General features: G+C 59.7%; 24 protein-coding genes, 1 long non-coding RNA gene, 1 other non-coding gene and 1 pseudogene across 51 annotated transcripts; 13 read left to right on the forward strand and 14 right to left on the reverse strand.

The window, feature by feature from the left end:
• Window positions 1-22,232: 22,232 nt before the first annotated feature.
• LOC140595659 (uncharacterized) lies at window positions 22,233-24,710 on the forward strand. Its single transcript, XR_011997441.1, has 3 exons — window positions 22,233-22,325; window positions 23,215-23,338; window positions 24,562-24,710. It is a non-coding gene; the product is annotated as an uncharacterized lncRNA (long non-coding RNA).
• A 6,025-nt stretch (window positions 24,711-30,735) lies between these two features.
• Window positions 30,736-65,225, reverse strand: SLX9 (SLX9 ribosome biogenesis factor). Of its 5 annotated transcripts, none has more exons than XM_025985493.2 (7): window positions 65,123-65,225; window positions 64,816-64,863; window positions 61,038-61,146; window positions 45,626-45,694; window positions 37,550-37,700; window positions 33,314-33,382; window positions 30,736-32,098 (listed from the first exon to the last, which is right to left on the reverse strand). In XM_025985493.2, exons 2-7 carry the CDS (start codon window positions 64,855-64,857, stop codon window positions 31,975-31,977), a joined length of 564 nt encoding a protein of 187 aa, XP_025841278.2. In that variant the 5' UTR covers window positions 64,858-64,863; window positions 65,123-65,225; the 3' UTR covers window positions 30,736-31,974. The 5 variants fall into 5 exon arrangements, with proteins under 5 accessions (XP_025841278.2, XP_025841279.2, XP_072595053.1 ...); XM_025985494.2 differs by having other exon boundaries at window positions 33,314-33,379; window positions 65,123-65,191; XM_072738952.1 differs by lacking the exons at window positions 64,816-64,863; window positions 65,123-65,225 and adding an exon at window positions 63,097-63,283 and having other exon boundaries at window positions 33,314-33,379.
• A 2,469-nt stretch (window positions 65,226-67,694) lies between these two features.
• Window positions 67,695-100,869, forward strand: ITGB2 (integrin subunit beta 2). 9 transcript variants are annotated; one of them, XM_072738953.1, is made up of 19 exons: window positions 75,206-75,593; window positions 79,149-79,230; window positions 82,009-82,104; window positions 83,563-83,632; window positions 85,056-85,116; window positions 85,355-85,443; window positions 87,901-88,081; window positions 88,948-89,118; window positions 89,880-90,121; window positions 91,544-91,699; window positions 91,973-92,068; window positions 93,827-93,916; window positions 95,079-95,219; window positions 96,706-96,893; window positions 96,998-97,242; window positions 97,604-97,823; window positions 98,010-98,215; window positions 100,092-100,258; window positions 100,409-100,869. In XM_072738953.1, the coding sequence occupies exons 4-19, from the start codon at window positions 83,585-83,587 to the stop codon at window positions 100,469-100,471; spliced, it is 2,364 nt and encodes a 787-aa protein (XP_072595054.1). In that variant the 5' UTR covers window positions 75,206-75,593; window positions 79,149-79,230; window positions 82,009-82,104; window positions 83,563-83,584; the 3' UTR covers window positions 100,472-100,869. The 9 variants fall into 9 exon arrangements, with proteins under 9 accessions (XP_072595060.1, XP_072595058.1, XP_072595062.1 ...); XM_072738959.1 differs by lacking the exons at window positions 82,009-82,104; window positions 83,563-83,632 and adding an exon at window positions 67,695-67,966 and having other exon boundaries at window positions 75,435-75,593; XM_072738957.1 differs by lacking the exons at window positions 82,009-82,104; window positions 83,563-83,632 and adding an exon at window positions 67,765-67,966 and having other exon boundaries at window positions 75,435-75,593; window positions 79,070-79,230.
• A 6,341-nt stretch (window positions 100,870-107,210) lies between these two features.
• Window positions 107,211-126,582, forward strand: PTTG1IP (PTTG1 interacting protein). Its single transcript, XM_072739046.1, has 6 exons — window positions 107,211-107,415; window positions 114,298-114,350; window positions 117,484-117,592; window positions 122,133-122,307; window positions 122,918-122,964; window positions 124,915-126,582. The coding sequence occupies exons 1-6, from the start codon at window positions 107,301-107,303 to the stop codon at window positions 124,959-124,961; spliced, it is 546 nt and encodes a 181-aa protein (XP_072595147.1). The 5' UTR covers window positions 107,211-107,300; the 3' UTR covers window positions 124,962-126,582.
• An 11,789-nt stretch (window positions 126,583-138,371) lies between these two features.
• SUMO3 (small ubiquitin like modifier 3) lies at window positions 138,372-149,751 on the forward strand. Its single transcript, XM_072739051.1, has 4 exons — window positions 138,372-138,532; window positions 142,986-143,114; window positions 146,649-146,720; window positions 148,551-149,751. Exons 1-4 carry the CDS (start codon window positions 138,512-138,514, stop codon window positions 148,626-148,628), a joined length of 300 nt encoding a protein of 99 aa, XP_072595152.1. The 5' UTR covers window positions 138,372-138,511; the 3' UTR covers window positions 148,629-149,751.
• A 646-nt stretch (window positions 149,752-150,397) lies between these two features.
• UBE2G2 (ubiquitin conjugating enzyme E2 G2) lies at window positions 150,398-188,805 on the forward strand. 5 transcript variants are annotated; one of them, XM_072739047.1, is made up of 6 exons: window positions 150,398-150,584; window positions 170,200-170,235; window positions 170,327-170,372; window positions 180,964-181,082; window positions 184,066-184,206; window positions 187,012-188,805. In XM_072739047.1, the coding sequence occupies exons 1-6, from the start codon at window positions 150,497-150,499 to the stop codon at window positions 187,122-187,124; spliced, it is 543 nt and encodes a 180-aa protein (XP_072595148.1). In that variant the 5' UTR covers window positions 150,398-150,496; the 3' UTR covers window positions 187,125-188,805. The 5 variants fall into 5 exon arrangements, with proteins under 5 accessions (XP_072595148.1, XP_025841289.2, XP_072595149.1 ...); XM_025985504.2 differs by lacking the exon at window positions 150,398-150,584 and adding an exon at window positions 150,666-150,740; XM_072739048.1 differs by lacking the exon at window positions 150,398-150,584 and adding an exon at window positions 151,429-151,588.
• A 25-nt stretch (window positions 188,806-188,830) lies between these two features.
• On the forward strand, window positions 188,831-411,554 carry TSPEAR (thrombospondin type laminin G domain and EAR repeats; the record flags this gene model as incomplete). Its single annotated transcript, XM_072740612.1, has 12 exons — window positions 188,831-189,158; window positions 337,917-338,137; window positions 386,307-386,545; window positions 388,564-388,654; window positions 390,338-390,494; window positions 392,211-392,342; window positions 393,004-393,230; window positions 394,798-394,984; window positions 396,079-396,308; window positions 406,766-406,953; window positions 408,707-408,808; window positions 411,104-411,554. Coding segments are annotated over 12 exons (2,256 nt in total), but the record flags the coding sequence as incomplete, so codon positions are not given.
• Window positions 195,331-196,034, reverse strand: LOC112909555 (transcription initiation factor TFIID subunit 9B pseudogene; annotated as a pseudogene).
• LOC140595587 (uncharacterized) lies at window positions 229,857-231,064 on the reverse strand. Its single transcript, XM_072738154.1, has one exon. The coding sequence runs from the start codon at window positions 230,930-230,932 to the stop codon at window positions 230,183-230,185; it is 750 nt and encodes a 249-aa protein (XP_072594255.1). The 5' UTR covers window positions 230,933-231,064; the 3' UTR covers window positions 229,857-230,182.
• Window positions 238,556-239,443, reverse strand: LOC112909556 (uncharacterized). The gene has a single exon (XM_025985532.2). The coding sequence runs from the start codon at window positions 239,441-239,443 to the stop codon at window positions 238,556-238,558; it is 888 nt and encodes a 295-aa protein (XP_025841317.2).
• Window positions 244,665-245,597, reverse strand: LOC112909532 (uncharacterized). The gene has a single exon (XM_072738153.1). The coding sequence runs from the start codon at window positions 245,595-245,597 to the stop codon at window positions 244,665-244,667; it is 933 nt and encodes a 310-aa protein (XP_072594254.1).
• Window positions 251,467-252,276, reverse strand: LOC112909558 (uncharacterized). The gene is made up of 2 exons (XM_072740554.1): window positions 251,669-252,276; window positions 251,467-251,605 (listed from the first exon to the last, which is right to left on the reverse strand). The coding sequence occupies exons 1-2, from the start codon at window positions 252,274-252,276 to the stop codon at window positions 251,467-251,469; spliced, it is 747 nt and encodes a 248-aa protein (XP_072596655.1).
• Window positions 287,134-288,283, reverse strand: LOC112909562 (uncharacterized). The gene has a single exon (XM_025985537.2). The coding sequence runs from the start codon at window positions 288,227-288,229 to the stop codon at window positions 287,396-287,398; it is 834 nt and encodes a 277-aa protein (XP_025841322.2). The 5' UTR covers window positions 288,230-288,283; the 3' UTR covers window positions 287,134-287,395.
• On the reverse strand, window positions 298,246-299,630 carry LOC112909563 (uncharacterized). Its single transcript, XM_072740938.1, has one exon. The coding sequence runs from the start codon at window positions 299,576-299,578 to the stop codon at window positions 298,577-298,579; it is 1,002 nt and encodes a 333-aa protein (XP_072597039.1). The 5' UTR covers window positions 299,579-299,630; the 3' UTR covers window positions 298,246-298,576.
• LOC112909540 (uncharacterized) lies at window positions 313,229-315,067 on the reverse strand. Its single transcript, XM_072740937.1, has one exon. The coding sequence runs from the start codon at window positions 315,007-315,009 to the stop codon at window positions 313,654-313,656; it is 1,356 nt and encodes a 451-aa protein (XP_072597038.1). The 5' UTR covers window positions 315,010-315,067; the 3' UTR covers window positions 313,229-313,653.
• LOC140595699 (uncharacterized) lies at window positions 319,615-320,758 on the forward strand. Its single transcript, XM_072739556.1, has one exon. The coding sequence runs from the start codon at window positions 319,673-319,675 to the stop codon at window positions 320,465-320,467; it is 795 nt and encodes a 264-aa protein (XP_072595657.1). The 5' UTR covers window positions 319,615-319,672; the 3' UTR covers window positions 320,468-320,758.
• Window positions 351,179-352,385, forward strand: LOC112909529 (uncharacterized). The gene has a single exon (XM_072738144.1). The coding sequence runs from the start codon at window positions 351,239-351,241 to the stop codon at window positions 352,046-352,048; it is 810 nt and encodes a 269-aa protein (XP_072594245.1). The 5' UTR covers window positions 351,179-351,238; the 3' UTR covers window positions 352,049-352,385.
• On the forward strand, window positions 359,488-360,751 carry LOC140595584 (uncharacterized). The gene has a single exon (XM_072738143.1). It carries the CDS (start codon window positions 359,548-359,550, stop codon window positions 360,418-360,420), a length of 873 nt encoding a protein of 290 aa, XP_072594244.1. The 5' UTR covers window positions 359,488-359,547; the 3' UTR covers window positions 360,421-360,751.
• On the forward strand, window positions 367,850-369,163 carry LOC140595583 (uncharacterized). Its single transcript, XM_072738142.1, has one exon. The coding sequence runs from the start codon at window positions 367,909-367,911 to the stop codon at window positions 368,809-368,811; it is 903 nt and encodes a 300-aa protein (XP_072594243.1). The 5' UTR covers window positions 367,850-367,908; the 3' UTR covers window positions 368,812-369,163.
• Window positions 376,304-377,146, forward strand: LOC112909545 (uncharacterized). The gene has a single exon (XM_072740555.1). The coding sequence runs from the start codon at window positions 376,304-376,306 to the stop codon at window positions 377,144-377,146; it is 843 nt and encodes a 280-aa protein (XP_072596656.1).
• LOC140595762 (uncharacterized) lies at window positions 384,559-385,353 on the forward strand. The gene is made up of 2 exons (XM_072740532.1): window positions 384,559-385,151; window positions 385,215-385,353. Exons 1-2 carry the CDS (start codon window positions 384,559-384,561, stop codon window positions 385,351-385,353), a joined length of 732 nt encoding a protein of 243 aa, XP_072596633.1.
• A 9,112-nt stretch (window positions 411,555-420,666) lies between the features above and the next one.
• LRRC3 (leucine rich repeat containing 3) lies at window positions 420,667-424,671 on the reverse strand. 2 transcript variants are annotated; one of them, XR_011997454.1, is made up of 3 exons: window positions 424,544-424,671; window positions 422,647-424,067; window positions 420,667-422,054 (listed from the first exon to the last, which is right to left on the reverse strand). XR_011997454.1 is itself a non-coding variant. In XM_072739052.1 (2 exons), exon 2 carries the CDS (start codon window positions 423,965-423,967, stop codon window positions 423,194-423,196), a length of 774 nt encoding a protein of 257 aa, XP_072595153.1. In that variant the 5' UTR covers window positions 423,968-424,067; window positions 424,544-424,671; the 3' UTR covers window positions 420,667-423,193. The 2 variants fall into 2 exon arrangements, 1 of the variants encoding a protein (XP_072595153.1); XM_072739052.1 differs by having other exon boundaries at window positions 420,667-424,067.
• Window positions 424,672-435,828: 11,157 nt separating this feature from the next.
• TRPM2 (transient receptor potential cation channel subfamily M member 2) lies at window positions 435,829-483,406 on the reverse strand. 8 transcript variants are annotated; one of them, XM_072739104.1, is made up of 34 exons: window positions 483,220-483,406; window positions 483,023-483,125; window positions 478,156-478,414; window positions 477,397-477,485; window positions 470,835-471,000; window positions 470,145-470,325; window positions 468,499-468,665; window positions 467,809-467,989; window positions 466,939-467,000; window positions 465,237-465,437; window positions 464,216-464,318; window positions 461,476-461,597; window positions 460,994-461,344; window positions 458,378-458,515; window positions 457,240-457,369; window positions 456,960-457,105; window positions 456,540-456,652; window positions 455,561-455,774; window positions 455,077-455,195; window positions 454,548-454,680; window positions 453,959-454,130; window positions 449,189-449,372; window positions 447,982-448,163; window positions 447,596-447,728; window positions 446,013-446,100; window positions 444,393-444,480; window positions 443,639-443,796; window positions 442,873-442,949; window positions 442,545-442,646; window positions 441,195-441,281; window positions 440,551-440,656; window positions 438,609-438,710; window positions 437,295-437,411; window positions 435,829-436,773 (listed from the first exon to the last, which is right to left on the reverse strand). In XM_072739104.1, exons 3-34 carry the CDS (start codon window positions 478,249-478,251, stop codon window positions 436,648-436,650), a joined length of 4,434 nt encoding a protein of 1,477 aa, XP_072595205.1. In that variant the 5' UTR covers window positions 478,252-478,414; window positions 483,023-483,125; window positions 483,220-483,406; the 3' UTR covers window positions 435,829-436,647. The 8 variants fall into 8 exon arrangements, with proteins under 8 accessions (XP_072595205.1, XP_072595208.1, XP_072595204.1 ...); XM_072739107.1 differs by having other exon boundaries at window positions 458,378-458,509; window positions 483,220-483,358; XM_072739103.1 differs by lacking the exons at window positions 483,023-483,125; window positions 483,220-483,406 and adding exons at window positions 481,206-481,298; window positions 481,979-482,113.
• Window positions 440,544-440,597, reverse strand: LOC112909572 (Z6 small nucleolar RNA). The gene has a single exon (XR_003233128.1). It is a non-coding gene; the product is annotated as a Z6 small nucleolar RNA (small nucleolar RNA).
• Window positions 483,407-493,274: 9,868 nt separating the features above from the next.
• Window positions 493,275-502,775, forward strand: CFAP410 (cilia and flagella associated protein 410). Of its 2 annotated transcripts, none has more exons than XM_025985500.2 (7): window positions 493,275-493,447; window positions 495,289-495,307; window positions 496,696-496,742; window positions 498,949-499,178; window positions 499,852-500,119; window positions 500,368-500,458; window positions 502,289-502,775. In XM_025985500.2, the coding sequence occupies exons 1-7, from the start codon at window positions 493,371-493,373 to the stop codon at window positions 502,418-502,420; spliced, it is 864 nt and encodes a 287-aa protein (XP_025841285.2). In that variant the 5' UTR covers window positions 493,275-493,370; the 3' UTR covers window positions 502,421-502,775. The 2 variants fall into 2 exon arrangements, with proteins under 2 accessions (XP_025841285.2, XP_025841286.2); XM_025985501.2 differs by having other exon boundaries at window positions 499,951-500,119.
• A 4,386-nt stretch (window positions 502,776-507,161) lies between these two features.
• PFKL (phosphofructokinase, liver type) lies at window positions 507,162-530,467 on the reverse strand. The gene is made up of 22 exons (XM_072739112.1): window positions 530,265-530,467; window positions 525,703-525,776; window positions 522,320-522,397; window positions 520,050-520,239; window positions 519,300-519,465; window positions 518,901-518,945; window positions 518,604-518,712; window positions 516,790-516,885; window positions 516,006-516,098; window positions 515,276-515,401; window positions 514,447-514,511; window positions 513,759-513,822; window positions 512,386-512,532; window positions 512,007-512,077; window positions 511,597-511,684; window positions 510,870-511,022; window positions 509,391-509,555; window positions 508,994-509,055; window positions 508,743-508,854; window positions 508,011-508,110; window positions 507,812-507,917; window positions 507,162-507,581 (listed from the first exon to the last, which is right to left on the reverse strand). The coding sequence occupies exons 1-22, from the start codon at window positions 530,347-530,349 to the stop codon at window positions 507,434-507,436; spliced, it is 2,343 nt and encodes a 780-aa protein (XP_072595213.1). The 5' UTR covers window positions 530,350-530,467; the 3' UTR covers window positions 507,162-507,433.
• Window positions 530,468-537,607: 7,140 nt separating this feature from the next.
• AIRE (autoimmune regulator) lies at window positions 537,608-547,268 on the reverse strand. The gene is made up of 14 exons (XM_072739674.1): window positions 547,074-547,268; window positions 546,446-546,620; window positions 546,062-546,217; window positions 545,671-545,742; window positions 545,038-545,151; window positions 544,135-544,277; window positions 543,957-544,040; window positions 542,959-543,074; window positions 541,852-541,951; window positions 541,276-541,458; window positions 540,694-540,809; window positions 540,510-540,609; window positions 538,929-538,997; window positions 537,608-538,000 (listed from the first exon to the last, which is right to left on the reverse strand). Exons 1-14 carry the CDS (start codon window positions 547,221-547,223, stop codon window positions 537,920-537,922), a joined length of 1,659 nt encoding a protein of 552 aa, XP_072595775.1. The 5' UTR covers window positions 547,224-547,268; the 3' UTR covers window positions 537,608-537,919.
• Between the last annotated feature and the right edge of the window lie 4,415 nt (window positions 547,269-551,683).

The following is a 551,683-nucleotide window of genomic DNA, read 5'->3' on the forward strand; positions in this document are numbered from 1 at the left end:
GGCCCGGGGGGCGGGGGTGAAGGGGGCACGGGGTGGCCCTGCGTGGAGGGGCTACGGCTCCTGCTCCCAGGGCCAGGAGATGCGAGGCGTGCTCGCTCCGTCTGGGACGCGGATGTGACACGGGCCCCCCCACGTCCTCGCCTCGGCGGGCGGCACGTCCCGAGGCTGGTCTGCCTCCTCCCGGGAGGCCGCCTGGCAGGGCGGCGGCGGGGAGCGGCGTGAGGGTCCCTTGCTGGGCGCTGAGCCCCCCCAGGCGGAGGACGGTCGGCCCCGGTCCCCGTCCGCCGAGCTGGGCCTTGGCGCATCTCTCTTCCGCTATAAATATCCGAGTGAGTCAGAGGACAGACGCTTCCAGCAGGGCCGCCGGCCTGTCCCGGCGGCTCCGCGGCCCGTGAGGGTCCAGGCCCCCCCGCCCCCTCGCGCCAGGCCTCGGCCTACTTTCCAGGCCAAGCGAGGCTTCAGTGGAAAATGATGAACAAAGGAAGGATTTCTGGGGCTGGTGGCCAGCTCCGCGGGGCTGGGGCTGGGGCCGGGGTACCCGTGCGCCCCAGGAGCTGGGGGGCGGGCCTCGGCGGCAGGAGCCAGCACCGTCGCAGAGGCCCCCCCGGGGTCCAGGGGCCTGCCCCGGCCTCCCTGCCCCCTTCCCGCAGACGCCAAGCCCCCCAGAGCAACCCAGGGAGTTCGGAGGCGTCGTGGTCCCCCTGCCAGGAGCCCGGCTCGCGGGGAAGTGTGGCCGCCAGGGCCAGGGCAGGCCTGAGGCCCGGACCCCAGACGCCGCCTCCGCCCCTCTGCGGCCTCCGCTTCCTACCCCGTCCACCTCCGCCAACCCCAGCAGGAGCCCTGAGCAGCCTTGACCCTGAGCCCCGGGGCGGCTGGGACACGCGAGAGGGCGCGGCTCCTGGCCCTGGGGACGCTCCAGCAGCCCCGCCTGCCAGGGGCCCGTCGTAGGGACCCAGAGAAACGGCTCCTCCCCGTCCTGCCCGCTCCCGGCCCACTGCTCCCGGGCCGCCCACCCCATCCGCGCCCCGCGGTGTGCCCGCCTCGGTGGGACCCACAGACACACAAGTTTACAGGAATCGGGAATGTGTTTGCCCAACGGGGCCGGCTCTGGGCTCCTCCGGGAGGGCCTGGGATCGAAGAGAAAATAGAGTCTGCTAAGGGGTGTGCCTGCTTCTTATATCTTCGTGGATTTTCCCCCACATTTTCTACAGAGAGCGCCGCTCCCCGCGGCCCCGGAGGAGCACGCTCCTGTCGCGCCCGCCACCCGCCCGGTGGTCCTGTGGGGTCCCTGGCCTCCCGCCCCTCCGCAGGACCCCCCAGGCCTGCTGGCGCCCCCGGGCCCAGGCCCCGCTGCCGCATGGGGTCGCGGGGGCAGCAGCACCAGCGCCCCTGGGAACAGGCCACACCGCAGGCCGAAACGCATCCTGAACCGCATCCCGCAGGCTCCCAGGGCGCAGACACTGCGGCAGCACCAGCACTTTGGCAACTCGGAGACCAAAACTCTCCGCGTTTGTAACGGTTCTAGGTTCTAGGAGGCAGGAAATGAACATTTGGGGGAGGTGGAGACTCGTGCAGCACTTTCGGGGAACAGCGGGATTCCCAAGCAGCTGGGCAACTTCCTGAGCGTGGACGGAGGGGGGGGGTGTACCCCCCACAGCCTGGCGCGCAGGAGATACGATGCTGCCTGTTCCCACCCGGGAAGCGTGTTTCAGTATCCACGGATAACCCCCGTCCCCCGAGTTTGTACCCACTCAGCCATCTCCAGTGGGCGACAGCTCCCACCCCCCCGAAGCCCAGCATTTGCTAGCTTTGGCCAGGACGCCCCGGATACGGCCCCTGTGCAGTGGGTGCAGTGTCCTGAGAGGTCACACGCAGGGCTTCCTGCCCGTCTGGGAACTCAACACCCTCGTGGGGGCAGAGTGGACAGGGGTGGACACTGGCTCCCCTCCAAGCCCCCAAGGAAGTGGCTTTCTCAGGGCCAGGGCTGCGTCCTCCCGCAGGGACCACACCCAGCACAGCCCCACCTGGGGCAGGTGACAGGCTGCGGGGCCTGGGTCTGGGCCTGGAGGTCACTCGCAGGCTGTTAAGGTGAGCCCCCACACCAGGACGTCAGCGCAGGCCCTACCCACAGCCCTGAGTCTCGCCCCAGCCCTGAGCACGCACGGCCCAGCTCAGGGGGTTCAGAGGGCACGGGAGCACCTGGCTGGCTTAGGAGGGCACACGGCCCGCAGAGAGGGGCCAGCGGGTGCCCAGGGCCCCACCCACCCTCGCTCCACCCTGCTGGCCGGCGGGAACCCTTCCCCAGGAAGACACTGGGCGCTGTCCTGTCCCTGATGGAGCAGGAAGGACTCCAGGAAGGTCTGCAGACCCGAGATCTCATCCACGTGGGGAAGCCTTAGCCTGCCCGCTGCCCGGGCCTCCCCCCACCTGGGCCGCGTCCCCGAGGCGCCCCCACAGCGCCTGTTCCTCTGCTCACAGCCTGAAGGCCACGGCCCACTCCCTCCAGCACGGCGGGGTACCACCCGCCCATGTAGGTGACCCGGGGCCTCACGGGTTGGGCCTCCCCCTGGGATGCATTGGGGACTGCCCGGGCCCTGGCAGCCCCCCTGGGCCCTGAGGACGCACCATCAACTGGCTCCTGACGCCTCTGGCTAGAAATACGCGCTCTGCAGAATCGCTAAAAGCCGTCCTGCCGGTACAGGGATCTAGCGGCCAAACTGCTACTCGAGCGCTTTCCCCGTGGGCGACCCGGATCCAGCAAGGCCCGAGGTCCGAGCAGGACTTCCCGCTCCGTGAGCCCCTGTGTGTCCTGTTCCAGGTTAGCCTTGGCTGATAAGCAGCAGGGTGAGACACTTTACATTTCTCGGTTCCACTGCACACACTCGCCACGCTTCTTGCCCTCCGCGTGCGCCCTTCACGTTTCCCGTGCTCTAGTTTCTGCGCAGTCCTTCTCCCGGCCTACCTTCCACTCCACTGGCTCTCCTTCTAACTACATCTATCACCGAGTCGAGCCACTGACGACTGAACCCACATTTTTAAGATCATATTTGTTTTTCAGTCCGTGAGTTTTTACCTCCGTGTGTTGTGATTTTCACTTTTAGAAATTCTACGTGGTCGTGTTCAGGTGGCTGGATGGTGTTTTTAGAGTCACACGCTCCTCATTCAAAAGCTACATCTCCTTTTTATTTACTTAATTATCGGATATGCTGCTCCGAGAATCCCATCGTGGAGGAATTTGTGAGCCACGCTCTGGTGCCCGCGGTTTCTCTGGCTCATGCGCGGGGCCCTGTTGCCTTTCCAGCGTGTGATCACTTGCCATGATTCCACGTCTTGGACCTCGGGTCCGTGGGAGCCCCTCGTGTCAGGTTGAGCTTGGGTTTTTCCCACCGTCGCTGCCGCCTGAAGCCGCTGCAGCCAGAGTGGTGCGGACGTTAGAGGCTGGCGGTGCCCCAGGGGGCAAGGTTGGCCGTCCTGCGTGGGCAGGATCTCCCCTGGGCTGTGTCCTGGTCCACGCGGGCCTCCAGGCCAAGCTCAGGCCCGATCCGGGCTCCTGCACGCACCCCAGGACGGCCTCCCGGTGCTCACTCCTCACCTGCCAGCTCCCCCGGTGTCTGAGGAAACACGGTTCATGTTTTATTCAGCACTTCTGCTCCCAGGGGGAGTGGCGGGCAGGGAACCAAGTCCCCATCTGCCAGAAATAGAAGTGCTCTGTGCGCACAAGAGGGCTCCCCTGCCCGGCCCGGGGGGGCGGGGGAAGGCAGGGCTGCCCCGGCTGCCCACAGCTGGCCCCTGCACCGACGCCCAGGGTGGGGCCGCGGGAGTCAGCGATGCTCCTGGGCGCCCTGCTGAGGTGCCAGCTGCACGAGAGCACGGAAGGCGTGTGCACGGGCAAGGCCAGGAGCCAGATGCTCGCCTCAGCCATTCTGTGCCCGAGACGCCCCGCGAGTCCTGAATGACCTCGTGCCGTCAGCGAGGACGAGGAGGCCAGAGGACCCGGCGTTGGGCTGCGGGGTGGGGGCTGTGTGCTGAGAAGCGACCTCGTGAGCGGAGCGGGGCTCCTGCCTCCTGCCCTCTCCCTTCGCCCCCGGTGCTCGGCCGTCGGGTGATGTGGGGAGGGCCCGGCTGTGACCGGCGATCCACACAGCAGGGCAGTCCCAGGGCTTCCTGTGCAGACTCCCCATGGCTGCGGGCTGCGGCGGCTGCCCCCAGGGCCCGGGTCCCAGGTGGGCCATCCCAGGGGCGAGCGCTCTTTCCTCTCGGCTCCGCTGAAGGGTGCTCACTGGCTGGAGTGGGCCCCCGGGGGCTCATGGGGGGCTGTCCTGGGCACAGGCCGCCACCTGCTCGTCCAGTCCCTGTGCCCAGTGTCCTCTCCTTCCCCTCAGCCCCTCCACCCAAAGCCTGACCTGGGCTGAGGGTCCTGAACACCGTTGTCCAGAGCCTCCGTCTCTGGGGCTCCCGGGCTGGACGCGGCAGGCAGGGGCCAGGCCACGTGGGAGCTGGGCCAGGGGTCCAACACCCGGCCAGGGCTCACCCTGCCCCTCCTGGTGGGCACCTGACCTCCAGGGCCCCCCTCACTGGCGTGTGAGGACGTGCAGGCCCCAGAGCAGACCCTTCCCAGGAGTGGGGCCCCCAGGCCCCTCCTGCAGCTCCCAACACCAGTCCCACAGGACTGCTCCCCACTCTCACCTGCGCGGTCCCTTGGGCGGACCCGCCCCCTCCATTCCAAGGGACCCAGCCTGGCCAATCCGAGCCCCTGGCCGCAAGCAGGGAGACCCCTGGGGAGAGCAGCCGGGCCTGGACGCGCACGGACGCGGGTCGGCGGGTGGGGGCTCCTGGCAGAGGCACCACGTGTGGGGCCGCCCCGAGCACAGCCCGGCGCTCAGCGGCCACACGGAGCTGTCCTCTCCGGGAGAAGCAGGTGCCAGCACCTCTCAAGTCACAGAACTAACACGTACTCGTCATGGGAAGGTGAGGCGTCACCGGCAGACACGGAAAATAAGACAAAATAATGTAAATAATATAGAAGCCCCGAGTCCCAGGCCCGATGGCTGACCTGTGCTGTCCCCTTTCCCCGACGTCCTCCTGAGCAGAACCCACGGCCGCGGGCGCAGACGCGGGTCCCCAGCTGCACCCGGCCTCACCGCCCACGCTCCCTGGTAGCAACGGGAACGTGTTCCACGCACACGCAAAGCAGGCACCGTTGTTACAGGCTACGTGGAATTTCACGTGCGATCACCCACGATCTAAGCCAACTCTCCGTTGTTATTGGGCACTTGACAGTTCCTGCTTTTCTTTGTTTGCTTTGAACGTCTTGTCCGTACCTGGGTCTCCGCACCTTCATCCGGTTAGCTCCTGGGAGCGGATTACAGACGTGGACGCGCCGTGTCTCGCGGTCGCCGCGCGGGGCCCACACCCCCACCTCCCGCAGGGGCAGCCTTCGCACGCGGCCCAGACCGGCGGTCTCGTGGGCCGACACGGCCGCCGTCAGAACGTGTGGCTCCCGGCGTCCCCAACCTGTGCCCTACCAGGGCTATTTGTGTTTCCCTTTCTGTGGACATTTCCCCCCCTTTTAACTGCGGGTACGTCTCGCTTTGATTCTCTCAGAACCAGGGCGGGAGCCAAGGACTTGCCTGTAAGCAGTTCATTTGGAAGGTGGTCCCAGGACCTGCCCAGGGAGCCAGGGAGCGACTCGGCCGGAGACGGCGGCCAGTGAGGGCCACCATCAGGTCATCAGGCACCTGCCTCTGGTCCAAGGGTGACAGAGCTGAGGGATCGGCCCCCAGCTCCCACCAGGCACGTCCTTCCTCGGGACATCGGGCCAGCTGCGAGGGCAGGGACCTAAGAGGTGCCAGGGAGGCAGACAGTGGGGGCTTGGGCAGCTGGGGGGCCTGGGGGGTGCAGACCTGGGCGGCAGGGGGGGCCTGGGGGGCACGGCCCTGGGCGGCGGGGGCTGGGGGGCCTGGGGGGACGGGGACAAAAGTGAGCAAAGCTCTGGCCCACATCGGCCAACATGTGACCAGTGAGCAGACGGTCCCTGGAGGGGGAGGCGTGAGCGAAGTGGCTGAGAGCCACGGGTGGGGGGTCTGTGTTCTACGGGGGCCCGGGAAGAGCAGACAGCTGAAGGACGCGGGCTGTGACCCACGGGGAGGGGACCGCAGGCGCTCGGCCCGCGGGAGTGTGGCCGGGCAGGGGCGAGGGCAGAGGGTCTCCTGGGAGGGGAGCCGGGGAGGTGCCTCGGGACGGGGCAGGGAAACCAGGCCTGAGGCAGTGGCCTAGGTGCAGGCAGAGGGGAGGCTCCGGAGGGGAGGCTCCGGGTTCGTTTCTGGAGGCGGAGCCGGTGATCAAGGTACCTGCCCGGTGGCCCCCGAGGTCCAGCCGCTGCCAAGGGCAGGCCAGGGAGCAGCCTCCCCACGGAGGGGCCCTGGAGCTGACCCTGGATGTCAGGGGTGCGGCTGGGCGCATCCCCTTGTGCTCACCTCGCTGCGCCGCGCGGCTGGAAGCCGTCTCTGGTCCTGCTCCCAACACGGGTGGGGGTGGGGACAACACGTCCTTGGATCTGACCTGACGACCTTTCCGGACGCACCTTGCTACCTTCCCTACCTGCATCCCTTCCTCACTCACGTGAGGCTTCGGGGCGGGTGAGAAACGCTGCCCCCCGCCCCACCGCCATGGCCCACCCCCCGCCCCCCTGCCCCCCGGAGACCCAAGAATTATGCTTGACAATCCCGGCCCCAGCCGTCAACTGCCTGACACGGAGAACCACCTGCATCGCTGACAGGCCTCGGGGTGATCCCGGGGTGGGGGGTGAGCACCCCACCCCCGCAGGAGCAGGTGCATCCTCAGGCCTCCTGCTACCGCCCCTCCCCTCACCCCCGCCCCGGTCCTAAGGCTGCCCGTCCACAGTCCCGATGGATGCTGCCTGGGGGGGGGAGATCCCCGTGGGGGTGGCCCCACAGACGCCCACGTGCTGACCCCACTGACCGGGGCCTGTCCACTTACAGATCCCCGGCCTCTGAGGGGAGGCTCTCCTGGATTTCCAGGCCGGGCCCAAAGCAATCACTGGGGTCCCCAAGCAGCAGAGGGAGGCCAGGGGCGGACCCAGGGGTGCGAGGTGACCTCGACGGGACCACCTGTGGTGTGGGAACAGCCCCTGGTGTGCTGCCCACGAAAACAGAGCAGTGACCGATGGCGCTGGCGGAGCCCCGGCAGCGGGAGCCAGGCGCGTGGGAGCCGGCGACGGGCCACTTCCCAGCCGGGCCGCCGGATGCCGGGAGCTGGGGCCCCGGGCCTGTCTGGGAACGTGATGGCGGGCGGGGCTGACGGGCCCCAGCCAGCCGGGCGCAGCGAGCCCGGGGAGGCAGACACGGCCCGGCTCTGCCTTCCCGCCAGCCGACGGCTTTGGGCCGCGGTGCCCGCGCGGGACGGCGCAGAGACCCAGGGTCGGGTGCCCAGCCTCCCCGTCCAGACCCAACGTCCAGGGGGACGGGCCCGGGCCACTGCCTGGGCTCCGGCCGCCTCCTCTCCCGGCCCTTCTGGCAGCAGAGGGTTTGCCAACAGACCCCGCGGGCGCCCTGGGCGTGTGGCTCCTCCTCTGCTCACGCTTGTCCCGTGGAAACCTGCGCGTGGTCCGTGCGTGGCCCCGGCCTGGAGCCGCTGCGGCGTCCACCGCGGACGACCCGGCCGGAGCCCTCAGCCCCGACGGCCCCTCCGGGATGTGCGGCTCCTGGGCAGCCCTTCCCCCCCAGGGGCCGTGCGCAGCACACTCCGGGCAGCAAGTACGAGGTGTCCGTGGCCGCGCCCCCGACGTCAGGATGCCCTTCTTGTCGCTGTCCTGTGTCAACGGTGAGGGAGCCCGGCGGGGGCAGGGGGCGGCTGCGGGTCAGCCTACGGCCAGCCTCCCCGGGCACGTCCCTGGCCTCGGTGTGGGGACGAGCATCTCCTGTCGCAGCTGGAGGGGCTTCTCGGCAAGCACAGGAGCCGAACGGGGGCCGTCGCCGCTGCGGGAAGCCCCCGACACCCTGCCCGCCCGCACCCCGCACGCTCACCATGTCTGCATCTGCCAGATGCTCCTGTCGCAGACCCAGGCCCCGTCTGGGTGCGTCTCTGGCAGATGTGACAAGCAAACTGGCGCATGAGAGACGGAAGGGGACTGTGACTTGGGCCCTGCTAACCCAGGCGTGCAGGTGAGTCACCAAGCCACTGTCCCCTCAAACCCAGGCTGTTTCTTTAGGTGGGGGCCAGGGGCGGCCCCACGGCTAGCAGGCCCTGGGAACGGAGGAGGACACCCCTTCCCCAGGTCGTTCTGATGGCTCGGCTTGGACCACGGGACCGGCCCTGACCCAGGCCCTGACTGGGAGGGCGCCTGGCCCCGCGGCCAAGCTGGAGCCGGGAGCAGGGTCAGCCCTCCCCCGACACCCGGCCACACGAGTGAGGGGGGTCCCATGTAGACGTGGGGCAGGTGAAAGCCTGAGGCCACCCCAGGGGTCCATCGTGGTGTCATTCAGGGTGAAAATCGAGGGACGACCCAGCATCTGACCCAGAAGGCCTGGGCGCCCGACGGGACGTGCAGCGTCTGCGTAAAATGGTGAGACTCGGAGTGACACGGACATCACATTGCGGAGCGAAGGAAGAGACAGAAATAGCACGGTCCCACACATTGCTGAGATGCCACGCGGTAAAGTAAACAGCCCCGGTCGTGTCATCGGGGTGGCTGGAATGCCAGCGCGCCGGGCCGGCTTCCGTTCGCCGATCTGTGCTTTCTCAAGCTCCTCCAGGAGACGCCCGAGCCCTGGGATGCGGGGGAGGCCACACTACTACTGACACGTCAGAGGCGCTCCAGCCCCGCCCGGCGGCTTTGACGGGACCAGGGGGCTCGGGGTGTCCCCCTGTGGAGGCCCAGCTGCAGGGGGGCTGCAGGCCTGGGGGCTCGCCCGCTCTCGGGTCCTCCTCCCGGACCTCCAGCCAAGCCCACGGGTCTTCACAAAGGTCCCCACCTCCACAGTGTGAGCCCAGGGCCCCTTCCTGGGCCCCCCTCGGCCTCCCTGAATCACCTGGCCAGGCCATGTGTCCCACCTGAACCCTGGGGGGGTCTCCTCCCTGCGTCCAGGTCAGACCACCTGACCCACCTGTTCCCTACACGCCCTACACGCCCTCCCGGCCGCCCCTCAGCTGCTGAGATGCGCCAGCAGACCCCAGCCGTCCCGATCCCGGCAGGGCCCACAGTGCCTCCACCCAGGGCCCCACAACCCAAGGGGTGGTCACCCCGAAACCTGGCTGGCTGTGGTCCCTGCTCACACTGCCCCCCCCGAACACCTCAAGGGCTCCCGGCTGCCCCCGCCTGCCAGCCTTTAGCGGTCCTTTTAGAGAAATAAAAACTCAGCAGCCAAGTATTGATCTCTTGGGAGGTTTTCCCTATTTCCTGATGAATACTTTACTTAAGCAGACTCACTGCCTACAGTTCAGTTTTGAATTCCTCTCATCAAACATCCATCAAGCAAATGGACAGAAATACTTCACTTGACGGAGCACACGTGCTGTCCCCAGCAACCTGGGGCTGGGTGTGCGCAGGCCCTCGCCTGCTCCGGGACGGCCTGTGGGCTCGGGGCTTCTCCGCCCGAGGCTGCGTGGGGCTCCCTGGACGCCAGGCCTCGCCGCCTCCTCAGGGAGGGAACACCGGCTGCGTCCACGCCGCCCGCCAAAAAGGCAGAGGAAAGGCATGTTTTGGCTGCACCACGTCGGTGCCACGGAGGGCTCGGCCCCCAGAGCTGGGGGCCTCCTTGCAGGGGTTCCAATCTGCTTCCAGCCTCAGGAACCGTAAGTGGATGGAACACACCGTGTGACCCGCACCGAGGTGCACACACAGAGCGCCGCCGGCCCCCACCCACGCGAGACCTCGAGTCCGGCCTCTGTGCACACGTGGCCTCGCCCGTGGAGCTTCATGGAGGTGGTCACGAGTGCGCGCTGCACCCCTGGCTCCCCGGCCGCATCCACAGGGCGCTGACTCAGATCCCTCCTCCAGGCCTGCGAACCGAGGTCGGGGTTACCGGGAAGGGCAGGCCGGGCTGTGACGCCATCTGCCCCACACCCTCCCCTGCAAGTGCCAGTAATAGAAGACACTGCAGGCCCGCAGCCAGACCGGTCAGATGGGGCGGTTCGGGGGGCCCTAGGGTGGGGGGGCGCCCAGGACAGCAGGGTGGGGTTCACGGGCAGCAGGGGGGCTCCGTGCTGATTGGGCCCCCAGAGTCCCCGCGGAAGGCTGGGGGAAGCAGCCTGGGTCCCCCACACATGCCCCCCAGCCCCTGTGCAGCCTCTGGCCACACCCACAACCCCCTCACACCTGCGGTCCCTCCTGTCGGGGACATTCTCCCCCCAGGCCCCAAAGGGAGCGAGCCCCTGGCCAGGTCTCTGCTCCCATAGCTCCCGCCAGCCCCGCTCCACGCCCTGCCCCAGTTCTGCTCCCTCCACCCCTACAGCCACGTGTGCCTCGGTTTCCCTACTTATCACCGGGCTCTCCCATTACAACGGGGGTCGGAGTCCCCCCTGAGGAGGCAGGGGCACAGGACCCGGCCGCTCAGTGCTGGTGGCAGGAGGGGCGGCCCCAGGGAGCAGGGACAGAGGGGCAAAGCGGGTCTGCACAGGGCAGTCCCGGGTCGGGGGGCTCCCGGTCACTGCCGGCCCTCCGTTCGGGGGTCTGGGGGTTCACTCAGGGCCGCCCCTCTGCTGCCCGTGTGCACGGCCGGCGGGGATGGCTGTCGGCCCCGCTGCAGCCGCAAGGAGGGGGCCCGCCACCTGGACCCAGGCTGCCCACGGCGGGGGGCCCCGGGCCGGGGAGGGGCCTGCTCTGGGGGACCACGCGGGGGACGCTGTGGAGCCCCGAGCGCCGTCGCCTCTTGCACCTGAGGGCGTGACCCTGAAGCTAAGCCGTCCACACAGGTGTCGTCAGGACCAACAGTCGACAGGGCTTCATGTCCCGCGGGCCGGACATGCGAGGGGCCGCGCCAACCCCCCAGAGGCGTTCCACAGCAGCCCTGTCGCTGGGCGTCCCCCTGGATCCCGCATCCGCAGGCACCGGCCACCCGTCCGGCCCGCGCCGCCCTCTCCCTCCAGCCGCCGTCCCACGAGCCGCGGGCGCAGGTCCCACAGCTGTACAGACACGGGCCCCTTTGGGTCTGGGGTCCCCGGGCTGCTCCCAGCCTTGGTGTCCACGTAGGGAGGCTTGGCCCGCAGAGTGGCCCTGGGCTCACGGTCCAGGTGCTCTTTGGTGCCCAGGGTCGGGGTGGGGCTGCGGATGACGTGTCCCTCGAGGGGGATGGGGGCGCGTCCTCCCTCACAAGACGCAGGTGAGGCTGCAGGTGTGCCCGGGACCACCTGTGGGTATCCCGGTGGCCTCTGCCGAGGCCCTGGCCCGCAGCAGTGGGCTCAGGAGGGGCCGGCGGGAGGCACCTGCCTCTGGGGGAGGAGGCGTGGCTTCCAGTCGAAGCCTGGACTGGGAGGGGGAGACCAGTGAGCGGGTGCCCACAGGCCCCGGGGGGCCGGGTGTCACCTGTGGGGCCTGGCCGGGGCGGGAGCAGCGGAAACCCCACACAGCCCTCGGCACCTGTTCCAAGAGTTAAGGTGGTCAACGTGCCGCCTCCCCGGGCGATCTGCCCGACGCTCTGAGCCCGCTGCGCTCACACGCTCTGACCCGGAGCCCGCACTTAGATCCGCGTCCAGGAAATGCCCCGCAACGAGAGTCCTTTACACACAGTGGAAGGGGCCCACGGCCCCGATCCAGGATTCATTCGGGAGACTCTGCTCCCCCAGGATGCCGTGGGTCCGGCGGGTGGCACCGTGCTAACCCTCCTGCGGGCTCCTCCCAAGCTTCGGGGACCGATGCAGGCAGCTGCCTCCCAGGACGTGGGCGCCAAGGCCCCGGGCAGGAGGCGGTCCCGCCGACAGCGGCCCGAGGGGAGGGGCGCGCCCTCGCTGGCTGCCCGGGCGGCTCCGGCTGGGAGCACCCCTCTGCTGGGAGCACGGCGGGACGAGGATCTAGATCCCTCTTTTACTCTCCAGCAAAAAACCCCACATGGCCGACGTCCACTTCCAGCTGAGATGGACTACGGGGCCTGGACTCCTTTTCTCGTCAGAAACAATGAAACGCAGACAAAACATCTGAAGTTAAGAGTTTTCCAGGGGTCTGGACATGAGGTGACGCTGAGCCACGGCGCCCACGGAACGTGGAACAGAGCAGGTGGGCCAGCCGAGTGCTCCGGGACGGAGTTCCCAGGCCGCCCCGCCTGAGCTGAGGGTGTGAGCATCTGGGGAGACCGAGGCAGCCATGGTTTGCGGGGTGAGCACAGGGCTGATGGGCAAACTGAATCTGTAGCTAAAATCCTTCCCACGAAGCCAAGGGCCCAGAGGGTTCCGAGGGGGGAACTGTGTGTCACGGGTGAGGAAGAATGGACGGCACTTCCACATAAGCTCTTCCGTAAAATCCAGAAGGAAGGAAGAACCGCCGTTCCGCGAGGCCGGTGTTATCCTGACACAGAATCAGCCACGATATCCCAAGAAAAAGAACACGAAGTTTCTCAGGAACACGGGTGAAAAATTCTCTGAAAGTTTATTAAATTGAACCTGACAATATATTTATTTTATTTTTAATTTTCTTCATTTATTTGAGAGAGACAGTGATAGTGATGGAGGTAGCGATGGAGAGTGAGAGTGAGGAGGAGAGGGAGAAGCAGGCTCCCCACTGAGCAGGGAGCCCGACGCGGGGCTCCATCCCAGGACCCCGGGATCACGCCCTGAGCTGAAGGCAGATGCTCAACCGACTGGGCCACCCAGGCGCTTCCAACAATTAAAAAAAAAAGAAAAGAAAAAAGAAAAAGTCATCAGACACCATACCCAAGTGGGGATTGGCCTGAGAATCCACGGTGGGTTTATATTCAAAACTCAATCAGTGTAATTCACGCTGGCAAAGTCAAAGGGAAAGAGTAGGGTTGATTATCTCAATACATAACGGACCCCCGACAAAATCCAACACCCACTATGCTAAGAACTGGGCAAACCAAATAGACGGGAACTCCCTCCGCCTGATACAGGGCGTCTCTGGAAGCCCACCCACGGCTGACGTTACCCCCAGGGTTGAGACCAAACGCTTTCCCCCTTGGATCAGGAGCAGGGCAGGGAGTCCATACGGCGTCCACAAGAGACCCCAGCACGTGGACAACTGAGTCTTGGCAAAAATGCAACGTCAGTTCAGCGGAGAAAAGAGCCTTTTTTAACAAATGGCACGGGAAGCGGGGGTTAGCCATAGGGGGGACGAGCCCTCTCCACACACCCCAGGCTAGCAAACCAGCTCACGAGGGGGCGCGGGGGAAAGAGGGGGTCCGCGTCGTACAGACACACATGAAACCTAGACTTGAAACTCCCACACAGAAACACAGAGGAAAATCTTTGCTGCTTTGGGTCAGGCAAGGATTTCTTACACTCAAAACAAAAAGTAGGATCCACGAGAGAACACATCAATAAACCGGATTTCATCAAAATTTTAAAAACCTGTTTTTTAGGGCACGTGGGTAGCTCAGCAGTTGAGTGTCTGCCTTTGGCTCAGGTGTGATCCAGGTGGGATCAAGTCGCACATCAGGCTCCCCTGCTTCTCTGTCTGCCTATGTCTCTGTCTGTCTTTCATGAATAAATAAATAAAATATTTAAAAAAATTTTTTTAAATACCTGCTTTTTAAAAGACACTGGGAAAGAATTAGAAGACCAGCAGCCAGCATATATAAAGAGCTCTCAAAACTCAATAATGAGAAATTAACCCATTTGAAAAGACGGGTAAAGGACTTGAACAGATAACTCACCAAGGGTGATGTACGGTGAGTAAATGAGAACACAGAGAAAAGCTCAATGTCATCGGTCATTAGGGAGATTAAAACCACAATGAGACACTAGTACCCACCAACAGCAGGGTTAGAAAGGAAAGGCCCGCCAACATCAAGTGTTGGTGAGGATGTGGGGCAAGTCGTACGCTGCCCGTGGGAGTGGGAAGGGTACAACCATCTTTAACGACAACTGGACGGTCTCTCATACAACTAAACATACCCGCCCCATGACCCAGCACGCGACTCCCTGAGGCAAAGGACAGCACGCATCCCACAAGGACTTGTGCATAAATGTCCACAGCAGGTTTTTTTAAAAAAAGATTTTATTTATTTATTCCTGAGAGACACAGAGAGAGGCAGAGACCCAGGCAGAGGGAGAAGCAGGCCCCCTGCGGGGAGCCCAATGCGGGACTCGAGCCTGGGACCCCGGGGTCACGCCCTGAGCTGTAGGCAGACGCTCAAGCCCTGAGCCCCCCAGGGGCCCCGCAGTCTTATTTTTGACAACAGGACCAAGGACAAGCAGATGTCCATCAGCCGGGCAGCGGGTAAGCCTCAGAGGGATTCTGTTCAGCAGTAAGTGGGGGTGAGACACGGGCCCGCACAGCGACGAGGCGGAGTCTGAGGACGCCGACGCTGGGTGACCGCACGGTCCCGCTTACATAAGCCTGGAGAAAGCCCCACCTAATCCTAGGTGACAGAAAGCAGGTCAGCAGTGGCCTGGGGATGGGGGCGGTGCAGAGGGCGGGAGCGCGGGCTCCCGGGGGCAGGGGGAGGCGGGACGGTTTCCCGGGTGACGGAACCCGGCGGGCCGTGCACTCGGGATGCGTGTCGGTGCGGGCGCGTCAACCCGAGGAGGCTGTCTTGAAAATTCCGCATCACGACGTTGAGAACACGGCAGAATGAGGACATCGGGAAAGCCTCTTATCCGTGAAAGCAACGAGGGCGCTGCAGGAACGGTCAGGATCGACTTTCTCGGGCGCCTGGAAATGAGCCAAAGCCTCAACGTGGGGAACGTTTCTTCAGGAAAAACACCTGGACCTCGGTAGGGGCAGTGAGCTCTGTGGCATCATCGGCCCCATCTCCATGGCACCTGGAAACCAGTGGTGCCTGGAGGGGACGCCTGGGGCCCCACCCCCGACAAGCATCCGACAAGCATCCTCGTCCCTGGCAGGTGTCCCCCTACCCCCCCCCCCCCCCCGCCAAGGCCCCAGTTGCTAAGCCCCTTGGTGCGCCGCGGCCTGGAGCTCACAGCAGGGACAACCGTGGCCCCGAGGGAGTTCGCTTGGGGAAATGGCATCCGAGGCCACCATCTAACAGGGCAGCCGCCCGAGCCTATGGCTGGCGTGTGGGGTGAAGACGAGGCAAAAATAGACCAGGGAACGAGCTTGAGAGCAAAAGCTGAGAAAGGAGCCGTCCCCGGGGCATCGGGAGATCCTACGCGGTCCCAGGGTTCTGCACGGCCGGGCACACGCGTGGGGCTGCACCCGGGCCCCTGGAGACTGGGGGACCCTGCACGAGCGTCTGGGGAGCGCAGATCCCCGCTGCGGGTGGCTCGCAGGCACAGCGGCCCCGCAGCCCAGCCTGGGGCGTGAGCGGCCTCCGAGGTGGCTGAGCGTCGCGCGGAGAGGATGGGCTGCCGGGACGCGTCCGTGAGATCACCGTGCACACGGCGACAGACCAGACACGGGGCGCGGGGGCAGAACCTGGTGTCTGGAGCTGCCCCACCGCATCGTGTCAACTCTCCAGTCTGAAAACAGCAGCGACGCGCAGAGAACCCAGAGAGGACGCCCCGCGCGCCCAGGGCCACGGCTCTCTGCAGCCGCCTGGCCCCCAGACTGGACTTCAAATCAGCTAGCGCAGGTGTGTGCACAGAGCGGAGGGAAACCACGTCTGAAGACCCCAAGAAGGTATGAGAACGAAGTGTCCGCAAACAGGGGGATCCGCAGAGAGACAGAGGAAGAGCAGGGGAGATTCTGGAAGACACGGGGCGGCCACGGGCGGCAGGGAGGCCGGGGAGCTGGAGCCAGGGCGGGCCCCCAGGCACACGCTGGAGCCCCACAGACGGGGAAGGAGAGGCAGGCGCAGGCAGGATATTTGAAAACACGAGGCCCGAAACGTCAGCAGTTGCAGTGACAACCACTCCCACGCACGTAGTGGAAGCTCCGCCTGGGCGCCCTGCGAGGGAAGCGTGAGGAGCAGACGCGGACAGAGGCCTCCCTGGAAGGGGGGGATGGAGGAGGCCGGCCTCCCCGGGAGCCCCGAGGCCCACCTCAGAGACACCCCCTGCCTAGGACTCTGCCCCCACGGAGGCTGTCCCCAAAAATGAGCAGCGAAATTAAGACATGTGCACAAGGGGATCCCTGGGTGGCGCAGCGGTTTGGCGCCTGCCTTTGGCCCAGGGCACGATCCTGGAGACCCGGGATCGAATCCCGCATTGAGCTCCCTGCATGGAGCCTGCTTCTCCCTCCGCCTGTGTCTCTGCCTCTCTCTCTCTCTCTCTCTGTGACTATCATAAATAAATAAAAAATTTAAATAAAAAAAAAAGACATGTGCACAAAATAATGAACCAAACAAAATGTAAGTAAACGCATTAGGGTTTATAAAGACATACTCTTAAATTTTGACAAAATGAACAAAATAAACCCGATCTAGCGCGCCCCTCAGGAGCAGGCCTGGCCGGCCCCAGGCGGCGGGGAGGCAGCCCAGGGAGGGGGGGTCACTGGAATCCGTGGGGAGCAGCCTCGAGCCTGGGGAGGTGGCGGCTGCGACAGGCGTTCCACACTGTGCGCGGCTCCGGCCGTGACCGCGGCCCCGTGAGCACGGAGCTGCCTCGTGGGCCACGGCCCCGCTCCCAGCACGCAGCAGGTGCACAGCCGAGCGCGGCCCGGCGGCCCACCGGGGACCACTCGCCACGGGGCCGAGGATCAGATAAATGTGGTGCAGCCGTGAGACGGGACGGGGCCGCAGACACCCGGCGGGAAGCGAAGCACGCCGGACACAGCCGGTCCCTTCGGGGAACCACTTGGAACAAAGAGACCCAGGGAGCCGGGACTGGGAGCTGCTGGGGTGGGGCTTCTGTTTGGAGAGAAGGTTCTGGACCTGACGGAGGGGGCGAGGCCCAACAGGGTCCGTGGGCAACACGGTGCTGAGCCACACTTCAGCGCTGAACTGCAGGACGCGCGAATTCAATCTCGGGCTGGAAATGTTCCTCAGAGGATTTCTGTAAGAGGTGGAACGACGACACGGGCACACGGTGGGGCCGGTCCACGCGGACGGGCCCCTTCCCCAGGGAATGGGGGCGCCCCACTGGCCGCACTCCAGGGGCGAGAGGGCAGCGCATCGGGGTCCTCCCCGCCCTGTCTGCCGCGGCCCCTAGGAGCACCCTAGGGCATCCTGACCTGGACACCCTGGTGCCTGGGGTGCCCTGACCTCTGGCCACGGCGGCTCGTGGCTTTGGCCGGCTGACTGCCCCTCCCTGCGAGGCCTGCTCTGCCCACACCTGCCACAACGTGAAGGATGTCGTGTTGTTGGGGGGGGGGGGTGAGCGCATCTTTGCTGGGGATTCTGGAAGCCAGTCGGGGCGGGCGGGGGCAGGGGGCGCGTGCCTGGCATCGCCTGCCCTTGGCGCCCGTGCCCGGTGCCGGCGGAGGCCTGGCTGGGGAGGCTGCGGGCAGCCCCAGGACCGCCGCCCTCGCTGCGGCCAGCCAGCGGCCTCCAAGCCCCAGCGCCCGCTCACGGACACCGACAGCAGGACGCTGCAGGAAATCACCTTCCTGGCCCGAGACAGGAGGCCAGCGGCTCCGGGTGCGCGGCCGTCGTGCCCCAAGCAACCGCGGAATGCACGCGGCCAGAGGGACCCACGGGGACTTCGAGGTGTGGAAATAATGCGCAGCCCTGCTGCCCCCTCCCAGGACGCGCCCGGCCAGGCGGGGTCTGTGCGTCTGTCTGTCCAGAGCCCCAGCAGCCTCACAGACGCTCCGGGAAGACAGGAGGCGCCCGGCCGCGGGGGGAGAATCCGGAACGCCTGGCACTGTCCTGGCCCAGGAGGCCCAGGCCGCGCGGTGGGGAGCGAGGTCTACACCTGCACCGTGGTCTACACCCCACGGACTCCACCAGCCCGGCTCGGGACACTGCGGGATCCTGATGCCCACCGTCCGACCAATAAGGAAACTGGGTGAAATCTGACTTTTTAATAGAAAGTAAACATTTGAGGTTCTCAGAGTGAGCGGGAGGGTAAACAGCATCCTCACTGGCAGGAAGATACAGATACTGGTGGGCGCCCGGGGTCCTGGGGGGAAGCTTCCTGGGGGCAGGGACCCTCCTACAGGTGCCAGGTGAGCCCCGGAGCCGCCAGGGAGCAGATGGGGAGACGGAGCCCTCGGGTCAGCGCGAAAGGTCTCCAGCCCTCGGACCCTGCATTTCCTGGCGCGGCAGCTCTGAGCCTCTCCGACCTGGATCCCAGGAGACTTTCCAAACACGGAAATTTGGGAATCCTGCCACCCCACCCCCTCCGGAGTGTCAGAGCTCGCAGAGCCCATTAAAGGCTCTGGTAAGTCCTGCTGCAAGCCAAGCCTCCACCTTGCCCAACTCTGCGTCTCCCGAACTACTCTGGCCAGAGAAGTCCCTTCCCATGTCATGGCTGATACCTGCCCCCCCAGCTCATACAGCGACCTTGGCAGGGCTGCTGCAGGGGAACCGCACGGGGAGACTGAGGCAGGATCTGGCCCCCGACGGGGGTCCTCTGCAGCCCTCCCTCACACGGGGGCTCGGCCTTGGCCACACACCCTCCTCCCCCCCGCAGAGCGAGACAGTCGTGGGACGGCCTGACTGTGGAGCGCGCCACCATGGCACCCGGGCGGACACAGGACGCAGGATGCAGGACACAGGACGCAGCCAGCCGCGGGGCGGCCCAGGCTGAGGGGCCCTGAGGACACGGCAGCTGTGAGGCCCAGGGGCCGGCAGGGCTCAGGAGCTGGCCCTACAGCAGATGCGGAGCCCCGATGCAGGGGCTGCGGTGTCCGTGTGGATCTGGCCCAGGACAGGCCCCACCGTCGAGGCTCGCCCCACGGCCTGGCCATCTCCGCGTCAGAGGCTCGGCCTCCACACAGGTGGGCCCCCAGCAGCCAGAGGGGCGGTCAGCCAGGGCGCCCAAGCCCAAGGGTGCTGACGCCCTGTGGTGGGCTGAGCTGAGCCCCCTCTGAGCATATGCTGAAGCCCCCCAGCACCTCATGACGTGGCCGGACATGGGGAAGGGGTGATTAAAGGAGGAGGAGGTCCCTAGGATGGCCCCGATGCAGTCTGACCCGTGTCCCCGTGAGATCAGAACACGCACAGAGGGAGACGGCCTGAGGCCGGGAGAGGATGTCCAGGGGCCCAGGGAGGGGCCCCAGGAGGAGCCAGCCCTGCCCACACCTGGACCTGGACGTCCAGCCGCCAGCCCTGGGAGGACGCCCCCCGGGGGACGGTGTTTGTTGTGGGTGCCGCCAGCCCGCCTGAGCCAAGACAGCCTGGGACCCTAACTGAGAGCCAAGACCAGCCAAGGGACCTGATTCCCCTCATAAACGAGAAAACCCCCTGGGCTGCGTGGGGTTCTGCGGGGACACCGCACGTCAGCAGCCCCCTTGGTCCCTCCAGGAAGAGTGTCGGGGGACAGTAAACCAAACACGTTCTCCGAGACGCCCCCGACTTGGTACAAAACAGCACACGAGCCGCACACCCCGCTCCCAAGGCCCCACCCAGGGCAGGAGGGCACGGCAAGGTCCTAGGGACACCCTGGGTGGTGAGCTGTAGGCTGAGATGCTTCAGGGGCCCGTGGTCCAGCCCTCACAGACTAGGGAAACTGAGGCCAGAGCGGGCGGGATGTCCCCGAACGGTCCTTTCAGAGCGGGCCCCCCTCCTGACCGCCCTGCGGCCCCCACCCCTGGAGGACAAACAGCCCACCCAGGCCCTGCCCCAGGGCTCCGGGCCCGTCCCCGGGCGGTGCGGGGGGGCAGGGCGCATGCCAGCTCGAGGGGGCCGGGGGCTTCTGCCGCGTGGCCGCCCCTCCTGTGCCAGCCTCCAGCGCCTGGCTGGCCCCTGCTCCTCCCTGCTGGCCCAGGGCAGGCCCTGCGTCCTGTGGGCCCGGGGGCGGGGTGAGGCAAGACGGGGGTGCCCGTGGCTGGCTGAGACCAATTCCTGAGGTCCCCAGCCCAGGCAGGAGCTGGGGAGGTGGTGAGTCCCGCAGGAGCCTCCCCACGGCCCGGTGCCACCGCTCAGCGGGGAGGCCTGCCAGGCCCCGGCAGCACGACGGGGTCGGGGGTCCGTCTGCTCCTCGGCCCGCCGTCCACCACGGGCTCCACCGCTCTCACGGCCCACCCCCTGCTCCCTCTGTCCCTCGGATTCCCGGGCGGGGAGGGCCAGCTCCCCCCACCCCTGCAGCAGCGCCCGGTGGGCTCCCCGGCGGCGAGGCTAGCAGGGCACACCTCTCCCGCCGGCGCCCGGCTACACAGCAAGCTCCGCCCCGCGTCACCAGGGGCGCCAGGCTGGGGGGCTCCGGGGAAGGCTTGGCCAAAGGGCAGGGAAGCAGCGGACCAGACGCTGGGGGCTGGGAGGCACTGGCCATGGACCCCCGTCCAGCCTCCCCAGGAAGCCCAGCCTGCGGCTTGGCCCAGAGGACAACGGGGAAGAGTGGTCGGGTCTGGATTCTGTCCCTCCCACCAAGCACCCCACAGCTAGTAGAGCCCCTCCCCGGCTCATCCCTGTGTCCCGGTGGTGCGTGCGGCAAGGCTGCTGCCTGATGCCAGACGGGACAGGTGAAGGTCCTGGGGTCCAGGAAGAGCTGGGGCCTCTGCTCGGGTTCCACAGCCCGCTGCCCCTGCCCACCACTGCAGCCTCGGCTGCGCGGAGGGTCCCTGGGCACCCCCGTGGCCCCTGCCCTGTCCGGGCCAGCCTCAAGGCCCCAGGCCCCAGGCGCAGGGGTCGTCTCATGTCCCGGCTCTTCCTTCCTGGGGCCCAGCCCCTACTCCCAGGCCTGACCGTGGTGCCCAGACGGCGCCCCGAGCGTGCAGGCTGCCATTCGCACGGCCTTTGCATGTGCAGAGCCGCTCGCCCACGCAGCGCTGCCAGGCTCGCTCCTCCCCTACCCAGCCCCGCACCTGGGTGGCCTCCAGCTGTCCCGGGTGTGGCCACCAGCAGCTTCTTGTTTCCCTTGCCTCCTGGGAGATGGACTATTCCGGTTGCTTCTGGAAAGTGTGTTTGTTATTTGGCTCCTGGAAACACCATCTGATTACAGACTCTGCCCTGGGCTCCCCGGGCCCCCCAGCAGGCAGGAGGGGGAGGCCACTGCAGCGGTCCCCAGGCTGGGACATGAAGAACTCGGGGAACCCCTCTCGGGGCAGACAAACGCGTGCCTTCCCAGCGCCGACCTGCCGCACAATCACACCCCGCAGGGCACCTCCCCTGCCGCAGGTGGGCACCTTGGGCCTAGGAGTTCAAAAACACAGAGAGCTGGGGATCCCTGGGTGGCTCAGCGGTGTAGTGCCCCCTGCAGCCCAGGGCCTGATCCCCGAGACCCGGGATCGAGCCCCACGTCGGGCTCCCTGCATGGAGCCTGCTTCTCCCTCTGCCTGGGTCTCTGCCTCTCTCTCTGGGTCTCTCATGAGTAAATAAATAAAATATTTTTTATAAACAAGAGAGCCCCCTTTCCCACATGTGCGTGCACACAGGGGGCACACTGTGTGCACACACACGCGCACATGTACATGTATGCACACCGCACACATGCAGGCACGCGCAAGTACGTGTGACACGTGCACACATCCCGACAGTGTGATGCAGCATGTCTGGAAAACACATGCATTCCCACACGTGTGCGAGACCGGCATACGTGTGTGTGCACACAGGACACATGCATGTGCGCACACATGCCCATGTTTGAACACACACACGCAGGCCCTGGTCGCAGCACCGTGGTGCATTCAGCCCGACCGCCTGCAACCTAGTAAAGAAGTACCTGAACACAAACGTAAATCGTTAGTGACGTCTCAACGCCGCTTGGGGGAACGCGGTCTGCTACACGCGAGACTGTGGAACTCCTTCACAGAGCACGGCCCAGCGCCAACCCCGAGCCCTCCCCTACAGCCCGCCGTTCTGGGGACGCAGACGGGGCTCGTGACGGAGGGACCCGGCTCTCCGCGGGTCAGCCCCCACGGGCAGTGCCTCGGGTCTCCCAGACTCCATGTCTTCACACACGAGGTCAACAGACTCTAAGGGTGGGGACCCCATCCCGGCCCCGGGTCCCCTGGGGCGGTGCCGTGGGTGGAGTCCAGCGCGGGCCTCACTGACAGCACGTGACCTGGTGCCTTTTCAGAGGGCGCGGCCGGCTCACCCCTTGGGGCCCTCGGGGCTGCAGATTCACTCCCGCGGCACCTGCCACCCTGCCTGCCTGACGATGAGGGTTTTGTAACCCGAACGGTAGCTACTGAGGTAGGCATCTGACACGTTCCCTGGGGTAGGACAGGTGCGTAGGACTAGGCGGGTGTGGGGATGGGCGGGCGTGGGGGGTGGGGCGTGGGTGGAGGGGTGGACGATGCGGGGCATGGAAGTGGGGGATGGGGTGTGGTCGGGGGACGGGAGTGTGGGGGTGGGGGCTGTAGGGGATGGACAGGTGTCAGGGCGAGCACTGAGGCACTCGCAGAGCAGGGCTCTGGCTGTCCTCCCAGAATGCCATGAGAAATGACCCCTTGGGGCCGCCAGAGCCGTGACCCCCGGCACCATCAAGGCAGCCCAGTGCCCCGTGGCTCAGGCTCCTGCTCCTCGTTGGCTCGGGCATCTTCCCACCGTGTCCCCACCAGCCTGAGAGCGGAGCACAGAGCTCCCGGCTAGGGCTCTAGGGCCGGGTTTGGGGAAGGGACTGGGGGGAGGGCAGAGGGGACAGGGGTGGAGGGGTGATGGGGCAGGGGGAAGGACGGGAGGGGAGGGGAGGGGAGGCCAGGCCTGTGTTCCTGACGCCATCCCGCCATCCGCAGAGGTGACAGCTACCTCACGTCATGGGGAAGGCATCTGCAGGGCCTGTCACCGCCATCGGGCGGGGTGAGGGGAGTGGGGCAGGCTCAGGCCCGGCGCAGATGGGAGCCCCAACAGCCCGGGGGAGCACTTTCCCGACAGCCGCCCACCTCACAAAGCTTGTGCCCGATTCCAGGGACGATCACCGACCTGGTCCTGTGTGCCGTCAGCCAGACCAGCCAGTCCTGTCACTTTTGTCCACGTGTTCCTCGCTTCCTTGGCCTTTACCTCATCTTTCTTTCCTAGGTCTGGGACTGAATGTTGAATTCACATATTACTTTAGTTCTTTCTCTCTCACTCTTTCAAGTAGGCCGCACACCCAGCACGGAGCCCAAGGTGGGCCTGAACTCACGACCTGAGCCGAGATCAAGAGTGGGACGCTCACCCGACGGAGCCACCGTGGCGCCCCTATTGCACTGAGGCCCTTAAAGATGGTAAGCTTTCCTCCGAGTGCATTTTTGGCCGCCTTCTAGAAGCTTCCCCGGGCAGGGTCTTCTGCATGCAGCAGTCCGCAGCAGTCACACACTGTCACCTCCTCTGGGACTCCAGGGTCAGCTGCAGAGCGTCAGTTCCATTTCCCAATGTCCCACCAGCCAGGAGGGGCTTCCACCACCCCTATGGGTGGGCTGGGGCCTGGTCCCTGCAGTCTGCACCCCGGGAGCCCAGGCTGCCGGCCAGGCCACCACATCACAACGCTGCACCGTGTGAGGACTCGAAGCATCCCCCATGGCGGCACGTGTCACTCACTCTCAAGGCCAGATCCAGGGCCAGGGGTGCAGGACCAGCATGCGCTGCGCAGGGGGAGAGGTCAAGACGGGGTCTCCCCACCACAGCGCCCTTGACATCGGGCACCCTGACGTCCCCGGCAGAGCCAGCACGGCCAGAGTGTGCACGCAGGCTTCCTGCCGAGAATCGCTCACTGGGTCCCGGAGCCTCCCCTGGAGGCGGCCGTGGGCACGCTGTCCTCTGGGTCCCTCGGGGCTCCCCTCCCAGGGCTGCCCATCGCCCACGACCCTCAGTGTCAACCTCTCCTGAGGTCAGGCCCTCCAGTCCACTCTTTAGTGGACACCTTACTTTTATGTCCCTGTTAGGGTCCAGCCTGAGGGAAGCGTGGGGGACGGCAAGGGGCTGGGCTGTGCCCCACGCGGTGCTGGCCGTGGCTCCTGGTCCTGAGCGCGGGCGGGCCCTGAGGCTCAGAGCTCACTGAATCAGCGCTGACCTGGCGGGGAGGGACAGCGGTGCCCGGTGTCGGCTCTCTGTGCACTGGCCGGGAGGTGACAAGGACACCCCAGCAGGCCTCATGGATGAGGGAGGAGGCCGGGGCTCTCTGGTTAGGGGCAGTGAGGAAAGGCCCCCGGCAGGACCCCAGAGATGGGGGTAGCCACAGCACAGGGACCTTCTGGAACGTTGGGAGCAGGGTATCTGAGGGGCAGGCCCAGCCAGGGTCCTGCTGGGTCCGCTGTGGCCTCTGTGGGACCTCGGGACTCCCCCCCCAAGGAGGAGGTCAGGGTGGGGCTGGGGGCTGCTCTGGGTCACCCCCACCGCCACCCGGCCTGACCTGCACCTGGGCGCTGGGTGTGGGCCAGTGGGAGTGGGAGCGGGGAGCAGGGCAGAGCCAGGGCACAGCCGCCTCCCCCGCCACCCCTGCCCCCTCCAGGGCGGGAGCTCCGAGGCGCGGCGTGGAGAGCGGTGTGGGTGTGGGCACCCCCAGCTGCTGCCCCGGCCGGGAAACCCCAGCAACAAAACACAACGCAGCCAAGCACGTGACCCCAGGAATGCAAAGCCGGGCGGCAGGAGGAAGGTAATCACACCACTGGGCCCCCAGCAGGAAAAATAATAACAAACTAACAAAACTCATGACTTTCTCAACAGGAGCCAAGAAGGAATTCAGTAAAATTCATCTCTGCCCAGTACGGGCGCGCCCCAATTAGGAACCTCGCTGTCGCCCCTCGTCTGATAGGAAGGTAGGCCCGGAGGAGCAAACGCCCACCGAGATCGCGTGCGTGCCCGGAAGCACGTATACTGAGCGTGCACACGTGCAGACACAACACGCGTGCACACACATACGACGTGTGCACACGAGGGCATGCACATAAGACGCTGTGCACATGCACACGGCGCTCCCGGTCCCACACCTGGGCCCCACGGCTGCTATGTCCTCAAAAGTGGGGCCGGGCCGCCGGGTGGGGCGAGGGTGAGGAGCTCCCGGGGTCCCCGATCCGTGCCGTCTACCCCCTCCCGCTCCCCCGCGGGACGTGACCCCCGCCAGGCAGCAGGATCTCCTGGTCCCAGTGCTGCCTCGTGTCCGGATCAGGGCTCTCCACCCCTCGGGGGAAGGTGACCGAGGCGCTGGGGACACGTGGCCCAGAGCAGGAGCAGCCCGGGTCAGCGCCGTGACCGCCCGGCCCTTGCAGCCGACGTCACGCGCTTGTCAGGACTGTCGTCCAAGCAGGGCCGGCCCCGGGTGCTCTGAGGGCCCCTAGGCCGGGGGCCTTGCAGCTGGGCTGTCCCCAGGCAGCCCCTGAATGGGGTCCTCCCCGGGGGCCGTGCCCCCAGTGCCGAGAAGGGCCCCACCGAGGCTGGCGCTGCTGGGAAGGGCAAGGGACGGGGCCAGGTGACAATGACCCAGGACTGCAGCCCGCCCGCCCCCGCTCCCCCTTCAGGAGTCCTCGTGTGTCCCAGGCCCTCCCGCTGCACAGGGGCCAGCAAGGCCAGTGTCTCAGGTGTGCCGGAGCCACATAGCAGCCCGCCCAGGTCAGGGCCCCCACGACAGCGGGGCCTCCAGGTCCAGGGGCACGGGGGTGGGGGGGCCTCAAGGCCACAGGACAGACGGCAGACCGGCAACTCAGAGGGGGCTCCACACAGCCTCCCCTCCCCGCGGCGTTCCCACGGGAGGACGACCCCCTGCAATCCCTCTGAGCACACCGGGGGGCTGCCAGGCTAGCGGGCAGCTTGAGCGGGATGCCAGAGGCCTGGCCCCTGTGCGTGCACCCCTGCGCGTGCACTGACAGCCTCGGCACCGTGTGGCCATGCACACACACGCGTTTGAGGGGCAGGACCGGACGGTCGGTCGGAGGCCCAGCCGTGTGTCCCTCTGGACAACCCCTGCTGGTCACCAGCACCTGGTCCGCCCGCCCGGGTCCCCAAGGCCACCTTCTCCCCCAGGAGTCACTCTTGGGCCCTGATGGGCCTCATCCGCACACAAGACACAGGCAGAGGCCGAGTGTGCCGTGGGCCAGACGGTCCCGCTGCCCCAAGTGGGCCTGGGTGCAGCTGGGGTCCCAGGTGCTGCCCTCCCGCTGGCCCCCGGGCCCCAGCACCCCAGGGCCCATCTGCAAGGCCAGGGGGACCCGCGCAGGGCTGAGCCAGAGCACCTCCTCTGGCCACCTTGTCCTGCCTCTGGAGGTCTGCCCTGTGCCCAGCGCCCGAGGCGTCCGACCACCCTGCGGCCACCACCACCCCCGCGGCCCTTCCCCTGCAGGCAGTGTGCCCAGCCAAGCCACCAGGAGCCGTGTCCCCGTGGCTGGAGGCCAGAGCGCAGCTCAGCCCCCGGCAGCAGGATCAGCACCGTGAGGCCTGGTGACGGGACTCGCTGTGCATGCGATGCTCAGATATGCCAACACCCACCTGGCGCGTCCACGGTGGGGTCGAAGGCTCGGCTGAGGAGCCCAGGCCTTGCCCTACACTACCGAAACGGAGACTGCTGTCCACCCTCGGCCGTCCCCCTTTTCCTGCCTGGAACGGTGGCTGGCGCACCAGCAGCTGCTATAGCAACAGGAGGAATAAAGGACTAGCAGCTGCCGGTAGCACCCTGGAGGGGCAGCCCACCTCAACATAATCAGCTGCCACACAGCATAGCCGGAACTAGCAGGTGACCAGCGCACCCCTCTCCTCCCGGGACCCCACTAGGTGGCATCCCCACCCTGCTCTGCTGTGAGGCTGGGTGGGCCCCAAGCCAGGCTCCCCTGTGCCCCCCACCCACGCGGGGCCTCCACCACCAGCCCGTGTTTGGGACTTGAGTTCAGCTGGCAGGGGCTGCCGTCTCCCTCCCTCACACTCGCCACGGGCCCCTCCCCTGGAGCCCTCCCGGCGGGGCCAGGCACGGCCCTGGAGCTGCAGGTGGCAGACAGCTGTGCGCTGGCTGTGGCGCGAGGGTCGGCCCAGACCGGGGCAGACAGGCTGGCTGGGAAGGAGAACACAGGTCCACTAGCAGGGGGAGGTGCTCACACAGGCGCCCAGAGCCTGGGGCGCTGACCAGGCCACAGTCTCTAATTACACAGCGATGGAATTAGAACCGGCTCCCAACCTCGGAGACTGGGGGTGGGAGTAATCACCGCTGCGCGACAAGCCCGCGCACCGGAGCAGGGAGTGGGGCGCCTGAGCCCCGGGCTGTGGCTTGCCAGGCACTGGCCAGAGCCTGACCTGGGGGCGGGGGTCAAGGGCGGGGTGGCTGGAAACTCACACTCCTGAGGACCTCAGGCTCAGTAGGAAAAGCACCTGATCACCCAGCTCCGGTCCCAGTCCTGGCCAGAGGAGCACTCCCCCAGCAGAGAAGGTCCTAGGTAGGGGAGCACTTGCCCCCGCAGAGAAAGTCCCAGCCAGGGGAGCACTTGTGCCCTGCAGAGAAGGTCCTGGGTGGGGGAGCACTTGCCCCCACAGAGAAGGTCTCAGCCAGGGGAGCACTCCCCCTGCAGAGAAGGTCCTAGGTGGGGGAGCACTTGCCCCCGCAGAGAAAGTCCCAGCCAGGGGAGCACTCCCCCTGCAGAGAAGGTCCTAGGTGGGGGAGCACTCCCCCTGCAGAGAAGGTCCCAGCCAGGGGAGCACTCCCCCTGCAGAGAAGGTCCTAGGTGGGGGAGCACTTGCCCCCGCAGAGAAGGTCTCAGCCAGGGGAGCACTTGCCCCCTGCAGAGAAGGTCCCAGCCAGTGGAACACTCCCCCTGCAGAGAAGGTCCCAGCCAGGGGAGCACTTGCCCCCTGCAGAGAAGGTCCTAGGTGGGGGAGCACTTGCCCCGCAGAGAAGGTCCTAGGTAGGGGAGCACTTACCCCTACAGAGAAGGTCCCAGCCAGGGGAGCACTTGCCCCCTGCAGAGAAGGTCCTAGGTGGGGGAGCACTTGCCCCTACAGAGAAGGTCCCGGCCAGGACTGAGCTGGCCCGGCGGCCCCCAGGGCCCCCTCTTCCGCCAGCAGGAACCAGAACGAGAAGGGACAAGGCTTCAGGCTGGCAGGATGCCCAGCAGCCTCTGTGGCACCAGGAGACATGTGAATTCAAAGATACAAGTACTCACTGATTTTTCTCCCTAGAATCTGAAAAATAACATTTCCCAATCTTAACCAAACCTTAAGAAACACAAACCAACGTCAGGAACACGTCTGTAATTATCGCTGCAACCTATGTTATTTTAACACCTTTAGGAGAAAATGCAGTCTACTGAGTCTGTTTGACTTCAAAATAAGGAGGTTGTCCACACAGGCCAAGGGTCTCAGGCCCAGAAGCAGGGGACTAGCTGGCCTGGGAACGCGACATTAGAGAAAGGCCCGGAAGGCTGGCGTCTTGCTATCTGCAGGAGCCGGCTGGCTCTCCCGGTATCTTGGAAACATGCACTGATAGCAGCCCCCTGGAACCCTGGTCATGGGGTGAGGGCCAAGAACCCACTGGGGCCATGCAGGGGCTGGGCCCCGGCATCTCCACAACGCTGCCAGCCCAAGTGCCTATTGTGGCAGTTATCGCACGAAGAACGTTCCAGCAGTTTGCACGATGCTTGACTTCCAAGCAACACAGGACCCGGACAGGCACGGCTGCCTGGGCCTGACTCACCGCCCGGCTGGGGCGACCAGCACTGATGCCCTTCAGTGCCCGAGACCGAGAGAGCCTGAGTCCACGCGCAGGCCGGCACGCAGAGGCTCAGGCTGCATCGGGCTCACGCGTCACCACCCGCCCGGCACCCGACCCGGGCTCCTCTAGAAGCTACGTGCGGACGGGGTGCAGCCATCACCCGCCCAACGAGCCAGACACCCAGACAGGAGCCAGCCCGATGGCCGGCCTCAGGGCCCTGTGGCTTGCAGGCGCGTCCAGAACCAGCCACCGCGGTCCCGTGGAGCAGACCCTGAGGGCTGTGTTCACACCCGACTCCCCCCTCCTCTCCAGGCACTTCCGCCTCAAATAACCCTCTCCCCGCTGCAGTGTGTAGACGCGAGGCTGGGCGCCTGGACCCCGGGCCTGGTCACCTGGATCCTGCAGCCCAGTTTCCCGCCTCAGTCATTCACGCAACGCCCTGCCACCTGTTGGCGCAGTTCCGGGGCGGCGACCCAAGCAGCGCCAAGCCAACCCGGCCCTCAAGCATTTCCGTCTTTGGGGAAAAAAAGCCCGCACGGAGAACGTAAGGGAAGGCTGGAGGGACAGGAGCAGCCGAGCCGGAGAGAAGCCCGGGTGCTGAGCTCTGCGGAGGGCGGGTGGGGTGAAGAGGCCCCGCCACCACGAGGGCGCCCCTGGCCACCGCCCGAAGCCCCAGCGCAGCGCTCTGCTGTCCTCGGCTGCCCCACGCCCCAGTGCCCTGGCCCGTGTCAGACCCCGACCCACCAGGCCTCCCAACGCCCAGCGCCTGGCGGTGCAGGGATTTCCCGCCCCACCTGGCGACAGGTAGTCCACTCTGGATGTGCAGATGTGCTCCTCTGTCGGCCCGGGACCTCCCCCAGGCCTCGCTGATCTCTAAAGCTTCCCGTCTGCCCAGGACCTGAGCGGAACTGTACTAGGGGACAGAAGTGGAGGTGGGGTCACACTGCAGGAGGGTGGGTCCTCACCCAGCGACTCATGAGAAGGCAGAGGGAGGGCCAGGGACACCCAGGAGGGACACCGGAGCCGCTGGCAGACAGCACGCTGGAAAGGGGACACCTCCGTCGGAGGCCGCTGCAGGCGGCATGGCCCTGACTCCCCGAGATAATAGGTTTCCGGTGTCCGAAGCCACCCCGTGTGGTAATGGGGTGCCCAACAAGTCCAGTGGCAGCCTCAGGCGAGCCCGGCCTGGCCCAGACGTGCGGGGAAAGCACGTGGCTGCAAGCTTTGGGGGGTGTCTGTCACGCGGGGAGATCACGGCACCGGACGACGGAGGCACACGTCTGGCAGAGCGGGGCAGCAGACGCCGCAGCCAGAGCTCCAGAAGGGAACGGGGAGGGCTGTATGGGGAAGGAGGATCTGGGTGGGATCTGGGTGGGTCACTGGAGTGCAAAAGGGGGTCTTGAAAATTTCTGGCTGGGTAATGCCTTGGCCTCCTCGCCAGGAGCCCTGAGGTAAGCCTGGGGCGGGCCGGGCGCGCCACGGCAGGAGTGCACAGGCTTTAAAATGCACCACCGCCGGCCGACTGCTCCGTTCCACCACCTGAACTTACCAAGTTGGCGAGGTCCACCGCACGCACGCACGCTGCTTCCCCTCCTGCTCGGCTGCAGGGGACGCGCAGGGGCGGCCTTTCCCGCCCCACGAGCCCCGCTCATCTGAGCAGCAGCTGTCATTGGGGCCCCGCACTCTGCTCTGCGGGTGAGGTCCCTGCACGTTCGAGGCTTCTAGGTCATCCTGGGGTGCGTTCTGAGCTCAGTGGTCGGGGCGGCGCATGCGTTACCTCCTCGCAGGGAACCCACCCACCCTGGGCCAGCCTCTCCCCTTCCCACAGCACACGCTCTCCTGGGCAGCCGAGAGCACAGCGAGGGGAGCACGCCGGCCGTCGTCACACTGGAGCAGCTGGAGGCCCCTCAGGACACCACATACGGCCTCAGTCATCGTCCCCAAACTCAGACATTCAGACAAGCGTGATGGAGAAACGCCACGGCGCCCGCACCCCACTGTTTCTCCCACTTATTTTATTGCAAAAATCAGTTCATCACAAATATCATTTTGTAAGCAGCTGATCTCCCGTCTAGAGAACCGGGTTCTGTGCGGAGAACAAGAACGACCCGTCGCTTAGGGGCTGGCGGTCCTGGCTGGAGGGCCGTGCTGCCCTCTGGCCGAGGGGATTCAGGCTCCCACCTACAGCCTCACGGTCACATCCATCCCTGGCTGCGTCCCGTGCCTGGGAAGTGCCCGCACTGTGTGCTCTTGTGCAGAGAAGGGGCCCAGGATGCCCACGGCGGGGTGGGGCACGGGCTCGGATTCCGTTCAGCCGCCAGTTCCCAAACGGCCTTGGAGGGCGCTGCTCAGGTGTCCGTGAATCGTGAGCACGCTGGCCACGGAGGTGGAGGACATACCTGGGCCCACGCCGCTGAGCCACAAAGCCGAGTGCCTGGCGCCTGAACGCACAGACGCAGCACCCATGGCTGGGGCCCACCCTCCATAGCCGCATAGGGGTGCCCAGGCCCCGGGGCCACATACCACCACCACCGACCCTGCAGGATGCGGGCGAGGAGTCCCCACGCAGCACTCCCAGCTCCCACCCCCTGGACAAGCCTCAGCCTGCGGGGCCAGGAGAAGCAGCCCCTTCCACATCCTCAAACTGAGGCTTTCCGTCGGTGTTCCTGCAGTCTGGCCTCCAAAGCCCAGGCTTCTAGCACACAGTCATCTCGCTCGCAGGTCAGCCGTGTGGCCCCAGGTGGGACCAGGCCGGCTTCCAGCCTCAGACTGTGGACAACCGGGGCCCTGTCCACTTGAGTCGGAGGAACAGGCGGGAAACAACACAGGCTTGGAGCCGAAGGGGACCCAGCGAGGGAAGGGCCAGGGCGGCACGGGGCAGGACAGGACACCACAAGGTGTCCCATTTGAGCCCCTGGGAAGTGGGAGGGCAGCAGGTTCCCACAGAACCCGACACGACGGCATCTCAGGGCTGCAGAGCAGCAGGGGTCCTCACCCCCCTGGGTGCTGGGTGCTGGATGCTGTGGGGGCCTGGGGACCGCGGGCAGCCATCCTGGCTGGCCAGCCTGGAGAAGCCTCAGAGCAGTCTGGAAGTGCAGGGGCCTGCGGGGGCACAGAGAACTGCCCCCACCCCAATGGCTGAGATCACAGCTTTATTCATCGCACCAGATTCGGTGCAAGGCCGGCGAGGGGCGATCTTGGGGCTCATGGCACACCTCCCGGCGGGGTCACAGCCACTCAGAGCTGGCTGCCGCTGTCCAGCTGTATCTGCTGAGCCAGCCGCTGCCCGATGGCCAGCAGGGGGCTGGCCCTGTAGGTCGGATTGGCCAGCAGCTCCCGAAAACGGGCACTTTCTTCCTCACTGAAAGAACAAAGATCAGAGCAGGTCAGCAAACCCCACAGCCCTCGTGGGGGTGGGTGGGGATGAGCGTCAGCCCCTGCCTCGGCCAACCCACCCCTGAGGACCTCAGGGCAGGCAGCCCAGGTCAGGGCTGACCACAGGGGTGGGGTGGGGTGGAGGGCGGGAGGGTGAGGAAGGCGGCAGAGTGGGAAGAGGGCTCAGGAGCAGCCTTGCTGGTCAGGCCCAGGGGGCTGAGTGAGCGCTCTGGGCAGGAAGAGCACAGCCGCCCTGGGGCCTCCTCCGATCACACACAGGCTCAGGAGCCACCGTGCTCACCCGTGGGTCTGGGGGGACTGGCACCCCTGCCTCCCCCAGAAGGTGGGCTCTCGGCCCCCGCCCCCTGCCCCACCTTGATGTGGAGCTGCTACTCAGAGAGGAGGCAGCTGATCGACGGGAGGAGGAGGACCCACAGCCTTGCACAGCGGCGCCCTCCGTCCAGTGCTGCCAGAACAGGGGCGCTGCAAGAATGGAGGGCAGGAGCCCAGCAGCCCACGGGACCGACCCGGCCCTTGTCACCAAGGGTGCCGACAGACACTGCAGCGGCTGCCCTGCATGGGGCCTGGAGGCTTCCTCCTGCGCCCCCCGAGCCCACAGTGCTGGCTGCCGCTGTCTCCCCCGGATCTCTAAGCTCAGCCAGCTCCCAGGTGGCGCCGCAGTCAGGCCACCTCTCAGAAGCACTGGGGCCAGCCCCAGGTTTGCAGGAGCCTGGCCAGGCGCCCTGCAGGAGGAGACCTCCACACTGAAACGTCAGGGGGGCAGCTTCAGAACAAGCGCAGGCAGGGACAGCCGTGGCGCAGGGGCGTGGGGAGCAGCCAAGCCAATGCTGCACCTGTGTGCCCTTGATGGGGGGGCCAGGCCAGCCCTCCAGGGGCCCGTGCCCTTGGCCGCTGGCAGGGACAATGAGCCCACTGGACTGAGCGCCCGAGCCAGGGGTCCACACCCGCAATGCCCGGGATGCAGGGGGCTCTGGGCTCCAAGGGTGATCCCCAAAAGCCGGCAGCTCGTTCTGGTAGCATCTGCTCCCTGGCCCAGCTATGAACAGGCTGCCTCACGCCAACAAGAGGAGCCATTGGCCACGCTGCCCACGGTGCCCGAGTGGACCAGGCACTGGGACAGAGGCCCGAGAGCACCGGGGTGAGGTGGGAGGACGGGGGCGGGGGGGGGGGGGCTACTCACAGGAGCTGGAGCCTCTGTGCAGCGCTCATGCGGCTGAACTCGGCGGGCCGGGGCCTGCTGCTCACCCTGCTGGGGACACAGACAAGCAAGTCGGCACAGGCTCCCTGGAGTCCGCGTAGCCTGCCTCCCCGCGGAGCCATCACCCCGAGGCACACACGTGTCCGCGCCGCCAGCAGGAAGGGCGAGAAAACCAGAGCCCCAGGCCAACACCTAAATTTAGCCTCCAGACCAGGAGCCCTCATCCTTTATTCATGGTTTCTGTTAAAATATGAATGAAAGACCTGTCTCGTGGGCCCAAGACAGAGCCCGCACGTGCCCCGGCTGCTCCCGCGGACTTGGGCACCCATGCTCAGCGCGGGCCTGCCCAGACGGCCCTCTGCGCTCAGAGCCACGTGCATCCCGGGGCCCGCCTCAGATGCCCCGCCTGCAGCTGGCCTTTCCCGAGTCACCCTGAGCCCCAGGCCACACTGGTCTGCTCCTCTCACTGCTGCCCTCCCCGTGTCCACCCTCGGCAGGCCCCTGGCAGAAGTGGCTGGCATCCCCAGGACACTGCGGGAGGTCAGGGAGCCCAGGCCCTGGATCCGCCCCTCTGCACCCTAACCTATGAAAAAGTAAAATCAGGGCATCTGGGTGGCTCAGTCAGTTCAGTGTCTAACTCTTGATTTTAGCTCAGGTCATCTCAGGGTTGTGAGATTGAGCCCCACATCCACATCGGGCTTTGTGCTCAGCAGGGAGTCTGCTTGGGATTCTCTCTCCCTCTCTCCCCTCCTCCCTTAAAAAAAAAAAAAAAAGAAAGAGAGAAAGAAAATAAAAATAAAAAGGTAAGGGGCACCTGGGTGGCTCAGAGGCTGAGCATCTGCCCTCAGCCCAGGGCGTGACCCCGGGGTCCCAGGATCCAGTCCCGCATCGGCCTCCCCGCAGGGAGCCTGCTTTTCCTTCTGCCTGTGTCTCTGCCTCTCTCTGTCTCTCATGAGTAAATAAATAAAAACCTTTAAAAAATAAAAAGGTAAAACCCACTGAGCCCCCCATGGCCCTCTAGCTCTGAAAGCAGAGCGTCAGTGTAGACACATCTGGGAATCCTCTCGGTGCCAATGGGCCAAGTGCAGTCTTTTTGTTTGTTTGTTTTTCAATTTTTCAATTTTTATTTATCAGTGGCAGCAGCCTCGAGACACAGCTAAGGCCACCAGGACCATATGAGGTCCAGTGGGTCGCCGGCCTAGTGGCTCAGCTACACACAGCTCCCCACCCCAACTCATGATCTCATGATGACCTTCGCCTGACGCTCTTCTGCTCAGAGGGCTGATTTCCTAGAGAAGCTAATCCTCCACTGATGAGCAGCGTCAGTGCCTGCATGTTGGCTGGTCTCGGGAGCCCTGCATGCAACCTGTGCTGTGCGGCGCCCACCCAGTGGTCTGGGACACACCGTGCGAAGGCGTGCCCTAACGGCTCAGAGCCCCAGGCTCCCTGCAGCCACTGCCCTGTGAGGCCACCTCATGGATTTGGAACGGGCTTGGAGCGGCCCCCGGCCTTGGTCAGGGTGTCCCAGTAGGTGACTGGTGACCCCTGCACTCAGGTCTGGGTGTCCAGAGCCACAAGGTGGCTCCTGTCCAACCCTGAGTCCAGGACTCGCCTGGAGGAGTGGTGGCAACACACCCCAGTCAGCAGAGCCTTCTGTAATCTGTGTGCTTTGCAGAGTCAGCCTCTGGTGTGAAGCACCCGCAAGCACAGAAGCTTCTCCCTGGCTCCAAGGACCCTGCCCTGGTGAAGGTCACCAAGGGGACCCAACACCTCCTGTGACAACACTGAAGGCCTGGCCTGCTCTCAGGGCTGAAGGGTGAGAGGTGATGGCATGGGGGCCCCGCTCTATGAAATGGGGCTGAGGGCTCCCTGTCGGGCTCCAGTCGGCTCGGGGAGACGTGGCACAGGAATGGAGTAAAGGGACCGAAGGCAGTGCTTACCAGCTACCGGGGGCGGGACACAGGGGCTGGGGCGCACTGCTGGTTGGCAACAGTCCCTGCATGTTGTCACGGTGCACCCACGGGGAGAGGACAGCTGGAAGCTCTGCATCTGGAACCCTCCTGCTCCCTGCCCCACGGGCCTCCCCCTCAGCTGTTAGCCCAGGCCCTTCAGCCGGGGGTGTTGAGTCCTAGGCAATTACTGAAACTCAGAGTGGTTCTGGGGACCCCAGACTTGGAGCCAGCGTTAGAAATGCACGTGGCTGGCTGGCTCAGTCGGCAAAGCATGTGACTCCTGATAGCGGGGTTGTGGGTTTGAGCCCCAAGGTGGGTGTAGCAAATGCTTAAAATAAAAAAAAAGTGAGAAGAGTCTTGTAAACTGTTCTGGTAACTTTGCAGGAACACACAGGGTGCACGCACACACAGATTTCCTCCCTCTGGCAGCAGGAGGGACCAGGCTCCCTGCAGACACACTGACTCTAGGCCGGGCAGGAAGCGGCCAAGGTGAGCCTGGAGCCCCTAGAGAGCTGGAACGGAAGGACGTGCTCAAAAACAAAACCCAGCACCCATCTCGGTGGGCACATCAGAAGGACACGGCGCCTGCCTGAAGGAGCTCCCGGGGGCCAGAGCGGGGTCAGCCCTGGCCACAGAGGGAAGGCGTGCTGGATCACGGCCCACGGGAGTGAGTAAATATCCACGCGTCCCTACGGACGTCCACGCGGGACTCAGTCCCGCCTGATGCAGAAACAGTACTGACCCTCCTCCTCCCGAGGAGGATCCCACCATGTGGGCACAGTGGCTCCGTCCCCGGGGAGCAGCGCCCACCTCCCCACTCCCCAGGTGTGGGCTGTGCGCGGTGACGCCCTTCCCCAGGGGACAGCGCGGGCAGAGGAGGGAGCACCGTGGAGCGGGGACGCCTGGCAGACACACCTCCGCCAGGTGACCACGGCCAACATCAGCAACAGGTCATGTGGACGGCACACACCTGGGCTGGGTAGGATGGGCCGGGCAATCCCCTCCGGGGTTGTCCCCCCAACCACCCAGGACCCAGTCCCATCAGAGAAACCATCGTGCTAATCCCACCGAGGGGCAGCCCCCCAAATGCCCCACTAGTGCCCCTCAAAACTCAAGGTCATCAGAGGAGGCCCAGAGGGGATGTAAAGGGTCGTGGCCAATGTCCCGCGGTGTCCTGGAGGGATGCTGGACAGAAGAGGGAATTTAGGGGTCACTGAGGAAATGTGAACAACCTGTGGGCGTTATCCTCTCACCGTTACTTACGTACCAACACCAGTTCCTTAAGCTGGGAGTCAGGGACGTGGGAACGCTCAGGGTCCTCTTATCATTTCTCTGTAAATCTAAAACTGTTCTAAAATAATATTTATTCAAACCAACAGCTCCCCAGTGCCAAGACACACTTGAGGAGGGACAGTGAGCAGGAGACCAGCCGGGGAGCGGGAGGGACCTCCAGACAGCCCAGCCCAGCCGCCCGGCTCCTCGAGGACACCCACATTCCTGCTCGGGCTGCAGGCCGGGTGCTTACACAGCGCTTCCCCGCTCTGGGAGCCCCGAGCACATTTTTCAGATGAGAAAACTGAAAGCTGGGGAAAGACACTTGACCGGGGTCACATGTTTTATCAAGCGCCGAGGGGAATTTGCATCTCAGGCTCTGCTCAATCACCAATCTGCACTGTGACGGCCACTCCTGGACTCCTTGCCCAGACCAATGGTTCTGGGTGCTTCCATCCCAGGAGCTGGCCCGGGGTCTTCTGGCTCCGGGGCCAAGTAGCCCTGAGCGGGTCGCCTGACACCCCCACCCCCCAGCCTGCGACAAGAGACGGGAGGGACAGCAGAAGGACTGGCTCTTCTCCAGCACGCATGTCCGGGGAGGCAGGAAGCGCCACAGGAATGCGTGCTTCTGGGTGGGGGGGCCACAGCTAGCAGGCACAGTACGGGCCGCGCCCCTGGGAATGAAGCAGCGGGGCCGAGGGAATGAAGCCCAGCAGCAGTGCTGGACGGCCCTCCCGCAAGCCCCCCACCTCCACCCCCGGCTAAGCTGCTCCGAGGCCCCCACCGGAGAAGGCCGACAGGCGCCCCTCACCAACATGCCGGCCAGGCCCCAGGGCTCCAGCCCCAGGACGCCGTCACCACACCGCCTGCCACAGAAGCATCGACACGCAGGTGAGGCACCTCTGTGGCCTCTGCCTCCCCCCACACCTGCCCCAGCTGCTGCTTCTGGGGCTCCCTGGCCTGCACTCCCCGGGCAGCCCCAGCGGACACTCACCCTCTGGTCCGTGGCTGCCGGCCAGCAGCCTCCAGCTCCAGCAGCTCAGGGAGCGCGTCTCTCAGGGGCTGCAGGTCCCCCACCACCACCATGGCCCTCCGTCTCCGCTCCGCCTTGCGCTTCTGCTCAGCGAGCTTTATGGCTTCAATTTCTGAGGTGGGGCAGGGGGCGGGAGGGGCAATGGGTTAGTGAGCGGCAGGCCCGGTTCTCTCCTGGCGGCACCTACAAGGCCCTGGGAAGCGGGGAGGCAGGCCCGTCCTGAGGGCGGGTGCTGAGCCTGAGCTGCAGGCGCTGAGTCCTCTTCTCTTGAGGCCCCGTGCTCTGGGCAGGCGGGCGAGGGGAGGACAGGGTGAACAGGGAGTCCCTGGGCGGTGGGGTCATGCTCTCCTGTGCCCCCCAAGTCTGTCCTGAGACACACCAGGAGGAAGGAAGCGGATCCCCACGTCTAGGGAGATGACACAGTGGCCCGGGGCCTCCAAGGAGCACCACTGAGGCCCGAGGAAGGAGGCAGCAAGGCAGGCCAGGGGCACTGGAGCGGTGGCTGCCGCTGACCGCAGGACAGGGCCTCTGCACTGGAGAAGGGACATGGGCAGGGCCTGCCTTGGGGGCACAGTTTCGGGACTTTTATTCATTTGAGAGACATAGCACGTCGGGGCGGGGGGGGGGGGGCAGAGGGAGAGAGTCTCAGCAGGCTCCCCGCTGAGCACAAGCACAGAGCCCAACAGGACGTAGGACTCAATCCCACGCCCCTGAAAGCATGACTTGAGCCAAAACCAAGAGTCAGATGCTCAGCTAGCCACCTGGGCGCCCCAAAGCCTTGGCATTTGATTTTCACTTAGTGATGTTTTTATTTCATGGCACCCAGATGGCTCAGTGGGTGAGGCGTCTGCCTCCGGCTCAGGTCATGATCCTGGGGTCCTGGGATCAAGCCCCTCGGGCCCCCTGCTCAGCAGGGAGTGTGCTTCTCCCTTTGCCCCCCACCCTGCTTCGTTAAGGGGATCCCCAGGTGGCTCAGCGGTTGAGCATCTGCCTTCAGCCCAGGGCCTGATCCTGGAGACCCGGGATCAAGTCCCACATCGAGCTCCCTGCATGGAGCCTGCTTCTCCCTCGGCCTGTGTCTCTGCCCGCGCCCCCCACACCCCCATGTCTCTCAGGAATCAATCGATCATTTAAAAAATTTTTGTTTCAAAATTGCTAGTAAAATACATATTCTAATTCATTATTTCCAGTGTGGCTGGTGGGAAATGCCCGCTCACTGGTTTGTGTACAGCTCTCACCCCAGGGAGACAGCGGGCAGGGCCAGGGTTCAAACACCACTGAAGAAAGAGCCAGAGGCTGTTCTACATGAAAGATGCACAAGCTCTGCACTGGCGGATGTTAATTTGTTCTGCATCAGGTCTCTTCTTGAAAAGCTGAGACAGGAGAGCTGCTGTGGGATGACCAGACCTGAGCCTGAGCCCCGTTACCCTGCTGAACAGCCAGCCATACACAGGATCACACTTAAAAAGGCCGTGAAAAGCCACCTTCCTGACAGCCAGGCAGAGTCGCAGCCCAGAGACCACCAGCCACCAGCCTGCACAGGCCAGGTATGGGGCCGCTGCCCTGTGAGCTGCTGCTGTTGTAGGACTAGGGCCGACAGCCTCTAAGGGCACGTCGGCCACAGCATCCAGAAAGGCAGTGACCACAGGGCACTGGGCAGGCCCGGACGGGAACCCCAGCACGGAGGACAGACTGTGGACAGCACGCCGCCCGGTACCAACGGATCAGGTCCACACAGAGCCCCATGGAGCATACGTGAAAGGCAAGTGGTGAGGGGTGACCCCAACAGGCATCTTCAAGAGACCAGTTTGCAGACACACCTGCCAGGGAGAAGCACCAAGGAAGGCCTCCCCGAGGTAAGAGCCAGCTCAGCAAGCCTGCGGTGCTAGGGCAGTGCCGCCCACCCCCAAGGCCCCCAGCTGCCCAGGGCAAGCTCTGAAGAGCCCACCCTGCCTGGTCCAAAGTCAGGGACACACATGCTGCCCCCAACCACGGGCCCTAAGAGAGTCCTGGGGCCCCCAGGGAGTAAGGCTGCTCACCTCGCCCCGAAGAGCTGAGCTCAAGGGAACATGGATGACTCAGCTCGTCAGTCCCTCAAGCACGGAGCAAGCCCACAATGCTCCCGATTATTAGGACTCACAAGATGACCATTCAGTACTTTCTCTCCTGCAGGAAGAGGCCCAACAATTCACCGAGCATCTCATCAAGCCAGGTGGCCTCTTCCCCGTGAGCCAAGCATCCCGGGAAGGCTGCAAAGGCCAGGGTGGGCACTCTGAGACCGCAGCCCCTTCAGCAGCTGACAGACCAGCCCAGGGGCCAAGGGCAGCCAAGCACAGGCCCGCAGTTCCAGGGAAGACACATGCACACAGCTACACAAATGTCCACAAATCCCAGCTGGAAGCGCTTTAAGTGTGTAACACATGCTCCCTCCTGGAGCGTAACTGAGGCACCCAAGGACAGCTGCACACGGGGACATCTGCCAGGAGGTCCACTGGGGGTCCGTTTAAACAGGAAGGCCACCATCGCCGCAGAAGTGCCAAAGGAGGGACGCCCGGGTGGCTCAGCTGCATCTGCCTTCAGCCCAGGGCATGACCCTGGGGTCCTGGGATCGAATCCCACTCGGGCTCCCTGCATGGAGCCTGCTTCTCCCTCCCCGGGTCTCCACCTCTCTCTGTGTCTCTCATGAATAAATGAATAAAGTCTTTAAAATTAAAAAAAAAAAAAAAAAAAAAGAAGTGTCAAAGGAACATGAGAGAACTCACTATCCACTCACCATGAAAATTACAAAAAAAAACACAAACAGAAACAAATTCCTTAATGTGACAAGAGGTTATGTGCCAGAAATAACACTCCCTAGCGAAACATCAGAAACCCCCCCACCAACCCTTCGTGGCCGGCCCCACACCCAGGGCGGGTGGCGGTGCGGGGCTGGTGACCCTGAGAACCCACAGGACGGGGCTCGGCCGCCGCACACAACCAACCTGCAAAGCTGACACAGCCTCAAACTTTAACAGGACTTTCAACTGAACCTGTGAAGCTAATTCCAATCTTACCCTAAAGAAAAAAAAAAAAGACCTAGGGACACCTGGGGGGCTCAGCAGTAGAGCGTCTGCCTCTGGCCCAGGGTGTGACCCCGGGGTCCTGGGATCGAGTCCTGCACTGGGCTCCCTGCATGGAGCCCGCTTCTCCCTCTGCCTGGGTCTCTGCCTCTCTCTGTGTGTCTCTCATGAATAAATACAATCTTAAAAAAAAAAAAAAAGATTAAATGTGTGAATAACGGAAACATTTTCTTACAAGAACAAGCAACAAGGAAGTGGGCCTACCGGACGCTGAGGCATATCACAAAGTGACAGGAATCCTAACAGAGCAGCGTCCCGGGGCTTCTGGGGAGACGTGGGTCCCTCCAGCCTACCCTAAAAACTAAGGATTAAACACAAATATAATAGAAATCAAAAACCTCAAAACACCAGCACACACACGCACGTGCACACGACGTTTCTAGAGCTCCACCCCCCAGAAGAGCAAGGCCTGCGTGTTTAATCCTGCACAACCAACCGAGGCTCCCCCGCGCATAGCGTGCTAGTGAATGGGGTCTTCAGCTCCAACTGTATCTCCTAAACAGTTTTATAACTTTTTATGTGGGACTGAAATATTACTGTGTCCTCAGATTTCGGTGCCTTTCATTCCAGCCTGGGGGCTCCAGGAGGTGCAACGGTGAACTTGGGTGTCAGTTCTGTGCTGTGGGCTTGGCACGGGGACCCTGGCCGGCAGCACGCTGCAGAGGACAACGCGGCCCCGCACAGCCCAGCCCACTCCCCCGTCTGCCCCAGAGCCAGAGCCAGGGGCGCAGGGGGAGGGAGGGCGTGCCTGGAGCGTCCTCTGAGGCCTGGACCCTGCTACACCCTCTTCTGGCACCAAAGCCTCCCTTCCACGGTCCAGGCCAGGTGGGAAGGGGCCTCCTGCCCACCTCTCTGAACCTAGGCTGCAAACAGCCCCTTCACTGACTTCTCTCCAGGTAAACCCCTCTGGGGGTGCTGGTTTCTCCCTGGGGGAAGAATCTCACGCCCAGCCCACTGGTAAGCAGAGTGGCAAGGAAAGGCCCATTCTACCAACTGTGTGGTCTAGAGCAGCAGATTCTGAGCATTTTGGGGGTCGGGGGCTCCTCCTGCCCCTACCACTCCCCCTCCACTGGCTCTGGAAGGCTGCCAAGGACCGACACCCCTTCATTCTACGTGGCTTGAGGTGTAATCAAGAAAGCATTCCACATGCTGAGCCTCCAAAAACACCTTCACTGGCTAGGCGGATGCTGACCGTGGGAGAGTTGTAAGGGCTGGGCTCTCCCACCAACAGAGGTCAGGAGGAGGAGGAGGCAAGCACATGCCCCGTCACTCTCCTCACATCCCTGGCCCACACCTGCTCATCGGCTAGAAGCTGGGGGAAGTTCCTTAGAAACAGGCCTGACGCAGAGAGCACTCGACGGCACCGTGCCGTGCACACCTGTGTGGCCGGTCCCAAGCCCTGGCCCCGGGCTGGGCACAGTTCACACCCCTTCCTTCAGTGCACCGAAGGTTCAAGGCCCTGTTGGATGATGAAGAGAGGACACGAAAACACGTTTGGAAAGGAAGATGCAAAACTCTATCCTTTTTAGGCAGCATGATTTTTTACGTAGAAAGTTCTAAGGAATCTACAAAATAACTATCAGCATACCTGACTTTACCACTGTCAAAGGATACGGTACTTTTAAAAATCCATCTTCTATATGCTAGTACAAAACTAGAACACGAAACTTTTGAGAATCCCATCAATAATAACTTCAGAAAACATGAAGCTATCAGTAATCAGCTTAATAAACCCAAAACCAAAACCACGTCAGACCTCTACCCTGAAAATTCTACAGCGCCGAGAACGGACGTTAAAGAAGATCCACATAAATAGGGAAATATACTATGTTCGTGGACTTGCAGACTCAATATTGTTGACACGGCAACTTTCCCCAAACTGATCTACATACTCAAGGCAACCGCGGTCACAAGCCTACCAAGGTTGGTGGTGGTAGCGGGTTTAAGACGTCAACGCGCCTACGGTAAATTTACACAGAAACGCTGAGGACCTGGACTCACACAGAAGAGCCAAGAAGGAGGGCGTCTGCTCTGTGAGGCCACAACCTCCCCAAGGCTGCCCGGTACTTGTGAAGGCGTCAAACAGAACCACACTCAGGAGGCCACGTAATGTCCTGCAAAGCAACCAAAGCAATCACGAGGGAAGAAAAGTCTTGATCGCAAATAGCGCCGGGATAACTGAGCATCCACGCGGAGGGGGAAAGAGCCTCAGCCAGTTCCTCAGGCCACGAACACTAACTCAAGATGGATCAGAAACCTAAGTAACCTAACTATTATGAAGATTTTAGAAAAGCAGAACAGCATCTTTAAGACTTTAGATTGGGCAAGGTTTCTAAATCAGTTTAATCAAAATTAAACTTCTCTTCGTCAAAATCAGACATACCTCTGAAACCAAGTATGAACTTTACGTTGTCTAACTGAAGCTTAAAAAAAAGGAAAGAAAGAAAAAGAAAACGAACAGGCAAGCCGCAGTCTGGAGGATGATCTACAGCCACGCGTGTGACGCAGGGCTGTCCTCCGGGACGTCAGAACAATCCCTGCAGCATGATAACAGACGGCAAAGGGCCCCACGAAACCACACCTGACTGGAGCGCGCACGCAATGCGCTATGCTCGGCTGGCCTGAGAGCAGAAGGCAAGGAGCGGCCGCGCCCTGCCCGGCGGGGAGCCAGACTCGCTGTGGCCAGGACGCCCCTCCGCGGTGGAAGTGTAAACACAGCACCACTCTAGAGAAACGTCTGGCAGTTGCTTATAAAACTAAGCATACATCTGCCCTCCGACCCGGCGTTCCATTCCCAAGGATTCATCCAAGAGAAATGAGAACATACTCCACAAGGAGACCTACAAAGAATGTTCGTAGCAGCCTTTTTCATAGTAGCTAAAAAGAGAAAACGAGGTATCCATCAATAGGAAAGTGGGAGCAAACAGTGCAGCCAGACAAACCCTTCCCAGCAAGAGAAGGGCACAGGCTACCCCTACACGCAGCAGAGGCCTCCCACGCGAAGCAGACATCCAGACATAGACAACACACCCTGCAAGATTCCACTTATAGGATGTCGAGAGCAATAAAATCTAAAACTGTGACTCAAAAGACGAGACCGTGGTCACCTCCGGGGCGGTCGATAATGGGCGCTGAGTGGGAAGGCGCAGGAGGCTTCCTGGCAGGGGGCTGGCCTGCATCCTGCAGGGACTCTGGCTGCACCAGCGTGTGCCCTGCTCACAGGTCACTGAGTGGCCCTCAGGTTTGCACCTCATCGCATGACAGTTCCACTCAAAATAAAGATGGAAAAGAACCATCAGCAGATACTGAGCTGTAGCAGAATCACCCGGGGGGAAGTGTCCTGACGGCCGCTCACTCAGGAATGCGGGGCCAGCACACGGGGTGGTGGACAGATGGATGGGAATGGGCAGATGTGGTAAGGAACAGGGTCCACGGCACATCTAGGTGGTGGGAATCAGCGTGTTCACTGTCAAGTTCTCCCTGCTTTTCTATATGAAATTTTCACTATAAAACCAGGTAAGCCCCTGCCGGGCGGGGCAGCTCACCCAGCCCTCCACTCCTCGATACCACTAAGAACAACGAGCCAAGTAACTCAGACCTAAAGAAAGTAAGAACAGGGTATTAGAAAACCAGAAACTAATAATTTAGGGCACAAGAAAGTAGAATTGACTAGTAAATACAAGACTTAACTCTTGCAATGGGAGAGATAAAGTAACGAGAAGGTCAAGAAAGGGACGCAAATACGGGACAACAAACAGGACCTGGGAAGATGAGAGGCCAGGGGCCGGCCCCTTGCCAGTGATGGTGGGGATCTGATTAGAGCAGATGCTAAGAGGGGAAATAGGAGTGGCCACGCCCGGCTCGAGGAGTGACAACAAAAGACCGAGCAGCACGGAGAGAGTTTTCCAGTATCCAGTGCAGAGGCACGCAGGGCCCACAGCCAGTCTGTCTGCTCCGAGTCTAGATGACAGAGAATACTCCGCACAACCCCACACGGGGACTATGGGAAAGAAAATGCACAAATGAGTCACTTCTGTAACAAACACCCAATAAAGTGACAAAATATAAAATAATTGCTGGAAGAAGTTGACAGATTTCTCTAGAAAATAAAAAACATAGGTTTTCTTTAAAACCTTCAAGGAAAAAACTAATTTTAACCAGGAGAGGACATACAGGGATATTACAAATTAATTTTAAAAACCAGCAAAATCAAAAATTTAAAAATATAAATAAATGAACAACAAAAAAAAAAAAGTCAGCAGAATCAAACTAAAATGAGAACAGCAGGGGATCCCTGGGTGACTCAGCAGTGGAGCGCCTGCCTTCAGCCAAGGGTGTGATCCTGGAGACCCGGGATCGAGTCCCGCATCGGGTTCCCCATGGGGAGCCTAATTCTTCCTCTGCCAGTGTGTGTGTGTCTCTCTGTGTCTCTCATGAATAAATAAAATCTTAAAAAAACAAAATAAAATAAAATAAAATGAGAACAGCAAGAAAAAACTGCAAAGCAAGCCTCCTAAGAAAATGCTTAGAAAACCATCAGTGAATATTCAGGATCATGAAAAATAACTCTCTTTTCCAAAGACACTTGGTGGGAGCGAGGCACCCAGCATGGGGAGGCGTCTGCTAGAGCCACGTGACGAAGCCCCTCAGACAGGCCCTGGGAAGGAAGGGCCAGATGCCCCGTCACACCCAGAGCACCCTGGGCTGCCTCGGCCTGGAGAAAGGTCTGCAAGGCACAATCTCACAGGAAGGTGGCGGGCCCGCGCCCTGGGACGGTTGTCCTGTAAAACCCTCGGGACAGCAGTCATCTGCGTGCTGATGAGCCAGCCCTGAGCACCAGGAGCCCAGAGCCATGTGCTTGGGGAGGAGGGAGTCAGGGCACTGCTGTGCAGGGCGGGGGGCATGGGGACAAACTTACTCTGCAGCCACCTCTCACGCCGCAGCTTCAGTTTCTCCTTCTTTGGCAAAACAGTCCTCGCCTCCGCACCTGAGGACAGAGACACACGGGTGAGCGCGGTGCTCCGTTCCCACAGGGAGGACCGGGAACTGGGCCCCCAGGCCAGGCGGCGGCCCCGTGTCAGGACGGATCCCTGAGCGCTTCCTGCGGGGCTGCGCCAGGAGGACCTCTGGACGGGATGCAGGTGACCAGGCAGCCAGAGAGGCCACACAGCTCACAAGGAGGAAGCAGGTGCTCTCCGGCTGGGCAGAGAAGCCCGGTGGCTCCGGGGACCCGGCCCCCAGAGCAGAGGCTCCCGGTCACCCCGTCTGTAATTTCTCTGCACAGTCTAAGCAAGAGATGGTCCCAGACCTTGTCGCGGATTCCCCTCGGGTAGTAAGAAAAGTCCACTTCTCTTCACACGGAGCTTCTCTGGAGGCCAGCGTGGAAGGTGTCCTCAGCGTGTCCCCAGCCTCGCCCGCCCAGAACACGCCCTCTGTCCCTAGGACACCTCCCTCACCAGAACACAGGCCGCCGGCTGCCCTCCCGCCAACCTCCCGCTCCCCTCAGCTGCCCTCACTGGGGGGCCGGCCCTCACCCCGGGTGCCTGCACATCCCCTCTACGGGTTAAGCTGGTCCCCAAACGCATACGCTCAAGTCATCGCCAGAACCTCCACGTGCACCTGTGTTTGAACACAAGGCTGTTAAGGACGTTACCATGGTGTCCCCGAGAAGGGATCAGAACGCAGATGTGCGGGGACGACGAGTGAGGACACGGGGACGACAGCCGTGTACACAGCCGGGAGAGAGGCCTCGGGGGAGCCAACCCCAGCAGCACCCTGACCTCAGCCGCCCGCCGCCTGGGCTGCCCGGGTGTGGTGCTCGTTCCGGCCGCCCGGGCTGACCACCCGCACCCAACTCCTCAGGAGCGGGGAGGCCCTGCACCTGCACCACCAGCCGGGCACCAGGCCACCAGCCCCGCCTGCCCAGTGCCCCCGTGGACGGCAGTTACCAGGTGCCGAGGCGGCATCCCCACTGCCCACGGAGGCAGGGGCACAAGGTCACACTCGTTCACTAACCAACTGGAGGAGCCTGTGGACCTTTACAAGCGCTGGGCACGTTTCTGTCGGAGGGGCCATACCTGCCCCCGGGGTCAGGGGACCCGCCCAGAGAGAAGCAGGGCAGCTGAGCGCGGCGGGCCTCCACGGCGTGGGGCCCTGAGCTGGGCCCTCCGAAGCTGCTCCAGCTCCCCTGGGACCCTGGTCCCAGGGGGACAGACACACCACGGGTAAACCCAGAGCCACGGCCCAAGTGCAACCTCTCCAGCGCTGAGAAATCGCACAGGGGCCGGCCGCAGGGCGCAGGCCCGAGGGGGATACGGTGCCAGACGTCCCAGGGCTCTGCCTCCCTGCTGGGCGAGCCCAGCGGCCTGCGTCCAGCTCCAAGGATGCTCGGTGGCCTCTGGCGGTGCTGGGCCAGCCTGCCTCTGTGAGGGCGGCGGGGAGCTCTCGTGGGTTCGGGGCTTCAGAGCCTCTGTGTTCTAGGATGAAGGGCACAGGGTGACTCTGGCATCAGGTGCAAGCTGTGATCCGAGCCCACCGTGCACCCACCCTGCGGCCAGGCAGGATGGGGCTCCAGCACGGTGTGAGGCTCCGGGGTGCCCGCTGACTGCCCCACGTCACAGCCGCAGGAACGCAGGAAGGCCGACGGGGGGGGGGGGGGGCGCCAGGCCAGAAGCTGGCCTTAGCCGGGCTGGGGCACAGGCAGGCTCTGTTGCGCAACTCCCTCCAGCTCCACCTCACGCCCACCCCTGCCGGCGGCCCCAACACCCCCTGACCCCCGACGCAGGAGCAACCCAGGGCGGATGGTTTCCAGCAAGAGGAGGCGGCGCGCCTGTCAGACGGGACTTTCCAGCTCCGAGCGTGCGTGAGAGCCCGTGAGAGCGGTGCTCCGCGAGGACTGAATCCCCTCGGCGGGAGTGAGGCCTGGCGCCGCGGCCTTGTGCTGAAACTTCCAGGCGCGCTGGGGCTGACCTACTTTTCTCCCAGCCGCCCTGACCTCCCGGCCCCACCAGAAAGCGGAAAGCGGAGGCGTCGGGACTCCCAGTCAGCCTCAGCCGCTCAGGATGGGGGCGGGTGTGAGAGGGTGCCCGGGGCTGCTCAGGGGGACCCAGGCACCGCTGCTCCTCCTGCTGCACCCCCGCCCCCCGCCGCCACCAGGGAGTGCGGCCTGATGCGGGGCAGGGAGGGCATCTCTGCGGGCTTGTGCGGGCGTCAGGGGCCTCTGTGGGTGGGGGCGACAGTCCACGGGTCGCAGGGCCGTGTCAAGCCACACCTGGGGTGACGACAGTGCCGCCTGCGGGCCTGGGCAGCGAGGCCAGTGACAGGAGCAGAGCTGACTCGCACGCCCAACAGGCTGAAGCAGGAGGGTGGCCCCCCAGGGAAGCATCGGACACCGGGACGTGAGGCAGCTCGCTCTCTCAAAGGTTCTGGGAGATGCTTTCTCGGCACTCCTACAACTTCCTGTAATTTTGAAATAAGTTCAAAACAAAAACGAGTCTATGAGCAGGAAAGACCGACGGACTCCCAGCCCTGCTGCACCTGAACGAAGAACAGGCTGAGCATGAGCCCAGGGATGCCTGTGCCCCGACCCCACCCCAGGGCCTCTGCCCAGGAGCCTGGCCACACAGCACAGGGGACACAGGAACCGAACTTGATGTCCCTGTACACAGCTGGCGCCTGGAGAGTGAGGCCCTAGGAGCTCCTGGAAGCACCGGCAAGAAGGCCCCACAGGCTCCAGACGGCAAGGATGGGGATGGGTGCCACAAGGCCTGCTCACCTGTGTCCTGCCGCGGGCCCCCAGGAAATCCGGAGGGTTCCAAAAGCCCAAACCCCCAAGGCGAGGCAAAGTCCTAACTGTGCACAGAGGCTACAGCCTTGAACGAGACAGACAAGAGGGCAGGAGGGGCGCACTGGGCAGTGGGCCAGAGGACAGGCTTCACAGAGGTGGTAGTGGGGGTGTCGGGGTCTGGGCAGCCAGAGCCTGAGGCTGAGGCTCAGCGTGGCAAGGCAGCCGCCCAGGTGCCCCTCACTGTCCCTGGACGGTCAGACCCGGAGCAGAGGCATCCTCGGAGGCCATCTCAGGGCCGCGGAAAGAGATCCGCAGATCCTGGCAGGGGAGAGGGGGCCTGGCCCGGGGAGGCCTCCTTCCTGGAGATTTTCACACACACACACAGGGGAGCAGGGAAAGTAAGGAAGCCCGCGTGCCTCCAGCTGTGTCCTCTGCCCTGCTGGCTTACAGCCCAGCTCGGAGGCACCCTCACATGCCCGGCAGCTGCTCTGGCTCCCGCCCCCAGGCCCCTGGCCGGGCTGGCACCTGCTCACCACAGCACCCTCAGTGTCATAGCCGACACCTGTGAAAGGGGATGCACCCCATGACCGTGGGCTGAGATGGATCAGGACATGCTCAGGGGGCCACAGTGGTGGTCTGTCCAGTCCTGGTGCCAAGACCCGACCATGACCCCACATCGCCCCTCTCCCTGGGCCCAGCCCTGGACAGGCCAACCACTGCCCCGCAGCATGGCCTGACTCGTTTCTACACAACAGCAGGCCAGTGGGGCCTCCGCCACAGGGGCCAGCAACCAGGGGGTATTAGTTCACGTCTTACCCAGGAACCACCACCCCAGATCCAGCCCCAGAGCATCCCTCAAATTCTGCTCTGGCTCTTGGTTACTCCCACCCCACCTTGTCGGCTTCCCTCTCATGGTCACTGTGGTTACAGGGTGCTGGTCCCACACATCCTATTCCTCCTGACACCCTGCAGACAGCTGGGCCATTTCACAAAGGGAACCCCTGAGGCCCAGAAGGAGACCCTGCCCAGAACCGTGCAAAGAGAGCACAACGAGCATCTCCCACGCCAAGGCCGACAGACCTATGTGTGGGGTCACCGTGCACTGTCCCAGTTCTTACAACAGAGTGAGCAAATCAAATCTCCAGTCACCTTCTCCATGCAGTCAGCTCTATGTGACCCGGGACAGCAGAACAGCAGCAGAACATCAGCCTTGGAGAAACGGGGGTGGCTGGGATTATGCTGGGCTCTCTGGTCGCAGGTGGGAGGTGTGTAAGCATGGCAGGCAAACCTGGGCCGCAGTCCCTCCCAGGGTCACTGTCCTGGGTGTGCCTCACGTCCAGATCCCCTAGAGTCTACACTACAGTCCCACCACCCTAGGGGAGGGGAAGGAGAGGTGTCCAGCAGCATCTCCGACAAGTGACAACGTGACTGCACACTCTGGGGCGGGTCATCCAAGCCGGAGTGCCCAACCCCAGCTCAGGGCACATGCCAGGGATGCCAACTCTAGGGCAGGTCTGGCCTACCCTATGTGACCCAGTGAGCGTGTGTTCTCCCTTGGGGATCAGAGAAAGTCTCCAGAACCTAAAAACAATCAACCCACTGACCATGCTGAGCATGGGAAGACGGGTGGCCTCCCACACGCTGTGCCTGTGCCCCACCCACCCACCTTCAGGGCCCCCTCCAGTCCCCACCCTCCAACGGGCCTGAGGCACCTCCACAGCCCTGGGCAGTAACCTCAGCTATAGACCAAAATGGCTGGGGCAGCCCGGGGAAGGACGGGCACAAACTCAGGTACCAGCCGCTCTGACAAGAGACACAGCTTCCTACAGCAGGACAGCGAGCTCGATCTCCAGCAGCAGGCACACAGCAACCTTCTCATCTGGGTAAGGGTTCCCATGGGATGGGTCTGTGAGGGTCCAGGAGAGACCCTTGGATTGCAACCCAAGACGGCCTGCGCCCCAGCAGCCCACCTGCCATGCGGTCTGCTGCCGGGCAGCACGGATGTGCTCATGGACCTGAAGAAAAATCAATACGTAGTTAGCTTTCCAGTAAATGTCAAGAACCTGTTGTGTCACAACAAAGATGTGCAAAAAACCAGGCACAGGTAACAGGAGGAGGCAGCGCAGGTTTCAGAGCCGCTTCAGGAGCAGGATGGCGTGACTGAAACCTCGGGCAAGGGCAGCCCCAGACACAGACACTTGTATCACAACTTCTCAGTAAGTGCAACCAAGACACAGATTTGGGGGAAATAAAGAGGGAATCCTTCCCATCCCTTTAGCATCAAAATAAGGTCCCAATGTGTGAAATGTATAAGCAACAAAACCATAAAAGTACAACAGAAAAACACGAATGAGTCACCAAACATGAAGGAAGTGTCAATGTGGCTACATACAGGTCAAGAACTTCTGGAGCGAAAAAGTTACGTGAAGAAACTCAAAAGGCATCACCGATGGGGACACCAACAGGGAGCGAAGCAGGCGGCTTCCTAAACAGCTTTTCTGAATCAACGGGAAAGACAAACCGCATAAAAGAACGGGAAGGAGCAGCACTGGGCTGCTTACAGAGAAGCAGGGCTAACAGCTGCTGAGGAAGGGCCCGGCTCACAGGCCAGCCACCCCCCCCCCCCCCGGTCCACCCGACATCGGCAGAGACCCAAGCGTACACCGGCCAGTCGGACCACAGGCAGAGGCAGACTCGCACCCCGAGCGGGAGCTCCCCAGGGGCCGCGCCTTCAGCAGGCCGGTGGGCGGGGCCTGCTGCTGTTTCATGGGCTTCTCGCGCCCGGTCCCCAGTCAGAGGCATGTACCAATACCCTGGGCCACACGTGGGGACTTGTGATGCAAACCGGGGGCCAAGGGACCATCTAGCTCCTAAAACCATCCACGGACTTTTTAAACGTCTGCATATCTGACTCAGCAGTTCCGCTGCTACGTTTCTATCTACAGAGGGATGTACCAGCATCCACCAAGACGGGTGGACAGGACGTGCTCTGCAGCGTGGCTGCCATCATACACCAACCCCAGCAGCCTTGCAGAGGAGCGAGGTCAGCGTGTGCTGATGGCCAACCGTGCCCAGCACTCAGGGAAGCGAGGGGCCAGGGCCAGCCACGCGGCAGACGGGGGAAACACAGAAGCCTGCGGGGGGTGGCTGCACCAGAGTCCCTGCATGCAGTCCCCACGCTGGAGCAGCGGGCGGTGGCCTGACACCAGCCCGAGGAGAGCAGCTATCCCTCCCAGCCAGGGTGAGCGAGTGCCGTGGGCTCCCCAGGAGGGACAGGACGGCCCCCGCCCCAGGCCGGAGATGCAGCCTGAACAAGGAGGGCCTGCTCCCCACCACGGCAAGCCTGAGAAGGAGGTCACCTGCACACGGTGCAGCTACATTTTGTTCCCTTCATTCTCCCTGTTTTCTAGACAGAAACCGTTAAAAATAAAATTTTTTTTAAAGCAAAGATATAAAAAAATAAATAAATAAAATAAAATAAGCAAAGATATAAGAAAACTAGGGACTAATTTCCCTAACTTGAGACAGCGTCTGGGAAGAAAAGTGACAAGATTATTAACCGAAGAGACCACATCAACATATTCTCAAAAAACACACCCAAGTTTTACTGCTAAAGCACCCTTTGGTTGATGAAAACCTCTCCCAGGATGGAACTCCCAGATACCCCAAATCGTAGCGCACGTCAATTCAAAACCCTTAGGGCCAACTTCTAACACAAAGACCATGGTGAGGCGGCCATCGGCGGCTTCGGTTCTGCGGCCTCAGAGCTGTCCTCCTCCGAGGTGGCCCTGCCGGCCAACAGACTGACGGGAGGAACGAGGAGCAGCACCCACGGGCAGTACCCAGGGGCTCCGGGGGGCTCGGCCAACCTGCTGGGCTCCCCTCGGGGCAGACTGTCCTCCAGCGACCGGGCTCCCATCCCTGCAGGACCCCGTCTGCTCCCCCTCGGCGCCCCATCCTACCTGCGCCAACCTGGCCCATGTTCACGGCCTTCCGCAGGCCGCCGTCAGGAGACCAGGTGGGGGAACCGTCCAGAGGGGGCCAGAGGGACGACGAGCAGCACAGACGCATTCCGACGACAGAGGCCAACAGCCCACCGTCTCGGGCTCCCTTGTCTCAGACACCACCTCTACAGCCGCGTCACAGCCAGGCCCCCAGCAGGGCCATCAGGCGGCACCCCCACCCTGGGACACACAAGCCAAGGCCAGCCTCCCCCAGCAGCTGCTGCCAGGGAGCAAGGGGACCCTGGGCAAGGTGCACTCCCCTCCTCGCCCCTCCCCACAACCTTCTGGCACCCGGGATGATCCCACAGGGCCAGGACAGGCCGTGCTCAAGACTCCTGGCCAGACAGGCCCCACACGGCCTCCCCGAGCACGGCCAGCACCAAGTGTGCACAGCGAGCGGGGAAGTCACGGGCAAGGGCAGGAGGCGCACAGGAGGGCCCCAACCTCCCGGACTCCGCCTGAGCACCGAGGTGGGCTTTGGCAGACAGGCAGCGGGCAGCGGCTGCCAGGCGCCTGGGCACGAAGCCCCCATAAGGTGGGCCGCGCGGGCAAGCAGAGGCCACGCACAGGCCTCCTTTCGGGCACCGGTGACATGAGCGGCAGCAGGCAGCCCGGCGGGGTGCTGCTGCCAGGCTCCGCGAGCAGCAGAAATGTGTCGAGAACCTGAAATAGCTCCTTGCCGCCAGGTCCAGGGTGCCAGGTTTAGAAATAGCACCCGCACTCGGAGAGCATCTCCCCACCGCGCCTCCTGCAGCACGTGCGACGGCCGCACCACAGAGCAGTACCTCTCACGCGGGAGTGACCCCCGGTGGCCACACAGCCCCACAGGGTCCGAAGACCGATGCCGGGGGACAGCACTGTGAAGACAGCATCCCCCCCGTGGAAGGAAGGTTCTGGAGAGGTGGAGAGGAGCAGAGACGCTCGGGGGGTATCAGGTGATGACGGAGCCCCCCCACCCCCGGCCCGCCACAACCAGGCCCAGCTCCACGGCCAGAGGAGCTCTGTGCCAGCGCAGCCCCCCACCCCCACCCCCAACCCCCAGCCTGCCGCGTCTCCTCCAGGCTGCAGAGAGGCAGGCCAGGGCGCCGTGAACCCTGCAGGAGGCACCCAGGGCTATCCCAGTCGGACCCCCAGACGGGGCCCACGTGGGGTGCAGCCCCAGGACCAAGGGCCATGAGGCCGGCTCACAAGAAGGGCAGGCGGCGTGAGCGCTCACCTGTCAGTGTGTGGGCGCAGCGGGTCTCGGACCCAGAATCCCACACGGGGACACAGGCGCAGCGGTCTCCGGTGGGGAAGGAGGCGCTGTCTTCTCTGGATGCACACCCTTCTCCACTGTGAAGTGTCACCTTTCACAAAAGTGGTTTTAGGGGGAGGCCGGTCTCGAACTTCCACGCCTCTGCCAGAGCTCAGCCAGTCGTGCTGGGCTGAGGCCTCGGGCGCCCACTCACGCACCAGCTCTGCTTCAGGGGGCCAGGACCTCGAGCAGAACAGAGTGAGGTGCTTCTGCCAGTCCGGCCCCTGCCCCCCCCAACCCCAGCTTCCAGAGCAAGCCCAGATCTGCTCCCTCCCACCGATGTGCAACACCCCCCACCCCATGCGTGGAGAGGTCTGCTGCAGCAAGACGCTGGCCCCTGGCATGGCCCATCTGGAGGCCATGTGTTCCCCCACCGTGCACGCTAAACTCCTTCTAGGACAGGTAAATCCAACAAGCGACCTCAGCCTGACGGACACGCAGCTGGCCGTGCTGCCGGTGTGCCACCACCACACGCTCTAGGACAGAGGAGGGGGTCGCCAGGAGCCGCCCCGTCACCTGCTCGGGCCACGCTCTGCAGTCAGAGCTCTGCAAGGATGCACGCCCAGGGCCCCCAGCAACCCTCCTGCACATGAGGGGGCCAACCACAGAAAGCCTCAGGCCACCAGTGAGGAAACCATGGGCAGGACGTGGCCGAGCAGGCAGGCTCCTGACTGCCCCCCGAGACAGCAGAGGTCACCTCCTGGGACAAACGCAGCAGCATACAGATGGCTGGCGGGCTGAAGGCAGCCCCCACCAGCAGCAGGAGCCACGCGGAAACGCTCCTGGGCAGGCTGGCCCGGGAGCCGCTCCAGTGTCTCCACGGCACGTCCCTCGCAGGAACAGGCTAACGGGACAGCCACTCACTGCCTCCTGAGAAGAGCTGGCCTCCCAGGTCCCGGGGGAGTGAAAGGCACACCCGGACACGGACGCCTCCTCACACCAGCACTGCCCACTGGCCCAGGAGGCGGCCCGGGCGCAGGTCAGGGTGGGACGGACGCCCAGAGCTGTCCAGGAGCACAGGCAGGCTCGAGCACCCCCAGGGTTTGAGCCCGATCCAGACCTCGACCTGGGGCCTCGGCCAACAGGCACACCACGGCCCTGCAGCGTGGCACCCCAGCGGCCGGCCTGTAGAGTGGGGCACGGTCCTCCCGGTCCCATCCTCGTCCTTCCCCACAGACAGGCAGGACCCTGGGCCTTAGTCCTGCGAGGTGGCTGCCCAGCTCCCCTGATGGTCTCCCTCCATTCTCCAGAGGATGACTCACCTGGGTGTACCCTGAGCCAAGCCAGGAACCCCTGATGGGAGGAGGAGGGGTCCATTGCTCAAAGGCGCTATGACTGTCCCTGAGGCCCTGGACCTGGTGAATCATGACCTGTGGGGCCTCCACCCTGCTGTGGCTCACACCACCTCCAGGAGTCCGGCGTGCTGGCATGTCCCATCTCCTCCCCACCCCCAGGTGGGCTGTGTAGCTCTGCTGGCATCTGGGTCACCAGTGCCGGGCAACAGCGTGCGGGGAGGGCGTGGGCGGGGGCACGCCTGCAGGGTACACCAGGGGCCGGCTGGGCCCCGCCCGAGCCCACACAGACACCTAAAAGCCAGCAGCCCTCCTCCAGCACAGAGTCAGCCCCCTCACTGCCCTCGGGGCTGCCGGGATGGGCAGAGACTCCTGCGAGCTGGAGGGGCGGAGGCAAGCTGCAGCCTCGGGGATGCCGGGGGCTCCCGGCCCCTTGGCACCTCAGGCCACATCCTCAGCGCATCTGCCTCAGCACACGCTGTGCACACAAGTCCTCACACGGCTGCCGCAGGGCCCGTGGGCTTCAGCCAGGTCTTCCTGTGCTTTACCTCCCGCTACGAGCCCGTCTAGAAACTGGAAGAAGGTCCTGGAGATGAAGTGGCTTTGGCTTGTCCCAAACTGGGGAGGAAGGGGATCCATGCACAGGACCAAGCACTCCCACGTTCCTCCCCCCAAAGCCCGGATGACAGAGGGGCAGGAAGCAGGCCCCACGCCCCGCAGCCTCACACCCATACCCTCTCAAAACCACCCAAGCAGGGCTCCTCTGGGCTGTGCCCTTGACCTTGCCCTTCCCTGCTTCCTGTTGTTAACAACCAACGGGCTGGAGGCAGACCAAGGCACCAGCAGCCCGAAGGCGGGCTGCTTCCTGCCCCGGCACCGCGTGACCGCAGGGCCAGATGCCATCCGCATTCCAGCACAGCGGCCCGGCAGCTGCCAGCAGGCCCAGAGCAGAAGACCCTGCCCAATCCTCCACCTGGTCAGGGGCGCAGACTTCGGGCCCGCCAAGTCAGGACACCCCCAGAGGCAGTGGGTGCCCCTACCGGGGGCTGGGCAGGGCCGCTCCCCCCCAGGGCCGACACCCACAGCAAGGAACCAATACCCTGGTGAGAGCAGAGGAGCCCACAGCCAGCAGCCAGCAGTCACAGGAGACGCGGCCACCTCCTGCGGGCGGGCGCCACGCGCAGCAGCAAGGACACAGGAAGGCTCTCTGGCTCCCAAACTGACAGAGGCCTCGCCCGCTGCAGACCTCGGGGACCCCCTGCAACGGTCTTCAGGAGGACCAGAAGCCACGGGGCTCACACAGCCCCTCGCCAGGCGGTCCCCAGACCACTACCAGCAAGGCCGCCGCGCTCTTGCCTGGGCTGGTCCAGAGAGCAACAATCCCCTCTCCTCGTTCCTCTCACATTCAGGGTGGCACAGGGACAAGGAGGGAAAACCTGCCGGGGGACTTGTCCCGCCCCTGCTTCACGGCTGGAGGAATTAGTGCGAAAAGTCTTTGAAGGGGGAACTTTACAAAATCCCCCAAGGCCCCGCATCGTGCGCAGGAGCTCGGGCCCCAGGCAGGGCAGCCTCTCCAAGCCCAGCGGCCTCACGGGAGACGCAGCTCTGCCGCCCTCTGCCGAGCACTCTCCAGGCCTGCACCTGCTTGGGCGGGAGCGAAGGTCACAGGCCTGCAGCCCGGAGCCCCAGAGGGCAGGCCCAAGGCTCCGCCCGGGAGCCCCTGCAGGCCCTGCAGCCCGGAGGCTGGCCCAGTGCACTCGGCCCCCAGAGCACCTGTCAGCAGCCCCCGCACCACCAGCATGCGGCCGCCAGCGTGCTTCCCTGCCTCCCTCCCACCACATTCCCTAACCAGGCCTGTCCTCGCGTGCCGGCCTTGCTGGCTCAGGTCCCGGGCCAGCACTGCCAGCCCAGGCCACGGGGCTGAGCACTGGCCCAACAGCCCGCCTCCCATGTGAGAACAACGGAGCTGGTTTTCTGCAACTTTCCAGACAGAGGAATACAGAAGTAGAAAGAGAACCAGCAAAGCGGTGTCCTGTGCAGGGGAAGGGTACAGGAGCCCGATGCTCACCGTGGACCCCCGGGTACCCCCAAAGGCAGGTGCGGAAGAGCTTCAAAGCCCCTTCGCACACAGGTCCATGAGCCCACAGAGCCCGACCCTCGGCAAAGCCTAGTTCTGCTGCTGCTGCTGGTGGTGGCGCCATCTGCTGTAGGAACTGGGGGTGACCTTCGGCTCCACACCACAGCCTCCTGCCCCCAGGGTGGGAGATGAAGCCCCCCAGAGCACCTCACTGGGAGCTCAGTGTCCTGCCCGGGATCAGAAGGTGGGCCCAAGGAGGGAAGACCTGGCTCCTAGGCCGGCAGGGCTCCCAAAGGCTCACTGCACAAACTCAGGAAAGATGGCACCTGCAAAGCACCCACAGGGTCAAACGGGCCCAGTGGTGAGCACAGGCCCGCACACGGGAGGAGCATGTGCACGTATGCTGGGGAAGGGGAGCCGCACGGGTGCACAGGGTGGGGATGTACAATGGGCCAGGGGATGGCCCCACAACCAGGCCAGGGCTCCCCCCGCGGGCTCGGCCTCCTCCAGACCATACCCGTGGCATGGTGCGGCACGGCGGCCGGAGGCGGGCGCAGTTCCTTCTGTGACTCATCCCAGGGCAAGGACTCCAGGAGGGACACGTCTGCGCTAATGCAGGCTGACAGGCACGCTCGCTCTCACGGCCCAGCAGGTGGCCGGGCAGCAGATGCCACCTTCCACAGGCCCTGCGCCTGCCCCAGGCCACCAGCCCCAGCTCATCTGTCATCTCCCTGTAGGCTCCAGGGCCCTGGCCAGTTGGGAGACAAGGTGACGCAGGCCAAGATGGAAGAGCTGCGGGCAAAGAGGGAGATGAGGTGCAGGGGGAGGCTGAAGCACGGCCGCCTGAGCTGTCTGGGCACCTCCAGCCAGCAGGGGAGGGGCCGTGGCTTCCGCAGCATCAGCTGGGCTAGAATCAAGCACCATGTCAAACACGTCCCGTCTGCGAACCCGTCTTCACCAAAACAGGCCAAACCTAGGAGGCGAGCAGCGTCATTACCGCCCTTTCACGGACGAGGAACACGGCCCAGAGCAGAGCCAGTGCCCTGCCTGGACTGCAGCTCGTGGGCTCCCGAGCGCACACTCCTACCCGTCGGCAGCTCGGCCCCAGGCTACGCCACTTGAGGGTCCCCGGGACCCAGACCTGCACCTGAGGCCTTCCGAGCTCTGCTGACTGCAAGACCACAGAGCTAACAGCCCGTCGCCAGGCCCTCTCCTTCTGTAAGCAGTTTAGTTTTCTGCGTGCGATGGTATCCTGACGTCCTAAAAATACACCTTCCCGGCTGGGGAGACTCCCTGCTCCGGGCTAGCCAATCCCCGTGCTCGGCCTGCTAACCTCCCTCGTGCTCCCGCCCCGTGGCCCCATGTGCTTGCTCCTGTCTCGAGGACCTGAGAGCATAACACACTGTTCTCCTGAGCTCCTCGTGTCTCCTTGTGAGCACACCTGACTGCCCGTCCCGGAAAGAAAGCCAAGCACCTTCCTTCCTTCCGCCTCCCCTCCGCCCCAACCCCCGTGGTTTTCAGGCTTACACCACCCAGACTTCTAATGTTCCCTTTGCTGGGAAGTAACGTCCTGCTCTTTCTGGGTGGCCGTGCTTTCTGTGGTGCTCCAGAATCTTCTAAAGAGCCCTCAGACTCCGTACAAAGCCAAGAGGTAACTGAGTTTCGCCCACTGAGCAGAGATATGAGCGCAAGGTCCCAGATCTGCGGTGACCACGGGGACTCCCACAGGACTGCAGCGCTGCTAGGACCCAATCAGATCAGGAAGGACTGGGTCATGCATAGCGAAGAACCGAAGAACCGAGAGGACAGGGCTGGGGTCCAGGATCGTCAAGAGGAGATGGGAAAAGATGGAGGCGCTTCTGTGCTCCTCTAGCAGCCAAGCAGGACCTGCGAGGCTCCTGGCCAGTATCCTGATGTGGCGGCGTCACAGACACAGGACGGTGGTGGAAACAAGCTCAGGCAGGTCGGGATGGGGGTCCCAGTGATGCTGGAGCTGGCTGGGGACCACCCTAAGGTGGGCACACAGCCTCAGCTGCTTTCTCTGCACAGGAGAGGTGGGGAGGGGAGGGATGTGGGAGGACTGTGACCATGCCCTGCAGGGAGCGGTGCCAGAGAGAGGCCCTGCTGTCCTACATCAGCGAACTGGGCCCCTCTACTGCCACTTCACCTCGTCCTGTGCCGCGTCCTCTGTGAAGGGGGACAAAGGATGCCAGCCCCTCATAGACATGGGAGTGCTACCTGCATGCTCAAGGGGCCCCAGACAGCTCCCAGGCGGCCACGTGGCACGCCTGCCTGGCAGATGCAGTTAACCAGATGCTCCAAAATCCAGCAGCCAACGGTGTGTAGCGCCAGGGCTCCAGTGCAGGACCCAGAACTAAACACTAAGGCTCTAAGCTGTCGGGGACACTGCGGCACAGACGGCTTCTCCCACCCTGCCCTGGGCCCTCACCTGGAGTCAGCCCCTCACGGAGACCCCACTGCAGGCAGTGGGCCCGGCGCCCGTGGAGAGCCCACCTACTCAGGTGTGCGCCTGCACTTCAACAGTCACGGCTCCTCCTGAGAGAGCTTTGTCAGCGGCCCAGGAACAAGAGCCACGCGCTCTGCAGCTACATCCACCAGGCCCCTGGATGGAGGTGGCAAGAGCCCAGTGCTCAGCATCAGGCAATGGGTGTGGGTGGGCCGTCACTGCAGGCTGAGCGCCCACAAACGTGCCGCTCACTCAGAAGGACGAGAAGGCGAGAGCACCAGCCCAGGGGGCCCATCTCCCGCTGGCTGCCCACCCACACCGCGGGAAGACAGCATCTGTCGGCAACCTGGAGGAGTAACTTCCTGGGCCGTGTAAACACCCCAGAAGGGCTAACCTGAACCACACACACAGTGCTCACCCACGTCTAAGAAAAGCGATAAAAACCGTCCCAATGTGTAGACAGACCAGAAGAGGACGCTGAACACGCAGAGAGTCTACATGCCCCCGGCCTCAGGTACAGGCCTGCCCTGGCCCCGGGTCCCCGCAGGAGCACAGGGCTCACACCAGGGTGGGACGCAGCCCGAGCTGCCACCTGCTAGGCGGCATTCGTCCTGAGACACAGTCAGCAGGAGGGTAGTGAGGGATGAGAACAAGCCACCCCGGAACGTGCTGCTTTGGCCACCGTGAGGATTCCCCTGAGCCAGAGGCAAATGGGATCGACAGGTGCGGAAGGCAGCCCTCCCCGCGCTGCCCTTAGCTGACTAACAGCAGAAAATCCCGAAACTGACCACCACGGGTCCCTCTCCTGGGACGTCCCATGGCCGTGAAGATGAGAAATCAGCACCCGGAGGCACCTGCACACACAGGCCCTACTCCGCCAGGTTTCCCCCTTGGGATGGCCTTCTCTTCTCGTCTGCCGCTGGAAGCCACAATGTGAGCGCTCTGCACTTACCTGACGTGGAAACACTAATAGGTTCACATGTAACAGCAGTATTGCACGTTAATACTTTAAGAGCCCTCAAGATATACATTAAGATTTTATTTATTTGACAGACAGGCAGGCGGAGCCGCGGAGAGGGAGAAGCAGACGCCCCGATGAGCAGGGAGCCCAACGCGGCACTTGATCCCAGGACCCTGAGATCACGACCCAAGCCACAGGCAGGCGCTTAACAGACGGAGCCCCCCAGGGCCCCTGGAAATATATGTTAAAAGAATTTATGAGTAAAACGCTATTTGTGTCAAAATAACCCTGTATGTGTTGAAAGGGTGCACCTTAAAACTTTTCCATTAATAAAAAAAGCCTTTCAAGAATGTACAGACTAACTTGCAGCTTGCCTGGCACGCACGAGTGTGTTAGACCAGCCTGGTGCCAGAGCTGTAAACACCCGGACCTTGGCCGCACGTTCTCACCTCTCCTGACGGAAGCAACGCTCCTCGTGTCTGGGTCCAGCTTCTGCACCAAGGCACTGGGGTCTATCTTGGTCCCGGCAAAAACATCACTGTTCACGAAAGCCCATTCCTAGGAAGGAAAGAAGACGGAAGACTTCCCTGCGGCTCCAGAGCACAAGGCCAGGTCGGTCCTGGGGCGGGGGAGCCCTTGGCGGGGCGTCCAGGTGAGCAGGCCAGCTCCTCCCGGAGAGCCCCCCGGGTTGAGCCCACTGGGAGCTCCCAGCTGGGAACCTAAGGCACCACTTCCCACCTGCCTCAGAACACCGGACGGGCTCCTGGCGCGGGGACCATCTCAGAGCAGACGGGATCGGCAGCGATCGTGAGCTGAGAGGTCAGCCCCCGGCGCACTGTGACAGGAACCAGGTTTCCTCCCGAACCCGCGCCATCTCATCCTTCCCACAGCACCCTGTGTTTCATGACCACTGCTGGACCTCAGCAATCCCTCCCCAGGCTTCCGACCCGCGCTCACCCCACAGGGAGACTTCAACACACCCCCCCACTGCCGATCACACTGTGCTGAGCCAGAGCCCACCTCCCGGGCCCACCTGGCTCATTCCAGGTCCAAGCTCCAGGACTGGGGCGAGCGGGAACTAGCCTGAGGGCCCAGGTGAGGGGCTGGCCTGCACCCAGAGCTCGCACAGGGCACCTCAACGAGAAGCCCACGCTCCTCAGCAGCTCCCAGGGTGGGAGGAAAGTCAGTAAACAAGACACACGAGGAAAATCACAGGGGCCAGGGCTGGAGCCTGGGAGGCGGCTGCGAGGACCACGCAGCGAAGGCCACCCCAGCGGAGCCCTCCCAAGGAGGAGCCGCAGGGGGTGAGGGGCAGTGCCACCCCCGGCCGCGTGCACACGGCCAGTCCTCACTTCTGTCACGTGGCCATTCGGACACCGTCCACGGTGGTGCTTTACAGCTTCACATTTCTGGACCCTCACACACGAGGGGTTGATGCGCGCCACTGGTGTCCTTTGAGGACTGCGACGTCATCACGTGACCAGACCCCGGTGTGGTCCGGCCGTGGAACTTCCTCCTCCACCCCCACCGCAGGCGGGAAGGCCGACAAAGTGGTTCTCCCGCTGGCCCAGCTTCCCCGCAGGGCAGAGGACGACTGGGGGCCACGCCCTACAGGCCGGGGTCTCTTTCTGGGGTGATAGACACGTTCTGAAGTCCGTAGTGTCGGCTGCACAACTCTGGATACACTAAGGACGCGGGAAGACGTGTCCGCGCCAAACGGGCCACCACTGCCAGAGCTCTCAGAGCCAGCGCACCGAGCTCCTTCTCACCCTGCGGTCCGGGGTGACGGAACTCGGACCGGGCTTGGACTTCCCCGCGGCGAACAGGGAGAGGGCGGCTGGGAAGTTATGAAGACTGGGAGCGCAGCCGTGGCGTGGAGCGCGTCCTGTCCGCCGCCCGCGGCTGTGCCTGGCCACGGGGCAGCATCAACACCCCCAGGCGGCCCAGGGGTCGGCGCAAGGGTTGCAGCAAGGGGGTTGCAGCCCAAAGGAGGCACAGGGGCAGGGGTCAGCCTGTGGTCGCAGCCTGGGGGTCGCAGCCTGGGGGTCGCAGCCCGGGGGTCAGCTGAGGGTCACAGCCCCAGGGTCGCAGCGTGGGGGGTCACAGCCTGGGGTCAGCCGGGATGGCAGCCGGGGGGTCAGAGCCCGGGGTGGGGTCAGCCGGGGGTCACAGCCGGGGTCACAGCCCGGGGTGGGGTCAGCCGGGGGTCACAGCCGGGGGTCACAGCCCGGGGTGGGGTCAGCCGGGGGTCAGCCAGGGGTCGCACCCTGGGGTCAGCCGAGGGGGGTCAGCCGGGGGTCACAGCCGGGGGTCACAGCCCGGAGGTCGCAGCCCGGGGTCAGCCGAGGGTCAGCCCCGGGGCCACACGCACGGCGGGGCCGGCCCCCGAGGACGGCTGAGGCGCCCGCCGCCGCCCCAGGGACCCCGAGAGCAGCAGGCTGAGCGCGGCGCCGGGGCGTCCCGGGGACACAGACACACTCCGCCCGCCGCCCGCCGCCCGCCGCTCACCTTCGCGCCGAGCCCGCCGGCCGCCTCCCGAGCCGGGGCCGCCTCCGGATCCGGGGGCGCGGGGCCCGACGCCGCCTGCGCCGCGGGCCTCACCGCCGCCTGGTGCACGCGGGCGCGCAGCCCCCTCACCTTCCCCATGCTCCGCGGGGCCGCCGGAAGTCGCGCGGCGAGCGTCCCACCGCCGGCCGGAAGCTGGTCCTGCGCGCCGGCGGCCGGGCGGAAACAGGGGCCGGGCGGAAACAGGGGCCGGGCGGCTGGGATCCGCGCTCCCCCCCCGCCCCCCCCCCCGCGCCGCCCGCCGCGCAGGCGCCCGGGCGGGAGGGGGCGGGGCCAGGACGCGCGGCCCCGCCCCCGGCAGGTGTGGGTGACTTTGGCGCGGCGGGCGGCCGTGGGGCCACCTGCGGGGGGAGGGGGGGGCGGGTCCTGCACGTTGGGGTGCGGGTGCTAGCCCTGGCTCGCCGCCGGCCCCCTGGAGAGCTGACCCCCGCGCCCCCGTGTCCCCGGCGCCCTCCCCGCACCCGGCCCTGGGACTCAGCCACCGCAGCCCCTGGAAGCGCAGCCGCCAGCCGCCTGCAAAGCGGGGTGCCGCCTGCCAGGGGACACTACAGCGATGACCGCAGCCGCAGGGCCCAGGTGGCCGCATAGTGTCCACTCACACCTCCGAGGCCTTACTGAGCCCACGACCCTCCAGAGGACAGAGGCCACCCAGGTACCAGGGACACAGCAGGTGTGCGCGGCGTCTTCCCCAGGCTGGGCAGGAGCCCGCTGGCCCCGGGCCAGAACGTGCAGCAGGGAGCGAGGCCGCTCGACCCCAGAGACCTCAGGCCCGAGGGACAGGGGTGACGTCACAGCGAACATCCCGGCCGAAGGCACAGACAAATGTCCCTGGGAGACATCCCGGCAGCCGTCTGAGGCTTGACACCCCCCGTCCCCCGCTCCGTAAGGGCTGCCGGGGCCACCGTGGGTCTGGGCCAGCATCTGCCAGACCAGGTGGTCAAAGCAGAGAGCGGCCTGCTGGGGCTACAACCTCCTGCCCGCGGGAGCCCCACCAGGTGGGCTCCAGGCCCGCCGGACCCCGCCAGCTTCAGGGCTTGCTCTTTGCCTCTTCCGGGCAGCGCAGGTTTGCTCAGTAAAGGGAAAACGGTGGCAGCCCCGGGGGGCTCAGAGGTTTAGCACCACCTGCGGCCCAGGGCGTGACCCTGGAGACCCCATCGAGTCCCACGTCGGGCTCCCTGCATGGAGCCTGCTTCTCCCTCTGCCTGTGTCTCTCTCTCTCTCTCTCTCTCTCTCTCTCTCCCTCTGTGTGTCTCTCATGAATAAATAAATAAAATCTTAAAAAAATAAAAATAACCTGAATGACAAAAATATTTACAAAGGAAAAATCATCCATAATCCCTGCTATAACAACCTGTGTTCAGGGCCCCTGGGAGGCTCGGCGGTTAAGCATCTGCCTTCAGCCCAGGGCGTGATCCTGGAGACCTCCTGGGATCGAGTCCCACATCGGGCTCCCTGCATTGAGCCTGCTTCTCCCTCTGCCTGTGTCTCTGCCCCCCCTCTTTATGAATAAATAAATAAATAAAATCTTTTTTTAAAAAAAAGGGAAAACAGCGTCCAACAAAAGGGAACAGCTAGGAAGTTTGAAAGTCCTGGGGTCTCTTCTGTCCATCTGTCCCCTGGACCCCTGAGTGACCCCCTCCCGTCCATGCTTCCATGCCCTACCCTGTTATCCTGACATTTCCATCTGCAGCTGGATCTCTCCATCTCCACCTGAAAATGTAGTGAAAACCACAAAACTGAATTCTTGGTTCTGATCCCAATCTGTTCCACCACCTTACCCAGGCGGCTGCTCAAGCCAAAACCCGAGGTGTCGTCTTTGCTGGCTCCCCCTCTCCATGCCAACCCAGCAGCCCCCTGATCTCTGCCCCCCAAACTCCCCCCCACCCCGAGGGCTCCTGCTCTGGCCGCCTGTCTGGGCTCCGCGCCCTCTAGCTGCACCCAGGGACCCCTGGAGTCCCTCTCTGCTTACCCGCCCCCCAGCTCCCCAGAGGAGAGCCCTGGAGGGGCTGCCCAGGCCCTGCCCTCCCCGGGAGGTCCCGCCCCAGCCGCTCCCAGCGCTCCACCGCGGAGTCTCCACTGAGCCCCTCCCTGCAGGACCCGGATTCTTTGCTTTCTCTCTGGCTCATTCCTTCGTCGCCCGAGGGCGCTCGCGGCCCGCCGTGGTCACACCCTGGGCCTCTGGGCTGGGAGCGGGGCTGCCGGAGAATCTGCTCCCCCTGCGCCCGGACCCTCCTGCCCCTGTGCTGGGCACACAAGCCGTCTGTGCACCTGTGCGCCGAGGCCTGGGGTCCCTCGCAGCCGGGGAGGGATGGCCTCCAGGTGGTGCCCGCTGCCCACTGCCCCTCCCTGTCCCCCAGGCCCTCCGCGAGGGGCTTCATCATGAAGCACCGGGGGCCACTGACCTTTCCACACTGCGTGTGCCAGCACCTGCCCACGGATTCCCGTGGGGGGGCAGCGCCCTGCAGCTCCGGTGCCGCCCGCGGGTCCTAGGATTTGGACTCCCCGCCCTGTGTGCCCCCAGCCAGTGCCCTAACCCTGCCCTCGCCAAGTGCCAGGTGTCAGGACCTCCTTCCCGGGGTGGCCACAGGTTGGGGGGTGGCCACCAGCTTCCCAGGTGCAGCGCCCAGCCCCGTGCCCCTCAGCCCTGGGAACGTTTCCTCCGCCCATTTAGGCCCCTCTTCCTGCACAAGTCCTGGCCTGAGTCCAGGTTCAGGGTGCCCTGGGGCCTCACTCCGGGAAGGAAGGCTGGTGTACGCGCCCCCAGGTAGACGGCGGGGCTTGGGGTTGACCCGGACCTGTCTCCCCATCTCTCCACGGGGGTTGGCACCTTGGGCTTCTGGAGGCTGCAGGCGCAGTAGACTCCAGGGGCCCCAGAAAGGTAGGCCTCAAGTGCGGGGTCGGGGTGTGGGGGCAGCGGGGGCGGCATCCCGAGTGGGACCCCAGTCCATCCTGCCCAGCCCAGGTGCTGGAGGGCAAGGGAGAGGAGGCCGTCCTCCACCTCCAGCGACTCTGGGAAGGCCCTGCCTCATGGGGGGGCGTGCGCTGAGACCTGCCCCACTGGCTGCAAGCTGGGAGACTGAGGCAGGCGTGGAGGCCAGTGCTCCTTAGCCTGGTTTATCAGCGGGGGGCGCCGCGGCCATGCCCAGAGCCTTCCCTGCGACCCAGAGGGCACAGCAGGCGAGCTGCCGGCGGGGATGGGGTCGCCTGTGCTGCGTACATGCGTGGGCACCTGGGCACCTGGGCACAGTGCCTCCCTGCGATCCCTCCAGACACAGCCCCGGCAGGTGGCTGGGCCGAGAGCGCAGAGCTGGCTTCGTGCCGCCTCCACCCCGAGACCCGGGGCTTTGCTCCAGGGACTTGCGGGGTTACGGCGGGTCTGAGTCCCTGCGGGGCCACCTATCGTCTGAACATCTCCGCGGTCAGACCCCGCGCGCACACCCTGGACCTTGCGGCGGGTCCCCAATCTGTGCGCTTGGGCGCGGGGCAACCACAGGTGGCGTGTCCATGAGTGTCCACGCCAGGAACGTGGCAGGAAGCTTGGGGGCCGCCGATCAGTGCTGCAGAGTTCCCAAATTTGGAAACTTTTGGGGTGAACATAATGTGCCCAACCCACTGCGGGATGCCGGGGCGACTGGAGGAAGCGATGGGGGGTGGCGGGGGAAGCGCTGCAGCAGGTGCCTGGTGGGGCTGCTGGCTGCCCCCCAGGGCGGCCCCACAGCCCAGGCCCCAGACTTCCAGCTTTGATTCTTGCCCCTCCCTCCAGCCCACCCCCAGCCCGGCAGAGAGCCGCTTCTGACGTTTGATACGCGGTCAGATTAACTTCTAGGTAACATCCTTTCTTTAAAAAAGATTTTATTTATTTATTCATGAGACACAGAGAGAAAGAGAGCAGAGACCCAGGCAGAGGGAGAGGCAGGCTCCCTGCAGGGGGCCCGATGCCCACTGGACCCTGGACCCCAGGATCACAGCCCACCCTAAGGCAGACGCTCCACCCCTGAGCCACCCAGGGGCCCCGGTTAACATCCTTTTCTGATTACAAATACTACGCGGCTGTCGTAAACCATTTGGAAAATAGAGAAAACTACTTTAAACCGATAAAATCCCTCTGTTCCCCTTGCGCAGAGGTGCCTGGCAATGGACGGCCAGCTCCTCCCAGCGCCTTCCCCCGAGCCCCCCAAACTGGGTCTTGCAGCTTTTTTAACTAGGAATTTTCATGTTGCTCAGGTGTAAGAAGGGGAGGCCTCCCTGGTGCCCACCCAGCACCACAGCCCAGGGGCTCAGCCCAGCCCCCCTCCTACCCGTGTGACCTCTTCCGACCCCCCTGCAATTCCTCATGTGGATGGGGTCACACCCAGATCAGGGCACATGTTCCATCCCTCGCTCCACCTTAGCCTCACCCCAGCTTAACCAGCTCCAGGGTGCTTTTCCCACAGAATGGGATCCTCCCCCCTCTCCCACCCCTGTGCTGTCAAACTCACCAGCCCTGGTGGGCTGGGCCCTGGGCACTTCGCCCAGACCCCTGCCCCACCTCCGTCTTCGCAGACTGTGTTGAGAGCTTCAGGGTTTTCAGCTCAGTGTCCTGAGAGGAGGACCCTTCACCCCCCCTTTCAGGAACTGGGCTACAGCCATGTAGCCACCTGCGCAGCGGGCGGGAGGGACTGCAGTCCAGGCTTCCCAGAGCCCAGGCTGTGGGCCGCCACTGCTGCCCTGCCCTGCTCCTCTGCTGCCCCGTGCTGGAGAGGTACCGCTATTCCTTGAGAGAGAACCAGGAGGAGACAGAGAAGACCGCCCCCGGCCTGCAAGGCCTTCCCAGGTGAAGGAGGGTGAGATCTTTCTGGATAGGTCCCTCTGCGCCGAGAGGCGCACCTGAGGCCCAGAACCGAGGCCGGGTGAGGGAGTGGGGGCAGGAAGCAGGTGGACAGGGTTGGAGCAGCTCACGGAGACTGCGAGCTGGCTGGCAAGGGCGATGTGGACTCAGGTGGGCAGACACAGGGACGCCCACCTCTGGGGCCTGGGGGAAACTGGGGAGCCCAGTGAGATGCCTCAGTCTCCTCTGCAGAGGAAAGAGAGTCTTGAAACTGGTGCGAGAGGCCAAGAGAGAAGTTTTTCAAGAGAGAGAAAAGGCCCCTAGGGTCACCTTCAGCCTCAGGTGATCCCGGTTCTGTCCTGGGCTCCGGATGTCCCCCGCTCCTCCCCCGCACCGCGTGCCGCCTTGGTGCAGGCTCCGTGGGGCCTGGGCTCTGGCCCCTGCTGAGGATCAGACCCCCCGGGTGTGTGAAGCCCTTGCTCCAGCCCCACACGGCCACCGGGACGGGATCCAGGGGGCCGCCGGGACCAGTGGGGCCGCATTCCTCGCAGGCACCGGCCGAGGGCTCAGCCGGGATTTCCAGGTGCGCCGCCCTTCCTCCTCTCCCACGCGGTCCTGCCCCCAGCCCTGCTGCTCCGGAGCGGCTCGCAGTGGGGAGCGCGAAGCTCATTTGCCTACGGCTGCTCTGTGGCTGCCGGTGCCCCAGGGGCAGAGCCCAGCAGTTTCCGCAGCAGCAGCCCCGTGACCCGTGACCTGCAGAGCCTGCCCTGGGTGCACCCTGTGCCAGGCGCTGTTCTGGTCCCCGTTGGCCCAGAGCCTCACACCCTCCGATGGAGGCCGGTGCTCAGCGTCCTCACTGGCAGAGGGGGAGGGGCGGGCAGAAGCCAGGAGGGAGCAGCCGGGTCCTTGTCCTTCCCCTCCACGGAGCCAACATGGCACATTTGTGTATTGAGTGCCCCCCCCCCCCAGGGCCACAAGAAAGGATGGGCCCTTACCAAGCACAGACACAGCAGGGAGAGCCCTGGGAGCGGCGTTTGGGTGGACCCTGCATGACGGGGAATGCCCAGGCAGGGCGGGGGGCCGAGGGCTTCGGATGGCCCTGCGGGCGAGACGACACAGATGGGCCCGGGCATGGGGCAGAGTCGACGGAAGCGGCGGAAGCGAGGGCTCCCGGCCGGCGGAGGAAAATGAAAGTGGGCTTTCTGTGGAGCTTCCCAGGGATGGCTCTTGGTGGGAAGAGGCGTCAGAAAGCTCCTTACACCTGCCTCCCAAATGTCAACCTGCCCTGAAACCCACCTTCTTCTGGGGATGGGCTGGGGCAGGGGCCGCCACCTGCACCGGCGCCCGAAGGCCTCAGATGCCAAGCCTCCCTGCGTCCTCCTTCCCTCGTGCTGTCAGCATTCGGGGAAGCCGGGCCCTCACTGGCACCGCGCCTCGGGACGGGAGAGAAGAAAGTGTTGGGCTGAGAACTTCATTCCTGTCCATTCCATGCAAAGAAACAAATGCAGAAAAAGTACATTGTTCCCCCAGGTCCAAAAGTTCAAGGGTGGAAGCAGAAAACTCAACGAGAAGAGAGTTCTTTTTATTTTCTTAGAGAGGGAGGAGGGGGGAGGATCAGCGGGAGAGGGAGAGAGAATCTCAAGCAGACCCTACAGTGAGCACGGAGCCTGACGTGGGGCTCGACCTCACGACCCTGAGATCACAGCCTGAGCGGAAGTCAAGAGTCGGATGCTTAACCAACTGAGCTACCAGGTGCCCAAAAAGGAATTTCTCTACAAATCTAGGAATAGATACTCCCTTAAAACAAAAAATCTGCAGTAGTTTTGTTCAAAGCTCCACGATCTCTGGGACCTTGTCTCCATCACCGTTTTTTATGGTTTGCAACTTTACATTCATTGAGCACCTGCTGTGTGTGCCAAGCCCTCTGCGGGACCCTTTCATAGGTCTTCATTTGTCCCCACAATGGAAGGACGGCGGGAGAAACCAGGGCCCAGGGAAGGAAAGGGATCGAGTGTGTAGAGGCAACTACCACCACCAGTGGGCCGATCCGGGGGGCCCCAAGCACAAGCTCCTCTCTTAGCTCAGCAGTCACGCCCCCAAACCAGGCCTCTGGAGCAATCATGGAAACGGAGTCCTTTAATCCAGGGTTGGAAGGTACAAAGTGTGTCAACAAAGGCAGCGCAGACTTTCAGGGGGCACGCACCCCTAACGATGTCCACAAGTGGCTCTATCTGGCATTGGTAGAAATGACAAATTGAACAGGAAATGGCAGTTTGATAAGGAGAGGAAGGGACCCGGGACCTGGGACCTGGGTTAGGGTTGGGTGACTCCCCTGACCTGCTGGCGCCCCACAGGTCAACCTGGTTTTCTTTTCTTTTTTTCGTTTTTTTCAACCTGGTTTTCATACTGAAAGGAGAAATTAGATTCCAGGGGGCAGGGAAGGCATGATGACCTTCCATTTGTGGTAATGAGGATGTTAGCTTCTCACACCCCCGCCCTCCCTCACATCTCTGTAGAACTATAAATAGTTTCATTTTTAAATTATGTTGTTTTTTTTTTTAAGTAAGGCTCCATGTCCACCGTGAAGCCCAACATGGGGCTTGAACTTATAACCGTGAGATCAAGACCTGAGCTGAGATCAGGAGTCAGATGCTCAACCAACTAAGCCACCCAGGTGCCCCGAACAGCTTCATTTCTAATCTGGGCTCAGGGCTGTTGTTATTCTGATCATGTAAATGTGCACGACTGAGCCAAGTGGACATTCTATAATTATCGTTTCTTCCTTGTACAACTTCTGGTTTTCCCCCAGAGTTGATCATTGCTTCACTTTTTCTGGCTCAATCTCCTCTGAGTCCAGAGCCAAGTCTTCTGCCCTCTAACAGGGTCTCAGTGTGATCCTGCACATGGTCAAGCCCGTTGGCTAATCTTTGTGTTCTGATGAGGGCTGGGCGGTCTCTGCTCAGGCTGTCAGTCAGCCCCCGCCCCAGCCTCCTCGGGGTGTCCTTCCTTTAGAGGAGCTGGAGGGAGGAAGCCAGAAAGAGGAAGACTAGGAGACAAGGCCCTCTGCTTGACATGTGGGTGGGGATGAGGATACCCAGGCCAGCATCCAGGAGAGTGGGTGGCTAGAAATGGCCCCAACCTCCCCAATATCTTCCCCACTTTCTATGCTCACCTGGCAGCCCTGACACCCATGTGGCCTGGCTGACAGCAGGGCTGTCCATTGCCCTGGCACGGTGACTTTCTGCCTGTTTGTATGAATCTGTGGGGGATCCAGTGAGACAACTGTTTGGAGCAGCTACCAGGGCAGCCACTGTCTTCTGCTCTGTTCCGCCACCCGCCCACCCCCCAGTAGTGCTTGCCTCCTGCCTCTGCAGCTGCCTCTGCCAGCTCCTGCGCTCCCTTCCTCCCCCACAAAGGGAGCCACAGCTGAATCAACATCACAGAAGGAAGTTACTGGTAGGAAAAAAAAAAAATCAAAAAGAAAATAAAAGCAAAGGTGGGGGAAGGGTCAGGAAAAGACAAGAGTTGGGGCAGAAGGAAGTTGGCAAAGGAATGCAAGATAGGAGGGTGTGAGCCGGGAAAGTGCTGTCACAGCCTTGCTGTTGACCTAAGTGCCGTCACATCACAGCATCCTTTCAAGGGCCAAGCTTGTTTTCTGCCTTTTTTTTTTTTAAAGATATATGTACTTATTTGAGAGAGAGAGCGCGCATGCAGTGTGTGGACTCAAGTAGGGAGAGGGGCGGGGGGAGAGAGACCCCCAAGCACACTCCTGGCTGAGCACAGAGCCTGACTTGGGGGTGGATCCCATGACCCTGAGATCACGACCTGAGTGGAAACCAAGCGTCAGACACTCCACTGACTGAGCCGCCCCCGGTGCCCCCATTCTCTGCCTTTTGAGTGCTGGGCGGTTGTTTCTTCAGGGCCTCCGCTGATGACTGGGCCCCCAGGTGTCACGCTCTGCTCTTCATACCCACACGGCGTCGGGGCTGCGTGCCTGACTCTCCAACCTTTCCCCAGCATCGGCCAAGATACCGAAACCCTGCCTGGGATTCTCTGAAAGGAGCCTCATTTTCTCCACCATTAAAATATTTCTCCATCATTAAAATATTTGAGTGCAGGGAACACTCAAGCTCAGATAGGCAAGGCAGAGTCCCTGGTGGAATAAAACAAGGACTGCATTATTTTCTGAGTGTTCACCAGTCTATTTGCCATAAAAATTAAGGATAAAATATTTTATCATGGGGCAGCCCGGATGGCCCAGCGGTTTAGCGCCGCCTTCAGCCCAGGGCCTGATCCTGGAGCCCCGGCCTCGAGTCCCACGTCGGGCTCCCTGCGTGGAGCCTGCTTCTCCCTCTGCCTGTGTCTCTGCCTCTCTCTCTCTCTCTCTCTCTCTGTCTCTCATGAATAAATAAATAAAATTTAAAAAAATTATCATCTTCAAAATCTCACAACGGAGTCCCCCGTAATCCTCTCGGCGCCGTGTACCGTGGGGATGCGGCTAGGAGGGGAGGGAGGCTGGGCGTGCCCAGGCCAGCACTCGGGGCAGCCAGGGCATGGAAGCAGCCTGCCTCCCACATCTCTTCCTCCTTTCTGCAGCCTTGGCTGGCCCCAGCCCCGCACCCCCGTGCCCTGAATACTTTGGGGGAGCCCTTCTCATTCCGCCCTGCATCACCGTGGCATGCCGGTCCCCGAGCTGGGCCCTGGCGTTGCGGAGGCACTAGCTGCCGGGCCAGGTGCCAAGGCCTCACTGACCGCCCGAGGAAGTGCAGCTGATCTCCTGGGCGCTTAGGCGAAAGTGGCCGCAAATGGAAGCTATTGGGCACCTTAGAGGGAAAGGTTGTCCCCAGAATTCTGTTCCGTCATCTTTTCTCAAAGCCCAAGCGTCCTCCCTCATGGTCACTGCCCCGGAGGCGCCGCTGCTCGGGCCGTCCTGTCCTCTGCGTCACACCCTCACCTCGGAATGGACAGCCCCTCGGTGCGCACCCCAGGACCCCCGCCTGCCACCTGCTGCCGAGTCGGCGGCACCGAGCCCTGGCTCCACGGCCTCGGAGGTGGGGTGCGCCGTGGGCCCTCTAGCCGTCTCCCTGCTCGCAGACAGTCTACTCTCGTGGTTCGCCGGCGTCGCTCGGCGCCGGTGGTCGGGTGTGCTGCGAGGAAGAACGGACGTGCCCGGTGCCCCGGTAAACGCGTGGGCCCGTAGCGCCCCTTACCTCACGGCCCCTCCAAACCTGCGCCCGTGCGAAGTGCTATCTCACTTGGTTGGGGTGTCTGCCTTCCTGGCGGCCCCCGTCTCCGCGCCGCTGGCTTTCGTGCGGCCCCCGGGCTTCCCCCACTTGGCATAAGGCTTGGGACTCACTCATGGTGCTGACGTCCTAGTACGCGCGTGTGACGCCCCGGACTCGCTCGGGCACTGCTGTACCTTCGGCTTCCTGGAGGTGTGATTCGCAGCACTTCAGTCCACCCCTTCAACATTTTCTAATTTGCCTGGAGGCCTCCATTTGACCCACGGATTATCCAGAAGTGTGTCTCCCCGGAGCTTTCTCTAGGCCTCTCTGCTGCTTATTTCCTGGTTTTAATTCCACGAGGCTACAGGATGTGTCGGGTGGGACTTCAGTTCTCTCCGACGTCTGCGGGTCTATTTTGTCACCTGAAGACATTTGCCTCGCAACCAGCGGGTTTAGACCATTTACAACTAATGTAATTATTTGAAATGGTTGGATTTAGGTCTGTTGTTTAAAGTTTTGTTTGTTCTCTGTTTTCCATTTCCATTTCCCTCCCCTGTTGTTTTTTGTTTTGATCTTTCAGGTCAAGCACTTATTGTTTTTAGGGCTGCATTTTAATTTATCAGCTGGGGATGCCTGGGTGGCTCAGCAGTGGAGCATCTGCCTTTGGCCCAGGTCGTGACCCTGCAGTCCTGGGATCAAGTCCCACATCAGGGTCCCCACAGGGAGCCTGCTTCTCCCTCTGCCTGGGTCTCTGCCTCTCTCTCTGTGTCTCTCATAAATAAATAAATAAATAAATAAATAAATAAATAAATAAATAAAATCTTAATTTATCAGCTGGCTTCCTGACCGAGGGTTTCGCCAGCACCCCTTGTCTCCACCCATCAGGGCATCCCTTCCCAGCCCAACGTCCAGAAAGTGGGGGCTTCTCTTGGCCACGTGCACCATGCTCATCTGGGGTGCTGGCTACCTTGAACTAAGCCTGGGGTCTGGGGGGGGGGACAGAACATTCCCCCCATATCAACCTTTCATCAGGTTTTGACTTCTCACCCTGATCTTTCAGAAAATTGCTCTATTTCACTCTGTGTTGGGATCAGTGGTAGAGATGGAGTGGAGTGTGCTTGCTTGGCCTCAGCTGGGGCTCGAAGCTGCTGGTGGCTCCTTTTTCCTGCCAAATGGTCTCCATTTTGTTTCATTTCTTACAAGTTCATTAAGGTAGAATTTACATGCCAATACTCACGGATTTTAAGTATAGCATTGAATGATTTTAGCAAATTTACAGAGTTGTGAAATCCTCACCACAGCCCAGCTTTAGCACATTTCCATGACCTCACACAGTCCTCTTGCTCATTTGTAGTCACTCCCTGTTGTTCCTTTTTTAAAATAAAATAGCTCAAGACTACAGGAAAGTGTGAAGACCAGCATCACCAACACCCACATACCCGCCATCCTCGTCCGTCCGATCTTAACATTTTGCCTTTTACTTTGCCCAGAATGTTTCGCCCTTAAAATTTTAAAGTTAAAGACCTCTGTGCTCCTCTCCGAGGAGTCCTCTGTCCCCTGTGCCTTCAGAGGTGACCACTGTCCTGAGCTGGGGACTCATGAGCGCGTGGCTGTCTCCTGCATCGCGTGGGCCGCGTGCTATCACACCACACGTCCTTCTGCAAGCCCTGCACTCAAGAACCTCAGCGTCGACATCGGGAGGTGACTCGCAGATACACACAGCTCCGCAGAAAACACTTAAATTGCTGGTTTTCATGCCACCGTGTGAACATCCCACAGGGCAACTCCCGAGTCTGCATTCGGTTTGCTGCCGGTTTCTCGGGACTCCGGGTATTTCCTTAACGTCACCCTTTGGTTAACTGCTCCTTTTCTCCCACTGTGTCCATGGATTTGGCCTCCTTCGGACGTTTGTACTTTAGAACATGTCGAGATTTCCCTGGTGGCTTAATAGATGATCCGTTTGTGGGTTGGAGAGAAGGGGTCACATTCCTCAGATTCTCTACAGGCCTCACTGGCCTTTCTGTTCCGTCTGAGAAGCACCGTGAAGACCGCGGTCGTGGCCGGGGCCACCTGCTAACGGGGCTGTCAGTTTTTGTTCTACGTATTTTTGTAGCCGTTTTGTGCAGCATAGAAAGACCTGCGACAGCTCAGCTTTCCTTGTGGATTATGAATTCTATGACCTCCATCGTTCCTTGAGCATTTAACGTGTTTTTTGCCTTGAGTTCTACTTTTTTTTTTTTTTTTTTTAGGGAGGAAGAGGAGGACGAGGGGCTGAGGGAGAGAGAGAATCTTCCGCAGGCTCCCTGAGATCATGACCTGAGCTGAAATCAGGAGTCGAAGGCGTCACTGACTAAACCGCCCGGTGCTCCTTGAATCAGACCTTTCGATATCATCATTTCTACATAATTGTGAGTATTTCCCAGCACATACTACGTTTGTCTTCTAGTCCTCTATTTTAACAGTTTATCTGTTAAACAGGTAGCATTTTTTTTTGCCCTTTTTTTCTTTTTAATTGTGGTAAACAAACAAACAAACAAAAAACCCACACAACATCAATTTAACTCTGACCACCCTTCCCATTTTTAAGTGCCCGGTTCAGACGTCACTTCCACATTGTGTGCAGACAATTTCCAAAACTTTCTCATCATGTAAAACTGAAAGTATCCCCCGTAAGCAACTTTACACTTCTCTTTGCAGTGAAAAACAACAAAAAAACAAACAAACAAACAAAAAAACCTTTTATACTACGGAAAATCGAGAGAACAGTTCCGTGAGTCCATACGTCCTCAATATTCGCTTCACCAATCTTCAGCTCCCGGCCGCTCTTGTTTTATTTATGCTCTCACCCACTGTTGTCCCCAAATGAGCAAAATGTCTTAAAACTTTGAAAGAGAAAAGAAGAGAGTTTTTACCGGAGCCCCATGAGGCCAACTGCCCGGGCTCCGCAGAGCCCACAGGGAAGACTGTGCTTGGGGAAGGGGTGGCCGGCGCCGTTATGTAGGGTTTCTCATAGAATTACCGACCATGGCGACGAAGGACATTCCAGAAAGCTACAGACTTTATCTTATCTTCTTGGGGTGGGCGAGGCTGTGTGACTTTAATCTTAGGGGGGGTCAGGGAGGGCTTTTTGTTTTTCTTACCTTAATACTTGGAATGCTCCTTTCTGGTTTTTTTTTTTTTTTTTTAACAAAGCAGACACGTACAGTGTGTGCTCCGGGCAGAAGCAGAGTCCATGCTTTGAGCTTTTGCTGAGTCATTTTGACCTCGGGTAGATGTTAAGATAGAGCTCCCCTGGGAGCCCACACCCCGTGCATGAGAAGGTGAACGTCCCCTTTATTTCACCACCCTTCCTCCATCATCCGACCCCATTCCTCATCGTTTGGCAGCACACCCAGCGCATCGTATCACGTCATCTGTAGACATTTCAACGCGTCACTCTCAAAGGCGACAACGCTTTCATACAATCACAAAATCTTTATCACACCTAAAAAAAGTAACAGTAATTTTAAAAAAAAAAGATTTATTTGTTTGAGAGGGAGCGAGTGAGCACAGGGGGTGGAGGGGCAGAGGGAGAGGGACTCTCAAGCAGGCTCTGTGCTGAGCGTGGAGCCCAACGAGGGGCTCGACCCTAAGACCCCAACATCACAACTTGAGCTGAAACCAAGAGTCACATGCTTATCCGACTGAGCCACCCAGGCGCCCCAGCAGTAATTTCTTAATATAGCAGATCCATGCATCGTGATCGGTTGATTTTTCTCCCAAATCCTTTAATCTACGGGTTCCTGGGCCATGTCTTCTCCCTCCCTCTTCTATCTCTCGCAGTTTGGGGTCTTGGCGCTTGCATCCCTGTGGTGTCATTAACACGTCCCTCTGTCCCCTGTTCTTCCTACAACCTGTTAGTTAGATCTAAAGTCTTGGTCTGAGTTGGGTTCGGCAGTAGCAATTGCTGTACTTAATTTATCAGTGTCTAAATTTATACTGTTTCACCCAGACAGCTCCAAAAAAGGCATGTGCACAGTACGCGGTATCTGACTCTGTGGTGTCGGGGCCGGTGACAGTCACTGCTTTATCTCATGAGCCACCAGTGGGGGTGACTTGGGGACAGTCTCAGTCTACCTTTCTTCGTTATTCTCTGGAATCATTCCATAATGAACAGATTCCCATGAAGAGAGCATTTTTTTAAATTTTTTTTTTATTTTTATTTATTTATGATAGTCACAGAGAGAGAGAGAGGCAGAGACATAGGCAGAGGGAGAAGCAGGCTCCATGCACCGGGAGCCTGATGTGGGATTCGATCCTGGGTCTCCAGGATCGCGCCCTGGGCCAAAGGCAGGCGCCAAACCACTGCGCCACCCAGGGATCCCCTGAAGAGAGCATTTAATGGGATCTTGTCCTGTCTCTTTATTTTTAAAACTCAATGCGAGAATTGTTTATTTGAAGAGGGAGATGGCAACCCACTCCTAGGTGCTGTGATTCCTGAACTTCTGGAATATTCTAGAACATTTGAAATCATTCCTGGGGCACCTGGGTGGTTCAGTCGGTTAAGTGTCTGACTCTTGTGTTCGGCTCAGGTCATGGTCTTGGGGTCATGAGATCGAGCCCTGCGTCAGGCTCAGGACTCAGTGGGGGAGTCTGCTTGGGGTTCTCTCTCCCTCTCCCCGCCCGTCCCCCAACTCGTGCACCCCCCCTCTCTCTTTCTCAAAAATAAATAAAATCTTTAGAAATGCGGTCATTCCTGATATCTTATTGTATGTTTTTAATTTACAATCCTTTCTTATTCATTCTATTTCTTCTTCCCTTTTTTAAAACAAGATTTGTCAAATTTTCTTTTTTTTAGATGCATATATCCTATTTAAATTCTTAAGAAGACTCTGTTCTTACATATAATATCAAATACCTCCTCTTAAAACGTCCATCGACGAGCGTCAGGAACAGCAGTGTGCTCCCCTGGTCTCCTATTATTTTTGTTTCAGATTCTCCATATTTTTACCTCTATTTTTAAAACCTACAGTTACATAGGCTTGGTCATTTCTGCTTACATCCTTGCTCACCTCTGTGTCACGCACCCTCGTGTCCCCGTTGGATGTGTGCGTCTGCCCGTGTGTCTGCCTGCCTCCTGCTGGAGAGCATCCTTCGCGCACAGTGCAGGGAGCTAGGGGTCTGCATCCTGGTTCATCTGGAGATGCCCGGTTTTGTTTCTGTGTGGACCTAACCACCCCCGTCCCCCACCCGAATCCCCCACACCTCGCGGCACCCTCTCATGCTATCTGCTCTGTCCTGCGAGGGCATCAGGAGCGTCCCGAGGGCATGTGGCCTGCTGCCCCAGCCCTTCTGTGGGACCTGCAGCTTCTCCTGGACCTTCTGCTCCTCCTTGTGCACAGGTCTTGCTCCCAGGCCCGGCGGGCTGATGGGTGTGGGCATCATGCATCTGCACCTGTCTTGCCTCTTCCAACCTCTGTGCTGGGGCTGCTCCTGCCCTGCTCACCATTCTGCTCCTCAGTTCCTGTCATGCTTTTCATCCCCGTGGCCGAAATCCTAACTCCCGGCCCCTGATGGAGGCACCTGCCTCTCCTGCATGTGCAGTCTGCAGGCCGGGCCCCTGTCCCAAGGTGCAAGTCCGTGGTCCTCCGTGCTGCAGGGCACGGCCACCTCCGCCCATGGGGGTGAATCCTTGTGCCCACCATAGTACCTGGGCCACACTGCTCATCCCTCCCTCTTGCATTCTGCTCGCCGAAGGTGTGTGACGAATGGCAAGCCCCTCGTCTGCTTGTGTGGCCCTCCCTGGACACCTGAAGGCGGGAGCCGGCGCAGAGTGCAGGGCTGGGGTCTGACGGGACACTTGTGGTGTGCAATCAGCCACATGTAACTACTTCCTCTGAAGCAGCTTTGGAGCAGCTTCTTCAGAACAGGAAGCACCGTGCCCTCACCAGTAGGGCTCACCGGCCTGTTTCTCAACCGCGCAGCAGCCCAGCCTGGTGAAGAGCGGAGCGGACGCCCCTTCCCTGCCCAGCCCGGACGCCCACCAAGGTCACCGGCATCAGCGGGGTGAGTGCACAGGGGCTCCTCTGTGTCCAGCTTCTTCTCCTGGAGGGGAATGGTTTCCCCGGGGAGCGGCCCAGCCCTGGAGAGGACCCTGTAGCCTGGTCCCTGGTACCCGCCTGGGGCCGGTCCACGCCAGGCCCCCCCATTCCTGAGATCTGGTGGGGGGGTGAGCGCCGTGCCCACCGCGGGCAGCCACACGGGGCACTGGGAACACCCGTCACGGAGGGCAGGAGGTAGCATGGCAGGAGGACGGGCCAGACCTTCAGCCTTGGCTGCTGGGCCTAAGGTCCCTGGCGAGCCCCTGATGTGAGCCATAGGGCAGCTGGGGGCAGGTGAGACCCCCAGAGGAGCCGCAGCAGGTGGAACCGGGGCTGTGCGGGGAGTCTGGGGCCCCAGCCTGCCTCTCTTCCTGCTCGAAGAGGCCTCCAAAGTTGGCAGCGGTGGTCCAGCCTCCCACGGAGCCTGTGTGTGTGAGTGTGTGTTGTGTGTGAGCATGTGAACATGTGTGCAAATATGTAAAGGTATGTTTACGTGAAGATTTGAGTATGTGGGATGTGTAGGTTTGTGAGTGTGTGAGGTACGCACAGGCATGTGGGGTGTGCGAGTGTGTGTTGTGCGTGTGCACATGTGAGTGCTGTGGGGGTCGTGTAGGCGTGCGAGTGCATTCGGGTGGGGTCCACCTCTTCTCTTGGACTTTCAGAGGGTCGTGAGCTGGGGCTGGGAAGGTGTCACCTGGGAGCTGAGTTTCAGGGGCAGGTGTCTGGTGTGTGACTCAGCGTCCCACCCAGGCTCCGGGGAGCGGGGGACCTGGACCCTGGGTCCGCCTGGATTCCAGCCGGCGGCACCTCACCCGCAGTCCCCCGGGGTCGCCTCCCCCTGGCACCCTGTCCTCCCCCCACCCAGGGCTGGGAGCCTGCCTTGCACACCCACTGGAGCCCTGAGCACTGTTCCTTTAAGGATGCCTGGGACCCCGAGGGGGCGGGGAGGAGCCACCCCCTTGCCCACGTCCTCAAGGAAGGTTCTGGCGGCAGTGGCCGGGCCCTGGGCTCGGTCCCACATCCTGTGCAGGCGCGAGGCCTCTGTGTGGACGCCTGACGTCCAGGTGACCGGGGACCACTCTGCCGGCTGTCACCGCGCTGGGGAGCTGGCTAGTGCATCTGCGAGCGGGTGGGGAGCTGGCTGCGCAGAGGCCGGGCGGGGTCCGAGGGGGCATCTAGGGGAGGCTGGGCCTCTGCCCCCCGCCCTCTGGGATTGCTCCCTGCTGCCCCAAGCACGGGGAGGCCCGGCGCCAACTCTGGGCGCCACCGAGCTGTCCCGGGGCCGGGAGCGCTGAGCGCAGCACAGGCCTCGTCTACAGCCCGCTCCCTGGGGGACTGCGTGCTCCTGGGGGGACGGGGCCTGACCGGTGGTTCAAGCCCCAAGTGACTCCACAATCACATGTGTAGTTCGGCACCACTTCTGGGGCTCGGGGAGCGGGCAGCCAGCAGACCCGGCCTCCGCGGGACCCCCAGGGGGGCAACCCAGATAGGAAGGGGCGACCCGGGGTCGGTGGGTCGCTCTCTCACTCTCTCCACCGTGCGGGGCCCATGGCGGAGCGGGTGCTCCCAGGGGAGACACATTTTCCAGCTGATGCTGGACCGGAGCCCTGACGTCTGGGGCCAGGGGCCCCGGGTACCCCGGACCCCGTGCACCCACTGCCTCCTCTGGGTGCCACCTCCCGGTTTCCCACTCCTGGACCCTCGGCCACGAGGCCACCATCACCCTCTTGCCCCGGCTGGGCTCCTGAAACGCCGTCTCTGGCGCCCGGAAGGTGTTCTTTTGGACCAATTCTCGGTAGCTTCTTGGTGATATTTTCTCCCTTCCTTTTTATGCTCAGAAGCTCTCCCGACCTGCAGGTGCACATCCTCCCGGTCCTTCCATCACGCTGTTCCCCACACGGAGCACGCGTGGGCCTCTGGTGGGAAGGGGCCCCTTCCTGGGGAGCCCCCCCACCCGCCCGTCGCCTTCCAAGGCTGCTGCGCCACCCGCTCAGGGCCTCTGACTCGCCCACGGGCACGCGGCCTGCTCCCCGCCGCCGTCGTGACCTGTCCTCCCAGAGCGGCTGGGCCTTTGACACGGCTCGTCCGCTGCTGCCAGGGGGACAGGTTCTGCTTTAGCTTCCGTTTCATCTTCCGCCTTACGACGTGCCCCGCAGGTGCGTCCCCGCCTCCCGCACTCGGGCCCTGCGCCCGCAGGGTCCCCTCCGTCCTTGTCGCAGGGGAGCACACAGGGCGGCGGGCTTCACGCCCCGTGAGGCCGCTGAGCACGGGGCCGAGGATGCTGTCTGCAAGTACCCCGTGGACCCCCTGACCTGAGACGTGCCCAGCAGCAGAGCGTTCACATCTTCTAATGAGTACGTGGGAGGACGTGTCGCCGTTTTCCTGTGGCCAGACGCTGCGGCCCTCGGGAGGCCTCTGCTCCTGGACTTCCCACAGTGGCGCGGTGGTGGGGCTGGCGCCCTGAGGACACACGTGTCGCATGCAGCCTGTGCATGGCAGCCCCGGCCCCCTGAGGCTTGTCCAGCCTCCTGCCAAGCTCCTAGAGCCCCCGTGTGTCCAGGCATCCTGCCCCCACGGGGCTGGGGGGCTACAAGGGCAAGGACGCGTGTCGCGCCTCCTCTGGCCTCCGGGCCCGTCTGCGGCCTCCGAGCTCCTGCTCCGACCGCGGCTTCTGTCCAGGTCTGGGGGCTCGTGTGGGAAACAGAAGTGATCCCATCTCCACGTTCTCTCTTTTGGTGCAAAGAGGCTGACCGGTGCCTGTTTGGGAGCCGTCGCAGACATTTGCTTGTTTTCTCCGTCAAATACGTTTGAATCCCCCAAGCTCCTGGGGTGAATGCAGGTGTGTGTGGGGGGTCCCCTGCCTCCCTTTTGTGTTTGTTCCAGGGGTTCTGAAATTTGGTGATTCATCAGTTGCAGGTCACACCCGGTGCGCATCACATCACCCACCGCCCCCACCTCCTCCCACCTGTGAACTTTCCAGGCAGCACCTCCCACCCCCACCCCGCCCTGGCACCCGATGCGGGGAGCCCCCGTCAGCCGCGTGGACTGGTTCTCAGACCCAGTGGCCTGGAGGCACAGTGGGTCTCCAGTGGGGCTCTCCAGTGGCCTAGCTCAGGGGTTGCACTTTTGCAAAACCTCCGACTTTTGTTGTAAGGTGGGTCGGGAGCCAACGGTGAAGAAAGAATTCTTGAGGCATCTTTGGTGCAAAAAGGTGGTTTTATGAAAGCCCAGGGACGGGACTGTGGGCGGGAAGAGCTGCTAGGGATTGTGGGAGCGTGGGGAGAGTAGAGAGAAAGGAAATTTCTTTTGTTTTCTTTTTCTTTTTTAAAGATTTTACTTATTTATCCATGAGAGAGAGAGAAAGAGAGAGAGAGAGAGACAGAGACCCAGGCAGAGGGAGAAGCAGGCTCCATGCAGGGAGCCCGGTGCAGGACTCGATCCCAGGACCCCGGGGTCACGATCTGAGCCCAAGGCAGATGCTCAACCACTGAGCCCCTCAGGGGCCCCGAGAGAAATCAAATTCCTAAAGGGATTTTCGTGGCTGAAGCCACAGGACCCTGGAGGTCACACTATGCGAAGCTAAGGTGGCTTCTGGCCTCCCGGGAAGCGTTCGCGCTACCGCAGTTGTGAGTTCCTGCGGGATCGTCCAGCGGGTCCTCAGGGGTTCCCTTGGTCAGCATCTCTTCATCGGTGACAGGAAGCCTGATGTGACACCCTTGCCATCCTGACTCTGCAGGCCGCCCAAAGTGTTTTCTTGCTAAGGTTTCCTCTTTTTCTTGTCTTTCACCAAATATGGTGTGTGTGGTGTGGGGGGGGACTCGCTGGGCTCTCCGAGCCTGGCCGTAAAGAGCTGATCCTCCCGAAGGTGGCCTTGGTCCTCCACATCCACGCTGTGGGTGCTGCTCGGGCCGGGGACAGGGGAGCACCAGGCCCAGGTCTTGGGGCTCCGGGAAGCCACCCCACAGGAGACTCCCAGACCCGCGACTTCCCGCGGTCACACTCAGGTTGCGCCAGGATCCTCCTGGCAGGCAGGATCATGCAAGGGTGGCTGTGTCGCAAAGTCCTCTCGGCCGGGAGGACCCTGGGTTTCTCAAGCACCCGGGTCCCCGTGAGGGGCCCACCCTTCTCTCCAGGGAGACGAGGTGGAAGGGCTGGTAGAGTGGGGTGCCCCACCTCGGTGGCAGGGCAGCGGGAGGGCCTGAGCGGCACCGGCTGGACCCGGGGCCCTTGCCCCCGCTCCTCCTCCTCCTCGCTCAGCTCCGCCTGGACCCCACGTGCCCTCCTGCTCTCGTGCCAGGGTCCTTCCGGGTCCAGTGCCCATGGGGACAGGTGCTGCGGCGCTCCAAGCCAGGCCACCACCGGAGCGGGTAGGCCTCCGCACCCCGCTGCACCCAGAGGGACCCAGGCTCCGCGGGCAGCCCCTGTGCTGCTGGAGGGGCTGGGCTGCGGGACTCTGCCCAGGGGGGCCCCCGTGGCGGGGTCTCCCGCGGCCTGTGCATGGCGACCCCCACCCCCTGAGGCTCGGCCGGCCTCCCTCTGAGCTCCCAGAGCCCCCGTGTGTCCTGGCATCCTGCCCCCGCGGGGCTGGGGGGCTCCAGGGGCAAGGAGCGCTTGGGGACAGGGCTGCCACCAGCCCCCGCCCACCCTCCCAGGGTCAGAGCCAGGCCATCTCGGCCTGGGCGGTGTCACCGTGACCGCGGCTGTCCCCTCTCGTGGGGGCCTTGGCACCCAGGCCCACACCTGGCCGCAGCTTGGGCCTCAGCTCTCACGTGACGGCCCGAAGAGCTTCCGTGCCGGCTGCTGTGACTGTTTGGGGGTCCGGTCTGTGGCTGCCGGAGAGCCAGGCGGGGCTGGGGTAGCCGCTCGCCCTGCTGGAGCTCCGGGGGCCCAGGGTGCCTGGGGCAGCGCCCAGGTCGGTGAGCACACCCGAGGCAGTGTGAGCAATCGGCTGCGGAACCTCGGAGGGACCCGGATGCAGCAGGAAAGGCTGGAGCCTGCCTGGCCTGAGCCCCACGTGCCCACGGCGGGCGACAAGGGGCTTTCTCTCATAAACGTGCGGGGCCTGGACGGCACCCAAACTGCCTCCCCGGCCCATCCGGCCACGGCTCTGACCCAGGAAGCCACGGCACCATGTGGCTTCTGCTTTTGACCCCGAACGGGAAGGATAGAGGGTTCTGTTTTGACATTTCTGGGTCCTGATTACGATCTTGGTGGGGCCCAGGGAGCAGGGTCACCTCCAAAGAGACGGAGCGTGAGGCCGCACGGGGCTTCCAGGCGCAGGAGCCCCAGGCTGCAGGCTGGTTCTCCCAGGGCCCCTGGGGTCGCAGAGGCAGGCGTTCCGAGGGCGGGGCCGGGGCCCCAGGGGGGTGGTGCTGCCCATGTGGCCCGAGCCCCGCGGGCCGTGGGTCAGAGGGCGCCCTGTCCGCCCTGAGGAACCAGAGCAAGGCCCTGAACGCCAGGCCTCAGCCTCCCCAGCGCCCAGCTCAGGCCTGGCACCCGGGAGGCGCTCCGGTCCTCGTGCCCGGTTCACTGGGGACCCAGGCGTGGGACGGCCGCAGCCCTGACCCAGAGCGTGTGCACCCTGTGTGTGCTGTGCGCGTGCTGTGCGTGTGCTGGGCAGGGGTCCCGGGGTCCCCGGCAGGGCCCTAACCCCTCGGGCCTCCTCTCCTGCGGCAAGGCCGTGGGGGGCGTGGCCTGCACCCACGCAGCATGGCCGGGCCTCCCAGCTCTGCACCTGCCGGCAGCCAGCCCAGGGTCCAAGGCGGTCGCTGAGCCCCCCTCCCTCCCCAGGACATGCTGCGCCACAGCGCCCTGCTGCTCACCCTGGAGGGTCTGCTCTTCTTCTGGGCTGGTGAGTCCCGCGTGGGCAGCTCCGCACGACACAGCCCACCACGTCCTGGGGCGGGGAGAGCAGACCTGCCCCCTGTCCTGCCCCCCAGGGCAGCTCTGCCCCAACCCGGGCCTCCTGGGGACCCTCCTTCTCCACCACCCCGTGTGTGGGGCTTCCCTGCCCCCATCCATCAGCATCGCCGCGTAGGGTCGGCCCGCGTCGGGCCACCTCTCACAGAGCCGCCTCCTCCTGCCGCCAGCGTCCTGCCAGGAGTGCACCAAGTACAAAGTGAGCACGTGCCGGGACTGTGTGGAGTCGGGGCCCGGCTGCGCCTGGTGCCAGAAGCTGGTAAGAGCCGCCCCCCCCCCCCCCCCCCCCGGGACCTCGCGCCCGTCCTGCCCGTCCCGCGTTCCCGTCCCCGTTCCTGTCCCCGCGCCCTCCCTCTGCCTCTGGAGCTGGGCACCAGGAGGGCCACCACTCTGTTTCCGGGGGGGGCACGAGCAGCCTGGGGGCTGAGAGACAGACAGACAGACAGACTCGGCCCCACCCCAGGGCAGCCTGGGGCCACCCGGCCGTGTGCCCCCTGCCCAGGCAGGAGCCCTGAGCAGGGACCACAGGACGTGAGGAGGTTGTCAGGAAGTGAGAGCACGGGGACGAGGTGTGGGAGGCTCCGCACGGGACCTTTGTGCTTCTCACGCAGCGGCCGTGACCCTCCTGTCCCGGCCCATCCAACTCCTGGAGAGAAGCCCCAGGCCCCCCCCACGGCCCCCTCACCCTGTGCCCCTGTCCCCACCGTGCCTTCCCGCCCTCGGGGTCCCTGAGGTTCTGACGCTGCAGGACGGGCCAGAGACGCATGCACGCACTGAGGGTAGACTGCAGACCTGAAGCCCCTTTGTCCCTCCTTACTTCAAGCATCTGTCTCAAGCCCAGGGCCCTGCCCCCCGCCCCGACACCCACCACACGCTCCTCCGGGACTGGACCGTGGCCACGGCACCTGCTCACGTCTGCACGCCCTATGCAAACGTTCCCAGCTGTGCCCATGATGCCCTCGATCGCGCTTGCCCTGGGCTGTGTGATGACCCAGGATCACACCCGGGAGCAGGTGTCCTGGCCCTTCAGTCCCCCGGAACCGGGAGCCCCTCAGCTCTGGGTCACGCACTCCCCCCCCACCCGGCACTTCCGAGGGGCTCAGAGCAGCGGCCACTAGGAGGCCCGGCGCTCGCTCTCCCTGGGTCCAGGGCGTGTGTTTGGGCAGGTGCCCCGCACGGGGCTCACGACGTGCCTCTGTCCCCACACTGGTGATGCTGGTGAGAGCCCCCAGCCGAGGGGCGTCGCCTCCACCGCCATGTCACCATTAGCTCTTTGCGGTTAATACGTGACTTGTGGGTGATGCACATGGCCAGGAGGCCTGCTTCTTGTGAAGCTTCACCCCCTGACATTAGCGCCCAGGGGCGGGGGGGGGGCACCCCAACCAGTCCGGCGAGGGCTGCACCGTGGGGGCGTCCAGCGCGTGCACTCCCCTGTGGCTCCTGGTGTAAGGAGGACTTCATCCACCTCCCCCGTCTCTGTCCAGCAGGCACACCTCCGCGTCCATTTTCTGAGCACTTTTTTCCTTTTCTTTTCTTTTTTTTACATTTTTTAAATTTAAGTTCAATTTGCCAACATATGATATATAAGACCCAGTGCTCACCCCATCGAGTAGTGACATGCCCCAGGCCCAGAATCGTCCTCGCCCCCGCCGGGGAATCTGGCGGTTCTCCGCAGGCTCCGGCCTCCCTTTCAGGAGAAGCCGGGCTCTGGCCCCCGCGACACGTTTCCTCCTTTTCTCGGTCCCGCCCGACGCGGCAGGGGCTTCGGAGCGGCCGGCCCACGCCCTGGCCACAAGCACCTACAAGGAAGTGGGGTGCCGGGTGTGGTCTCCCCCCTTGGACACGGTGTGGCCGCAGCCCCGGGGGTGAAACGTCCCCGGCAGGTTGGAGTTCCCCATTCCCCGCGACAGAGCTCGTTAGATTCCTTGGAAATAGGGTGAGGCTCGTTAGCTTCCACGCGAATGCGGGCTGCAGCGTAGGCCTTTGTTCCCGGGGGGCTCGCTTTGTTCCTCGGGTCCTGCGAGCAGTGACAGAGGTCCCCGGGGAGACGGGCGGCTCGGGAAGTGCCCACCCTCCGGGCGCCGCGGTGGGCCGCACCTAACCAGCCTCCGGCATAGCCCCCTGCCCCTTCCTGGACCCCCCTGAGAAAGGGGGCAGAGACATGTCCGGGTCCCTGAGCGTGCCCTTCCTTGGCCTGGCGTCAGGATCCACGGAAGAGGGCCCCTGCTCCCGCCCCGTCCTCTCAGAGCCCAGGGGCCTTTATGAGGACGCTGCCCCAATCCAGGACCCCGCCTGCCTCTCCCAACAGCCCAGGGCTTGGCCCAGAGGTCGGCCTGTGTGCTGGCGCCCCCGGGGTGGCACCTGCCTCCTCTCGGGAGGGCACCTCTGCTACTAAAGGCCCAGCCACCCCGGTCACTTCTGGCCAGGTGCCCCGGCAGGGGCAGCCGGGCCTGGACACCTTGGTCCTTCCATCATCTGGGGTGACCCACAGCCTCAGGGAGAGGCCGTCAGAGGGCGGGTGTCCTCCTCCCACCCAGCTGCCCGACCTCCCACCCCCACCCCTCCCCACCCGGACACCTGTCCCCAATCCCAGGTGCGACAGAGGAGGGGCCGCCTCCTCGAGTGACCCCAAGGGCCGCTCTCGTGCAGCACCCACAGTGCAGCCCCCACCCTGCCTCTGCCCTACTCTTGACCCCTGACCCCCCCCACCCCCCAGAACTTCACTGGGCTAGGGGAGCCCGACTCCATTCGCTGTGACACCCGAGAGCAGCTGCTGCTGAAAGGATGTGCGGCTGATGACATCATGGACCCTCAGAGCCTGGCCGAGATCCAGGAGGACAAGAAGGGCGGCCGGCAGCAGCTGTCCCCGCAGAAAGTGACGCTCTACCTGAGACCAGGTAGGCTTGGCCTCGGCCGGGGTCAGTGGCATCTGCGTGTTGGTGGCTCTGGGTGCCAGGGCTGGGTGATAGTCCAGGCGTCCGGTGGCCAGGTCGGGCAGCAAGGCAGGCGAGCCCCGGAGACCTAGAGACTGTTGGACACTCGGCCAAGGGAGCGTGGCCCCTGCCCTCCGCCTGCGGGAGGACCCCCCACGCCCACCATCGGCGGCTCTGTGCCTTAGCTCTGTGTCCTTTCCAAAGGGGAGGAGGAACTCTTCTAGCCTCGTCTCACACCGTCAGGGGCTCTTGGCGGAGTAAAAGCCCTGATGAGTCCTGTAGGCAGGGAGCCTGAGCGACGTCGGAGTCATTGTTGCTCAGACTGACTTGACAGCAGAGCCCCGTCAGTGCTCCAGGAGGAGTCCTTGGGGGAGGCGGGCCTGGTGGGAGGAGCAGGACCACGGGGCGGACTGGCCAGGGTGGGGCTGGGTGAGCACTGCCCCCCTGGTGCACCCGGCAGGCGGCACAGACGGAGAGACGACCAGGCCCCCTCCCTCCATCGTTCACCCTCCCGTCACGTGTTTGCTGAGCACCTGCTACGCTGAGGCTGGGACAGGGGCCTGCATCCGGCTGGGGGGAGCCGGGTGCCGGGGATGGAGCAGGGCTGGTGCGGGCAGCCAGGTGCCCGTGCACGGCAACAGTGCTCCCTGAACGAGGACTCGGTGGTATGAGTAGGTCCGGAAGGTTCCGTCTCCTAGTTCGAGTGTAGCCAGGAGCCCGGTGTCGTGTCCACAGGCCTCGGAGGAGGGGGCGGTGATGAGACCTCGGGGCCCGCGGAGGGCAGGTCGGGGCCTGGGAGATGCCTTCACGCTCGCCCCGTCTGCCCGCAGGTCAGGCGGCTGCCTTCAATGTGACCTTCCGGCGGGCCAAGGGCTACCCCATCGACCTGTACTACCTGATGGATCTGTCCTACTCCATGCTGGACGACCTCATCAACGTCAAGAAGCTGGGGGGCGACCTGCTGCGGGCGCTCAACGAAATCACCGAGTCCGGCCGCATCGGTGAGGCAACCCTTGGGTCCCAGGCGGGCCTGCCGCTCATGCGCCTCCCAGAGCCACGCAGGGCAGGGCGGTGGGGTGGGGGGTGCTGCCTGGGTCACCCCCCGGCCATACCTGGCTACCCCCAGCCACTGCCAGCCACCCCTGGGTCACCCCCGGCCACCACTGGGTCATCCCCCAGACACCCCTGGGCCACCTCCAGCCACCCCTCATCCACCCCCAACCCCCCAGCCCCTCCAGGCCACCCCAGCCTCCCCAGCCACCACCCCCCGACACTGCCATGCAGCCCTCCGCTTCCTCCCTGCTCCGTCCTTCTCCTTCCGTCGTGTCTCAAACACGAAGCCGTACGTTGCTCTTTATTAAAAATTAGAGAACCGCCCCTCCCCCCCGCAGTGTGTGACCTGCACGGTGTCCGCCCGAAGTGCAGCAAACCTGCACGGCCCGAGTGCCGGCGGGGCCTTGGTGCTGACACCCACGGGCACATTCCGCCCCCCCCCGCCCCCACACATCCGGGCACCCGCACGTGAGGCCAAGGGGACACCTGCCTTTCCCCCCTGTGTCTGCCCGGCCGCTGTCTCCGTGTGCAGGGCCGCACGCCCAGGCCCACGCTGCATGCGCACACGTGCATGCTCACACACACGTGTGCCGTCACACTCATGCACGTGGGCACGTGCGGACCCCACACCCGCCCTGGTGGGCAGCAGGGAAACCGAGGCTCGCCGCAGTGTGCCCCCCGCCCCCGCGCTCATCCTGCCCCCCCTCAGGCTTCGGGTCTTTCGTGGACAAGACGGTGCTCCCCTTCGTCAACACGCACCCCGAGAAGCTGAAGAACCCGTGCCCCAACAAGGAGAAGGAGTGCCAGGCGCCGTTCGCCTTCAGACACGTGCTGAAGCTCACGAACAACTCCAACCAGTTCCAGACGGAGGTCGGGAAGCAGCTGATCTCGGGGAACCTGGACGCGCCCGAGGGCGGGCTGGATGCCATGATGCAGGTCGCCGCGTGCCCGGTGAGGTCCCCCCGCCCTGGGGTCCTGAGCTGGCCCGCTCCGCCCCGCCCCCTGCCCCGCACCCCGCGGCCTGGGCCTCGGGGCCCCGTGGGGCCTGCCACTCAGCCCCCGCCCCCTGCTCTCCCACCGGCACCCAGCAAACCCGGAGGCGCCTCAACCTACGCGAATGGCCTAGGGGGGCCGACAGAGTGGTGTGATCCCCCCGCAGCTCCCGGACGGCGTCCCCCCCGCTGCTGGGCCCCCAGGGCAGGGGGCGTCCCCGTGCCCACCCCCTGCCCCCTCGCTGGCCTGGCGGTGCTGGCAGGTCCCCTCCACCCGCTGCATTGGGGCCTGTCAGGCTACGGATGACAGCCTGGGTTTTCTTTTTTCTTTTTTTTTAAATGATTTTATTTATTTACTCGTGAGAGACAGAGAGAGAGAGAGGCAGAGACACAGGCAGAGGGAGAAGCAGGCTCCATGCGGGGAGCCCGACACAGAACTCGATCCCGGGACCCCAGGGTCACGCCCTGGGCCAAAAGCGCTGCTAAACTGCTGAGCCCCCCGGGCTGCCCAGGTTTTCTGTTTTTTTTTTTTTTTTTAATTTTTATTTATTTATGATAGTCACAGAGAGATAGAGAGAGAGGCAGAGACATAGGCAGAGGGAGAAGCAAGCTCCATGCACCGGGAGCCCGATGTGGGATTCGATCCCAGGTCTCCAGGATCACGCCCTGGGCCAAAGGCAGGCGCCAAACCGCTGCGCCACCCAGGGATCCTGGTTTTCTGTTTTTTAAGATTTATTTATTTATTGGAGAGAGAGAGGGAGAGAGCTCAGAGGTAGAGAGAGAATCTCAAGCAGAACATGGTCCCTATGGGGGGGCTCCATCCCATGACCCCGAGATCACGACCTGAGCTGACACCAAGAGTCGGATGCTTAACTGACTGAACCCCACAGGTGCCCCCACTTTTTATATTATTATTTATTTTCATTTTTTATGGCACCGTGTTTTAAACCTTCAGAGACCAGGTTCCAATCCCCCCGTGTGCAGGTCCCCGGGCACATCGTACCACCTCTCTGTCCATGGCACACGTGTTGCTAGCGTCCCCTGGTCACCTGTGTCCCCTTGCGAGCCCCTCGGTTTCTCTCACCTTTTGTGCCTTCCGGGTTTCCACATGGCAGTGGCCATGCCTGTGAGTCGGCTCCTTCCGTTCCCGGGGACGTTTCCTTAGGATCAGTCCCTGGCCCGAATGGCCACAGAGGGTCTATGCTTCATCTCAAGCCCCCAGCATCCGGCCCGTGTGCACAGGCGGCCCTCGAGCAGCCACAGCGTGGACCCCGCATCCCAGCCGGGGTCCTGGAGGAGCCAGGGGCACGGGGACGGCCCGGGCCTTGGGGCGGCCCCCCAGGCCCTACCCGCCGAGGCCCCTAACCTGGCGTCTTCTCAGGAGCAAATCGGCTGGCGCAACGTCACTCGGCTGCTGGTGTTCGCCACGGACGACGGCTTCCACTTTGCGGGCGACGGGAAGCTGGGTGCCATCCTGACCCCCAATGACGGCCGCTGCCACCTGGAGGACAACATGTACAAGAGGAGCAATGAATTTGTGCGTGGCGCCCCGCGTCCTGGGAGGGAGCAGACCGTGCGGGCCCCGGGAGGGGTGGCCGGGGCTCTGCCCCAGGGGAGCAGGGAGGTGGCAGCCCAGGGAGCCCAGGGGCCTGGGCCCTCCGTCCAGGGGCAGGCAGTGTCCTCGGGCCTGGAGGGGTCAGCGCCCGGCACAGGAGCTCGCCTCCGCCTGCGGCCCACCGCCGCGGCCCTGGTGGAGCAGCCCTGGGCTCCGTCCCTGACCCCGGCCGTCTGACCGGGCCTCTCCCCCCAGGACTACCCGTCGGTGGGCCAGCTGGCACACAAACTGGCCGAAAGCAACATCCAGCCCATCTTCGCGGTGACCAAGAGAATGGTGACGACCTATGAGGTGGGTGGAGCCGGGGTGCCGGCGGCAGGGTGGGCCGTGGGCAGGTCGGTGGCTGCGTACCCGCGGCGTGGACATGGGCCAAGCTCCGGAGGCGGGCACGGGCCCGGGGGCGCCCCTGCGGTGGGGGCTCTGACGGGAAGGAGGAAGGACGTCCCGGGGGGGAGCCGTGGCTAGCCTCCGTGTTCCCCTGAGCGCGACGACGCGGCCAAGCCCTGCACACCCCGCTCTCGGCCCGCGGGTTCGCGCGTGGGGACCCAGGCGCTCCATGGGCGTCGGGTGCCCAGGGCCAAGCGCCCGAGGCGCCCCGCCTGCCCGCAGGAGCCCGCGCCCTCGCTGACTGCGCTTCCTTCTCGGCTTCGGGAACCCAGTGTGCCCTGACTTCACGGAATCGCTGTTCCTGTTCCTTCCCCCAGGGCGCGGGGATCCTCCTGGCCTCGGCCGTGCTTCCTGCCCCGTGGGGCACTGCCTCGTGAGCCGGGTTGGGGTGGAGCGGGGCGGCCTCTTCGGCCCGGAAGGCTGCAGGGGCACCTGCTGGCCCCCCCCAGTCCTGCTTTCTGCCGTGGGGGGCCTGCTGCCGCTTGGGGGGGGTGCAGAGGGGTGCTCTGCAGGTGCCAATGCCCAGGGCAGCTCCTGCTCGCTGTTTTCCAGACTCCAAAAGAGGACAGGACCCTGCAGGAGGCACAGGGGAGGGGCCACAGCAGGGGGGGTGGCGGTAGCTTGCCGAACCAGGGGCCGGTGGCTCCGTGCAGGGCTGATGACCCAGTGCCACCACCTGCTCTGGCTGCGAGCATGGGCGGGTCAGGGTTGGCAGCCATGCTCCGGGGCACAGCGGGTCCCCGGGACGGTGCATTGCTGCAGGGGAAGCTGAAGCAGGAGCCTTGAACCCTAAACCTGCACTAGAGGGACCTTCCCTAGGCAGATCCTACCCTTCCTGAGCCTCCTTCCTGGGGCTCCTGTGTGAGGGGCATCGAGGTGACCCAGAGCCTGCAAGGAGAGCACTTGCGGGACCATCCTTGGGGTCCCCACATGGTGGGGAGAGCAGGTCGGAGGGGCAGGGCGGAGAAGAGCCCAGCTTCCCAGAGCCATGATGGGGTCCTTCACCCAGGGTGGAGGGGAGAGGGTGGTGGAGGCCAGGGGGGTTGGCGCTGGGCTGTGACGGTCCCTGGGAGGCCCGTGGAGGTACCTGGACTCCATCTGGGAAGTCACAGGGGGCGCTTTGTGGCAGAGAAGTGACCCAGCCATCAGTCCTGTGAAAGACCGAGTGAGGGGAATGCGGGGGCACCAAGGTGTCCTGGAGGCTGGCCGCAGGCTGCCCACACACAGGGCCGCGGGACCAGCCGCCCGCCAGCCAGTTGTCCCCTGCCTGCCTGACGCAGCCGTCCTGAACATTCAGTCACACCAGCATGTTAAAATGCTCAAAACTCATCCCTCCCCGACGGCGTCGGCCCATCTTATGGCTCGGGGCCCTTGGCTGGACCTGACGTAGCCACATGCTGGGGGCGCTGGGGGCCAGGCACGTCGCTCCCCAGCTCACGGCCAGGGGCGCCCGCGGCTTGGGGCCGCCTGAGGAGGAGCGTGTGCGGCAGGGAAGTCCTGAGTCGCTGACCACACGCGGGCCCTGAGATACCTGCCGCGGGGCGGCCTGGGCCGGTTCCCGAGCAAGAAGGAAACCCCCTGGGCTGTTAGGGAAGCGGCGGACGCTGTGGCTTCGGTGGCCCGGGTGCCAGCTGAGTCGGGTCTGGTCTCCTCGCCCAACAGAAGCTCACCGAGGTCATCCCCAAGTCAGCGGTCGGGGAGCTGTCGGACGATTCCAGCAACGTGGTCCAGCTCATCAAGAACGCCTACAACGTGAGTGCTGGGGCCCGGCCGGGGCCCCCTGCGGTCCACAGGGGCGGGTCTGCGGAGAGGGGCCCCGCTCTCTGGTGTGCCTCCTGCACACCGGGGCCTGGCTCTCCCCTGGGGTGGTGGGGCCCGGGCCGCACCCGACCCTCGCCTCGGCCGCCCGCGGAGCAGGAGCACCAGCCTCCCGTGCACCGCGGAGAGCGCTCGAGATGGGCCGTGCCCTCGGGTTCACCTAGAGCCCCGTGGAGGGCGTCCTGTGCGCCCCAGACCCCCGAGGCAGGCCCTCCTGGGTGTCTGTCGTCACGGCCACGACACCGGCACGCCCGTTCGCCTCTGACTTGGTCTCTTGGTCTCTTGGTGACTTGGTCACCTTGGTCCTTCTGTCTTGGTCTCTGCCTTGGTCTCTCCCTCTCTCTCTGTCTCTCCCTCTGTTTATCTCTCCCTCTCTATCTCTCCCTCCGTCTCTTCCTCTGTCTCTGTCTCTCCCTCTCTGTCTCTCTGTCTCTGTCTCTCCCTCTCTGTCTCTTTGTCTCTGTCTCTCTCCCTCTCTATCTCTCTATCTCTCCCTCCCTCTCTCCCTTTGTCTCTGTCTCTCTGTCTTTCCCTCTCTGTCTCTGTTTCTTCCTCTCTCTCTGTCTCTGTCTCTCCCTCTCTCTCTGCCTCTCTCTCTCCCTCTCTATCTCTCCCTCCCTTTCTCCCTCTGTCTCTGTCTCTCCATCTGTCTCTCCCTCTCTCTCTCTCTCTGCCTCTGTCTCTCCCTCTCTATCTCTCCCTCTGTCTCTCCGTCTGTCTCTGTCTCTCTCTGTCTCTCCCTCTCTCTCTCTCTCTGCCTCTGTCTCTCCCTCTCTATCTCTCCCTCCATCTCTCCCTCTGTCTCTGTCTCTCCCTCTCTGTCTCTGTCCCTCTCTCGTCCCCACACGCAGTTTCTCCAGCCCCGGCCCACTCCAGGCACTGGGCATGTGGTGGTGGGTGGGACGGTCGGGCTCCCATCGGTCCCTTCGCTGGCCTGTCCCGGGGGCTGTGCCGCGGCCCGCAGGGGGCACAGGACCTGCCGCCTCCCCAGCTCTGCGTGGCGGGTGGCCGGGGGAGGGAGGCCGGCACCCCGGGGCGGCCGGGAGGGGCGGGGACGGCGGGAGGAAGGCCCTGACCCGAGCCGCTCTGCCCGCAGAAACTGTCCTCCAGGGTCTTCCTGGACCACAGCCTGGCCCCCAGCACCCTCAAGGTCACCTATGACTCCTTCTGCAGTAACGGGGTGTCGCAGGTGGACCAGCCCAGAGGGGACTGCGACGGTGTCCAGATCAACGTCCCGGTGAGACTCTGTCCCAACCTTCCGGAAGGTTCTCTCCCGGGGACGAGCCGCGGCCAGGGGCCGGCGTCGGCCGCCCATCCAGGCCCCGGTCCACTCCGTCCAAGGTGGCCAGCTGCAGCCTCTGTGAGGTTGTGGGTCAGGCGTCAGGAGCCAAGCAGGTGCCAGGCTGGCTCCCCCGGTGTAGACGGAGCGCGGAGGGGGAGGCGGCGCCCCCTGGAGGCGGTGCTGGGGCCGCGTCCCCACAAGGAAGGGGAGTCCTTCCCAGCCCTCCGCAGAACTGCTTTGGTCTCGTTTCCTGATTTTTGTGTTTGGGGTTTTTTTGTTTCTTTTTTAAGAAGTGTTTTATTTATCTATTTTTAAGTAGGCCCCACACCCAGGGTGGGGCTGGAACTCATGACCCTGAGATCGAGTCGGATGCTCCGCGGACAGAGCCAGCCGCGCACCCGTTTTGTTCTTTTGACAAACATATGAAAGCATGGCCCACGCAGATGATGAGACACAGGCGCGGAGTTATTCCCATCATATTTTGATTTCATTATAACCATAAAAATTAAATTTTTCCCTTTCACGGCTGTGAACTAATATTCAGCAAAATACTAGTTCTTTGCGTGGCAGTTTTTTTTGTTTTGTTTTGTTTTGTTTTTTTTGTTTGTTTTTTGCGTGGCAGTTTTAATTACGACCTTGGAATTCCTTCAAATATGTCCCTTGCTAAATGTTGCGTGTAAATTCTTACAGAAACAGCCCTCCCTCGCACTGGGCGACCCACACGGGAGTTTATTCAGTCTCACGACTGGCTGGTTGCGTCCTCCACGTTTTTTTTTTCTTTAAGATTTTATTTATTTATTCATGAGAGACAGAGAGAGGGAGAGGCAGAGACACAGGCAGAGGGAGAAGCAGGCTCCATGCACCGGGAGCCCGATGCGGGACTCGATCCCGGGGCTCCAGGATCACACCCTGGGCTGAAGGTGGTGCCAAACCATTGAGCCACCCAGGGGTCCCTGCGTCCTCCACGTTTTTCCCAATATTTCTGTCCTACCCGAATGTCCTCTGTAGCAATTCGTTGAAATCTCTGTGTTTCTGGCATCTTCACGAACCACATGCAAGGAGCAGCCCCTAAATCTCCTTTCTGACATATGGTTGTTAAAAATATTCCTGACGCGGCCCCCTGCCCCCCCCCCCCAGCCTAAGGCTGAGCCAGAGATGATGGGTGTGGGGAGCAGTGGGCTCGGGCCTGCCACCCCCACCTCCTGTGCCCCAAACTCTGGGGGTCCAGACGTCCTCCTCTCTGTTCCCACATCAGGTCCCGGATTAATGCCCAGGGTCTGGTGTTCTTCCCATCCCCGTGCTTCCGTCCACGCCCCCCCCCACCCCGGGGCCCAGGGCAGGCTCCTGGACAAACCCCCAGGTCCAGGCCGCAGGGCCAGGACGGGGGAGCAGGGTGCCCCGCTGCCCAGCCTCGCCTGAGCCCGGCTCTTCTCCACGACAGATCACCTTCCAGGTGAAGGTCACGGCCACGGAGTGCATCCAGGAGCAGTCGTTTATCATCCGGGCACTGGGCTTCACGGACACGGTGACCGTGCACGTCATCCCCCAGTGTGAGTGCCAGTGCCGGGACATGGGCCAGCACCGCGGCCTCTGCAGCGGCAAGGGCTCCCTGGAGTGTGGCATCTGCAGGTGAGGTGGTGCGGGCAGGTGCGCCGCGCGGCCAGGGGAGCCGGACAGAGGGGCAGCCAGCCCACGTCACCGTGGGAACCTGAGCCTGGCTGCTCCCGCCGCAGGTGTGAGGCTGGCTACATCGGGAAGAACTGCGAGTGCCTGACGCACGGCCGCAGCAGCCAGGAGCTGGAGGGCAGCTGTCGGAGGGACAACAGCTCTCTCATCTGCTCGGGGCTGGGGGACTGCCTCTGCGGGCAGTGCGTGTGCCACAGGAGCGACGTTCCCAACAAGAAGATCTTCGGGCGCTACTGCGAGTGTGACAATGTCAACTGCGAGCGCTATGACGGGCAGGTGTGCGGGGGTAAAGGTGAGCGTGGTGTGGCCAGAGGGACGGGTGAGTGAGGATGGGCAGATGGACAGGCAGACAGGGGGACAGGGAGATAGGGGTCAGGCGGACAGGGGGACAAGTGGACAGGGAGACGGGGGGGTCAGGCGGACAGGGGGACAGGTGCACAGGTGCACAGGCGGATGGGGGTAGGGGGTCAGGCGGACAGGGGGACAGGGGTCATGTGGACAGGCAGACAGGGGGATGGGGGACAAGTGGACAGGGGGACAGGGAGACGGGGCCAGGCAGATAGGGAGACGGGTCAGGCGGACAGGCGGACGGGGGAGAGCGGCGGGACTGGGCGCGGGCGGAGGGCGGGGCTGAGGCTGCCCGGCGCCCGCAGATCGGGGCTCCTGCGACTGCGGCAAGTGCAAGTGCGAGCCGGCCTACGAGGGCTCGGCGTGCCAGTGCGTGAAGTCCACCCAGGGCTGCCTGAGCACGGAGGGCATCGAGTGCAACGGGCGCGGCCGCTGTCGCTGCAACGTGTGCGAGTGCGACGGGGGCTACCAGCCGCCGCTGTGCGGGGACTGCCTGGGCTGCCCGTCGCCCTGTGGCCGGTACATGTGAGTGCCTGCCTCCACCCGCCCCCGCGCCTCCTCCAGGAGTACCTCCCCCTGCCCCCCCATGGCCCTCACCACGGAGCCCCGGCCCCCCCCGGCCCCCCCCCCCCCCCGGCCTGGCAGGCCTGTCCCCGCCTGTCCCCGGCGGGCCTGTCCCCGTGTGCTCACCCCGCGCCGGCCCCTCCGCAGCACCTGCGCCCAGTGCCTGAAGTTCAAGCAGGGCCCCTCGGGGAGGAACTGCAGCGTGGAGTGTGGGAACGTGGGCCTGCTGAGCAAACCCCCGGAGAAGGGGCGCAGGTGCAAGGAGCGGGATCTGGACGGCTGCTGGATCACCTACACGCTGCGGCAGCGGGCCGGCTGGGACAGCTATGAAATCCACGTGGACGACAGCCGGGGTGAGCCCAGGGACGCAGGCGTGGAGAGCGATGTGCGACGTGGCGGGAGCATGGGGTGGCGCGGGCGCAGCCTGCCCTTGGATGGAACCCCGGGATGGGACCAGGAGGAGCAGGGGAGACCCACAGGCCCCGGCAGGTGCTGTGTGGGGTCAGTCGGTGTTGAGGAGAACGCTGGGTCGGTGACAGTGACACATCCGGGGGCTGGGGCTTTGGGGGCTTCGGGGGCACAGATGCACGGTGGGATGGGTTTCGGGGCTCTGGACAAGCAGCACTCAGGGGCACGCAGGGCACACAGACTCTCAGCACTCCCCTTTCGCGCTCAGAGGGCTCAGGGCCTGGCAGCCCAGGAGGCCCAGCCCCCGGGGGAAGGCGCCCGGTGCAGGCAAGCCATTCCCTGGCCCTGCAGCCCTGGGACCTGCTCCCAGCTCCCCTCCCCACAGGGGGAACCCGGGAAGCCGGGGGTCTCAGGCCCTGTGTCGCCTGGAGCTCACAGCCTGTGTCTGGGGCTGCAGATCGTGGCCTGGCAGGGGGCAGGGGTTTGGCGGGGAGGCGGCCTTCGTGGGGCTCCTTCAATGGCAGATTGGGATTACGTCTGAGTTTGTGCAGCCTGGGCCATGTCGCTCAACCTCCGTAGGGCACAAAGGTCCTCCAGAAAGGCCAGGATGATGGAATGTCCAGGGGCAGGGGTTCAGGGACAGGGTGTCCAGGAGCGGGGTGTCCAGGGGTGGGGGGTCAGGGATAGAGGGGCAGGGGCAGGGTGTCCAAGGGCAGGTGGCAGGGTGTCTAGGTGCAGGGGGGCAGGTGTAGGAGGGCAGGGTCAGGGAGATAGGGACAAGAGGCAGATGCAGGAGGGCAGGGGCAAGGAGGCAGGGGCAGGAGGCAGGGGCGGGGGTGGCAGGGACAGGGAGTCAGGGGCAGGGAGTTAGGGGCAGGGTGTCCAGGGGCAGGGGGTTCAGGGGCAGGGGGTCCAGGGCTGGGGGGTCAGGGGCAGGGGGTCCAGGGGCAGGAGGTCCAGGGGCAGGGGGTCCAAGGCTAGGGGTGCAGGGGAGCAGGGGGGCAGGGGGGCAGGGTGTCTAGGTCCAGGGGGGCAGGTGCAGGAGGGCAGGTGCAGGGGGCAGGGGCAGGAGGCAGGGGCAGGGAGTCAGGGACAGGGGGCAGGGGGGCAGGTGCAGGAGGGCAGGGGCAGGGGCAGGAGGCAGGGGTGGGAAGGCAGGGACGGGGGCAGTGGGGCAGGGGCAGGGGCAGAGGGGCAGGGACAGGGGGCAGGGGCAGGAGGGCAGGGGCAGGGGGCAGGGGCGGGGAGGCAGGGACGGGGGCAGGGGCAAGGGGGCAGGGGCAAGGAGGCAGGGGCAGGGGCAGGTGTCCAGGGGCAGGTGAGTGAGGGCCCTGTCCCCCGGTCAGGGGCTGAGGGGTGGCACATCGCTGCCCAAGGCCCTGAAGGAGGAGGAGGAGGCGGGGGCGTGAGGACCCCACACGGGCGTCCCTGGGAAACTGTCACCGGTGGGTCATCATCCCCAAACTGGGCCCGAGGTGATGTTGGGGCGTCGGGCACCCCGTCCTACCAAGGGTTACCTCAAGGGAGCTCTGGTGAGCAGGCCGCTGCCGTCCCAGCCGGGGCAGCCGCGTCGGGAGGCTCGGGGCTGGTTCCGGCTATGCCGTGGCTCCCGGCATCTGGGGCGCCCGTTGCTCTCCGTGTGAACCAGGGGGGTCTACGCCTCACCGGGTCCCGGGGCCCGGATGGTGAGCACGGAGGTGGGACAGCCCTGTGCACTGGGCGCTGGGCCGTGACCTGGGGCAGAGCACACCTGGGGCCAGGTGAGCGGGGGTGGGTGGGGGGCAGCCTGACACTCCTGTGTGCACTTCCTCCTTGCCCCAGAGTGTGTGGGGGGCCCCCAAGTCGCCCCCATCGTGGGCGGCACCGTGACGGGAGTTGTGCTCATCGGCATCCTCCTGCTGGCCATCTGGAAGGCTCTGACCCACCTGAGTGACCTCCGTGAGTTCAAGCGATTCGAGAAGGAGAAGCTCAAGTCCCAGTGGAACAACGTGAGTGGCTGTCCCCGGGGGGGGGGGGGGGGGGGGGGTGGCGGCAGGGGGTACCGTCCAGCCGTTTGCCCCGTCCTTTGCCCAGGGAAGGCCACCCCCGCTCCTGGATGCTCCTCCCCCCGCTGACGAGCCGCACCGCCTTTCCCACAGGACAACCCCCTTTTCAAGAGCGCCACCACCACAGTCATGAACCCCAGGTTTGCTGAGAGTTAGGGCGCTCGGCGGAGACGGCGCTGGCTGAGCCCGTCGGGTGGAAGCCCCCGAACCACGTCTCCCCGTCAGGCTCCTCCAGGGACGTGGCTTACCGCGCTCCTCGATGTCACCCACCAACGGATTAATACACGTGCTCAAGTAATAGATCCGGTCAGGCGGCGACACGGGCCGTCGGAGGGACAGCCTCCCGCTGCGGGCGTGTCCCACCTCGTGGGCGAGACCTGGAGGGGCTGCTCGGGTCTTACGAGGGTAGGCGCGTTTTCCTCTAAAACTTAGTGGCGATCTCATTGAAGCGGCACAAATTTATTTATATTTGAACTTATCGGGGTATTAAATCACATCCCATTGGTTATATTGTTTCCCCCATGACGTGTATCAAATAAATTAATAAAATTTCAGTGGCGGCTGTCTCTGCTCCCTCGAGGGTCCCTGCGGACCGCGGGCCGGGGCACGAGCGCCTCCTCTTGTGTTTGTCCTTCCTGCCCTGTCGGCCCGACGTCCACGGCGCTCCCTGCCCCCGTCCCTGCCCCACGTCCTAAGCAGCTTTCAGAAGTCACGCGAGGCAGCGTCCCCGAAGGGGCCGTCTGCGGAGCGCGGGGACGGGCACCTGGCAGGGTTCTAAAGTTAGTTTGTCGCCGGTGAGCTGGGTGACAGCCCGCCCTCGGTGTTCCGGTCCACGTTGGCGTCCAGGGTGACGACCAGGACACGTGAGTGCCCCCAGCGGGCCCGGGGCCGTGGGCTCGGTGTGGGCTGGGGCCGGGGGGAGCCCGGCAGGCTGTGGAGGGCCCGTGGTCCCCTGGGGCAGGGCCACGTTCCTGTCCTGTGCAGCCTCACCAGTGCTCGGGCCGCGTCTCAGCTCCGGATCTCCGGGTCCAGGAGCGGCAGGGGGCGCGCAGGGGGGGCGAAGACGCAGGGCAGCCGACGTGTGGATCTGCAGTCACCACAGAAACGTGCTTTCAGATGATGTGTACGCAGATGCTATTTCCTGTTTTTTTTTTTTTGTTTTTTTTTTTTAGATTTTATTTATTCATGAAAGACACACAGAGAGAGGCAGAGACACGGGCAGAGGGAGAAGCAGGCTCCCTGCAGGGAGCCTGACATGGGACTCGATCCCGGGACCCGGGGGTCACCCTGGGCTGCAGGTGACGCTAAACCACTGAGCCACCCAGGCTGCCCTGCTATTTCCTTCAAAAAAAAAAAAAGTTTTCTACACATATAAAACTCTTTATTAAGATCTTTATTAAACCCACCTGGCTTGGGATCCCTGGGTGGCGCAGTGGTTTGGCGCCTGCCTTTGGCCCAGGGCGCGATCCTGGAGACCCGGGATCGAATCCCACATCAGGCTCCCGGTGCATGGAGCCTGCTTCTCCCTCCGCCTGTGTCTCTGCCTCTCTCTCTCTCTCTGTGACTATCATAAATAAATAAAAAAAAATAAAAAAAAAATAAAATAAAATAAACCCACCTGGCTGGCTCCGCGGGTTAAGCATCCAACTCTGGGTTTCAGCTCAGGTCATGACCTCGGGGTTGTGGGATCGAGCCCCAGGTCGGGCTCCACGCTCATCAGTCTGCTTCACATTCTTTCTCCCTCCCTTTCCTCCCCTCCTGCGGGCACGCTACGCCCCCCCCCCCCCACCAAATAAATAAACAAAATATTTAGACAAACGAAGCAACCCAGCTGCTCATTCCAAAAGCACTGACGGGGCAGTGCCGCAGCTGGTCCCGGCGGGGCCAGGCGGAGCAGACACGCAGAAGTCCCCACGCAGCCGGGACCCGACCACAAGCGTGTGCCGGGCTCGGGAAGTGTGTGATGCAGGACGTAGAGCAAAGGTTCCAGACAGAAACCCGAGGACCGGCCGCTGCCGCTAGGAGTCCTCGCCGCTGGCCGTTCCTTCTGCGGGAGGAAGCGCCTGGCCCGCCCCGGGGCGTGGGCATCAGCCTCCCCTGCCCCTTTGTGCCGGTGCCCGGAGGCCTCCCTGCGACCTCATCCCCCCCAAGGCAGCCTTTGTTGATGATTTTATCAATTTGAGAGAGAGAGAGAGAGAGAGAGAGAGAGCACGTGAGCGCACGCGTGTGCAGGCGCACATGAGCAGGGGAGGGGCAGGGGGAGAGGGAGACGCCCCGCTGAGCAGGGAGCTGGATGCGGGGCTTGATCCCAGGACCGGGGGTATCACCACCCGAGCCGAAGGCAGACGCGTCACCGACGGACCCCCGGGAGCCCCAGGCTGTATTTTCTCCACCCAGGACGGTAAAACCCAACTGAGCAAACTGGAATAGCTTCCAGACGCAGGTCACCCCACGACTCCTGCCGCACCAACATTGGTGACGCTGCCCCGTCAGCTGTGACCCCCCCAGAAACGCCCCCGTGTGACGTGAGCCCATCTCGCACGTGGCCTGTGAGCCCCAGGTCCCCACTCTGGACCCCAAGGCCCTGCAGACACCCGGTCATGTCCCAGGAAGTCTGGCATCGTTCCACCGACGACGGGCTCTCCTGCCCCAGGGCCCCTTCCCTACACGGCCGCCTACACACGCTTGGGGGGGGGTAACTGTTTCCTTCTCCTGCACAGGGCTGGGGTTCTCCCCCACGGCCCTGTCCCCGCTCCGCCTCGAGCCTCCAGCCGGGGCCTCCACGCTCTCTAAAGGGGGGCCGGGGGGTGTCACGGTGACCTGGGCGTGCGTCCACAGCCAGGCCCAGCGACCGGCGACGCGAGCAAACCTCTGTAAAGGCTCGTACACGAGGGGAGCCCGTTCAGATTTCCAAGTCGGCGTGACTGTCCGCGACCCTCGCGGGACCTGGAGCCCAACTGTGGCCCGCCCCCCCTCGGGCCCCTGCTCCGGGCCCCCAGCCGAGGGGATCGTGTGCTCCTGCTCCCGCATTCCTTCCCCGCACGACTGTGACTCCTGCCATCTGCGCGGCTGTCACCTTAGTCCTTTCACAGGGTGTAAGGAGCACGCGGCCCCGTGAACACTGTCCGCGCTCCAGAGCCCTTCCCTGTGTCCCGTGAGGAGCGTGCTTGGGCTCAGAGAAAACTCTCTTTTCTCTCTTATAGCGATCCTACAGGTTTCTTCATTTTTTCGTAAACACCAATTCCGCCAGTTTCCCTGGGGTGTCCTGGCCTTAATCCCGAAGGTCCTCTGTCCCGGGAATGTCAGCCGCCTAGGTCAAGGCGGGTGGCGGGCCACCAAGCGGTTACCTCGGTTCTCTGAGGACGCAACCGTGTGTCCCGCAAATTCAACCCAATCTGGAGGTGGTGGCGGGTCCCACAGCTTCAGGGCTCGGTCCCACAGGGGCTCCTCCTTCAGATGCCAGTTGCCACGCCAGGCTGTCGCCTGTGCTTCTGATAACGAGCTGCCGATCCGAGATTCAGCTGACGCGCGGGAGCGGCCCGCGGACTCAGGAGAGCAGCCACCTGGCAGCTGCCCGCTGATTACAAAGGATCCGAAGGAACAGAGATGAGGAGGGCGAGGTTGGGGAAGGGGTGCAGAGCTTCGCGCCAGGGGCCCGCTCGCCCCCAGGGGCCGTTTGGAGTCTTGGGACCTGGGCTGACCGCCAAGAAAGAATTCTTGAGATGTCTTTGGTGCAAAGGGTGGTTTCAGTAAAGCACAGGGACAGGACCTGTGGGCAGGAAGCCTGGGTCCCAGGGATTGGGAGGAGCAATTTATGCCTGAGGCCTTTGGGGGAAGTAAAGACAAAGGGAAGTTCCCAGAAGGACTTTCATATGCTCGAGACTCAGGACAGCCTGAGGCCTGGCTGTCAGGCAGGCTCGGGGTGTCTTCCCCTCCGGTGAGGCATTGAGGCATTCGGACAGTTGGGAGCCCCCCCCGGGGGGGGGGTGAGGGGGGGACCTGGACCCGGCTCACCTCAAGTGCTTGTCAACCAGGAGGGGGGTGGGGGAGGCAGGTTACAAGGACATTTTACTTTCCCTGCATTTCCTGGCCCTCTGTGCCCCACATCACCCACACCTCTACGCCTCACCCCCCCCCCGAAGCTCCCTGAACCCGTCATCGCTTTGGGCTTTCAGGGACGCCCCATCACACAGACTGATGAACTCACTGGTGACTGACGCGACCTCCAGCTCCTCTCCTCTCACAGGGTTGGTTTCCCCGGCCACCAGCACCCAAGCCGAGGTGCTTTCCAAACGTCACCCCTCAAACAGAAACTCAGAGGCACTCGAAGGGGGGCTGCTGTAAATAACAAAGGATACCTGGAGCACTCTTACTTGGACTCAGGAAAGTCCAAGGGTTTTAGGAGCTTTGAGCCAGAATCAGGAAGACCAAGCATCTATGTCTTATTATATCGTATATCCCGCCTGGAATGTTGGTGAGTGAGGTCCGGAGCCGACAGCCAAGAAAGAATTTTTGGGACGTCTTCAGTGGAAAAAGGGATTTTTTTAAAAAGACATTTTATTTATTTATTCATGAGAGACAGACAGAGAGAGAGAGAGAGGCAGAGACACAGGCAGAGGGAGAAGCAGGCTCCATGCAGGGAGCCCGATGCGGGACTCGATCCCAGGACCTGGGGGTCAACCCCTGAGCTGAAGGTAGATGCTCCACCGCTGAGCCCCCCAGGTGCCCAAGCATCTAACTGTTGATGGTGAGATTGAGCCCCACGTTGGGCTCTGCGCTGAGCCTGGAGCCAGCTTGATTCTCTCCCCCTTGCCCGGAAAGAAACAAATATGAACCAGAGTCACTCCAGGTCCATTTCCTGTTTTTGTGACACAGTCCCGCTAATTTTTAAATGATTCTCAAGAAACCTTCCCACCACGTCCCCGTGGGATGCAGGGGAGCTGAGACTCTGGTGAAGCCCTGGCTCCAAGTCTGGCCCTGCATCTCACTGGCTGTGTGATCCTGAAAATGTTTTCTGTCTTGTCAAAGTACAGGAGCAGGGGCCACTAGAGCCCCTCCCAGCTATTCCTGAGGACTCCCCCATCTCGTGTCTCAGGCCAGAGCAAATCCCTGGGCCTCAGAGGCCCCCCAGGGCAGGGACCAGGACCAGCTCCGAACCCATGCAGCTAACAGCCCCTTGCAGCTCCCACGGAGCCATCCCACATATCCGGGCAGGGTCTGTAGCAGCCCTTGACCCAACTGTGGCCTCTGTCCCGCCTCCCTGCCTCCCTCCCCGCTGAGGCCCTCTGGTCCCCGCTGGCTGGCTCCTCTGGGGGCTCCTACAGATCCCTCCGAGGCTGTCCAACGTCCGGGCCCTCAAGCGTTCCCAGACCTCAGCTGAGCCGCAGATGAGCTCTCCCAGCGACAGCAATCAGACTGGTGCTACCCGCCCGGGAGCAGCTTTGCTCCTTTTCCGTAGGGCCTTTCTGGAAGTAACGCCTGAACCTACGAAGAGGAATGTACTCCGGGTGGCGGACAAAATCTGACGGCACCGCGGACCACAAATAAAAACAAGCCGGGTAGAGAAGCCTGGTGGTGACTGGTGCACACTCGGGTAAGGGGCCCCCGGGAGCTGCAGAACCAGGGGGCTCTGGCTTCCAGCCGACGGCCAGCCTGGTGTTTGGGGACAGCCCTACTTCCTCATTGCATGCCGTTGTCACCGTGTCAGTCTAAGTCCTTAACTATCTTTCTTGGAAAAACCACACGCTTTAACTGCAGACTGCCGAGAGGACGCGTCCTGCTTCCCTGAATGATCATTGCACCTGTGCCTCTCACCACCCTCGAGCGTCTCCTGGGAGCGCGAAGCTGCTGGACAAGGGAATGATGCCCCTACCTCCCCACCCTTAAAACAGGACAGATTCTAGTGACTGAGTATTTTTGGAATTTCTGTGTTGTCGGATTGTTGCAGAACTCAGGTTGTTTTAAAATGCCATTGCTGGGGCGCCCGGGGGGCTCAGCCGATGAAGCGTCTGCCCTCGGCTCAGGTCGCGGTCCCAGGGTCCTGGGATCCAGCCCAATGTGGGGCTCCGTGCTCAGCGGGGGCTGCGGGTCTCTCTTCCCCTCTGCCCACGGTGTCTGCTCTTACAAAAAAAAAAAAAAAAAAAGCCACGCATGGCCGATGGCGCTGTTTCCAATGTCACAGTGTCCACTGCATCCTGGTTCATGTTTACAGTCGCCCAATGCCCTCTGGCTCACCAAATTGTTGCTGTGTGTGTAGTCAGGTGAAAACAGGTTGGTTTAGGTGAAAACAGGTTGGGTTCTGGGGCCGGGCTTGTCAACCCAGCAGGTGTTTATTTGTTTCTAAAGGCAGGAGCTGCTGGAGGTGGGCCCCTGGCCCTCATGTCCCCTTCCCTCCACGCGGCCAGGCAGCCCCGGATCCGGGGGCAGGTGCACCGGCGCCCCCGCCGACGGCGGCCGGGGAGAGCGCGGGGAGCCAGGGGCGTCCCGGGGCGCGCAGCGCTCCTCCAGCAGCCCCCGACGTGCTCGGAGCCGCGGACCCCGGGGCGCCCCTGCGAGCCCTCGGGGCGAGTCCCCGCCCGGCCTCTCCGACTCCGGTGACCGCTGCACTGCGAGCCGTTCTCCGGCCGCGGCACCGCCACCCGGTCCCGGGCCACCCCGCCCGACCCGCTCAGCGCCCTGGGGTCGGGGTCCCGCCGCCCCGCCGCCCCGCCCCCCAGGACACGCCCCCGCCGCCGCGCAGGCGCACGGAGCCGCCGTGAGCGCCGCCCCCCGCGCACGCGCACTGAGTCTCGCCCTCGCCGCGCCGGGATGCGGGGGCGGGGCCAGCGGCCGGGGGGCGGGGCGAACCGGGACCCGCGGCTGCGCAGTCGGCCTGCCGCTCGCCCCGCCCACTTCCGGCGCGCGGCCCTTCCGGGGGCGGGGAGGCCGCCGAGCTCGGCGGAGGGGACCGCGTCCGGCTGACGTCCGCCCCGAGGGCTCGGCCTCCATGGCGTTCGGCGGCGTCCGCGGGCTGGGGCCGCGCTGGGAGCTGCCCCGCGGCGCCGTCGCCTTGTTCCTGCTGCTTCTGTCGGCGGCCGCGACTCCGGAGCCGCCCGGCGCGGGTGAGGGCCCCGGGGCGGTTAGAGACGGCGGGGGGAGGGGCGGGGCGCGGGGTCGGACCGGGAGGGGTCGCGGGGTCGCGGGGGCCCGGGCGGGGCGCGATGGGGTCCGGGCGGGGCGGTGAAGGGGTCGCGGGGTCCGGGGCGGGGCGGCGGCTCTGGGCCCTGGTCGGAGCCGGGGAGGAGGCGGGGCCGCCCCTGCGCCCGGGGGCCGCCACCCACGCCCACGCCCACGCCCACGTCCCCGCCCCGGGCTGGGGCTGCGGCCGGCGGGGGCCGCCCGAGGGTCCCTTGGGAGGGGGCAGCCGGGCCCTGGGCTCGGTGGAGGCGGCGGTGTGCGGGCCTCGGGGTGGTCCCGGCTGGGCCCTCGGCGTAGCCTCCCGGAGCCTCTCTGGGGAGCCCGCGGTGCTCGGTTCCCAGCTGGAAGCGGAGCTCGCTGCCTGCTGGAGCCCCAGAGCCGGCGGGTAGCGGGCGCCCGTGCACTGCAGGAGCGGACCTCGGTCAGGGCCAGCCTGGTGGAGGCAGGAAAGCTGGCGCCGTGGGGCCTGCGCTCTGGAGGAGGTGGATTCCGCGGCTGCCCTGAGCGCGCCCCAGGCCTGTGCGCCCGGTTCCTCCCGCCTGTTCTCACCCCGCCCCGTGCTGCCCGGTCCTGGGCCCGGAGGTCAGCCTGGCCAAGACAGTGCCCACACGGGAGGTGGGAGACCTGCGCCCAGACTGACGTTTCAGAAAGTTCTGGAGACGGGTGCTGCTGGAGCGCGGCCTCCCGGGGGTCAGTGGAGGGGGACCGGGGGTCCTCAGCCTCTGGGCCTGGGGGGAATCGGAGAAGCTGGGCAGTGTCGCTTGGCCTGTTGCAGGACTGTCGTGCTGGCCGGCGTGTCTGGAGCCCGGCGAGATCCCCGGTTGTGGGTTGTGGTGGTAGAGCCACAGGCAGGCCTCCTGACCTCTGCCCAGGGCTCTATGAGTAGGACCCCCTCGGGCCAGGGTTTTCCTCTCCTCCCGGCAGCCTAGGCCTTGTCGCTCCGTTGAGCACAGCAGAGCACCTTTTTTCTGTGACTTACAGAGTGTTTGCTCAGGGCACTGTCGTGCCAGTCCACTTCACACGTACGCGTGACCTTGCCCAGGCAGCTACCTGGACATTTTTACGTGCAGCAGCGGGATGGCACTGCGTAGGGGACTTTTGGTCTAGACTGAGCCATAAGCGTGAGCGTGGATGGGGATCGTTTGCCCGAGTAGGTGGGCAGGCTGCAGGAAGTCTCTCTCCGCGGCTAGCGGGCGTGTGTGCGTGACTGCAGTGCGCGTGTCAGGGGCGCTGGCAGTGACCTGTGTGACCGCTCTGCCTGTTATACTGCCTTCGCTCCGTCAGGTGACCGGGGGTGGCCTGGTGACTTCGTGTCCTCCGTAGGGGCTTAGACCAGAGCTGCGGCTCCGTATGCCACAGCACCTTCAGCCGCACGGCGTTCGCTCGCCATCAGCTCAGGGGGCAGCTGCCCATCACCGGCCTCGGCTCCTAGGGATCACCTGTCTGGTTGGGATACACCCCAGGTCCTCGGTGGGTGGCGGGGTGCTCTTGTTTCCCCTGTCAGCAGCACCTTTTCATGGGGGAGTGGTGTGCTGGGTGGGTGCTTGCCAGCCGGTCCCCTGTTGCCCTTCCTCGGGGTCGGGGGGACTGTGAGAGCCCCGAGGCCCCCCCTTCCACAGAGCCCAGGCTGCCGTGAGGCATTTGCTGCTTGTGCTGGAGGAGCAGGACTGCCGTTCACAGCCTGGCCAGGGCATTAGGGTTCTTCAGAGAAACCACCGGCAGGGTGTCTGTGGCTGTAGAGACGGATCACGAAGGGCTGGCGTGCGTGATGGTGGGGGCTGCAGGTGGAGCTGCAGGAACCAGGTGCACTAGTGCCCAAGGCAGGAGAAGACAGTGTCCTGGCCTCAGCAGAGTCAGTTCTCTGCTCCTCTGCCTTTTTTGTTCTCTTGGGGCCCCTGTGGATTGGGTGATGCCCGCTCGCATGGTGAGGACAGTCTTCCCGACTCTGTCCACCGGGGCGAACGCTGAGCTCCTGAAACACCTGCAAGTGTCCGTCACGGTGGAGGGGAGATGACCCCGAGCACCAGCGGCCCGGGGGATGCAGAAGAGCTCCGTTGTGGCCTCTGCAGGTGGGCGGGTTGGGGAGCCCACCCTCACTGCTCCTTAGGACGGGTGCTGGATTTGGAGGGGGCTTGCCATTCCTGTCCTGCCCATCTGCTGCTGAGACCAGGGCTTTCTAACCCGGTTGTGAGGGTGTTACAGCCAACCCATACACGGTACCCGTTATTTGTATGCACGGACGGCCCCTGCCTACACGGGTCCGACCTTGGACGTTCTAACGTCGTGGTGGCACAGAAGTGATGTGCACACAGTAGGAGCAGCGCTTGCCACTTCGGATGTGGGTCTTTGCCAGGCCAGCACTGTGCAGTCACGGTTGTCCCATTGGTCACGGCCGTCCCGTTGGTCACGGCGGGCATTCGGTCATCACATGAGCTGCTTGACTCTCACGGGGTAGGTCCTGCCTGAGGGCTTCGCCCGCCCGCCGCCCCCTGCGTGTGCTCAGCACGTCGAAGATCGGCCAGGTGTATTTTTGCTAGAACGTCTTCCACTTACAGTGGGTTTCTTGGGATGTAAGCCGTCCTCGGTTGGGGAAGAGCCGTGCCACCCTCAAGCTCTCTTGTTCCTACTGAGCTAGGAAGACATGTGGGGCTTTTTGTCTGCGTGAACTCTTTACCCTTATTTCTCGTGGGAGCTTGTGATGTGGGTGCTTCCTGTGCGTCTGTCACCCAGTGGAGCAGATGCAGTGTCCAAGGAGGGGCTTGGTCTGCCGGCCCCGGCCCCTGGCCTGTGGTGTGACGCACGTGTGGGAATGTCCTCACTCGTTTTTTTTTATTTTTTTTATTTTTTATTTTTTTTTAAATTTTTATTTATGATAGTCACACACACACACACACACACACACACACACACAGAGGCAGAGACACAGGCAGAGGGAGAAGCAGACTCCATGCACCGGGAGCCCGACGTGGGATTCGATCCCGGGTCTCCAGGATCCTGCCCTGGGCCAAAGGCAGGCGCCAAACCGCTGCGCCACCCAGGGATCCCCGTTTTTTTTATTTTTATGAAACATCTCTTCGCGACGAGGGTGTGTGTCCTCTGTACTTAACAGGCTCCCCTGCAGCTCCGGTGTGATGTGGGGCCGTGGGCCAGTGTATCTCAACCCAGTGAACTTCCGTTTTCTTGCTTTGGTCTTTTTGTTTAATTTGTAAAGTGAACGACGTGTGACGTTTTCTCATTGTTGGGGAGTGGACTCTGGGTGGAGGATCTTCAGGCCCAGGTCTCGCAGAGCCGGGGCGTCGGGTCTTAGCGCTCGACTTAGGAAACGAGGGCAGCACCTGCTTCTCGCTGGCTGTCGGCGCCTGGTTTTCCACGTCCCGTGACCAGAGAGGTGGGCCTCTGAAGCCCTAGCACGCGGTGAACGTGTTTGCCCTGCCAGCCGTGCAGGACGGTCAGGTGACCCGAGGGGGATAGTGAGCGGCCTCTCCCCGGCGCCCGCGTCCTGGAGCGCTGGACACAGAGCTCTCTGCCCGCTGCCTGGCCAGGGCGGGAGGAGCAGGGTGATCGCCACCGACCCCTGCTCGCTGGTCCAGAGGCCACGGGGTGGGGTCGGATCGTGTGTCAGGGAGCTGAGTTCACACAAAGCGAACTGTCAAACATGAAAAGTCCCCATGACAGAGTTCCTCTAGCCTCCCCTGCCCCCTGTGGCTGCTCAGCCAAGATTGATGAGAAGTAGGACTTTTCTTGTAGAATCTTTCCAGAAGGAGTTAAGAGTGGGTGTGTCAGCAGTCGTGCAGATTTTCACAGCGGCTTCCTGCCTAACTCTTTGTTTAGAAAAACGTCAAAGCTGCAGAAAAGTTGAAGGAATAAACACTATAACTTCCAAACGCCTTTGGTTCTCAGCGTTTCCGGGTTTGCTTTGCGGCGCCCCGTGTGCTCGCTGCCCTTTTAACCAGCCTGGGGAGCTGGCCGGCCCTTCCCCCGCAGCCGGGCGGCCCTCCCCAGGACAGCCGGCGTCGCCACGATCCCTGAACTCCGTGATGGGGCCCGGGACTTACAGACATGGTCCACCAGTTGCCCCAGGGCCGTCCTGTCCCTTCCCCCTCCTGGACACGCGGGGCATCTGGCCAGGAGGTCTCCCAAGCTCCCCTCGCCTCCCGGCTCTGAGGACGGCGTTGTAGAAGGGCCTCCGATGGTCCTGTCTGCTGGCCTCTACTTGGACTCCCGTTTGGCCAGGATTCAATCCCCTGTGGCTGGGTCCTTCGCCCTGCACCCCCAGGGGGCACTTGCTGTCATTTCGTTCCCTCGTCCTGTCCTTATCGTGGCGATACTTTGGTCACTTCTAAGGTACCATCTTGTCTTCAAAAGTAATTCAACCGCGGGGCGCCTGGAGGCCGCAAGGGCCTGTCACCTCACGGGTACACACTGTGGCCTCAGCGTCCAGATTTACCAAGATGACTGCAAATGGCAGGTTTTCAACCCGCTGCTTCGCCTTGGCCGGTCAGCCTTCCCTGTCCATGGGAAATCCTGGACCGTTCGAGACGTTAGCGGGCATTGTGGTCAGCCACCTTGATTTGTCGTTGTCCCTGTTGGGCAAGGAGGACCCCTGCCCCTTCAAGCTGGCTTCTGGATCCTTCAGTCATTGACCCCCTACATCTGTGCCACCATGGCGCAGCAGTCTGTCCCAGGCCGGTCCTGTCCTTCCTCTGTCCCAGGTCTGCGATCAGGTGTTCCTCCCTGAGCCCTGGCTCCTCTCCGCGGGGATGGTGTCCGCACACTAAGGTCCCTGTGCTCCGGGTGTCGTCCTCTGGGCCCTTTGGTGGATGCCAGGACCTGGGCTGGTGAGGTACCGGCAGAAATCAGGGTGGTGGTGGGTCATCCACTTTGTTTACCTTCCCGGAGCTAAGGTAGGGCTGTTGCTGCAGGAGGAGTCCTTGAGGGAGCGGCACCTGCCAGAGGCTCTGGGAGGAGTGCTGTTGGGGTGCTGGGGAGCAAGCTGGGGCCAGCGGGCCCGGCTCACCCTGAGTCAGGCAGGGCTGTGTAGGGGTGCGGAGAGGCAGATGTGCTGTGGGTCACCGTGCTGGTCCTGCTCGGCGGCCACCGTGGGCGCCCTCGCACCTGGGGGTGAGGCGCCCCTGCCCTCACACGGTGGGGGGGGGAGGCCGAACTGAGTAGTAGGCACGCGCACTCGGGATGTTCACACTGCACGGAGTTTTGCGGTCCCTCCGCGGCGCTAGGGATCTTCCCCTTTCCCCCCACTGAGCTCTGTGAGGTCCGCTGCCTGGGACCTCCCGGCACGTGTCGTGGGCCAGAGGTTAACGTTCGTCCTCCTTTCTCTCACACAGGAAGTTTTGAGTGCGATGAAGTGCAGGAGTCTTAAGTGTGCTGGTGGTGAGTTAGGCCTGTGTGCCCTGGCCCCCGTCAGGCTCCTGGATGCACCTGTCTCTAGAAGGTTCGGGTGCCTGGCCTTTTCCCGATGTAGGGGATGCCCTGCTCCAGAGCCGCCTGTCCAGGGAGCCGACAGGATGGCCTTTCGTGTCAGATATCTGTGGGCCTGTGTGACGTTTCTAAGATAATCCACGTTTCGTGCGTACGGGGTACGTCTGCTGGCTGAGTACCGTTCCTCTGTGCAGCTCCACTGGTTTGCCCATCCTCCTGTGCCTGGGCATCTGGGTTCTTTCCAGTTTTTTGCTGTTATTATAAAGTTGCTGGTGGTGCCTCGGCTCCGTGGGTGAAGTGTCTCCCTTCAGCTTAGGTCGTGGCCCCGGGGTGCTGGGATCGAGCTCCCCCGTTCTGCAGGGAGCCTGCTTCTCCCTCTGCCTCCCCCCACGCTGCTCACTTGTGTGCTCTCTCTCGTGCGCTCTCAAATACATAAAATCTTTAAAAAAAAAAAGTTGCTGTAAACATTTCTACACAAGCCTCCCTGGAGGCGTACGTTCTGCTTATCTTGAGTAACACAGTCGAGTGGGGTTGCTGACTCACGGGGGAGCAGGGGTTGGTTTTATGAACAAACGCCAGATCTTTTCGCCATTGGAACTGTCCTGCTCTCCCACCAACGCTTTGTGGGAGGCCCCCACTGCTCCCTCTTCGCCAGCACTTGGTGGTGTCAGCCTTTTTAGCTTTAGTCATCCTGGTGGGAGTACAGCGGCATCTCGTGATGACGTGAGGTTGCAATTCCTGGTGACTCACGAGCTTGCACACTGAGCTCTTTTCAGTGTGTGTGTTTTAGCAGTGGGGTGTGGTACTAGCAGCTTGATAGGGGATGGGAATGCTGTAGTCATACACTAGTTCTTTTCTTCTGACTAACTTGAGTTCCAGAGCTCTTAGCTGTGTGGAGTTTGAGCTCCTTGTGCTGTGAGGAGGGGCCAGAGCTGCGGGGTGCCCCGTGGGGTTGGCATCAGCTGATTCAGGGAGCCTTCCCCGCACGTCGGGGTGGGGGGGCCGGTGGGGCTGAGGCCTGACCTTTGTCTCTTGGGCCTGGCACTGCTATGTGTGCTGACGAGCCAGTGGGCCTAGGCCGGGTGGGGTCCATGGGACACGGCCAGGTGCTCGTCTCCTCTTCGCTAAAGGTCCTCCCTCCGTGTGCCAGGGCCTGTTTTCACGCACGGACCTTTACACCTTTGCAGGGTGCCTGTCTGTCCTCCCTGGGGCCCTGCTGGCAGCAAGGCTCAGTAGCTCTTGCTGGTGTCCCTTGAACACTGGGTGCTGGCTGTGGGTCTCCGAGGCTGGGAGCGGCGCCCGGGCCCCCTGCCCCCGAGTGCACGTGCACATTGCCTGACTCTCACTGGTGTGTGTGTTCTTCCCCACAGCTTGCTCTCAGAACACAAACAGAACCTGCGAGGAGTGCCTGAGAAACGTCTCTGTAAGTAGCACACCCCCTTCCTCAGCCCCGGGGTCTCGTGTGCGAAGGGCTCTGCGTCTGGGGGTCCGTGGAGGTGTTTTGTGTGATGCGTACGGAATATCATTTTAGTGTTTCTTGGGCGTATTAAACCGTCTCAGGAAAACTGCACATCCCGCCTGTGCATCACCGACATGCTTTCTTTACTTCCTGTGAAACAGGTATCGAGGGTCACGAAACATGCGCTAGGCCCCCTGGCTGGGAGCGTGTGTGAGCTGCGTGGGAAGCCTCACCGAGGCTGGTGGGCTTGGGGTCGGGTGAGGGGTTGTGGAGGGTGAGGGGGACAGGAGGAGCGCTGGGCTGGGGGCTCATTGAGCGTCTGGTGTGCAACTGTTAGCTCTTGACCAGGGCTCTTCATGGTGGTGTCATTGGAATGCAGAGCCCTGGTGGGGACAGGGGCCGTACTTTGTTTTGCCGATGGGCCCCGGGGACGTGGCAGGGGGTGTCCTGAGTGCGCAGAGGCCTCATCTGCTGCCAAGAGGAGTAAGGGCTGTCCATGAACCTTGAACCAAAGTCTTCAGACTGCGTGTCCCGAGTTCTCCAGGCTTGGGGTAGATGCTTCCCCCTTGGCTCTCCGCCTGGGAACAGGGAAGGGTGAGGGCGAGGAGACACACGCAGCCATCAGATCACACAGGACCTGGTCTAGACTAGCTCCCCAGAGTTACAGGGGACACTTGGAGCCAGGACGCTCATGGGTTGTCCCTGCTCTGGAGCAGGCCTGGTGCGCATGGCGATCACCTTCAGGTGGGCCGACTGGGTTCTGACACGCAGGCACGTGTGCAGCTGACCATCAGGGCAAGCAGGAACACTGGCGAAAGACACCCACCGTGTAGAGCCCACTAGGGTCTTGGGGCAACCGTACCACTTTGTTAGGATCCTTCTGCCCTCCTGGCCGGCACCAGCTTCCTGAGCAGTGGGACTCAGGAGCCCCAGGCCTTTGGTTCTCTGGCTCGTTTCAGCGCAGCACTGTGTGCTCAGCGTTAGAGCCCCGAGGGCCATGTGGGGGCGGGGGGGCTGGGAGAGATGGGCGGCCTTCGCCTGGGGGCCGGGGGCAAAGCTGTCTCCCCTCCCTCCAGTCGGGTTTTACGAGGGTATCTTAGCGCATTGCCCTGTTTCCCTTCCCCAGCGGTGAGTTTCACTCTGGGACGGGCCAGGAGAGACCTCATCAGACAATTTCTGCTCTAAGATGGTCACATTTTCAAAAGAATTTGCTGGCTGCAGGGCGGTGTCATAGTTTGAGGCCTGTGGGGTCGTGGGGCTCAGGGGACCCCCGCCTTGGCTGGTTATAAACCGAGGGAGGTAGTTACCGCAGCCTCAGCCCTCGCTGTTGATGACGCTAGGCTTGTTCAGTGGCCTCGGCCCCTCGAGGGGTGTTTTCTTGGCTCGGCTGCCAGGGGGCAGGGTGTGGCTACGGGGAGTCATCCTGGCCTGGCCGGAGAGCGGCCCAGTGTTTGCCTCACCGCCTTCCCCCCGACCCGCTTCCCTGCGGGGGCGCTTTTGCAGCATCCAGTCCAACCCTTCCCTCTGTTGGAGGAGATGGTGCGGCGCAGGACCGAGGGAGGGCCCCCATCACAGGGGGCTCCCAGCATACGGGCCTTCCACCTGACCTGTGGAGTCCAAGACACAGCCCCCCCCCCCCCCCCCCCAAGCCATGGCTGTCGCAGACCTGCCCACATGGATCCTTGGGTGCATGCCGGTTTCTGGAAGGACAGGCCAGGGCCAGGGGGCCAGAAGGGAGGCGGAGGGCGCGCTGGTCCCCCTTAGGTGCCACCTAAGTCGCTCACCACTTGTGTGTCACTTTGTTAATCTAAAGAGCAAACAGAATCCTGTGATACCACCACAGCAGGGAACTTGGCCTCCCAGGGAGCTCCTGTGGCTTTTGGTAAAATGGTTATAAAAATGGGAAACAGACATTTGAGACTTGCATTACTTGAAAATGGAGGATTTACTGAAAATGGTTCAGCCAGGACCAAGCCGCTGCTGCGCAGGATGCTCTCAGACAGCCAGGAACAAGAGGGTTACCATGTTCCCTGCGTGCTCAGAGCGTCTTGCATACGGGCGCCCTGGGCGAGCCTGCAGGATGGCGACGTTCAAGATTCAAAGTGCCGAGCAAAGGCCCGACCAGCTGGCCCATGAGGTCTAGATACAGCTCGCCTCGGGTTGCGGAGTGTGGCTCCGGCCTGGGCCGCCCGGCGTCGGCCAAGCACTGGGGTGGTGCTGTCTCTGCGCCTGCATTGCCCCTCCTGTTTTTAGGGACCCCAGACAGCATCTGTGAGGTGCACTCCAGCTCTGAGCTTCTGGGCGGCTGCCTCTGAGCCTTAGATGTGCTTTGTTTTTCCTTAAAGATTTTATTTATTTACTTGAGAGAGAGAGTGTGGGAACACAAGCAGGAGGGAGGGGCAGAGGGAGGGGACGCAGACTCCCTAGAGCGGAGCACTGGACGCTGGCAGGTCCCAAGGCCCCGGGATCTTGACCTGAACCTACAGCGGACGCTTCACCCACCCAGGCGCACCCCGGTGCGGGGTGTGTACGACGGCAGAGCCCGCGCGGTTGGAGAGGCCGCAGTGTTATCCAGGGTTGCAGAAGTCCGCTGACCGGTACTTCCTGCACTCCCCCCGTGGGCCCAGCTCCGGCCCCCCTGCCAAGGATCCTTCGGTGAAGCACACAAGTGCCTCCCTCCTGCAGACAAATGGGGAGGGGCACCCCAGCTGAGCGAGTCTGGGTGCTTCTGAGGGGAGGGGGCCTGGGGCAGGGTGCGGGTGGGGAGGCGGCTCAGGGTGGGCCTCGTGGGGGAGCTGAGACCAGAATGTTCCGGGCAGGAGGAGTAGCTGTGCAGAGACTCCGGGCAGGGAGCCACCTGGCAGCTCTCGGGACCTGCATGAAGGCCAAGAGGCCGGGCAGGGTGCCTGGTGCAGGAGGGTTGGAGGAACCTTGGCCCTGGTGGGCCAGGCCAGGTAGAGCTGATGGGGGCTGGGGGCCGATGCCTGCCAGTCACCTGGGGGAGCAGAGGTGTGTTGGGGGTGTGTGTCCTGGACAGTCTGATTCTTCGGGGCATACGTTGCATTTCTGACGTTTGTCAAACTTTTATCTCTTTCAGTGTCTTTGGTGCCACACAAATAAGGCATGCTTGGACTACCCGGTGAGCAGGATCCTGCCACCCAGCTCCCTCTGTAAGCTGAGCTCCGCCCGCTGGGGCGTTTGCTGGGGTGAGTCTTCGTTTTCATGGAGTTCTTGCAAAAGCAATGCTGTCTTGGAAAATCTGCTTGTGCTCAGTGGACACAAGCTGTCAGAACGCATGTTCGCTGCAGGAAGTCAGGAAGCCAGTGAGAGCGCGTGCTTTCTGGGGGGGCAGCTGGAGGTCCCCGGGGGGCCGGAGGCCCGTGTGCAAGCCCGTCTACCTCGGCCCTGCCCTGGGTTTCCACGGCCCACGATGGCGGCGGAGGGCACGGGGCGGGGGGGTTCGTTCGGGGACTGTTTGCCAGGCGGGTTGGCACATGGTGTGGGCGGCATCTATGCGCTGGGACTGCCACTCAGCGTGGTTGGGCCCGCCTCTCATCATGTGTCCCCCTCTGCGTGTGGTTGGTGTCGCGGGCAGGCTCTCTGGGGGGTTAACCCTTGTGAGACCCCACAGAGAGCGCCCTGACCGGGGAGCCTGGGGCATCCTGAGGTTCAGCTTCTGATAAGCGTACACGTTAATTCTTCCTCTCCGTGCGGACGGTAGTGTTTAGCAGAGACACACACGTGTACGTACACAGCTCAGGGAGTTGAGTGAAGCCTTCCACGGGCAGGCAGGTCATCTCCCCTCAGACTCGCAGGCTGACCGCGGAGGACCCTGTGGGCAGTCCCTGGACTGACCTCTGCTCCCCGCGGTGAGTGCTGCCAGCCCTTCCCTGTGGGGGAGTCACGCACTGGTCTCTCCGAGTCCTTTGGTCGTGTGGCTGAGACTCCCGTGGCCCTTGTCGCAGCTGCTTAGTGCCCTGCTTAGTGCCCTGCTCAGTGCCCTGCAGCTGTTGTGTTGTGCTGTGCTGCTGGTGGACGCCCGGGCGTGCCGGTGCTGCCACAGCTGTGCCCGTGTGCACCGCTGCCCACACTCCCTCCCGTGGTCGTGCACTGAGGAGCACGGGCCCTGAGTCCCTGCACAGAGCGGCTGTGCCAGTTAACGCTCCTCCTAGCGGGCCAGGGGGTGTGGTGGTGCTCCCCTTGCCCCACGTCCCTGCCAACACTTGGGACAATCAGTCGTCTTCATTTTAGTTCGAGTGTGTGAAGTGGTATCTCATTGTGGTTTGAATTGGCATTTCTCTGGCTGATAATGCTAAACACCCTTCAAGTGGGGGCATTTTTGATAATTTTCCTGTGAAATGAAGTCCCTGCCTTTGGGCCATGAGGCTGGCTGAACACCTGACGTGGGCCAGTGAGACCCGCAGCCTGGGGGCCGGGGGCAGTGGGGCGGTGGGAGGCATGCTGCCCCCGCTTCCCGGAGAAGGCGCGGGTGGTGTCCTGAGCTGCGGGGCTGCGGGTGTGCACCCGGAGGGCTGGGCGGGTGTGTCGAGCCGGGGACCTTCTCCGTGGGAGCCCCCCAGACGTCAGGGCGGCACGTGACTCTAATCCCAGACCTCACGCGCGCAGGGTGCTCTTTGATCTCACAGAACTTCAGAATCTTCTTACCCAGTTTTGGGCAAAACTGTTTTGGGGTTTTCACTATAATGATCTGCAGTCATGCTCATTTGGAGAAACTTGAGGTCTTCAGGAGGTCGCCCTATCGTGCATAGGCAGGTGTCCCTGCCCCACTCAGGTCACCCTGACATAGCTCTTCCATGGGAGGCTCGCGGGGAGGGCGGCCCGCAGCGACTTCCCATGGTGATCGGGATTTCTGTACTTCATAGCTTGTTTTAGCTGCTAGTCAGAGAGCTGTTTTGTGGGCGGGCGAGGGGGCAGGGAGCCTATTTCCAAGCCAGCTGTCTTGCTGATGTGATTGGTTTTTAAAATTGACTATTGGGTGCCCGGGTGGCTCAGTTGGTTGAGTGTCTGCCTTCGGTTCAGGTAGTAACCCCGGGGTCCTGGGTTTAAGTCCCACATCAGGCTCCCTGCAGGGAGCCTGCTTCTCCCTTTCTCTCTGCTGATCTCTCTTCTTGTGTGCTTGCTTTCTTTGTCAAATAAGTAAAGTCTTTTTCTTGTTTTTTAAGATTTATTTAATTATTCATGAGAGACACAGAAGCAGAAGCAGGCTCCCTGCGGGGAACCCAATGTGGGACTGGATCCCTGGACCCTGAGACCATGACCTGAACCAAAGGCAGATGCTTGACCACTGAGCCACCTCAGCACCCCATAAATAAAATATTTAAAAAAAAAAATAGGGCAGCCCGGTGGCTCAGCGGTTTAGCGCCGCCTTTGGCCCAGGACCTGATCCTGGAGGCCCGGGATCAAGTCCCACGTCGGGCTCCCTGCATGGAGCCTGCTTCTCCCTCGGCCTGTGTTTCTGCCTCTCTCTCTCAAAATAGGGACACCTGGGTGTCAGCGGTCAGGCATCTGCCTTTGGCTTAGGGTGTGATCCTGGGATCCGGGATTGAGTCCCATATTGGACTCTTTGCGGGGAGCCTGCTTCTCCTTCTACCTGTGTCTCTGTGTCTCTCATGAGTAAATAGATAAAATCTGGGATCCCTGGGTGGCGCAGCGGTTTGGCGCCTGCCTTTGGCCCAGGGCGCGATCCTGGAGCCCCGGGATCGAATCCCACATCGGGCTCCCGGTGCATGGAGCCTGCTTCTCCCTCTGCCTGTGTCTCTGCCTCTCTCTCTCTCTGTGACTATCATAAATAAATAAAAATTAAAAAAAAAATAGATAAAATCTTTTAGAAAGAAAGAAAGGGAAGGGAAAGGGGAAGGGGAAAGGGGAAGGGAAGGGGAAAGGGGAAGGGAAGGGGAAAGGGGAAGGGAAGGGGAAAGGAAAGGGAAGGGAAAAGAAAGGGAAAGGAAAAGAAAGGGGAAGGGAAGGAAAGGAAGTGATTGTTTTAAAGTTCTGTAGTCAGGGTCACCTGGGGGGCTCAGTGGTTGAGCGGCTGCCTTTGGCTCAGGGCGTGACCCCGGGGTCCTGGGATCGAGTCCCACATCGGGCTCCCTGCACGGAGCCTGCTTCTCCCTCTGCCTGGGTCTCTGCCTCTCTCTCTCTCATGAGTAAATAAAATCTTTTAAATAAAAATAAAGTTCTGTGGTCAAAACGTGCTGTATCTGCTCGTGAAGGAAGGTTTTCTCTGATTGTGTTATGGCCATTACTGCTTGCTGTGCGGGCTCTTCCAGAATAGGTGGAAGGAGGAAAGAGCGCGTGATGACAGCTAGGAAGTCATTTCACCAGACGTAGCCGTATCTGATTGGCGGAGTAGGCGAATACACTTGAGCGTGTGAGGCTCGTGGCTGGCCCGTGTGGAGTGTCCCCCTCAGCAGTGCTGTGCCTGTCCCCAGCCGGGAGGCCCACCCCAGCCACAACGCGGAGACCCGGGAGACGGAGCAGACTCCGATCCTGCCGCCCGGAGCAGATCTCGCTGTCGAAGCCTCCGCGGTGGTTGTCTTAACGGGATGAACAGACACGTTGGCAAACGCAGTATCAGAGCTATTTGGTTGGCTCTGGTTCATGTTAAATAGGAAAATACCCACAGTTGGGCTTATAAATCCTTCAGGGAGGTTGGAGAGAATCGTAAAACTTGTTTCAACTACTTGATTTGTCCTAGGAGGTGGGTTTTTTTTTTTTAAAGATTTTATTTATTTATTCATAGAGACACGAGAGGGCGGGGGGGTGCAGAGACACAGGCAGAGGGAGAAGCAGGCTCCATGCAGGGAGCCTGACGTGGAACTTGATCCAGGGTCTCCAGGATCACACCCCGGGCTGCAGGCGGCACTAAACCGATGCACCACTGGGGCTGCCCTAGGAGTTGGGTTTTGACAGAAAATCTTAAAATCCTTCGCAGCCTGGCCAGCTGCATTGCGGCTGCGCAGTCGCCGTCTGCCTGCTGGGGTCAGCAGTGGTCCCCGGGGCGGGGAGGAAATGCAGGTGACCCTGGGACAGCATAGGGTCAGGGGTGCTGACTCCCTGCACACTCAAAAATCTGCATGTGACTTTTGATTCCCTGGAAATTGCGGTGGATGGAAGGCCCACTGGCGACAGGGCATCGGAACGGCCCGTGTTCGTGTGCCCGCGTGTGCTGGGTGCCGTGCTCCTGCAGCCAAGCAGGCCCGAGAAAGGGAAGCGTTAGTAAGAGAGTCCGCGGGACGAGGCGGTGCACTTTGTACCGCCCTGTATTTGTGGGAACAGACCGCACGTGTTAGCGGACACGCGAGGCTCAGACCGTGTTTGGGGGCCAGCGGTGTAGGGCTGTGGGCCTGGCTTGAGGATCGGAAGCGCCACACCAGGCCGTGCCTCTGTTTCCGGGGGTCCCACAGAGAGTCTAAGGATGTGTTTGGTCAGTGTACGTGTCCCACCGGGGATTCTCGTTCCTGTCCTCAGGCCTGCAGCCTCCTCTCAGCGGCAGGAGGTGAGGACAGCTGCCCTGGCGCTGGGGCCCTGGTGGTTGGTTGAAAAATTCCAAGTGTCTCTGTCTCACCGTCTCTGTGTCTCACACACACACAGACGCACACACATGCTGCGAGCAGACCTGGGGGGCTGGTTCTGTGGTTCTGGGGCTGCTCTCTGCCCCCAGGGGGTGCTGCTTTGGGGTCCCCGCTCCCTGTCCTGACTCCCCGACGCCTGGTGCACTTGCAGTGAACTTCGAGGCGCTGATCATCACCCTGTCGGTGGTGGGGGGAGCCGTGCTCCTGGCCGTGGCCGTGTGCTGCTGCTGCTGCTGCTGCCGGAGGAAGAAGAGCCGGAAGCCCGATAAAAGTGAGGAGAAGATGGCGCGGGAGCGCGAGGAGCGCAGGATCCGGCAGGAGGAGCGGTGAGGTCCCGTTCCTGGGGGTGGGGGGTCCGTGGGCATCCGGCCACCGAGCCAGGGGCAGTGACTGGGGCACGAGCTGTCTCCAGCTTTGGGCGGACCGTCCTGTGCCGAGCTTGGGGGCAGGAGTGAGCGCCATGCAGGGGTTCGTTGCTGCCTGGGGCGGGCCTCCTTGGCCAGCACGCCGAGACACTGTCCCCTCCTCCTTACGGAGCACTTTGGGGAGCACGTCTGTTGCCACAGGCCAGGCCTTGGTGGCAGGTGCAGCGGAGGGTCACTGGGCACGCCTGAGGGGGTGGGCTGTGGTTCAGAGAGGTCCCTGCAGAGCCATTGCCCCCAAATAAAACCTAACGTGCACTGACCTTCCTCAGAACCTGGTGTGAGATTCTCGTTGATCGCAATGTTTTCTTCATATGAAAAATATTTTAAGAAATCACAATACTGGACATTTGAATAGGTAGGAGGACGCCGCAGCGGCTGCAGAAGAGCTGGCCGTCCCCTGCCGGCCGAGTGGCCGCGCCTGTCCCCAGCCTCTCTGCTGAAGGAAGCCAAGGGTGCGTCTCTCAACATCACGTCACATTCAGACGCTAAATGAGATCTCTTTGTTTTTTAGGAGAGCAGAGATGAAGTCGAGACATGACGAAATCAGAAAGAAATACGGTAAGCGTCGGGGGGTGTCCACTCCGTGTGGTCGGGGTGATGCTGCCCCACGCGATGTGAGCGCAGGCCCTGGGCCCTGCTGCCCCCCCGCGCTCCGGCTCTCCTCCGGCTCTCCTCCGGCTCTCCTCCGTGAGGACTGGAATGAACTGAGCCGCGAGTGTCGTGAAAGATGAAGCCTTGGTGTATTTTTCTGTCAGCCAGGCCTCCTGAGTACCGCCTGCTCACGGGGTGGACCTCGGCCCCAGCCTGTCCCTGCTGGAGTGTGCGGGCTGTGCCCCTTTCGAAGGACTTCGCACAGCTCCCCATCCTGTCCACGTGTTGTGTTGTGTTTTGTTGGGGGAGATGGGGGGTGCGTGACAGAGTATTCAGTCTGCTGTGTTGAGCTGGGGGTGGGGGTTGGGAGAAGTGGCCTCACTGGGCCTTCACCGAGGACCGCCGCAGTGCCTCCAGCCCAGGGCCCGGTGCTTCCCCGACCTCTGACCTGAGGAGCGCGTGCTGTGTGCTGGTTGGACCGGGCGTCTGGGCTGAAGGCTACGTGATGAGGAAAATTGCAAAGTCCTTTCCAACAACGTGGTCACTTAGCAGTTCTCTGAAGAGGGGACACTGCGTTCAGTGGTGTTTATGACCCTGAGCAGTAAAACCGTGAGTCCCGAAGGCTCAGTTCCTTGGCGGGGCTGCTGGCTGGCTGCTGCCCACACCCACGCAGGCCGCCTCGGTCAGGTCTCGTGCCGAGGAGCGATGTCCGGCAGCCTAGAGAGCCGCCTCTGTGTGCTGCCCCCCCCCGGTGCTGCTGCTCCCCTGGCCAGCCTGGCCTGTCCCTCTTGCTGCCCTCGGCGCTCAGCCTGGTGTCACGTGGTATTCCCAGGGCAGGTGGTGACACACTCCATGTGGGTGAAATTCCCTGCCCAGCCGTCTTGGTGCAGTGCCCCCCGAGGATCCGCACCCCTCAGTGGGGGCGCCCTGGTTTTCCACATGATTGAAAAGGGTGGCAGGAGTGTGTGGGCACCTGAGCAACATTAACGTAAATACAAGACGAGCCGTGTGCACGTGCGCACTCACCAAAGTGCATTTACTGCCAAGCACAAGTAGCCTGACAGTCGTCCCCCCTCGCCGGCGTGTGCAGGGCCTGGGGGTCAGGCTGCGGCTCCCGGGGCAGGGCTGCTGTCCCTAACTGCACCGGGCCACGTCTTCCTCCCGTTCTGATGATGGTTCGTTTGGGCCCTAACTGCCCTGAGAAAGCCAACTGGTGCCTGTTTACATAGAGACCTGAGGGCGGACTGGGCTTTGGAAAGGCACAGCGGGTGGATGGACTCGCAGGGCCCGTGCGGGCAGGGGAGGGGCACACGCCGGCTAACACACGGGATGCCAGCGCGCGTGGAGCCTTCTCTGGGTTTCAGCAGGCATTTGATTTCTGAAGCACAGAACTTTCTCCCCCTTGGACTAGAACTAGGACTAGGAGCTGTTCTACTTTGTCTTTTTCCAACATGACTGCGTGTCTGGCATTTGGCATCTGTGCGCCCTTTACCAGCATCACCGCGGGCTTCCTCCCCTCAGGCGGAGCAGCACCCCGCTCCCCCAGACGCTGCGGCAAGTAGATCTGTTGCAGTGGCTGCAGGAGGGCTTGGGGTGTGGTCCAGGTTTCTAGAGAGGGGAGGGAGTGTGTGTTTCTGCAGAGACGACTCATCTTTGGGTGTTGAGCAGCGAGGATTTCACGACCACGTCCATCGTGTTAGTTGTACCTGAACCCTGGACGGTGAGATCGACGGTCACCTCGTTCCGAGTCAACAGTATAAGGATTTGTGATGTGACGTGACTGAAAACGGTGACGCGTGGTGCTCGAACCTGCTCGGGACAGCCGTTTCTCTTCACGGAGAACTTAGCTGTCCCGCATTCGTGCATCATCTTTGTCGTCGTCTGAGCGCGCTTATGACCAGAACTCTCTCGTTGCAGGTTTGTTTAAAGAAGAAAACCCATATGCCAGGTTTGAGAACAACTGAGCACGCCGGCGCGGGACGTGTTGCGGGTCAGTGGAGCCCTGGCCGACCCTCCCGTCCCCGCCGGGGCACAGCGCGGCCGCCCGCACACCTGCGAGCTTCTGCCCTTCTCTCTCTCTGCACTTAGTCACTCGAGACACGGAGCCTGTCGGGGGGCGGGGGTTGGTGTGGGTTCTGTTGTTAGTCTCAGGAGGAAAGGCACAGTTCACTCCTCCCGGTGGGTAAGCCCCCTGTGGACGGGGCCGCCTGCCCTGCCTTCCGTCCCGGCGGCCGGCTGCTCGGTGCGGGGCGCACCTGTCCCTCGGCGCCTCTGCCCGCTGACTCGGGGTGCGCTCCCCGACCCCAGCCACTTGGAGCAGCACCGAGGCCTCGGGCCTATGTTCTGTTTCGTCTTAAGTCTTAGATTTCATTCCTCCACCTAAAATACTTCACCAAAAACTCCACTGTCAAAATTCAGACCACATATTGGACAGTTTGTAGATTTTAATTTGTATCTGTGCCAGAACCTCAAGCTTGTTTCGCGGTGCACACTGGGTACCACGTGACGCTTTAAGGCCGCCTCCCCCGGGCGGCAGCTGGTGGTGCCGTGGGGTGGCCGCGGGCCATGCTCACCTTCTGCCCCGTTGGTGGCAGGTGTCTGGTGCTGTGTGCAGAGGTGCACGTCAGGCTGCCTGTGCTCTAGTCACCTAGGGACCATGGGTTGTCCCCTAAGGGGGTGGGACCACACGCCGCGGGCCCCTCTGCAGGGCTCTGTCCACGGGGGAGCCAGGGTGTCCAGGCTGGCAGGAGGGACTCCCACGGGCTGCGCAGACACACTGATGATGGTCCTGGGACTGTGCCCCATAGGGGTGTTGTGAGAGCTCCAGCAGAGGCAGCTCCCGGGGGTGACCGGGGCCTCCAGGCACAGCCTGTGGTGCTGTCTGGGGCGGTTCCGTTTCTCCCATCAAGATCTAGGACCAAGCGCTTGGTGTCGGACACATCCGCAGACCGGGACGTGACCATGAACAGCCTTCCTCAGACCTGAGGATAGGCCCGGCTGCTGCCCTGCATGGATTAGGAAGACGTTTAGCTTTGGGAACGTGGGTCGACAGGCACACGAGAACACGACGTATTCTGCTTTCACCTGCTGCCTGAAGCGTCCGGTGAAGTCCCCACGCAGGCGCCGGGCGTGCTGCCCTGCGGTCCCACGGGCTAGAACCCGACCTCCACAGACTCCCGTTATCTTTCTGACTTCTCGGGCATTTGATAGCAGTTTAAAGTACATGAAGCCTTCCTGCTCTCGGACGCCAGCCGCGCGGTTGTCTTTTAACCATTTATTCCTGAGAAACTTTGTAACAGGCTTTAGCGGCCTTGGCCTTTGTATCCATACAGTCCCGCCGTGTAAGGTCACTCCTGCCTTGAGTGTAGGTTGCTGAGCTCCCGACCTCCACACTGTGTATCTGATCCCTTCTGGGGTACTGAGCCCACGCCAGGGACCTGGAGGGCTGTCTCGGTCCCCACGCTTTTTTCTGAAATAGCCCTAAGAGCAGCTGATATATTATAACCTCAAGGAAACCGTGAAGCTGAGTGCCTTAATTTTAACCAGTTTTCAAAAAATGGTTTAATACACACTTTGTTGAATACACTTTGTGTGCTCGCATCTCCTTTCTCTGTGGTGGTGGTGGTGGTGTTACCTGGGGAGCAGCACATAGACTTTCTACGGAGACTTTTTTTAAAAAAGATTAGGGATCCCTTGGTGGCTCAGTGGTTGAGCGTCTGCCTTTGGCTCAGGCCATGATCCTGGGGTCCCGGGATCGAGTCCCGCATCGGGCTCCCTGCATGGAGCCTGCTTCTCTCTCTGCCCGTATCTCAGCCTCTGTCTCTTGTGAATAAATAAAAATAAATTTTAAAAATCGTGAATAAATAAAATCTTAAAAGAAAAAGATTTATTCTAGAGAGAGTGTGCATGCATGGGGCATGGGCGGGGGCAGAGAGAGAGAATCCAAAGCAGACTCGCCCAGCACGGAGCCTGCCGTGAGGCTCAATCCCAGGACCCTGAGATCACAACCTGAGCTGAAGCCAAGAGTCGGATGTTCAACTGCCGGAGCCACCCAGGCACCTGTATGTCGGCCCTTCTGACACGTCCAGATGTGTGAGCAATCCCGGCTTCAGTACCGGGGCCAAGGGGGCGACCATGCCGTGTCCTCACGTTGTCCGGCCCTCCCCACGCCCCAGCAGTCGCTGCCCAGCTGGGGACTTGGGCTGGTTTTCTGCACCCCGTCTCCCAGCCCTGCTGTCCTTCTTCTGCTTACCTGGAATCAAATACCAAAAAACAGGGAAAGCCGTTCATGAAGCCTTTAGCTTTGTGTCCTGGGCTGTAACCGTCGGCAGACCCCCGCCCCCGGGCTGCTGGGCAGCGCCTGTCCTCTGAGCTCCAGCTGAGCCCATGTCACCGTCACTGCAGTTGTGGGATCTCCGGGACTCCCTCTGTGCTGCAAAGTCTGAAGTCCATCCACGTTGGGCAGATAATCCGTCTGTCGTTGCCATGGTGCCGTGGTCCCCATGGGAAGCGTGAGCCTGCCCCGTGTGACCCAGGCCGGTGCACTTGGGCACTTCCAGGTTATAGGCCGGGGACGGGCTCTGGGCTCTTCCTCTGGGAAGTCGAGAGCAGGGGAGTGAGAGGTCCAGGGGCAGTCGTGGGGCGTCCTTGGGGATCCGATCTGCGTGGGAAACTCACACTCACCTTGGACTGGTTGAAGAAGTTCAGTCCGATGATGGCAGGACTGGTGCTTTGAAAGGACGGGGTTGGTGAATGAAGTCCTTCCGTTACCACGTCTGCTCTTGAAAAAAGATCCCCTCGGGGTGTAGCAGGCACGGGACCAGCTGGGTTGTCAGTGGCCGCGTCGCACCAGCTCGTTCTTGGTGTCCTTCCAGAGCCCATCCGTGTGGCTCCTGGTCTGCTCCCTCGGCACCCGGATCTGTGCACGTGGCCACCGCCACTGCCTCCCCCTCCCCGGGGCCTCAGGGGCCTCATCCCACCGTCCCGCTGGGAGGCGCTGCTGATTCCACTCCCATCTGTCCGTGCTGCTTGGTGTGAGCTGAGTCCGTTTCTAGAAGTAGAATCACGGATCAGAGTGTCTGTGATGGTTATTGAAACAGTAGGATCCGCGGGATCACCCTCCAGACAGAGGACACCCTGTGCGCAGCCACCGGGGACGCTGTGCCAGCCGCGTGCAGGTACGCGGCCTCGTGGAAGCAGGTTACTGAGTGCACGGCTCTTGGGCCCCTCGGCGGAGGCGGCGGGCCCTGCGTGCTGGTGCGTGGTGCGCTGGGGACGGGCACACAGCCCGACGCGGCTGCAGGGTGAGCCCGCCTGGGGACACAGAGGCAGGAGGGGCAGGCACGAGGCCAGGGAGGCCACGTGTTGGGGTTCCCGCAGGGGGGTGGCTGTCACGATTCCAGAGGCGGGACAAGCCCTGGTCCTACTGCTACAGGTGGTCCGAGGCTCCCTGCCCCCTCCCACCCCATGTCCCCCTTCCTGCTCTCGGTCCTGTGTGGTTGTGGGTCACAGACCCTGGGACCGCATCCCCTGTCCGTCCTTGGCTGACTCGGTGGCGGCCCCGGGTGCTCCACCTGGACAACCAGCAGGTCTCATGGTCACTGCTGTCGCTGGACAGCCGACCTTGGCCACGTGTCCACTTCGAGGAGCCAGGGGGCTGGCAGCAGCCACATGCTTGTGGGGTGGAGACCTTACGGGTTACCCTGGCACATGGTGTCTGGCCAAACCCAACGGGGCAGGAGCACAGACCCCCAGGACGGTGAGGGCACAGGTTGGCTGCTGCCCCTCACCCCCAGTCCCATGCCTTACGCTGGGGACGCCGTCCCCCAGATGGCCTTTGAGTCCACAGGGTCTGCCCGGGGGTAGAAGTGGCCCGAGCTGCGTGGACTTCTGGTCGCCCCCGGCTGCTCCATTGGGTGGATTGCCGCGTGTCTGGGGCTCAAAGCCTGGAGACGTTTCCCAGCTGGCAGCGCCTTCCTCCCCAGGGTCTGGTGGCTGTGCGTCCCCTGGGCTCTCGGAGCCTCCAGCCCGCAGCCCGCCCCGCGGGGCCGTGACAGTGTCACCCCTACCGATGCCACTGGCAGGAGCCGGTCACCGCCCGGGCCCGGGAGCACGCTCCTCCCTCCCCAGGGGCCACCTCTGGCCCGGCCAGGGATGGGGGCTGCGTGCAGGGGGGCCGAGTCCATCCCACTTCCCCCAGAAAGCTGCTGGAGGAGCTCTCGTGGGGCTCCCGCCTCACGGAGGAGATGCCGACCCCACGGAAGTGCGCCAGGGGTGCCAGCTCGGCCACACCTACTGGATTTGGTGGGTTTTCTTCTCCCCAGTGCTAAGGAATGTCTCCCCCAGCCTCGGAGCAGGTTTAACCCTGAATGCCAACAGCAGTTCCTCACTACAGACAAATCACTTCTTTTTTAAAGATTTGGAGGGGGGGAGTGCACACCAGTAGGGGGAGGGGCAGAGGGAGAAGCAGGAGCCCAACGTGGGACTCGATCCCAGGATCCCGAGATCATGACCTGAACCCAAGGCAGATGCGTCACCGACGGAGCCCCCTCGGGCGCCCCAGAGTACAGCATTCTTCAGTCATTTCACGCATCTTAGTTCCCTAAGCTCACGGGCACTGGTAATGAGTCCACGAAATAAGATGAATTTTCTCGGGGAGTGGGCCTCGCAGCGGGGTTTGCAGTCACATGGGGTGAGGTTGAGGTGCTGGCCAGGCTGGAGGCATCGTTCATTGAATTTTTCCTTTTTTTTTCTTTCATTGAATTTTTCCAAGAGGACATTGTTTACCTGCCGCCGTTGTTTACCTGCCCGCCCGGGATTGGGGGATGGGGATCGGGGTCCCCTGGTGAGCCCGTCCCTGCCGCGCCCTGGGGGCCTGCCCCCCACCGCGCCCCCGCCCCGCCCACCTGCACCCTGGGTGCTCCGTCCCTAGTTTCAGAGTCCTCCCTGGGTCTCCAGGCCACCCACCCCCATGGAACCTGCATTCTCAATTTTTATAAGTCGTTGTTACTCTCGTTATAAATGATCCACATTTGGCGAAATGAGGTCATGAGGATCTCGCTGAGGGCAGAGCCCTGGGGCGTTCCATGGGCCTCCTGACTTCCGACCCCGGAGCCCCAATAACAGCACTGCCGCTTCTCCTGTTTCCAGCCGGTGTACAGAAGCCTGAGGGCCACGGCTAGTGACTCAGACGGTCCTAGAGGGCGGCGGGTGGGGAAGGGGGGCTGCTCGTGGGGTCGCAGCCCGGGGGCAGGGGGCCCAGGGCACCTGGCCGGAGGAGTGGGTGACTCGGCATAAGGAATCGTTACCTAGGCACGAGGTGTGGTTGACTTGGTATAAAGAATAGTTAAACCTTGTGCCCAGCGGTGGAGCATCTGCCTTCGGCTCGGGCCGTGACCCCGGGGTCCTGGGACCCAGTCCTGCATCCAGATTCCCGCAGGGAGCCTGCTTCTCCCTCTGCTGGTGTCTCTGCCTCTGTGTGTCTCTCGTGAGTAAATAAATAAAATCTTAAAAAAAAAAAAAGAGTCGTTAACCCGGCATAAAGGAGAGCTAAGCTGCTCAGCATAGGGGGCTGCTGGGCTGGTGGCTGACGGGCGGGGGGTTGTGCAGGGCCCAGGCGGGTGGGGGGGGGCTTGCCCTCGGGGCGGGCCCTTTACCCCCGATCACGGCTCCTCGGGAACCCAGACACGGGGTTGTGTGGGGAGTGCGAGCTTGGGTGACTTGCTCAGGAGACCCGGCCCGTCCCCCAGGAAGGTTCCCGGGGTGCCCCCGGCCCGGCCTCCCGGACGCAGCTGGGAAGCCAGCCACAGGCCTGGGATGGGGAGGCCCCGAGTTCCAGGGGGCCAGGCACCAAAATTAGGACAGGCTGTTTCAGCGGGTCGTCCTGTGTCCCGAGGGCGCGGTGCCCGGGGAGCTCGCGATCAGAGCCGGCGGCCTTCCGGGGCTGGGACCCCAGCTCTGCCTCCCTGTGCCGCCGCACGGTGCCCGACCCCATGTCCGCGGCCCGTCGCCACAGCCGGCCCTGCAGCGCGCGGAGTGCGGTGGCGTCCCCGGCCCCGGTCCACGCCTCTGCTCTCCCTGCAGCCCCGAGCCACCCTGGCCCGAGGGACACCTCTGCTCCGCGGACCTGGTGGGGGACCCACCCCAACCTCCCACGGCGCCCACCACACTTAGAACAAGGCTGGAGCTCTTGGGATCTCCCCCACCCGCATCCCCCCACCCGCCGTCGGCGCATGGGCCCCCTTGGTGCCTGTAACAGGCCAAGGCCGCTGGCCTCAGTCCTGCTGTGCCCCCTCAGCTCCCGCCCCCATTCCCTCCCCGCATTTGGGTGTGCGTGCTCTCCCTGGCCACCTCCCTGAAGACCCGTCCTGTGCTACAGTCTGTCCCCTGACTCAGAGCTACTGTCCTGTTCTTTTGGCCACCTGGGGCCTCAGGGTTTGACTAGAGAAGTGGGACCGGGAGGCTACCGCTCTATCCCGTCCATTGTCTCCCCGCCATCCAGCCGTCCATTCGTCATCCTCCACCTACCACCCCCACCCATCCATTCATCTGTCTATCCATCGTCCATCCATCTGTCCACTCACCCATCCAGTTCACCCACTCATCCATCCCTCCATCCATGCACCCACTCAACCACCGACATACCCATCTACTCACCCACCTACTCATCCGCCCACCCACTACCATGTACCCGTGTACCCCTACTACCTCCCATCCATTCACTCATCTACTCATCCACCCACCTGTCGATCCACTATCCAGTCTGCCCATCCATGCACTCATCCCTCCGTCTACTCATCCACCCACCGATCCATTTATCCATCCACCCACTCACTCAGTTGCCTATTCACCCACCCATGCATCCATCAACCCACCTGCACCCCTCTATCCATTCATTTCACAAATGCTTTTATCATGAAGAAATTCTGTATTTTTATTTATCAAACATCAGTCTACCCTTATGGCTCTTTGGGTGGTTCTCTTTGGCCTTTCTTCATTCCGAAATTATGAACATACATTGCCTGTTTTTTCCAGGGCCCTTAAAAAAAAAGTGGTCTCCATGCCCAGTGTGGAGCCCAGTGAGGGGCTTGAGGTCGCGACTCTGAGATCAAGGTCTGAGCTGCAATTGAGAGTCGGAATCTTAAGTGTTGGAGCCACCCAGGCGCCCCTAGTGCCTTTTCAATTTTGATTTTTCATCAAAGTTTTTTTATCTCTCTGAAATTTTCACTGGCGTAGGTGTGAAATACGAATCCAGTTGTGTGTTTTTCCAGGTGGCTCCCCAGTCTCTCAGCAGGGCTCAGTGAGGAGTCCCAGAGACGCCCCCCTTGGACTCGCTTCCTCTGGAGATGTGCATCCACCCTTCAGATGTGCCCCAGGATCCCTAGCAGAGGGGAGGGGGGCGTGTGCTGTCTGGTGTGGGGACAGGCCTGGGCATGAGCATCCCTCCATCGCGGGGCCTGCCACCATCTGCCCACAGGAGCCTGGTGGGAGGTAATGGCTCTGCCTGTGACCCTCACCCCCCAGTCACCACCATAGAACCTGCTCGGGCTGGGGCGCGTGGCTTGGTGCTTGTGTTGGGCACTGCAAGCAGGTGGAGCGTCTGCAGGGCCTCCCAGGCCTGGCTGGGAACAGAGACAAAGAATCTGGCTGGGGCATTCCAGGCGTCCAGGCAGGTAGGGATGTACTGGGGAGGAGTGGGCGGGGAGAGGACGAGGCCTGTCAGGATGGCCACCTCGGGTCTCCCAGAGAACCAGTGTGGCAGCCACTCTCTCCCGCCCCATTTCCAGGGCAGCACACCAGAGAAAAGGAGCTCTGGAGTGGGGCTGGGCCAGAGCCCATGAGCAGGGGACCTGGGTGTGAGCGTCCAGGGGGTGGCCGTCCTGAGGGGCTTCTCCTGACACTGGCACGACCTGGCCAACTGGGCAGTGAGGGACAGTGGGCAGTGCCCCAGGGTGGACACACGGGGCCCTGTGGCCCAGCTGAGGGGTTGAGGACCGGCCACTCTGGTGAGAACCACTGGGCTTTGGGCAAGCGACCTGGCCATGCCTCTAGAACGGCATCAGCACCAGCTGGATGCAGTGGATGCCCACAGCCATGTCACCTGCTTGGGTCCCCTGGTCCAGCCTCTCAAGGGAGGTCCGTGTGTGGGCGTGAGCTGTGGCCCCCTTTCCCCCAGCACAGCTTCTGGGCAGATGTTGCCGTGATGATGAGTTGCTGGACAGCTGGACCTAGAGGTGCAGGGGCCAGGCCGGCAGGTGGCACTGGCCACACCCTGAGCCCAGCAGGGCTGCCCTTCGCTGTCCCGCGGGCCTGCCAACAGCCGGTTGGCTTTACGACAGTGGGGTTAGCATCACATCCAGCAGGCAGCTCCCGACTGTGCTTCGGCCAGGCTGGCTGGGGGGGAGAGGCAAAGGCTCCCCCAGGAAATCTCAGAGAGGGTGGGGGGAAGAGTGGTCCTCTGGGGTCTGTGCTCCTGCGCTCCTCCCCAGGACCGTGTTTCCCGTGGGTGGGCCGTGGAGTGACTCGGGGAGCACCCGAGGTTAGAGCTCCGTGCCAGTGCACGGACCACAATGCCCCAGGCATCTGACAGCCGGAGGGACGTGGCCCCTGCCTGGGCTGGGAGGCAGGGCGGGAGCCCCCAGTGCCCGCCAGCAAGCGAGGAGCTGCGTTTCAAGGGGAGAGTGGCTGCTGACAGAGGGCGAAGCCTTACTCCCGGGGGACGGCCTCCGTGTGGTTCTCCTCCGGGGACCTGCCCGAAGGCGCACACGCTTCCCAAACCCCGAGGTCCGCGGGTTACAGGGCGCCCCGGGCAGGCAGCTCCGGCTTCCGTGCGCTCCGGGCCCCGCCCAGGAGTGGCGGCCTTAAGGATGACCCCGTATGTGGGTCAGAGCAGCACGCCCACATGTGGACCGGGTCACCTCCGCAATCCAAAGAGGCCCCCAAGTGTGGCAGCCCAGTGTCCACGGCGCTCAGGGCACTGCGCAGTGACCGTCCCTCTGGGGGACCTTCCCACACGCCCCGGGTGGCCAGACCCCCAGGAAGGCACCTGCTGGCACGGCCCCAAGGGGGGAAGGGTTCGGCGCCTGCCCTGGGCCACACAGGCGCTGACGAAGCGCCCAGCCATCGGTCCCCATCAGGCCTCGTGAGCTCAGGCTGATGTCACCGTCACCTCCAGTAACAGTGGGCAAGTCCCCACCGTGAGGCCGTTTGCCGCCAGGACTGGGAGACACGGGCGCAGCCTGTGCGGGGCCAGGGCCACGGCCGCCGAGCCTCGCTGCCCTCGGCATCGCCGCCTAATGGGTGGCGGGCGGCCCACAGCGGGGCTCGGAGCACCCGGCGCTGGCGGCCCGTGGGCACATCCGTGTGCTTCGGCTGCCACCCCCCGCCCCGGGTGATCTGAACGTCAGACGTGCGCTGCTCACGGTGCTGGTGGCCGACGGCCCCCGGGGACGGGGAAGGGCGGGTCGGGGAGACGGGCGCCTCCTCTCTGTGCCCACGTGTCCTCTTCTTGGAGGCCCCCTCTCACCCTGGGGTAGGGCCCACCCGTCCTTTTTATTTTTTGAAGATTTCATGTATTCATTAGAGGAGCAGAGGGAGAGGGACAAGTGGCCTGTGCTGAGCGCCGAGCCTGACGGGGCTCGATCTCACGACCCCGAGGTCATGACCTGAGCTGAAGGGAAGAGTAGGGAACTCACCCCCGGAGCCCCCAGGCACCCCGCCTCTTAACCTATCACCTCATTAAAGGTCCTGTCTCCACATAAGGCCACGCTCTGAGGTGTCAGTGCTCGGGCTTCCACCTGTGAATCCTGGGGGGTCACACTTCAGTTCACGGCGCCGGGGGACCCCCGTCTTCCACGCCCTGGCTGGTGCACGCGTCCCAGCCGCGCTCCTAGAGGTGTGCTGTCTCTGGTTACCGTCCCGGCAGCGGGGCGGGTGCTGCAGCTCCCGGGGCTTCGCCCTGCCCCCCTCTTTTTAATAAAGATTTTATGTATGTATGTGAGAGAGAGAGAGCGCACGCGTGCACGTGAGCCCCCGCACATGTGATGGGGAGGGGCGGAGGCAGAGGGAGCAGCGACTCCCACCGAGCAGGGCCCTGATGCGGGACCCCATCCCAGGACCCCGGGACCACGCCCTGAGCCCCCAGGCGCCCCCGTGGGTCTGCTCTGGTGCTCGCTCGCCTCCCTCATTCTGCCCTTTGAGGAGGGTGGTTTCCCGCGAAGTCAAAAGCAGGCACAGGGACTCACTTCGCTTTGTTTCCCTGTCAGAGACGGAGTCCCTTGGCCCGAGAAGCCGTGGAGTCTGGGTGCTGGTGTCCGCGGGCAGGGACAGGCACGCTGCGGAGGCCCCGGGTGGGGCGCGCTGGGTCCCCCCGCACTCGCCCCGCTCGGTGCGGGCCTGGGACTGCTGGTGCATCTGCACAGTGAGGGGATGTGGCCCCAGCCCCCCGCGGCCTGCGGGTGACACACGCTCACCAGCCCCCAGGGGCCCCTTCTGCAGGTCCTCAGGTACAAAGGTGGGCTTTCCGGGGAGCTTTTGCCAGTGGCTGCCCCAGGGGCTCAGCAGGGGGGACGCGCAGCCGCAGTGCCGCCCACTCTCTGGACCACAGGTCCCCGTGCCCCGGTTTGTGGGGCCAGAAAGATGGGGTTCCCATGAGGCCTTGCTGGCCTTTCTGCTGCCGGGTGCAGCCCCCTGACGGGGGGCTCTTGGAGAGGACGGGGTGAGCAAAGAGGCAGACGACCAGAGCCTGGCACTGGACCCCGTGCCTCGGGGTGCAGGGTCTTCTTCCCCAGCTGGAGGGACAGGATCTCCCTCGAAGGTTCTGCAGGTGGTGAGCCCTGCCACGCTGGGTCGTCCCCAGGCCTGAGCTGACAGGCGCAAGAGGAGGAATCCTTGAACGTCTTGAAGTCCGGGCTCCCCTCGTGGCCCGCGCCCACAGACTCCCGGGGCCTCCACAGCTGCCTGCCCCGCCTCGCCCACGCCTGGGGACTCGGCTTCGGTTCAGGAAGGTGTGTGTCTGGGCCTGGGCACGTGAGCACAAGTCCTGCGGGGGTCCGTCCCTTCACCGTCCTCGCTGTCCTCGGGCTCACCGGTCCTGCAACACGTGAGGTCCTTCTGGTTCTGGCTCCCCGGTGGCTGGGCGCAGCCAGCCCATGGATGTCAGGTGCGGTTTCCACCAGCTTCCACCAGGCTGTGCCCTGGCGCCTCATAGATGTGGAAACCCCGGTGGGTTTTCTGAGCCTGGATCTGGGCTGTGATGTCTTATTGCAGAAGACCTTTAGCAAACGTTTGTCCTGCCTCTTCAGACCCTCGGAGAGGGTTGGTGGCAGGGCTTCTGTTTGCTGTTTCCCCGGCTCCCTCGCATTTCTCCTCTTTGTTCTGCTCCGCGGATTCCTGGACTTAGCGGGAAGTTTACAGATTCCCTCCTGTGTCCACGAGCCGTGGAAGGCGCCCGTGGAAGGCGCCCGTGGAAGGCGCCCGTGGAAGGCATGCTTCCTCCGCGTGTCTGCAGGCCGGGCGCTTCCCGGGGGCCTTGCTCCCAGCCCCTCCCTTCGCGTCGCTGAGCTTCCCCGCAGGAGCCTGAACACGAATCCTGCCAGACAATCTAGCTTCCGGGTCCTGTCTGAATCTGGTTTTCATTTTCCTGTCTTGATTGTGGGTTTTTTTTCTCTCTTTTTGTGTGTATCCTTGTAATCGTTTCCTGAAAGACAGATGTCATCTGGAGGATGGCAGCCGCGGAGGTCCCGGCATTCCTCTCCGGCAAAGGGCAGTCCTCCTGCGTGGCTGCCGGTGGAGGGGCTGCGTCGGGGCTCCGGGTTCTGTGGCTGTGGCTTCTCTCGCGTCCACTGACACACATTCCTCCGGCATCACGTGCTGAGGCTGGAAGATGGTCTGCCGGAGGCAGCTTCTCCATTTCCTGCGTCACCTTCGGCTCTCGGGCTCCCCTGTGCACCCCCAGCTTGGCGACGTCTCTCCCTGGGACCCGGCACAGAGCACTCAGCGTGTTCCTTGGTGCTGGCTGTCCCGGTGCGGGGTGTGTGAGTGTACACACGTGTGTGTGTGTGTGTGTGGGGGGGGGGACTCTGTTGCCCTGGTCCAGCCCCACCATTATGCAGGCCTCATGTCCTTGGGTCTGGGTGGGACTTTTACAGGGATCCGTGTCCTCTCCTGGGACATCTTCAACATCTTCCCAAACCGCAGGAGGGGCGTCAGGCACTGGTGCGGATGAGGGCAGCTGTGGGGGGACTCGGCTTCCGTGGGAGCAGGCCGGTGGGGGGGTCGGGACATAAACACAGGGTGCAGCCGGCCCGGCTCTCTGATGGTTTCAGAAAAGCTGTGGCTTTACGGGTTGTCCAGCGTCTCTCGTTTGCAGACTGGGAGAATGAGTGTTCGAGCCTCCTGCCTCCTCCGCAGGACCCTGCCCCCTGGACGACTGGTCACTCGTCCATGACGTTCCCTTAGAGCCCTAATATGTAATTAAGTCTTATTCAGCTTCTCCGCGTGCTTAGTTTCTGCTGCGTAGTGTGCATTCCAGAAACATCAGGAAGGCGGTCACAGCACAGCCTGTGAGCCCCACAGCGGCCCCCCCCACCGGCAGGTGCACGGCTTCTGCTTGCCAGGCTGAGGCCACCATCGGGACTGGCCAGGGGACACGGGAAGCGGCTCGGGGTGAGGCTGGCGCCACCCTGAGACCAGTGGCCCCAGGGGTAAGGCCTCCCCCAGGCCTCTGTCCACCTGGAGCTGCGGGGCAGGGCCAGGCCTGGGAGGTCCGGGCGCACCTTGCCGAACCAGCACAGGCCGCGGCGGGGAGGGGGGCGGCCTTGGCGCACCTTCCTCCCCCGTCCTCCTCCCTGGACTCGTGGCTCCCCCGGGCCGGGGCGCCTCATGTGTCGCGCGGCCGCCTCCCGAGGTCCCCGTGACCACAGGGGTGGTTCCGCACGCTGGTCTGCGGCTTCCTTGTCCTCTGAACGACGCCCCTCACCTGGGGAACGAGAGGGTGCGGGTGCCCCTGGGCTTGGCCGCGCTGCGCAGGGGAGGGGGAGGGGCAGGGCCGGGGAGGGGCAGGGCCGGGGCCGGGGAGGGGGGGGGGGTGGGGGGGCAGGCCCTTGGCAGGCCGGATCGCGCTCAGCCTTGTCGCTGGGCCCCACGAGCGACCCCGCTCCCGCTCCCGCTCCCGCTCCCGGGGTCCTGAGCGCCTCCAACCCTTTCCCCTCCTCATCCTTCTGGTGCCCGAGCGCGCCCCGCCCCCGCCCCCGGGCCCGCCGTGACGCACTCCCCGACCCGGGAACCTCGGCCCGGCCGAGCGCGCGCCCGACGCCCTGGGCACGCGCCTCGTGCACGCGCGCCCGCCACGTGACCCCTCGGCAGCCAACCGGCGCGCGGGGACTCGGGGGCAAAGCGCGGCCCCGCGAGCAGTTGCGGCGGGAGAGCGGCGGGCCCGGAGCCTGATCGCCCGCGCCCGCGCCCGCGCCGCCCGCCTCCCCGCCGCTCCCGCCGCCGCCGCCGCCGCCGCGCAGCCATGTCCGAGGAGAAGCCCAAGGTAAGGGCGCCGGGCGCCGGCCGGGACCCCGGGCCACCCCGCGCCCGCGCCGCCCCCGCCGCCCCCGCCGCCCCCGGCCCGCGCCCGGCGCCCTCCGCGACCTCGGGGTGCGCGACCGGCCGCAGGCGGCGTCTGCGGGGCTGCCCCGCGCCCCGGGCCGCCCGCCCCTCCCCCCGCGCGCCGCTCCCCTCCCCCTCCGGCCCGGCTCCGCCCCGCGGCGCGCCCCGCCCCGGCCCCGCCCCGCGGCTAGGCCCCGCCCCTCCTGGCCCCGCCCCGCGTCCCACCCAGGCCCCGCCCCGCGGGCTAGGCCCCGCCCCTCTCCCGGCCCCGCCCCGCGTCCCACCCAGCCCCCGCCCCTCCCGGGAGCCCGGCCGGGCCGGCTTATGACGCAGCCGCGGGGGGCGGGGCCGCCTCGGTTGGGACCGCACCCGCCGTCCCGGGGCCCGACCGCCTCCCCGCTCCCCTCCCCCCTCCGCGACCGGGTCCGGGTCCGGGTCCTCTCCGCGACCCCGCCGTGCACCCCAGCACCCCTGGCTCCCAGGGCCGCGCCGCTCCCCACCTCTCCGCGGAGCCCTCGCGGCGCTGCTGCCCGCCCCGCCCCGCCCCCGCCCCCCTCCCCGCGGGTCCCGCTGCGGCCGCGGGGGGCTCCCAGCTTCCCGTCGGGCCTCCCGTGTGCGCTCCCCTCCCTTATTGGTCGCGTCGCCGTCGCCGCTCTCCGAGGGTGCGTCCGCCTCTCCATCACGTCCCCCCGCGCGCCCTGCCCGTCCCCTCCCCGCCGTCCCCCCCCCGCGCCCCCTGCCCGTCCCCTCCCCGCCGTCCCCCCCCCGCGCCCCCTGCCCGTCCCCTCCCCCCCCGCGCCCCCTGCCCGTCCCCCCCTCCCCGCTGTCCTCCCCCGCCCCGTGCGCCCCCTCCCCGCCGTCCCCCCCCTGCGCCCCCTGCCCGTCCCCTCCCCCCCCCGCGCCCCCTGCCCGTCCCCCCCTCCCCGCTGTCCTCCCCCGCCCCGTGCGCCCCCTGCCCGTCCCCTCCTCTCCCCCCCCCTCCCCCGCCCCCTGCCGTCCCCTGGATCTGCGCTCATCCCTCCTTCCTGGGCCCTCTGGGGCCTGCTCCTCCCGTTCTTAGCAGGGTCTGAAGTTCCGTTAACTGCTCTTATTAAAAACAGGTATTTGAAGCTTTGGGTCTACGTCTTGGGCGCCTACACTTTTGTCAAGTGGCAACTCAGCAGAGTCGAGTACTTGGGACGTGGGTTTCTTGTGATAGTGGAGCTTGTGCCCCTGGGCACTGAGCCTGGAGCCTGGGGGCCTGGGGACACGCGGGAGTCGAGCGGGGTGGGGCTCGCTGCGATCTCAGGTCACGCTCCACGACGGCGTCCTCACTCCAGATGCAATTGCAGCTGCCCTGGCCTCCTCCGCTCAGCCTGTGCCCGTTCTTCTCTGGGGTTGCTGTTCATCCAGGGCAGTACTGGTGCCTGTGCGGGTGCCTGTGCGGGTGCCTGTGCGGGTGCCTGTGCAGGTTTCTGGGGGCTTCCTTTTGCGGAGGCTTGACTGCAGGAAATGGAGCAGCCTGACGTCTTGAGCGCGCTTGCCCTGAACTGCGGGGCCGCCCGCCACGTGCCAGCTGTCGGGGAAGCCGAGCACAGGCTGCGCCTCCCGAGCCCGGGGAGCTGGGCAGGAGGGCAGCAGGCACCCCAGGCCGTCCTGCTGGTGGGAGGAAAACCTGGGGGGCAGTTGGGGACAGCCCCTGCCGCCTCTGGGTAGCTGACGCAGGGGGACCCTAGTGATTTGTGGTCAGTGTTGCTTTTCCTTTACTCCTGCCCTCTGGGGGCCCGGGACAGGCCATTCCCAGTGTCCTTCCCTAGGGAGAGGGGCTCGTGGTGGTCCCTGCCTGCCGCCTCCTGCTGCCCTGCAGCCACTGCCCCGTGTGCCCATTCTGCGTTCCGGCCCCGTATCCGTGCGTTTTGGCACATTCGTATCTTTTTGTTGAAAAAGCAGATAGTGTCTCTACCCACGTGCAGAAGAATGAAGCTGGACCTTTACCTTACACCGTATACAAGAGGCAAGTCAGAGGGGCTCGGGGGCCTAAGTGTTGAGACTAGAGCAGTGAAGCTCTTAGGACACAACGTAGGACAGGCCTTCCTGACCTGGATGTGACAGCAGAGGCCAGGCCACCAGAGCACAGCGGACCCGGAGCTCGGGCAGCCCAAGGCTCCATCACGGGGGCAGCAGCCACCGCCCGGGGGGGGGGGGGGGGCGGTTTGCGACTCCGTCTCTGATCACGGGCTGCTGCCCAGAGAGCCTAGAGCGCGGCTCACACTCCGAGCCAACAAGAACTGTGTTCACAACCGGACACGCTCTCGAACGGGCGCCTCTCCAGAGGAGGTGCACACGTGGCCACACGCGCACGGAACGCGCTCGTCCACCACTGAGCAGAGAAACGCAGATCAAAGTGCGGTAAAACGCCAGCTCCCACCCACGGGGCGGTGCTTTCCCACACCGGACACACTCACGCTGGGCGGGAAGGCAAAGCGGGCGGTCAGCGCAGAGTTCGTGCCGGTGTTCCTAAAAGCATTAAAACTAGAAGCAGCATATGGACCTGCAATCCTGGTTCCCGGTATTTGCCCCCGAGATCAGAAAGTGGGATCTCCAGGAGATACTTGTCCACCCAGGCTCGCCGCAGCATTACTGTGGAAGTCACCCCGTGTCCGTGGACAGATGGCGACAGTGAACACAGCCCACCCACGCCGTGCGTGGTACTCGGCCCTGGCAGGGCAGTGAACCCTGACCCCAGCCGTGCCGCGGTCAAACCTTGAGGACGTCACGCTACGTGAGATAAGCCAGTCCCAAAAGGACAAATACTGTGTGATCCACTTTTTTTTTTTTTTAAGATTTACTCATTTATTCATAAGAGACCCAGGCAGAGGGAGAAGCAGGCTCCATGCAGAGAACCCGATGTGGGACTCAAACCCGGGGCTCCAGGATCACGCCCTGGGCTGAAGGTGGCGCTGAACCTCGAGCCACCCGGGGATCCCTGTGGGATCCACTTTTATGGGATCTGTAGAGGAGTCACTATCACAGAGACAAGGAATGGGGGGGGGTGCTGGGGAGACGCGGTTGGGTTCAACGGCACAGAGGTTCAGTCCTCAGCGTGAACGGGGTTCTGGAGACGGCCTTGGTGAAGGTTGTAGGACGTTTAGACCAACCAAAGGGGGTGAAGTGGTGGCTTTTACGCTAGGTTTACGTTCACACAGAAACGTTGGGAAAAGAATAATACCTCTAAGTAGATATAAAGGCGGTCGCCTGGTTTGGATCCTGGAACAGGAACAGGACAATAGTGGAAAACTTGGCGACACGTCAGGGAGGCTCGGAGTCCCACTGCCGGTGGTGAGCGGCGCTGGCCCGGGCGGCAGGGGCAGTGTGGCGTGTGGCGCGGGGTGTTGGCCCAGGGCGGTGCGCACCCCCGGCCCCGACAGCTGCGCCTTCTCTCTTAGCGTACACTTCTCTAAATGTACAACATGAAGCCTTTATTTGAAAAAAGGGCCCGGCAAGTATGGACACCTCATCTCCGGGGAGCGAGGGGGTGCTGCCCCGGCCCCGGGTCCCACGTGTTGCCCACGGCGGAGTCACGGGGAGGGGGTCCCCGCTGGTGCCTGCACGGCTGTGGAGGACGATCCTGTCTTGTGGCGGGGGTCCTGCTGGGGTCCTGCCTCCCGGGGCCGCTTCTCGGGTCGGCTCCCCCCACGGGCTCCCCACCCCAAGGGCGTGGCCCAGAGAGGTGGGTGCGTGTGACGGGGATGGGCGCACCGTGTCCAAAAGGACTCGTGCCAGCTGGATCGTCCGCTCAGAGTAAAGCCTCCCGCCTTCCCCGGCGGCGCCAGCTAAGCGATGCGGCCGAGCCCGCAGGAGCCACCCTGGGTGCCCCTCCCGCACCTCCCAGAATCCAGCTCTGGGACCCGGGCGCCCCGGGGGGCCCGCCGTCCTGAACCCCAGCTCCTTGCTTCATTCCAGCTGTGCTTCCGGGCCCTGTGCCGCCCCAGTCACGATCATTTGGGGCTCGGACAGCATCACAAGTGTCAGAGATGCCACCGGGGTGGGACCGCTGCAGGGGGGCAGGGGGCGCCCCTGGCCTGCCCATCCTCCACGGGGCCTGCCCCCCCCATCCTCACCCGGTGTGTGCCTGCCTGCGGGCGTGTGTGTGCACCGTCCTCTCCTGACAAGGAGGGCTTCGGGGTTTCTCGAGAGTCCCTAAGTGGGTTTTTCCCTCCAAAGCCTCCGTAGGTGTATGCTGTGCCCCTGCACGCGCCCACCCACCAGAGGGGTTCGTTCCGCGTGGACGTGAAGCCCTCATGTGTGCGACCCCGGGCTGTGGGGGAGTCGGGAGGGGTCATCGCTGAGACTCCGGCCCCGCCGCCTGGAGCGCAGCGGCCGGTGGCTGAGACCCGGTGTCCGTGTCCTTGCAGGAGGGGGTGAAGACGGAGAACGACCACATCAACCTGAAGGTGGCCGGGCAGGACGGCTCCGTGGTCCAGTTCAAGATCAAGAGGCACACGCCGCTGAGCAAGCTGATGAAGGCCTACTGCGAGAGGCAGGTGCGCCTGTGCCCCGGGGCCTGCGGGCCACGGCTGTCCCGGGGGCGCGTGTGCGGGTGCTCCTGTGTGCGTGTGCCTGCGTGTGTGCTCGTCCCTGTGCATGTGTGTGCCTGCGTGTGTGTACTCGTCCCTCGGTGTGTGCATGTGTGTGTGCATGTGTGTGCCTGCGTGTGTGTACTCGTCCCTCGGTGTGTGCATGTGTGTGTGCATGTGTGTGCCTGCGTGTGTGTACTCGTCCCTCGGTGTGTGCATGTGTGTGTGCATGTGTGTGCCTGCGTGTGTGTACTCGTCCCTCGGTGTGTGCATGTGTCTGTGTGTGTGCCTGCGTGTGCGTGCTCATCCGTGGTGGCCGTTTCCTTCTGCCGTCAGAGCATCAGCCCTGTGTCCGCGGACGGGCCAGGCCGCCGGCTCTTCCCCGAGCGGGGAGCGTGGGGCGTGCCCTCCGGCGGCTGCTGGGAGCGCGGTGGCTCAGGCTGTCCCTGCAGGTGCAGCGCAGTAGCTGTGGGTCTCCCTGCTCCTGCGTGCCGCAGCTGGGCCACGACTGAGACACGGCCTTGGGGGCTCACGGGGGGCTTGATTCTTGCCCTTGCTCACGAGCATCTGCGGGTCGCCGCAGGTCCCGGTTGTCGTTATCAGCGTCTGGACAGATGTGTGGCTCACACGCATCGGTGCTTCCAACCTCGCTGTCCTTTGTCCTCATTCGCACACCAGGCCTCTCCGCGCCACCCGCGTCCCCCGCACGGTGGCCCGTCGCATGTCGCTGTGTGGTGGGGGCGCGGGCTCCGGGGCGCCCTGTTCCTCTGCGCGGACGCTTTGTCAGGCCTGGCGCTGTGTTGTGGTCGACATGGTGGGTGAGCCACGTCCCAGTCCTCGCCCCCCCCCCCCCCCCGGCCGAGCCTGCCAGCCTTGCAGCCACCTCCCTCGTTCTTCCCAGGCCAGGGTGTCTCTGTTCCTGGGTCTCCGTGTTTTTGGCTTCCGAGGTGATTTTCCCCACGGGAGGTGGAAACTCTGCTCTGGGACAAGCCCTCTGCGCGCATCCCTGCCCGCTCCCTGCAGGACATGGCCCTGGGCCGCGCGGGTCCTGCCGGGGAGGCGCCGTCCGCTGGGTGGTGCAGTGGGCTTGTGGCGACAGCTCGTGTCTGGCTTGTGTCTCATGGGCCCAGCTGTTCTGCTGGCCGTTGTGCGTGGTTTTCCGGGAGGTCCTGTGAAGTCATTGCTCGTATTCTCCACGCACCGGGCGGGGGGCGTGTCCCTGTGCTTCAAGCTGTCCCGCTGCACTGTGGTGTGACTGTCCTTGCAGAGCCACCTCCGAGTCTTTCCGGAGACTTCTTTGGCCGCCATCCTACGTATTTTCTGGGTTAGTCCGGCTTCGTCCTGTTTCGCGGAGCGTGTCTTCCAGTGTCTTGCTCCGCAGTGTCCTTGGGGCGCGTGGGGCTGCAGGCGACTTCCCCGTCACAAACCTTCGCGCTTCACCGTTGGCTGCACGACCATTTCCAGGTTGAAATTCGTTTTTGTCTTTTGGGCCCTTCGCGTCCTTTTCTCGTTGCAGCGTTGGTGCGGACGTTCAGTGACATTCTGGTTCTCTGTCCTGTGAGGTCACTTTGCTCTTCTCTGGGAGCTTTCGGGATCTGTTCTTGGGCCCCAAAACCTCACTCTCAGGGGCTTGGAGGCACATGATTGTACCGGTCACTTTCCTGGCACTTTTTCCTCTTTCTTTCTTTTTTTCTTTCTTTTCTCTTTTCTTCCCTTCTTTCCCTCCTTCCTCTCCTCCTCCGATCCATCCATCCATCCATCCATCTCTGCACCCGTCTTGGGGCTTGAACTCACAACACCGAGGTCAAGGGTCACAGGCCAGGTGCCCCTTGTTTTTGTTGAGGACACGTGGCCGCGGTGGGCGGTCCTGGGATGCCGGGCCCTCTGTCGTCCCGTGCGCCGTGTTGGGAACGCCGTGTACCCTGCTGTCACCCCTCCTGGAGCTGACGCTCGGGATCGTTTCCGCCCGCCTGGCATCGGGCTTTGCTATTGCTCTTGGGCTTCTTTCTGGGAGGGCCCTTCAGCCTTGGTTCCCACGTTGCGTGGATAGTCTTGCTTCTGTCGTGACTTCTCGTATCCACACGTTCTTCGAGGCGTTTCCTCTCCCACCCGCACCCACCTCTTGTGTTCCATGTCCCCGAGGGTTGCAGGTGCCTGTGTGGCCTCCGTGCCCCATCCTCCGCGCCTACCCTTCCTTTCCTCCTCACCGGCTGGACGGTTCACGCATCCGAGTCTTCACGGTCCCACGTCCCTGCTGAAGTGCTCGAGCCCGAGAACCACACCCAGCAAGCTGGCGAAGAGCTGCAGGCACTGAGCCCTGCCCCGTGGGGGCGAGCTGCCAGGGTGGGTGGGTTGGGGGGTCGCAGGTGTTGCAGCCTGTGAGTCACTAGGTTTCCCAGAAGCCGACCTGCCAGGCCCGTCTGCCCTGGGGGTGCGGCCGGACGGGGCAACAGGGCTCGGCGGGTGGCTGGCGTCCAGGCCGGTCCCTGGTGTCCTGAGCCCAGGGCTCCAAGCCGACCTTCCCTGTGCTGGGGACAGTGCATGGCCCATGCGGCTGGGGGCCCGAGTCGGGGTCCGGTGGGGCCTATCCTGTCAGCTTCCAGGGGCCTCCGCGGTCGGCCGGTGCTCATCTGTGCGGCACAGATGCCATGGGTGGGCCCCTGGGCTGTGGGGCCCCGCGTGTTGCCCCGCCCCGACCTCGGGGTCGTCCCCACTGCCCTGCGGCTCTCCCAGGGCCAGTCCTGTCCTGCTCCCTTCATCCTTGTCATTCGTGCCTGAACGTTTAAGTATCTTTTCTGGAGGGAGCGGAGCGGAGATGCCGGTCTCAACACTGCCTGTTCTGTTTAAGTAAAATCAGGATTGCTTTTTATTTTATTTTTTAAAGATTTTATTTATTCATGAGACACAGAGAGAGAGAGGCAGAGACCCAGGCAGAGGGAGAAGCAGGCTCCCTACGGGGAGCCCGATGGGGGACTCGATCCCGGGACCCCAGGGTCACACCCTGAGCCCTGGGCAGATGCTCCACCGCTGAGCCCCCCCCCCCCGGGCGCCCCGTCATTGCTCTCTAAAGGAGACGCTCGGCTTCCGGGCCACGTCCGCCTGCCCTCGGGACCCACGGCTCACGGCCCGGCCTGGACGGAAGACGCTCCGCTGCGGCCTCCCTGGGCCCAGCGGTCCGGGCCGCCTCCCGCTCGCAGGCTGTGCTGGGACCCCGGGCTCACCGGTCCCCGAAGGCTTGTCGCCCAGAGGTTCTGGGGGGCGGTGCCGGCCACGCGGAGCCTGTCCCTGGAGGGAGGTGAGGGTGCGGCGGGCAGGACGCGGGCCCGGGCCTGGGCTGGCTGCTGGGCCGCGCAGGAGACACCCGTAGGCCACCGAGGAGTTTTAACAACAGGGTGGGTCGAAAGTTCGTTCAGAATCCTAAGGTTTTGAGATACGTGTTTTATTTTCTGGAATGAACGTGTCACCTGGAGATTTCTAATGATAATCGGTCTTTCTTTTCAGGGCTTGTCGATGAGACAGATCAGGTTCAGGTTTGACGGGCAGCCGATTAACGAGACGGACACCCCCGCGCAGGTACGACAGGTGGCGCTGCCAGTGGCTCCTGCGGTCCGCGCGGGGCCACTGCCCTCGGCTGCGCTGCTCCGAACGCTGCTCACGGGGCTCCTGCGGGAAGCTTTACACGTCTTCATGGTTTTCAACTATTAGGCTATTGAATTTTTAAATGTTGGAGTTCAGTTTTTCAAATGAGAAGAATGCACTTGGTCAGACATCCTGCTCCGTGCTGGGGGGCGGGGCGGAGGCCCGGGGGCCGAGCAGGGGGCCCGGGGTCACTACCAGGCCTGGCCAGTTCCCCGCTCCTGCAGCCCCTCCCGGCGCCCACCCCTCGGATCTGGACACCAGATTGCAGCCACATCGCTGGCCCGATCTTGTGCCCTTCAGGATTTACGCACGAGGGGTGAGGGCGGAAGGGACGGGCCGTCATCCTCAGTCACGCGGTGTTTGCTTGCTGCCCACCACACGCCCGCCCCGTTGCTGCGCCTCACGCTGGGGCGACGGGGCGATGGGGCTTCGGGCCTGGAGCAGGAGGCCGAGTTCAGTGGGGCTGCGGCCATTGTCGGCCTGGTGACCTCGTGATCCAGAGCCACCCACCCTCGAGCCTCCGTCTTCTCCGTCGGTAAAGTGGGGAGGACGCCTGTTTCTGTCCTGCACGGAGCTGTGAGCATCAGTCTGATCAGTTCACGTGACAGCACCACGCAGCAAGAGGCTGGGTGCGCCGCCCTGGGGACCCTCACCCTGCTCACGCGGGCTCTGGGCTGCAGGGGGGACGGGGCAGGCTGTGTGTGTTGCTCTGGGGACCCTCACCCTGCTCAGACGGGCTCTGGGCTGCAGGAGGAGGCCGTGTGTGCCGCTCTGGCAACTCTCACCCAGCTCACATGGGCTCTGGGCTGCGGGGGGAGGGCGTGTGTGCCGCCCTGGGGACCCTCACCCTGCTCATGTGGGCGCTGGGCTGCAGGGGTTTCCTGGGGGCTGGGGGGGTGGAGGGGCACCCAGGCTCCCCCTCCTGCCCGTCATCTGGCTGCTGCCCAGGGTGTCTGAGCCGGGGAGGGGCCCTGCCCTCCCAGCCCTACTCCTGTCCCCTCTGAGAATGTCCCTGGGACCCAGGACTGCTTCCAGCCTCTAGTCTGAATCGGCAGAGCTTTCTTTTGTTCCGAGGATGGACAGAGATCAGGGTAGACGTGTGCTCCCTGTGCCAGAAAGAGAAAGCTGTTTGCACCATCCCTGCCGTGGTCGTGAAGGGCAGGAAGGGGTGCAGTGGGCAGAGCCAGCGTGTCCCTCGCTTTAGCACATCCTCCTTGTGTGACAGGGCTCGCTTTGGAGTCCACGGGCACAACCCCTGCACTTGTCACGAAGAGTCCACGCCATCCGTTACGTGCTCCTCAGTGGAACACGATTTTGTGTAGTTTGGTAAAAATTTTCGATGCTTGTTTTTTAATGAGACTCATTTTTTCTTTGTAAAGGTTTTATTATTTTTTAAGTCATCTGTATACCTAGTGTGGGGCTTGAACTCATGACCCTAAGCTCACGAGTCTCATTCTTTAAGACTGAGTCAGGCAGGCGCCCCAGAGGCTGCTTTTCTATCCGAGTCCTTAGCTCCGAATATCCTTTTGTGAGTTCTGTGAGGGGCATCTTGGTGGGTGAACGGGCTTGTTGGAAATCCCAGCCGAGCGCTGTCCCGGCACGGTGCACCTGAGGACAGGTGTGGTGGGGATGGCGTTCCCGGGGGTGGGGGGGTGGGGGGGGGACAGCGCAGTGAACCTTCGGAGTCGTCCAGGTGAGCATCGCGCGTTCTGGGATCCCAGGAAACTAACTGCTCTCCCTCTCTCGCCGCCGCACCCCCGCCAGCTGGAGATGGAGGACGAGGACACCATCGACGTGTTCCAGCAGCAGACGGGAGGCGCGCAGGAGAGCGGCTGGCCCTAAGGGTGCCGCCTCTGCAGGGACCGTCCCCACGTGTCCTCGTGCTCGCACCTGCTGTGGAATAGTGAACCCGTGACCATGCCAATCACAGAGGAGTCTGCGGAAACCCGAGGACAGTCACCAGAATTACTTTCCTCTCTGACGTTTTGCAAGGGCAACTCAGAACTCTGCGGGGGGAGGGCGCCCACAGCTGAAGTCAGGCCAGTCACACTTGTCTCTGTTGGGGGGAAAGGAGTGGTGAGGGTGTTGGGGTTCGTTTGCTTTCATTTTTGTTTTTTCCTCCCTCTATCTTTTGCCCCCAAATGTGTGGTCTGAATGTCCACTTTTAGTCTAGATGGGGATCTGACCCCAGGTGTTGACCCCCCACCCCACCCCCACCCCAGTTTATTCCAGTGGAGACCTCACGGCACCACAGTGGGGCTGCTTCCGTTGGACGAGTTTTGGGGCCGGTTTGGGGATGGGAAACAATCTTTCACGACGTCATACAGGCACAGGTATCTGAAATGGTAAATACTGCATTTCAGGAAATAGTAAAGTCAGAGGGAAAATACTGGAAGGCTTTTTAAAAGGTGAAAAGGAAAATAAGCAGGTCTTTCAGACCCTTGGCCCCGATGGCGAAGGAAGCCAGCCCCACGCGTCTCACTGGGCCCTGGGGCCGTGGCTGCCCGTTTCTCCTCTGGGCAGTTAAGGTCTCTATACAAAATCCGGATTCAGCACTGCTGAGTTGGCAGCTGTTTTTGCGTGAAAGACCTGCCTCAGAGCGTGTTGGCGGTGGAGCCCCTGCAGCGGTGACTTGGCGTTGCCCTCGTGGACGTGGGCTGCGCTGCTTTCCCAGTAGGTGTGGGGTGTACGCTTTAGGACGTGGTTTCGTTCTGTACCAGTTACACGGCTGCTTCTCCTGCTGCTGCGTGCGCACCCACGGCCGCCGGTCCTAGGCCCCGAGCGGGACCGCGACATCGTCCCTCACCTGCCTGAAATCTTGCCGAAGGCCTTTGCGTTTCCTTTGTGTTCTGCTGTCCGGGCGAGGGTGGGAGGTCGGCTGGCTCTGTTCTGTTTATTCACCAATTTGTACATGATTTGTTGTCCTTTGCTACTGTAAACAGTAAATATAGTTTGCTATTCTGTCTCTGGGCGTGGATTACAGCTGCGTGTGGCCGAGGGGGCGGACCGTCCCCGTTCTGCGTCTGGGCGAGCCACTGGGGCGGCCACTGGCATCCTGAGCCCAGGTGGGGAGGAGTAGGTATGTCCCTGGACCCTCTGCATGCCGCAGGTCGCCTGTGCCAGGCCTGGGTTTCCTGCCCATGGCTGCATCTGCTGCAGTGCCCTGGCCTTGGCTGTGCCCACCGGGCATCACGGCCTCGCCTCTCCTGGGGTCCTGGGTACAGGGGGCGTGTGAATGTGCACGTTAGTCTGGGCTTCTCAAGGTTTTTGCTGTTCGAACCTAAAGACTCTTCCTTTGTGCACTGCATCCCACTCACTTGCGTGAAGTCAGTACCGGACCACGGCTCTCTAGGCCTCTGCCCTGACAGACGCAGACCTCGCAGGCTGCTTTGCATTGTTTTTTGTTTTTTAAGATTTTGTTCATTTATTCCTGAGACACACAGAGAGAGGCAGAGACACAGGCAGAGGAGAAGCAGGCTCCCTGCGGGGAGGGACGTGGGCTCCACCCTGGCCTCTGGGTCACGCCCTGGGCTGGAGGCCTGAGTCCCCCCCCTCCCTCCGGGCCGCCCGGTTTGCCGCCTCCTTAACTGTGACCCAGGTCAGCAGATGCCGCCTCCCGGCCGCGTCCTGCAGCTGCATCCCATCCTCGAGCAGGAGCCGCTCCTTGCCCTGGGGCCGGGTTTCCAGGTTGCAGGACACCCCTGACAACAATGAACCAGGGACGCGAATGGGCTCTACAGGTGGAGGCGCAGGCGGCACGCGAACCTGCTGGGGCTGAGGACTCCCGGGAAGGCGCAGGTGCGTGGCGGAGCAGGGCACGGCCGGGCCGCACCGGGGCTCAGAAGCAGCAGCACGTCCAGCCCCCGGGGCCAGTGGGGACCCGCCGGCCGCCGCTCCCCGCAGCTGACGAGCCAGAGGCAGGGGATCCGGGCCCTCCGCGGCCCTGGGCGGCAGGTGAGCGCCCCAGCGGGCCTTTGCCGCTTTGCACCCTCGGAGGACGCGCAGACCTGGGGAATCCGAGCTCCTGCGGGGCCGGGCCGGGCCGCCCGGGGGCTCGGGGACGTCGGACCTGCTCCCCGCGCCGTCCTGCCTAGACCGCGCCGGGCCGGGGGCGGGGGAGGGGGCGGGGCCGGGGCGGGGGTGCGGGGGAGGGGGCGGGGCCGGGGCGGGGGAGGGGCCGGGGCGTGCACTGCAGCGGGCCCGCGGGGGCTCCGGCCTCCGAGACGGGGGGGCGGGCGGGGACCAGGCCCACGGAGCAGCAGGCCCCACGCAGGGGCCCGACCCGGCGAGGCGGCGCCACACGGCCGAGCCCCCCCGGCTGCCCACGGGGTCCTCGCCTCTCGGGCCTCCCCACGGGGACACAACCGAGAACAAGCAGCGTCAACGGGTCCGCCCGGTCCCGCCCCCCGTCCCCGCCCGTCCTCCGTCTCCCTCCCCGCCCCCCCGTGACGTAACAGGCGGCGGACCCCGACCCTCCGCGCCCCCCGCCCCGGCGCCCGCTTGACCGTCCGTCCCGGGCCCGCGTCCCCGCCCGCGGCTCAGCGGCAAGGGCCCGGCGCCGGGAGCCGCAGCCTCGGGACCCCGCGGGCGGGACGTCGCGGCCACCGCGCCTGCGCAGCTCCTCGCCGCCCGCCCCACCGCGCAGGCGCCCCCGCGCCCCGGAAGGACTTCTGCGGCCGCGGCGACCCGGAAGCGGCCCTGCGGCGGGCGGGAGCGAGAGCGCTCGGGGCCGGCGGACCGCTCGGCTGTTGCCCGGACGATGGCGGGGACGGCGCTCAAGAGGCTGATGGCGGAGTACAAGCGTGAGTGCGCGCCCGCCCCGCCCCCGCCTCCCGCCCGCGCCCCGGCACCTCCCGACCTCCCGGCCCCGGCCTCCCCCGCCCCCGCCCCGCCCCCATCCCCGCGCCTGGTCCCCCGCCCTGGCCCCTGACCCCTGACCCCGTGACCCTCCGCCCCCCGTCCCGCCCCGGCCCTCCTCCCGGCCTGGTCCTCACTGGGGTCCCGGCGGCCCCGTGTCCCGGCCGCGTCGCGAAGCCCTGGGTCAGGCCCCGGGTCGGAGGGGGGACAGGGCGGCCGAGGGGCGGCGGCGGACCCCTGGGGCTCGGGCCTGCACGGGGCTCCGGGTGCGTGCGGCGGGGCCAGCGGCCGCCGAGGAGCTACAGCCAGGAATGCTCGAGGGAGACAGAAACCGCACGTGGTGATGCGTCCGGGGCGAAAGGTCAGGGGGGCCCGCCCGACGGGGCCGCCGCCGTCCCCCGCCCCTCCCAGGGCCCTGCTCGGCCGCTCGGTGCTTCCCGAGCCCGCCGCGCGCTGGGATGTTTGGGGAAGCAAAGGGAGAGGCCACAGCCCGGGACGTTTCCAGCGGGACGTCCCCTCGGAGGAGCTGCCCGCGGGGCTGCTGGGGGCGGCGGGCGGCTGCTTGGCCCGCTGGGCCCGCCCGCTGGCCTCGACGGCCCGGCCCAGGGCGGAGGTCCTGCTCCCAGGGTGCCGGGCCGCTCTGGGCGCTGCGGGAACGGGCTGCTGTTCCCACGGCGCTGGGGGGACGTTCGGAGGGAAGTGGGACGTGCACCAGAGTGACCGGTACCTGCGCGGGCTCGGCCTCAGCAGAGTGTCCGGCTCGGGGGCGTCCGCGTCTGGCGGGAGCAGAGCCGGCGGGTCCCTGCCGTCCCGCTGGGTGTTTCCAGACTGTCCTAGCCGTGTAGCCGGCGTCCACACTGCGGGCAGGCTTTACTCTCTCCCGTCTCCCGTCCGTGGGGAGGGGATCGATTCAGCCTCCAGGGGAATCCGGTCCAGGCCGCTGCTTGGGTGCAGACTCTGCGTTGTCGAACTGCGTTTCCTGAGGGTGCTCGCGGTAGCAAAGATCGCTTTTCCTTTTACTGTATTTACGAAAACCTCGTCTGAGTCCGACCTGCTGTAGGTTTGCAGTGACAAGATGCAGATCACACCTGACCTCCAAGTCTGCATCGCAGAAGTGTAACGTGGGCGTTTTTACATGTTTTTGTGTGGCATTCTGGGGTATATGTGGAAGGCACAGCCCTGAAGATGCCCCCCTCGGCTTGCTGGCCCCTACTCATCCCATCAGACGCAAATCCAGCGCTGCTGTGAAAGGCGTAACGCACAGGTTCCAGGAGAGCTGACTTACAGGGAGGGAGATTAGCCTGGATCGTTAGGGTCTGGCCCCAAAATCACAGGAGGAGCTGAGACCATGGAGGAAGGCAGGAGAGGTGAGGCGGGAGGGGAGGCTCCCCTGCTGTGGCTGGCTGGGAGGATGCACACATGGCCAGGAACAGAAGCACGCGGTGGCCCACGGCACCTGGGACTGACTGCTGGGTGCTGGCGGTCGGGATCCTGGAGCCTCCGTCCCACAGCGGCAGGGACCCGGGTTCTGCCTGGAGCCTGAATGAGTTTGGGGGGACGCCTGCCTTGATTGCCTTGTAAGACTCGAGGCAGAGAACTACCTCCCTCTTCTGACATATGGAAACTGTAAGGTCATCGGTGGGTGGTGTTTTAAGCCATTGAGTTTGTGGTGACAGCAGTAGAGAACGGAAACAGTGTGTGTCTGAGGGGAGTTCTGTTGTTGCTGTATCTTAGAAACATAAAATTCCATTTCATGATCCTCATCTTTTGTGAATTAGCCTCTAGTTTGTCTTACCATATGGGTGACATATCCATTGTAATTGTGGATTTTATAGAAACAACCTCTCTGTGAAATGGGGTTTCTTTATTTATTCATGAGAAACAGAGAGAGAGGCAGAGACACAGGCAGAGGGAGAAGCAGGCTCCATGCAGGGAACCCAATGTGGGACTCGATCCAGGGACTGCAGGGTCACACCCTGAGCTGAGGGCAGATGCTCAACCACTGAGCCCCCCAGGCATCCCTGAAATGTACTTCAGTAGATTATTGGGATAGGGTTCAGGGATACTTTTCATGTTGGGGAATAGACCCAGAACTGTAGAAATTTAGGGGTGGTGGTGGAACCTTGGCTAGGATTCTGTTCAGCCTCTGGTTTTTCACATTTTGCAGGAAATTGAGTAATAAAGGCAAAATGATTTGCCTACGTTCTTCGGACCAGGAAAAAGCTGTTAGAAAAAGAACCGAGATTTTTTTTTTTTTTTTTAATTTTAAAAGTTATTTTAAAGTAGGCTCCACATCCAGCATGGAACTCAGTGCGGGGCTTGAACTTTTGACCCTGTGATCAAGACCTGAACTGAGATCAAGAGTTGGACAGTTAACTGACTGGACCATCTAGCTGTCCTAAACCAATATATTTTATTTTATTTTTTAAAGATTTTATATATTTGTTAGAGAAAGCGAGCAAGCACAGGAGCGGAGGCAGAGGGAGAAGCAGACTCTCCCCTGAGCAGGGAGCCTGACTCGGGACTCGATCCCAGGACCCAATCATGACCCGAGCCAAAGGCAGACGCTCAACGTTTGAGCCACCCAGGCGCCCCAGAACTTGTGTATTTTAAATGGGATCTTTTCTTGACGTTTTCTTGTCACACAGCATCCAGCCTTTCCGAGAAGTGTCAAAAATAGAGTTAGGTATTGGTTTGGGGGGTCTCCTTTAACAAAGGAGCACAGGCCGAGTGGCTTAACAAAACAGAAGTTTGTTGTCTCTCTGTCTGGAGGCCCGAAGGCCCAGGTCCAGGTCGCCTTTCTGCCCGGCCACACCCTGGGGGCTTTCGGGAAGAATCCATCCTGGCCTCTTGCAGCTCCTGGTGGTTGCCAGGAGTTCCTGCTGTTCCTTGGCTGGGGGCCGTGTAACTCCCATCTCAGCCGTCGTTGTGGCTTGGCTGGCTTCCCCGAGGGAGGTGCCAGTCAGTGGTAGGACTCACCCCAGTCCAGTGTGACCCCATTTTTCCTGGAGCGCATGCGCAGACAAGGTCCCACGCACAGATTCTGGGGGACACACGCAGCCTCCTGCCCTGTGGAGTAGCCTCGGACGTGAATGTGCAGAACTGGGCACCTGCTCCTCCCTTCGCAGTGCTGCTCCCACAGTGTCTGTGTCTCAGTTGCTTCCCGCCACAGCCCTCCAGTTTTTTGGGCTCAAAACCTTAGATTTGCCCTTGATGACTCCTTTTGTTTTATATTCACATGTCACCTGTCGTCCTGGAGACCCACACTGGTCCATGCCACTCACCTGTGGCCTGGATGACTGCCGGGACGGTCCTGACAGGTTTTCTGCTTCTGCTCTTGTCCCGCTTTGTTCTGTCCTCAGCACAGCAGAAGATGCCATTAAAGCTCGTCAGGTCACGTCCCTCTGCCCAGGACCCTTCGTGGCGGCAAGAGCCAAAGTCCTGGCGATGACCCCTGCCTCTCAGTTCATCGGTCCCCTGCACTGCCAACCCGACTGGCCAGGTCATGGGCGCATGTCTCCCCTGGGCAGCACTCCCAGCACTCATGCCCTGCTCCCCCCACCCTGGAGAAACCTCCTCTGAACCCCTGGACTCCACGTGTCCTTCTGGTTACTGTCCTCTTTCCTGGCAATATGTCTTTTGAGCTTCTCATAACAACTCTTTATTATGAAGGGAAATGTGTAAGAGTAAATGTGTATGTTCAGATGAAGAGTGAATGGACATCTGTACCGCGGCACCCAGCTTAGGCATCAGCACTAGCAGTTAACCTAGAAATCTTCGTGCTCCTTCCCTCCAGCCCTGCAACTTACCGCTGCTGAAATTTGCTGACTGGCTCCTTTCCTTTTCTCTGTCTTCTTACCGCTTAGTACACTTCTAAGCAACATACTGTGTAGTTTTGCCTGTTGTACTTAATAATTGAGATGGACTCACACAGGTGTGTTCTCACAACTTTCTCTGAGCACTTTATGCAAGGTCTGTATCTGGAGTGTGATACAGTCACGGAGCCCTCCCGTGATCCATCTTCCTGGATGATGCCAGACCGGTTCCCTGGGCGGCTGCCCCGGGCACAGCGCTTTGAATGTTCACGGACACCTTGGTGTTGGGCAGGGTCTATTTTTACCAACCTGGTGGGTGAGGTGCGGTTCCTTGTGGTTTTGTGTGTTGTGATTGAAGTTGAGCATCCTGTCACGTTTATAGGTGGTTTGTATTTTTTCCTTTGTGAAATCTGTTTGAGTCTTTTACCAAATGTCCATAGAGTGGTTTGTCTTTCTCTTACTGATTTGTAGGTGTTCTTTGTATATTGTCTATTCCTTTATAGATCCCTAATCCATTGTTGGCTACATAGAAGTATTTTATCCCTGTTTGTGCTTTGCCCTTTCGGTCTTTGTGGTGTCTTTTTTTCCCCCAGCCATCTTTTTTTTTCTTTTTTTTAATAAGCAGCTTTGTTAAGGTATAATTGACATTCAATAGGTTAGTATACTTTAAGTGTACAGTTTGATGAGTTTTGGTGGATGCACACGTCCATGAAGCTATTGCCACAATCCGGAGGATGGGTGTAACCACTGCCCCGTGAAGTCTCCTGCTTCTAGAATCCACCTCTCCTGTGCCTTCCTGTGCCCCCAGGTCCCAGGTGACGACCAGCGGATCTGCTTTGAGTCACCATAGATTGTTTTGTCTTTTGTCAGGATTCTTTCATCCAGCGTAATTCTGTAGCCTCCCATCCTCCCAAGTAATGTCCCATTGTTGTATGCTCAGTCCGCAGCATATGGGTGGTTTCTAGTTCTTGGTTAATACAAATAAACCTGCAGGAACATTGGTGTGCATGTCTTTCTGTGGACATACACTTTCATTTCTCTTGGGTAAATGGGTCACCTGTGAAGTTCATGTTTAATTTTTAAAGAAACAGCCAAACTGTTTTCCCACGTGGTTGTACCATTTAACATTTCTACCAGGAGTGTAGTAAAGAGTTCCAGGGCCTTCACTACTTTGTCTGCACTTGGTTTGTTTGTTTGTTTATTTATTTATTTGCACTTGGTTTTTAAAATTTTAACAATTCTGTTGTGTGTTCAGTGGTATTTCATTGTAGTTTTTAATTTTTTTCATTTTTAAGATAATTTATTCTACAGTGTTCTGTGTTTATTTTTTAAATTAAAATTTTAACTTAAATTTATGTAAACTAAAAAAAAAAAAAACCCAAACCAGAACAATTCACTCATTTCTCCCATTTTTCCACTCCCTTGCCTCTGGCAATCCCCAATCTGTTCTTTGTATGTATGTCTTTACCTTGTTGTTTTATGTATATACATATATACACGTATACATATTTGTATATAGTTAAAATTTTATGTGTACGAAAGGTCATACTGTATTTGTTTTTCTGTATCTGACTTACTTCACTTAGCATGATGCCCCTTCCAGGTCCATCTGTGTTTTTGAAAAAGGTAACAATCCCCTTTTTATGGCTGAGTAATATTCCATTGTATATAGGCTTACCTTGGAGATATTGTGGGTTGGGTTCCAGACCATCACAATAAAGTGAGTATCACAATAAAGTTGGTCAAGTGAATTTTTTTGGTTTCTCAGTACATAGAAAAGTTATGTTTACTCTGTACTGTAGTTTGTTAAGTGTACAACAGCATGTGTTAAAAAAGCAATGTACATACCAGTGTTTTCCCCATTGTATATTCTTGGCTCCTTTGTTGAAAGTTAATTGTCCACATATGTGTGGATTTATTTCTGGGTTATTTTATTCCATTAACCTATGTGTCTGTTTTTATGCCATAGCATTGTAGAACTGTAAAATCAGTGTTTTAACTGCTACAGGTTGTGATACAGTTTGAAGTCAAAGAGCGTGATGCCTCCAGCTTTGTTCTTCCTCAAGTTTGCACTGGTTATTCTGGGTCTTTTATGGTTCAATGCAATTTTTAGGAGTGTTCTGTTTTTTGAAAAATGCCTTTGAATTTTGATAGGGATTATATTGAATCTGTATATTGCTTTGTGTACATTGCTTTGCCCATGTAGTCCACATTAAAACGTGGCCATTTTGATAGTATTAATTCTTTCAACCCATGAGTATAGAGTATCTTTCCATTTGTGTCTTCGGTCTTTCATTAATGTCTCCTGATTTTCATTATACAGGTCTTTTACTTCCTTGCTTAAGTTTATTCCTAGGTATTCTATTCATTTTTGTGCAATTATTGATGGGATTCCTTTCTTAATTTCTTTTTTTGATAATTCACTATTAATGTATGATGCAACAGATTTTTGTGTATTGACTTTGCATGTATCATGCAACTTTACTGAATTTGTTTATTCTAACAGTTTTTTGATGGAGTCTTTAGGATATTTTATGTATGTCAGTTGCAGATAGTGACGGTTTTACACGTTCTTTTCCAGTTTGGATGCCTTTTATTTCTTTTTCTTGCCTAATTGTTCAGGCAAGGATTTTTAATACTCTGTTGACTATGAGTGATAAGAATAGGTATCCTTGGGGCAGCCCAGGTGGCTCAGTGGTTTGGCGCTACCTTAGGTCCAGGGCGTGATCCTGGAGTTCCGGGATCAGGTCCCACATCTGGCTCCTTGCAGGGAGCCTGCTTCTCCCTCTGCCTGTGTCTCTGCCTCTCTCTGTGTCTCTCATGAATAAATAAATTTTAAAAATCTTAAAAAAAAAAAAAAAAGAATAGGTATCCTTGTCTTGTTCCTGATATTATAGGAAAACCTAGCTTTTCACCATTGAGTATGGTATTGGCTGTGGGTTTTTCATATATGGCTTTTATTATGTTAAAGTATGTTCCATCTCTGCTTACTTTGTTGAGGGTTATCATAAATAGATATTGAGTTTTATCAAATGTTTTTCTGCATCTATTGAGATGATCATATGATTTTTAACCCACATTTTGTTAATGTGGTTTATCTTATTGACTGATTTGCAGATGTTGAACTATTCTTGTATTGCTGGAATAAATCTCACTTGATCATGGTGTATGATTCTTTTAATATATTGTTGAATTCGGTTTGCTAATATTTTTTTGGGAATTTTTGCATCTGTGTTCACCAGGAATATTGGCCTGTAATTTTCTTGTGGCATTCTTGTCTGGTTTTGGTATTATGGTGAAACGATAAAATGTTCCCTCCCCTTCTGTTTTCATTTTTGCTTCTTGTTCGTTTGTGTGTTTGTTTAGAAGCCTTTGAGAAGAACTGGAATTAGTTAATTCTTCCTTGCACGTTGGGTAGAATTCACCAGTGAAGCCACCTGGTCCTAGACTTTTGTTTGTTGGGAGGTTTCTGATTTCTGATTCAGTCTCTTTAACAGTAATCCGTCTGTTCAGATTTTCTATTTTGTCATGATTCACTCTTACTAGGTTGTGTGTTACTAGGAATTTATCTATTTTTTCTAGGTTGTTCAGTGTGTTGGCATACAGTCATCCATAGTAGTCTCTTATGATTTCTCATTTTATGTTTTTGAGTTTTCTCTACATTTAACTTCCTGAGTCTAGCTAAAGGTTTGTCAGTGTTATCTTTCCAAAGAACCAGCTCTTAGTTTCATTATTTCTATAGTCTTTTTAGTCTGTTTCATTTATTTCTGTTCTAATGTTTGTTACTTCCTTTCTTCTACTAACTTTGGGCTTAATTTATTCTTTTTCTGGTTTCTTGAATTATAAAGTAAGGTGGTTTATTTGAGATTTTTTCCTGTTTCTTGAAATAGGCATTTATTATTATGCACTTCTATTTACTTTTTTTTAAGATTTTATTTATTTATTCATAAAGACACAGAGAGAGAGAGAAAGAATGGCAGAGACATAGCCAGAGGGATAAGCAGGCTCCATGCAGGAAGCCCAGTATGGGACTCGATCCTGGACAGGAAGCCCAATGTGGGACTTGATCCCAGAATTCCGGGATCACGCCCTGAGCCCAAGGCAGATGCCCAGCTGCTCAGCCACCCAGGCGCCCCTGAACTTCTCTTTTAGAACTGCTTTTGCTGCATACATTTTAGTATGTTACATTTCCTATTTTTTTTAACTTTTTGTCTCAAGGTTGTTTTTTTTTTAATTTCTTTTGATTTCTTCTTTGACTCATTGATTATTCAGTAGCATGTTTAATCTCCATATATTGTGAACATTCCGGTTTTCTTCATGTAATTACTTTCTAGTTTCATATTGTAGTCAGAAGACATATTTTATTCATTTTTTTTAAAGGAGTTTATTTACTTATTAATGGGAGACACACTGAGGCAGAGACACAGGCAGAGTGAGAAGCAGGCTCTCTGTGGGGAGCCCGATGCGGGACTCGATCCCAGGACCCTGGGATCACCACCTGAGCTGAAGGCAGACACTCAACTGCTGACCCACCCAGGTGCCCCCCCAAAAAGATACTTTATATGATTTCCATCCTCCTAAATTTGTTAAGACTTATTTTGTGTCCTAACATGTGGTTTTCCTGGAGAACGTTCCACTTACACTTAAGAAGAATGTGTATTTGCTGCTTTTGAGTGGAATGCTCTGTACATATTTGTTAAAATGTGTCCTTTAAGGCCAGTATTTTCTTATTGATTTTCTGTATGTAAGTGGGGTATTAAAATCCTCCACTATTGGGGATCCCTGGGTGGCTCAGCGGTTTAGTATCTGCTTTCGGCCCAGAGCGTGATCCTGGAGACCCGGGTTTGAGTCCCACGTCAGGCTCCATGCATGGAGCCTGCTTCTCCCTCTGCCTGTGTCTCTGCCTCTCTCTCTCTTTCCCTCTCTCTCTCTCTCTCTCTCTGTCTCTCTTGAATAAATAAATAAAATCTTTAAAAAAAAAATAAAATCCTCTACTATTATTGTAGTACTGTGTGTCTCTTCCTTTAAGTCTGTTAACATTTGTTTTGTATATTTAGGTGCTCGTGTGTGTTGGGTGCTTAAATACTTACAAATGTTATATCTTCTTGTTGGATTGATTCCTTTATCATTATATAATTCTCTCTCTTTTATTACAGTCTTTATTTTAAAATCTATTTTGTCTGTTATAAGTATAGCTGCTCCAGATTTTTTTGTTTCCATTTGCCTCTTTATTTATCCCTTCACTTTAGTCTGTGTGCCCTTATATCTGAAGTGAGTCTCTTTGTAGATGGGTCTTTTATTTATTTATTTATTTATTTTTTAAGATTTAATTTATTTATTCATGAGAGACACAGAGAGGGAGAGAGAGAGAGGCAGAGACACAGACAGAGGGAGAAGCCGGCTCCATGCAGGGATCCTGACGGGGACTCCATCCCCGGGTCTCCAGGATCACGGCCTGGGCTGAAGGTGGCGCTAAACTGCTGAGCTACCGGGCTGCCCTGGATCTTTTATTTTAATCCATTCAGCTACTTCCTGTCTTTTGATTGGAGAATTTAGTCCATTTACATTTAAACTAATTATTGATAGGCTTGTATTTGTTGCCATTTTGGTTGTTTTCTGATGCTTTTTGTAGTTTCTCTCTGTTCCTTTCTTCTCTGCTTTCTAATCCTTTCTGGTTTGATGCCTTTCCTTGGTAGTATGCTTATATTTCTTTATCTTTTGTATGTTTGCTACAGGTTTTTGCTTTGTGGCTACCATGAGGCATACATATAACCACTTATGTTTATAATGTATTGTAAGTTGACAGTAACTTGTTTCTTGTTTTTTTTTTTTTTTAAGATTTTATTTATTCATAAGAGACACACACAGAGCACACACACACAGAGAGAGAGAGGCAGAGAGAGAAGCAGGCCCCACACAAGGAGCCCAATGTGGGACTTGATCCCAGGACTCCAGGATCAGGCGCTGAGCCAAAGGCAGACAGACGTTCTGCTGAGCCACCCAGGCGTCCTGTAACTTAAGTTTCTAAAGCTCAACATTTTTACTCTCCCTTGCCCCCACATTTGATGTTTTTAGTGTCACACTTTACATCTTTTTAGGTGTGTATTCCTTAACTAATTACTGTAATCGTAGTTATTTATACTACCTATGTCTTTTAAACTTCATAGTAGCTTTATAAGTGCTTAACCCATTATACTTTTCCTATATATTTATCTTGCCAGTGAGATTTATTCTTTCACATGTGTTCTTGTGAACACCCTTTCTTTTCAGCTTAAAGAAGTCCCTGGAACATTCCTTATAAAGCCAGGTTAGTGGTGAGGAACTCCGGTAGCTTTTGTTTCCCAGGAAAACACTTTATCTCTCATCACTTCTGAATGATTACTTTGCTGTGTGGAGTATTATTCTTGGTTAGAGATTTTACTTTCAGCACTTTGAATATATCATGCCAGTCCCTCTGGCCTGCAAATTTCTACTGAAAAATCTGCCAATAGACTTAGAGGGGAGTTTCCTCATATGTAATAAGTTGTTTTTCTCTTGCTGCCTTTATTTATTTTTATCTTCCTTCCCCTCTGCCCCACCCCATCTCTTGCTGCTTTTAAAATTCTTTCCTGGTCTTTAATTTTTGACATATAATTATAATGTGTCTTGGTGTGAGTCTCTCTAGGTTCTTCTGATCTGAATGTCTATTTCCTTCCTGAGCTTAGGGAAATTTTCAGCCATTACTTCTTCAAGAAGATTTCTGGAAGCCCCACGATCCAAATATTAGTCTGTTTCCTGTTCTGTAAGCCTCTAAGCTATTTTTGCTTTTTAAATTCTTTTTCTTTTTGCTTTTCTGATTGACTGAGTTCCACTGCCTTGACTTCAAGATGACTGATCCTTTCTTCTGCTTCATCTAGTCTATATTTCAGGTCAGCTATTGTAGTCTTCACTCTTGTTTGAGAGAGAGAGAGAGAGAGAGAGAGAGAGAGAGAGAGAGGAGGGGGACATAGGGAGAGGGAGGAAGAGAATCTCACACAGACTCCATGCCCAGGGCAAGGCCCTCCTGCACAGAAAGACCAGGCTTCTGAATCTGTGGCTTCCTGCTTTCCCTTGGGGTGGTAGCTATTTAAGAACTCTTTCTCCATTGGTTAGAGTCCTCTGGGACCCACAGCATAAATCCAGCTGGTAGCCAGAGTCAGGTGATGTGGAGATGTCCCCTGGCAACAGTCATAAAATTTGGGGCACCCGACGAGTGTGAGCTCCTTTCTGTGTGACACTGATAATTACAGTTTCATGGGACCAGGAACTCAAGCTTCCCTGGCCTCCAGAGCTGGGTGATCAAGAGGTGTCCTACCAGTGACAGCCATAGAAATCAGGGCACTAGATACACGTAAAAGCTCCCTTCAGGGAAATGCTGGAGCCCTGGAGCACCTCAAAGACAGAGGGTGAAGGTGGCGCCCCAGTCTCCGTCCACAGAGAAGAGTGTTCTAGTAGGCTCTTGCTCTCAGGCTGGCCCTCTGATACAAGCAGGTGAGCCTCCTTCACTTAAGTCTGGGTACAGTCCATGGGCTGCCTCTGAGCTGGGCCCTAGGGTGGATGAGTCCCAGTGTGCAAGCCCTTTAAGGGGAGGTCTTGTAGGTTGCTCCTGGTCTTGTGGGCCTCAGGATGTGAGTCCCATGGAATTTTAAAGTTAAGTGTTCTGGGGGCTTGTCTATCCATGGGTATCTTAAAAGTTGGAGTGCTGCTGTGTTTTGTGTATTCACATGCCATCCTAAGTGTCAAGTCTTTTGCTATTTTTAATGTGTATTGTTTTCTTAGTAAGTTGTAACACTTTATGTGATGTAGCTGCTAGTCTTTTGTTGGATATTTTGTAAATATTGTCCTATAAACTGTGGCTTGCCTTTTTTATTTTTAAGATTTTATTTCTTTAAGAGAGAGTAAGTGCAAGAGAGCAGGAGTTGGGGGTCGGGGGAGAGGGAGAAGCAGATTACCCCTATCGCAGGGAGCCCCATCTCAGGACGCCCCATCTCAGGACTCAATCCCAGGACCTCAGGATCATGACCTGTGCTGAAGGCAGACACTTAACTGACTGAGCCACCCAGGTGCCCTGCTTGTCTGTTTTAAAAATTGTGGTAGGAGGGATCCCTGGGTGGCGCAGCGGTTTGGCGCCTGCCTTTGGCCCAGGGCGCGATCCTGGAGACCCGGGATCGAATCCCACGTCGGGCTCCCGGTGCATGGAGCCTGCTTCTCCCTCTGCCTATGTCTCTGCTTCTCTCTCTCTCACTGTGTGCCTATCATAAATAAATAAAATTAAAAAAAAATGAACAAAATGTTTAAAAAAAAAAATTGTGGTAGGAAAACATAATTTTATCCTCTTAAGAATTTTTAAGTGTACATTATGGTATTCTTAACAATATGCATGTTGTACAGTACAGCTTTAGAACTTTTCTGTTTTGTGTGACTAAAGCTCTGTATCCCTTGAATGGCACCTGCTGTGGCTTGACTTTTAATCTCCATCAGGGTCCCTTCTAAAGAGCAGAGGAGTTTTTAATTTCACTGTAAGTCCAATTTATTTACTCCTAAAATATTTCATGCTTTCTATGTTTACAAAATCCTTGTCTAAGGAAAATGAGATTGCTAAGATTTCCTCATATGATATAAATCATATATTCTTCTCGATGACATATATGTGGTCAACCCCGTGTGTATGTCTGTGTGCTGATCTCCCAAGAACACCAGTCAGATTGGGTTACTAAGGGCCCTTAGTAACCTCATTTTAACTTAATCTCTTCTTTATAGACCCTCATTATAAGCTTTTCTCCCCCCCCCTTTTTTTTCCCATTTAGTCTGTATTGGGGGTTCATTGTACACTCTTCCATAGAGGTTTGCATCTTTCCTTGTTGTAGCAGTGAAATACTCCAACATCATTATTTGACTGGTCCCTTATTGATAGATGTTCAGGTGAAATTTCCAATTTTTGCTATTACAATTAATTCTGAAATGAATAGCCTAATGCATGCATCTTTTTCTTCTTTTAACAGTGCATCTGTCTCTAGAGTAGATTCTGGGACAGGGTTGCTGGGTCAGAGTTTATATTTCATTTTGTGTGGTGGCTATTTTTTACATCAGTATTTAAAAAGTGTTTTTAACAAATTAACCTTCTCAGGGAGTCAGCAGCATAGTTTGTGCAGATTTCTTTGATCGTGTTAGAGTTGTTTTTTGTTTGTTTTTGGTTGCTTTTACAGTAAACCCAAAGCTCTGTGCATGTGTTTTGTAAACAAGAAACTGAGAGGAGCCAGCGGGAAAGGTTCCCTCCGCTCTGGGGAGCGCTGTCACTGTAGTGCCACCTCCCTGACAGCAGGTGTCGCTGTTGAATAAGGGTGTGGGTGGGCTGGCGGCAGCGGGGGGGGGGGGGGGGGGGGGGTCAGGTCCAAGGGCCCTCAGTGTAGACCACCTGCCCCTCCCAAGGTGGGGTGTCACAGGGGGAGGTTCCCAGGAGCTGCAGATGAGGAAGAAAGCCAGCTGTTTGGGAGGTAAGCTCCCCTTCAGGGTTCTGGGAGGACAGGTGCCGTCTTTCCTCTGCCTTGCTTTCAGGCCCCCTACTCCCTCCCACCCTGCAGTTTGTAACTCCTCTGCTTTAATTTTTGGGTTTTTTTTTTTTTCCTTATAATAATGTGGTTTGACTTTAGACATGAAAGCTGGACTACATTTCAGATGACTAGGTGTGTTGGGCCTGGCGAGCTGGGTTCTGGGTTCCCCTGGGCCCCTTCTCCTGGCCTGCTGTCCTGGAGAGGCACCGGAGGACTGAGACAGAGTCTGTATTGCCACATCCGAGGGGCTCAGCCTTCCTGGTACTCCTGCTCATGCTCCTGGGATTCCGCCCTCCTACACACGTTTGCTGGGCGCCTCTCCGAGCCCGCACTGCTCCCTCCCTTCCCCGCCTTCTCTGGACTCCTCCTCACCTGTACCTGCTCTGGTTCCTGGGTCACAGTTTCTCAACAGCAGCTGTTGGCGATTTGAATGAGATCATTTTCCTTGTGTAGGACTTGTTTAGGGTGGAAGGCTGAGTATTCCTGGTCCCTTCCCCCTAAATGGCAGTAGCATGCCCCAGTCACTGTGAAGACCTGGCAGGGACACCTGAGTTCACAAGTGTTCCCTAGGAAAACGCTCCAGCCACTTCCCTCAGTCCTCAGCGGCTCCATCTGTTCCCTGTGCACATAAATTTATACTGCAAGTGTTTCTTTCCCCTGAGCTTCAGATTGGTTTCTCCAACCACCTGCCCATTCCCTCTACTTCTGGGTTTTTAAAATTTTTTTTTTTAACTTTTTTATTTATTTATGATAGTCACAGAGAGATAGAGAGAGAGGCAGAGACACAGGCAGAGGGAGAAGCAGGCTCCATGCACTGGGAGCCCGACGTGGGATTCGATCCCAGGTTTCCCGGATCGCGCCCTGGGCCAAAGGCAGGCGCCAAACCGCTGCGCCACCCAGGGATCCCTACTTCTGGGTTTTTAAAATATTTATTTTGTTTTTTATTTTTTTTAAAGATTTTATTATTTGAGACCTTGTGCAAGAGCAAGAGAGCACCTGAGCAGGGGGAGAGGCAGAGGGAGAGGGAGACACCTCGCTGGGCGGGGAACCAATGTGGCACTTGATCTCAGAACTGAGATCATGACCTGAGCTGAAGGCAGATGCTCAGATTGAGCCACCCAAGTGCCTGTTCTGCACAGCTTTATGTTGTATGTAGCTGTGTATCATTTATTTGCATTTTTGTTCTATTGTATGACTATACCACAATCTCTTGATCTCTTCTATTGATAGATATTTGGGTGTTGTGTTTTTTGTTTGTTTGTTCTTTGGCTGTGTGTGATAATGCTGCTATGAATTCACTGCATACATACAATGGGTAGTAGTCAGCAATAACAAAGAATGAAATCTTGGCATTTGTGACAACGTGGATGGACCTTAAGAGCATTATGCTAAGTGGAATAAGACAGAGAAAGACAAATATCAAATGATCTCTCTCACATAAGGAATCTAAAAAAAACCAAAAAAAAAACCAACTCCAGATAGTACAGGTTGGTGATAGCCATGGTGTGTGTGTGTGGGGGGGAGATATGGGGGTGGGTAGCAGTAGATAGAGTAGGTAAAAGTGGTCAGAAGGTACAGACTTCCAGTTACAAATAAGTCCCAGGCAGGTGACGTACAGCAGGCGACTATAGTTAATAATGCTGCATTGTCCATTTGGAAGTTCTCATCATAAAAAACAGTTTGTGACTGCGTGTTGGTGGATGTCAGCTAGACTTACCATGCTCATTTCCGCATACAGATATCAGCTCCTGTGTTGCATACCGGAAGCTAACACGGCGGGGCCTTTCTTGCCTACTGCGGGCTGCGTCTTTCTATCACCTTCTTCACTGTACTCTTCGGTATCCGAAACACTCCGTTCACATCTGTTTCCTTATTTCCTACCTGTCTTCCTTCACTACAGCAGGAGTTCATTGATGGCAGGGACCTTGTCTGTTCTTCGCCCCTGCGTGTCCACTGGCTAGAGAGTGCTTGGCAGACAGCAGCATAGCTGACAGCTAACGGTTGGCCACTTGTAGTCCTGTTGGCTCAGACCACTGCCCGAGGCTTTGTACTGCTCCTCAAAGCTGCAGAGGGCCAAGAAGAATTGTCACTATGTACTTTTCAGTACATCAAATTATGTAGCAAAAGAGAGAACACAGGCTTTCCAACCAGCTGCTGGAGCAGTATTTTCATGGCAATAGTGAAATATTTAAATTGTGCTGTTTATCAGGTTTAGATTCACTGCGGCATTTCATCAGTGATTTTTTTTTTTAAGATTTTATTTATTCATGAGACAGAGAGAGAGAGAGAGGCAGAGACACAGGCAGAGGGAGAAGCAGGCTCCATGTGGGGAGCCCGATTTGGGATTCGATCCCAGGGCTCCAGCCAGGCTCACGCCCTGGGCTGCAGGCAGGTGCTAAACCGCCGAGCCACCCGGGTATCTCCCATCCGTGACTTCGATGAGTTCTCATGCTGCTCTTGCTTCACGCTGTTATCCTTGGTATACGTCTGCTTTCTCTGTCTCTTTAGGGAGAATGTGAAGTGTTATAGTACCAAACTGCCTAATTGCATCCAGAGATATTTCATTTCCCCTTTTTCTTCCAGAGGTGGATTCCTAGGGGGGGGTCATTAATAATTTGTTCTGAGTTGCTCTGCACGGCAGCATGTTGGTGGCTTCCTAGAATCGTGTTTCTGCTGCCTGGATTCTTGGACACATCTCTTGGTGCACACATGTGCACACTTTACTGTGTGGTTATACTCCTAGAAGAGGTGCGTAGGATAAGGTATGTGGGAAGGGCATAGAACCTGTATGCCCTCTGTGGGTGCACCCCTCTCCCAGCACCCCCACATGTGTACCCACTCAGAAGCTCTCTGGACCTCATCCTGTTAGGGTTTATGGGGGTTTCCTCCAGGGGGCCTGAGATGATGCATGGACTCCATTGCCAGCCCTTCCCCCTCCCTGGGGTGGGGGGGGTGGGGCCTGAAAGTTGGGAGCTTCCAGTCCTTCCTGCTCTTTCTGGCCTCCAGCCCCCACCCAGGAGCCATCCAGGAGTCCACCTGCATCACCTCATTAGGACAGAAGACGCTCCGAGTGCTCTGGTCACTTAGGAAGTGAGGAGGGAGGGCTTAAGGAGTGCCGGACTGGGCCCTGGGGGGCTGGGGACAGAGACCAGGATGGAGATTTTCTATTATTTCACATGCCCCCTTTTTCCTTTTTCTTATGTATTTTGATTTTGAATTTTTTTGTTTGGTAGTGTAGGAGGAGAAACTTTATTTTTTCTGCTTAAATATTAGCATCATTTGTGGAAAAGACTGCCCTTTTACCTCTCTTGGGGTTAGGGACATTGACCCCTATACACTCAAAAATATATGTCTAGCTTTGCCCAAAAACTTAGCTACGAGTAGCTTGCTGTTGCCTCGAAGCCGTATGACCGTGTATGCAGTCGGCGCATGCTTTGTACGTTACAGGTCTGCGCACAGTGTTCTTAAAGAGAGGCAGCTGGAGGAAGGCTACTAAGGGAACGAGGAGGAGGGGGCCCGTGGTGGTCAGGGCTCCCGCTGTGTTTGCACAGGTCTGCTTCCGGACACTCTCCGTCCTGGTCCCTTGGTCCGCTTGACCCACTTCCTCACTGTCACACGGCCTCACCAGAGCTTAGTAATAAGCCTTGATACCCGTAGGTGGAGTTCCCAACTTACTCTTCTTAGAGTGTCTTGGCTGTGCTCACTTGTTTGCATTTTCGTATATCTTTTAGAATTGTCTTGTCGCACTCAAAGAACAAGGCCTGTTGGGATGTTGGCTGAGGTTGTACGGAATCTATAGACTCGGTTTGAAGAGGGTTGACAACTTCATAATGTTGAGGGTTCGACCCATGAACTTGGTCCGATTAGTCTTTAAAGCTCTGACAATTCTGCTATGTTACAGATCTGACATCTTTTAAAAACTTATTTCTACATTTTCCCATTACGATTGCCATCTTTTAAAGATTTTTCTAGCTTGCTCATACATAGAAGCACAGTTCAGTTACATGTCTGGACCTCGTAGTCAGCAGTGTGGGCACTTTTTCTTACAACACCTCTTGATTCTTCTGGACTTTGTACATTTGTGCGCATAGCGCCTATGTGTAATGGCAGTTTGACTTCCTCTTTTCTGAGCCTTATGGCTTATGTTTATTTGGCAAAGATTTATTAATTTTATGTCCCTTCAAAGAACCAGTTTTTGGTTTAGTTTATCTTCTGTTTATCTGGTTCTTACTAGACTGGCGATGTGGTCAGCACTCGGGCCCAATAGGAAGTGCATCTGTGGCCAGATTCCTCACTCCCAGTGGCCACCCTTCTTGCCCTCGACTGTTTTCATCTTGTGTTCTTTGCTTTTCCACATTTCTGTGTGGCTTTGGTTTCATTTTAGAGCTTTCCATATAAAAGATGAGGAGGCCAGGACTTGAAATGGCATTTCTTAGTGGCAGGGCTGGGCCTCATCTTTCAACAGCCCCTGACCTTTGGAAATTGCTGCCAAATGCTGCTGCCTACTTGTTTACACGGAGTGCTCAGATCTGACAGCGTGGAACATCACGAGGGGGCTCACAGATTTGGTGGAGCCGTCCTGGGGCCAGCAGCCTGCCTATCTGAGCTCCAAGAACTGCTTCATGAGCAGAAAAACTTGTGACGCCTCTTAGAGTGATGGGAAATACCATTCACTAGGAAAATAATAGACTATGTTTGATTTATGAAATTTAATCAAAGTAACTAGCAGGAGTATTTTTGAAAGATAATTACCCCACCTCCTTTTTTAAAAAATATTTTATTTATTTATTCATGAGAGAGACAGAGAGGCAGAGACACAGGTAGAGGGAGAAGCAGGCTCCACGCAGGGAGTGGGACTCCAGGATCACACGCTGAGCCCTGAGCCGAAGACAGCCACAAGACCACTGAGCCACCCAGGTGTCCCTGATAATTAGCCCTTTTGTTTCTTCATTTGTAAAACAAGAAGGTTTATACCTTAAAAATTCTTTTTGCTGGTATAGAGTTTATATAGTCTTTGTTAGAAATGTAACTGGGATGGGCACGCACTTTGGGGGAAACAGAATTTTAATGTGTACTCTAATTTTTAGTTTTATATGCTTTTAAAAGTTTTGTTAAAACGGCTAACCTAATGTTCATTCTATTTCATAATGGTTTTACTTTTTCATTTTATAGAATTAACACTGAATCCTCCAGAAGGAATTGTGGCAGGTAAGGCACTGAAATTAACCTCTGTATAATCCACTTCTAATCGCCAATGTTGCCTTCCAAGTTAATTGTGGATTTTTTTCCCCCCCTGCAGGCCCCATGAATGAAGAGAACTTTTTTGAGTGGGAGGCACTGATCATGTAAGTTAGTTTTGTGTAACTAGTTTTCAAGACTTTCCTGGACTTCAGACCTTTGAGTCTGTTTAGCAGTGGGCTGTGCTCAGAAGTGTCCATTGAGAAAAAAGACTTTGCTCATCTCTTGAATTTAGTCTGCTAGTCTGAGAGCAGAAAAGAGCACAGATGTGTATCCTGAGAAATGTTTCCTTAGAGCCTGTCAAAGGTTTAGTCGATTTCATTTTTGTAGAGTTTTACAGTATTAAGTTTTGAATGTTGTGTGGCTGTGCAGGGTGAGCTTCAGACAGTGTCGGGGGTTTTGACTTCAAGAAGTCCCTAAGAGCTCAAAGCTTTAAGGAGGAAAGGCCGCTTAGGATGAGGGGCTGGGGTGTGGGAGGGTGTGTTTGGCGGGTGAGCCTCCAGCCCTGCGCCCCATGTGCACTCCCCCCGCCCCCCTTCTGTGGAGCTTCTCCTCTGCTGCTGCTTCTTTCTCTGGGCACCTCATCTGGCCTCCCATTGCCCCTGACCCCAGAATGTGGCTTAGTTCTGAGGCGAGCAGTGTGGTTTCTGGCCCTGTTGTACAAAGATCAGGAGTGGATTTCATACTGCACTTTAGTGATGTTACTTAGAAAGGGCCAAGATGGACCCCTGATTCTAGAGTGTTCTATGGTCCTATGAGCTAGGCTCTTTGTTTGCCTTCCTTGTACTTTAGGTGTACAGTTTTTGGCCATCTGTAGACTTACTATATTTTTAACAGATGTGGTTAGTTAAAATATATTAAGTTGAAATTTATCCCCAGTCTCCCACTTTATTCATTAGTAAAATCGATGGTTCAATCATTTGGCAGGTGTTGGGATTGGATTTTTGTTGGCTTGAGAAACACTGTATGGGAGGGGCCAGGGCAAGCGTGCACTTCAGACATCATCACACTTTGTGAATCTGCCCAGTGCCTACATCTCATTAGTTCTTAATGCTTTATGTGTTTTAATTTTTATGTTGAAAAATATTTTATTTATTCACTTGAGAGAGAGAGAGAGAGAGCAGGAGCTGGGGAGTGGCAGAGAGAGAGGGAGAAGCAGACTCCCCGCTGAGCAGAGAGCCAGACCTAGGGCTCCATCCCAGGACCCTAGGATCAGGACCTGAGCTGAAGGCAGACGCTCAGCCACCTGAGCCACCAGCCAGGAGCCTCAGTGCTTTATAAGTTTTAGAAACAGATTGCTGCTACATGTTGTCTGTGGAGGTTAGATTAATACATGGAAATCAATGAGAAAATGAAGTTTTTTTTGATAAGCAAAATATTTTTAAAATCATCAATAAATACTATCCAGAGAAAATACAGCAAGCATGATGTCTCCTGATAATTTGTAATACTCTACTTGCTTGAGCCTATGATGCCCATTATTTTCTGTGTGTTTAAATATTTTTGGCATGAGGATGTCTTTACAATCTGTATTTGTGTCTCAACTGCTATTGTATCTTTTGTCTCTGAAAGCAATACAGTGGGATGGTGAGTCCTGCTCAGCAGTGTCCTACGTCTAATGGAACATGGCATTGTCCACTGTGTCAGCCATAGATCCTTTTATTTTTTAGGAAGCAGAGATTCCATCACATAAACTTGATTTGTACCCCCTTTTTCCATTTTCTGAACCCCATGTATTCTCTCTGTGTTCAGGCAGGCGCCTGTGCATGCCACCTGGGCAGCCAGCCTGGTAGAGTACATGGGTTGTTGGAAGGCTTGAGCGCACAGGTCAGTGGGCCCCTGGCAGGGCTTCCATTTGCAAGATACTGGCTTGTGTCCATCAGCAGACTTAGAAGCCTTTTATTTATTTTTTTATTTATTTTTATTTTTTATTTTTAAAATGTATTTATTTATTTAAAAAAAAAATTTTTTTTTAGAAGCCTTTTAAAGGGACATGTGAGCCTTCCCGTATGGTTTCTAAAAAAGTGTTAGGCTAACTAAACTTGTTAGGGTAACTATTACTAATTTTAGATGAACACTATAAAATTAAAACCAATATTTTGAAAACACACATTAATACTTAGTTGCAAAGGCAACAAAAGCAGAAATCAAGTAGGATGTCAGCTGAAGTTTCTGCATAGCACAGGAAATCATGGACATAATGAAAAGGCCACCTACTGATTGGGAGAAAATATTTGTGATTCATAGCTCTGATGAGGGCTTAGTACCCAAAATATAAAAGGAACTCACATAACTCAATAGCAAAAAAATAAACAAACAATGGGCAGAGGATCTGAATAGACATTTTTTAAAGAAGACATCCACATGGCCAATAGGTACATGGGAAGGTGCTCACCATCACTCATCACTGGGGGAATGCAGATCAGAACCACAATGAGGCATCACCTCACACCTGTCAGCATGGATATGACACAAAAGACAAGAAACATGGGATGCCTGGGTAGTTCAGTGCTTTAGCACCTGCCTTCGGCTCAGGGTGTGATCCTGGGGTCCCGGGATCGAGTCCCGCATCGGGTTCCCTGCATGGAGCCTGCCTCTCTCTCTCTCTGTGCATCTCTCATGAATAAATAAATAAAATCTTAAAAAAAAAAAAAAAGACAAGAAACAAGTGTTGGAGAGGATGTGGAGAAAGGGGATCCCTCAAGCACAATGCAAGCTGGTGCAGCTGCTCCTGAGAACAGTGTGGAGGTTCCTCAATAGCTAAAAATAGCTTCTTGAGGAACCACCCAGCATTTGCACTTCTGGGTATTTACCCCAAAGAGAGTGAAAACACCAATTCACAAAGATACCTGCGAGTCCTATGTTCACTGCAGCATTACTTATAGCAGCCAAGACATGGAAGCAACCTGAGTTGCTCTCTACCAATGGATGAATGGATAAAAAAAGGTAGAGTGTGTATACACATGTACGTGTGCACACACACGAGTAACACCTATAAAAGATGAAATCTTGCCATTTGTGAAAACTGGATGGACCTTGAGGATATTATGCTAAGTGAAATAATTCAGAGAAAGATAAATACCATGCGATCTCACTTATAGGTAGAATCTAAAAAACAAACAAAAAAACAACCCCAAATTCATACAGAGAACAGATTGATGGTTGCCAGAGGTGCTGGGGGTGAGTGAAAAGGGTGAAGCAGGACAAAAGGTACAGACTTCCAGTGAGAGAATAAATCTGTCTGGGGAAAGGAACGGACGGCATGGTTAGTATGGTCAGTAGCGTTGTAGTAGGTATTTGAGTCTTCAAGACAGTAAATCTAACAGGTTCCCATCACAAGAAGTTTGTAACTTTGTACATAATGAATGTTCACTAGGTTGACTGTAGTGAATCCTTACGCCGTACACCTGAAACGTAATGTTGTGTGTCAATTATGCCTCAATTAAAAAAAAGTAATAAGAGTTTTTTCAGTGCTCTTACATTTGAAGAAGGCTTTTGCATTAGTATGGAGTTCCCCTGCCTCGGGGTTTGGTGAGCCTGTGGGTCTTGGTCCCGTTCCAGACCCTTTTACAAACAAGAGGCCGTTTACAAATGTTCTTAAAACGTCTATTAAGGAATTAACTGTCCTCCCATTGATCGGTCTCACGCTGCTATTTTGGCAGACAGCTGGCTGAGTTTTATTCCTTACTGATAGGTTTTCTTTCTCTCTTTTTTATTCTTTAATTGTCTCCGGAGTGTCCTCCGTACTGGTGTTTCTGAGACTATGCTTGCCTCATTTCCTGGGAGGCGCAGTGCTGCCACGTTCAGAGCACTGCTAACCCGTGGGGCCTCCATCTCTTCTTGGCTGTGCCGTAAGGAAAACATCTTTTCAGGTGCTTGGGCTGCAGGTACTGAGTGCCTCTTGCCTGAGGATGCAGGTGTGTCCCAGGTGACCCCACATCTCCCCGTGAGAACGAGGTCGAGGGTGTATGATGGGAACACAGCAAATTAATGAACAAGAGGAGAACGAAAGAATAAAATTGCCACAGCCTCTTCCCTGATGAAAAGTAGAAGGCAACTCCGGTGTACCTGGCTGGCTCAGAAGAGCGTGCAACTCTTGACCTTGGGGTTGTGAGTTCAAGCCCCATGTGAGTGTAGAGAGCGCTTAAATAAAAACTTTAAAAATCAGGGATCCCTGGGTGGCGCAGCGGTTTGGCGCCTGCCTTTGGCCCAGGGCGTGATCCTGGAGACCTGGGATCGAATCCCACGTCGGGCTCCCGGTGCATGGAGCCTGCTTCTCCCTCTGCCTGTGTCTCTGCCTCTCTCTCTCTCTCTGTGACTATCAGAAATAAATAAAAATTAAAAAAAAATTAATCATTCCCCTCAAAAAAAAAAATCAGTTAAAAAAAAAAAGTAGAAGGTGGCTCTGATGCTGTCGGCTGAGCTTATGGTGGAGTTTGAGCGTATGGCCAGGAAGAGGGCCGGGGCTTCCCATCAGTCGAAGAGATGAGGGCCTTGGGGCCGTGTGGCCGGCATGGCTTCATGCTTGGGCCAGCCACGCTTCACTTGTTGGGATCATCATCCTTTTTTTTTGAATAATAAATTTATTTTTTATTGGTGTTCAATTTGCCAACATACAGAATAACACCCAGTGGAGATCATCATCCTTTTAGACAAGTGGCATCACAGTCCGCCTCTTCAGGTCGAGTCTGTGGCCTGTGCGACCTTGTTGCCCTGGACTGTGGGTGGGGAGCTGAGGTCCTTGCCTGCACACGGTTGGAGGCTTCCGTAAGAACAGGGAGCTCGGTGCCGCAGGCCGGCTGTCTGTCGTCGTGGCTGGAAAAGGTGCAAAGGCCTCTGGGATCGTGCGGCCCGGTTCTGTCCTCCCCCAGCGTTCTTGGAGCAGCTGGCCTTAGTGATCTCCCTGCCTGAGCCACCGCCTAGCCGCTGTCCCCTCCAGGCCAGAGGCTCTGGCAAAACGAGGAGCTTCCCTTCCCTCCCGGTGCTTGGGGACCCTTCGCTACTCCCCCACCTGGCGCAGCCGCGGGTACGAGGAGCCCCGGGCTGTGCTCCCCCTCCGTCGGTGCTCAGCCTGGGGGCCAGACGCAAAGGTCACGGTCGGGGCGGCCTCCATCTCCGCCGGGCCTGCTCCCTGGGGAAGGCCGTCCCGCGTGTCTCCTGGCGGTGCCGCGCCTGCTGACAGGAGCCGTGGCGCTGAGAGCTGTCTCCTCCCCCGTGGGCCCGGGGGCCCGGCAGCAGCCCTGTGCGGGAGGAGGCCTGTGGCCGCGCTGCTGCGGTAGTGGAAACATCATTGTCCGCCGTGCCGTCCCGCGTGGGAATGCCACGGCAATTCCGACAGAATCAGCATCTGGCCTGGAAGGGAAGCCGCCGTGTGCCCGTGAGCAGGAAAGCAAATGGGGACAATGGGCCTGGACCAGTGTTGTCACTGGGGTGATGTCATTGCCCGCCCCCCAGGACACGGGTGGTGTCAGGGGACAGTTGCGGCTGGTGCAGCGGGCGGTAGCGGAGCTCAGTCCCCGCATCTCGTGGGAGGCTGCCGAGCGCCTCGCTGCCCGACAGCCCCTCGCAGCAGCACGGGCCTGTTGGTTTCCTAATGACTGATGATGTCGAGCGTCCTTCCACAGGCTTACCTGCCATGCATATGTCTGGTGAACTTCAGAACGTGTGCCCATTTTTTAATTGGGTCGTCGTCGTCTTATTGAGTCCTAAGAATTCTTTATATATTTTGGATGCAAGTCCTTTATCAGATATGCGATTTTCAGATACTTTCTTGCAGTCTGACTTTCCTTTTTCATTTTCTTTCTTTCTTTTTTTTTTTTTTTTAAAGATTTTTATGTATTTATTCAGAGAGAGAGAAAGAGAAAGAAGCACAGACACAGGCAGAGGGAGCAGCAGGCCCCATGCAGGGAGCCCGACATGGGACTCAATCCCGGGTCTCCCGGATCACGCGGGATCCTGGGCTGAAGGCAGCGCTAAACCACTGAGCCACCCGGGCTGCCCCCCTTTTTCATTTTCTTAATGGGATCTTTTGAAGCTGAAAGGTTTTTAATTTAGATGAGGTGCAGTTTAGCAGTTTTTTTCTTTTATGGATCATGCTTTGGTGTCATACAACCCCAGGTTGCAAAGATTTTCTTTTGTGTTTTATATTTGTAGCTCTCTTACATTTACCTTTACATTCTTGATCCATTTTGGATATGGCATCCAGTAGGAGTCCGATGTCATTTGTGTGTGGCTGTCCAGTTGCCTTGGCACCTTTGTCAAAAATCAACTGACCATAAACGTAGGGGTGTATGTTTGGGCTCTGAATTCGGTCCCATTGATCTGGGCCTGTGCTGCCCCCACTGCCACACAGTCCTCGTTCCTGTAGCTTTATAGGATGGTTTGGAACTGGAAAGTGAGTCCTCCATTTTGTTCTCCTTTCTCAAGATTGTTTTGCCCCTTCGTGGGTCCTTGGCATTTCCATCTGAATTTGAGGGTCAGCGTGTCGGTTTCTGCAGAGAAGCCAGCTGGGTTTTCCACGGGGATTATGTGGAGTCCCTGGTCACTTTGAGGACTGTGGGCGTCTGCACAGTCTTGAGTGCCTGGCACGTCTCTCCACTTTGTTGGGTCTTTTCAAATTCCCGTCAGCAGTGCCATGATACATTTTTAATTTGAGAAAACCCAGTTTTGGAGACAAAGATGTGAATTTATGCACAGAGAGACAAGCTTGGAGAGTGACCATACTTACTGTGTCTGCCTTGGGGAGGCGATGCTGGAGGAGGCGGAGAGGGGGAGTATTCTGTTTTTATTTTATATACTTCATGTATTTGAGTGTTTTCCAACAGACTTTTCTGGTTCAAGCCAGTTTAGGTCGTAAGAGTTGTTGTCTGTCAGGACTGACTATGAAGTTCCTGGACGGTAGACTGACTTAGTCCGCTCTAACTGTAGGTCGGATACGGTGGATTTCAGGTTCTCAGACGTGTCTGGAGCACCAAGTCCCCACCTTAGAGACCGCCTGCAGCCTCCTTTTGAACAGCTTCAGTCCGGGCAGGTGACACAGAAGAAAGCCTGTGTTTGCTCCTGCTGAGCTCTCCCTTGGCGGAGGGCGACGAGACAAGGTCACGAACCACTGTCGGGCTGCATCTGCCGAGCCCCCCACTCTGTCCCAGCGGAGCCCCCCTGCTCCTCGCCTCCTAGAGCCCGAGCCGCCTTTCCTGCGGGGCTGTGGGTTCCCGGTACCCCCACCCAGAGGGGCCTGGGGCCCTCGTGCTGCTCCTTTTGTCCCTGTTGGGGGTGAAGCCCAGCAGCTGGAGGGATCCCAGGCCAGGAGCGCAGGGCAGAGCCACAGTGCTCTCCCTTCCAGAGCACCCCAGCATTGGGGGGGCCGTGCAAGCGGGGGTGCTAGTGAGCCGGGGGTGCCGTGAGGGGTGGTGCCATGCGGGTGAGCTGGGATGCTGGTGAGCCGCTTTCCCTGAGCCTGGGCGCCGGGTGCAGGGAGGTGACGCCTGTGCTGGCAGCAGATGCCCTCCTGGCCCCCGCGGGGTGCTCCGTGGGGCCCCGGCCCTGGCAGGGGGTGCCACCGAGCAGCAGGCCCCTCCGTCGCAGCCGTGGGGGTGTGACTGGAGAGTAAGCCCGCTTGGTCCCCATGGCCAAGACCCTCGTCCCAGGCGGGTTTGAGACCTGGTGTCCACGTGCCGGCCGAGTGCCGGGCAGGTGGCTCCCGTCCAGGCCGCCCTCCGCCCCCCGGCCGCTGTCCCGGAGCCACGCCAAGGACGCAGCGGGGAGGGTCGCCGCTTCGCTTAACTGAGCACCTCTCCGGGTTTTCTCGGGTCCTGCGGCGGGCGCGACCCTGGGTGGGCAGCTCTCGACCCCGGGCGTCCCCTGGGTGGTGCTCGGCCGTCGGAGGGAAGGGCGGACGCGGGCTTCCCTGCCCAGCCCGCAGCCGCCCCCCCACCCCCCTGTCCTCAGCTCCGTCGGGCTCTGCGGGCCGAGAGTTCAGGGAGTAGACGGACAGTGATGTGCAGGCTTTGAAGAATTTACATTTGTTTTCAGTAAATTTGTTTCCTTCCTTCTTGTACTTTGTTTTTCCTGTAATTTTCCCTTCTTGTACCTTTATTTTTGAGATGAGGCGTTTCGTGACAGGGCGGTGAGGCTGTCTGGAGCGTGGCACCAACACTCGTCCCAAGATGACGCCGATTATGCCTCTCGGTCCTGGTTCCGGAGCTGCCCCGAGTCTGCAGGCTCGGCCGCCCGCGGGGCCTCCGGGGGAGGAAACCCTCGGTTCACACCAGTAGCCAGCGAGGGCATTTGAAAAGAGCTTTGATACCTAAGATGCGGGAGCACTTGAGGAAATGTTTGATCATGCTTCCCAGGCTATGGACGACCCAGTGGATTTTTTTTTTTTTTTATGTTAAAGAAAGCCCTATTATGAGAAACAAAGAACTGTTATCAGAGTGTTGAGCAAATACCATTTGGCTCATTCCAGAACACTACCAGACCTTTTGTTCTCCCTTGCCGGGACCGTGCCAGGAATACGGAGGCATTGGCAAGCGCTCCCGACATACGCCAGGGTTGCTTTCGGAGACACTGCCTGTTTGCCCAGCCTTCGGAGTTAGCAGTTTGAACCGGGTTGGGCTCCTAACTCCTGTACCGCCTTAGGACGTCAGCTGCGCCTGTCATCACTGTACTTCGACTTTGCTAACAGTGACATGAGGGCAGCACTTCCAGAGACGCCTTTTATCAGGGGCCGGAGGACCTTGAACAGGGTGGCATTTATCATCTGCCCGGAGCTCCTCTACTGGAAGAGGAGTGGGATGATCATAAATCTCTCATCTTCAGTCTGTGCTGGGTCTGTGTGCAGAGGAAGAGGCGTCCAGGACAGTCGTCCAGGAAGCGCAGAGCAGGCCTCGGACGGCCCGGTCCGGCAGCCAGCTGGTGGCGGTGGTGGCACTGGTGCTCTGTGCCGCCTGCAGCCCCTTCTCTGGGACGGATGCCCTGCCCGGCACCAGAGTCAGCCTGGCCCCACGCTTGTACCTCTTCATGTGGCTTTCCCTGTCCTGGTTTCCTGCCAAGGCTCCGGGCGGTGTTGTGACACTCACCCCTCCAACACAGAGTAGCTATTCACTGTGGTTTTTCCCCAAAGTAGCAAGCACACAGTTTTCAGAATCAAGGTCGGTCTCTTAAATAGAAGAAAAAAATTGGCTCCCGAAACACTTCTCGCCTTGTTCTCATTTTGACTGTTTTACTGCGGCCCATCCCCCTTTCTGCCGGGACGCAGTCCTGGCCTCCACTGCACTGGTGCCATCGAAGGCCTGAGCATCCACACCAAGTGATAGGAAAGCCTCTGTTCAGTTTCTTTTTGAAGTTTTTATATTCCTTTTATTGTGGAAATAAACATTGTTTATATTGTTTTGCAAGTTTATGTTATTATTGAATCATAATATATTTTTTAAGATTTTTTGTTTATTCACAAGAGACACAGAGAAAGACGCAGAGACCCAGGCAGAGGGAGAAGCAGGCCCCCTGTGGAGAGCCCGATGCAGGACTCGGTCCCAGGACCCCTGGGGTCATGCCCTAGGCCGGAGGCAGACTCGACCACTGAGCCACCCAGGCATCCCTGAACCATAATGATTTTCAAAAAGTGAAAGTTGTTTTGTAATAAATATACTTCAGTAATTTTTTTTTCCTGTGCCTTACCTTGTATTCGTTTTAGAAGGCGGCACGTCTGCCGGGCTGAGCTGCTCCTGCAGTGGCTGGGCCTGGGTCTCCTGCTGCCGCGCGTCGTAGAGCTAACACTGGCCGTGGCTTGGAGAGACAGGCCTTTGTAAAGGGACCTCTCCGCTCGCGCAGAGATGGTGGTAGCTGCCACTGTCTTGGAGTCTTCCGTTTTCTGAAGACTTATACAGGCAACGACTCTTGCACATTCGCAAGTGAGGTTTGTGAGGGAGGAATCTTTCCCTCCTGAGCTGGGGGCTCTTCCTCTCTGCTGCCTTTGTGTCTCACACGTGGCTCAGGATAGTGTTGATTTACGTGTACATTTTAAAGTTTGACAGGACTTAGAAGTGGTTCAGTCCGTTTCTGCCTCTCTCCGTGTGATGAGGAGGTAAGCCCGGGCAGACGGGCATGCAGGTGCCCGGTGACTGTGTGTTCAGGTGACCGCGCTGGCACGGGCTGTGGCATGTGGCACGGCTCTGCAGGCCGGGCTGGCAGCTCTGATGCGTGTGGCACGCCTGGCCTTGTGCGGGAGCCGTAGTCCGTGATCACACGTGTGCTGTCTATCTGTTTCTTGAAGGTTACAAAACCATTTCTTAGGCACATGTAAAAATTAAAAATAGCCTTTCAAATAGTAACTCTTACCCCTTCATTTAATCCAATAGTCGTGCTGTAACATGTGCATAATTTATATCTTTATCTTAAAGTGCAATTATAGCACACGTACAGAAAACAAAATCCCTTGGGTCTCACAACATTGCTATTAGTTCTTTATTAATGCAAAACCTGTGCCTGTAATTCCATGTTTGTGCTTGTACCTAAGACTTAAACCAGATTGGGATGGGATGATGAGATGTTACTTTCCCATTCAGAAAAAAGTGCCAGTGCATCAGGGTTATTTACACAATCCTTTCATGTGCATTTGTAAAGCAGTAGAAATTTCCTAGCTCCTTCCTGCAGTGGGCTGGACATGGAAAACCACTTGACTTGAGTGTTTCTGTCTCCTAGGGGCCCAGAGGACACCTGCTTTGAGTTCGGTGTCTTTCCTGCCGTTCTCAGCTTCCCGCTGGATTACCCATTAAGTCCCCCAAAGATGAGATTTACCTGCGAGATGTTCCATCCCAACAGTAAGTGCTCTGGGGAGTGGTTTCCATAGCACCAGGCGAGGCTCGGGGTTGCGTGTGGGTGACAGGTGCTGTCAGTGATGTAGGACATGGAACAAGTTATCTGTGTTTTGACCTGTAGCCACTTGGTCCTGGTGGTGTTGACGTCAGTTGAAGGACAGTGTAACGTAAATGAAGGAAAGTGCCATCTGACCTGTCCGCTCCTCCTTCCAGCGGGTGGGTAGAGCGCTTTGCCAGCCTCCGCCAGCCTCCGGCGGTGTGGTTAACAGTGGGGACCACTCAGAGCAACCTAGGTTTTCCCCCACAGGGCATCGGTTAACTAAGCTGCACTAGACCATACGTTAGAATGCTGCTTAGATATTTCAAATGCTCTAGAGTGATATTTAATAATACAGAATGACACTTGTTCTATATCAAATGATTGAAAAGCAGCTTACGTTTAATCACACTTGTTACAATTTACTTTTTTCAAAAAAAATTCACATGTAATGTATATAACTGTAAACGTAGCACAAAAATGTTGGAAGTGATCTTTTTCAATAATGGGATCTTTTTTCTGTCTCTAAATCTTTTTTCTAAAATAAACATGTATTTTAAAGGGGAAAATAAGGTCATTAAATAAATTTACTGGACTTAAGTTAGCAGAGTGTCTATCTAGTAGTAGGGATTGGAATTCCTGAATGGCTGTGGTTATTTCTTCCTTATAAGAAAGGAAGAAACTTGCTGTCCAAACCCTTGTTTGGAACTTCTTGTGTCCCGCTGATGTTACGTGTGAGCAGTTTGCTCCTCAGGGGGACCGTTTTGAACGCAGTTATGTATGCACGGTAGGTGCTTAGAAACCCTCCTCTCGAGAAGGCTGGCCGTGAGGTGATGGCGGTCGAGGTTGGGTGGTGCGAGCGTGTGGGCGGGCGTCCATCATACTGGGATGACTTTGGCCTGTGTTTAGGATTTTCTGTCAGGCAGAGTTTAAAAATATGTTACGATAGAGTTAATTGAAAAAGTTAACAATTTTAAATTGATTGTAAAATGTGGCTATAAAGAGGATTGCAGGCAATTACAAAATAATGAGATTGTATCGAAGATAAGCACATTCTTGAGAAGAGCGCCTGTGACATGCTGTCAGATACCAGTGTGGCCGCAAACTGATGATTCGATCGTGTACCCAGAAGAGCAATGACGTTTTTCATGTTAAAATAATTGATACAAGTAGCTTTGAAATTTGGCCTTATTGTAAGTGGATATGTTATTTTTATTTTGTAAAAATTATTTTTGAGAACTACTTAGTAGGCTCAGCAATATCATAAAAATCGGTCAATCCATAAATACTTAAAAAAAAAAATTCACATTTGCAGAGACTTGCTGGATAAAGGGTGAACAGATAATAAAAGGTAGGGGCTTGGACCATCAGGAGCTCCCAGTCTGAGGCAGGGATAGATGTGGATGGAAAAACACAGATAAATGTAAAACCATACCGGGAGGCCAGGGGGGTGCCCTGTGGAGGTGGTGGTTGAGCTCAGGGTCTGCAGGAAGAGCAGTAGGAGTCACCCAGTGATCTGTGAGGTGGGGAGGGTCTAGCACATGCAGAGGCCCCATGTAAGGAGCAAAGGGGACGGACCAGTTCAAGTTGGTCAGTAAGAAGGATTTTGGTATTTGTGCCAGGGGCAGTGGAGATCCACTGAGGGAGTCGGAGAGCGGGAGGGAGTAGCATGGCCAGTGTGGTCTTTGAAGGGTCACTGGCTGTGGTGTAGGGGGCAGATTGCAGGACGGACACCAACGTGGTGGGCCTGCGGAGAGAGGGGCCAGCAGCGTGGAAACAAGCTCGGGCATTGACAAGGGAGGGGTTGGCGGGGGAGTTAGAGGGAGGCTTGGGTCATGAAACTGAGACACCCCGTGAGACAGGAGGGGGCAGGGCTACAGCTGCTTCTGTGTGTTCCTCGGGTGCCACCGAAGTTGGAACCCTCATGGCAGAGAGACTGTGCAAACCGAGGATGCCCAGGCCCCTCGGGCGTCCTGCCGTCCACGACAGACTCACACACGTTCCTTCTGCGAGAAGTCGCACAGGTTCTGGGTAGCCAGAGAGCAGAAACTGCTGGATGGGGTGGACGGAAGAGCAAGGAACGGGACACCAGAGAGGCCCGTAGAGCCACTCAGCTTCCTCAGTGGTCGTGGGGTTCTGAGCTCGTGAGTGAAGGGGAATTATGTAAATTTATTCTAAATTGTCGATTGTTTCTATCATTGTAGCTCACTGGTCTTACAGTTTTATAGTTGACTCTGTCCTCAGCACACACCGAACCATCTGAGGATCTGCCTGTGTAAAAGAGAAGTGACCGGTGCTGCTGTGTCCCCGACAGGACTGAGCGCACACCGCGAATTGAAACGCATTTTTCTCTACCCATACCGCGGGGGTCTGGTTCCTGATGCTGCGTGCTGGGGTGGGTTAGATTGGACACGGCCGACCTCCAGAGGCACGGGGGGCCGACTGTCCCCGGGAAAGTCAGGGCACCTTCCTCCTTGATGTTTAAATCATCCCTGTTGCCTTCTTCCTGGTGCCGTGGATGTAGTTGCACAGTCCAGTTCCAGGTTTTCATGGTGGAATTAGGAAAATCTCAGAAACCGTTGTGGAAATTATTTTGAGTGATCTTAGTACTTATGAGTTATTTTGCTGAAATATTTCACTGTCAGGTAACCATTTTATTTAGTGCCTTTAGGTATAGTGTGTAAAAAAAATAAAATCCCTGTGAAGGTAGAACCATCTGGGGTGCCTGGGACCAGACAGATGGGCCTAGAGCCCAGTCAGTGAGCGAGTGGCCCACCTGGCCGTGTGGGAGTGAGCGTGGCGCTCAGGGCCTCGGGCTCTGCTCCAGCCGTGCAAACAGCTTGCTTTCTGTGTCTGCACCATTTACCCCCTTCCCGTGGTGGGCCCGGCCCAGCGTGGGGCCCCCGGACTCGTTCCCTGGGCTCACCTGCTGTGTTCTGACCCCTGCAGTCTACCCCGATGGCAGAGTCTGCATTTCCATCCTTCACGCCCCGGGCGACGACCCCATGGGCTACGAGAGCAGCGCCGAGAGGTGGAGCCCCGTGCAGAGCGTGGAGAAGATCCTGCTGTCGGTGGTGAGCATGCTGGCAGGTAATGTCCCGAGGCCGCCGGGCCGTGCCGCGGCAGGCAGGCCGCACAGTGGCTGCGTCTCCGTCCTCCTGTGGTTCTTCATAATTCATTTCTGGTCGTGGTTTATTTACATATGCTGTTTGCTACTTTTTCGTTGAATTGTTTGTATGTGCTTTTCCAAGTGTAAGCACACTTCATAATTACAGCTTCATGTTGTATGTGTTGTATGTTGACCACAATTAACCGGGCTCCAGGCCTCAGGCATAGCGACCGTGGCGTGGGTGTTGATTGGGGCACCTGCTGTGTCGCAGATGCTGGGTCCTGGAGTTTCAAGGCTCAGGGTGCCCTAGACCCCAACTTTAAGGCCCGCTTTCTGAAGGGACTTTCCACATCCACCTGTGGTTGCCCGTCACCCATACATCCTGAGATGGAGACACACACAGGGGCTGTCGGGCGGGTTTGTCTGGGATGAGTTTAGAGCATGGAGGAGATAACAAGGTAAGGGGGAGCAAGAGGCATTTGGGGTGAGGCATCTGGCTCTCGTGGGAGTCCTGCCAGCACTGGTTCTGGCTCGGGCCCAGCTGGGGGCAGGGGAGCCCTGCAGAAGTGTGCTCACCTGGAGCCCGAGTCCCGGTGGGGATGCCAGGCCTTGCAGCCGTGTGCCTGTTGGCCTGGGAGGAAAGGATTTCCAGCAGGCGGGGAGGTGGCTGTGGGCCGCGAGGAGGGCTGTGCTTGGGAGACTCGGGCTCACCGATGTGCAGGGTGGCTCCCGGGTTTCCGACCTCAGTGCCTGGGTAGAGGGCTGCTGTCTCTGGGGACAGGAATCCAAAGGCGCAGGAGTGGGAATGTCCATCCTCGGGGGCTGTCCACCCTCAAGAGCTGCTCAGCCGAGGCCAGGTGTGGTGAGGGTGCGAGGTCATGTCTGCATAGGACGGTGGGTGAGGGGCAGGGCAGACAGGATGAGAAAGGGCATGTGGAAGGAGAGGCCTCCTCACAGGAGCCTAGGGAGGAACGATCTAGAAAACCCGGAAGAAATGAAACGAGCGAGAGTTGGAGGAGGCCGATCGTGCTGTGGGAGGCCCAGAGGAGGAGGCCCGGGAGTCCCCGTGGGCTCCTGGTGTCCCGCGATGTCAAGGACCTCCGTGCGTGTGCATGTTCGAGGGCGGAGGCACTCAGCTCTCCAGGCACAGAGTGCGTCAAGTGAGGGTGTGGATGCTCACGGTGTGTGGGCCCCCCAGAATGTGTGCCCGGCTGGTTCCACTGCCTTCACATGTCAGCTGTAAATCATACCATGACAAACGTTTTTGCTATAAATTCTTTTTTTAGAAGTTTTTATTTATTTTTAAAGATTTATTTACTTATTTTAGAGAGTGGAGAGAGGCAGAGTCCCAAGCAGATTCCTAAAAGGTTTTAATGTAGGGGTGCCTGGGCAGCTCCATTGGTGGAACATCATCCAACCTTTTTTTTTTAAAGAATCTTTTTTTAAAGATTTATTTATTTATGAGAGAGGCAGAGACACAGGCAAAGGGAGAAGCAGGCTCCCTGCGGGGATGCCGATGGGGGACTCAGTCCCAGGATCCCAGGGTCATGCCCTGAGTCAAAGGCACATGCTCCCCTACGGAGCCACTTGGGCGTCCCAGCCTCCAAGTCGCGATCTCAGCTCAGGTCTCCGTCTCAGGGTCGTGAGTTCAAGCCTGGTGTGGGGCTCTCCTCTCTGGGTATGGAGCTTGCTTTAAAAAAATAAAAGCTTTTAATGTATTCCTCACACACTCCCTCTGAGTACGTGTCCTGTGCTCTGAGCTACCTTCCAGCCATGTCACTGCACCCAGCTCGGCCGTGCCCTGCCGCCCACTGGCGCCCTCTGTCCTGGCTTTAGGAGGCTGTGAGCCGTCTGGGTCTGGGGAGTGGGGCTGTCACAGGTGCTGGGTGGGGGTGGGGCTGGCTCGCTCCGTGCTTGCTTGCTCCCTGCGGCAGGCCTGGCCAGGGTCCCCAGAGCACACCCCCTCTCGGGGCCTGCAGGCCGCCCAGTCCTCCACCTCCCTTGTAGCACTGAGTTTGGAAGGACACAGGTGTGGATGTTCATGGTGTGTAGGCCCGCTGGGCGGTGTGCCCTCTGAGGGCCCGTATCACCGTGTCCCCTGCACACCCGCTGCCCTGCACTAGGCCTCATGCACACGACCTGGTGAGGAACGGTTGTGGAATAAACAGGAGGAACGCAGACCCGGTGGCCGCGGAGGCAAGCGTGGCCGGGGTGAGGGAACGGCTGGGGTCGTGCGGGCCGCCGTGCTGGGCTCTGGGCTGCCTTTTCTGCTCTGACCCAGCGCTTCACAGGGCCGTGTTCCAGCTCCCGGCCCCGCAGGCCCCGGCTGCCTGTCTGCGTGTGTCCTGGTCTGTCTGCAGCGCCTGCTGGGGTCAGGTGTCCACCGGGCCTGACACCGACCTCATGTCGTCCTCTGGCCGGAGCTGGGGGCGTCTGTAGCCCGCTGTCTGGCGGGGGCCCAGTGTTTCTAGAGCGAGACACATGACACAGGTTGGCTCTTCGAGACACTCGGGAGGTGAGGATCACGAGGTGGGTCTTTGTGCCTCGTGCGCGTGTCCCTGACATCACGCAGCCTCTCAGCCCCCCTCCCTCAGGCAGGCTCCTGTCTGTCTCTGATAGAGTGGACTTCCTCCCGCAGGTGTCACACACCAGTGGCGCTCGCTTGCTTCTGGGACGCAGCTCCGGGATGACCGACGCCCGGGGGTTTCTCAGTGGAACGGAAGACCTCACCAGGCCCCTGCCTTCCAGAGCCCTTTTCACACTGAGCGCGTCTCCTTCTCTTTCAGAGCCCAACGATGAAAGTGGCGCTAACGTGGATGCTTCCAAAATGTGGCGGGATGACCGGGAGCAGTTCTGCAGGGTCGCCAGGCAGCTGGCACAGAAGTCCCTGGGGCTCTGAGGCCCACCCTGGCGCACACGCAGACATGGCGCCCAGCCGTGGCCAGTGTTTCTCTGCTGAACACCTAGTGACAGTGACACTCTGTGCTGGTACCAAAAAAGGCAAAGCTTGCAGAACCACAGCATCTGTTTTTTTCCCTACCTTTCCCGCTCCAAACAGGCTTCTCTTCTGAAATTATGATTCATGTAGGATGACAGCTGGATGCAGTTTTACCGTATTCCTGGCAAGGCGGTTCGGGTAGATGGTGAAAGCCGTCCCCGCCTCCTCTCCCCGCCGGAGCGGAGCGCCCGCGGTCAGCGGCCTCCCTTTGGTCGCAGTTGGTGAGGGCGTGAGGGCGTGTGTGCGCCGCACTCCCGGGGGCTAGAACCAGTAATGCTCCTTCTGAAGAAGCGGCCACGCAGCCAAAGCAGAGGGGGGGCGGGACGGCTCCGTGGGGGCCCCGTTCCCTGTGTGTCCAGGAGGGGGACGCAGCTTCGTTCCCGTGCTTTATAGTACTTCATACGTGTTCTCCTTATAATCCCGTTACGTCTTGTTTGTTTTGTTTGTTGTGTATCACAAACTATAGGAGTTTTCAGGAAATAAATGCTTTTTAAAAATATGGATTAATGAGAAATGGGATGCATGAGAAAGAGAGGTTTACTGCTGGGTATAAAGACTGACTTTCTTCCCGGTCACGTTCAGCCAAGATTTACAGTGATGTCCTAACTGACTCGCACGTCACTAGGGCAGGAACACGCGAGACTGGAAGTTGTCGTTTCTTCTGGATCCGTAGGAGTTTCTTCTCCATCCAGACCCTGGGAGCTCAGAGGTTCCGTACCCTGTGGTGGCAGCAGGAACAGTAACTACCGAGTCAGAATTGTTCCTTGCAGTTTTGGTGTCGGAAGGGAACGTACAGCCTTAATGAGAGCAGAGCGCAGAGGCGTGCCTTACCCCCGACCTTGGCAGGCCAGACCTTGGCACGGCGTGGCGTGGGGAGGGGGTCCCCGGACCCCAGGACCCCCGGGCGGAGGTGGGGCACTGAGTTGTGGTCTGTGACCTCGCTGCAGCCCCGAAGCTCGCCAGCGCCAGGGGCTCCGCTATAAGCAATACCAGATCTGTTGCATGCAGAGTCCAGTATTTGGCCTGTTCCAGACAGGCTGGGTTTAAATGGGAATTTCTATTTTTGAAATAAGGGACCGTCTGTAAGACATTCAGTAGGCTACACTCGACGTCATCCCTTCCCTCCCTCGTACGCGGGGGTCCCGTCCTGCTGAAACCTGACCTTGTTTCTCAGTGTTGACAAATACTGGTGGAAGGGGCCCATCCACGCTGGGCTTCTGTGAGGAAACCAGATTCTTCGGGGGGGGGGCGCATTTCAGATTTGACGTTCAGTACAAGAACCTGTATCTGGAAGGGCATCAGGAGAGGAGAGGTTTTGCACCCGGATGGTATTTGTGGGCCTCTCCACCCGGAGGGAAGGAGAGGTTGGCGGGAACGTGGCCTGTGGAGGGCGTCAGCAGGGGCCGCGGCGGGGGCGGGGGCGGGGCCTTCCATGGAATCTGGAGAAGGAAGAGGAGTCTCTTTGCAAACAAAGTATTTTTATTCAATTGTATTTATTAAATGGAAACAAAGAAGCTCATGTTGTCCTCACTCTGGTGGAGTTTAATTACTATGTTAAAAATAAAGATATATTTTCCCCCTAGTCTGCTGGTATTTTTCTTTGTTGAATTTCATGTAATCCTGTGACAATCCAAGGCCCAGAGGCCCCACAGCGGGGTGACCCGAGGAGCCGTGGGAGCGGCGCTCTCCTGGCTTCTCACCGCCGTCCTCCGCCCTCTCCCCTCTCCCATGGGTGCAGGGGCGCTGTGGCCAGCCTCTCCTTGGAGTGCGGCGCCCACCGGGCCGTGAACCTGGCGGGGGGAGCCGCCAGCGGGGCGTTGAGGCCACCCGGGCTCTGCAGACATCAGAACGCAGGCGACACGCCGACTCTGAAGCGGCCGCTGCTGTTGACCCGCCTCCGAATCGGGTTCCTGAGGGCGAGGCTGGGGCCTACAGGTGCCTTCCCGGGGCCGCCTCGGTGGGGGGGGCGAGGATCACGGCCGCCCTCAGCTAGGACGGGGGGACTCCCCGCGCCGCCCTCGGCACCACCCCCATCCTCCCCTCGCCAGCCACCCCCCACCCCCACCCCGGCACTTGCCAAGCTGACCTGGTGGCCGCCCTCCCCTGTCCCTCGGGCTCCTGCTTCTGCTATCGAGGGTGGGGCCCTGGAGCCCTCCCTAGTCACCTGCCGAGTCCCCACCACCTCCCCACGGGGCTTCCTCATCTGAACGAGGGGAGGCAGGCCCGGCGTGGGGACCCTGTCGCAGCAGGCAGGTGGCCGTGCTGCTGGTGGAGGTGGCCCTGCCAGCCCGAGGACACGTGCTGTCCTTTCTGCTGACTTTCCTCCGACCGAGCTAGCCTTGCTGGGGGGGGGGGGGGGGCAGCTGTAGATGAGAGGAGCGGCGTGGGAGGCAGGAAGAGCGTGGGATGCGTAGCCGGCCGGAGCGGGCTCTCATGGCGCAGGCAGGTGGGGCTGGCCCTACTGGGTGCCCCCCGTGGGTGCTGCCGACGTGGGTGCCTGCAGAGCCCCGGGCCTTTCTGTGGTTCTAAGGTTTTCAACTTCTCGTCCCCGGGAGTCCCAGGGCGTCCTGGTGCTGTCCTCTCGAGGTGGTGGGAGGCAGAGTGTGTCCCTGGGAGCCGGGCTGGGCTTGGGGACCTGATCAGAAGGGGGCTCAGCACTTGGGGCTGGGCAAGCGGGGTGGCTGGGGCCTGGTGTGCAGAGGACGCGGTGGGCCGTGGGGGGAACGGGGCTGGGCTGAGTTGGTGGCAGACTGTGGGACCGTGCTGTGTCTCGGGCTGCTGCGTGGTCGCCCTGCACACGAGCTCCCTGCCCAGGGTGGGGGCTGCTTCTCCTCCTCCCACGTGGGGAGGCCTGGGGGGTCGGTGCTCCCGAGCTGTGGGACCAGCCTGCCCTCTCCAGGCCCGGAGTGGGGCTGGCGGGCCACAGGGGGGCCGGGCCCCATGGGCTGGGGGACAGGCCGGGCCCTTGGCCCCGCAGTGAGCCTGCGTGAGCGTGTGAGTGTGTGGATGGCGGCGACACCCCGCGCGCCCGCCTGCGGGGAAGCAGCGGTGACAGCTCCCTTTCATGTGGTGTGTGCGTGCGCGCGCGTGTGCACGTGGGCTCACCCTCCTGGCAGAGGACCTGACGCTGGAACCCGTTCAGGTGGAAGCAGGAGACCGAGGGATTGTCTTGTGCTAATGGCTCTTTGAAATCCCGGGTAATGCGCTAAATGAGCTGGAACCACATTAAACAGTCGCAGCTCCGGGGCAGAGCCGGCTGGGGCTCTCGGGGCTCTCGGCTCTCGGGGCTCTCCCGCCCCGCCCCGCCCGGTGGCAGCGCTCCCCCTGCCAGGGCCCCGGGGGCCACCCCCGCGGGCACGCCCGCCCCCATGAAGACTTCTGCCTGACGCGTGGGTGCAAGGGTGCACGGGTGGGCGCCCGTCAGCACGCACGCCCACCCGCGTGCACACCCGTGCACCTGCACTCAGGCTCCTCCGGGGCGCGGGCCCTGTGGCGTCGGGGTCTGCTCGCGGGCTCCCTGCCCCCCGCCCTCCGCGGGAAGCACCGGCCTGCAGGTGGGGGGTCTGGCCTGGGCGGAGACGCCTGCTGGGGCAGCCCCTGCTGTGGCGGCAGCGGGGATGCGTGTGGCCAGGACGAGGGCCCAAGACCTGGCCGTCGGAGGCCGCCTACAGGGGCCGGGGCCTGGCGGGGGTGCCGCGGCTGCCGAGGGCCTGGGAGCTGTGTTCGTGGCTGCACCTGCGGCGCTGCGGCCACCTGCCCCCTCTGGCTGCGTGACCCTGGATGCGCCCCCTTCCTGGAGGCTTCTGGCTGCAGTGGCCCAAACCAGCCCCGTTGGTGTGCGGCCAGTCGATCCCCGTCAGTGTGTCACGGGGCGCCCGGCCTCCAGGCAGCCGGCGAGGCCTGCACACGTGACGGCCGTCACGCGGGCACGAGGCTGTGCTGCCTAACCCTAACCCTCCCGTGGGCCCGGGCAGGCGCGGCGCGGGCTCAGAGCCTGGGGCCCAGCAGGATGGGGGCTGACGGGGTGGGGCCGTGGGCGGGGCTGCTCAGGTGGGGAGCTTCCTGCCCTGGCAGGTGCACGCCCCGCCACACGCTCACACACCGCACATCCACACGTGCACGCTGAAGCCCCGTGCACTCGCCTGCACACCTGCACCCTCCCACGGTGGCACACCGCACGCCTGCAGACTGGCTCCCTCACCCCACACACCACACGCCCTGATACACGCGTACCCTTACCCCTGTCCACTCCCGCACAGCTGCACCCCTGCAGGCCTGGCTGCACAGTGGGGTGCGTGTGCTGTCTGGGTGCAGGCGCAGTAGGGGGATGCCGTCCCCACCACCGAGAACACGGGGCCCTGGAGCGCGCCCTGCTCTTCGTGTCTGGCCCTGGGACTGGGAGGGCCCCCTTGGTGTGGTTGATGCTGACGGGCGTCCTGTGACGCTGCTGCCCCTCGGGGGCAGCACCCCGGTCACCCCGCCTGGCTGGGGTCTCCTCCAGTGGTTCTGCGCCCGCGCAGATGAGCGGGGACCCGGCTTCCTTTGGCCCTGGCGTCGGAGCCAGAGTCCTCGTTCTTTCTTCTCGTAGGACAACCTGTTCCCTGAAAGGTTCATAGGATTCAGTTGCTAAGCTCCTGGGCCTGCTGCTCAATTTGGGGAAACTTTTTTTTTTTTTAAACATTTAAAATATCTATGGCCTTATGTTTCTTATAGATGGCATGCATCTATAAGATACATTAAAATTTTTTTAAAATTTTGTTATTAGGGCAGCCCCGGTGGTGCAGCGGTTTAGCGCCGCCTACAGCCTGGGGTGTGATCCTGGGGACCCTGGATCGAGTCCCACATCGGACTCCCTGCATGGAGCCTGCTTCTCCCTCTGCCTGTTCCTCTGCCCCTCTCTCCCTCTGTGTCTCTATGAATAAATAAATGAAAAAAAATTTTTTTTTAAATTTGTTATTATTACTACTTAAAACATTTTTTTTATTTTGTATTTTTTAAGTAATCTCTGCACCCAGCATGGGGCTTGGACTCCTGACCCCAAGATCGAGAGCTGTGTGCTCTTCCCACTGAGCCAGTGGGGCATCCCAGTTTCTATTTTTTTTTTTAATGATTTTTTATTTATTTATTCATGACAGACACAGAGAAAGAGAAGCAGAGACACAGGCAGAGGGGGAAGCAGGCTCCCTGCAGGGAGCCCAACACAGGACTCGATCCTGGGTCCCCAGGATCACACCCCGGGCTAAAAGTGGCGCTATACTGCTGCGCCACTGGGGCTGCCCTATTGTTTTTTATCAGATCTGACAATTTCCATCTTTTTTTAAATTTCTATCTTTTAATTAGTGTAATTATGGGGGGTTTTCGTTTAAAGATTTCATTTATTTCAGAGAGAGGCAGAGCACAAGCAGGGGGGCAGAGGGAGAAGCAGTGTCCCTGCTGAGCAGGGAGCCCAACACAAGACTTGATCCCCGGGATCGCGACCTGAGCCGAAGGCAGACACTGAGCCACCCAGGCGCCCCGTGTAATTATGTTTAATGTAATAATTGAGATGTTTGGATTTCGGTCTTCTGTTGTTGTTGTTGTTTTTCTTTGCTTTCTGTTCGTCCCCTCTAAGTGCTTGTGACTTTGCTCTGGCTTTCCTGCCGTCGTTTGGATTCTTGGAATAATTATTAGTATTCCATTTAGCTTAATTTGCTTTTTGTTTTTATTTCAATTTTATTTTCTTAAGTTAAATTTTTAAATTAATCACAGGACAAACACATTAACAGTTTCTTGGTGTTATAAACCATTTTACAATTTTGAAATAATTTTCCCATATACCAATTAAACCCTCAACAACATCCCTGTGAGGTAGGCAGGGTTGGTGTTATTTTTCTATTACTGAGAACTAGGTTCAGAGGTGAAGTAAGGTCACATAGCTGGCAAGTGATGGGAGCCAGGGCTAGATCCTAGGCTTTTTGACATGCTGCTTCCCTGAGAACACTCAAGTAATGATATCCTATGCTATATGATGAACATCCTTCTCCTATTGTGACCGGACCTGTTTTTATAAGTTTGATACCACCTTTTCCCTAATATCCAAAAACACTCAAACTGTGATAAGACAGGTCCTTTCGGTCCCTGGACTATTTGTCTTCAATGTGTCAAGCACCATCCTAACATGAAACTTCCCTGTGCTTTAAGTTTGAGGATCCTTGGCTGTAAGTTCTAAATCATGATATATGAAAATCTATTTTAGAAAACTCTGCCAAAGTATTCCTATATTGAATATGTCAAACTTACTTGAAAACAACAGGCCTATTTGTATTTTTGAAAGCTCGGCAATCTTTTCCCCTAAGACGTTTACATGTGTATAAGTGGAAAATGGTGAAAGGTGCTGAGCAACATTACCGAGAAACCTATGCATAGTACACCTAAGTGCAGGTCACGTTACACTGATTTGATTTTGTCGTTGGCCTTCTAGGGGATTTTCAGGTCTGATCCCATCTCATGTACGATATCCTCAGCAACAAGCTAGAAAAATGAATTATACCAATAGAAGGGTTCAAGCAGTAGAGATCGTAGCATATATGTATGGTAGAAAGGAAAAAAACACTTGCTCTTTAATGGTTTCTGCCTAGGTCCAGTGTAAATATACTTTTCAAGGCAGATTTTAAGCTGTGGCATCTTCTCTGTTAAATTTAGACACGTGAAATATGGAGTTATCAACTTGCAATATAAGACAAACTGTAACTGATGCCAAACTACCGTTTTTTTTTTTAAGATTTTTCTTATTTATTTATTAATAGAGACACAGAGAGAGAGAGGCAGAGACACAGGCAGAGGGAGAAGCGGGCTCCATGCAGGGAGCCTGATGGGGGACTGGATCCTGGGTCTCCAGGATCACACCCCGGACCGCAGGCGGTGCTAAACCACTGCACCACTGGGGCTGCCCCAAACTACCTGTTAAAAGCAGAGTAAAGCTCAAACAGCATAAAAGGCAATGGATAAAGCCCAACTGCTCTAGTACGGAGAGAAAGAAAGCAAAGCAAACCTTTAGGCATGTAAAGCAGGTTTTAAAAATAGGAAAATGACACTGAACTGTATTATCAGGGATTAGACTTTTTATTTATTTATTTATTTATTTTTATTTATTTGTGATAGTCACACAAGAGAGAGAGAGAGGCAGAGACACAGGCAGAGGGAGAAGCAGGCTCCATGCACCGGGAGCCCAACGTGGGATTCGATCCTGGGTCTCCAGGATCGCGCCCTGGGCCAAAGGCAGGTGCCAAACTACTGCACCACCCAGGGATCCCCAGATTAGACTTTTTAAATTCGGGGTTTGGCCTTCTAAGAGTATTGGTGGAAACTCAGGCCCATGGGGAAGACGTGGTACAGAAAATGAATGGGATCTAGAAACTGGGTTGAGGAGGTGGGAGGTTAGGGAATACCAAGAAACAAATACACTCAAAATAAATTTAGAATCCCTTTAAATCCATCCTTTCCGAAAATATCTCCTAAGTTTAGAGATTCAGTCAAAAAAGTTGGTGAAAGTGAAAATTGTGACTTTTTTTTACCTTACAAAAGAAAGTATTTGAATGTAAATTAGAAATCATGCTGTTAAAGATTAGCCCACGGATCAGGCTGTAGAAGCTGATACATGCAGAAAACTGCTTCCAAATATAAAACTGTTAAAGAATTCAACGTTAATCAAAATACTAGGAAACAAATGCTTTTTTACTTGAAACCTAATGAAAAAGCATTGGTAAGCTCACTTAAGATACCTGACAGTTTAAAAAAAAAAGAAATCTCACAGTTTAAGCTAATGTGAAAATCGCTGCAGCTACTTTTACGTTTTCTAGGATAAAACCTGAGAAGTTTAGTATAACGGGCTCCAAACCAACTACACATTTGAAACGCATCCTGATGGTATTCCTTTTTTTTTTTTTTTTAATTTTTATTTATTTATGATAGTCACAGAGAGAGAGAGAGGCAGAGACACAGGCAGAGGGAGAAGCAGGCTCCATGCACCGGGAGCCCGACGTGGGATTCGATCCCAGGTCTCCAGGATCGCGCCCTGGGCCAAAGGCAGGCGCCAAACCGCTGCGCCACCCAGGGATCCCGGTATTCCTTACATAGGATCATTATCGTCATCACCTTCGTAGTTTCTCTTCAGTGGGTCTGAGTCACTGGCCATTTTCTGGGATGAAACCATGTTGGAGGTAATGAGCATATTTCGGGGCCCAATTACTGAAGGATTAATCAGAATATTTTGAACTGCAGTAGTTGCAGGGTGTCGACTGAGAATGTGGAATCTGCACCGTAAGTCTTTGGCTCGTCACTGACACTGGAGGTGCAGCTTGGGGACAGGTGCTGTCCATGGGGCTGCTACAGCGGAACCGGCCTCCCTTGGTTAGGTCCCTTCACTTAAGGACTTGGGCCTGGTGGAGCTGTTGAGCAGCCTCTGTCAGGTGCAGTCTGGGTCCTGCAGAATGGCTGAATCAGGGTTAAAGGGGTTTGATTTTTCTGCCTCGCAATAGCTAGTAAAAATAACCTCTTGGGGGAGGAGAAGTCAAGGATGGATCAACGCAACGGGTAAGGCTGGCGATCGATCAACGCCAGCCTTACGTCATCGGCATCAACATTAGGTTTCTTAGCAGGACTCCAATAAATTTTTGCGTCATCCAGAATGGTGGTCACATATCGGAAAGCAAATTCCAACATTTGATTCATAACCGCTGGTTCATACTCCGTGACTCCCATATCCTTCAAGGTTTGTGCCATTACCGAGGCATCTCTCGGAGCGTTGGGAGGCGCCACCTTGCCCGACTGCATGTTATCCTGCCACTAATCTGCTTTTTAAATATAATCTATCTGCATGAGCAGTAAATACATTGCATTTGATCGTGGGACATATTCCTCCCTCAGCCGTTGCCCTGGGGCTTGCAGTATCCCCGCCTCACCCTCCGATCTCCTTAGGGTCACCAGAGCCACACGGGACCTGGTGGGCCCTGGGAGCTGTCACCCGAGGCACAGCTGCCCCACCAGGCCGCCCTGACACCACGCCGGCCTTTGCCGTCAGCAGTCCTGCTGAGGGATCGGGGGAGCAGAAGAGCGTCAGCCCCCCTGGGAGCCTGGGAGCCGCGATTCCTCTTTCCCTCCCCGCGTGGGGGCGAGGGGGGCGGATGGGCTGTGCCGTGGCCTTTGCTCCCCAAGGCCACCCCCTGGGCCCGGGCTGCCCCCTGCAGACCTCGCTGCCCAGAGGCCAGGCCGTGGCAGTCCTGTCGCCTCCTGTGTCCCCCCGCTGGCCTCTGCCCACGTAGGCCGAGACGTTGGCCAAATCCCGGCCTTTCACCGGCAGCTCTTGGGCGGTTTTCCCCGCACGGGTGTCTTCGTCTGCCCAGTCGCCTGGCCTGTCGCGCGGCCCCACAGCCGCCCTGGTCCTTCCGGACCCACGGCCTCCTGCCTGCCCGCTGTCCCGCACCACGCGTGCGCTTCCCTCCCCCTGACGGCGGCTGCTGCTGCTCCGACCGGGCCGTCCCAAGCTCTGCCACTTGTCCAGCGCTCGCCCTGGCGCGTGCTCTGCCGTGGACACCATCCCCGGGCAGGGCCCCGCAGCCCCCGCGGCCTCATGTTCCCGTCCCTGCGGCTCACAGTGGGACACCAGTCCTGTCCCTGCCCAGAGACACGGGCCTGGTACCTGTCTGCTGTGCTGGCCCAGGCCCAGCTGACATGCCAGCCACGGTGGGCCGCCTGGGGCCCCGGGAGGAGAGGCCGCCCCAGGTCTGCGTGTCCAGGCTTACCCAGCGGGCCGTGGGCTGCACGCGCCGTCACGTCGGTGCGTGGGAGGACCCCTGCGCGGCCGCCACTCGGCACACTGCAGCAGCGACGCGCCAGCTCCCACCAGCTGGCCAGCCTGCCGCGCCAGGCCCGGTCCCCGGCCCGCTCGCCAAGCCGTGCTAGGAGCTTGCATTTTCATGTACCCTCGAGAGAATGATTAAAAAGTAATTAACCTAACTTTAGCCTGATTGTCCTAATAAATTAGCCACATGAATCATCTGCCGTGTGCCAGCCTGCACATGCTCGACGTCCAGGGGAGCGTCCCCATGGGAAGACGGCGCCCACCGCCAGGGGAGGGGCCTGGCCGCCTCAGTCGGCAGGGAGTGCAACCCCGCACACACCTGCTGCTGTCTCCCCAGACCGGGGGCATCAGGGGTCAGAGGGCATCAAGGGTCCAGGGGCATCAGGGGTCAGGGGCCACCAGGGGTCCAGGGCCACCAGGGGTCAGGGGCATCAGGGGTTGGGGCATCAGGGGTCAGAGGGCATCAAGGATCCAGGGGCATCAGGGGCCAGGGGCATCAGGGGTCATGGGCATCAGCTGTCAGGGGGCATCAGGTGTCTGAGGGCATCAGGTGTCTGGGGACATCAGGGGTCAGGGGGCATCAGGAATCGGGGGCATCAGGGGTCGGGGGCATCGGGTGTCCGGTGGCATCAGTGGTCCGGCAGCATCAGGGGTCAGCGGGCATCAGGGTCCGGGTCGTGCCATCACAGCCGAGGCTGCCTCGGGGGCCGAGAACCCCTCCTGCCCCGAGCCCCCGCACGGCCCCCTGCCCAGCCCACGGCCGGGGGGCCTGCCCTGGGGGTAGGGTGATCCTCTGGTGCCAGGCCCAGGGTCTCGGGGTCGGTCTTGGTGGCCACCGTGCTGCTATCGATGCCTCCAGACCGCCTGCGGCATTGCGGATCCCGGGGGAGACCTGCGTCGGTCCCCGGCTGGGCCCAGGGCGGTGCAGGGGCCCCCAGGCCGCGGGGGCTGCGCCTCACAGGGCTGCGCAGACTGCGGCTGAGCCCCCTCCACGTGGCCTCCCAGAGGCGGCAGCGGCTCCGAGCACGTGCGCGGGGCGGCCACGTCCGGCCACCCACGAAACCAGAGGCCCTGCTGATTGAGTAAAAGTTTCCGTCCCCGCCCTGACACACGTGCGTAAGGCTCGGTCCCCACGCCTGACGCGACGTGAAAACACACGCGGTTTCACCGTGGCCGCGCGGGTCTGGGCTTCCGTGCGCAGGCTGGCGGTGTTGGACGTGGCACTCAGCGCACACCCTCGCCATTTACACGTTGGACGTTCGTCCCACACATTTTATGTTTTTCACCTGTGTCTTTTTTTAATTCACCTGTATTTCAACAAAATCCCTACTTACGTTATTCACAGTTGTCATTAAATTAGTATCTATTAACAGTGCTGGTCTAAAATAGCTTTAAAAACTCCAATTATGTTCAAAGTGTTCAAAATGTGAATGTGGGGCAGCCCGGGGGGCTCAGCAGTTTAGTGCCGCCTTTGGCCCAGGGCGTGACCCCGGGGTCCTGGGATTGAGTCCCCCATCGGGCTCCCTGCACAGAGCCTGCTTCTCCCTCTGCCTGCGTCTCTGCCTCTCTCTCCTCTCTGTGTCTTTCATGAATAAATAAATTTAAAAAAATCTTTAAAAAAATGCAAACTATAATTCGTAAAACAAATTATAATGACTATAAAAGGTCAATAAAAATGATTAAAGTTAAACTTTTGAAACTCGGATTCTTACGGGTGCGACCTGAATGTTCCGCGTGCAATGTCCCCGCTGCCGCGCACGCCGGTCTGGACTGACCCCCGCAGGGCGTTCCGGGGTGTGAACTGCCCCCTGGATGACCCGAGGTCCGCTGCGGCTCCGGAACAGCCCCCGAGGCCCCGGAAACCGCGGACGTGGGCCGGTGGCCGCAGGACCCGGAGGGCGCCGTGCAGGGCTGTGCTGGGCGGGAGCAGGTGCCGGTGGTGGCCGTCCCTGCTCCTCCGTGAGCGTGCTGTCCGCGCTGGGACCTGGGGCGACGTGTGGCCCAGGCCGAGGCCTCAGCCCTGCCCCTGGGGGGTCACTTTGCTCACAGCCTGTGGCTGGAGGCGGCCGCCTGATGCTCTGCACCCAGGAGGGGCCCGCGGGCCTGGCAGGAGGGGAAGAGCGGTGCCCACGCCTCGCCCCACGCACGGCTTAGCCGGGCTGGCCTCCCGAGCCCTCCGTCGCCCTCCCTCGCCGGCGCCAGCGCTGGGGGCACAGCGGGAACCGGGGTGTCTCCAGGCGGAGCCCCCAGCCGAGGTCCTGCTCAGCTGCAGTTTCTTTAAGCTCCTAGTGTCCTTTCGGCCTCGGCAGCTGCACGTCCCCTGTCGGCCCTTCGACGGCCCCGGTCCCCTTCTGTGCGTCAGGCCGACGGGCACGTGGGACAGCGCCTGCTCCGGGAGCACAGGGTCCCCGTGGCCGGGAGCACGGTGCCCCGCATCCCCGGTGTGTCCGTGGGGGCCACCAGGAAGGCGGCGGCGACCTCCGCCCCGGTTCCCCGCCCGGCAAGCCTGCTGCGTGCAGCACGGCCTCGGGGCGGCGGCGGCGGCTCTGCCCCTGCCCTTCGCCATCCCGCCGCGGGTGAGCCCATCGCCCACGGAGGCGCGATCCTCGGGGAGTGTTTGCCTTTGCCCCTGCCAGCTGCAGGGCGCCACCCGCCCCTTCCCCTCAGGCGCCCTGCGGTGCCCGTGCTGGCGGCTGTGGCTTCGGATGTGCTCACTGCTCCCCGCATGGGTTCCCCCTGCGCTCGCGGCTCTGATCGCCCGGTGGGGTGGCCCCTTGGGGGCCCTGGCCTCAGGGGCATAGGGTCTAGGAGACCCCGCCGTGGGGGCCGTGGGGCCTGCCCGCTGTCTGGTGAGCCCCGGTGGGGGGCATGGACACGGCGCGGAGGGGACTGGGCTCCTCCCCGCCCCCAGCCAGCCTGGCCCCGGGGCGCCGACCTCGGGGCACCTCCCCGTGCCCCTGCCGCTGCCCCTCCCGCAGCTGCCGCCCTCACTGGCCTCCCTCTAGGCGGGAGCCTGCGCCCCGCACACGCCCCACGTGCTCCGACCCCCCCACGCGCCCCTACGTTGTGCCCCTCATCTGGATCACGGCCACGGCCTCTGATTACAAAACAAGTGAAAAACGTTTTAAGATTCTTAATGCAAAATCCATTTCTGATCATTTCGGAAAATCAGTTGGAAAAACGAGGAAAGGTGAAGGTCAGCGACGCGGAGCCACTGCCTAGGCCCGCCTCACCCCTGCTCTCGCCGCTCGCTGGGCCGCGCGTGTCCTGGAGCGTCCCCCTCCGTGGAGCCACCACCGTGGGCTCCTCAGCCCTCCACCCGGGGTCCGGGCTACTCCTCGGCGATGGGACCGCTGCTGCAGGCGGCGGGGAGGCCACGTCCACGCACCGTCGTGGGCCATGCTGGTCTGCTGAGTGGGCGCTGGAGGCCCTGCAGGGATGCGTCGGGGGCCATGGGCCTCGCCCGGCGCTCAGGACCCCCGCTCCTCCGGCGTGCCTGGGTGCTCCAGCCCTGGGTCTTCGGGACTCTTCTTCGTCACCCCAATCTTGCTCATAAACTCAAATTTTAAAAATTAAAAAAGTAATTTGGACTTTGGGGCGTCCGAGGGGCTCAGCCGGTTGAGTGTCGGACTCTTGGTTTCAGCTCAGGTCATGATCTCAGGGTCGTGGGGTCGAGTCCCGTGTGGGGCTCTGTGCACTGCAGGGGGTCAGCTTGGGCTTCCCTCTCCCTCTGCCCCCCCCCCCCAAATGAATAAGTGAATCTTTAAAAAATTTTTTTTGATTAGGGAATCTCACGGTCAAAACGATATGTTTAGTTCATTGCAAAATACTAAAAATATCCTCCCACGGGCCTCACCCTGCTCGGGACCCAGCGCACCCCAGGCCCTTGGCTGCGCCCCTGCCTGCCTGCCTCCTCGGCTTCCCGCACCCCTGGGCCTCTCCTCAGGTGTCGCACGTCTCTCCGACCTCCCCGCTTCTAGATCAGGCCGTCCCCAGCAGCGCCAGGCCCCATTCGTTGTCTCCTGTCCGACTCTTCCAGCCCCCAGACGGGTGCGGCTCAGACCCGGTGCTCCCTGCGTGCTGACGGCCTGAGCGGCGCCCTCTGGTGCAGCGCAGCGGGTCCCCGTGTTCCCACCGGCTGCTGCGGGGGTGGGGGGTGTCCAGGGCCCCTGCGGGGGCGGGCGGGGGCTGGGTCCCAGCAACGCCGACCCACTGCCTGCTGCTCGCCAGTGCTTCGGCCTCACGTCTTTCCAGATGTGTCTTCTGTTCCCACCCGGGTTCTGCTTTACCGTTTCCCTCTTCAGTTGTGGTTTAAACTTGGCGTTGAACCCACTGCTCAGGTCCTTCATTCTGTGGCCGAGCAAGCGCGGCGGGCAGGGTGGCGGCTCTGGACGCTGTGCCAGCCCAGGCCGACGCTCGAGGGCACACCGTCCACAGGAGGCACTTGGCAGGTGCAATTAGGCTAGGGGTCCCGAGCTGTGAGGTGACCCGGCTTATCCCGGTGGGTCTGATGGCTCACGGGGTCCTCAGAGGAGGCGGCAGAGGGCCCGCGTCGGAGAAGGACGTGTGACGATGGAGCCCGGGGCTGCGAGTGGATTTCCCCTGGGGCTGCCTCGGCTTTAGCCCCACGAGAAGCCCAGGGTGTCCCTCTTAGGCCCGGTGAATCCCCTGCAGGCCTGGTGCGTCCCCCACGGGCCCGGTGCATCCCGAGGGCCCGGTGCATCCCCTGCGGTCCTGGTATGTCCCCTGCGGGCCCGGTGCATCCCCCGTAGAACCGGTGCATCCCCCCGTGGGCCCGGTGCATCCCCCTGCGGGCCCGGTGCGTCCCCCGCAGGCCCGGTGCGTCCCCCTGAGGGCCCAGATCGTGCACTGTGTCGTGGGAGCCCCCTGGCAGCAGGTTCATGCTTCTGTAGCAAACTAAGGGGACCCTGCGTGTGCAGGTTGTGTGGTTCCTTTTTTTTTTTTTTTTTAAGATTTATTTATTTATTTATGATAGACATAGAGAGACAGAGAGGCGCAGACACAGGAGGGAGAAGCAGGCTCCATGGCGGGAGCCCGACGCGGGACTCGATCCCGGGTCTCCAGGATCACGCCCTGGGCCAAAGGCAGGCGCCAAACCGCTGCGCCACCCAGGGATCCCCGGTCCTGTGGTTCCTGAGCGTCGGTCCCCCCCCGCCCCCCCGCCGTGGTTTCTGGTTTCTGCCGAGACTCGGAGCTTCAGACTTTGGCGTCTGCTGACTGTTCCCGCCGCGGAGGCTTTGACGGCCCGTCTCCACTTTCTGTGGATTTGGCCGGTCTCTGCTCGTGCCGCCGTGTGAACGTGTGTGCCCGTCCCTGGTTTGTGGGCACTGTATTGGGCTGTGCTGTGACAGCACGCTGAGGCCCAGGTCGTTACCTCCGTAGGTAGCGTGACTCACCCTGCGGGCGCCTGCAGACAGTGGGCGCGGGCCTCCAGGCCGAGGGCGCAGTGCAGGGGCGCTCCCCGGGGGCCCCGTGTTGGGGGGCTGCCTCCCGTGCTCCGAGCTGGGGGCTCCCAAACGCCTCCCCGGGGCAGGCCGACGCCCCTGGAGCAAAGCAGCTCCGAACGCTGGCCCCTGTCTCGGCCTTTGGGCCTTGCTGGGGCCCCAGCCCCGTGATGCCCTGTGCCTGTGGCCCTCGGCGCCGTCGGGGAGGCCGCAAGCTCGGTCCCTCTTCAGCGGGAGGAGGGAGGCTTCGGGCGAAGGTGGAGGCAGGGGCAGAGGCGCTGGTCCCCGGGCAGAGCGCACCAGGCCTGCGTCACTCACACCGCTGCAGCCACGGGCTTCCGCCCTGCACCGAGGCCACCCGGGAGGCACGCCCGCTGGTGCAGGAGCTGAGTGACTGGGGGAGGGCGCCGGCCGGGTGGCCCCCACGCCGTCATTCTGACGTCCATCACGGTCGCAGAGTGGCCGAGGGGCTGGCTGGGACCTGGGCCCAGGGGACGTGGGCCGGGTCTGGGTCCTCCGTGTGCAAGAGCGTGAGTGCGAGCCACAGCAGCCCTGGGTTACTGCTCGGGCGGGCAGCGCGGCCGCAGAGGCTCCCAGAGCGGGACCGTGGCGAGGGCCCGAGCGCCCGGGGCTTGACGGTAGGCGACACTGTGCGGTGTCCCGTAAGCGTGCCCGCCCCCTCACACACGCCCCGATGACCAGCCTGGGAGCAGCCCGCCGGCCGGGGACGCTGGGACAGGCCCGGGCCTCCGAGCTGCGCTGAGGTGACGTGTGAGCCCCCAGGGCTCCTCTTTCATCCTGCTGGGGAGACGCGAGTCCAGACGAGTCGTGAGCCGCCTCATTAGCGATGGCACACGGCGATGTCGCTCCCGGTGCTTCACCCTCGAAACCAGAGTCACACTCGGAACGTGTCCAGCTTCTCCCGTTCAGCCACCTGGAGATGCAATCACCCCGTCTGCCTAGATCCTATCTGCCCGCTCGCAGCCCCTGGCCTGCCCCCAGCTTTCACCCCCCGCGGCGGCCTGACTCACGGCCGCAGAGCAGAATCCAGGGGGGCTGTCGGCCCTACTGCATAGACGGCCACACACACGTGTGTGCATCACGTACACATGCACGCACACGCATGCACGCACCGCATGTGGGGCACGCTCGTGCATACCATGTACACACGGGTGTGGGCACGTGCTCCCTGCATATACACGCAGGCACATAAAAGCCCCCCTGCATTCAGATGCATGTACACACGTGTGCGTGCACACGTAGGTGCACACTCATGCACACTTCCCGCATGGGCATGGGCACACGGCCCCACGCACACACACGTGCATGCACACACATACACATCATGTACACACGTGTGCGCACACAAACACACAGAGCTGTGAGCGGTGGCTTCCCCAGGTGAGGGGGCCTGGCCTTCGCCTGCACGTTCTTCCTTCAGTGCTCATCGTAGCTGGCCCCCAGGTGTTCTGGTGAATTCCATGGGAACGCTGCCTGCCAGGCTCAGCTCCCTTGGGGACATTCTCTGCCCCGTGCGTCCAGCCGTGTCCCCAGGGCTGGAGAGAATGGCGCCAACGCGGGCAGGCGGATCCCAGGGGCCGTGGCTCGGTCATGGCCGTCACCCTCAGTGCCCTCGCCCCAGCCGCCCGCTCCGTGGATGCGATCCAGCTGGCATATGATCCTCCCTTGCGTGACTCCTCCCCACCATGGTGGAGTGAGGAGCTCACTGCGCTGCAGGGGAAGCTGCTTGGGTCTCGGGGCGAGGAGCCAGCGGGGCTGTGTTCCCCACGGTTGGGGTGTCTGCGCACACGCTCCTGCCTCGGACAGTGCGGAGCGTGGAGAGAACCTGCTCGGGCGCAGCTGGAAGGCACCGTGGGCATAGTCGTGTCACGCGGTTTGACCCTCGGAGCCACATGGGCTCCTGGTGAGGCTGGGGGAAGCCTCGCGCCCCAGCCCTCTGATGCTCAGGCTGCTGCCCCAGGCTGGGGTCCGGGTCCCGGGGAGGCGCGGCGAGGGGAGCGGAGGGGGAGCCCCAGATCCAAGGCAGGTGGGCTGTCAGCGGGGCATCGCTGGGGCAGGGACGCTCGGGCATCCACCCACTTGTTCTGCGCAGGCCGGTGATGCAGGGGGAGTAGGCTGAGATCATGGCGTGAGGTTTAAGAAAGATTTGACACGGTGCTTCAAACCCCTCGGACAGGGGCTGGGCAGCCTGCGCCACCGCCAGCCCAGCTGCAAACCCGCCACCAGGCCTAAGGACTGTTTACTCGCGGGCCAGGGGGCCCTGGGCGCCGGGAAGGTGGTAAAGCACAGACACTGCGGCGTGGCAGGTGGCCGCGTTTCACGGGGGGCTCGTCGCAGGCACCGGGGGAGGGGGCGGTGGTGCAGGCTGCCCCGGCCAGGTGGGAGCTCCTGGGACCCGCCTGGGAGGCGTCAGGGTCGCCTGGGTCAGCAGTGGGCGCCCTGTGCCTGGCCTCCGCGGCCCCCAAACCTGGCTGACGTGGGAACGTGAGCGCCGGCCGCAGCCCCCCTTTCCTGCTCCTGGCCTTTCTCCTTCAGCGGCCGCGGGCAGTGCTCTGGACGGAGGCTTGGGGTGACGGGTCCCAGGGGGTGAGGGCGCCCGCGACGCGCTGCAGTTCTGGAAAGGATCCCCCTGCACCCAGAGGCAGGAGCACACGTGTGCCCCCCAGCCTGAGTCACCTCGGTGGCTCGGGGCGGCGGCTCGGGGGCTCAGGGCGCCCGTGTCACAGCAGCGCCCCAGCACCCTGCAGCAGGAGGCTCGGGCAGGGTGGCCTGCTGACCACGGGCGGCCACTCTCTGGCCAGTGGCCTGAACAGCTCTGCTCCCCGGGGGCTCGTGATGTCGCTAATAAGGGTGTGGGTGGGCGCTGGGATGGAATCACGCTGTGGCGCCAGCTAGTTTGTTTTTGAGACAAAATTTCTATAAAACTAACCATTTTAATGTGGTCAGCTCAGCGGCATTTAGTACATTCACACTGCTGTGCAGCTGCGGCCTGTGAGTTCCGGAACATTCCATCACCCAGGGGAAGCCCCGAGCCCGCCAGTGGTCACCCCGTCCCCTCCCTGGCACCCACCACTCCGCCCTCTCCTGCCCTGGCTTCACCGGTTCTGGATGCTTCCTGGAGACGAAGTCCTGCGCTGTCTGCTCCTGGTCTGACTCCCCGCCCTGGGCATGGGCGTGGGCCCGTCCAGACAACAAACCACCTCGGGGTAAATGCAGGTGTAGCCTGGCCTCCGGGCAGGGCCTGGGCGTTGGGGAAATGGTTCTTGACCTTCTGTGACATTGTCCTAGGGCTCCCTGACCTCTGGGGCATGGGGCCCCGCCCACGGCTCCGGGTGCCTGTGGGTCTGGGGCACTCCGACTTCTCTGTTGAGGGGTCTCCACCCCCGCTGCTGACACCCTTCTCCCCCTCCCCTTCCCCGGCCTTCCCCAGCATCAGAGGCCTCCTAGGGTCGGAGGGGGGGGTGGTGGTGCCTGAGAGTCTAGCTTGCCAATGAGCTCCCAGGCGATGCTGGGCACCGGGAGCACCACCTGTCCTGGAGGGCACCGTGGGTGGGGGCGGGGGGTGGTTCATGGCCTGGGCCCTGGCTGTCCGACGCCTCTACCCCGTGGGGAGCAGGCTGGTCTAGCGTGGGAGAAGGACGCTGAGACCCCGAGGCAAGCAGGGGGCAAGGGGGCTGGTGCCCCAAAGACGTGCTCCACATCACATGTTTACCCCGGAGAGGCTCTTGTCCCTGCCATCCGTCTCTGCCACGAAAACAATGCTGTGAGTGTCAGACTCTAAGTTCTCAATCACTTCTTTTGGGGTTTCCTTAAATTAGTATTAGCAGGAAAGTGGATAAATTGTACAAACGTTGATTCACAATTTTCGGTAAAATATGTAAGGACACAATAGGCTTTTTTTTTTTTTTTTTTTTTAAGAAATGCATCTCTTGCTGAGTTGGGGGTTTGGATTTTCCCGTGGTTGGTGTGCCGTTTATTGATGACGATGTTACAGTCACACTGACCATGGCGTCCCTCACAGCCTGGCTGTCGGCTGGCGTGTGCTGCTCCACCACCTGGCCTGTCCGGCAGCACGGCCTGGGCTGTGGTACTGGCCACCAGGCTCTGGGAGGAGAACACTGTCCTCGTCCTCAGAGGTGCATCCCTGGTCCTTCAGGGGTACAATGCGACCCCTCCAACCTTCTCCTCCTGGAAGTTCTGGAGGCTGCGGGGAGATGCGAGGCAGAGCATGAAGTGGGCAGGAGGGACAGAGAGGACGCAAGAGGCCTTCGGCTAAGTGCCGCTTCATGCGTGAATCTCCCTGCCCTGACATCCCTGGAGGGACAGTCGCCAGTGGGTGGGTGACGGGCTGGGCACAGAGTCCCCCGCAGCCACTTGGAGTCCTTCCCGGCATTGTCCTCACTCACACAGGACTGTCCCTGGAGCTATACGTCCTCAGAACTGCCGTGTGCTGCCTTCCCAGCTCCGTGTGGCCCCGGCACCCCCTCGTCACTCCACACTCTCAGCATGCAGCCAGGGATGCGTCTGTCCCTGAAGCCCTGGGGGACTTGAGGACCATTGCTCCAAGGCTGGGTCTCTAGTCTAGGTGTGGGGTCCCCGTTCCCTCTGATGCTCCCTTGCTGAGGTCGCTGCTGGCTTTTCTGCAGGACTGCGGGTGGCCTGGGCCTGTCCAGCGCCCCTACCCCGTCCCCTGCACCCTGCTAGCTGCTGTGCACTGGCCGTGGACCCAGGCCAATCAGGGGAGTCAGGCCCAGCATCCCAGCCCCAGGACAGGGGACAGCTGGGCTGCAGGATGGGTCTTCCATGCTTCATGTGGGCGGGGGGGGGGGTGACCCCAGCCAGCCCTGGGGAAGGGGCCCTGGGCGGCTTCACTCTGTGGTCTCTGCCCGAGTGCCAGCCACTCTGCTCATTTGGTGCCGTCAGGCTCAAGGCTGCACTTTTAAGCTTAAAATGGACTGTTCTGAGTAGACGATGCATGTGTGTGGCTTGAGGCCACATGGAGTGATTCCGCGTTCCCCTGCCTGTCTGCCGGCTGCCCGCTTTGTGCACACTCACCACGTGCACTGGGATGTGCGCTGGCCCTCTCCATCTTGGTGACCTGCCTGGGCTCCTGTGCCGTGGAACACTCACAGAAGCGCCTCCCTCCTCTCTGTGGCTGTCGTGTGGCTGTCACATGGGCGTCCAGCCTTTCTCAAGGCCCTCCTTGACCGGCTGTCTCCTGGTTTCCGTCTCCCGTACTTACACACAAAACCGTCCTCACAGCCTTGCTCAGGTGGCTTTGTGTGGAGGTGGGAGTAAATCTGTGCAAATGTCCTGAACAGGATTTACTGGGTTGGAAGGGATCGCTGTTCTGAAGGCTGGACTAACCACTGGAGCCCCGTGCTCACCGGGTAAGCTTTGCCCCACAGCGCGGACGGCGGCATGGCCCCAGCCCCACTGGTCCCACTGGCCCCACTGGTCCCACCAGCGGTGGTGAGCTCTTAAGGCCTCCTCTGCCCTTTCCAGTCAATGGTGGCTTTTTTGGTGAGCTTGTCATGATGAGACACCCTGGACGTTCTTCCCCACCTAGAGCTTCAGTCTCCTCCTCTCTACACCCAGACACCCTTTCTCATCCTCCAAGGCTGGCCTCACACACCTTCTCTTCCAGAAAGCCTCCCCAGTGTGCTGTGCGGTCGCTGCTCCACTGTTGTGTGCAGAGTCCCCCATTCCAGGGGGCCGTCCGGCAGAATGTGGGGGCACCTGTGCTGGGCTGTGGTCATTTACTTCCCACACCCTTCTAGAAACATCTTCCTTTATTGTTCAAAATGCTTCATCTGCAGTATGACACCTTTTAAACTTATTTCCCCCAAATCACTCTTGACAGTGTGGTTTTGGCCACAGTGAGAAAAATTCAGAGGCCATGTGGTGGCACCATGCTGTTTGCGGTCTGGCTGAGCCATGCTGTGCAGGGGAGGGTCCCCTCTTGCTCGCCTCCTGCACACCTGCAGCTCTGCCTGCTTGGCCTTCAGAGGCCGTCTGTTCCGTGCAGCCTCTGCCCGAATGTCCCAGATCCTCCTCGGGGGCCCCCACCTCTGCTCCCAAGTCTCAGGTCCTGCCCCCACCCCTGCTCAACCCCTTCCCTGGTCCGGCAGGATGAGGCCCTGCAGACTCCTGCCCTCCCCTCCTCCCCCTTTGCCCCTCCCCCTTGTCCTGACCCTCCCCCTCCCACTCTTCCCCCCTCCATCCCATCTCACCTCTCCTCCTTTCCCCTCTCCTCCCCATCACCTGTCCTTCCCCTCACCTATCCTCTCTCCCTGTTCCCTCCTCCCCCTATATCCCTCCCCCTCCCACCGTCTACCTCCCCTCCCCTCCCCCTTCCCTCCCTCACCACCTGTCCCTCCCCCTGCCCTCTCCTCCTTCTGCACCTACCCCCTCCCCATCCTTCCAGCTGTTTCCTAGGAACTCCAGGCTTGTTCCCTTGTTTTCACTGCCTCCCCTGTCAACTCACTTCTGCGGGTGTCTTGCTCTAATCCAGCCCACCCATCACTCTCTGCTGCCTGTGTGCAGCCCTCCCCTCCCCTTCCCTCTGGACACTGGTTTATATCATCCACCCCGACAATTGGTGCAGCCCAGAAAAGGCTAGTGGGGCAAAGGAGTGACATATGGGGGGTGTGGGTTCCCACACCTAAGCGCACGTGTGCAGGCCTTCCCCTGGATGCAGTGCCCCCGACCTTGCCAGCACCTTCCCCTGGGCTGCCGCCCGGGGCCATCAGCGGTGCAGCCCCTGCATGTTGTCCCTCATGCTCACTCCTTGTGTGGATTCCTTGTAAGTGAAGAGATGAGGGGTTTTCTCTCCACGGGGGTCGGGGTCTCTGGGAGGGGTTGATGTGTTCAGGACCTCACTGTGGCTCCAGAGGACAGAGTTGGGACGTTGGCACCCCAGGACCCAGGGATGTGGCAACAGGCGGGACCCACAGCCCCAGGGTGAGGCTTTCCTGGAGGGCCCTGCAGGCTCAGGGATGATGCACACAGTCAGGAACGAGGCCTTGCTTCCATGGAGAAGTCCCTGGCTCTGCCTCTGCGGCCCAGGCTGGACCTTGTGACCTCGGAGGTCAGCCCGTAGAAGCGCCCATGGCCCTTGGTGGTCACCTACTGAAGGCTGAGTGTGTCCTCCAAAAGATATGCTGGAGTCCTGACCCCCGGTCCCTGCCAACATGACCTTAGTCGGAGACCAGGTCATCACAGACATAATTGGTTAAGATAACTTGGGACTGGAGCGGTGGACCTTCACCCAGTGGCTGTGTCCTCACGTGGAGGCCGAGAAGCCAAGGGATGGAGGGGGCGCAGAGTGGGCTGATGTGCCTGAGCCAGGGGACCCTGGAGCCCCCAGAGCTGGAAGAGGCAGGGCCTTGGGAAAGGGCGGGGCCCTGCGGTGCCCTCACCTGGACTTGCGGCCCCCAGCAGGGGGAGGACAGCCCTCCACACCTAAGCTGCCCGCGTGGGCCCATGTGAACAGCGGCCATGGAAGCAAATACACCAGCCCGCAGTCAGCCAGGCCCACCGGGACATCACGTGGACAGAACTAGAGCCTCTGGCCGCCATGGTGCCTGCCTATGGGTCGTGCCCCGCCAAGGCCCCCTCGGAGGGGTGAGACCCTGAGGATTCTGAGGGCACGTGACATGCCTGACAGAGAGAAACTGTCCCTCTTCCCCTGGGCTCTGCGAACGAGCCCAGCTTTGGCTGCGGAGCTTTGACTTAGCAGGAGTGGGGCGTCTTGCGGGGGAGGCTCCTGTGGGTTCTGCTGTGCGGTCTGTCTTGGGTCAGAGCCAGGGAACACGGCGTCTTCCTCTTGCCTTTCGATGTTAAGTTGCTGTCAGAAGGCAGGGCCTCTGTTGGGTAAACATGCCCGGGGAGCCCTGGGGCGCCCACCGTGGGTGCTGGCCCAGTGCAGGCTGGTTGGGGGCACCGCAGGCCGCTGGACGGGGCAGTGCTCGGCGCCCCTGGCAGCCCCAGAAGCGGTCTGGGCCCGGGAGCTCGGAGAGCATCACCCGCTCTCCAGCCCAGAGCGCCTCTTCAGGCCGCACAGCGTCCGTCAGAGCATGTCAGCGGCACCATCAGGCAGCCTCGGGGCAGCGCATCCCACACGCGGTTTTGGGGCCCCCATTTGCATCCCGCACCCCGAGAAACCACAGATCTGGCTCCTGCAGGACCAAGGAGCTGGTGCCAGGCTGGGGCACGGGCCGGCACCCGGGCGGCGGGGGCCGCGGAGCCAGCCCCTCCCTGCTCTTGCACCTGCTGCGTGCTGCTCCGGCCCCGCAGCGTCCACGCGGCTCCCAGCCTCTGTCCTGGGAATGGGCCTGGAGACCGCAGGGCCCGTCGCGCTGCTGCCCGGCGCTGGGTGTGAGAGCAGGACGGGGGCCCCGGGGCGGGGACTGTCTCGGGAAGGGTCCTCTGGGCACCGCCACGGCACGGAGGCGCCCCCCTGGGCGCCAGGGCCGATCCCCTCCCAGCAGCGAGCCCAGGTCAGCTGCCCATCGCTGGAAAGGGACCCGGGAGACGAGTGTGGATCGGGAGGGAACCTGAGCTTTATGGAGGAGGCCGCTTAGCCGGGGAGAAGGCGGCCTCTTGTCCCAGAGCCGACTCCGCGGTTTCTGCCTGGTGCACACGGGGTGCGCGCGGCTGCAACATCTCTTGGTCACGCGCGGACCGATGGTGCCCGCTGCAGAGCTATCCCCGTGTCCCGGCTGTGCCAGGGCCGGTTCTTGTTCTGTGACGTGCAGGAGTGCTCCGTTCTTTCTGCAAGGGGGGCCAGGCCTGCAGGTGCACAGAGGGGCTCCGAAAACCCATTTGTGCGCCCTGAAGAACATGCGGCTAACAGATCGCTGGGCCCCGCGGCGGCTTCAGACCGGCTTGCTGGCCGCCGTGCCCGGGGCCTGCTGGGCCTTCTCAGGGCCGTGGGCTGCACATCGCCAAGAGGGTAGATTAGTTCTGTTACAGGTCAAGGGCCTCAGGTCAGCAGCAGGGAGCGTGTCCACGTGAAGCGAGGGAACCCTTGCGACCGGCTGCCGCACGCCGTGTCTCCCGTCCTGCGTGGCGCCCCGGAGCTCTGTGCTCGTGGGAGCCGTAGGTCAGCTGGAGCACCGGCTGTGAGGAGGGCAGAAGGGAAGTGTGTGTCTCCACGGGTGCCGGCTCATGTGTGTGTGTGTGTGTGTGCATGTGCACCTGCATTGTGGTGTGTGTACATGCATGTATGTATGGTATGTGTGTATGCACACACGATGTGTGTGTCCATCTGTGTGATGGACATTGTGCGTGTGCATGCGTGGTGTGTGCAGTGTGCCGTGTGCATATGTGCACACTGTGGGTGGTGTGTGGTGTGCATGTGTGCTACGTGTGCATGTGCATATGTGTGCGTGTGTGCACACAGTTCTTGCTGCTTCATGCCAACCTGCCAAGTGATCCTGTCGGTAAGATTATGAATAATTTTCACTTTCTCGGGATCCCTGGGTGGCGCAGCGGTTTGGCGCCTGCCTTTGGCCCAGGGCCCGATCCTGGAGACCCGGGATCGAATCCCACGTCGGGCTCCCGGTGCATGGAGCCTGCTTCTCCCTCTGCCTGTGTCTCTGCTTCTCTCTCTCTCTCTGTGACTATCATAAATAAATAAAAATTAAAAAAAAATTTTTTTTCACTTTCTCCTATTTCTCAGCAGAACGTGATGAGGTTTCAACAATGAACCTATTTTTACTTGTAGGGTAAAAATAAACTTATTTTTAAAAGCCAGTGTGTGCCTAAGTGATGTCACTTATTTGCTGGGGATCATGGACGAGGGCCGTGGCAGATGAGGCTGGGGCGCCCTAGCCCGTCGGGCCTGCCAGCGGGGAACAAGCTGGGACGCTCAGTGGCCTTTCTGTCACTGTTCTTCTAACAAACCCCACAAAGACGTGAGCGCAGGCTGGTCACCGGCACGGAGGGGCGGCCGTGAGGGGCAGGGGCGTGGGCCTGCCAGCACCTCAGAGTGCCCCCGATACTGGCACTCTGCCCGTGTGGGGCCACCCCATGGGGTGGGGTCTGCGATGCCTGCTCACCCCCCACCCCGAACCTGTGCTCCACACGGGCAGCCGTCCAGTTACGGGGTTGCCCACTCCATCCCAACACCCAGAGGAGCATGAGCACCATGGTGGGCTCTACGTGTCTCCTCTAGGGTGACTGTCCCCGAGTGCACGTTGGAGCCCTGACCCCCAGGACCTCAGAGGGGCGATCTCTGGAGCCAGGCTCCTGGAGGGGTGTGGGGGAGGCCTCCCCACAGGCTGTCGCAGAGGAGGAGGCGGGTCCGGCTCAGGGAGGACAAGCACCGTCCCGCCAGCCGCTCCACCCGGGGCCCGGGCCCTTGGATCTCTCCGTCTTCCTTGGTGCAGCTGCTACCCCGGTTGTCCTCAGGCTCCTCCCGGAGGGGGTTTCCCTGCTCCTCTGTCTGGGCCACACACGGGGGGCTGGCTGTCCCGAGGGGCGCCCCTGTGCACCCCCACCTCACCCCCAGGGGAGGCGGAGCTCACACACTGCTGGGCTGGCTCGCCCCACGCCAGACCCCACTCCCGACCCCCACCCCGGCCCCCACCCTGGCACCTGCCCGCTCAGGGCCTCTGCTCGCCCTGGCTGCGCCCGGCGCCCCTCTGCGCTGCGCCCTCAGGCTCGAGGGCACGCAGGACGCGCAGTTTCGGGTTGTCAGCGACTCTGCTGGAAAGCAGCAGGGCGGGGGCCCTGGAGGCCACAGGGTCGCCGACCCACCTGCGACCCCAGCACTGCAGCGGGCCCCATCCGCGGCCACGCTCGCGGTCCGGGAGGTCCTGGAGGAGGGGGAGCAGGCTCAGCCGGGCTGGGCGGGGCCGCGGGAGCCCGCGGAGCAGGACAGGAGGGAAGCGGGCACAGCGGGGCATGCGGCCTCTCTCCGGGGACCCGCACCCCAGCACGGGCGCAGCTGGCGCAGTTCTCGGAGCCGAGTCAGGACGCTCGGGGCCGGCGGTGGGGGCGAAGGGCCGCCCCGGGCAGATGGGAAGGCTCCGGCCTCCTCCTCTGCAGGCCCCCAGGGTGCGCGCAGCCCCAGACGGGCTCGGGGCAGACCGGGCCGCCCCCGGGGCTCCCTGGTCCCCCCAGTGTGGGCGCTCGGGCTACGCGCCCTGCACCTGGCTTTGGGGCGCCGGGGAGGGGACGCACGCACCCCAGAGCCGGCCCCCGGCTCACTGCTGGGCGGAGGGAGGGCGGGCAGCCCGCGGGGTCTCGGCGCAGGGCGCAGGGCGCAGGGCGCAGGGCGCAGGGCGCAGGGCGCAGGGCGCAGGGCGCAGGGCGCAGGGCGCAGGGCGCAGGGCGCAGGGCGCAGGGCGCAGGGCGCAGGGCGCAGGGCGGAGGCGCGGCCCCAGCCGGGCTCGGGGTGATTCACATCAAACAGCGGCGCCTTTGTTGGTGCGGCCGTGCGTGCGCGGGCCCCTGCGCTCCCAGGCCGCGGCGCTAATTACAGCCCTGCCCGCGCCCGCCCCGCGCGCCTTTGAAGTGGGGGCCCCTGCGCCGCCGGCTCGCACCCGCTAATTGCAGCCTCCCCGCGGCCGCCGCGGTTGCTAAGGATCCCCGGGTCCTTTCAGCAGGTCGCCCGGGAAATTACAGTGCGGCTCCCGGGGACGGCACCCCGTGCTTTTGCCGGGTTCACATTAATGTGGGTTAATCTGTAAGGAATTTTAAGAACACGCTCTGCCTGGAGGTGGGAGCCGGAGCCCGGGGCAGCTGCAAGGACGCGCCTGGTGACCCCCTCCCCCGCGGCCTCGGAGCGCGGGTCCTCGCGTCCCCCGCGGAGGCACCACCGTGCGCTGCGCTTGATCCTAGAACCGAGCCCGAGGCCACGTCGCGGGGGAGGCGGGGGGGGGCTTGGTTCTCGGGAGCGCGCGCGGCCGTGGGGCCCGAGGGCCGGCTGCTCAGTCGGTGCTTCTGGGGAGATCCCCGAGGCTGCGGACACAGGGCCTGGGGCTCCCGAAGTCCCGCCCGCCCCCCCTGCGAGCCACCCCGCTGCGCCCCGCCCCGACGGCCCCGAAGCGCAGGCGGCCCCGGTGTGCGCGCAGGCCAGGGACCCCGCGTCGGGGAGCCCCGGACGGATCCGGCACCTGACCCCACACCCACGCTGCCCCGCCACATGCCGGCGGCACCGGTTCCCACGAAAGTTCAGGAGCAGCGCCCCAGGGCGACATCGCGGGCACCCTCGGTTATGAGCAGTGAGCGCAGGTCCTGCTGCAGAGGGCAGCTGCCGGGTGCACGCCCCAGGTCCACCTCCCGCCCTCCCCTCCCCTCGCCCTCCCTTCCCCCTCCTCTTCCCCCTCCCCCTCCCCAGCTCCACCTCCTGCCCTCCCCTCCCCCTCCCCAGCTCCACCTCCTGCCCTCCCCTCCCCCTCCCCAGCTCCACCTCCTGCCCTCCCCTCCCCCTCCCCAGCTCCACCTCCTGCCCTCCCCTCCCCCTCCCCAGCTCCACCTCCTGCCCTCCTCTCCCCCTCCCCAGCTCCACCTCCTGCCCTCCCCTCCCCCACCTCCGCTTCCTGCCCCTCCCCCCAGCTCCACTTCCTCTCCTTCCCCTCCCCAGCTCCACCTCCTGCCCTCCCCCTCCCCCATCTCCCCCTCCCGCCCTCCCCTCCCCTCGCCCTCCCTTCCTCCTCCTCCTGCCCTCCCTTCCCCCTCCTCTTCCCCCTCCCCCTCCCCAGCTCCACCTCCTGCCCTCCCCTTCCCCAGCTCTGCTTCCTGCCCCTCCCCCCAGCTCCACTTCCTCCCTTCCCCCTCCAGCTCCACTTCCTGCCCCTCCCCCTACCCACCTCCTGCCATCCCCTCCCCCTCCCCAGCTCCACCTCCTCCCCTCCCCAGCTCCACCTCCTCCCCTCCCCCTCCCCAGCTCCACCTCCTCCCCTCCCCCCAGCTCCACCTCCTCCCCTCCCCCTCCCCAGCTCCACCTCCTCCCCTCCCCCCAGCTCCACCTCCTCCCCTTCTCCTCCCCAGCTCCACCTCCTGCCCTCCCCCTCCCCCAGCTCCAACTCCTGCCCTCCCCTCCCCCTCCCCAGCTCCGCCTCCTGCCCCTCCCCTCCAGCTCCACCTCCTGCCCCTTCCCTAGCATCCAGATTTGGTGCACAGGCCAGGGTTTACTGATGGGCATCGCTTGGCAAAACCAGGTGTATTTATGTAGAGACTTCTAGAAGAATCGACACCAAAGCGTTAGAATTGTTACTGTAGTGCAATCTAGGCACCGTTCTTTTTTTGCCTAGTTATATTTTTATATAATGAAAATGTCACACAAATATCATTTCATGGGTCAGGAGGTGTGTTATGTGTGAAACTTCTCTCACAGGGGAGGAGGAGACTCTGGCGGGGACCCTCCTCCTAAGCATCCTTGACTCCAAGGCAGAATGGGGGTCGACCCCATTCCCGCAGGTTCTGAAGTTCTGCTCCCCAGCAGAGGATGCAGGGAGGAGCCGGGAGGAGCCGGCACACCGCCGGCTCCCCAACCCGGTCCCATCTGTGTCTGGCTGCTCCGAGGCTGCAGCAGGATCCTGGCGGCCCCCCACCCCTGGGCCTCCAGCTGGCCTGCACGCAGAGGCTCCCTCTGTCCTCTCTGCTGGCCGCTCTGCCTCTGTGTCCACACCGTCTCCTGTCACCACATTTCCTTCGGGGAAATCAGTTTCTGCAACTTAAAGTTTTTTGCCCAGATGGGAAAAAGCAGCAGCTCAGGAGACAGTGAGACAAAGGCACATGTTTTGTAAATGCACCCAACAAATTTTAGAAAGGTGAGAGCTTGTGGAGGGAGGAATGTTAGAGAGCAACCAGGGAAAATAAGCTGAGAGCATACAGGGCTCGCAGGCGGGAATGCACCCTGAATGCACCTGGCAAGATGGCATCCGGGGGCAGCACAGCCTCGGTGGAGTCTCAGGGAGGGCGGAGTGGAGAGCGCAGGAGTGCTCGAGCACACACAAACCCCCCGACTGCAGGACACGCTACTTCATGGATAATGCTGGTCAAACTGTCTGCCAACTCATATACTTAAAAAAATTTATAATTGAATTAAAGTCTACAAACTTAAAGGAAGAATGATGATAAAATGTCAAGTCTAGGGGAAAAAAAAAATCTAAGGTCTTGGTGAAACCCCATGTTAGTAAGAGAATAAAGCATGGGTATTCAAAAGACCAGTGGATTACACGACTTCATGGCAAACCTTAACAGAAAAGAATGCTGAAATATGCAACATTAGATGTGAGAAAAATATATAATTACAGATAAGAGGAGATTAATTTTATTTTAAGAGAATATTATGTTAAATCTTTGGCAGTACACTTGGAAATTTGGAGGAAGTGGGTGATCTCTCTGTAAGAGATAAGTCATCAGGGAACCTGGCTGGCGCAGTCAGTGGAGTGTGTGACTCTTGATCTCAGGATTGTGAGTTCAAGCCCCATGTTGGGTGTAGGGTTTACCTAACAAAAAAGAGAGGGGGGGGGGAGAGAAATGTCATCAATATTAGCTAATGAAGGAGCAGAAAAACAGAATAAACAAATGAAAGAAATGGAGGTCTGTCTGAAACATTTGCCATCGAAAGAGTCCCATCTGGAATTTAACATGGTAACTGTAGTAGCTAACTTTATTGGATTAATGGTATTTTTCTTAGATATGAGGACCCTACCATAGAAATGTTGGGACGTGTCCTTTTTTAAGGAAACACATGCAGAAATATCTAGAGTGAACGTCGCGTTAACAATTTGTGTCCAGATGGCTCAACAGAAAAAATGTTTACACAGGCACATGCAGACATGCAAGGGGTGCACACGTGACAAGCCATCACCAACGGGTGCGTCAGGGCAAAGCAAATGTTTGGTCAAATTTTCTTAGAATTGAAAAGTCTTTAAAAATGTTGCAAGAAGAAGGCTCAAACATTTTCACAAATGAGGCCCAGGTTGCAAAACACAAATCCGTACACTAGTTAAAGTCTCCTAGAGCGCGGAGAAGCACAGAAAGCCCTCGAGTTAGTTAGCTGGCTTTAGCCAGCATGACCTTACTATCGCCCTACAATCAAGATAGTGAATTCACAAATGGATCACGTGTTATTGAACGCCGGGATACAAGGCCTGGAGTTTCCAGCCTGGGGAGAAAGACACATGGCACTCAAAGGATCACGGGACAGCGATCCAGAGGTGGAGGAGGTGTGCTGGGAGCCCCGAACGAGGAGGCGCTCCCCAGAGGAGTTAATTAGGCCAAGGAGGGAGGAGGGTGTCCAGAGATGGCCCAAGCTGGGAACAGCCCTGGTAGAAGGAGCCACATCCGGGATATGGGTCTGGGAGAGATGTGCTGGAGCCCAGAGGGAGGCTGTGTGTGTATGGCGGGTGACATGTCCATGCCCAACACCAGATTGGGCAGGTTCAAACTCCAGGGCCTTATAGGCCTTTCTCTGAACACTGTCTTTATTTGGGGATCAGTGGGAAGCCAGAAGGGAGACCAGTCCGGCCAGGCTTGGGTGCTGCAGAGATTGCTCGCCTCAGGAGGGGGTCTGAGGGGTGCAGGAGACAGTTGGGCAGTGACGGTGTGGAATGAAAGTGGCTGGACAGGGAAGGTGATAGGTACAGGGGGGCAGAGGTGCTTGGGGTAAGCTCAAAGGGGCTTCCCCAGGGAGGCGTCAAGGATGAATTTCTGGTTTCTGACCTGTAGCCCTGGAGGGGGAGTCCTTCCCTGAGTGGGGAGCACTGGACGGTGTCCTCTCGACACCCGGGAGCGTGGGGCTGTGGCACATGTTTATTAGCCTCATGCATCTAGGAGAAGATAGGAGCCTGAGGGAGAGAGCAAGGAGAAGAACGTGAGCAGGAAAGCAGCATTTAAATGAAGTGCTGGTTGGAATCCCACAACATACTAAAGAAAAATGCACTGTGACCCCAGGAACATGAGGACGCCCCAGCATTAAGGGAGAGGGCACTGTAATTAATTCCACTGACAAATTAAAATAGAAAATATGTGAAATCATATTAAGCATTTGATATGCTTGATAATCATATGAAATCATATGAAAGCATTTGAGGGATACAGGCAGTGATTCGGAGGGGCACCTGCACCCCCGCGTTCCCAGCGGCCGTGTCCAAGGGGGCCGCACCGCGAGAGGAGCCTCAACGTCCACGGACAGATGCTGGAGCGAGGAGACGTGGTCCCTGCTCACCTCGGGTGTCACTCGGCCATGCGGGGGCGGATCTCACCATTTACACTGATGTGGGGGGAGCTGAGGGCGTGATGCCGAGGGGGGCGAGTCGGCCGGGGAGAGACATGATCGCACGGCCCCCCTCATACGGGGACTGGAGGAAACAGCCCAGAGGGTCACGGGAAGGAGGGAAAGTAAAACAGGACGAATCAGAGAGGGAGACAAACCCTGAGAGACTCTTAATCACAGGAGACAAACTGAGGGCGGCTGGAGGGGGGCAGTGGAGAGGTGGGGTCACTGGGGGACGGGCATGAAGGAGGGCTCGTGGTGTCGCGAGCACCAGGTGTTACATACAACTGATGAATCGCTAAGTTCTACCCTTGAAACTAATAATACACTCTACGTTGACTAAGTTGAATTCAAATAAATAATCAAAAAAATTTTGAGAAAATGCAGTGGTTATTCCTACTTTAAGTAAAAGAGAAGGAAAACAAATTGGTACACATATTCAAACAGAAGAGCCAAAACTATTCTTATGGGCAGACAGTATTTGTTTTAGAAAAACAGGAGATTCTAAAATCGCTTGGTAAGTTAACGTGGCTAGATACAAGGTAGTTGTACTGCAATGAACCAGCTTTTTTTTTTTTATACTACCAATAACTAATTACAGGTGGAAATAGGGGGATTATGCTCATAATGATGATAAAATTATAAATAAATGTATAGGACATTTACAGGAATAATTTTACAGAAAATGTGCTGGACCTCTGTAGTCAAAACTAAAAAAGTTTTTTGACGAACTTAATTCGAGGTTGGAATAATCCGAGAGATAGCCGTGTTTCTGAGTGGGAAGACTTTGTATCATAAAAATGTCCATTCTTCTTTTTTTGTTTTTTAAGTGTCCATTATTCTGAAATCAATCTGTGAACTTGTTGCCACGCGAATAGGTATTCCTATGACATTTTTGCTTGTTTGATTTTGGTTTTGGAGGTAGAAATGAGAGGCAATAATTTTTAAAGTTCACATGAAAGAGAAAATATGAAAGAGAAGAAAAGAGAACCACCGATACGTTTTTGAAGTGAGAAAGCCAGCGTGTACGCCCTTGATCTATAGGTCTGAACACTTACTGTAAACACTCACCAAAATAATGTGCTGGCAAAGGAAATAGACAAAGAGATTAGTAGAACAACGAAGAATGGACGAGTTCCAAGTGTGTGTGGAGGCCTAATCCATCATGAATGTGACATTTCAAGGTGGTGGGGAAAGGAGAGGCACCTCATACATGGTGCGTGCACGACAGCCTTCTGGAGCAGAGCTCGCCGGTGCATTCCAGCTACCCCAGATCACACCCCAGGTGGCACGGGGAGCCCAGCGGAAGCACACAGCGGAATAGCAGGGACCTCGACAAGTTGTATCCGAAGACCATACTCTTAAGGGAGGTGTTGCTGACTCAATAAAAGTTACTAAATACTTGGCCAAAGACGGGGCGCCCGGGGGGCTCCGGGGTTGAGCGTCTGCCTTTGGCTCAGGGCGTCCTGGGATCGAGTCCCGCATTGGGCTCCCCGCAGGGAGCCTGCTTCTCCCTCTCCCTGTGTCTCTCATGAATAAGTACATAAAATCTAAAAAAAAAAAAAAAAAAAAAAAAAAAAAAAATACTTGGCCAAAGACAAAAGCATCAGAAAAATGGTTTAAACTAAAGGATCAAAAAAGGAAAAAAAAAAGTGATGGGGAAAATATCTGCAGCCACCCTTTAGCAGACAGGATTACTGGCGCTGCCATCCTAGGACTCATCTCGTGATGGGAAAAGCAAACTCTTATTCCCTCGGTCAGTGACGAGCCGTTTCTTATTAAATCTCTTCCGGAATCGGATCCCGGCCTGCGCTCCTGCGGACGGTGGGCTGGTGGCCGGGGCCAGCTTGCCAGGGGTCGGTGAGGACTCCCCGTCACACGCCAGGTGCTCTTTCTTCCCCCGAGACCCTCTCAAACCCCCTTAGCCCCGGGGTCACTAACCGTCAAGTTAGGGCACATACTCCGGAGGAATCAAGGTGTTTATGTTGAGCCGCTGGGGTCACCCACCCCGGTAGGTGAAGGCTTAGTCCGACAGGGCCCCAGACTGGGTGATGGGCGGGTTGAGCTCAACGTCGTAGTCCTCTGATCTGACCTGTGCCGTCTCCTCACCGTCCTTCCCGGGGTGGGAAACGTCCACCGGGCCCGGCGGGGAGGCCGACCCGCTCCGTCCACGTGGCCGTGCTCCCCAGCACTGTTGCCGCGTGACAAGGTGGGTGCCGTGCGTGTTGCTGGAGCAACCCGTGTCCCCAGCCGGGCATGAGGCCCTCCTCTGTCACCGCAGCGGACCCGGGGAGTGACCGCGGGCACCTGAGTTGGATGTTCAGGGACAGACTTTCTGTGTCCCCATGGAGGCGGCGAGCAGACCCGGGATCGGGAGGCTCGGGCGGGCTCCGAGCAGTCACAGGACAGCCCGGGACCTGCTCTGCTCTTCCCCTGGTGCCACCGGCCTCGGCCGGTTCTGCATCCACGTGACCTCCGGGCGGGGGCTGCAGGATTCCCAGGCCAGCAGCCTGCAGGGAGGGCTTCCTGTCTCGCGGTCCTGGGCTCGGGGCCTGCGGAGGGACAGGGACCCCTGCACATGCGTGTCCCGCCAGTGTCGCCGGCCCGGGCGTGTGGCACCCCTTTGCACAGGTGTGGCTTTGGCCCCTGGTTGACGGGCTGTCCCGCCGCGCAGGCCTCCTTGGCACTTACCGCGGGTGTGGACGTTGAGACTTGGAGCATTTAAGTGGCGTGTCCGGGGTGACGCGGGGACCAGTCTGGAAGTTCTGAGCTGTTTTCCTGCATTCGGGCACAGTTTGCTAAGTTGTGAACGTGAACGGGGTTTCCACTAAGGAGCCTGTGTTGCTGGATCCTGGTGTCACCGGATTAAACGCGACTGAAACGAGCTTTCCCAGAGGGGCTCATGGTAGCCTAACTGGGATTCCTCAGATCCGGCTGTTAGAATGGATCCAACCAGTTGAAGGCCAGCAGGAGGCACGGGTCGGAGGTCAGCGGTCAGGCGGGGAGGCCGCGGGAGTCACAGTGGTGCAGCCTGGGTCTGGGTTGTGCAGGAAGTGCCAGCCCGTGACCGCCCAGGGCCACCGACACCCATGAAGTTCTCACCCACGGGGCCGGAGGTGCGGGAGGCCGCCCGTCAGCTCAGACAGCTGGCCCCCCTCTGCAGGTGAGGCCTGCCCCGCTTCTGGGGGGCGGCGTCCCCCCCACGCCGTGATGGACGCCTGCCCCGTGGGGCCGGGAAGGGTCTGTCCCTGTGCTGGGTGGGCATGGGTCCCCGAGCGGACAGTCAGGGGCACCGCGGGCCTTCCCAGGTTTCCCTCCTGAGGCCTCAGGTAACCAGACCGCAGGACGAGGGTGGAGGGCGTCGGGTAGTAGCTGTAGGACATGCCTGTCTGTCTGCCTGCCTGCCTGCCTGTCTAGGGACAGAGGGAGGGTCTCTCCGGGCACAGGGTGAGTTTCACGCAGAGCTTTGCACACTCCCTCTGCCTCCCTCTCTCTGTCCCTGCGTCTCTGTCTCTATCTGTCTCTGTCCCCCGTTCCCTGCGCCCAGTGCCCCCAACAAACCCTCCCCGCGGGGTCCGTCCCCGTCACAAACACCCGTGTCTCACGCAGCCTCTGCGCAGACCTGGGGCGGGGGCTTTGCAGACACTGTCGTGCAGCTATGATGCAGACGTCCCTTCAGGGGCCTGTGACCAGGAAAGCCAGCAACGTGGGACTGGGGCGCAGGGCCCCCCCACGCAGGGCAGCTCCCCGCAGGCCCCGGAAGGCTCTGAAGAGGGGTCGGCGCAGGGCAGGGCGTGTGGACAAGGAGCAGCCACACCAAAGAGCTGTGGGGCCTGGGGCGGCCTTGCGGTCCCCGAGGTTCTGAGCGCTGGGACCCCGGTGGCCCCCGGGCCGCGACGTGGAGCTCCCGCCTGAGCTGGGCGCTCCCCTCCCCCGGGCGAGCCTCCCGAGCCTCCTCATTAGCTGTTCCCGGGGAGGACTGGCTTCCCTCCGGAGGGGAATTCCTGAAACCCAACAGTTGACAAACCCACACACCCTCGGGAGGGCCGGGCACCAGATAAAAGCCTTCCTGGCGGCCCGGCCCCTCGTGGGGACGGCCACTGCCTGTCAGCCCAGCCTGTCAGCCCAGCCGGCGGAGGCGCTGCGCCCGGCCCGGCGGCGGCTGTCCTAGGGCAGCGGCCCGCGAGCAGCAGAGCAGCACCCGAGCAGACGGGGTCTCTGGGGTTTCTGGTTTGCCCCCAGCTCTCGGCCCGACCGTCTATTTCTCTTTCCTTTGGGAACAACGTGCTTTGCCAATGACTGATCGCGGTGTCGCCGCTGGGATGCTCTCACCTGTCACCTGCAAGGCAGGACCCAGGCCCGCGCGGGGATGAGCTAGGCTGCAGCCCGACCCGCCAGGACCACCTGCCTCCCCCCGCCGAGCCCGGAGGAGCTTGGCTGCTGCCCGGCCGCCTCTGTCCCTGTCGCTGGACCCCGGCATGTGGCCACCACAGTGACTGCCCCGGGGCCCCCTGTCCCCCGCCGCCACCCTGACACGGCTGGCCCAGGTGTCTGAGGAGCAGCTGCCTCCCTGCGGGCCGAGGGCAGGGCCCCTGCATGGAGCTTGGGACCCGGACCCCTCATGTCTGTCCTGCTGATGCTGTGTGTGACGCTGTTGGCCCTGGCGACCCCAGGCCGGGGCACCCCGCCATGGGAGCCCTGCACAGGTAAGGGGGCATCGTGCTGGGCGGAGGGCGCAGCCGCACGCGGTCAGCTGGGGGCCTGGGTTTGCTTGGGCGGCCCCAGCGGTTGGCCCGGGAGAGGCAACGGGCAGAGGGGGCCGGGCAGAGATGAAAGGGCTGGGGGAGGCCTCGCCATGGAAATGCCAACAGGGTGGGGACCCGCTTCAAAGCGAGAACCCGCCGCCATCTGAGGGCTTCACGAGTACTTACCTGTGCGGCGTCCTGGGGAAAGGCCTTGCACCTGTTCCAGGAATGAGCCATCCCCCTGCAGCCCCAAACGCGGAGAACCCCAGGTCTGCCCGCGCGCCCCCGGGCTGGCCCTGCTGTCCCACGGCCCCCGGCTCAGACATGGGCGCCCCCGAGAGGGGCACTGGCTGGCTCCTCTGAGGGAGGGTCTGCTGCCCCACCGCCACCCCACCCCGATTTAGGAGGCTCTGCTGGCTCGCTAATGACTGTGACATCACTGTATCTTTCTGGAGTTTCTTTTCTTAATTAAGATTTTATTTATTTATTAGAGAGAGAGAGAGAGAGAGACAGGAGAGCACAAGGGGAAGGGCAGAGGGAGAAGCGGGCTCCTGCTGAGCAGGGAGCCCGATGCAGGACTCGATCCCAGGACCCGGGGATCATGACCTGAGCTGAAGGCAGATGCTTTACTGATGGACCCCCCCGGGGGGCCCCCTTCCTGGAGTTTCTACCCAGAGCTTTTATTTATCAAATTTAACATTAAGAACAAAGCGACAGGGAAAGGAGGCCTGGTGGCTGGAGACCCACTGAGCGCGAGCGGCCTCACCAGGAGGTCAGCGGCGTGGGTGTCAGAGCCCCGCGCGCCCGTCTGCAGTGTGGTTCCAGTTCTATTTGCAGATCACTCATCCCGGTCCCCTCCCCGTGATAGCCCGGATGGCCCTTCGTTCCCAGTGACACGCCCCGGGGGCATGAGGACCCCAGTTTGGAATGCTTGGGGGGGGTCCGGTGCAGCGGGGAGGCCCGCAGGCCCCGGGGAGCAGGACAGAGGTCCCCCCCCAGCGTCCCCGCCCTGAGCTCCCGCCTGCAGCGCCTGCCCTGGGACTCGTGATTTGTGAACCACACAGAAGCCAAGTCAGCCTGTTCCCAAGCAAAACCCCCCGGCCTCGGGGGACAGAAGGCGCGGAGACCACCCCGTGGGCCGCGGGCAGCGGCAGCCCCAGCAGGACCCCCGGGCGGCGCCGAGCCCAGCCGCTGTCCTAGCACACGGAGTCTCCCGGTGGGGGATGAGTCACCGACATGTACCTTCATGCTTCCTGCAGCCCTGGGAACGGAATCAACCTGCACAGTGATAATAAAGGTTATTTATAAAGCCCGCCCCCTCTGCCCCGAAGGCTGCTGCAGAGTTAAAAGATGACCCAGTTCTAAACACCGGGGACTCGGGACCAAAGATAAAAGTCGAGTAAATCGCATTGAACTGCGGTTGGAGTCCTCCCTACACGCTTGCACGTGGCTCATCAGGACTTCAAATGGTTAAAAACAAACAAACAAACCCACTTTGATTCCGTCCCGTTTTGAGAGGCACCTGAGCTTTCCGCCGTGAGGCTGTGTGAGCGAGCCGGGGTGGGGGGCGAAGCGCCGGGGGCCTTGGCGGCCCCCACCCTGGCTCCCGACGTCCTGGCCCCGAGTCCGAGGCGGGGGCCCGATGACAGCAGCCTGGTGCGATGGCGAGTGACGGTGTCGCCGAGGGCTCCTGTGGCTGGCGGGCCTGGCCCTGGGTGCGGGGGGCGCCACACTGGGGAGACGGGCGCTTGATTCCGCCCCCCCTCGGCCTGCCCTTCTGCAGGCTTCACTGTAAGGCCATCGGGGGGTGGCGGCTGGGGTTTTCGGGCGTCCCCACCGCAGCGGGGCAGTGAAGGTACCCTGACACCTGCGCGTGGGAGGAGGGAAAGTGCTCACTCAGGGCTGGCCCGGGTGTGGGAGGAGAGGGCAGGGAGGAGGGGGCAGGGCTCGGTGGGACGTCGAGTCAGGAGGCCGCGGGTGGACGGAGGGCCGGACAGCCCGAGCTGCGTGCGGGGCCCGGGGTCTGGGCGGGAGAGCTGGCGGGGCGTGCCGGGAAGCCACGGCCAGGGTCACGCAGGTCCTCGGGCTGGTGTGTGCTCACGGGGCCCTTCGGGGGCTCGCCGCTGCCAGACACCTCGTACAGGCCCGGGTTGTAGCGACGGGGAGATTGGGTCCAATGCCTGCGGGCGGTGGGCGCGTGGTGCCGACCCCTGCTGTGGGCGGGCTGGGGACTGGCCTTGCTGCGCAGATGCAGGTGCGTCTGAGGGTGGGGCAGGTCTCCCAGAGCCCAGGCCAGGCCGGACAGACGGCGGCGTGGACAAGGGCACTGGGAACGGGGCGGGGCTGCAGGCGGGGCCCCGGGCTCAGGGCGGGAGGCAGGGTGGGGTGGGGCGTGGCAGGCAGGATTCTGGGGTGAGATGCCCTTTCCAGCTGTTGGCCTCCGTGACCCCAGGAGGCAGCCCCAGTCTTCTGACCGCGGAGCACCCCCTGCTGCCCCGAGCTGGGCCAGTGGCTCTGGACAGGGTTGGCGCAGGGGCCTCCAAGATGCTTGCTCGCTCCTGGAGGACATCCGAGGTTCTGGGCCGCGTGGCGTGTGAGGTGCAGGGCCGTCCTGGGGGGACACCGTGGTGGGCCGTGTCCTGGGTGTGGGTTCTCGGTCGGGGGAGCAGCAGCAGTGGGTGGCATGGGGTGATCCCAGCTCGTCTCCACGGAGACCAGAGGCCAGGGTGGCGGGACTCTGCGGGAGCCCAAAGGGGCCTGGCGGGGCTGGGTCACTGGTAGGCTCCGAGGGGCTGGGTACAGGGAAGGGGTGAGGGGCGGGGGTGCGGAGGGGGACGGGGTAGGACAACAAGTCTGGGCTGCAGGTGTCAGGATCACAGTGTCTCGCCTTCATCTGTGCCTGGTGCCCCGGAGCATTGTCACCCGGGAGCACGGACGGGTGGGCCCCTCCCCCGGACGGGTGTGGTGGTGCCTAGAACCCAGCCTAGGGCACCCCCTCCCCCTGCCTTGTCTCCTTCATTCACGCGACCCGGACGGGGAGGGGGCTGTGCACAGCCCTGGGTATGCACACAGCCTGCCCACCAGCCCAGGCGGCTCCGGAGGAGGAAACCTGGAGGGTGGCAGCGGGGACCCCAGAGGGCCAGGTGCAGGGGTGCGCGGGGCGCTCCGGCCTCCGCCCTTCATCCCGCAGCTGGAGGAAGCAGCCAGGAGGCCCCAGGGACAGACCTGCACTTTAAAAGCTCTCCGGCAGCGCGGGGACCCTGGGGGCGGCCTCTTCTGCATTTGGGGGGCAGGACGTGCCCCCCGCCCCTCCTGGGCTGCTCTCGGGGGCGCCAGCTTTGCCCGCGGACTTCCTCTAACCGGGAGCTTGCAGGAGGGTGGCTGCAGTCTGGGCGCGGGGGTCCCCTGGGAGGCCCCGAAGCGGTTCCTGGGAGACACTGCGTGGGCACGACGCCCCCTCCTGGCGGCCCCTGGGAGCAGGTGAGCGGCCTCCCGGGTGCAGTTGGGGAGCCGTCGACCTTGCAGGTGCGTGCTGGGGCCCCTCCTGGAAGGGGACCGCGAGCTGCACCTCCCGGGAAGCGGGGCACCCAGGGTGAGCCCCCCCAGCGCTTCACAGCTGCGCGGGGCTGGGAGCTGCTGGCCGCTGGGGACAGATGTCTGGGCGCTTGTCGCGCTGCTGAGGCTTTTCATTTCCGTGGTTTTCAGTGCCCCGGAATGTGCCCTTGGGGGAACGAGCCTCTCTGCAGGCTCAGGAGGGCCCCTGCCCCAGACGCCACCACCGCCCTCCCCCTTGTCTCCCCAGACAGCGTCGCAGAGCCCCCACCCCTCATTCCCCAGCGCCGAAGAGGCCACCCGGTCGTCCCCGCCGCCACCAGGGGGGCCCGGCCCCGCCACCCTGACCTCAGTTTCCTTTTTAGAAATTCTCCGCCATTAGGCCGCGGCGCTTACTGTTCGCTACTCACGAACGGGAAAATCAGCCACCCCCAGGGCCCGTGGGGTCTGTGCCTGCTTCCTGGCGGCGGCCCACCCCGTCCCTCCCCGCCCCACCCCTGTAACCCCGCCTCGTCGCCCCTCGCCCCTGCCCTCCTAGGTGGATTCTGAGCTCCTGGCTTAGGGGGCAGGGGGCGCCCACTTCTCTGTCCCCACCCTGAGTCTGGGGGAGCGACAGGGGGACCTGGTCCTTGGATATTACCCTCCCTCTGCCTCCTAACACCCTGGACCCGCCTGAAGGCGGTGGGGGGGAGCCTGGGTCTCTGTGACCCCCCTGCCACCTGCCCAGCTAAGTGAGGGGGAGTTGGGCCCCGGAAGCCGGTACCCTCGGGTGCCTCTGGGTCCGGGATAGGGGGTGGGGCGGCAGGTGGAAGGGGCCCTGTGGACTCAGAGCCCAGGCCCGGGCATCGTCATGCCCACACTGGCATCCTCAGGGTGGGCCTCGTCCGCAGCCAGGCAGGGGTGGGCAGGTGTGCCCCGCAAGTGAACGTGAGCTCTCAGAGTGTGTGCAGGTGTGTGCATGTGTGTGTGCCCACGAGGGTGTGAGTGCGTGTGAGTGTGAGCTCCCGTGCCGTGGGGAGGAGTGGGGGCGACCCCCGGGGGTAACATTTGTGTCACCCTGGGCCTTTGTGCATCCAGGTGCAGGGACATCCCTCTGAGCCCCACCTGGCACAGGGCTGCGGCTCCGGGTCCAGTGGGCGCCGGCCAGGGTGCAGGCTGGGGACCGCGCGTATTGCGCGTCTGGGGGTCGCCCCGGGGAAAAGGGCACCGGTGTGGGTGACAGGCTGCCGCTGGCGTCCCTGCAGAGCGGAGGGCACTGGCCCTCGGGAGCTTGGCGCTGGGGGCTCCTTCCTGGTGAAAGCGGGGTGTGTGATTTCCCTGAGGGGGCCGCGGGCTCCCGGCAGGCCCGGTGGGTGGGATTCCGGGCCGGGAGCCTCTCAGAGCCCTGACGCTGACCCCGCTACTGGTCAAGGGACGCAGAGGGGATGCGGCTGCCACACTGGCCGCGCCGGGCCGGTCACGGGCGAAGCCACCGGCGGCCGCGCCCCATCGCAGATCTGCATCCTGCTCCGTGGGCGGGAGAACCCGCCCGTCAGTGCCTCAGTGGCAGAGCCTGCATCTGTGCCTCATTCGCTCTGAAAGCATTTTGGTGACTGTTTTCGCACGGTTGTGTCCCCTTGACGCCTGCGGTGTTGTATTCGACACACGTGGATCATGTTTCCTGTGCGGGGCCGGGGTTTCAGCAGCAGCCCAGAGAGGGCGAGGACGCAGGTGGGGCTTCCCGGGGCCACCGTCCAACGGGGCTGCAGGGGGCAGAGGGGAGCTGGTGGGCGGGGTCCCAGGGGACTTCTGGCCCCCAGAGCAGCAGGGAGGATTGGTTCCTCACACCAACCTCCCTGCATAGCAGGGTCCCGGGGGCGGGCGGGGGGCAGGACTCCCACCTGTGTGGGCAGCTCCAGATGCGGACGGGGACTGTCTGGCGCTCGTCTGTGTGCACCCGGTTACCCTGTCCTCTAAGGGGGGCGTTCGCTGTCCACCGTCCTCCCTTCGGGGAATGGCTCGCAGGGTCCACGGCCTCCAGGGATCGAGGGCAGTGTCTCTGTACCGGGTGGGCTCGAGGGCGGGAGGCAACAGGGCAGGTTGGGAGGTGGCTCTGTCTAGGAGGGGGGCCTGGGTCCAGGAAGCCCCAGGACACATGGGGCCCATCCGGACTGGCTCCGAGTGAGAACCCCGAGGGTGGCCTGGGTGGGCCTGGGGCGGAGGGGTGCTGCGCCGGCCTGTGCAGCTGGAGACAGCAGGGTGGGACTCTGGACAAAGCCCCGCAGTTCACGGGGAGACCAGGGTGGACTCAGGAGGCTGGCTGGAGCACAGATGCGCCGCCTCCGCGGTGGCCCCAGAGGGCCCTGGCTCAGCCTCCTCCTAGCTCCACCGCCCGGGAGACAGGCCTGGGGCCAGGGATCCTGCTGCGAGGGGCCACCTGGGTCCCTGACATTCAGCAGGGCCACCCTGTGCTGCCTGGAGGCCCAAGTGGGGACCACAGGGTGGGGTCAGCTCAGCGCCCTTGGAGATGCTCCCAGGATGGGGCTCGTCAGCAACTGCTGACACCAGGGTCTGCGAGCCCAGAGGATCCGAAAACACGCAACAAAACCAGTTGGCAAGAGAGGCCCACAGAGGCATGGACGCAAGGCTGATTGATGGGGGAGGGGCAGAGGGAGAGGTGGAGGGAGGGACAGGGAGCAGAGGGAGGGGCAGACAGAGAACCCCAAGCAGACCCTCCTGCCTGATCTCGAGACCCGGACACGGTGACCAGGGCTGCAGTGAGGAGTCGGAGGCTCGTTGACGGAGGCACCCAGGCGCCCCTGGAGTTAGTTTATTCAGCTGTGTGTTTGGTGGGGAGGCAAACCACTTGTCGGAGGGGCAGAGACAGGGCAGGGGCATGGATGTCCCAAACAACTTGGGGACCCATCAGTGACAGCGAGGGCTGTCTCAGGTGCATCTGGGCACAACATGACACTGTGCACAGTCTCAGGCCTGCTTGTGAGGGTTCGAGTGTGAGCATTTGTGCTGACGAGTCCCAGAGATCCTGCTGGCTTAAATCCTAGGAGGCAGTGGGAGACCGGGGGTGCCCCGTGGTGCCCAGCTCCCCGGAGGCACGTGCACCATCAGTGGGAGCACACAGGACGGCACAGCAGGGACATGCTGGAGGCCTGGCGGCAGCAGCTGGACTGACAGGGGGAGGGGGTGGCGCAGCAGGCGGGTCTGCACACGGGGCGGCAGAGGAGGGACATGCAGGAGGAGGGTCTGCAGGAGCTGGGCTGGCAGCAGGGGGAGGCCTGGCAGCAGATGGGGGTGCAGCAGACGGGGGTGCAGCAGACGGGCTTGCAGCAGATGGGGGTGCAGCACATGGGCTTGCAGCAGATGGGGGTGCAGCAGACAGGCTTGCAGCAGACAGACACACAGCTGTCTTCCTGGCAAGGGGAGGAGCTGCAGCAAGAAGGCTGGCAGCTAGACTGCTGGCAGCAGGGGGAAGACTCACAGCAGACGGGCTTGCAGCAGATGGGCTTGCAGCAGACAGGGGTGCAGCACACGGGCTTGCAGCAGACAGGGGTGCAGCACACGGGCTTGCAGCAGACAGACACACAGCAGCCCTCCTGGCAGGGGGAGCAGCTGCCGCACGAGGGCTGGCAGGAGCCGGGGCAGGCTGGTGGGCAGGGGCTGGACCCGCAGCTCGCAGGGGTGCAGAGGAGGGTCAGGCAGGAGCCCGGGGCGCAGCAGGGGGGCTCGCAGTAGCTCTCGGGACAGTCGTCCACCTGCCAGGAGGGGTCGGGGCAGGAGTCGCCGGAGCCGGGCAAGCAGACGCGGCCGCCGTAGCTCAGGTCGCTGGAGCAGACGGACAGGGTGGAGGCGGCCATGGTGTGGGTGCTGGGGCGGGGTGTGGGTGCGGGTGAGTGTGTGGGTGCGGGTGCGGGTGTGAGTGTGCGAGGTGCTGGGCCGGCGGCTTTTATACGGCCCTCGCGCGTGCTGTCCAGTGTCAGGCGCCTGAGACTTCCCCTTCCTCGTTGGTGTTTTGCCCGAGTCCTGCGAGTGCTTATTATTCTGCTGTATTTACAGGAAGGTCTTTGTTGCCCGTAAAATGCCCATCGGGGCTGCGGACCCCAAGGATGTCCGTCGGGGAGCAAACAGCTGGGGGCACCGCGGACCCCAGGGCTATGAGCTGTGCAGCCGCCGAGGCCGCCCTCTGGGTGAGGGACGGTTGCCCGTGGGGCCCGAGGGCCACAGCCTCCGTGAGGGCCACGGGGTGCTCGTGAGCTGTGGGGCGCCCCTTTCACCCATGGAGGGCACCCGGTGGCCAGGGCGGTCGGGGGCGGATGAGGGGCTCTCAGGTGGGATGTGGAGGCCGCGAGGGGAGTGCATGATGTCGTCCAAATCCAACCTTCATCAGGAGATTTCCAGAAAGATCCACCACGGGGAACAATTCTCCCAACAGAGGGAAAAGGGGTCTTCAATGGGGACCGCTGAGCAGACGTGGGATGAGGTGCAGGGAACGTGCGGGTCGAGGCCCGCTGCTGAATCCCAACATCCCAGCACCCCGAGCACCCCAGGTGCTTCCAGAGAGATCGGCACCGCACGGCAACCCGGCGACCGGGGGAGGTGAGTTCAATTCTGGGTCCCCGGAGCCATCCTGGGTCCAGAAGGTAAAGCCCTTGGGACACTACAGCTGTTCTGGAAACTGCCTCACGTGCACCGCCTGGGAAAGCATCTCGGGACGACCGGGCCGGTAAAACTCAACCAGCAAAAACGAACAGAAGTAGAACATAAAACATATTCAAGAGCAAAATAAATCTGCCAAAACCTTGTGGTCCTCAGCTTCTTCAGGGAGAGGAATTTTGCCCGCGTGACCTCCCTGAGCCGAGCAGGTGCTCCCGTCCGCCCTCCTCCCCCCACAGGGGACGGGCTGGCAGGTGCGCAGCGCTGAGACCTGGCGGACGCCCAAGGCCGACACGTGCCGTGCCGAAGTCCCCTTGCGTCCCCATCCCTCCACCCCAGGCCCCTGCAAGCCCCGACTCTGTCACTACAGTTAGGTCTTTTCCAGAAAGTCACCTACATCCGGTGCCCAGCCACCCGGGGCTGCTTCCTTCACTGGAGGGGCAGGTGCTTGGGCGGGACGCGGCCTCCCGCAGGGACGCACCAGGATCCCGCCATCATGTCGTGGGAAGGACACTTCCTGCGCCTCCCGTGCTTGCGGGTATGAACACAGCTGCTGCCCCGCGCGGAGGTTTGCCCGGCCAGAGCGTCTGTTTGTCCCGAGCACACCCGGGGGTGGCGCAGATGGGCCACAGGGAGGCCGTGTTGGGTGGAACATGAAACCGCCCAACTCTTTTGCAGGTGCCTGTGCCATTTGCGCCCCCACCCGTGGCGCGGGGCAGTTCCCGGTCCTCTGCATCCTTGCCGGCCTGGACGTGCCAGGTTTTTAAAATTATTACATATTAGCCATTGGTGTGCGCTGGCATCTTACCGGATTTAGTGTGCGATGCCCTGATGCCCAATGCCGAGCCGAGATTCCTTACCACGCTGACTTGCCACGATGTGTCCCCAGGGGCTGTGTGACACTGCAGTCCCCCGGCGCTGTTCGAGCGCCCCACTCCCCGCGTCCCCGCCAGCGCCGGGCGTGGTCAGCCTTGTCCCCGGTGGCCCTTCTGAGAGGCCCCTAGGGTGTCTCGCTGCGGCTTCAGTCTGCATCTCCCTGATGAGTAATGGTGTTGGGCCTTTTTCACGTGCGTATTTGCCATCTCGGGCGTCTTTTGGGCGTTTCTTCAAAGTTCAGGCCTCTTCCTTTTTTAGGTTTCCTTGACATTGCATTTTGAGAGCTCTTTCCGCATTTTGGAATATGAGTACAGTTGACCCTCGAATAATGTGGGAGTGTAGGGTGCCAACCGCCTCGCGCTCTGACTGCCCAGAAACCTGACTGCTCACAGCGTCCTGTGGACCCGGAGCCCTACTGACAACGCAGAGTCCATGGACACATCGACTCGTGAGCCAGAGAAGAAAATGTTCGTACAAAAGTCAACAGGAAGAGAAAACACATGCACGGAAGGACGTGTATTTCCTGGGAACACCGCGTCTGAGTGGGCACCAGCCGTCCACACCGTGTTGCTCAAGGGTCAGCTGTGCTTTGCTCAGATGTGACTTGCGAATATTTTCTGCAACTCCGTGGCTTCTCTCTCCACGCTCTTCACAGCGTGGTTTCAAGAGCAAAATGGTTTAATATTGGTAAAGACCAACTTATCAGTTTTCTTCTTTTTCGGATCACGCTTTTGGTTCTTAAGCCTAAGAACTCTGCTCAACACAGAGATTTCAGCAGGATTCCCTCTAGTGATTTCTTCCTAATGCTTAACATGTTTACATTTTACATTTAGGTCTATGATCCATTTTTATTGAATTTTTATACTAAGTGTCAGGTATGGGTCAAGTCTCCTTTCTCTGTTTTTTTTTTTTTTGTTTGTTTGTTTGTTTTTTTTTTGCATTTGGGTCGTCCAATTGTTCCCAGTACACTTCTTTCTTTAACTTGACTTTGCAATTCTGTCAAAAATCAGCTGACTGTATTCATGGGGATGTATGTGTCTATTCTGTTTCATTAGTCTACGTGATTATATCCCTTTGTCAACATCACGTCGTCTTGATTACTGTAACTTTATAGGAAATTTTGAAGTCAAGAGGTGAAGTCTTCCAACTTTGTTCTTCATTTTCAAATGATGTGGATACTTGAGCTCCTTTGCCTTTCCAAATATTTTTAGAGTTAGCTTGCTCATATGGACGGGAAGCTCCTACCGGGATGTGCATCGGGATTGCCTTGACCCTATTATAGACCAGGCTGGAGGTCACTGACACCATAACAATATTCCAGCCTGTGAACATGGTCTAGCTCTCCCTTTACTCACATCTTGTTTAGTTTCTCTCATCAGTATTTTGATAGTCCTCATTATGTCCATATTCATGAGATGTATACCTAAGTTTTCATTATTTATTCTATTGCAAATCACACCTTTAAACAAAATTTTTCAATTCCAATTATTTGTTGCTACTATATAGAAATGCAATTAATTTTAATTATTTTAGACTTGCACACTTCAACCTTGCTAAACTCACTGATAGTTCTAGAAGATTTGTGTGGATTCTTGGGGACTTTCCATGTGGACAGACATATCCTCTGTGAATAGAGAACATTGTATTTCTGTTTTTTTAAAAGATTTTATTTATTTATTCTTGAGACACACACACACACACACAGAGAGAGAGAGAGAGAGAGAGAGAGGCAGAGACAGAGGCAGAGGCAGAGGGAGGATCAGGCTCCATGCAGGGAGCTTGATGTGGGACTTGATCCTGGGACTCCGGGATCATGCCCCAGGCTGAAGGCAGGTGCTAAACTGGTGAGCCACCCAGGGATCCCTGAGACCATCATATTTCTTAATTTCTATATGCATGCCTTTTCTTTCTTTTTCTTGTTTGTTGCATGGATAGGACTTCGGTATGGTGTTGAGTAGGAGCAGTGAGAGAGGACGTCTGTATCCTCTTCCTCATCTTTACAGGAAAGCTCTCAGGCTTTTATAGCTAGTTATGGTGTTGGCTGTAAGTTTTTAACAGATGCCTTATATCAGGTCCACAGTGTTTTCCCAATTATTCCTTGCTCACTTTAGTCTTTTTTAAAACGACTAAACAAGGTGGGACAGTTCCCCCTTCATTCTATGAGGTTTTCATTCTCCTGATAACAAAGCCAGTCAAAGACATGATAAGAACAGAAAACACAAACCAATATCCTTCATGAACAGTGATGCAAAAGACCTCAACAGAACACTAGCAATATGAATTCAGCAGCATAGTCAAAGGATTATATGCTACAACCAAAAAGGATCTATTTCTGGAATTCAAGGATGGTTCCACATGTGAAAATCAGTCAATAGAAAACCCCACATTCCCAGAGTAAAGAAAAAAGTACACGATCCTCTCAACTGATACAGAAAAAGCATTTGAGAAAATTCAAAACTCTTTCATGATGAAAACACTCAACAAATTAGGAATAGAAGGAACTATATCAACATAATAAAATATATATGTGAAAACCCCGCAGTAAACATCATACTTAACGATTAAAGACAGCTTTTCTTCTAAGATCAGGAACAATACAGGATGCCCACTTTTACTGCTTCTAAACACCACAGTACTGGAGGCTCTGGGAGAGTAATTAGACAATAAAATAAATAAAAGCAGTCTAAATTAGAAAGGAAAAAATGAAATCACCTCTGTTCACAGATGCTATGATCTTATATGTAGGAAATCCTAAAGACCTGCTAGCACTAGGAATGAATTCAGAAAGATGGCAAGATACGAAGTCAACACACAAAAATGAGTTGCATTTTTATACACTAATAATAAACAGCCCAAAAAGGAAATTATAAAAACAATTCCACTTACAATTGCATCCAAAAAGAATAAAATAAAGGGAATTAACCACGGAGGCAAAAGCCCTGTATGATGAAAACTAAAAAACATTGCTGACAGGTGGTAAAGAAGACATGATTCAAAGGGAAGACATTCCATGTTCACAGGTTGGAAGGCTCAGGATTGCTAAGACGTCAATACTACACAAAGCAATCTACGGAGGTGATACAATCGCTATTGAAATCTCAATGATGTTTTTTGCAGAAACATTAAACCCCTGAAACTCACATGGAATCTCTGTATAGTCAGAACAATTCTGAAAAAACAAGGCCAGAGGACATACACTTCCTGATTTCAAAACCACAAAGCTATGGTAATTAACACAGGGTGGTACCGGCATAAAACGGCGGCCATGTAAACTAATGGAATAGCATAGAGTCCAGAAATAAACCTCCACATTCAGGTAAAATCGTTTTTCAAAGGGTACCAAGTCCATTCAATGGAGAAAGGACAGTCTTTTTAAAAAATGGTGCCAGGAAAACCGACTATCCACATGCAAGAGAATGAAGGACCCCTACCTCACACCACACACAAAAATGAACTCAAAACGGATCCATGACATAAATGGAAGACCTAAAACTATAAAACTCTTGGAAGAAAACAAAAACACAGGATGAAAGCCTCACAACACTGGGTTCCACACTGATGTCCTGGATATGATAGCAAGGCACAGCAACATAAAAAATAAAAAACTTGGACTTCACGAAAATTTTAAATATTTTCTCCTCAAAAGACAATACCAATAGAGAATAAAACATAACCCAGAGAAATGGGAGAAAACATTTGAAAATCACGTTCCGCTAAGGGATTCCTATCTAAAATGTTCAGAGAATTCCCAAAACCCAATAACAAAAAGCCAAACCATTCCATTCAGAAACAAGCAATGGACTTGAATAGACAGTTTTCCAAAGACGTACAAGGTATGTGACCAATGAGCAGATGAAAAGATGCTCAACATGGCTCATCATTAGAGAAATGCGCATCAAAAGTCCAATGAGAAGCCAGTTTACACCCATTAGGATCAATATATAATATTTATGTAAATATTATCAAAAGGAGGAGATAGTGTATATGATATATATGCAAGAAGAAGACAGCAAGTGTTGATGAGGATGTGGAGAAATTGAAGCCCTTGGGGGTTGTGAGTGGGAACGTGAACTGGCCATGGCCACTGTGGAAATCAGTACGATGGTTCTTGAAAAGATGAACAGTAGAATTGCCACACTGTCCAGCACTTATATGGGCATATGCTCAAGAGAACTGGAAGCAGGCCTTCAAGGAGATCCCTGACAGCCGTGGTCACAGCCGCATCATTCACAAGAGCTAAAGAGTCAAGCAGCCCAAGCGTCCACTGAGGCATGAGTAGAGAAGCAAACGCAATCCCGCCCGTGGAACATTGTTCAGCCTTAAAGAGGAAGCAAGTCTGACTCCAAGGCCGGTGAAGCCTGAGGACCTCGCGGCCGGAGACACAGGCCAGTCACAGAGAGACAACTACGACGTGACCCACCTTCTCTGAGGTGCTCGGGGACAGAGGAGGGAGGGTGGGCGCCAGGGGCGGCGGGACGGGCAATGGTGAGTCTGTGTCCCATGGGGACGTGGCTTCATTTTCCCAAGAATGGAAGAGTCTGGGGGACGGGTGGCGGGATGGTCGCCCCATGTCAAGAACGTGCTTAGCACCCCTGAACTGTGTGCTTGAAGATGGTTAAGACGGTAGACGTGGTGTTCCGTGCATTTGGCATCAATAAAGACAAATTTTTAAAAAGAATAAGAGGAAGGGAGCGATCACACCCTGAAGAGATGTGGAGGAAATTTACACACCTGGGCGGGAATGAATAAGCCACCCACGGAGTCCCCGCGCTCTCTGTGCGTCCTGCCCTAGGATGTCCCTGGAAGGACCCAGGGTGGAGATGCTATGCCAGCAGGTGCCGTGGGCTGCACAGGAGGGGTGGGGGGGGGCACAGAGTGTCCCCGGACGGTGATGGGGACCCCAGACCCAAACACTGGCTGCCTGTGCCTCCCCCAGTGCCCAAGGCCATCTGTGAACTTGAGGGTGCCCGGAGCTCCTCTGGGGTGACCTTCCTGCATGGGGCTGGAAATATTCTGCAGGAGGTGAGAGCCCCAACGGCGATAAGCACCTTGTGCCTTTCCTTCCCCTCTGTGCTTCTCCTGTGCTCCTTGGGCCCCCGACCTGACACGCTGGCTTCAGGGTCTTGTCAGGGCTGAGTTGGCCCAGGTGGGAAGGTATCCAGTTCCTGTTATCCCATCTTGGCAGCAGCAGTGCCACCCCAGCCCGCCACCTCTCCATGGAATGAGCAGAGCACACGGGAGGATCCCAGGGGGACCCCAGGAGGACCCCAGGACCCAGGGGCTGTGCTGCCTGCGGCCCCCAGGCTGGCTTGTCCGGGCCGTTTTGCCCAGCTGGGGTGGTGGGTGGAGTTGGCCCCGGGGCTAAGCCCCCCAGGCCACACCCCGTCTGTAGGTGGCCAGCCTCGGGAGCCCCGGGGACGCATGTGGGGCCCAGCAGCCCTGACCATCTGCGCCAGGGCGGGAATCCCACCCCGCGGCCCCGCCCAGAGCAGTTGGGCTGCGGCCCTTGGGGACCTCTCATCGCTCCTTCCAGAAATGTTCATGCGGGAAGGGACCACTGTCGGGTCCAAACCCTGGGACCCCACACCCGTGAGAATCAGATGAAAGGAAGCAGGTCAGCCGGTCAAGTGAGTTTATTGAGGGTGCCCAGGGAGGTGCGGACAGGTTGGAGAGGAGGTCAGGTGACCCGAGCAGAGGAACTGGGAAAGAAGGCAGGTGACCCAGGGCAGGTGGAGGTGCATCCTGGAAGCAGGATCCCTGGGGAGCCGCGGGGTCAGCGTTCTTAGGAGGGAGGAGGTGAAGGTCAGGTCAGGAGAGTGGACACCCGGGGGGACCGCATCCTGGGTGGGGGCAGCCACCTAGTACAGGTGAGGGCTGGGCTGAGGGGTGGCTGGGAGGCCCATGGTCCCTGGGTGGGGCTTAAGCCCAGTGCCCCGGGGGCACGTGCCCTATCAGCGGGAGCACCTGGGGCGGCACAGCAGGGACACGCTGGAGGCCTGGGGGCGGCAGCTGGGCTGGCAAGGGGAGGGGGTGGCGCAGCAGGCAGGCCTGCCCATGGGGCGGCAGAGGAGGGACACGCAGGAAGAGGGTCTGCAGGGGCTGGGCTGGCAGCAGGGGGAGGCCTGGCAGCAGACGGGCTTGCAGCAGACAGGGGTGCAGCACACGGGCTTGCAGCACACGGGGGTGCAGCAGACAGGCTTGCAGCAGACAGGGGTGCAGCAGATGGGCTTGCAGCAGACAGACACACAGCTGTCTTCCTGGCAGGGGGAGGAGCTGCAGCAAGAGGGCTGGCAGCTAGACTGCTGGCAGCAGGGGGAGGCCTCACAGCAGACAGGCTTGCAGCAGACAGGGGTGCAGCAGATGGGCTTGCAGCAGACAGACACACAGCTGTCTTCCTGGCAGGGGGAGGAGCTGCAGCAGGAGGGCTGGCAGCTAGACAGCTGGCAGCAGGGGGAGGCTGAGCAGGGGGAGGCCTCACAGCAGACGGGCTTGCAGCAGACAGGGGTGCAGCACACGGGCTTGCAGCAGACAGGGGTGCAGCAGACGGGCTTGCAGCAGACAGACGCACCGCAGCCCTCCTGGCAGGGGGAGCAGCTGCCGCAGGACGGCTGGCAGGAGCCGGGGCAGGCTGGTGGGCAGGGGCTGGACCCGCAGCTCGCGGGGGTGCAGAGGAGGGTCAGGCAGGAGGCGGGGGCGCAGCAGGGGGGTTCGCAGTAGCTCTCGGGACAGTCGTCCACCTGCCAGGAGGGGTTGGGGCAGGAGTCGCCAGAGCCGGGCAGGCAGACGCGGCTGCCGTAGCTCAGGTCGCTGGAGCAGACGGACAGGGTGGAGGCGGCCATGGTGTGGGTGCTGGGGCGGGGTGTGGGTGCGGGTGAGTGTGTGGGTGCGGGTGTGGCTGTGAGTGTGCGAGGTGCTGGGCCGTCGGCTTTTATACGGTCCTGGTGCGTGTTGTCCTGCGTAACTGAGGACACTTCCCCTTCCTTGTTGGTGTTGGGAGCTGGTTTTCAGGGACCCCTCATTAGGGCTGCTTTATTTTTCCAGAAGATGCCACCCAGCTCGTAAAAGTCCTGCCCGTCAGATATGGAAAAGCATATATACAAGAGGGAAAGGAGAGAATGGAAATAACTCAATATTATGCAGACTTATGCCTTATTTTTTAGCATTTTTTTTTTTAATGTTGGGTCTTTTAGTCTGCTTTTGCTTTTTATTAGATCGGTATAGTTTGGTTAATTAACCAGTGATTTAGTTTTACATTTAAACTAGAATTAATCTTTTTTCTTCGATGATATTTATTTCTTTGCCTTTTTTAAAAAAAACTACTTTCAGTTTTAGATGTTTTGTCTGTTCTATTTAGAGCTTCATCACCATGGCCATATATATTTCCCTTAAAATACTGTAAACAAATATACTAGGAGTGCACCATTTTAATCTTTACTAGTTATTGTGAATTGCTGTGTAAGTTAATAAATAGATTCGTAAATACATTGTTTGCAGGAAGAAAATTTCTGAGTTACAGCTCAGGAAAGGCCTCCTGAATGTACGTTGTAAGTATTACTAACACAGTGTACAGATGAGAAGGCAACAAAAATAATTCATCCTCCTTCAGCCCCTCATTGCAACAAAGCCCTTAACTGGGAGAACCTTATTCCCCTCTTTCCTCTTCCTTCTCCAATCCCCACTTATTGTCACCTTGTAATATCAGAGAGCACTGGGATTACGGGTCTGAATAGAGAAATGCTTTCAGATAATCATTAGCCCACGTACCAGTAACTTAAACTCAAAGATGGGATGGAGTGTAAAGTGCTTTTATAATACAATATTATTGTTAAAGGCAAGGGTTGACTCTTTGTTTTATTTTGACATGGCATGTCCGAAAATAAATAACAATTCAATATGGAAAAAAAAAATGTCCTGCCCGTGTGCTGGGTCCAACATTCCTATTGATTGGAGGGCATGGGGGGGTCTGGCCAGGGTTGAACCGAGGCTGGGGTGCAGTGGCCGCCGCCTTGGGGATGGGGTGCCGGGGGAGGGGGACTTGGGTTCTGGCCTCCGCGGTGATTCCCATCTCTGGGGCGGGTGATCCCTGTGATTTTGCATTTGTTACCTCGTCCGCAGAGATGAAGGGAGGCTGAACGCATACCTGGGAGGGCGCTGTCCGGGGTTAGGGCCGGCTGTCCCTCCCCGGGCACCGTGGTCACGGCGTGGTGCAAGGCTGCGGCCCAGGGAGGGGCCGGCCTCGGGCGGAGGGGTTCTGTCCCTGGGCCGTGACGGGCTGGGCCTGTGCTGGCCAGGCAGTGGCCCCAAGCTCGGGGCGTGTCCCCTTTCCAAGCTGTGGGTCCCTGGGCCCTGCAGCTCTGGCCTCGCAGCTTCATGGTGGTGCCGGGCGAGCGGCTGCCCGGGCCGGCCTTGGGGGGCAGCTTGTTGCGTTTCCTTTCCCTCCTCACTCGGACCCTCATGCCGTCTGCCTGGGGGGCTGGGCCGGGAGTCCTCTCCGTGAGCCCTTGGGACACCCCTGTGGGCTATTCAGTGTCCGGGCAGCAGCCCCTGAAGGCTCTTCATAATCGGCACCTCCGGGGGCCGGGGCTGGGCCTGGCCGGGGTCCCTGCAAGATGGGGAGGGGGACAGATGGACAGGTAACAGGCGGCAGGTGCCTGGGGGGGCTCGGGGTATCAGCGAGGCCAACTCGCAGGGGTCCTTGATGTCTCAGTCCCTGGGAGGGGGGCGTCTGGGGGCCATGCCAGGGGGCCTGGGGTGGCTGGGACAGCAGGCAGACCCCCAGGGGGTTAGAGCTTCCATCCTCGGCCGGGGTTGGGGGTGGCTGGACCCGACTCCTTAGCTGGATGCAGCTGAGGCTTTAATTTTTTTATTTTTTAAGATTTTTAAATTTATTTATTCATGAGAAACACAGGGAGGGGGGTGCAGAGACACAGGCAGAGGGAGAATCAGGCTCCATGCAGGGAGCCCAACCTGGGACTCGATCCTGGGACCCCCGGATCAGGGCCTGGGCTGAAGGTGACACTAAACGGCTGAGCCACCGGGGCTGCCCTTATTTTATTTTTATCATAATTTTTATTTTACGTTGTCTCAGTGACACCTGAGACCAGAATGCTTAGAAATATGAAGATTTGGGGATCCCTGGGTGGCTCAGCGGTTTAGCACCTGCCTTCCGCCCAGGGTGTGACCCTGGAGTCCCGGGATCGAGTCCCACGTGGGGCTCCCTGCGTGGAGCCTGCTTCTCCCCCTGCCTGTGTCTCTGCCTCTCTCTGTCTCTGTGTCTCATGAATAATTAAATAAAATCTTAAAAAAAGAAAAAAAATACGAAGGTTTGATCAAACTCATCCGCATCTGCTTCCCGAGGCTGCGGTAACGGGTGACCACACCCCTGAGCTTCACAGCAACACCCGTTCATGTCTCAGGGTCCTGAGCTGAGGTCAGGGTGTGGGCAGGGCTGCCCCCCGGGGGGTCCTGGGCACGGCCCTCCTGCCCCCTCAGCTGGTGGCCCTGCTCCCCGGTGCGGGGCCTCGGCCTTCCAGCTCTGCCTCTAGTCCTGTCGCCCCCCTCCCCCGGGTCTGCGGGCGAAGGAGGACGGGGCCTCGCCCCCTGGCATAAGGTCCCTGTGCCCGCGTCAGGGGCCCACCTGGCCGCCTGCCCGTCTGCCCGCCGCCGGATTCCAAGTTTTCCTGAATTTAGGAAACGACCTGCCATCCTGGCCACACGGGGTGGTGGGCAGAGACCCAGGCAGGGCCAGGCCAACATGCCCCCTGAGGCTTTCTCCGCGGCGGCCCCCTCCTCACCTGGCCGTGGCCGTGACGGTGGGGGACCTCTCAGGCCCCTCAGTGCCAGCTGCTCACTTCCCATCGTCTTTCTGCAAGATTGGCGCCTTCTCTAGGACGAGGGGGACCTTCCTCCCAGCATTCATTCGCGCCTGCCCCTGGGAGACGGGGCACCAGCCTGTCACAGCCGGGCCTGCTGGCAGCCCTGGGTCCCCTCGTAGCTGTGGGGAATTGCTGTCACCCGAAATAGGGCGATGTCGGGGGGGAGCCAGGGACTGACGCCGCAGGCCTCTGGGGGCAGGGGGCAGGGTAGGGCCGGTGCCCCTGACCCAGCAGGGGTCCCACAGGCTGGGAGGCCGGGGGAAGGCGCTAGCTCAGCGCCAGTGAGCCTTGGCGCAGCTTTGGCGGTGGCGGGGGGGGGGGGGGGGCCGGAGGTCTCATCTGCAGGTGCCTGTGTGGTTGGAGCCCTGGACGGGCCCCGGGCTGGACACGTCAGGGCAGCGCCAAGGTCTCACACCCCAGCAGGTGGGGGTGCGGGCTCAGGGTGCAGGGCCCCAGAAAACTCAGGTGCGGGACAGGACGGAGGTGTGTGCTGGAGCCCAGGGCCCAGCTCTGCAGGGACAGTCCCCAGGAGACGGGACAGGGTGAGACTAACTTCGGGGACGGGGCCAGGCTGGGTCAGGGCCTGGTGTGGGAGGGTGGGGACAAGGGGGCCTCCGGGAGAGTGTGAGGGACAGACAGGGTCTCCGGGGGACAGAAGTCTCCACCCTGCAGAGGACTCACGCAGTGCGGGGCTGGGTCGGGGGAGACTGGGGCCCTCCCCTCCCGTCCTCCCTGCTCAGGGCACGTCCTGCAGGCTCCCTGCAGGGGAGGGTGCTCAGGGTTAGGGCGCCACAACCGGGTCCCTGAGGATCCGCCCACCAGGGTCGGCTTCTGGGATGGGGGGTGCCCGTGCCGTGGCCGTGGCCGCCCTGCCTGGGACTGGCCCCGGCCCCGACGCTGCGGGGGGAGAGCCCCGGGCCAGGCCGGCAAGGGGCGTGCCTGGAGGGGGCCCAGAGGCCAAGGATGGGCCGGGCAGCGGGGGCCCCGGGCGCCCTGCGGGGAGGGCTGGCAATTCAGCCTAGAAATGGCCCACGGAGAGCCCAGGGTCCTCGGGGTTAATTCAAGGCAGGTTTATGCGGTTTATCCGAGCAGCTCTGAGGAGGTGAGACCACTGAGGCCTCCCTGTGGACATGGGCCCTGGGCAGGACGCCGGACCCTGCGAGGACGCGCCCCTGGGTGTGGGAAGGGCTCTCCTGAGTGTGATGGGAACCGCCTCCTGGCCTGAGAGGAAGGTGCTGTCCACGGTCACGGGGGTTCCCAAGACACAGACCGAAAGCAGCTGGGAGGCTGGCAGGGGGAGAGCTCGGGGTCCCCGGAGTGCCCTGCTGGGCCTGGGGGACGTGCCCTCCAGGAACAGGACGGGACCCTGGGGCTCCTGCCACCCACCCTGAAGATTGTGTTTCCAACCTAGTCGCTTCCTCTGGGGGCTTGGAGCAGTGCCTCCCCCAGCCCACCACATCTCCTCGGGATGAGCAGAGCACGCGGGAGGACCCCAGGGGGACCCCAGGAGGACCCCAGGCCCCCCGGGCTGTGCTGCTCGGGCCCCCAGGCCGGCTAGTCCAGGCCACTTTGCCAAGCTGGGGCGGTGGGTGGAGACGGGCCAGGGCAGAGCCCCCCAGGCCGCACCCCGTGTGCAGGTGGCCAACCTCGGGAGCCCTGGGGACCCACACGGGGCCTAGCAGCCCTGACCGTCCCAGGCGAGTCCATGAGTCCTACCCTGCGGCCCCACCCAGAGCAGTTGGGCCCCGGCCCTTGGGGACCTCTCATCCCTCCTCCCAGAAATGTTCATGTGGGAAGAGACCACTGTCGGGTCCAAACCCCGGGACCCTACCCCCATGAGAGTCAGATGAAAGGAAGCAGGTCAGCCGGTCAAGTGAGTTTATTGGGGTGCTGGGAGGTGCCCACAGGTTGGAAGGCAAGGCCAGGTGACCCGAGCAGAGGGACTGGGAGGGAAGGCAGGTGACCCAGGGCAGGTGGAGGTGTGTCCTGGGAGCAGGAGCCGCGGGGTCAGCGTTCTTGGGAGGGAGGAGGTGAAGGTGAGGTCAGGAGAGTGGACACCCGGGGGGACCCTGTTGTGGGTGGGGGCCGCCACCTAGCACAGGTGAGGGCTGGGCTGAGGGGTGGCCGGGAGGACCAGGGTCCCTAGGTGGGGCCTGAGCCCAGGGCCCCAGGGGCATGAACACCATCAGCGGGAGCACACGGGGCGGCACAGTAGGGACATGCTGGAGGCCTGGCGGCAGCAGCTGGGCTGGCAGGGAGAGGGGGTGGCGCAGCAGGCAGGCCTGCACACAGGGCGGCAGAGGAGGGACACGCAGGAGGAGGGTCTGCAGGGGCTGGGCTGGCAGCAGGGGGAGGCCTGGCAGCAGACAGGCTTGCAGCAGATGGGCTTGCAGCAGACAGGGGTGCAGCAGACGGGCTTGCAGCAGACAGACACACAGGTGTCTTCCTGGCAGGGGGAGGAGCTGCAGCAGGAGGGCTGGCAGCTAGACTGCTGGCAGCAGGGGGAGGCTGAGCAAGGGGAGACCTCAAAGCAGACGGGCTTGCAGCAGACAGGGGTGCAGCAGACCGGCTTGCAGCAGACAGGGGTGCAGCAGAGGGGCTTGCAGCAGACAGGGGTGCAGCAGAGGGGCTTGCAGCAGACAGGGGTGCAGCAGACGGGCTTGCAGCAGACAGGGGTGCAGCAGACGGGCTTGCAGCAGACAGACACACAGCTGTCTTCCTGGCAGGGGGAGGAGCTGCAGCAGGAAGGCTGGCAGCTAGACTGCTGGCAGCAGGGGGATGCCTCACAGCACACGGGCTTGCAGCAGACAGGGGTGCAGCGCACGGGCTTGCAGCAGACAGACGCACCGCAGCCCTCCTGGCAGGGGGAGCAGCTGCCACAGGAGGGCTGGCAGGAGCCGGGGCAGGCTGGTGGGCAGGGGCTGGACCCGCAGCTCGCGGGGGTGCAGAGGAGGGTCAGGCAGGAGGCCGGGGCACAGCAGGGGGGCTCGCAGTAGCTCTCGGGACAGTCGTCCACCTGCCAGGAGGGGTCGGGGCAGGAGTCGCCGGAGCCGGGCAGGCAGACGGGGCCGCCGTAGCTCAGGTCGCTGGAGCAGACGGACAGGGTGGAGGCGGCCATGGTGTGGGTGCTGGGGCGGGGTGTGGGTGCGGGTGAGTGTGTGGGTGCGGGTGTGGCTGTGAGTGTGTGAAGTGTCGGGTGTTGGGGCTTATATACACCCCAGGGCGGCGTGTTGTCCATCACGAGGCCCTGAAAGGCCTTTTCCTGTTGTGGGAGCAGGTGCCTGAGGCTCCGGGTCACGCGCACCCCGGCAGGGAGCTTGGCGCATTGGTGCCCCCGGCGGGACAGTGGTCCTGATCCCGCCCTCACCCCTGCTCCCAGCGTCTCCCTGGGGGCTTCCCACTCTTCATCCCCACGCTCCTCAGCTCGCGGTGGAAACACACACATATTTTATTGTCGGTTTTTTTGTCGATCGTCTTTATTTGGGGATATAATCCTCTCCCGAGTCCAGGAACCCGCGAATGGCTGTGAGCTGTATTTATTTTTAGCAACCACATGTGTCACAGGTCTATGCCAGCAACTCTCCTGAGCAGCTTTGTACACATCAGCTCCGTGACAACAACTGTGGTTTCTACCTTACCGATGGGGAAACTGAGGCAGAGCCAGGGCGGCCGGGCAGGGGCCCAGGGGGAGGGTCCTTGGGTCAAGTAGCCCAGGGGCTGGGGTGAGAGGCTCTGCCTGCTCCAGTCCCGGGTGTGGGGCAGGGGCTGACCGTGTGAGGCCCGGGGTCTTGGGGCGGGGATCTGCCCCCCTTGGAGGCTGAACGTAGCTGGGGCAGGGCCAGGGGAGCCCCTCCAGGTGTCCGGGCCGGTCCGCCAGATTCAGGTCAGAACTGCCGCCAGCTGCCTACCCTGGGGCAGAAGGTCCGAGAAGGGAGGGGGGACCGTCCTGGTGCTTAGTTCGGGGTCTGGGCTGGGGACGCTGGTCTGTGGTGGTGGTGGCGGCCCTGGGGTCCAGAGAGGGAGCCTCGTGTCACCAGGGGAGTGGGATGGAGGAGCGGCCAGGCAGTGTGCGCGCCCAGGAGCCCCGGGGGGGGTCTGCCTCGCCTTGGGGTCCCCTTCTGGAGGTGGTGAGTGGCCTCTCTGGGGAGCATGGTGAGCTGTGGCTGCTCTCCCCCGAGGCCCAGGCCCATCCTTCCGGAGCCGAGGCAGGTGCAGGTGCCTGGAGCCGCCCCACATCCTGGACGGGATGGGCACATCTCGGTGAGCAGAAGCCAGGTGACCAGTGAGGAAGACAGATTGTATTACTGAGGGTGACGTGGGGGGACCAAGACGTGGGCATGTTGCTGAGCGGGTGCCCGTGCAGCTACCCGGGATTCGCGGCGAGACAGGGAGGGCACGTGAACGGGGTCGTCGCTGGCGAGGCCACCTGGGCCTGCAACCGACGCTCTGGGGCCCCCAAAGAGACGAGGTGACCCGTGTTTCCATGGAGACGCCGTGGCTGTGCAGGGCACATGGGTGCAAGGAGCCGGGGGTCGTGGGTTCAGCTTTCAGGCGAGGCCGCACTAGGCCGGGCCGCCGTGGTCAGGTGGGGGCGGAGCGCAGGCCGTCCCCGCGGCAGCCCGAGCTGTCCACGCGAGTCCTGGGGGTGAGCGCTGCTCCGTGGGTCAGGGTGCGTGGGGCACCCGCCCCGGCCGTGAGCCCAGGGTGCTCTGTCCCCATTAGCCACCGCCTCCCGTGCCGCCAGCGCCCAGCCCCGGCCCAGCCTCCTCTCCCGCTCCCAGTCCCGCTCCTCCAGGCCCTCCTCCCTGTGGGCCCCACAGCATCTCTCTGGCTGCTGCAGCTCACCGCCCTCCACGGAGTGTCCTCCAGGCTCCCCCATGTGGCAGGTCTCAGGGCTTTTTTCGGTTCACGGGTGGGAAGACCCCGCCGGGTGCATGGACCCCAGTTTCCTGTATCCGTCCCCCCGTCCATGGACCCCTGCGTGGGTTTTCCCTTTCTGCTGCTGTGAAGGACGCCGCCAAGGACGTCCGAGTCCCCTTTATACTTTTGGGGGTGGATTCTCAGGAGTGAATTTCTGGGTGTGTACGGGGCGTGCCCGTGTGCCCCCCCGAGGTGCGCCGTCTGCACCCCCGCTGGCAACGTTCGAGGGCTCCGGACTCCACACCCCCACGTCCTCGCCTCCCCCACCTCCCCTCACCTTCTTTTTCTTCCTTTTCAAGGTCCAGCCGTCCCGGGGGGCGTGAAGTAGCGTTTCACCGTGTTGTGATCTGCGTTTCCCCGGTGACGAGTAACGTGGAGCACGTTTCCGTGCGTGTGCTGACCCCCGCACGGCTGTGTTGGGGCAAATGTCCCTTCAGTGTCCTCTGCCTGGTGTCAAATCCGGTCGCTTTTCTTTTTGTGGCCGAGTCGTGTGCGTTCCTTGGATGGTCTTGGGTATTCAGCTCTTCTCAGATACGCGATTTGCAAATATTCTCCGCCAGGCTGCAGATGCCCCGTCACCTTCTCCGTGGGGTCTTCTGAGCCGCTAAAGTGTTTAATTTTGGTGAAGCGCAGTGTATTTTTTTCTTTTGATCTTCTTGCCTTTGGCATCGTAGCTAAGAACCCGTGGTCAGATCCAAGGTCACAAAGTGTTTCCCCTTTGGTTTCTTCTAAGATATTCTGGTTTTAGCTCTTCCCCTCGGGATGCGAATCCATCGTTAGGTGATTGTTGTCTGCGGTGACGTGGGGGGATCCAGCTGTGCAAAATTGGGTGTAGAAACCTGGTTTCTCCAGCACCTCTTGTTGAAAAGACGGTTTCTTCTTCCACTGAGCAGTCTTGAAACCCTTGTCAAAACTCAATCGGCCATAAATATGTGGGTTTACCTCCGGACTCTCAATCTAATTCCTTCAGTCTCTACGTCTATCCCTACGCTCGTACCGCACCAGGTCCACGGGTGTACTTTTGCCCTAAGTTCGAAATCAGGAATGATGAACCCTGCACCTTTCTTCCGCTTTCACAGTATTTATTGTAGTCTCGGCCCCTCTGAATTCCATATGATTATGAGGATCAGCTTTTTCATTTGCTGAGAAAGTTTCTTGTTTTTTTTTTTTTTTTAAAGATTTTATTTATTTATTCATGAGAGACACAGAGAGAGAGAGAGAGGCAGAGGGAGGCAGAGACACAGGCAGAGGGAGAAGCAGGCTACACGCAGGGAGCCCGACGTGGGACTCGATCCCGGGACTCCAGGATCAGGCCCTGGGCCAAAGGTGGTGTAGACTGCTGAGCCACCCGGCTGCCCTTATTTTATTTTTATCATAATTTTTATTTTATGTTGTCTCAGTGACACCTGAGATCAGAGTGGGTAGAAATACGAAGGTTTGATCAAACTCATCCACATCTGCTTCCCGAGGCTGCGGTAACGGGTGACCACACCCCTGAGCTTCACAGCAACACCCGTTCATGTCTCAGGGTCCTGAGCTGAGGTCAGGGTGTGGGCAGGGCTGCCCCCCGGGGGGTCCTGGGCACGGCCCTCCTGCCCCCTCAACTGGTGGCCCTGCTCCCCGGTGGGGGGCCTCGGCCTTCCAGCTCTGCCTCTGGTCCTGTCGCCCCCCTCCCCCGGGTCTGCGGGCGAAGGAGGACGGGGCCTCGCCCCCCTGGCGTAAGGTCCCTGTGCCCGGGTCAGGGGCCCACCTGGCCGCCTGCCCGTCTGCCCGCTGCTGGATTCCGAGTTTTCCTGAATTTCCCCAGCGATCTGCCATCCCCTGGCCTCACAGGGGCCGTCCCCAAGTCGGGACCCCAGGGCGGCCGTGTCGCAGGGTCCCGCGAGGATTATGTGACAGCACGGCAGGGCCTGACGCTCCCGCACAGCTTCCCAGAGGCAGGCGGCCCTTTTTGGGGATCCCGGGGCCGCGTGGCAGGAAGGATGGCGCGTCACAGCGGGACTCCGGGGCCCCCGACCTAGGAAAGCGACATGCACTTTGCTGGAAAGTTCGTGGCTGCCGTCCGGCATGGGCTGTGACCAGAATATGCGCAGGGGGCCCGAGGCTTCAGGGTCCCCCGGGGGGGGGGGGCATGGCCCCGCTGTGAAGAGGTTCAAGGGCGGATTTCGGGCCCTCAGGCAGGTTTTGGGGACCCCGAGAGCTGTCCACCCCCCCAGGAAGGGGCGCCCCAGGAGGCCTGGGCTCCCTGCATGCCTAGGACAGGCCCCTGGCCGGACACGTCAGGGCAGCGCCAAGGTCTCAACGCCCCAGCAGGTGGGGGGTGCGGGCTCAGGGTGCAGGGCCCCAGAAAACTCAGGTGCGGGGCAGGACGGAGGTGTGTGCGGGAACCCAGGGCCCAGCTCTGCAGGGACAGTCCCCAGGAGACGGGACAGGGTGAGACTACTTCGGGAAGGGGCCAGGCTGGGTCAGGGCCGGGTATGGGAGGGTGGGGACAAGGGGGCCTCGGGGGAGTGTGTGAGGGACAGACAGGGTCCCCGGGGGACGGGAGTCTCCACCCTGCAGGGGACTCATGCAGTGCGGGGCTGGGTCGGGGGCGACTGGGGCCCTCCCCTCCCGTCCTCCCTGCTCAGGGCACGTCCTGGGGGCTCCCTGCAGGGGAGGGTGCCCAGGGTTAGGGCGCCACAACCGGGTCCCTGAGGATCCGCCCACCAGGGTCGGCTTCTGGGACGGGGCGTCCCCGTGCCGTGGCCGTGGCCGCCCTGCCTGGGACTGGCCCTGACACTGCGGGAGGGAGCCCCGGGCCAGGCCGGCGAGGGGCGTGCCTGGAGGGGGCCCAGAGGCCAAGGATGGGCCGGGCAGTGGGGGCCCGGGCGCCCTGCGGGGAGGGCTGGCAATTCAGCTAGAAATGGCCCACGGAGAGCCCAGGGTCCTCGGGGTTAATTCAAGGCAGGTTTATGCGGTTTATCCGAGCAGCTCTGAGGAGGTGAGACCACTGAGGCCTCCCTGTGGACATGGGCCCTGGGCAGGACGCCGGACCCTGCGAGGACGCGCCCCTGGGCGTGGGAAGGGCTCTCCTGAGTGTGATGGGAACCGCCTCCTGGCCTGAAAGGAAGGTGCTGTCCACGGTCACGGGGGTTCCCAAGACACAGACCCAAAGCAGCTGGGAGGCTGGCAGGGGGAGAGCTCGGGGTCCCCAGAGTGCCCTGCTGGGCCTGGGGGACGTGCCCTCCAGGAACAGGACGGGACCCTGGGGCTCCTGCCACCCACCCTGAAGACTGTGCTTCCAACCTAGTCGTTTCCTCTGGGGGCTTGGAGCAGTGCCTCCCCCAGCGCACCGCCTCTCCTTGGGATGAGCAGAGCACGCGGGAGGACCCCAGGGGGACCCCAGGAGGACCCCAGGCCCCCCAGGCTGTGCTGCTCGGGCCCCCAGGCCGGCTAGTCCAGGCCACTTTGCCCAGCGGGGGCGGTGGGTGGAGACGGGCCCGGGCAGAGCCCCCCAGGCCGCGCCCCGTGTGCAGGTGGCCAGCCTCGGGAGCCCTGGGGACCCACGCGGGGCCCAGCAGCCCTGACCGTCCCGGGCCAGTCCGTGAGTCCCACCCTGCGGCCCCACCCAGAGCAGTTGGGCCCCGGCCCTTGGGGACCTCTCATCCCTCCTCCCAGAAATGTTCATGTGGGAAGAGACCAAGGTCGGGCCCGAACCCCGGGACCCTAACCCCATGAGAGTCAGATGAAAGGAAGCAGGTCAACCGGTGAAGTGAGTTTATTGGGGTGCTGAGGAGGTGCCCACAGGTTGGAAGGCAAGGCCAGGTGACCGGAGCAGAGGGACTGGGAGGGAAGGCAGGTGACCCAGGGCAGGTGGAGGTGTGTCCTGGAAGCAGGAGCCGCGGGGTCAGCGTTCTTGGGAGGGAGGAGGTGAAGGTGAGGTCAGGAGAGTGGACACCCAGGGGGACCCCGTCGTGGGTGGGGGCAGCCACCTAGCACAGATGAGGGCTGGGCTGAGGGGTGGCCGGGAGGCCCAGGGTCCCTAGTTGGGGCCTGAGTCCAGCACCCCGGGGGCACGTGCCTCTTCAGCGGGAGCACACGGGGCGGCACAGCAGGGACATGCTGGAGCCCTGGGGGCGACAGCTGGGCTGGCAGGCGGAGGGGGTGGCGCAGCAGGCGGGCCTGCACACGGGGCGGCAGAGGAGGGACACGCAGGAGGAGGGTCTGCAGGGGCTGGGCTGGCAGCAGGGGGAGGCTGAGCAAGGGGAGGCCTTAAAGCAGATGGGCTTGCAGCAGACAGGGGTGCAGCACACAGGCTTGCAGCACACGGGGGTGCAGCAGAGGGGCTTGCAGCAGACAGGGGTGCAGCACATGGGCTTGCAGCAGACAGACACACAGCTGTCTTCCTGGCAGGGGGAGGAGCTGCAGCAGGAAACCTGGCAGCTAGACTGTTGGCAGCAGGGGGAGGCCTCACAGCACACGGGCTTGCAGCAGACGGGGGTGCAGCACACGGGCTTGCAGCAGACAGGGGTGCAGCACACGGGCTTGCAGCAGACGGGGGTGCAGCACACGGGCTTGCAGCAGACAGGGGTGCAGCACACGGGCTTGCAGCAGACAGTCGTACCGCAGCCCTCCTGGCACGGGGTGCAGCTGCCACAAGAGGGTTGGCAGGAGCCGGGGCAGGCTGGTGGGCAGGGGCTGGACCCGCAGCTTGCAGGGGTGCAGAGGAGGGTCAGGCAGGAGGCCGGGGCGCAGCAGGGGGGCTCGCAGTAGCTCTCGGGACAGTCGTCCACCTGCCACGAGGGGTCGGGGCAGGAGTCTCCGGAGCCGGGCAGGCAGACGGGGCCGCCGTAGCTCAGGTCGCTGGAGCAGACGGACAGGGTGGAGGCGGCCATGGTGTGGGTGCTGGGGCGGGGTGTGGGTGCGGGTGAGTGTGTGGGTGCGGGTGTGGCTGTGAGTGTGTGAGGTGTCGGGTGTTTGGGCTTATATACACCCCAGGGCGGCGTGTTGTCCATCACGAGGCCCTGAAAGGCCTTTTCCTGTTGTGGGAGCAGGTGCCTGAGGCTCCGGGTCACGCGCACCCCGGCAGTAGCTCCGCCCATTGGTGCCCCCGGCGGGTCAGTGGTCCTGATCCCGCCCTCACCCCTGCTCCCAGCGTCTCCCTGGGGGCTTCCCACTATTCATCCCCACGCTCCTCAGCTCGCGGTGGAAACACACACATATTTTCTTGTCGGTTTTTTTGTCGATCGTCTTTATTTGGGGATATAATCCTCTCCCGAGTCCAGGAACCCGTGAATGGCTGTGAGCTGTATTTATTTTTAGCAACCACATGCGTCACAGGTCTATGCCAGCAACTCTCCTGAGCAGCTTTGTACACATCAGCTCCGTGACAACAACTGTGGTTTCTACCTTACCGATGGGGAAACTGAGGCAGAGCCGGGGCGGCCGGGCAGGGGCCCAGGGGAGGGTCCCCGGGTCAAGTAGCCCAGGGGCTGGGCTGAGAGGCTCTGCCTGCTCGAGTCCCGGGTGTGGGGCAGGGGGCTGACCGTGTGAGGCCCAGGGTTTGGGGGCACGGATCTGCCCCCCTGGGAGGCTGAACGTAGCTGGGGCAGGGCCAGGGGAGCCCCTCCAGGTGTCCGGGCCGGTCCGCCAGATTCTGGTCAGAACTGCCGCCAGCTGCCTACCCTGGGGCGGAAGGTCCGAGAAGGGAGGGGGGACCGTCCTGGTGCTTAGTTCGGGGTCTGGGCTGGGGACGCTGGTCTGTGGTAGTGGTGGCGGCCCTGGGGTCCAGAGAGGGAGCCTGGTGTCACCAGGGGAGTGGGATGGAGGAGCGGCCAGGCAGTGTGAGCGCCCAGGAGCCCTGGCGATGCAGGGAGCCTGGGGAGGGGGGCGCTGCCCACTCCTTGGGGTCCCCTTCTGGAAGTGGTGAGGGGCCTCTCTGGGGAGCGTGGTGAGCCGTGGCTGCTATCCGCCGAGGCCCAGGGCCCATCCTTCCGGCGCCGAGGCAGGTGCAGGTGCCTGGAGCGGCCCCCGCTCCCCTGGGTGGTCGGGATGCCCACGCCACGGTCAGCGGAAGCCAGGTGACCAGTGAGGAAGACAGATTGTATTACTGAGGGTGACGTGGGCATGTTGCTGAGTGGGTGCCCATGTGTCCACCCGGGGTTCGTGGTGAGACAAGGAGGGCACGTGAAGGGGGTTGTCGCTGGCGAGGCCACCTGGGCCTGTGACTGGCACGCTGGGGTGAGGCCCCTGGCCCCCAAAGAGATGAGATGGCCGTGGCATATTTCCGGAAAGTTGCAGGGCACATCGGTGCAAGGAGCTGGGGGTCGTGGGTCCAGCTTTCAGGGGAGGCCGCACTAGGCCGGGCCGCCGTGGTCAGGTGCGGGCAGAGCGCAGGCCGTCCCCGCGGCAGCCTGAGCTGTCCAGGCGAGTCCTGGGGGTGAGCGCTTCTCCGTGTGTCAGTGTGCGTGGGGCGCCCGCCCCGGCCGTGAGCGCAGGGCACTCTGTCCCCATTAACCACAGCCTCCCCTGCCACCGGTGCCCCAGCCCTGGCCCCAGCCTCCTCTCTGGCTCCCAGTCCCGCTCCTCCAGGCCCTCCTACCTGTGGGTCCGACAGCATCTCTCTGGTCTCCAGGATCATGCCCTGGGCTGAAGGCAGTGCTAAATGGCTGAGCCACCCGGGCTGCCCGGCTCTTGGGGTTTTAATAAGGATTGCATTGAATCTGCATGACGCTTTTTAGTCCTGCCACCGTAATGTAAAGTCTTCCCATCCATGAACATGGGATGCTTGTTGTCTTCTGCTCTTGCTGCATGTTTTATAGTTATCAGTGCACAGGTCTTTCACACTTTGGTTTAATTTATAACCAGATATTTTATTATTTCAGATGTGATTTTCACTGCCTTAAAAAATGCCTTAAAAAATGCTGAAAAGCAGATGACCACATGAGAAAATACATGTCACTTAGTTTTAGAAAAACAGGCTTATTCACTACATCTATTACCAATAATGTGCTGTCGTGCTCGCTGCTCATTTACACACTGTTTATGTATTTTTCCAATCATCTGTTTATTTGTAGCGTTGCTCATGTGTGGAAGCACAGGCTGGATTCCAGTCACCATGACTCTGTGAGCGCCGTTCCTGAAGTTTGTAGCATATGCAGTGCTGTTAATGGCAAGTCTGATGCCAATGTGATTTTTATGTTTCCGCAGATGACTTTTGTTTGTTTAGTTCTCTGCAGATGCTTTTAGGAACCACTTATTATCCCTAATGCTCTGCGGTTTCAACAGGATGTGTCTGGGTTTTTCCCCATTCGTTTTTCTTGGCATATTGCTTAGTCTTTTCAACCTCGAGGCTGTATCTTCTACTGTGGGACGTGTTCCTTTCAAGGAATGCATTTCCTCATTCCCCTGTGTCCTCGTTGTGCTCCCCCCCACAGCAGAGCCCGTACTCCTGGGGGAGGTCATTCATGCTGACTTGTTTTCCCTCGTACTTTCTACCTCTTCGACATTTTGTTCTAAGTCTCAGGGATTTCTCATGTCATCTTCAAGCTCCTCTGTTTAATATTATTAACAGCTCCTCTGTAAAATATCATCAATGCATTTGATATCGATGACTTCTGGGGCATTTGTTTTCTAATTGTCCCTTTTCAAAGCCTCTTGCCTTTGCTTTCTGGCTCTAACATCTTCTTGATGTCTGACTATATTTAAGATTTTTAAATTTAATTTTGACTTTAATTTAAAAGGTGATTTCTGCTTTGTAAACTATATGCTTCCTCTGGGTTGTATTTTTATATCTGTTGTCTCAGGCTTTCTTTCTTGTGCCACTGGTTTTGCTCATGTACTGGGGTAAGGATGGGAATGGTCCTTGGTGGTCTGGGCTCCTTTTCCACCTGTGTCAGCCTGTGTCGAGTTAGAGAAAGCTCACCTGTGTGGGGAAGTTGACGTGGCACTCTGGGACTGGGGGTGGGGGTCTCGGAAATAAAAAAGTTGGGAGCTCAGAAGCCAGAATGAGAGCTATGCACCTATGGGTGACAACAGCTCCCGGGGAACTTCAGCCTTTCCTGGGTGAGGTGCTCAACTGTCCTAGAAGTACACACTCGTGGTGTTTGGGGAGAGGTGGGACTGCTGGACACTCTGCCTTGGGGGAGGTGCCTGACTCTGTGGTCCTGGTTGTTCCCCTCCATTGAGGACACACTCCTCCTCCACTGGGCCTCATCAGGAGCAGGGGATGTCATGTTCCAGGGCCCACTGGTTCCTACCTCCTCTGCCTTGCTTTGGGGTGAGCACACTCGCCTCTGCTTCCCATTGCATTTGTTGAGTCCCTCACCCATCGTAAGCCGGCTTCTCCTGCACAGTGGGTCCTGGGAGGGTGGAGATGGTATTGGTGGGCTCAGCCCAGCATCTTGAACGGAAGCGTCAGCTCTCTTGGAGTGATGGCTTTCCCACAACCACCCGATACTCTGGGTATTTGGCTGATCCACAGTCCACCCTCATTCCATTTGAATGCTGGTACCCAAATTCTCTTTGCGTGCACCCCAACTCACTTGGAACATTAGGTTGCCACAGCATGGAGGCTATTGGTTTAATTTCCCATCCAAAGCAGGAATCCCATTTTGGCTTCTATTTTTTTTATAAGGAAAATTTTATTTTAAACTACTAAGCTCAACAATTATTCGTAACTATTTTTACTTTCATTTTATTGTGAAAAATTTCAAACATACAGAAAAGCTGAAGGAATTAAACAGTGCATATCCACATACCCAACTCCTGGAGCCCATAGCTAACACTGAGCCTCATTTAATTTCTCAGATACTTGCCCATCAAACCACCCCTCTTATCCATACATCTTATTTTTCTGAGCATTTCAAAGTAAGTGACAAACAAGTACATTTCACTCAAACACTTAAGAAGTGTATCGTTAACAGGAATTCGATTTTTGTGCTTTTGTGTGTGAAATCCTATGAATCTTAGCGGTGTTTCACTCAATGAATTTTGACAAATGCAAACACCTGAGTAGCCCAAACCTTATCAGGGCCCACAACTTGACTGTGTACCCAGCCTTATTAGGGTCCCGGATGTGACCTCTGCCTGCCCCTCTGGCCCTGGCCCTCACCATCCTCCCCAAGTGTCCTCCTCCACCTACTCAGTTTCACTCAAATCCTGCAGAAGCAGCCATTGTTCAATTTTTTTCTTCTTCTTATTTTTGTTCTGATTTTTAAAAACAATAAATTAGCTCAGCTCTTCTGAGAGCCTCACTTAAGTGGAATCATGAAGCAGGTGCTCTTCTGTCCGATTCCATTCACCAACATCATGTTTTTGAGATTTGTTCATGCTGTTGCAAAAGCAGTGCGGTCCTCTTAATTGCTGATTTGTATTCCATTGTAGGACTCTGTGGCTTGTTGATCCTTCCCCGTTGATGGCCATGTGGGTTGATTCCAGATCTGTTAGTAAGAGAGTGGAATAAATGTGCCTTCTCTTCAAGCCCTCCCCACCCAGAAGCTGGAACAGCCTCTTGCTGCTCATTATCTTGCAGGGTAGCTCTGACTTTTAGGGAACTCTTTCTTCCTTGAGCAGAGATCTGTATCCCTATCACCCTGGCTCCTTGGTGCAACCTTTGGGGTGTCACACAATAAACCTCTCCTGTTGGGAACTGTGAGCTATTGTGGGTCACTCAGGCTGTGCCTCTTCCTTCTATTGTTTGCCGCTCATTGGTGGTTTCTAGGATCCTAAGAACTGTGCACTAAGTCCTCATTTGAAACAGTGGGAAAGAATGCCCCATTCGGATTCAACAGCCTGGGTCTCCACGTGTCTCAGAGGGGATCCCCAACATGTGGAGGGGCGTGACCGTCCCAGGAGAACCGCCCTCGGACTGGACGACTTCTCATTCACTGGCTTGTCCAAGGAAGCAGATGACAGGGAGAAGCAGCTTCAGGGCAAAATCACAGAAACACACAGCGCTGAGGAGCACAGAGATTTATTTTTAATAGATAACTAAGCTTTCGTGGATAGGAAAAGCAGGAGGGAATTTTAGCCTCTGTGTAGTGTGGCTTTGTCAGTGCTTCAGGAATGAGACAGGGCGGGAGAGGTCAATAGCAGAGATGGATGTTCCAGGTGACTAGTTAGCAGCAGTTAGGGGTGCCGCAGGGGCCAGGGGTGCAGACCAGGGTGGGGCGGGAGGCCTGGCAGCAGCCAGAGGACTGGCAGGAGGAGGCCACATACATGATGGGCTTGCAGCTCACGGGCAGGCACATGGCGGGCTTGCAGCTCACTGGAAAGCACACAATGGGCCTGCAGCTCACAGGCACACAGCTGGACACCTGGCAGGAGCTGGGCATGCAGCTGGACACCTGGCAGGGGCTGAGCATACAGCTGGACACCTGGCAGGGGCTGGGCACACAACTGGACACCTGGCAGGGGCTGGGCATGCAGCTAGACACCTGGCAAGGGCTGGGCACACAGCTAGACACCTGGCAGGGGCTGGGCACACAGCTGGACACCTGGCAGGGGCTGGGCACACAGATGGACACCTGGCAGGAGCCGGGCACACAGCTGGACACCTGGCAGGAGTTGGGCACACAGCAGGCTGGCTGGCAGCCCTCGGAGCAGCTGGTGTGGCACATGGTGGAGTAGGGCTGGAGTGGAGTCGGGGACGAGGACAGGCTGGTCTGGAGGCTCCTCCCCGGTGGCCTTTATACCCAGCTGTGGCGTCCCTTCCTGCAGTCGCCTGATGGTTTTCCTTCTCCTCCTCCACGTCTCTCCCCGGAGTTCCTGGTGCCAGTGACTCGGTTCAGGAAACCCCGTGTCAGCTGCAGGCTCACCGTGACGCAGCGGCCCTGGGAGTTCTGGATTCAGAGCCCGGGTAGGATGGCGAGGGACTGTCAGCTGGGGACAGGGGACCCCACATCGGGATGGGGTCCCCTCCGTCCACACAAGCACCGTCCTGCTTGGCAGACCGGGATCGATTCGGAAACTCCGTGATCCAGAATCTTCCCAACGGACCAGAGCCAAGCGGCAGGGCTCCTCGAGGCCGGCGGCCGTGGCCACGTCACACACGTCACACAGTCCCAGCCCTGTGCAGGGCACCGTGTGGACCCTTGCACGTGGATCCACTCATTCCGGATTAGTCACCAATCCCTATCACCATCCAAGGGGTGGGGGGAGCCCCACTTACACGGAGGCGCAGAGTCCCTGACGTGTGGGTCTTCTCACCACTGGGTGAAGCAGCAGGAGTCTGAAGCTGCTCGGTTGCACCCCGAAACCCGTGGCCTCCACCTCGGTGCCAGATTATGCGGGACTTCAGGGGTTCCAGGGTGACATACCCTCAGGTCCCGAGTCAGCTGGGACAGATGAGACTGAGTGACAGACAGGTGGAAGCGTCAGTCCCGTCTGTGTACAGGCCCGTGTGGCTCCCGAGCTTTCTGGTGAGTTGCCCTCCTAGACGGGGCACAGCAGCCGGAGCCCAGCTGGGCAGGGGAGAGCAGCCCATGCCAGGTGCTCCCCCAGCCCGGCTCCCGCAGAGCAGGTGTGACCTTCCCTGAGTCCCTTCCTCGGTGGAGGCAGGGGCAGGGGTGTGGACCGGTGTCCCCGCGCTCCCTGGCCCTCTGCTCTTACACGTCAGCCACAGCACAGGCATCAGCACTGGTGCCATGTCGCAGGGGCGGCTGTCTCTCTGGGCCCTCCCCCGCTGGTGGGTCCCCCTGAGTCTGCAGGCGGGGACAGAGGGGCTCACGCTGTGGTGGGTGCTGAGACAGCGAACAGGCCGCATCCTCCGACAGCGCACGGCGCGTGACCCTCTCCGGCGTGACCTGTGGACGAGCCACGAGTCCGTGAGGCCAGCCCTCCACACGCCCCTCCGTTGGCTCCAGCCACGTGAAGAGGATTCGGGGCGACCACGGGTGACCACACATCCAGACGTGACCCAGTAACGGAGTCACACATGTCAGTCGGTCACTTGTCTCTCAAGAAAGCACGAACGCCCCTTTACACCTGCTGGCGCGGCCCACCCACCTGCCCTCCTCCTGCCTGCAGACCCCCACCCCCCACGCCCCTGCACCGGAGCTGCCCTCCTGGCTTCCGAGTGTCCGGAAAGGTTTCATTTCACCGTTTCAAAGCACTTTCCTTTCTTTTCTTTCTCTCCCTTTTTTTCCCCTATATGTACACCTCTTGATCAGCGCTGTTTGTCCTGAGCTCCTCAGCACCTTGTCCTCCGGTCTCCACTTCTCATGACAAGTCAGCTGTCACCGTTTCTTCTCCGTAAAGTGATTTTCCTCTCACTGCTTTGTAGGCTTTTGGTTTTCATCCCTCTGGTATGTGCCCAGATACGGTGTTCTTTGTATTTATCCAGCTTGGGTTTTTCTCAAAGATCCTGGGACACCTATAAGTCGGTGTCCTTTTTTTTTTTTTTTAAATTTGTTTGGGAGAACTGTCTGGTGAGACTTCTACATATTTTATTTATTTATTTATTTATTTATTTATTTATTTATTTATTTTTAATTTAATTTTTATTTTTTTTTTTACTTCTACATATTTTATGCTTTGATTTCATTCTTCCTTCCAGAGACTGAACTGACCCATGTGTGAGACTGTCTGGCACTGGCACACAGGCTAGTTTTTCTTTCTGCCCCCCCCTTTTTAAAAGATTTATTTATTTATTTTAGAGAGAGTGCGAGTGGAGGAGGGGCAGAGGCGGAGGCAGAGGGAGACAATCCCAAGCAGACTCCCCCTACTGAGTGCAGAGCCCGATATGGGGCTCGATCTCATAACCCTGAGATCATGAGTTGAGCTGAAATCAAGAGTCAGGTGCCCAACTGACTGAGCTACCTGGGGGGGGCCCTTCTTTTCTTTTCAAGATTTTATTTATTTATTCATGAGAGACACACAGAGAGAGGCAGAGGCAGAGGGAGTTGCAGGCTCCCTGTGGGGAGCCTAGTGGGGGACTCAGTCCCAGGACCCCGGGGTCACGCCCTGGGCTGAAGGCAGATGCTCCACGCTGAGCCCCTGGGGGCCCCTGTGTATTATTCTTACCTCTTCCTTCTCTCTCGGGTTAGACGATCTCCCTCGAGGTGCGCTCACTCTCGCACACCCTTTATTCCCCGTCTTCACTCTGCCATGACGACTTCCCAGGGGACATCCCATCTCCACCGTCGTGTTTTCAGTTCTAATTCCCATTTCCCACTGGTTCCCACTGAACTGCCTGACATCCCCTCTCCATTCAGTCATGACGATAACCCTTTCCTTTAATTCTTTGAACGTATCCTCCTTCGACTCTTGAGACACATTTATAGTAGCTTCTCTACGGCCACCGTTTGCCCAGCCAAGTGTCCGGACCATCCCGAGTTTCATTACTGCCGATTGATTTGTTCCTTTAACTGCGGATTACATTGTCTGTATCCTTTTTGTCTAGTGGGTTTTTTTTAATTGTCTATTGAAATGATTGATAATACATTTAGGAAGTTTGCGTGTTCTCGCTCACTGGCTACTGATGTTCGTCCTGGCAGAGAGTCAGTCACTGGGTGATCGTCTTGAAGGTGGCCAAGCCTGGCTTTACACCTTCTTCGGCTGGTCTGTGGAGACTTCAGAGTGATTCCTAAGCTCCTTCTCTTGGTGGGACTCAGATGCCAAACTGTCTTCTCTGGAAGTGCTGTCCTGGGTTGGCTTTTTAGGGCAGGACTGGAGCAGGCCTCACCGTTGGTATGGTCACTGATCCCTGGGTGTGGCTGTACGGGGTCTTAGCAGGTTGCTGGGGGCGATGCACTCTCCATCCTTTTTTTTTTTTTTTTTAGGATTTTATTTATTTATCCATGAGAGACCCAGAGAGAAAGGCAGAGGCACAGGGAGAGGGAGAAGCAGGCTCCACGCAGGGAGCCCGTTGTGGGACTCGATCCCGGGTCTCCAGGATCACACCCTGGGGTGCAGGTGGCGCTAAACTGCTGAGCCACCCAGGTGCCCCTGTATTCTCAATCCTATGGCAGATGCTCAATGTTAAGCCTCCGGTGGTGTTGCCCTGAGTGTAGACGGCCCTGCCGCCTTCCGCAGATTTACACGGGACTCTCACAAAGACTCATGCGTGCTCCCTCCTTCCTGGTGCCCCATCCACTCTTCAGATTCTAGATGCTTCCACTGCACCAACCAGTAATGTGTTTCTGCTCAGCAAGTGGCCACCATGTTCTGCCAAGACCCCCCAGCTCACTGTCCTGCCATTGGGACGCCGACTGCCCGGGGTAGCGGGCCGGGCAAAGGGGGAGGGCGCTGTGTGTTTCCTTCCTCTCGGGAGCCCGTCCGAGCTGCTTGTTGAGGGCTCATCACTGTGCCTGACTTGTGTGCTTGAGGGGAGGGCGAGACGGCCACCGTCGCTCCGTCGGGTTTCCCTGGTTTGTTCTCCAAGATTCCACGCTTGTCTGTGCTGCGAGCTTCCAAGTCCAGGCAGCAGAGGTGGTGCCATTGGTCTTGGCCTCGGTGGGGCCCCAGGGGAGAGGGGCAGCGACCAAGCGGGCGTAGCTCAATCCACCTGCTGTCACTGATACAACACTCAGAGGGCTTGGCGAGGAGTGTGGCTCCCAGAACAGACTCTCCGGTCAGTGACACGCTGTCCTGGAAAATCCTAGATGACACCCGCTCTGCCCCCCAAAAGAGGCCAGAGTCTTCCGGCTGAGATGGCCCTGTGCGGGCGGACCCCAGCGGGTGCCCTCTGCAGACGGGCCGGCCCCAGAGTCTTTGTATTTATCCAGCTTGGGTTTTTCTCAAAGATCCCGGGACACCTATAGGTCAATGTCCTTTTTTTTTTTTTTTTTTTTAATCTAGTTTGGGAGAACTGTCCGTTGAGTCTTCTACACATTTTATGCTTTGATTTCATTCTTCTCTTTGGAGACTGAACTGACCCGTGCGTTAGACTGTTTGGCCCCGGCTCACAGGCTCTTTTTTCTTTTTCTTTTCAAGATTTATTTATCGTGCAAAGAGTGTGAAGGGGAGTGGAGTGGAGTGGGGTGGGGTGGGGGTGCCGGGAGCACAGATGGGTGTCTCTCCTCAGGGAGGGGACCCAGGACGGGGAACAGGACCTTCCTGACAAATAGCCGTGGCCTGTGCTTCTCTGGGTCCATATGTGTGTCCCTTTGGGTGCCTGGACCTCGCTGAGCTGTGTGTCCATCTTTGGGCCCCTGTTCTGGAAAATTCTCACATACCAGTCCCGAGTCTTATAATTCAGCAGCCTCTTGCACAGATGTTTTCACAAATACCATCTTCTGCACTAAATTCTGGGGGCTCTCCCACTGTCAGGGCTGGGGGGGTGTCGATGGACTCCAGAGTCTACGAGCCAGAGCCCTGCGGATGGCGGAGTGTGGGCTTCCCTGCTGGCCTTCTGGTGGTAGGAGTCGGGCGAGAGCCCAGGGAGGAGAGGGAGCCCCACCACCAGACGCCGACAGCCGCCCATCTGAGTCCCCGGGGCCGTGACGTCTGTGGGCTGCATGGGTGCGGGGGGTGCTCTCTCGTGCTGTGGCCCTGCACACTTCACGGGATGCCCCTGCTTCTGGTGGGGCTGCGTCTCCATGCTGGAGGTTCGCAGCTTTGCTGATGGTGCGTCTTGAACGAGGGGGCTTTCTCAAGACGGGGTCCGAGGTCACTGCCCGCCGGGAGTTCCCTGCGACACTCACGCCGTGGGCAGGTGGCGAGCGCTGGGCCTCCGGCCTGAAGCTCCGGGGACGCTCAGACACCGGCCAGACGCCCTCGTTCTCCCGGCGTCTGCCCCGGAGCCTTCCTGACGTGGGGGAGGCCGTTTGGGGACTGTCGGCGTGCACAGAGGGAGGGACATGGCGACATCCGCATTGGCAGGTCCACGCACAAGTAGCTCCGGGGACACCACAAGGGGGAGGCGGGGCCCGGCCGGTGCTGGCGAGGCGCTCGGGCAGGTTTCCAAGTGTGAGAGGAGCTTGATGAGCGGCAGGTAGTCATGAGGGTGAGGCCCAAACACGTAAAACACCCGCAGCAGAAAACCAAGTCCTGGGAGACAGCCTGGAGGAGGCGCAAACAAGGAAGTCAACAGGCAGCTCTGTGTTGCCAGGACGCTCCAGCCTGGGTATAAAGGCCGCCCCGGGAGCACCCTCCAGACACCTCCACCCTCCTCCCCGACACCAACCCAGCTCCACGCCAACATGTGCCACACCAGCTGCTCCCCGGGCTGCCAGGCTTCCTGCTTCACCTCCAGCCCCTGCCAGGCGTCCTGCTACGTGCCCGTGAGCTGCCGGCCTTCCGTGTCCATGCCCGTGAGCTGCCGGCCCTCCGTGTCCGTGCCCGTGAGCTGCCAGCCTGCCGTGTCCGTGCCCGTGAGCTGCCAGCCCTCCGTGTCTGTGCCAGTGAGCTGCCGGCCCTCCGTGTCCGTACCCATGAGCTGCCGGCCCTCCGTGTATGTCGTCCCCTCCTCCCAGTCCTCCGTGTGCCTGCCCGTGAGCTGCAAGCCCCTGGTGTTCGTGGCCTCCTCCTGCCAGTCCTCTGGGTCCTGCCAGCCCTCCCGCCCCACCCTGGTCTGCAGGCCCGTCTCCTGTAGCACCCCGTCCTGCTTCTGACCATGAGCCTCCTGCCCAGCCCCTCCCAGGGCACAGGGGCCACACCTGTACCCTTCCTGGAACGAGCCTTCGGTGGGTCTCCAGGTTCTGCACCGGGCAGATGAAGAACATGCCCAGCAGACCCTCTGAAGCCAGTGCAAGGATGGAGCAGGATGATCTGGATCCTTCTGTGACCCTGGGAAGCCCTGGTCTCCAGCAGGGAACCCACCCCATGTGAGTCAAATAAATGGTGCCTTCCTGACGCAGCTCTGTGCGTTTCTGTGTTTTCTGCCCTAGTCCACGCTACGAGGGGGAGGCCAGTCCCCTTGTCACAGGGCTCACGGGACGTGCAGGTGCACCTGCCTGGGGCGGTGACTCGTCCTCCTTCCAGGGCTGCTCTGCTTCCCCTTGGCTGTCGGCCGCTGCCTGGGGGCGTGAGGACGGGCGTTCCCCACCGTGTCAGAAGGCGTCCCATGTCCCGTGTCCCGCGTCCCACGTCTCAGAACGTGAAGTCCAGCTTTCAGCTCTTGTAGACCTTAGATCTTAGAACCGGATCAGGTCGGGCTCTCAGCTCCTGACTCGCTTCTGTTACGGGTCCACGTGGCCCATTTCTAATTGGCGGATGATCCGTTGTTGATTGCTGTCATCAGCCCCCAGGAGCCCTCCACCTAACCTGGTGCTAGGACCCATCACTGACTCCCCCTGGCTTCTCGGGGTGACCACCGGCAGCATCGAGTGCTGTTCGTTTGCAAAGAGCGCGCCCATCGCGTCCGTGTGGCCCCGGAAAGCGGGTTTTCTCTTGCAGGCTCTGAAAGGCGGTGGGAGGGGTCATCCTGCAAGGACCGGCTGGAACGGACTTTGTCCTCTCCCCGCTGGTGCTGGGATTCCTCTCGCGCCCTGTGTCCGGGGTCCCCCTGACCCTTCCCCGCTGTTCTGCTTGGGGGGGTGGGGGGGGGAGGCGGTGCTGTTTCAGGTTGAACCTGCTCCTGTAGGTGGGCGGGTGTGGGGGCGAGTGGATGCGGGATGGGAGGGCCAGGCCGGGGACTGTCCCCACCCCTCCTTTGGCACCTGTGACCCTTGCATCGAGGCCATGTGCCCGTGGGAGCCAGCTGCACCCCCCGGGGAACAGGGACCCCCAGGCCGCAGCGGTCATGCTTCTCATGCACCTCGTCTCCGCAGCCACCAGGGCTCAATGCCTGGTTTTGGGGGGTTTGCTCGGCACTGAATTTTCTGAGTTGGAGACGTGGGTGCGTTTGAGACCGGCCAGCACCACAGTCCACTGGCCTCCCCTGCTTTGGTCCCGGCGGAGGCGGGGGCCTTGCCCAGCAGACGGGAGCCTGGCTGCCCTCCCGTCTGGGGGTGGCCTCAGGAGCACTGCCCCCTGCCCCTAGTGTCCCCGAGATTCCAGAGGAGGCCATGCGGGGTGGGAGGCGGCTCAGCTCCCAAGGGGTGGCCCTTAAATCAGGGGGCTCCCTTCGCTCACCAACCAGAGGGCACCTGGGGGGCCCAGCGGTTGAGCACCTGCCTTTGGCCCAGGGCATGGCCCCGGGGTCCTGGGATCAGTCCCGCATGGGGGTCCCGGCATAGAGCTCGCTTCTCCCTCTGCCTGTCTCTGCCTCTCTCTGTGTGTCTCTCATGAATAGATAAAAGTCTTTAAAAAAGGGGTAAAGCCCCCTCTCCCTTCCCTCGGGCAAGGAGGGGACGCAATCCTCCGACCCCTCCCTCCAAGGCTCCTTTATTCTTCCCTGGAAGCAGGTGATGAGCTTAGAGCTGCAGAACTGCTCCTACGATGGGATCCTTTAACTGAGGTGTCCTAGATTGGGGAGGGGGGGTGCTTGGTTAAAGCCGAGCTGGGAATGGGACCAGTCAACTTGGGTGAAGACGCTCCCTCTCGTACTTGCGTCGCCCTGTGTACGCACACACGTGTGCACACATAACATACATGCATACACCATGCACGCACGAGGCATCTGGTGTGCCCGGCTAGCAGCGGGAGGTGAACCCGCGGAGTAGAGCGTGTGCTGAGGGCAGGAGCACAGCTCGGCCCCACGGGGAAGCTACCCGCATGGGCTGTGGGGCCCTGAGGCCCCTCCGAGCCTCCGTTCCGTGGTGCTGGGTTTCCCCTCGGGAATGTCTTAGGAAGTGAGACTTTAGAGCGTGAGACACCAAAGGACAGTGCAGGTCTGACCAACTTATTAATTTTTTTTAAAGATTTTATTTATTTATGAGAGATACAGAGAGAGAGAGAAGCAGAGGGAGAAGCAGGCTCCATGCAGGAAGCCTGATGTGGGACTCGATCTCGGACTCCAGGATCACGCCGCGGCTGAAGGCAGCACTAAACGGCTGAGCCGCCTGGGCTGCCCTGACCAACTTATTAATTAAGGTCAGGTCCCAAAGAAGGTCCAATTATCTTCAAGGTCATGATAAAGGGAAGCAAATGAGCAAGTGGGAAACAGCCTTTGGGCTGGGTCCCCACCTGCTCTGGGAGGGTCTGCGGAGGGGGCGCGGGTGCCAGCTCCCGCTGGGCTCCTTGACGTGACCAGAGTGGTTCCTCCAGGATTTGGGGACCGGGAATGGATGCCCTGCAGCAGGTGGGGTGCAAAGGAGACAGGCCTGCAGGTGAGGGCAGGAGGACTGGCAGGAGGGCCCCCCCCCCGGCGCCTGGCACCTCGCGGGCAGGTGGCAGGAGCAGCCCTGGCTGCAGGCCGCTGGGTGCTCCCCTGGCCCAGGGGTGTGACAGGGGAGCAGCAGGTGTGATGCATGGTGGCGCGGGACAGGCGACGGCAACACAGAGCAGATGTTCCCGCCACCTAAGTGTCTGGATGATGTGTGGGATGCTGTGCTCGGGCTGTGACACCTGTGACACCGGCAGCCCCTCCCGCTGCAGAGGAGAGCCCAGTGCTCTGCTCTCACGCGGTCCTGCACTCGCCCTCCCAAGCGGTTGTGGTGCAGACGGCACCTCAGACCTGCGCCCGTGGTGCCCGGCTCGGGCATCGGAGCACTGCCCTCAGCTTCCCTCCCGGAACCTCTCACCTGGGCACCTTGCGTCTGCCTCCCCCACTCGGTCCTGTGCCGTAGGCCACACGTGCACACGTATGCACACGGGCACACACACGGACACACGTGTGCATGAGGGGACACATGTGCACAAGAGGACACACACGAGCATGCACATGTCCACACGTGGGCATGCACATGTGCGTGAGGGGACACACACAAGCACGCACACATGGGCATACACATGGGCACACACACGTGCATGAGGGGACACACACAAGCATGCACACATGGGCATACACATGGGCACACACACGTGCATGAGGGGACACACACAAGCACGCACACATGGGCATACACATGGGCACACACACGTGCATGAGGGGACACACACAAGCACGCACACATGGGCATACACATGGGCACACACATGTGCATGAGGGAACACATATGTGCACAAGGGGACACACATGGGCACGCCCATGTCCACACACAAGCATGCACACAGGGGCGCATACATGGGTGCACAGCACACGCGGACATGCACACACGAGCACACACCCATGCGCACGCATAAGGGCACACACACGTGCACACACACGGGCACTCACGCAGACACGCAGCACTGTGCTGGCTCACTGGGGCCCTTGTTGACCCGGCCGTGGGAATTCCCGCAGAGCTCACAGCATAGGATGTGACACGGGACGCTGGCAGCTACTTTGCCACGTGGACAGCGTGTGGCAAGAAAAAGGCTGCGGGCGGAGTCCGGAGACAGGAAAGAGGTTCCCCGGGTTCGGGAAGCCCTGCCTAGCGCCTCCTGCAGGAACCCACGGGCAGGGCCCGACCACCCCGGCGCACCTGTCCGCCGTGTCCTGAAACAGTGCGGTGTGTTCCGTGGCGTGTTTTTGACATTTAAATGGCACCACGAGCTGTGCACCCTTGCTTCTCCCCCGTCAGCGTCACGCGGAGCCTCCATCCCTGAGGAGTCCCGCAGCCCTCGCCGCTTCTGTTCGCGGCCGAGTTGGATTCCACCGCGGGGCGGGCTGCCACCTATTCATTCTCCTTCACGGACACTGGGTTCTTCTTCATTTTTAGCTGCTGCCCCAAATGCTGCCCGTTTCCGTTCTTCTAACTCTTCTGGTGCCCACGTGCCAGCGTGGCTCGACGTTCTCTCCCCAGAAGTGCTCCTGCTCCTCCGTGGCCTTCGCCTACCCTGGAGCGTGCGAACCGCTCTGCAGAGTGGCTGTCCCCACTTGTCACACCAGCCGCCGAGGCATCGGCTGTCCCACGTCTCCTACCGTGGCCACTACAGTTGCATGACCCCCACGTGGGAGATACGCCTTGGGAGATTTATTTTCTATTTTTTCTTAATAGGATGACAAGCATGCAGGAAAGTACAGAAAACCTGAGGGCACAGCTTGGTGAACATTCACAAAGTGGGTGTTCCCTGTAACCGCCGCGGGTCCAGGGAGTGGACGTGCCCCGTGCCCAGAGCCTCCGTGCCTCCCCCTACCCGCCCCCGTCCTCCTGGGGTGGCCGGCACCCCGATCTCCAGCACAACTGAGGACTTTCCCCTGTTTCTGAACTTACTGAGAGAGGGATCTCCTGCTAGCCTGCAGTCTGTTTCTGGTGTTCGGGTTCATCTAGCTCAGAAAACAGGCGAGGGAGCGGGTTCGTTTTTGTACGAGCTTGGAGAGGTTTGCTGCTTGGAGTGCCAGCTGGCACCCACAGACCCCCTGGGTCTGGCCTTAAGACAAGAGGGTGGATTCCGAGTCCTGATCCAATTTCTCTAATGGTTACAGCTTATTCAAGTTCCAAATGACTCATTTTGGGAAGTTAGAGAATTTATTGGGGTAAAGTTGTTTGTGACATCCATTGCTTATTATATTATATTTTTAAAAGATTTTGTTTATTTATTCATGAAAGACACAGAGACAGAGAGAGGGAAAGACACAGGCAGAGGAAGAAGCAGGCTCCATGCAGGGAGCCCGAGTGGGATTCGATCCCGGGACCCCGGGGTCATGCCCTGGGCTGAAGGCAGACGCTAAACCGCTGAGCCACCCGGGCATCCTTTTTAAATTAAATTTAATTAAATTTAATTAAATTTAATTTAATTTAATTTTATCTATTCTATTCTATTCTATTCTATTCTAATTTCTTAAAAGATTTTACTTATTCATGAGAGACACAGAGAAAGGCAGAGACACAGGCAGAGGGAGAAGCAGGCTCCATACAGGAAACCTGATGTGGGACTCGATCCAGGGACCCTGGGGTCACGCCCTGAGCCAGAGGCAGACGCTCAATCACAGAGCCACCCCCCGCCCCGCCCCAGGCATCCCTATTTGGAGGTTTTCGAGATAAAACACTCCCTGCCAGTGTCTCACTTTGTCACAACTCATGAAAAGCTAAATAAAAGTATCCGCAATTTTTCAAATTCTGAATAAGTTGATCATTGACGTCACTTTTCTTCCTGCCCAGTCGTGTTCGAGGGACGTGTGTCGCAGGCTCTCCCTGTGAGCGAAGGGCCGGGGCTCCTCTGAGGCATGCATGCACCGCATCTTGCATTTGGAGGCTGCCCTCTGTGGGATGCGGACGTGCAGGAGAGTCACGTCGTCCCGCTGAATTTCGTCATCACTGATGATAATTCGCGTCGTTACTAGCAGCGCTTCTACCTCCAGGTGTAGTTCGCCTATGACGGTAGCGGCACCCGATGTTTTGGGTTGGGGTCTGCTGGGTGCACTTCCTTACTTTCAACCTTTCTGCCCTTTACGTCGGGGACCGGAGCTTGACACCTCATGTAAAGGAGTAGGAGCAGATCTGTCCCTCTGTCCGGCTTGCGGGCTCCTGGTCTCTGCCGCAGCCACGCAGCCCTGCTGTTGCCGCACGAATAGCCGCACACGGTGTGCGAGCCAAGGAGCGTGGCCGTGTCCGGTGAGGCCAGGCCCGCAGCCCTGGGCCTCTGCGAGGGGCGCAGCCGGACACCCCCACGTAGATCGCAACCACGCGGAGCTGGATTTTTTTTTTGAATTTTATTTAAAAAAAAAAAATTCAATCCCTGCTTTTCACCTGGACACTTTCATCTCACTCTGTTTATCACGGTCGCAAATACATGTGAATTTATTTCTGTTGTCTTATTCTGGATTCTCTTTGCCCCACTGTTCCACGCCGCTCCGAGCAGTCCTCTCCTGCCTGCGCTCGCATTGACGTTCTACAAAACGTCTCCTTGTGTTTTCCCCCTTCCCTGGTCGTGACGTTCTCACGCCGTCTCGTCTTTCCCCCGTGGTCCCGAGGACTCCAGGGGTCTGGCGTTGGTCACGTCCCTTCTCGCCCTGAGAATAAAAGCAGATTCCCTGCAACGTATCAGCGTTGCGTGTCCAGGGCTCTAGTTTTAACTTGATTTTTGTTCGAACCGCACAGCATTTGCAGCTCTTCTCCTCGGTTAATGTTTGTCCATCCACGTGTTCCCCCACCTTCTAAAGTCACTGTCCCTGCCCGCCTCCCGGATGCCCCCCCGGGTACCGTGCTTCTTCCTGGGGGTGTCCTGCAGGTGCTCCCGCGCTGTGTGGACGCAGCTGGAGCGTGAGCACACCTTGGCCCGTTGACCCCTCTGTCGGCCTCACCGCCTCCTCGCGTGCAGCTGCAGGGCCTGCCCCAGACGCCCCCGGGGGGGGGCCACGCTGGGCTTTTCTCTGGCTGCTTCCAGAACATTCCCTCCCGAGAGCTCCCGGTGCTCGGTGCTCGCCACCTGGGCTGAGGCCCGGCTTCACCGTCTCTGGAAAGCGCCCCCCACCTGCTGTGGCCTCATCCCAGTTCTCATCCCACTTCTCTCTGGTCTCTCCCTCCAGGAGGTGAATTCGTTGAATGTTGGATCTTCCCCTTCTGTCTTACAAGCCTCTTGGCCACATTTTGTTCTTTCAGAGTCTCTGCAGGTCGGTGTCGGGTTCGCGTCACCCCGGCGCATCCCGTCTACTCCCACAAAGTGGGTTTTCATTCCGGTGATTTTACACGTTTTGGCTTTAGAAGTTATATCTGTTCCCCCCAGTACATACATCTTTTTTTTTTTTAATAGCATCTTATTCCTTATTCATGTTTCTTGTTTCACTGTTTAGTTTCACCCACGTTTCAAACACACTTATTGAATATTTGTAACAGGGACCGAGGCTCCCCAGGTCGTGGTCTACGGCCCTCTGCCCGAGGTCAGATGCACGAGCATCTGAGCTCGTGTCGACTCTGAGAAGCTGGGACCACGGGTGTGCGCCTCTGGAGAGCGTGTGCCGGGACGGCGTCTCCGAGCGCTCCTGCCCTCCCCGGCAGGCACTGGCCAGGACCCGTCGTACAGATGGGGACGCCGAGGTCACAGGGAGGCTGCCCCATAGGTGGCAGAGCTGCGACTCCAGGCCAGCTCACCCGGCTGCGCAGCCCGGGCTCTAACCGCCGCCAAGCCTCCGGAGATGGGGTGCTGAGCCGCCCTTCACGTGAGGGAAAGGGGCAGGTGGCCCCGGCCAGGCCGCAAGAGCTGAGACCGGGGAGCTGTGGTCAGAGCACGGCAGGTGCACACGCCCCTGTCCCCTCTGCCCCCTCCCCTGCAGCAGCACCTTCAGTAGACCTGCGTGGCCGTCCGAGGGCCATCTGTCCCCACCTGCCTGTGCTGGCTCCTGGGCGTTACCCTGGGCCCCACGGGGGTGCTTGGGGAAGGACAAAGGAGGTGGCGTCGGGGGTCAGAGAAGGGCCTGGGGTCCCGCTCCTCTCCGTCCCCAGGGGAACCGCGGCCAGGATCACCACAGCCTGAGATGGTGTGGGCCACCGGTGTGCTGCTCGGGGACCTGGCCACGGAGCCCAGAGGCGTTGTGCCCACACGGGAGGGCCCCACTCTCTCTGCCGAGGGCCGGTCGGTTGGGGGCAAAAAACGCCGACCCAGGGCGCCGAGGGGAATGGGCTGGCTGGGCTCCCCCGCCCCCTGGTGCCACCTCGGTGCTGCCCCCCGCCCCCGGCGGCAGCCCTGACCCTGGGCACCCCCTCGCAGCTGCGGCCCAACAGCCCCGGCACCCGAGCGAGGGCAGCACGGCCAGCCCCGGGCGCTCGGCCCCGCAGGCTGCGGGGAGCACTGGGCGGGCACCGGCTGGGGCCACGCTGGGAGCCGTCGTGAGGAGCGGCCAGCCCCAGGCCTCGGCCCCAGACCCTGCTCCAGACAGCGAGGCGCCCCTCCCGGCCGGGGCCTGGGGCGGGCTGCCCGCAATTTCAAGGAGGAGCGCCTGTGGGCCCCGGGGATGAGCCAAGCCCGGTGCGCCCCGGGGGGCAGGGGGCGGGGTGCTGCCCGGGGCCAGGGGGCCGGCTCGGAGGCCGTGGCAGCAGCAGGCCAGGACGCCGCAGGGGATGGCGGGCCGCAGAGGAGGCCGGGGCACGCGGGGGCCTCGCACACGGCGGGCTGGCAGCTCACGGGCACGCAGCAGGCAGGGCAGCGGGAGGCCCGGCAGCGGGCCTGGGGGCAGCACGGGGCCACACAGCCGCAGGCCGGCCGGCAGGACTCCACGGTGCCCACCCCTGACCCGCACAGCAGGAGCACGCAGGGGACGCAGCAGAGGGCGCCCCCGCTCGGGAGGTGGCAGCAGCCAGAGCAGCTGGGGTGGCACATGGTGGCGGGTGCTGGGCGCCGGCGGGCCGGGGTTGGGGTGGGGGGGCCTGGGCCTGGGGGTGTGGCCGGGGTGTGACAGGGCGTGGCCGGGCGGGTCTGCAGGCCTCCTCCCCAGGTTGCTAGTGTCCTGGCGACAGACACACCCTCTGTTTGTGCTGTTTTTGCTTATGTCCCTTCCTGTGCCCGGGCTCGGGGAAACAGCCCCACAGGGTGACTCCGGCCCAGGGCACAGCCTCAGCCTGGAAGGGCTCAGGCCACGCAGTGCCAGATGGGCCCTGCAGGCATGTTGGCCGGTGGCCTTTTGGCGTGGGGTGAACAGACGGGCGCCCCTGGGGTCGTCCCCCCAACACACAGCCTGCCGGCTCGCTGGGTGTCCCTGCTGGGTCCATCAGCTCCCCCTTCTGGGCCTCTTCCTGCTGGGGTGGCCAGGCATCCTGCCCGCTGGTGTGGAGCCTGGCCGCGGGAAGATGGGAGGACGTGGCTGGACGTGCCCTCACCCCTGCCCATGGGGGGCCACTCGGGCCTGGCCCAGGATGGGATAGGTGGGGCCAAGGCCCTGCAGCCCCGGGAAGGGCGACCAGGTCTCGCCCCAGACAGCAGGTAACCTGCCGAGGAGGGTTCAGCCCCGCGGGTCCCACCTGCCCGAACCACAAAGGTGGAGGGTCTTCCACATAGGATCTTGATAAAGATCCTTCGCTGTGAATCTCTGGGGAAGAAATCACTGTCCCTGTTTGTGCCGAGAGCTGGTCCCAGGCCGGGCAGTGGCGGGGATTTGAAGCCAGGTCGAGTTGCGCCCCCAGTGGGTGGGCGATCCTGGCACAGGGTGGATTCTGGAGCAGGGGGCGGGGACGAGGAGAGTGGGGTCCTCCTCTGGCCTCTGGGACATCCTGGACATGTGCTGGTCTCCTCAGCCTTGTCCTCAGGAGCCATCCAGCAAGGCCGGCCACCTCCCCGAGCCCGAAGCTCAGCCCTTGGCTCCAGATTCCAGAGAGGGGCTCAGGCGCAAGCTCCTAGGAATGAGGGGGCCGATGGGCCCTGTGCCATTGTGAACAATGCCCCTTTCATTCAAAACTGATGACAAATTCCATGGACACCCTAATCGGAGGCCTCCACCCGCCCTCGCTCCGTCAGCGAATGACCTGTGACCCTGGCCAACGAAGGCCCCCAGGGCGGCCATGGCGTGGACCCCATCCGTGGCCCCTCAGAGCTTCTCTGATCACCTCCTCGACCGGGCCGCGTCCTGGCTTCTACAGCACAGCCTCGTTTCCGAGACCCAGGGAGATGGAGTCGTGCAGCATGTCTGGCTCCGCGCCTCCTCCTCTCCATGTTAGGTGGGGATGCAGGTCCCCCCCCACCCACGTATTTTAGGCATTTTTACTCCCCCTGTGCCCACGGTAGGGATGCGCCACACGGTACCCAGCCTGCGGTCCACAGACCTCTGGGCTGGCTCCTGCTCATGGCGGGGCCCACGCAGACGTTACGCTCCCCTGCGCGTGTGCCCTTCGTGACAATGTGTGAACACATTTCTATTAGACACGTGTTTAGGAGCTGAGTTGCGGGTTTTTAGGACATGCACATTTTCAACCTACTAGACAATACCCAACATAAATCCTTTTAAGGTAAGGTGTGTAGCACGATTCCACCAAGTTATACTTCCACCAGGAGGCAGGGGTTCCAGGGCCTCATCCTTGATAAAGCTTAGTATTGATGCTCTCTCTCTCTCTCTTTTTTAAAGATTTCATTCATTTATTCATGAGAGACATAGAGAGAGAGATTGAGAGAGAGAGAGAGAGAGAGAGAGAGGCAGAGACACAGGCAGAGGGAGAAGCAGGCTCCATGCACCGGGAGCTCGACGTGGGACTCGATCCCAGGACCCCAGGACCAGGCCCTGGGCCGAAGGCAGGTGCCAAACTGCTGAGCCACCTGAGCTGCCTTTTTTTTTTTTTAATATTTCATTCATTTATTGATGCTCTATCTTTTAAAGATTTATTTATTTGAGACAGAGAAAGAGAGAGGAGAGAGGGAGAACAAGTGCAGGGAGGAGCAAGGGGAGAGAGAGAACCCCAAGCAGACTTCCGGCTAAGCTCAGAGCCCGTTGCGGGGGCTCAATCCCACAACCTTGAGATCATGACTTGAGCTGGACCCAGGGAGTAGGTCACTTAACTGACTGAGCCACCTGGGGCGCCGCTTAGCCCTGATTCTCTCTTTTTAAAGTCAGGTGTGTTGAGGTGCCACTTACATATAGTAAAATTTAGTCTTTTTACATGTACTTGCAAAGAACTTGTATAAATGTGTATGGTTTACATCACACCTGCACCACGATGGTGACACAGGACTTCACGCCCCCCCTCCCACCCCAAATGCCCTCATGACCGGCCCAGCATCTGGAAACCACCGGTCTGGTCACTCTAGGTGTGCTTCTTCCGGAACGCCATATAAATGGAAACCATGGCACGAAGCCTTCCATGCTTCTTTGGCTCCTGTCACTTGGAACAGTCCCTCTGGGGCTCATTCACGTCGTTGCCTTTGTCAGTAGCGTGTTCTTCTGATTTGCTGAGTAGTGTCGGCCACCCCCTGGGTGGTGGTGGCCGTGAGGTTTGCCTCGAGTTTCTGGCTAGTACGAATGAACCACTATGACGCTCACACGCAGGTTTCTTTGTAGGCATATGTTTTTATTCCCGCTGAGTAACTGTCCAGGAGTGGGATAGCCGGGCTGCGGGCTAGGGGTCCATCCTGACGCCACCTTGCCTTGACCAATGTAGCTCTAGGGGGACTCCCCAAATCACCTACTGTTTGTTTTCCAACTTTGCTCCTTCTTCTTATGCAAATTGTTTTAGGCAGTCCGAGTTTCTTTGTCTTTCCATATAGGCATCAGAGTAAGCTTATCAATATCTTTAAAAATTCATATTGAGATTTTGATTGGGATTGTCTTGGAACTATAGTTTTGGGGAAAATCCTTTTTTTTTTTTTGAACCATGGATTATTTAGAAGTGGGTTGGTTAATTTCCAAATTACGTGGGAGGTTGCCAGCTATCCTTTTGTTATTAATGTCTAATTTCACTGTAGTCAGAGAATATATTGTATTATTTCAATTCCTTCAAATTTGCTGAAGTTTATTTTTATGGTGGATAACATGGTCTTTTTGGTATATATTCCATAAGCACTTGAAAACAATGTGTATTCGTCAGTCGCTGGGTGATGTTTGATAAGTATTAACTAGGCCAAGTTGGTTGGCGGTACTGTGGGGCCCTTTACATCCTTATTGATTTTCTGTCTACATGTTCGACTCATTGCTGAGAAGCTCAAGTCCCATGATAGCAAAACATGTGGATTTGTCCATGTTTTCCTGCAGTTCTTTCAGGTTTTATTTTGTTTGTTTGTTTCAAGTGTTTTGAAATGTTGTTGTTAGGTTCTTACACATTTAGGATTCTTAATGTTTTCATGGTGAATCAACCTCTTTATTATGATGTAATATTCCTCTTTATCCTTGGTACCATGTCTTATTCTGAAATATACATTTTATATTAGTACAGCCATTCCAACTTCATTTATTTTTTAAAAATAATTCATTTGAATTCAATTTGCCAGCATGTAACACCCAATGCTCATCCCATCAAGTACCCTCCTCAGTGTCTGTCACCCAGTCACCCCATCCCCCCTCCTCCCCTTCTGCAACCCTTTGTTTCCTAGAGTTAGGGATCTCTCATGGTTTGTCTCCCTCTCTAATTTCCCCCACCCAGTTCCCTACCTTTCCCTTATAATCTCTTTGGTTACTTCTTATATTCCACATTTGAGTGAGACCATATGATGATTGTTTTGCTCTTATTGACTTACTTCACTCAGCATAATATGCTCCAGTTCCATCCATGTCAAAGCAAATGGTAATTATTCATCCTTTCTGATGGCCGAGTGACACCCGGTGTGTGCAAGGACCACGTCTTCTTCCTCCATCATCTGTCCATGAACGTTGAGGTTCCTCCCACAGTGTGGCCCCTGTGGACACAGCTGCTGTGAACACTGGGGTGCAGGTGCCCCTCTGAATCACTACATCTGTATCTTTTGGGTAAATCCCCAGTAGTGCAAGTGCGGGGTCATATAGGGTAGCTCTATTTTTAACTTTTTGAGGACCCTCCATACTGTTTTTCCACAGTGGCTGCACCAGTCTACGTTCCCGCCAGCAGGTGAGAGGCTCCCCTTTCTCCGCGTCCTCTCCAACATGTGCTGTTTCCTGTCTTGCTAATTGTAGGCATTCTGATAGGTGTGAGGTGGGATCTCATTGTGGTTTTGATGTGCATTTCCTTGGTATCAAGTGATGTTGAGCATCTTTCCATGTGTCTGTGGCCACGTGTAAGTCTCCTCTGGAGAGTTGCCTGTTCATGCCTTCCGCCCATTTCTTGACTGGATTGTTTGTTTCTTGGGTGTTGAGTTTGAAAAGTTCTTTATAGGTCTTGGATACTAGCCCTTTATCTAGGGGCTAGTATCTGTCATTTGCAAGTATCTTCTCCCATCCTGTAGGTTGTCTTTTAGTTTTGTTGACTATTTCCTTTGCTGTGAAGAAGCTTTTCATCCTGATGAAGTCCCAATAGTTCATTTTTACTTTTGTTTCCCTTGCCTGGTGAAGGGAGTGGCTGAGGTCAAAGAGGTTGCTGCCTGTGTTCTCCTCTAGGACTTTGATGGATTCCTGTCTCACATTTAGGCCTTTCATCCATTTTGAGTTCATTTTTGTGCATGGTGTGAGAAAGTGGTCCTGTTTCATTCTCATGCATGTGGCCTCCAATTTTCCGAATGCCATTTACTGAAGAGACTGTCTTTTTCCCAGTGGATAGTCTTTCCTGCTTTGTCGAAGATGAGTTGGCCATAGTGTTGAGGGCCCATTTCTGGGTTTTCTATTCTGTTCCACTGATCTGTGTGTCTGTTTTTGTGCCAGTACCACACTGATGGTCACAGCTTTGTAATACAGCTTGAGGTCAGGCATTGTGATGACACCAGCTTTGGTTTTCTTTTTCAACCTTCCTTTGGCTATTTGTGGTCTTTTCTGGTTCCATACAAATCTTAGAATTATTTGTTCCTACTCTGTGAAAAATGTTGACGGTATTTGCATTGAATGTGTAGATTTTTCTGTATAGCCACACTTTCATTTTTTAAAAGATTTTATTGATTTATTCATGAGAGACACAGAGAGAGGCAGAGACACAGGCCGAGGGAGAAGCAGGCTCCCTCCGGGGAGCCCGATGTGGAACTCGATCCCAGGACCCTGGGATCACGCCCTGAGCTGAAGACAGACGCACAGCCACTGAGCCACCCGGGTGTCCCTGTATAGTCACACTTTTAATGATGTGTCCAGGTCATTATGTTTTATAGGGGTTGGGGATATATTTATACTACTTGAGGTATTATGAGATTTTTGGATCCGTGGTTTTATGTATTTCATTATATTTAGACACTTTCTCAGCTCTTATCTCTTCAAATATTTCTTCTGCCTTATTTTCTCTCTCCTGTTTCTCTGGGACTTTAATTACATGCATTAGTGATGATTTGATATCTTCCTAGAGCTCTTTGATGTTCTGTTCTTGTTTTTCCTCCCACTTTCTCTTTGTGTGTGTGTGTTTTAAAGATTTTACTATTGTTTTTAAATAATCTCTCCACTCAGTGTGGGACTAGAACTTACAGCCCTGAAATCAAGAGTTGCATGCTCCACTGACTGAACCAGCCATATGGCCCTCTTTGTGTTTTAATAAGGGAAATTTCTATTATCTTCAAATTGAATGATTCCACTCTTAGCTGTGTGAAGTATACTTATGAGCTCATTGTAGGAATTAATTTTTGACACTGTATTTTGAATTTTATATTATTGTTTGGGTCTTTCTTACAATTTCCATGTCTCTTCCAAAATTCCCTATCTGTTCATATATTTAGTCTCTTTAGTTTTACACACTGTCCTTTTACATATTGTGATATTCTGAGCCTGGAGACTCATGGAAGCTCTGCACCCTCTCCTCATGCCTTGCTCTCTGCATCTCTTCCCTCTGGCTGCTTATGAGCTGTATCCTTTTATAATAGAGTGGAAATCTAGTGAGCAAACGCTTCTCTGAGTTCTGTGAGGCACTCTAACATATCAGTTGAACCTAGGGACCTCCAATCCAGAGCCGGTTGGTCAGAAATGTAGGTGACAAGCTAAGCTTGCTGATGGCATCTGAAGTGGGGTGTGGGGTCAGTCTTCTAGGACTGAGCAATTAACCTGTGGGATCTGATGCTGTCTCCAAGTAGATAGTGTCAGAACTGAGTTAAATTTTAGGACACCATGTGGTGTCCCAGAGCACTGTTGGAGGTATGGGGAAGCATTGCCACACATGTGTGAAAACACAATTTGTGTATTAATCACAATTAATTAATTAATTAATAGAAGCCTTCTTTGCCCCACACGATGGAATGTGTCACTCCATCCCACAGGTAACTATCATCCTAAATTTAATATTTGTCATTCTCATGCTTTTATCTATACATTTACCACATGTACTCCATAAATATTTACATCTCTTACATATTTACCACTTTGACTCTTTTCACTGCATTCTGGATACTTTCTTTGGACCTGCCTTCTGATTTTTCTAATCCCCTCTTTAGCTGTGTGTTTTATTATGTGATGACCTTCAAGGTACCTAAGAGTTTGGATTCCTTTGTGGTGGGCTTCCAGGGCCGTGTGCTTAGGGCAAGGCCTGGAGGCGGTGTTCTTGCTCTACCCTAAGTTTTCTCCTGCTCCCGTGTGTCCGGCATGTGGAGGGGACCTCTCACATGCCTGCCTCCCCCTCCAATGACTGCTCCTCCTCCTGCAGCTCTACCAGCCAGGCTGAGTTGGGACCAGGAAGGCTCAGTTGTCCTGGCCCAGGGTCAGTCTTGAGAAGGCCTATGTCCCTGAGTCGTGGAGGGTGAGGCTTTCTCACTTCCGCTGCTTCTCCCTGCAGTGGCCAGACTCCACTTTGTAGTTGGGGAGGGTTTGTGTGAGCTTCCCCTGCCCCCCGCCTTTTGCAGTGTTCTAATTCCCGGCCCCTGTTCAGTGGGCGTAGCTCTTCCTCTGCCCTTCCCCATCTATAAAGTGAGTCTTGGGTGCTGGATGTGGGGATGACCCCTTCCCCCTGCACCCTCCAAGGACCCCCACCCCTAGCAGAGCTGCTGGAGAAAGGGCTCTTTGAGGATGGGCTGTTGTACTTACACTTATATATGTCTTCAAGAAAAGAACTTCAAAATATGTGAAAGTAAACCAGAGGGACAAGCTGCATCAGGAAGGCACGATTTATTTGGCTCACACAGGGTTGGTTCCCTGCTGGAGACAGAGGACCCTGGAAAACCAGGGCTTCCCAGGGGTGGGGGGCACACTTCCCAGGGACACAGAAGGATCCAGATCATCCTGCTCCATCCTTGCCACTGGCTTCAGAGGGTCTGCTGGGCATGTTCTTCATCTGCCCCGTGCAGAACCTGGAGACCCACCGAAGGCTCGTTCCAGGAAGGGTACAGGTGTGGCCCCGTGCCCTGGGAGCAGCCGGGCAGGAGGCTCATGGTCAGAAGCAGGACGGGGTGCTACAGGAGACGGGCCTGCAGACCAGGGTGGGGCGGGAGGGCTGGCAGGACCCAGAGGACTGGCAGGAGGAGGCCACGAACACCAGGGGCTTGCAGCTCACGGGCAGGCACACGGAGGACTGGGAGGAGGGGACGACATACACGGAGGGCCGGCAGCTCACGGGCACAGACACGGCAGGCCGGCAGCTCATGGGTACGGACACGGAGGGCTGGCAGCTCACGGGTACGGACACGGCAGGCTGGCAGCTCACGGGCATGGACACGGAGGGCCGGCAGCTCACGGGCACGGACACGGAGGGCTGGCAGCTCACGGGCACGGACACGGAGGGCTGGCAGCTCACGGGCACGGACACGGAGGGCCGGCAGCTCACGGGCACGTAGCAGGATGCCTGGCAGGGGCTGGAGGTGAAGCAGGAAGCCTGGCAGCCTGGGGAGCAGCTGGTGTGGCACATGTTGGCGTGGAGCTGGGCTGGTGTCAGGGAGGAGGGTGGAGGTGTCTGGAGGGTGCTCCCGGGGCGGCCTTTATACCCGGCCTGGAGCGTCCTGGAGCATGACTGCCTGTTGACTTCCTCAGTTGTTTCCAGCACGCTTCCCCCCGCATCCTGTCACGGGTGTGCTCTCCTGTGTCAGGCTCCACCATAAATACGTTTAGCGTAGAGGCCGATTTCTTCTTCTGTAAACAGGTTGTTCTGGTTTGACTTTGCGTGGGGTTGGGGTGATCTCTCCAGGTGATCCACAGTGATCTCTCCACTGTGCCCACAGCACCACTGGCTCCACTCCGGACTGCATTCTTCATCCCGTCTTGCCTCATGCCGTCTGGGGGCACTTTGGGGGCAGTGATGAATTCTGAGCTTTTGTTCTGCACAGAAAACATTAAAGTGGGGATCCCTATGCTGGGAAGCAGGGAAGTCTGTGGGACAAATCAGGCCTCCACTTGTTTTGTAAATAAAGTTTTATTGGAAACAGTCGTTTCCAATAAAAGCTCGTTTGCTTCCGTGTTGTCTGGGGCTTGCTCTGTAATGCGGGTGCTTATAGAGAGCACGCCACTGCCAGCCTGAAATAGTTACTCTCCTCCCTTTATGGAGAGGTGACCCCTTCTGCCTCCTAGTAACCTATGCAACAGCTGGTTTGTTCGTGCAACACGTAAGCATTGTGTGCCGGCCACAGAGATGTCCTGGCCCCGTGAGGCTTGCAGGGGGAGGAATGAACGAGTGCGTGAAAGTTAATGCGTGAAATGATTCCAGAGCAGGCTAAGTCCCAGAAAGAAAAACAGGTTCAGCAGGTAGAGAGGAGTGAAGGCGCTGGTGGGTGGTTTGGGGCCCCCCAGGTGGAGGCGATGCCGAGAGAACAGAATTAAGACACACGAAGAGTGACTAGGGGACCGTATCAGGAAGTCTAACAACGAGCGATCCCAACCCAAGGAGGAGCAGAGGATGATATTGAGACGTAAATAGTGGACCAAAGTCCCCGATGGTTTTTCGAGTAGGCTCCATGCCCAGCGTGGATCCCAACGTGGGGCTTGAGCTCACCACCCTGAGGTCAAGACCTGAGCTGAGATCAAGAGTCGGATCTTTAACTAACTGAGCCACCCAGGACTCCGCCCCTCCCAAATTGTTTTTATTTAAATTCTAATTTATCGATCCAAGAGTCTCAGAAAACCCCTGAAGTCCCGCATAATCTGGCACCGAGGTCGAGGCCACGGACTTCGGGGTGCAACCGAGCAGCTTCAGACTCCTGCTGCTTCCCCTGGTGGTGAGAAGGCCCACACGTCAGGGACTCTGACTGCACCTCCGTGTAAGTGGGGTCCCCCCCACCCCTTGGAGGGTGACAGGGATTGGTGACTAATCAGGGATGAGCGGATCCACGTGCAAGGGTCCGCACGGTGCCCGGCGCAGGGCTGGGACTGTGTGACGTGTGTGACGTGGCCACGGCCGCTGGCCACGAGGAGCCCTGCCGCTTGGCTCTGGTCCGTCGGGAAGATTCTGGATCATGGAGTTTCTGAATCCATCCCGGTCTGGCGAGCAGGACGGTGCTTGTGTGGATGGAGGATGGTGTATCAGCTCGAGGAGGCCCCCCAACATCCCGATGTGGGGTCCCCTGTCCCCAGCTGACGGTCCCTCACCATCCTACCCAGGCTCTGAATCCAGAACTCCTGGGGCCGCTGGGTCACAGCGAGCCTGCAGCTGACACGGGGTTTCCTGAACTGAGTCACTCCCACCAGGAACTCCGGGGAGAGACGTGGAGGAGGAGGAGGAAAACCATCAGGCGACCGCAGGAAGGGACGCCACAGCTGGGTATAAAGGCCACCAGGGAGGAGCCTCCAGACCAGTCTGTCCTTGTCCCCGACTCCACTCCAGCCCCACTCCACCATGTGCCACACCAGCTGCTCCGAGGGCTGCCAGCCGGCCTGCTGCGTGCCCAGCTCCTGCCAGGTGTCCAGCTGCGTGCCCAGCTCCTGCCAGGTGTCCATCTGTGTGCCCAGCCCCTGCCAGGTGTCCAGCTGTGTGCCCAGCCCCTGCCAGGTGTCCAGCTGCGTGCCCAGCTCCTGCCAGGTGTCCAGCTATGTGCTCAGCCCCTGCCAGGCGACCTTTTGTGTGCCCAGCTCCTGCCAGGTGTCCAGCTGTGTGCCCAGCCCCTGCCAGGTGTCCAGCTGTGTGCCCAGCCCCTGCCAGATGTCCAGCTGCATGCCCAGCTCCTGCCAGGTGTCCAGCTGCATGCCCAGCCCCTGCCAGGTGTCCAGCTGTGTGCCAAGCCCCTGCCAGGTGTCCAGCTGTGTGCTCAGCCCCTGCCAGGTGTCCAGCTGCGTGCCCAGCTCCTGCCAGGTGTCCAGCTGTGTGCCCGTGAGCTGCAGGCCCGTTGTGTGCTTTCCAGTGAGCTGCAAGCCCGCCGTGTGCCTGCCCGTGAGCTGCAAGCCCATCGCATATGTGGCCTCCTCCTGCCAGTCCTCTGGCTGCTGCCAGCCCTCGTGCCCCACCCTGGTCTGCACCCCTGGCCTGTGTGGCACCCCCAATTGCTGCTGAGCTGTGGCCTCCTAGGACCCCTCCTCCCTGCAATCAGAAGTAGCTGCTCTGAGCTCCTACCAGGCAGCCCAGGCATCACCCGCTTCAGACCTTCTGGACCCAACTGGATCATCTTCCAGCAAAGCCACTTGTTCCCCACTAACCAGGTGGAATGGGTTGCCCGCTGGGTCCCCCGGCCCAGGCCTGGATCACCCACACAGCACCCAGCTGGCTGGTGCGAGTGCTCAGGCTCTGCAGCTGCCCCCACGAGAGTCTAATAAATCCCGGAGTGTATGCGAAGCCCCCAAGTGTGCGCGGTGTGTCTCCTTTAGTGCCTTTCTCGAAACTGCTTTCTCTGGGTGGCTCCCCAGGATCCAGGAGCACTCCCTCTGCCGACGCGCCCCGGTTACCAGGTGGCCGTGCCCAGGCGGCAAGGGGGCAAGTGGGACTCCTGCTCAGCCTGAGGCGCCCCCGGAGCTTCCTTTGGTCCCACTTTGTCCCTCGAACCACCAAGGTTCGTTCTTGCTCTGCTGGGAGGGACTGAGGGCACGTCTCCAACCTTCCCACCTGCCTTCTAGATAGAAAGGTCCCTGCTCAGTCACTAACACAGGGAGCCAACCTGGTCGAAAACTGAGACGTGTACGCTCTGGGGAAGAACACAGCTCCTTCGCCCACGGGGACAGGGCTCTGAAGGTAACTTTCCCCCGGAGTTGCCCGCGTCCCTGTCCCCAGGATGGGTCAATACAGCCCTGCAAGTGAGGCGGCTCCGCAGATGGGTGACCTGAGGCTGATGCACTGGGAGATGGGCCTGGTGGGCCGGGTGGGCCCGTGTCATCCAGGGACTCGAGAGAAGGCAGATTGGGGGTGGGGGGGCGCCGCAGAAGAGGAGGCCGTGGGAAACGGGATGCTGCACCGCGGGCTTGGAGCATGGAGCGGGGAGCACGGAGCGCGTGGTGGAGCACAGAGCAGGGAGCAGGGAGCACTGAGCAGGGAGCACCGCAAACGGAGCGTGGAGCAGGGACCCCTGAGCAGGGTGCAGGGAGCACAAAGCAGGGTTCAGGGAGCGCGGAGCAGGGTGCAGGGAGCACGGAGCAGGGAGCCCCGCGCGGGGGTGGCGCTGCGCCCGGGGGACAGGGGACAGGTGTGCGGGCGCTCGGCAAGGACCGGGCCCCCCAGAGCGCGGCCGCCGGGACCTGGGCGTCCGCCGGGGCCGGGGCTCCCGCAGGGCCGGTGGTGTGTCCCCGTGGCCCCCGCGCAGACGCAGCCCCCGCGTCGCCAGCCTCGACGCCCGCCCTCCGCGCTCCCCCGTGGACCCCCTGCCCGCCAACCGGCCCTGCCCCGACGCCCTGCGCGCCCTGCGGGGGACCGCGGACACCCCCGGGCTGACTCCCCGGGCCGGGGCGCGGGGCCGCCGGGGACACACGAGGGCAGGGCAGGGCAGCGCCAGGGGAGCGGGGACAGCGGGGGCGGGGCGGGGGGCGCCTGAGCCAGGACGTGGTCCCCGGGGAGCGCCCGCGGGGTCCTGACCGCGCCGGGACCGCGCACCCACGGTTCTGGGGTCGCCCGGCACCCCCAGGCCTCGGGTCGGAGCATGTGAGGGTCGGGCCGGGGCGCCTGCGGGGCTCCCTCCTCCTGGTCCCGTGAGCCCCACCGCGTGTCCAGCCCGGGTCCCTCCCCCCGGGCGCCCCCGGCCCGCCACAGGCAGCGCGCAGGCCCCGCCCCGGGGATGCCCTTGATGGGGGTGGGAGGGGGACCGGGCTGCTCCCGGGCGCACCGGGCCGCCGCCCGCAGAGGGGCTCCCTGGGGTCGGGTGGGGGCTGGGGGGCTCGGAGGGTGGGGGGCTCGGAGGGTGGGGGTGGGGGCTCGGAGGGTGGGGGGCTCGGAGGGTGGGGGTGGGGGCTCGGAGGGTGGGGGGCTCGGAGGGTGGGGGGATGGGGGGCTCGGAGGTTGGGGGCTCAGAAGGTGGGGGGATGGGGGCTCGGAGGGTAGGGGTGGGGGCTCGGTGGGTGGGGGCTTGGAGGGTGGGGGCTGTGGGGGGCTCGGAGGGTGGGGGGCTCGGAGGGTGGGGGCATGGGGGCTCGGAAGGTGGGGGGCTCGGAGGGTGGGGGCATGGGGGCTCGGAGGGTGGGGGCATGGGGGCTTGGAGGGTGGGGAGATGGGGGCTCAGAGGGTGGGGGCAGTGGGGGGCTCGGAGGGTGGGGAGATGGGGGCTCAGAGGGTGGAGGCAGTGGGGTCTCGGAGGGTGGGGGTCTCGGAGGGTGGGGGTGGGGGCTCGGAGGGTGGGGGCGGTGGGGGGCTGGGAGGGTGGGGGTGGGGGTGGTGGGGGCGGGGGTGGGGGTGGTGGGGGCTCGGAGGGGGGAGATGGGGGCTCAGAGGGTGGGGGCTGGGGGGCTCGGAGGGGGGAGATGGGGGCTCGGAGCGCTGAGCCGTGTCGCTGCAGTGGAACATGGGACCGGAGGCCGACAGCTCCGTCGCATTCTCTCCTTGGGCAACAGGGGCTGGCTGGCCGTGTAGACACCCCGTCTGGGAGCTGTGGGGCAGACCGTGTAGACACCCCCTCTGGGAGCAGCTGTGCTGGCCATGTAGACGCTTCCTCTGTGAGCCGGGCTGGCTGTGTAGACAGCCCATCTGAGAGCAGCCAGGCGGGGCGTGTAGACGCCCTGTCTGGGAGCAGCTGGGATAGCTGTGTAGACACCCCGGCTGTGAGTAACTGGGTTGGCTATGTAGACAACCTGTCTGGGAGCAGTCCTGCTGACCGTGTAGACGCCCCGGCCAGGAGCCGTTGGCCGCAGGCAGGGTGGCCAGGCCTTTGCAGGGTACCCGAGCCTCCTGCAGGAACCGTCAGGTGGTCCCGGCGTGCAGCCGCCAGCCCAGGGCAGGGGTGCCTCCCGAAGGGCCCCGCCGACCCTCCCACACACTTTTTTGGCGCCGTTGTGGGCTGTGGGTTGCTGGAGGTTGACTTCCTGGGGAGTCAACCTCGTGCCCTTTGCGGCTCTGCGGTCCAGGGAGGGGCGGAGCCTCCCCTGCCTCCGGTGCGGAATCCACCGGGGTCTCCGTCTTTATCTGTGCAGATGGTCTGGTTTTCTTAAAATTCAAATGAACAAGTAACCGGCACAGGTTTTGAATAAATTCAGGTGAACTGAGGGGTTTAAGAGCCCAGCCCCTTTCCCTTTCGAGGCCCCTTGGCTCTGGGTCCTCCCCCCGGGGTAGAGCCCGCCTGGGGCCAGGGGAGCCAGCCTCTGAGGGGGCGCCTGTCCTCTCCCGCCTGCCACGCCTCTGCTCTTCTGCCCCGGGGCCTCTCCCCCCTGTTCCTGACACAAGGCATAAGGGGGGCCTGATGCCGGCCTGGTTGGTCTGCCTGGTGCCCCCAGCACTGTGGTCCCTGAGACTGCAGGCTCGTCCTCCCCCGCTGTCCCGAGGGTTTGTCCGCAAGGCACCTTTTTGCCCCCATCTCCTTAATCAGGCCTCGAAGCCTTGAGTAGAGTGGATGATGCCTGACCCACCCTGCACCCCTCTCCGGGCCTACGGGGATTTGCGGGGCTCAGAGTGCCAGCCCTTGTGCCCACCCAGCAAGCGGCCGCTCCTCTGTGTGGGCATCCCTCCCCAGGGGAGTCAGCACGGTGCTGGGTACTGAGCCTCGGGTCCCGCCAGTTAGGGTCCTGCAGCTCCCCCTTCACCTGCACGGGCAGGGGATCGGTGGGCCAGAGCCTGAAGGCCACTCAGGGTGCAGGCCTTCTGTGGGCCTGCTCACCTCCCGGGCCCAGGCTGGGAGGGCTCTGCACCGTGGGTGGGTGGGTGTGGGTGTGGGGGGTCCTGGGAGGGGAAGGGCCAGGTGCATGCAGGCGACATCCGAATTCAGACCTCATTGTCTCTCAGGGGCTGTGAGCTTGGACATGAGACTGTCCAAGACGACAGTGACTGTCGTCACTGTTTGCAGCCCCACCCCCAGCAGCCACGGCTCCAACCAGGGGCTCTCCGGGCTCGGAGGAGGAGGGACAGACACACGCCCGTCTCTACTTCACGACACAAACGCTTTATTGATCACAGCAATTGGCCTTCGTCACGCGGATTACAAGCCACGGCTCGTGCGGACGAGGGCCCTGGGGACCCAGGTCGCCTCCGCTGAGGGCTGCGGGTCGTCTCCCCAGAGAGGGGCGGGCGGCCTGTTCAAGTCCCTGGTTGGCAGCAGCTGCATGTCCACTGAGGGCTGGGGGTCCCGGGGTGGGGGGACGGGGGGCTCAGCAGCTGAGATGGTAGCTCCTGGGGCAGTTCAGGCCGCTCAGCAGCAGGCAGGGCGGCAGCAGGCCTGGCGGGAGCACACAGGGCGGCACAGCAGGGACACGCTGGAGGCCTGGCGGCAGCAGCTGGGCTGGCAGGGAGAGGGGGGTGCGCAGCAGGAGGGCCTGCACACGGGGCGGCAGAGGAGGGACACGCAGGAGGGTCTGCAGGGGCTGGGCTGGCAGCAGGGGGAGGCCTGGCAGCAGACGGGCTTGCAGCAGACAGGGGTGCAGCAGATGGGGGTGCAGCAGATGGGCTTGCAGCAGACAGACACACAGCTGTCTTCCTGGCAGGGGGAGGAGCTGCAGCAGGAAGGCTGGCAGCTAGACTGTTGGCAGCAGGGGGAGGCTGAGCAAGGGGATGCCTCACAGCAGACGGGCTTGCAGCAGACAGGGGTGCAGCAGACGGGCTTGCAGCAGACAGACACACAGCTGTCTTTCTGGCAGGGGGAGGAGCTGCAGCAAGAGGGCTGGCTGCTAGACTGCTGGCAGCAGGGGGAGGCTGAGCAAGGGGAGGCCTCACAGCACACGGGCTTGCAGCAGACAGGGGTGCAGCACACGGGCTTGCAGCAGACAGACACACAGCAGCCCTCCTGGCAGGGGGAGCAGCTGCCACACAGGTAGGCTGGTGGGCAGGGGCTGGACCCGCAGCTCGCAGGGGTGCAGAGGAGGGTCAGGCAGGAGGCCGGGGCGCAGCAGGGGGGCTCGCAGTAGCTCTCGGGACAGTCGTCCACCTGCCAGGCAGGGTCGGGGTAGGAGTCGCCGGAGCCAGGCAGGCAGACGCGGCCGCCGTAGCTCAGGTCGCTGGAGCAGACGGACAGGGTGGAGGCGGCCATGGTGTGGGTGCTGGGGCGGGGTGTGGGTGCGGGTGAGTGTGTGGGTGCGGGTGTGGCTGTGAGTGTGCGAGGTGCTGGGCTGGCGGCTTTTATACCCCGTGGGGTGTTTGTGTTGTCCCAGGCGACGCTCCCCACGCCTCCCTGGCTTGTTGGTGTTTTGGGCGGTGAGGACCATCATTAGGCCTGTTGTCACGACCCGATATCGCTCAGCTTGTAAACCTTCTCCCCGCCGGGCAGGGCTGCTTGTCCCTGACGTGAGCCCAGTTCCCCTGGGAGCCCCGTGGGGAAGGTGTAGCTTCCCTGTGGCCCACCCTGTGGCTGACTCTGTGGCCCCCTCTTGGCAGGTTATGTGCTGGGGATCCAGGTGCCAGCCCTGGGCTCACGTGACCTGCCCCGTGTGGCCCCAGCCCGGGTGTGCAGGGCCTCACGGGGAGCAGCTGGGTTGTGGAGCAGGAGGACAGAGGTGCATATTTCAGGGCACAGGTGACGTGGGACCGATCACTCCTGGGCGGCCGGTGAACTTCTGTGGTCCCAGTGTCCGCCAAGGCCAGTGAGGAGGAGGCAGATGCCCACAGACAGGGCCCGACCCCTCCCCTCTCCAAGGAGCCAGAATGTTCCAGGGAGGCCTGCACTCCCTAGGTCGTTGGGAGGACCGGATTCAAGGACTGATCCTTGGGGTCTAACGCTCTTCCTCGGAGCCTGTGGTCGGTCAGTGGTCCTGGCAGAGGCAGGTCCCTGGTTGGGGCCTGAAAGTGGGCTGAGATTTAATCTGGAGGAGGTGGGCGTGGAGTGAGAGTGACGTGGGGACAGTCCATCCAGGACAATCCAACATTGCTTAATTTCAAAACCCAAAGGGAATCTATTTGGAACATGAATGGAGAAGAAGGTTAGTATGAACGTGAGAAAGTCCTCCCCGCGGAAGCAGGAGAGGGTACGAAAGAATCACATACAAAATTCAAAGCACTCGAGTTTCCAATAAGCACAGGGAAAGCTACTTGAGCTCATTAAGAATCAAATGTTCCCAAATTAAAACAAAAAATGTCACATCCGTAAGATCAACAAAGTTTTAGGACGTTGCGGACTTGTAGCACTGCTGCGCGTGGGGGCCCCACACCCAGGCATGGGAGGCAGGCATGATCTTTACAGATTGGGCCCACAATGATACAATTTGTGATTTTGTCCCTTTTAAAGTGTACGAGTCGGTGGCATTTAGCAACGTCATGATGTTGTACAACCACGACCACCATCTATTTCTAGAACGTTCTCATGGGTCCAGAAAGAAACCCTGTCAATCACCAATCTGCTTCCTGTCTCTATGGACCTGCCTCGTCCACACACTGCCTGGAAGGGCTCACACAGTACGTGGCCCCATGTCTGACCTCTTTCACGGAGCGTGATGTTTGCCAGGCTCGTCCAGGTTGCAGTGTGTCCGCGCTTCACTCGTGCCACGGCCGAGTAATATTCCAGCAAACGGCCACCCCACATCTTATTTATCTGTTGTTCATCATCAGTCAGCGGACATTGGGGTTGTTTCCACCTTTTGGCTGTCGTGAATAGCGCCGCCGTGGACGTTGTACACGGTTTTGTTCGAACACGTCTTTTCAGTTCGCCTGGGTGTCTACCTAGCAGTGGAGCTGCTGGATCAGATGGTGACTCTGCCTTTAACGTCCGGGGACCTGCCAGGCTGCCTTCCACAGCAGCTGCACTGTTTTGCATTTCCAACGGCAAGGTTCTTTCCACATGCTCCCCGACGTTGCTTCTGTTCTGGTTTATTTATTTATTTATTTATTTATTTATTTATTTATTTATTTATAAGGATTTATTTATTTATTTAATGATAGAGAGAGAGAGAGAGAGAGAGAGAGAGAGAGAGGCAGAGACACAGGAGGAGGGAGAAGCAGGCTCCATGCAGGGAGCCCGATGTGGGACTTGATCCTGGGACTCCAGGATCACGCCCTGGGCCGAAAGCAGGCGCTAAACTACTGAGCCACCCAGGGATCCCCTGTTCTGGTTAAAAAAAAAAATCATAGCCACCCTTGGCCACGATTGGCATTGTAATAAGACGCTGGCATCTTATTGCGGTTTTGACTTCCGTTTCCCTGACGACTGATACTCTTGGGCTTCCTTTCAAGTGCTTGTTGGCTGTCTGAATATTTTCTTTGGAGGAATGTCTGTCAAAGTGCTTTGCCCATTTTTAATTGGGTTATCTGTAGCTTTGTTGAGTTACAGGAGTACTTCATGTATTCTGGATATTAACTTATGCTTTGCAAATATTTTCTGTCATTCTGTGGGTTGCCTTTCACTCTCTCGATAGCATCCTTTGAAGCACAGAACTTTAACTTTCAATGAAATCCAACTCACCTGTTTCCTTTTGTTTAGTGTCATAACCAAAACAATCTCTTTGCCAAATCCAAGGTCATGCAGATTTTCCCCTATGTTTCCTTCCAAGAGTTTTAGGGCATCAGCATGTATATTTACGTGTTTGATTGATGTTTGAGTTGATTTTTGTATATGGTGTGAGGTAGGGTCCAACTGTATTCTTTCACACGTGGATGTCCAGTTGTCCCAGCACCCTCTGTTGAAGAGACTGTTCTTTCCCCCACGAGATGATCTTGACGCCCTTGTTGAAAATCAATTGACCAGATAAGTATGGGTTTATTTCTACATTTTCAGTTTTATTCCACTGACTTCTACGTCTATCATTATGCCAGTACCACTGTTTCGATCACTGTAGCTTTGTAGTAACTTCTGTGTGTCCTTTCTAATTTGGACATCTTTTGTTTGTTTTCCTTGCCAAATTGCTCTGGCTAGTGCTTGCAGCACAATGTTGAATAGAAGCGGTGAAAGAGGGCATCTTTGCCTGTTCTTGACTTAGGGGAAGGCTTTCTGTCCTACACTATGGAGGCTGATGTTCACTGTGGGGTTTTCATCTACTCTCTATTATGCTAGGGAAGTTCTCTTCTCATAGTTTGTTGATGGTTTTATTATGAGAGGGTGTTGGCTTTTGTCAGATGCTTTTTCTGCATCAGATAAGATCATCACGTTCCCCACCCCCCACCACACACACTTTATTCTATTAATGTGATGTATTAGTTTGATTGTTTTCCATATGTTGAATTACTCTTGCATTATTGGGATAAACCCACTTGGTCATGGTGTATAATTCTCTTAACATACTGCTAGATTTTGTTTGATAGTATTTGGGGGAAGTCTTAAAAATCTTTATCTATAAGGAATATTGGTCTGTAGTTTTCTTTTGTTTGTTTTTGCCTGGCTTTGATATCAGGATAATGCAGACTTCACAGAATGATTTAGGAAGTGTTCCCTCATCTTCCGTTTTTGGAAGAATTTGAGAACATTTAGTGTTAATTGTTCTATAAATGTTTAGCAAAACTCAGCATGAAAACATCTGGTCCTGGGGTTTACTTTTGGGGGAGGTTTTGGATTATATTGTAATCTCATTCCTTGTTTTATGTCTATTCAGTTTGCCTATTTCTTCTTGAGTCAGTTTACTCACTTGAGATTCAAAGACACAAATAGATTGAAAGTGAAATGATAGAAAAAGATACTTCATGCAAATAATAACCAAACGAGAGCTGGATGGCTATAATAAAATCAGACAAAATAGACTTTGAGTCAAATTTGTTGTAAGAGACAAAAAAGGATATTAAGTATTGATAAGAGGGTCAACATATCAAGAAGAGATGACAATTATAAACACATATGCACCTACTAACAGACTTCCAAATATATAAGGCACAAATTACAGAATTAAAGAAATAATTTCAGTTCTATGATAATAGTTGGAGATTTCAATGTCTTTTCCACTAATAAAAAAAAATGACATAATAGAAGAACTCGATCAAAGATCAACAATGAAACAGAGGCTTTGAATAACACTATAAACCAACTAAACCCAACATGTATACAAAATACTCAGCAACAGCAGAATGCATGTTCTTCTCAAGTCCCCATAGAATATTTTCCAGATTAGACTCTATGTTAGGCCACAAAACAAATCTCAGTAAATTTTAAAAGCTGAAATCGTACCAAGTATCTTCTCTGACCAAAATGGAAAGAAACCAATAACAGAAGAAAAATGGGAAAACTCACAAATAAATGGAAATTAAACACACAGTGAAACAACCAATGAGCCAAAGAAGAATTCACAAGAGAAGTTAGAAAATACTTTGATATGAAAGCAGATGACAACACAATGAGCCAGTACTTAGGGGATGGAGCAAAAACAGTGCTCAGAGGCAGATTCATAGTTGTCAACACTTGATTTAAAAAGAAGAAATATTTAAACCCACAACCTAACCCTACATCTTAAGGAACTAGAAAAAGAAGAGCAGACCAAACCCAAAGCTGGGAGAGGAAGGAAACAGGGCACAGATTAATGAAACAGACACACTAGAACTACTACAGAGAGAATCGGTGAAACCAAAAGTTGGTTCTTTGAACAGAGCAACAGAATGGACAAACTTTTATCTAGACTAGGAAAAGAAAGAGATAAGACTCAAATTAAATAAAAATGGGGACATCACTACTGACCTTATGTATGTGAAAAAGGTTATATGAGAGTTCTAACTGGACACCAAAGACTGGTGTCCTGCAAAAATCCTTAGAAACACAGAAACTACCCAAACCAACACCTTGACTGGAGTCCTTTATCTCCTACTATGGATCCAAGTTACTGTTTAGTGTCCTTTTATTTCAGCCCAAATTATCATTTCTCCTAGGGCAGGTCTGTCCATGGGCAATGAAGCCTTTTAACTTTCATTTGCCTGGACGTGTCTTAATCTTTGCTTCTCTTGGCAAGTGCACATTTGTGGGGCATGGACTTCTTGGTTGGTGGTCCTTCTTCCAGGACTTTACACACGCCGTCCCACTGTCTCCCGCTCCCACATTTCTTTTTTTTTTTTTTTAATGTTTTAAAAATTATTTATTTATTTATTTATTTTTTATTTATTTATGATAGTCACAGAGAGAGAGAGAGAGGCAGAGACACAGGCGGAGGGAGAAGCAGGCTCCATGCACGGGGAGCCTGATGTGGGATTCGATCCCGGGTCTCCAGGATCGCGCCCTGGGCCAAAGGCAGGCGCCAAACCGCTGCGCCACCCAGGGATCCCGCCGCTCCCACATTTCTGATGAGGAATTGGCTGCTAATCTTCCCTCTTACCGCTTTTAAGATTCTCTCTTTGTATAATTTGGTTATCATGTATTAGTGTGGTTGTCTCTAGGTTTATTCTATTTGGAGTTCACTGAGCTTCTTAGATGTGTAGACTCCTATTCTTTTTTAATTCAAAAAGGTTTTTTTGGCCATTATTTCTTCAACTTTTTTTTTTCAGCCCCTCTTCTCTCCCCTCTCTTTAGGAGATTCCTGTCAAGTGCATGTTGGTCTACTTGATGGCGTCCCACGGGTCTCACAGCCTCTGTTCACTTATCCTTATTCCTTTTTCCCATCAACTCCTCAAACCAGAGTATTTCAACTGTCCTGTCTCCATATTTACTAATTCTTTCTTTTGCCTGCTCACATGTGCTATTGAACTCCTCTAGTAAAGTTATCGATTCAGTGATTGCAATTGGTTCAATAACCCTAGAATTTCTCTTTGGTTCCTTTTTTATACTTCTGTCTCTTTACTGATATTCTCAATTTCATGAACATTATGCTCTTGGTTTCTCTTAGTTCTTTGTTCATGATTTTTCTTGACTCTTAGAGTATATTAAGAGAGTTTGCTTAAAAGTTTTGTCTAGGGATGGCTGAGTGGCTCAGCGGTTGAATGTCTACCTTCTGCTCAGGGTGTGATCCCGGGATCTGGGATCTAGTCCCATATCAGGCTCCTTGCAGGAAGCCTTCTTCTCCCTCTGCCTATGTCTCTGCCCTCTCCCTCTCTCTGTGTCTCTCATGAATAAATAAATAAAATCTTAAAAAAATAAAAGTTTTGTCTAGAGATGCCTGGGTGGCTCAGTTGGTGAAGCATCTGCCTTCAGCTCAAGTCATGATCCCGAGGTCCTGGGATCAAGCCCCATGGGGGTTTCCAGCTCAGCAGGGAGCCTGCTTCTCCCTCTCCCTCTACCTCCTGCTTCCTTGCTTGTGCCTTCTCTCTCTCTCTTTCTGTGTGTTAAATAAATAAATAAAATCTTTAAAAAAATAAAAGTTTTGTCTAGAAAGTTCAATCCCTGGGCTTTCTCAAGGGCATTTTCTGCTGCTTTTTTTTTTTTAACCTGTGAATGAGTCATCCTTTCTTCTTTCTTTACATTTTCTTTGCATCCTTCATATTTTTTGCTGAAAGCTGGACATTTTGAGTATCATCATGTGACAATTCTGGATATCAGATTCTCCCCTTCCCTATAGTTTTTGTTGCTGATTGCTGTGACCTGTCATTGTGTTTTTGTTCAGTGACCCTTCTAAACTATATTGTAATGACTGCACTCTTTGTCAGGTGTGCTCAGTGTTCCATTAGCCTAGTGGTCAGATACTGATTTGACAGAAACTTCCTTAAACACTTGGAGCCAAACAAGACTTTCCCCCCAGTCTTGGTGGCTGGGCTCTGCTTGTGTGTTGGGACCACGCCCACAGCCCTGGGCTGGACAGTTGACAGATCTGCCTTCACCTTCACATCATGCCTGTCAGAGCTGGATGTGTAGCCAGTGGTGAGTGTCCAGGGCTTTCTCAGCTCCTTTCTGAGCATGGGCCCCTTGCGGGCATGTGTGGGGTCTTCTGGTCTCCCAGCCATCTGTGGAAGCCTGAAAACCTTATTCCTCCAAACATTTCATTCCCCAGCTTTCTGTCCTTGGCTTTTTGGGGTGTCTTCTGTTTGCCACAACTGATACCTTTTCCCCAGGCAGCAGTGGGTTCATTTGACAAACTCTCTCCATGTAGCTGCTTCTTTGCCTTGAAATTATGAGAAATTAAGCCAAGCCCTTGGTGTGGGCATCTCCAGAGCCACTGCTCAGACAACCACACTTCTCATAGAATGGGGCTTGCTCTTGCCAGAACCAGGGCCCTCACTGGCACCCAGTCCACCAGGCTGCAACCACTTTGTTCTTGATGGAGCATTTCCTTGGTCGTTGTAATCCCTTGACCATTTGATTCTTTGCCAGTTTTTTTCAGTGTTTCTATGAGGGCACAGGGGTGGGCCCTTAGAGTTCCCTACTGCCAATCTTTTCTGATCACTCTTAGTAAGCACAACTTTTAAAAGTCCTTTAGAGCACATTTGTTGATATCTCTCAGAATTTAAAATCAGCAAACTCTGACCTGGAAGTCCCACTTCTGGGAATTTAGGCAAGGTGAAAACATACACCTGTGCACACAGGTAAGCGGTGAGGACCCTCATGGTGGCATTGTTTGTAATGATCAAAACTGGAGAGACTTCAGATGCCCATCCCCCTGTTTCTGCATAAACCCCTAACGGTGTATCACCCTTTGCGATTCTATGTGTCTAGGGACAAGGAGCAACCATAAGGTATTATTTCTCATCAAGTTGGCAAAGATAGAAAAAGGTAACCCCCATGCTGCTGTAAATCTATGCTCTTGCTTCCACCATTTGACCCATTGCTCTGCAGTTCCAGGACTTCATTCTCAGATTTGCTCAAGTATGTGGGAAGCTGCGTCTGGCTACATCTGGACATGTGACATTTGCTCCCACCCTCTGGTCTGGACATGTTTTCACACTGTTCTGGCCTTTCTCCACTATTGCTGTTTCCAGTCATCCTTTCCCAGCTGCTCTCTGCCAACCCAGCCCAGTAGGTGGGAACCCCAGAGGCTGTGTCCTCTTCTCTGCCCTCTGCATTCCAGCAGCTGGCACGGTGCCCGAGCACACGGCATTCTGGTGTCTGTGAATGTAGGATGCCACCTGTCCCTAGAAGACTGTTTGGGCACCAGACAAGCCAAATGCCGGTCTTCCCTGTCCCTACTTCCCAACAGGACTGTGGCATGTGCTGATGTCGGGACAGGCCTCATCTGTGCGTGGGGAGGAGCTGCTTCTACTTACAGTGGGTTGGGGTCTTTGTTCTCAGCCCATTTGGTGCCCACAGGGTTTTCCTGGGAACAAAGTCTCAGACTATGATGGTGGCCAGACAGCAGAGCAACGACTGGAAGTAGACATGGCCCATGGCAGGCATCATGTGCAGGAGCTCCTGGTCCTCCAAAGATGGCAATATAAGCCCCACAGAGGAGGGACAGAGGTCCTTGGGTGCTGGCTAATGATCACATCGCTCCCCTGAGCTCCATGTTCCCAGATGAGTTGTGGGTCCCCTTTGTCAGTGAAACCACCACAGGAAACAGAAGGAAAGAGTGTGAGACTCTAAAGTATTTGTTGGGGGTTATTCTGCAGGAAGCGAGTTGCATGGTTAGACTGGCCCAGGGGTCATGTGGGGCTGAGAGAATCGCCTGTTGCCTGTCTGGCCCAGAGGGGTCCCTGGGCTCTACCTTTCAGGGCATCCGGGGGTGCTTTGGGGCACTTTAGGCGGGGGGGATGCAGATGTGGGTGGGTCAGCCTTGGAAGGAGTCCACAGTGACAGACTCACTGGCTGTGAAAGGGAATGGCTGGCTGGGTGGCTTCCTCCTGAGTCAAGGGTGAGCTTGGGGAAGTTGGCTCCGCAGCAGGCAGGGGCCTTTAGGGGATAGTCTAGGTCAGGCAGGCAGGACCCTGAGGGGAAGCGCATGGAGTAGCCAGCTGGGCTACAGGAGGAGGCGGGCTGCACAGGGGCCACCCCAGCAGAGCCCTGAGCCCCTGGGGGCCCCAGGAGCTCTCGTAGCCCAGAGGCGGGGGGTGGGAAGAAGGTGGCCCTGGGACACTCAGGCTGGAGGCCATGAAGCAGGTGCTGTGGCACGTGGTGGCCTGGGGCTGGGTGGGGTCAGGGTGGAGGTCAGGGGTGCCCAGAGGAGCCTTTCCTGGGTGGCCTTTATGGCCTCCTGGCTACAGGCCCCATGGGCGTCTCTCTACTGTGTTTTCCCAACACTTCATCTCCCAGTAAAGAAGAGGTGAGGAGAGGATGAGGAGCTCAGACGTCAGAGAGCAGCTGTGAGTTTACACCCCCGTCCTTTGGGTGCCTGCCATAGTGCGAGCCCATGAGAACGGCTAAGGCTGGGTGAGGCCGGCGGTGTTTGTCACAAATAAATCAAAGGAATAACACGTGGGCTCAGGGCACTCCACCCCATGGGCCCTCCGGAAGTGACACACGCCAGGCACAATCAGCAAAGCCCAGAGAGTCACAGGTCACTTGTGCAAACCACTGAGGACAAGCATTCCAGGGGTGAGGGCAGGGGCAGGGGCACGCTGACGGGCGACATAGGGGGATGCCTCTGCCCTTGTCAACGAGTGTCAACCGTGATGCCAGTGCCATCCTGACATCAGAGCAGCGTTGTCCAGAGCACCAGGCACGTCCAGGCCTGACGGGGTTCCCAGCTCACTGGGGAGGCCCTGCCCTGTGACTCCGTGTCTCTCCTACTCCCAGGTGGAGTCCAGACCTACCAGCTGATGTCCTGAGTCCTGCCCAGGACGGGACCCTGGGGCTCCTGCCACTCACCCTGAAGATTGTGCTTACAACCTAGTCGTTTCCTTTGGGGGCTTGGAGCAGTGCCTCCCCCAGCCCGCCGCCTCTCCACGGGATGAGCAGAGCACATGGGATGACCCCAGGGGGACCCCAGGAGGCCCCTAGGCCGCAGGGTCTGTGCTGCCCACGCCCCCCAGGCCGGCTTGTCTGGGCCGCTTTGCCCAGCTGGATCAGTGGGTGGAGACGGGTGTGGGCTGAAACCCCCAGGCCGCGCCCCCTGTGCAGGTGGCCAGCCTCGGGAGCCCCAGAGACCCACTCGGGTGGGGCCCAGCAGCCCTGACCATCTCCGCCAGGGCATGAGTCCCACCCCGCGGCCCCGCCCAGAGCAGTTGGGCTGCGGCCCTTGGGGACCTCTCATCCCTCCTCCCAAAAATGTTCACGCGGGAAGGGACCACTGTTGGGTCCAAACCCCGGGACCCCAGCCCCGTGAGAGTCAGATGAAAGGAAGCAGGTCAGCGGGTGCAGTGAGTTTATTGGGGTGCCAGGGAGGTGCCCACAGGTCGGAGGGCGAGGTCAGGTGACCAAGCAGAGAAATAGGGAGGGAAGGCAGGTGACCCAGGGCAGGTGGAAGTGCATCCCGGGAGCAAGAGCCCCGGGGAGCCGCGGGGTCAGCGTTCTTGGGAGGGAGGAGGTGAAGGTCAGTTCAAGAGAGTGGACACCCAGGGGGACCCCATCGTGGGTGGGGGCAGTCACCTAGCACAGGTGAGGGCTGGGCTGAGGGGTGGCTGGGAGGCCCAGGGTCCCTGGGTGGGGCCTGAGCCCAGCGCCCTGAGGGCACGTGCCCCATCAGTGGAAGCACACGGGGCGGCACAGCAGGGACATGCTGGAGGCCTGGGGGCAGCAGCTGGGCTGGCAGGGGGAGGGGGTGGCGCAGCAGGCGGGCCTGCACACGGGGCGGCAGAGGAGGGACACGCAGGAGGAGGGTCTGCAGGGGCTGGGCTGGCAGCAGGGGGAGGCCTGGCAGCAGACAGGCTTGCTGCAGACAGGGGTGCAGCACACGGGCTTGCAGCAGACAGGGGTGCAGCAGACGGGCTTGCAGCAGACAGGGGTGCAGCAGAGGGGCTTGCAGCAGACGGGGGTGCAGCAGATGGGCTTACAGCAGACAGGGGTGCAGCAGACGGGCTTGCAGCAGACAGACACACAGCTGTCTTCCTGGCAGGGGGAGGAGCTGCAGCAGGAGGGCTGGCAGCTAGACTGCTGGCAGCAGGGGGAGGCTGAGCAAGGGGAGGCCTCACAGCAGACGGGCTTGCAGCAGACGGGGGTGCAGCACACGGGTTTGCAGCAGATGGGGGTGCAGCAGACGGGCTTGCAGCAGATAGACACACAGCTGTCTTCCTGGCAGGGGGAGGAGCTGCAGCAGAAGGGCTGGCAGCTAGACTGCTGGCAGCAGGGGGAGGCATCACAGCACATGGGCTTGCAGCAGACAGGGGTGCAGCACACGGGCTTGCAGCAGACAGGGGTGCAGCACACAGGCTTGCAGCAGACAGACACACAGCAGCCCTCCTGGCAGGGGGAGCAGCCGCCGCAGGAGGGCTGGCAGGAGCCGGGACAGGCTGATGGGCAGGGGCTGGACCCGCAGCTCGCAGGGGTGCAGAGGAGGGTCAGGCAGGAGGCGGGGGGGCAGCAGGGGGGCTCGCAGCAGGTCTCCTGGCAATCGTCCACCTGCCAGGAGGAGCTGGTGCAAGCGCTGGGCGAGCAGAGGCGGCCGCCGCAGCTCAGGTCACTGGAGCAGACCGACAGGGTGGAGGCGGCAATAAGGCAGGTGCGGGAGCAGCAGGTGTCAGCCATGCTGGAGTTTTGTGCTGGGAGGTGAGCAGGACGGGGTGTGTGTGACAGGTGTGCGAGTGAGGTGCTCTGGGCGTCGGGGCTTTTATATCTGTCCCTGGGGTGCTGAGCCTCGCCTGAGCCTGCACCAGCCTTTCTTTTCCTTGTTGCTCAGCGTGTATTTCCTGACAACCCTTAGGGGTTTATTTGCGGTGCGATGTTTGTCCACCGTCCCCAAGGCTCTGAGTGTGTCCGGTGATGCCTGGTTGCTTGCGTGTGGAAACCCTGAGGTGCACAGTTCCTGTTGGTCGACCAGCTCAGGGTTGGGTGTGTCTGGACAGCCTGGGCTCCTCTTTCCATATTTGCTTGTGTGTCTTTGGTGTGAATTCTGGCCTCTGCAGATGCTCCGCACGTGGCCGCAAACCCCTCACTGAATAAGAGTGTGTTGGCTCGGAGGAGCCCCCCATCTCCTTCTCCACCTGCAGACTCCGGTGGGGTGACTCCCACAGTCCGCGCCCGACACTGTCCTTGTTTCCGCTGTTTATCACACGGTTCCCCAGTGATGTGCATATTCAGTACTCTCTTGAGTTTTCAGTTTTATTATTTATTTAAATTTTTAATTTTCAGAAGTCTTTATTTTAATCTTTTAATTGCACGGTGCTCATCATGACAAGTGCACCCCCTAGTCCCCATCACCTGTTTCCCCCAGGCCCCCACCCGCCTCCCCTCTGGTGATCATCAGTGTGTTCTCTAGAGTTATGAGTGTTTCTCGATTTGCCTCTCTTTCCTTCTATTTTTCCCCCCTTTGCTCCTTTGTTTTATTTCTTAAATTCCCCATATGAGGGAGGCCGTGCGATCATGTCTCTCCCTGGCCGACTCGCCCCCCTCGGCATCACACCCTCCGGCTCCCCCCACGTCGGTGTAAATGGCGAGATCCCCCCCCCTGACGGCCGAGTGACACCTGGGGTGCACAGGGACCACGTCTCCTCCCTCCAGCATCTGTCCGTGGATGTCGAGGCTCCTCCTGGCGCGGCCCCCGTGGACATCGGGGTGCAAATATCCCTTTGAATTAGTATTTTTATATCTTTGGGGTAAATACCCAATAGTACAATTGCTGGGTCGTAGGGTAGTTCTATTTTTAACCTTTTGAGGAACCTCCACAGTGTTTTCCAGGGCGGCTGCACCAGTTTGCGTTCCCACCAACATGCACAAGGGCTTCCTTCTCTGCACATCCTGGCCAACACCTGTTGTTTCTTGTGTTGTTGACGTTAGCCGTTCTGACAGGTGTGAGGTGGGATCTCATTATGGTTTGACGTGTATTTCCTCCATGATGAGTCCTGCTGGGCATCTTTCATGGGCCCGTTGGCCATCTGGATGTCTTCTTCAGAAAAGTGCCTGTTCATGTCTTCTGCCCATTTTTGGATTGAATTATTTGTTTTTTGGGTATTGAGTAAATACAGACCCTTTATACATTTTGGAAACTAACCTTTTATCTGATATGTCACTTGGAAATAGCCTCTTCCATTCCGCAGGTTGTCTTTTAGTTTTGTTGGTTGTTTCCTTGGCTGTGCAGAAGCTTTTTATCTCGGGGAAGTCCCAATAGTTCTTTTTTACCTTTGTTTCTCTTGGCTTTGGAGACGTGTCTTGCAAGAAGTTACTGCAACCGAGGTCACAGAGGTTGCTGCCTGTGTTCTTCTCTAGGATTTTGATGGATTCCTGTCTCATTTAGGTCTTTCAACCATTTTGAGTCTATTTTTGTGTGTGGTGTAAGAAAATGGGCCAGTTCCATTCTCCTGCACGTGGCTGTCCAATTTCCCCAGCATCATTTATTGAAGAGACTTTTTTCCAGTGGATATTCTTTCCTGATTTGTCAAAGATGAGTTGACCATAGAGTTGAGGGTCCATCTCTTCTGTTCCATTGATCTGTGTGTCTGTTTTTGTGCCAGTGCCAGACTGTCTTGATGATCACAACTTTGAAATGTAGCTTGAGGTCAGGCATTGTGATGCCCCCAGCTTTGCTTTGCTTTTTCAAGTTGCTTTGGCTATTTGGGGACTTTGGTGATTGCATATAAATGTTAGGATTGTTTGTTCCAGCTCTGTGAAAAATGCTGCTGGTACTTTGATAGGCATTGCATTGATTGTGTAGATTGCTCTGGGTAATATGGACATTTAATGATGTTTGTTTTTCCAATCCACGAGCATGTCATCTTGAGTTCCTCACATCACCATTTTATAGTTTTCAGAATACAGGTCTTTCAACTCTTTGGTCAGGGTTATTCCTAAGTATCTTATCTTTTTTTTTTTTTTTAAGATTTATTTACTTATTTGAGAGAGAGAGAGCACGAGCAGTGAGGAGGGACAGAGGGAGAGAGAGTCTTAAGCAGACTCCGTGCTTAGTGAGAAGCCTGACTCAGGGCTTGATCTCATGACCCCGAGATCATGACCTGAGCCAAAATCAAGAGTTGGATCCTTAACTGACTGAGCCGCCCAAGCACCCCCGTATCTTATTATTTTTGATATAATTGTAAACGCGATCGGTTCCTTAACTTCTCTTTCTGCTGCTTCATTACTGATGCACAGAAATGGAACAGATTTCTCTACCTTGACTTTGTGTCCTGAGAGTTTCCCAAATTCCCGAATCAGTTCCAGCAGTTTTTTGGTGGAGACTTTCGGGTTTTCTGTATAGAGCGTCATGTCGTCTGCAAGTAGTGAAAGTTTGACTTCTTCCTTGCCGATGTGGAGGCCTTTTAGTTCTTTTTGTTGTCTGACTGCGGAGACTAGGACTTCCAGTTCTAGGTCGAACAACAGTGGTGAGAGTGGACGTGCCTGTCCTCCTCCTGACCTCAGGGGACAGGCTCTCAGTTCTTCCCCACTGAGGATGGTGTTCACTGTGGACTTTCTCATATGGCCTTTATTGGGTTGAGGTGGGTTCCCTCTAAACCTACCTTGTTGAGGGTTTTTATCATGAATGGATACTGTACTCTGTCAAATGCCTTTTCCGTGTCTATTGAAATGATCACATGGTTCTTCTCTTTTCTCTTATTGATGTGATGTATCACATGGATTGATTTGTGAATATTGAACTACGCTTTATATTGAATAAATCCCAGTTGATTATGATAAATTATTTTTTAAAAAGTGTTGGATTCAGTTTGCTAGTGTCTTATTGAGGATTTTTGCATCCATGTTCATCAGGGTTAATGGCCTGTAGTTCTCTTTTTTTAGCAGAGTCTTTTTTTTTTTTAAGATTTTATTTATTTATGAGAGAGAGAGAGAGGCAGAGACACAGGCAGAGGGAGAAGCAGGCGCCATGCAGGGACCCCGATGCGGGACTCGATCCCGGGTCTCCAGGATCACTCCCTGGGCTGAAGGCAGGTGCTAAACCACTGAGCCACCCAAGTTGCCCATTTAGTGTAGTCTTTATCTGGTTTTGGTATCAGGGTAGTGCTGGCCTCATAGAGTGAATTTGGAAGTTTTCCTTCCTTTTCTATTTTTTTGAAATAGTTTGAGAACAGGTATTAAATCTTCTTTAAATTTTTGGTGGAATTGCCCTGTGTCTGGTCTTTAACTTATGTTTGCTGGGAGATTCTTAATAACTGATTCAGTTTCTCTGCTGGTTATGGGTCTGTCCAGGTTTTCTATTTCTTCCTGTTTCAGTGTTGGTAGTTTGTATGTTTTCAGGATTAATCCATTTCTTCTAGGTTGTTACTGTTGGCATATAGTTTTTCATGATGTTCTCTTATTATTGTTTGGCTTTCTTGGGGGTTTGTTATTATTTCTCCTCTCTCAGCTGTGCTTTTATTTTTTGGATTCCTTTCTCTCTGTTTTTGCTGAGTCTGCCTAGGGATTTATCAGTATATCAATTGTTGAGTTTTGCAAAGAACCAGTTCCTCATTTCATTGATCTATTCTCTGATTTTTTAGTTTCTATATCATTTATTTCTGCTCTAATCTTTATTATTTCCCTTCCTCTGCTGGCTTTAAGCTTCATTTGTTGTTCTTTCTCCAGCTTCTTTAGGTGTAAGGTTAGGTTCTGTTGTTGAGATTTTCTTTCTTCTTGAGGTAGGCTTGTATTGCTATATACTTTCCTCTTGGGACAGCCTTTGCTGCATCCCAAGATGCAAAGGTTCCGAACTGTCCCCCAGCTCCCCCAAAGGTTCTGAAATGTTGTGTTTTCATTTTTATTTAATTCCATCTGTTTTACATTTCCTCCTTAATTTCCTGGTTGACCCATTCATTCTCTAGTAGGATGTCCTTTTCTTATTTTTTATTTTTTATGATGTCCTTTAACCTCCATGTATTTGAGGTCCTTCCAAATATTTCCTTGTGGCTGACTTCAAGTTTCACAGCACTGTGGTCTGAGAATATGCATGATATGATCTCAAGTTTTGTGTACATGTTGAGGGCTGATTTGTGACCCAGTGTGATCTATGCTGGAGACTGTTGCATGTGCCTCAAGAAGGATGTGTATTCTGCTGCTTTAGGATGGAATGTTCCTCATGTATCTGTGAAATCCACCTGGCCCAATGTGTCATCCAAAGCCCTTGTTTCCTTGTTGATTTTCTGCTTGGATGATCTGTCCATTGCTATGAATGGGGTGTTCAGTCCCCTACTATTATTGTGTTATTATCCACGAGTTCCTTTACGTTTGTTATTAACTGTTTTATGTATTTGGCTGCTCCCAAGTTAGGGACATAAATATTTACAATTGTTAGATCTTCTGACCTTCTTGTTGGATTGTCCCCTTTATTATGACTTAACGTCCTTTTTCGTCTCTTGTTATGGTCTTTGGTTTAAAATCTAGTTTGTCTAGTATAAGTATGGCTACTCTGGCTTTCTTTTGACATCCATTTACATGGTAGATGTTTCTCCATCCCCTCACTTTCAATCTTCAGGTATCTTTATGTCTAAAATAAGTCTCTTGTAGGCAGAGTATGAATGGGTCTTTTTTTTTTTTTTTTGCCCATTCTGACACCATATGTCTTTTGATTGTAGTGTTTAGTTCATTTACATTCAGAGTAATTATTGATAGGTATGTATTTAGTGCCATTTTAATGTTTTGTGATTGTTCCTGAAAATTTTCTGTGATTTTTTAAATCTTCATATCTTTCATGGTTTGCTGGCTTTCTTTAGTGATATATTTGGATTCCTTTCTCTTTATTCTTTGCATATTTATTAATGGTTTTGATACATGGTTACCATTAGGCTTGTATATAACATCTTCTGCAAATAACAGTCCATATTAAGTTGATGGTCACTTAAGTTTGAAACCATTCTTTACTCCTCTCCTCCTCACATTTTAGGTATGTGTTGTTATATTTTACATCCTTTTATTTTCTAAGTTCCTTGACTTATTTTTTATAGAAATGTTCGTTTTTACTCCTTTTGTGTTTCCTGCCTTCATACTGTCATTTGGTCTTCCCATTCAAAGAGTCCTCCTTAATATTTCCTGCAGGGCTAGTTTAGTTTTTCTTTGCCTGAAAAGCTCTTTATTTCTGCTTCTATTCTGAATGACAGCCTTACTGGACAGAGTATTCTTGGCTGAAGATTTTTCCCATTCAGCACTTTGAGTACCTCATGCCCCTCTCTTCTGGCTTGCAAAGTTTGTGCTGAAAAGTCCCCTGCTAGCCTATGTGTTTTCCCTTACAATTTAATATTCAATGTCTTCTTTTGTCTTGCTGCTTTTAATATTTTTGTTGTCACTATGTTTCCTCATTTTAATTACAATATGTCTTGGTATTGAGTTGCTTTTTTGGTTTTGGTGGGAGTTCTCTACTTCCTGGATCGGAATGTCTGTTTCTTTCCTTAGATGAGAGAAGTTTTTGGCTATTCTATCTTTTTTTTTAAAAAAAGATTTATTTATTAATTGATTGATTTGAGAGAGGGAGAGAGAGAGAATGAGCAGGGGTAGGAAGAGGGAGAAGCAGACCCCTCATTGTGCAGGAAGCCCAACACGGGCTCCATCCCAGGACCCTAGGATCATGACCTGAGTTGAAGGCAGCACTTAATCAACTGAGCCACCCAGGCATCCCTCAGCTATTATATTTTCAAATAAATTCTCTGGCCACTTTTCGTCTTCTGGGACCCATGTAATATGAATGCTATTACATATGATGGAGTCACTGATTCCCTAAGTCTTTTTTTTCTGTTCCATAATCCTTTTATCTCTCTTTTGTTCAGCTTCTTTATTTTCCAGAACTCTGTCTTCTAGGTCATTAATTTGTTCCTTTGCTTCTTCCAGCCTGTTGTTCATTGCATTTATTGAGTCCTTTATCTCTGTTGCTATTCCTTATCTCTGTGTTAATTGTCTCACTGATGCATTCCACTCTTTTATCTAGTCTAGTAAGTATCCTTATAATCACTGCTTTAAATTTTCCAACAGGCAGGGCACCTGGGTGGCTCAGTTAAGTGTGCAACTCTTGATTTCAGCTCACATCATGATCTCAGGGTCATGCTCAGCATGGAGCCTACTTATCCTTCTCCCTTTGCTCCTCCTCCCATGCATTCCCCCCCCCCTCTCTCTCTCTCTCTCTCTTTCTCTCGATAAATAAATAAATATGTAAAAAAATTTCTGTCAGGAATTTTTAGAAATATCTGTTTCACTTAGCTCTCCAGCTGTGGCCCTGTCTTTCATTTGGGACAAATTCCTCTGTCTTCTCATTTTGTCTAACTTTCTGTGCCTGTTTTCCTGTGTTATGAAAGTCAGCTATATCTCCTGTTCTTATGAAGAAGAGGTCCTGTAGTCCCCTGCCACACAGTGTCCCCTATTCCCGAGGGCTCTGTGCTTCAAGGCCTGTCTCCCGTGTGTGCTGTGTGTGCTCTGCTCTTGTGTCCTGCCACTTTATCCTTAAGGCCAGTCGTCTCTAGGCTTTCTTTACCTGTTGTGGTTAGTGTTTGGTCCCTGGTCTGAATGTGGCATATTTTAATTAGTGTGTTCTGATCTGCTTGTGAAATGAGACCTATCACCACCACCACCAGAACTCAGCCTCCATGGAGTTCCTGAATTGGGAGATGCAGTGTGAGTAGACATTTGGACTGGTCTTCTGGATGAGGGGGCCCCCTGGACTGGAACTGAGATGAGCATGACTGGGAATGGTGATTCTTCAGGAGCACAGGGGATGTGGGGCTGCATGTGAGCAAGTTAGGTAGCCAGTGTCATCACTGGGCTGGTTTCTTCAGGTGGCTCTGTGCTTATACTGGAAGAGTGTGGAAGGGAAATGGTACCTGTCAGTTCCTTTGTTCACAGACACATCTTTCCATAAATGCTGCTTCTCTGGGTTGTGCTCCCAGATGAGCAAATAACCTCCCCACTGGTGCCCTAGGTGTTCTTCGGGTCACTGTTTCCGTGCTGTATGTCCAAGGGCTGTTTGCCCTGCATTTTCTCCACGAGGAGCAGCTCCAACTTCCTCCAGATTCCCCCGGAGCCAAGCACATTGACCATCCAAACTCCAGTCTCTAAGCTCTGCTGGTTGTAACAACTCATGAAATTTGGGCCCTCTCTCTTTCCATGCCAGTTGCCGTGGGGATTCATCTTCCCCGTGTGCTCCCCTGTGTGCTAGTTTAGTTTGTTGCCCCTCTGCGTGGCCACAGCTCCCTCCCCACTGTGGTGGCCATGGTCTGTTTCTCACCCAAGCCATGTCTCTGCACTTCTATCTTCTTTGTGTGGCTTCTTCTCTCCCATTAGTTGTGGAGTTTGTTTTGCCAGTCTTCAGATCAATTTCTGGGGGGTATTTAGGATGAATTATCTGATTATATTCATGGGATGAGGTGAGACTGGAGCTCTCCTACTCCACTGCCCTCTTCCCCCACCCCTTGAGTTTTCAGTTTTAAATAGGATGTGGTCTTGTGTCGTGAAGGAAGGCACTTTCTCTTGTCTGCTCCCCCCCAACCCCATGAAAAGTTCCTCTCCCCAGACTCAGGAGGTAGAAATATCCCAATATTTGGTTAAACCATTGTCAAATCTGTATCATTTAAACCAGAGCATGTTGCTCATAGGCAGGTCTGCGTAGTGGAGCCAGATTTAATTTCCTCACTTGTACATGTTTTGTTTTTGCTTGTGTTTTTCCTTTTTTAGAGTTAACAATTGCTTCTTATGTTTATTTGCTTCTTTCTCTGTGTACCTATCATTAGATCATCACTAAATCCTCTAATTTATCTCCAAGCTCCACTCAAGAGGGTTGAACATATCAGGTAATCTACTGGCTCCCTTTATTTTGTGGAGATGTTTCTCCAAGAGCTCCATTTATGGGATGATGTCTGCTGTGTATTCCAGGCATCACCCATGGATGTCCTCTCATCACTGTCTTTGGATTTTCCTCCATCTCTCTCCTATAATGTGTCTCTTATTTCCTGAACATAGTGTCCTTTCCTTTCTGGGCTTATGTCTTTCTTTGGGTGGAGCACACCCTCTGGTAGCTTTCTGAAAATGGGTGCATAGGAGATAAATTTTGGAGCATAGAATAAGTAAAGATGACTTCATTCTGCTTTTATTCTTGATTGATAATTTAGCTGGGTATAATCTTCTGGATTGGAAGAATTATCCCTTAAGATATTTTGCTGAAGACATAAAATGTTCCCAGAATTTCAAATGTTCCCTTGTGCTGTGTCTCAGTTAACCCAACTCTCCCAAGGAATCACTAGTTCACCTTATTTCCCTACGGATTGGTTTCACCTGTTCTGTCTACTTCTTAGTTTATGGCCCCTTTTGCTCAACAGAGTGTCTGTGATAAGCAGCCACATGGGTGATGTATTATTGATCCACTCTCTTTTCCTGATGATACAAATTTAGACTATTTACAGATTTTGGCTAATATTAATAATGCTGCTATAAGAATTATTGTACATTTTGGGGTTTTTTTGGTGGATGTATTTAGCAATCTCTCTTCAGTGTGAACCCATGAGTGGAATTTCTGTGTCGAATGATAGGCACATGTGCTGTTTATCATATATCTTGTCCCAACGGCTTTCTAAACAATTTACACCCCTATTGGCCAATCTTATGACTTGTATAATGACTTGTCATTCTATATCCTTTGTAAAATGAGGTATTGTCAATCTTTTAAAATTTTATCCATTTTGGAAAGGGTGTAAGGATACCACATCATTGCATTAATTTGCATTCCCTGATGACTAAAGCTTCTCATTGAGCACCTGAATATATTTTCTTCTGAGGTTGCATGTTTAAGTCATTTGCATGGCTTTTAAAAGTAAGATTATTTGTATTTCTCATTGGCTTATGCAAATTTATTATATTTTCCAAATATGAGTTAATTGTTGCATGTATACAGTGGTGTGTGATAAATGTTTGATAACTGGGAATCCTGGGTGGCACAGCGGTTTAGCGCCTGCCTTTGGCCCAGGGCGCAATCCTGGAGACCCAGGATCGAATCCCACATCAGGCTCCCGGTGCATGGAGCCTGCTTCTCCCTCTGCCTGTGTCTCTGCCTCTCTCTCTCTCTCTCTCTGTGACTATCATAAATAAATAAAAATTTAAAAAAATAAATAAATGTTTGATAACTGGCTGTCTGTAAAATGAAACCAAAAAGCCCTAATTTATTGCATGTACCAGTTCCCATGATATAAATATACCACAGCTCTCATTGTGATGTTTTGAACGCAGAACTGGGAAGAAGTGGTACAAGCGTGCTTCAGCACTCCACCGGGTATAAGCGTTACACACGTCTCTTCCAAGTCAGGGTCTTGCTTCTCTCATCCTCTGGATGGTATCCTTTTTAAAAAGTCAACTTATTGAGGTGTGATTTGCATACTGTAACATGTACCTGTCTAACGTTTCTATTTGCTTAGTTTTGAAAAAAATATGCACCAGAGTCACCACTGCCACAAGGAACGTATAGAACTTCTCCATCATCCTGAAAATTTCACGTGTGTTCTTAATCCCACCCTGTCACACCCTGGCCTCAGGAAACTACAGAACTCCTTCCCATCTAGGTTAGCTTTGTGTTCTCTACAGGTTCACGTAAATTATGTAATATGAATTCTTAGGGTTTGGCTTCTTCTCCTGAGTGTATTGAGATATATGAGTATATATGTGGCTGCCTTCTTTTTGTGCTGCATAATTTTCCATTGTGTGGATATAATACAATTTATTCATCTGCTGAGCTGTTGATGCACACACAACTGGTATGAACGTTCATGAACAATTCCTTGTGTGGACTTATGTTGCCACTTGTCTTGGGTAAACAGCCAGGAGTGGGATGTCTGGGGCACATGATTGGTGTATGATTGACAGACTGCCCAACCGGTTCCCAAGTGACCACACGTGTTTACATTCCCTCCAGCAAATGTGTATGTTCTTTTACATCTTTGCTGACACTCACGGTGGTTAGACTTTCTAACTTGAGGTGTCCTGATGGATGTGTTGTGATGTTCATGGTGTCCTTGATGAATAGAAGCTCCTAATTTTAATGAAGTCCAGTGTAATGACACTTTCTTTTGTTTTTTTTTGTTTTTTTTTTTTTAATTTTTATTTATTTATGATAGTCACAGAGAGAGAGAGAGAGAGGCAGAGACACAGGCGGAGGGAGAAGCAGGCTCCATGCACCGGGAGCCTGATGTGGGATTCGATCCCGGGTCTCCAGGATCGTGCCCTGGGCCAAAGGCAGGCGCCAAACCGCTGCGCCACCCAGGGATCCCCACTTTCTTTTGAAAAAGAAAAAATACATTTATTTATTTACTTTTGAGAGAGAGAGAGAGAGAAAGCGAGCAAGAGCGTGTGAGTGTGGGGAAGGGGCAGAGGGCCAGAACCTCCACACAGACTCTCTGCTGAGCAAGGAGCCCTACCAGGGGCTCAATCCCAGACCCATAAGATCATGACCTGAGCAGAAACCAAGCGTTAGATGCTGAACTGATTGAGCCACTCAGGCACCCCTGACTCTTGCCTTTTTTGTTTATTTCTTTTTTCTTTTTTCTTTTCATTTTTTCCCTCCTTTTTCTTTTTTACTTTTTTACAAACCCTTGTGTCGAGGGCTGATAACTCTTGCCTTTTGTGTTTAGTGTTCTTGGCATCCCATTGCCAGTCTTTGCGTACCGCACGTTGTGAAGATACCCTCCCATGTATCCTTCTGGACCTCCACCATTTCACCTTCTGCATTCAGCTCTGATATCCTTGTCCTCCCCTCGTTAATTGTGTACACGAAGTGAGGTAGGCGGCAAAGTTTACTTTTTTGCCCTCGCATACAGACACCAGCTGGCCGGTCTCGTCACTACCCTACTAAGCTGTAGCGGCGCCCTGATTGGGAATCAGGGAATCAGTGACACTGAGGGCAAGGGTTGTTACTGGACCCCTGGGGCCTCTTGTTCTGCGCGTCTGCTCTTATGTCATCATCTGGATCTCATACTTTTTGTGACGGAAAGTGTCACCCTGACCTTTCAAGTTCTCCCATGATTGCTGGCCTCCTCAAGGGCTTTACCTTTCCTTATATTTATTTCAGTGATACTTTCCTAGAAAATTGTCCTCTTAGTGCACAAAATCTGACTGTATTGATTGAAAGATGTATATTTCTTTCCATAATTTAAAATTTTCTCCATCTTTGGTCATGTGTCTGTTTTTATATTTAATATCCATTATTGGGATCCCTGGGTGGCGCAGCGGTTTGGCGCCTGCCTTTGGCCCAGGGCGCGATCCTGGAGACCCGGGATCGAATCCCACATCAGGCTCCCGGTGCATGGAGCCTGCTTCTCCCTCTGCCTGTGTCTCTGCCTCTCTCTCTTTCTCTCTGTATGACTATCATAAATAAATAAAATTAAAAAAAAAATTTAATATCCATTATTATCTCTTTTTTTTTTTTTTTAGGTTTTCCAACATTGTTCTCCTTTTATAGACTTAAAGAAAATAAATGCTTGGTTTCTTTGATTATATCTACTGCTGCTTTTTCTGCTTTAATTCATTAATTTTATTAATTTATTTCTTTTATTTCCTTTGGAAGTTTCTGAATTGAAATCTTATTTATTCTCAATTTTGCTTGTATTCTACTGTATATCCTTGAGGATTTTGTCACCCCTGAGTCCTGCTTCACTCAAGCCCCTGTGCTCTGAGGACCAGTACTTGCTTCATTTATTTCCTGGGAACTTGTAATTGTGCTTTGGTTTACTCCCCAGTTTGGAAGCACCTTAAATTTTCCAAACAAAACTTCCTTTTTATTTTTATAAGTTCATCTTAATGAATCTGTCACAGAAACTGGTTTGTATATAACATTTTTTACCTTTCTAGATAGTATTTTTATTATAAAATATTTCAGGAAACATAGAAAATAGTAGAATAAACATCCAAATATCTATGAGTTAACAGAAACCTTAACATTTTGCCATATTTGCAGAATATTCCACATGTTGTTGACACGCCATGTGTCCCCCCCACTTGGGGTAGCCCCCTGTTTGGAGGCTGGCATTCACATTCCTGCACATGCTTTTGTAGTTTTTGTAGAGAAGTTTATAGTCATGAAGGCAAAGTATCACTTTGTGGTTTTAACCTTCCAGTGTGGGCTTTTCTGCACATATCAATCTGCAATGTGATTTTTATTTTTATTCGATGTTATGTTTCTGCCATTCATCTGTACTGCTGTGTTTCTCCGGTTCAGTCACACTAACTACCGCATGGTCTTTTCTTGTGTGCATAGACTGTGGTCTAGTTGTCCATTCTCCCACTAAAGGTGGTATTTAACTTTTAGGCTTTTCAGACTCCATTGTACAATAATCTATGTGGGCATCAAGTGCACACACATAAGTCTTCTCCAGGAGAGCTGCTCGGGGTATAGGATGTGCACAAGTTTCACTTTTCCAGATGTTACCAACTTGCTTTGAAACATGACTCTCACCTGCAGCATAAGCAGACCTTGTTTCTACACTTCGGGTGATGCTTGTTGTCATCAGACTTGAACATTTCTGCATTGGGGTCCCCAGGATTTTGGTGATTTGCTGGGGGACCTCCCAGGACTCAGTATGTAGAGCGAAGTCAGCCCAGGGGAAAGGTGCGTGGGGAGACCCCAGTGATACTGGACACATTTCCAGAGCCCTTCCCAGTGGGATCACCCAGGACATGCTTAACTCCCCTGCTAGGAGCTGTGACAACATGTATGATGCATCACTCCCCAGGGAGCTCATCAGAGATTAGCACCTACGGTTTTTATCAGGGCCAGATCACATGGGCACCGTCTGCCTGGCTTGTACCAAAATTCCAGGCCTCCAGGAAGAGTGACTACTCAACACAAGCCATAGTATTTGTACAGTTTATGCCAGTGAGGCCCTCCTATCACATGGGTGGAAACTCTCCCAAAGTCTACATTCCCAGGCACCCCCTAAGGGCCTACCTTATGAGCAGGCCTAAAGACAGCTGCCCAAGGCCTGCGGTGCTGACTCTTAACTACACAGGGCCTGTGGAGTCCATCCTTCTGGAGTGGGGGCTGGAGACAGTCTGGGTTCAGGGAAGTCGCCCCTGATGGGTGGCTCTTCCCCAGGGTAGGCACTGCCATCAGACTATTTAGCCTTTATGTCCTTGAAAATGTGTCCACAACCTGGACATACATGTAGCCAAAGGCACTTCCTGGACACTTCTAAAGACAGGACATGGTGGTCCTAGGGCACAACCCGGACCATCCTTACGTGGGGGGTGTTAGGTGGGGATCTTCGTTGGAAACCACCGAAATGAATTCTGCTTAACTTGATCAAAAAAAGAATTTATTGGAGGGACTGACAGCTACAGAATGAGGGTTGGTGAAGAAATAAGCTCAGGAATCAGTGGAGGAGCCAGGGCCATACCTGGTCCAGGGGCAATAGTGAGAATCCAGCTCTGGAAAAGATACTTTATCTTGTCTCCTTTTGCTCCACGAGGTTCAAAGGCTTCGGGGAGCCCAGCTGGCCTTGCTGAAGTCACTGCCAATCCAGGTGGAAGAGGCAGGGCATATTGACTTGGGGAAAGTTAGTACCTGAAGAAAGTCAGTGGGACAAATGCACCATGGGAAACAGGTGACCAGTGTCCACTGCAGGAGCCCAGGAAAGAGGACTGGATACTTGACTTGGTGCTTAGTAAAGAATCCAGGGTGTGCAGGTGGGCTCTCGAGCTTTGGGTGCTCTTATGAAGATCACTTAGCAGCAGGACTTCTGGGCCGAGGAGGGGCCGCAGCAGGCCTGGCGGGAGCACACGGGGCGGCACAGCAGGGACACACTGGAGGCCTGGCGGCAGCAGCTGGGCTGGCAGGGGGAGGGGGTGGCGCAGCAGGTGGGCCTGCACACGGGGCGGCAGAGGAGGGACACGCAGGAGGAGGGTCTGCAGGGGCTGGGCTGGCAGCAGGGGGAGGCCTGGCAGCAGACAGGGGTGCAGCAGACTGGCTTGCAGCAGACAGGGGTACAGCAGACGGGCTTGCAGCAGACAGGCTTGCAGCACATGGGCTTGCAGCAGACAGGGGTGCAGCAGACAGGCTTGCAGCAGACAGGGGTGCAGCACATGGGCTTGCAGCAGACAGACACACAGCTGTCTTCCTGGCAGGGGGAGGAGCTGCAGCAGGAGGGCTGGCAGCTAGACTGCTGGCAGCAGGGGGAGTCTGAGCAAGGGGAGGCCTGGCAGCAGACGGGCTTGCAGCAGACAGGGGTGCAACAGACAGGCTTGCAGCAGACGGGCTTGCAGCAGACAGGGGTGCAGCACATGGGCTTGCAGCAGACAGACACACAGCTGTCTTCCTGGCAGGGGGAGGAGCTACAACAGGAGGGCTGGCAGCTAGACTGCTGGCAGCAGGGGGAGGCCTCACAGCACACGGGCTTGCAGCAGACAGGGGTGCAGCACATGGGCTTGCAGCAGACAGACACACAGCTGTCTTCCTGGCAGGGGGAGGAGCTGCTGCATGAGGGCTGGCAGCTAGACTGCTGGCAGCAAGGGGAGGACTCACAGCACATGGGCTTGCAGCAGACGGGGGTGCAGCACACGGGCTTGCAGCAGACGGGGGTGCAACAGACAGGCTTGCAGCAGACAGACACACAGCTGTCTTCCTGGCAGGGGGAGGAGCTGCAGCAGGAGGGCTGGCAGCTAGACTGCTGGCAGCAGGGGGAGGCTGAGCAAGGGGATGCCTCACAGCAGACAGGCTTGCAGCAGACAGGGGTGCAGCAGACGGGCTTGCAGCAGACGGGGGTGCAGCACACGGGCTTGCAGCACACGGGCTTGCAGCAGACAGACACACAGCAGCCCTCCTGGCAGGGGGAGCAGCTGCCGCACGAGGGCTGGCAGGAGCCGGGGCAGGCTGGTGGGCAGGGGCTGGACCCGCAGCTCGCGGGGGTGCAGAGGAGGGTCAGGCAGGAGGCCGGGGCGCAGCAGGGGGGCTCGCAGTAGCTCTCGGGACAGTCGTCCACCTGCCAGGAGGGGTCGGGGCAGGAGTCGCCAGAGCCGGGCAGGCAGACGCGGCCGCCGTAGCTCAGGTCGCTGGAGCAGACGGACAGGGTGGAGGCGGCCATGGTGTGGGTGCTGGGGCGGGGTGTGGGTGCGGGTGAGTGTGTGGGTGCGGGTGTGGCTGTGAGTGTGCGAGGTGCTGGGCCGGCGGCTTTTATACCCCTCCTGGTGCGTGCTGTCCAGCGACAGGCCCCGCATGCCCGCCTTCCTTGTTGGTGTTTGGAGCCCGGGACTCTCATTAGTGCCGGCTTTGTTTGGTTCTATGAGGTGTTGCTTAGCTATAAAACTAGTATATTTTGGGATCTGTTAACACATCCTCTGTTTCCTTTGGTGCAGCACAGACGTTGAGCTAGTAAAGGTGTGAGTCTGCAAAAAGCATGTCCTGGGGCCAGGTTGGCTGCATAAGAAATCCATCCCTTGGAATCCTAAGTGCCCTTTGTTGACACCGGGGTGGATCTCATACACACCAGTGGGGTGGGGTGGGGAGGGGTCTCTGCTAGCCAGGGTGGTGCAGCTTCCGGAGTGCCAGGCTAGAGAAGCCAGGGTCAAAGAAGCTGTGGGGCAAGAAGTGTTCTAGTTGTGACGCCCTGGTGCGGAGGGCTCCCCTGACGGCACCTGCAGGTGGGAAGCAGGTAACGGGACAGTCGGGTGGCCACTTCCATGTCCTTAGGTGGCCACCAGGCCTCTTATGCCTGACCACTCACTGAGGCCGTGGGTTCTGCATCTGCGCACAGCTTCTTATGCCCCAAACACCGCAAACCTGGAGTACAAACAGGCGTGCAGAAGGCGCAGCTCCGGCAAAGCCTCCATGCGGAAAACAGTGATCGCCTTTGTCTTTCTTATTGATTTTCTTGTTAGCTGAAAAATTCCTTGGGTCACCCCAGCCAGGAACCTGAATGTCATCCGAACCCCTTCCTTCCTTTCTTCTGGAAGTAATATCCAAGTGGCCACCAAGTGGTTTTGGTTTCCTCTGCTAAATAAATTTCCATCATCTCTGGTCCTTCTACCTTCCAAGTGTGAACTTACTCACTGGGGAGCCAGTGCTCCCACCATGTGCTGGGATGGTGCCAAGCTCGAGAATGCATGGGTGCCCAGGGCCCGGCCCGGCCTCCTGGGGGAGGGCTCTGGGGGCACTCAGGCAGCGTGTGGTGCCCCTGCTATGTCTGTGAGCTCCAGTCCTTGCCCTTCCTGGCCATTCTGTTTGCAGCAGTGGTTCTCACCCCAGGCCCCTCAGCCACGAGGAAGTTCATGATGGGGCAGAGGGGTTCTAGGAATTCAATTAAACTGCAGACTGAGTTTCTTTATATCTTTTATTTATTTATTTTATTTTTTAAAAGATTTTATCTAGTCATGAAGACAGAAAGAGAGAGAGGCAGAGACACAGGCAGAGGGAGAAGCAGGCTCCACACAAGGAGCCTGATGCAGGACTGGATCCCTGGACCCGGGATCATGCCCTGAGCCGAAGGCAGATGCTCAACTGCTCAGGGACCCAGGTGTCCCTCTATATCTCTTTAAAAGGATTCTACTTATTTATTTGACAGAGAGAGAGAGAGAGAGAGAGAGAGAGAATGAGCAAGAGGCAGAGAAATAGAGAGAGAAGCAGACTCCACGCAAGGATCCCAGTGTAGGACTCGATCCCAGGACCCCAGGATCATGACCTGAGCTGAAGGCAGATGCTCAACCCACTGAGCCCCCCAGGCGCCCTTTCTTTATGTCTTGAGTTACAAAAATAGTACAGGTTGAGCCTGGCCTCCCGTGCTCAGGTCCTGGTCCCTCTGGAGGCACGGGAAGCGATCTGTCGGCTGGAAGTGCATGGCAGAGATGGGGAGAGGAGAGGTTTGCCGTCTATGACAAGGCAGCCCTTGCCAGACATTCGTACCCAGCTGAGGACAGCTCGGAAGCTGGATAAAATACAAGAGTGTCTGTGCTAGCTTTTGAAGGTGGCTGATGAGACTGAGCATTAAGGGGCAACATGTGGAGATGCGCCGGGGGCGGCGGGGGGGGGGGCCTCCAGAGAGGCGAGCTGGCATCTCCAAGTGGCTCTTCCCCAGGTGCAGCTGATGAATCTTGTGTGCGGTGTGAGGGGAAGTAAGTAGTATACAGAGAGGCCAGCGGAGCTTCTGGAAACCTGGGAGGGTGGAGATACTGCACGGGAGTCTGCGACTGCGGAGGCCACATGGACCCAAGGGGACAAGACCCCAGGGAGGTGGCAGGCACCGAAACGAGGGAGCTCTAGAGCCACAGCTTATATCTCAGGGCATTTGCCAAATGTTTATGCTAGGCGGGAAAGACGCTAAGAAAGCCAGCGGAAAACCAGCAGAACCCAAGCAGAGCTTTTGCAGTCTCATTGCCAAGAAGACATGGCCAAGCAGGAGTGGCTCTCGGGTGGGACCCCTGGACAGCTCAGACCCAGGAGTGGGGAAGCCAGATGTAGGGCAGCCTCAGGTCAGTAGGGTCCTCTGCCCCTCTCAGGCCGCCAGCTAGCGCGGGGAGAGAAACTCATCCAGAGCTGCTAGAATTCTTCATAGATGATGTCAAACATTCGATCAAGAATTATAGGGCACCTGGGTGGCTCAGTGGCTGAGTGTCTGCCTTTGGCTCAGGGTGTGACCCTAGGGCCCTGGGATCGAGTCCCACATCGGGCTCCCCACAGAGAGCCTGCTTCTCCCTCTTCCTGTGTCTGCCTCTCTCTGTGTGTCTCTCATGAATAAATAAATAAAATCTTAAAACAATTTTTTTAAAAAAGTTTAATATAAGCCACCAGTGTGCTGATGAGTCTATAAAAATGCTGTAGTAATCTTAGTGTTATTAGTAAAGTATAACTTCAATTCTCCAAAAAAAGCAAGTGTAAAGTATTAGATATTTCAATTTACAAATAAAGATCGTTAGTCTGCACCAAGAAAAAAAAATTGTGTGCGAATTCCAAGAACTGGGTCCTGAATACAAGGGCCCAGAGGAATGGAAGCACGAGGATGAGAAAGACACAAACACACAGGACAACGTGAAATTCTGTGCAGCTGCAAACAAGAAAGAGGAATCTTTGTATTTTCATAGGCAGGGGGCTCCATGTTATATTAAGTCGCAAAAAATCGGAGTGGATAGAACGTGGTACAATCCGTATTTTAAAAATGTATAACACGCATACATTACGCACGCGTGTGTGCCCACACGGAGAGGAGAGTCTTCATTATTCAGGATTCTTCAGCTGGGATTCACTTACGTGCGACAGTTTATCTGTAACCCCAAATCCAGACTCGCAAAGTGTGCGTGGCCATCCGTGGACGTGGGCAGAGTGCCCCCAATTTAGGAGGCGGACATGCAATCCCAGCTGAGCGGGAACAGGTTCTGCCTCCTGTGCCTCCGGGACTCTACACCTGTCCTTTCACTGTGTCCTTCACGCCGTGTTTTGTGCTTTGTGTTGTGACTTAGTGGGTGGAAGTGGTCGCCGCCAGCACCGCCCCGAGGGTGTGGGGCTCTGAGCCCAGGAGGACTCGCGTCCTACAGCGAAAATCCCAGGTAAGCCGTGCTCAGGCGAGACTTGGGCCCTGAGTCCGATGTTACGTGAATGTGTATCGAGTACTTATTACCTAAGTCACTGTGAACAGAAACACACGTCAAGCCAGGTAACGGATAAGGTTGCTGAAGGTGTGACCCGGGCTTGCAGGGCCCCGGCCCGCCTCACCCAGGGGTGCTGGTTCAGCGTTCCCTGTATCTGCTCATGCCAGGTTTTCGGCGACTTTCTAGAACGTGGCTACTGTGATGAGAAAGTCCTGCGTGCGCGTGTGTGCCCCCGTGTGTGCAGACAGAGTGAGACACACGGAGAGACACACACAGAGATACGGGGGGTCAGGGGATGTGGCTGCGTCCTGAGAGGAGGGTGGGGCTGGCAGGCGGGGCTGAGGGTCACTCACTGTCCCTGACCCTGTTTCCCAACCTTCCCTGTGGTTCTGTGTCCCGGTGCTGCTCAGTGACACCCTGGGGTGTCTGGGGTCCTAAGGGGCTGGAAGAGGGGCAAGGTGGGGGCTGGCGGGGACTGTCCAGAGCGGGGCTGGGGTAGTGACTGCACTGCCACCGCCAGGCCCTGCTGCTTGGGGGCTCACCCACGACCACGGCCCTGGGAGGGGAGGGAGGCACACAGTTGAACACAAGCAGGGCCGTCCCCCGAGCACATAGGCAGGTGCAAAGCAGACACACGGACAGGACGTGCTTTGGTGATGAGAAATGCTGCAGCGGGGTAGCCCCGGGAGACGATGCCGCCCCGGCCTCGGGTCCTGCCTTCACGGGGGGGGGGGGGGGGGGGGAACAGCCCTGCATCCCCAGGGGGCAGGTGTTAAGCCGCAGAGAAACGCGGCGGCCCAACGCCGTCAGCCTCCGAGGGAGCACCTGCCCTGGGGCTGCCCCGCACACCGGATGGTCTCGACACTCGCCTGACACCCCCATCCATCCCCTGCCCTGAGAACCCGGGCTGAGACCTTGTCACTGCACCCGGCTCCCCAGGGACACGTGGGCCACCTCTGGAGTCAGATGCTCCAGGGCATTTACGAGCTGCACAACGTGCCTGCAAATTAACATCCCTCGGGGCCTCGGAGCCGGAACTGCAGGCCGCTGGGCCCTGGGACGCAAGAGCCAGGACGGTATAAAAACCGACACCCTGGACCTCGCACACTCACACCCGCACCCGCACCCACACACACACCGGCACCCACACCCCGCCCCAGCACCCACACCATGGCCGCCTCCACCCTGTCCGTCTGCTCCAGCGACCTGAGCTACGGTGGCCGCGTCTGCCTGCCCGGCTCTGGCGACTCCTGCCCCGACCCCTCCTGGCAGCTGGACGACTGTCCCGAGAGCTACTGCGAGCCCCCCTGCTGCGCCCCGGCCTCCTGCCTGACCCTCCTCTGCACCCCCGCGAGCTACGGGTCCAGCCCCTGCCCACCAGCCTGCCCCGGCTCCTGCCAGCCCTCTTGCGGCAACTGCTCCCCCTGCCAGGAGGGCTGCGGTGCGTCTGTCTGCTGCAAGCCCGTGTGCTGCACCCCCGTCTGCTGCAAGCCCGTGTGCTGCACCCCCGTCTGCTGCAAGCCCGTGTGCTGCACCCCTGTCTGCTGCAAGCCTGTGTGCTGTACCCCTGTCTGCTGCAAGCCCGTGTGCTGTGAGGCCTCCCCTTGCTCAGCCTCCCCCTGCTGCCAGCAGTCTAGCTGCCAGCCCTCCTGCTGCAGCTCCTCCCCCTGCCAGGAAGACAGCTGTGTGTCTGTCTGCTGCAAGCCCATGTGCTGCACCCCTGTCTGCTGCAAGCCCGTCTGCTGTACCCCCGTCTGCTGTAAGCCCATCTGCTGCAAGCCTGTCTGCTGCCAGGCCTCCCCCTGCTGCCAGCCCAGCCCCTGCAGACCCTCTTCCTGCGTGTCTCTCCTCTGCCGCCCCGTGTGCAGGCCCGCCTGCTGCGCCACCCCCTCCCCCTGCCAGCCCAGCTGCTGCCCCCAGGCCTCCAGCATGTCCCTGCTGTGCCGCCCCGTGTGCTCCCACTGATGGGGCACGTGCCCCCAGGGCGCTGGGCGCAGGCCCCACCCAGGGACCGTGGGCCTCCCGACCACCCCTCAGCCCAGCCCTCACCTGTGCTAGGTGGCTGCCCCCACCCAGGACGGGGTCCCCCTGGGTGTCCACTCTCCTGACCTGAACTTCACCTCCTTCCTCCCAAGAATGCTGACCCCATGGCTCCCCGGGGCTCCTGCTCCCGGGCAGCACCTCCACCTGCCCTGGGTCACCTGCCTTCCCTCCCTATTCCTCTGCTTGGTCACCTGACCTTGCCCTCCAACCTGTGGACCCCTCCCCAGCACCCCAATAAGCTCACTTCACCCGCTGACCTGCTTCCTTTCATCTGACTCTCATGGGGGTGGTGTCCTGGGGTTTGGACCCGACAGTGGTCCCTTCCTGTGTGAACATTTCTGGGAGGAGCGATGAGAGGTCCCCAAGGGCCGGGGCCCAACTGCTCTGGGCGGGGCCACGGGGTGGGACTCACGGCCTCACACGGACGGTCAGTGCTGCTGGGCCCCGCGTGGGTCCTCGGGGCTCCGAGGCTGGCCACCTGCACACGGGGCGCGGCCTGGGGGGCTCAGCCCGCACCCGTCTCCACCCACTGATCCAGCTGGGCAAAGCGGCCCGGACAAGCCGGCCTGGGGGCTGTGGGCAGCACAGACCCTGCGGCCTGGGGGCCTCCTGGGGTCCCCCTGGGGTCCTCCCGTGTGCTCTGCTCATCCCGTGGAGAAGCGGTGGGCTGGGGGAGGCACTGCTCCAAGCCCCCAAAGGAAACGACTAGGTTGGAAGCACAATCTTCAGGGTGGGTGGCAGGAGCCCCAGGGTCCCGTCCTGGGCAGGACTCAGGACATCAGCTGGTAGGTCTGGACTCCACCTGGGAGCAAGAGGGACACGGAGTCACCGGGCAGGGCCTCCCCAGTGAGCTGGGAACCCCGTCAGGCCTGGATGTGCCCGGTGCTCTGGACAACGCTGCTCTGATGTCAGGATGGCACTGACGTCTTGCGAGGACACTCGTTGACAAAGGCAGAGGCATCCCCCTATGTCACCCGGCAGGGTTCCAGAACTCTTTCAAGCAGTGGCCCAGTGGCCCTTCCCCAGAAGGATCAGAGCTGGCTCCCCCGTCCCCCCAGCCTCCAGGTGGACCAGGTGCCCTCCCGCAGCTGTGTCCAGGGCCAGGACCCACAAAGCGAGCCCGGCCGTCCCGGCTCAGTGCCCTCTGTCACCCGCAGCCACCGCCCCCGGCACCACACCGCCCACCTGCTGCATGTTCCCTGCCTCCACGCCACCCTCCCCGCAACTAGCGCTTCCGTCTAAAATCTGTTTGAAATTCCCATATAATGGGACGCAGCCGATTTCATTGTACAGTTTGATGAGTTTTAAGAAAAACCCGCACCTTCACCCTCCACTCGGGTCAGGGTATAAGCTGTCCCCGCCTGGGCCCGGGAGCGGCTACTGGGCTCCGTCGCCAAGTTGATGGTTCCTGGAGCGTCCGGTACGGTGGGAGCACGACAGGTTTGCTCGGAGTCTGGCTTCACTCACTTGTCTCTTTTGTCGCCGCGTTCGCATTAACTCCGTTTTAATTGCTCAGGTGTGTTTGACCGCGTGGCCCGGCGGGATCCACCTGTTGAAGTACGTCCGGGCCTCTGGGCCGCCTCCAGCTTTGTACGATGATGAAGCCGCCTAAGCGCCTGCGCTCTGCAGGTTTTCGTTTCTCCTGGGGAAAGCCCTGGGGGAGGCTTGCGGGGTCACGTGGTAGTAGTGTGCAGAGTGGCGTGTGCACCTCCTGGCGGCTCCTGCGCGGGGCCGGGGGGCGGGGGGGGGGTGTCAGCTTCTCGTGCACCTGCCGGCCGTGGGTCTGTCTTCTGCAGGGAGGCGTCTGCTCAGATCCTCTGCCCACTGCTCTGCAATCAGACTGTTGGCAAGTGTTCCTTACGATGCCAGGCCCAGTCACTTATCCTACATGCAGGCTGCAAATTTCTCTGCCTGTGGCTTGGCTTTTCACTTTCCTTTTTTTTTTTTAAGGATTTTATTTATTTATTTATTTATGAGATGCAGAGAGAGGCAGAGACACAGGCAGAGGGAGAAGCAGGCTCCATGCAGGGAGCCCAATGCAGGACTCGATCCCAGCGGGATCATGCCCTGAGTCGGAGGCAGACGCTTAACCCCTGAGCCTCGCAGGTGCCCCACTGAGGCTCTGTTAATTCAAATGTTTTTCTCACCGCCTTTTGGCTTGGGTATTTTCTATGATTATGTCTTCTAGGTCACTGATCATCTGCAGTGTTTATTATGCCTTTAAACTCACCCTTTACATTTTTTATTGTTGATCTTATGTTCATCAGCTCTTGGAGTTCCATTTAGTTCTCTTTTATATCTTAGATTTCTCTCTGCCTTGTGTTCATGGTTTCCTTAAAATCCTTGTACATATTTATTATAATTGTTTTAACTACCTTGTCTGCTAATTCCAGCAACGGTCATTTCTGGGCTTGTTTGTATAATCTATTTTGCCTCTTGATTATGGGTTAGCTTTTTCCTCTGAATGTGTCTAGTAATTTTGGGGCACCTGGGTGGCTCAGTCAGTTGAGCGTCCGACTCTTGCTTTCAGCTCAGGTCATGATCTCAGGGTCATGGGATGGAGCCCTGTGTTGGGCTCCATGCGTAGCACAGAGTCTCCTTGAGATTCTCTCTCCCTCTCCCTCCCCCTCTGCCCTGCCCCCACTCATGCTCACACACTCTCTCTCTCAAATAAATAAATAAATAAATAAATAAATAAAATCTTTTAAAGAAAAGTGTCTAGTAATTTTTTATTGGATGCTGGGTTTCAATAAAATAATAGTGTAATACTGTTGAGTGTTGTACTTTGTTTCCTTCCTCTAAACAGTGCTGGGCTTTGTTCCATCTGGCAGTTACCACCCGTGGACCGGCTTGATAATGGTGATGCTTCTGTGCTTGTTCCCACGTTTTGTTACGGGGGATCTAGAGAGGCCTTTACTCTCAGGCAGGGTTAGCACGGCTCTTGATATGTGACTTCTGGGATCTGTACTGAATGCCTCTGGTACCCAGTGAGGTCTCCACTCTGGTCGTTTGGAAACCCATTGCCTCTTAGCCTTGCTTAAGCTCTGGGACTTGTTCCCCTTCAAGCTCCATGATTGTTCTTGTCCAGACTCATGGGGTTCTGAGTTCTGACAAATGGCTGAGTATTGGGCAGTGGACTCAAGGTGTTCCCGTGGAGCTCTTTGCTGTATATCTCTCTCTTCTTCTGTGTCTGTCCCCACAAATTCTGGGTGCCTCAGCCTCTTTGACTCTGATTTCCCTCTCTTCAGCTCAGCAACCCCTATACTGACAGCATTCCCCTCCATATGCTGCAGCCCAGAAATCCAGCCAGGAGGCTGGGCCAATCATAGGGATCTCCTCCTGTTTGTCTTCTCCTAGGGATCCAAGTTCTGCATTGTCAGTTGTCCAATGTCTGAAAATGGGTTTCTTATATCTCTTGTCCCATTTTCTAGTTACTTAAGGTGAGAGGACAAGTCAGGTCCATCATGTCCTGAAGCAAAGCCTCACTCCTTGTTTTTGAGATTTCTGTTCTTCCTCTAGCCAATCCCTTACTTTCTTCTTTGACTACTCAAGATCTTCCCTGACTCTGAAACTGAGTCTTCCTTCTTCCACTCTGGGAAATGCTCCAGCCAGACTGAAGCCCAACCTGAGACTTACATGCTGCCCCAGGACTGGAGCATGTAGCCAACAGTCTTCAAGTGGGAACTCTCATAGTGGATGCTGGAGCCTCAACCTAACTTCTCTGGGGCTCCGACTTCCATGAGAAACGACACCAACCTTGCATCCCACGCAAGGTTCAATGGGGTCCTGTTTGCCTGTATCCCATAGTAAGTATGTCAAGCCCTAATTGAGGGCCCCATCTATGGAGTGATTCAGGCAAAATCCAGATATACAGCTAAGAATTTTGTGGGTAAGAGTGGCCAAAGGGAGGACGGGGGATGCCCTGGTGGCTCAGGGGGTTGAGTGTCCAACACTTGGTTTTGGCTCAGGTTATGATCTCAGGGTCATGATCTCACAGGTGGCGAGTTTGAGCCTCAAGTTGGGTTCCGCACTCATCAGGGAGTCTACTTGAAAGTTATATCCCTCTGCCTTTCCCCCAACTTGTGGTCTCTTCCTCTCTCTCTCTCTCAAATACATCAGTCTTTTTTTTTAAGATTTTATTTATTTATTTATTCATGAGAGACACAGGGGGAGAGAGGCAGAGACACAGGCAAAGGGAGAAGCAGGCTCCATGCAGGGAGCCTGACGTGGGACTCGATCCCGGGTCTCCAGGATCAGGCCCTGGGCTGAAGGTGGGGCTAAACCGCTGAGCCACCCAAAATAAATCAGTCTTAAAAATAAAAGGAGTGGCCAAGAGAGGTACTTGGACTTGGATCCTGGTATTGCTGGTGAGTTCTAGTCAGTGAACAGAGAGCATTTTTAGGGATAAATGGCACCTGCATGAAGAGTCCGAAGCCGCTCTGAGAGGCTGAAGCATGTGCTTAGTCATGGACCTTACAGATTCCCTGGGTCAAATGTACTCCATCAGACTGGTCTATAGCAACAGAGAGGAAGCCTCAGGCGTCTAAAACAAGCTAGGAAAGTGCTTGACCTGGTGATAATGAATTTCACAGATCGGGGTTCATTCGAGGGCATGGGAACATTGAGTCTTTACCCCAGGTTCAGAGGATACAGACCTGGGGGACATCCCGGGGTCTTGGTCTCTGGGCTCAGTGACCATCACCAGTTATTCAAGGTGGTACATATGACCTCTGGTCACAGTTTTCGTTTGTCCCTTGAGTCTCCAACCTTTGTGTTATCACTAATTAAGTTAGAAATGGAAAGAATATCTCTTAGTGAATGAATTACCACTACAGGGATTTTGGTTTTTGTGAAATAAGTCTTCATGAGATGAGGCCCCTCCCAAATGGCCAGTGGAAGTGGGTGACAGTGTTGGATATCTTGCTGGGTTTTGCTTCCTCCTTCCTGCCCCCCACCTGCCAGCATGTTACCTTCTGCACTCAGAGTTGACTTTGGGAAGCCCCCTGGTTGCCGTGACTGGGAATGGCCATCTCTGCTGGGCCACTGAAGACTCCCCCGCAGAATTCTCGTTCTCGGGATTATTGTTGCTCTCTTGTTCCACGTGTTAGAGTTGGCACATCGAGCTGTGTGGTGGGGACCCTGTGTGGTGAACACTCTCATCTACCTGGAACCAGGCTTTCCACATGGTGGGTGCTCCGGTGTCCCATACAACCTCCGCCTCTTCTGCAGTCAAGTTGTGGGCAAGCCTCAGACATCTTCACATCAAAATCCCTCTTGATTTTATCATCATTGGAAGAGAATCAGTACTTCCTCCAAGGACTCCAACACATCAGTATTCCAAGCCTAGTTTTTAAAGAGTTCTTAAAATACCCGGAAATCACCACAGTGTCTTTCTGTCCTGATCAGTCCGCCTGGGCCCTGCCCGTTCACTGTAATCAGAATGGACTTGCCCTTTGCCATTATTGCCAATCCTTGCAAATATTGCAAGAGTGAGTCCTATTACTCTGACCTTGGAGAGAACATGAAGACCCAGAGAGGGGAGGATGTAAGCGACAGATCACACAGTGAGCTCCGACGCCACACGGGGAATATCAGTGGGGCGTGAGAAGGTTTTAGGCAATACGGTGATAAAGATGGCTAATTTCAAAGTTAGGAGGACATCGGGACATGCTTTGGAGAAACATGGATCTAGCAGATCCTAGTCCTGATTGTCGTGAGGAGTGGCAGGGGCAAATCAAGGAAAAGAGCTATTCCATGGGTGACAGTACAGGAGGGAGAAGGATGAGCCCGGGAAGACCCCAAGTGGCCAAAGGGCTACAATAGCCACCCCCACCCTCTGCTGCCCAGCAGGGACCTCTGGGAGTCGCAGGAAACCACACAGGGTCCTGCAGGGCGGCAGTGTTGTGTGCAGAGGGGAGAAGAGGACGTGTGGTCGGGGTGGGGGGTAATGATAGGATGGAAGGAGCCAGTGCTCTACTTGGTCTTCGGCGTTTATTGTTCAGTTTGCTTAAGTCAGTGTCCAGAGACTGGACACTGGGTCTCTGAGGGTCTGAGGGTCTCTGAAGGGTCACTGAGCTGAAGAGGCTGGGCTGACCCTCCTGAGGGGTGGGAGATAAGGAGGGGAGGCTGCTGCCGTGGGGACTTCCTAGGAGACCTCCCCAGGGCCGCGGCACTGCGTGCGGATGTTTAGTTTTTCTACATGTCCAGCTCAGCCGCACACTGGACCAGCAGACACTGGTCCATGTGCTGGAGCAGTTCAGGATGTGGTGGTCAGCTTCCAGGTGGGACTGGCCCCGTCCTCAGGAGCGGCAGCCCCTCAGCATGGGGCAAGACCAGATTGAGGAGGGGTGGCTGGGAGGACCGGTCACTGGGTGGGGGGGGACACGCCCAACTGCAGCAGGACTTCTGGGCTGAGGTGGGGATGCAGCAGGTCAGGCACATGGGGCTGCAGAGCAGGGACACAGGAGGAGGGTCTGCAGCAGGAGGGGGCGCAGGGGCTGGGCTGGCAGCTGGGGGAGGCCTCACAGCACACGGGCTTGCAGCAGATGGGGGTGCAGCAGACAGACGCACCGCAGCCCTCCTGGCAGGGGGAGCAGCTGCCGCACGAGGGCTGGCAGGAGCCGGGGCAGGCTGGTGGGCAGGGGCTGGACCCGCAGCTCGCAGGGGTGCAGAGGAGGGTCAGGCAGGAGGCCGGGGCGCAGCAGGGGGGCTCGCAGTAGCTCTCGGGACAGTCGTCCACCTGCCAGGAGGGGTCGGGGCAGGAGTCGCCAGAGCCGGGCAGGCAGACGCGGCCGCCGTAGCTCAGGTCGCTGGAGCAGACAGACAGGGTGGAGGCGGCCCTGGTGTGGGTGCTGGGGCGGGGTGTGGGTGCGGGTGAGTGTGCAGGTGCAGGTGCAGGTGGGTGTGGGTGTACCAGCTGCCCTGACTTTCTCTTCGTACCCTCCTGGCTTGTGCTGTCCCAGCAGTCGTCTCCGAAGCCCTTCCCTCCTCGGTGCTAAGTGCTGGGTCCTGCAGAACCAGCCACAGCTTTTTACTTCCAAGAGTCCTTGCTCAGTTCATGAAACTCTGGAATCTGGCCTGGGAGTCTCTACCTGTTTTTAGTCCTAGAAAACAAACTTGGGGGTGGAGTGCAGGTTTCTTGTCGTTTTAGTGGGGTTGTTGGGGGCCCAGGGTGGAATACCTGGGGGCGGGTGCTGGCTCCTAGGCCCTGGGCTGAGCGCTCTGCTGGCCGAGCACCAGCCTGTGCCTCGTGCGGGAGGTTCATTCTCTCACAGGACGTCCGAGATCAAGGATGGGCAGGGTTGGCTCTTCCTGGGACCGTGAGGGAGAAGCTGTCCCATGCTCTCTTAGCTTTGGGGGTTTGCTGGCAACCCTGGGGTTCCTTGGCTTGGAGAAGCATCTCCCGCTCTCTGCCTGCATTCTCCCACCGCATCCTCCCTGGGTGCCTCTCTGCGTCCACATTTTCTCTTTTTAACAAGGACGCCAGTTGTATTGGATTAGGACTCCTCTCCCCCAGTGACCTCACTGGATCTCGATCATCTGTGAAGACTGTCACTTCCCAGGTACTAGGGGTTAGGACTTCGACTCTTAGCAAGCACCTGCTCGGAAGCAGACAAGGCCAGAATCTGGGATGGGAGAAAATGTGGAACGGGCCTCCTTTCTTGGGGACTGTGGTCTGCAGCAGGGAAGGATGGGGCGCAGGTAGCGCGTGGCCTGACAGGCCAGCCGCGTACACACATCTCCTGCTTGTCCAGGCACAGCTGAGCTCATGGGACACTTACCCGTGTGCTTACCCATGCCTTCGCCCAGCTTCCTCTAGTAATATCTTACATATCCATAGATCGATGACAAATCCTAGAAATCAGCATTGGCACCTATCCTATTTCCCGTGAATGGCCCCTCTCCGGCCTAGGACTCCCCGCAGCATTGGTAAGGTCTCCCCGGTCTTCTCTAGTCTGAGAGAGCTTCTTGGTCCTTCCTTATCCTTTATGTCTTGTTGCTTGTGAAGAACCCGTGTGTTGCAGAAGAAATTTGGGGTTGTCTGAAGTTTCTTCGCTGTTAGACGGAGGTTATTGTGTTTGGGGAAGAATCTCGCAGAAGTAATGAGTCCAGGGAAGCCGGGGTACATGATGAAGATGTGTCTCGTCCCTGGGGATATGGTTGTTTTTCCCTCCGTAATTAATACATATTTGGGGTGGGGGGAGATTCTGTGAGACTTTGCAAATGTCCTGTTTCTGCCATAATGTTTGCCCAATGGTTTTAGTGTCCCTCTGGGGGCCATGCCTGCAGCAAGGCCACTGTGGTGTTCTGAGGGTGAGCTTCTACGTCCGCCTTCCACCTCCACTTACTAACTGGAATCCTTCTATAAGGAGGAGTTATCCCGTCTCCTCCACTTATTTACCTGTTCTGTTTTATTTCATTATGGACCAAAGAATATTTGTTTTTGTTATTTGACTTATAGTTCACTCTTCTATTATTTTGTTGTTCAGATTGTCCCAGCGTTGAGCATTGAGACCTCCTTCATTTTGGGTCTGGTAACTTTCAGCAGGCTTCCAGCTCCCCGACATCTCACTTCTGGCCCCAGCTCCTCTGAAATTCTCCCTGTCGCATCCCTGGAATCCACCACTTCTCCAAGGAGCCCTGCTCCTTTTAGTGGATGATGGTATTTAGAAACCAAGATCTGGAGCAAGGTGCGCTCATTGCTGCTGGGGTGTCACCTCTTCGTGGGCAGAGCAAGGAAGTGTACGAACGGGTGCTTGCCCTTAGGGGGAGGCATTCAGTCTTCATGCTGGCTGGCTGGTGGTCGCTGAGGCTTTGTCTGGATCAGCTTTCTCAGGCTAAAAAGCTCCCTCTTATCACTGAAAGATTTTTCTCATGAATTAGCAAGTCAAGTCCAACAACATAGAAAAAGGATGATACATCACAACCAAGTAGGGTTTATCTGGGAATTCAAGGCTGGTTCAACATTGAAAAATCAAGTCATTTAAGTACATGGCACCTCTGTGTACTGGCTCAGCAATGTCCTTTCATCTCTAATTATTTCAAAATAAAAAGCTTTAAAAATCAATTAATGTAATTTGGGATGCCTGGGTGGCTCAGCATTTGAGCTTCTGCCTTTAGCTCAGGACCTGATCCTGGCGTCTGGGATTGAGTCCCACATGAGGCTCCCTGAGTGGAGCCTGCTTCTCCCTTTGCCTATATCTCTCTCTGCCTCTCTCTCTCTCTGCGTCTCTCATGAATAAATAAATAAAAATATTTTTTAAAAATTAGTGTAATTCACCATATTGACAGACTAAAAAAGAAAATATTATCATTTCAACAAATGTATAAAAAACATTCCGTGAAATCCAACATCCATTCTTATTCAGGATTTTCGTGTCTGTTTTCGTGAGGACATTGGTCTGTAGCCTTCTTTTATTTCAATGTGTTCAGTTTTGATAATGCCACCCTTGTAAAAGGTGTTAGTAAGGGTTTCTTCCTCTTATACTTTCTAGAAAAGATTGTATAGAGTCAGTATTTGGTCTTCTTTAAATATTTAGGAGATTTTCCTGAGAAACTGAAGTTTTCTTTAATAGAAATAGGACTTTCTGGTCATCTGTTTCCTCTTTAATGAAGAGCCTACTGAAGAGTTGGTCTATTTCACTCAAGGTTTTTTTTTTTTTTTTAAAGATTTTATTTATTTATTCATGAGAGATACAGAGAGGCAGAGACACAAGCAGAGGGAGAAGCAGGCCCCATGCGGGGAGCCCGATGCGGGACTCGATCCCCGGACCCCGGGGTCATGCCCTGAGCTGAAGGCAGGCGCTCAACTGCTGAGCCACCCAGGTGCCCCCTCACAAGGTTTTGAATATATAGGCATAATGTTGTTTATAGAGCTCCTCACTATCCTTTTAATTTGTGAAAAATGGTTCTAATATCCCATCTTTTATTCTTGGTATTGGTAAATTATTTCTTCTTGGTTTTTTTTCCCCCTCGTCAGTCTAGCTGGAAGTTTATCAATTTTATTCATCTTCTCAAAGAACTAGCTTTGTTTCAATTGATCTCCTCTGTTTTTCTTGTTTTCATGTACACTAAGTTGTATTATATACAATCACACTGACTTATCCTTCCATTTTCAAGTTTCTTAAGTCAAAGTTTAGATGGTTGATCTGACTCCTGTCATCTCTTCTAATGGAAACACTTAGTACTGTAAACCTCCTCCTCCTTTAGCTGCCCCCGACCAGCCCTGTCTGCGTCGATAGCCCTGATCTATTGGCCCTTTCCAGCTCCGATTCTGTGATTCCTGGACTCAGTGCTTGTATTTGAAGGGCAATAGAGTTGATGAGGACGCTCACACAATGGGATTGGAAGGCAGGTAAAGCTCTAGGTGCTGACGTTTGGACTTCCACATCCCTGAGGCCACTATAGCCGGATTCATCCTCTGTTCCTGTTCTCACTCGCCAGGAGGACGTGAGATAAGGGAGCATGGAAAGCTGGCTGGATTGCAGAGATAATCATGCCTGGCAGGAGAGAGCAGTGTTTTTATTACAAAGGTCCCCTGGGGGCAGGGACTGCTGCTTCATCTTCGCCTCTCCCACCTCTCAGCTCCTGGCAGAGGAGACTAAGAGGTGGCATTTTGGATCATCAGAGACAAGTTCTGTGGGTGGGACCCTGAGGGCAGCTGAGCATCCTGTCTCGGGAAGAGCTCAGATCAAACCCCCTGTCCCTGTGCCAGGTCTGTGTGATGCGTGCATTGTCTTTTGCCTCCTGAATGTCCACGTGCCCAGAGAGGCCAAGTGCTTGTTATCCCTAATGGACAACATGCGAGAAAGGTGAGAAAAGAAGGTTCTGGTTTGGGGCTGGCCAGTGTGAGTCCAGCAAGTGGGCCTGTTCCCAGACTGCGTGCGGATTTTTCTGTGTCAGCTGATTAAGGCACCCGGATGCCCCACTGCCGATTTATGTAAAGTGAACTTAACATCAGCTGTGTACGAGCCGCGTGGGTCTTACTCAAGAGTCCTGCTTCGCCAGCCCTGGCCGCCTGCATTCCCGCAGGCAAACACAAATCCTCCCACAGACTCATGCAGGAAGTTAATAGTTGAGCGAAAATGTGGCCCACACAAGGCTGACTGCATCCCGAGGGATGGGTCATCCATTTCCAGTTCAGTCACTGTAGTCTGCCTCTGGGGAGCGACTTCTGCCTGCCAGACAGTATTTTCCAGTCCCTCCCACAGCCCTACAAGAAAGGAGGGTACATCCCCTTTTGCTGATGAGGGGACGGAGCCTCTGAAAGGCTGATGACAGAAACCGCAGGACATAGCGCGTCCCAGGACAGCTGGGGGCAAAGGCGCGGTCCTTGCTATACTGTCTGCTTGACCCCTTGGGCAGTGTGGTGCATCCTGAGAACGCTCTGGCTCTGCCGGGTGACTGAAGGGGACAAGTGTGGTTTTGAAAGCGTTGATGTGCGTGGAGCGCGTAGCGCCGGCTGGCCACAGAGCACTCTATCACGCCTTTGTGAGGTTATTGGTGTCGCTGCTATTTTGGTGCCTCCCTGAGGCTTCAGCGGCCTGATGGCCACACTGCCTTTGCCTTCCCAGGCATCCATGCATCCGTGCTGCAGCCCCAGAGAGTCCAGGAGTCCCGCTCAAAGCCCAGTGTGCCAACGTGTTCCACATCCTATGGTTTCCTTTAAAACAGGTTTTAAAAAAGCAGGTTTGAACACACAAAAGGGACATGAGTTATTTTCCCATGCATGCTCCATCTTACATTGTTTTCCTATTTCCTTTTAAAAACCAGTATAGTAGGAGAAAAGTGATCACTTATTACTGTTCTAATTTGCATTTCTCTGACTCGTTTTGACTTGAGCATTTTGTCATATGTGGGCCATTTGGGTTTCTTCTTTTTTAGGTTGCCTTTTTTTTTTTTTTTTTAGGGATTGTTCTGATGTTCTCCTTGTTGGTTTTCAGGGGTTCCCTGTTCCTTCTGTACCTCTCGTGTTATGGCAAATACTTTCTCATTCTGTCCCAGGACCACTGGCCTTGCCCATGGTGTTCTTTGCGAGCAGAAGGTCTTGTTTTGATGTGAGCAAGTGTAATGACTTCTTTCCGATGGTTTGTGCTTATTGAGCTTGTTGTAATCATCTGTACCCCAAAGTCACAGAAATGGCTTCCAACCACCCCTCCTGGAGAGGTGAACTGAACTGTGTATCCTGATTGGAGAGGAGTTCAGCCTGGTTTTCTCCCCATAGACACTCAGCTTTGCAATAACTTTCTCCCAATGACCCTGGCCTCCTCACTGATCTGCGTGGACTACTGGCCGTGGGTGTTTCAGATCTCCATCTCTTCTCTCCATGGGTCCACCTGCCTCTTCCTGGGCCCAAACTGGCCTGTTTTGTGATGATGGCTATACATTCGGTCTTACTGTCCAGTGGGGCAACCCTTACAATACCCTAACCTAAATTCCTGGAAATAAACTCCTCCGGGGCCCTGGGCACACAATTTAAATTGGTGAAATCCACAGAGTAAGGAGGATTTTCTTGGCCATTTTGTTCTGCCTCCCTTCCCACCCCAGTGGAGGGGCCCCTCCTTAGAGACTGTCTAGAGTGTGCAGAGTCTACTGGCTGAGGGGCTGTGGCTCACACCTGGACCCCCAGCCAAGGCAGGTGGCTTCTTCTGAATAATCTGGGTCTTGATTGGCTCCAATATAGAAAGTCTTTCCAGGAACCAGTTCTGGGGCACGAGGAGTCTGGCTCCTGGCCAAAAATCCTATGCGTGATCTATCAGGCCCAGCCACAGGCGATCATAAGGTCTTCATCCAGCGGACAGCACACAGCCCCACCACACACCAGGCTTGGGACGCAGCCAGGGCACTGCTGTCCTGGGGGAAACGTGGCAGGGACCCAGGCCTGCCTGCCATGCTCGGATGTACATCTGCATCTGTAGCCCTGGTGCCTCCATCAGAGGCCTCCTTGTGGGGCGCCCTGTCCGCACCCCGCTCTGACTCAGTACCCGGTATTTTTCTACACCCAGCCCTCCTTCCTCCTTCCTGGGCCCCAGGGCTCATCAACCCACGGCAGACTTTCATCCTGGGCTCCTGGGCATGACCCCCACCACATGTCCTTCCGTGGGGGGTGGGGGGTCAGGACTTCCTGTGCTTTTAGCCTCTTGAGATAAGTGACTAAAGCTTTCACTGTTTCTTCCAGTTTGGCTTGCTGCTGTAATGGGTTCCCCCAATATCCGGCTGCTCATCTGGGTCCCTGACGGGGGAGGTCACTGCCATCCTATCTTACAGATGAGCAAATGGAGGTTCTGAGCGGCACAGTGAGTCAGTTGTGGGCCAGACCTTAAGACCTTGAGGCTAGTTCAGGACCTTCTGTGCAGTCAGTTTTGAGTTAATGTATTTGTGGCTTCCATTGCATCTTCTCTGCTAAACTCTAGGTACCTTGAGAACAAAAACGATTTCTGAAGCTGCCCTTTCAAGAAGCCTTTGTAGAACAAACAGAGACCACCTAGATGAGAAGAAGCAAGCTGGCTGTAGCAGGGGGTCCCCCACAGCACTGGGTTTGGCAGAGACTCCAAGCAGGGGAGGGGGAGAACCTACAGTGGAAAAAGAGAGACTCAGTCCTTGGCCAGGTCCCGGGTGGTGTGGGGGCCACGTGTCAGGGTTCGGCTACTGTGCGCAGGTGGCTCGGTCACGGTCTGCTTGTGTAGACAGCCTCTCGGCATGAATATAGCAGCTGCGGTGAACGTGTGTCTAACGGATTAGAATTAATTTGCAGAGCTTCATCGCCGTGTGTGTCTGAACCTCCAGTGGGGGCTTTGACTTTGTGGACTCGGTCACCCCGCATCCCTGCAACCAGCAGGATGGTTTCTGGGGAGGTACAAAACCTTGGAAACCCTCCAACTGTGTGTGCAGACTGCAGACAAGGTGTGGGTGGGGAGCCGGATACCGTAGACTGAGCATCTGTCAGAGCAAAGCCTGCTCATCTGCATGGGCTGGAGGGGCAGGGGTGGGGCGAGGGGAAGAGGCTGCTCAGCCAAACAATGGAGGGAGAGGCTCTCCCTGGGATTAGCCGCATTCGGGGTTCCCCTTGCTGCTCACGCACCCTGATTGCCTGTGGCCGGGGCTCAGCCAGGCTGAGGCATGTTCTCGGCACTGGCAGCCTGCCTGGCAGTGGACCCGCGGGTCCTGAGTGAGGGGCCAGGCCTTGGGAGGCGTCCGCTTAAACCGCCACACCGGGCCCAGTGTCTCACAGTGGGCTGAGGGTAGATTTAGGGCATGGTGGCTACTGGGGCCTCACACCCTCCAGGGACCCCGACCAGACCCAACCGCCCAGGACCCGGACTCCGAGCCTGGTGCCCGCCAGCCCGAGGCTCGCCAGGGTCAGGTCCCGGAGCACAGGCTCGCCCCAGCCCGCGGTGCCAGCGAGCTCCCTCTAGGCAGTGTGGGACCTCAGCGTGACCTACACAGCTGCCTCTGGGGTGACCCCTTGGTGTTCGGAAACCTGGAAGACGCAGGCCATCGTCCCGCAAACGCCGCGCTGTTGCTCCACGGAGCTGCTGTGCTCCAGCGTCCCTCCGTCTGTGTGTCCCTCCGGGCGCCCGTCCCCTTGCTCTCTGCTTGCAGATGCAACACGTGAATAGGAATGACTGCGAATCTGTCCGCCTGTCCTCACAGCGCGCCCCAGAGGTCATCGGGCAGTGTCCTCCCGACGGTTCAGCCCCCACTCCCACCCCACCGTCCCCTCGCCACCTGACGGCCACCAGCAGTGCGCTCGGGATGGCCATTCGTCCACACCCCTGTCAAGCCCCCTCCGGAAGGACCTCAGTGTCCCCTGCTGCGCCCAGGCTGGTGACCCGCTCCATACCTGCAGTCGGTCACAGGAGATGGGCAGGTGTGACCTCGGTCACCCTCCTTGTGCGCAGTGGGCGAGGCTAAGCCGTGTCCAGTGCGCTTCCTGCCCCGGGGCTCCTGCCCTGTGAGGCCCTGTGAGGCCCTGGGCGCACAGCCCGGCGGGCTTCCCGCGGGGGGTTATTAGGTGGTAGGAGCATCTACACTCACCGTGGATCGTTCTGTCTCCAGCCCCCTCCCTCTCCCCTGCGTCCTGATGTTGCCCCTTGTGCCGCAGCCCCCGGGCCCCTTGGGACGGGGCTCCCCCTGACTCTGACCACTCCCCCGCAGCTCACGTTAGGGGGTCCCATCATTTCTCTGCCCTTGGGTGCCTGCCCTCTGGCACTTTTTCTAAATTCCCTGGATTTATGGAAGAAACTGTGCTATACCTTCCACTGCTGGGCCCACCCACCCTCATCCCAGGCTGCGTTCCCGCCGTGTTCACCCCTGCAGGGAGTAGCCGCTGGAGGGGCAGGGGCTCCGGGCTCAGCCCGCCCTGTCCTGGGAGAGGCATGGGGTGTGTGCAGCGGGGTCTGTCTGCTGAGCCGCAGAGCCGCAGAGCCCGCGGGCCTCAGGGCCCCTCTGCCACGTGGGTGGCCACCGCCATTCTCACGGCGCTGCCGTCTGACTGTGCTTCCTGCAAAAACAGGGTTGGGGCCCTCGTGTCACCTCCCTGCATCCCCACAAGCTGGAAGTGACCCAGGACCCCCACACCCACTTGGGCCATGGCCATGGGTGCTTCGAGGAAGAGCATGGGTTCGACCCCTAAGTGGGGGTGTCTCTGGGGTTTCTGGGTCCTTCCGCGGGCTGCCTGGGAGCTGTAGGCTGGTCCTTCTGCAGGCTGGTCCCACATGACCCCGTGGGTGGTCGCGCGTCTCAGGCCCCCAAGAAGAGTGATGCTCCCCGGCCTCACTGAGGAGGGGCCCTCGGCTCTGCCACGAGGTGTCCTTGCCCAGGTTCAGGGGGCGGGGGGCTGAGCGCCCTTTCTGCCCCCTGCTGAGGGCCTTGGAGGCCTTCCTGGGGTCGGAGACTCAGCCGCACCCTTGAAGCCACACGAGCCGGGGCTGCGCGGGGGTGCCCAGAAGCTGGCGGACACCCCCCCAAACACTGGCCATCTGTCATTGCCAGCAGGCCCGGGGGTCAGAGCCACACAGACAGGAAGAGTGCCCGTCCGCCCAGCGCCCGTGGGGACAGAGCCCTCCGGCTCCCTAACGGCCGGGGACGGCTACAGTTCCCTGGATTCTGTTGGTGACGGTGACCCCACTGGGAAGAGCCGCTTCCCTTGGACCAGGCAGTGACCAGCCGAATTTCCTTCGGCGTCAAGCCCACGGGTAACCCGATGGCGCTGCGCGCTCACGGGAGCCGGGGTCCGGATGCCTGGGTCCAGACGGCTCCTGATGGCTCTCGCCGCGGGGCTGGTCCCGGTCCTCGGCCCGCAGCCGGGCCCTGGAGGCTCCTTGCTTCAGTCTGGGAGACGTTTACTTAGCAGGTACTGCCCGCCGGGCGCTGGCCGCGCTCTTCTGGGAACGTGGAGTCGCCAGGTGCGCGATGTGCACAGGCCCCACTGTCGGGAGCGCTGTGCCCCACGCCCACGCGAGCGGGAACGTGCTGGGAGCCTCGCCGGGCTGTCACTGCCCAGAAAGCCCCTGAAGGCCCTGGTCACAGGGCCTGTTGTCCTGGCGAGGCTGCTCCCTCCTGGGAGTGTCCCTGCATCGAGGGACAGTGGCTCCGGGAGGGGGGGAAGGGCATCCCTGATGCACCACCGTGGGCTCAGGTCAGCTCCACTGTGATCACTGCTGACCTGCTGACCGCGGGCCGTGGGCCCAGCACCCCCGTGTGAGGCCCAGGCCCTCAGCAGGCCCCCGGGCCCAGGGGCGGCTCCAGAAGCGGCTAATTCATTCTGGCTCCGTACCTAGCCAGGCACGCGGTGGCTGGGTCGGGGTCGGGGCCGGGCAGGGTCCAGGTGGGGGTCCAGGAGGTGGCCGTGGCTCCGCTCCAGGGCAGCCCCTCCCTTCCCTTCCGGAGGCTGGGCCCCGCTGGCCCCTGGCACTGCGTGGGCTCCCCACTTCCCTTCCCGTCGTGGGCCTCGGCGGAGGCCGGCCCGCCCATCAGCCACGCTCCGACGACCTTGAAGAGCAGGCAGAGGTTCTCCGGCGCCGTATCTGCCTCCCTACGGTGCGCGTGAGGAGCAGTGCCCGGTCCCGGGCGGCCTGCGGGGCACAGGGGAGGCTGCACGCTTCCACGGCATGCGGGAACACGGGTCACGGAGCCCCGCGGGGAGCACGGGGCATGCCCTCCCCGGGCCGTCCTCCCTCTGTCCCCTCGCATGCCCAGCATGGTGCGAGGCCATCGGCCGGGAGGCAGCGAGCCCCGGAAAGTGCGAGTGTAGCTCCCTCTGGGAAAGCCGGGGTGGGGGGGTCCCTGCAGACCCAGGGGTGCTGACCCTCGCCGGCAGAGGGGACACTCGCGGGGCGCGTCTAACCCACCTGTGGTTTCCCCGACACAGACCTGCGCCCCCTGGACATCCTGGCAGAGGCCGTCCCTCCGAATGGCGCTGCGGGCGGAATCAGGGTGACCCAGGCCCACGGCGTGCGAGGACTCCAGCTCTCGGCCGCCGCCCCCCACGCCGTCAGCTTCCCTGCCTCGAGGATTTTCTTCCGGTGCGACCTCTTCCCTGAAGAGTTTTCAATCGTCATAACCTTGAAAGTTCCCAGTCTTCCCCCGAAGGTCAGTGACGCTCCTTACTCCCCCCCCCCCCCACCGCGGCCAGGCCTCTCCTGCGGGCTCCGGGGCATCTTCGGGGTTAAGCAGCTGTCCCCATAGGTAGTGAGGTCCCCATCACAGCCCGCGTGCTGGCGGAGCCCGTGGCACCATCGCGAGGTGGGCTGACCGGTCCAAGGCTCGGGGACAATGCTTGGACTTCTCAGTTTGACATCTGTCCTCGGGAAATGGAGAGTGTGCCCTTCGGGGCCCGATGACCCCTGGCTTGCGGCCCCTTCAGCCCAGATGCAGCCAGCATTCCCACCCCCTCGGCCCGCCACCCCCAAAGCTGAGGACCCTCGGTGCCCAGCCCTGCTCCCCCGCGGGGCCCCGGACCGTGCCGCACGTAGGCCTGGGACCCACTCGGAATCTCAGATAAGGACGGAAAGGCCATCCGCCCTGGCCGCTATCCTCCCCGTGGGCTTGCTCCACGCCCCGGGGACGTCTGCTCACGAAAGCCCTCTCTTCGTGCCTTCGACTCGGCTGCGTTTTCTCTCCCAAGTCTTTGCGTTTTCCCTGTTCCATAATTTCCATTTTCTTCTATTTTATATAAATTCCACTTCTCAGCTTAAAGACTCCATCTTCTAAGCTATGTCCTGAGCACGACTCCAAATATTTGGACACAAGGACTCCATTCTGTGGACAATTCCCACGCGTGTATCGCCATTAAAGAGTTGTTTTTTTTTTTTTAAGTTTTAATTTAAATTCCAAGTAGTTGGGCAGCCCCGGTGGCGCAGCGGTTTGGCGCTGCCTGCAGCCCAGGGCGTGATCCTGGGGACCCCGGATCGAGTCCCACGTGGGCTCCCTGCATGGAGCCTGCTTCTCCCTCTGCCTGTGTCTCTGCCTCTCTCTCTCTCTCTCTCTGTCTCTATGAATAAATAAATCTTTAAAAAATAATAAATTCCAGGTAGTTGCCATACAGGGTAATATTAGTTTCGGGCGTGCAATGGATGATTCAACATTTGCAACAGAACCCAGTGCCCATCAGGACAGGTGCACGCCCGACTCCCCATCTCCTCCCCCACCTCCCCTCTGGTGACCGGCAGCATGTTCTCTGGGGCTGCATCTGTTTCTTGGTTTGTCTCTCTCTCTTTGTCAGCACCAGGCTGTCTTGATGATCTCTCTCTCTTTGCCCCCTTTGCTCCTTTGTTCTGTCTCTTAAATACCCCGTGTGCGGGGGGCCGTGCGATCATGTCTCTCCCTGGCCGACTCGCCCCCCTCGGCATCACGCCCTCGGCTCCCCCCACATCAGTGTAAATGGCGAGATCTCCCCGCTCTGACGGCCGAGTGACACCCGGAGTGCGCAGGGACCACGTCTTCCTCCAGCATGTGTCCGTGGACATCGAGGCTCCTCCCGCGGCGCGGCCCCCGTGGACACGGCCGCAGGGTACGCGGGGGTGCAGGTGCCCCTGCAGCTCACTGCCTCTGGGCTGCGGGGTCGGTACCCAGCAGTGCAACTGCCAGGTCGGAGGGCAGCTCCGTGTCAGGCTCCCTGAGGCCACCCCCCCCACCCCGTCCCCACCGTGGCCCCCCCGCCTGCATTCCCACCAGCCACAGAGAGGCTCCCCTTTCTCCACATCCTCCCTGCACCTGTCGCCTCCCAACGGTGGCCGTCCTGCCGGGCGTGCGGGATGGGGTGGGGGGTCCCACGTGGTGTTGGTGTGTGTGTCCAGGACAGCGAGGGACGTGGAGCATCTTCCCACGTGTCTGGGGCCCCGTGTGGGTCTCCACTGGAGACGTGTCTGCTCACGTCTTCCGCCCATTTTTTAATTGGATTTTTTACATTTTGGGGTTGTTGAGTTCTTCATGGATCTTGGACACCAGCCCTTTACCCGATCTGTCTTTACAAATACCTTCTCCCATCCTGTAGGTTGTCCTTTAGTTTTGTTGGCTGTTTCCTTTGCTGTGAGGAAGCGTTTCATCTTGACGACGTCCCAGTAGCTTCCCTCGCCTCCGGAGACTTATCTAGAAACATGTTATGGCAGATGTCAGAGAAATTACTCCCTGTGCTCTCTTCCAGGATTTTTATGGTTTCAGGTGTCACATTTAGGTATTTAACCCATTTTGAATGTATTTGTGTCTGGTATAAGGAAACGGTCCAGTTCCACTCCTCTGCTGTCCGGTTTCCCCAGCACCATTTGTTGAAGACACTGTCTTTTTTCTTTTTCTTTTTCTTTTTTTTTTTTTTTAAGATTTTATTTATTTCTTCATGAGAGACACAGAGAGAGAGGCAGAGACACAGGCAGAGGGAGAGAAGCAGGCTCCCTGCAGGGAGCCTGATGTGGGACTCGATCCCGGGACTCCAGGATCACACCTTGGGCCAAAGGCAGGCGCTAAACCGCTGAGCCACCCAGGGATCCCGACACTGTCTTTTTTCAACTGGATATTCTTTCCTGCTTTGTCAAAAATGAGCTGACCATAGAGTTGAGGGTCCATGTTTAGGTTCTCTCTTCTGTTCCATTGGTCTGTGAGTCGGCTGTTGTGCCAGCACCAGGCTGTCTTGATGATCACAGCCCTGTAGTGCAGCTGGAAGTCTGCAGTTGTGATGCTTCCGGCTTCGGTTTTCTTTCTTAGGGCTGCTTTGGCTATTTGGGGTCTTTCGTGGTTCCACCCAAATGTTAGGATTGCTTGTTCCAGCTCTGTGAAAAATGCTGCTGGTATTTTGATAGGCATTGCCCTGAATGTGTAGATCGCTCTGGGTAGCATGGACATGTTAACCATATTTGGTCTTCCAATCCGTGAGCGTGGAATGCCTTTCATTTCTTTGTGTCATCTTCAATTTCTTTCATGAGTGTTCTGTAGTTTTCAGATCTTTTACTTCTTTGGTTAGGCTTATTCCTGGGTAGCTTCTTGATTTTTGGCGCAATTATAAATGGGGTTGATTCCTTAACTTCTCTTTCTGCTGCTTCATTACTGATGCACAGAAATGGAACAGATTTCTCTACCTTGACTTTGTGTCCTGAGAGTTTCCCGAATTCCCGAATCAGTTCCAGCAGTTTTTTTGGTGGAGACTTTCGGGTTTTCTGTATAGAGCGTCACGTCGTCTGCAAGTAGTGAAAGTTTGACTTCTTCCTTGCCGATGTGGAGGCCTTTTAGTTCTTTTTGTTGTCTGACCGCGGAGACTAGGACTTCCAGTTCTAGGTCGAACAACAGTGGTGAGAGTGGACGTGCCTGTCCTCCTCCTGACCTCAGGGGACAGGCTCTCAGTTCTTCCCCACTGAGGATGGTGTTCACTGTGGACTTTCTCATATGGCCTTTATTGGGTTGAGGTGGGTTCCCTCTAAACCTACCTTGTTGAGAGTTTTTATCATGAATGGATACTGTACTCTGTCAAATGCCTTTTCTGTGTCTATGGAAATGATCACATGGTTCTTCTCTTTTCTCTTATTGATGTGATGTATCACATGGATTGATTTGTGAATATTGAACCACCCCTCAGTCCAGGAATAAATCCCACTTGATTGTGGTGAATGACTTTTTAAATATCTTGTGGATTTGATTTGCTAGTGTCTTATTGAGGATTTTTGCAGCCATGTTCATCAGGGTTAATGGCCTGTAGTTCTCTTTTTTAGCGGCGTCTTTATCTGGTTTTGGTATCAGGGTAATGCTGGCCTCATAGAGTGAATTTGGACGTTTTCCTTCCTTTTCTGTCTTTTGGAATAGTTCAAGAAGAATAGGTATTAACTCTTCTTTCAAAGTTTCATAGAGGGATCCCTGGGTGGCGCAGCGGTTTAGTGCCTGCCTTTGGCCCAGGGCACGATCCTGGAGACATCGGGCTCCTGGTGCATGGAGCCTGCTTCTCCCTCTGCCTGTGTCTCTGCCTCTCTCTCTCTCTCTGTGTGTGACTATCATAAATAAAAAATTTAAAAAAAAACTTAAAAAAAATGTTTCATAGAATTCCCCTGGGAAGCCATCTGGCCCAGGACTTTTGTTTGTTGGGAGGTGTTTGGTTATTGATTCATTTTCTTTGCTGGTTATTGATCTGTTCAAATTTTCTAGAAATTTCTTTCTGTTTCAGTGTCGGTAGTTTGTATGTTTCTAGGAATTTATCCATTTCATCTAGGTTGTTAATTTGTTGGCATATGGTGTTTCATAATATTCTCTTATGATTATTTTTTGTGGTGTTGGTTGTGATCTTTCCTCTTTCATTCATGATTCATTTATTTTGGTCCTTTCTCTTTTCTTTTTGATAAGACTGGCTAGGGATTTATCAATTTTATTAATTCTTTCAAAGAACCAGCTCTTGGTTTCATTGATCTGTTCTACTGGGTTTTTGTTTGTTTCTGTATTGTTTATTTCTGATCTAATATTTTATTTATTTATTTATTTATTTATTTATTTATTTATTTATGGGGGGAGAGAGAGAAAGAATGGCAGGGGGAGGGGTGGAGGAAGAGAGAGAAGCAGACTCCCTGCTGAGTAGGGTGCGTGAAGCTGGACTGGATCCCAGAACCCTGAGATCATGACCTGAGCTGAAGGCAGATGCTTCACCAGCTGAGCCACCCAGACACCCCTATTTCTGCTCTAATTTTTATTATTTCTCTTCTCTTGTTGGATTTAGGCTTTATTTGTTGTTCTTTCTCCAGCTCCTTTAAGGTGTAAGGTTAGGTTCTGTAGTTGAGATTTTCTTCCTTCTTGAGGTAGGCTTGCATTGCTATATACTTCCCTCTTGGGACAGCCGTTGCTGCATCCCAAACGTTCCAACCTGTTGTGTTTTCATTTTCATTTACTTCCATGTGTTTTAAACTTCCTCCTTAATTCCCAGTTGACTCATTCATTCTCTAGTAGGATGTCCTTTAGCCTCCATGTATTTGTGGTCTTTCCAAATATTTTCTTGTGGCTGACTTCAAGTCTCACAGCGCTGTGGTCTGAGAATGCACATGAAAAGATCTCAGTCTTTGTGTACGTGTTGAGGGCTGATTTGTGACCCAGTGTGATCTATGCTGGAGACTGTTGCATGTGCCTCGAGAAGGATGTGTATTCTGCTGCTTTAGGATGGAATGTTCCTCATGTATCTGTGAAATCCACCTGGCCCAATGTGTCATCCAAAGCCCTTGTTTCCTTGTTGATTTTCTGCTTGGATGATCTGTCCATTGCTGTGAGGGGGATGTTCAGTCCCCTACTATTATTGTATTGTTATCCACGAGTTCCTTTATGTTTGTTATTAGCTGTTGTATGTATTTGGCTGCTCGCTCCCAAGTTAGGGACACAAATATTTACAGTTGTTACATCTTGTTGATGGGTTGTCCCCTTTGTTATGACATGATGTCCTTCTTCGTCTCTTGTTATGGGCTTTGTTTTAAAGTCGGTGTCCATCGAAAGATGAATGGATAAAGAAGCTGTGGTCTATGCATACAATGGAATATTCCTCAGCCATTAGAAATGACAAATACCCACCATTTGCTTCAACGTGGATGGAACTGGAGGGTATTATGCTGAGTGAAGTAAGTCAATCGGAGAAGGACAAACATTATATGTTCTCATTCATTTGGGGAATATAAATAATAGTGAAAGGGAATAGAAGGGAAGGGAGAAGAAATGTGTGGGAAATATCAGGAAGGGAGACAGAACATAAAGACTCCTAACTCTGGGAAACGAACTAGGGGTGGTGGAAGGGGAGGAGGGTGGGGGGTGGGGGTGAATGGGTGACGGGCACTGAGGGGGACAGTTGACGGGATGAGCACTGGGTGTTATTCTGTATGTTGGTAAATTGAACACCAATAAAAATTAATTTATTTAAAAAAAAAATAAATAAAGTCTATTTTGTCCCATCTAAGTATGGCTACTCCAGCTTTCTTTTGGCATCCATTTGCATGATAGATATTTCTCCATCCCTTCACTTTCAGTCTCTGTGCATTTTTAGGTCTGAAAGATGATTTTTTTTTTTAACAGCTTCTTTGAGCTACACTTCCCATACCACACCATTCCCTAATTCTCTGTGCCAAGTGCACAGTTTGGTGATGTTCAGTGTCCCCAGCTATGTGTGCAACCCTTCTGTGGGCAATTTGCCACTTGCCACCACTTCAGGAAGACCCCCCCCATGCCCTTGGGTTACCCCACCCCCTGTAACCAGCAACAACTAGTTGACTTTATGTCCTACTTGTTTGCCTACTCTGGACATTTCATGTAAATGGATCCATTCACATATATATGGTCTTGCTCCTGGCTTCTTTCATGTAGCGTGTCTTCAAGGTTCATGTGTGTGGAGCATTCATCAGTACTTCCTTCCTTTCTTGGCTAAATCATTTTCAACTGCATGGACATATGACTATTTGTTTATCCATTCATCAGTGGATGGACATTTGGGCTGTTTCTACCCTTTGGCCACGTGAATAGTGCTCCTATAAACCTTACATACATGGTTTCGTATGGACATATATTTTTAATTCTCTTGGGTATATAGTTAGGTGTGGACTTGCTGGGTCATATGGCGACTCTATGATTACATTTTTAAGGGGGGGGGGTGCAAAGGGAAAGGGAGAGAGAGAATATTAAGTGGGCTCTGAGCTCAGCCTGGAGCTCAACATGGGGGTTGATCTCACAACCCTGAGACCATGACCTGAGCTGAAACCAAGAGTCAGATGCTTAACCAACTGAGCCACCCAGGCATCCCTCTATGATTAACTTTTTAGGACTTGCCAGACTGTTTTCCGAGGTAGCTGCACTATCTTACAATTTCTCCACATCCTTGTCAACACTTCTTATGATCTTATTTTTTTAATCTAGCCATCTTCATGGGCAGCAAGTGGCATCTCATGGGGTCCTGATTTTCATTCTGTGATGAATAATAATGTTTTATGTTTTTTCATGTGTGTGTTGGCTGTTTGTCCATCTTTTTGGAGAAATACATATCCAAGTCCATTGCCTAATTTTAACTGAATTTTTTCTTGTGGAGTGATGAATTTTCTATGTATTTTAAATTGAAGCCCCATATCATATATGACTTGCAAATATTTTCTCCTCTTTTGTAGGTTGTCTTTTCACCTTTGTAGTGTTCTTTGAAGCACAAAACCTTTTAATTTTGATGAAGCCAGATTTATCTTTTTTTTTCTTTTCTTGCTTATACTTTTAACGTCATATCTTAGAATCCACTGCCAAATCTGAGGTCAAGAAAACCTACCCCAATGTTTACTTCTAATAGTTTTATAGCTTTAGTGCTTTTATTTTAGTCTTTGGTCCATGTGAGTTTGTGAGTTAATTTTTGTAATTAATTTCGGTGAGAGGTAGTGGCCCACTCCCTTCTTTTGCACACAGATGTCCAGCAGTCCCACCACTATTTGTTGAAGAGACCATACTTTCCCTATTGAAGTCAATTGACCATAGATATATGGATTTACTTTTGGACTCTCAATTGTATTCCATTGATGAATCAATAAATACCAATTTATTGTCTATCCTTATGCCAGTACCATACTGTCTTAATAAGTATAGCTTTGTAGTAAATTTTGAAATTGGGAAATGTGTGTCTTCCAATTTTTAAAAGATTTTATTTATTTATTTGGGAGAGAGAGAGGAAAGGAGAGAGAGAGAGGGAGGGAGAGAGAGAGAGAGAGAAAGCACGTGCACACAGGCAGGGGGAAAGGGGGAAGGAGAGAGGCAGAGGGAGAAGCAGGCTCCACTGAGCAAGGACCCTGATGCAGGGCTTCATTCCAGGATCCTGGGATCATGACCTGAGCTGAAGGCAGATGCTTAATCAACTGAGCCACCCAGGGGCCCCCAAATTTGTTCTTATTCAAGGTTGTTTGGGCTTATTCTGCTCTGGCTTATTCTGCATTCCATATGAATTTTAACAACAACTTTCAATTTGTACTAAGAAGTCAACTTGGATTCTGATAAGGATTGCATAAGTGTGTAAATGGGAGATAACTGCCATCTGCATAGTGTCAGGTCTTCTCATCCTTGAATTGGGATGTTTTCCCATGGATTTAGATTTTCTTTAACAAAACAAAACTTGGGGCACCTGGGTGGCTCGGTGGTTGAGCATCTGCCATTGCCTCAGGTCATGATCCTGGGATCTGGGTTCAAGTCCTGCATTGGGCTCCCCGCAGGGAGCCTGCTTCTCCCTCTGCCTGTGTCTCTGCCTCTTTCTCTGTGTCTCACATTTATACACAAATAAAAATCTTTAAAATATATATATCTTTAAAAAAACAAAACTGATTCTCTAGAGCTCTCAGAGTAACTACTTTTGCAGTTATCTTGTTCTCAAGTATCCATTTAATCTAATTTATATACTTTATTGGCATATAGTTGTTCATAGCATTTCTCTGTAATCCTTTTTATTTCTGTAAGGCTGATAGCAGTGTCCCCTCTTTCATTTGTGATTCTCATTATCTGAGTCTTCTCCACCTCTCTTTTTCATGATCAATGTAGCTAAAATGTTGTCAATTTTATTTATCTTTTCAAAGAGCCAATTTTATTGATTTTCTCACTTTTCTAGTCTCTATCTCACTTATTTATGCCCTAATCTTTATTATTTCCTTCCTTCTACTGGTCTGCAGTGCCTTAAAGTGAAAGTTTAGGTAATTGATTTGAGGCCTTTCTTCTTTCTTAGTATAGGTGCTTACAGCTGTAAATCTCTAAGAAGTGTTATAGCTGCATTCCATAAATTATAGTATTTTGTTTTTCACTTTCATTCATTTAGAAGTATTGTATGGTTTTCTTTTTGATTCTGCTTTGATCTTTTGGTTATTTAGGAGTGTGTTGTTTAATTTCCACATGTTTATGAATCCCTCCAATTTTTTTCTGGTACTAATTTCTTTTTTTAAGATATTATTTATTTATTCATGAGAGACACAAAGAATGGCAGAGGCACAGGCAGAGGGAGAAGCGGACTCCCTGTGGGGAGCCAGATGAGGGACTCGATCCCACGACCCCAGGATCAAAACCTGAGTTGAAGGCAGATACTCAGCCACTGAGCCACCCAGGAGCCCTCTGTTACTAATTTCTAATATCACTCCATTGTGGCCAGAAAACACAGTTTGTGTTATTTCTATCCATTTTAACATATTGGGGTTTGTTTTATGGCCTAGCCTATGTTCCATTCTGAGGATACTGTGTGCATTTCTGAAGAGGCTATACTCTGCTGTTGGTGGCGGAGGTGTCTGACAGATGTCCATTAGGTCTTGCTGGTTGGCAGCGCTGTTCTTTGTGACCTTATTGATCTTCTTTCAGGTTGTTCTGTCCATTGTTGAAATTGGGATATTGAGGTCTTCAATGAATATTATTCTGTTTTTTCCTGTATGTCTGTTAGCTTTTGATTGTGTATTTTGGTGCTGTTATTATTTGCGTGTATGTTTATAATTATTATATATTCCTCATGGATTGACTTTTTATCACTATAAAATGTCACTCTGTCTCCAGTAGCAATTTTTTTAAAGTCTACTTTATCTGATGTTAGTAAAATATTAATATCTTCTTGTGGTTGCTGTTTCCATGGTATATCTTTTTCTATAATTTTACTTTCAATCTAGCTGTATCTTCTACTATAAAAGTGCATTTCCTATAGTGAGTGTATAGTTGAATCAATTTTATTCAGTAGAACAATCTTCCCTTTGATTGTATTAATTCATAATTGATGTTATTATTGATGTATAGTTGATCCTCATTATTCATGAATATTGCATTTACAAGTTCACCTACTCACTAAAATTGATTTGTAGCCTCAAAGTCAGTACTCACGGTGGCTTCACATTCATTTGTGGACATGCACAGAACAGCAAAACATTGGGTGTCCCCACATGCGTGTTCCCAGCTGAGGTCAAACAAGACGCTCCACGTCTTATTTCAGTTAATGCTGCAAACAAGTGTCCTGTGATGTCTATTTAGTGCCACACTTTCCATGTTCTTGTGCTTCTCTTTGGTGATGTCACTGTTTGAAATGGCCTCATAAATCAGGAAGGCTGTGATGTGCCTCACAGAGAAAATTCATGTGATAGATAAGCTTCGTTCAGGTGTGTTATGTTGCTGTTGGAAGGGACTTCAGTGTTAAAGAGTCAGCAATGAATATTAAGTATTCACTGTGAAATAATAATGTATTTTGACATATTATATATATATGGTAAAATATATATATGTCTCTGTCCTTGGTTTTCACTAAAGTTTGGTCTCTGACCACAGTTTCTAACACTGCACTCCTAAATCCCTTGGAATTTCTTGGGTGATAGGAATGAATTTGTTATAATGAGGTAATTCTTAGTTGGCTTCAGGATGGGGGCTACTCACCAGAAAGACCAAGCTCTGATTAGAAGCCTGGTGCTTTCAGCCCCATCCCTGTCCTCAAGAAAGGGGAGAGGGGCTAGAAATTGAATTAATAATCAACCATGCCTACACAGTGAAGCTTCCCTAAAAATCCAAATGTATGGAATTCTGAGAGCTTCCAGTTTGATGAACATGTCCACGTGCCAGGAGGGTGGCGCACCCCAGTTCTGCAGGGAGAGAAGCTCCTTCACCCAGGACCCACGCAGCCCTCGCCCTGTGTATCCCTCCACGTGGCTGTCTGTCTGCAAAATATCATTTGCAATAAGGTCACCAATAGGAAGTCAGCTCTTTTCCTGGGTTCTGTGAGGTGCCCTAGCAGAGGGTTGAACCCGAGGAGGAGGTCATGGGAACCTCTGATTTGTAGCTGAGTCAGATGGAATTTGTGGGTGACAGGGTGTCTACTGCTGGCATTTGAAGTGGAGCCAGTCTTGCAGGCCTGAGTCCTTAACCTGGGAATCTGCCTGCACTAGGTTAGGGTTGGATTGGAACTGAGTCGTGGGACACCCAGAGGGCATCAGAGGGCTGGTCAGTGGGAAAAACCCACACACCTGCTGTCACAAGCATTACAGTGAAGGAAGACGCTGAGATTCTCCTAGACACACATGCAAGGCTCTGTATTGATCGGTTGAAGATGGGACCAGGGGCCCACAGGAACCTAACTCTAGTTCTAACGCTGGGAGCTCTGGGCTAACCCAGCCTGCGTGGCGATTGTCCGTAACACGCTCTCCACCAGTGGCGCGAGTTGGCTGCAGCTGCATCTTGCCTGCTGCTTTGCTGTTCCGCTTTCTCTGTCCCGTGTCTTCTCGTGTGGGCTCCTCTCTCTCTCCTTTGACACACTCTTTTGCACTTAGTGAATATTTTCTCATTCAGCATTTTGTATCTTTAATGGTTTTTCTTTTTTCTTTTTTAGTTTTTTTCCTAGTTTTGCTCTAGGGCTTCCATATATTTATTTTAACTTAGTAGAATCAGCTTCCTGTTTACACTAAGTCAATTCCAGTGGCATAAAAACACGCTGTTTCTACAGACCCCCATCCCTTCCTATCTCTTTGTGGTCTTGCTCTTACATATACTCCATCTGTCAATGTTGAAAAACACTCAATATATTGTCATAATTATTACCTAAGATGCTTTTATGACTTCTAAGAAGCTGAGAGAAGACTGGAAAGTGAGTATTCTATTTACAGCCTTTTATCGTTTCTAGTTCTTTTCACGTTTTCCTGTGCATCTGAGTTGCCATCCGGGGTCATTTCCTCCGCTGGATGCGGCTTTGCTCCCACCTGCCTCGTTGGTCCCATGTTGTCAAATACATCACATCACACACAGGCCCAGCAAAGGGGTACGTGCAATTCTGTGTAGGCAGCTGCTTTCCAACTTAGCAAACCGTCTAAGACTCAGTGAGGGAGAAAAGCACACATCTGCACCGTCCGTTGTAATCACGTGACCACCTTCACTGGTGTGCTTCCTGTCCCCCTGGGGATCAGAATTCCCAGCTGGGGTTGCTCCCCTTCAACCTGAGGGACTCCCCTCACTGCATCTTCTATGGGGGCCCTGCCAACATCAAATTCCCTCCGTTTTTATTTCCCTGGGAATGTATTCTGACTCATTTGTAAAACTAGCCTTGTTGGACAGACGATTCCTGATTGACACGTCTTTTCTCTTGAGCACTTTGATGACCTCATCCCCCGTCCGTGATGAGAACTTGGCTGTGGAACTCACGGTGTGCCCTCGTGGGTGACTCGATGCTTTTCTCCTGCCTTCGACTGTCAGCACCCTCACCGCGATGGGTCCGTTTGTGGGTGTTTTGCGCCTGCCCCATTAGCAGTGCATTGAGTTCCTGGATGTGTAGATTAAAGTTTTTCAATAGATTTGGAAAGTTTTAAGTCATTATTTCTTTGAGATGATACCATTTCTCCACTGAGGATTGACTGCCCTGCCGCCCCCAGGGCAGCCCCCAGTCCCACCCATCAGAGCTGATGAGGCTTTAAACCCTGACGCCCACTGTCCACACGAGTCTTGATGGAGCCCTGCAGCTCAAAGCATCACCAAGGCCCTGCCCTCGCCGCTTCAGGGGCTCGGCAGAGGATGGCGGCCAAGTGTCCGTGAGGGCTTGGGGGCCGTGCAGGTGTTGCATACTCACTACATCTCAGGCATGGAACCAAGCATCTGGGCAGGAAGCAATGAAGCAAATGCATTGCCCATCATGGTTATTCCTACTGTGCTAACCTGCATCCGGGTCCTTGGCCCTGTCTATGCTCCAGTCTCTGCCCCCAGGACGCTTTTCTCACACCTGCCCTAGGGCTCTGTCCTGGGAGACCCATGCCCCATCAACACCCACTACAACCAGCAGCATCAGCCCACAAACCCCATGGCCAGGCCACTTGAGCCTCATCAGAACTGTCCAGAGCTAAACATCTCACTCCCGCTCAAAGCCCACGTTCCAGGATTGCTCCAGCCTCAGCCCTTCCCTTGGAGGAGAACGGCGCCCCGGCCCCCCACCGTGGGAGGGAGCACAAGCTGTCACTTTAAGAAAATCACCTATTGCTATGGTCTCCACAAAAGCATCAAGGCATTTCCACGGTCTGAGGACAAATGCAGGTCAGGAGCCCCACAAACCAGGGGCAGACGGTGACCAGCCCGTGGGAATAAACACGCTGAACAATAAGGAAGGGGAGGCTTCACTAAGCCTGTTGTTGGGACAACACATGCACCAGGAGGGCTATAAAAGCCAACAGCCCAGCACCTCACACACTCACACCTGCACCCGCACCCACACACTCACCCGCACCCACACCCCGCTCCAGCACCCACACCATGGCCGCCTCCACCCTGTCCGTCTGCTCCAGCGACCTGAGCTACGACAGCCGCGTCTGCCTGCCCGGCTCCGGTGACTCCTGCCCCGACTCCTCCTGGCAGGTAGACGACTGTCCCGAGAGCTACTGCGAGCCCCCCTGCTGTGCCCCGGCCTCCTGCCTGACCCTCCTCTGCACCCCTGCGAGCTGCGGGTCCAGCTCCTGCCCATCAGCCTGCCCCGGCTCCTGCCAGCCCTCGTGCTGCAGCTGCTCCCCCTGCCAGGAGGGCTGCTGTGTGTCTGTCTGCTGCAAGCCCATGTGCTGCACCCCCGTCTGCTGCAAGCCCGTGTGCTGTACCCCTGTCTGCTGCAAGCCCGTCTGCTGTGAGGCATCCCCTTGCTCAGCCTCCCCCTGCGGCCAGCAGTCTAGCTGCCAGCCCTCCTGCTGCAGCTCCTCCCCCTGCCAGGAAGACAGCTGTGTGTCTGTCTGCTGCAAGCCCATGTGCTGCACCCCCGTCTGCTGCAAGCCCATCTGCTGCACCCCTGTCTGCTGCAAGCCTGTCTGCTGCACCCCTGTCTGCTGCAAGCCTGTCTGCTGTACCCCTGTCTGCTGCAAGCCCGTGTGCTGCACCCCTGTCTGCTGCAAGCCCGTCTGCTGCCAGAACTCCCCCTGCTGCCAGCCCAGCCCCTGCAGACCCTCTTCCTGCATGTCCCTCCTCTGCCGCCCCGTGTGCAGACCCGCCTGCTGCTCATCCTCTTCCCCTTGTCAGCCCAGCTGCTGCCGCCAGGCCTCCAGCATGTCCCTGCTGTGCCGCCCCGTGTGCTCCCGCTAATGGGGCACGTGACCCTGGGGCACTGGGCTCAGGCCCCAACCCAGGGATGGTGGGCCTCCCGGACACCCCTCAGCCCAGCCCTCACCTGTGCTAGGTAGCTGCCCCCACCCAGGATGGGGTCCCCCTGGGTGTCCACTCTCCTGAGCTGACTTCACCTCTTCCATCCTAAGAACGCTGACCCTGCGGCTCTCCGGGGCTCCTGCTCCCAGGACGCACTTCCACCTGCCCTGGGTCACCTACCTTCCCTCCCAGTTCCTCAGCTCGACTCGGGTCACCAGGCCTCACCCTCCGACCTGTTGGCACCTCTCCAAACCCCAATAAACTCACTTCACCTGCTGACCTGTTTCCTTTCAAATGACTCTCACAGGGGCAGGGTCCCGGGGTTTGGACCCAACAGTGGTCCCTTCCAGCGTGAACATTTTTGGGAGGAGGGATGAGAGGTCCCCAAGGGCCAGGGCCAGCTACTCTGGGCATGGCTGTGGGGTGGGACTCATGCCCGGGTGCAGGATGGTCAGCGCTGCAGGGCCCCACATGCATCCCCGGGGCTCCCGAGGCTGGACACCTGCACACGGGGCATGGCCTGGGCGGCTCAGCCCCGGGCCTATCTCCACCCACCACCCCAGCTGGGCAAAGCGGCCCAGATAAGCCGGCCTTGGGGCTGCGGGCAGCACAGCCCCTAGGGGCCTGGGGGCCTCCTGGGATCCCCCTGGGGTCCTCCCGAGTGCTGTGCTTATCCCCTGGAGAGGTGGCGGGCTGGGGTGGCACTGTTGCTGCCAAGGTGGGGTAATAGGGACTGGATACCTTCCCACCTGGGCCAACTCAGAGCCCTGACAAGACCCTGAAGCCAGCGTGTCAGGTTCAGGTCCCGAGGAGCACCAGACAAGCACAGCGGGGAAGGAAAGGCACAAGGTGCTTATCGCCGTTGGGGCTGTCACCCCCTGGAGAATATTTCCGGCCCCATGCAGGAGGGTCACCCCAGCGGAGCTCCGGGCACCCTCAAGTTCACAGATGGCCTTGGGCGCTGGAGGAGGCACAGGCAGCCAGTATTTGGGTCTGGGGTCCCCGTCACGGTCCGGGGTCGCTCTGTGCCCACCCCCCCCCCCGCCCTTCCCGTGCAACCCGCGGCACCTGTTGCCGTAGTGTCTCCACCCTGGGTCCTTCCAGGGACCTCCTAGGGCAGGACGCACAGACCACGTGGGGCCTCCGTGGATGGCTTTTTCATTCCCACCCGAGTGTGTAAATTTCCTCTACGTCTCTTCACAGTGTGATCGCTCATATTCTTCTTTTTTAAAATGTGTCTTTATTGATGCCAAATGCACGTAACACCACGTCTACTGTCTTAACCATCTTCAAGCACACAGTTCAGGGGTGATAAGCACATTCTTGACGTGGGGGGACCATCCTGCTGCCCGTCCCCAGACTCTGCCATTCTTGGGAAAATGAAGCCATGTCCCCATGGGACATAGACTCGCCTCTGCCCATCCCGCTGCCCCTGGCGCCCACCCTCCCTCCTCTGTCCCCGAAGCACCTCAGGGAAAGGGGGGGTCACGTCGTAGTTGTCTCTCTGTGACTGACCTGCGTCTCCGGCCGCGGGGTCCTCAAGCCTCACCCACATTGGAGTCAGACTCGCTTCCTCTTTAACTCTGAACACGGTTCCACGGGCGGGACCGCGTTTGCTTCTCTACTCATGCGTCGGTGGACGCTTGGGCCGCTTGACTCTTTAGCTCTTGTGAATGATGCGGCTGTGACCACGGCTGTCAGGGATCGCCTTGAAGGCCTGCTTCCAGTTCTCTTGAGCATATGCCCATATAAGTGCTGGACCGTGTGGTAATTCTACTGTTCATCGTTTCAAGAACCATCGTACTGATTTCCACAGTGGCCATGGCCAGTTCACGTTCCCACTCACAACCCCCAAGGGCTTCAATTTCTCCACATCCTCATCAACACTTGCTGTCTTCTTCTTGCATATATATCATATACACTATCTCCTCGTTGTGATAATATTTACATAAACATTATATATTGATCCTAATGGGTGTAAACTGGCTTCTCATTGGACTTTTGATGTGCATTTCTCTAATGATGAGCCATGTTGAACATCTTTTCATCTACTCATTGGTCACATACTTTGTGTGTCTTTGGAAAACCGTCTATTCAAGTCCATTGCTTATTTCTGAATGGGGTGGTTTGGGTTTTTGTTATTGGGTTTTGGGAATTCTCTGAACATTTTAGATATGAATCCCTTATCAGAACGTGATTTTCAAATGTTTTCTCCCATTTCTCTGGGTTACCTTTTATTCTCCATTGGTATTGTCTTCTGAGGTGAAAATATTTAAAACTTCGTGAAGTCCAAGTTTTGTATTTTTCGTGTTGCCTGTGCCTTGCTATCATATCCAGGACATCATTGTGGAACCCAGTGTTGTGAGGCTTTCATCCTGTGTTTCTGTTTTCTTCCAAGAGTTTATAGTTTTAGGTCTTCCATTTATGTCATGGATACGTTTTGAGTTCATTTTGTGTGTGGTGTGAGGTAGGGGTCCTTCATTCGCTTGCATGTGGATAGTCTGTTTTCCTGGCACCATTTTTTGAAAAGACTGTCCTTTCTCCATTGAATGGACGTGGTGCCCTTGTGAAAAAAGGTTTGACCTGAATGTGGAGGTTTATTTCTGGACTCTGTGCTATTCCATTAGTTTACATGGCCGCCCGTTTTATGCCGGTACCACCCTGTGGTAATTATTGTAGCTTTGTGCCTTTGAAACCAGGAAGTGTATGTCCTCTGGCCTTCTTTTTGCAGAATTGTTCTGACTATACAGAGATTCCATGTGAGTTTGAGGGGTTTAATGTTTCTGTAAAAAACATCATTGAGGGCAGCCCGGGTGGCTCAGCAGTTTAGCACCACCTTCAGCCCAGGGCCTGATCCTGGAGACCCAGGATTGAGTCTAGCTTCTGGCTCCCTGCATGGAGCCTGCTTCTCCCTCTGCTTCTCTCTCTCTCTCTCTCTCTCTCTCTCTCTCATGAATAAATAAATAAAAATCTTTAAAAAAATCATTGAGATTTCAATAGCGATTGTATTACCTTCATAGATTGCTTTGGGTAGTATTGATGTCTTAGCAATCCTGAGCCTTCCAACCTGTGAACATGGAATGTCTTCCCTGTGAATCATGTCTTCTTTACCATCTGTCAGCAACGTTTTTTAGTTTTCATCATACAGGCTTTTGCCTCCATGGTTAATTCCCTTTATTTTATTCTTTTTGGATGCAGTTGTAAGTGGAATTGTTTTTATAATTTCCTTTTTGGGCTGTTCATTATTAGTGCATAGAAATGCAACTGATTTTTGTGTGTTGACTTTGTATCCTGCCGTTTTTCTGAATTCATTCTTAGTACTAACAGGTCTTTAGGATTTCCTACATATAAGATCATAGCATCTGTGAACAGAGGTGATTTCATTTTTTCCTTTCTAATTTAGACTGCTTTTATTTATTATTGCCTAACTACTCTCCTAGAGCCTCCAGTACTGTGGTGATTAGAAGCAGCAAAAGTGGGTATCCTGTGTTGTTTTTGATCTTAGAAGAAAAGCTGTCTTTAACCATTGAGTGTCCTGTGTGCTGTGGGGTTTTCACATATATATTTTATTATGTTGAGATAGTTCCTTCTATTCCTAATTTGTTGAATGTTTTCACCATGAAAGAGTTTTGAATTTTGTCAGATGCTTTTTCTGTATCAGTTGAGAGGATGGTGTACTTTCTTCTTTACTCTGGGAATGTGGGGTTTTCTATTGACTGATTCATATGTGAACCGTCCTTGAATTCCAGAAGTAGATACAACTTTTTGGTTGTGGCATATAATCCTTTGACTATGCTACTGATACACTTTGCTAGTATCTTGTTGAGGTCTTTTGCATCATTGTTCATGAGGGTTATTGGTTTGTGGATTTCTGTTCTTATCATGTCTTTGACTGGCTTTGTTATCAGGGGAATGTAAACCTCATAGAATGAATGAGGGACAGTCCACCTTGTTTAATCTTTTTAAAAAAAAGATTAAAGTGAACAAGGAATAATTGGGAAAAATCTGTGAACCTGATATAAGGCATCTGTTGAAAACTTACAGCCAAAAAAAAAAAAAAAAAAAAAAAAGAAGAAGAAGAAAGAAAAAAAGAAAGAAAGAAAGAAAGAAAGAAAAAAAGAAAACTTACAGCCAACACCATCCCTAGCTGTAAAAGACTGAGAGCTTTCCTCTAAAGATGAGGAAGAGGATACAGACGTCCTCTCTCACTGCTCCTACTCAACACCATAAGGAAGTCCTATCCATGCAATAAGCAAGAAAAATAAATAAAAGGCATACACGTCAGAAATTACCAAATACGATGGTCTCAGGGATCCGTGGGCGGCCACCAGTGTAGCACCTGCCTTCAGCCCAAGGCATGATCCTGGGTTCCCAGGATCGAGTCCCACATTAGGCTCCCTGCATGGAGCCTGATTCTCCTTCTGCCTCTGTCTCTGCCTCTTCCTCTGTCTCTCTGTCTCTCATGAATATATAAATACAATCGTAAAAAAAAAATACAATGCTCTCTATTCACAGAGGATATGACTGTCCACATGGAAAATCCCCAAGAATCCACACAAATCTCCTAGAACTATCAGAGAGTTTAGCAAGGTTGAAGTGTGCAAGTTTAAAATAATTAAAATTAATTGCATTTCTATATAGTAGCAACAAGTAATTGGAATTGAAAATTTTTGTTTAGAGGTGTGATTTGCAATAGAATAAATAATGAAAACTTAGGTATACATCTCATGAATATGGACATAATGAGGACTATCAAAATACTGATGAGAGAAACTAAACAAGATGTGAGTCAATGGAGAGCTAGACCATGTTCACAGGCTGGAATATTGTTATGGTGTCAGTGACCTCCAGCCTGGTCTATAATAGGGTCAAGGCAATCCCGATGCACATCCCGGTAGGAGCTTCCCGTCCATATGAGCAAGCTAACTCTAAAATTATTTGGAAAGGCAAAGGAGCTCAAGTATCCACATGATTTGAAAATGAAGAACAAAGTTGGAAGACATCACCACTTGACTTCAAGATTTCCTATAAAGTTACAGTAATCAAGACGACGTGATGTTTGCAAAGGGATATAATCACGTAGACTAATGAAACAGAATAGACACACAGATCCCCATGAATACAGTCAGCTGATTTTTGACAGAATTGCAAAGTCAAGTTAAAGAAAGAAGTGTACTGGGAAGAATTGGACCACCCAAACGCAAAAACAAAAACAAAAACAGAAAAAGGAGACTTGACCCATACCTCACACGTAGTATAAAGATCCAATAAAAATGGATCATAGACCTAAATGTAAAATGTAAACATGTTAAGCATTTGGAAGAAAACACTAGAGGGAATCCTGCTGAAATCTCTGTGTTGAGCAGAGTTCTTAGGCTTAAGAACCAAAAGCGTGATCCGAAAAAGAAGAAAATTGATAAGTTGGTCTTTACCAATATTAAACCATTTTGCTCTTGAAACCACGCTGTGAAGAGCGTGGAGAGAGAAGCCACGGAGTTGCAGAAAATATTTGCAAGTCACATCTGAGCAAAGCACAGCTGACCCTTGAGCAACACGGGTGTGGACGGTTGGTGCCCACTCAGACGCGGTGTTCCCAGGAAATACACGTCCTTCCGTGCATGTGTTTTCTCTTCCTGTTGACTTTTGTACGAACATTTTCTTCTCTGGCTCACGAGTCGATGTGTCCATGGACTCTGTGTTGTCAGTAGGGCTCCGGGTCCACAGGACGCTGTGAGCAGTCAGGTTTCTGGGCAGTCAGAGCACGAGGCGGTTGGCACCCTACACTCCCACATTATTCGAGGGTCAACTGTACTCATATTCCAAAATGCGGAAAGAGCTCTCAAAATACAATGTCAAGGAAACCTAAAAAAAGAAGAGGCCTGAACTTTGAAGAAACGCCCAAAAGACGCCCGAGATGGCAAATACGCACGTGAAAAAGGCCCAACACCATTACTCATCAGGGAGATGCAAACTGAAGACCCAGCGAGACACCCTAGAGGCCTCTCAGAAGGGCCACCGGGGACAAGGCTGACCACGCCGGGCGCTGGCGGGGACGCGGGGAGTGGGGCGCTCGAACAGCGCCGGGGGACTGCAGTGTCACACAGCCCCTGGGGACACATCGTGGCAAGTCAGCGTGGTAAGGAATCTCGGCTCAGCAATGGCCATCAGGGCATCGAAAACTAAATCCGGTAACATGCCAGCGCACACCAATGGCTAATATGTAATAATTATAAAAACCTGGCACATCCAGGCCTGCAAGGATGCAGAGGCGCGGGAACTGCCCTGCGCCGCGAATGGGGGCTGGGGTGGAGGGACGGGGACTCAAGGGGACCTCAGCATGGCACGTGGTGGCCTTGGGCGTCCACCAGGTCTCAGCGCGGCGCACCTGCCAGCGCCGCCCCTGTGGGGGGAGGAGGGCAGACGGGAGCACGTGCTCGGCTCGGGGAGGTCACGCGGGCAAAATTCCTCTCCCTGAAGAAGCTGGGGACTGCAAGCTTTTGGCAGATTTTTTTTTTTCTCTTGATTATCTTTTATATTCTACTTCTCTTCGTTTTTGTTGGTTGAGTTTTACCAGACCTGGTGGTCCCGAGATGCTTTCCGGGGCAGTGCACCCAAGGCAGTTTCCAGAACAGCTGTAGTGTCCCAAGGGCTTTACCTTCCGGACCCAGGATGGCTCCGGGGACCCAGAATTGAACTCACCTCCCCCGGTCGCCGGGTTGCCGTGCGGTGCCAATCTCTCTGGAAGCACCTGGGGTGCTTGGGGTTCTGGGATGTTGGGATTCAGCAGCGGGCCTCGACCCGCACGTTCCCTGCACCTCATCCCACGTCTGCTCAGCGGTCCCCATCTGAAGACCCCATTTCCCTCTGTTGGGAGAATTGTTCCCCGTGGTGGATCTTTCTGGAAATCTCCTGATGAAGGTTGGATTTGGACGACATCGTGCACTCCCCTCGTGGCCTCCACATCCCACCTGCGAGCCCCTCATCCGCCCCCCACCGCCTTGGCCACCGGGCGCCCTCCGTGGGTGCAGGGAGCGCCCCAGAGCTCACGAGCACCCCTTGGCCCACACGGAGGCTGTGGCTCTCGGGGCCCGCGGGCAACTATCCGTCACCCAGAGGGCGGCCTCGGCGGCTGCACGGCCCATACCTCTGGGGTCCGCGGTGCCCCCAGCTGTTTGCTCCCTGACGGACATCCTTGCGGTCCGCAGCCCCGAAGGGCATTATACGGGCAGCAAAGTCCTTTGTGTAAATACAGCAGAATAATAAGCACTCGCAGGACTCGGGCAAAACACCAACGAGGAAGGGGAAGTCTCGGGCGCCTGACACTGGACAGCACGCGCCCGGGCCGTATAAAAGCCGCCGGCCCAGCACCTCCCACACTCACACCCGTACCCGCACCCACACACTCACCCGCACCCACACCCCACCCCAGCACCCACACCATGGCCGCCTCCACCCTGTCCGTCTGCTCCAGCGACCTGAGCTACGGCGGCCGCGTCTGCCTGCCCGGCTCCGGTGACTCCTGCCTCGACCCCTCCTGGCAGGTGGACGACTGTCCCGAGAGCTACTGCGAGCCCCCCTGCTGTGCCTCGACCTCCTGCCTGACCCTCCTCTGTACCCCTGCGAGCTGCCGGTCCAGCCCCTGCCCACCAGCCTGCCCCGGCTCGAGCCAGCACTCTTGTGGCAGCTGCTCCCCCTGCCAGGAGGGCTGCTGTGTGTCTGTCTGCTGTAAGCCTGTGTGCTGCACCCCCGTCTGCTGCAAGCCCCTCTGCTGTGAGGCCTCCCCCTGCTGCAGGCTCAGCCCCTGCACCCCCTCCTGCTGCAAACCTGCGTGCTGCACCCCTGTCTGCTGCAAGCCCGTGTGCTGCACCCCTGTCTGCTGCAAGCCCGTCTGCTGTGAGGCATCCCCTTGCTCAGCGTCCCCCTGCTGCCAGCAGTCTAGCTGCCAGCCCTCCTGCTGCAGCTCCTCCCCCTGCCAGGAAGACAGCTGTGTGTCTGTCTGCTGCAAGCCCGTCTGCTGCACCCCCGTCTGCTGCAAGCCCGTCTGCTGCATCCCTGTCTGCTGCAAGCCTATCTGCTGCACCACTGTCTGCTGCAAGCCCTTGTGCTGCACCCCTGTCTGCTGCAAACCCGTGTGCTGCCAGGCCTCCCCCTGCTGCCAGCCCAGCCCCTGCAGACCCTCTTCCTGCCTGTCCCTCCTCTGCCGACCCGTGTGCAGGCCCGCCTGCTGTTCATCCCCCTCCCTATGCCAGCCCAGCTGCCGCCCCCAGACCTCCAGCGTGTCCCTACTGTGCCGTCCCGTGTGCTCCCGCTGATGGGACACATGACCCTGGGGCGCTGGGCTTAGGCCCCACCCAGGGATGGTTGGCCTCCCGGGTACCCCTCAGCCCAGTCTCAACTGTGCTAGGTGGCTGCCCCCACCCACGACGGGGTCCCCCCAGGTGTCCACTCTGCTGACCTGACTTCACCTCCTCCCTCCCAAGAACGCTGACCCTGCGGCTCTCCGGGGCTCCTGCTCCTGGGACGCACCTCCACCTGCCCTGTGTCACCTGCCTTCCCTCCCAGTTTCTCAGCTCGGTTCTGGTCACCTGGCCTCACCCTCCAACCTGTTGGCACCTCCCCAGGCTCCAATAAACTCACTTCACCCGCTGACCTGCTTCCTTTCATCTGACTCTCACGGGGGTGGGGTGCCGGGGTTTGGACCCCACAGTGGTCTATTCCTGCCTGAACATCTCTGGGAGGAGGGATGAGAGGTCCCCAAGGGCCAGGGCCCAACTGCTCTGGGCAGGGCTGTGGGGTGGGACTCCAGCCCTGGCGTAGGATGGTCAGGGCTGCTGGGCACCACATGCGTCCCCGGGCGTCCCGAAGCTGGTCACCTGCACATGGGGCGAGGCTTGGGGCGCCGGGCCGGGGCTCATCTCCACCCACCACCCCAGCTGGGCAAAGCAGCCCAGACAAGCGGCCTTGGGGCTGCGGGCAGCACAACTCCTGGGGGCCTGGGATCCTCCCGAGTGCTGTGCTCATCCCCTGGAGAGGTGGCGGGCTGGGGTGGCACTGTTGCTGCCAAGATGGGGGAACAGGGACTGGATACCTTCCCACCTGGGCCAACTCAGAGCCCTGACACGACCCTGAAGCCAGCGTGTCAGGTTCAGGTCCCGAGGAGCACCAGACAAGCACAGCGGGGAAGGAAAGGCACAAGGTGCTTATCGCCGTTGGGGCTGTCACCCCCTGGAGAATATTTCCGGCCCCATGCAGGAGGGTCACCCCAGTAGAGCTCCGGGCACCCTCAAGTTCACAGATGGCCTTGGGTGCTGGAGGAGGCACAGGCAGCCATTGTTTGGGTCTGGGGACCCCGTCACGATCCGGGGTCGCTCTGTGCCCCACCCCTTCCATTCAGCCCGCGGCACCTGCTGGCATAGTCTCCACCCTGGGTCCTTCCAGGGACCTCCTAGGGCAGGACGCACAGACCACGTGGGGACCCCGAGATGGCTTTTTCATTCCCATCCGAGTGTGTAAGTTTCCTCCGCGTCTCTTCACGGTGTGATAGCTCTTATTCTTCTTTTTAAAAATTTGTCTTTATTGATGCCAAATGCACGGAACACCACCTCTACTGTCTTAACCATCTTCAAGCATACAGTTCAAGGGTGATAAGAACATTCTTGACGTGGGGTGACCATCCTGCCGCCCGTCCCCAGACAGGCTCTTCCATTCTTGGGAAAATGAAGCCGCGTCCACATGGGACACAGACTTAGCATCGCCCGTCCCGCCACCCCTGGCGCCCACCCTCCCTCCTCTGTCCCCGAAGCACCTCAGAGAAAGGGGGGGTCACGTCGTAGTTGTCTCTCTGTGACTGACCTGCGTCTCCGGCCGCGGGGTCCTCAAGCCTCACCCACATTGGAGTCAGACTCGCTTCCTCTTTAAGGCTGAACACGGTTCCGCGGGCGGGATCGCCTTTGCTTCTCTACTTATCCCTCGGTGGACGCTTGGGCCGCTCGACTCTTTAGCTCTTGTGAATGATGCGGCTGTGACCACGGCTGTCAGGGATCTCCTTGAAGGCCTGGTTCCAGTTCTCTTGAGCAAATGCCTGTATAATTGCTGGACCGTGTGGTAATTCTTTTTTTTTTTTTTTTTTTTTTTTTTTTTTTTTTTTTTTACCATGTGGTAATTCTACTGTTCATCTTTTCAAGAACCATCGTACTGATTTCCACAGTGGCCATGGCCAGTTCACGTTCCCACTCACAACCCCCAAGGGCTTCAATTTCTCCACATCCTCATCAACACTTGCTGTCGTCTTCTTGCATATATATCATATACACTATCTCCTCGTTGTGATAATATTTACATAAATATTATATATTGATCCTAATGGGTGTAAACTGGCTTCTCATTGGACTTTTGATGCGCATTTCTCTAATGATGAGCCATGTTGAACATCTTTTCATCTACTCATTGTTCACATACCTTGTGTGTCTTTGGAAAACCGTCTATTCAAGTCCATTGCTTGTTTCTGAATGGAATGGTTTGGCTTTTTGTTATTGGGTTTTGGGAATTCTCTGAACATTTTAGATACGAATCCCTTAGCGGAACATGATTTTCAAATGTTTTCTCCCATTTCTCTGGGTTACCTTTTATTCTCCATTGGTATTGTCTTCTGAGGTGAAAATATTTAAAACTTCGTGAAGTCCAAGTTTTGTATTTTTCGTGTTGCCTGTGCCTTGCTATCATATCCAGGACATCATTGTGGAACCCAGTGTTGTGAGGCTTTCATCCTGTGTTTCTGTTTTCTTCCAAGAGTTTATAGTTTTAGGTCTTCCATTTATGTCATGGATACGTTTTGAGTTCATTTTGTGTGTGGTGTGAGGTAGGGGTCCTTCATTCACTTGCATGTGGATAGTCTGTTTTCCTGGCACCATTTTTTGAAAAGACTGTCCTTTCTCCATTGAATGGACGTGGTGCCCTTGTGAAAAATGGTTTGACCTGAATGTGGAGGTTTATTTCTGGACTCTGTGCTATTCCATTAGTTTACATGGCCGCCCGTTTTATGCCGGTACCACCCTGTGGTAATTATTGTAGCTTTGTGCCTTTGAAATCAGGAAGTGTATGTCCTCTGGCCTTGTTTTTTCAGAATTGTTCTGACTATACAGAGATTCCATGTGAGTTTGAGGGGTTTAATGTTTCTGTAAAAAACATCATTGAGGGCAGCCCGGGTGGCTCAGCAGTTTAGTGCCACCTTCAGCCCAGGGCCTGATCTTGGAGACCCGAGATTGAGTCCCGCTTTGGGCTCCCTGCATGGAGCCTGCTTCTCCCTCTGCCTCTCTCTCTGTCTGTCTGTCTGTCTCTCTCTCTCTCTCTCTCTCTCATGAATAAATAAATAAAAATGTTAAAAAAATCATTGAGATTTCAATAGCGATTGTATTACCTCCGTAGATTGCTTTGGGTAGTATTGACGTCTTAGCAATCCTGAGCCTTCCAACCTGTGAACATGGAATGTCTTCCCTGTGAATCATGTCTTCTTTACCATCTGTCAGCAACGTTTTTTAGTTTTCATCATACAGGCTTTTGCCTCCGTGGTTAATTCCCTTTATTTTATTCTTTTTGGATGCAGTTGTAAGTGGAATTGTTTTTATAATTTCCTTTTTGGGCTGTTCATTATTAGTGTATAGAAATGCAACTGATTTTTGTGTGTTGACTTTGTATCCTGCCGTTTTTCTCAATTCATTCCTAGTACTAACGGGTCTTTAGGATTTCCTACATATAAGATCATAGCATCTGTGAACAGAGGTGATTTCATTTTTTCCTTTCTAATTTAGACTGCTTTTATTTATTATTGCCTAACTACTCTCCTAGAGCCTCCAGTACTGTGGTGATTAGAAGCAGCAAAAGTGGGCATCCTGTGTTGTTTTTGATCTTAGAAGAAAAGCTGTCTTTAACCATTGAGTGTGCTGTGTGCTGTGGGGTTTTCACATATATATTTTATTATGTTGAGATAGTTTCTTCTATTCCTAATTTGTTGAATGTTTTCACCATGAAAGGGTTTTGAATTTTGTCAGATGCTTTTTCTGTATCAGTTGAGAGGATGGTGTACTTTCTTCTTTACTCTGAGAATGTGGGGTTTTCTATTGACTGATTCATATGTGAACCGTCCTTGAATTCCAGAAGTATGCAACATTTTGGTTGTGGCATATAATCCTTTGACTATGCTGCTGAATTCAGTCTGCTAGTATCTTTTGTGAGGTCTTTAGCATCATTGTTCATGAGGGATATTGGTTTGTGGTTTTCTGTTCTTATCATGTCTTTGACTGGCTTTGTTATCAGGGGGATGTAAACCTCATAGAATGAATAGGGGACTGTTCCACCTTGTTTAATCTTTTTTAAAAAAGATTGAAGTGAACAAGGAATAATTAGGAAAAAACTGTGATCCTGATATAAGGCATCAGTTGAAAACTTACAGCCAAAAAAAAAAAAAAAAAAAAAAAAAAAAAAAAAAAAAAAAAGAAAACTTACAGCCAACACCATCCCTAGCTGTAAAAGACTGAGAGCTTTCCTCTAAAGATGAGGAAGAGGATACAGACGTCCTCTCTCACTGCTCCTACTCAACACCATACCGAAGTTCTATCCATGCAATAAGCAAGAAAAAGAAATAAAAGGCATACATGTCAGAAATTACCAAATACGATGGTCTCAGGGATCCGTGTGCGGCCACCAGTGTAGCACCTGCCTTCAGCCCAGGGCATGATCCTGGGTTCCCGGGATCGAGTCCCACATCAGGCTCCCTGCATGGAGCCTGATTCTCCTTCTACCTCTGTCTCTGCCTCTTCCTCTGTCTCTCTGTCTCTCATGAATATATAAATACAATTGTAAAAAAAAATACAATGTTCTCTATTCACAGAGGATATGACTGTCCACATGGAAAATCCCCAAGAATCCACACAAATCTCCTAGAACTATCAGAGAGTTTAGCAAGGTTGAAGTGTGCAAGTCTAAAATAATTAAAATTAATTGCATTTCTATATAGTAGCAACAAGTAATTGGAATTGAAAATTTTTGTTTAGAGGTGTGATTTGCAATAGAATAAATAATGAAAACTTAGGTATACATCTCATGAATATGGACATAATGAGGACTATCAAAATACTGATGAGAGAAACTAAACAAGATGTGAGTCAATGGAGAGCTAGACCATGTTCACAGGTTGGAATATTGTTATGGTGTCAGTGACCTCCAGCCTGGTCTATAATAGGGTCAAGGCAATCCCGATGCACATCCCGGTAGGAGCTTCCCGTCCATATGAGCAAGCTAACTCTAAAATTATTTGGAAAGGCAAAGGAGCTCAAGTATCCACATGATTTGAAAATGAAGAACAAAGTTGGAAGACATCACCACTTGACTTCAAGATTTCCTATAAAGTTACAGTAATCAAGACGACGTGATGTTGGCAAAGGGATATAATCACGTAGACTAATGAAACGGAATAGACACATACATCCCCATGAATACAGTCAGCTGATTTTTGACAGAATTGCAAAGTCAAGTTAAAGAAAGAAGTGTACTGGGAACAATTGGACGACCCAAACGCAAAAACAAAAACCAAAACAGAAAAAGGAGACTTGACCCATACCTCACACGTAGTATAAAGATCCAATAAAAATGGATCATAGACCTAAATGTAAAATGTAAACATGTTAAGCATTTGGAAGAAATCACTAGAGGGAATCCTGCTGAAATCTCTGTGTTGAGCAGAGTTCTTAGGCTTAAGAACCAAAAGCGTGATCTGAAAAAGAAGAAAACTGATAAGTTGGTCTTTACCAATATTAAACCATTTTGCTCTTGAAACCACGCTGTGAAGAGCGTGGAGAGAGAAGCCACGGAGTTGCAGAAAATATTTGCAAGTCACATCTGAGCAAAGCACAGCTGACCCTTGAGCAACACGGGTGTGGACGGCTGGTGCCCACTCAGACGCGGTGTTCCCAGGAAATACACGTCCTTCCGTGCATGTGTTTTCTCTTCCTTTGACTTTTGTACGAACATTTTCTTCTCTGGCTCACGAGTCCATGTGTCCATGGACTCTGCGTTGTCAGTAGGGCTCCGGGTCCACAGGACGCTGTGAGCAGTCAGGTTTCTGGGCAGTCAGAGCGCGAGGCGGTTGGCACCCTACACTCCCACATTAGTCGAGGGTCAACTGAACTCATATTCCAAAATGCGGAAAGAGCTCTCAAAATGCAATGTCAAGGAAACCTGAAAAAGGAAGAGGCCTGAACTTTGAAGAAACGCCCAAAAGACGCCCGAGATGGCAAATACGCACGTGAAAAAGGCCCAACACCATTACTCATCAGGGAGATGCAAACTGAAGACCCAGCGAGACACCCTTAGACGCCTCTCAGAAGGGCCACCAGGAGAAGGCTGACCACGCCCGGCGCTGGCGGGGACGCGGGGAGTGGGGCGCTCGAACAGCGCCGGGGGACTGCAGTGTCACACAGCCCCTGGGGACACATCGTGGCAAGTCAGCGTGGTAAGGAATCTCGGCTCGGCAATGGCCATCAGGGCATCGAAAACTAAATCCGGTAAGATGCCAGCGCACACCAATGGCTAATATGTAATAATTATAAAATCCTGGCACGTCCAGGCCTGCAAGGATGCAGAGGTGCAGGAACTGCCCTGCGCCGCGAATGGGTGCTGGGGTGGAGGGACGGGGACTCAAGGGGACTTCAGCATGGCACGTGGTGGCCTTGGGCGTCCGCCAGGTCTCAGCACTCGCACCTGCCAGCGCCTCCCCTGTGGGGGGAGGAGGGCGGACGGGAGCACCTGCTCGGCTTGGGGAGGTCACGCGGGCAAAATTCCTCTCCCTGAAGTAGCTGAAGACCGCAAAGTTTTGGCAGATATATTTTTTTTTTTGCTCTTGATTATCTTTTATATTCTACTTCTCTTCGTTTTTGTTGGTTGAGTTTTACCAGACCTGGGGGTCCCGAGATGCTTTCCGGGGCAGTGCACCCAAGGCAGTTTCCAGAACAGCTGTAGTGTCCCAAGGGCTTTGCCTTCCGGACCCAGGATGGCTCCGGGGACCCAGAATTGAACTCACCTCCCCCGGTCGCCGGGTTGCCGTGCGGTGCTGATCTCTCTGGAAGCACCTGGGGTGCTCAGGATGCTGGGATGTTGGAACTCAGCAGCGGGCCTCGACCCGCACGGTCCCTGCACTTCATCCCACGTCTGCTCAGCGGTCCCCATCTGAAGACCCCATTTCCCTCTGTTGGGACAATTGTTCCTGGTGTTGGATCTTTCTGGAAATCTCCTGATGAAGGTTGGATTTGGACGACATCGTGCACTCCCCTCCCGGCCTCTGCGAGCCCCTCATCCGCCCCCCACCGCCCTGGCCACCGGGAGCCCTCCGTGGGTGCAGGGGGCGCCCCACAGCTCACGAGCACCCCGTGGCCCACTCGGAGGCTGTGGCCCTCGGGGCCCGCAGGCAACTATCCCTCACCCAGAGGGCAGCCTCGGCGGCTGCACGGCCCATAGCTCTGGGGTCCGCGGTGCCCCCGGCTGTTTGCTCCCTGACGGACATCCTTGCGGTCCACAGCCCCGACGGGAATTTTACGGGCAGCAAAGTCCTTCCTGTAAATACAGCAGAATAATAAGCACTCGCAGGACTCGGGCAAAACACCAACGAGGAAGGGGAAGTCTCTGGAGCCTGCCGCTGGACAGCACGCGCCGGGCCGTATAAAAGCCGCCGGCCCAGCACCTCGCACACTCACACCCGCACCCGCACCCACACACTCACCGGACCCACACCCCGCCCCAGCACCCACACCATGGCCGCCTCCACCCTTTCCGTCTGCTCCAGCGACCTGAGCTACGGCGGCCGCGTCTGCCTGCCCGGCTCCGGCGACTCCTGCCCCGACCCCTCCTGGCAGGTGGATGACTGTCCCGAGAGCTACTGCGAGCCCCCCTGCTGCGCCCCGGGCTCCTGCCTGACCCTCCTCTGCACCCCTGCGAGCTGCGGGTCCAGCCCCTGCCCACCAGCCTGCCCCGGCTCCTGCCAGTCCTCCTGTGGCAGCTGCTCCCCCTGCCAGGAGGGCTGCTGTGTGTCTGTCTGCTGCAAGCCCGTGTGCTGCACCCCTGTCTGCTGCAAGCCCGTGTGCTGCACCCCTGTCTGCTGCAAGCCCCTCTGCTGTGAGGCCTCCCCCTGCTGCCAGCTCAGCCCCTGCACCCCCTCCTGCTGCAAACCTGCATGCTGCACCCCTGTCTGCTGCAAGCCCGTGTGCTGCACCCCTGTCTGCTGCAAGCCCGTCTGCTGTGAGGCATCCCCTTGCTCAGCCTCCCCCTGCTGCCAGCAGTCTAGCTGCCAGCCCTCCTGCTGCAGCTCCTCCCCCTGCCAGGAAGACAGCTGTGTGTCTGTCTGCTGCAAGCCCGTCTGCTGCACCCCCGTCTGCTGCAAGCCCGTCTGCTGCACCCCTGTCTCCTGCAAGCCTATCTGCTGCACCCCTGTCTGCTGCAAGCCCATGTGCTGCACCCCTGTCTGCTGCAAACCCGTGTGCTGCCAGGCCTCCCCCTGCTGCCAGCCCAGCCCCTGCAGACCCTCTTCCTGCATGTCCCTCCTCTGCCGCCCCGTGTGCAGGCCCGCCTGCTGTTCATCCCCCTCCCTATGCCAGCCCAGCTGCCGCCCCCAGGCCTCCAGCGTGTCCCTACTGTGCCGTCCCGTGTGCTCCCGCTAATGGGACACATGACCCTGGGTCGCTGGGCTTAGGCCCCAGCCAGGGATGGTGGGCCTCCCTGCTACCCCTCAGCCCAGCCCTCAACTGTGCTAGGTGGCTGCCCCACCCACGACGGGGTCCCCCAGGTGTCCACTCTCCTGACCTGACTTCACCTCCTCCCTCCCAAGAACGCTGACCCTGCGGCTCTCCGGGGTCCTGCTCCTGCATAGTCTCCACCCTGGGTCCTTCCAGGGACCTGCACCTGCCCTGGGTCACCTGCCTTCCCTCCCAGTTCCTCAGCTCGGTTCTGGTCACCTGGCCTCACCCTCCAACCTGTTGGCACCTCCCCAGACCCCAATAAACTCACTTCACCCGCTGACCTGCTTCCTTTCATCTGACTCTCACGGGGGTGGGGTGCCGGGGTTTGGACCCCACAGTGGTCTATTCCTGCCTGAACATCTCTGGGAGGAGGGATGAGAGGTCCCCAAGGGCCGGGGCCCAACTGCTCTGGGCAGGGTTGTGGGGTGGGACTCCCGCCCTGGCGTAGGATGGTCAGGCCTTTTGGGCACCACATGCGTCTCCGGGCATCCCAAAGCTGGCCACCTGCACATGGGGCGAGGCTTGGGGCGCCGGGCCGGGGCTCATCTCCACCCACCACCCCAGCTGGGCAAAGCGGCCCAGACAAGCGGCCTTGGGGCTGCGGGCAGCACAGCTACTGGGGGCCTGGGATCCTCCCGAGTGCTGTGCTCATCCCCTGGAGAGGTGGCGGGCTGGGATGGCACTGTTGCTGCCAAGATGGGGTAATAGGGACTCGATACCTTCCCACCTGGGCCAACTTAGAGCCCTGACAAGACCCTGAAGCCAGCGTGTCAGGTTCAGGTCCCGAGGAACACCAGACAAGCACAGCGGGGAAGGAAAGGCACAAGGTGCTTATCGCCGTTGGGGCTGTCACCCCCTGGAGAATATTTCCGGCCCCATGCAGGAGGGTCACCCCAGTGGAGCTCCGGGCACCCCCAAGTTCACAGATGGCCTTGGGTGCTGGAGGGGGCACAGGCAGCCATTGTTTGGGTCTGGGGACCCCGTCACGGTCCGGGGTCGCTCTGTGCACCCCCTTCCCATTCAGCCCGCGGCACCTGCTGGCATAGTCTCCACCCTGGGTCCTTCCAGGGACCTCCTAGGGCAGGACGCACAGACCACGTGGGGACCCCGGGATGGCTTTTTCATTCCCATCCGAGTGTGTAAGTTTCCTCCACGTCTCTTCACGGTGTGATAGCTCTTATTCTTCTTTTTAAAAATTTGTCTTTATTGATGCCAAATGCACGTAACACCACGTCTACCGTCTTAACCATCTTCAAGCATACAGTTCAGGGGTGATAAGCACATTATTGTCGTGGGGTGACCATCCTGCCGCCCGTCCCCAGACTCTGCCATTCTTGGGAAAATGAAGCCGCGTTCACATGGGACACAGACTCAGCATCGCCCGTCCCGCCACCCCTGGCGCCCACCCTCCCTCCTCTGTCCCCGAAGCACCTCAGAGAAAGGGGGGGTCACGTCGTAGTTGTCTCTCTGTGACTGGCCTGCGTCTCCGGCCGCGGGGTCCTCAAGCCTCACCCACATTGGAGTCAGACTCGCTTCCTCTTTAAGGCTGAACACGGTTCCGCGGGCGGGATTGCCTTTGCTTCTCTACTTATCCCTCGGTGGACGCTTGGGCCGCTCGACTCTTTAGCCCTTGTGAATGATGCGGCTGTGACCACGGCTGTCAGGGATCTCCTTGAAGGCCTGGTTCCAGTTCTCTTGAGCAAATGCCTGTATAATTGCTGGACCGTGTGGTAATTCTTTTTTTTTTTTTTTTTTTTTTTTTTTTTTTTTTTTTTTTACCGTGTGGTAATTCTACTGTTCATCTTTTCAAGAACCATCGTACTGATTTCCACAGTGGCCATGGCCAGTTCACGTTCCCACTCACAACCCCCAAGGGCTTCAATTTCTCCACATCCTCATCAACACTTGCTGTCGTCTTCTTGCATATATATCATATACACTATCTCCTCGTTGTGATAATATTTACATAAATATTATATATTGATCCTAATGGGTGTAAACTGGCTTCTCATTGGACTTTTGATGCGCATTTCTCTAATGATGAGCCATGTTGAACATCTTTTCATCTACTCATTGTTCACATACCTTGTGTGTCTTTGGAAAACCGTCTATTCAAGTCCATTGCTTGTTTCTGAATGGAATGGTTTGGCTTTTTGTTATTGGGTTTTGGGAATTCTCTGAACATTTTAGATACGAATCCCTTAGCGGAACATGATTTTCAAATGTTTTCTCCCATTTCTCTGGGTTACCTTTTATTCTCCATTGGTATTGTCTTCTGAGGTGAAAATATTTAAAACTTCGTGAAGTCCAAGTTTTGTATTTTTCGTGTTGCCTGTGCCTTGCTATCATATCCAGGACATCATTGTGGAACCCAGTGTTGTGAGGCTTTCATCCTGTGTTTCTGTTTTCTTCCAAGAGTTTATAGTTTTAGGTCTTCCATTTATGTCATGGATACGTTTTGAGTTCATTTTGTGTGTGGTGTGAGGTAGGGGTCGTCCTTCATTTGCTTGCATGTGGATAGTCTGTTTTCCTGGCACCATTTTTTGAAAAGACTGTCCTTTCTCCATTGAATGGACGTGGTGCCCTTGTGAAAAATGGTTTGACCTGAATGTGGAGGTTTATTTCTGGACTCTGTGCTATTCCATTAGTTTACATGGCCGCCCGTTTTATGCCGGTACCACCCTGTGGTAATTATTGTAGCTTTGTGCCTTTGAAATCAGGAAGTGTATGTCCTCTGGCCTTGTTTTTTCAGAATTGTTCTGACTATACAGAGATTCCATGTGAGTTTGAGGGGTTTAATGTTTCTGTAAAAAACATCATTGAGGGCAGCCCGGGTGGCTCAGCAGTTTAGTGCCACCTTCAGCCCAGGGCCTGATCTTGGAGACCCGAGATTGAGTCCCGCTTTGGGCTCCCTGCATGGAGCCTGCTTCTCCCTCTGCCTCTCTCTCTGTCTGTCTCTCTCTCTCTCTCATGAATAAATAAATAAAAATGTTAAAAAAATCATTGAGATTTCAATAGCGATTATATTACCTCCGTAGATTGCTTTGGGTAGTATTGACGTCTTAGCAATCCTGAGCCTTCCAACCTGTGAACATGGAATGTCTTCCCTTTGAATCATGTCTTCTTTACCATCTGTCAGCAACGTTTTTTAGTTTTCACCATACAGGCTTTTGCCTCCATGGTTAATTCCCTTTATTTTATTCTTTTTGGATGCAGTTGTAAGTGGAATTGTTTTTATAATTTCCTTTTTGGGCTGTTCATTATTAGTGTATAGAAATGCAACTGATTTTTGTGTGTTGACTTTGTATCCTGCCGTTTTTCTCAATTCATTCCTAGTACTAACGGGTCTTTAGGATTTCCTACATATAAGATCATAGCATCTGTGAACAGAGGTGATTTCATTTTTTCCTTTCTAATTTAGACTGCTTTTATTTATTATTGCCTAACTACTCTCCTAGAGCCTCCAGCACTGTGGTGATTAGAAGCAGCAAAAGTGGGCATCCTGTGTTGTTTTTGATCTTAGAAGAAAAGCTGTCTTTAACCATTGAGTGTGCTGTGTGCTGTGGGGTTTTCACATATATATTTTATTATGTTGAGATAGTTTCTTCTATTCCTAATTTGTTGAATGTTTTCACCATGAAAGAGTTTTGAATTTTGTCAGATGCTTTTTCTGTATCAGTTGAGAGGATGGTGTACTTTCTTCTTTACTCTGTGAATGTGGGGTTTTCTATTGACTGATTCATATGTGAACCGTCCTTGAATTCCAGAAGTATGCAACATTTTGGTTGTGGCATATAATCCTTTGACTATGCTGCTGAATTCAGTCTGCTAGTATCTTTTGTGAGGTCTTTAGCATCATTGTTCATGAGGGATATTGGTTTGTGGTTTTCTGTTCTTATCATGTCTTTGACTGGCTTTGTTATCAGGGGGATGTAAACCTCATAGAATGAATAGGGGACTGTTCCACCTTGTTTAATCTTTTTTAAAAAAGATTGAAGTGAACAAGGAATAATTAGGAAAAAACTGTGATCCTGATATAAGGCATCAGTTGAAAACTTACAGCCAAAAAAAAAGAAAAGAAAAGAAAAGAAAACTTACAGCCAACACCATGCCTAGCTGTAAAAGACTGAGAGCTTTCCTCTAAAGATGAGGAAGAGGATACAGACGTCCTCTCTCACTGCTCCTACTCAACCCCATACCGAAGTTCTATCCATGCAATAAGCAAGAAAAAGAAATAAAAGGCATACATGTCAGAAATTACGAAATACAATGGTCTCAGGGATCCGTGTGCGGCCACCAGTGTAGCACCTGCCTTCAGCCCAGGGCATGATCCTGGGTTCCCGGGATCGAGTCCCACATCAGGCTCCCTGCATGGAGCCTGATTCTCCTTCTACCTCTGTCTCTGCCTCTTCCTCTGTCTCTCTGTCTCTCATGAATATATAAATACAATTGTAAAAAAAAATACAATGCTCTCTATTCACAGAGGATATGACTGTCCACATGGAAAATCCCCAAGAATCCACACAAATCTCCTAGAACTATCAGAGAGTTTAGCAAGGTTGAAGTGTGCAAGTCTAAAATAATTAAAATTAATTGCATTTCTCTATAGTAGCAACAAATAATTGGAATTGAAAATTTTGTTTAGAGGTGTGATTTGCAATAGAATAAATAATGAAAACTTAGGTATACATCTCATGAGTATGGACATAATGAGGACTATCAAAATACTGATGAGAGAAACTAAACAAGATGTGAGTAAAGGGAGAGCTAGACCATGTTCACAGGCTGGAATATTGTTATGGTGTCAGTGACCTCCAGCCTGGTCTATAATAGGGTCAAGGCAATCCCGATGCACATCCCGGTAGGAGCTTCCCGTCCATATGAGCAAGCTAACTCTAAAATTATTTGGAAAGGCAAAGGAGCTCAAGTATCCACATGATTTGAAAATGAAGAACAAAGTTGGAAGACTTCACCTCTTGACTTCAAGGTTTCCTATAAAGTTACAGTAATCAAGACGACGTGATGTTGACAAAGGGATATAATCACGTAGACTAATGAAACAGAATAGACACATACATCCCCATGAATACAGTCAGCTGATTTTTGACAGAATTGCAAAGTCAAGTTAAAGAAAGAAGTGTACTGGGAACAATTGGACGACCCAAACGCAAAAACAAAAACCAAAACAGAAAAAGGAGACTTGACCCATACCTCGCACGTAGTATAAAAATTCAATAAAAATGGATCATAGACCTAAATGTAAAATGTAAACATGTTAAGCATTTGGAAGAAATCACTAGAGGGAATCCTGCTGAAATCTCTGTGTTGAGCAGAGTTCTTAGGCTTAAGAACCAAAAGCGTGATCTGAAAAAGAAGAAAACTGATAAGTTGGTCTTTACCAATATTAAACCATTTTGCTCTTGAAACCACGCTGTGAAGAGCGTGGAGAGAGAAGCCACGGAGTTGCAGAAAATATTTGCAAGTCACATCTGAGCAAAGCACAGCTGACCCTTGAGCAACACGGGTGTGGACGGCTGGTGCCCACTCAGACGCGGTGTTCCCAGGAAATACACGTCCTTCCGTGCATGTGTTTTCTCTTCCTGTTGACTTTTGTACGAACATTTTCTTCTCTGGCTCACGAGTCGATGTGTCCATGGACTCTGCGTTGTCAGTAGGGCTCCGGGTCCACAGGACGCTGTGAGCAGTCAGGTTTCTGGGCAGTCAGAGCTCGAGGCGGTTGGCACCCTACTCTCCCACATTATTCGAGGGTCAACTGTACTCATATTCCAAAATGCGGAAAGAGCTCTCAAAATGCAATGTCAAGGAAACCTAAAAAAGGAAGAGGCCTGAACTTTGAAGAAACGTCCAAAAGACGCCCGAGATGGCAAATACGCACGTGAAAAAGGCCCAACACCATTACTCATCAGGGAGATGCAGACTGAAGGCACAGCGAGACACCCTTAGACGCCTCTCAGAAGGGCCACCGGGGACAAGGCTGACCACGCCCAGCGCTGGCGGGGACGCGGGGAGTGGGGCGCTCGAACAGCGCCGGGGGACTGCAGTGTCACACAGCCCCTGGGGACACATCGTGGCAAGTCAGCACGGTAAGGAATCTCGGTTCGGCAATGGCCATCAGGGCATTGCAAACTAAATCCAGTAACATGCCAGCGCACACCAATGGCTAATATGTAATAATTATAAAATCCTGGCACGTCCAGGCCTGCAAGGATGCAGAGGACCGGGAACTGCCCTGCTCCGTGAATGGGTGCTGGGGTGGAGGGACGGGGACTCAAGGGGACTTCAGCATGGCACGTGGTCGCCTTGGGCGACCGCCAGGTCTCAGCACTCCCACCTGCCAGCGCCTCCCCTGTGGGGGGGGGAGGGCGGACGGGAGCACCTGCTCGGCTCGGGGAGGTCACGCGGGCAAAATTCCTCTCCCTGAAGAAGCTGAAGACCGCAAAGTTTTGGCAGATATATATATATATTTTTTTGCTCTTGATTATCTTTTATATTCTACTTCTCTTCGTTTTTGTTGGTTGAGTTTTACCAGACCTGGTGGTCCCGAGATGCTTTCTGGGGCGGTGCACCCGAGGCAGTTTCCAGAACAGCTGTAGTGTACCAAGGGCTTTACCTTCCGGACCCAGGATGGCTCCGGGGACCCAGAATTGAACTCACCTCCCCCGGGCGCCGGGTTGCCGTGCGGTGCCGATCTCTCTGGAAGCACCAGGGGTGCTCGGGGTGCTGGGATGTTGGGATTCAGCAGCGGGCCTCGACCCGCACGTTCCCTGCACCTCATCCCACGTCTGCTCAGTGGTCCCCATCTGAAGACCCCGATTCCCTCTGTTGGGAGAATTGTTCCCGGTGTTGGATCTTTCTGGAAATCTCCTGATGAAGGTTGGATTTGGACGACATCGTGCACTCCCCTCGCGGCCTCCACATCCCACCTGCGAGCCCCTCATCCGCCCCCCACCGTCCTGGCCACCGGGCGCCCTCCGTGGGTGCAGGGGGCGCCCCACAGCTCACGAGCACCCCGTGGCCCACTCGGAGGCTGTGGCCCTCGGGGCCCGCGGGCAACTATCCCTCACCCAGAGGGCGGCCTCGGCGGCTGCAGGGCCCATAACTCTGGGGTCCGCGGTGCCCCCGGCTGTTTGCTCCCTGACGGACATCCTTGCGGTCCACAGCCCCGACGGGCATTTTACGGGCAGCAAAGTCCTTCCTGTAAATACAGCAGAATAATAAGCACTCGCAGGACTCGGGCAAAACACCAACGAGGAAGGGGAAGTCTCTGGAGCCTGCCGCTGGACAGCACGCGCCAGGGCCGTATAAAAGCCGCCGGCCCAGCACCTCGCACACTCACACCCGCACCCGCACCCACGCACTCACCGGACCCACACCCCGCCCCAGCACCCACACCATGGCCGCCTCCACCCTTTCCGTCTGCTCCAGCGACCTGAGCTACGGCGGCCGCGTCTGCCTGCCCGGCTCCGGCGACTCCTGCCCCGACCCCTCCTGGCAGGTGGATGACTGTCCCGAGAGCTACTGCGAGCCCCCCTGCTGCGCCCCGGGCTCCTGCCTGACCCTCCTCTGCACCCCTGCGAGCTGCGGGTCCAGCCCCTGCCCACCAGCCTGCCCCGGCTCCTGCCAGTCCTCCTGTGGCAGCTGCTCCCCCTGCCAGGAGGGCTGCTGTGTGTCTGTCTGCTGCAAGTCCGTGTGCTGCACCCCTGTCTGCTGCAAGCCCGTGTGCTGCACCCCTGTCTGCTGCAAGCCCCTCTGCTGTGAGGCCTCCCCCTGCTGCCAGCTCAGCCCCTGCACCCCCTCCTGCTGCAAACCTGCATGCTGCACCCCTGTCTGCTGCAAGCCCGTCTGCTGTGAGGCATCCCCTTGCTCAGCCTCCCCCTGCTGCCAGCAGTCTAGCTGCCAGCCCTCCTGCTGCAGCTCCTCCCCCTGCCAGGAAGACAGCTGTGTGTCTGTCTGCTGCAAGCCCGTCTGCTGCACCCCTGTCTGCTGCAAGCCTATCTGCTGCACCACTGTCTGCTGCAAGCCCATGTGCTGCACCCCTGTCTGCTGCAAACCCGTGTGCTGCCAGGCCTCCCCCTGTTGCCAGCCCAGCCCCTGTAGACCCTCTTCCTGCCTGTCCCTCCTCTGCCGCCCCATGTGCAGGCCCGCCTGCTGTTCATCCCCCTCCCTATGCCAGCCCAGCTGTCGCCCCCAGGCCTCCAGCGTGTCCCTACTGTGCCGTCCCGTGTGCTCCCGCTGATGGGACACATGACCCTGGGTCGCTGGGCTTAGGCCCCAGCCAGGGATGGTGGGCCTCCCGGCTACCCCTCAGCTCAGCCCTCAACTGTGCTAGGTGGCTGCCCCCACCCACGACGGGGTCGCCCCAGGTGTCCACTCTCCTGACCTGACTTCACCTCCTCCCTCCCAAGAACGCTGACCCTGCGGCTCTCCGGGGTCCTGCTCCTGCATAGTCTCCACCCTGGGTCCTTCCAGGGACCTGCACCTGCCCTGGGTCACCTGCCTTCCCTCCCAGTTCCTCAGCTCGGTTCTGGTCACCTGGCCTCACCCTCCAACCGGTTGGCACCTCCCCAGACCCCAATAAACTCACTTCACCGGGTGACCTGCTTCCTTTCATCTGACTCTCACGGGGGTGGGGTGCCGGGGTTTGGACCCCACAGTGGTCTTTTCCTGCCTGAACATCTCTGGGAGGAGGGATGAGAGGTCCCCAAGGGCCGGGGCCCAACTGCTCTGGGCAGGGCTGTGGGGTGGGACTCCCGCCCTGGCGTAGGATGGTCAAGCCTTTTGGGCACCACATGCGTCTCAGGGCGTCCCGAAGCTGGCCACCTGTACATGGGGCGAGGCTTGGGGCACCGGGCCGGGGCTCATCTCCACCCACCACCCCAGCTGGGCAGGGCGGCCCAGACAAGCGGCCTTGGGGCTGCGGGCAGCACAGCTACTGGGGGCCTGGGATCCTCCCGAGTGCTGTGCTCATCCCCTGGAGAAGTGGCGGGCTGGGGTGGCACTGTTGCTGCCAAGATGGGGTAATAGGGACTCGATACCTTCCCACCTGGGCCAACTCAGAGCCCTGACAAGACCCTGAAGCCAGCGTGTCAGGTTCAGGTCCCGAGGAGCACCAGACAAGCACAGCGGGGAAGGAAAGGCACAAGGTGCTTATCGCCGTTGGGGCTGTCACCCCCTGGAGAATATTTCCGGCCCCATGCAGGAGGGTCACCCCAGTGGAGCTCCGGGCACCGTCAAGTTCACAGATGGCCTTGGGTGCTGGAGGAGGCACAGGCAGCCATTGTTTGGGTCTGGGGACCCCGTCACGGTCCGGGGTCGCTCTGTGCCCCCCCCTTCCCATTCAGCCCGCGGCACCTGCTGGCATAGTCTCCACCCTGGGTCCTTCCAGGGACCTCCTAGGGCAGGACGCACAGACCACGTGGAGACCCCGGGATGGCTTTTTCATTCCCATCCGAGTGTGTAAGTTTCCTCCGCGTCTCTTCACGGTGTGATCGCTCTTATTCTTCTTTTTAAAAATTGTCTTTATTGATGCCAAATGCACGGAACACCACGTCTACCGTCTTAACCATCTTCAAGCATACAGTTCAGGGGTGATAAGCACATTATTGACGTGGGGTGACCATCCTGCCGCCCGTCCCCAGACGGGCTCTTCCATTCTTGGGGAAATGAAGCCGCGTCCACATGGGACACAGACTCAGCATCGCCCGTCCCGCCGCCCCTGGCGCCCACCCTCCCTCCTCTGTCCCCGAAGCACCTCAGAGAAAGGGGGGGTCACGTCGTAGTTGTCTCTCTGTGACTGGCCTGCGTCTCGGGCCGCGGGGTCCTCAAGCCTCACCCACATTGGAGTCAGACTCGCTTCCTCTTTAAGGCTGAACACGGTTCCGCGGGCGGGATTGCCTTTGCTTCTCTACTTATCCCTCGGTGGACGCTTGAGCCGCTCGACTCTTTAGCTCTTGTGAATGATGCGGCTGTGACCACGGCTGTCAGGGATCTCCTTGAAGGCCTGCTTCCAGTTCTCTTGAGCAAATGCCTGTATAATTGCTGGACCGTGTGGTAATTCTACTGTTCATCTTTTCAAGAACCATCGTACTGATTTCCACAGTGGCCATGGCCAGTTCACGTTCCCACTCACAACCCCAAGGGCTTCAATTTCTCCACATCCTCATCAACACTTGCTGTCTTCTTCTTGCATATATATCATATACACTATCTCCTCGTTGTGATAATATTTACATAAATATTATATATTGATCCTAATGGGTGTAAACTGGCTTCTCATTGGACTTTTGATGCGCATTTCTCTAATGATGAGCCATGTTGAACATCTTTTCATCTACTCATTGGTCACATACCTTGTGTGTCTTTGGAAAACCGTCTATTCAAGTCCATTGCTTGTTTCTGAATGGAATGGTTTGGCTTTTTGTTATTGGGTTTTGGGAATTCTCTGAACATTTTAGATACGAATCCCTTAGCGGAACATGATTTTCAAATGTTTTCTCCCATTTCTCTGGGTTACCTTTGATTCTCCATTGGTATTGTCTTCTGAGGTGAAAATATTTAAAACTTCGTGAAGTCCAAGTTTTGTATTTTTCGTGTTGCCTGTGCCTTGCTATCATATCCAGGACATCATTGTGGAACCCAGTGTTGTGAGGCTTTCATCCTGTGTTTCTGTTTTCTTCCAAGAGTTTATAGTTTTAGGTCTTCCATTTATGTCATGGATACGTTTTGAGTTCATTTTGTGTGTGGTGTGAGGTAGGGGTCCTTCATTCGCTTGCATGTGGATAGTCGGTTTTCCTGGCACCATTTTTTGAAAAGACTGTCCTTTCTCCATTGAATGGACGTGGTGCCCTTGTGAAAAATGGTTTGACCTGAATGTGGAGGTTTATTTCTGGACTCTGTGCTATTCCATTAGTTTACATGGCCGCCCGTTTTATGCCGGTACCACCCTATGGTAATTATTGTAGCTTTGTGCCTTTGAAATCAGGAAGTGTATGTCCTCTGGCCTTCTTTTTGCAGAATTGTTCTGACTATACAGAGATTCCATGTGAGTTTGAGGGGTTTAATGTTTCTGTAAAAAACATCATTGAGGGCAGCCCGGGTGGCTCAGCAGTTTAGTGCCACCTTCAGCCCAGGGCCTGATCTTGGAGACCCGAGATTGAGTCCCACTTTGGGCTCCCTGCATGGAGCCTGCTTCTCCCTCTGCCTCTCTCTCTGTCTCTCTGTCTGTCTCTCTCTCTCTCTCTCTCATGAATAAATAAATAAAAATGTTAAAAAAATCATTGAGATTTCAATAGCGATTGTATTACCTCCGTAGATTGCTTTGGGTAGTATTGACGTCTTAGCAATCCTGAGCCTTCCAACCTGTGAACATGGAATGTCTTCCCTTTGAATCATGTCTTCTTTACCATCTGTCAGCAACGTTTTTTAGTTTTCATCATACAGGCTTTTGCCTCCGTGGTTAATTCCCTTTATTTTATTCTTTTTGGATGCAGTTGTAAGTGGAATTGTTTTTATAATTTCCTTTTTGGGCTGTTCATTATTAGTGTATAGAAATGCAACTGATTTTTGTGTGTTGACTTTGTATCCTGCCGTTTTTCTCAATTCATTCCTAGTACTAACGGGTCTTTAGGATTTCCTACATATAAGATCATAGCATCTGTGAACAGAGGTGATTTCATTTTTTCCTTTCTAATTTAGACTGCTTTTATTTATTATTGCCTAACTACTCTCCTAGAGCCTCCAGTACTGTGGTGATTAGAAGCAGCAAAAGTGGGCATCCTGTGTTGTTTTTGATCTTAGAAGAAAAGCTGTCTTTAACCATTGAGTGTGCTGTGTGCTGTGGGGTTTTCACATATATATTTTATTATGTTGAGATAGTTCCTTCTATTCCTAATTTGTTGAATGTTTTCACCATGAAAGAGTTTTGAATTTTGTCAGATGCTTTTTCTGTATCAGTTGAGAGGATGGTGTACTTTCTTCTTTACTCTGGGAATGTGGGGTTTTCTATTGACTGATTCATATGTGAACAGTCCTTGAATTCCAGAAGTATGCAACATTTTGGTTGTGGCATATAATCCTTTGACTATGCTGCTGAATTCAGTCTGCTAGTATCTTTTGTGAGGTCTTTAGCATCATTGTTCATGAGGGATATTGGTTTGTGGTTTTCTGTTCTTATCATGTCTTTGACTGGCTTTGTTATCAGGGGGATGTAAACCTCATAGAATGAATAGGGGACTGTTCCACCTTGTTTAATCTTTTTTAAAAAAGATTGAAGTGAACAAGGAATAATTAGGAAAAAACTGTGATCCTGATATAAGGCATCAGTTGAAAACTTACAGCCAAAAAGAAAAGAAAACTTACAGCCAACACCATGCCTAGCTGTAAAAGACTGAGAACTTTCCTCTAAAGATGAGGAAGAGGATACAGACGTCCTCTCTCACTGCTCCTACTCAACACCATACCGAAGTCCTATCCATGCAATAAGCAAGAAAAAGAAATAAAAGGCATACATGTCAGAAATTACGAAATACGATGGTCTCAGGGATCCGTGTGCGGCCACCAGTGTAGCACCTGCCTTCAGCCCAGGGCATGATCCTGGGTTCCCGGGATCGAGTCCCACATCAGGCTCCCTGCATGGAGCCTGATTCTCCTTCTACCTCTGTCTCTGCCTCTTCCTCTGTCTCTCTGTCTCTCATGAATATATAAATACAATTGTAAAAAAAAAATACAATGCTCTCTATTCACAGAGGATATGACTGTCCACATGGAAAATCCCCAAGAATCCACACAAATCTCCTAGACTATCAGAGAGTTTAGCAAGGTTGAAGTGTGCAAGTTTAAAAGAATTAAAATTAATTGCATTTCTATATAGTAGCAACAAGTAATTGGAATTGAAAATTTTTGTTTAGAGGTGTGATTTGCAATAGAATAAATAATGAAAACTTAGGTATACATCTCATGAATATGGACATAATGAGGACTATCAAAATACTGATGAGAGAAACTAAACAAGATGTGAGTCAATGGAGAGCTAGACCATGTTCACAGGCTGGAATATTGTTATGGTGTCAGTGACCTCCAGCCTGGTCTATAATAGGGTCAAGGCAATCCCGATGCACATCCCGGTAGGAGCTTCCCGTCCATATGAGCAAGCTAACTCTAAAATTATTTGGAAAGGCAAAGGAGCTCAAGTATCCAAATCATTTGAAAATGAAGAACAAAGTTGGAAGACTTCACCTCTTGACTTCAAAATTTCCTATAAAGTTACAGTAATCAAGACGACGTGATGTTGGCAAAGGGATATAATCACGTAGACTAATGAAACAGAATAGACACATACATCCCCATGAATACAGTCAGCTGATTTTTGACAGAATTGCAAAGTCAAGTTAAAGAAAGAAGTGTACTGGGAACAATTGGACGACCCAAACGCAAAAACAAAAAGAAAAACAGAAAAAGGAGACTTGACCCATACCTCACACTTAGTATAAAAATTCAATAAAAATGGATCATAGACCTAAATGTAAAATGTAAACATGTTAAGCATTTGGAAGAAAACACTAGAGGGAATCCTGCTGAAATCTCTGTGTTGAGCAGAGTTCTTAGGCTTAAGAACCAAAAGCGGGATCTGAAAAAGAAGAAAACTGATAAGTTGGTCTTTACCAATATTAAACCATTTTGCTCTTGAAACCACGCTGTGAAGAGCGTGGAGAGAGAAGCCACGGAGTTGCAGAAAATATTTGCAAGTCACATCTGAGCAAAGCACAGCTGACCCTTGAGCAACACGGGTGTGGACGGCTGGTGCCCACTCAGACGCGGTGTTCCCAGGAAATACACGTCCTTCCGTGCATGTGTTTTCTCTTCCTGTTGACTTTTGTACGAACATTTTCTTCTCTGGCTCACGAGTCCATGTGTCCATGGACTCTGCGTTGTCAGTAGGGCTCCGGGTCCACAGGACGCTGTGAGCAGTCAGGTTTCTGGGCAGTCAGAGCTCGAGGCGGTTGGCACCCTACGCTCCCACATTATTCGAGGGTCAACTGTACTCATATTCCAAAATGCGGAAAGAGCTCTCAAAATGCAATGTCAAGGAAACCTGAAAAAGGAAGAGGCCTGAACTTTGAAGAAACGCCCAAAGACGCCCGAGATGGCAAATACGCACGTGAAAAAGGCCCAACACCATTACTCATCAGGGAGATGCAAACTGAAGCCGTAGCGAGACACCTTAGAGGCTTCTCAGAAGGGCCACCGGGGACAAGGCTGACCACGCCCGGCGGGGACGCGGGGAGTGGGGCGCTCGAACAGCGCCGGGGGACTGCAGTGTCACACAGCCCCTGGGGACACATCGTGGCAAGTCAGCGTGGTAAGGAATCTCGGCTCGGCAATGGCCATCAGGGCATCGAAAACTAAATCCGGTAAGATGCCAGCGCACTCCAATGGCTAATATGTAATAATTATAAAAACCTGGCACGTCCAGGCCGGCAAGGATGCAGAGGACCGGGAACTGCCCTGCGCCGTGAATGGGGGCTGGGGTGGAGGGACGGGGACGCAAGGGGACCTCAGCACGGCACGTGTCGGCCTTGGGCGTCCACCAGGCCTCAGCGCTGCGCACCTGCCAGCGCGTCCCGTGTTGGGGGAGTAGGGAGGAAGGGAGCACCTGCTCGGCTCGGGGAGGTCACGCGGGCAAAATTCCTCTCCCTGAAGAAGCTGAGGTCCGCAAGATTTTGGCAGATTTTTTTTTTTGCCCTTGATTATCTTTTATATTCTACTTCTCTTCGTTTTTGTTGGTTGAGTTTTACCGGCCCGGTCGTCCCGAGATGCTTTCCGGGGCGGTGCACCCGAGGCAGTTTCCAGAACAGCTGTAGTGTCCCAAGGGCTTTACCTTCTGGACCCAGGATGGCTCCGGGGACCCAGAATTGAACTCACCTCCCCCGGTCGCCGGGTTGCCGTGCGGTGCCGATCTCTCTGGAAGCACCTGGGGTGCTCGAATGTTGGGAATCAGCAGCGGGCCTCGACCCGCACGTTCCCAGCACCTCATCCCACGTCTGCCCAGCGGTCCCCATTGAAGACCCCGATTCCCTCTGTTGGGAGAATTGTTCCCGGTGTTGGATCTTTCTGGAAATCTCCTGATGAAGGCTGGATTTGGACGACATCGTGCACTCCCCTCGTGGCCTCCACATCCCACCTGCAAGCCCCTCATCCGCCCCTGACCACCCTGGCCACTGGGCGCCCTCCGTGGGTGCAGGGGGCACCCCACAGCTCACGAGCACCCCGTGGCCCACACGGAGGCTGTGGCCCTCGGGGCCCGCGGGCAACTATCCCTCACCCAGAGGGCGGCCTCGGCGGCTGCACGGCCCATAGCTCTGGGGTCCGCGGTGTCCCCAGCTGTTTGCTCCCTGACGGACATCCTTGCGGTCCACAGCCCCGACGGGCATTTTATGGGCAGCAAAGTCCTTCCTGTAAATACAGCAGAATAATAAGCACTCGCAGGACTCGGGCAAAACACCAACGAGGAAGGGGAAGTCTCGGGCGCCTGACACTGGACAGCACGCGCCAGGGCCGTATAAAAGCCGTCGGCCCAGCACCTCGCACACTCACACCCGCACCCGCACCCACACACTCACCGGACCCACACCCCGCCCCAGCACCCACACCATGGCCGCCTCCACCCTTTCCGTCTGCTCCAGCGACCTGAGCTACGGCGGCCCCATCTGCCTGCCCGGCTCCGGCGACTCCTGCCCCGACCCCTCCTGGCAGGTGGACGACTGTCCCGAGAGCTACTGCGAGCCCCCCTGCTGCGCCCCGGCCTCCTGCCTGACCCTCCTCTGCACCCCCGCCAGCTGCGGGTCCAGCCCCTGCCCACCAGCCTGCCCCGGCTCCTGCCAGCCCTCGTGCTGCAGCTGCTCCCCGTGCCAGGAGGGCTGCAGTGTGTCTGTCTGCTGCAAGCCTGTGTGCTGCACCCCCGTCTGCTGCAAGCCCGTGTGCTGCACCTCTGTCTGCTGCAAGCCTGTTTGCTGCACCCCTGTCTGCTGCAAGCCCGTCTGCTGTGAGGCATCCCCTTGCTCAGCCTCCCCCTGCTGCCAGCAGTCTAGCTGCCAGCCCTCCTGCTGCAGCTCCTCCCCCTGCCAGGAGGACAGCTGTGTGTCTGTCTGCTGCAAGCCCGTCTGCTGCACCCCCGTCTGCTGCAAGCCCGTCTGCTGCACCCCCGTCTGCTGCAAGCCCGTGTGCTGCACCCCTGTCTGCTGCAAGCCTGTCTGCTGCACCCCCGTGTGCTGCCAGGCCTCCCCTTGCTGCCAGCCCAGCCCCTGCAGACCCTCTTCCTGCGTGTCCCTCCTCTGCCGCCCTGTGTGCAGACCTGCCTGCTGTGCATCCCCCTCCCCCTGCCAGCCCAGCTGCCGCCCCCAGGCCTCCAGCGTGTCCCTCCTGTGTCGCCCCGTGTGCTCCCGCTGATGGGGCATGTGCCCCCGGGGCGCTGGGCTCAGGCCCCTCATAGGGACCCTGGGCCTCCCCGCCACCCCTCAGCCCAGCCCTCACCTGTGCTAGGTGGCTGCCCCCACCCATGACGGGGTCCCCCCCGGTGTCCACTCTCCTGAGCTGACTTCACCTCCTCCCTCCCAAGAACGCTGACCTGGCGGCTCTCCGGGGCTCCTGCTCCCGGGACGCACCTCCACCTGCCCTGGGTCACCTGCCTTCCCTCCCAGTCCCTCTGCTGGGTCACCTGGCCTTGCTCTCCGACCTGTGGGCCCCCCCACCGGTACCCCAATAAACTCACTTCACTGGCTGACTTGCTTCCTTTCATCTGACTCTACGGGGTGACCTTGTGGACTCTGGGGCTTCCTGGCTGAGGCCGAGTAGCCTTAGGCGCCCTGGGGAGTCCGCCTGTACCTGGGCTGCTCTGCGGGTGGGTCCCCCAGAGCCTGCTGCAGGCCATCGGAGAGGGAGGGCGGCTGGGTCATATGGCCTCTTCCTGTCAGCGTTTCCAGGGCCCCCGCACTGTTTTCTACCTCAGCCCTTCAGGGCTACAACCCCGCCCCACTTTCTCCGTGTCCCCGCCAGCACCCCTGAGGCCTCATGTGCAGTAGCTCACCTGATAGGTCCCACAATGTGGGGCTTTTAGCGCAGACCTTGTCACTGTGGTGGGCCCTGCCCTGCCTCCCCTCCCCTTTCCTCCCCTGCCCAGCCTCCTCTACCCCTGCCTCCCCTGCCCTTCCCTCCCCTGCCCCTCCTCTCCTGCCCCTCCCTCCCCTGCCCAGCCTTCCCTGCCCCTCTCTTCCTTGCCCAGCCTCCCCTCCCCGTCTCTCCCCTGCCCAGCCTCCTCCCCTGCCCCTCCCTCCCCTGCCCAGCCTCCCCTGCCCCTCCCTCACCTGCCCAGCCTCCCCTGCCCCACGCTCGCTCTCTTTCAGAAGAACGAATACCTGTTCACTGTGGTGGCGGAGGAGCCCGACGCCCTGCTGCTCGGCCTGCGGTACTCGCCCACCCGGCTGCACTTCCTCTTCCTGAGCCAGGACGCGGCGGGAGCCTGGCAAACGCGAGTGACTTTCCTCAGTCCCACCCTGATGGACAGCCAGTGGCACACGCTGGTCTTGGCCGTGTCGGAAGGCTCCTTCTCCCTCACCACGGACTGTGGCCTCCCGGTGGACATGTAGGTGGCAGGACGCGGGGGGCCGGCCAAGGGGGCGGGGGGCCACCCGCCAAGATGCGGCCCTGGCAGCAGTGCAGGGCGGCTGGCCCGGCTGCGGCTGGCATCGTGCAGTGTGCACCGGGGCGCTCGGGCCTGTGGGCCAACAGCCGTCAGGGGCATCCCTGAGGCAGGAGTGTGGGGTCGTCAGCAGGGTCGGGGACCAGACCGTCCTCCGGAAGGTCCGCAGCGGGTGGGGGCCGATGCAGGCACCCGAGCTGGGGGCACTGGACGTGGCGGGGGAAATGTGCCCCACAGAGTGTGGTCACCATCACGACAGGCCACAGAGGAAGGTCACAAAGCTCAGGCACCAGCGCCAAGGTGAAGCTGCAGCCTGACTCGAACCCAGCTCCTGCTGTGCCATTTTCAACACATCCCTTGACTTAAGACTCAGTTTGCTTGTCTGGGTTGAGGGAGTGACATAATGGGGTGCAGAACAATCCATCCAGTAGCTTTGACCCAGCCCCAGAAGCCTGAGTCCACACCCTGTCCCGCCGTCACCTGGTCGCCAGGCTGGACCAGGGCGTGTGGGTCCCCACAGTCCCATCACAGAGTGATGACCCCTGTCACCCTCAGCTTCCATCCTGGCTCAGTGGGGCTGGAGACTCTTTTTCTTTTTTTTTTAATCAGAAATTGTCCAGTTGACATAAAACCGATCATTATTCCAAATATTATTTGCAAAGGCAGACTCTCACTCTGCTTTGTTACCATGGAACTGACTCCATAATAAAAACAAAATCCTTGACATTCATACACTTCGTTTAAATACGTCTCTACTACAAGCGACACCCCCCCCCCGCCCCCCCCCCCCCCGGCTCATGCCCTCAAGTACATCAGGGCCTTTACCGGGTGATGACAGTGGGGACCCAGCAGGGGGATGGCTCTGTGATGGGGACGTGCAGGGGCCAAGGAAGGGGATGGAAGGAGCCAGGGCTGCAGCCACTGGTGGCCAAGGAGGAACCTGGGCCCTGCGGTCAGGCTTCCCAGGCCTTGTGGGAGCCACGGAGGGTACCCCTGTGATCAGAGCTGTGCTGGCAGCACAGGGGATCCTGGGATGGTGGTCGGGATCTGGCCTCACCATGGCCAGCTGCAGCCAGACACAAGGCCGGAAGGAGCAGGTGATCTTACAGGAGGATACGGCGCCGAGGAGCAGGAGGGGGCAGTAGGAGAAAGCACATGTCTGGTTCATCAGCCCCAGAGGCTCTGGCCAGGACGTCCCTTCCAGCATGTTCCTACCGTCCCCCCCACCCCAAGGGTTCAGCTTCCATGTCCGAGTCAAGACCTGGCTCCGGCCACATCTTCCAACACTTCCCAGGCCACCAGCAAGGATCCCTCCCCACCAGATACCATCTGTGCCCCCCAGGCTTGGTGGAGGGTGGGCAGGCGGGGGATCCAATGCCAGTCTGAGCCACCTGAGGTTCCTGAGAGATGGAGGAGCCACTCTGCAGCCACACTTTTGCAGAAGACTCTTGTCCTGGGGCAAGGAGCATCCCTCAGATGCAGGTCCCCCAGAACCGGGGAATGGGACCTTGCTTGGAGACGGCGTCCTTGCAGGTGTGATCAGGTGAAGCTGAGGTCGTACTGGAGTAGGGCAGGCCCTGGTCCAGAGTCTGGGGTCCTTATAAGAGGAGGAGAGGCAAAGAGAATGCCACGTGAAGACAGAGGCAGCAGGGGGTGGGGGGGCGGGACGTGGGCTACAGCCAGGGAAGACCAGAAGACCCCAGAAGTTGGAAAAGCCTAGAGAAACTTCCCCCGGAGCCTCCAGCAGGAGCACGGCCCTGCAACACCTTGATCTCACCCTTCTGGCCTCCAGATCCGTGGACCAGCTGCCGTCTGAGCCCAGACGATGAGCGTGTAGAGTTCATCACAGCCACCCCGGGAAACTGAGACCCCTCACGTGCTGCTTCTCCCTGTCCTTTTCTGTGTAAATGGGCCGTGACCCTGCTCCCCACGGCCCTAAAACCAAACTCAAATGTTTTCAGAATGGCCGACGTGCCCTTCCCGGCCACCCTGTCGGTGCGAGGAGCCCGATTCTTCATCGGCAGCCGGAAGAGGACCAAAGGCCTGTTCACGGTAAGGAAGGAAGGGGCTGCCTGTCTGGCCTCCCAACAGCAGTGCTCACAGAGGGACTGTCACTACAGGCCTGGTGTCCTCACGCTCTGATTCAAAAGATGGGTGTGCGTGCCACGCAGGACCAGGAGCCCTGGGGTACACTAGGGCCCCGTTCTTGCCAGGCACATTTCCCCATGTTCTTTCTTCCTGGCACACTCACCCCACTGCCAGCGCGGCTCGCACCCTACACCCTCAGGGCCCTGCTCCATGTCCCCTTCCATGGACACCTTCTCCTGCCACTTAGAGAAGATGAGACTTGTACCCAGCCCCTTCCCCTGGTTGTCTTCTCCCCCGTATCCCTGACGGTCCTCAGACCAGCTGTGTATTTGCTCATTTCCTATCTCTCCCCTAGAGTGCAGGTGAGGGACCTGTTGCATGAGTGTAGGGGCTCTTGTTCCTGCTCTGTCCAGTGCCTAGCTCCATGCCTGATACATAGCAGGTGCTTGGTGAATATTTATGGATGACGCGCTTGGGTGGATGGATAGATGGGTAGCTGGAGGGGTGGGCGGATGGACATCTGGATGAGTGTGATGGATGACTGAATGGGTGGGTGGGTGAACATACAGAAGAGGGATGGATGGATGGACACATGGATGGATGGATGGACACATGGATGGATGGATGGATGGATGGATGGATGGATGGACACATGGATGGATGAGTGAGTGACAGATGGCTGAATGAGTGGTTGGGTAAGTGAATATATGGAAGAGTGATGGATGGATGAATGAATGGATGGGCATATGGTGGATGGATGGATGGGTGGGTAGATGGATGGATGGATGGGTCAGATGGATGGACACATGGATGGATGAGTGAGTGATGAATGGTTAGATGGATGGACAGATGGATGGATGGACATATGGATGGATGAATGAGTGATGAATAGACATATAGTGGATGGATGGATGGGTGGATGGATGGATAGATGGATGGATGGACATATGGTGGATGGATGGATGGGTTAGATGGATGGATGGATGGATGGACATATGGTGGATGGATGGATGGATGGGTTAGATGGATGGACACATGGATGGATGAGTGAGTGACGGATGGATAGATGGATGGACAGATGGATGGATGGACATATGGATGGATGAATGAGTGATGAATAGACATATAGTGGATGGATGGATGGGTGGATGGATGGATGGATGGATGGACATATGAATGGATGGATGAATGATGGATGGACATATGGTGGATGGATGGATGGATGGGTTAGATGGATGGATGAGTGAGTGACGGATGGATGGACATATGGATGAACAGATAAGTGAGTGGTGGATGGATGGATGGGTGAGTGATGGAAGGACATATGGTGGATGGATGGATGGGTGGATGGACAGACAGATGGACAGATGGATGGATGAGCAATGCAGCCCAGTCACCCGAGGTTGGTTCACAGGGAAAACCCCTTCTGTGACCTCATTACCTTAGAATGGTGTATAGTTCTCTGCCCTTGCTCCAGTGCTCCCCACCCCCACAGCCAATTAGCGGGTTCTTCTCTCGTAGCTCTAGAGGTGGCTAGACCCTCATCCCCATTCCCACCTGGCCCCCAGGCTCTGGACAGGCTGAGTGAGCCCAGTGGCCCAGGTCCTCTGAGGTGAGGTTCTAAACACGCTGTCCCTCTCTCTGCAGGGCCTGGTGAGGCAGCTGGTGTTGCTGCCTGGCTCGGACGCCACCCCAAGGCTCTGTCCCTGCAGGAGTGCCGAGCTGGCTGTCCTGTCCATCCCCCCTGTCCTGCAAGGTCTCTCGGGGAGGCCAGAAGATAATGAGGTGCTGAAATACCCCTATGGTTAGTAGGTCAAAGCCACCCACTGCCCCACACTGACGGTAGACCCCAAGAGCTTTGTCACTTCCCGACCGCCCCTGGTAGCAAAGACGGGGGTGATTATCCAACTGACCTCCGAGGGTCCCCTCGCGGCTCTCCTTAGTGTGTGCTTGCGGGCTCTCCACGTGAAGTCACAGTTTGGACCGGTTATGTAATTTCTGTAAGCAGCAGCCCCTGGAGCAGCCGAATCTCTCCCACCACCCCTCAGCCCGCCCCTCCCGGGCTTCCCGGCCATGCTTCCCCACTTGGGGAGCCCCTCAAGGGTGTCGGCCCTCACGGTCCAGTCCCGGGGTGGCTTCCAAACTCCAGAAGCACCGGCTGCTGCTCTTTATGTGCTCACGTTGGAGAGGCTAGAGACTGGGGCGCCTCGGTGGCTCAGTCAGTTCAGTGGCCGACTCTTGATTTCGGGTCAGGTCGTGATCTCAGGGTCATGGTGAGGCCTGCATCAGGCTCTGTGCTCAGTGGGGAGTCTGGGGTTCTCTCTCTCCCTCCTTCCCTTCCCCCTGCTCCCATGTGAGCTCACGCTCTCTCTCTTTCTCCCTAAAATAAATAAACCTTGGAGAAAATAGTCTACAGATTGATGCAGTTTATTGTCATGACACTTTGAATAATTTTATAGCAAAAGTACAATTTTTTTTAATTTTATTTATTTACTTATGATAGTCATACAGAGAGAGAGAGAGAGGCAGAGACACAGGCAGAGGGAGAAGCAGGCTCCACGCCCCGGGAGCCCGATGTGGGATTTGATCCCGAGTCTCCAGGATCGCGCCCTGGGCCAAAGGCAGGCGCCAAACCGCTGCGCCACCCAGGAATCCCTGCAAAAGTACAATTTTGAATGATTCCTTTGTTAACAGTACAATTTTGAATCATCTTTAAGTAAAAGAAGAGACACAGAGGAAAAGAATTTCCCCGCACAGAGAAAATTTTCAGGCCCTAAATGGGAATTTGCCACATCTGTCCAGTCCCTGCCCAGAACAACAGGCAGGAGGCAGGAGTGTGAGCCCAGGCCTCCACTGGGCGCTGCATCCGGCCCAGGTGCTCTGGTCACAGCATTGGCCGTCGGGTGCAGCACCCACGTCGCTGTAAGTCGGCTGCGCAGCATCTTCAGGATGAGTGGGCCTGGCCCTAGAGGAGGTGTGACCACCAGAGGACGGGGTCAGACGCCAAGAACTGGGCAACCACCAAGCTTAGGTAAACTGGCACCACAGAGTGACCGGTCTGGGAGGAGGGCAGGGCAGCCATCTAACGACCAAGGCTTTTCTTGTTTCCTTTTTGTTTTTAAAGATTTTATTTATTTATTCCTGAGACACAGAGAGAGACACACACACACAGGCAGAGGGAGAAGCAAGCTCCACGCAGGGAACCCGATGCAGGACTCGATCCCAGGACCCTGGGGTCACGCCCTGAGCTGAAGGCAGACGCTCAACCACTGAGGCTCCCAGGTGCCCCTGGCCAAGGATTTTCCAAAGGGAGGAGGGCCGTGGCCCGCAGTGGGTGGGGAGGCGGCAGGGAGGCCTCGCACTGTCCGCCCCACTGTGCGGGGGCCTCGCTCCCTCCCCGGGGCCACGTGGAGACCCGTGTGTCCTCATGGGCCCCACATGCAGAGGCAAAGGCAGGACCGCCTGGGCCAGGGGCCATCCCCCAGCTCCTGTACTCTGGACCCTCCTTGTCTCCCCCTAGAAACCGACTTGAAGGTGACGCTGGGGTCCCGGCCCCCGTGCACCAAAGCGGAGGACGCCCAGTTCTGGTTTGACGCCAGCCGGAAGGGGCTGTTCCTGTGTGTGGGCAGCGAGTGGGTCTCCGTGTTAGCAGGTGAGGCGGGCGGCGGGCTCCCCGGCCTGGGAGTCAGGGTTACCTGGGAATAGGGAGCGGCCCCCCAGGACAGCAGGCCCGTGCACGATTTCATTGGATCGTGTGTCTTCTGGGCACGGCACGTGGGGGGCGGGCTCGTCGTGCTCCCCTCGTCCAGGTCGAGTCTCCGAGGCCCCGAGGGGGCAGCCTCGTGGCGCCGCGTGTGCCCCTGAGATCTCAGATGCTGGAGCCCGGAAGCACGTCGTTCCCATGTGTCCCGTGGGGCCTTCCTGCGTGGGGACAAGGGCGCTTGGGACCCTCGCCCACAGGGATCGGGAGCTGCCTGCAGCGCCGCTCACCCGCCTGGAGCCCAGTCCCTCGGGCACCGAGCAGTGAGCGTGGGAAGCGCGGGGAAGGGACCCAGGCCACCCCGTCATGTCACGGGGGCTCCGCACACCCCACACCCGTGCAGGCGCCAGGGCCCCTCTGCCGGCCTCTGTGCGGGTGAGACGCGCTCGGGGCAGCTCGCCGTCCGGAGAGCCCCAACGGGGGCCAGGGCCGTGGCCTCGGGGCTCGGGCTCGGGGCTCGGGGCTCAGGGCCTGGGGCCTGGGTCGCGCTCCCCGATGGCCGGCGGCCTCGGCTCTGGGCGGCGTGACCGGGGCTGCACGGTTCTCTCACCAGCCAAAGAAAAGCTGGACTATGTGGAGGAGTACCAGAGCCTGTTCACCAGCTCGGAGACGCTGGGCATCGAGGTCTTTGCCATCCCCGAGGCCGGGCTCTTCGTAGCAGCCGCCAACCGGAAGGCCACGTCTGCCATCTACAAGTGGACGGACGGAAAGTTCGCCTCGTACCAGAACATTCGCACGCACCAAGCGCAGTCCTGGCGACATTTCACCATCGGGAAAAAGGCAAGTCTGCTTCCAGCCACTTTCTTTTTCTTTAAGATTTTATTTATTCATTCATGAGAGACACAGAGAGAGGCAGAGCCACAGGCAGAGGGAGAAGCAGGCTCATGCAGGGAGCCGGACGCAGGACTCGATCCTGGGCCCCCAGGATCATGCTCCGGGCTGCAGGCGGCGCTAAACCGCTGAGCCACGCGGGCTGCCCTCCAGCGACTTTCTCGATCCTTTTTATCTTGGAAAAACCCCGAGTCCAGACGTTGGCTCTGCTCGTGTAGTCGGGAAAGTATTTCTCGTGGTTTCAAAGTCCTGCTCCGGGTCTAAGCAGCTCTCACAGTCACTTAGCGGGGCCTCTAAGTCCAGGATGTGAAGTCTGGTTTGCTACAAAATAGGAGGCACGACCGTTCCCGAGCGGCCGCCCGGGTCCAGGTAACCCATCGGGGCTAAATTAACAGCTTGTGGGCTCCTAGGAGCGGGTCCACAGCGTGGAAATCACTGGCGACAGAGACACTCACTCCGCGGACTCTGTATCCAAACGGAGGGGGCCGGGCCCGGAGGTGAGGGTGTGGGACCCCCCTGCAGGCAGCCCCGGCGCAGCCACGGCCGGATGGGGCCAAGGGCATGGGCGTGGGGCCGAGGGCTGCCCCCAGCACGACGCATTCTCTGATCAGCGCCCCCTGCCCCCTGGACCCCAGGGGGAGAGTCCTAGGCCGCCCTCCTGCGCCCCCCGCATCGCTCGCTGACCCTCAGCTGGGCCCACCCGAGCATGAGCAGGAGCGGGACGGACAGGCCTCTGCGCTCCTGTTGCTCACGGAGACCCCGCCCCGCGGCCCAGCCTTGCCGGAGCCCAGCGTGGCCGATGGCTGGCCGGCGCTCTGGCCTTTCGGTTGGCGACATTTTTTTTTAAGATTTTGTTTATTTATTCATGAGACACCCAGACTGACAGGCAGAGACACGGGCAGAGGGAGAAGCAGGCTCCCTGCGGAGAGCCCGATGCAGGACTCGATCCCAGGACCCGGGGTCACGTCCTGAGCCAAAGGCCCCGGGTGCCCCAGTTGGCAACATTTTCATTACAAAAATTGCTGACTTCCCATCAAAGAAATACCAGGAAATTCAGAAAAACAAGGTGGGGCAGGTCTGTCCCGTCCCCGTTCAGGTGTGGGGCTTACTGAGCGCACACTTGCTTCCGTGCTCCGCGGGTGTGCCCCCTGCGCCCAGCCAGCTTGGCCCCGGGTCCCGTTACAGGGGAGGGGAGAGGAGGGGAGGGAGGGGAAGGGAGTTTTTTGTCTGTCTTTAAAGAAATGCTGATGAGGTACAGGCACCTGTGTGCCACACTTGGCCACGCGACAGGCGCGTGCTTCCCAGCGGAGGCGGCCCGGGGCGCTCTGCTCATCCCGGGGACAAGGACCACCCTGTGCATGAAGCGTCCCTGAGTCTGGGGACCACGGGCCGGCGAAGAGACACGTTAGGGGCGGATCCGCAGAGACGGGGTGGGCGGACAGGGACGCGGGTGCCGAGGCCTCAGGCCGGCCCGGGCACAGACGGCAGGACCCAGGGTCCCGGGCGTGTGTTTCAGGTGTTCCTGGCCGTGGCTAATTTTGAGCCGAACGAGAAGGGTCAGGAGTTCTCCGTCATTTACAAATGGAGCCAGAGAAAGCTGAGGTTCACGCCGTACCAGCGGGTCCCCACCCACAGCGCCCGGGACTGGGAGGCCTTCCAGGTGGCCGGGGAGCACTTCCTGGCCGTGGCCAACCACCGGGAAGGTAGGCTGCGGCCTTGCGCGGGAGGAGACCACGGGGGGGGGCTGGCTCCCCCCGCCCCCCAGGGCCTGCTTTCACCCCGTTAACAGACTACAGTAAACCGCACCTGGCCCGGGTCTCTGGGCTTGGCCCTCTGACAGCGGCGTCCCGGGCCAAGGCACCTGAGCACCTTCTCCCCGTCCAGGTGGGGAGACTGAGGCAGTGTGTGGGCGCCTGCCCAGGACGGGGGCCATGGGAACGGGGGCCACCTGGCCGCGCACACCGCCTCATCTCAAACTAACCGACTAACCAACTAACTAAGTAACTGGCCTCCTCATGGGAGGAGTTGGCTGCAATCGGTGTGGAGGCGAGCGGTTGCCCGGCAGCCGGTGTCCTGCAGAGGGACAGTGGTGGGGACGCCGTGCTGGAGAGTCGGTGCAGGCTGTTGTCTCCTTGGGGACAGGCTCCTGCCTTCTGGACGCAGGCTCCATGATGCAGGGGGTGCAGGGGGTGCAGGGGCACAGGCCCGGCAGAGGCCAGGGGGCTGGTTTCTGGCCCAGCGACAGCTTGCGTGAGCACAGCTGGCCCCTCCTGGAGAATGGGAGAGGGCAGGGTCGGAGGCAGCGGGCCCTGGAGGGCATCTCTGGCCAGGCCTCGGCCACAACGGGCCAGGGAGCTCCATAGGGGCCTGGGAGGAGCGCCTGTCCCCCCGCTCCTGGGCAGGGGGACCCCAGAGGCCTGCTAACCAGTGCTCCTCGGGAAGTGGGTGTCCTGGGAGAGGCTGGCCCAGCCAGGGGGGCTCCAGGGAGAGTGATGTAGGGACGGGGCTTCTGGGTAGAGGAACAGAAGGTGCGAAGGCCTGACCTGTGGGTGACAGCGAGAGCTGCGGGGTCCTGGGCAGTGTGAGAGGGGAGGCAGGGAGGGTGGGGTCCCATCTCTAAGGGACACAGGGAGGACTTTCATCTGGGCACAGGGGCAGGGAGCATGGGGTGGCCAGGGGGATGACTGCCGTGGAGGGACCCCCAGGGCCTGGGGCAGGGCCAGGGCAGGGCTGCACCGAGGCCACTGCAGGGCCTCAGTCATCTGCCTCCCTCCCTCACCGGCCACTCGGCTTGCAGGTGACAACCACAACATCGACAGTGTCATCTACAAGTGGAACCCGAGGACCCGCCTCTTCGAGGCCAACCAGACCATTGCCACGTCAGGCGCCTACGACTGGGAGTTCTTCACCGTGGGGCCCTACTCCTTCCTGGTGGTGGCCAACGCCTTCAATGGCACGTCCACGAAGGTGCACTCCCACCTGTATGTCTGGCTCCTTGGCTCCTTCCAGCTGTTTCAGGCCTTCCTGGTAAGGAGCCGGGGGGACCCCCATGTCGAGCCTCCAGCAGGCCACGTGACAGTGGGAGACAGATGACACAGGACTGGGGCCCCAAGAACCAGGACAAGCGCCCGGCCCCTGACCCTCACCCCAGACCCTCTCCACCAGAGCACTGCCTCCTGCATATGGCTCAGGCTGAGATGTTCCCTGTTACCCCGAGTGAGCCCTAAAGCGAGGCAGGAGGGTGCCCTGGGCCTGCCCTCCCTCTGGCACAGAGCTTTTCCGGGCAGCGCTGGGGGCTCGGCGGGCCTTGTGGCCCCTGGGCAGGCCTCAGCCAATGACTGGCCCTTCCATGAGTGTCAGGCTCCCGCCTGGGGAAGCCGGACAGCAAGCCCCTGACCTGACCCCAATCTGGCCCCTGACCTGACCCCGACCTGGCCCCGACCTGGCCCTGACCTGGCCCTGACCTGGCCCTTCACCTGGCCTGACCCAACCCTGACCTGGCCCCTGACCTGGCCTGACCTGGCCCCAACCTGGCCCCAACCTGGCATGTGCGGGGGAGAGGCAGCACGACCCACTTCCCCTCAGACCTCCGTGCACACGCTGGTGAAACCTTTGAGTCGAGCGAGGCACAAGTGTCTCTCTGGGCGGGACGGTGCTGGGCGCCTGGGGGAGCCATCGTGCTGGCCCTGGTCCTGGCTCGAGGGCCGAGGATCTTGGAGGGCCGCACAGGTGCCGGGCGGGGTGCACACGGGCCGTCTCGGGAGGCGGGGCTGGCGCTGGCGGCCCACCTGTGTTCCTGATGGAGCTGTGGGCACTCCCTCTACGTGCTGGGATCGTCATGGAGAGGCTGTCACCGCCAGCACGACGCCTTCCTCCCTGGATCCTTCCGGAACACCCCTTTGCTCGTTTATCTGGCCCTCATTCACCCAGCAGAAATGCTTGAGGGCTCCCTGAGCCTTGGGGTGGGGACCCCGTTGGCGTTCGACGTCACTGGTGGAGGAGGGAACGTGCGGAACCCCCTCCCGTCGGGTCTGCAGGGAAACGGGGAGGGCGGTGGGGGCTTTGCTAGGCAGCCCCTGCACGGAGGCCCCGAAGCCCGGAGGCCGCTCTCGGGGCGGGTCTCAAACGCAAGTGGGATGAGGTCCCGGAGCACAGGCTCCTCCACGGGCCATTCCCTCCGCCATCCAGGTGACACCCACTCGCTGCCCCGCACCCCTCAGAGCACACAGTGTGGTCAGGGCACCCCGTCCAGGATCCGCGGCAGGTGGCTCCCTCGGGCAGGGATGTGAGGACCAGCCCCCGAGGGGGAGGGCCGCTGCGGGAGGGCAGTCAGGGCGCGATGCCCTGCAGGTGGAAGGCGGCCTTGGCCAAGGCGCGAGGGCGCCCGCACCGTGCTATGGCCAGGACGGCTGTGCCCAGTGTGCATGGGGCTGGGCAGCGCCAGGGCGAGACAAGCACGTCGGAGGAGCCAGTTCCCGAGGGCCGTGGTGGGACCAGGGGGCCCGATGTGAGCAGGGAGGCAGCACGACCCCAAGATTGCTGGCAGGAGGACGACCCTCCTGGGGCTGCCGATTCCCGAGAGGGACCCCCGGGAGGAGTGGGACTGGGGTGGGCACGAGTCCTCGCACCGCGTGCCTTCCTGCGGGCTCGGGGCTAAGCGGGGGGAGCGGTGCAGCCGAAAGTGCCCGAACCCGGGGCTTCATCCACCTCCTCCCGCTCCATTCTCTCGGCCTCCCTGGGAGCTGGGTGCTGCCCCTCATCTCGCCTCACGCCCGGGGACACTGAGGCACGGGGGTCCGGCACTGGCACCTGGCTGCATGGCACCGTCGCTCTGGTCAGCGTTGCGCAGAGCCGTCGAGGACGAGCACCTTCCGAGGACTCCGCCGTCGCTGCGACGCCCTGACAGAGCCGAGGTCCGGAAAACAGCGCGGGCGGCCTGGCCAGAGCCGCCCCAACCACCGGCCTGGCCGCGGGCTCGCCGTTTGAAAGGCGATCGGCGATGGGCCGGCCTGGGAGCCCTCCCGTCCCCCCCGTCAGATGCCCCCGTGGAACCAGCCCCCAGGCCTGTGAGACCAAAGACGCACGAGAGTCTGGGAGCGGACGTCAGGATTCGCACGCAGGCCTGGGGAGCGGGGACAGTGGCTGAGGACGGCGACACGGCACGGAGCAGCTGAGCACGGGCCGCGTGGAGGCCGGCGCCGGTGACAGGCTGACGGCAGCGCATGTGGAGCCCCCGTGGGCTCTAAGCTACCTCCCGCGTCACCAGGGTCGCACGGACGCCCAGCCCGAGGGGCCTGGTTCTCAAGGAAGATCCAGGGTGATGCTTCCGGGCGCTACGGGGCGGGTGGGGGCTGGGGACAGACCCCTGCGGGGTCCCTGGGGCAGGTCCTGCAGCCGGTGTGGAAGGCGCGGCCCGCGGCTTTCTGGTCCCCACGCCGGGTTTGGGCAGGGCCGTGGCCTGCGTTTGGCATGAACACGGTTCCTGCCGCGGGTCAGAGCGCACGTTGGGATCATCGCCCCGCGGCTCCCACGCCGTGATCCTCCTCCTCCCCCGCGGGAGCCGAAGGCCAGGTCCGGAAGCTGTTCTTCCTCGCGGCACTTCAGGGCAGCGAGCAGGTGCCGCGGCTCCCGGGGCCCGGCCCACCAGGGACACATGCCACCCGCCGCCATCCTCACTCATCACGGGGCAGACGGCGAGGGGTCTCCGGGATTTGATAAAGGACCCGAAACTGTGGTAGTCGGGCTGCAGTGTAGACACGCGCCCGCCCTGGACGAAGCCGAGCCAGCCCCAGAAACACGACGGAGGCTGAAGCCTGGTCATCGCCGTCAGAGGTATCCAAGCGGACTCCGTGTTTATAAAGTGGCTGCGGGTGCCATGAAAGGACAGTCCTCGGGTCTTAAAAATACGGTCGCTGCCCATATAAGAAGATACTCGTCAACCGCACTGGAAAATGAAGACGGGGGAGACTTCTAGAATGTGGAGCAAGAAGGTGAGGGAGGGAGAGGGGATCCACCCAGGAAACCCGGATGGAGTGACGCGGGAGCAGAGAGCAACGGGCCCATGGGGGGGCCCGGAACGCGCCTTCAGCCGGGGGCGCTGGCCCTGGACACCACATCACGCGGGGCTGGCTGTGAGGCAATGGGAAGACCCGAACCTTCCAGAGACGCCAGGACAGCTCCGGAGAGGCTCAGGCTGCGGCGCAGGGCGGGTTCCTCTCCCGCAGCCCTCTGGGTTCCGAGGGAGCCCACTCCCGCCTGAATCCTGCGTGCGGCCCCCACGAGGCTCCCCGGGTCTCCTTGGCCCTGCGGCTGCTCCGTCGGAGCCACGGTCAGGGACAGGAGAGGCGGGATGCCACACTGGCTGTCACCCCCGCTGCTCAGGGTCAGCCCCGGTCACATGAGCCACATGGGGCACGAGTGGGGCACGTGCTGTCCTGAGGTGTAGACGCGGCGTCCACAGGGAGCAGCTGGCCTCGCCGAGCCGCGGGAAGAGCGGTCACCTTCCAAGGAGGGGCTGCTTGACCTGCATGCTGGGACTGTCCCCAGGGGCCGGGGGTGGGGTGTTGCTCTGAGCTCCTCCTGCTGCCGAAACGCCCCAGGAAGGGCTGGGCTCTGCGAGAGTGACGTCGTGATGTGGCCAGAACCCCATAAGTGCTGACACTCACATCTCGAGTCTAGAGTCATCCTGCGGATGATGTCCAGGGGCTGGGGCTGGGGTCGGACCCTGCGTGCATATGTTGGGGTTTGTTGGCGGGACAAGGGCGAGGGGAGGTGAAGGAGGGGAGGGGCCTCATATCTTCCTCCTAGAGCTCCAGTGGGGTGTGCGGGGCAGACCAGGCATTACAGGGGTCTCCCTGGGCCCCAGACGAGGGCAGCTCTGTGTCCCGGTACCCGGGGCAGGCACGGCGGGCCGGGCTCCCCAACAAGCAGGACCCAGTGGCCGTGGGCCCCACCTGTGCACGGGGCACGGCTGCCCTGCTCCCCACGGCCTCACCCCAAAGCCCTGGGGTTGCCGCTGGTGGGCAACCTCTCTCGCGTCCCCTTTTGAAAAACCTTCCTGGTGTTTGCAGAGGTGCTTGAGGGGAGGTCCGCGGCTGCACTTGCTCAGTGGGCTCGTGATCGCATGTCACATCCGCTTCACAAGTGAGGACACGGAGGCGGGAGGTGAGGGGACCCAGCGGGGGGCGCAGGTTGGGCGGAGCCTGGGGTGTGGACCGGGGCCCTGGGAGGGGTGGGTTCTGGACTCCACGCTCGGCGGCGCTGGTGGTGCTGGTGGCGCTGGTGGCGCTGGGCCAGCAGTGCCCGAAGGTGGCGTTTGCAGGGGGGATCCAGGATCTGGGATCCGGGATCCAGCCCCGTTCTGTGCCCAGCCCTGCAGGCGGGGCTGACCCAGGACACCGCCACCCCCCAGCCCTGCAGGCCGCCAATGGAGGCCCGGGGTGGCCAGAGCTTCGCGCCCTGCCCAGGGGCCTTCCCTTCGACACCGCCGTCTCCTCACGGCTCCGTGACACCTCAGTCCCCGCAGAACCCCACTTTCATGTTTTGCCAGCATTTTTCACATTGTGTTCAAATCCTTCTAGGCCCTGGCATCGCCTTACTGTGCCGGGTGCTCTGAAAGCACACGTGGTGGAGAGGAGCTGACCTCGCAGGGGCCTTTGCTGGGGGGCTGGGCTGGCCGTAGGGGGCGGGGGGTGTCACCAGGAAGTCCTGGCCCTACAGGGTCCGGCCTGTGGCTGGTGTGAGGGGGAGGAGGGCTGCTTACCCTCAGGCACGTTCCCAGCCCCACCCTCTGCATCTCCCCACCTCTCCCACCGGGAATTCCAGAACCTTCCTGCAGACGGCAGAGACCAAGGCCCCAGTGACTTGGCATCGTAGTCTTAGAGCCAAGGAGGCCGGAGCTGGGTGTGTCCAGGAAGCCATGGCCTCGGTCCACGGGGAGTCCGGCCTCCAGCTGCTGGAATCTGCGCCCTGAGCTCTTAACTGACTACAGGGCCTGTGGTCACAGCGTGGGAGGGGGGCAGGTGGCCGAGTCGGGGTTGGTTGTCCTGGAGATGAGCTGCTGGAAATGACAACCAAGGGCACAAGGGGCTGGCCGAGTGCCCACGGGACGCAGAGGGGAGAGAGCGAAGCGCTAGGGAAGCAGGTCGGCCGGCGAAATTGGGGGCTTGTCGGAAACCTAGTGTCTACCAAGCGGGTACGTGTGCAGGCAGGAAGTGGAAGTGGGGGGGGGGTTGGAGCCACAGCTGTGGGCTGGGTGGTGCGGGAGCGCCCCTGGGTGGTCAGCACTGCCCGGCGGCCCCGGGAATGGGCTTCCTCCTGGGGACTTCTGTTTGCTCAGTGGCAGGAGCCTGGGGGGGGCATCCAGAAGTCAGCCAGGGAGGGCGCCTCCCCCTGCAGCCTCCTGGGTCTGGTGGGACCCTCGCCCACTTGGCCAGCTGCCCGCCTGAGGACAGCAGCCCCCCCGGCCCTTTGGGGGGCAGCCTGCCCTCCCGGCAGCACGCCCTACCTCCCCGTCCTGTCCCCCAGGCGCTCCTAGGCCTTGATTCTTTGCTCCATCAAAGCCAGAACCCAAGAGCCTCCTGATTCTCTGATTAGAGGAGCCCCCCCCCCGCCCTCGGGGAGGGAGGCTGTCGGGGGCTCCAGGTGCACCCGCCGCCGAGCCCCAGAAGCGCCGTCGCCCCTTGCCTGCACGGCCTGCCAGGCACCGTGCCGGGAGCTTTGGGGCGGGTGGCAGGGGAATTCCGGGGGGGGGGGGGGCGGCGCCCAGCCCAGCAGGTGCCTGGCTGCCCTGCTCGGTGCCAGGCAGGGTTTGGCAGGGCTGTTTGATGTGGGGATTTCTTCTCTCTCTGATGAGTCCCTAATGTACCCAGAACCGGGGCCTCCTGCAGCAGGCCCGGGGCCCGCACCCCCTGCCCGGGCTGGTGCCGCCGCGGGCGCGCTGTCCCCACCCTCACTTCTGAGCTGGAAGAGCCTGGACTCTGGCTGAGGGCGCGGGGGTGGGCCCTGTTCCTCTGGGTGGGAGGAGGGCTCCTCGACGGCCCGCGGCCCCGGCCTCGCATGGGTCCCTGCCACCCTCCGCCCAGATAAAACCCCGATGCCTAGTTCAGTTTGAATTCTGGGTAAACAATGAATAACTTGTTAGTAAAAGCACCCCAAGTAGTGCGTGGGACACTCACAGACTGAAGAGTCATGGTCTGGAATTCAAATCGAATGAGGCACCCCCGTACTTGCCGTATCGGGTGGGCACGCGGCACTGAGGCAGGATGAGCACCCCTCTGCCCACACGCACCTGAGCGCTCCTCCCTGCCTCCTGCTCCGGCCACACCCTTGGCGTCATCTCCGGATCCTCCACAGCCCCTCCTCACCCCCCCCCACACGCTGTACGCCCCTCCGTGACGAGTGAGTGGTCTGAGGTCACGTGGCTCAGCGCCCGAAGGAAACCTGGCAGCTAGGGAGATGCTCTCCTCAGGCCACCTGCTGGCCACTTGTACTGCAAGGGTGTGCACGTGTGCATGCAGACGTGTGCATGTGGTTACACAGGTGCGTGTGTGTGCATGTAGGCATGTGTAGGTGGGTGTGGGTACACATACACAAGTGCATGAGTGTGCATATAGGTGTGTGCTTTGTGTGTGCAGGCATGTGAACACAGGTGCACGAGAGTGCATGGAGGCATGTGCAGGTGTGTGTACAGAGGTGCATGTGTGTGCATGCAGGCGTGTGCATTGTGTGTGCAGGTGTGTGTACATGGGTGCATGAGTATGCATATAGGTGTGTGCAGGCATGTGTACACGGGTGCATGAGGGTGCATGCAGGCATGTGTAGGTGTGTGTATACAGGTGCATGTGTGTGCATGCAGGCGTGTGCATTGTGTGTGCAGGCGTGTGTACACAGGTGCATGAGTGTGCAGGCAGGTGTGTGCATTGTGTGTACACAGGAGCACGAGGGTGCATGCAGGCGTGTGCATTGTGTGTACACAGGAGCACGAGGGTGCATGCAGGCGTGTGCATTGTGTGTGCACGTGTGCATGTTTGTCCATGAATGTGTGCAGGCTTGTGCACTTACAGGTTGCGGTTTCCCAGCCGCGTGGATTCCTCAGCGCAGGGTTGGAGGGAGCCTGTGGTCTGGCGGTCTGACGCCTCCTGTTTGGTTTCTCGGGAGTCGCAGAGCTGCCATGTGTGACCCCTCGCGGGTGTGGGCCCCCAGCACTTGTCCCAGGGAGCAGCCGCAGAATGGATGACGCTGAAGGCTCCGTGGACCCCAGTGTGTGTGAGCCTGCTCGGGTGCTGTGAGCCGGCCCCAGGGGACAGACAGTGCCACCTCATGGAGCCACATGAGCAGAGGACACGCTAATCCAATAAAGCCCTAGCCCAGCTCCTGGCGCCCGCATGGAGTCAGTGACCCGCAGGTGTCCTGGTCCCCTGGTCCTTGTCCTGGTGATTCTTGTTCTTTAGCCGGAAGTTCCTGGTCCGTCCCCTGGGGACAGGGCCAGACCCGTTCTAGAGCCGCTGGACTAGGCAGCGCCAAGACGTCTCAGTAGGGCCAGGCCGGCTGGGCCACGGCAATGGCACCCTCTGCTGGGCCTGGAGAAAATGCCACCTCGACGGCAGAATGTTCTTTGCCCGTGGTTGAGGTTGGCCAAGCAGGGAGTGAGGCCACCGAGGGCCAAGCAGGTGGGCTGGGCTGCACATCCTGGATTTGCATGTGGGGACAGCGGCATCCCAGCAGGCGGCAGATGTGCTGAGGAGGGGCAGGCACGTGAGGCTGGCCGTGGCTGGTCAGGGATGTGGGGTGTCCCTCAGGCACGGGCCTCGCTGGGCACTGGGAAGCAAGGAGGAAGGCAGCGGTCGGCCCGGGGTGCCCCTGCCGTGTAGCCAGCTCTGGCCCGGCCAGGACCACCCGGGGCCACTCAGGGATGACCTATCCCCAGGGAGGAAGCCCGGTCCCCAGCCTGCCCACTGGGGGGCTGTGGGCATCCCTGTGTCTCCGGGCCCGGGCCCTGGTTCACGCAACGGAAATCCTCCTGGAGCCTGGCCCTGAGCGTGACCCCCGACGTGTACGGGGGGGGGGGGGTGAGGGTGCTAACAACCACCTGCTGCCCCAGCATGAGAGCGTCGCAGTGTCGGGGGCACAGCGGCCAGCGGGGATGCCCCCTCTGAGGTGCGGGGCGACTCCCTGTCCTCAGCTTGCTGCAGGACTTGCTACCCAGCAAAGCATGTGCCCCGACGGATCTAACGTCCTGAAAGCACGTCTCTTTCTTGCTTCGGGGGAGGCCGGGGAGCAGGGATCCCGGGCCCCATATCCCGGGCCCCTCTCTGGGCGGCTGGAAAGCTGAGGGCTGCCTTTGGGCCCCACCCGCCCTCCCCTCCCTCCGGGGAGCAGGTGCAGCTTGGATGCGGAGCAAGCGCGTCCTTGGCCACGCGGAGGATCCAAGATGCGGGGAAACGTCTGCTTTCGCCGGGACTTTTGGTTTTACACGTTGGGTGTGAGGTGGTGTCTTGGGTGCTTTAAGCTTGTAATTCCCCGGGGACTGCAGACCTCGGACACATCCCCACCGGTTTCCTGGCTTTCTGTAGTTTCACTTGTGAGATGCCTGTTCAAGTCTTTTGCCCACATTTTATCTTTCTTTTTTCTTTTTTATTTATTTTTTTGCATCGTCATTACTGATACGTAGGAATGACAGCCCGTGACAACACCGCGTCCCCACCTGGCCATCGGGTGCTGTGTGCGTGTGTATCCTCACGCGGCTTCTGGTCACAGGAGCCCTGCAGACGCCCCGCGGTCCGTGTGCGCCCCAAGCTCGCCTCCCCTTGCCCCGGCCGCGCAACCGCCCGCACTCCCACCGCCTCCAGCCTGTCCTGGAAATCGGGCCCCCTGGCAATTCCTTCTGTCACTGTTCTCTGAAAATGACCTTATTTTTACCTTCACTTGCGAAAGCTGTTTTCACCGGTTTTGGGATTCAGGGCTCACACGTTTGCCGTTCGATTACTCTGCGGACGTCTTGCCATTGACGCCGAGCCTCCCTGGTCTCGGGTGTTGCTGCGCCGCTGTCCCCGCGCCGTGCGGCCTGGGACGTGTCTTCTCCATCCCCTCTAGGCTTCCCGCTTCGTCCTCTCTGTCAGCTCCCGGAACGGGACACGTTGGGTGTCTGGTCCTCTCGGATCTGTGGTTCAGTGTCTTCAACCGCATTTGGAAACATTCTAGCCCTCGTGCATTTGAGCGTTTGCTTCTCTCTCCTCCTCTTCTCCTTCCCTTCCGGCTCCACTCGTGGGCTCACCTGGGGACCCCCACCCCGGGTCACTGGCCGCACCCGCCGAGCGCCGTGCCCATGCGCCATGGGGTGAGGACAGTCCTCAGAGGAAAGGTCGGATAAGCAGGCGCCCCGTGCACGTGATTCCCTTCATTCGGGGGTCGCGGCCCCTCCAGTGCCCACTCCCCAGAACCGTCGTGTTGCACGGTGGCCCACACAGTTGCGCTCACAACTGCCATCAGCAGGGGGGCCGGACCGGACGCTAGCGTCCCTCTGCCGCTATCAGAAGCTGAAAGTCGGGGGGCAAACATTTAAAGACAACTTGAAGGCCAAGTGTGCCGCTGGAGCTTCTGCAGCCATCAGCAGCCCACGGGGACAGACGGGGTCTCTGCTGACACGGGAACCGAGAGCCCGGCAGCGTCCACTCCCTGTGGTTCGGGCTCCCCGGGGGCAGTGACACGCGCCGCAGCCACACTCTCCTCCTGTGCCACCCACACCATCTGCCGCCTTCCTGTGGGGACATCCAGACGGCCTCCCCCTGGGCCCCCCCCCCCCGTTTCCCCGGGGAAATGTGTCTGTTTCTGTCCCCGTCCTTTCTCCTGAGGGCTCAGGTCAGGGCCTGGATCTGGACCCCCCCGACCTCTCTGCCGCCCTGCACGGCCCCACCAGAACCCCTGAGATGCTGGCCGTAGGCCGGACACAAACCTCCTCCACGTGGGTCCCCGCGGGGGCCCCGTTCATGCGGCTCCGGGTCGGGACAAGGGCTCCCGGGCTCGCCGTTCGTGCATAAACGCAGCCTCGCTGCCCGTGCGCCCCTCGCCCTCCTCGAGGGTGATACGTGATTCCCAGAGGAGCAGCACGGGGAAGCCAGAGGTGGGGCTGCTGATGGAGCCCAGGGAAAGCCTCGGGCCAGGGGCAGCCTGTGGCCGGAAACACACATATCTAGAGGCTGCTGAGGAGCTCAGAGCCAGGACTGGGGGGAGCAGGGAGGGCTGCCTGGAGCAGGTGTTTCAGCAGCTGCACCTTCAGGACGGGAGCCCCGGGGGAAGAGCACAGAAGGCCAAGAAGCACTTTGCAGGGATGATCTCTCCGGGTGAGGGCACACTCGTGCGGGCAGGGGGCAAAGCCAGGTGGGGGGGCACCCTGTTTGCCCGCGGCAGCGCCAGGATGTCCTGAGGGTCGCTGTTCCCGCACGCCCCTCCCCACCCCTCACTCCTTCTCGCTCTGTCTGTCGCAGACGTTCGGGGCCGCCGACTGGGAAGTGTTCCGCATTGGAGAGAGGGTGTTCCTGGCTGTGGCCAACAGCCACAGCTACGACGTGGAGGCGCAGGTGCACAATGACTCCTATGTCGTCAACTCGGTCATCTACGAGCTGAATGTCACCGCGCAGGCGTTCGTCAAGTTCCAAGAGATCCCCACGTGCAGGTGTGCCTGGGGCGGGCGGCCGGGAGGGCGGGCACGGGAGGGCTGTCCCCGGAGCCAGCGCCTGAAGGCCGCGCGAGATCCCCAGAGCCACACGCGGTGGCAGCGGCGGCGAGGCCTCGTCCCTGCCCTTGGGGTGTGATGTGGCCTCCGGGGACCGTGGGCTGACTCTGGGGCTGCTATTTGGAACCTTGGCTCTAATTTCCTTCCGACACTGTGCTTTGTTTGCTGCAAGCCAGCGATTTTCTATTAAATGTGCAGGTTAAAAAAAAAAAGTGCAGATATGTGTCACCACCAGCAGGTGATTTTAGAACATTTTCGGGCCAGCCCAGGGAGCAACCCCCACCCGCCGGCGCTCACTCCTCCCCCCGCCCCACCCCGGCAGCCAGCAGCCTACTTTCCGCCTCCACGGAGCAACCAGCTCCAGACGCCGCGTGTGCGTGGAACCCGCAGGAGGCGACCCCAGTGCCCAGCTGCTCTCACTCAGCACAGGTCCTCACGGTTCCTCGGCGTAGGAGTGCCCGCCAGCGCGTCGCGGCTTTTCACGGCCGAACGGTAGTCCATCACGCGGGCGGGTCCGTTCTGGTGACCCCAGCCGTCGCCCGCTGATGGACCTCTGACCAAATGGCGTGGCTCTGAACAGAACTACACCTGCTGTGGGGGCACAGCGGGAACTCACAGCGAGACGGCTCACTTTCTTTTTAATTTTTTTTAAAGATTTTATTTATTTATTCATGAGAGACACAGAGAGAGAAGCAGAGACACAGGCAGAGGGAAAAGTAGGCTCCGTGCGGGGAGCCCGATGTGGGACTCGATCTCAGGACCCCGGGGTCACGCCCTGAGCCGAAGGCAAGACGCTCAACCACTGACCCCCCAGGTGCTCCTACTTCAACCTCTTTAAACTGAAAGATTTCGCCCTCGTTGCCCAGCAACGCTGTGCGTGTGCAAGCCCACCGCCCACGGATGGATGGGTGGGCAGCTAACGGGTCCCTCCTCGTAGTGCACTGTCATCCAGCCTGAAAGGGAGGGGCTGTGACACAGGCCCCCGCACGGCAGGCCTTGAGGACACCATGCTCAGTGAGACCGAGGACACACGTGGTGTGATTCCACTCGTAAGGTCCCTGGAGCGTTCAACATCGGGGGCAGAGCGTAGGGTGGGGGCGCCAGGGCTGGGGGAGCAGGTTCGTGCTCCACGGGACAGAGGTTTGGTTTGGGGGAGTGAGGAAGGCCTGGAGATGGACGCCGGTGACGGCTGCACAGCGCTCTCGAAGCACCTGTCACCACCGAACCACGTGAAAACGGTCAAGACGGCACATATCATGCTATTTGTATTTTATAATTTAAATTTTAAAATTGAAAAAAAAAAGGCAGGGATCCCTGGGTGGCGCAGGGGTTTGGCGCCTGCCTTTGGCCCAGGGCGCGATCCTGGAGACCCGGGATCGAATCCCACGTCGGGCTCCCGGTGCATGGAGTCTGCTTCTCCCTCTGCCTGTATCTCTGCCTTGTCTCTGCCTCTCTCTCTCTGTATGACTATCATAAATAAATAATAATAAAAAAAATTTAAAAAAAAAGAAAAAAAAAAAAAAAAAAGGCAAACAAAAAAAAGTGGTTTGCACTTCCCTGGAGTGGACCCAGGTCGCTGTGCGGGAAAGTCGCCCTGGATTTGGGCTGCCACGGGGCCCTGGGTCCTGGGATTAGGAGAACCGGCCGGAGCCCGTGCCCGGGTGTGCTCACCTCTGCTCCCCTGTCTCCGCAGCGCTCTCGACTGGGAGTTTTTCTCGGTGGGAGAAGATTATTTCCTGGTGGTTGCAAACTCCTTTGATGGAAACACCTTCTCCGTAAACAGTATTATCTACAGGTAAAGAGCCTCCCGAGGCTGTCCCTTCCTCGCCGCCTGGGTTTACCTGGGAGGGAGGGGCTCACCTTCCGTGCAGGCGACCACCAGCTGCCGCGGGTCGCAGGCCGAGCCTGGGTCACGCCCCGAGGTCGGCCAGGTGGCCCCGCCGGTCACGCGGGCGCTCACAGGTCTGGATTCCGGCCAGAGGTGTGCAGGCTTCCAGCACGGTTGGCAGTTTTCGAAGCGACCCCGTCCAGGAGTGCGGTGGTGTCTCCCTCCCGCTGCCACGTGCGCTTCAGTACAAGTTCCCAGGTCCTCGTCCGGGCCCTGGGCCACAGCCCTGGATTCGCTTCCGGGAGGCTTTCCGGTGTCGAGAGCACAGCACCTGGGATCTTTCCTTTCCATTTCCAGCCGCTCGTCATGGCTTAACCTTAGCATCTAGCTGCCCAACCACGTTGTCATCTCAGTTCTGCTTTTTCTTTTCTTTTTTTTTTCTGCTAGTTTTCTTTAAGAGTCTCGTGGAATTTCTAGGGGTATAATTACATCCATGAGTACAAGCAACTTTGCTCCTTATTTCCTTTTTTTTTTTTTAAGATTTTATTTATTTATTCATGAGAGACACAGAGAGAGAGACAGAGACACAGGCAGAGGGAGAAGCAGGCTCCATGCAGGGAGCCTGACGTGGGACTTGATCCCAGGACCCCAGGGCGCCCATGAACGGCATTTTCTTTTGGGGACTTACCTTTATCCCGTTTGATCTGGATCCTAACCTAATAAATACAGGTGCAGAGTCTTGCACCCGCACCTGCGGACTGAGAGGGTCCAGATGCAGGACCTGCTTTCTTTGCCGTTGGCTTAAACTCTGCTACAAAGCCGCCCTGGCCCCGTTCCTTGTCAGTGGTGTCTCTTGAGCAGCTGCCTCGGTGTTCCCCGCGGCCACCGGTGTAACCAGGCTTTTCACCTCTTCTCCAACAATCCCGGTTGTTCCCCGTCTCACTAGAAACGTCCCCGACCCTCTTCCGACTTCCTGACTTAGTAGAAAGTGGAATTTTCAACGTGACGAAGTAGCTGGAGAGCCCGTGTGGAAGACCGTGTGTTCAGAGGTGGCCACCAAGACTTTGAAAAGGAAGAACAAAAAATTTAAAAAAATTAAAAAAGAAAAAAAGAAAAAGAAAAAAAAAAAAAAAAGAAAAGGAAGAACAGCGAAGGCGGCCCTCGCAGCGTGGAGACCGCAGCTGGTTCCCGCCGAACGTGGGCGTGCAGGTGTGGTCGCAGCTGGGCCAAGAGAGATGGCGGTTTGCAGCCGCGTCACGCGGTAAATGCTGTGACTCAGTCAACAGGGAAGGGACGCATTATGTGTTACCTGGTAAAATATGTCATCTCCCATCCGTCTGGACGGGGACCACGATCTGCCCGGCTTCATATTTCACGTGGAAACGAACTTCCCAGAGGTTGAAAATCTAAGTGTAAAAAAACGGAAACAGCAGAAACATCAGTGGAAAGGCTAAGAGGGTCCCGACGGCCACGTGGCGCCGGCGCCACGACCTCCTCCGACAGGCGGCAGAGGGGCCGGGTGACTCCCTAAACCTCGGGGCTTCTGCGGAAAAGGCTTCGCGTTCAAAATCAGAGAGAACGACTGACCACACACGGGGCGGATAAAGCAACCCGTGCAAGCGGAGAAAAGGTTGTTTTAGTTTAGAGAAATGGGCGAGTTGTAGGCACAGGAATCACGGGGAGAAAATGAAAACCGTGAGTCAGCACGAGGAGTTGTTTTCCGGAAGCTGGAGGACGGCACTCGGGCGCGGGCAGGATGGGAGCCACCCCGGGAAGCGGCCGGGACAACTGCCCCAAGGGAAACCCTCGCACCCTATGGCCAGGCGCCGCCCTGGGGGCTCCACCCCATGAGAATGAACCACCCGCCGCGGGTCTGTTTGGGCCGGGAAAGCCTAGAACCATGGACTCTGCTGGCCGCACAACAGCTGTGTTTGGGGACAGGGGCTCACTGTCAAGGCCAGCCCGGGAGCAGGGAGGCCCAGGCTTGGCCCCTGCGGTTCACCTGGCATGACCGGGACCTGCTGGGGGTGCCTGCAGGGGACTCTGGGCCGGGGCAGGACCCAGGCTGGACACGAGGCGCTGCGGGGTCTGAGGGCCGGATGCCCGTTCCGGGTCTCAGTTTCCCTCTCTGCAGGCTGGGCATGGCGCGGGCGGAGGGGAGCTTGGGCAGCCCAGGGACATGTGGGAGCCGGGGACGGGGCGGGCTGGACAGGTGCCGGAGTGCAGGGCCTCGCGGCCCGGCTGACGGCGTGTCTCCCGCAGGTGGCAGGGCTACGAGGGCTTCGTGGCCGTGCACAGCCTCCCGACCTTCGGCTGCAGGGACTGGGAGGCCTTCCGCACCGCGGCCGGCTCCTACCTCGTCTACTCCAGCGCCAAGGAGCCCCGCTCCCGCGTGCTGAGGCTGAGGACCGGCTGACCCACACCCGCCGGGGACGCGCGTCCACCTCTGGGCCCCGGTGACCGGCGGCCGGCCCGAAGCCCGGCGCTGCCCCGCAAGTCTGTGCCTCCTGCAGGGATTTGTCTTTCAAGGAAAAGCTCACACACAGGTTTACCTCAGAACCAGCGGGGCCTCCCCACCGCCCCCGGTGACCCTGCCCCCTGCCGCAGCCCGGACGGCAGCGGGCCTCATGCCGTCTTACGTGTTTTGTACCAGCTATTTATTGTATCCTAACTATACAGAAACATATTTATGACGCTCCTTACAGAGCACAGCAGCGTCTGTGTGTTTCTGGGGGGACGGCTCCCCGTGAACAGGTCCCGGGGCGGGGGGCGCACCCCTGGGGCCCTAGCCACCTCTGGCCTGCAGGGGGCAGCTTCCTCTGGCCTCATTTCCCCCGGGGATGTCCTGGGGGTGGGCTTAGGGGAGGGATCCCAAGGGGTGTGGGTCGTGTGTCCCTCCATGAGGACTGCGCCCGTCCACGGGGCCCCCATGGCTCTGCACGCAGGCGGGCTCCCCGGTCCCTGCCGCTGGGCTCGTGGGCATGCGGGATGGACTTGGAACACCTCAGCTCCCCCCCGTGTCTAATGCCCCAGCCCTACACCGGAGGGGGGGGGGCCTCCTGCCTCCCCAGGACGGCCGCTGGGTGGGACCCGACGCCAGCCCCGGGAACTGGACTGGACTGGAGCTGCGCGTCTGGCCCTGCCGGGTGTCCCCAGGCCAGCGGCCCTCAGCAGCCCCTGCCATCCGAGCCCTCGTGACAAAGCTCTTGTCCCTCTGCCCGTCCTGTCCCGCCGGAGAGCCCTGGTCAGCACAACGGGCTCGCGGGCAAAGGCACTCGGGAGCCAGGACACCTTGTGTTTGGTTCTGCTTGCTTCTTCCCAATCACCGAGCCTCAGTTTACCCGTGCGGGAGGAGCCTGGGCGGCTTCCTGTCGGCCTGGCTGCTATCGCTGTGGCGTCTGGCTCGCTGGGGGTCCGGAGGTGGCCCCGGGCGGGGGAGGAAAACGGCGGGTGACACAGCGGCACACAGGGCCCGCGACCTCGCCGACAAACAGTGCCACCGCGTCCTTGGCACCATATCCGACCCGGGTGGTTCTACCGGGTGGAAAGGGAAAAATGTAAACCAAGACGTGTTTAAGCTGTGAGTGCAAACAAGCGGGGAATGGACGGAACGTGAAAATATTTACATCTTTCCGAGTGAGCTCTTCTGGGTCTCGTCCCGCGGCCGGACGTCTGCGAGGCGGCGTCGGTTCCACGTGAGTTTGCCTGTGCTGTGACGTGGCCGCGTTCCTGCCACGGTGGCAGCCGCACCGCCTCATCGCGTTGGCCACGCCGGGCCTCATTCGTCCATCCGTGCGAGGCGCTTCAAGGGTCTTCACTGTGACAAATAATTGAGGTGGTTTCTTCGAAGCTGGGGTTTCCCGGAGAGCTATGGCCCGTGGCAGTTTCTGCAGGGGCTCCCCACTCCCGGGCTCCCTCCCGAAACCCGAACGAGGCTCCGTGCGACCCGCCGTGCGGGCTCACACGTGCCCCCCGGTCGGACAAGATGGGACTCGCCCGATTCACCACCTGTCAGGTGAGTCAGTGCAGGCCTCCGGGCGAAGCTCCTGCTCACCGCGGCGCCGCTCTGGCTCCTCGTGCGCCGCCCTTGACCTCACCCCCAGCACGGCCCTCGCCCTCTGCCACACAGGTGTACGCGCATACACGTTCGTGCACACCCCTACATACACACCCATCACGCACACGCATATGTCCCCCCACGCACATGCACGCATATGCACATGTACACACGTACACATTCACACCCCCAGTCATCTGCACACGGACACATACATGCACACCCATACACGCACTCACATGTCCCCACACACATGCACATACGCACATGTACACACATACATACTCACACAAGCACACCCCACACAGTCATCTGCACATGGACACATACATGCACACCCATACACGCACTCACATGTCCCCACACACACATGCACACCCCACATATACTCATCTACAGATGCACACACACAGATACTTGCACACATGCACAGACTGATGTGCACGCATCCATGCACACACACCGGCACATGTACACACATGCATGCACACTCACATGTGCACAAGCACACATACCCTACACCTGTGCACACACGTGCTCACACACACAGGTGTGCACAGGTCTCCCAGTCCCTCTTAGCCGAGGGCTGTGTCTTGGGCAGTCCCCTGGGGCCTGGCTCAGCTGAAGTTCAGTGCCAGCTGATGCTCTGGGTGGCAGTGGCTGTCTGCTCACACAGTGCCCACTAAGTGCCAGGTGCCCTGCGGGGCCTGGGGGGACACACATGACCACACAGTCCCAGCCACCACTAAACTCTCCAGTGGTTAAAACCCGGATTTCTCAAGCTGAGCCTCAGGGTCCTGCATGACCCTGGCTGTCTTCTCCTCCCTCCTCTGCCCAATGCCCAGGCTCTCAGGCTGCACCCACACCCCACCCCGGGCACCTGCCCCTCTCCAGGCTGGACACCTCTCTTGTGCTCTGTCTCAGCTTTTCCTCGCCCAGCCCCTCCAAGCTGCCCGCCCTGATTCATGTCAACAGAAGCCCCCACCCCATGCTCCATTGGGCACAAAACACCCCCTCACTTCACCTGCTGGCACCTCACTGCACAACACTTAGAGAAACTTGGAACGCGCATGTCTGCCAACTGACTCGTATCCAGCTCCTCCTCTGAAACTTTGGTGCAGATTCGGTAAGGGCTCCTCAGTGTTCCTCCCCAATGGTGCAGGTGCTCTGAGTGCTCCCAGCCTCTCTCACGGTGCAGGTGCTGCAGGTGCTCCCAACCCTCCCCATGGTGCAGGTGCTCCAGGTGCCCCTGGCCTCCCCCATGGTGCAGGTGCCCCAGGCGCCCCTGGCCTCCCCCACGGTGCAGGTGCTCCAGGTGCTCCCAACCTTTCCCATGGTGTAGGTGCTCCAGGTGCTCCCAACCCTTCCCATGGTGCAGGTGCTTCAGGTGCTCCCGGCCTCCCCCACAGTGGAGGTGCTCCAAGTGCTCCCAACCCTTCCCATGGTGCAGGTGCCTCAGCTGCTCCCGGCCTCCCCCACAGTGGAGGTGCTCCAGATGCTCCCAACCCTTCCCATGGTGTAGGTGTCCCAGGTGCTCCCGGCCTCCCCCACGGTGCAGGTGCTCTGGGTGCTCCCCAGCTCCAGGTGTACTTTGCTGAGAAGACAGTGCAGTGGGATTGTGAAGGGCTCAGCTTTCCAGTCAGACTGAGAGGGGTTCAAGCCCTGGTTCTTCCCCTTGCTGTTTGAATCGAGCAAGTCACCAAACCCCGTTGGCCTTGGTCTCCTGAAGTCCCTTGGGTCTAAAATAGGGAGACCCCTCCCCTGGGACCGTGGCAGGATGGCACGGTATGGACGCCGCATGGCCCGTAGCAGGGTTCGTGGAGGGGTGAGCGGGGAACAGCTGGATCTGCCTCATCGCCACCCACCTGCTCAGGCATGTTTCCCTAAACAACGTCGGAGTACTTCAGGTCACATTAGAAAGGAAAAGGCTATCCTATGTCTGAACATAGAATCATTGATTCAAACCACATCCAAGCAAATCACAGAAAGCCCAAGGGGGGTTCTTTACTCCTGGAAGGACAGTTTCTTATTGGGAGAGCCCTTGCAGTGATCTGTCCTGCCAGGAGCACGCAAACGAGCCCGGAGTAGAGAAGGAGCATCTCGGCGAGGCAGTGGCTCTGTGACTCTGATGCATTTTTAAATTTTGTCCTTTTAAAAAAATCCTGACGCGTTACATCCCCAAGTCATCATGGATGTCACAGCGGCAGGTGCTCCTGGGCCTGTCGTGATGACAGGACTTGCCCAGTCGGTCCCGCGGGGCTGCTACACAGTTAAAACTGAGCGAGTGCTTCCTGTCCGTTGGCGATGCAAGTTACTGGCTTGGAAAACCTCAGGCTCGGTGTCCTAATTATTGTGACATCCGACTGACAGGCTCTGATTCTCAGCTCAGGGCAAGGACAGGAGGTCTGGCGTCCAATCTGAGCCCTCGCTCCAGCGAGTCCAGCAAGCGGCTCTGGAGAGACCACAGAGCAGGGGAGGCCGGTGGGGAACTGGCTCCGGCAGAGCGCACGCAGGGCTGCCCTCTGGTCAGCACCACTGACGCCGCAGAGACAGCGGGGCCAGCCTCCGGCCAAGCCAGGCCCACCCTGGCCGGTGCCCAGCAGTGGGCGCAGAGGGGGTGCGGGCTGTGAGGCGGCGGGAGGAGTGAGGCCTCAGGACAGCGTGCGCCTGTCCAAGGGGGCCACCTGCAGCATCCTGGTGGGGCCTGGCAGGGGCAGCACCTCAGAGCTGTGCCAGGGGGACTCACCCTGCACACGGCCTCAGACAACCAGCGCTCAGGGAAGTCCAGCACCGAGATGACCACGCTCAGAGATGCTCCGGGTCCTCCCTGCCCTTTGGAAAAGCCTGTGCTGGGCCTGGGGTTCAGGGGGAGGAGAGGGGGGTGCAGGGGGAGGAGGGGCAGGGGTGCAGGGGGAGGAAGAGGAGGTGCAAGGGGAGGAGGGAAGGGGTGCAGGGGGAGGAAGAGGAGGTGCAAGGGGAGGAGGGACAGGGGTGCAGGGGAGGAAGAAGAGGTGCAGGAGGAGGAGGGGCAGGGGTGTAGGGGGAGGAGAGGAGGGGTGCAGGGGGAGGAAGAGAAGGTGCAGGGGGAGGAGGGGCAGGGCTGCAGGGAAGGAGGGGAGGGGTGCAGGGGGAGGAAGAGGAGGTGCAAGGGGAGGAGGGGCAGGGCTGCAGGGGAGGAGGGGAGGGGTGCAGGGGGAGGAAGAGGAGGTGAAGGGGAGGAATAGGAGGTGCAGGGGGAGGAGGGGAGGGGTGCAGGGGAGGAAGAAGAGGTGCAGGAGGAGGAGGGGCGGGGGTGTAGGGGGAGGAGGGGAGGGGTGCAGGGGGAGGAAGAGGAGGTGCAGGGGGAGGAGGGGCAGGGGTGCAGGGGAGGAGGGGAGGGGTGCAAGGAGAGGAAGAAGAGGTGCAAGGGGAGGAGGGGCAGGGGTGCAGAGGAGGAAGAAGAGGTGCAGGGGGAGAAGGGGTGGGGGTGTAGGGGGAGGAAGAGGAGGTGCGGGGGGGGAGGAGGGGACGGGTGCACGTCCGCCTGGCTGCTGAGGTTTCAGGGTCGGTGCCGGTGTCTGTCTGCCGTCCGTTGCCCCCCGCAGCCGGGTCACACCCTGTGCCCCGTGCCCCCACTTGCTAACGTTGCCTGGCGGCCACCTGCCCTCACACCTGCCGGCCCCCCGTCCGCTGCGTCCGCGGCTCTCTCTCCAGACGCCCACCCTCTCCGAGAGCGTCTGGGCCACAGGAAAAGTGGGCCCGGTGGGCCCGTCGCTCCACCTCCTTTGTGCAGACGCCCAGGAGGCGCAGCCAACATCCCCAGCAGCGCCCATTGGTGGCCTGGCAGTCCCCTGCGCCGCCCCCTCCAGCCGGGTGCCCCACGCAGGCCCCGCAGTCCAGGCTCACCGGCGCACGGACAGCTCCGCTCCTGCTCGCACCTGGGTTCTGCCCCGGGGGAGGTCGAGGCCTCCCTCTGCTTCGACAGTGAGCACTTGCAGGCCTGGGTGTGGGGGGGCCTGGACCCCAGCCCAGCCTGGCCCCCGCAGCTGCCTCCCGGGCATCTGCCCCGCCCCCTCCGGCCGCCAGGTCTTGACTTCTCAGCTGAAAATGGAAAAATTCCCGGCCTGGGGGGCCGCCCGCGCGGGGTCCACCTGGGGCCTGGGGGCCACCCCCGACCTCCCCACCCCCTCCCGTAGGCCGCGCACCCTCTGACTCTGGTGCTCAGCTCCCATCCCCGCCCTCCCCAAAGCAGGGTCAAGCACCTGCTTCCCTGACATGCCCACCCTCCTCCAGCCGCACACCCAGCCCCCACCCCGAGCCCCCACCCGCCTGCCCAGAGGCCCCAGGCCAGATGGTCGGCAGGGCTCTCCCTCGCTGCAGCCCCCGTGGGCGAGGCTGACGGGCTCCGAGGGAGAAATGATGACTGTGGGGGGGGGCACACCGGTTGGGGGGGCCTGCATGAGAGGGAGAAGTGTGGCCCTGTGTGAGTGTGTGTGTGCACGTGTGGGACCACGCATGTGAGGGGATGCGCCTGGTACGCGTGCACGGTGAGCGTGAGTGTGTGCACACATGCATATAGGGCTATACGTGTGAACTTGTGTGCATCTGTCGCGGGGTGCAGGCGTGAGAGCATGTGGTGTTGTGGGTACACCTGCTGCACCCCCACACTGCGGCCCGTGACTGCTCCTCTGCAGAGGGAGGGAGGCCCGCAGGCGAAGTGAGCTCCCCAGGGCGCCAAGTGCACCCTGACCGGAGAACGCAGACCCCGTGAGGTGAGGAGGGCGGCCACGGGGCTCGGCGGCCACGTGCTCGGGCCACAGCGGCCACTCGCCAAGTGGGGAGCGTTCCCGTCCTGGGGCTGCAGAAACCAGAGCCACCCACCTCGGAGCCTCAACAGCGCAAGCTGATCGCCTGGATTCCGGAGGTCGCGCGGGGCTACCGCCGCGGTGTGGGCAGGACGGCTCCTCCGGGGGCCCCGGGGGGCTCCGGGGGGTCCGCCCCCGCCTCTCTGGCCCCCAGGGGCGCCTGCGTTCCTTCCCGCCTCCCGCGGCTCGTCCCTCTCCCCCGCTCCCGGGCCCCTGGGATGAGGACATGGGCGTCTGTGCGACTGGCACGAGGCGGGGAGCACACGAGAGCACAGCTGGCTCGCCGGGTGCCGGGCGGGGGGCGGGGGGGCACAGGGTCACCAGGCGGGGGTTTCGGGGCACGGGGTCGGGCCTCGAGGGCAAGCTCTCTCTGTGTCTCTCATGAATAAATACGTAAAATCTTTAAAAAAAAAAAAAATTCCTGGTCACTTTCCGAGGAAGCAACATCCTCTTGTGAAAATGGTAGAGACCCGCAGTCGCCTGCGGTTCCCACGTGCCCCGGCCACGGCCACGGGGCAGCAGACGTCTGGGGGAGCTGCTCCTCCCTGTGAGAAGGGGCCGCGGGGCCGAGCACCAGCCCCGGGCCCCAGCAGACCTCAGTGCCCACATCCCGCCCCCCGTGAAGGGCCCCCGCAGGACACCCCCAGATGGGGAGGGCCACGGGACAGCACAGAACTGTGGGGAACCGCGGCCGGAGCGACGGGGAGCCCTCACGGGAAAGGGCCGTGCCTCCTGGAGTCCCCGACTCCCAGCCACCAACCCGGGAACCGTCCGACGCCACCCGGGAGACGTGGCCGCTGAGTGGCATCGGTCGGGAGCCACTATAATTCTTCCGTGTGATGATGGTTTCGTGTTCACCCGAAACTTCTGGAGAAGGTAAAACTACAGAAAAAGGTTTCTCCTGGAGGAAGAATTCACCCTTCACAGAAAGGGGAGGGGCTCCCGGGCCGGGAGGGAGGGGCTGGCTCCCCGGGGCTGGGATCCCTCTGGGCGACACTGGAGGCAGGTGGGAGTCCCTGCAGGAGGCAGAGCGACCCCCCGCTGCCAGGGGCCACGGGTGCGGGGGCACCGAGCACAAGTGTGATCCGGCCAGAGCGTCCAGGGGCAGGAGCAGGGTGGGGACAGAGGCCCGGGCGCCGGGCAGTGGGACGCGGGAAGCCGGGGGACGCTCGGGGACGCTCGGGAGGCCAGCACGCGCTGCGATCCCGAGAACCCGTCCCAGCAGGCGCACAGCGGTGCTCGCGGTGACCCTCGCGCCAGCCTGGTTCCCGGTGGCCACCGGCCTCCTGGCAGGAGCGGAGCCTGCTTCCGTCGCCTGCCGTGAAGACTCGGGCCACCGTCAACCCCAAGCGACCCCCGTGATGTCGAGGGCTCGAGCCGGGACACACGGACTCCAGCAGCCGCCGCAGCCCAGATCCGGCTCCTCCACGCCGGGGGCTCACGGGTCTGACGCTCTGCGGGGAGGGGGGCAGGGGCTCCGGGGCGGGGGGTGGGGCAGGAAGCAGAACCCACTCCCACTCGTGTAAGCACAGAGGTTTATTGAGAGATGGGAGGCAGCGGGGAGGACAGGAGACCCCGACTCCACACCCGGCTTCCGGGACGGAGGACTCCAGAGAGCGTCCCAGGCGCCTGCGTTTGCAGGAAGCTGCCAGCACTCCAGAACGTTCCATCTCTGCCGCGGTCTGCCCAAGCAGCCCTGCGTCCTCCCCAGGTGACTCAGGCCAGGGTCAGAGTCTGGGCTACAGGCATCCGTGGAGAAGGCAGCCCCCCGGGAACCCCGGCGCCCAGCCCCGCTGCTCCCAGCTCCCAGGGAAGTGCTCTGCACCCCGGCCTTGGCTGACCCCGGCTGACCCCCTGGGCCGCTGCTCAACTGGGCCTGGGCAGCCCCCTACGGCGGGGAGCCCACCTGCACACACGCCTTGGACCTCGGGGGGACGCAGCCTCCCAGGGCGGCACCTGCCGAGCTCGGCTTTTAACTGCTGGACCCCCCTCGTCTCCTGCCTGCGGCCACCCCCAGGGCCACCCAATCTCACACCCGACTTAAAACTGTCAGCCACCCCACTGCAGGCCAGGCTGGGGGGCGGCCCCCGGTTCAAGGGCTTTAGGGCGGGGTCCACAGGAGGCTGTTCCACGTACCCACAGCAGCCGGAGCCCCCATCCCAGCCACCCCGCAGCCCGGGGGGTACACGGCCTGCCCCCCACGGCCTGCAGGCAGCTCCCAGGGGAGGCCGTAGAAGGGGTTCTGGAGCCGAGCTGGGAGCCTCCTCACCAGGGAGAGCCCCCAAGGGTCAGGATGGCCCATCTTCGCCCCTGGGCCAGCCGAGGGAGTGACCCCAAAGCCCAAACAGGAGGGAGGCTGGGGGGCCAGGAGGCCACGAGCATAGGGCGTCCCCTCCTAGGCTCAGGATTCCAGAGGCATCCACGGTGAGGCTGAGCACCAAGGGAGCAGGAAGCCCAACCACAGCGGCTGGGCAGGGACACCAGGCTCCAGAAGGGCTCCGGAAGCACCTCTCTGCACCCCTCACCAGCCCCCTGCACCCCTCACTGGTCCCCTGTACCCCTCACTGGCCCTCTGCACCCCTCATTGGCCCCTTGTACCCTTCACTGGCCCCCTGTACCCCTCACTGGCCCCCTGCACCCCTCACTGGTTCCCCTGCACCCCTCTGCACTCCTCACCAGCCCCCTGTACCCTTCGCTGGCCCCTTGTACCCCTCACTGGTTCCCCTGCACCCCTCTGCACTCCTCACCAGCTCCCTGTACCCTTCACTGGCCCCCTGTACCCCTCACTGGCCCCCTGCACCCCTCACCAGCCCCCTGCACCCCTCTGCACTCCTCACCAGCTCCCTGCACCCCTCACCGGACCCCTACCCCTCTGGCCCTAAGGCCTCCCTGGAAGCCAGATCCCCACCACATCCCCACCACTGACCCCCATGGGAAGGAGGTGAGGCCCAGTCCCCACCCCAAGTTGGGGTGTCTGTTCCCACAGGAAGCCCCAAAGTCACCCTGCCCTGACTTCGGCCTTGTGAAGTGTCACCTCCCATGACAAAAGGGCTTTGCACACCAGGCCGTGTGTGCACATAAAGTGCTTTGAAGGTCCCTTATCTGTATCACAGTGAGAGCCGGAGGCCACCCATGTCCCATAAGGCTGTGACCCCGCTGCCCTGGACAGATGGGCCAACTGAGGCACCCCTTTTGTCATGTGCTGGACACTGTCAACACTGATTTCCTCAATAAGGCCAACCTGACCCCACCCAGCCCCCGCAGATTTGAGACGGGGTCAGCTACCCATGGGTGCAGGGGTGAGGGCTGAGGCAGCTGTAGGGCCCACGGGGTGTCCAGCTCACACATGGTGACAAGGAGGGGATGGGCCAGGCAGGTGTCATCTCCAGGGGTCCCTCGGGGGAGAGAAAGGCAGGGGAAAAGGGGGAGAAGGTGGCTGTACCCCAGGAGAGCGAGGCTCCCAGGAGCAGGAGGGAGCTTCGTGGTCCTGCAGTTTAGGGACCCGCTGGTCTTCCCTGGAGGGAGGTGTCCGCTCGGGGACACTCCTGAAGTGTGAGGCTCCCAGAAAGGCCCAGAAGGAGGGCCCAGCAGCCCGACTCTGGGCTCAGGGTGATAGAGAGAGGACCCTTCTGGTGTGTCCAGGGTCCTCGGAAAGGGGCCAGGAGGGAAGGGGCCCCTCTGCACTCCCCATGCACCCCTGAAGAGCTGTGTTTGGGTGGAAACCAGGCTTTGGGCTAATTCTGGTGATAGAGGAAATGAGGAGCTCCACGGCAGCGTGACAGGGCCCCCACAGGGCTAAGGCTCCCCACGTGAAGGAGAGGCACCCCCAGACATGAGTGGCAGCCGCAGGACCCTGGCATCTGCCCCCGGACTTCTGTCGGGTCCCCTCCGTCGGGCACACCCATGGGTGGTGAGCTCCTTGGGTGGGGGGGCCCCTCTCCCCACAGCGTGCACCCTGGGATGGATGGGGAAGGAGGACCAAACCGCCCAAGGAGCCTGTGTGCCCTGCTGCTCGGCCAGCGGCAGTGCTTACCTGCGCCCGGAGAGGGACAGGCCACGGGGGTGTCGCCGGGCCCTGCCTCATGTCCCCCCACACCTGGTCTGGGTGGCAGGCGCGGGAGGGTATTTGGGACCTGTCAGTCGTTCCTTTTTAATCCACCATGATCGGCGAAGTCAGGACCTTCCTCGTTTGGATGGGCCTTTGGGGGTGTCCGCTGTGGGGTCTGGGTCTCTGAATCCGCACAGACAGGATCCCGTGTTCACGGCCCACTTCAGGTCACGTGACGCTCTCCAGGTACAAACCTCTTGTGACCTGTACACCTTAAGTTCATAAGCAATTTATCCCAATGTGTGCCTCCCCCTCCCCGGATATTCGAAGCAATTTAAAAATAAGCACTCATAAAAAAGACCTCAAAAAATAAAACTAGAGAGACGGCTTGCGGTTAGGTAGGTGGGGGTCACGTCCACCCCGAAGGTCACGCAGCACAGGTAAGAGTCGAGCGCCCAGCGAGTTCTGAGGCCAAGAGAGGGCGGGAGGCGGAGTCCCTGCTGCCGGCAGGAGGGCAGCAACCCGCTGCGGGGCCTTGGACACCCAGCGCCGGTCCTGCCGTCCTCGGGAGGGAGCCGCTTTCGGGGCCAAGGCGCGGCCCGAGCCAGGATGCGCGGCCCCCAAGCCGGGCACGCAGGGCGGGCCTCGGGGCAGGGGCACCGGCCTGGCCGCGGACGCTGCCCCCTGGGTGATCCGGACCTTTCTCCCGTTTCTGTCCGTGGTTTCCTTGGGTCTGGGGCTTTAGGTTCTTGCCCCACTCCCCGGAGTGGCGTTGGCCCCAGCGTTGCCCTTACCCAAGGCTCCGAGAATAAACAAGGCCGCTCGAAGCTTAGTTCGAAGGACACGTTGCACTTACCTGTCGAGTGTAACCCGGTCTCTACCATGCTCCGGAGACAGGCTGGCGCTCGGATGGGCTCGGGGAACGCTACCAGGGGGACAAGGCCAACGAGTCCTGCCGCGTAGGATGCTCTGTGCCTTCCACAGAGTAGTCGACACCCCACGGTCCGCAGGGCAGGCCTCACGCGCGTGGGCGAGCACACTCTTCTCGTGATGCCGTCACACCCTAGGGGCGCCACGTGGCCGAGGCTGCAGAGCGCAAGGGACATGGACAGACGGGCCGGGCTGGAGTCCCCGCTGGGAGGCCGCCCGACGGAGTGGTGGTGGGCAAGGCCACTTCTCAGGCTCGGGCTTCCTGGCCCGTCCAGTGGGCGGATGGTAATGTTCTGGGTGGGAGCGGGGCGGGGTGGCTTGAAGGCAGCGCGAGGAGGGCTCTGTGGGGGTGGGGCGCTGCACAGGAGGGGCCGAGAGGTCCCCTGCTCTGCCGTGAAAGCACCGGTCGGTCGCCATCTGCTACCCGAGTGTCGGGGCCAAGGTCGGCGGTGCTCCGCTTCAGGCAGCGGGCACTAGGGCACGGGGCTGACGGGGTCCTTGGCCACGGGGGCGCTGGGCAGGGACTTCAGGTACTCCAGGTGCTTCCGGGCGTCCTCCTGGTTCTGGCGCACGTAGTACACGACGTAGGTGATCACCATGGCGAACCAGCCGAACATGGTGACCAGCATGGCCACGTCGGTGGTCTTGTGGTGGGTGCTGCAGAAGCTGACACCGGAGTCCAGGGCCTGGATCAGGGGCTTCCCCACGTACTCCTCGCGCGCCGCCGTGTGGCAGGCGATCTCGTCCACCGACTCGGGGTCCAGCTTCAGCTCCCACAGGGCCTCCTGCAGGGCACACTCGCAGTGCAGGGGGTTGTGGGACAGGCGGATCTTGGCGCTGAGCTTGCCCAGGGCGTCCTTCGGGATCCTGCGGATGCGGTTATGGGACAGGTCCAGCAGCCGCAGGCCCCCGGCCAGGCCGGCGAAGGCGGCGGGGCCGATGGTCTCGATGGTGTTCTGGGACAAGTCCAGCTCCCTGAGCTGGTTCAGGTGCTGGAAGGCTCCGTTAGGGACGTGGGCGATCCTGTTGGCGTCGAGCTTCAGGAGCACGGCGTTGGCCGGGATGTCCCTGGGGACCTCCTGCAGGCCCCTCGCGCTGCAGTGGACGGCCACGGCCCCCGCGTGCTCCGGGCACTGGCAGCTCTGCGGGCAGGGGGCGCCCAGCCGCAGGCAGAAGAGGAGGAGGAGGCAGGATCCGCCCGCGGGGCCGGGCAGGGGTGCGGGGCTGTGCCTCCCCGCGGGGCCCATGACCACACCCGCGGCCCCGGCGCCCGGCTTCTTCCTCGCCTGCCCCGCCGCCGTGCGAGGGGCCGTCCGACCCGGGCATCAACTCCGGCTCCTTCCAGCTCTGAAAGAGAGCGCAGAGGGGAGCCCCGGGGAGCGCCCTGACCCCGCAGCGCCCCGCCCGCGCGGCCCCGCTCACCTCCTCCCGGGCACCCGCGAGGGCCCCCGGAGGGCGAGGGCAGGCGCCTCGGGCGGGGCGCGGCGGGGCACGGTCCACCTGCTCGGCGCCGGCGCTCGGGGCTGCGGTCCGGGAAGGGGCGCTGCGGGCCCCGGGGCCGGCTCGAGGCCGAGGCCGGGGCGCGGCTGTCGGACCCCCGCGGGGCTGCGGGCGCACCGAGCCCTTTGTCCGCCCCGCGGGGACGAGCACGCGGCACCGGGGGCGGCGCCCCGCATGTCTGCGCGCCGGAGGCCGGGGAAGCCGCGGGAGGCCAGGGCAGCCCGGGGCGCGCGGGGGCGGGCGGGGCGGGGCGGGGGCGGGGGCGGGCGGGGACCCCAGACCCCGGGACCCCGGGGCGGCCCAGGGCGGGGCAGGGGCTTTACCTGCGCGGAGGTCCGGAGGCCGCTCTCGGCGAGGTCCCGGCCGCCCGCAGCCCGAGCCGAGCCACACCCGGCGCCGCGGCGCCCCCGGGCCTGCGCCCACCTCTGCGGCCGCTCGGGGCACACGCGGCTCGGCCTGCGGCTCGGCGGGGCGGGGCGGGGCGGGGGCGGGGCCTGGGCGGGGGCGGGGCCTGGGCCGGGGGGCGGGGCCGGGCGGGACCTAAGGCTGCCAGGGACGGGGCGGGGCCTGGGCGGGGGCGGGGCCAGGGGCGGGGCCGAAGGCGGGACCTAAGGCTGCCAGGGACGGGGCGGGGCCTGGGCGGTGGGGGCGGGGCCAGGGGTGGGCGGGGCCAGAACCGAGCGGGGGCCCTGCGGGGCGGGAGGACCTGGGCGGGACTGGGCCTGGGGCGGCTGCGGGGCGGGGCGTGCATGGAGGCTGGGATCTGCGAGGCCGGAGCGTCGCTCTCACTCGGAGGGCGGGGGGTGTGGTCTCGGGCTGCGGCGGGGCTGAGGGCGGGCGTAGGACAACAGACCCCGCCCCTGCCCCGCGGTCCCGGCTGGGGCTGGGGCTGGGGCTGGGGCAGGGGGCCCGTGCCTTTCCCCCTGGGCCCGCCCGCCTCCAGGCAGGGGAAATGGGGCTCGGTGTCCGCGGGCCTGGGTCCTGCCGCAGACCCTTCCGTGTCCGGGGAGGGAAAGCAGGGGTGGGGTCAGCGTTGAAGCTGGAGCGGAGCCAGCTTGAGGTTTAAAAACAGCTTCATTGTGGTGTAAGGAGGTGCAGACCCTCGTGTTTGCAGTTGCCCTGTTTGGATCCCGGTACACCTGTGCAGCCCTTCCCAGGACCTACGAGGTGAACAGCGCAGTCTCCCTTACCTGCAGGTGCTCACCGGGCAGCACTGGTCTGCGGGGTCACTGCACAGGGTGGCACTGGTCTGCAGGGGTCACTGCACAGGGCGGCACTGGTCTGCGGGGGTCACTGCACAGGGCGGCACTGGTCTGCGGGGGTCACTGCACAGGGCAGCACTGGTCTGCGGGGTCACTGCACAGGGCGGCACTGGTCTGCAAGGTCATTGCACATCAGTCTGCTTTTCCCATCAGTTGTATAAACAGAGCCGTGGTCTTGTCCGCCCTTGCCTAGCTCACGTCACTCCGCATAATTACTTCAAGTTTGCTCATGATGATGCAATAATCGATAGTTATTCCTTTTAGTGCAGAGTAGCAATGCATTATATGAATGTTCCGTGCTTTGTCCATTTTTCATCTCTTACCCGTTTGGAGTTAATTTTGGTGTGTGGTGTGAGATATAATTCAAGCTTGTTTTCTCTGCCTATGGCTATCTGGTTTCCAGAGCTGTTTGTTGAAATAGCCGTTCTTTCTCTGCTGTGCTGCCTTTCTACCTCTGTTGGAAAACAGTAGTCCTGTGTTTCTGTGAGTCTATTTATGTGCTCTCTGGGTTCCATCGATCTATTTGCCTATTTTTTTAAAAAGATTTTATTTATTTATTTATTTATTTATTTATTTATTTATTTGACTGATTTAGAGAGTGGGGGAAGGGGGAGGGAGAGAGAATATCAAGCAGACTCCCCCCTGAGCACAGAGCCCCACTAGGGGCTTGATCTCACCATGCTGAGATCATGACCTGAGCCAAAATCAAGAGCCAGATGCTCAATCGAGGAGCCACCCATGAACCCCTCTATTTGCCTATTTTTATGCAAATTTTCCAAGATATCTTTATTGCTATTGCTTTATAATAATTCTTGAATCAGATAGTATAATCTTCCACTTTTGGTCTTTCACAAAGTTCTCTCTGCCATCCTAGGTCCTCTGCACTTCCTCATGAATTTTAGAACCAGCTTGCCAACTTCTACCAAAAAAGCCTAGTGGGTTTTGTTTGGGATTGCACTGAATCTCTAGATCAGTTTGAGAGAATTAATATCTTGACAATATTGAGTCCTTCAGTCCATGAACATGGTATATCTTCTCATTTATTTAGAACTGCTTTTATTTCTTTCAGCCGTGTTTTGTAGTTTTTGGCTTACATATCGAGCATATCTCTTGTCAGACTTATTTCTCATAATTTTATGTTATTGATGATGGCATCTTCGTTTCAATTTCTGCTTGTTAAATGCGATTATAGAGAAATAAGGGTGATTCTTGCATACTGATCTTAACTTTACTAAAATCACTTATTTGTTCTAGTAACTGTTTTGAGATACCTGAGGATTTTTCTACATATACATTCATGCTATCTGTAAATAAAAAAGAATATTCTGTTTTCCAGTCTGGATGCCTTTTACTTCAATCTGTGCCTAATTGCTTTGGCTACAGCCTCTCTAGTTCAATACTGAGTAAGAGGACTGAGAGCATATATCTTAATTCATCTCAATCTTAGGGAGAGAATATTCAGTCTTTTAAGAATAATGTTGGTGATAGATTTTTTTTTTTTGTAGCTGTTGTTATCAGTAATAGGAAGTTTCCTTTGTAAAAATGCAGGAAACTTTTTGAAAATGGAGTCAGGCAACCCTAAAGATGCACTGTTATGCATGTACCACTCCTTGCGGACTGCATCACCAACAGGAAGAAGGAAGATAAGAATTATCTTGGAGGGAGAGGACATTTTTCCCATTGGAATTTAATCTCCTGCTTTAAAAAAAAAAAAAAAAAAAAAAAGGAAGGAAGGAAGATCCCTCCCAGGCCTAGCAACAACACGCTAACTAGCCACCACTTACTGCCAATGAGGAAGTGTCATAACTTCGAACTCTTGTTCTTCTCCAATAGACTTCTGTTCAAAACAATCCTCCACAACTTCCTCCTGAAACTTAAAAAGAGCTGACCTTCCCTTTGTCTCTGGACCTGCCTATGGCTCGCTATAATTTGCCTTGTTCCAAATTGCAATTCCTCTGCTATTACTGAATAAACACATTTTGCTAGTAAAATAACTGGCTATTTTATTTTATTTTATTTTTAAGGATTATTTATTTATTTATTCATGAAAGGCACAGAGAGAGAGGCAGAGACACAGGCAGAGGGAGAAGCAGGCTCCATGCAGGGAGCCCGATGTGGGACTTGATCCCAGGACTCCAAGATCACACCCTGGGTCCAAGGTAGGCTGTAAACCACTGAGCCACCCAGGCATCCCTGGCCATTTTATTTTTAAGGTTGATACCTTCTATTTCTAGTTTGCTGAGTGTTTTTATCAGGAAGCATTTTGTCTTTTCTTCACCCATTGAGAAACTTGTTTAAAATTAATATGTTATTATGCAATATTGTATTAACTGATTTTTAAGTGTTGAGTAACCTTGTGTCCTTGGAATAAATCCCACTTGGTTATGATGTATCATCATTTTTATATGTTGTTAAATTATTTAATGGAGATAGAGCTGCTGAGATTATATTTTTCCTTGACTGAATGTTGATAGTTCATCTCTCCCAAGGAATTGTCTGTTTCTGCATAGATCAATGGGACAGAATAGAAAACCCAGAAATAGACCCTCAACTCTATGGTCAACTAATATTTGACAAAGCAGAAAAGAATATCCAGTGGAAAAAAGAGAGTCTCTTCAACAAATGGTGTTGGGAAAATTGGACAGCTACATGCAGAATGATGAAACTGGACCATTCTCTTACACCATACACAAAAATAAGCTCAAAATGGATGAAAGATCTAAATGTGAGACAGAAATCCATCAAAATCCTAGAGGAAAACACAGGCAGAAACTCCTTTGACCTTGGTCTCAGCAACTTCTTGCTAGACACGTCTCCAAAGACAAGAGAAACAAAGGCAAAAATGAACTATTGGGACTTCATCAAGATAAAAAGCTTCTGCACAGCTAAGGAAACAGTTGGCAAAACCAAAAGACAACCTACAGAATGGGAGAAGATGTTTGCAAGTGACATATCAGGTGAAGAACTGGTATCCAAGATCCATAAAGAACTTATCAAACTTGACACCCAAGAAACAAACAATCCAGTCAAGAAATGGGAAGAAGACATGAGCAGACATCTCTCCAGAAGAGCCCTACATGTGGCCACAGACACGTGGAAAGATGCTCTGCATCCCTCAGTGTCAGGGAAATGCACATCAGCACCACAGTGGGACCCCACCTCACACCCGTCAGAATGGCTAAAATTAACAAGTCAGGAAACAACAGATGTTGGTGAGGATGTGGAGAAAGGGGAAGCTCTTACCTGCTGGTGGGAACCCAGGCTGGTGCAGCCACTCTGGAAATTAGTATGGAGGGTCCTCAAGGAGTTAAAAATAGAGCTACCCGACGACCCAGCAAATTGCACTACTAGGTATTTACCCCAAAGATACAAACATAGTGATCAAAGGGACACCTGCACCCCAATGATCACAGCAGCCATGTCCACAATAGCCAAACTGTGGAAAAAGCTGAGATGTCCATCGACAGATGATGGATAAAGAAGATGTGGTCTATATACACACTGGGATATTACTCAGCCATCAAAAAAATCTTGCCATTTTCAACAACATGGACGGAACCAAATGGAACTTGTGCTAAGTGAAATGAGTCAATCAGAGAAAGACAAATATCATATGATTCCACTGACATATGGAAATTAAGAAACAAAACAGAGGATCACAGGGGAAGAGAGGAAAAAATAAGATGAAATCAGACAGGGAGATAAACCATAAGAGACTCTCAATCACAGGAACCAAACTGAAGGTTGCTGGAGGGGAGGGGATGGAGGCGGGGTAACTGGGGGATGGGCATGAAGGGGGGCATGTGATGAGATGAGCAGTGGGTGTTATATGTAACCGATGAATCACTGACCTCTACCTCTGAAACTAGTAATACACTATATAAGCATTAATTGAATAATTAAAAAAGGAATTGTCTGTTTTATTTAAATTGTTGAATTTATCAACATAAAGTTATGCATAATGTCCCCTAGTTACCTTTACAATATGGAGTACAAAGTGATGTCAGTTCATTCCTGATATGGGTAATCTGCATCTTCTTTCTTCTGTTACTAATCATTCAGGGCAGAAGTCTATCAATTTTATTGACATTTTCAAAGGGACAGTTTTTAGTTTCATTGATTTCTTTATTGTTTTTCTTTTTTATTTCCCAATTGACTCCCATTCTGACCTTTTGCTTACATTGGGTTTACTTTTCTCTTCTTTTTTTTTATTTTATTTTTTATTATTTATTTATTTGTTTGTTTGTTTGTTTTGGTTTCTTAAGGTGAAAACTGACTTCATGGTTTGAGATTTTTCTTCTTCTCTAGTATGGGGATTTTAGTGCTATATGTTTCCCTCCAAGCCCTGCTTTAGCTGCATCCCCGAAATTCTTAATGAGATCCATTAAGTTTGAAACATTTTCTAAGTCACCTTTTGATTTCTTTTTTTGACTCAGGGATTTAGAAGTGTTTTGTTTCCCGATATTTACGGATTTTCCAGAGCGCTTTCTGGTTTTGATTATTAAATTCATTGTCAGAGAACATACTCCATATGCTTTGGGTCCTTTTAAATTTATCGACTCATCTTATAGCCCAGAAAGTGGCCCGTGTTAGTAATTGTTACATGTTTACTTAAACGTGTTGCATGACTGCTCCATGGAATGTGCTAGAAGTGTTGATGAGGTCAAGACGGCTGATAGTGTGAGTCTCGCATTTTACATCATTGCTGATCTTTCATGTGTTCTATTAATCATTGAGAGAGGGGTGTTGATGTCTCTGACTGATGGTAGATTTGTCTGCTGTTCTTATAGTTCCATCAGTTTTTGCTTCGTGTATCTTGAAGCCCTTTATTAGGTTAATATGTCTTCTTTATAAATTGGCCCTTTCTCATTATGAGATAATGCTCTTCACCCCCGGATCATTTTGACTGACACTAGCATAGCCACTGCAGCCTCCTTGCGATCAGGTCAGCATGCAGTGTCGAGTTCCATCCTCATACCCGTGTCTTTACACTTTGCTACCTGCATGGTTTCTATAGCACCAGAGTCTCTTCCTCCATATATTTATTAACTACAAAGGGGAAACAATGATTTTACAGTGGAGAAGCACAGCAGAAACCACCCTGCCTATGCGACCAAGGTTAATGTCATCAGTAATAAGAAATCAGGAGAGATCGGTGTCAGTTAGCCCTTGATGCAGTGGATGGAGAAACACACGACAGCACTGCTGTGACATTCGTGCCAAACATGCATAGTGTCTGTCCAGCAGTGAGAGCTCTTCAGACGCTCCCAAACTGAAAGACATGTTACAAGTGACTGATCAGTGCACTTCATAGAAGGCAAGGAAGAGGGACGTCCAGGTGGTTCAGTGGTTGAACGTGTGCCTTTGGCTCAGGGAGTGACCCCGGGGTCCCAGGATTGAGTCCCGCATCGGGGTCCCCTCAGGGAGCCTGCTTCTCCCTCTGCCTGTGTCTCTGCCTCTCTCTGTGTGTCTCTCATAAATAAATAAATAAAATGTCTAAAAAAAAAAACGACAAGGAAGGAAAGGCTGGGTCAGTGAGAGACTGGAGCAGACGGAGGAGAGAGCAGAGCTGACGGCGATGGGGCCCGGGGACGGTGAGGGCCAGGCCATCGTGCTGGCTGGTGGTGCCGTCCTGGCTGCGACAGCCCACGCTCAGGGCTTGGGCTCCGGTCCCTCTGCCCTGCTCCCTTCTCCTCTCTCCTGCCTCCTTTAGGAACACGGGATTGTGATTGTGCCTTCTGTCCGGAGCTGCGCCCCAGCCACGCTATCTCGGCAGCGGCCTAGGCCGTCGTGTCCGGCTGCGGCTGCTCACCGGGGCGATCCTTCAGGGCACGTTTGGACACAGCCTGAGCAGCGGTGCTGTGCGCTGTCCTCCCGTGCACATCCTCGTGTGTAGGAGCCTCGCAGCGCGTGATTATTTCTGCTTTCAGCAGCCAGCTCTCTTTTTGGAGATTAAAATAATGTGAGCCTTGAAGCTGCTGGTTCATCAGCGTATAAGGCAAATCACATAGACGCCAAATGGGAACCCCAAAGGTCAGGAATATTTTAATATTCAAATTAAACAAATTAAATGGGTTTGCTACCAACAAGCACAGTGTCAGTGCAGGGGAATCCAGAGACATAAAAAGCAGAGTGGGAGAGGCCGGACACGCCAAGCCCACGCTGTGTGGTTCTACTTACAGAAAGTTCCGGAGGGCAGTGATGGGACTGGGCAGGAGGGGCTCCTGGGACGGTATGTTCTGGATCTTGATCTGGGTGCTGGTGGCTCGTAGTTCACATCTGCCCGGATGCCTTTGCTCTGCCTCCACAGCAGAAGATAATCACACGCCACACAGGTTTGCTATTCTCGGGCGGCTCTGCCTCGATGGACAGCGGAGCAGACGGATGCGGGGCGCTCACCTGCCGTGTGCGCTGAGCGGTGACCCCGGCCCAGGGCCGGCCTCTCGGGGGGTGCTGGCCGCCAGCCAGGCGCAGGCCAAGCCCGGGAGCGTCGCTCAGGAACAGCAGAAGCTCCTGATGCCTCCTGGCCGCGTGGTCTGCCCGCCGTCGCTGCGTTTCCGGCTGTAATTGGGCTCAGGGCCCATTAGCTCACCCATTTATCCCCGGAACCCAGGCTCGCCGGCCCCAGGGATGCTGGGCAGCTGCTCCGGCTGCTTAATTGCTTCCCCGCCAGGAAGGTGGTTTTGCCAGGCGGGGCCGAGAGCATCTCCCCGGGGACCAGCTCAGGGCCGCGGCAGAACCAGGCCGAGGGACAAAACATCTCGGGGAGGAGGCCGGAGGGCTGCGCTCCCCCGGGGGCCGCCCCTCCTCGGGGTGTCGGTGTGCGCTGGCCCCGCCGCAGGGACCCCCAGACAGGAGCTTGACCTGCCATGCCGTCGGGGACACTGGCTCCCAGCAGGGGCTAGGGCAGCCCAGAGGGAGAGGTCCAAGGGCGGCTGGTGGGCCGCCCAGGGGTAGGGCCGGGAACCAAGGGCGCCCGGAGCCTCATCGCCCGCGGAGGGCCACATCCCCCTCACCGGCCCACGGAGGGCCACGTCCCCTCTGCTTTGTCCGCGTTTCCAAGAACCGATTTTTTAACGTCTTCATCATGCCGACTCTGATTTTCCCTCCTCCGTAAAGCCCGGCTTCCCTGGCTCCTGCATCGATGTCGTAGCCGTTTCTTGAGCTTCTGAAGCTAGAACCTCAGACCATTCACTTTCTGTCTTTGATTTTGTAGCAAGGGCGTCTAAGGTTAGGTAGGTTCCCTTGGGAGCCTCCAGCCACATCCCACAGGGGGTGACACGAACCCCTCACTGTCTCGCGTTGGTCCGCTTCCCACTAGAGAGATGCAGGTGGCAGGTGGCAGGCACGGTGGCCCCCTGGGCCTTCCCTGGACAATGCCCAGCTCAGGGGCCTGGCCTGGCCTGCCCCTGGGACTGAGCGCGAACCAGGGTCACAAGGACAGCGTCTGCTCTGAGGACAGAGGCACAGCCCTCCTTGTTAGTGTCCCTGCCTGAAGAACCAGAGGCCCAAGGTGGGGACAGAAGCCGCTCCGAGGGAGGGCAGAGGGCAGAGGGCTGCCCCCTCAGCAGAGCCCCACCCTGGACACTGCCCCCTCGCCCTCCCAGCTGGCCAGGGGACCGGTCCCCACGGTCCCGAGCTCAGGCTCCTGTTTCTGTCCCTTCTGGTGTGTGTTCTCGTTCCATCGTTGCTGTCCTGAGGCTACGGCCAGAGAGTGTGGCCCCGGGCTGGGGCTGCCTTGCAAAGTTCCAAGATCCCCTCCCTGGGGTGATGCACGTTTGGATTTGGTGAAGGTCCCATGTGTCTCCTCTGGGCCTCTTGTTTCTGCTCTTCGGGGTGGGGACAGGACCACACACACGCACGAGCAAGGTGTGTTGGTGTAGTGCTGTGTCTGTGTGCGTGCGGCACTTGTACGCCATACACATACTCATTTCATACGATATATAAATACATTGTACATCACTTATGTAATTTTTAAAAACATTCCATTCAATTTTTTTATTTTAAAGAGAGAGAGTCAGCAAAAGAGCATGAGCAGGGGAGGGGTAGAGGGAGAAGCGGACTCTTCACTGAGCAGGGAACCCGATGCAGGACTCGATCCCAGGACCCTGAGATCATGACCTGAGCCGAAGGCAGATGCTTCACCCACCAAGCCACCTGGGAGCCCCACTTATTTAATATAATTCACATATAATTCACCTATAAATTGCGTGCGATTCACACCTAATTTGCATGTGGTTTGCATATAATTTGCATGTGATTTACATGTAACTTGCGTGTGCGTCTGAGTTACACACGTGTGTATATTGCATGACGTATACATATTTACACATAAATACTTACCGTATGCAGGAAGGTGCACACACACACCTCCCGCAGCGACACTCAGGGACCGCAGCCTTGTTGATTTAGTCAAATTCTGCTCTGCTTTCCTTTGGCTTCTTGATTCCTCGATTTCTGAGAAAATGTCTCAAATATTCCTGTGAATTTGCCCATTTCTCCTTGACTTTCTATCAGGTTTGATTTATATATTTAAAAAGCTATGGTGCTGGGACACCTGGGGGGCTCTGTGGTGGAGCGTCTGCCTCCGGCTCAGGGCATGACCCCGGGGTCCTGGGATCGAATCCCGCGTCGGGCTCCCCGCATGGAGCCTGCTTCTCCCTCTGCCTCTGTCTCTGCCTCTTTTTCTGGGTGTCTTATGAATAAATAAATAAAATCTTTTTAAAAAAAAGAAAAAGAAAAAGGAGAAGCAGCAGCTGTGTTGCTGGAGGAGTAACAGCTTCTGCGAGGGATGACTTCCCAAGCGAAGGCTGCCGTGACGCCCTCCACCCCTCGGGCTCCTGGCCCCTCACAGGAGGCCTGCGGCGTGGCTCCGCGAGAACCCTGTCCACGCCTTTCTCTGCGAGCGTTTGCCCGCACGCCTTCTCCACGTTGTCGGCTCTCATGGTCTTAGCTTGGTCTTAGCTGATAGAGAAAAATATATAGAAAACAAGACACAGGAGCTGGGTCATTTGTTTGCCCGGATGGGAAAATCACGATTTATACGTGTCACGGTGACTGCGGCGTCTTGCATGTCTCGAGCCATTTTATTTCACAGTAACCATCCTCCGCTGGTTCCGGGGCTTCCCTCAACAGCCTCCTTTCCAGCTAACTCCTCGGGGTGCAGGGGGTTACGGTTATGCACCTGTCCCCGCCCCGCCAGCGGCCCCGCACCCGTGAGTCCCGCCGTCCCGCACAGAGCCACGGCAGCCGCTCCTTCCTCCTCCTGAGCCAGAGGACGCCGCTGCGCTGGGTCACCCGCACGCCCCTCCGCGGCTCCCACTGACCCCAGCGAGGCTGCGATCACATTTTATTTTCCCAGCGTGCCCCAACAGAGACTTGCCGTGCGCTCTCATGGTTTCTTCGCTTAGCGCAGCGCTTGGTCTGTGCCCATCTGGGCTCAGCCAGTGCCGGCGCGGGGTGTGCGTGTGTTAGCCTGGAGCTTTGTGTCTCCCTCCCCACCCCCAGTACGGTGGCCCTAGCTCCCAGTGTGGCTGTACTGGGCGGTGGGGCCTCTCCGGACGCACTTAGGTTACCGGAGGCCTCGGAGCAGAGCCCTGATGTGATAGGATTAGGGTCTCGGTAGGAAGAGACCCCGGAGCGCTGGGTCTCCGAGCACACACCGAGGACGGGGCGTGAGCGCGCAGTGGGAGGCGGCCACCGGCAGCCAGAAGAGAGCTCCCACCAGCCCCAACCCTGCTGGCCCGGGGGCGCCGACCGCCAGCCTCCAGGACCAGAACTAAACGCCTGTTGTTGGAGCCTCCCCACCCCCACCCCGTCCGGATTGTGTTACCGCAGCCAAGCTAAGTCAGTGTCTGCTTCTCTGAAATTCAACTTAGAGATGTTCTCTCAGAGCACAATGCATTTTTTGAGTCTTTACGATTCTAAAATGTCATTATTCGGTGCTGCCAGTTGAATGCTAGCTTGGCTAGGTAGATGCGTCTAGATAAAGAACCAAGCCCCCCCCCCCCCGCCGTGTCCCCCCACACCTGTGTGTGCCAGAAGCCACGGAGAGGGTGTGAGATTGCTGCGGACCAGCCTGGGTGCTGGGGGCCGATGCCGGAGGCTGGGTCCAGGGGTATGAAGAGTAGGGAGCCGGGCGGGAGGGGATCAGAGAGGAAATCATGAGTTGGAGCCTCAGGGGCCTCAGGGGCCTCAGGATGTGCACGGGAGGAACCGTAGGAGAGGGCCTCGGGAGGAGGCTCCGCCACGGGTCCAAAGAGGTTTCAGTGACTCAGACACTGCGCCCTGAGCACTGCATGTGTCTGAACTTTATTTGCAGGAAGCACAGAAGACGCAGGCCAGGCTGGAGGGAGCAGCAGATTTAATGTTGGGTTTTACAACATTCCCGGCCCTGATGACTCCTGGCGGTTTATGCTGATGGCTTGTGAGTCACTGACCCGGAGCAGGGTGGCTCCCCCCGGCGTCTATGCCCACCACCTGCCCCTCCCTGGGCTCACACGGAAGGAGGGAGTGCCGTGCATGGGGAGCCCCCGCCCGGTCCCGGGGCTGGCACGTAGGCAGACACCCTGTGGTCCCCAGAGAAGACGTGTGCTTGTGTGGCCCCCACCCCCCGAACGGGCTCAGCCCTGACAGCCCAGGCTCCCGCCCCAGCACAGGTGAGGTCTGCGTAAGGTCACGGTGGACACCACCTCCGGGCTGTGGGCCCGAGGAGAAGAGCACGGGGGATCCCCGACTGTCCAGGAGATGCAGGTCCCAGGCCAGTGCACGTCTGTCGTGGACGAGCTGCTCACGCTGTGACCAGGAGGGAATCACTAGCTGCGGGCCGGGGCTGCCAGGGGTGACGACAGCTGGCGGTTCCCAGGGGCCGCGTCAACCCCGAGGAATGGCCGTGTGACCACAGCCAGCCCGTCCCCTGCCTTGGCTCTCCTCTCAGGGCGCCCTGACATCGTCCAGTTCACAGGCCCATCTGGTCGGCGACTCGAGGTGGAGATCCCCAAACCACACCACGCGGCGCCCCAGCAGCAGCCCCCGGCCCCGGCGAGGTCCAGGGCAGCCGGACCCTTGGGCAGCCGGACCCTTGGGCAGCCGGTGTCTGCTTGGGTCCCGGGGGCCGACCAGCCTCACCTGCCCCTGGCAGGGGGGCCCGGCTTGGAGCCCACGGGTCAGTAGAAAGCCCCGAACAGAGCGGCCACCTTCTGGAGGATGGTCTTGTGGTTGGCATACAGTGGGATGCGCTTGTCCACCACCTGCCATTGGACGGACATCCCGGGGTCACAGGTGTGCAGGTGCTGCAAGGGCAAACGTAGGTGCTGAGTCCCTCCGAGCCGGCCCCGCCTCTGCCCAAACACCCTCAAAACCAGCTGCAGAAGGGCCTCGGGGACGCCACCACCTGGGTCTCTGGCCTGTGGCTGCTTCACTGGGCTCTTCTATCAAAGGGAGTGAAAAACTCCGAGAACTCCCGCCCAGACCTGAAAATCCATCCTGAGGACACAGCCGGTGGCCTTATTCTCAGGGTTCCGTCCTGCAAACCCAGCCCAGGTCTGCTCCCCGGGCCCAGGGGTCCCAGCTCTGCACTGATCTCAGTGCGGGGGATGCTATCCCCATGGGTACGTGACCCCCCCAGCAGGTCCAGCTCTGACTCCGCCCCGGCCATCTGCAGGTGCCTCCGGGACCCCCTACTCTCTGCAGCCCCCCATCTGGGCTCAGCCAGTGCTGGCCGCCTGGGACCCCGGGCAGACCCCTCCTGGAGGCCTGGAGGTCCCCCCCAGAGCATGGTGGCCCCATGTTGCCCCCTCCCCGGAGCCCGTACAGAGTTCAGCCTCTTCAGATCCATGTCGCTCTGGTCTGGGAAGTGGATGCTGACGGCCACCGTCTCAATCCAGGCATTGTCTGTGTTCCTGGGGTCGTCCACGTACCCCTTGTACACCTGGGAAGCAGCACAGGGTGAGCCCATCCACCCCGGGGAGCGCTGAGCCCCACCCCTGCTTGCTGCTCCACGAGGACCCCCGGCCACAGCTGCCCACCCTCGGGGGGCTCCCCCCGTTCTCTCCCCGTCCACACGGCCTGCTCCACGATGCGGCCTCCACGTGCCTGACCCAAGGGGGCCCCCCCGCGCCTCACGCAGCCCCCTCCTGGGCTCTGGCCCTCAGCCAGAGCCTCCCTGCCCGGCCTGGGAAGGACTGCAGCGGGACGGCGGGCAGCAAAAACATTGCGCCAAGTGATAGAAGCCAGACGCCAAAGGCTGCTCGCTGTGTGATTGCAGCCAGGGCCCTGCACGGGGCAGGGGAGCAGGGGGGCGGGGGGTGCAGAGCCCGAGAGCAGACCAGTGCCGCGGGGGAGGGGTGGGGCGCAGAGAGCGCACAGGGAATGTTCTGGACGGCCGGAGGCAGGCGTGGTGATCACACAACACGGCGGGGCACCCGATGCCACGGCCCCGCTCACTTTGCTAATTTTGTGTGGCGTGGATCCCCCCTCAGTAAGTGAACCACTTAATTCTCTTTACCAACCGGCCGGCCCCTGGGAGCGGCTGGCTTCCGGAGGTCAAAAGTCTAAATATCAGCTGTCGCCTGTTTGGCCCTAAACTGGGCCAGACACGGGAGCGGCGACAACCCAGGTGCCCGCCGGCCGCGTTCGGCTATTCAAGGCGCAAAACATCCCGCGGCCACGGAAAAGGCGGATTTGTAGATCGGGCCCTAAAACCGCGGCCATCGCAAACTGAGTGAAAAGGCAAGTTAGGAAGAAACGTGCGCGGGCGGCCCCATCCTGCGGGGCAGCTGGCTGGCCCCGGCCCCGGCCTGCGCACGGAGGTCACGCCGTGGGCCCGCGGGAAGGGGCGTGCGGCCGCAGACTGCTTTCGTGATGATGAGAGGACTCAGCGAGACTGCAGGCCCGACCGCTGCCCTGCGGGACACAGACCCTGCGTCCCCACGCGCCCCTGTGCTCGGGGCAAGACTGGGGGGTAGAGGAGGATGGGGACATGGCGGGCACCTCCTGGTCCCAGCTCCTCCCCCAGGAGCTGCGGGATGTGGGTGGGGGCAGCGTCCCAGTGTCCCCTCCTGTGCAGCCGCAGCCAGCGGGGGGACCGGGACACGCGGACGGGAGCGAAGCAGAAGGGCCGCCTTACCTCCGTGCCCTGTATCAGCAAGTTCTGGAAGGGAGACCAGAACTCTCGGCGGAGGACCTGCTTCAGCTTCCGGGGCAGGATCTCTCCCGGTTCCCGAGAGCCCTGAGTGGGGAGGACGCAGGGGGTCTACGAGGCTGTCCAGGGACCCACCTCCCCTGGCCCCGTGCCCGGCGTGGGCAGCCGGCCAGCGCCCCGGAGCCACAGGCGGAGGCATGTCTGCGGCCTGGCTGTCTCGGGGCCGAGTGACACTACCCAGAGCCCACTGCCCACGTCAGCGTGTGACGGAGCCGGGCTGAGTCAGGCCAGAGGCACGGCATCTCTCAAGCCCAGAGGCCACCAGCACCCCGCCCTCTGCCAGCCCGGCCCCAGCAGGGCACGTTTTCACCGCTCACGTTCCTCAGGTGCCAGCTCTCACCTCTGCTGCCCCAGGCCGGGCTCCCGGCCACTCCCCACGCCACCCGCCCCGGGGACCGATCCTGGCCTGCGCTGCCTGGCCCTCGCCCCTCTGGGAGGCCCTGTTTGTTATTAAAGTCCCTCCGAGTCCACGTCACAGCCATCCCGCTTTGGCGCTTGAGACACGGCTGCCCCTCGAATGCTGGAGTACTGGGGACCTGTGTGGGTCTGGGGCTGCGGGTACACGGCCTGGGGCTGCAGGTACATGGCTCTAGGGCTGCAGGTACATGGCCTGGGGCTGCAGGTACACGGCCTGGGGCTGCAGGTACATGGCCTGGGGCTGCAGGTTCATGGCTCTAGGGCTGCAGGTACACGGCCTGGGGCTACAGGTTCATGGCTCTAGGGCTGCAGGTACACGGCCTGGGGCTGCAGGTACACAGCCTGGGGCTGCAGGTACACGGCCTGGGGCTGCAGGTTCATGGCTCTAGGGCTGCAGGTATATGACCTGGGGCTGCGGGTACAGGGCCTGGGGCTGCAGGTACACGGCCTGGGGCTGCAGGTACACGGCCTGGGGCTGTGGGTACACGGCCTGGGGCTGCGGGTACACGGCTCAGAAGACGCCAACTGCTAGACCCACACTGGTGCTGGGCCAGTGTCCTGCCCGCAGAGACCAAAGTGCCCAAGACGGAGGCTGAATCATGCTAGAGGAGCCCCGGGGGGAGAGGGACCGGCCGTAAGCCGCCCCCTGGTTCAGCGGGGCCCCGGGGGTCCTGGCTGCAGGGGCCAGAGCCACCCGGAGCCCCGGACCCCTCGCCGCAGCCTGAGGACCTGGGTGCACACGCATGCCCGCCAACAGGCCGTCCCAGCCAAGCAGCCCCGGGGCCCGGGGCGGGTGCTGAGGTCGGGGGAATCACAGACTTCCCTGGCACGTGCTCAGAGGAGGGGTCCCCAGTAGGGGCTGCATCCCAGAGGCTGTGCCCCAGCTCAGAGCCTGTCGGGTGACCTGGTCCTCCTGCCAGGACCCCAGAACAGGGATGGGGGGAGGGCGCACTGGTCTGGGCGTCAAACGGGAGCAGTCCAGCCTAGGGCCTTCTGCACCCCTGTCGTGTTCTTCCCCACAAGGCCTTGGGGTGCACTCCAGCCTTCAGCCCTACCACCAGCTGCCGCTCCTGAGCGGAGGGACCATTCCTGTGGCCCCCCAGCCCCACACGCCATCCTGTCCTTAGGGCTCAGCTCTGGGCCACACACCCGCAGCAGGTGCCCACCTGAGACACCTGCACGGGGACCCACGTCTGCCCCCAGGACTGCGAGCCTCCGACGCAGCCCCAGCCCCGAGCCTAGTGCTCCGTCGGCGCCCACACACCAGAGTCTCTGAACCCGTTTTCACAAGCACAAGATAAGGACCGGGAGGGGGAGTTCCTTGTACGAAGCCAAGCCCCAGTGTGTCCCTCAGAACCGGGGGCAGGGTCCACAGCTGCCCGGGGGGCGCCTGCAGGGGCTCAGCAGGTGGAGCGCCCCGCGGCACGGACGCAGGGCTCGAGCGGCTTACCCCTGGCAAGGCCCAGGACTCGGAGACGGGGTGCTTCACCACCAGCACCTCCAGCATTTTCTTTATGCTCTTCCTGCAGATGGCTCCGTCCTGGTTCCGCCTCCACCTGTAGAAGGGGCGGCCCGTGGGATCCCCTGACCTCAGCACAGCTCTCCCTGCACCGAAGGGAGGATGGGGGGGGAGCCCCCAGCCTCCCCGGCCTCCCCGGTGCCCAGCCCGGTCTCCTTTCCCCAGAACCTGCTCCAGGGGGAGAACCAGCCTATGACCCTCAGGGGCGTCTTCCCCTCGTTGGTGCTGCCGGTGGGACTAGAAGGGGGCGGCCTTTCAGGAAAGTTGTTTTTTTGTTTGTTTTATCAAAAGCCTCAGAGAGAAGCACATGCCCGGCCCCAGCTGCTCCCCTGCTGCTCTTTGGAAATGGGGGGGGGGGTGTTATGCACACTTTCACGTGTCTGTCCTGGGCCTTGGTCCGTGGCTTTGCCCCTCCTCCCAGAGGCACCCAAGGGAGGGGGGGGTCCGTGGGAGGCCGGAGCAAGCTCTGGGGGGGCCCACGTGCACCCAGGCCCCACATATGATCCGTCCTCTCAGCTGCCAGCGCACGGGGAGGGCCCCACCGGCGACTGAGGGCCTCATCCGAGGCTACTCACCGGGTGATCACAGGCTGCAGCGTGTGGTTGGGTCCAAAGCAACTGAGGCTTCCACGCCCACGCAGTCCCGTGCGGCCCATGGGGTTCCTGGGACAGACGGGGGTCACTTAGGCCGCCGCTTGGCTCCGAGAGGACTGGGTGGGGGCAGTGGGCAGGGCACTCACCGGGGAGCGTGCTGGCTCCCCCCGGACCTTCCTTGGCCCAGGATTTCCAGAGCCCGGGCACCTCACCTCAGAGCCGGCGTGGGGAGGCAGGGATGAGACCCCGGACCTGCCAGCCCCTCCCCTGGCCTGGCCAAACCCACCTCCCCACCCGGGGCCACCACCTGGGGATTCCAAGGGATGAGGCAGGAGCTTCAGGTCACTGTGGACTTGGTGGGGAGGGAAAGAGGTCTCCTTGGGAGCAGAAATCCAGCCCCACCGCAGACGCTTACGTGGTAGCATGGGCACCCCGGCCCCCAGAGACTGTGCGGCTCGATCGTCGCACCACACGACACACATCTGCATCCGAAGGACTGTGGGTCCCTCTGCGAAGCGCCAGCCTGACTCCTCCCATGCCACGACCTGCACCTGCCCCACCCCATGTGGCCTCCCGTCCCCACAGCTGGGGCCAGCTTCCCGTTCTCACACCCTGCCCGTCTCCCCCCACCTCCCGACAGTCACCCGCTCCTGCTCCAGGACGTGAAGGCCTGCCGCCCGCCACCTCTCTCAGGGCTCGTCCGCCCCAGGGGGCTCAGGGCATCCCAGAGACCTGTCATCCCTCCCCTACTTCTGATGGCACCTTCCTCATCCTCCCAGCCCTGGTGCTGCCACCGCCCCAGCCACCCCGGGCAGAGGAGGCTCCTCTACCTCCAGAACCCCAGGCTGACACACCGCAGGCGTGATGCCACCGGTCACTCGACAGCTTTACGTTGCATGCACTCGATGCACAATGGGGCACAGAGCCCGTCCCCGCAGGGAACAGACGCTGGGAAACACCACCCCCCCCTGACCCGGCCCCACCAGCCCCTCAGCTTCTCCCCCGAGGCCAGAGCCCTCTCAGGTGAAGCCTGCTTTCTCGGAAATCTCCGGAGAGGGCGGGAGCTCATCCCCATTTCACAGGGAAGGACGGAGGTCACCGAGGTCACTCAGGGATGGAGGCGAAGAGCCCGAGGCCAGCGGTAAGTCCCGGGAGGTGCAGGGATGGTGCTAAGGAAACCCTTTATGTCAATGTCTCTTTTCTTCTGTATTTTGTTCATTTTTATCAGAAAAACGGCTAGCTTGCCAAGACAGGACCGCTGACCCCCCGAGCAAGCCCCCGAAGGCACCGCACAAGGGTCGGGGTGATGCGCGAGGGGGCGGCTGCACTCACAGAGGGAGCCCGTCCTGAACCGCGTAGACCCCGTGGAAGCTCCGCCGGTCTACGGGCCCATCCACGGCGTTGTAGGTGATCCCGGCCAGGGGTTCCAGGGCACTGGGAGCAAGGGAGAAGCCACGACCCCGATGGGAGGGGTGCTGCCCCGGATCGGGCGTCGGGCGCCCCCAGCCACGCGCCTCCCCAGCACATCCCAGCCCCGGGGGGGGCGGGGCACCCTGTCCCCGCAGGAGCCTCGCCCTGAGCAGCTTCTGGCGGCCACCCCGGAGCGCCCAGCTGGTCCTCGCCCGCCCTCCCACCCGTGCCCGGGGATGCCCACACTCACTTTCCCACGGGGTCCACCAAGCCCTTGTCCTTCCTGTCGTCCGTGTAAAAGGGCGGGTCGTAGATGAGAAAGTCCGTCTGCACAAACACGGCGGTTCTCGCTTCAGGCTGTTACCCCGGACCGCGGCTGGGGCCCAGGCACCCCGGGTGACGGGGGCGGCTCCTCCTCCAGGTGCTCGTCGGCAAGGACCCCGGGAGCGTCCCCAAAGTGCACACGGTAGCTCCGTGCTCGGGCAGGCCTGAGGGGTGCACCCGCCCCGGGGGCCCAGCCAGGGGGGCGGCAATGGCTCTGCTGGTCTAGGGGAGCCCCCAGGATGGGGGGGTCTAGGCTGGACTCCAGAAGTGAGGAGGCCCCCCAGCTCGCAGAGACTTGGAAGAAGGAATGGAAGACACAGCCCGGAACATTCTGGAAAGGCCAGAGCAAAAGCCCGTGGGGCAGGGAGGGCACGTGGAGGCTGTCACCTGGCACCCACAAAAGGGGCAGCAAGTGCTCCCCGGGGATGCGGGCTGTAGGACGGGTGAGGCGGGTGCAGGTCGGGGAGCAGTCTGCTCCCTGTGTGGGTCAGAGCCCCCCCAGCGCCCTGGCTCCAATCCCAGCTCCACCGCCTTTAGCTGTGTGGACCTGCATGACTCAGTTTCTTCCTCTGTCCAGCACGTCCCTGTGAGGCTGCGGCGGGCGAGGCCACCTGGTGCCCGGCAGGGTCGGAGGGCTCGCACGGCCCACTGCCCCAGGACACCGGGCGCCTCTGGCTGAGACTGGCACTTACCTCCCAGGGCACCTTCTCGTTGGGCACCGGGAACCGCATGACGTGGGAGTTGGGGTAGAGGAGGTGCCGGGCGTTCACGTGGTGGGTGTCACCCGCGTCCTCCGCCTTGTGCCCACCGTCCAGCTCACGGTCCTGCCCCAGGGAGGCCTTCTGGGGTGCTGGGAAGAGCCACGGGGAGCCATGGGCAAAGCCGGAACCCGGCTCAGACACCTGGCCCACGGGGCGGGGGCGTCCTCTATGGCCCCATCCCCACAACTGGGCCGCCTCCACCTCCCTGAGCCCAGACTGAACACTGCCGGCCCTCACGGGGGCCCTGCGCTGGGAGGACAGAGGTCTGGGGTCGGGCGGTGCCCCCCCAGCGCCTGGCTCCTTGTGTGGCTTCCCCGGAGCCCGTGGAGCAAAGGAGGGCCCACGAGCTCCACTGGGGTCAGCAGTTAATCGGGCCCATTTCCCGGCTGGCTGCACACTGAGGAGCGTGCACTTTGCTTTCTGCCCCCAGGGCACCTCCTGGGCAGCACGATGCATGGGGGCATGGCGGGGGGGTACGGGGGCGTGGGCCAGGCCTCGGCTCACAGTCTCCGCCTGGTCACATCCAGGGCTCGGCCCCTGCTTCCACGAGGCGGGCTGAGCTCCCCTGGGCACCCCCCCAGGCTGGGCGGCTCCCTCTGCTCACCCCCAGGCGCAGCGGGAGCCCCTCCTCCTCCCCACACGCCCCCAGACCCAGGAGAACACGGGCCAGTAGAGGGACACTCACCCAGGGTGGGGAAGCCCTCCTCGGAGCCAAAGCCACTGTCTCGCAGGGCCTTCACGATCCAGTGCAATGCTCTGGACGTCTGGGCCATCTGGAAGGCACGTCCCAAACAGGATGGGGTCAACACCTGCCCCCGAACTGCATCCCCACGCCTCCACTGAGACCGCGAGCGAGGGCGCTGCCAGGAGGCCCATCCTGCTGCAGTGACCCTGTCAGCATCCAAGCCCACCCTGCTCCCCTCGGGACCAGGGCCGCTGGTCGCCGGCAGTGCCCTCCAGTGAGACACAATGACTGCTGGACCTGGACACACCAGAGGCCCCTGAACGAAGCCCCAGGAGGAGAAATCTGAGCCACAGGAAGAAGGTGGTGCAGGACTACCCACTGGAGCTTCCCACGGCTCCTGCTCCTCCCAGAGAAAAGAAACTTCTAGAAGCCAAACATACTCAACTACAGGTGATAGTAGGAGCCACGTGATGAATGGGGGCCGGGGGAACACTGCTCGGCCGCACTGCACCCGTTGTAGAGGGTGTCAGCAAGGCAAGGACCCACGGAGAGAGGGCAGCTTGGGCAGACCCCCGTGTGCAGCAGTCCCCAGAGCTGAGAAGAGGCGGGACTCGGTGACAGCATGTGGGGCTCAGGGCCTGCCTGCTGGGAGGCTGCCATGGGCAGCAGGGCCACTCACAGGAAAGCACCGGTCCTCTGTGCCCCCAGCAGGAGGGGCATAGAAGGAGGGGCCCAGCCTCCACCCAGTCCACACCTCCTTTTCCCGGAGGCTGGAGCCTCCCTGACCGCCAGTCCCTACACTTACACTTATGAAAACACACTGTGACCATGACATTTATGTCTGTGCCCACCAGGCTGGAAACCTCTGAGGGGGAGACAATGCCTGTTCACCCTGACGTTCCTCAGGCCAGCCTGGGATGCGGCACGGAGGAGGAGCACAGGAAACATGACGTGATGGACGGATGGATGGGTGGGTGGGTGGATAAATGGGTGGATAAAAGGATGGATGGGTGGGTGGATGGATGGATGGACAGATGGAAGGAAGGAAGGAAGGAAGGAAGGAAGGAAGGAAGGAAGGAAGGAGGAAGGGATGGATAGAAGGAAAATGATGGATGGGTAGACGGATGATGGATAGATGGAATGATAGGTGGGAAAATGGAGGAATGAACAGATGGATGGACAGATGGATGGACAGATGGATGGAGGGGTGGGTGGACGTTCAGGCGCCTGAGCCCCACTGGCCTGCGAGGCGATGACTCTTAGAGGTGAGGCTGCTCGGGGCTGCCTGTCTCAGGCCCAGGGCTTGGAGCCCAGGGAGTGTGGCCCACCCGGTGGGGGGAGCACGAGTGTGCGCTGACGGGGGATGAGAGGGGCAGAGGCTCCTCTGACCAGCCCGTGGTGCAGACACCGCCCGGCGCCAGCGGCGGAGCTCAGCGGGGAGGTGTTTCGCAGAATGTCTGGAGGACGCAGAAGGCGCCTCTCCTGCTTGGGAACAATCGCCCCCAGGACTCCCCGAGCCCTTCTCTTGGTCGGCTCCCCAGCGCGCTCATCATCTCGGCTCCTGACCCCAGGCCTGTCCAGCCCGTGACCCAGAAGCGGAGGCCCGGGCCCCGAACCTACTTGCTCCTCCAGGGAGGCCAGTCTCTGCTCCACGAGGCCTGACTGCTTCAGGCTCTCCCTCTCCAGCAGGTCCCCCACGGTGCTGACCCTGCAAGAGCACGCAGCTGAGCCCAGCCGGCCCGGCCCAGGGGCCCGGATGCGGAGGGACTGCGGCGCTAGCCTGCGGGTGCAAGTCCCACCAGACCCAGCAGCCTCCTGGGCTTAGCCGTCAGCTCCAGGCCTCTTCCCTTTCAGCTGAAGCTATTTACAACACACGCTGCTGCACAGACCGACCACGGCCTACCCCCCACGGGGACGATCCCGTGGCGAGTGGGTGACCCCGGCTCACACGGCCACCTGACAGCCTGCAGGGGCCTCCCTGGCCGGGAGGTGCAGGTACGAGACGCGCCTCACCCAGGTTTGCCCGCGGCTGCCAGAGGCGAAGCACCGAGCTCAGTGCTGCTTCTGGGCCGCCCTGGGTGGGGCGAGAGCCACGCGGCTGGTCGGGGAACATCTGCTTTGGTCTCATTTTGCTACAACACGGGAGTTTCACCCAGCTTCGGCCTGCCACGCTGACGGGAGTAATCCCACGGCCAGACCACGTCCGGGCTCTCCTGCCTGGCTGTGCCCAGGGTGCCCAGTACCACCCACACGGGATGCTCTTCTGTACTAAACCCTGCCCCACGTTGTGGGTGGAGGGGGGTGGGCTCAGCTCGGCCACGGGGCTGTGGGGCCGTGGTGCACCGGGCCGCCTCCCTGGGCCTGGGATCCCTCACCTGACCCAGGAAGGGAAGGTGGCCAGTGCAGGGCATCATCCCCTGTGCCTCCAGCCAGGACGTGCGGTGCACACCCTCCCGTGTGTTCTGGAAGCAGTGCCATCACTGGCTCCACATCACAGATGAGCCAAGAGGCACAGCAAGGCAGGTGCATGGCTCTGAGGTGCCCTTGGCCTGGCTGCAGGAGGCCCATCCTCTGGGTGCTCCCCCAAGGCCCCAGGGCACCCCCTCTCCATGCACGGCCCAGGGGACTGCACCAGGGGCAGGAGCTGGTATAGCCACATGGACACAGCCTATCGCCCCTTCCTCCTCCTGGCCCACCGCAAGACACGCACTGACAGCAGGGCCACGTCCTCCCACCCATCAGGGCGTCCGGGTGGGGTGGACAGACAAAGCAGCACGGACCTCCCACCAGAAAGAAGTGGGAGGGGGGCCTCGGGGCGATCCGGAGCTCCAGGCCGGGCCACCAGGCCCCACAGGAGCTGCAGCAAGGCTGTGAGCCTGGGAGCTCACTGAGCTCGCCCTCCCTGGCCAGGTGGGTCTCCCACAGACCCCCACCCCTCCCTCTGCCTCCCACCCCCAGCCCCTGAGGAAGTCAGGGCTCAGTCCTGTCTGCAGTGCAGGTGACCTTCACTCTCCTCCCCACCCGAGGGGGCCAGCCTCCCCAAGGACCCAGAGGGAAGGCCGTGGGTCAGCAGGAGGATGCAGGTTCCCACACAGGGGCCAGTGCCTGGGCCTCCCCCAGCTGGGCATGTCCCCAGGGCCACTTGGAACTGTAGGGTCTCCCACCCCGTGGGCTGCCCCATGGGCCGCCCCGGCCTCGCCTACTTATCCCGGATGTCTTGAATCTGCTGCTCCGGCCTCTGCTTCTGCTGGTACTGCTGGTTCTGCAGGTAGTTCTCTTTGAGGTAGATCTCCCAGGACAGGAGGGCGGCCTCCTCGTTCTTCTCCAGCTTGGTCTCTGGGGGAGCAGGGGGCAGATGGAGGGACCCGAACACTGGATGAGGGGGACTGGGAGGGGCCCTGGCGGGAGGAACTGCAGGGAGAACCCACCCCAGGCCCACCCAAGGGGCTGCGGGTCCCTCAGAGGCCTGGGTGGTCTGCATCAGCTCAGCCCGCTGAGCTTCCAGGATTCTAGAAGGAACAGCCGTGCTCACCCCGACCGCACCCCGAGACCGCCGAGAGCACGCTGGGGGCGCGGAGGGCGCGCTTACTGAGCTGCTTGTGCCTCTTGGCGGGTATCTTCAGCACGACCCTCTTGATGAACAGGTGCAGGTGGCTGAGCAGGATGAAGGGGGGCGGCGCGGGGGGCCTGCCGTGGTACTCCTCTATCAGGTCGTGGCGCTGGAACTTCCAGATCTGGTCCGTGTGCTCCTGGACCTGCTGGAACGTGTAGCTGGCGGGAGGCAAGGGGCGCGGGTCACACGAGGCCGGCAGGAGGAGGCGCGGGGAGCGAGGGGAAACCGCCCACGGCACCGCCTGGGGGGTCTGGGCCCCCAGAGAGCGCAAACACACGCCACCCAGGATGGCAGTCCCTGCGGCCGAGGAAGACAGCTGAGCGGAGTTCTGAGCTCCCTGGGAGCCGAGGGGGGAAGAAAGGACACCTAGGTCTTAGTCTATGCGTCTTGTTGCTGATGAAACAAGGCGGGGGATTGGTGGGAGGGGACCGCGTCCTGGTATCTAAGTCTAAGTAGAGTTTATCTGAATTTGACACGTAGAAGGGACAGTGTCTTCACGGGCCGACGAGGTTCATCGGTGCACACCTGTCCTCCAGCAGATGGGCCTCAGCTGCCTGCCCAGTGCCAGACGGAGAGAGACCCCCGGGGGCGGGAGAGAAAGACGGCTGCCCAGACCAGGGACACAAGGGTCCTGGCCGGGGTCGCGGTCCCACCGCTGACCCCTACTCTGCTCCTGCTTGGGCTATACGCGGAGGACGGATATAGGTCTTCCCACATGGGAAGAGCAGCGTTTTAAAGAAGCTAGCAGCTGGCACGCGCTCCTCTGCATCTCGAGATGACCCCAGCCAAGTCCCTTTGCCTCACGAAGCCCAGGTCCTTTATTTGCAAAATGAAAGTTCTGCATAGAAAGCTTTCACCCCCTGGATCTTTTTTGTTTCCATGAACAATCTGTATAATGTAATATTTTCTCCAACAGGACAGAAGCTGAGCGAACCTCGGGTATTTCCTGAGAGCCCTGGGCGGGAGTCCAGGCTGCACCCCTGTGCGTGGCTGTGCCCCAGGCCCCCCGGAGGCTCAGTTCCCTGTGAACTGCCAGCCCATGGGCGGCCTCTGCACATCCATGCCCGGGACAGGCGCAGCAGGGACCAAGGACGGAGGCCATGCACTGGGTTGAGCAAGGTGCTTCAGAACCCCTAACTCACTCAGGCCACACAGACTGGGCCCCCATCCGGGCAGCACTCACTTGAACATGGCAATGAGGAGGTTCAGCAGCAGGATGTTGGTGAAGAGCAAGTAGAGGCAGAGCAGGATGACCGTCAGCCACTCGGGGAAGGCAGGCTCGTGCCGGATGGCGTCACTCTCAGGGCACTTGGGCTTGTAGGGATCTGTGCCGTTGGGGCTGCACTGGTCCAGGCTGAAGTTCACACCTGGGGGCAAGGGGTGCACAGGGAACAAAGAAAGCCACACACTGTCGCAAGAGCCCTTTAGACAATGAGCATCCCCAGGGCCTGGACGCCCCCACACGGGGTGACCCCAGCTATCAGCTCAGACCCAGAGGAGGCAGCTGTCTACACCTGAGCATCCTCCATGGGCAGGAGGTGTGTTGGCCAAGGGAAGAGGGACGGCCCAGGGGCCAGACCTGCACTCCAGCCTGGAGCATGCACCAGTCCCAGCACCCAGCCGACCCCTCCGGGGCACTTCCTGGGCCCCGGGCAGGAGCCAGCACAGGACGGGTGATTCAGGCCCCAACCACGGGGAGCCCAGTGCCGTGGGAGGGAAGTGGAACGGAGAAAGTTAACAACTACCACAGTGAGAAGGGAGGCAGTGGGAGGGAACCCTGCAGCGCAGGCAACGTGCTGACCACACAGCAGGGCGTACAGACCAAAGTGTGGTCCCACATGCGTCGAAAAGGGAAGGGCACAGAGGATAATAAAACATAAATATATGTCCAGCTTGTACACCAAATAGCTCCAAGGAGACACACCGAGAGGCAGGTGTTAACGGCCGTTAACGCTGGGAAGTGGGTTTATGGACAACATTGTCCAACTCACCTCGGATTTGACATCGTTTCCAGCGGTGAGCGCGCCCACCGCCCTGCGCCCGTTTTGCCAACCACCCGCCCCCCGCAAGCCTACACTGGGAAGGAGAAGAAAGAGCTCAAGTCAGTAACACAACCTTCCACTTCGGTCAGCCAAAGAAAGGAAAGCAAACCGAACCCAAAGGAAGCAGAAGGAAGGAAAGGAGAAAGATCAGAATGCAAATAAATTAAAGAGAGGTGATTAAAAAAAAAAAACAAAAAACAAAGAAAATCAATAAAACCAAAATCTGGTTTTCGGAAAAGATTAAGAAGATTACAACCCTTCACCTGGACTGATCAAGGGGGAGAAAGTTTCAAGTTGCTCCAGTGATAAACAAGGGAGAGAACATTACCACCAACCCTACAAAAATAAAAGGAACTGTAAGGAAATACTATAGAACGGGGTGCGAATGAAGCAGATGGCTTAGTGCGATGGGCAAGCTCCCAGAAAGACACAAAACAGGGGATCCCTGGGTGGCGAAGCGGTTTAGCGCCTGCCTTTGGCCCAGGGCGCGATCCTAGAGACCCGGGATCGAATCCCACATCGGGCTTCCGGTGCATGGAGCCTGCTTCTCCCTCTGCCTGTGTCTCTGCCTCTCTCTCTCTCTCTCTCTCTCTGTGACTATCATAAATTTAAAAAAAAATTAAAAAAAAAAAGACACAAAACCCCGAAAGTGAGTGAAGAAGAAATACAAACAGACCTCTCATAGGCAAAGAGATCAAAGCTAGAACTTAGAACTTCAGGCAAAGAAGAGTCCAGGCCCAGATGGCTTCGCTCGTGAACTCTACTAAACGTCTGAAGAATTAAAGCCAATCCTTCCCAAACTTTTCCAAAATATGAAGGAAAAGGGAATCTTGCACACGTTCTATGTGGCCGGAATCGCCCTGATACCAAAACCAGACAAAAACAAAACTACAGGTCAATGCCCTTTATGAACATAGATGCAAAAACCCTCCCCAAAATGCCGGCAAATCGAATCCAGCCACACATAGAAAGAATTACACGCCACGACCTGGTGGGGTGTATCCCAGGAATGCACAGCTGGTTTTACACCTGGACGTCAGGGAACAGAACACACCGTATTAATTGCATAAGGAACAAAAATCATGTGAGTGTTTCAACAGAGGCAGGAAACGCATTTGACAAAATCGTGTACATTTTCATTATAAAAGCACTCAAGACACTAGGGACCGAGGTGCTTCTTCACCCTGCGAGGGACATTTACCAAAAACCCGCAGTGAACATCGTGCTTAATAGTAAAAGACTGAAAAGCTCCCCCTCTCAGATCAGGGGCAACATACAGACGTTTGTTTTGAACACTTCCATTCAATGTCACACTAGCAGTAGTTTTTTTTTTTTTTAAGATTTTATTTATTTATTCTTCCTGCAGGGAGCCCGATGCGGAACTCAATCCCAGCACCCCAGGATCACGCCCTGAGCCGAAGGCCAACACTCAACCACTGAGCCACCCAGGCGTCCCTGCACCAGCAGTTCTAGCCAAAATAATGAAGCAAGAAAAAGAAATAAAAGGCATCGGATGGGAAAGGGACAAGGAAAAGCATCTCTATTTGCAGAGGACATGATCTTGTTAATAGTAAATCCCGAGGAATCCACTGAAAACCTATGAGAGCTATAAAGAAGCTCAGCAAGCTTTCAGGATAGAAGATCGACAGGCAAATGTAGTGCATGTTTATACACTAGCAATAAACAACCCAAAAATGAATTGAATAAGATAATTCTATTTACAATAACATGAAAAATAGTAAAAATCTTATGAACTCAAAAGCAGCATAACGTATACACTGAAAATTACAAAATATTGCTGAAAGAAATTAAAGATCTAAATAAGCGGAAAGGCATCCCATGCTCCCAGCCAACATCCCAGATGGCTTTTGGAGAAAGTGAGAAGCTGATTCAAAAACTGATGTGGACCCAAGGGATCCAGAAGCCAAAGCAATCTTGGAAAAGTACAGAGTTGAAGGACCCACAACACGTCCTGACTGTGAAACTTTCTATGAAGTGACACTCACCAGGGTCGTGTGGTGCCGGCACAAGAACACAGATCAACAGATCAGAACGGAGGCTCCATAGATAAGCCCTTTCATTAATAATGGTCAGTTGACTTTTCACAAGGGGGTCAAGACAATTCAATGGGGAGGAATCGTCTTTTTAACACATGGTGCTCCAACAACTGGAAATTTGTGTGCAAAAGAATGGCCCTTGCCTCCTGCTGTATAAAAAAATTAGTTTACGTAGCCGGAAGTGCAAAAGTAAGAACAAAAGCTGTTACTTTTAAAATAACAACACAGACCTAAGTCTTCACGGCCTTGAGTCAGGAGGTGGGTTCTGAGACACCAACGCCAAAAGCGCAAATGATAGAAGTGATTGATAAGGTGGACTTAATCAAAATTAAAAACTTTCGTGCTTCAAAGGACACGATCAAGAAAGTGACGAGATGAGCCGCAGAATATATTGGTAAATCACATATAGGAGAGGGTCTGGTGTCCACATGTAAAGAATTCTTGTAAGTCAATAAGAAAGAAAAATAACCCCCTTGAGAAATGGGGTCTACTCCAATGAGAGGAGTAGATGCTTCTAAAGAGAAGACGTACAAATGACTCAGGGAGCACATGAAGAGAGGCTCCACATCACTCGCCATCAGGGAAATGTGAATCAAAGCCACAAAGAGATGCACTTCACACCTGCTGGGATGGCTAGAAGCAAAGACAATGACAAGCCAGAGAGAACTTGGCAAGTGGGGCCCTTACATACGTTGCTGGCAGGGACGTAAAATGCAGGGCAGCTGTCATAGAAAATAGTTCGTGAGATTCCTAACCCTGGGAAATGAACAAGGGGTAGTGGAAGGGGAGGAGGGCGGGGGGATGGGGTAACTGGGTGACGGGCACTGAGGGGGGCACTTGATGGGATGAGCACTGGGTGTCATACTATACGTTGGCAAATCGAACTCCAATAAAAAAATATACCAAAAAACATGTAGTCTTAAACAGGTTGAGGTCTTAAAAAAAAAAAAAAACCCAAAACAAACAAAAAAAAGAAAATAGTTTGTCCATTTCTCAAAATGTTAAACACAGACTTGGTATACACCCCAGCAGGTACATATTCCACCCCCAGGTACATATCCGAGACAGAAGAAAACATACGCCCACACAAAAACATATTTAAAAACTTATAAATAACTGTTCATGGCGATGTCATTCATAACAGCCAAAAGGTAGAAGCAACTCATGTTCACCGACCTACAAACGCAGATACAAAATGCGTTGTAGCCACATAAGGGAATATTATTTAGTGATAAAAGGGAATAAAAATGGATGCAGGCTACAATATGGATGAGCCTCGGGGACATCACACTAAGAAAAAGCAAGACGCAAAGACTGCATATCACGTTATCCCATTTATACGAAACGTCCAGCAAAGGCAAATTGTACGAATGGAAAGTCGCTGACGGTTGGGGTCGGGGGGATAGGGAGTGACTGCTAATGGGGGCCTTTAGTGGGTGATGCAAATGTTCTAAAATTAAATCCCACAAGTGGGCTAAAAACCGCTAAAGCACACATGTTACGCAGGGGAGCTTCATGGTACGTGAATTATACCCCAATGAAGCTGTTGAAAAGAAAAAACTCAGTATACAAAAAAGGATTGTCCCCATCCAGAGGAGGCTGGGGGGACAGGGTGGCATGTAGTAGGGGGGGTCAGCTGCTGCCCCAGAGCCCCAGGCCACACCCTTGGCCTGCCTTGGATCTCAGCTCAGGCTCCCCGCACCCCGCTGATGCCAACCCCCCTGAACCAAGCATCACACACACCTGTCTCTGCCGCACGGCACCTGGGGGGCTGCCACCCCCACCCCCTGCCCCCCATCCTCTGTGAGCTTCGCAGGTGCCCCTGCTGGGGCTGTCAGGACCCCCCCGTCCTACCGTCAATGTAAGCCGGCATCTGCCCGAAGATAGTGAGGTACGACTGGTAGATGACCCCCCGGAAGATCCAGTCCACTCGGCTCTCGTTGTGGATGAGGATGGCCTGCTTGGCCACCCCGAAGGACACCACCCACACAGCCAGCAGGAAGAGGAAAAAGAAGACGTCCTTCATCTGCACAGACAGGGGGGCACCAGCTGCAGCCGCCCGCACCCACATGCCCCCCCTGCCCCCCCCAACACCCCTGGGCTGTGCACTCCAGCATGCAGGGAGCTGCCACCGACACCCAGGGCAGGGACGCTGGGCCCACAGTCCCGGGCCTGCCCCATATCCTAACGGGGTATGCATAAGAGGGGCTGGATGTGACTGTGGCCCACGGGGCGGGGGAGCGACAGGAGCCGCAGCAGGGACGAGGGAGGAGCTGTGGGGGTCAGGGGAGGCCGCCCGGAAGAGGTGACCTACAGGCAAAGACCTGAGACTGGCGAGCGGGGGGTGGGGGCCCCAGGGAAGCAGGACACGGGAACCCAGAGGTGTGCTTGAGGCCTGGAGCACCTCACCTGCAACCGGCATGAGGACCCCTCGTCCCCTTACCATCCGCTTCACGATGATTATCTTGGGCCCCAGCGTCTTACTGACGGTAAAGATGTGCATCAGCCGGAGGCAGAACATGATGAAGTCCAGAGACAGGATGACGCGCCCGGGGTACACCAGCCCCGGTATGAGCCTGGCCCGGGGCGGGATCAAGGGGCTCTCAGCTCGCCGCGCCCGGAGCCTGTCCCAGCTGCCCGCCCGCCCCCCGCCCCCGAGTGCGCCTGTGGCTCCGGAGGCCTCTGGACCCCAAGCACTAAGCGTGGGGTGTGGGATCAGGGGCCAGCGCTTCTGAGGTCTTCAGAAAAGCCCGGAAGCCCAGCCTTGGGCAGGGTAGGCAGGCCACGCCGGCCCCTCGGGAAGCCACGGCAGGGACGCCCGTGGCGTGATGGGCAGTGGGGTGGCCCACGGCCGCAGAGGGGGACGGGGGGCCGCAGGGCCAGCCGGGGAGCTCCGCACCTGCCCCTGTGCCCCCCAACAGTCCGAGGCCTGACGGTCAGGCTCGGGGGGCCGTGCCACGGGGGCCGCGCACCTGCAGCTCAGGCCGGCTGCGAAGAGCACGATGGCGCCGATATCCAGCTTGTTCCAGAAGTCGCTGAAGTACAGGAGCGCCACCTTCATCAGGCCGAAGTCGTCGGGGTCATAGAGGAGCTGCGAGGAGACAGGGCTGGGGGCCGTCCGCGCTGTCGCCGCCCCAGCCGTCCACAAGCTCCCTCCCCAGAGCGAGTAGGGGGGGTCGGGAGGCGAGGCGCGCGGGTCCATCCCCGGGCCTGGAGCTACAGGGGGGGGCTCCCCAGCGCCCGAGCCCGCCCCTGCCCCGCCACAGCCCTGCCCAACCTGCAGGCACATGCTGTCGGGGCGTCCCCCCTCTCTGACCCACCAGCCAGCTCTCCGGGCCCCCGGCTCGCCTGCTTCTGTGGCAGCCCCGGCCCCGTGGACGAGCTGGCTGCAGGTCCCAGGGGCCGGTTACGCGGGTCGGGGACGCGGGGAAGGGGCGAGGGGGCCGGTGGGCGCACCTGCCGCAGCTCCTCGCACACCAGCGAGAAGAGCCAGAAGTAGATGAGGTACTCGCACCAGGAGGGCGTGGGCTGGAAGTCCACCATGAGCACGTAGGCGAAGAGGCACAGGAAGGCGAAGTAGGACAGGATGTTGAGGTGGAAGATGACCACGGGCGCGTTGAAGAAGGCGCGGACCCGCAGCAGCCCCCTCGTGGCCTGCAGCCTCCTCTCCCTGCAGGCAGACGCCGGACGGCGGGATGGAGCGGCGGGGACTGAGAGCCCGAGGGACCTCTGCCTCCCCCGGGGACTGGGGCCCTGTGCTCGTGTCACATGGCGGAGACACAAGCCCCAGACACAGCCTGCGTCCGTGCAGCCCGCTGACCCTGCCCACGCGGCCACGCACACAGCGCCACCAGACGGCGCCACCAGACGGCTCCACCGAAGGGGGGACCCTGAGAGCCCTGGGCTCTGGTTTCACTAGGACTGAAACGAATGCTTGGCTAAATGGGTGCTCAGGGCAGGACAGGTGTCTGGGCAGGGTGAGTGCTCGCGGCAGGGCAGGTGTCAGGGCAGCGAGTGTGCTCAGGGCAGGGAGGGTGCTCAGGGCAAGGCAGGTGTCAGCGCAGGGTGGGTGCTTGGGGCAGGGTGGGTGCTCAGGGTAGGGCAGGTGTCACGGCAGCGAGGGTGCTCAGGGCAGAGAGGGTGCTCAGGGCAGGGAGGGTGCTCAGGGCAGGGTGGTTGCTCGGGGCAGGGAGGGTGCTCACTGTAAGGTGGGTGATGATGCAGGCCAGGTGCTTCCCCCACAGTGGGTGCTTGGACACAGCAGGTGCTCAGCACACAGTGGGTGCCCGGCACGGGGGCACCCTCCCTCTCCTCCTGCCCACCTTCTATACCCTGCTGGCAGCCAGTGACACCCATGAGGACAGTGACCCCCCGAGGCACACTGGGGACGGCAGCCCAGGCCCCGCCCCTGAGCAGCGCCCAGCAGCGCTGGCACCTGAAGGTGACGAGGCCGGTATAGAGCAGCGGGAAGGCCACCATACACAGGATCACCCGCCACAGCCCGTTGTCCACGCACAGCTGGCCCCACCACACCTTCGTTAGAAAGGCCTGTGGGCAACGGGGAGCTTCAGCCCGGAGGTGCCCCGGGCCGCGCCCCTGGGGTGAGCCTGCATCCCCCGAGCAAGGGGCCCACCCGGGCACAGCGCAGACTAGGCCCCACCATCTGCGGGCTGAGGGACAGGCTCTGGGGCGGGGGGCAGGAGGACCGTGGGCTCCCGGGCAGGACCACCAGCAGGGTCCCCAGGTCCCCGAGGGCCCGCAGCACGGGGACCCACGTGCCCCCAGGTGGGCGGAGGCCGCGTCTGCACTGCAGCCCCCCACCGCGCTTCTGGCAAGTGAGCCCGCAGAGGGTCACCTGGATGCCTCCGTGCGACATGAACTTCATGTCTTCGGCCTCCAGGGCCAGCTGCAGGCAGGTGGTCCGCCCCCAGGCCTCTGACACCCGGGTGAGCAGCTTCTGAGCTCTCTCCTCATCCTTCCGGTAGCACTCGGTGAACACCCCTGGCGGAAGGAAGGTCCCCGTCACAGCAGCAGGGTCCCAGTCAGACCCGGGCAGCGTCATGGCGCGGCTCGTCCCCTGGGCAGGAGGCTGGGGACCAGGGCCCTGGGGGCACAGGGGAGCCGCGCCCGCTTACCGATGGCTCTGTGCTCACACTCGTCGGCGAGCGCCAGCATCTCCTCCAAGCTGTCCGTGTCCTCCTCCTCCTTGGCCAGCTCCTTCAGGATCTTGCTGCAGGCCACGGCCGCCACGATGCAGTCCTGGCTCTGGGCACAGGGGAGCCACGGTGAGGACAGGGACAGTCCAGCCAGGAGCCCCGACACACGCCGGGGCGATGAGAACAGGGGCCTCACAACAGCAGGGGCTGCCAGGTCCATATAAACCGTTTGGGTTACCCCAAATCAGGAGGGGAGCCTGAGCTGGCCAGTGGGCTGCTGCCCCCCCACCCCCCCGGAGCACAGACCGGACACAGGCCACCTGCACGGCCCTGCCAGCACGAGGCCCAGCACTGCCTGGGCATCTGGTCAACCCCAGGCACGGGGCTAAGGGGCAGAAACAGGACCAGGTCCACACAAACCCCCCTCAGGCTCGGGTTCCCCGCCGCTGGGGCCCTGCAAGTCCCAGGTTCCAGGGATGCTGGGGAAAACTACTCCTTTACTTCCCTTTAGGAAGAGAATCTGCCGGAAGTAGAGGAGCCTCACGTGTGGGGGCCTTGGGCCTGGCACGCCCTCCGTTGTGACCATGAGCCTGCCCATAGCCCAGTGGCGAGGGCGCTGAGGGCTCAGGGTCCCGGACAGCCTAGTAGGGGGCTCGGGGCAGGGCACATCTGGGGCCTGGTCCCCGTGTCAGCCACAGACAGTCTCTGTCGAGACACCAACGGTCAGTGGACAGACAGGCAGGCCCTCTAGGGATGGCACCTCCTACAGAGTCTCTACTGACCAGGTTGGCCACAGCTCAGGTGCCAACCCCCCGGAACCCACCCGCACGGGCCGAGGACGGGGGCTCCACCAGCTGTGCGGGCGTGCCGAGCCTCAGCCCTGGACAGAGCTGCAGGACGCTGTGCACCTGCTGAAAATTTTCTTGCCTGAGCCAAGCTCTCTGGGCCCCTGGGGCCCCTCCTGGGGTCACAGAGGCCCACGGTGCCCCTGCAAGGCCACGGGCTCTTCTCTTCCACCTGCTGTTGGCACTGGGCTTCCTGGCCACACTCCCTCCCTGGCTGGAGCCCGTCGCTGGCCCACACGCAGCCATGTGTGCTGAGAGACGGATCCAGTTACCTGCGCCCAGATGATTTCTGCTAGCTCCCGACGGTTCTGGACGATGGCCCAAATGAGAAGATCACGGACCGGGTCCATGGTGAAGGCCACATGGCCTGGCGAACGCTTGTAGAGGGACCGGAGACTCACTCCCTGCATCTGGTGAGCAGTGGACATTCAGAACCTCTCCTAGGTCCTCACTATAGCCTCAGTATCCCCGGGGGGGCCTGGTGGGGGTGCATGCCCAGAGCCCAGCTCCACACCTTCCCAGAACCACTGTCCCCGGGTGGGGGGGGGGGGCGGTGGCGAGCCCTGCGGCCTGCATTTTCAACAACACCCTGGACCAATTTCATGCACGCTGGAGTTTTAAAACCATCACTCTGGAGACACAAAGAGACGTTCAGAAAGTGGGGTGCCCCGCTAACACCTTCACCAACGATTGCAGCCTCTCGTCTACACCCCAGGCACCCTGAGTTTCCTTAGTCTCGTCTGATGGCATCAAAGCCTTTTTCTATGAGGCCAACTTCTAGCACAGAGTCCACTATAGATTCATGGCTGTGAGCTCCTCAAGGGAATCCTCACGGTGTCTCCTGCAGAGGAGGCCACCGAGAAAGCCCGAACACACAAGGATGACACGTGAGCAAGAGGACACCTCGCCCCCAGACACCCTCGATTTACACAGTGACCTGGGAGGCCAGCTTCCTGGCTGATCAATAAGTGAACACGTATTCAGACAGGCTGGAAACAATCTCCAGAAGTGAGAACGCATGTCCCACACCACACACAAAATTCCACTTTCTACGACCTTAGAAATTTCCTGAAGGCTTGTCTTTATATTAAAAAGATTCATTGAGGGGACGCCTGGGTGGCTCAGTGGTTGAGCACCTGCCTTCAGTCCAAGGCGTGGTCCTGGAGACCCCGGGATCGAGTCCCATGTCGGGCTCCCTGCATGGAGCCTGCTTCTCCCTCTGCCTGTGTCTCTGCCTCTCCCTCTGGGTCTCTCATGAATAAATAAATAATCTTTTAAAATATTAAAATTAAATTAAAAAATAAAAAGATTAGTTGATAAACTCAGTAAACTACAGACGTGGTTAATGGTGAGCTTCCACTTTGGATCTGTTTAAAGGTTTATCTTAAACGCACTAGGACCGAGAAGAGCAGAATTGTGAATATATAAAACCAAGCCACAACCACGTCTTTCTCAGGGGTCATCGTAGCTCACCTGGGACAATGGATGAATTTGAAAACCTCAAGGAAGTGGACAATTTTCTACCAGAAAAAGAAAACAAACAAACCCAAATTTCATCATGGAACACAAAGAAAACCTAAATCCAGAGATTGTCAGAAAAGAAACTGAGAGTGTTCTCAGAGCTACCACCCAAAAAAGGCACTGAGCCCTGATGGACACACAGGAGAGCCCACCGGGCTCGTAAGGACAGTGAGTTTCAGACGCGTGAACTTTTCCCAGGCAAAGAACTGAGGCAGGTTTCCAGTGGTTTTCACAAGAATAACATAAAGCTGCTGCCGGAACCTGACAAAGACAGCCCCCAAGACACAACCACGACTAAAAGTGCTGAAAATAGAATTCTGCAACCTGGTTGTCAAAGAGCCATTAGTAAATATTAAATTATGTTAAATTATATGAATTTGCAGATCGATCATATTAAAAACAAACAAAAACAAAAACCAAAAGTGCTGAAAATATGGGCCACGAAACCCAGCACTGCACTACCCACGTGTCGCCCGGCCATCAGTTGAGATCAAAACAGGAATAGAAGTGTTTCGCCATCAGGAAGTCCGTTGAAACGACTCAGCAAATTCATAGGTTAAATAAGAAGGAGAACACCTCAAATTCTCAAAACTCAGCACCTGGGCTTCGTTTGTAAGAGCTTCAAGAACTGGGAGGTGGATAGTCGCTGACATAAATGCAGGGCTGGCCTCGCACCTCGGGATTCCCATCGAGTACGGACAGAGGCTCGAAAAATGACGTCACCCCGGCTGCAGTGCACGTGCTGGGCACCCGCACAGGGATGTGGTGGGGCCCCGCTGACCTGACCGCGTGGACTCGGGGGTACGAGGCATGAGGGAGGGCATTTTCCTCATACGTGAGCTCTTGCACCGTTTGAAATTTTTAGAAAGGGAGAACTACGGGCTGGATCGCGTCCTCTAAATTTGTATGTCGGAGCCCCACCTCCTACGCTGACTGTATTTGGAGACGGGGCATCTAAGGAGGTGATTAAGGTCCTGGTCTGAACGGACCAGGCTCCCCGTACAAGGGACGGACACTGTGGCTCTCGGCATCTCTCTGCGTGCACACCCAACAGGCCATGCGTGGACACGGCAAGGAGGCGGCCGTGCTCAAGCCAGGAGAGAGGCCCTGCTGGAAACCAGCCCCGCGGACGCCCCCCCACCCCCCGGGACCGTGGCCGCCAGACTGCCGGAGCCCCACCGTCTGTGGTTCGAAGCCGCCCGGCCTACAGTATTTCGTGAGGGCGGCCCCAGCAGACACGATAGGGAGCATATTTCTTTTTTCCAATAAATATAAAAGATAATTTCTTTAAAAAAAAAAAGAGGTGGGGGGAGCACGAAGGACCACGCAGGCCCAGGGGGGCTGGGACCACAACCACCAGCACGCACGTTGAGCTTGATGTTGGGCATGGGGAGCAGGAGCCGCGGGCGCTCGCCGGTCCGGGGCCGCGGGTACAGCGGCTGCGTGAAGTCCCCCAGGAGCTCCCGGAGCACCTGGGCCACGTGGTGCATCTGCACGCGGGGGGCGGGCCTGCAGGCCGACCGCTCGGGCTCCTCGGCCAGCACCTTCTGAAGCTTGCTGTGGAACAGGCAGGAGGGGTCCAGGTGCTGGTACAGGTGGAGCAGGGTGTCCCAGGTGACGAACTCCTTCAGCCGCACCCCGTTCTCCAGGAAGAGCTTCACGAACTCGGGCTTGTTGGAGATGAGGGCTGCCATCATCACGGGGTGCAGCTCTGAGGGCTGAGAGACAGCACCGTGGGGGCGCACGCCTCACGCGGCCCGACGCCTCCGCCTTGGGAAGGGCGGAGGCTGCCCCAGGGGGCTCCCCACCAGGATCGAGGACTCGCTCCCCTTGCTCCCGCAAGCCCTACCTTCCACTGCCGCTCGTCGGAGAAGATCTCGCTCCGCGCGATGTCCACGCGGTTCCAGGCCACCGCTAACTTCAGCTGGTGGTCCCAGTTCTCGTGGCCAAAGTAGTCATGGCTCCGAGAGGCTGCAGGGAACAGCACTCGTGTCGGGGGGCTGCGGTCCGGGCCCCAGAGGCGCTGCCCTGCCATCGGCTGCAGTCAGGCGGGAGGCGCCCGTCACCAACCCTGGGCTCTCGGTGACCCTGACCCAGGAGCGTGCCTAGCCCCCGCCCCCCGCCCCCCCACGGACACACGGTCCCTCGCGGTGCGTGTGCCAGGGGACCTCCGGGGTTGGGGCATCGCTCTGGCCCGCCCGCCCCCCCGCTGGTCAAGCCCCGCGGCCCCTAAGCTTCAGGGAGACACAGTCTCTGACCGGCAGGTGCTTCTGCACAAACACTCGAGACTCACACCCGCCCACGCCGTCAACTCCCTTTTCTGCCTTGGGTGCAAAGCCGCGGGCTGGCCCGGGCTCTCACGACGGGCGTCCTGCCAACAGGTTCTGCGCTCTCGCTGCCTTTACAGCTGGAAGCTCGGGCTGTTATTGGGGGGAGGGAAGAAGGAACGGGGACCCCTTCCTGACAGCACGCGCAAAGGCCGCCGACGGCGCACTGTGGGCACCTGAGCATAAAGGTCTGAGCCCGCGGCCGGCAGCGGGGCAGGGCGGTGCGAGCTTGCCGCACGGCAGCCGGGCTCTCTTACGGAGCTGACCCGCCGTGTGCCATGGAGCACCAGGAACTCCAGTCCTACATGTGGCCCCAAGAGAAACGAGAAGCCCCAGGAGAATAAGAGCAGCCTGAGTCACGACCACCCCACGCTGGGGGCGGCCTGCGCGTGCAGTGCCAGGCAGGCGGGAAGCCCAGCGGCGGTGGCGGGATCGCGGGGCGGGGGACACTGCCGGTGGGAAGGAGCAGGGCTCTGAGACGTGCAGCAACGGGCCAGGGCCTCCCAGCTGTTGCACGGAGCCCGGGAAGTGAGGTGCAGAAGCGCTCAGAGCCTGGCCCATGACGGCCAGGTAAAGCCGTCTATAAGGACAGAAGGTGCATAGACCCTTGCCCGGGGCGGGGGGGGGGGGCAGCCAGAGGCACAGGGAGCCTTGGGGGGCGGGGGGCTGGTCGCTCTCTGGAGTGGATGCACCTGCTAAGGGGCCCGTCGCAGGGACCCAGGATGGGGACGTTACCCCTACGTCAGCCGTCCCTCACTACAGGTGGTTTTTAAAAGGGGCAAAACCTCGCTGCAAAACCACGTCCACGTGTTTGTGTTTTCCCATAAAGTCACACGATGAAGAGACAGCCCTTCCCCCCGAGCACCACTGCCTTTCTCCCCAGCAACTGGTTAGAACCCGCTGCTCTGCGCGGGCTCCAGAGATGGGCTGGGGCCTGTCCCCGGGCTGGCGTGTCCACGCGGGGCTGCTCAGCACGGGGCCGGAGCCGGGCCCCAGCAAGGCGGCCTCCCTCCTGGGGCGCGGGGCTCCACAGTGCACAGCCCTAAGGTCGCTGCCTGGGCTCTGGCTGCCGTCTACACCTGCGTCACCACCACCACCAGCAAGAAGTGAGGACTTTCAACACCCAACACCATCGGGCTCCATCACCATCCCCGCTGGGCACCCCCCTGCCCGCTCGGTGCCCCCCCCGCCCCGCCCGCTCGGCGCCCGCCCCAGGAGAAGCCAGGATCCGTGGCGTTGCTTCGCCCCCTCCTGACACCCTGAGAGCACACGGAGACAGACGTGGGGGTCCGTCCTGGCCGTGGGCAGGGGTCCATCCCTCCATCCCTCTCCAGCACGGGGCACAGACGGCCACGCTCAGCCCCCGCCCCCGTCACCGCCTTCCAGGGGATCGCACCAGACACGGGCAGCCCACTGTCCCTCTTCACCGAAGGCAAGGAAGGGACAGACGCCCTCCCGCCCCGTCTCTGAACAGGAGCGTCAGGCGCCGTGAAGGAGACCGCCGAACCCTGTGGTCACGCGGATGTGCACGCCGGCCCCCCCCCCACCCCCGGGTCCTTGCTGGTGGGCAAGTCGGGGACGAGGGCGGCTCCGATGCTATCGAACCGGCTCTTCCCGGTCCCCTGTGGCCCCCGACAGCCGTCCCCGCGTGCAGCCCCTGGGCCTGGTTTTAACCGTCTCGCTGGTTCTCGGAGGTTTTGTCAGGAGGAGGCGGGGAGCAAAGCCCAGGTCTGAGCGTCTCCTGCGAGCGCTTCCTGCCAGGCCGCCCCGTGTGCCTCGAGGGTGAGGAGCGCCCGGCGGGGAGAACCCAGGCTTCCTGGCATCAGGGACACCCACATCCCTGTGGGCGCCAGCGGGAGAGACGGGGCACCTGCCGTCCCCAGGGGCGCGGGGCAGAGGGCAGACCAAGCGGTTGGCCCAGGCCCAGCCACTGCAGAGCTTTAGTGTCCGGGAGGGTCCCTGCGGCGTGGGGGCCAGCGGGGCGCAGGCCCGGCAGGACGCACGGAGGTCAGGGCTGCCCTTCCGAGCCCGGAACCGGCACACGCGGCCGTGATGACTGCAGGGCCACCTCACGCGGCTGCACTTGGGTTCCAGCAAGAAGGGAAGGTGCAGAGGAGCCCAAACCGCCAGCACCGCCGCGGTGCCCCAGCCCAGCACGGTCCACTGCCTGACCGAGGCCTCCGTGTCCGGCCCCTGCAAGCCCAGGGTCCTGGGGACCCTCACTGCGCGGCTCCCTCTCGCCCCGGGCGGCCCGGCCCTCACCTTTCAGCAAGGCCTGCAGGATGGCCACGTCCACGTCCTGCTGCCCATCCTTGCCTTCGCGGAACACGGTCAGCAGCTGCCGCCTCCGCACGATGTCTTGGATCTGCGACAAACACCGCCCGCTGAGGTCTGGGGGACAAGCAGGGCCCCGCCTCCTCGAAGGGCACCTGCAGAACCACAGACCCCGGACACGCAGCCAGAGCCCAGGCGCAAGTCCTGCCTGCCTGCCGGCCGCGGCCACCACCTCGCCTCCCCACGGCCCGGGCCGTGAAGAGGGAGACGCCGCAAGGGCGGGTATGCAACGTTCAGTGGCTCGGAGACCACAGGAAGCGCCCCGGGGATCACTGTGTCCCCATAGAGCCCCCAAGAACTGCGCCCGCCTGCCCCCTTTCCAGTGAGCGCTGCTGCCCCCGCAGAGCCCGAACCCGTAGCAGGTGCCGACGTCCGCAACCGCCCTCCACTGGGTCAGCCAGGGACCCCCACGCCCATGACCCCCCCACCCCATGCCCCCCACCCCATTCCCCCTGTGCCCCTCACCCCCAGGCCCCCCACCCTATGCACCCCCGTGACCCTCCACCCCATGACCCCCCATGCCCCCATCCCGTGACCTCCACCCCATGACCCCCCTGTGATCCCCCACTCTGTGCCCCCTGTGGCCCCCCACCCCATGAACCCCCATGCCCCTCACCCCCAGGGCCCCCCAACCCATGACCACCATGGTTCCCCACCCTGTGACACTCTCCACCCCATGCCCCCTACCCCAGGCCCCTCCACCTCATGCCCCCTACCCCGGGCCCCACCCCATGCCCCTCACCCCCTAGGGTCCCCCACCCCGTGCCCCCCATGGCCCCCCACCCTGTGATACCCCCCGCCCCATGCCCCCTACCCCGGGCCCCCCCACCTCATGACCCCCACAGACCGTGACCCTCCCCGGGTCCCCCCAGGCCCCACCACCCCATGACCCCACAGACTGTGCCCCCCACCCCATGGCCCCCACCCCCGGGCCCGTGTGCTCACTCACCTTTTTGGTCCACTCGACGACACTGCTCTCGGGGAGGGTCTCAAACATCTCGTGGAAGAACACGCTGAGCGCCTGCTGGATCCTGGCGATGGTGATCTCGCCCGTGGGCAGGCCGGCCACCTGGGCGATGACGTCCGCCACGCGGCCCGAGCCCTCCACGACCACACAGGGGGTGCCGTTGGTGATGGCGTTGTAGATGGTCTGCAAGAAAGGGCGCCCGTGAGCCCCGCGCCCACCCGCCCCGACGCCCCCCCGCACCGGGCACTTCGCGGCGGCGCTGGCTCAGGGCCTCGGGGCCCCGAGAAACATACAGAAAACATGGAGCTTGGTGGGGCAAGGGGGGCTCACCCTGACGGCGGGGGGCGCGAGCCCGACTGGCCAGCTCCCTCCAGCCTATGGCACAGGTGGACCGTGACCCCCGCACCCCTGAAGCCCTGCACCCCTGCGGCCCAGGAGCATCTGCAGGAGCCAGTGCTGCCCATCCCAGCGGGACAGGACCACCAGGGCACAGCCCCAGACACCTGGCGATGTCACCTTCAGGGAGGGACTCGGGACCCCCCAGGTTGAGGAGGCAGGTGTTGGTGCCATCTGCAGGGCCCCGTGCAGAGTGCTCCATGTGTGTGGGGGCAGGTGCCCTCCCATCCGTCCCCCAGTGGCCCTCCCATCCATCCCCAGGTTCCCTCCCATCCATCCCCCCCGGGTCCCCTCCCATCTGTCCCTCAACGGCTCTCTCATCCATCCCCCCGGGTCCCCTCCAGTCCCTCAGAGCCCTCCCATCTGTCCCACCGGGTCCCCTCCCATCCATCCCCCCGGTCCCCTCCTGTCCATCCCCCGGGACGCCCTCCCATCGGTCGCCTGGGTCCCCTCCCATCCGTCCCCTCAGGGGCCCTCCCATCCATCCCCCTGGGTCCCTTCCTGTCCATCCTCCAGGTGCCCTCCCGTCTGTCCCCCTAAGCGCCCTTCTGTCCGTCACCCTGGGTGCCCTCCTGTTCGTCCCCCCAGGTCCCCTCCTGTCCTTCCCCCCGGGCACCCTCCTGTCTGTCCCCTGGATCCCCTCACGTCTGTCCATGGGTCCCCTCCCATCCGTACCCCCAGGTCCCCTCCCATCCGCCCCCGCGGGCGCCCTCCCACCCATCCCCTAGGAATCCTCCTGCAAACACTGAACATATACGGACGTTTCCCGGGGGCCCCCTCCTGCCCCACCCGTGCAGGCTGTGACGTTATCCTGCCCCCCAGGCCGCGGTGGCTCAGCTCCACCAGGAAGGCAAACCCCACACCGTAGTGGGTCCTCCGGGGACTGTGTTAAAACCACCCAGGAGCCTGCTTTACACTCGGCTGCTGGTCCCGGGGGACTGGGGTGGGGTCTGAAGTCCGCCACCCCGAGAAGCCTTCCCGGGAGGTTGTGGCCGCCCTGCGGTCCTGGAAGGGGAGCCATCCGGCCCCATCGTAGCTGCAGTCCCCCCACCCAGGGCCCCTCTTCCCGGCCACCCAGGGTGAAGCCTGCACACCCCCCCACAGCAGGGCACCCCCTGGAGGGCCGCCTTCTTACCATCCCTGGAAGGGCCCTGCCACACACCCACCTCCTGCTCCTGCCTCCAACCCCACCAGTGACCCCACTGGGATGCCCGTCAGGGGGCTTCGGGCCAGCAGCCCCACCTGAGCAGAGCTCGGCCCCAGGGGCCCCCGCCAGGCCAGTACTCACGTGCAGGGTGCCGGGTCCCCCTTCCAGCACTACACAGACCACGGGAATCTTGATGGCCACACCTGGGACGAGGCACAGAACCCCGATTTAGGGGCCACGGGGGCTCGACGCTCCACCTGGGCGCTCTGGCCCACCTCCTGCCAGCCCCAGCCTCGCCGCAGCAGGAGCACCCGGCGGGAGACAGGCGCCAGGTACCAAGCAGCTTCCCAAGGCTGCTCGCTCTGCAGGCCCTGGGATGGCTCCCCCGCCGCGTCCTCGTTCTCCCGTCTGGGGCGGGAGGGGGCAGCGCTGTCCCCCTGGCCGGCCACCACGACCGGCCGGCTTCCCTCAGACCCGGGCATGCCTCGGGGGACAGCCCAAGCCCGTGGGCGTAAGGTGCCATCAAGGCAGGTCCTCTAGGGGACCCTAACCCACAGGGAGTGCCCCCCAACGGCACAAGCCAGAACCTCCTGCCACTGCGGGTCCCTTCTCCGCCCCCCAAATCGTGTGCGAATCTCTGTGTCCGTCCTTCCCGAGCCCTAGAGTCCACCCCATCTCGCCCACAAGGGGAAAGATGTCAGGGCCGCGTTCTGCGCCTTATTTCTGAACTGAGCCCGTGCGTGGTGTAGAGGGACTGCGGGGGTTCTGTGACCTGAGAGAGAGCAGAAAAGCGGGGCGCTGGCCTCCACCTCCCCCCACCGGTTAAACCAGGTGAGAGATGTTCCTGCTGAACAAGTGCAAAGAGATGCTGGGAAGGAATCCAGGTGTGTCTGAGGGCACCCCCGGCCCCACACCTGTTCACATCCTGGTCATGGCCGGCTCTGCCCCAGACCCCCTGGCCAGCCCGCCCCCGCTCTGCCCCGAAAGCCCTCAAAGACGTGCTCCACTCGCCTCCTTTTTCCTTCGTCTGCTCCGATATGAACTTCTCCAGCTTTGTCCTCAGGGGGATCTCCACCCCGTAGCGGCCGTGGGTCCCGTCGTCCACAAGGATGAAGTGGGAGTGGTTGCTGTCCAGGCAGGTCAGGTGCCCTTGGCCCTCCTCGTCCATGATGTACTCAGCAGGAAAGCTGCCCTGGGGACACAGACAGACGGGACGTCCTGCGCCTTGAATGCTAGGCAAGGGGGCGTCCAGGTCCTGATCCCCAGGACCTACAAACGTTATGTAATTTGGAAAAAGAGCCACAGCAGATATGGAGATAGTGGCTAACCTGCAAGAGCAGGGCATGATGGTCCCTGGGGCAGTGGCCTGGGGCGGGGGGTAGGGGAGGCCACAGGACAGAGCCTCGTGTCAACCTAACGGATTTCCCTACCGGGCTTGGAGGTCGCCTGGAACCCGGGCCCCCTTATTCCTGCCACAGTCCCCCTCTTGGAATGAGGACGTGCAGCTATTCCGTGATGCCCGTCCCACCATCGCGTGCTGGACGACAGGCACTGGCTTTCCAGTGTGGCGAGTCCACACACGCAGGCGACATCACACCCCGGGGTCCAGACGGCGGCCCGTCCGGGGCAGCACCTGGCGGGATCCTACTCACCACCTCCTCTGACCCCACGGCCCGCCCCAGGAGCAGGCGCTGAGCTCACCGAGGGGTGGACCAGGCCCTCGCGGTTGTGCACGGTGCCCCACGTGGCGATGCCGACAGTGACGACCTCGCCTTCGTTGTAGCTGCTGCTCAGGTTGAAGTCTCGCACCGCCTCGCCCACCTGCTTCATCACGCCCGTGTGGGACCCGCCGGTGATAATCCAGGCCCCTGGGCAGAGGGGAGGGGGGCAGAGCTGTGCACCTGCCGCGTGCAAGCCTGACACTCAGGGCCCTGTGTGCTTTGGGCGGCCGCTTCCTAACTAGGTGTGAGGCCCGGAACCAGGGCCGTGGAGGAAGCCACACTGCGGTTCTGTGTTCGCGGTGGGGCGCCGGGGCCCAAGACTTCCCGCCTGCAGGCCTCTGTCCCCCCGCCCCGCAGCCCCCTGCCCCGCAGCTTCTCTGTCCTGGCTTCGGGCACACGTTTGTCTGAATTCTAAAGACGTAAACGTCCCTTCCTCCCCTCAGCTCCTGGGGCCTGGGTGTGGGGGGCCGAACCCCTGCCCCTAACCAACTCGCCGCCATGCTGCCCGCGGCCCCCCAGTGCACACCCTTCCTGCCCCCCTGCCCAGCCGGACCCGGGCACCCGCTGGGCTCGCACAGGCAGGCGGGCAGGATGAGCACCAGGCCTGGGGCTGAGAATCCGTGCCAGCTGCTTTTGCGGCACCTCTCCTGCCACGAGAAAGCGGATCCCCAGTGGGGTCTACTCCCCTAACCTGTGTCCTGGATAAGGGGAGACGCGGGGTGGAGCTGCAGCCCCGGACCTGCAGTTGCATCCCCAGAATGCAAGCCAAGGGTGAGGTTCACTGTGTGGGTTGCCCTAGGCCGACCCCCCCCACCCCCACCAGCATGGAGGTGGTGCCTGTGGTGTTGCCATAGGAACAGGCTGATACCCGTGGTGCTGGCTTTGGGGCGGGGAAGTGGCAGCAAGGACATTGCTATTAAACATGCAAAAGATAACCATCAACACGTGGTAAAAGTGTCACCTGCGATTATGATTACCTGGGGGACAGGTGAGCACCTAATGGGTTCACAGCCAAGGTCACAGCCTGGGTGATGGTTGGCTGCATTTAGCCAGGAAACCCCATGAGACATGTGCCCGAGAAGACTCACACTGAGCCCGTTTTGGGTCAAGGACCAAACGGAGGGTGTGGCCCTCACCAGGTCCTAGAAAGAGGGTCAGTCAGTGTCCTCTGGGTGGCCCGTCTCACACGGTCCCAGGATCCTTGCTTTCCCGCCATCAACCCACCCAGGGTAGCACCCCCTTGGAGGCCACGGGCACCTCAGCTGCTTCTCCAGCGTCACTCTGAGAGCGCGCCAAGGGCCGCCTCCTGTGGAGCTCACGTGGCATGGGGGGGCAGGGGACCCCAAGGCAATCAGCTCACCTGCAGCCCCTCCTCCCCAGATGTGGACGGACAGGTAGGTCACAGGGATTTAGCCAACAGAGACCCTCACTGACATCCCACAACTAACACAAGGGCCTCCGCCTCCTCCCGCTGCCACCACGTTAGCTCATGGTTAACTCGGGCCTCCTGTGGGTGCAGAGCCCGTGGCGCTATGGGGAGCTGGCTAGGGCTGGCGGCCCCACAAGCAAGTCAAGCAGCAGCCACGTGGGCCAGCACAGACCGGGTGAGTGTGACCCCCAGGCTACCTGTGGTCTGGGCCACCTTGACGAGGCCCCTTCGGAAGATGCTCTTCAGCCTGGGCTTCATGTTGAAGTCCTTGGCCCCGCCTGTCACGGAGATGAGGAGGTTGGGGACATCCAGTCCCCAGTACTGGGTCATGAGGTGATAGATCACGCTGGGGGGTGTGTCCTGGGAGAGGCGGACGTACTGCAGGGAAGTCAGAGGGCAGCACAGGACAGCCCGTGTCAGCAGGGGGCCAGCCCAGCCCCAGAGACGCAATGGGCACCCCCACGCCGGGCCACCTCCCACCCGGGGTCTAGAGCCAATGAGTAAAAGTGGCCCCATCCCAGCAGGCCACAGATTGAGAGGAAGGGGGAAGGGGCAAAGGCCCAGAAGTGAGGCCCAGCGGGATGTCAGGCCACCCTGGGGAGACCAGCCCCGTGCCCACAGCACCCTCACTACCCTGCTTCTGTGGTGTGGGACGCACCCAGCCCAAGGCCCACCCTACTCGGTGGTGATGGAGACCTCTGAGAGCACCGTGGTCTCCCGTGAGCCTCTGGAGCCCCCGCCCAGCCCTCCCCTTGTGCTGGCAGGTTCCATGCCTCCGGGTTTAGCCAGCTCTCCCCACACCAGGAAGGCCTCGGATCATGGCCACCTCAGATCATGGAAGGTTGATGTGAGTCCACAGTGAGAACGATGGAGGGATGGGGACCAACCTTTCCCTTCTGGCCCAGGCCCGTGAAAACAATGTCACCAAAGGCATCTGTTGGCATCTCCTGGACATGTTTTTTTGGATCCCAATCCTTGCCCTGCGAAGTGTGGGGCCTGGTAGCCTCCTCCAAGTGTTGCTGGCGCGTGTAGCCACACTCACATACCACCTTCCTGCAAAGACCACAGTTACCAAAGGAAGCCAGGTGCCTCTGTGCTCCCCTCGGGGGTGACAACAGGGCCCTGTGGTGTCAGGACATTCACCCCCCCAGCAGTGACGAGGCTCCCCCAGCAGCAGTGTCAGTGGAGGCCCAGCGGGGGGCTGAGCATCCCTCCCACACCCACAGGAACAAGAAGCCCCTCCCTGCCAAATGTCAACTCAGGCTGAGAGGGGCTTGGACTTCCATCCCCATGTGGCAATAATGAGGTGATGCTCCCCCTTCCCTGTAGATACGTCACAGGGGACCTGCTAGAACACGCAGAATCTTATAATACCAAACACATCACAGCTTTACATCAAAAATCACTAGTCATACCAGGAACCAGGAAAATCTCCCCCAGAATGAGAAACAACAGCAGCCATCAGTGCCAAGTGATACTGACGTTAGGATCACCCAACAAGGACTTTATGGCAGCTGTCATGAAAGTGCTTTACCAAGGAATGGTAGACACACTTGGGGAAAAAATAAAAAAATATAAAGTCTCAGAAAAGAGATAGAAGATACATCAAATGGAAATTTAGAAGTAAAAGATGCACTAAACAACGAAAAAATTAAAAAAAAAAAAAACTCAGTGGGTGAACTCAGCCACAGAATGAAGGTGACAGAGGAAAGAATCTATGAACTTGAAGACAGAACATAGAAATAACCCAATACAAAGGGAATAAAGGGAATAAAGGGGAAAGGAGAAAAAATGAGTGGGAAATATCAGAAAGGGAGACAGAACATGAGAGACTCCTAACTCTGGGAAACGAACTAGGGGAGGTGGAAGGGGAGGTGGGTGGGGGGTGGGGGTGACCAGGTGACGGGCACTGAGGGGGGCACTTGACGGGATGAGCACTGGGTGTTATTCTGTATGTTGGCAAATTGAACACCAATAAAAAATAAATTTATTATTAAAAAAAAAAAGAAAAGAAATAACCCAATACAAACACCAGAGAGAGAGCTGAGCTGAAGAAAGCACCAAGCGAAGAGCTGCTAGGACCTCCGGAACTACGACAAAAGATCCAACGTGCGTGTCATCAGAGTCCCAGAGGGAGGAGAGAGAGGGGGCAGCTGGGAAAGCATGTAAAGAAATTATGACCGATCACAATGAGCCCTGAGTTCTGTATGGAAGTGCTGGATCACTATATTGGGATTCCCGAAACCAGTATTACGCTGTACAGTACCTATGCTGAGATCAAAATTGAAAACCTAATTTTTTTTAATAATAAATTTATTTTTTATTGGTGTTCAATTTGCCAACATACAGAATAACTCCCAGTGCTCATCCCATCAAGTGGCCCCCTCAGTGCCCGTCACCCAGTCACCCCCACCCCCCGCCCACCTCCCCTTCCACCACCCCTAGTTCGATTCCCAGAGTTAGGAGTCTTTATGAAAACAATTTTAATAAGCTGTAACCAAAATAAGACCCAATTATCTACTTTCTACAAAAATCTCACTTCCACTATAATGATGGAGGCAAACTGGAAGTGACCTGACCACTCGGCAGTAAAGAGGAGCGGGATGGATGCACACAACGAGCCCGCTGGATCTCGAAGGCATTGCACTAAGTGAAAAAATGAAAAGCAAAAAAATAATAATAATAATAAATAAATAATAATAAAAATAATAGAAAAAATTAAAAAGAAAGAAAAACTGAAAAGCTCACATAGGGTGGGATTCCTGGTGTGACATTCTCAAAGTGGGAAAGTTATAGAGACGAAGAACAGATTCATGGTTCCTGGGGGGTTAGGGTGACGGGGGCAGAGGACATCAGTGCAGAACCGGTGGTGGAACCTGGGGAGCTCCCTGTTTTATCTCTGCAACTTCCTAAAATCTATAATTATTCCAAAATTAAAAGGCTAAACTCCCGCCCCCCTCCCCACCAAACACAAGGTGCAGGCTCAAAGCAGCACCTTCCGGACGCAGGGCCAGCAGGGTGCTCCTCGCGCCCACCTGCAGCCCTGCCCGGGGCCCAGCTGGCTGCTCCTGGGTGATGCCGCAGGGGAACCCCACCTCTGGGACGGGCCGCCGTGGCTTCTGCTTTCCTCAGCAGAATGCCCCCACGCCTCTAGCAGCGCTGGCCTCCTCTCTTACTTCCTTCATGGTCCCGGGTTCAGACTTTGTATTCCTTTACTGCTATTCATCGGAGAGAGAGATAAAGAACTGTGTTCTTTACACCTCTTTTAATCAGAAATTATGAATTTGTAGGTTCTGACTTTTTACTACTATCCAGTGACCTGAAACACAAGATACCTGTGAGATAGGACAACCAGTCTGAGGCCCGGTGACACCGGGACCAGGAGGCACAGGGGAAGGAGAGCTGAGCAGCCCTCCACTTACCCACTGCACGGTCTCACACGCTCTGGCTCTCCATTTCTCCGCCATTAGATGCGGAAAACAGTACATTGCCCCCCCCCCCCCCCCGCCAACCACCCTACAAAATGTTTTCAGGGTCAGATGAACTTCTAGAAGGAATTTTTAAAGATTTTATTTATTTATTTGAGAGAGAGAGAGCATGAGTGAGGGGAGAGGCAGAACAATAAGCAGACTCTCCGCTGAGAATGGAGCCCCAAGTAGGGCTCGGTCCCAGGACCCTGAGATCATGACCTGAGCCACGGTCAGATGCCCAACCAACTGAGCTACCCGGGTGCCGCTAGAAATAATTTATAAAATTAGTGCAAAAACATTGACCGTGCAGAGCACCGAGGATGGGTAGAGACCCACAGCCTCTTACACCACCTGCAAAGTAGACTTGGAACGGCCGGAGGACCTAAATGAGGCAGGAATCCATCAACACCCAGAGGAGACACGGGCAGCAGCCTTGGTAGCCTCGGCCGCAGCCGCCCTGGGTCACCGCGCCTGCAACAGCAAGGGACGCGGAGGCACACGTGAGCTGTGGGGCCTAACCGGGATCACAAGCGTCCTCACAGCCGAGGAGCCAGTCACCAAAACCAAGAGGCCTGCGGGGTGGGCGGGGATGCTTGCGAGCGTCTCCCCCGCGAAGGGCTGGTGTCCGAGATCCAAACTCAACACCCGAGCGACGAACAATCCATCAAGAGATGGGCAGGAGACGTGAGCAGACCCGTCTCCAGCGGAGACCCACACGGGGCCCAGGCACGCGGGAAGATGCTCCCCGTCCCTCGGCGTCAGGGAGACACACCAGCACCACGTGGGACCCCCCACCCCGTACTCCCGTCAGGACGGCCACCGTCGGGAGGTGACAGATGCAGATGGGGGCGGGGCTCAAGGAGCCTCGGGGCTGGGGGACGGGGTCACCGGGGACGGGTGTTGAGGAGGGCACCGGATGTCGTGAGCACCGGGTGTCACATGTAACCGACGAGTCCCCGACCTCCCCTGACACTAGCAACACGCATATGTTAAATAAATTGAATCTAAATACAAAATTAAAAGAGCCACAGCCCACCCTGTACCCAGGTGCCCCTGGGCTGGTCCAGGGCGGCCCCTCCTGCTGCGTGTCGTGGCCGCAGGGGCCGCCCATGGTGAGCTCACAGCGCGCCCTCTGACCTCCTCCCTCGCCACTGACGGAGAGGGGCAGGGATCTCCGGGTGGCCGTGCTGCACCCCCCACCCCACCCCCGCACTCCAGGGCACGGCAGGGAGCCACCAGGTGGGCACTCAGCTCCTGCACCTTGGCCCAGTGCTGCCCCAGCCTTTAGGCCTCTGCTACCCGCGGCGGGCGCCTCCTTGGCTCGCCCCGTGCCGCCGCCCTCCGCTGAGATTAGATCTTAAACCTACGTGGCTTCCCACGCTCACACAGGGCAGGAAACCGCACCGAGTCCGCTGGCCCAGAAATGAAATAGTCAGAGGGTGTCTGCGGAGCTCCTGGGCCCGGCGGGCATCCCTGGGAGCCGCAGCCCGGGGGCAGGAGGGCTGAGGCCTGGGAGGCGCGGTTGCTCCGTCCGGGGGCGCCTCGTCCTCAAGAAAGTTTCCAAAACACCCGCGTCAGCCTCTGTTTTACGGAGGAGGATTTGGGTTCCAGGGAACAGAACCCACCGGCCAAGGTGGCAAAGCAAAGGGGACAGAGCACGGGGGAGGATCCAGGCTGGCCGTGGAGGAAGGACGGAGCTCAGGCCGCGGGACTAATCAGACACGGGGGCGGGAAGAGGGTGGGGGAGACCCTGGCACCCGTGATGGACATGCTCACGGTGCACAAATAAATCTGTCTCACCCTCCGCTTGTCCCCACCCTCCTCTCCTGGGTCCTCCACTCTCAGGAAGGACCACAGGCCCTATGGCATCCACTGGGGAGACCCATATGATTGGAGAGACGGGAAAGACCCTGGCAGGCCTGACACCGCTGTCCCTAGAGGGACCTGCTCACACGGCCGCCCCTGCTGCCCCCACGGTCCCTGACCCATCGGCTCCTCCCTGGGCCCCGGCTGTGCCAACGCCGGGATTTAGGCGGCACACCTGCTTTCCCTGGGGCCTGGAATCGGGGGTGGGGGTGGCTAGGCTAACCCCAGGCACCGAGTCCCCAGTGGCTTTGCAGGACAAATCTCGGTGCACGGCCAGCGTGCCCCTCGGGAGGGGAGAGCATCTCAGGCCTGAGCGTGGGGCTCTCCGGTCACTGCGTGTGTTTTCCCTTGCCAGGCCTGCTGTGTGTCCCGGTGCTGTGACAGCCTGTCCCCAAACATATGGGGCAGCCTCAAGGACCCCCGGGAACTTGCCTCCACTGCGCCGTTCTGACTGGAGTCGCCCCCCAACCCCCGAGGCCGGCCTGCCCCTGGGAGCACTGTCCACGCGGGAAGCAGAGGGGGTGCTGGGCAGCAGGCTGTGGACGCACTGTGCACGCGCTGCCCTCCTCTGTGCCTCCCGGGGCGCTGGGCAGCCGGGCAGGCCCCAACCACCAGGCACCTGACTGCTCCGCACACCCCAAATCTCCGAGAGGGCAAACAAGCGACCCTCAGGATGGCCGCCTCTTCAGTGAACGGGCCCTGGGAAAGCATCCGTGGGCCACGGGCGCTCTTGGAGAGGAGCCAGACACCGGCCGCCTCCAGCACGTCCAACACACCTGGTGAGCTCCCGGGCAGCAGGGGTGCAGGGGTCCTCGTCTCCTCGCAGAAGCATCTCACCAAGCTTCCAGCCCTCCCTGTGGGGTTCCTGATGCCCCAGCCCTGGAGCTGTCCCCAGAACACCTGGGACCCTGTCCTCAAGCTTGCATCACCTAAAGCCCCTGCAACAGGGCACCTGGGTGGCTCAGCAGTTTAGCGTCATCTTCAGCCCAGGGCATGACCCCGGGGTCCTGAGATCGAGTCCCGCATCGGGCTCCCCACAGGGAGCCTGCTTCTCCCTCTGCCTGTGCCTCTGCCCCTCTCTGTGTCTCATGAATAAATAAACAAAAATATTTTTAAAAAATAAGTAAAAAATAAAAAATAAACCTGGAGACCCTGATGCAAAGGACTCTGCACGCTGTCACGGTGAGCGGTGCAGCCTCCATGGTATCAGAGCTCACCACGAGCTGGCGCATGGCAGCTGTCTCTGCCCCGGGGGCCTGCTCCCAGACCCGAGAGGTGAGCACTGTCCTCCGAAGTGGAGCCACGCCGGGGGCATGAACCCCAACATGTGCACGGGCATGAGGACCCTGGGGTGGGCCACGGGACCCTGGGAGTGCATGTTCGCCGGGGGCCACTGCTACCTGGCTCTGCGTCATCATCTCCCCACCTTCCCCGCACGGGCTGCTCCTCCCGTGTCATTCGGCGCACGCGAGCAGGGTGCTGACTGTCCAGGGTGGGAAGTGAGAAAGCGACCCCGCCACCACAAAGCCACACAATCGTGGTGCAGCCGCCTGTATAAAGGACAGGTATATAGAGCGCGGCGGAGGGACAGGTCATCTCCCAGGGCAGTCAGGGAGGGCTGCCCGGCAGAGGCAGCGCCGGCAACAGGAGTTCAGGAGGTGGCAGGGGAGGAGTAGAAGCAGCCCACGGGCAGTGTCTGCATGGGACGTGCGCCCGCGGCTGGGCTCCAAGCGTCCGCGAGGAACGCCAAGGGCATGCACGCCTCCCGGGGGCGTCCTGCTAAGCCGCCCGTGGCTCCCCCGACCCACGACCCACGGAGGGCGCCGCTGGGGAGCCAGTGGCCCCGTAGTGAAAGGTCTGGGAGCATGGGGGGCTGCCCGCGGGAGGGAGTCTCGGCTGTGGGCTCTCCCTGTGCCCCCCAACAGCCCCCGGCCCTGGCGCCCGCCCGCTCTGTCCACAGAGCAATGAGCCAAACAGCTGGCGACGCACCTACGCTCTCTGCTCCCGCTCTGCGGCAGGAGGGGCGAAGCTGCTCCCCCACAGCAAGCCCCGGGGTGGGGGAGACGCCCCAGCAGCCGAGGCCGCGCCGTGGGAACGCCCCCAGGCCACGTACCCGGCGTCAGACAGTTTGGAGCTCTCCACGAAGTACACGCACTCCTTCTTCGTGATGTTCTCAGGGATCCACGAGCTCAGATTTTCTTGCTGCGGGTAAGAAGGTCACTTGGAGATCCCTGGGCAATCCCATCAGTGCTCCCGGACGCTGCTGAGCTCCCCGTCCGGCTTCGGGGAGGCTGGGGGGCAGGGAGGCGCCCTGGCCGACCTGTCAGCTGTGGGTTCCCACAGAGGAACTGCCCCGGGGGGTCACTCTCCCCAGAGACCCATGTGAGCATCCCAGAGCTTTCAGTTCCTCTGTCAACGCTCGGGAACAAAACTGTGTGGCGCGTAAGGGTCTGGACACCTGCCTCCGTCCAGGCGAGACGGCAAGCTGGACGCCCTCCTGCCCACCTGACCGGGGGCCGGGGAGGTTAAACGTGGCCTTCAGCACATCCCATCCCGGGGCCTTCGGGAATCTGGCCCAGGACTCCGGTGGCGCCCAGGGCCCTCCCAGTCAAATCGGGGACGTCAGGGGGAGTCTGGCCCCAGTCAGGACTGGACTGAAGGACTTACCCAGCGCCCTCCTGACCAGACCCAGAACATGCTGGGGCCGTGCTGCCCATGGGAGGGGGCAGACCCGGCCGATTGCCTTCTCTGCAGTCCCCCACCCGGCTCTGCTGAGCCTCTGTGCGGCAGGCAACACACCCCTCCCCGGTGGTCACCCGGCCCCACAGGTCACCTGGCCTCACCTGCGACTCCGCCGACCCTCGGAACCTACCTTTGCACTGTTGCCAAACAGGTGCTGCGACCTCCTGGTCTTGCAGAGGCTGCTGTTGCTGCGTCGCAGATTGGAGACCATGCCCAGGTCAGCCATCCTCCTGGGCTGCACCCCAAAGCCCTCCTCCTGCCTGGAGCCGGCTTTCCTTGGGGTCGGGGGCTGCTCCCACTCCAGCTTCCACGGCCTCCTGCCTCCCTCAGGACGGCCTGTCCTCCCGCTCGCGAGGCTGAAGGTTCCAGAAGGACACCATGGAGGGCAGCTGGAACAGGTCAGAGAGGGAACCGAGGCAGGTGTCTGGGAGGAGCAAGCATGGGTCTCCCCTGGGGGGCCCTGTCCGCACGCCGGTCCACAAGGATAGTGACCTCAGTGTTGTGCCCAAGATTGCGAATCTGAGAAACCACCGAGGAGCCGACACCGATGCAAACACACGAGGGTTTATTTACAAGCTCGAGCTTGGGTCCAAGTGCACCCGACACAGCGGAGCAGGGACTTGGACCCCGAGACTAAGAGGCGTAGCAGCTTTATAGGGGCCAGCGGCCAATGGGATGCACAGAAAGTTGCACAGTCCTGTCGGTCCACACGCAGGTGGCCAATTGAATTACACCTTACCCTATAGTATCCACTTGAGCGGGCCTATTACTTTGGTCAGAATTGGCGCGCAGTTTTGGCGGGCACAAAGCAGGGTTATGAGCCGATTTCCGATTAGGGTGTGCCCAGCAGCTTGACTAGGGTGCAGCAGCGCCTTAAGCAATAAGCAGGTGATGTGGGGGCCATACAGGAGGTGGCAGGTGTAGCACAAAATGGAATCAGTCCTGCTCTGCTTGTCCAGGGGTAGGGGATTTTTGTTAAATTTCCTGGGTCCCACACTCAGGTCGCTGTGAAGGCCCCAGAGGCAGCCCCATCACCCCGTCCTTCCTTCCAGCTGCTCCCCCTTCGGGATGGGAATGTCTGTCCTGTGCCCCAGCACTGTGTTCGGGCAGGTTCAGAGCTGGGAGGGGTCTGCCTTGGGATGAACGTGCCTGGGGTCTCCCCACCCCCGACCTACGTGAGACTTTGGACTCAGACCCTGGAGTAGATGCTCGAATGAGTTCAAACTCAGGCTGTTGGGATGGAGTGAGCCTACCTCTCATGGGGGAAGGACATGATGTGGGGGCCAGGAGTGGACGTGCTCTCCCGAAGCTCACACGCTGAAGCCGACCCCCAAGGTGATGGCAGTAGGGGCGGGGTCTTTGGGGTGACTGGGCCAGGAGGGGGAGCCCTGGTGATGGGGTCAGCGCCCCTAAGAAGGAGACCCCAGGGAGCTCCCTCGCCCCTTTCCCACTGTGAGGACACAGGAGTTGGTGACCCAGAGGGGCCCTGAGCGCAGACTTCGGGCCTCCAGGGCTATGACAATACTGTTGTCCTCCGGTGGTGGCGGGGCCTGCGGTGACAGCAGCCCGAACGCCTGGCACACACCTGCTGGCAACAGCGGGCAGCAGTCCCTCCCGGGCCTGTGGTGCAGCCCGCCCAGAGGTGACAGTGCCCCACACCTGCGTGGCCTTCCCAGGGCCATCGGCTGTCCTACGGAGAGCTCCCCTGGCCCCACAACCAGTTTCCAGGGAAGCAGTTAAGTGAGAAATGCTCCCAGTGACAGGAGACGAAAAGGAGGCTGGGAAATCTCTGATAGCCAGTGTGCAGACGGACCTGGACCAGAGGGCTTCCCACCGCCAGGACAGGGCGGGGGCGGGCGCTGGGACCACAGGCTGGGGCCTTAAAGGCCTCCCGCCCGAAGATACTCTTGGGCGTACCCCTCCATGGTCTCATTGGTCAGACCCCCATCGGGGTCCCAAGCAGACCTTCCCAAATCCCAGCTGGAGACACTGGCCCAACCCTTCCCCTCTTCCCCTCCCCCATCCCACAGTCTGGGCCCTGGAAGAGTCTGGAAACCCAAGGCTGACCATGACCTTATTAAGTCCCCCCTCCAACCTTCTGTGAGGTTCTCCCCCGAATCCGACCATCACTGCCCTTCTTCACACATCCCCCCAAGAGCACACACGGTCACCCTGGCTCGTAGCTCTAGTTCTCCACATGCAATAGCATAAGTGTGTGTTAAGGACACTTAGAAACTGGGGCACCCGGGGGGCTCAGTGGTGGAGCATCTGCCTTCGGCCCAGGGCGTGACCCCAGGGTCCCAGGATCGAGTCCCACATCGGGCTCCTCACAGGGAGTCTGCTTCTCCCTCGGCCTGTGTCTCTGCCTCTCTGTGTGTCTCTCATCATGAATAAATAAACAAAATCTTTTTAAAAAGAAAAAAAAAAGAACACTTTGAAACTAAATGACTTCCAAGAAGACAGGCACTCAGATACATAAAAACACAGAATGTGCCAGCAGGCGAGCCTGCACATACGGGTACAAAGCAAACATCCAGGTTTCACTGTAAAATGCCTTCCGCTTTGCTGTATGTCCAGAAATGTTTATTTAACGGGTAAGGAAAAAAACCCAAAACACAACCAATGGACTTAAAAAGTAGTAGATAATGGTATAAACCCTAATTATAATTAATATGTGAAATCAGTATAGCTCTATGTTTCTATAATACAAAAAAAATGCAAATCTATAAATGCCGTTTGGCAGAGGCCACCTGGCAGGAATGCATTGCCATAGAGCCCGCCAGTGGCCGAGCGGGGCAAGGCCTGGCCCCCGTGGGGTGGGGACCCAAACCTGAGCGCCGCTTGGTGCAGTCCTCGGGAGGAGACGGGCACTAAGGGGCCACAGGAAATGAGCGCGGGTGCCCAGGAGGGGCCATGCGGGGGCTTCTGCACCAGGAGGCACCCCTCATCCATCTTGGGGCTCCCGCAGCCCAGGGGGCACCCGCTGAAAGTCGGCGCCGCGGCCTTGGGAATAGACCCGAGCCCAAACACAATGAAAAGTAGAGGACGTGTCTGAACGGGACCACCTGGGCCCAGACGGGGCAGCATGCAAAGGTAGGGCCCCCTCGCCCCCAGCCCAAGCCCCCCCAGACCTCACAGGTGAGGCTACGCCAGGGCGCCCTGGCCAGGGGTCCCACCTACCCGCCCCTCTGCTTCTCCTACTGGGCACCTGCTCCCTGCAGCTCCCCACCTCAGGCATCCTCTGAAATCCAGGCCGTGAAAACACTGTCAAGACTATAAATAGCCATAGGCTGGGTGAGGGGCTGAAGCGCCAGCCCAAGCCCTGTGGTCTGGGGGGGCGGGGGGGGGGGGTAGGAGGAGGAGTTGCGGCCTGAGCTTCAGTCCCAGAAGGACCAAATTCCCAGTCTCCCCAGGTGCCTGCCAGGCACCCCCGACAGACCGCTCCGGGCCTTGCGGCACCCCGCACCCCGCCTGCAGCCTGGGTCCCCGCACCCCATCTGCAGCCTGGGTCCCCACACCCTGCACCCCGCCTGCAGCCTGGGTCCCCGTGCCCCACACCCCGCCTGCAGCCTGGGTCCCCGCACTCCACCTGCAGCCTGGGTCCCCGCACCCTGCACCCCGCCTGCAGCCTGGGTCCCCGTGCCCCACACCCCGCCTGCAGCCTGGGTCCCCGCACTCCACCTGCAGCCTGGGTCCCCGCACCCTGCACCCCGCCTGCAGCCTGGGTCCCCGTGCCCCACACCCCGCCTGCAGCCTGGGTCCCCGCACCCCGCATCCTGCCTGCAGCCTGCGCCCAGGCCCGCACCCCTACCCCGGAGCTCGCATCCCGCCCTGCGCCCCCGCGACTCCCGCCCCCCAGCCTCGCTGCTGTGCCAGCGTCCCTGCCGCGCCCTTGGACCCGGGACGCCCCCTCCCCCCCCACACTCTCCCACCGCCCGCACCGGCCCTGCCACCTGTGTCCTCGCCGGGTGCCGGTGCCCTGCGTCCGCAGGCGGGGAGGGGCACCCCTGCCCGGTCCCCCGCCGGCTGCGCAGCAGCCGGTGCCCGCGGGGCTGCCGCATCTCGGGGAGCTGAGCCCGCGCGGTCCCGCCCGCCGCACTCTGCGTCACTGGCTCCGAGGCAGCCTGCGGGCTCCCGCCTCCAGGACACCCCTAGCCCGGCTCCTCGCAGGGGCTCCCCTTGGGAGGGCTCGAGTCTCCTCAAGCGCCCGAGGGCGGGGAGGGCGCCGGGTGGCGGGGGCAGGAGACCCCAGGGGGCCTCAAGACCTGCCCCAAGACCCAAAGCCGGAGACACTTCCAGGAAGGCAGGGCCGGGGGTGGGAGGAGCCGGAGAGACCTAACCACACCTCCTCTGCGCCGCCAGGTGCTGGCCAGGTGCTGGCCCGGCAGGTGCCTGCGCTCCACCCCGCTGGAAACACGGCAGGGATTCTGCATCCCCTCCCCCTCCACAAAACAGCCGACCGCAGCTTTCCTGAAGGTCCGAACCCCTCCCCCCACAGTGCTCACAGTGCTCCAACTTCACAAAGGCCACTGCCCTCGCCTTCCCAGCCACCAGCCCACAGCGCCCCACGGCCACCCCCTGGGTCCTGTGCCTCTCTGACCGGGGCCGGGGCTCCCGGCTGTCTCCTGGCTGACCGGCCACCCCCTGGTTTCCTCCCCCCGGGCGCGCCGACCTAGCGTCCAGATTTCTGCCCACAACATCCTCCCCTGGAACGCCCCCGGCCTTTCTCTGCCCCTGCCTCTCCACGAAGGAGCCAGCCACTGTGCCATCGGTCCACAGGACCCCTGTCTCACCGTCCCACCCTCAGGAGGTCTCTGCAGCTCGAGGAAGGTGTGAGGACCCATCAGAGCCCCTCGTATAGGGCAGTGCTTGATGGGTTTCTCCAGACACTTTGATAGGCTCAAAGGAGCCTGGAGCCCTGCCCCAAAGCAGTGAGCCTGGTGGAGGCGAAGAGGGGGCAGGCGGGAGGGGGAGCACTGCTGCTACAAGAGACTCACCTGCACGGGCAAGCCCACCTGTCAGCGCCGCATCCCTAGTCCGGCAGCCCAGGTGTTGGGCAGGTGCCTGCCGCGGGGTTGGCTCGCTGCAGCTGCCCGCGCCCTGGAGAGGGGACCGAGGCCCTAGTTAGCGGGCAGAGGAAGCGCAGGCGGCAGCGGTGTCCCAACCCTCGGCCCGGCCTCCTTCCCTGGGGTACCTCTGGGCCTGGGAGCCATCCCACTGACGACAGATATGGTGCGTGTGTTACTATTTCATGGCACAGTAATAACCGCAGCGCTGCGCGGTGGGCGGGCTCCGGCTTCCAAGTATCCGAGGCCTCTGAGGGAACGTCGGTTAAGGGGAAGTAGTCCGTGAAGCAGACTGTTGACCTGACATCTGTGCCCCTGCTGTCCCCACGTGGCTCCTTCCCTTCTTAAAAAAAACCCACATGTTTCACAAGAAGGCCACGTTCCAGCGGCCAGGACGCCATTGCAAAAGCACTTAGGAAACATCCTTCCCATAAAAGTAAAAAGACATTTGACCATAAAGCAGGAACACAGCAAGTACTGATTTGGACGGCGAGTTATTTCGAATCCAGATAAAGGAAATGTGAGCCGAGGACTCTTCCCGCCCCGACATGGACAACATGCCCGAGATAAAAAGCCCCAGCAGCAAGCAAGAAACCCGCAGTCCCTGGAAAAGAGACCAGTCTGACCGCTTGGCCCCAGCACGCTCTGGTCATGAGTAATAGACGGAACAGCCAGGCTGGGCTGCTGGCTCCTGGGGGGCCCGGGGGCCCCGGGGGGCCCAGGACAGAGAACTCGGCTGGGGGCAGGGGCAGGGTCTGCAAACTTCCTCTGTGGGGCCACGTGGCAAATACTCGGGGCCTCCGACGAGGCCCAGGATCTCTCCTGACTGCTCACCTGTGCTCTGCCGCCGGAAAGCACCCCTGGCCGCAGGTAAACGGGTGGGCGAGGCCGTGTGCCAATAAAACCTATTACTTCATTTACAAAAACAGGCAGCGGCCGCGTTTGCAGACCCCCGGCTAGAGAAAGCGCCGAGAGGGGCGGGCTTCGTGCTGGGGACACGGCTGTTTCCCTCCTCTCTTCGTGTCTGTCGGCTGCATTCCAGAACGGCTCAGAAAGACCAGCCCAGCAGCTGTGTGGGTCCGGTGGGAGCGGCACGGTGCGCGGGCCGACCCTCAGCACCTGGCAGCTCGGAGCGGCTGGCTCCCGACCCCGTAGGCCCGCCTGAGAGCCACAGCGGGATGGGGACAGGAACCGGAGGTGACCCACCCGAGGGCCACAGCGGGATGGGGACGGGAGCTGGAGACGAGCTCCCAGGTCACTGCATGAGAGGAGCACAGGTGGCTGCTCTCCTGTCTGCAAGCATGTTCCGTGGTTTGCCGTGGGGATTGGGACACGCCTGCGGCCCGGCCTTCCTGAGCTCTGGCGGCGCCAGCCGGGGTCACCCTCTAGCAGGGAGGCAGCGCGGTTGGGTCACTCAGCGTGCACGCTCCTTGCCAAGCACCACACCCACTCCACACGCCCATCTGCCGTCCTCACAGTGTGACAGGGAGGCTTGTGCCCATTCCCTGCTGAGGGATTTGAGGCTCAGGGAAACTAAGGAGCATCCCAAGGATCTCCGGGCTCCTGCAGACCCAGCGGTCATCTGGATCAGCCCACCCCCAGGCGCTTCCGGAAGCCTTACCAGGCCCAGAACCTGTTCAGGGGCCAGGGCTCCACGGGGAGAAGGGCATCAACAACCTCAGGTTGTGTGTCGTAAACGTTGAGGAGCTCAGCAGGGCAGGGGCTGCACAGTAATGCAGGTCGACCTCAGGGAAGAGCAGGTGCAAAGGCCCTGAGGTGAACTCAAGTCTGTGAGTTTGAGGGACAATAGGATAGGACAGCCACCAGGGCCAGCAGAGTGGGCCAGGCCAGTTGTGGCAAGAGACTGGGGGAGGCCAGCGCAGGGGCCAGACCACAGAGGGCCTTCTGGCTGGGAAGCAGGTCCCCTGGCCAGACACGTTATCCAGGACCTTGGGTGGCAGGTCAGACCGCGGTGCTGGCTGAGGCCCCTCACGCAGGAAAGGCAGGCCCAGGCCCAGAATGTGTCCATTCTGCAGAGGGCACCACAGTCCTGTCCCTTTGAGGGCTGCCAGGGTGTGTGGTCTCCGTCTGGGCCACCAGCCTGACAGCTCCCAGAGTCCCGCCCCCCAGGAACAGTGAGACGCGAGTGGGTATTGTTGTGGGCTGCAACGCACGGGGCTGTTTGTTACGCAGCCACAGGTAACCGATACAGTTGGGAAGATTCGATGGTGGAGCCCGGGGTGTGGGTGGCTGGAGGGCAGGGGGAGGGTAGGGCAGAGGCTGGGCAGGTCCGAGTCATTGCCCAGGCCCTGCGTGGTCAGGACGCCGTTGCCAGCAGGCCCAGCTCCTGAGCCACAGGCGCCTGCCTTTGCGCCCCCACTCCATAGGCCAGGCGGCCACGCCCTGGGGCGCGGAGGCTCTCAGCTGAGAGCAGTGGGGAGGCAGAGCGGCTGAAACAGAGGGGGAGAGTCCCCGAAACAGAAGCAGGCAGGAGGAGGGCAGGCAGGCCCCGGACGAGGTCATCCCCCCGGGGTGACCTCAGTAGCTAGTGGCGTTCCTGTTGCCACGGGAGGAGCCGAGCTCACACCCGGAGGAGGTCCTCCCTCCGCACCCAGCACCTCCTTCTCCGGGGCCCGTCCAGCACCTCTGTCCCTGCCCATGTGGGACAGGCTCCCCGAGAGTGCAGAGAGGAGAGCAGCCTCCTCCCCTGGGTCCCTGTCGCCTCTGCTACAGGAGCACCGTCCCCAGCACCGCACCCGGGCCCGGGACCCAGGCAGGGCGCTGACCACACTTGCCAGCCCCCAGAGCCCTCCTGGCTACAGGAAGCCGCTCCCATTCCCCCCTGTGCACCCCCACCCAGGGCTTCCAAGAGCCCCAAGCAGGAGGCGCCCTAGGTGTGGGGCGGAAAGGCGGCTCGCAGGAGTTCTGGGGGAGCCCCTCGGGTCTGGGACGGGGTGCCGGCCGAAATGAAGCTCATGGCTCACCTGGGCTGGAACCAGACAGGAGGGTGGGGGAAGGAGGCGGGCCTCTTGCAGCCGGGGCCACCATGAGACCCAGGGCACCCGCCACGTGGCAATCCTGTGAGCAGAGCCCCGGAGGGACCGAGCAGGGAATTTCACCCCGAATAAGGAAGTGTGTGCAGGGACACGAGGAGAGGATGTGGTGGCAGCCGAAGGCGCAGTGTGCTGGGGCCGTCACCTGGCCTGGGGCAACACCCGCCGGAAGCAGCGGGTTCCTTTTTTCTTGGATGTTTCTCTGGGTCACGTCCTTCCGCTCCCTCCCATCACCCACCTCGGGCAGGTGGCTCTGGCCCGCAGTCCAGGCCTTGCAGAGCCAGGCGCAGCGTTGGATTCGGGGCGGCATGTAGGGCGATGTCAGGCCAATCCCCCAACACGCACCTGAGTCACTGGGGAGAAGCTTGCTTTTTGCTGCACTGGAGCAGCAGGGCGCAGGCCTGGAGGGTAACAGCATCCGGGGCGGGCAACTGAAGGCCGGAGGGCGGGAGAGACCGCCCGGCAGCGAAGCCACTGCCCTCGGCTTCTCCGACGCATGAACCAGTGTTTCATTTCAGGTTTTTTTTTATGATTTTATTTATTCATTCATGAGAGACAGAGAGAGAGGCAGAGACACGGCAGAGGGAGAAGCAGGCTCCCTGGGGGGACCCCGACATGGGACTCGATCCCAGGACCCCGAGGTCACCCCTGGGGAGGTGCCCTAGGCCTAGGCCAAGGCGGACGCCAACCACCGAGCGCCCCAGGCGCCCTCATTCCTGGTCTCAGCAAGTCTGTGCTGCGTTGGTGAGTCGGTGCTCACTCCCTCACTCCGGGAAGCAAAAGCGCACCAGTGTGGTGAAATCTGAAACCAGGGCCCTTCACACCCGGCAGGGAGCTAGGGATGGGGAAATCCAGGGGGAGCTCAGCTCGGGAAATGCAGGCGGGAGGCGGGGAGGGGGCGCCCGGAGGGAGCTGCAGGGCGGCGGGGCCTGGGCACGCTCTCTGCTCTCCGTGGAAAGCCCGGCCTCTTCAGAGCCCCCCTGGGAGTTGGCGATGAGGGTGCTGGTGGCGGGCAGGGCCGCTGTCGGGGTGGAGGACACGCCTCGCGGGGAGGGCCCTGTGCCCGCAAGCCCCCGCTTCTGTGTCCACCTCTCCCCATCTCTGCCCAGGACGCCCTTCACTGTTCACTGCTCCTCTTCTACCTTCCCAAAGGCACGTGAGCTTATCTTGGGGTCAAATCCTGCCCAGAGTGACACGGGGAGGGGGATCCTGGGAACGCACAGCAAACAACCCAGACCACATTTCTATTCTCCAGGCAAGGATCCCTCACCTTACGAGTGTCACCTGAGTCACCGGGGCCTTCACCTGGTCGGCATGAGGGGTAGAGGCTGTGAGGGAGGCCCCGGAGGCTAGAGAGCTCACCTGTCTCCCCTTCCCCCTGCGTGGGTGCCTGACAGCGGCTGGGCCTCTCGCTCCCGCAGCTGAGAGGAGATCTCTCCTGCCAGAGCCCCAGGCGGCCTGGACTCAGGGACCAGTGGCTCCTGTCCCCAGTGACTGGTGCAGGGAAACCCGCACACCCAGAGCCTGAGGCCTCCACCCACTCCAGGCAGACCTGCAGGGCCTCCCTGCTCCTTATCCCGTCACCCCCGTCACCTACAGAGAACCCTCCAGGCCTGGCTCTGCTGCCGAGAGCTGGGGTCTGCGCCGCAGCCCTACCTGGCAAGGCGCACGCCCCACCTGGACCGGTTCCTTTGTCCTGCGAGGAGGTGGTCGGGCCGGCCCAGCAGGGTTGGGTCAAGCGGGGCCGGCAACCCCGGAGCCCCCTGGCCGGCAGCCACGACATACAGCGCCTGTCACACGCCTGCTCAGTCCTCCCCAGAACCAATTTCTGCAGACGTTTGCTGCAGTCCCACAGCGGCGCCCTTATCCACACCTGGGGCAGACTCTCTGGATGCTTCTGCCGCCACCTGTTGGCCCGGGCCGCTCTTCACAGCTCCTGGCAGCCCGTGCTTCGTCCCTGTCACCTGACGTGGCTCCCAAGTTGGGACGGCCAGAAGCCCTCTGCAAGGTCCTGCGCCCGGGCCCCTGGAGGCTTCCTGCCACCCGCAGGGACGCTGGGCTCCAGGGACTGCATCTCTCGCAGGCCAGGCCCGTTGGTTCATCATCCTCTGCCTGCTTGAAGGCTCGGAAGGCCTCTGCGCCCCGCTCCTGCACGACTCACCCTGAGCGCCCTCCCTCGTTCCCCGCCTCCCGGAGCTCAGCCGGAACCTGGCCTTTCTGCCACTGCAGGATTCCAGCATGAGACCGGGGGCGGGGAGGGGGGGTCCTGCCGGGAGACCTGGACACGCCCCGGGGCTGCTGCTACGCCAGTGTCTGGTGGGAGTCCGACCGGCTCGCACCGTCGGGGAGACTTCTTCCTCTCTGTTGCCTGAGGAGGCTCACGCTCCATTTTGCGGGGAGAGCTCAGGGCAAGGATCTGACCCATGAACCGCCCATGGCACCCCGCGGCCCCACAAAATCCAGCACAAGGACACAACCCCAAGCGGCAGCAACTGTAAAACTACTAGGAGAAGGCTTTCCTCCTTGAAGAATCCCCACGCCGACCGTAACACAAGGGGCAGGGGTGGGGGGCCTGGTAGCACAGATCTGCTCTCTCCCGCTGCCCCTCCACGGGGCCCTTGTCCCAGCACGTCCTCCACCAGTCCCGGGGGCCCTGGGCTTCAGATGTCGCTGCGGCGCTCGGGGAAAGCAACCCGCCTGACCTCTGTTCAAGGAACAATCATCCTGCCGCCTCGTAACACAGTAAGGGAGGCTTTATTCAAGTTTACTGCAATAGGGGAGAGAGGACAGGTGGCTTCGCGGCCAAGGAGCAGAGTGGGGAGACCAGCGGGTGGAAACGTGCCGAGACGTCTCGGGGGGGCTGCTGCTCACGGGGAGGACAGGCCAAGACCAGGTCCTACTTGGGGGATGCAGAACGTAATCAGGTAACAGGGGTGACCGCACATCAGGATGGGGGTGAGCCAGCAGGCTTGGTGGAGACCGGCCGGCCAGGCCAGGGCAGGACAGGGTCCTCGAGGAGAGGACGTCTCAGAGCAGGACGACTCAAGGCGGTCTCGTCACCTCCACCAGCTCTGAGATGCCAAACGCAGGTCGACGGATCCTGACCCCTGCTAACCTGTGATTTCTATGAGCTTCATACTCGAAAGGCCCCTTCCCTTAAATGCTCACGTGGGGGGGTGGATCCACCGCCCTAGGACTCTCCCTGATTTCCTATTCCAACGGTTTAAATCACAGTGATTCAGGGGACGAGAAAAACTGTCACCTCGATGCTCCAGGCTCAGGTGCTCCAGGATGGGGGGCTCGGGGACTGGGTGCCACAGGGTTGGGGGCTCGAGCCATCAGGGACATGGGGCCTCAAGGGCTGGGGGCTTGGAGCCCCGAAGGATCAGGAGCTGGGAGCTCGAAGGACTGGGGACTAAAGGGCTGGGGGCTAGGAGGATTGGGGGCTGGGGACTCTATGGATCAGGGGCTGGGGGGCTCTAAGGACTGAGGGTTGGGGGCTGGGGGGGCTCTAAGGACGGAGGGTTGGGGGCTGGGAGGGCTCTAAGGACCAGAGGCTGGGGGCTCGAGGCCTCTAAGGATTGGGGACTGGGGGCACGGGGGCTCTAAGGAGCAGGCGCTGGGGGCTCGGGGGCTCTAAGGAGCAGGGGCTGGGGGCTGGGGGGCTCTAAGGACCAGGGGCTGGGGGCTGGGGCTCTAAGGGCTGGGGGCTCAGGGGCTCTAAGGACCAGGGGCTGGGGTCTCAGGGGCTCTAAGGGCTGGGGTCAGGGACTCTAAGGGCTGGGGTCAGGGACTCTAAGGGCTGGGGTCAGGGGCTCTAAGGGCTGGGGGTCAGGGGCTCTAAGGGCTGGGGGTCAGGGGCTCTAAGTGCTGGCGGTTTGGGGGCTCTAAGGGCTGGGGTCAGGGACTCTAAGGACTGGCGGTTCGGGGGCTCTAAGGGCTGGGGTCAGGGGCTCTAAGGGCTGGGGTCAGGGACTCTAAGGGCTGGCGGTTCGGGGGCTCTAAGGGCTGGGGTCAGGGGCTCTAAGGGCTGGGGGTCAGGGGCTCTAAGGGCTGGGGGTCAGGGGCTCTAAGGTCTGAGGGTCAGGGGCTCTAAGGGCTGGGGTCAGGGGCTCTAAGGGCTGGGGTCAGGGACTCTAAGGGCTGGCGGTTCGGGGGCTCTAAGGGCTGGGGTCAGGGGCTCTAAGGGCTGGGGGTCAGGGGCTCTAAGGGCTGGGGGTCAGGGGCTCTAAGGACTCGGGGTCAGGGGCTGTAGGGGCTGGGGTCAGGGGCTCTAAGGGCAGGGGTCAGGGGCTCTAAGGGCTGGGGTCTGGGGCTCTAAAGGCTGGGGGTCAGGGGCTCTAAGGGCTGGGGTCAGGGGCTCTAAGGGCTGGGGTCAGGGGCTCTAAGGGCTGGGTTCAAGGGCTCTAAGGGCAGGGTTCAGGGGCTCTAAGGGCTGGGGTCTGGGGCTCTAAGGGCTGGGGTCAGGGGCTCTAAGGGCTGGAGGTCAGGGGCTCTAAGGACCAGGGGCTGGGGATCAGGGGCTCTAAGGGCTGGGGGTCAGGGGCTCTAAGGACCAGGGGCTGGGGGTCAGGGGCTCTAAGGGCTGGGGTCAGGGGCTGTAAGGGCTGGGGGTCAGGGGCTGTAAGGGCTGGGGGTCAGGGGCTCTAAGGGCTGGGGGTCAGGGGCTCTAACGGCTGGGGTCAGGGGCTCTAAGGCCTGGGTCAGGGGCTCTAAGGGCAGGGTTCAGGGGCTCTAAGGGCTGGGGTCAGGAGCTCTAAGGGTTGGGGTCTGGGGCTCTAAGGGCTGGAGTCAGGGGCTCTAAGGGCTGGGTCACGGGCTCTAAGGGCTGGGGTCTGGGGCTCTAAAGGCTGGGGGTCAGGGGCTCTAAGGGCTGGGGTCTGGGGCTCTAAAGGCTGGGGGTCAGGGGCTCTAAGGGCAGGGGTCTGGGGCTCTAAGGGCTGGGGTCAGGGGCTCTAAGGGCTGGGGTCAGGGGCTCTAAGGGCTGGGGGTCAGGGGCTGTAAGGGCTGGGGTCAGGGGCTCTAAGGGCTGGGGTCAGGGGCTCTAAGGGCTGGGGTCAGGAGCTCTAAGGGTTGGGGTCTGGGGCTCTAAGGGCTGGAGTCAGGGGCTCTAAGGGCTGGGTCAGGGGCTCTAAGGGCTGGGATCTGGGGCTCTAAGGGCTGGGGGTCAGGGGCTCTAAGGGCTGGGGGTCAGGGGCTCTAAGGACCAGGGGCTGGCGGTCAGGGGCTCTAAGGGCTGGGGTCAGGGGCTCTAAGGGCTGGGGTCTGGGGCTCTAAGAGCAGGGGTCAGGGGCTCTAAGGGCTGGGGTCAGGGGCTCTAAGGGCTGGGGGTCAGGGGCCCTAAGGACCAGGGGCTGGGGGTCAGGGGCTGTAAGGGCTGGGGGTCAGGGGCTCTAAGGGCTGGGGTCTGGGGCTCTAAGGGCTGGGGTCAGGGGCTCTAAGGGCTGGGGTCTGGGGCTCTAAAGGCTGGGGGTCAGGGGCTCTAAGGGCAGGGGTCTGGGGCTCTAAGGGCTGGGGGTCAGGGGCTCTAAGGGCTGGGGTCAGGGGCTCTAAGGGCTGGGGGTCAGGGGCTCTAAGGGCTGGGGTCTGGGGCTCTAAGAGCAGGGGTCAGGGGCTCTAAGGGCTGGGGTCAGGGGCTCTAAGGGCTGGGGGTCAGGGGCTCTAAGGACCAGGGGCTGGGGGTCAGGGGCTGTAAGGGCTGGGGGTCAGGGGCTGTAAGGGCTGGGGTCTGGGGCTCTAAGGGCTGGGGTCAGGGGCTCTAAGGGCTGGGGTCTGGGGCTCTAAAGGCTGGGGGTCAGGGGCTCTAAGGGCAGGGGTCTGGGGCTCTAAGGGCTGGGGGTCAGGGGCTCTAAGGGCTGGGGTCAGGGGCTCTAAGGGCTGGGGGTCAGGGGCTCTAAGGGCTGGGGTCTGGGGCTCTAAGAGCAGGGGTCAGGGGCTCTAAGGGCTGGGGTCAGGGGCTCTAAGGGCTGGGGGTCAGGGGCTCTAAGGACCAGGGGCTGGGGGTCAGGGGCTGTAAGGGCTGGGGGTCAGGGGCTGTAAGGGCTGGGGTCTGGGGCTCTAAGGGCTGGGGTCAGGGGCTCTAAGGGCTGGGGTCTGGGGCTCTAAAGGCTGGGGGTCAGGGGCTCTAAGGGCAGGGGTCTGGGGCTCTAAGGGCTGGGGGTCAGGGGCTCTAAGGGCTGGGGTCAGGGGCTCTAAGGGCTGGGGGTCAGGGGCTCTAAGGGCTGGGGTCTGGGGCTCTAAGAGCAGGGGTCAGGGGCTCTAAGGGCTGGGGTCAGGGGCTCTAAGGGCTGGGGGTCAGGGGCTCTAAGGACCAGGGGCTGGGGGTCAGGGGCTGTAAGGGCTGGGGGTCAGGGGCTGTAAGGGCTGGGGTCTGGGGCTCTAAGGGCTGGGGTCAGGGGCTCTAAGGGCTGGGGTCTGGGGCTCTAAAGGCTGGGGGTCAGGGGCTCTAAGGGCAGGGGTCTGGGGCTCTAAGGGCTGGGGGTCAGGGGCTCTAAGGGCTGGGGTCAGGGGCTCTAAGGGCTGGGGGTCAGGGGCTCTAAGGGCTGGGGTCTGGGGCTCTAAGAGCAGGGGTCAGGGGCTCTAAGGGCTGGGGTCAGGGGCTCTAAGGGCTGGGGGTCAGGGGCTCTAAGGACCAGGGGCTGGGGGTCAGGGGCTGTAAGGGCTGGGGGTCAGGGGCTGTAAGGGCTGGGGTCTGGGGCTCTAAGGGCTGGGGTCAGGGGCTCTAAGGGCAGGGGTCTGGGGCTCTAAGGGCTGGGGGTCAGGGGCTCTAAGGGCTGGGGTCAGGGGCTCTAAGGGCTGGGGGTCAGGGGCTCTAAGGGCTGGGGTCAGGGGCTCTAAGGGCTGGGGTCAGGGGCTCTGAGGACCAGGGGCTGGAGGCTCGGGGCCGAGGGCTGAGGGCTGGGGGGCGGGAGGTCGGACGGGTCCTCTCCGGGTCGCAGCAAAACTGCGTCACCTGGGCACCCCCTCACGGCACATGCGCAGGCCTGGGCGCGCTGCCCGAGGGGCGGGGCTAGGGAGGTCGGGGCGGGGCCAACGCTCCCGGCGGCCTCACTGCGCTCGCGCCGCCCCGCCTCCTCTCGGGGAGACCAATGGACTCGCGGGACACGCCCCTGACGACGCTGGCCCCGCCCCCTGGAGACGGGTCGCCGCGGCGCGGAGCTCCACCCGGCCAGCGGGCTGCGGTCCGGCCAGGCGGGGCGGGGCGGGGTCCCGGGCGTCCCTGCGCCATGAAGCTGACTCGGAAGATGGTCCTGTCCCGGGCCAAGGCCTCGGAGCTGCACAGCGTCCGGAAGCTCAACTGCTGGTGGGTGTCCGGGGGCCGGGGTCGTCCTCGCACGCTCCCCCCCGCCCAGCACCGGGGTCCCGGGAGGAGAGGACCCGGGAGGAGAGGGGGCGCTGGAGGTGAGGGACCTGGGAGGAGAGGGGCTGGGAGGGGGGGACCCGGGAGGAGAGGGGACGGGAGGAGATGGGGCGCTGGAGGTGAGGGACCTGGGAAGAGAGGGGCTGGGAGGAGGGGACCCGGGAGGAGGGGACCCGAGAGGAGAGGGGGCGCTGGAGGTGAGGGACCTAGGAGGAGAGGACCTGGGAAGAGAGGGGGCTGGAGAGGGGACCCGGATGGGAGGGGACGGGAGGGGGGACCCGGGAGGAGGGGACCCGGGAGGAGAGGGGGCGCTGGAGGTGAGGGACCTGGGAGGAGAGGGGCTGGGAGGGGGGGACCCGGGAGGAGAGGGGGCGCTGGAGGTGAGGGACCTAGGAGGAGAGGACCTGGGAAGAGAGGGGGCCGGAGAGGGGACCCGGAGGGGAGGGGACGGGAGGGGGGGACCCGGGAGGAGGGGACCCGGGAGGAGAGGGGGCGCTGGAGGTGAGGGACGTGGGAGGAGAGGGGCTGGGAGGAGAGGGGCTGGGTGTAGGGGGACCCGGGAGGAGGGGACCCGGGAGGAGAGGGGGCGGGAAGGGGGGACCCAGAAGGAGAGGGGACTCAGGAGGAGCAGGCCCAGGAGGAGGGGACCTGGACCCAGAGGCCCCCCACACCTCTGCTCCAGCCGGGGAGCAGGGAGCACCTGCGGAGGAGCCACCGGAGTCGGGGTGGAGGGGAGCAGGTGCGGCCACAAGCCGGGCGGCCACTGCCACAGATCATTCCGGAATTGTTACCCCTCTGGGTGGTGGTGGTGTTTCAGACACAGGCTCCAAACTGCTCCCTTTGCTGGAAACCGCTGAGGTCTCCCCGTCGGCCTGGATAGCTCCTTCTGGAAGGGCCTGAGTCGGACATGGCCAGCCGTAGGGAGCCAAGTCTCCCAAGCAGGGGGATGGAGGTGACTAACACCGTCCAGTGGGGAAGTAGAGGCTGAGTCCAGAGTAACCAGGTGGTAGACGTTTCTGTAACTGAGTCCTGTTGGGGAGGTGCTGTCCCCAGGAGCCCCGCTCTGGGAGGAGACAGGACCGGATGGAGGAGCTGTGGGGTCACTGCAGGTGCACACGTCTGGCTGGGCCAGGGGACGACTTCAGGAACTCCGGGAGGATCTGCAGGTGTTCCCTGGGGGCTCAGGGCAAGCCCTGTAGATGGGTCGGTGGAGGTGGGCCGTGGGGAGCTCAGCCCTCCTCCCAGGACCTCCTCCCAGGCCGCGTCGGCACGTTGACTGCAGGGAGCTCGGCCCTGTCACTTGTTCCCGTAAGGCCCCTCTGTTTGGCATGAGGTGGCCAGGCTGCGTCTGAGCAGGGAGAGACAAGGGCCTGCTTGAGGCTTTCCAGCCTTTGTTTCGAGAGCTGCCTGTTCAGCTGTTGGACGTGGCCCCTGACAAGGACTTGCTTGTTCGCTGCATCAGTGGGGGACGTTGTCCGGCCTTGCCCCAGCCTGGGGAGTCAGTGCATCTTTGTGTCCTCCAAGTGGAGCGGCCCTGCTGCTCCTCAGTCTGAGAAGCACCCGTCAAGCACCGAGCACAGAGACTTTTGTTGGAAACAACCATGCAGCAGTGTTTGACACCTTTGTCAGTCCTCTGGACGGGCTAGGCTGGCCCTGACCTTGTCCTTGACATCGTAGGATTTCAGTTTATAGGCATCTGTCATTAATTTTTGGGATTTCGGTTTCTAATTTTTTTTTTCTCAACTTTCGCAAAATTAAAGTACATGTGCCTTTTCTTTCCCTAGGGGCAGCCGTCTCACAGACGTAAGTATTATGCGGAGCATCTCCAAATGCTCTCTGGTCCCAAAAGTGGAATCCTGTCCCCCAAGAGGACCGGTAAATTTGCTGAACTGCATGCACTCAGTTCAACCCCAAATCTGGTACTTTGTGTTTATTTAGTATAACTTTTCGCTAATTGTTTCACGATTTTCGTAATGTGGGATGACTAATGAAAAAGCTATTTCATGTGTCCTGGTTTATTTTGACGTTCCTTTAAGAATTCTCCCGCTGATGAAAGGCTTCACGTCCCAGGTCTCAGGGAGCGGATCCCAAGTCGGCTGGGGAGGGATGCTGGGGGCCTGCATTGCTCACAGGAGACGTGCACTCTGCTGGGAGGCCTTTTCCTCAGGTTCCTGGGCTGCATGTCACCGAGGACGTTGCTCAGCTCAGCTCCTGCTCTTAATGGGATCCAGTGTTGTGCTCCCCACCCCCGGGCCATGGCGGGAAAGGATGGGGCCCAGAGTGGGGGTCGGGGAACAGCACCCCGAGCTGAGCTGGGAGTCTGTGAACAGATTTCTTCCCCTTTCTCTTTGAGAACGTGTGTCCCTGACTTAACACAGGGATCATACTGTGTAAGAAAAGGTCATACGTCTTTTCTTTCTTTCCTACTTTTCTAACTTGAACTAAACCTTCACTTGAAAACAGAGTCAGAAATGCAGCTGAGACCCTGGGCTATCCAGGAACGCTGATTCCACCTCACGCTGCAGCTGAAATGCAGCATATCCAGCTGCCAAAAACAATCCTAAAAAACAAAATTACCACCATAGCAGAAAACAAGCCCATGGGGCGTGCGATGCATCCGAGCAGCCCGTGAGCCTTGGGGTCAAGGGCCTCGTGTGGCCCAGTGCTGGCGTGTGGCAGACCCTGTACTGCCCGTCGGCCACACAGTTGGAGGCCATCATGGGCCAAGCCGAGCACCGGTTGCTCTTTCCCCTGAGTTGATGCTGTTAACACGGTAATGAGAGCCAGTCCCAATCCTGTCTCCCTTTTGGCCCCGCTCCGTTGGCCAAGCCCTCCCTGTGTCTCAGGGACGGCAAAAGAAAGGTTCTCGGTCCAGCAGAGGGGCCACAGAGGCCCCCGTACGTGATGTCTTCTGAGGGCACCGAAGGGCAGGGCTTCGGGCAGCGTTTGGTGGCGGCGATGCTGTTACCACATCCCGGAGCAAGCGCGTGTCCCCGGGGTTGAGGGAGCCCCAGCAGATGCAGCGTGCGGAGTCTGGTGCAGAGCCCGCGGCCCCGTGTCCCGTGCAGCCCCACTGAGGCGAGGGCGCTCCGCCTGGGCCGTGGGGGCGGGGCCCACCGGGCGCCACGCGTGTCTGCCCTGGGCTCGCAGGAGCGCCCGGCCGTGCCCCACCCGCTTCCTTCCCTCCCTAGGTCTCCATCTGCCGGGAGATGCCCAGCCTGGAAGTGATCACCCTCAGGTACTGCGCCCGCTGTGCTGAGTCACGGGGTCACCTGAAAACTCCCGACAACAGTGTGTCTGGGGGGGCCCCTGCGAGCTCTGCCTGCCCGCGCGGACGGGTCCCTGGCCCACCCCCTCGAGCTCGCCCTGCTGTCCCGGCCCACCCTCGCTGCGATCGTGGGTGCAGCCCCCACATGAGCAGCCCCGTCAAGGCGGCCGTGTCTGCCCCCAGCGCCCCTGCCGTTCTCTGCCCTCCGGTTCTGGTGCCGCCAGGAGCTCTGCTGGTCTCTGCCCCACGCGGTCCCTCGATGGCAGCTGCCCCTCTGGAGGCGTTGGCATCTCAGGCAAACCGGGGATGAACCAGATGCTGCCGATGGGATTTCTGGCAGCTGGACGCTTTGGAGGGTTGGGGGTAGGCAGGGAGCGTCGTCCTCTGCCCCTGAACTCCCTCCTGCCCGCTCGGGACCCAGGAGGGAGCCGGGGATTCCCACCGCTTGCCAGATGCTGGCTCTCGCACCTTGGGCAAGGCTTAGATCTCTGGGCCTCAGTTTCCCTATCTGTAACACAGACATAGTACCGGCACCTGCCCTGTGGGGCAGCGAGCGCTGGGTGCCGGCAGAAGACGGAGCGCTTAGCGAGCATGCGTGCACCATGTCGCCGTGTCGCTGGCTTGCTAGGATTATCAGTGAAGTGGAGACCTGAGCCCACACCCCAGAAAGCCTTCCCTGACGATAAACGGATTGCCCTTCGTTCCTGAAAATAGGCGAGCCCCGAACCCTGGCCCTGCCCGCCCGAGTGACGTGGGGCACGTCGCCGGCCCTCCTGAGCTGCAGCGTCGCTCAGGCTTGTGGCTCAGAGGACGGACAGAAGGCCCGGGGGTGTTGGCCGAGCTCAGGTGCCCGGTGCCCGCGCGGCTGCGTTGGAACCCGAGTGTAAACCGCTGCGTGAACGCGGGATGCCCGTCCCTCACTGGGGTGCAGCCCCGTCCCTTTGGTCTCGGAGCCTCGTGTTGAGGCTGCCGTAACAGTCCCGCACACCGGGCGGCCCGTGGACGACAGACGTTGGGTCTCAGCCCCTGAGCTGCGCGTCTGAGATGAAGGTGGCATTTGCCGTGTCGGGGGGACCCGCGTCCTGGTTCACGGACAGCCCTCCTGCTGGGTCTGCGTGTGCGGGACGGGCACGGGAGCTCCAGGGGCTCTTCCATGAGGGCTCCCTGAACCCCGTCACCTTGGCTGTTAGGTTTCAGGGTATGAATCTGGGGGGACACGAATACTCAGGGCAAGCACGGTTAGCCCCGTGGTCCAGCAGGAGGATGGCAGGCTGGGGTGCAGGTTCAGATGTTCACGCAGCGCCCCGGCCTGTGCCTGGGACGGCTTCCTCAGGCTTAGAGACGGTGAAGCCGAAGTCCTGCTCTGGGCGCCGTGGCGTCAGCCGCAGACCCGGCCCTCAGTGAAGCCGAGCGCCCCGCTCCCCACTGGCAACTCCGTTAACAAGCGGGGGGCCCACTGCGGTGCTGCGGCTCGGGGAGGAATTACGACTTCCTGCCAGACAAATGCAGCCCCCAGCAGAGAATGTTCTAGGTGGGCGTTCCTGCAGCCGTGCCCTCCCGTGCAGGGAGCAGCAGCGTCCCTGCAGCCGTGGAGGGCGCTCCCGGCCTGCGTCACCCCGCCAGGCACCTGCCCTCTGCTCCTGTGGAGCTGGGAGGGTTTCTGCTCGTGTCTGCGGAGGCCTGCGGGGTCTCAGCCTGGAGCCCACACGATTCCGTCTCTGGCGTGTTCACAAGTCCGCGGAGCAAAACTGAAGCGCACGTACTTCGTCCCCTCCTGGGGCTCGGGCTTGGAAGTCGGGGCTCGGTTCTCGCAGCCTGGGGCTTGCTCGTGTTTGCTGTGGGTTTTTCTGGCCGCCGCCTGCTGTGGGGCGCAGAGACGTCCTGTGAGGGAGGGTGAGCCCCCCGCCTCCCCGTTGACCCCATGAGGCCTGGACCGAGCAGGAGGCTGGGGCCTTGCTCGCTGCTGCTCACGAGTCCAGTTCGGGGACTTCCTGTCCTCGCGGTTTGTCCTTGGCCCAGGGTCTTTGTCGACCTTGACTCCTGCCGTCCGGCTCTGACCCCCTTCCCAGGAGAGGGCAGGTGGGCTCCGTCCTGGTGTTTGCAGTTGACACGAGGGCCTCGGGGGAGGGGGGCAATCCTCCGCGAGTGGGGCGCTGACCGTGCTGTCCCCCTGCAGCGTCAACAGCGTCTCCTCCCTGGAGCCCGTGAGCCAGTGCCAGCAGCTGAGCGAGCTCTACCTGCGGAAGAACCGCATCCCCAGCCTGGCGGAGCTCTTCTACCTGAAGGGCCTGCCGCGCCTGCGCGTGCTGTGGCTGGCGGAGAACCCGTGCTGCGGCACCGACCCCCACCGCTACCGCATGACCGTCCTGCGCAACCTGCCGCACCTGCAGAAGCTGGACAACCAGAGTAGGTGCCTGCTGCGCCCCACAGCCCGGGGGGGAGTCCCTTCCTCTCCTCTGCCCTTCCGGCACCTTCCAGGAGCCGGCAGGTGCCCCCTCCCTGTGGGCTCCTCGGGGGGCGTCCCCCAGGCTGCTGCCCCTCGATTCGCAAGTGTGAATGGGGAGGGATCACCCGGGGCAGCCCAGGCGGACACAGGATTGCGGGGGCCTCGTCACCCTCCACCTGCCTGCTGCTGTCGTTTCTTCTGCTCCTTCCCTGCTCAGAACACTTGCCTGGGGCCCCGGGGAGCCCGTGAGAGGGTCCGGCTGGGCTGGCAGCGTCCCTGCTGGAGGCCGGCGGGTGCCTCCCCGCGGCGCTGATCGCTCCTTCTCCACCCCCTGGCACCACCGTGCTGGGCCCTGACCCTCGACACACACGCGCACTTCCCCCCAGGTAGACAGCTGTCGCATAGGTTAGCTCAGGGACCTCAGTCCACGCGGGAGTGCAGCAGACCGTGGGCCGTGTGGTCTGTTCCTTTTGACTATAATTTGGCTCTTCACGGACACTTGTCTGGAGCAAGTGTTGAACTTGAGATTCACGTCCAGCCGGTGCCAGGGTGGGGCGGTGACAGGCAGGACCCGGCCGCTCTCAAGGAGCTGGCCAGCAGGGTGGACCGACGGACCCCGCTTGTCTAGAGCAGACTGTGCCCGGTGTGGCCGTGGTGGCGAGCCGCAGTCCGGGGGGCTTCTGTGGGGCGCGTCCGCTCTGATGCTGCAGCTCCGCCCACTTCACTCTGAAGCCGTGACCGAGGAGGAGCTGTCCCGCGCGTTGATGGAGGGAGAGGAGGTCACGGCCCCCGGCGGAGAGGGCACGGGAAGCAGCCGGCCCGAGATGTCCTACACCCTGAGCGCCGCGGACGCCACTGCTGACACCCAGCAGGACACGCTGAGCTATGGCGAGGAGACGAGGTGCCTGGTGGCGGGGGCGGCGGGCCTGCCCCTGGGGCCCCGTGGAGTCGGAGCCGCTCAGGGCCCGGCTGCAGCAGCCTGGTGGTGGGGCGGGTGAAGTGGGCCGGCGGGCGTGGGGCACCCCTGGCCCAGCACTGCAGTCTCCCGGGGGAAGGCCAGGTGGCTGTGGCCGTGGCCAGCCGAGCCGCCGTGCAGCGGGGACGGGGCGGCTGGCCTGCTCACACCTTCGGTCCCTGTCCTTCCTGCAGCGTCCAGGGCCAGCTCGGCCTGAAGTCCCCTTCCCGGGACCGCTTCCCTTCCTTCTCGCACAGGGAAGCCGTGAGCAGTCGCAAGAACAGGGTGAGCGTGATGGGGACAGCACCGGCTGAGGCGGCCACCAGCTCCCTCTGCCCAGAATGTGGGGACGGGGGACGGGGGTGCACGGGCTGAGACACCCAGGGACTCGCAGAGCGAGGCCCCCGAGGGTGGGAAGTGGCTCTGAGCTACACTGGAAGTGACACACCGGAGGGGGTGTGTGTGCAGCTGAGCTGGCTTCAGTGCGCAGGGGCAGCCCCAGAGGGACAGGAGACCCCCGTCCGGCCCGCGGGCAGCTCTGGGCAGCTCTGGGCAGCTCCGGGCAGCTCCGTGCAGCACGTGGGGCCAGGCGGGCCGAGCGGCAGGCCGAGCCCTGTTGGGCAGGTTGCTGTGGCGGCACCTAAAGCTGCAGAGGTGCGCTGCTCGCGGGGACGCCTCCCACCTGCAGAGGGACAGACACTCCTGTCCTGGCGGGGCAGTTCTGCGCCACCGTGGCTCCTCAGGGTCCCTGTAAGGAGGAACAGGCTCAGAAGTAGGCTATGGGGGCCGCTCCGTCGAAGGCTCCGGTCCTTTCCACGTGTCTGCCGCCTGTGTCCTTCTGGCTTGTTCTGGGGCGTGTTCCCCTCCAGGTCACGGGCTGGTGCTCTGATCCAGGCTCATACCCAGGAGGACAGGGGCCATTTCTTCCTGTGTCCTCTCACTGGGGAAGAACGGCTGCCCTGTGTCTTCCTCACCCGGCAACACCGGCTTCATCAGCTGGATTGCTCACGTCCTGAGTGTGAGCCCGTCACCAGCCAGAAGAGCGGGGTCACCACCGTCAGCTTGGCCCAGTGGGGACCTTGCCTCCTAGTCACATGGGAGGGGGGCTGCGTGAGCAGAGCCGGGGTCTGTGAGGAGGTCTGTGACCCCCCAGCGCCTGCTCCCCACTGCCTGGCTGTCCTAGCCCCGCGGGGCCCCAGAGCCATCCGACCAGTGCTCACATGGGAAGGGCTCCACAATCGGGGTGGGGGCTGCCAGCATTCCCTTGAGGACCTGGAAAGGCTTATGGAAGGCACAGAGGGTTGGACTTAGGCCCCATCCCGGGGAGGGGGGGCAGCCCACCCTAGGGGAGAACTGTCCCCCCAGAGTGGCTGACAGCCGTGACTGCAGGCTGGAGGAGATTCTGGGCAGTTGTCACCGTCCTCCGCAAGGTCCGTGCACAGGCCCCCCCAGCACAGGAGGAGCCCCCGGGGCAGGCCAGCGTCTGCAGAGCCCCGAGCTTGCACACTGCTCCAGCCCTGTACCTTCCATAAATGCAAACTGAAACCATCAGATCCGCTTGCGCAGCCAGAGCCACTTCTGGGGACAGCAGGGAAGGCCCTGGCTCTACTCCGCCCGTGTGACCCGTGGCCTGTGGCCCCATCCGCCCCCGGGAGGTCCCGCAAGCCCCAATGGCAGGATGCACAGGGCCAGGGAGGTATAGGGGCAGGGATGGAGCAGGACCCTCGAGGGGTGTCGGGTGGGCGGGGGCCCTGTTGCTCAGCCCCAGTGTGGCCCTCGGAGCAGATGTCACCTTGCCACCACGTGCCCCAGCTCACCTCATAAGAGCCAGCCCAAGTGGCCCCCATGTGCAAAACCCTGCTTTGCTCCATGCAGATAGAAACCACGTGCACATGCCTAGCACACGCGTGTCTGTGTGATCGTGGTGCTGAGCGCTGCCCCGGGCTGCTCCGCCCCTTCCCTCCTGGCTGGGTGACCTCGGCCGGCCCTGCAGGCAGTGCAGCTCTGTGGGGGAGCCTCTGCCCGGTGTTCTCCCGGGGTTTCCTGGGGGGCCGCTCGCCCGGATGTACATGTCTGCTGGCCTGGTGGTCTCAGCCGGTGACCCTGTGCCCCCAGAACAACGTGCTGACCGCCATCCTGCTGCTGCTGCGGGAGCTGGACGCCGAGGGGCTGGAGGCCGTGCACCAGACTGTGGTCAGCCGGCTCCAGGCCTTGCAGAAGCAGGAGCAGCAAGAGGACGTGGAGTGACCCTCAGCGCGACCCCGAGCTGCCAGGCCTTCCTCCCGCAACCCCGTGCCCCAGCCCCTGGGAGGTGCAGGGTCACCAATACAGCCACGGCCTCCGCCGGACCCCGCTGAGTCCCAGCCTGTGGTCTGTGTCCCAAGAGGCTCAGGGCCGCCTGGGAAGGCCACGCCCTCGGTGTGGACGGTGTGGATGGTGCCCTGGCGGAGCAGGAGGGGCAGCGGGCCCCGTGCTGGGTGCCCTCCCCTGAGGGGCGCAGGTGCACGCCAGCCTGCACGGGGGCCCACCTGGGCTTGGCACTTCCCGCCATCGCAGCGCCACCACCATCCCTAATAAATGTCTTCCCAGAGTCTGACCCGGAGCTTGTGTTGCCCCTGTCGGTTCTTGGCCCCAGTTGTGGGTTAGACTCTGCCCACGGCCGGCGTCCAGAATGATCTGTCCTTAGAGTGGCTTCGCGTCACCAGACCCACCAACCACCACAGGACCGGGGCAGGGGAGGCCTGGGGCAGGATCTGGGTGCCACCGTGGGAGAGGCAGCGGGCGGGCGCCAGGGGGGCACCCAGAGATGGCACCTGAGGTGCGTGCTCCCGCGGGGAGAGGCTCAGGCCGGGGGGGGGGGGGGTGCCCCCACAGCGGGGGGTGCCTCCCTGGCCGGGAGCAGCCAGGCGATCTTGCTGGCTCCCTCCGCCCCACTCCGGCTGGGGGGCACCCAGATCTCTGGACGTATCCGTCTCTGTGAGCGAGGGGCTGCTGCCAGTGAGGGCCACACGCCCCGTTGAACGTGGGCTGCGCTCAGGGAGCCGGTCTCCAGCTCGTCCAGCCTCACCGGGGCGGCGGGTCAGGGGGTTCCTCTGGGGTGTCCGTGGCCCCGCGGGGCTGCTGCGCCCACGCTCTGTGTGTGAGGAAGCGGTCGGGCTCTCCTACAGGCCCATCTCGGGGAGCAGGTGGGGCAGGTGACGGTGAACAGCGCACGCACGCGCCCCTTCCCCACGCCCAGGCCGACTTCCCGCTGTGCCACCACCTGCTGCGCCTGGGGGACTGGGACGGGTGGGCTGGCCCTAGACGCCCCTGCCTCGGCTCCCGGGGCGGCGGGTGAGCTCAGTGGGGGGAAGATGCGCCTCAAGATGCCCTTTGATCTTGGCGAGGGGGGCGCAGTTCAGGAGGACCAGGCCGGATGGCGGGGGCCCTGCTCACCTTGTGCCCGCCCCCGGGGCCACCCTGTTTGGAGGGAGGACACGGGTGGTCCTCTGGTGGCTGTCCTCCGGGGAGGCGTCACGGGGGCCTCTGTCCCCCCCAGAGGGAGCTGAGAAATGCTCACTGGTCCCCGTGGGGCTCTAGGGTCAAAGTTGCGGAAATTAGAGGAGAGACGGGGCGGGGGGCCAGGCCGCCGGCGTTCTCCGAGAGCAGACCCTCGCGCTCCTGCTCCCTGCGGGGCCCGGGGACAGTGCGGACTTGCCCAGTGGGATGCCCCGTGCATCTGGGGCTTCCCCCGGGGAGGGGACACCCAGGGTGGCCTCGCTGAGTGTGCAGAGCTTGGCATCTGCCCAGCGAGGGGACTCGTCGCCGGCCCGCCCTCCTGCACCCCTGCGTTTCCAGTGCGCTCGGCCAGGCCGCGGCTGGCGGGGATGCGGGGACCCCACCCTCGCTCGGTGCTCTGCTGTCGCCGACCTGAAAGTCCCCTCACTGTGGGGTCTGATCTCAGACGTTCCCTGGGAAGTCCTCGGGGCTGACGGTCCTTCCATGAGGAAGAAACACCATGTAGGTCGGGCCCGGCCGCCCGTGAGGGCCGCACGCTAGGGGGGCTGGTGGCCTCGGTGCTCACCAGGGAGCCCAGCCTGCGCCCTCCCCTCCGCGGGGGCTGGCGGGGGCGCACAGTGGGAAGAAAGAAGCCTGGGGAGGCCACCCAGGTGGTGTCGGCGTCCACATCACCCCTCTCATGGAGATGTCATCACGCAGGGAAACAGGGACAGCAGGGTCCCCGTGGTGCATGTCCTTACTGGGCCGGGGGCTGGGTCGGCGCCCCGATGCTGGCTGCTTCCCACCCTGTCCCCACACGCAGCCCCTCGGGAGGGGTCCCCTCGGGTCGTGGTGGGACACCTGTGTGCAGTCTCCCCCACAGAATCATGGGACAACACTCAGGCTGCAGAGGCGAGGCCGCCTGCTGCTTCTCGAGGTCCCGTTAGCCGGGAAGATTCCTCGCGGGCGCTGTGCCCCGGAAGCTCGTGGCAGCATCCGTACTGCGCAGGGCGCAGCGCACACGGCAGAGGAACGGGCTTTGCGGTCACCCGTGCCCCCTGCCTGCTCTAGCAGCTTGTCCCATGGGGCGCACCCGCCTCCACAGGGGGACGGAGGCTTCGGGGGGGCCGTCAGGGCTGAGAGCGGGCTCTGGGTGCAGGGGCCCCCGTGTCCAGCAGGCCAGCCTCAGCCTGGCGGGGTGACGGGCTGGGGACCCCTGGCGCGGGGCTGCTGCACAAGGCAGGGGATTGCTGCTCTGTGTCCTGGACCCCCCCTCCTCCCCTACCGCCCCCCACCTCCCCCCACCACCCCCCCCCGTGACCACACAGCATGCCCAGCCCCCCCACCCCGTGCAGCACACCCCTCCCAGGGCTCCCCTCCTCGAGCTCTGGAGAGCAGCGCCTGCTCCCCAGCTCTGCCTTCCTGGGCCTCCAGCACCCCCCTCGCCCCCACCATGCTCCCGAGGTCTGTCCGTGGCCCCACACCCCCACCCTGCTCTGAGAACCAGCTTGGTGCAGTCTTCCCTGCCGGTGAGGCTGGGCCTTGCTGTCTGTGGGATTCTCAGGGGGCCCCAAGGTCCCAGGCCCCTGCTGTGTGCACCTGTATGGCCCCTGCCCCGAGGGGAGTGTGCTTGGGATGGGCCCCGCACATACAGCAGAGTGAAGGAGCGTCACGGACGTACTTAAAGTCCCTGATGGGCTGCCTGAGTTCATCAGAGGGAGAGTGGCCTGGTGGGCCTGGCCTAATCAGGGGGCCCCTCGGCCCTCTACAGCTGCCAATGGATTCAGGCTGAGAATGGGGTGAGCCTCCTTCTCCTGACGCAGGACCCAGGGGAAGGGCCCAGGTAAGAGGCAGCAGACGCCCTGCTGCCCCCGGACATCTGCCACCAGGTAGCTCAGAGGGCCTGAGGTCTGGGGGCCCCCACCCGGCTGACACCTCCGCCGCAGCCCTTGGAGGACCCAGCTAGGCCGTGCCCTCACCCCTGAGCCCTGTGAGGTCAGCCGGGATGCAAGTCCCCGGTGCTCGTGGTGGTTCCCAGGAAACCCAGTCTCCTGGAGGGGCAGGTCCTGAGGGAGCCCCCGGCCCCAGCCTCCTCCTGGGCATGGGCCCCAGCCTGCTGGCCCGTCCTTCCTGCAAGGCCTGGCCCACCCACCCGGGCTGCAGGAGGCCCCGCCTGGGCTCCCCCCCTCCATGCTGTGTGTGCCTGGCTAAGGGGCCTTGGCCGTGTGCCCGGGGCTGGGGCCGCGAGTGGACTCCAGCAGCGTCTGTGCCGTCGGACACCTGAGCTGCGGCCTGTGTCCAGAGCCTCCCCGGGGCGTGTCCAGAGGCCCGAGCGCCACAGCCCGTGCCCTGCCACCCAGGCCGTGGAGGGCGAGCGCGGGAGGCAGAGGCCAGGCCACGTCCCTGCTGACGCGTTACTGGGTGCCTGCGCCACAGCGTCTCCAGACGCCGCATGTCCAGGCAAAACCAGGAAGAACGTTCCAGAAAGTCTGGCTCCGAGGCTCCCCTGCCCCTTCCCCAGGCCACCCGGGGTGCTGGGGGGGGGGCTGGCCGGGGGGGGGGGGGGGTCAGCACAGAGGACGCCTGGGCCGAGTGGCTGTGTGCTCAAGGCGGGCTGGACACTGGCCGGACGCTGGAGGGTTCCTGCTGCAGCCAGGGGACTCCCAAGAGTCCCCACCCCTGAGCTCTGGTGTCCCCACTCACGCACAAGGACATGTGTGCACTCACGTGTACACACACATGCATGCACACACGTGCACGCTCAGGTTTCTGGGACCCAGGAACTTGTTCCTGGCCTCTCAAGACACTTGGGACCGTCCCCTCGGGGAGCTGTCCCCTCCTCGGCCTGCCCCAGGACCACCCACACAGCAAGGAGGGTGTGGTGCCCGGGCCCCCACCAGGCTGCTGCTCCCTCGAGTGACCAAGGCACCCTGCCAGGTCTTGGGGACGTGAAGGCAGCTGGAGGGACAGAGGGCCCCACCAGAAGAAACCCTGCAGGAGCCCCCAAGGCCAGGGGCTCCCCACAAAACCCCATGAGTCCCCGAGCCTCCCCCGAGCCTCCGCAGGTGCCGCGGGCAGGAGCACAGGCCCGGAGCCGCCCTGGATGCGCCCAGTCACCGCGGTGGGAACAGAAGTGGGCTGTGCAGTGAGCTCAGGAGGGACTGGGGTCCCCCTGAGGCTCAGCACGTCCTGGGGACCCTGGTGCCGGGACCGCACTGCAGAGCAAGGCTCCACGCCGACCCCAGAAGTGGCGGTGGACTGGCCCTCGGCTCCCGGTGCTGACGTTTCTGACGGCCTCCCCCCATCGCCCACCCCCACCAGGGTCTCCCGGGGCGCCCGCTCACCCCAGACACTTACCCCCAAGGTCTTGGATCTGAGACTCCAGCCCAGGGGGTCAGGGGGCTGGTCCTGAGACTGGGGGAGGCCAGGCCCGTGTGTGCGGCGGGGGCGACCACCCCCTGCCCTCCCTGGGACGTTCCACGGGGCCTGCCGCCCAGAGACGGGCGCTCTCCACAGTCAGGATGATTTTATTTCTAGAAAAGGCGGCAAGCTCCGCTCTGCCCGGCGGCCAGTGCACACAGGAGGAGGTCACAGCGAGGGCCACGGGGAAGTGTCTCTGCACAGGGGTCCCCACATCCTCCGGGCCAGAAGGTGGGCGCCCGGGGGCTCTGTCCGAGGGGAGCCTGGCGGCAGCAGGGGCAAGGCCCTGGAGCCAGACCGAGAGGGCCGTGGCCCCCGCCCGCCCGCAGGCCCCAGGGAGGGAGGGGCAGGTGCGCCGCGGCTTCAGAAGCCCTTGTCGATGCTCAGGCTGCGGCGGGTGACGTGCTCCAGCTCCCCGGACACGTAGTCGGCCATGCTGATGCGGTAGTGCGCCAGCATCTTCAGCATGAGCCGCAGGTTCAGCCACCACTGCTCCCGGGGCATGCGGTGCCTGCCGCAGGGGGGTCGGGCTCAGGGCCGGGCACTGGGCCCCGACACAACCCTGGAGTGCGGCCTGGAGGGGGCGTCCGGTCCCCTCCCTCCGGGGCCTGCAGTGGGGAGCGCTCGGCCCAGGTGGCGGGGTGAGGGCGGCACAGGGACGGCCCCGGGGACGGGGACGGGGACGGGGACGGGGCGGCCGTGCAGGGTCGGGGCAGCCCACCCCCCTTCACAGGCACTCACTCAAAGTCCGTGACCTCCTTGAGCTCGGTGACGGGGCTGAAGGCCACCGCCTTCTTCTGCAGGCCGATCACGCAGGCCGAATCGGGGGCGTTGGCGAACACGCGGCCTGTGGACACAGGGCTCGTTGGCAGCCCCGGACCCCAGGGCCCAGCAGAGGGCAGAGGGCAAGGTCAGCCCAGGGCCACCCCCCGACACGCACCGTTGCGGTAGACGGCCCGCAGCTTCTCCGACATCCAGAGCATCGCCTTCACCCCCAGCTTCGTGCCGTAGTTGCGGTCAAAGGGGGTCGGAGCCCCACCCTGGAAACACGGCGGGTGAGGGGGGCTCGCTGCCGCCCGAGGCAGGTGGGCGCTGCCAGGAGCCGGGCGGCCTGACTACCCCACGACCTCAGGTGAGCACCCTGGGGCAGCGTGTGACCCCCACCCCCTCCCGCCCCCCGCATCTGCAAGTGTTCCCTCTGCCTGCAGCTCCCCAGCCCTTCTCCACCCCAAACCTCCAGCGGCTGGGTGGTGGGCTGCCCGCCCATCCAGGTGGCGGCCCCCGTGGGCCCCCGGCTCCGGCAGGATGAGCAAGCACCCGCAGAGAGGGGAGCCCTCGGGAGGGCTGGGAAACGGCACCACTCGGGTTCCCTCAGGGCACCCAGGAGGCCACGGAATGGGGGGACCTGGCAGGGAGCAGGGGGCCGCAGGGGTCCCAGCCCTGCCCCTTCCTAGTGCTGAGGACTCTGCAGGGTAGGAGCCTCACCCCGCTCACCTGTCCCAAGGGATGACGAGCGCAAGATGGGCATGAGGGGGTGGCGGGGTGACTGCGGGCAGGTGCCGCCTGAGGACGTACAGGGGCGAGGGCTCTCACCCTGCCGTGTCCCCCGGGGCCCCTGGGCCCAGGTGCAGATGGAGGCAGAGGGCGGGGACCTGGGCTCCCCACGCCGTACCTGCTGCAGGTGGCCCAGGACGTTGGTCCTACAGTCAAAGACACCCTTCCCCTCGGAGGAGTACAGGTTATACAGAAACTCCGTGGTGTAGTGCTCGTGGCACTTCTCGTTTCTGGAAGGAGGGACGAGGCCTGGGTGGGGCGGAGCCAGCTGGGGTCTTGACCCGGACGCTGAGCCCCCGTCCCTGCCCCCCCAGGCCCCCATGGCTCAGGGGGACCCCTCCCACCCGGCCCAGGCCCGCGCAGCCTCACCGGAGCACGAGGCCCCTCTGGATGTCTGTCTTCATCTTCTCGGTCATGTGCTCCACATTGGCCTGCGGGTGCGGGGGACACGCGGGCTGAGCCGGGCGCCTGAGCCAGAGTCGGCGGCCGCCAGCCCTGCACCCGGCAGCAGCCCCTCACTGCGTGGGACGGAGCCCAGACTCCCCCCGGAGCCAGGCGACCCGGGGGCCACGGGCAGGCCTGAGCTGGTGGCGGGAGGGCCGGAGGCCACGGCAGCCACGATGCAACACATGGTGGGGAAGGGGGCTCGGGGGTCATGCGCTGGGACCCCACAGGCAGGGACCCCCCGGCCCGCAGGGCTCCTCGGCCTGCACCCCAGGCCGGCTCCCAGGTCTCCAAGAGGAGAAGGGCAGGGGGCTCGGCTCACTTTCAGGTCTTGGATGTTGAAAGGGTCCTCGAAGACGTAGGCGGCGTCGGCCCCCACGGCGATGCCGGTCACCGTGGCCAGGTAGCCGCAGTAGCCGCCCATGGTCTCCACGATGAACACGCGGCGCTTGGTGCCCGACGCCGACTGCTTGATGCGGTCACAGCTCTGGGGGACAGGGGCGGTCAGGGCCTTGCCCGTGGGCCACAGGCGGCCACCGCACCCAGGACCCAGGTCTCTCCCCAGAGCCGCCTGTGCAGGGGCCGGAGGCCAGGACAGTCCCCCACCTGCCCAGAACATCACAGCCCCCTCCATGGGCTCCCTGCAAAGCAGGGTCCTCAACTGGGGCCGCTGTGTGCCCAGGGGGATGGGGGTGTCACCAGCGCCTGGTGGGTGCAGGCCAGGGATGGGCTAAGAGGCTCACTGGGGCCTTAATTTTTCTCATCCTTAAATGGGCAAGTGATACTCCGGCCACCGCAGGGTCACTGTCCCGGGGGGACCAGGTGACACATGAAGTTCACATTCTGCAGGTGCCAACAAGGATGTGACACAGGATACTTTTAACCCAAAAAGTTCAGAGTTTGGAAAGAAATTTAGAACATTAGAAAACTGAGAAAAGACAAGACCAGTCGGTTTTTGGGGTCTGAACCACAAGGTGAAACCCCAAGTCAGAGACAACTGTTCTCCAATGTCTGCCAAAGGACTGATACCCTATGTACGTCAAGAGCACCTACAAGTAAAAAAATTCACCGAAAAAAAAATGGGCAAAAAACAGAGAAAGGTATTTTTCCATAAAACCCTTAAGTGAGGGATCCCTGGGTGGCGCAGCGGTTTGGCGCCTGCCTTTGGCCCAGGGATCCTGGAGACCCGGGATCGAATCCCACGTCGGGCTCCCGGTGCATGGAGCCTGCTTCTCCCTCTGCCTGTGTCTCTGCCTCTCTCTCTCTCTCTCTCTCTCTCTCTCTCTGTGACTATCATAAATAAGTAAAAATAAAAATAAAAAAAAACCCTTAAGTGAGCCAGAAACAGAGCAGTTCCACGCCAGCAGCCATCCAAGCGCTGGTTAAACAGAACACCAGGCTTCCCGTCGTGGAAGCAGAGAACACAGGGCCGCGCGTGGTGCTGGCGAGAGGCCGGGTGGGGGTGAGTTCAACGGAAAGCCCTGAACGCTCACGGGGTCTCTGGGTCGGCAGTCGGGGGTCTCCTGTCATCTCATCTGTTCTACTCGCATCTTTCTCTTCCTACAGCATCGTGGAGAAGCTGCTCAGGTTCAGCCCGAGACCCCCGAGGACCCGGGCACAGGGGTGCTGAGCCCACAGGGGAAGGGGGTCGGGGGGCCGCAGACGGGGTGGGAGGGGACAGAGCCACGGCCGGGCCAGCCCTGCTCCGACGACGGCAGCTTCCCCGGGCACCCACCCTCGCGCGTCCTCGTGTGACCGTCCCCTGCACAGGACCGGGGCCTGCCGGGGCCCGGCGTCCTACCTCCATGGCGGCGTTGACAGCGGTGTCTGAGCCCAGACTGAAGTCGGTGCCCGGCACGTTGTTGCTGATGGTGGCCGGGATGACGCACATGACGATGCAGAGCTCCTCGTAGCGGCCGCGCGCCTCCACCAGCTGCAGCACCCCCTCGTAGGCCTGCGGGCGCACCGGGGGGCGGGGCTCAGCGCGGCCCACGGGAGCAGGAGGCGGCGAGCGGGGGCTCCTGGGCCAGGGGGACATCCGCCCCCACGACCCACCACATGCCTGGGCCTCCCGCCCCCGTGGCCACGACCCGGGGAGCCCACCCGGGAGCCGGGCAGCCCAGGGCCAGGGAGGCTGGGCTCCCAGGAGGACAGGAAGGAGGCCCGCCCGCCCTGGAGGGACCCCCGCCCGGGGTGCGGGCCGGGGGGGGCTGGGCAAGAACGGGAGCCGCTCCAGGGAAGGAATGGACGGGGAGGAGGCTGTGGGGCTCTCCGCCGCAGGCTGCCCCCCAGGAGCTCCTGAGGGCAGCACCCCGTCTCCCCTCCTTCCTGCCACCCTACCCCCTCCTCTCCAGCACGCGGTCACCAGCACCCACAGACACTGTGAGGCCTACCCTGAACCCCGCAGCCCCTCAGGCCCCTGGACATCCCTGACACGGGGTCCCCAGCAGGGCCACCTCCGCGGCCCCAGACCCAGAAGACACGGTCAGGTGTCCCCACCCCGCCCAGGGCCCCACGGCGGCCCTCACCTCAAAGCCCCCGATGACCAGCAGGGCGTGGATGTTGTAGGTGCGAATGTTGTCCACTATCTTCTCCATGTAGCTCCTGGGCAGCGTCCTGCGGGGGACGTAACCACGTTACCGGCGGCCAGGCCACAGGGACGCACAGCCACGCGGCATGTGCCGGTGGGGAAGGCCCCGGGCACCGTCCCGAGATTCCCGAGGTGCAAGCAGAGCCTCAGCGCCGGGGGACCTGCGGGGCCCAGAGCAGGGCGCGGAGGCCCGAGCCCCCGCGGGGACGGGGGACACCAGGGCACGAAGGGGCAGCCGGAGGACCTGTGGCCCGGGCCACGGGGCAGGTGTCCCCTTGCAGCCCCCGCTCCTCCCGGGCCTGCCCACAGGTTTCCAGCCCCGGAGGCCCGCGGCGGCCAGGAGCTCACCTCTTCGTCCCCAGCATGGAGCCGCCACGGCCCAGCCAGCCGGCCACGTCGTGCCAACTCACCTCTTGTACCTGCGGGGGTGGGGGTGCAGCCTCAGGGACAGGCGGGGGCTCGCAGCCACTCCTCCTCGCTGCTCGGGGAGGGCACGGACGGGAGGGGCCAGAGCCTGGCAGGCGGCCAGCGGCACGCTGCAGCTCAGAGCAGGGGCGCTCACCCCTTCCCCGGGGCCTCTGACCCGCCTTCTCCGCCCACCTGACCTCGGCCACTGCCCGTGACCTCGTGCCGCGAGCCCCCCGGTCCCCGTTCGCCAAGAGAGCCGGGGGTGGGTGATACAGACCCAGCAAGCCCCCGCCCCACGCGCCAGCACGGCCGCACCCACCTGACCCTTGGCCAGACCCTCGAAGCCGTCGTGCACGACGTACACCGTGTGGCCCTGGGAGATGCCCGACCGCACCGCCGAGCGCACGGCCGCGTTCATGCCAGCCGCCGGGGCCCCCACGTTCAGGATGGCCAGGGAGAAGTTGGTCTTGAGAGACAAGGGAGACAGGAACGTGAGCACGGGGCTGGGGACGAACCGCGGAGCCACGAGGACGGCATGAGGGGGCCCAGGGCCCGTGGCCGCCTGCACGCCGGCCAGCAAGTGGACTCCCCTGGGAAGGACGCACGTGTGTCCTTCGCCTCCACGAGCTTCTGGCAAGGACCCAAAGGAGCCAGGGAGCGAGCCCGGGGCCTCAGCCAAAGGCGTCAGCAGGACCGTGGTCGCTCTCAGCCGAGCACGGCTGGTGGCCGCAGCGGGGCAGCTTTGGGCCAGACTCGGTGCCCGTCTGGAAGCTTCCAGCCATCACCCCACACTCTGGGCTCAGGGCAGCCAGTGTCCCAAGCGCTTAGCGAGCAGCACGGCTGCACAGCGACGGGGGCCACGGATGTCACAGAGGTTCTCTAGGAGCCACATTAACAAGGTGCAAAAAGCGGCAGGTGATGCCAGTGTGGGTCCCAGGGTTGGTCTAACCCCACGAACTGAAAGGTCACCTTGACCAGGAATCAACCTAAGAAACACCCTGTGGGCGGTCACACCGGCATCCAGGCCGTGTCCCCGGAGCCCTCGCTGGGCAGCCGCGTCCTGGGCGCCTCGAGGCCACATGTCCCCGGCCAGTGGCTCTGCCCGGCAGTGCAGCCCTGGGGGGTCCTGGCAACACAGCCCTGCCGCCCCAGATGGGGTCATGGCCCAGCGGTCCCCGGAGGGGACAGAGACCACGCCGCTGGTCCGGGGATGCGCCCCGTGCCTGACCAGCTCCTGGGACGAACGGAGACCCAGGATGTCTCAACGGGACCCTTCCTCGTCCCCAGGGTTCCGGGAACAAGTCCTGCCATCATCCTTATCTTGAAGAAAGCCCGTTTCGCAAGGCTTTTAGCTATTTTAGAATGTTTCGTAAGCACTAGAGCCGCTCTGTCGTGACTTAAATCTGCGGGCCTGACTTAATTGCCTTCAGTCGTTTGCTAAGCAAGCAGCCAAAGTCACCTCCAGGCCCAGACGCTGGCCATTGGGGACCCGCTGGTCAAGCAAAGCTGCACGCCTCAGCCCACAGCTCAGCCCCCAGACAGGAGGGCGCTTGGAGCTCCCCGCTTCCCGGGCAGACCCCGACCCCGCGGGCGGGCGGCCCTAGGGTGGGCAGCCCCTGGCAGCAGGGACAGGCTCGAGGTGGCGGCGGAGGTGACAGGGACCCAGAGGTCCTGCGGCTCACACCACCTCACCTTCTCCTTGGAGACCTTCTGGTGTGCAAGCAGCTTGTAAATGTTCCAGTTGTTCTCAAAGCTCCTGGAAAGGAAGCCGGTCATGCATCATGCAGCCCCCAGCCCCAGCCCCAGCCCCACAGCTCGGCCACGCAGAAGCCGCAGGCCCGCCACCCCGCCCCTGTGGCTACCAGCCCGGCCGGCAGCATCGCTGGGTGGCGGAGGAGCCCTGCCCCACGCGCGGCCCGCACACCCCTCTGGGCGAGGCCGGGGCACCGCATCCCTGCAAGCAGCCTGTGGGGTGGGCGGCTCGGAGCAGGCGGGAGGCACAGCGACGGAATTCGGAGCTGCGGGTCCGGTCCCCCCCCCGCCCCTCTGGGCCTGCCCCACCACGACCTCCTGTGGACGCCCCGCCCCAGCCCCCAGCCAGGCCGCCCTCTCCCCTCGCCCCTCACGGCAGCTCCTGCCTGCCCTCCAGCTGCAGGGACCGCCGAGCCCCTGTTCCTGCCGCTCGCGAGCCCCTGTTCCTGCCGCTCGCTTCCCCCCGCTTGGCCACACACACTCAGCGGGAAGACGTGCAGCTCCACGTCCCAAGGCGTGCAGGTCCCGCGGGCCAGGGCCACACGGCGTCTCCGGCGGGCCCTCCGAGCAGACGGCCGCTCCAGCGCCAGGCCCCGCCAGGCCCCGCCAGGCCCCGCCAGGCCCTCACCTGCCGCGGAGCTGGATGGCCTCGTCGAACCGCTTCTCGTCCATGGCCTTCTGCACCTCCTTGGTCTTCAGGGAAACAAGGAAACACTGCGGGAGGCCTGGTGCACACGCACGGCGGCCACCCGACGCGGCGGGCCTGTCCCCCACCCGCCCCGCCGTGGTCACTGCCAGGCCGGCGATCTGGGGGACTGGCTGACAGCAAGCGGGCCGCCCGGGCTTCCCCAGCGGGCCCCCCCCCAGCTCCATGGGGCCCTGCCAGGGCCTGGGGACCAGAGGAGTCCGGGCCCAGCCCCGCAGCAGAGGTCGGACCCGAGGCCTCTCCCTAGGGGGGGTCCCAGGGAGGCCGGACCCCCACGCCCCCATGCCCCTCCCCAGCATGGGCCCTGCTCCAGCCTTGCTGAGTGTCTGCCCACATCTGCTGAGTTACACGGTGGCCCTGGCCACCCACTCACCCCCCGCCATCCTACCCCAAACACCCCACCCTGCCCAGCCTGCAAGGTCAGTCCAGGGCCAACGGCTCCAGAAAGCCATGTGGCCTTGGCTACCCCTAGTCCCCGCAGCTCCCACCCCTCGGGGCTCGTCCCTCCCCACCCGGAGGACTGGGGGCCTCGGGTACCCGGAGGCCACGACAGGAGGGGACCACCAGTAACAGAGGAGCAGCAGGACCCCGAGAGCAATGGGGTGGGGAGGGCCCCCCCCATGCAGCCCGCCTGCGGGGTGGGGCCCCAGGAGGCCCTGGAAGGAGGGGGGGCCCAGGGCCAGCGAGCCCCGAGCCCCGGGGGCCCTCTCCCGGGAGCCCCACCTGGCCCGCCTGCAGGCCTGGAACTTACCACCTGCACACACTCCATGAGGGGCAGCCGCACGGACTGGTTCCCCGAGAGGCTGACCACGCAGGCCTGCGTGTCCGCTGTGGCCTCCAGCAGCGCCATGACGGCCTCCATGCCCATCTTGCTGCTCTGAGCAGGGAGGGGGCGGGCGGGTGTCAAGCAGGAGCCGCCCACCTGAGCCGTGGGCACATGACCCTTCGGCTCTGGGGCCACGCTGGGCCAGCCCCCACACCACGCACCCAACGACCCCTCACCCTCAGCTTTCAGAGCCGTCCCCCCGACACGCACACACGAGGGTCGAAACTTCTAGAACAGGCGGCACCAGAAATGACGTCATGTGACCCCCACTCACAACAGCCCCGCACCCCGGGGGCACGTGGCCACCACGGTCCCAGCCCCACGGCAGCAGGTGCAGGCTGGAGACCATGTCTGGGGCTCCTTCCGCGAACGCCGGGCCCCTGAGAGCTGGGGTGCGGGACTCAGAAGCACCGGACGTCAGACCCAGAAGGCTGAGCCGCGGGCCTGGCCCTCTGTGCACCTCGCTCCCCTGGAGACCTTGCCGGGGGCCCGGAGCCCAGAGCTGACTGCGGAGCGTGGGGACGAGTGCGTCGCGAGACACAAGACCCCAGGCTGCGTCTCCCACCCACGGGGGATAACGGAGGGGCCGCGGCAAGGGAGCACCCACCACGCTCACCCACCCCGACACCCAGGCCCAGAGCCAGGCCCCACCTACCAGGATGCGGTCAAACGCTGAAGGGGTCCCTCCCCTCTGCACGTGGCCCAGCACGGTCACACGCGTGTCGAAGCCCAGCCTCTGGACCACCAGCTGCTCATTGGGAGAGAGTCGGGGGGCACCTGGGTTCAGCGCCCACCCCACGGGCCCCTCACCCTGGTTCTCAAGGATGTCGGCTGTCACCCCTGGGGTCCCCGCAGAGCCAGCTCGGGACTCACGCCCACGGTGAGACAGCGTGGCCTTTCCCCGTGTGCGTGGCCGTGTGGGCATGTGGGGCGCGTGTGGGAGCGTCCCCGCAGCCCGGCCTGGCCCTTAGCACCTCGGTCAGGCTGCACCAAGCCCCGTGGCTCTGGGCCCCCCCGGCAGACACCGTGGATGGGCCAGTTCCCGACCGGGGACACAGGGACAGGGCGGGCGGCCAAGGAGAGGGTATCGGGAGGACAGGGCCCAGGGCCCCGGGCGGAGGTCGCAGGGGAACACTCCGCGGAGTCGGTTCCTCGGCTGAGCGTCCTGCCCTGGGTGGGGGCTAGCGGGGGGCCCCCGAGGCGGGCCCGGTCCTGGGGTGAGGTGGGGCCTGCGCTGGGCCTGTGGGGCCAGCCTTCTCGGGGAGCCCCCAGCCCACCCCCGCCCACCCCGCGTCTGGCTATCACCGGGAGTGAGGAAGCACCCTCCGGGAGCTGCTGTCCGGGGGCCCCAGCAAGAGCACGTGGGGACTGCAGATAAAGGGGTGCCTGCCCCAAGGCCCCACCCGTCCCGTGGGACCCAGCCCCTGCCCAAAACTCACGTCCTTCACGTAGCGGGACGAGATGGGCTTCCCGTTGCGGTCGATGGCGCCCTCCGCGATGATGATGATGTTCAGTCGGGACCCCCTGCTCCGAGTCTAGGTCAGAGAAGCCCCGGGCTCGGCCGCCAGCCTGCAGGCACCTGCCCTGGACATGCCACCACCCACGTCCTCCCGCGAGGCCCACGATCTACACGGGCAGGCGGGGGGGGGTGGACTAAGATGAGCCCACAGGGGCCCCACTGCCCTCCGGGGGTGGGGAGGGGGCTGCAGAGGCTCTGGAGGGGAGCAGGGGGCCAGCACCCCAGGAACCAAGCAGGCAGTGCAGGCATTGGAGCAGGTGGGGAGCAGTCAGGACGGGGAGCACGTGGCCCTGCAGCCTCCCCAGGACTTGGGGCTGCCAGCGGGGACCGAGGGGCAGAGGGACCCTCGACCTAGATCCCCGAGCCAACCCTGTCAGCGCTAACCTGGGACACCAAGGTCACCTCGAGCCTGTGACCTCACGGTGCGGGCCACCAGCCAGGGCTTCCTGGACACCCCCACACCCCTAGAGAGACACCCCCTCCCCTCCCCAGGCTGCAGAAGATCAAAGGTGGCACTGAAGGGACCCACAACACCCTGCGCCAGCCCAGGCTGAGGCTCGACACCACAAATCCAAAGTTCCCTGGGGAAAGCACTTCCCAGTCGTGTGCTTCAAAAATATTCAGAACGTTCACTCTGGCCCATAAGCCCCCTGTGTGCCCCACAGCACCCAAAGAACCTAGAGAGGAAGACTCCCAGAGCAGCCCCCGTGAGCCCCAACGCAGGAGGAGGAGTGGGAGTGGAGGGAGCCCCAGCGCAGCCTGGAGGAGGGGACGCTGGTGCAGGTGAAGTGCGACAACCAGAGCCAGGGCTGCGGGGGGGAGCAGAAGAGCAGGAGGTGGGCTGGGGGGGGGGGGTTACATCCGCGCCTCACGGGTGGGGCCTTGGAGGCTCGGGGAAGCCGAGGGAGGGCCTGAGGCCTGATACAGAGCAGGGAAGGGCCGACCCCGAGTGCAGGCCGCTTCCAAAACGGCTCCAAGTGCACAGCGACCAAGCCAAGGCCAGGTCAGCCAGGGACGCCACACGGCCCCACTCCACGCGGCCAAGGCCACGAAGCCTCCACAGGACAGGACTCGCCCCAAGGACAGGACGTGGGCGCCTGGCTAGCCCCACCTGGCCCTGCCCTTGGCCTCGCAGGAGGACGGGGACAGAGCGCCAGGGGACGTCTGTCCCTCAGAGCAGCGAGGCCCCGCGTGCTGACCCCCCAGGGCTTCAAAACCGAGGGACGCGCCGAGCCCCGGGCGGCCTGGGTGCTCACCCTGTGGGCGCAGGCTGGCCTGTGTGTGAACATCGGGGCACAATCTTGGATCCGGACCACAGCCCCCCCGGTCCAGGGGTGGCCCTCTGTCCCAGCACCCGCCCTGTCCACTAAGGAGCCAGGCCCGGCCGAGGGCTGACCTGCCCCAGCACCCCGGCTCCACCCTGAGGGGCCAGAGCCACGTCCCCAACGCCCCGGCCGCCCCCGACAAGGCCTCAGCCCCAAGCTGGAGCCCCCAGCCCCACGGGGGGCCTCCTCCCCTGGGGTCACTGCCCCACGTGCCATCCACCCGTCTTCCAAAGGCCACCTCCCCTGGCGCGGGCTCAGTGGCCACGGCCCCCAGGAAGCCAGCATGACCCGCTCCCGCCCCCGCCCAGGTCAGCGTCCCCGAGCACCCTCCTCGGCCTCCCGGGCCCCAGGACGTGCTCCGGGGGCACCTGCTGCGGCAGGACCTCCCGGGAAGACCCTCCGCACGCACCTCTCCGAGCCTCTCGCACATGAAGTTCTCCCAGCCGTCCTCGGGGGGCGCCTCGGGGATGAAGAGCCAGTCGGCCCCCGAGGCCAGGGCGGACACCAGGGCCAGGTACCTGGAGGAGCAGCCCAGTGGCGGGCCACAGGCAGTCACCGGTCACCGGCAGCCGGTCCAGCCCCCAGACGGGACGCGCCATGCCCAGCTCATTCCTCCAGCAGGAAGTCAGCACCTGCTGCGCTCCGGGCACCAGGAGGTGCCGCCCCCACCCCTGCTCCCCAACGGCCCCCCCGCCGTGTCCCTTACCCGCAGTGCCGTCCCATCACCTCCAGCACGAAGGTCCTCTGGTGGCTGTGGACACAGACAGGGTGGGGGGCTCAGCACTGCACCCGGTGGATGGACCCCACGGCCCGGGGCCCCAAACAGCCTCGGGGCACAGGAGCCGCGCCTGCTGTCCAGGCCCCAGCCCTCCCAGGGAAACGCCCGGGACAGAGCAGGTCCCCGGACAGCCGTCCAGCCCCAGGACAGCCGGGTCCCTGCCCGCGAGGCCATCGCACCCCAGCCGTCGGGCCATTTCAGCTGATCTACTCCCCGGCCGCGGGCCACTGACCTGGCGTGACCTGGCCGTAGCCGGGGCGTCCCCGGCAGACGCACCCCTGCCCCGGGGCCCCAGGCCTGGCCGCGGCGGGCCGGGGCCTGGCTCACCTCTGGGCGGTGGTGGTGATGGCGTCGATGACCTCCATGATGCGGTGCAGGGCCGAGTCGGTGCCGATGGTCATGTCGGTGCCGCAGAAGTCGTTGTCGATGGAGCCCACCAGCCCCACGATGCTCAGGTGCGAGTAGGTCTGCGCTGTGCTCTCCGAGATCCTGCCTGGGCGGGCGGCCAGCCCTGAGCCCCCCGGCCCGACCCGCTCCCTCGGCGCCCAGCCCCCGAGACTGTGGTCCCAGCGGGTCCCAGGCTCAGAGCACCCCCCAGCCCGCCCTCGTCCCCGGGCCCCGCGGCAGGGGTGGGGCGGCTGAACCACCGATGCAGGCCCGAGAGACCCCCCGGGAGCCCTGGGCACACCCCTCCTCTCCGGGTCCCCACGAGGGCCACAAAACCGAACCCCAAGAGGTCACTTCCAACTGGCAACCTCGGGGCTTCCGTCTGCAGGTGACGAGGTCACTCCCGCCCGGGAACCAAGACAGACCGGACGCGCCCACACGGCGTAGGATGCCGTCCGGGGACTGCCGGCCGCCACCAGGAGCAGGGACACTGGCCCTGACGCTGTGTCCCCGGGGGCCCTGGGCTCACAACTGACGCCCTCACCAGGGGCCGAGCCCACCTAAGGCTCCAGGAGAGGCCGGGGTGGCCCTGACCGTGGGCCCAGCCCAGCGCCCCCCGCATGCTGCCCTCGCCCCGCCTGGCCCCCCGGCCCCGACCCCCAGCACCCGCCGCCCTGGGCCCCCACCCACCTGCCGCCACCAGCTCCTCCAGCAGGCTGCCCCACTCGCTGCGGAAGATGTCGGCGCCCGTCAGGCTGCCGTCCCCGCCGATGACGCACAGGTTGGTGATGCCGCGCTGCACCAGGTTGTAGGCCGCTGCCAGGCGTCCCTCCCGGGTGGTGAAGGCCTTACAGCGCGCGCTGCCGATCACGGTGCCGCCCTGCACGGAGCACACAGGCGCCGCCCTGCACACCCCGAGCCGAGGCGGGGCTTCCCTGGAAGCCTGGATGGGGCGCCCCCTCCCGGGGCCTCGTCCTTGCATGGAGCCCGGAGCCCGGGGGAACGGCCGCGGCTCAGGCTCGGGAGGTTCCAACTAGGACGCGGAGGGAGACGGCTCTGAAATCTGACCCGGGCACACGCGTGCAGACACGCGTGTGCACAGACAAGCACACACACAGGCGGCGGCCAGTGCCCAGAGCCCTGCGAGGGGAACACGCCTGCAGCCGCGCGGCCCTTCCAGCTCGGCCGGGCTCCCCCAGGACGCGCCCCCCTCCCCGGTCACGAGACCCTGAGATCCTGAGACCCACCAGGCTGCACCCCGGACCTGAAGGGGTGGGACGGCGGCACCACCCAGGGGCACGGGCCTCGCTCGTCCTCCCGTCTGCCACCCCCGCCCCGGCGGGATGGACAGAGCCTCCCAGGGCTCCTCCTGGAAATGCTCGGCTTTCCTCCCAGGAGCCCCTCCTGTCCCTCTTCTCCCTCCTGCCCCCTCCTGCCCCCTCCTATCCCTCTGTGCCCCAACCTCTCTGTCCCTTCCTGCCCCCTCTGTACGTCGTCCCCTGTCCCCTCTGTACCCAATCCTGTCCCCTGTCCCCATCCCCTCTGTCCCCTCCTGCCCCTCCCCTCCTGCACCCTCCATCCCCCATCCCCTCTGTCCTTATCTCCTCTGTCCCCTCCTGCACCCTCCATCGCCCATCCCCCATCCCATCCCCTCCTGCCCCGTCCCTTCCTGCACCCTCCATCCCGTCCCTTCTGTCCCCGTCCCCCCATCCCATCCCCTCCTGCCCCATCCCCTCCTGCACCCTCCATCCCCCATCCCCCATCCCATCCCCTCCTGCCCCATCCCCTCTGTCCCCGTCCCCCCATCCCGTCCCCTCCTGCCCCGTCCCCTCTGTCCCCGTCCCCCCATCCCATCTCCTCCTGCACCCTCCATCCCCCATCCCCTCTGTCCCCGTTCCCTCCTGCCCCCTCTGTCCCCTGTCCCCCCATCCCCTCCTGCCCCTCTGTCCCCTCCTGTCCCTCTTCCCCTCCCACTCCCTCGTGCGTCTATGCTCCGGGCTCCCTGCTCCTCCCCAGACAGCAGCTCTTCCCAGGCCCCTCCATGACCATTCGACGCTGCTTCACAGCCCGGCTCAGAACTTGGCCTAAAGCCCCTTCCCCGGGGCTGCTCGCTCAGAACAGGGAGGCCACAGCCACCCAGACCCAGGGCCACAACAAATGGCCAGATCAGGGCCTGCGGCCTGAAGACACCTTCCTTAGACCCCTAGGCTGAGGACAAGGAGGTGACCACGGGTATGGCAGGGCTGGGGGTGTCCAATGAAGCCCAAGAGCGAGGCTCAGCCACGCCCCAGTGGACTGACCAGATCAGGGACGGCAAGCTGGTGCCTGGGGGAGCGGGTCCAGCAGAAACACCCGTCCTGGGCAGGAGGGGATGGGGCAGGAGGGGTCGGCAGTGCCCGGGCACCAGGGTCCAGCCGGCCCCCCAGCGCTCCTGCTGACCCATGTGTGGCTTACAACCATGACCGGCCACTTGAACGAACAGGACATCGGCTGGTGGCCGGGATAAACGGGTGGCACGTGCCCCCGCGACCTGGCGCTGTGGTGCACAAGGGTCACAGAGCGCCTCTCCAAGAACCCGCGGCCTGAGCAGGGTGTCCGTCCCCATCCTCTGAGCAAGCCGGGGAAAGACGCCAGCTCGCCCGTGGCCTCGGCCCCTGGGAAGCTCAGAATGGGGACCGCGGGGAAGACCAGGTGGAGGCTGCAGGGGCCACGGGGAGGCGCGGTACACGGTTCCCCAAGGGTCTTGACCCCTCCCACCCCTCGCTGAAAACCAGGAGTGGACACTTATAGCAGAGACATCCTGGGACCACCAGGTCCCCGTGACCCCCGTCAGCCTGAGCCCACCCGCTGCAGGACAGTGGACGTGTGCACTTCTGTGCGTGTGTGCGTGCTTGTGCGTGTGCGTGTGTGTGTACACGCGTGCTCACGGGCAGAAGGCGCCGCCCCACCACAGCCCTTACCAGCTGGATGATGTTGGAGACACTGAGCCAGTTGGCCTGCTTGATGTTCTCACCTCCTTCCACGAGACCCTCATAGCCCTGAAACCAGAGGGGAGGGTGTGAGACAGGGCCCCCCCACCCCGGCCCCGCCGGGGGGGAGCTGCATACCCGATGGTCGGCCTTAACCCTAGCCAGGGGGGAGCAGACCCCAGGGTCCTGACCACTGAGGCTCCCCTGCACCCAGGGCCTTGGGTGACAAAGCTGGGGTTGGCCAACGGTCATGGGCTATCAGAGGGAGAGGCCCAGGGCACCCAGCTGGTCCTTCCAGAAGCCCTGCTGCGGCACAGACGGCATTAACACGTGCCAGAGGCTGGCCAGTGGGCCCTGGGGGGGTGGCCCCTGGATGGGCGGCCCCTGGGTGAGCTCCCGAGCCCCGCCGCGCACGAGGTCACCCCACAACCGGCCCCGCGGTGAGCAGCCCTCCACCCAGGACGGTCCCTGCAGAGGAAGCTGCCGTCCTGCCTCCTACGGGCACTGGCTGGACGTCAGCCACGTGCAGGGACACGTGCCTGTCCGTGCCAACACACATTTGAGGGTCACACGTGTCCGTGGACAGGCCTGAACGTGGGGACTTGGGAGCGTGAACCTGACGTGCTCGTGGCCACCTCCTCACCAGCCAGGACTCCTGGGTGCTCACCCCGCAGCGCTGGGCCGCCCTCTGCTTCCCAGGAGCCGAGTGCCGGTCCCGGCAGGTGGCTCTCCCTTGAATTCCCCTGATGACCGCACGCTGCTTCCCTGGGACCCAGGCCGCCAGCCACCTGCAGGGCCTCCGGGAGGAGGCGGGTTCCAGCGTCTCGCCCAGCGGCCTACCCCCTTCCTAACTGCAGGGCTCTTCCCCTCCGGGTACGGGGCGGGTGCCCGTGAGAAGACCCAGCAGCACTGCGTGGAGAGGACCAAGGCCGCCGCCTCCCTGCAGCCCTCCCAGCACCTCCAGGGAAGCCGTAAACAGCCGCTGTCCTGCCTGGGGCCGGAGCCCGGCCTGGCTCTGGATATCTGCTGCCCAACCCGACCCCCCCCCCCCCCCCCGCGTGCTTCCTCCCCTCGGGCCAGTTCACCCTCGGTCCATCACCTCGGCCCACAGGGTCCCGGGCAGCGAGGCGTTGTGGCGGGCAGGGCCAGTGCTCCCACTCCCGTGGTGGAGGAGGGGGCAGGTGCCGCCCTGCCAAGAAGCAGAGCGAGGGTGCCTGGGGCCACAGGGGCACCGGGATCCCAGTCTGAGGGATCACGAGGCCACTTCCTCCCTCCGCATCTCCCTCCGGCGCTTTCTGCCATTAGGACGGAAGCTGATCCCTCCCCCCAACCCAGGCACCAAAATGCCCGAAAAACAATGTGCAGACCCCCAGCAGTGCCGACCCCCAGCAGTGCCGACCCCCAGCGGTGCTGACCCCCAGCCATGTAGACCCCTAGCAGTGGACACCTCCAGTGGTGTAGACCTCCAATGGTGTAGACCCCCAGCAGTGCAGAGCCCCAGTGGTATAGACCCCCAGCAGACAGCACCCAGAGCAAGCAGCCGGGCCAGGCAGCCCTCAGGCCTCAGCAGCCCAGGACTGGGTACAGAGCACGCGCACCATGGCGGCCCGGCCCCTGCCCCAGTGCACACCCAGCATCCCTGGAGATCCAGACGCAGCAGGGCAGCTTGGCTGGAGTCCAGTCTGGTAGACTGGACTCCTCTCCTCTCCTAGCCTTGGAAACTTCTAGAATGTCCATGCATGCCTCTCCCCACTTTGTGTCACCCTGCCCCCAACCCCACGCAGGCCCAGCCCTATGGCAGCTCCCTGGGTCACCTCTGAGCTCAGTGACAGCAGACCCGCTTCCCAACCTTCGGGGTGTCCGCACTGGGGAAAGCGCTTTCGCTCAGGGTGTTGCAATGGCTTCTGTGCCCTGACTTCCCCACTTCACAGAAGGAACAGATCACGGTCAGGGACGCAGGGGACACACCTGTCACCTATACACATTCAGGGAGCCCAGGCTAGGACCCACCCCGCCCTGTGTGAACGGTACTTGTCCCCCTGACCCCCAGAATGTTCTAGAAGATTCTAAAACGTTATCAGGCATGGGCCCCACATGCCCTACTCCTGAGACTCTGAGACATCAGCTTTGCCGCATCCCCCCCATCCAAGCCCGGTCTGAGGGTCTAGGGCCCCATGTGGTTCAGGGGACGGGGGGGCTGCACATTTGCTTGCTCTTTCATTTACTCAGACCTCCTCCTGCAGCCAAAGATTGGGCACAGACGGGCCCAGATGAGGCCAGGGTGGAGGGTCAGGGTGAGGCCAGGGTGAAGGGCAGGGGTGAAGTGGCAGGGTGAAGGGGCAGGGGAGAAGGGGCAGGGTGAATGGAGCAGGGTGAAGGGGCAGGTGAAGGGCAGGGGTGAAGGGCCGGGCAGAAGGGGCAGGTGAAGAGCAGGGGTGAAGGGCCAGGGAGAAGGGGCAGGTGAAGGGCAGGGGTGAAGGGCCGGGGAGAAGGGGCAGGTGAAGGGCAGGGGTGAAGGGCTGGGGAGAAGGGGCAGGTGAAGGGCCAGGCAGAAGGGGCATGTGAAGGGCAGGGGTGAAGGGCCAGGCAGAAGGGGCAGGTAAAGGGCAGGGGTGAAGGGCCAGGGAGAAGGGGCATGTGAAGGGCAGGGGTGAAAGGCCAGGGAGAAGGGGCAGGTGAAGGGCAGGGGTGAAGGGCTGGGGAGAAGAAGCAGGTGAAGGGCAGGGGTGAAGGGGCCGGGGAGAAGGGGCAGGTGAAGGGCAGGGGTGAAGGGCCGGGCAGAAGGGGCAGGTGAAGGGCCGGGGTGAAGGGGCCGGGGCAGGCCGAGGGAGCGGGGAAGGCCGAGCAGGCTGGGTCCCTACAGTCTAGGTAAGAAGTGGAAACAAAGTAACAGCCGAACCCAAGGCCACCAGGCCCAGGGGATCCCACAAGCCTGCGGCTGGAGCTCGGTGTGGGTCCAGGAACCGAGGCTGAAGGGTCAGCCTCGAATGTGACACAGGGACGGGGCTGGGGGCACGGTTGGGGGGGGCACCACGGCCGGGGGGGGCACAGCCAGAACAAGAGGGCCATCTGGCCCCGTGGCTCCTCCAGGTACTTCAGGGCCTGCCCCGTGCGCCCTGGGCCTGCCAAGGGGTGCAGGAGGGCTGGGGCCCCAGGATGGGGTGGGAAGAACCCCGGGCAAGGGTGAGGTCCCGGGCCTCCAGGGGCCACAGCTCCCCTCCGCCCTGCACCTCAAGGCCCACCCCACAGACACCCAGGGAGAGCACCGCACCGCAGGGCCGGGCCTCCCCGTCCCCACCCCTGCTCTCTGAACCAGGACCGCGGCCAGCTGTCCACCCTCCCCGCTCCGCACCGCGCCGGCCCGGTGACCTTACCTCGTAGATGAGGAAGACCTTGGCTCCCACGTAAATGCCCATGCGCGTCACAGCTCTGACGGCCGCGTTCATTCCTGCGAGGGGGTGAGGGCAGCAGCCATCAGTGGAGCGCGTGCGGGGCGGGCCCGGGACCATCGCCCTGCACCTCGGGGCCCCAAGCCGGGGGCTCGAGGTCCAAGCCCGGGGAGCCCGGTCAGGCGGGGCGGACCCCGGCAGGGCCGCCTGACTCTGCGCGCGGGGCTACAGAAGCCGGCCGGATGCGGCTGCGCCCGCGCGGGCACCAGGGGTGTGCAAACGCTTGACCCTGCCTGGCCTCGGCCACCCCCGGGTGCTCAGCGGAGCCCCCACCCTCCTGCCCCGCAGGCCAGGCCTCGCCTCAGCGATGAGGACCAGGGAGCTCAGGGAGCACTCTGAGGGCGGTGCCCACACGCCCCGAGGCCGGGAGCACCCCCACCCCTGCCCCATGCCCAGGGCGGGGTGGTGGGCACCGTGACACAGGAGGGGACGGTGCCCCCAGGGTGCCCCAGGGCCAGCATCGACTGGGGCGCCGGGCAGCCCGGGCAGTGCAGCCAGGTGCGCTCCGGCTCCTGCCCTCCAGCCCACGGCCAACAGGGCCCCCAGGCTCCAGCAGGGCACCCTCCTCCCTGTCGCCCAGCCCCGGGCCTGCCGGGCAGCTGCCCCTCCCCCCACCGCAAAGACCAGCGCGTGCGCGGGCCCGGAGGAGGCGCAGCACGCGGGAATGCTCCACGCCCACAGGAACCTCGGCCCCTTCCTGTGGCCTCCGAGGCCCCCAGAGGCCAGGTGTCCACTCGCGAGCGGCAGGCAGCGGGCGCTCAAGACGTGCACCCGCACGGAGGTGCCTGGAGGTGCCCGGCTGCTCTCCGACGGCGGGATGGGGCCCGGCCCGGGGAGCAAGCGCCCACAGGCCAGGGGGCAGAGCTGCGGGTGCAGGGGCACACATCGGGTCAGGCACGCTGGGGCTACCTGCTGACGCCGGGGCTGGGGGGCCAGACTGCAGAGGTGCCCCAGGCTGGTCTCCCCCAGAGGACCACCGCCTGCTCCTCCTGCCTGCCTTGCTGGGAGCGCACTCGCGCATCCTGGGCTCTGTCCCAAGTGCCGGAGCTTGTCCCCAGAGGAGGCCCCTGCAAACACCAGGCGCGGCCGAGGCCCCAGAGCCCCTGCCCTCGGGTCCCCCCGAGCTGGGGGAGGCAGGCAGGGCCTATGGGCTCCAGTACGGGCAGCAGCGCATGGCTCCCGGGGTCCCTCACGGCGTGTACTCCACAGGGTGGCCCCAACGTGAGGACTCTGCCCCTCTACCCTGGTTACACGGGTCTCCCCAGGTCTGCAGCCTGGAAGGCAGGGCCCAGGGGGACAGAGCAGGTCACAACCAGGGCTGCAGGGAGCACATAGGAGGAGCCCAGCAGACAGAGCGTCTCCCACACACAGGCTCAGGGCACAGGCTCCCAGGAGAGCGCGTGGTGCCTTTGCTACCATGCCCCGTTCCACAGGGGAGACGCCCAGGTCCCAGCGGAGGGGAGGGACCTGCTGGACCCCCAGCAGGTGAGGGCAGCAGCAGGAGGTACCCTGACTCCTCCTGGGCACAGGGAGCCCCGGGTCCTGCTGCCTGAGGCCCAGGGACAGGAGCACCCAGATGTCACAGGAACACAGCACAGAGGCCAGCCGGGACCTGACCTGGCCACACTTGCAGCTTATACTCCTGACTTCAGCAAAAAAATTCTATTTCTAAAGAAATCATAAATGTCTCCTGACCCCCCCCCCCCCCCCGCAAAGCTTTCTGCACCACCACCCCCACCCCCAGTCTGGGCCAGCCCAGACTTTCCACTTTCTGGTATCTCTGGGTCCACTGTAGGGTCAAGGTCCAAGCCCCACCCTGGCCCAGGAGGTGAGGACAGAGGCCACGAGTGGGGGGCAAGCGGAGGGGAGGGCAGTGGCCAGGGACCCAGGCCCACGTCTGACCAGGTCTCCTCGGTGCCCCCTGGGCAGGCCAGCCCTGGGGTCACATCTCAGCAGCCCGCAGGTGGGCTTGCTGGCCCTGGATGGCAGAGGCCCCCAGGGTTGTGCTGCCACCTTCAGCCTTCCAGACCCCGTTATGTGACAGCGAGAGACTTTCACAACAGGACTGTGCCCGCTGCCACGGAGACGCGGCCCGAGGGCTAGCTCTCCCTGTGCCTCACTGTAAGCTGCTTCTTAAAAAAGCCTTTTAACTGTCCTTTAATCTGCTTTTCCTTCTCCAAATAAATCCTAGGCGGCAGCCCCAAGCCCCAAGCCCCGGGGGGGTCAGAAAAGCAGGCAGGAGAGCAGCTGCGGCCTCCCAGACTGACCCAGGACCCAGAACCCCCGACCCTCCCATGGGCCACAGAGACACCAACTGAACTACTGTCTGAAGTCCAGGCGTCTGTGTCTCACGTGACCTTTCTTCCTCAGCTCCCAGAAAAACAAATGTGTGAGAAAGTGGTGGCCATGCGGTGACACTGGGCTCAGAGGGACAACTCTAATTGTAGGCTGGGAGCCCGGCTGGGACAATGCCAGGTCGTGGGGTGGGGAGCTAGCGGGGTCTGCGCCTGCAGAGACAGGACACCCAGGTCCACACCTGTCTCTGGGAGAAGGAGGCGGGTGGGGGGCAGAGAGGGACACCTCCTGGGGGTGAGACTGAGGGGTGGGAGCCGTGGGCAAGCGGCACCAGTTTATAGCCTTCTAGGTACTTCTGCACAAAGTACCCCCCTGCTGCCTTCCCACAATGAGCTGGCAGGAAGCCTGAGCCCCGAGCCTGCAGAGGATGCTCCGTCCCCTCCCCTGTACCGCCGAAGGCCCCGGGCAAGCGCTTGGGTCAAGCCCGAGCCTGGTCAGGTCTGCTCCCGCCTGAGGCTGGCTGGGATTCGCGCATTCCGACAAATGCAGGAGTCAGCATGGGCGCGGGCCGTGCCCACCAGGGTTCCCATGCTCCACGGCACGCGGGGTGCCATCAGGTCCCTATGAGCTCAGCCTTTATTCGGAAGGCAACAGGGCCCCTAAGCTGAGAACCCGCCCTCTGGAGCCAGATCGTGGGGGCAAAGCTGGCAAGAGGGCAAGCCAGCCCAGGGCCTGCACCCTGGCTGCTTTCGGGAATTACACCCCAGAAAGGCCCATTCTCCCCAGGATAACGGCTGGCCCCTGCATCTTCCTTCCGGCATCGGCCTGAACCCTAAACTCGAAACCTGTGCAGTCGCCCTCCGTGGTTGCTCCAACCAGAACCGCAGGTTACCCGTCTGCAAGTCAGAGAGCACACGGGAGGGAAGCAGAGGGAGGAAAGGCATGTGGCGGGCGGCCGGGGCGGCCAGCAGGTGCACCCACAGCTCAGACAGGCTGCGCGCTCACCTGGTCCCCCCGGCCAGGCTGGCAGCACCCTCACCGCCAGAGCCCCTTCCGCCCTGACCCCTCGGCCACCCTCTGCTTCGCCTGTGCCAGGAGAGGGGCAGGGTCATACCATCCGCAGGCTCTGCGCCCGTCCCTAAAGTGCCACTCCACCTTCTCAACCCCGCTCAGGTGCCGCTGCTCCTTTGTGCACGCGGGAGCCTGGGTGGAGACCCCTGTGTCTGCGGGAACCAAGGGAGGAGGCTCTATCCTCCCACACCTGGGCATGATCCCACCGTCCAGGCATCATCCCTCCCCGAGGCTGCTGCCTCTGCGCTGCCTGCCGGGAGCCGCCACTGCCCAGCCCACAGGCAACAAGTGCTCCGGCCACCGGGGCTGCGGACTGCGGACGTGCAGCAGGGCACGCTGCCTGCCAGCCCGGCCGGAGCCAGAAGGCCCCCGGAGCTGCGGACAGACGGACGGACAGACGGACGCTAGTTCTCTCTGCCCTCCCGGGCTGGTCCTGCCTCTCCGACCCACCTCCTCCGTGCTCCGGGATGGGGAATCAGGGGTCTGTGCCTGCATTTCCCGATGGATCGGGACGGAGGCGGACGCCCATCCCAGCGGGGCAGACACCCCTGCACGGCCCAGGCGCCCTGGGGCTCGGGGTGTGCGGGTGGCCGAGCTGCTGCGGCCGGGCAGGGGCACACGGGCCAGCCCAGGCCAGAGGCCCCGGAGAGCAGCCGTCAGGGCGAGCCCAGGCTGCGGGCCGGGCTGCCGGGCGCCAGGGACCAGGCCACCGGGACGTCCCGGGCGCCCCTGCACGGGGAGGACGGGGAGGACGGTCGGCGCCCAGGAGGCCCTGGCCCAGCCTCCAAGCCCAGGGCCGCTCCGGGGGGTGCGCACTCCCGGCCCCGCCGCCCCAGGTCGCGCGTGGGAACCAGGAAGGGCGGGCCCCGGCCCGGGAGGGGGGGGGCAGGGGGGGCGGGGCCTGCAGAGCCCGGCGACCTCGGGGGAGCGGGGACCCCGCGGAGACCGGGCCGGGGCGGGGGGGGCGCCGGGGGCCGCGGCCGCGCAGACACACCCCCGCGGCCGGGGCGGGGCGAGGAGGCCGTGGCGGGCGGCACGTCCGCGGGCAGCTCGGGCGCGGGCGCGGGGGCGGGACCCCGAGGGCCCCGGGGACAGGCCGACGCCCCCCGCCCCCCGCGCACCTTGCGCGTCGCCGCCGCTGGTCAGCACGCCGATGGCCTTGCCGGCCCCGGACATCCGCAGCTTCTCCAGGTCCACGGTGGCCATGGCGGCGCCGACACGGGCCGCGCTCGCTCCCGCCGGGGCCGCGCACTGTCGCCGGGCCCGCCCCGCGCCGCCGTCCCCGCCCCGCCCCGCGCCACGTGTGAGGTCACGGCCGCCTGCGGTCGGCGAGGGGGCGGGGCCGGGAGGGAGGGGCGGGGCCTGGAGGACGGGGCCATGGAGACGGGGGCGGGGCCAGGGACGGGGGCGGGGCCTGGAGGCCGGGGCCATGGAGACGGGGCGGGGCCAGGGACGGGGGCGGGGCCTGGAGGCCGGGGCCATGGAGACGGGGGCGGGGCCAGGGACGGGGGCGGGGCCTGGAGGCCGGGGCCATGGAGACGGGGCGGGGCCAGGGCGGGGGCGTGGCCTGGAGGCAGGGGCCCTGGAGACGGGGGCGGGGCCAGGGCGGGGGCGGGGCCTGGAGGCAGGGGCCCTGAGGGCGGGGGCGGGGCCTGGAGGCAGGCCCTGAAGACGGGGGCGGGGCGGTGGGGCCGCGGCCGGGAGGCGGTCCCCAGGTCGCGGGGCCAGGGCGCCAGGCCGCGCCCCCACCGCCCGGGGAATCGGCGCCCAGGCCCGGCCCCCGTTGCTTTCGGCTTCCAGACCTGTTCCGTGGCGCGAGCGCGTCGCGCTGCCCGACAGTCCTCATCCCGGGCCCCGGGGCCATCCCAGCCGACCCGCCGGCCCCGCGACCCCTGCGAAGTACCTGCAGGTCGAGGCCCGGCCCGTTTTGACTTTGCTTTTCAAGAAGTTGGTTCCGGGGGCAGCCCTGGGGGGCGCAGCGGTTTAGCGCCCGCCTGCAGCCCAGGGCGCGATCCTGGAGACCTGGGATCCAGTCCCACGTCGGGCTCCCTGCACGGAGCCTGCTTCTCCCTCTGCCTGGGTCTCTGCCTCTCTCTCTCTCTCTCTCTGTGTCCCTCATGAATAAATAAATAAATAAATAAATAAATAAATAAATAATCTAATTCTTTAAGAAATCGGTTCCGGGAGCCCAGTACCCCTGCATCCTGTTTGGGGGCCCAGGGAGGCCCTTGGGGAGGGTGCGGCTGCCTCATTCAGAGGCCCAAGGCAAGTTAGAGCAAAGCCAGCCTTGCCTCCTTCCTTTATTCCTGCTTCCGTAAATACCTGCTGGACCCTTGGAACACTGGCCCCCCAACGTCATGGGAGGGGGTGCGATCTGTGTAAGGCCTGGGGGGCCTCTACCTTGCATGGTCCATGGGTGAGTCAGGTGGAATGATGGAGCCCCTCTGGTCAGCCAGGACCCCAGAAGTGAGGACCCGGACAGGACAGCAGAACAGCCAGGGAGCCTGGTCCTCAGAATCCCTGTCAACCAAATCCAGGGCTCCCCAGAAAAGCACCCATCCTGCAGGAGCCCCGACCCAGGACTGGCGATTGGGAAGGCCCAGACACCCACAGGGAGTCTTGGGAGGCAGGGGATATTGTTTCCTGAGCTGAGTGGTGACGTGATGTGTTTGCTTTATGAAAACTCAGCAGGCTGATCACCTGTGATTTGTGCTTTTTTTTTTTTATATGTGTTATGTTCTGATCAAAGGTTTGCCCTAAAAATGTTCCACTGGGGCAGTAGGGGAAACAGGGAGGGATTAGTCCAGAGGAGGCAGAGGTCAGTTCTGCAGGACGAGTGAGTCGTGGAGCTCCACCGTCCTGCATGGCACCTGCTGACAATTCTGCAGGGGCGCCTGGGGGGCTCGGTGGGTTGAGCATCCAGCCCTTGGTTTCAGCTCAGATCAGATCTCAGGGTGATGGGATTGAGCCCCGTGTCATGCTCTGTGCTCAGCATGGAGCCTGCCTGGGCTTCTTTTCCTCTCCCTATCCCTCTCCTGCCCCCCCCCCTTGGTCATACTTTCTCTCAAACAAGTAAATAAAATCTTTAAAAAAAAAAAAAAAAAAAAACCTCATGCTAAGTCTTTTTATCACAAATAATGATGATAATAATGAATAAAGAGGGTAATTGAAAATTTTAAAATGTTCTTGCCGCAAAAAAAATAATTCCATTATATGAAATATTGGGAAAGAGCAGAGCTTTGGGCTTGGCAGGGGGCAGGGGGCCGGGGGGAGTGGTGAGTGTGAACAGAGACCACCCGTCTTACTGAACCGTGGAATATACGAATGCAGCAAACACTGAATCCCGGATAAACACTGTGAACAAGACACCGTATGTTCCCTCCAGGGAAACCGATACGCTCATGTTTCTGTTCACCATTTTCTTGCTTTTTACTCTCTCATGGTTTCTGAGCCAGGGCTTAGAGAGCGGCTCCACAGGGTGGTTCGGGAGCTCTCATGAGGGCGTCTGCATCATCTGCAGGCTCAACGGGGGCTGGAGGGGCTGCTTCCGGGATGGCACCTGCACATGGCTGTGGGCGGGCCCTCACCACAGGCCTGCTTCAGTGTCCTCAAACATGCCACTGGCTTCCCCCAGAAAAAGCCATCCGAGGGGAAAGCCATAGTGCTTTTGATGACCTAGCCTCAGGAGTCACATAGGGCCCTTCCAGCACATTCTATTCACCAGAAACAGGTTGCTAAATTCAACCCACGCTTAAGGAGAGAGGTATAGAGCTCCCCCTCTTGAGGACACAGGTATCAAGGAATGTGTGGCATGACTCCATCATGTGCACACGACCCAGTGTTTGTAGACTCTTCCTTGCCCAGGTGTCATGGGATGCCACGATGAGGTGCCCGGTGTGGGTCTGCCTCCCACCGCTGGGGTGGGCACCACTGCCTCCTCCCAGTGCAGCGGTGCGCATTTTCTGTCTGGGACAAGTTCTTGAGGTGTTTCACCAAAGACTTCTTCCGCTCCGCTTTCCCCTTTCCTCTTCTGGGAGCTCCTGCCATTTACAGCGTGGATCCTGGGCAGACCACCTCCATGTATGACCTGTACTCGCCTATTTTCTGACTCGTTTCTGCTCTATGTTCAGAGGGATTTCCTCCACTTGCTATCCTGACCTTGCGCGACGTTCCCTGTGTCTGCGGGCATGGTTTTGACTTCCAACAGCTGCTGTTCTCTGACTGTTCCTTTTAACAGAATCCTGTTCTTGTTTCATAAATAGAGGGCCCATCTCCCCAAGGATCTTGCCAGTTTCTTTGCATTTTTAAACATTCTCTGCTCCCTTCCGGGTCTCTTCTTTCATCCATGTGGCTTTCTTTCTTTTTGCTTGTCCTGGTCTCGGCCACGTGAGAGGCCTTCCTAATGTCTGTGAAACCTCCATGACACGTGACTTACAGTCATTGGGCCTTGTAGGGTGAGCTTACTGGGCCACTTGTTGGGGAACTCCCCAGGACCATTGTCTCTATAGGCTGGTCAGGTTCGAGAAGAATCTTCCCATCTCTTGTCTGGAGCTTAATGAAGAGAGGTGCCTGAGGTGACCTGACCATGTGCATTCAGTGTCGAGCTGCCGCCTCAACTGTTTGTGGCATTCTCAGATCCAGACACTGTGTGCCCCCTCCAGATAATAGGCCTCCCAACCTCTGCTGGGGTGAGAAAGGAGCTGTGGGTCTCTCCACCTGCTTCTCAGCTGGCTTGCCCCCACCCCTCCACCGAGGTAGGGTCCCCACCAGGTACATCTGCCAAGGCCTCAGGACCAGGGGTGATCAGCTCAGGATCCAAGCCGAAACATGTGATGCACAAGCAGTGCTGGTCGGTTATAGGGTGGTGACGGCAAAGCAGGATCTGTGGGGTATTTAGGAGGCCCAACCAGAAAGCCTGGGGATGTAGGGTGGGACGGTGTTGGTGCCAGCCAGGCTGGACATCCCCTTCATGGAGGTCCACTTGGGTGGCCCGCCCCATCCTCCTGGGCGGCCCTTCGGCAGTGGCAGGGCGGCCGCTCAGCTCCTGCGGGCAGGACGAGGGCTGCTCAGAGAACAGGGAGCAGGAGTCCCACCTCTGAGGTAGGAAGCATCACGCTGAAATGTCGGAGAGCAAGGAGGTGCTCATCCACTCACTCATTCACTCACTTGCGCACAGGTGTGTCGAGAGACCAGCAGGCCTAGGCTTGGGGCCGGGGTGGGCGACCACCCACGCACAGGGACTCCCAGCCCTGGGTAAGCATGTCCAGCGTGAAGTGCAGATGTGCCTCTCAGAAATCATACTCTTACAGGTATTTAAAAATAATCTGGGGCAGCCCGGGTGGCTCAGCGGTTTAGCACCAACTTCAGTCCAGGGTGTGATCCTGGGGACCCGGGATCGAGTCCCAAACTGGGCCCCCTGCGTTGGGCCTGCTTCTCCCTCTGCCTGTGTCTCTGCCTCTCTCTCTCTCTCTCTGTGTCTCTCGTGAATAAATAAATAAAATCTTACAAAAATAAAAATAATCTGAATGACAAAAATATTTACAAAGGAAAAATCATCCATAATCCCTGCAATAACAACCTGTGTTCAGGGCCCCTGGGTGGCTCGGCGGTTAAGCGTCTGCCTTCGGCTCAGGGCATAACCCCGGGGTTCTGGGATCAAGTCCTGCATCGGGCTCCCTGCATGGAGCCTGCTTCTCCCTCTGTCTGTGTCTCTGCCTCTCTCCCTGTGTCTCTCATGAATAAATAAACAAAATCTTTTAAAAAAAAAAACAAAACCCTGTGTTCATTGTTCAATGTTTTCTCCTGGTACTTCTCCCCGTGCACGTGCACACACACACACACACACACACGTGCACACACATGCATGCACGTATCCACATACGTACATGCTCCTGTCCTATGCATCCTTCCACACACTCTATACCTTCTCTCCTTACACGTGCACGTACTCTAAACTCCTATGTGTGCGCACAGGGATATTGAGCCTGTAATATAAATATATAAACATTGTAAGTTAAGTAAACAAACTTAACTTATATTAATGCTCATCTGCTTGGGCCCCCAGGCGTGTACTCATCATTTCTATTCCTGGATAACATCCCAATCTGTGGCTGTGACATTGTTTCTCAAAACAGTCCCTGAATGCTGAATGTCTGGTTCCCTTTCAAAGTCAGACTCGCTAATTCTGCAAGTATTTGCCACGCGGCCCTGCACTGGTCAGCCTGGTCTCCGCGCCGACTGCAACGCGGATGGCCCCTAGCGCACACGGTCCGGAGGGGACAGGCGGTGAGCAGGTAACTGGACAAAAGAAGGTCACAAAGGGGGTGTGCCGTGATGGGAGGACAGGTGGCTGTGGGCGGGAACGAGGGGCCTCCGCGGGACGGGATGCAGCTGCCCTCCTCACACGGGAGGGGCTTGCTCTGGCCCGTATGTCTCTGCAGGGGTTGGGGCGCTTGGCTGGGCCGCGTGGAGCACATCACGTGGACTCGCCAGTTCTCCGGCAGCTTCCAGCCAGTTTGAGGGTGGGCGGCTGAAGGAACTCTGCAGGCGGAGCAGCCTGGCCCGTCCCTGCGGCCCCGTGAGACCCCTCCCAGAGGGGCTTTCAGAGTCCCCTGAACATTGGCAGAGGTGTGGCCCCCCAAAAGTGTCTTTAAAGCACCAGGGTCGCAGCCGAGTGGCTCCAGAGGTCCTGCCCAGGGCCCGTGTTCGAGGCACGAGTTCATTCTAGTCCGGATTATGGGCAGGAGCTCCAGCCCTGCTTTGCTACATTCAGTCTGTGCCCAGAAATCCTGGCTTTTCCCGAGCCCGCCAGGCAATTCCACGGGCACCAGGCCCTTCACCCACCTGTTAGCGACACCCCCGACCCTCAACCAGCCCAGCCCACCGCGTCCGCCACACAGGACCAGGCACCTCAGGGCAGGACTGGCTGCAGGGCAGCACCAAGTGACCCTTTGCTCATAAATCGTTAATAATTTTGAATCGGTGACAACTGAGCCTCCAACCGAGGGCCCATGTGTCCATGGGCTTTGCTGCATCTGTGGACTGGAAGAGCCGATACCCAGTCATGTCCCCGCTGAAGGAAAATGTGTCTCGGGGGCACCTGGGTGGCACAGTCGGTTGAACATCCAACAGTTGCTTTGGGCTCAGGTTGTGATCTTGGGGTCGTGATCTCAGGGTCATGATCTTGGGGTCATGGGATAGAGCCCTGGTCAGGCTCCTTGCTTAGCATGGGATCTGCTCGAGATTCTCTCTCCCTCTGCCTCTGTCCTTCCCCCGCTCCAAAATAAATAAATCTTTTTTTAAATATTTTATTTATTTATTCATGAGAGACACAGAGAGAGAGGCAGAGACACAGGCAGAGGGAGAAGCAGGCTCCATGCAGGGAGCCCGACGTGGGACTGGATCCCGGGTCTCCAGGATCAGGCCCCGGGCCAAAGGCAGGTGCTAAACCGCTGAGCCACCCGGGGATCCCCAAATAAATCTTTTAAAAAATAGAAAAAAGTTTCCAGGACACTTGCTAACAACGGCAAGGGACTTCTCCGGGGGACCAGCAGGGCAGGGAGGTCGGGCTCAGGCCGGAACACAGCCCCAGGACGTGGGAGGTACAGCCAGGGAGCAGGTGACGTACTGCAGGGCGGATGGAGGACTGAGAAGAAACCCCGAGCTGGGGGCACTGGGCCATGCCCCCGCCAGGACTCCCACTGAGGGCCGCCCCCAGCACCTCGGAACGTGACGGCGTTTGGAGACAGGGTCTTACAGAGGTGATTCGGTTAAAACGAGGTCACGAGGGTGGGTCCTAACCCAGTCTGACCAGGGTCCCCATGAGACAAGGAGGGCCACCAGGGGAGACCCCGGGCAGAGGGAGGTGTCCACACGCCCAGGAGAGGGGCCCTGGAGGAGCCAGCCCTGCCCACGCCTGGACCCCGGGCGTCCGGCCCCCGGGACCGAGTGGCTACCGTTTGAGCCACTGAGGGTAACCCACGTGGCAGGTGCAGGGCGGGGCCCCCGCCGCCGGCGTCCACGGCTGGCTCATCCAGCGTGGGCCTGCTCCTGGTTTGCTGGACGCGCACCGCAGGCTGGTACAGAGGCGGCCGTCGTTCCCGTGCCCGACGAGCAAGACCAACCTCCACCCCCACAGGAGGAGAGCCGAGACCAGGCAGACGCGTGACAGCTGGGGGGGTCACAGCTCGGGGCCCCGCCTGGACAGCAGCCGCTCCGGTCATTGCTGTGCCGCCTGGCGGGGGAGCCCACAAAGCCGTGTGGCCCACGGCGTGGTCGGATGGAGGGGGGTCAGGGCCTCAGGGGCTCAAGTCCTCAGGAGGAGGAGCCTGAGTGTAAGGGGGTACCCAGGCTGGGCCCTCCCTTACGGTGAGCTCCCTTCCCGCCGGCGCGGCCTACCCTTCGGGCACCAGAAATGCGGGGGGGCCCAGAGCCGCCCGAGCAAACACACCCCACGGACAGCATGTCGAGACCCCACAGGAGGAGCTTTTTATTTGAGGACACGCGATGCCTTGTGTGTCCACGAGCACGGGCCGTGCCGATGAGCCGAGCGTGGACGCCACCCGGACCTTCCAGGTTTCCTGGGTCCTAACCTGGCCAGCTCCCGGGGTGGGGAGTGCGTCCCCCGGCCCCTCCCGCAGCAGGTCACCGTGAGCACGAGCGGGAACGCACCGGCATCCGTGGATCCCGAGGCGGGAGGGGGTCCGCTCTCGGCTGAGGCGGCATCTGCGGGGCCTCCCCTCCCCCAGCGCTGCCCCGCAGACCCCGGCCTCCTGGCTCAGGAGGGGAAGGGGGGCGCCTCGGCCAGCGGCCGGGACATGCTCTGGATGGCCCACTGCAGGATGCCGTCGAAGGAGTGCTGCAAGACAGCAGAGCGGAGCCTCGCACCTGCCAAGGCTCCGGGGCACACTGGGCACGCCCTGGCCGCCGGGGCCTGCGGGAGTCATGAGCATCTGACCCTCCTTTCCAGAGGTAGGGAAACTGAGGCCTGAGGCACCGCGAGACATGGACTCCTCACACAGTGCTCCATCATAGCATCCCGGGGGCACAGGGCATGGCCTCCTTGCCCCGGGGCTGCGAGGCAGGGCCAGCTCCTGCCCTCACTGTGCTCAGGGCCCTGGCACCCCACAGGATGGGGGGAGTCACAAGGAGGCCCAATATTCCAGCAAGATGGGGTGCCTGCACCCCCGAAGGGGCTGGGGAGTCTTCCCCCCTTCCTCCAACGGTCTCGGGCGGCCACTCCCGCCACAGCTCCAGGGCCCTCATCCAGCGCCTGGGGTCCCCCCCAAAATCCCCGCACTGTCTGGGACCCTCCTGTGTCCAGCCCAGCACACAGGGAGGGGCCCCACGGCCCGCAGATACCACATGTCGGCCTCCTGGGTGTGGGGGTGGCTGGAGGAGTCTGACCTCCCGTCAAAGAGAGACAGAACCCCAGAAAGCCCCAGTTCCTTCCCAGCCAGTGTAGCTGTTCACCAAAGGGAGAAGAGCCTGGGTTGATGGGGGCAGTGAGAGGTCCGGGACGCCCGCCCGCCCTGCCCCGAGGTTGTGCAGCCCCCCAGCCCCCCAGGATCCAGGCCCTCGGGACCTGGGGTCAGGGCTAGGAGCCGCAAGGACTCAGGGTCCCCTCTAGGCCCCTTGGTGTGCTTGTGGCTCCTGCACGTGCCTGAAGCAGTCTGGCCTGTGGTGCTTGGCACGGCCGGGGGGGGGGCACCTCCCAGCCCCCCGGAGGCTTTGGGGGGTTGTAGAGGAGGAGGTGCAGGCGGAGGCCCAGCCCGGAGGTGCATTACCTCGTTTAGGAGGGACTCCAGGTCGTCTCTGTGTAGAACCGGCTCGTGCCCAGCGGAGCCGTCACCTGCCTGGACCCCAGGAGAGGAGGGTCAGCCCAATCTCGGCACCCCTGCTAGGGAACCCCGAAACAGAGCAGGACACCCTGCAGAGGCCACAGGGGCCTGGGGGGTGCGGTGGCACTCCTCCCAGGGTGCTGGGCACAGGCAGGGTGGGCATGAGTGAGCGTGGGGCTGCCTGCGAGGGCCCTGGCACCGCTGGCAGCTGGTTGCCCGAGGCCCCCAGGCCCGCCAGCCTCCACCTGCTACACGCTGCCGTCCGGGGAGAGCCAGGCAACTCAGAGAACCAGCTCGAAGGGAGCCTGTCATGGGTGGAGAAACAGGCCCCGAGAGGGAAGTCCCTGGTCCGATGCCAGCCACTCAACCACCCCACAAAGGCTACCAGGGCCCACGGCGCCCCTGGGGAGGGGGTCAGAGCAGGGCATGAGCCACAGAGGACTGGCACGAAAGAGCCGAGTCTCAGCTCATAAACACAGGCCCTGGGAGGCCACAGCACCCAGGCGGTGAGGGAGGAGCACAGCCTCGGGGTGTGCAGGGCACCCAGGGAGGGATGGGGCCACACCCACATTCTCCCGTAGGGAGTGGGGCTGGGGGAGGGGCTAAGGGGCTGGCACGTGTTCCTCTCCAAGGTCACTGCGCTCTCCATCTCAAGGACAAGAAAGGAGTCTGCGTTTAAGAGCAAAGAGCCCAGGTGTCCGTGAAGAGCGTCTTCTGGAGGGAAGGACCCCTCCTGGTGGGGGAGCAGGGGTCCCCCTGAGAGGGCTTGAGCACGGGCAGTGCGGAGGGGCGGGGTGATGGGAGGCTTCCACGCTGCAGCAGGCAGGTGCGGGCCAAGCCTTGGGGTTGCCGGTGAGCCCCCTCATGGGCAGGGCCTTGGCCCCCCAAGCCGGGTTCCCGCTCAGGCTCAGAGTGCTGGGGGGTGCGGTGTGGCTGGGAAGGAGGATGGGCCACGGATGGGGGCGGGACTCCTCGCCTCCCCCAGGGCCTCAGAGGTTCTTCTGGGGGCAGGGACCCGGTCGGGAAGGCCCGGGGAAGAGGTGCCACCCGGAGGCTCCTGCAGGGGCACACAGGACTCCCACCCCCCAAGTTCTGAGGGAGCCCCAGGAGGACTGCAGCTCAGCAGGAAGGCAGACAAAGACCGCAGAGAGCCAGCTGTCCCCAGGGGCTCCCGCTGGCTCCCGGGCGGTCACTGCTGGAGGACCAGGAGCCCAGGCGGGGTCACACTGGGCGTCACGCGCGCTTGCTCATCCCTGCTGGGCGCCTTCTCGCCGCCACCCCTCCAGGGGCAGGTGCACCCCAGGGGCTGGGAGAGGGGGCACTGAGGGCAGGGCCGGGTCACCAGGGAACAGGGGCATCCCACTGCCATCTCATGCCACCAATGCCCTTTCAGGTAGACGTTACCATGAAGGCGGCTATTTACACACACAACCCACGGCCCAGGGCATGTTCACCCCCGGGAAGCTGGCACACAGAGCGTCCCCTGCTCCAGCCCCCGGGGTCCCCACCTCCCCGGGCAGCACTGACCTTGGCAGGCCCAGGCGCAGCACGGGCGGGGGTCGAGGCGGGCGCCCCGTCGCCGGGGGCCGGGCCGGCGTCTCCGGAGCAGGAGCGGCAGCGTGGGGCCCTGCACACAGCGGAGGAGGGGGTCGGGCTGGCGGCCCGCGGTGACCCCCTGGCCCTGCGCCCCACTCCCCGCCGCCGCACTCACCCTGGCCGGGGGGCGCCCCCGGGGAAGTGGCAGCGCCAGTGGAAGGCGGCGGCGCAGTGCGTGCACCGCAGCACATCCGAGCCGTCCCCGCACACGCCGCACCGCGCCGCCGGGCCCTGCGGGGAGCAGCGCGGTGACTGGGGGCGGGGAGCTCAGGGACACCGGGCACCTTGGGGCTGCAGCCCCGAGACCTGCTCCCCCTTGGTGGGCCCCTGGGGCTGGTCAAGGGGACACCAGAACCGCCCCCCCCAGAAAATGCAGGAGGGTCTGGGGCACTGGGACTCCCCAACAGGACGGGCCGTCCTCCTTGTTGTGGGTCCTGGAGGGTGACGGTCGGAGGTAGGGGCTTCAGGATCAGGGACGGACCATCACTTCTGCCCCGCACTTCAGAGCCCTCCACCCTCGTGCCGGGTGTGCTCCTCCCAGCACCCAACCCCGGGGCCGCCCTCACCGTGGCCAGTCTGGCTCGGCCTGGACCCCAAGCCTCCCCCCCCTCCCAACGCCCTGCATGTCAGAGCTCCACCTGGCGGCTGTGCAGGTCCTGGCTCCCAGAAGACGGGCTACCCCCCAGCACCTCCTCACCTGCTGCCCCTCGGGACCCACACACAGTAGGGGGCGCAGGGCTGAGGGTTCCAGCACCGGCGAGGGGGCTGCAGGAGGTGGGGCCAGCGGGTGCTTGTAGGGGCCAGCAGCATCCATCCCGGCTGGGGGCTCCCTGGACGGGCCCTTCGCCTCTTCTCCTGCCAGCCTCAGTCCCAAGAGGACCTAGAACCAGAGGATCAGTGCTTGGCGAGGCCCCAGGGCACTTGCACAGCACCCCCCAGGGAGGCCCGTATCGCCAGGACCCTGGGAACCCCGGGAGCTGGTGTGGGGGACCCCACCCTGGGGTTTGGGTGCAGATGCTGGCTCTGTGCCCTTAGCAAGGTCCTTGAGCCTGTCCCCATCTGAAGACGGGGCGTGTGCGGCCCTCACGGGCTGTATACCTGGGCAGAGCAGAGGCCCCTGGGCCAGCCCTGAGAAACGGGCCATTGTGGGGCCACTTCCCAGTGCAGACGGCCAAAGTGACGAGGCCAGGCCATGGACAGGGGTGCAGGGTCTATGGCCCACAAGAGCAGTTGGAAGACCGGACACAGGGCCCTGGAGGGGGCTGGTGCGTACCGGGGTCTCCGCAGGTGGCTCCTGGGGCGGGGGCTCCTCAGCCCGGGGCACGTCCCGCTGGGCTCTCCCCTGGAGGCAGCTGGAGCACCTCCAGGTCCCACTGCTCGCCCGGTCACCAGCCAGGGTCATGCAAGGCCAGCAGAAGGGACAGTAGACTCCCAAACACACAGGGCAGCGGAGGCCCGAGGCTCCTCCAAGTCACCCCTTCCCTTTTCCAGATGGGGAAACTGAGGCCCAGGCAGGACGGTGGGCAGAGGCACAATGGAAGCGCTGCCCCAGCCCGTCAGCAGGAGAGCCCGGGATACGGGGAAGGTTAGCCCTGGGGGGGCCCTCGCCGGCACGGTCGGCGTCCCCTCTGAGAGCTTCCTGATGAGCCCCAGAACCCCGGACCCCAGCTAACCTGGAGCGGCCTGTGCGTGGCTCTCATGGGCCCCACCCTGTCAGTGGGACCTCGGAGAACTGGGGAGAACTGGGGTGTTTATAGCCCCGGGCCACCCACATTTCCACAAGGGGGATGGCGGCCAGCGGGGGGGACGGGGTCGAGGGCAGGAAGGAAGCTGGAGCTGAGGGATGGCCCCGCGTTAGTGAAGAGCATCTGGGGCTCAGAGACGGGTGACCTGGCCAAGGCCACTCAGGGGGCTGGGCAGGGCCAGGGCTGGGGGTGTCATTTCTCCTGCCTGGGCTCTCCCCCGCTGGCTGCGGTGACCCGAGGGAGCTGGTGGTAGTGGGCAGGGCCGGGAGGGCCGGCGCCCTGCCAGGGACGGGCACCCGCTCAGCCTGACTTGTGGTAGGACCTTCCCTGGAGGGGGGCCCGGCTGGGGGTTTGGGCGGGGTGTGTGGTGAGATGGGACAGGATGGGGGACCTTCATTCTGCTTCTCTGCCCCCTGGGGCCCTGCTGGCCAGGCTGGGGGTGGGGGGGGGCAGTGTGGCCACACGGGGAGGCGGGTGGGAGGCCCCAGCCCCACTGCCTCCCTCCCGGGGGGCCCCACTTCCCAGCCGTGGAACGGGGACCCTTCTGGGCAGCCTCCTACTCAGGGGGCAGATGGGTAGACACGGCCATGAGGGCAGGTGGGGGGTGGCCAGGCTGACCCGGGTGCCGGGCTCACCTGGGAATGTCGTGGAGCGGCGGGGACAGGCAGGCCAGGTGGAAGGCCCGGGGGCAGCCGTCACAGCAGATGAGCTCCCCGCCGTCCCGGCACACGGCGCACTCGTCCTCGTTCTTCTGACACGGGCCGGACACACGCATCCTCTGGAGGATCCCGGGCTGGGGCAGCGCCCTCCCCAAGAGCCCCTCAGAACAGCCCCGGCAGGCGCTCCCTGGGGGTGCGCGAGTCCCCGGCCTGCTCCCCGCTGGCGGACGCCGGCTCCCTGCCCGCCCCCCCAGCCTCTGGTGCCCACCACGCACCCCGGGGCCGGGCCGTCCGTCCTGGGAAGGCTGAGCCTTCCAAAAGCCCAGTTTCTCGTGGGCACCGTGCTCCGGGCGGCCCCTATGCGGCACGCCTAGCCCCACACCGCCCCTTCCTCCCAGGCACCCACTGGGCCCGGTGCCACCTGCCTGCACCCCAGCCCGCATGGCGCCACCTCCTCCGGAAGCCCACCAGGGCAGGCAGCCGTGTGCAGTGATACTGCCCGCTGCCCCGCCAGCCGGCTGGGGGCTCCTGGGGGGCGGGCACGCGTCCTGCTCCTTCCTGGGGGCCCGGGGCTCAGCGCCTGGCGTGGGCGAGGGGCGCCTGGGTCTGTGCTGGGAGCCCCACAACGTGCTCAATGCTCAGCTTCCTGGCCCCCAGCAGGGGCCACGTCCCCATCCACCAGCCCTCTGTGAGACAAAGGACAGCTGGCGCCCCGACCAGCCCTGTGGTGGTAAAAGCCTGGTAGGACTTATTTTCTCTGACTTATTTGAAATTTTACAATTGTGTGTTATCAGAAAAAATATTATTTAAAAAACAAAAAGGCTCTACTCTGTGAACAGAAGCTTAGGCCTCTGTCCTCACCATCCAAGCAAGGGCCCCGGTCAAGCAGCAAAGTGGCGGATGGGCCACCCTGAGAACCATCCGTGAAGGTGAAGGAGATCCCCCCGTCCCTGCCACCGGGGCCTGGGCATTACCTGCTGGAGCTGGGGCTCGCTAGGGAGGGCAGGAGGGGCATGTACCCTGCCCGGCTGGCCTGCTCTCGGGTCACCTCCACCTTCCTGGGGACCAGAGGGAGGGTCACCAGAGTGAGCTGGGCACAGCCCCAGCTGAGCCCTGGGCGTGCTGGGGGCGGGTGTCAGGGGCCGTGCTTACGGGGGCAGAAGCCTGGGCCCCCTTGGCCCGGACCAGGGTCTTCAGGCCGCTGCTACGGGTCCTGTTCTTCCCCCCACTGGGGTCTTCGAACTTGCTGGGAGTATAAAACTCCCCCCCGACCTGGATGCACTTCTTGGAGCCACCTGGGAGGAGAGGCTGGCTGGCCCCCGCTCGGCCGCACTCTGGCCTGGGCGCCGGGTGCAGGCAGGGGGAGGCTGGGCGCCCTGCCACGTGCTGCCGCTCCTCCCCCACCCCACCCGGCCCCCCGGGCTCCGGGCCCGCATCCTGGGCACAGGACGGCTCTTCTGCGGGGGCTGTACTGGGTGAAGCCTGTCCACCAAATTCCCATCCACCTGGAATCTCGGAGTGCAGACGTCTTTGGAAGCAGGGTCTTTATAGGGGGGATTAGCTAAGACGGGCTCCCAAGGGACACTGAGTCCGACCGAGAGGACACAGGCATGGGGACAAGAGCCTGGCTTGGAGGCGGAGTCTGCAGTGACAAAGGTGCAGCGGCCAGCAGCCGGACGGCACGGAAGCCCCTGCCCTAGGGCCTCTGGACACTTGGCCTCTGGATCTCCTGTTGGGTTAAGCTGCCCAGTTTGTGGCCAGTGGTTATAACTGCCCTGCTGAACTGGCGCGGGCCCTGGGCACCCTCCCTGGGGGGTGAGAGCAGGGCCCACGCCCCTGGCTGTCCTGGCATCCCGGCGGCCGGAGCCCAGCCCAGACAGAGGGGAGGGAGGCGGTGCGGGGGCGGGAAGGCGCTGCAGGCCGTCCCGCTGGAGAACCAAGACCCCTAGGGGCCCGTCCAGGTGGGCAGAGGTGACCCAGGATGTGGTCACCGCCAGGTGCTGAGGAGGGACACGGATCCAGGGGGCCTGCATGCCCTCTGGCAGCGCCGTCTACCTGACTCAAACACCTGCTGGATGAGGATCCCCTCCAGGGCCCCACAGGCTCCTGGGACATCCCCGGACGACATGGTCACGGCTCTCTGGACCGAAGTGGACATGGTCTGAATTCCTGGGGAAGGGAGCACCAGGTGGGGGGGGGGTCATCCATTGGAAAGAGGACCCCTGAGCACCTCTTTCCTGCAGGCAAGGGGGTGGCAAGAGGTGCCTGGGCTGTGGAATCCTCCTTTCCTTCCGCCCGGGGCAGGACAGACAGACAGACAGCCATGGGTATGTGCGCTATGCACGCGTGAGCATGTGCGTGTGTGTGCACGGGGTGTGCAGTATGGGCGCTGCTGTGTGAGCCAGGCGGACGCCGCGGGCAGGACGAGCAGGGATCCCAGGGCGTGGAGGGGGGCAGAGTTCCCAGGCCCGCCCTTAGGTCAGGTGACCCTAGGGGGTCTCCGGGGTCCCCCACTCTGGGGCGAGGAGGGGACGGGAAGGGGCCAGGCGTACATGGGCTGAAAGAGGAGCCTCCTCTTTCCCGGTGCGTCTGTCCAGCCGAGGCTCTGGGGTGAGGCGCTAGGTCAGCACCCCAGGGGTCCCTCCTCCCCAACCTGCCCCCGCGGGGGAGCCCCCGGGCCTGGCTCACCGTTCCCCAGCGGGAGGCGCTGCGGCTCTGCGCTGCTCTCGGGCTTCCTGGGCTTGGCCTTGGCCTGGGAGCCTGCAGGGGGAGCCGCACAGCCTGGCCTCGTCGCCCTCGTGGCCAATACCTGCGGCCAAGGGCGGTGCGGGGGGCGGGCAAGAGAGCCCCCGGGGTGCTTCCCCAGCTCCCGTGGATGCCCTTGCTTTCCTGGGCGCTGCTGTCCACAACCAGAAAAAGGAGGTCACACCCGCCTGCCTGCTTCCGGGCTCCTGGGACAACAGGGGACGGCTAGGCCCACCCCCCTAAGGATCCAGAGGGGCCCAGCTGGGGGGTGTGGTCAGGTGGTGGCGGGCTCCCCAGGGCCATCTGCGGCCCATTGGCTCCTCCAACTAGGTACCTGGGCTAGAGGTGACCCTTGGAGACAGTGCTGCTGGCGGGGTGGCCCTGGGCTCCTCCGGAACCTTCCTCTTGGCAGGGGGTCTGGGCAGCAGCGCCGTGGCCTTGGAACCTGGTGGGGGCTTCCTCCCCTTCCGGGGCTGGCTGAGGTCCACGTCTGCAGGGTGCAAGCAGGGACCGAGCCTCGACACCAGGACCCACACCTTGGGAGGCGGGCAAGACCTCAGCCCATCGGCTCTCGGGAGGCGGGACGGTCCTAGGCAACGTGGGGGGCTCCTTAACACCCCCCGCCCCGACCTTCCCTCTGCCATCCAGCTGGGACGACCCCAGCCACCCGGCCCCCAACGTGGAGGTTGAGCCCCGCAGGACCCCGGCTCCCCCCGACCTTTGGGGAAGCTGTCTAGGATGGGCTGCAGCCGGGCGTATCTCTCCACATTGTAGTCCTTAAACAGAACCCTCCAGAAGTCCAGGATGGCAGCCGCGTCCTGGGTCAGGAGCCACGAGAGGAGCGCGTGGAAGGCCTGCGGGCAGCCTTCCTTCTCCTTCAGACGCAGGGTCTCCTGAAGCGAGCGTGGGGAGTGGGAGGTCCTGCCTCCTGCCTCCTGCCCCCCAGGCCCCCAGCCCCCCGACTTCCTGCCATCCACCAGCCCAGAGGTTGCTGCAGGTGACCCAGCACCTGCCCATGCCCCTGGCTGGCGGGGGCGTGGGGTTCCCCGGGGGTGCTGGGGGCGGGAGGCCGCCTGGATCTCCTCTTTGGGGACCTCACCCCGGCTTGGAGGGCAGCTTCAGGAGGGCTGGCAGGGCGTTGGAGAGGCGCGGGAGCTTGTCCCGGAGACGCTGCCCCGTCCCCTCTTCACACCCACAGCCCCATCCCAACCCCCTCAACCCCCCTCGAGGGGACCTGGGGGCGGGGCCCCCCTGGAACTTGTCTTCCCAGACATTGCCCCAGGCTCAAGGGCAGGGCAGGGCTTGGGGCAGGCTAGGGGGCGTGGGGGGTGCGGGTCGGGGCCCACCTGGAACTTGTCCTCGGGGACCACGTCGTGGTCGGCCAGCGCGTGCAGCAGCGGGAAAGCGCAGTCCACAGCCATGGCGATCTCCGTGCGGTGCAGCCTCAGGAGGCGGCGCAGCCCCGCGTCCCCGCCGGCCCGGGCCTCGCCCACCATCGCAGGGTCTGGGGGCAAAGGGCTGGAGGCCCCCTCTCCCCGCCTGGGGTCCCGTGGCCTCGAGGTGCCACTGGACTTGTGGAGCGCCTGGGCCATCTCTGCCTCCCGGCCCGTGCTGGCCCTGCCCTGCCGGACACCTGAGCGGGAGCACCTGGGTGGGGGCACCTGGGTGGGGGCACCTGGGTGGGGGGGCACCTGGACGGGCTCACCTGGTCAGGTTCACCTGGGTGGGTGCATGTGGGCAGGCTCACCTGGGCGGGCTCACCTGGGCAGGCGCGTCTGCAGGGCTGAGCCCAGCCAGCACCCAGTCTCTATTATAGCCGATTCCCCGACTCCCGGTGGAAAGAGCAAAGGCTGTGTGTCCCCAGAGCCAATCAGGGCCGGAGGGAGGGGCAGGAACGGAAACTTGAATTCCACACCTGCCAGCAGGTGGTTGGCTTCTCTGTCCTTTGTAAAGGAAGCTTCCGGACCAGAGCCTGACCCCTCTAGTGGGAGGGCTGGGAGGCCCCCCGATTCCTGAACGGTGGTTCCGTTCACATGGGAGACAGCCAGCACGGGTGCCCTCTACCTCACCCGAGGCCCAGCTCCCGGACACCTGCAGGGGCTGCCCAGGGGCCCCAGCACTCAGGGTCCCTGTGGGGAGTGGGCATGACCACGTCCGCTGCCCGGGGCCCAGGACCTGGGACGTAGGAGGGTCAGGGGGAGGAGGAGCGCCTGTCTGAGGGCGGACTGGGTGCCCTTGGGCACAGCACTGGGCATTGCCCGGAGGCCGTGTGATGCCGGGCGAGTTGCTTTCCTCTCTGAGACTCAGCCACCCTCATCTTTAGCCCGAGCACATCGCCCTGAGGGACCCAGGTGCCACCTACCCCCCTTCCTCCAGGTGGACAAGGCAGCTGAGCTGCGGACCGATGTGCCTGAGCGTGGGCCCCAGGGGCTCCTGTGCTCGGCCGCTCACAGCCCGGGGCAGCAACGCCCAGGAGCTTCCTGGGGCTGTGTCCGAGGCTGGACGGTGGTGTCAGGCAGTGGGGAAGCCGTCCTGGGGGGGTGCGCAGAGGGGGACATGCATCCCAGGCCGTGGTGTTAGGGGCAGGGGACCGGGACCTGCAAGGGCACTGGCCCCATGGTGGCCCCACATGGCCTGGGCAGAGGGGCCAGGGTCACAGGGAGCGGCTGTCGGGCGGCCAGGCTGCAGAGCCACGGGCAGGGGCGGGGCCCGGCATTTCTCGGGAGTTTAGGTGGCTCTGTTCTATCCCGAGGTGGGGGTCCTCCGGGGGCTGAGGGCCCCTCCTCCCAGTACGGGGTCCTGGCTGGGTTTCTGGCCTCCCCGGGCCTGGGTCCCTGGGAGTTCAGTGCTAGACAGGCTGACCGCCCCAGGGCAGGCGTTCTGGGCATTCTGGCTGGGGGTTCACCCAGAGAGCTGGGGCCCGTGTGCAGACCCCAAGGGCAGTGAGGGTCGGAACAGGCTGGCGCTGCTCTGGAATGTTCCGGGGCCTCTGCCCTCGCGCTGCCCACCTCTGGGGCCCGAGCTCACGGGCTGCGGTGCCATGGTGGTGGCCATGGAGGTGTGGGGCTGGGGGCGGCGCTGTCCACAGACCCCCAGAGGGCACACCCCGTGGGCCCCTGCCCACCCTGTGCTGGGCTGCCCTCTCAGAGAGGTCCGTCCTCGCCCCTGCCCGGGCCTGGGAGCCCCCTCCTGGCCTTCCCCCCTACGTCTGCACGTGCGTATCCACGGTAGCACCCGAAAGCAAGCAGACATCAACGTCACTGCTGAGCCTGGCATCCGCCCAAGCACCCCGAGGCCCCCCGCTCATGTGGGTCGGGTCCCGTGGAGCAGAGCCACTTCGTGTCACATCTAATGGCGCCTGCTCAGCCAGCTAGCTCCCGACTTCCCACATAAGGCTTGGGGTTATGGGGGTACCGTGGAGCCTGGCTTGTGGCTCTAGGAGTGAGCAGCGGCCGCCCCTCCGGCAGCCCAGTGTCCCTCCTCCAGCACCACCCCACACTTGGCAGACTTTTCCCCAGTGCCCAACTGGTCAAGGGACACTTTAGCCACAAGACAAGTGTCCCAGGGATTAAAAATAGTCAAGAAGCTCAAGACTTCACTTCCCTCAGGCTGCGGAAGCCTGTGGCACCCCTGGGTCAGCAGCTGGCCGGGCCTGCAGGTGCCACCCGGCCTCTCGCTTGGACATCAGCAATGAGGCTCCTTGGAGAATTTTGGACTTTCCAGCACGTGGGGGGTTTCCCTGGCAGCCCCTCCCTTCAGATGACCTGGGGATGGGGGGGGTCCAGCCTGTGAGGCCCATGGGGGACCCAGGGCAAGGGGCCCAGCCCTGCCTTCAGCCACCCACTGCCTTTGTAGGGCCGGGCTTCACTCAGGTCCCCCCCACCCCGAGGTGCTGGGCACAGCGACATGCCCGCCACTTGGTGGGCCACCTCCAAGCCTCTCTCCTCACCTGCAGGGGCTCTCTTCTTTGTCAGAGCCGTCTAGCCCGCCATGCCCCAGGCCCTGTTCTGAGAACGCTGCCATCACCCTCGATCTCAGAACTGCCCTGCTGGGTCAGCGTTATCATCTCCCTATTCTACAGATGGGGAGACTGAGGCAGAGAGAAGCTAAGGAGCTCGACCCAAGTCACACAGCGAGTAAAGGCCTTGGATGGATAGTGGCCGGGTCCATGCTCTCAGCACGCAGGACCCTGCTCACGTGCCCAGGCCACGGGGGATGAGCGAAGTTCCGGTGGCACTGTGTGGCGGCGGGGGCGGGGGGCACAGAGGGGACCTGCTCCTTGGCTGCTGGGCCTTGCCTCCCTCAACAAAGCCTGGACACAGTGACCTTCTGCTTTGCTGCAGACGGAGGCGTCAGCATGTGCGGCTCCCAGAAAGGGCTAGGTCCCCGCGGTGAGGAGGGAAGGGGTGCTTCAGGGGCCTTAGAACAGCAGCCCAGGCCTCAGCTCGGGGAACAGTCCAGGGGGGCCCTGGGTTCTGCCCCTGGGGACTCCCCAGCTGGTGGGGCAGCAAGGCAGGCTCGGTCTCCCAGTGGTGACACTTTGCAGGGACTTTAGGGCCCTATAGGCCACCGGCTCGCAGGGTGACCCTTTCCGAGCTTCAGTGTGCCCATGAGAGATGCTCAGCATAACTAATTATCAGAGAAATGGGAATTAAGGCCGAACGAGCCACCACCTCGCACCCACCAGGAGGGCTTTGGGCTAAGAGCTGAAAGCAGTGTGTGCGTGAAGATGTGGAGAAATCAGAAGGCTCGTACATGGTTGGTGGGCGCGAAATGGTGCACCTGCTGACGGAAGACGCCTGGTGGCTCCTCAGTGCGTTCCTTAATAAGCTTAAAATCTTTTCCTTTAGAGATTTTATTTTTTTAAGTCATCTCCACACCCAACACGGGGCTCAACCCCACAACCCCGGTATTAAGAGTCACATGCTCTACGGAGTCAGCCAGGTACCCCGATCTCCATGTGACCCAGCCGTTCATTCCACTCCCAGTGAGGCCCCCAGAAAACTGAAAGGAGATGTTCAGACAAAAACTGGTACATGGGGGCGCCTGGGGGGCTCAGCGGTTGAGCGCCTGCCTTTGACTCAGGGCGTGATCCTGGAGTCCCAGGATCGAGTCTCACATTGGGCTCCCTGCATGGAGCCTGCTTCTCCCTCTGCCTGTGTCTCTGCCTCTCCCTGTGTCTCTCAGGAATAAAACAATAAAATCTTAAAAAAAAAAAAAAAAGAAAAGAAAACTTGTGCACAAATGTTCATGGCAGCACTATCGGCAACAGCTAAAGGGTGGAAACAACCCAAATATCCATCTACAGAGGAATGGACGAATCAAAGGTGGCCTGTCCCTACAACAGAATTATTCAGCCGTGAGGAAAGTTTAAGTACGGACACCTGCTACCACGTGGGAACACACCTCAAAAACGTGATGTCAACTGAAATCAGCCAGATGTAAAAGGCCATTCATGTGAAATACTCAGAACATGCAGATGCGTAGACATGGAAAATAGGTTATTGGTTTGCAGGAGCTGGGGGAAGCTGAGGGGGTGACTGCTAATGGGTACGGAGCGTCCATCTGGGGTGGTGGAAAAGTTCTGGAAATTGACAGTGATGGGCGCACAATGTTACCATATGCTAGTTACTATTTGCAAGTTTTGAACTTGCAAATGGTAAAAATTGTAAAATTTATGATATGTGTACTTCACTGCAAATAAAAATTAATTCTAAAAATCAGTCAGACATATTTGTGTGGATCTACCTGTGGGTTCTGTGTTCTGTTCCATTGAGCTGTGTGTCTATCCAACTACCAGTCCCACCAAGTCTTGACTTCTGGAATTATATAATACATCTTGAAACCCAGTAGGCCATCTCCTCCATTTTCTTCTTCTTCTCCTTCTTTTTTAATATTTTATTTGTTTATTCATGAGAGACACGGAGAGAGGCAGAGACACAGGCAGAGGGAGAAG

The sequence above is a fragment of the Vulpes vulpes genome, chromosome 15, assembly GCF_048418805.1.
Source record: "Vulpes vulpes isolate BD-2025 chromosome 15, VulVul3, whole genome shotgun sequence".
Taxonomy (NCBI): domain Eukaryota; kingdom Metazoa; phylum Chordata; class Mammalia; order Carnivora; family Canidae; genus Vulpes; species Vulpes vulpes.

Bases quoted from the DNA above. Each gene is read 5' to 3' on its own strand.
- SLX9 (XM_072738951.1), bottom strand. From the start codon at position 63,234: ATGGGGAAGGTGAGGGGGCTGCGCGCCCGCGTGCACCAGGCGGCGGTG. The intron at 37,701-45,625 runs GTAAGTTTGTCC...GCCCCACCTCAG, and splicing joins GCGTGAGAGGTGGCTGCAGA to AAATTGAAGCCATAAAGCTC. The intron at 32,099-33,313 runs GTGAGTAGCCCC...TTGTTCTTTCAG, and splicing joins GCACAGAGGCTCCAGCTCCT to TGAGGAAGAAAGTGCCCGTT.
- ITGB2 (XM_072738955.1), top strand. From the start codon at position 83,585: ATGGGGACAGGTGCTGCGGCGCTCCAAGCCAGGCCACCACCGGAGCGG. The intron at 85,117-85,354 runs GTGAGTCCCGCG...TCCTGCCGCCAG, and splicing joins TCTGCTCTTCTTCTGGGCTG to CGTCCTGCCAGGAGTGCACC. The intron at 95,220-96,705 runs GTGAGACTCTGT...TCTCCACGACAG, and splicing joins GTGTCCAGATCAACGTCCCG to ATCACCTTCCAGGTGAAGGT.
- PTTG1IP (XM_072739046.1), top strand. From the start codon at position 107,301: ATGGCGTTCGGCGGCGTCCGCGGGCTGGGGCCGCGCTGGGAGCTGCCC. The intron at 114,351-117,483 runs GTAAGTAGCACA...TATCTCTTTCAG, and splicing joins AGTGCCTGAGAAACGTCTCT to TGTCTTTGGTGCCACACAAA. The intron at 122,965-124,914 runs GTAAGCGTCGGG...CTCTCGTTGCAG, and splicing joins CGAAATCAGAAAGAAATACG to GTTTGTTTAAAGAAGAAAAC.
- SUMO3 (XM_072739051.1), top strand. From the start codon at position 138,512: ATGTCCGAGGAGAAGCCCAAG. The intron at 138,533-142,985 runs GTAAGGGCGCCG...GTGTCCTTGCAG, and splicing joins TGTCCGAGGAGAAGCCCAAG to GAGGGGGTGAAGACGGAGAA. The intron at 146,721-148,550 runs GTACGACAGGTG...CACCCCCGCCAG, and splicing joins AGACGGACACCCCCGCGCAG to CTGGAGATGGAGGACGAGGA.
- UBE2G2 (XM_072739047.1), top strand. From the start codon at position 150,497: ATGAACCAGGGACGCGAATGGGCTCTACAGGTGGAGGCGCAGGCGGCA. The intron at 150,585-170,199 runs GTGCGTGGCGGA...TTCATTTTATAG, and splicing joins GGACTCCCGGGAAGGCGCAG to AATTAACACTGAATCCTCCA. The intron at 181,083-184,065 runs GTAAGTGCTCTG...TGACCCCTGCAG, and splicing joins CGAGATGTTCCATCCCAACA to TCTACCCCGATGGCAGAGTC.
- LOC140595587 (XM_072738154.1), bottom strand. From the start codon at position 230,932: ATGGCCGCCTCCACCCTGTCCGTCTGCTCCAGCGACCTGAGCTACGGC.
- LOC112909556 (XM_025985532.2), bottom strand. From the start codon at position 239,443: ATGGCCGCCTCCACCCTGTCCGTCTGCTCCAGCGACCTGAGCTACGGC.
- LOC112909532 (XM_072738153.1), bottom strand. From the start codon at position 245,597: ATGGCCGCCTCCACCCTGTCCGTCTGCTCCAGCGACCTGAGCTACGGC.
- LOC112909558 (XM_072740554.1), bottom strand. From the start codon at position 252,276: ATGGCCGCCTCCACCCTGTCCGTCTGCTCCAGCGACCTGAGCTACGGC. The intron at 251,606-251,668 runs GCCCATCTGCTT...CAGCCCCTGCAG, and splicing joins TGCACCCCTGTCTGCTGCAA to ACCCTCCTCCTGCGTGTCCC.
- LOC112909562 (XM_025985537.2), bottom strand. From the start codon at position 288,229: ATGGCCGCCTCCACCCTGTCCGTCTGCTCCAGCGACCTGAGCTACGGC.
- LOC112909563 (XM_072740938.1), bottom strand. From the start codon at position 299,578: ATGGCTGACACCTGCTGCTCCCGCACCTGCCTTATTGCCGCCTCCACC.
- LOC112909540 (XM_072740937.1), bottom strand. From the start codon at position 315,009: ATGGCCGCCTCCACCCTGTCCGTCTGCTCCAGCGACCTGAGCTACGGC.
- LOC140595699 (XM_072739556.1), top strand. From the start codon at position 319,673: ATGGCCGCCTCCACCCTGTCCGTCTGCTCCAGCGACCTGAGCTACGGT.
- LOC112909529 (XM_072738144.1), top strand. From the start codon at position 351,239: ATGGCCGCCTCCACCCTGTCCGTCTGCTCCAGCGACCTGAGCTACGAC.
- LOC140595584 (XM_072738143.1), top strand. From the start codon at position 359,548: ATGGCCGCCTCCACCCTGTCCGTCTGCTCCAGCGACCTGAGCTACGGC.
- LOC140595583 (XM_072738142.1), top strand. From the start codon at position 367,909: ATGGCCGCCTCCACCCTTTCCGTCTGCTCCAGCGACCTGAGCTACGGC.
- LOC112909545 (XM_072740555.1), top strand. From the start codon at position 376,304: ATGGCCGCCTCCACCCTTTCCGTCTGCTCCAGCGACCTGAGCTACGGC.
- LOC140595762 (XM_072740532.1), top strand. From the start codon at position 384,559: ATGGCCGCCTCCACCCTTTCCGTCTGCTCCAGCGACCTGAGCTACGGC. The intron at 385,152-385,214 runs GCCTGTCTGCTG...CAGCCCCTGCAG, and splicing joins TGCACCCCTGTCTGCTGCAA to ACCCTCTTCCTGCGTGTCCC.
- LRRC3 (XM_072739052.1), bottom strand. From the start codon at position 423,967: ATGGGCCCCGCGGGGAGGCACAGCCCCGCACCCCTGCCCGGCCCCGCG.
- TRPM2 (XM_072739104.1), bottom strand. From the start codon at position 478,251: ATGGCTGACCTGGGCATGGTCTCCAATCTGCGACGCAGCAACAGCAGC. The intron at 471,001-477,396 runs GTACGTGGCCTG...TGGTCTTTGCAG, and splicing joins TCCAAACTGTCTGACGCCGG to GAAGGTGGTATGTGAGTGTG. The intron at 458,516-460,993 runs GTGCGTGCTGGT...ACTGCTCACCAG, and splicing joins TGCCCAACATCAAGCTCAAC to ATGCAGGGAGTGAGTCTCCG.
- CFAP410 (XM_025985500.2), top strand. From the start codon at position 493,371: ATGAAGCTGACTCGGAAGATGGTCCTGTCCCGGGCCAAGGCCTCGGAG. The intron at 496,743-498,948 runs GTACTGCGCCCG...GTCCCCCTGCAG, and splicing joins CTGGAAGTGATCACCCTCAG to CGTCAACAGCGTCTCCTCCC. The intron at 500,459-502,288 runs GTGAGCGTGATG...CTGTGCCCCCAG, and splicing joins TGAGCAGTCGCAAGAACAGG to AACAACGTGCTGACCGCCAT.
- PFKL (XM_072739112.1), bottom strand. From the start codon at position 530,349: ATGGCCACCGTGGACCTGGAGAAGCTGCGGATGTCCGGGGCCGGCAAG. The intron at 522,398-525,702 runs GTAAGGTCACCG...CTCTGGTTTCAG, and splicing joins AGGTCTTCCTCATCTACGAG to GGCTATGAGGGTCTCGTGGA. The intron at 515,402-516,005 runs GTAGGTGGGGCC...CTCCCTGCTCAG, and splicing joins CAGCGTTTGACCGCATCCTG to AGCAGCAAGATGGGCATGGA.
- AIRE (XM_072739674.1), bottom strand. From the start codon at position 547,223: ATGGTGGGCGAGGCCCGGGCCGGCGGGGACGCGGGGCTGCGCCGCCTC. The intron at 544,041-544,134 runs GTAAGCACGGCC...TCTGGTCCCCAG, and splicing joins GGGCCCAGGCTTCTGCCCCC to GAAGGTGGAGGTGACCCGAG. The intron at 540,610-540,693 runs GTGAGTGCGGCG...CGCTGTGTGCAG, and splicing joins GGGGGCGCCCCCCGGCCAGG to GGCCCCACGCTGCCGCTCCT.